Source organism: Bubalus bubalis, chromosome 21 (genome assembly GCF_019923935.1).
Source record: "Bubalus bubalis isolate 160015118507 breed Murrah chromosome 21, NDDB_SH_1, whole genome shotgun sequence".
In the NCBI taxonomy this organism is placed as follows: Eukaryota; Metazoa; Chordata; class Mammalia; order Artiodactyla; family Bovidae; genus Bubalus; species Bubalus bubalis.
The window spans coordinates 26,898,948-27,475,663 of NC_059177.1; the positions used below are offsets into that span (position 1 = coordinate 26,898,948).

Sequence of the window (576,716 nt, forward strand, 5' to 3'; positions counted from 1 at the left end):
CTGAGTAAATAACATCGATTCAGTGCTATTAACTTAATTATGTCCATTATTTGGATTTCATGGTACTTTCACTAGTATCCTCTTGGTTCACTAAGAGGCAACTCAGGATTCAGCATTGCCTTCTCTGATCTATAAGAGTTTGTCAATCTTTTCTGTCTTCCATGGCCTGGACATTTCCTAATGATACTGATCAGGTATGTTGAAGAATGTCCCTCAGTTTGGTTTGCCTGGTGTCTTCTCAGGATTAGACTAGGGTTATTGGTTTAAGGGAAGAATACCAGAGACGTGAAGTGCACTCTAACGTATGACATCAAACGGGAGTACATGATATCAAAAAATTATTGTGAAAGATGTTAAGCTTCGTCAAAGTCATGATTGCCAGGGCCAGGTTTCTGTCAGATTTACATATTCATGACTAGTTAGGATTTCCTTTTCTGTCTTCTTGATTTCTCTCATTGTCTTTCAGATGTAAATAGTGCATTCTTTAAAAAGGACAAATATTCCTTGCAGAAGAATTTTATGTAAGGTATACAGATACTCTCCCTTTCAGGAAGGGTAAATTAATTCTCCACTTGAGTATGAATTACATTTAATTATCTCAATTCCAAAGAATAAGGTATGGCAAGGGAAAAGGGATAAATTTACAGTGGAGAAATCTGGCAATTTGGACATCTGGCCTGGCTGTTAGAGTGGCCCTTTCCATCATTTAGCCATTAAGCAGATTTTCCAGCTCTCAGTTCCCAAGAATCTGGAAAATAAAATCTATTCTCTCACGTTTCACCACATTATTTCTTTCTAAGATCAATTGTATAGAAAAATCTTCTAAAAGTCTTGCATCTCTGTTATGGGTAAGATGTCTAAAAGAAGAAAGCAAGATTAGGGCAGAGGGAAAAAAAGATAAGCAAGGGTGTGAGATACGATTTTATTTAAGTCTAACCTTGCCTGATCCACAGGGGACTCTGGAACACAGGTGAATCACTTTGAGGTAAGATAGTGGCCTTTAGGACCTCCAGATCATTGATTTACTCTGTGACTTCCTGGGTGGCATGGCTCCTATCAACCAAAGCTAACTCTTTGGAGCAGGAAGGCTAATTTCCTTGGAGTAGCAAGCCACTACCTGCCATCATTCACAAATAGCTGATGAATGGGCGTACTGAGCTGGAAAAGCTGGATATAGGTGGGAAACCAACAGCATCCATTACCTTGTACACCCCATCTCTCAATCCAAATGACCAAATAATTACAGAGAATAAATTATAGTCTGTATGCAAGTTACTATAGTGACTATTATGCACTTGCTTTTATTTGATGTATGGCTTCAAAATTTAAGAAGAGATGTACATGATATCCTACACATTAATAACAGCCTTCCTTTCCTTTGTCTGTTTTTTTTTTTTTTTAATATTGATTTTTAGTTTGGAAGATGGTCTGTTTTCTTCCCATGAGGAAAATAGACAGATTATCTATTTCAAAAAGATATGGCCAAAATAATAAGATAACATTTTAGAAAGCAAATTAAGATTTCATGATTTCCAGGGGGAAATCCTCCAAAGCAATAGGTACATTTTCACAATCTCTAGAGCACCAAGGACAATATATAATTCTTTATGTGAAAAGCAAATGCTATGCTTTTCCTATGTAAATGGCATGAAACTACCCTTATAAATAGGGGATCTGATAGCAAAAGGAAGTCAAGTTTGCTTAAACTAAGCGTTCAAGACAGATGGCTCAGCATTAAAAGAACTCAGAAAGCAAGGTCTTCAGACAACAAGTGCATGAGCAGCCACCAGTGCATATCTTGTGACTGAAGAAATGTATAAAGATCTGTTGTATAATCATAAATCAACCCTTTGGAGAAAACGGGAGGTGTCAGAGACTATAAACTGGGTCAGATGCAGGATATAAATTCTATCACTTCTGCGTCAGTGGTTCAAATCCAGAAAAGCTTACAACACAGAGATGGGCAGAGGGCCTCAAAAGCCTTGCTGAGAGTAAAATATTAAAGCAGCCTAATAAAACTGGAGTGACACCGTCCATCTTAAACAAGTATTCATGTTTTTCTGAGCATAGAGGAAAAAAGAAAAACAAAACTGATTTTCGAGTAAAAGGTGCTGGCACTAACTAGCATTTATTTTAAAGTTTTAAAAGCTGGAAGGATAGAAAATATCTCAAAGTTTTAAAGAAGTGACTAAATTTATGCCACAATTAATAACACCTCCCATAAGTGTAGAGACCATACCTGATTAGCGTTGTGTCCATATGACCTACCGAGGACTAGAAATGTGGAATATATTCCACTATCTGTGGAGTGAATTAATGTGTGACTAAATGAATAAAAATCTACCAGGTAGCTGGAGAAGCATCATCCTTTCCTCTGCCCCATAAATGTAAACAGCCACAGGGCTCAGCAGGCCTGGGTCTCCATCCAGCCCCTGCTAATAGCTACCTCTGTGACCTTAATCAACAGCCTTAACTCCATGTAGCCCTCCCAGTCCAACTGTAAGATAAGTTATTCAAAAGGAGATTAAAAGTATTTAGCAAATCTCAATTTCTAAAGATTTTCTCTTTAAGTATAGCTATTATCTTAGTGCCTACAAGGGACACCATAAGGAAGCCATGAGGAACAGCACTGTGAAGTCATCAAGGACATGGACTTGGAATTCAGATGGGGAGACAGACACGATTTCAGCCTCATTCATGTCTACCACCTTCTAGCCTTAGGATCTCGAGCTGCTATTCCACAATTCTTTATTCAAAAAATTCTGATGTGATGATTAAATAATTTAATTAATAAGTATTAATTTTGGCCACCTCATGCAAAGAGTTGACTCATTGGAAAAGACTCTGATGCTGGGAGGGATTGGGGCAGGAGGAGAAGGGGACGACAGAGGATGAGATGGCTGGAAGGCATCACCAACTCAATGGACATGAGTTTGAATAAACTCCAGGAGCTGATGATGGACAGGGAGCCCTGGCATGCTGCGATTCATGGGGCCACAAATAGTCGGACACAACTGAGCGACTAAACTGAACTGAACTGAACTGAATTAATAAAATAATTAGTTACAGATGTAACATAATTCCAGGCACATATTGTTACTATGGTTATGGTCAGAGTTGGAGAGAGTAAGAAGTGTTCCTCAACACCATCACCACCCTACTTGTTTTCCTAAGATCAGATACTTTTTCCTTTTTAGCTTAGCAAACAACTGTAGTCACATGAATACAATGTTCTGAGAATAGAAACAAATCATTTGGATGCTGTCCTCAAGTAGAATTGTAGAAAAGTAACAAAACCCACCAGGTTCTTGTCACCCTTCACCATTTTTCTCTTTCTTGCTCATGTACACACACACACATATGCATAAGCAGAAGATTTGGTACCTTCTTGGACGGTGTGACCATTCCAGATCAAAAAATAAAGATTTTTATGTCCAACACTGTTCTCCAAAAACCAACAAACAAGAAACTGTAGAAGTCACACATATTTTACTGAAAAAAAAAAAAATGCTTTTTAAGTATTCCTGCTGCTCCTGCTAAGTCGCTTTAGTCGTGTCTGACTCTGTGCGACCCCAAAGACGGCAGCCCACCAGGCTCCCCCGTCCCTCAGATTCTCCAGGCAAGAACACTGGAGTGGGTTGCCATTTCCTTCTCCAATACATGAAAGTGAAAAGAGAAAGTGAAGTCGCTCAGTCGTGTCCAACTCCTAGCGACCCCATGGACTGCAGCCTACCAGGCTCCTCCGTCCATGGGATACATGGTTCTAAATTTTGCTGTTGTAGTAAAGGTGTATTGGCTTGTGTAGTTGCTATTTGTGCTCATTCACCAAATATTTCCTGGTTCCTATTTCTAATCATGGAGAAGGCAATGGCACCCCATTCCAGTACTCTTGCCTGGAAAATCCCATGGACGGAGGAGCCTATAGTAAGTTTATTAGTCAAGGTTCTCCAGAGGAACAGAATCCATAAGATACAGAGTTTTATATATATATATTTATATTTATCTATATCTATATATATATACAGAGAAGGCAATGGCACCCCACTCCAGTACTCTGGCCTGGAAAATCCCTTGGATGGAGGAGCCTAGTAGGCTTCAGTCCATGGGGTTGCTAAGAGTCGGACACGACTGAGTGACTTCACTTTCACTTTCATGCATTGGAGAAGAAAATGGCAACCCACTCCAGTGTTCTTGCCTGGAGAATCCCAGGGACGGGGGAGCCTAGTGGGCTGCCGTCTATGGGGTCGCACAGAGTCGGACACGACTGAAGTGACTTAGGAGAAGCGTATATATATACACACATATACACCAAATATATATATATATATATACACACACAGACTGAAAAAGATTTATTAAAGGTATTGATACATGTGACTATAAAAATAGTCCTGTAGTCTGCTCTCTGCACACTGGAACCCCAGGAAAGCTGGTGGTGTGGTATAAGGCCTGAGAGCCAGAGAGTGGATAGTGTAGATTCCAGTCCAAAACCCAGGGACTGGGGGCCAAGAAGATCAAGGGCAGGAGTAGATCGGTGCGAGACCTACAGCGGCCAGGCAGAGGGCCAATGTCACCTGCCTCTGCCTTGCTTTCTTCAGGCCCCCAGTGGATTAGAATGATGCCCTCCCACACTGGGGAAAGCCATATGGTTTACTCAGTCCCTCAATTCAAACACTAATCCCCTCTAAAACAGCACCCTCACAAGCAAACCCAGAAATAATGTTTAACTAGATATCTGGGCATCCTTTGGCTGAGTCAGACTGACATATGGAACTAACCACCAGCATAAGCTCACATTTCCTGGACTCTCCTGATGGTTGGTGGGACCATGAAATTTGATGGGGTCATTATTGTGAGCGAAAGTGATATATGTTGCTCCTCAGTTAAAGCACTTAATTGCCAGCTCAAAACCCCTTGGAGCTCTCTTTTCTTCTGCCAGTCATCAGCAATAGATCAGCACTGTCCCATAGAATTTTCTGCAAAGATGGCAATGTTCTCTGTATTGTCCAATATATTAGCCAGTAGCCACAGTACATTGGGCTACTGAGGACTAGAAACATGGATAGTGTGACTGAGGAGCTGTGTATTTTATTTCATTTCATTTCATTTTAACCAATTTAAAGTTAAATAGCTACATGTGCCTGGAGGCTATTATATTGGACAGCAAATTGCTAGGTACTGACTGCTCTCTCAGCCTGGGTCCTAAAGTGAGGACAGTGCCGAGCAGAGCCCCCAGGCAATCAGCAATGGAAATGTGCTGAAAGAAAGAAAGAAAACTTGTATGAGTCACTGGGACTTTGGGCCTATTCCTTACCACAGATAGCTTAGCTCTTTCTGATAAATATGGGTTGTCTTTTGGCTCTTTCAGTTCCTCTACACTAGGTAAGCTACCCACAGGCAGATTCTTAGCAGACATGTTACTAATGAGTGATGCTATCCCTGCTATAGTTGACTGGTCTAAAAGTAGACAGCTCATTCAAGGTGGGCTAATTAGAGTCTCTTGAAACTTTAAAGACAGTGAGACTGGACTCTATCAGCAGCTAAACCATTATGTAGAAGCTCCTGAATTTGCTATTAATCTTGACCTTTGTTGTCAGTTGTCCTCCCCCTCCACCACCCCTTTGGCTTCAATAAGGTAAGTCAGTATCTTTGAATAGACTCTCCTTTTTTCTACTTAAAAAAAATTTTTTTTTAATTTAAATTTATTTATTTTAATTGGAGGCTAATTACTTTACAATATTGTATTGGTTTTGCCATACGTCAACATGAATCTGCCACGGGTGTACACGTGTTCCCCATCCTGAACCCCCTATCACCTCCCTCCCCATACCATCCCTCTGGTTCATCCCAGTGCACCAGCCCCAAGCATCATGTATCAAACCTGGACGGGCGATTCATTTCTTATGATATTATACATGTTTCAATGCCATTCTCCCAAATCATCTCACCCTCTCCCTCTCCCACAGAGTCCAAAAGACTGTTCTATACATCTGTGTCTCTTTTGTTCTCTCGCATACAGGGTTATCATTACTGTCTTTCTAAATTCCATATATATGCATTAGTATACTGTATTGTTATTTTTCTTTCAGGCTTACTTCACTCTGTATAATAGGCTCCAGTTTCATCCAGTTCTAATGAGGTGGATGAAACTGGAGCCTTTTTTCTACTTTGACATTAGTAATTAATACCAAGGAACACAGATTTACATGTATGTAATAAGGAAAACAAACTTGAAAATTGACAAGAAACTAGCTTAGCTAATGTTTTTCAGAATTTTAAGAAAGAAGGAGATAGAAGCTTTGTAATGGCATTGTGATTTAATACCCTTTCTGATAGATTTATTCAGCAAATATATATTTAGTGTTTTTTATATATATTTATATATATATATATATTTGGACTTCCCAAGTGGTGCTAGTGGTAAAGAACCCAACTGCCAATGCAGGAGACATAGGAGACTTGGGTCCCATCCCTGCATTGGGAAGATCCCCTGGAGAAGAAAATGGCAACCCACTCCAATATTCTTGCCTGGAGAATCCCGTGGACAGAGGAGCCTGGTGGGCTACAGTCCATAGGGTTACAAAGAGTCGGACACGCCTGAAGCGATTTAGCACAACACAGCATATATATATATACATATATATTTAACCTGGATTCTGTGCTAGATACAAAGGATTCAGTAGAAAACAAAATAGATATGGTCCCAGTCTCCATGGCATGTATAGAATACAAAGAGGTTTGAGTGCTTCAGTGGAATCAAGTGTCTTTCATTTCTACAGTCTGTGCGTGGAGCCCGCCTCCCGCCCAGTGTGTTGGGAAGTATTCTATCATAGGTGGCTGAGACAACAACAAAGGCTCTCCACTCCCGCCGATACCCTTTTTCTGTGCTTAAATAAATTCCAGCAAATTCAGGGATTTAAATTTGGTTATAAAGTGAAAATCTACTAACATATTTTAAGCTTACTAGCTTTCCCCAGGCATTCACAGGTAAATAATTATTATCTTAAAAGATCAAAATAGTATGATTGCCTGATTACAAACTATCTCACCAGCAGGAGACAAAAATAATAACAACAACAACTACGATACAGGGACAGCAACATCATTAACTCTTCCTTGATTTTTAGCCAGGCAGTACATTGAGGACTTGGATATATTTGTCATTTAATCCTTAAAACCCTCCAAAGTAGCTATTATTGTCTCCATTCTATAAATTAAGAAATTGATGTAAAGCTACAAGGAGAGGGACTCAAGACCAAAACTTAATTATATCTGATGTCAGAGCCTTTGTTTCTAATCACTGCCTCCCTCCCAAAACAAAGAAAGGCTCAACAATCAAAGAATAATGACACCACATTGACCTCCAACTTCTTGTATGTGTGATGGTTTAAGCTTTTTGAAATAAAATATGTCTATTTTTTCATTCTGATTCTGTAATTGTTGTACTTTAACATATTGATGTGTTTTAAGGTTACTAAACACAGAAGTTTTTACTATAATCAGTCTTCTTTCCTGGTATTTTCGTTGAAGCCTGGGATTGATCGAGAATCAATATTTAAAAACCAAATTACTTCAGTGGTTATACTCACAGTGAAAATTTTGGGGCAGGATGTAAATAATCAACCACTACAGTCTCCAGAATATATGCATGTTTTTGTCTAAAAATAACTCAAAGCCTGTGACATTCAGCTTCCTAATATGTGGCCAGTTTCAGTTCAGTAAATTAATTTTAAATAGTGAAAAATAACATTTCTGATGGTAAATACTAGATGGTAGATGGTAAATACTAGAAAATGTGACATACAAACAGAAACACACAGAAATTCCACCCAGTAACTGTAAATGGTATCAATCTTTGCCTTCTTTTGTAGGTAATAAGCACAGTGTTGTATTAAACATTAGTGAAAATAATTTACAATCTCTCTGAAGCCTTGCTATAAAAATCATCTATTAGAAAATAATAAATACACAATATATTGTGAAGATTACAATCTGGAAAAATTGCAATGTGGAAGAAATTAATTTGCCCACATTACTGACAGATAATCAGATCTTCCTAATTAAACAAAATAAAGAATATTCTTTCTGGTAAAGTAAATATAGAAATGTAATTTGAAAAAAAATTCTTATAAGCTTTAATGGAATTCCACCAATAGTGCATGATGCCATCTTTCCAAAGATGAATTTAGAATTAAGAAATTCTTTGGTTTGAAGATAATTACAATTTTAATGAATAAATGAATAAAATTGATCTCCGTATTATTCCAGTGATTATCTGTTTTTAGGTACATAAGGAAACAGGTTTAAATTTGAAAAGTTTTTTTTTCAGAAAACACTATAATTCAATAGTATTAAGTAAGATAATAGTAAATGAAACTAGTTACTTTTAAAACTATGAGACATTATATATGATAACAAATTTTTAGTGTTTAATGTGTATCTCAGTATTCATAGACATATACAAAATTCAATATATTTTTATTCTATCAAATTCACTAATTTATTTGAAAGTATATATTTATATCTAGCTTTGAAAAGACTTCAAAATTGCCTATACATTATTCTAATTAGATTTTATTTTGCTTTGAGAAGATGAAGCCTAACCTTTTTAAAAATTTTTTTCTTCTAATTTTATTTTCTTTTAAAATTTTTAACACCAAAAACATTTTGTATTGAGGTATAGCCGATTAACAATGTTGTGATAGTTTCAGGTGAACACTCTGGATGGGAGAGGGTTTGGGGAAGAATGGATACATGCTTATGTATGGCTGAGTCCATTCACTGTTTACATAAGCCTAACCTTAAACAGATGGTCATTGGAGAAGGAAATGGCAACCCACTCCAGTGTTCTTGCCTGGAGAATCCCAGGGACGGGGGAGCCTGGTGGGCTGCCGTCTATGGGGTCACACACAGTCGGACATGACTGAAGCGACTTAGCAGCAGCAAACAGATGGTGACTGCAGCCATGAAATTAAAAGACGCTTTCTCCTTGGAAGGAAAGTTATGATCAACCTAGATAGCATATTCAAAAGCAGAGACATGACTTTGCCAACAAAGGTCTGTCTAGTCAAGGCTATGGTTTTTCCTGTGGTCATGTATAGATGTGAGAGTTGGACTGTGAAGAAGGCTGAGTGCTGAAGAATTGATGCTTTTGAACTGTGGTGTTGGAGAAGACTCTTGAGAGTCCCTTGGACCTCAAGGAGATCCAACCAGTCCATTCTGAAGGAGATCAGCCCTGGGGTTTCTTTGGAAGGAATGATGCTAAAGCTGAAACTCCAGTACTTTGGCTACCTCATGAGAAGAGTTGACTCATTGGAAAAGACTCTGATGCTGGGAGGGATTGGGGGCAGGAGGAGAAGGGGACAACAGGGGATGAGATGGCTGGATGGCGTCACTGACGTGATAGACGTGAGTCTGAGTGAACTCCGGGAGTTGGTGATGGACAGGGAGGCCTGGCGTGCTGCGATTCATGGGGTCGCAAAGAGTTGGACACGACTGAGCGACTGAACCGAACCGAACTGAACTGAACCTTAAACACTGTTTTCAATCTCTTGCAAGTATCTCATCTCTTATCACAGCAACATTGCAATGAAGAATAAATACCCCCTAAAGATAGGTTGTTGTTGTTGTTTAGTGCCAAGTCACATCCAAGTCTTTGCAACCCCATGGACTGTGTGTAACCCACCAGGCTCCTCTGTCCATGGGATTTCCCAGGCAAAAATACTGCAGTAGGTTACATTTCTTTCTCCAGGGGATCTTCTCGACTCAGGGATCAAAAGGATCTAACCTGTGTCACCTGCATTGCAGGTGGATTCTTTACCACTGACTCACCAAAGAAGCTAAGATCCCTTAAAGGAGTAGGAATCTGGTTATTATTAAAATGTGATCAACCTCATTTAGGTAACATTAAGAATACCAGTCATGATGGGACTAACCATACTGGGTAATAGTGGGTATCCATTCCCTTCTCCAGGGGATCTTCCTGACCCCAGGATCGAATCCTAGTCTCCTGCATTGTAGGCAGATTTCTTTACCATCTGAGCTACCAGGGAAGCCCTGTATGGAATATACCAAATAAAATAAGCTTTATTAAAATATCAGTTCAGTTCAGTTCAGTTGCTCACTCGTGTCCAACTCTTTGTGACCCCATGAACCGCAGCACGCCAGGCCTCCCTGTCCATCACCAACTCCCGGAGTTCATGCAAACTCACGTCCATTGAATCGGTGATGCCATCCAGCCATCTCATCCTCTGTCATCCCCTTCTCCTCCTGCCCCCAATCCCTCCCAGCATCAGAGTCTTTTCTGATGAGTCAACGCTTCTCATGAAGTGCCCAAAATATTGGAGTGTCAGCTTTAGCATCGGTTCTTCCAAAGAACACCCATATACTCACTTCTAAAAAGACACATTCACCATGCACAGTATTAAGTTCAAAAAGATGATGGACTTCTGAGAATATTCTTCAAACATACCAGCAAAAAATCCTCTACATTAAGCCATCCTAATCACGGTGACTCTACTGTCTCATTAAATCACACCGAAAATGTTCAGAAGAGAATCATCCCCAAAAGTGATGGAAAATAAGTGGAAATATTTCCAGAAAATAAAAATTCTCCAGCTAGTATATTGTACCAATAAGCAGCAATATGTTATTGTAGAGAGGAAGGTTTACGTTTTTCTTTATGGCCATTCTGTAAATCTTATTCTAAAATATTGCTTAGCAGTGAAAGCAAAAATGATTGCTCTTGTCATATATGTCCTACATAAAAAGTTTACTACCACAACAATAAGAGGTTGGCCTTTGCTACAGAACCAGCTAAGTGTGGTAAAACACAAACACTCAGAAAACGTGCCCATTCCTGCCCTTCTTTGGTGCTTAATTGTGTAGCTTGATTCTTCCATGGTTTATTTCCTTCTGCTTTTTAGCCCCTCATTGTTTTCAGGTGAGATTTGTTGTGATTCAAAACCTATTTTAAAAAAAAACACTCTGGGCACAGAGAATAAAGAAAGATGACTTTTCTAGAGGAAAAGAAATTAATCATACAAAAGATGCCATCAGTCTTGATTCTGATATGAAAAACATTCACTTTTGGTGTTTCTACAAAAAAGTGTGTGTGTAAAATGTGTGTGTTTAAACAACAAAGCAAGTAAATTTAAGATGTTGAAAACTCATACGTTAAAATTGTTTCTCACTTTCCTTTTTCATTGAACTATATCCTATCTTTCTTAAGGCATTTCACTATAGAATGAAGCAGGGCAAAGGCTAATAGAGTTTTGCCAAGAACACATGGTCATAGCAAACACCCTCTTCCAACAACACAAGAGAAGACTACACATGAACATCACCAGATGGTCAATACCAAAATCAAACTGATTTTTTCTTTGCAGCAAAAGACGGAGAAGCTCTATAAAACTGAAATCGTTCAGTTGTGTCCGACTCTTTGTGACCCCATGGACTGTAGCCCACCAGGTTCCTCCGTCCATGGGATTTTCCAAGCAAGAGTATTGGAGTGGGTTGCCATTTCCTTCTCCACGGGATCTTCCCAACCCAGGGATCGAACTCAGGTCTCCCACATTGCAGGCAGACACTTTACCATCTGAGCCACCAGGGAAGGAATGAAGCTCTATATAGTCAGCAAAAACAAGACTGAGAGCTAACTGTGGCTCAGATCATGAACTCCTTATTGCCAAATTCAGACTTAAATTGAAGAAAGTAGGGAAAACTACTAAACCGTTCAGATATGACCTAAATCAAATTCCTTGCAATTATACAGTGGAAGTGAGAAATAGATTCAAGGGATTAGATTTGATAGAGTGCCTGAAGAACTATGGAAGTAGGTTCGTGACAATGTAAAGTAGACAGAGATCAAGACCATCCCCAAGAAAAAGAAATGCAAAAAGGCAAAATGGTTGTCTGAGGAGGTCTTACAAATAGCTGTGAAAAATAGACACGAAAGGCAAAGGAGAAAAGGAAAGATATACCCATGTGAATGCAGATTTCCAAAGAATAACAAGGTGAGATAAGAAAGACTTCCTCAGCGATCAATGCAAAGAAATAGAGGAAAAGAATAGAATGGGAAAGACTAGAGATCTCTTCAAGAAAATTAGAAATACCAAGGGAACATTTCATACAAAGATGGACACAATAAAGGAGAGAAGTGGTATGTACCTAACAGAAGCAGAAGATATTAAAAAGAGGTGGCAAGAATACACAGAACTATACAAAAAAGATCTTCATGACCCAGATAACCACAATGGTGTGATCACTCACCTAGAGCCAGACATCCCGGAATGGGAAGTCAAGTGTCCCTTAGGAAACATGCCTACTAACAAAGCTAGTGGAGGTGATGGAATTCCAGTTGAAATATTTTAAATCCTGAAAGATGATGCTGTGAAAGTGCTGCACTCAATATGCCAGCAAATTTGGAAAACTCAGCAGTGGCCACAGGACTGGAAAAGGTCAGTTTTCATTGCAATCCCAAAGAAAGGCAATGCCAGAGAATGCTCAAACTACTGCACAATTGCACTCATCTCACACGCTAGCAAAGTACTGCTCAACATTCTCCAAGCCAGGCTTCAACAGTACATGAACCATGAACTTTCAGATGTTCAAGCTGGATTGAGAAAAGGCAGGGGAACCAGAGATCAAATTGTCAACATCTATTGGATCATTAAAAAAAACAAGCGAGTTCCAGAAAAACATCAACTTCTTCTTTATTGACTATGGCAAAGCCTTTGACTGTGTGGATCACAACAAACTGTGGAAAATTCTTTAAGAGATGGGAATACCAGACCACCTGATCTACCTCCTGAGAAATCTGTATGCAGTTCCAGAAGCAACAGTTAGAACTGTACATGGAAGATCAGACTGGTTCCAAATTAGGAAAGGAGTAAGTCAAGGCTGTATATCGTCACCCTGCTTATTTAACTTATATGCAGAGTGCATCATGAGAAAGGCTAGGCTGGATGGAGCACAAGTTGGAATGAAGATTGCCAGAAGAAATATCAATAACCTCAGATATACAGATAACACCACACTTATGGCAGAAAGCAAAGAAGAACTAAAGATCCTCTTCATGACAGTGAAAGAGGAGAGTGAAAAAGTTGGCTTAAAGCTCAACATTCAGAAAACTAAGATCATGGCTTCCAGTCCCATCACTTCATGGGAAATAGATGGGGAAACAGTGAAACAGTGACAGACTTTATTTTGGGGGGCTCCAAAATCACTGCAGATGGTGACTGCAGCCATGAGATTAAAAGACTCTTACTCCTTGGAAGAAAAGTTATGTCCAACCTAGACGCATATTAAAAAGCAGAGACATTACTTTGCCAACAAATGTCCATGTAGTCAAAACTTTGGGTTTTCCAGTAGTCATGTATGGATGTGAGAGTTGGACTAGAAGGAAGGCTGAGTGCCCAAGAATTGATGCTTTTGAGCTGTAGTGTTGGAGAAGACTCTTGAAAGTCCCTTGGACTGCAAGGAGATCCAACCAGTCCATCCTTAAGGAAATCAGTTCTGAATATTCACTGGAAGGACTGATGCTGAAGCTGAAATCCAATACTTTGGCCACCTGATATGAAGAACTGACTCCTTTGAAAAGACCTTGATGCTGGGAAAGATTGAAGGTGGGAGGAGAAGGGGATGACAGAGGATGAGATGGCTGGATGGCATCACTGATTCAATGGACATGAGTTTGAGTAAGCTCCAGGAGATGGTGATGGACAAGGAAGCCTGGTGTGCTGCAGTCCATGGGGTCACAAAGAGTCAGATGCGATGAGCGACTCACTGAACTGAACACTCAGTATTTGTTCTATGCTTTTGTTTATTTATTTATTTAATTGAAGGATAATTGCTTTACAAAATTGTTTTGCTTTCTGAAATATAAATGTCTTTCATAAAGCTACCTGAAAACTAGGAGGTAGAAAAAAAAGACCTCACTGAGGTGGATTCATTTAATTTCCCATTTTTGCTGCTTCCTTTATTCCATATCATCGACTATTATACTTCCTCCCACAAAAATTAATTTTTCTCACAGACCTCATTAACTATTAGATTAATTCTAATTAATTCTTTCATTGGTCCTACAGCCAAATGCATTTTTTTCTATTACATTTGTTGTTGAATTATGGAAAGAAAAAAATATATCTTAGTCTTTTCTTTTCTATTAGAGATTTTTTCTTTTTAATGTATTTTTTTATTGAAGGATAATTGCTTTACAGATTTTATTGTTTTCTGTCAAACCTCAACATGAATCAGCCATATATGTATACCTATAGCAGATTCATGTTGAGGTTTGACAGTCTGTTGGTTTTGTATCTCCATCATTGCTTCCTTTGGGGAAACCTTGCCTTCACTCCTAGTTTTATAATAATCATTGTCAGGTACAACATTAGCATGAATCTAATCTTTTCACCCTAAACTGAAAGCAATTGACCCAGGTTTGACTAGGGCTCTGGTGTCAGACAGCCTGGATTATAATTCCAGTTCTATTACTTGCTAGCTTGGGTAAATTATTTAACTTCTCTGTGGTTTAGTCTTCTTATCTCTAAAATGGGGAAATAATAGGACCTGTCTCACAGAGCTATTGTGAGGATAAAGGAGTGCATACATGTAGAGTACTTAGAAATGTGAAGCATTATTACTTTGATAGTAATAATTATTTGAAATGCCTGCCATCCTCAGGCTGCCAAATGGAGATGGCCTATATGATCGTGTAAGGCAAGAGGAGACAAAGGGAAACCAAGGCTTAAAGACAGCACTTGAAACTATAGAAAGAATGTGCTGACTTGAAGAAGGACTGTAGATTTCCCATCATGTGACCCAATAAGATATACCTCCCTCTTTCTTTTTTTCTTTTTCTTTCTTTCCTTCTTCATCCCTCCTTTCCTTCCTTCTTTTCTTTTTCTTCATGAGCTTATTTGAGTTGACTGTTTCTTGTCTGTTAACCGAAAGACTCTTGAACTACTATAAACTATAAATTTTTAGCTAGGGTAAAACACTTATTTGCCTAAAGGGAAATGAATATTTAATTCAGGGTAAAAAGTATTGTAGGATTTTCTACCTAAACAGTGTATCAAGTTGTTCCATGTGCGTGCATGCTCAGTCATGTCTGACTCTTTGTGATCCCATGGACTGTAGCCTGCAAGGTTTCTCTGTCCATGGGGTTCTCCAACAAGAATACTGGAGTGGGTTGCCATTTCCTACTACAGGGAACCTTCCAACCCAAGGATCAAGCCCACATTTCCTATGTCTCCTATTTTGGCAGGCAGATTCTTTACCACTGATCCATCTGAAACTTTAAATCAATATAGGAAGTAAGGCATGGCAACCCACTCCAGTATTCTTGTCACGAAAATCCCATGGAAAGAGAAGCCTGGGAGGATACAGTCCATGGGGTTGCAAAGAGTCAAACACAAGTGAAGCGACTGAGTACTCAGTAAGTAAAGACCCCCCCTTATTGGGCTCATCTAGAACCAAGAAGGCTCCAACATGGGTCACGATGTGACTATTTTTGTTTTATAAAAATATTTTTATTTCTTTATTTGGCTGTTCCAGGTCTTAGGTGTGGCATGCAGGATCTTTTTTTGTTGCATGTGAACTCTTAATTGCAGCATGTGGGATCTCATTCCCTGATCAGGGCTCGAAGTTGAGCCCCATGCATAAGGAGTGCAGAGTCTCCTTTGCACTCCTTATGTAAAATATGATTCTCTTATTTTATTATTAGAGAAATAATAAAATACACTAAAATATGATTCTCTTTAAATTATTGTTACTAAGTTCTAAGTTTCTAAGCTGAGTATAAAAGTCCACAAGAATCCTGCTATACTGAGAAGTGTCATGACCACTGTTCTGAGTAGTGAGATTTACCCTGTCTCTACCTGTTTAACTAGTAAGTCATATAATTATTTCTGCATTTATCGTGTATTTTGCTACCAAAATTTCCATGGTGCTTACATTAATTAATTTAGCCATCACTACCTATTCTTTTCCCTCAAGTTCCAGATTCATGTTTTTGTTGGTTGATTATCTATGATAAGTGCATGCCTACCATATTCCCTGCATGTTTGGAAGCTTTTTCTGTGAACTTCTAGAAGATCCATTTTACTTTATCTCAGAGAACATAAAGTCTAACCTGAACACATGACTCTCTTGAACTGTTTGTAATGATATTGCTTTTTTTATAATGAACTTTCAAAATATTTTGTAGCTGGATTTAGTCCTTCTACAACTTCCTAGTTTCATAAACTGTATGTCTGAAAAGAACCGCCCCCACCAAAGAATGGACTATTTCTGTGTTTCACAAATTTGGTCACACATAAGCATCACCACAGTGTTCCCGGTGTCTGGAACTCTTTCCTCTGAGATAGTGATTCAATGAATTTGCCATACAGCTCAAGCACCTGCTTTGCATAAACTCTGCAGGTAATTGCAATAAACTATAAGGTGAACTACAGGATGATGAGAAACGCAGGTCCTGGAAAAGCCTAGGAATTAAGAAAGTTCCTTAAGGACCTACTGCTGACTTGAGCCAAAACTACAATTAGAACCCAGAATTTTAATTGCAAAATCAAGACTCTTTCTATAATACCACACTGCCTGAATCTGTATAGTGTTTATCTCTTAAATCCAGCTGCTCTTACCCTCTTCTATAGCACTCCATTTTCTAGAGAAATAGAGAAAGAGGAGGTCAGTCCTGCCACTGGGCTTCCTAAGATGTTAATCATGAATTCTCTCTTTCTTTTTTTTCTTAAGGTAATTTGAGTTGGGTCTGTCACTGAAGAAAGTATCCTAAATAATAACTCATTCTGAAAGCTCAATAGGATAAAGACAGAACTCAAGTTGGATGAACTCAATATGTATGGTCTTGGCATAGAAGTCCTCTGGCATCAATAAGGAGTCCAGAATGGTTTTAGGAGATAGTTAATACTGACCATGGCCCTGATGTAGGACAGCAAAATGTGGGAGTTCAGTCTGCAGGTGAACTGAAAAGTAACCTTGCAAGAATATTTGGATCCTGAATGAGGCGAGGAAAGAGCCTAGATTAGGAGAACCTGGGATGCAGGAATCATATTTTGTTCCATGAGGCATGACCAAGTTTTCCTATAATTGTATTTTTGAAACAGTGAGGGGGCTGAATGTATTCTTTTAAGGGCTGCTGATAACACATCTCTCTGGGAGAATATTGTCTTTGTCCACAAACATTCCTGTATGGGCACACTTATTTATGAAGATGAAGTATCTGGCTGGATGGTTTTGAGGTAGAAAAAGTGATCATTAAACTGTTCTACATAAGAAATTAGGAGAGTTTGGATTGGTGGGAGAGGTGAATGAAGAGAAACAGAAGAAATGAGAGTGCAAGATGTAAAAGCATGCAGGGACTGAGAAGCACATGACTGGCCTTAGGAGAAAGCAGAGCAATGAGATAGGCCAGGCATGCTAGCTGAATTACTTTAAAGATTGGAATGGCTAATATTTAATTTCTATTCACTTCCTAAATTCATAATGTATAAATGTCACTTGCTGGGTAGAATTGGGGTGCAAACGCTATAGTTCCCACCCACAGCGACCCCATTACACACAGGACTGAACTGCAAGAAGGGTGTCAGGAGCGTGGCCCCTGTTCTGTCAATATTGCAAGGATGGGAGTAGGACTCCACAGGAGCGATGCTAGAGGGAGGAAAGTGTGGATGGAGCAAGAAATCAGAGTACAGGATAACCATGAAAGCTATGCTTCTTGAGTTTCAGACATCTCAGGGGGAATATTATACTTCCTGAGGACAACAAAGCAGGCTTGAACTAATTTTATTTGCATCTCAAAGGACAGAGTAAGTTACTTCGGCTGTTATCTGGGTTATACCTAGAACATAACTGACACTCAGGAATTCTTCCGGAATGACCTACTTCTAATGGAATACTTTGATAGTTAAAACCTACTTGCTTTTTACTGTAAACATTTGTCCAGAGTATTGTGTTTCTGTCAGATACTTTGGCTAAAACTAAGTGGTAGAACCTGAGAAATAGAAGGATATGATTTGCACCCATCATTTTGGGAAACTTTAATGATCAAATTTATTTTTAATTATTTAATTTTATCTGAGGTAAGAGGAAATAACCTGCTTATTAAACCAGTGTGGTAAAAACTTTCTGGAAGGCAGTTCCATGAGGTCTATCAAAAGCCTTTAAAGGACTTCTGGCCAAAAATTTTCATTTCTAGGGATTTGCTATAAAAAAGGCTCATAGATATATATAGTAAAAGTTACAGTGACAATGAATTGGTTCACTAAGTCCTGCCACATCCCTTCAAAAGTTTAAGTAATACATAACTACTTGGGCTGCTTTTACAAGACTGTTCAATGGCATGGGGAAAATTTTGTACAGTATGAGAAAAAAGCCATAACATATATTGTGACCTTTATTTTATAAATACACACACACACACACACACACACACACACACAGTCATATGTAAAAACTAGAAATATATACATATGTATATATAACCTTAATTTTAAAAATATTTCTAGAAGCATAGACCTAAGAATTTTAACAGTAATGACCTTTCTTTTAAAATTGATTAATTGATTTGATTGTGTCGGGTCTTAGTTGCAACATATGGAATCTTTTAGTTGAGGTAGAAAGGATCCTTAGTTGTGGCATGTGGGATCTAGTTCCCCAAGCAGGGAACAAACCTGGGTGCCCTGCATTAGGAGTGTGGAGTCCCAGCCACTGGATCACCAAGATAGTTACCTTTAAGTGATGCAGTAGTAAGTGATCTTTATTCATGCCTCTTTTTATACTTTTCGCAATTAATGCATGAAGTATGTTGCATGGCAGCTTTGTCTTCAGAATTTCCTCACATGTAATTTATAATGCACATAAAATAAGAATTAGAAATAAATATTTCAAGTTGGGGGACAGTAAGTTCCAAAAACCTGGTCTTGAGTTCAGGTTAGTATTCCAGCTTCCTGACTTAGCAAAGAGCTGGTTAAGCGCAAGACTCAGCACCTTCATCTTTCTCTGAAAATGAAACACTTTGGCATGATTTCTATTTTATCCTATTAATTTAAGCATATTTTCATTACAAAGTAGGCAACAAAAGCATTCTGACTCAAAAATATTAACAAAACACAGAAACAATAGATTTTAATGTGAATGTCTCAATTCCACTCAGTTTTCCAACCCATATCTTAGTACACATACACATATAGCTCTTCTTCTGTGAGGTGATTACTACATGTATGAATTTAACTTAATGTGTATATTTAAATATGTATATGTAGTTAATTTAAAATGAAAATGCTTTTTTTCTGTGACTTTTAATGGAAATATTGCCCTGAATATTCAACTATATGACTATATAAAGGGCCATCTCATTGTAAAATGTCTGCATTTTATTTTATAGTATTGATGATTTGAAATTTTTTCAGTCATCCCAGTCCTGAACGTTTAGTTGTTTCTATGCCCTGGAATGCAAAAGTAGGAAGTCAAGAAACACCTGGAGTAACAGGCAAATTTGGCCTTGGAGTACGGAATGAAGCAGGGCAAAGGCTAGAAGAGTTTTGCCAAGAAAATACACTGGTCATAGCAAACACCCTCTTCCAATAACACAAGAGAAGACTCTACACACAGACATCACCAGATGGTCAACACCGAAATCAGATTGATTATATTCTTTGCAGCCATGGATGGAAAAGCTCTAACAGTCAGCAAAAACAAGACCAGGAGCTGACTGTGGCTCAGATCATGAACTCCTTATTGCCAAATTCAGACTTAAATTGAAGAAAGTAGGGAAAACCACTAAATCATTCAGGTATGACCTAAATCAAATCCCTTATGATTATACAGTGGAAGTGAGAAATAGATTTAAGGGACTAGATCTGATAGAGTGCCTGATGAACTGTGGACGGAGGTTCGTGACATTGTACAGGAGACAGGGATCAAGACCATTCCCATGGAAAAGAAATGCAAAAAAGCAAAATGGCTGTCTGGGGAAGCCTTACAAATAGCTGTGAAAAGAAGAGAAGTGAAAAGCAAAGGAGAAAAGGAAAAATATAAGCATCTGAATGCAGAGTTCCAAAGAATAGCAAGAAGAAATAAGAAAGCCTTCCTTGGCAATCAATGCAAAGAAATAGAGGAAAACAACAGAATGGGGAAGACTAGAGATCTCTTCAAGAAAATTAGAGAAACCAAGGAAACATTTCATGCAAAGATGGGCTTGATAAAGGACAGAAATGGTATGGACCTAACAAAGCAGAAGATATTAAGAAGACGTGGCAAGAATACACAGAAGAACTGTACAAAAAAGAGATTCACGACCAAGATAATCACAATGGTGTGATCACTCACCGATAACCAGACATCCTGGATTGTAAAGTCAAGTGGGACTTAGAAAGCATCACTACGAACAGAGCTAGTGGAGGTGATGGAATTCCAGTTGAGCTATTTCAAATCCTGAAAGATGATGCTGTGAAAGTGCTGCACTCAATATGCCAGCATATTTGGAAAGCTCAGCAGTGGCCACAGGACTGGAAAAGGTCAGCTTTCATTCCAATCCTGAAGAAAGGCAATGCTAAAGAATGCTCAAACGACCGCACAATTGCACTCATCTCACATGCTAGTAAAGTAATGCTCAAAATTCTCCAAACCAGGCTTCAGCAATACATGAACTGTGAACTTCCTGATGTTCAAAGTGGTTTTAGAAAAGGCAGAGGAACCAGAGATCAAATCACCAACATCCGCTGGATCATGAAAAAGCAAGAGAGTTCCAGAAAAACATCTATTTCTGCTTTATTGACTATGCCTAAGCCTTTGACTATGTGGATCACAATAAACTGTGCAAAATTCTTCAAGGGATGGGAATACCAGACCACCTGACCTGCCTCTTGAGAAACCTATATGCAGGTCAGGAAGCAACAGTTATAACTGGACATGGAATAAGAGACTGGTTCCAAAAAGGAAAAGGAGTACGTCAAGGCTGTATATTGTCACCCTGCTTATTTAACTTCTATGCAGAGTACATCATGAGAAACGCTGGGCTGGAAGAAGCACAAGCTGGAATCAAGATTGCTGGGAGAAATATTAATTTTTCTGACAGATATCAGATATGCAGATGACACCACCCTTATGGCAGAAAGTGAAGAGGAACTAAAAAGCCTCTTGATGAAAGTGAAAGAGGAGAGTGAAAAAGTTGGCTTAAAGCTCAACATTCAGAAAACTAAGATCATGGCATCTGGTCCCATCACTTCATGGGAAATAGATGGGGAAACAGTGGAAACAGTGTCAGACTTTATTTTCTTGGGCTCCAAAATCTCTGCAGATGGTGACTGCAGCCATGAAATTAAAAGACGCTTACTTCTTGGAAGGAAAGTTATGACCAACCTAGATAGTATATTGAAAAGCAGAGATATTATTTTGCCAACAAAGGTCCATCTAGTCAAGGCTATGGTTTTTCCAGTAGTCATGTATGGATGCGAGAGTTAGACTGTGAAGAAAGCTGAGCACCGAGGAATTGATGCTTTGAACTGTGGTGTTGGAGAAGACTCTTGAGAGTCCCTTGGACTGCAAGGAGATCCAACCAGTCCATTCTAAAGGAGATCAGTCCTGGGTGTTCTTTGGAAGGACTGATGATAATGCTGAAACTCCAATACTTTGGCCACCTGATGCAAAGAGTTGACTCATTGGAAAAGTCTCTGATGCTGGGAGGGATTGGGGGCAGGAGGAGAAGGGGATGACAGAGGATGAGATGGTTGGATGGCATCACTGACTTGATGGACATGAGTTTGAGTGAACTCTGGGAGTTGGTGATGGACAGGGAAGCCTGGTGTGCTGTGATTCATGGGGTTGCAAAGAGTTGGACAGGACTGAGTGACTGAAGTGAACTGAACTGATGACTGGAATTATTTATATGATGTAATATATATCATATAGTAACATCTTTTTTAAAAAAAATCATGTGTATAAATTAACTTACTTAAGCCCATGTATCATGGCTCAATGGTAAAGAATCAGCCTGCCAATACAGGATACTCAGATTCAATCCCTGGATCAGGAAGATCCATTAGAGAAGGAAGTGGTCACCCACCCCAGTATGCTTGCATGGGAAATCCCATGGACAGAGGATCCTAGTGGGCTACAGTCCATTGGGTTGCAAAAGAGTCAGACCTGATCTAGCGATTAAACAACAACAAATCTGTGACTGACTTGTCCATTTATTACTGAGATAGCCATTTGTACAGGCTCACTACTACCTGAGTAAATTAAGTAACTGTATTTAGATGAGACCTTTCTGTTCATAATTAAAATAATTCTGCATACTAGAGGACTTTATGTCCTATGAATTAAAACTTAAGGAACAAAGCAGACATCAGTTCTTTATTCCCTTGAAAAATACCAGGATTCCTTTATAGATATTCAGTGTGAAACTACCCTTGACTTCTGAATAAATTCTCTGATTCTTCAAGTTTCCTTTCCAAAGGCATTTGACCTCTTTTTGGGTGCATATCAAAAGTGCTTTCCTTCCTAACAGCCTTTATAAAAACGTGCTCATTTTATGAGTAAAAGGTCCTTTCTTCACTATTGATTGCAAAATCAGTTTGGAGAAGCTTTTTGGAAAGTGAAGGTGGGGGTCCCTGGGTTATGGTCATATATATATATGGGGAAGGAAGAAGTTCCCCTCCACCTTCTAGACTCCCTGGCTGGGTCTGAAAAAATTAAACTGACAAATACAGATTAAGAGGGAACAAAGCACACACGTTTATTTTCATGTGCAAGAGCCTTTCATTAGGAAATAAAAACCCAAAGAAACAATTAAACCTGAGTGTAGGCTTGATGAAGAGCAGGTAGAGGAGTATGATAGGTTAAAGGATATGAGGTTAAGTGTAGTAAACTGAGGGTACAGCAAAGACAGGTTTGTTCGGATTCCTTTTGATGTCTTATTTATCTTCAAAGATAAGGATGTGTCTTTCTTCTAAGTATGGGGCAGGCACCTCTCATATAGGAATTTTATGTCCTGTTTCAAGGGAGCAGGGTTGGGGAAAGAACAGAGTAACCTTCATACTTCAGCTATTTTCTCAAACTTCTTCAGTTTAAAATATTCAACATGCCCAGGGGTCATACTTTCAGGTTAGTGTCTCTTCAAACAAACAACATAAACCTTACATCACGATTTCATATTCAAAGTCTTGGCCCTTTATTTCCTCAAAATATTGTCTGGAAATTCATACATTTTGGCAAGATAGCAGTCACTTATTTTTAAATCTCCTCCATACAATTGAAGTTCACCATATCCTTCCTATTTCTGTTTATTCCTATCTTTTCTTCTTTTTCTGTCTCAGACTTTCATATGTTTACATATATTTTTTATAAAAATAAAATAAATTAATTTTTTTCCTGTGCAACAATATGTTTTAGATTTAACTAAAGGAAGTTTTTACTAGGCTCTTTGCCTACCACATGTTTTTGTTATCAAGTTTCTAATTTCACTTCCTTTCTTTCTTTCTTTGTATGTTAAGTATGCATGTATTACCAATACATATCCTTGAGTAATTCTTTCAAAGAAAAAATGATAAAATTCAGAGTCTTCCGTGATAAAAATGATTATACACTTGAATCCAGAAGAAATTCTGAATTTTCAGTTATTTTGTTACTGTTCTATTATATTGACTCTTATTGAAAATAACCCTGATATCATCTGGATTTTCATTTACTTGTAGACAATTTGCTTTCCTCTGTATTGTACTTTGTATTCCTCATTGTTTACCTTGAATTTCCAGACTTTCACTAGAGTGGTTGAGGAAAAAATGAATAATTTTCATTTCATTCATCTTATTAGCTGCTCATTTAGAAATTTTTCCCTCATTACTTTGTCATCTTCTCTTCATCTCACTGAAACTTATAAATGCCTCCTCTCCTTCCTATTACCTTTTAGTTCTTCTTATCATATCTTTTGACTTTTGCAGTAAATTTTCTAAAAATCCCTGGGTTTCCTTTTCTTGCTCCTTAATTTCCTCCATTGTTGTTCCCATTCTGATATTCAGCAAAATTTATTCTTATTATAATTTCACAAGAGTTTCTTGAAAAAAAAAAAAATCTTGACTAGGTTACTTTTCCAGCCTGTTGTTGAGGTTAGTATGCTAATCCTCCCTGATGGCTCTGAGACCATTTACCTTAAAGCATTTCCTGAGCCCTCTGCTAACTCTTCCACCAACTCTTTTTCCCCTTGCCTCAGATTTCCTCAGATATGTAAAGATTGTCTGCTTTCATGTTGCAATTAAGAAGCTGATTATGATTACAAGAGTCTGCCCTTGACAATTTGGAGAAATGAGCAGAACAGGCTACATGGATGTACATATGATGTACATATATATTCTTTTTCTTGTTTGAATAGATTTGGAACAGAAGGGAATATTACAGACATGTAGCCATATTTGTCCTGAGTCCATATTTCTCAGTATTTTGTGTAAGTTTTTATCCTTGGATTATTGTCAAGATTGCCTTACTCTCATTTTAAATGGAACAATTGATATCATTTTCAAACCATCACAATTCATCCCTAGAAACAGATGCAATAGGAAAAATATATCATATTAAACATATAAAACATAGGCCCACATCTTCCTTACAAAGGTCTTAGGAACAGGATAAAATGTAGTTCAGTTCAGTTCAGTTCTGTTGCTCAGTCATGTCCGACTCTTTGCGACCCCATGAATTTGCCGCACGCCAGGCCTCCCTGTCCATCACCAACTCCCGGAGTTCACTCAAACTCATGTCGATCGAGTCAGTGATGCCATCCAGCCATCTCATCCTCTGTCGTCCCCTTCTCCTCCTGCCCCCAATCCCTCCCAGCATCAGAGTCTTTTCCAATGAGTCAGCTCTTCGCATGAGGTGGCCAAAGTACTGGAGTTTCAGCTTTAGCATCATTCCCTCCAAAGAAATCCCAAGGCTGATCTCCTTCAGAATGGACTGGTTGGGTGCTATTTAAATGTTATGATGAAAACAATGGGCATTCATTTTCAGTTTCTAGAAAGCATGAACCATGTTTTAATTCTGACAGTAAGCCCTTGTCCATTCAAGTGATTGATGAGTCACATTTTGCTGAATGAATAACTTTGTCCATATCATATTTCATTTTCAAAACATACAATATTGTGAAGTAATTAGCCTCCAACTAAAATAAATAAATTTTAAAAAACATACAAATTGTGAGACTATCATGTTATATACACGAAATATCAAATATATAAATTTCATGTTATTTGTTATATACAACATCATATGTTATATCTATGAAAATAACAAATATACACAAGTCTGCACTTACTCTCCACCCTCTTCTCCACATTTATGGGCTAAAGGGTAGCCTGCTCACGTTCATATGGTAAAACCCTCACTCCTAGTACCTCAGGATGTTTGGAGATAAGATCTTTTAAGAAGTAATTCAGCTAAATGAGGTATTTCAGGTGGACCCTAATTCAATATGACCCATATCTTTATAAAAAGAGGAGATTTGAGGACAAACATATGCAGAGAAGAAAGACCATAAGGGGACACAGCAAGGAGGTGGCATCTAAGTCAGGGAGAAAGGACTTAGAGAAAAACCAACTGCCAACACCTTGATCTTGGACTTCTAGCGTCTAGAACTCGGAGGAAAAATAAAAGTTCTGTTTCTTTTTAAGCCTCCCGGTCTGTACTATTTTGTTATGACAGCTCTAGCAAATGAATACAGATAACCTGCTGTGCTTTAAGAACAATCTCTCTTTTAAAACATCAAAATAGCACTACTGAAGTAGATGCATTGATCCCACCCACTTTATAGATGCAGTAACTCAAGTTTAGAGTTACTTACTTCAGAGTTAGGAACAGCCTGGTGTAAGTAATTGAGCAAGGTTTGCCTGACACCCCTTCAGGCATTTTTAAGTACCACGCTATGCTATTCAACTTCATATAGCCTTTAGGATGGCCAGACAAAACCAATTTGCTATTTTTAAGAAAATTGCGGTAAAATACACATAACAAAAAATTTGCCATCTTCGCCATTTGTAAGTGTACAGCTCAGCAATAAGTTGAGTACTCACATTTTTATACATTCATATTGTTATGCAGTCAATCCCCAGAACTCTTCTCAGTGGAATGTATCCATTAAAGAATATCTCCCCACTATCCCCTCCCCAAAGTGCCCAGAAACTTCTACTGTTCTACTTTATTTCTCTAACTACTTGACTACTTTAGGTACCTCACATAAGGGAAATCAAACAATATTTTTCTTTTTGTGACAGGTCTATTCCACTTAGTGTGCCATCCTCAGGGGTCATCTATGTTGTAGCGTGTGTCAGGGGAAACACACTGACTGACCGACCGCCCTGGCAGGCACCACAGTAAGCTTTGGCATGAGTTATTTTGTGACAGGAGGTCCTGACAAGGAGCACAGAACTAACAAGCCACCACCAGCTGGAAGAGTTCAGAAAAGGTCAAAAGTAGACACCACAAGTCCTACAACCTCCCAGAATCCTTCTCACCCACATCCATTTGGCTGAGCAATGAAGGCACCACTAGGAATGACCCTGAGTCAGAAGGGTTGGCCAAAGACAATCCAAAAACTAATGCCATCACCATAAAACCTGAGGCTGTGAGCCATGTGGCAGAGCAATTTGCCTGGGTTTCCCTATTCTCTTGTTCTCCACCTGGGCTGCTGCTGCTGCTGCTAAGTCACTTCAGTCGTGTCCGACTCTGTGCGACCCCATAGATGGCAGCCCACCAGGCTCCCCCGTCCCTGGGGTTCTCCAGGCAAGAACACTGGAGTGGGTTGCCATTTCCTTCTCCAATGCAGGAAAGTGAAAAGTGAAAGTGAAGTCGCTCAGTCGTGTCCGACTCTTCGTGACCCCATGGACTGCAGCCTGCCAGTCTCCTCTGTCCATGGGATTTTTCAGGCAAGAGTACTGGAGTGGGGTGCCATTGCCTTCTCCACTCCACCTGGGCACCCTCTCCCAATAAAGTCTCTTCCACATGTGTCTCCTAAGATAATTCATTTGTGAGTGTTAGACAAGAGACTGCTTTTAGGCCCTAGATGGAGTCCCCCTTCCTGAAATACCAGGATTTCTTTCATTTATAAGGCTGAATAATATCCCATTGTAGTATATATTCTGTTTTATTTATCTATTCATTTGTCAATGCAAACTTGGGTTGCTTCTACCTTTTGAATATTGCATATAGTAGTTCTAAGAACATGGATGCGCTTCTTAGAGACCCTGCTTCGAATTATTTTAAATATACAACCAGAAGTGGAATTGCTGGATAGTATGGCAATTCTGTTTAATATTTGTTTGAGAAACCACCATACAGTTTTCATAGCACCTAGACTAAAAGGGTTCTAATTTCTCTACATCCTCAGCAATACTTGTTATTTTGTTTTTTTGTTTTTAATTAAAAAATTTAAGTTGTAGGGATTTGAGTCACCTTCATGGTAACAATTTACATTTATATGTTTTACTATTTACAATATTATTTTTTCTTCCTTAAAACTTCTCTGTAAACCTACATATTTATAATATCCTCAGGTTATCAACAAAGAAACTGACATTTTTTTCAGTATAAATAACTAATCTAAGACCTCATGACCACTGAGCAAGGAAACTAGACTGTGATTCCAAGTTTCCAGCTACAACTTGTAGTCTTTCCGCATGACTCTGTGTTGCCACCTTCATTATATATTTGGCTTTTAAGTATGAAGGAAACATTTTAAAACAATACAATGCTTGAAACAGGAGGAAAGTAAACTATAAAAATTAAGACTATGAACTCTCCCTTCTTCAACAAATATAATAACAAAGTGCAAAAAATACATATTATTATTTTTATATCATTTCTTATAGTAGAATCAGTTCAGTTCGGTCACTCAGTTGTGTCCGACTCTTTGCGACCCCATGAATAGCAGTGCGCCAACTTCCCTGTCCATCACCAACTCCCAAAGTTCACTCAAACTCATGTCCATCGAGTCAGTGATGCCATCCAGCCATCTCATCCTCTGTCGTCCCCTTCTCCTCCTGCCCCCAATCCCTCCCAGCATCAGAGACTTTTCCAATGAGTCAACTCTTCGCAGGAGGTGGCCAAAGTATTGGAGTTTCAGCTTTAGCATCAGTCCTTTGAAAGAACACCCAGGACTGATCTCCTTCAGAATGGAATGGTTGGATCTCCTGGGGTCCAAGGGACTCTCAAGAGTCTTCTCCAACATCGCAGTTCAAAAGAATCAATTCTTTGGCACTCAGCTTTCTTCACAGTCCAACTCTCACATCCATACATGACCACTGGAAAAACCATAGCCTTGACTAGACGAACCTTTGTTGGCAAAGTAATGTCTCTGCTTTTTAATATGCCATCTAGGTTGGTCATAACTTTCCTTCCAAGAGTAAGTGTCTTTTAATTTCATGGCTGCAGTCACCATCTGCAGTGATTTTGAAGCCCAAAAAAGTAAAGTCTGACACCGTTTCCACTATTTACCCATCTATTTCTCATGAAGTGATGGGACCAGATGCCATGATTTTAGTTTTCTGACTGCTGAGCTTTCAGCCAACTTTTTCACTCTCCTCTTTCACTTTCATCAAGAGGCTTTTTAGTTCCTCTTCACTTTCTGCCCTAAGGGTGATGTCATCTGCATATCTGAGGTTATTGATATTTCTCCCAGCAATCTTGATTCCAGCTTGTGCTTCTTCCAGTCCAGCGTTTCTCATGATGTACTCTGCATATAAGTTAAATAAGCAGGGTGACAATATACAGCCTTGACATACTCCTTTTCCTTTTTGGAACCAGTCTGTTGTTCCATGTCCAGTTCTAACTGTTGCTTCCTGATGTGCATATAGATTTCTCAAGAGGCAGGTCAGGTGGTCTGGTATTCCCATCTCTTTCAGAATTTTCCACAGTTTATTGTGATCCACACAGTCAAAGGCGTTGGCATAGTCAATAAAGCAGAAATAGATGTTTTTCTGGAACTCTCTTGCTTTTTCGATGATCCAGCAGATGTTGGCAATTTGATCTCTGGTTCCTCTGCCTTTTCTAAAACCAGCTTGAGGATATGGAAGTTCATGGTTCACGTATTTCTGAAGCCTGTCTTGGAGAATTTTGAGCATTACTTTACTAGCATGTGAGATGAGGGCAATTGTGCGGTAGTTTGAGCATTCTTTGGCATTGCCTTTCTTTGGGATTGGAATGAAAACTGACCTTTTCCAGTTCTGTGGCCACTGCTAAGTTTTCCAAGTTTGCTGGCATTTTGAGTGCAGTACTTTCACAGCATCATCTTTCAGGATTTGAAATAGCTCAGCTGGAATTCCATCACCTCCACTAGCTTTGTAGTGATGCTTTGTAAGGCCCACTTGACTTCGCATTCCAGTATGTCTGGTTCTTGGTGAGTGATCCCACCATCGTGATTATCTGGTCGTGAAGATCTTTTTTGTACAGTTCTTCTGTGTATTCTTGCCACGTCTTCTTAGTATCTTCTGCTTCTGTTAGGTCCATACCATTTCTGTCCTTTATTGAGCCCATCTTTGCATGAAATGTTCCCTTGGTATCTCTAATTTCCTTAAAGAGATCTCTAGTCTTTCCCATTCTGTCGTTTTCCTCTATTTCTTAGCATTGATCGCTGAGGAAGGCTTTCTTATATCTCCTAGTTATTCTTTGGAACTCTGCATTCAGATGCTTATATCTTTCCTTTTCTCCTTTGCTTCTCTTTTTTTTTTTTATTTATTTTTTTTTATATTGCTTTTCACTTCTCTTCTTTTCACAGCTATTTGTAAGGTCTCCCCAGACAGCCATTTTGCTTTTTTTGCATTTCTTTTCCATGGGGATGCTCTTGATCCCTGTCTCCTGTACAATGTCACAAACCTCAGTCCATAGTTCATCAGGCACTGTGTCTATCCGATCTAGTTCCTTAAATCTATTTGTCACTTCCACTGTGTAATCATAAGGGATTTGATTTAGGTCATACCTGAATGGTCTAGTGGTTTTCCCTACTTTCTTCAATTTAAGTCTGAATTTGGCAATAAGGAGTTCATGATCTGAGCCACAGTCAGCTCCTGGTCTTGTTGTTGCTAACTGTATAGAGCTTCTCCATCTTTGGCTGCAAAGAATGTAAGCAATCTGATGATTTCTGTGTTGGCCATCTGGTGATGTCCGTTTGTAGAGTCTTCTCTTGTGTTGTTGGAAGAGGGTGTTTGCTATGACCAGTGCATTCTCTTGGCAAAACTGTATTAGCATTTGCCCTGCTTCATTCCATACTCCATGGCCAAATTTTCCTGTTACCCCAGGTGTTTCTTGACTTCCTACTTTTGCATTCCAGTCCCCTATAATGAAAAGGACATCTTTTTTGGGTGTTAGTTCTAAAAGGTCTTGTAGGTCTTCATAGAACCGTTCAACTTCAGCTTCTTCAGCATTACTGGTTGGGGCATAGACTTGGATTACTGTGATATTGAATGGTTTGCCTTGGAAATGAACAGAGATCATTCTGTCGTTTTTGAGATTGCATCCAAGTACTGAATTTCGGACTCTTTTGTTGATCATGATGGCCACTCCATTTCTTCTGAGGGATTCCTGCCCGCAGTAGTAGATATAATGGTCATCTGAGTTAAATTCACCCATTCCAGTCCATTTCAGTTCTCTGATTCCTAGAATGTCGACGTTCACTCTTGCTATTTCCTGTTTGACCGCTTCCAATTCGCCATTGATTCATGGACCTAACATTCCAGGTTCCTATGCAATATTGCTCTTTACAGCATCGGCCCTTGCTTCTATCACCAGTCACATCCTCAACTGGGTAATGTTTTTGCGTTGGCTCCATCCCTTCATTCTTTCTGGAGTTATTTCTCCACTGATCTCCAGTAGCATATTTGGCACCTACAGACCTGGGGAGTTCCTCTTTCAGTATCCCATCATTTTTCCTTTTCATACTGCTCATGGGGTTCTCAAGGCAAGAATACTGAAGTGGTTTGCCATTCCCTTCTCCAGTGGACCACATTCTGTCTGTCTTCTCCACCATGACCCTCCCATCTTGTGTGGCCCCACACGGCATGGCTTAGTTTCATTGAGTTAAACCAGGCTGTGATCCGTGTGATCAGATTGACTAGTTTTCTGTGATTATGGTTTCAGTGTGTCTGCCCTCTGATGCCGTCTCACAACACCTACCGTCCGACTTGGGTTTCTCTTACCTTGGACGAGGGGTATCTCCTCATGGCCGCCCCTTCTGCTTACAATGTTGTGTTGGTTATTACTGTACTGCAAAATGAGCCAGCCATACATACACAAATACCGTCTCCTTTTTGGACTTCCTTCCCAGGTCACCACAGTGCATTAAGTGCAGTTTCCTGTTATACAATATGTTCTCATTAGTTATATAGTTTATACATAGTATCAGTAGTGAAATTAGAAGTCGCTTGCTTCTTGGCAGGAAAGTTATGACAAACCTAGGCAGTGTGTTAAAAAGCAAAGACATCACTTTCCCAACAAACGTCCATATAGTCAAGGCTATGGTCTTCCCAGTAGTTATGTAAAGCTGTGAGAGCCAGACAGTAAAGGCAGAGCACCGAGGAGTTGAAACTTTCAAACTGTGGTGCTGGAAAAGACCCTTGAGACTCCCTTGGAAAACAAAGAGATCAAACCAGGCAATCTTAAAGGAAATAAACCCCGAATAGTCTTTGGAAGGACTGGTACTAAAGCTGAAGCTCCAATACTTTGGCCACATGATGCAAATGGATGACTCATTGGAAAAAGACCCTGATGCTGGGAAAGATTGAAGGCAGAAGGAGAAGAGGGTGACAGAGGATGAGACGGTTGAATGGCATCACCAATTCAATGGACATAACCTTGGGCAAACTCTGGGAAATGGTGATGGACAGGGAAGCCTGGCATGCTGCAGTCTATGGGGTTGCAAATAATTGGACACGACTCAGCTGAATGACAACAATCAATAGTGTATATGTGTCAATCCAAGCTTTCCAATTCCTCCCACCCCACATTTCCCCTTGGAGTCATTTTATTTGATCTCTACATCTATGTCTTCATTCCTGCTTTGCACATAAGTCCATCTACACTGTTTTTCTAGATTTTTACAGATATGCATTAATAATGATACTTGTTTTTCTCTTTATGACTTAGTTCATTCTGTATGACATTCTGTAGGTCCATCCATGTCTCTGCAGATGGTCCGATTTCATTCTTTAATGGCTGAGCAACACTCCATTGTGTATATGTATTGCATCTTCTTTATCCATTCCTCTGTTGATGGACATTTAGGTTGCTTCCATGTCCCGGCTATTGTGAATAGTGATGCTATCAACATTGGGATACATGTATCTTTTTGAATTATGGTTTTCTCTGGGTATATGCCCAGTAGTGGGATTACTGCATTATATGGTAGTTCTATATTTAGTTTTTATTAAAGGAATTTCCATACTGTTTTACATAGTGTCTATGTCTACTTACACTCCACTAAGTGCACGTGGGCTTTTCTTCACTCCTGCTTCAGCATTTAGAGTTTATAGATTTTTTTGATGTTGGCCATTTTGACTAGTATGAGATGATGCCTCATTGTAGTTTTGATTTGCATTTCTCTAATAATTCGTGATGGTGAGCATCTTTTCATGTGTTTATCAGTCATCTGTATGTGTTCTTTGGAGAAATTTCTATTTAGTTTTTCTCCTCATTTTTTCATTGGGTTACAAAAACTTACATATTATTGTAAGGCACTGATGTCAGGTTCGAAGAAAAGTAAAAGAACAACAACAACAAAAACTATACAATAAAATATTTTAAAAAGGTTGAAAATATCTGACACTTTAAGATGAATGACTTAAAATGTTAAAGTTCATAATCCAAATGCCCAGTAGTCTAAACTGAGGCCAAGATAACATCTATTTAGATTTATTATTAGATTTCAAATAGGGTCATTAAGACATTGTCTGTGTAATATGTAAAAACTAAGTAACTGACTTGCTGTTTCAAAACAGGCATCTGAGATTGGTAGTAAATATGCACATTACAGAGGCTCTGCCTTAGTATCAGTAATAGTAATAACAGATAAATAACATTTATTGATCTATTAATACATATCGTTAACAGTCACTCTCTGCTCAAGGTATGGTTCCCATTTTAAAGATGAGAAAATAAGGCTTAGGTATTTTCCCAAGCTCACAGATCCAGTTAAACAGTTAAGACTAAAGTCACCAGGTGACACTGACCACAAAACAATGTCCTTCACCACTGTACTACACCACCTACAAGCTGATAGAGGAAGACCAAACTGTGCTATAACCCATTATACACCCCATCAGACTATCCAGGTTTTTCTTCATTGATTGTAACTCTGATTGAAATTTAAAAGTGATGTTATTAAATTTGCCTCTCTCCTTGAATAGATTTAGATGTAGATATCATGTCATGTGCTAGTTAGTATTGACAAAGTCTAAAGGGACAAAAAAGTAGTAATAGCTCCATTATCGGAAAAATATGCCCAGGTTATGTGAATATCATTTAGATGGACTCATTTAGATAGGACTAACAGTATTTGTTTTTACAAATTTCAAAGTCCTATTCATCTATAGGAGAAAATTAAGAAAAAAGATGCTTTAAAAATTCAGATTATAAAGTCTGCTGATTAATTGAAAGAGAGAGTATTTATGTTATGCTAATGAAAGCATGATCCTTTAGTGTGATGTCTTACTGAAAATGAGCTGCCTGATTCTACTAAGTGAAAAAAAAAACGAAGGCTGGAATGGAGAATATATTCTCATGAAAGAAGAAAATGGAAAAAAAAAAGTGTAAGATCGACAGAATAAGAAATAAAGGCAGATGGGAAGTAAATTAACCTTCGGGTTCATTGCAGCATGATAAAGGGAGATAGAGCTGAAAGTTGCATTCAACATTTAATTCCAGATGTGAGGAAATATTCTAGCTGTAACTGCTCTTAAGGTGATTTGTTACCAGTAATGAAATGATTATATTTAGACTCCCAAGTTTGAGGTAGGATAAATCACTGTTCCACAGTTAATCAGTGGAATGTTCATTCATGTAAGGTTTCACAAGGGGAGGTTCAAAACATATCTTGCAGAATATTAAATAACTGCGTTTGTCTAGAAGTTTCATTTATTTTTAAAATAAGTTTATTGGCAATCTGGTGACAACATCTGTAATATTAACAGATACATTTAAAAAATAATATCAATCCTTTAGTCAATCTTCAAAAGAATCTTAAACAGAAGTGAACATTTTGGGGAAAAAATGTTCTATTTCATGTTAATAAATACTGCCTTTTTCTAAATGCCTTCTTTAAGTCAAAAAGTCTAAGAACAGGATGTAAAGAATTGATAATGGGCCAAATCACACACACACACACACATACACACAGACTACTATTACATAAAACCCTTTTCCTTTCAACCACAATTGAAGTCCTTGCCTCACTAAAACCCACCAAATTTACAGCAAGTGTGTTGCTCCTTTTGTTCCCTTCCCCTAAGAAGTCCCTCTTATTCACCAGGTTTGAGGAGACACTTATTTCCTTTGACAGTTTTTCCTGTTGCAATGACCTGAATAAAATGTTCATGCTCTTACATGTTGAGTCTCAGAGAATTTTTTTAAAACTTTTTATTTTGTATTGGGTTATAGCTAATTATCAAACAATGTTGTGGTAGTTTCAGGTGAACGGTGAAGGGACTCAGCTATACACATATATATGTGTCCATTCTCCCCCCAAACTCCCCTCCCATCCAGACTGCCATGGAACATTAAGCAGCGTTCCCTGTGCTATACAGTAGATTCTTGTTGGTTGCCCATTTTAAATATATTAGTGTATACACGTCCATCCCAAACTCCCTAACTATCTGTTCTCCCTGTCCTTTCCCCCAGAAACCATAAGCTTGTTTTCTAAGTTTGTGAACTTGTTTTGTTTTGTAAGTAAGTTCATTTGCATCATTTATTTCAGATTCCACATATAAAGGATATCATACAATATTTCTCCTTTTCTGACTTACTTCATTCAGTATGACACTCTCTAGATCTATCCATGTTGCTGCAAAAGGCATTCTTTTGTTCTTTTTAATGGCTGTGTAATATTCTATTGCATATATGTAACACATCTTCTTTATCTATTCATCTGTTGATGGACATTTAGGTATATGCAACACATCTTCTTTATCCATTCATCTGTTGATGGACATTTAGGTTGCTTCCATGTCTTGGCTTTTGTAAACAGTGCTGCAATGAATAATGGGGTGCATGTATCTTTTCAGATCATGTTTTTCTCTGAATATATGCCCAGGAGTGGGATTGCAAGATCATATGATAGCTCTATACTAAGTTTTTTAAGGAATCTTCAAACTCTTCTCCATAGTGGCTGTACCAGTTTACATTCCCACCAACAGTGCAGAAGGGTTACCTTCTCTAACCACTGTCTCCAGTATTTATTGTTGGTGGATTTTTTGATGATACCCATTCTAGCTGGTGTGAGGTGATATCTCATTTGACTTGCATTTCTCTAATAATTAGCAATGTTGAACATCTTTTCATGTGACTACTGGCCATCTGTATCTCTTCTTGGGGGAAATGTCTATTCAGGTCTTCTGCCCATTTTTTGAGTGGATTGTTTGTTTTGATGCTGTTAAGTGCCATGAGCTGTTTGTAAAATTTGGAGATAAATCCCCTTTAGGGTACATCATTTGTAAATATTTCCTCCCAGTCTGTGGGTTGTCTTTTCATTTTCTTGATTGTTTCCTTGGCTGTGCAAAAGCTTTTGAATTTAAGTAGGTCCCATTTGTTTTTGTTTTAATTTTGATTATTTTGAGAGGGAGATCCAAAAAGATATTGTTGTGATTTATGTCAGAGAGAGTTCTACCTATATATACCTCTAAAAGTTTTACAGTATCCAGTATTACATTTAGGTATTAATCCATTTTGAGCTTATTATTGTGTATGGAGTTAAAGAATGATCTTTTTTTTTTTTTTTTTTTTTTACATGTAGCTCTCCAGTTTTCCCAGCACCATTTCTTAAGGAGACTGTTCCTCTAACATTTTGTAGTCTTGCCTCCTTTGTCATAGTTAATTGACCATTGGTACTTATTTCTGTTTTTTCCTGGGTTTATTTCTGGGTTTTCTATCCTGTCCCACTGATCTATATTTCTGCTTTTGTGCCAATACCATACTGTTTTGATGATGGTAGCTCTGAACTCTTGGAGCCTGATTTCTTCAGCTCCATTTTCCTTTCTCAAGATTGCTTCAGCAATTCGGGGTCTTTTGCATCTCCAAACAAATTTTGAGATATTTTGTTCTAGTTCAGAGAATTTTTGAGAGTTCAACATAACTTATTAAAAATGACAAGTTTTAAAAGATAAAATGTCAGTCTCCAATACTTTATTATCAAAAGAGTCCTTAGATATCCATGTATTTTAATGTATCATTATTATGCAAAATAAATAGAAACTACAGAAATAAGGATGCCTTAGAAAAATATACATTTGGGTACAGATACTTCAATAAAATAAAGGTTCCTAGGTAGTATATAACAAAACTAAATTGGTTATTTGTATTTGAACACTATAAATTCAAGATGAAAATCTACTCACAGGAATAGAAATTCTTTATTTTTTACAAAATAATATTTATTATCTCTCTGAAGGTAATCAAATGATATTTTTGCATCTAGTCACAGATGGTTCAGTTCAGTTCAGTCACTCAGTCGTGTCCAACTCTTTGCGACCCCATGAAACGCAGCATGCCAGGCCTCCCTGTCCATCACCAACTCCCAGAGTCCACCCAACCCATGTCCATTGTGTCGGTGATGCTATCCAATCATCTCATCCTCTGTCATCCCCTTCTCCTCCTGCCCTCAAACTTTCCCAGCATCAGGGTCTTTTCCAATGAGTCAGCTCTTTGCATCAGGTGGCCAAAGTATTAGAGTTTCAGCTTCAACATCAGTTCCTCCAGTGAACACCCAGGACTGATCTCCTTGGTAACCAAACCTTAATAATATTCTCATATGTCATTCTTTATTAAAAATTACACTAAAAGTTAATGTGACTGTATTCAGTCAAACCTCTGGCTTAAACTCTTTAAAAGGCAAAATCTTATCTTTTCTATTATTTCCCCCAAATTGTTGAGGAGTTAACAAACATAGTGTCAGGGCTGGGAATTGATTTACTTTACACTACTTACAAGCTAATGTGATCCTGTTACTGTTCATAGATGCTGGTTAGGAAACAAGATGGCTGGGTCAGAGACACATGGCTTTACACTTAGAGCACAATCAGCACCATGAATACTGATATATCTGTGTATCTGCCTCAGTTACCCTTGCTCCCAAGTCCTGTGGTGGGGGTGGTGGGCAATGTGTGTGATGCTACACACACAGTGCGTCTGTGTCACAGTTGAGAACTCTGAGGTTGGGGAAATCCATTGTTTTTATAACAGATAGTAAGCAAGCCTGCTCTTTGCCCAGACAAGAAGTAATCTCATCTGTCAAGGTTACTGGCTGAATAAATAACCCTGAGAAATACCTGAAAAGGGCTGCAAAAGCTTGTAGCTTTAGTGGAGCCAGCCAGACATATAGGAGAGCAAGAGGCCCAAGGAAGCTATGTCTACCAACTGCCTCTTTAAACACAGATCAGAAAATAAAGAAGAATCAAGGAAGAGAAAGAAAGATCTTGGTGAAAACAAGCCTTCTTCTTATCTGCAACAAGTTGTTCTTCCAACTTACTTGCTCTTCACTCCAGCCACTCCAGGCTCCATACACTCTATCTTAATTTTTTTAACTTCTTTCCCATCTCAAATCCTTTGTACATATTTTTTTGGTAGAACGTTCTTTTCCGTCTCTGCATGTCTCCTTCTCACAGTTCAGGTCTCAGCATAAATGTAACCTCCTCAGAGAATACACTCCTGACTTCTCTATTTAAACTGGTCATCCCATGTTTCTCCCAAATCCTTTATTAATCTTTGTCTTAGCAATGACTTAATTTTCTTAGGAGGACTTTTCATAATGTGCAGTAAGTATGTTTACTGATCTTTGATAATTTTTGTCTGTTTCTTTCATAATTAGTAAGTTTCAGTATGGAAAGCTCTCTGATATTTTGTTCACATTTGCATCTCCAACAGTAGGTGTTGTCTGGTAGGTCCCAAGTAAATACTTCCAAACTAAATGAAAGAGTTAGCATGGTTTCAATCCATGTGCATATCTATAAACAAAAATTAAACAAGTTAAACTCATAAAAATGAATCAAAGTAAAAACACAACCTGGTCTTCGATATTAAGTTTTCTCTTTTAATTAAAAATAGAAAGATGGGTGAAGTGGAATTCATAAGTCCTGGGTTTTAGTTCTGTCTTCTTAACTGGCTAGAAGTGTGATCTTAGTTAAGTAATTTAATCCCTTTAATTCTCATTTTATTCATCTTTTAAAATGGAGAAGTACATATCACTAGTTTTTCATTAACTTTCAGTTCAGTTGCTCAGTCATGTCTGACTCTTTGCGATCACATGCATTGCAGCAAGCCAGGCTTCCCTGTCCAGACAAGATGTAACCAACTCCTGGAGCTTGCTCAAACTCATGTCCATCAAGTCAGTGATGCCATCTAACCACCTTCTCCTTTGTCATCCCTTTCTCCTCCTACCTTCAATCTTTTCCAGCATGAGGGTCTTTTCTAATGAGTCAGTTTTTTGCATCAGGTGGCCAAAGTATTGGAGCTTCAGCATTGGTCCTTCCAATAAACACCCAGGACTTATCTCCTTTAGGACTGACTGGTTGGATCTCCTTGCAGTCCAAGGGAGTTTGAAGAGGCTTCTCTAACACCACAGCTCAAAAGCATCAATTCTTCAGTGCTCAGCTTTCCTTATAGTCCAACTCTCACATCCATACATGACTACTGGAAAAACCATAGCTTTGACTAGATGGACCTTTGTTGGCAAAGTAATGTTTCTGCGTTTTAATATGCTGTCTAGGTTGGTCATAGCTTTTCTTCCAATGAGCAAGTGTCTTTTAATTTCATGGTTACAGTTATCATCTTCAGTGATTTTGGAGCCCAAGAAAATAAAATCTTTCACTGTTTCCATTGTTTCCCCATCTATTTGCCATGAAGTGATGGGACCAGATGCCATGATCTTAGTTTCCTGAAAGTTGAGTTTTAAGCCAGATTTTTCACTCTCCTCTTTCACCTTCTTCAAAAGGCTCTTTAGTGCCTCTTTGTTTTCTGCCATAAGGTTGGTGTCATCTGCATATATGAGGTTATTGGTATTTCTCCCAGCAATCTTGATTCCAGCTTGTGTTTCATCCAGCCTGGCATTTCACATGATGGACTCTGCATATAGGTTAAATAAGCAGGGTGACAATAAACAGTCTTGATGTACTCCTTTCCCAATCTGGAACTATTCTGTTGTCCATGTCTGGTTCTAACTGTTGCTTCTTGACCTGCATACAGATTTCTCAGGAAACAGGTAAGGTGGTCTGGTATTCCCATCTCTTGAAGACTTTTCCAGTTTGTTGTGATCCACACAAAGGCTTTGGCGTAGTCAATAAAGCACATGATTTTCTGGAATTCTCTTGCTTTTTCAATGATCCAGCAGATGTTGGCAGTTTGATCTCTGGTTCCTCTGCATTTTCTAAATCCAGCTTGAACATCTGGAAGTTCTCAGTACACATACTGTTGAAGCCTCACATGGAGAATTTTGAGCATTACTTTGCTAGTGTGTGAGATGAGTGCAATCGTGCAGTAGTTCGAACATGCTTTAGCATTGCCTTTCTTAGGGACTGGAATGGAAACTGACCTTTTCCAGTCCTGTGACCACTGCTGAATTTTCCAAATTTGCTGGCATACTGAGTGCAGCACTTTCACAGCATCATCTTTTAGGGTTAACTTTAAAGTTTTGTTATTGTCCTCCACATATAGCATTTCATTTCTGGTGTGTTATCTCACAGTTTATTCACCAAAGCCATCAGTAAAATGTCAGGTACCTAATGAATTTAATTTTTCATATACTTAGGGAGTATTATTTATCACCCAAAGCATAGCTTCAAAGTGCATTCAAACATTTGCATGTATTTATTTTTCTTCAGTCACTATTACTGTATTAACTGCCTGCTTTTTTGCAGGTTCTGTATTAGGTGTTGGGGATAAAACAGTGAACAAAACTGTTGTGGCTTCTGCTCTCTTAGGGAGATCTGGTGTGATCTCATACCCACATCTAGGTTGCACTGTAAATGGATCCTTTGTTCACTCTAGTTGTACTTGGGTACATGGTACCATTGCAATGAACAATCTTTTTTATTAACACCAGCTGTGAAAACATATTCGTTAATCTATGATTCTCACTACACAGAGGTTTGCTGAGCCAGAGAAGAGTCCCATAAAGAGAGAGACAGAAGATATACATACAAACAGTATCTGGAAAGCATTGAGACTTCATTTTTAGACTCTAAAGGCTTAGATCTCTACCTTTCATTCTGAGAACTACCCTGTATTATTCCCTGCTGCATCCAGAATAAACTCTTTTTGTTAACCTTAAACTAGTTTGACTGTGTTTTCTGTTACTTGAGACTGAAAGGGGTTGAAAATACTCAGGGAAAGCATGAGGAGTGCAAAACGAAGATGAGACAAACTCTAATTTAAGATCTTTCTCTATGTGATCTGAAAATAAGACTGGGAAATCAAAACAGTGGTTGTTATTGGATGGAAGATATCCTCCCACTTGCAGCCCCAGGAGAACATTGCAAAGGGGAATCTGGATCCAGAAATATAAGGGTTAACCTACTCAACCTGAATTTGTGTTGAAAAGACATGTATGTGACAACATTTAATTGAACTGAATTAAATAATTAGATTAGTCATAGCCTTAGAAAAATTATTATTTTATGCTGACTTTTTAAAAAAAGAATTTTAATCATTACTTATCATACAGGAGGGTTTCCCTGATAGATCAGTTGGTAAAGAATCTGCCTTCAATGAAGGAGACTCTGGTTTGATTCCTGGGTTGGGAAGATCCACTGTAGAAGGGATAGGTTACCCACTCCAGTATTTTTGGGCTTCCGTTGTGGCTCAGCCAGTAAAGAATCCACCTGTAATGCGGGAGACCTGGGTTCGATCCCTGGTCTGGGAAGATCCCTTGGAGAAGGCAAAGGCTACCCACTCCAGTAATCTGGCCTGGAGAATTCCATGGACTGTATACTCCATGGGGTTGCAAAGAATGAGAGATAGTGTGAAGAAGCAAAAATGAGAAAGGAAGATAGTCAGTAGAGGTTCTAACACATGAATAAATGGGCAAGAGTAACCTTTTGAAAATGCTATTAAAGGCAGAGGATCTACTAAAATAGCATACATTGTAAAACAAGGAGGAGAAAGTTGGAAAGGAAAGGCTAAGTTATTTGACATCCTCACATAATATCACATAATATCAACCTGGAAAATACCATACCTCTATGGCTCTTTTCCGTGTATTCCTATACATGGCACAGTTTAGAAAGACTGCATGTATTCACAAATGTTGTATGTATGTTTCCTGCATCATTTAAAGACTAGCAACAAGATATGGAAAAGTAATTTTATTTGTATTTCTATGTTACATTTTTATATATGTTTCTGATATTTTTGTAAGTGTATGGTGTTATGAAACAGGCAGACAGAGAAATGGAGGGAGAAAAAGAGGGTACAAGCAAAAGATTGAGATCAGAATTTACCATTTTCCCTTAAGGTCCCTTCCCTGGAGGTAAACCATTCTATTTTTGATTTACCATCTGATGATCCGTGTTTTACTTATCAAATGATGTCAGACTGGCTTAGTAAATGCTAGTAGATGTGATCCAGAGAACAATCGGCAAGGTCTGTGAAAGCCTGCTTCTGAACCTGTTACACATTAAGAAAACTGAAGTCATAAAGATACTGATCGATGGATGTGTCACCGTGCTAATTAAGAACACCAGGATCTGTCAGATGTTTGGAAATAGAATTGATGACCTGAAAAATAACCTTGGATTAGAAAATACCAGGTTTGTGTTGCTCCAGAGGCTACTGAGACAGCCGTGTCAGCTGAAATAATCTTTGAACGGTGGATTATAAAAGTGTGGGAAATGGCTAAGTCTGACCACTTTCAACAATAGATAGAGGCATTCAACATAAACTAGGACAGTCACACAGGTGTGTGTGTGTGTGTGTGTAGATGAAAGGCTTTAGAAAGCAGATCTATTTGAATCTCATATTCTTCCATTTAAAACATTTGTCATTCTAAGTGATCGTTTCACTCTGATGAAACTGTTCACCTGTTATGAATAAGAGCTGGAGAATGTTTTGTAGGTAGCTACTTTCTCCAGTCTTATGAAAGGCATTATGGAATTCAGATTTATGTTATGTTTGAACCTAACTTGAAGAAATTTTAGACTGTTTTTGCCGTAGTATGTGGAGACCTTTAAACGAAAGTGTATGCCAGTAGATATTGCCATTAGCTTTCTTAGTAATTCACTGTAAGAGGCTGCAGCATTTAAATTTATTTTTGAAACAAAAAGATATTTGTTTCCCTATAATTCAAATACTGCATAAGCTGACAACCTCTTTGTAGAATGGAGAACAGAAAATTACTAGCCTGTAAAATTCTTAATGGAAACTACCACTTAAGTCTCAGTTTTCTCAGATATTTAGTATTTCTGTTTCTTGTTATTTTGGGTTCTTATCAATAGGATTTAACCTAAGTATTCCAAAATCCACCCATAGGGAAGGCTAGAAAGGGATTTTTCAGATTTCTGCACTGCATACATTGTAACCTTGGATATTTTCAGGTTAATGTTAATGAATTTAATATTCATAATATATTGTTTATGTAAGGAGAGTTACAGAACCATATTCTCAAACTAATTGGAAATAATAGAATTTTATGAGCCAAGTGGTCATCTAAGCTTTCACTTCAAGTTCTAAATCATTTACTTCTCCACATCTGCTATAATTCTCTTTGTTTTTTCCCCAGCAGAGGGTGCAAAATATTAAACCTTGGAACTACTGCATAAATGTGTATAAAATTATACTCATTTACAACTTCAAAAAAAAAAAAAAGATCCTTAACTGATCATGGAGTCTGACTTGATTATGAGAAAGGAGGCAATTAATAACACTACCTCTCTGAATACAGTGCCATGATTATAATTGTTAAGGATGCAACTTACTTAGGGGAGTGTTTAAAATGAGGGTCATAATAAGGACAATCTAGTCATGAAAGACACTAACCTTAGATTTAGTAAGCATAGCACAGCAACATTTTGATATCATAAATGTATACAATTTATATTGAAAATGCAGTAAAAAGGCAACTCATAAACCTCAACTCAGGAGATCTTCAAATATGATTTAAAGTAGAATCATCGTTAGGTATCCTGGATGCCGACCACAGATAAATCCCCAAACAGCAATTGCTGAATGAAACTATCCAACTCTAGGATTGCCATTTCTTTCACGAATCTTCTTTATAACCTGATATGCCAGATGGAAATGTTGACCACAATTCTTCACCCTTGCCTGCTCCTATGCCCTTTACTCCAAGATTTTCCAGTTCTCATAGCCTCAAAGTGTACTTACCCATCCACTGACTTTAGGCTTAGCCATTTGGATTTTTATTTTATACCAATTTGATATTATATTTTTTAATTGAAGTATAGATTATTTATAATACCACATTAGTTTCAGATGTACAACATAGTGATTCAATATTTTTATAGATTATACCCCATTTAAAGTTATTGCAAAATAATGGCTCTATTTCCCTGTGCTGTACAATATATCCCTGTTGCTTGTTAATACCAACTTGATATTAGTATCACAATGCAAGCAAAGGCTTGATATGTTTATGTGGTTGGATTTGCACTCTTGCGTTTCTGCCATCACTATGACAAGGGTTTCCATGGGTAATTTGCCACATCTCCACTCAGGCCTCCAGAATCAACACATGTGGTATAGATCGAGCCCAATCTGTGGTGAGGAGCCTGGACCAGCCAGATTCACAGCTAGATCAAAGCACAGACACATTTGCATGAATAAATGATTGTTATCTTAATCCACACAATCTTGGGGCAGTTTCTTATGAAGTATTATCATGGTAAAGATTAACTGTTACACCACACTCCATCCTTCCCTTAAAGAACTGTCTTAATTGTCTTATGTTGAATACATTGTTCCACTTATATAACATAAAAAATAATTACAGACCAGAGTTTATGATCTAGGCATAGGGATTACAGAAATTAAAAAACAAAACAAAACAGCCCTTGTCTTTTGAAGGGCTGACAGAAATAGGAAATGTGATAGGCACAGAAACTATTAATAAAAATGCAACCTGACAGATGCATATAAATGGTGGACTGAAAGGTATGTGGAATGAGCCAAAGAAGCTATCAGCTCTATCTGATTGCAAGTTAGGAGTATTTATAAAAAGTACTTCTCAGAGGGGCAGTCCTTTATATATTCACAGGATCAAAGCAAAATATGGATTTCGTTACCAACTACAATTGAGACAATCGAGGTACACACAAGACATAGACATTTTGAAGACAAATGAAGACTAAAAGATTCATGCTATTCTAATAAATATGAATTGTGTACCAACTCTGTACACAGAATCCTGGACCAGGCTCTGACTAGATACATCAGTGAGTGGAACAAAGGTCCCATCCTCAAGGTGAATGTGATACTATTGGAAGGCTTGAACAAGTATAGCATTAAAAAAAAAAAGTGAATATCACAGAGGCAAGATATAAATGTACCTTGATCTCAGAAGGTTGCTATCTGAGGCTTGCACACAATGACTCTAATTCAAAGCAGAAAATAATGATTCAGTGTAAAGTTCAGAACTTGCTGTGACGGTTTAGAGGAAAGTGGCATCTGAAAAGTTTCAATACAGAAAGAATTTTAAAGGTATTGAGGACAGAAGGCCCTTTTTGAGGATTTAAGGATATTAAAAAAATTAATGCCAAAAGTAGGTTATAAAATTTATACTTATCTTTTAATGTTTTAATGTCTTTGCATCCTATTTTCTACTGGGGATGCATTGCTTAGCAGAATTAAACCTTTCAGAAATAGCTTTTGAATAGGTCAATGGGGGAGGCAACATCTTAAGAGGGCTATATTGGGTTGTCAGTTTGACTGCTGCACTGCAGTGAGGATCTGCATTGTGGGGCTTAATGCAATTGGGAGGTCCCTGGTGTCAGAATGATTACCTCACCATCCTTGCTATATGATGTTCAGTATATGATTAAATGTATGTTGAATATATAGTTAAACATCTCAGAGAGGGTACAGCCACGAAACTCTGGTCCAAGTTTAAGCTTCTACTTTAATAGAGACCTAATCTCCCCAGAAACAAATGTCTTTGGGAATGAGACTTGATTTCAAGACTAAGTTTTGGACTAAGAACTGGTAGAAATACTTCCTGCAAATTTTATATGCCTGAAGGCAGTCTCATGGGAAGAAGACTCAAGGACTACAGGTCCCTAAGCCATGCCTGATACTCATGACCTCCCCTTGTGCTGTGGCTGATAAAAGCAAAGAGGTTTTGGTTTAAAAAGATAAAACCACAACAGGTTGTTTGAGGGAAATGAGAGAAGATAAGAAATGTAGGCTCTGGGTTCTGGTGGATGTCTGTTGTTACTTCCTGCCCAGCTTCAACTCTCTGTTTGTCTACAGGACCTTACTTTTCCCATGAGTATCACAGTGTGTGCAGTTAAGAGGAGCTGACTCCATGCCTGAGAGTCAAGAACAGGACTCAAATCCATCAATCAAAGCCTCATCTCCTCTGGTTCCAGAGACTGGATCAAAGATCAGCAAATAACATCAGGTAGGCCAAGGAATTGGAGAAGGAAATGGCAACCCACTCCAATGTTCTTGCCTGGAGAATCCCAGGGATGGGGGAGCCTGGTGGGAGGCCATCTATTGGGTCACACAGAGTCAGACACAACTGAAGCAACTTAGCAGCAGCAGGCCAAGGAATACAAAGAGATTTACTTTTTTAATATTTATATTTACTTATTTATTGTGCTTGGTTTTAGCTGCAGCACACAGGATCTTTTATTTTCCTTGCTGTATGCAGGATCTTTAGTTGCATCATGTGGGATCTAGTTCCACAACCAGGGATCAAACCCTGGCCCTCTGCATGCAGAGCACGGAGTCTTAGCCACTGGACCACCAGGTGAGTCCTAAGACTTCATTCTGGAACTTCTTTTAGAACTGTTGGGATTGACAGCAATCTCATTCAGATACACTTGACTGTGAGAGACGTAGGCCTGCAGCTACCAGGAGTAGCCAAATGGTGAGAACACTGAACTTAATTCAAAGGCAAGAGAGAAGAGAGAGCCTGAGTGTTGATGAGATGATATAAGGCTCTGGATCTAAAGCCTTATATCTTTATCTAAAGCCTTTAGTTTTATCTAAAACCTAACTATGGCTCTGGATTTTTTGGTTTTACAAACAAGCACATTTTCCTTTTTGTTTGGGTATCTATTTTTTTGATACCCAAAGCATCATAATGCTGACAGAGTACTAATGAGAAAAATCACAATGTAAAGTTGATGAATTTATACTTAATGTAGTCAGCAGCTGCAAGTTTCTAGAACTGACGGTGGGGGGCATTTGAGGAACACGTGACAGACTATGAAATGAATTTGCTCTACATCAAGTATAATGAAAAGTGAAAGTGTTAGGTGTTCAGTCCTGTCCGACTCTCTGCGATCCCATAGACTGTAGCCCACCAGGGTCTTCTGTCCATGGAATTCTCTAGGCAAGAATATTGGAGTAGATAGCCATTCCCTTCTCCAAGGGATCAAGCCGAGGTCTCCCGAATTGCAGGCAGATTTTTTACTGTTGTTTCCCTGGTGGCTCAGATGATAAAGAATCTGCCTGCAGTGAATTCTACCAAAAATTTAGAGAAGAACTAACACCTATCCTACTCAAACTCTTCCAGAAAATTGCAGAGGAAGGTAAACTCCCAAACTCATTCTATGAGGCCACTATCACCCTAATACCAAAAGCAGAAAAAGATGCCACAAAAAAAGAAAACTACAGACCAATATCACTGATGAACATAGATGTGAAAATCCTCAACAAAATTCTAGCAAACAGAATCCAACAACATATTAAAAAGATCATACATCATGACCAAATGGGTTTTATCCCAGGGATGCAAGGATTCAATATTTACAAGTCAATCAGTGTGATATACCACATTAATAAACTGAAGGATTAAAAACCATATGATTATCTCAAGAGATGCAGAGAAAGCCTTTAACAAAATTCAACACCCATTTATGATTAAAAACTCTGCAGAAAGAAGGCATAGAAGGAACATACCTCAACATAATAAAAGCCATATATGATAAACCCACAGCAAACATTATCCTCAATGGCAAAATATTGAAAGCATTTCCCCTAAAGTCAGGAACAAGATAAAGGTGCCCACTCTCACCACTACTATTCAACATAGTTTTGGAAGTTTTAGCCACAGCAATCAGAGAAGAAAAAGAAATAAAAGGAATCCAGATTGGAAAAGAAGAAGTAAAACTCTCACTGTTTGCAGATGACATGATCCACTATATAGAAAACCCTAAAGATGCCTCCAGAAAATTACTAGAGCTAATCAATGAATATAGTAAAGTTGCAGGATATAAAATTAATACACATAAATCCCTTGCATTCCCATACATTAACAATGAGAAAACAGAAAGAGAAATTAAGGAAAGAATCCCATTCACCACTGCAATGAAAAGAATAAAATACTTAGGAATAAATCTACCTAAAGAAACAAAAGACCGATATATAGAAAACTATAAAATACTGATGAAAGAAATCAAAGATAATATAAATAGATGGAGAAATATACCATGTTCATTGATCAGAAGAATCAATATAGTGAAAATGAGTATACTATCCAAAGCAATCTATAGATTCAATGCAATCTCTATCAGTCTACCAATGGCAATTTTCACAGAACTAGAACAAATAAGTTCACAATTTGTATGGAAATACAAAAAACCCTCAATAGCCAAAGCAATCTTGAGAAAGAAGAATGGAACTGGAGGAATCAACCTGCCTGACTTCGGACTATACTACAAATCTACAGTCATCAAGACAGTATGGTACTGGCACAAAGACAGAAATTTAGATCAATGGAACAAAATAGAAAGCCCAGAGATAAATCCATGCATCTATGGATACCTTATCTTTAACAAAGGAGGCAAAAATATACAATGGAGAAAAGACAATCTCTTTAACAAGTGGTGCTGGGAAAACTGGTCAACCACTTGTAAATAATTGAAACTAGAACACCATACACAAAAATAAACTAAAAATGGATTAAAGATCTAAATGTAAGACCAGAAACTATAAAACTCCTACATAGGCAAAACATTCTCTGCCATAAATCACAGCAAGATCCTCTATGACCCACCTCCCAGAGTTATGGAAATAAAAGCAAAAATAAACAAATGGGACCTAATTAAACGTTAAAGCTTTTGCACAGCAAAGGAAACTATAAGCAAGGTGAAAAGACAGCCTTCAGAGTGAGAAATAATAATAGCGAATGAAGCAACTGACAAAGAATTAATCTCAAAAATATACAAACAGCTCATGAAGCTCAATACCAGAAAAATAAATGACCCAATCAAAAAATGGGCCAAAGAACCAAACAGACATTTCTTCTCAAGAAGACATACAGACGGCTAACAAACACATGAAAAAATGCTCAACATCACTCATTATCAGAAAAATGCAAATCAAAACCACAATGAGGTACCATCTCACGCCAGTCAGAATGGCTGCTATCCAAAAGTCTACAAAAAAATAAATGCTGGAGAGGGTGTGGAGAACAGGGAACCCTCTTACACTGTTGGTGGGAATGCACACTAGTATAGCCACTATGGAGAGCAGTGTGGAGATTCCTTAAAAAACTGAAAATGGATCTGCTATACAACCCAGCAATCCCACTGCTGGGCATACACACTGAGGAAACTAGAATTGAAAGAGACACATGTACCCCAATGTTCATGGCAGCACTGTTTACAACAGCCAGGACATGGAAGCAACCCAGATGTTCACTGGCAGATGAACGGATAAGAAAGTTGTGGTACATATACACAATGGAATATTACTCAGCTATTAAAAAGAACACATTTGAATCAGTTCTAATGAGGTGGATGAAACTGGAGCCTTTTATACAGAGTGAAGTAAGTCAGAAAGAAAAACACCAATATAGTATATTAACACATACATATGGAATTTAGAAAGATGGTAACAATGACCCTACATGCAAGGCAGCAAAAGAGACACAGATATAAAGAGCAGACTTCTGGACTCTGTGTGAGAAGGCAAGGGTGGGATGACTTGAGAGAATAGCATTGAAACATGTATGTTACCATATGTGAAACAGATCACCAGTCCAAACTCAATGCATGAAACAGGGCACCCAAAGCCGGTCCACTAGGACAACCCAGAGGGATAGGATGGGGAGGGATGAGGGAGGGGGGTTCAGGAGAGGGACACATGTACACCCGTGGCTGATTCATGTCAATGTATGGCAAAAACCACTACAATGCTGTAAAGTAATTAGCCTCCAATTAAGAAAAAAAAAAAAGAATCTGCCTGCAATGCAGGAGAACTGAGTTTGACCCGTGGGTCAGGAAGAACCCCTGGAGAAGGGAGTGGCTATCCCCTCCAGTAGTCTTGCCTGGAGAATTCCATGGACAGAAAGTCAACTATAATTTACTTCAAAAAAAAAAAGAGAAACACACACAGAGAGAGCCGTGGATCACAAGAGTGTTAAAAGAATAAATGAAGAAAGTCTCTGTGGACTTATTTCATGTATACATTAAAATACTCAGAGTGCTTTGGTCTTTCTTAGAGTTTAATCATACAGATGCATGCAGGGTGTGAGAAGGTAAGTACATCATACAACCAGAAGTGTCCTGTTCATAGCACATACCTATGAAATCATTTATAATTGTACAGGTTTCGGAACAGAGAGCTGATCACATGAAAGACAGATCCAGAAAAACAACAGTGCTTTCCAAATACGTAATCTACAAAACATCGCAACAGATGTAGGAGGTTGGAGGCTATGACAATTCTATTTAACAAGCAGTAAAGGGAGAAATAAGGAAGGAGAGACACATTTTCCTCCACTTTCCTAGATTTAATGTCCAGAACACTTCCTGACTCATTGTAGCCCATATGCCTCTATCTGCTTTATGTTTTAAACCCAAATATTTTATTCTCAAATTGAGGGTAGTTGAACCAAACGGTTTTCCAGTTTTCAGGATGAAATGTTTACAACAAGCCAGAAACCATAGAAAAATCACCTACTACTTTCCCATGAGTCCTGCAAGCCAACAGATGTGCTACACAGAGAAAATGCATGTATCTTATTGCTGTCTGTGGCACAGGAACACACAGTTATCTAAGTAGGAGCGGGGAAATGGTATATTGGGAAACATAGGTCTTTAAAAACATAGCAGTTCAGTTCTGTTCAGTCGTTCAGTTGTGTCCAACTCTTTGCGAGCCCATGGACTGCAGCAGGCCAAGCCTCCCTGTCCATCACTAACTCCTGGAGTTTACGCAAACCCATGTCCATTGAGTCAGTGATGCCATCCAACCATCTCATCCTTTGTTGTCCCCTTCTTCTCCCGCCTTCAATCTTTCCTAGCAAGGGGGTCTTTTCAAATAAGTCAGTTCCTCACATCAGATGGCCAAAGTATTGGAGTTTCAGCTTCAACATCAGTCCTTCCAAAGAATATTCAAGACTGATTTTCTTAAGGATGGACTGGTTGGATCTCCTTGCAGTCCAAGGGACTCTCAAGAGTCTTCTCCAACACCACAGTTTAAAAGCATCAATTCTTTGGCGCTCAGCTTTCTTAATAGTCCAGCTCTCACATCCATACAGGACTACTGGAAAAACCATAGATTTGACTTTTTGATGGACTTTTGATGGTAAAGTAATGTCTCTGCCTTTTAATATGCTGTCTAGGTTGGTCATAACGTTTCTTCCAAGGAGTAAGCTTAGTTTTTTAATTTCATGGCTGCCATCACCATCTGCAGTGATTGTGGAGCCCCCCAAAATAAAGTCTGCCACTGTTTCCCCATCTATTTGCCATGAAGTGATGGGACTGGATGCCATGATCTTAGTTTTCTGAATGCTGAGTTTTAAGCCAACTTTTTCACTCTCCTGTTTCAGTTTCATTAATAGGCTCTTTAGTTCTTCACTTTCTGCCATAAGGGTGATGTTAAAAACAGATATTTATATCTAAAAATCTATTTTTAATCTGGGCGGGAGAAAATAAATGATGCATGGACGATAACAGAGACATCTCTAAATTGAAATAATTGTTCTCATAATACTACTCTTAGCTTGTATTTTATAGACGTGTTTCCTTTATTTTGTTTTTGGAAATAGGGTTTTGTTTTTGCATTGATGGGTCTCAGTCAGTGATGAGATTCCCTATGACTATTCATTAATTTTTATAGCTCAGTCTCTGGTGAGGTGTGAATATTTATAAAGGCTGTTCCTTTTTTGATTGGCTCTGAACCTGGTAGCCTTATTAAGAGTAAGGTTTATGAGATTTGCACTCTTGGTTAGCAGGGCAGTGTACCAGATACAGGGCAGAGTTGGAATGTTTCCAGCAGAAGCAGCACCTGGGAGTATGAAAACTTGGAAGAGTGTATGTAGACCCCATGCTGCTTTTGTGAAACGTATGTCAGTTTTGGGATTCTTCCATTTCTTGCTTAAAGTTAATGATGTAAATTTTCAATGCAAGAACTCTCTAAAAAAGGAGTGGTGGCGAAAAGAGCTGAATAGTGCAGAAAAGGCAGATTTACCCTCAGAAGCTCTATCCAAATCACAAGGCCACATATCTAAGAACCCTATCATCACTATCTAAACATGCAGGGTAAAAGTTGCTCCCTAAGAAAGACAACAAAATCAATGACTTCACTAATTTAAGAAAAGAACAAAATGCACATGAATGCATGCAGAAGAGGGACAGTATGACTGCTTGTGGAATTATATTGTCCTCCGGTTGTTGTCCAGTTGCTAAGCCGTGTTCCATTCTTTGTGACCCCATGGACTGCAGCACACCAGGCTTCCCTGTCCTTCACTGTCTCTGGGAGTTTGCTCAAACTCATGTCCATTGAGTCAGTGATGCCATTCAACGATCTCATCCTCTGTCACCCCCTTCTCCTCCTGCCCTCAATCTTTCTCAGAATCAGGGTCTTTTCCAATGAATCGGCTGTTGGCATCAGGAGACCAAAGTATTGGAACTTCAGCTTCATCATCAGTCCTTCCAATGAATATTTAAGGTTGATTTCGAGTAAATATTATTGCCCGAGGCTTATTAGATAGCTTTTTCAGGTCGACAACACAAACTGTGGGTAGTTCTTGAGAGAAAACTTTCAATATGATCAAAGAAAGGACACAGGAAAAATAAAGAAAAAAGAAGAAAGGAAAAAAGAAAGAAAGGAAAGGAGGGAGTGGGGTGATACATATTCAGGGACACATTTCTTACCTATTTTATACAATAATAGATTTTTAATGAGTCAAAATGTGGCTATAAGGGCTAAAAAATGAAGGCACTATTTTTTATATATCTCAAGTAATCTATTAGATTGAATGTCTTAGCTATCAGCCTGAAACCTACATATAATCCAGGACATTGTGTGCTAGTGGAAGGGCAGAGTTAAAATTGAAAACTATAATTATAGGCTTACACCAGCTTTTCCCAGGGGGCTTCATGGTGGCTTGACCCATGCAGTTGTCCAGCTCTTGGTTTAATGCTATATTGTAGCTGCCCTGAAATTCTTAATAAATTTATCTTTGAACTTGTGTTCTGTAAATGAAATCCATCAGACAACAGAGTATGTGCTTAAGCAGAGGAGATACATGTAGTCTTGGTTTCTGACAGTCTTTGGTGTGCCATACACAAGCGTTCTTGCAAGCCCATAAGCACAGACTTCCACTGCATTCACTAAGCCTGGGCATTCAACAAGAATCAAAGGAAAAAGCTGGTTACATCTGCAACTGAGTAAGCAAGGTGCTGACAGCCCTGCTGCTGCTGCTGCTAAGTCGCTTCAGTCGTGTCCGACTCTGTGTGACCCCATAGACGGCAGCCCACCAGGCTCCCCTGTCCCTGGGATTCTCCAGGCAGGAGTACTGGAGTGGGGTGCCATTTCCTTCTCCCATGCATGAAAGTGAAAAGTGAAAGTGAATTTGCTCAGTCGTGTCCAACCCTCAGCGACCCCATGGACTTCAGCCTACCAGGCTCCTCCATCCATGGGATTTTCCAGGCAGGAGTACTGGAGTAGGGTGCCACTGCCTTCTCCGATAGCCCTGAGAGGGCACATTTTCCATTCGAATCAGAATTTTGTTTCCAGTGCAGAAAGAGCAATGGCATTCTGAAGAATACTAACAACCAAAGAACACTATTATATTCTTTCTTATTTGCTATCATTTCCTGTACTAGCCAATTTTCACAAATGTGAAAGTTAAAGATAAAGCAACCTACACTTCCTTTTCCTTTCAATGCTTCCTCATTCATCACTAAACACAAAATAGAGAGTATTGGTAGAATGTATACATATCAGATAAAATAACAACAGCTGAGTTAGCTTTGTCCAGTATTTCCATTGTTCTGGGAAGAGCAAAATACATATGCATGTAGAAGCTACAAAATATAAATTGTGTAATTTTGGTGATACCACATATGAGTTAAATGTTCCTTTTTGCATTTAAAATTGGTAGTGCACAACATAAATGTTCATGGTAAAATTCATGCTAAAAATTAATATTATTAATTCTTCTTAGAATGACATTAAACAGCATATAAAGAACATGACAACTTAAGAGAGATTAACTCTGAAAGGAAAAAGCTGTATTTATAGACTTTTTTTCCTGTGTTTTGAACAAGGGGTCCCACATTTTCATTTCACACTAAAATTATGCCACAAATTATGTTGTCAACCATTAGCTGCATATAAAATATATCAGCTCTCCATAGCGGGAGAGATCTTTCCTCTCCAATCATCTAGGTAGTATTATTGTAATTCTCCACCTTCTTTTCATTATGCCTGCTTTCCCTGCTAAGGATCCTGAGGATATAAAAGCCGGAAACAGCCCCAGAGAAATACACCTAGTGGTCAAAATAGGACTAGCCAAAATATCAGGAATGCTTATTTCTAGAAACTAGCAATCTTTGATAACAGAAGTCAGAAGCTCTCTCTCCACTAGTGGTACTTCTATACCTAAGACTCACTAACCAATGTAAAAAAAAACTCACTTGATAACTCTCCTGATGCTTTTGTAATTGTTCACCTGCATTTATGGTTCTAATTTTTGTTAGTTGTGTTTCTGGTGAATTTAAAGTTCTTGCTTCATTGAGAAAGAATACAGAGAAGTGGTGATAGGTAATAAGAGGATTTATTTACAGAGAAACACATTCCACAGATACAGTGTGGGCCATTTCAAAATGCAAGAGAGCCCTGAAATATGACATGGTTAGTTTTTATGGGCTGGATAATTTCATAGGCTCCTAAGTAGGTGGATTATTCCAATTATTTGGGGGAATGGGTAAGGATTTCCATGATTGGGCCACCACTCACTTTTTGACTTCTTGTGGTTGGCCTTAGGACTGTCATGGCACTTGCTGGTGGCTGTGTCATTTAGATGCTAATGCATTACAATGAGTGTATAATGAGGTTCAAGGTCTACTGGAAGTATAATCTTCTGCCATCTTGGACCTATTTGATTCTAACCAGTTTTTGGCACCTCCTATGGCCAGGCCATTCTCTTATGCCCTGCCCCTTTTCTCCTGTCTCAGTTAAGGTGTCAGATACACAATGGTCATACTGGGGATTATACACTCCTAAGTCTGCTCTGAAGTTTCACACACATTCATGCTATAACCAGAATATCCTCATTAACTACAGAGTCATATTTACAGTTACTTATTTTATCACAGAAAATGAATGACTGGGAAGAGAGTTGCTTTCTCGGGTTTTGACTACTAGGTTGTTTGCACCCATGTTCAAATTATGCCTACACTTGTTTTCCCAGTGATTGTGATAACTGTGATAATAGTTTGAAAATGATTAAGAGTCACCTAAAGTCACTTTGAATCTCATATTTAAAATAATTTGTAATGTAGGCATATTTCATAAGTACTGAAAAAACAATTGGAAGAGATTGTTTTATGGGTACATATATTTGGGGACCTATTGCCTTGGTTAAAAAATTCAAGAAAAAGAAAGCTATTTCTTTTTCATTGTTTTCAAATGTTAAAATGTTTCAATTATATTAACTGACTCTTGCTTCAATTGAACTTGGCCAAAAGAGAAAATACTGGAGTAATGTGACTCAGTATTTTACGGATCATAGAAAGAATGTAAGCAAACAAAAGCTTGGGCTAACAAGTGGCAAAGTCTAAGCCCTAGAACAATGACTTGAACAAATGTTTCATGCAAATAAGCGCTTTAAATTTTTCTGCCTGGCTTAATGACTGAGGTAGGGCAGAGAGAGGAATGGAAGGAGGAAGAACATTTGCTCTAGCATAGTCAGTGAAAATAGCTATTGATTTAGAACCCACCCACCAATTCAGCTAGATGACTAAGTAAAAGGAGAAATTCACTAGCTGCAAGCCAGCTTTGTTCTTGGACCAACTAAGAAGTGCTGCATACATTCGCTAGAGTTGCAGTGACAAATTACTCAGTAGCTTAAAACAATAGAAATTAACTCCCTCACAGTTCAGGAATCCAGCTGTCCAAAATCAAAGTATCAGCAGGGTGGGTTTCTTCAAGGTGGCTCAGAGGGAGCAGATGTTCCATGCCTGTTCTCTTGTTTCTCATGCTTTCTGGAAATCCTTGATGTGTTTTTGCTTATAGCTGTACAAAGACAGTTTTAACCTCTACCTTTTCATGGCTGTCTTCCTTCTGTTCCTATTTGTCCCTGGGTCATTTCAGGGTATTCTCTTCTCTCTGTATGTCCAAATTCCCTTGACTGTAAAAGCACACCAGTCATTGCATTAATGCTCACCTTAATCCTTAAAATCTTGCATTAATTTAACTAATTCCATCTGCAAAAATCCTATTTCCAAAAAAGGCATATTCACAGGTACCTGGGGTTAGGACTTTAATATCTTTTTTGAAGGGACACATGTCAACACACAGTGCTTCTCAAACTTAGCTGCATAGTTGAATTGCACGATCTGTTAATACAATACTGATATACCTGGGTATTGTACCCTAGAAATATCAAGCTCAGCATAAGAGGTGAAACCAAGCCCTCAGATTGCTTAAGTCTCCCATGTGAATCTAATGTGAGGCAAAAGTCTCAGAAGTATTGAAGGATTCTAGTTATCAGTTTCTTGAAAGGATATTTAGCATAATGAAGTGTGTGTATTTCAATAAGAAAAATCTTTCCCTTTAACCACATTGACAATAATGAAAAAAAAATCAAAAGTAGGGGATCAGAATAAATGGCACATAATCAAAAGGAATTTTAGAAATTTGCTACTTGATACACATTCATTCAATGAACATTTTAATGTTTTCTGTGTGTTAGACCCTGTGAGAGGTCCAAAAATGGTTATTAGAACCCTAGGAATCAGCTGCTTTTACTCCAGTGTCTTGAGGAAGAGAAGGTCTCCTTGAATTTTGGTCAGTTGTGACTAGGTGTGGAAGTTACTCCTCCCCCAAGACACTGCCCAATTATTAGCAAATAGTGGAAATGGATTTTTTTTTATTATTTATAGATCAAGTGGCTATGATTAGATGTTCAGGAATTATGATAATTACTTTGTGCTATTTTTAGCCTGGTGGGCTCCAGTCCATGAGGTTGCAAAGAGTCAGAGAAGACTGACTGAGCAACTAACACTACTCATTTTCGTGTTACATTAAGTTCATAAAGAAAAAAGCATTTCAATGGGGTAAACTGGCTGAAATGTAAAACAATTTCTTATATTTCCTTTTTCAGAGGTTAAAAGACTCAATTCATACAGACGGCTATAAATGTTGTCAAAATATTTTTCACCATATTACTGTGTAGGCTTATTAGGATCTGAGGATAGCAAATAAAGCAACACAAACTTGTTCTTTCTCTCTCTTCTATACAATGGTTTCTATATCTAGCATAGTATTTACCTCAACTTACTTCATGTCATTATGACGCAATGAATGTGTCCTCCCAAAATTCATTTGCTGAAATCATAACCCCCAATGTGATGATTGGAGAAGGAAATGGCAACCCATTCCAGTGTTCTTGCTTGGAGAATCCCAGGGACAGGGGAGCCTCATGGGCTGCCGTCTATGGGGTCGCACAGAGTCGGACATGATTTAGCAGCAGCAGCAGCAGCAATGTAATGATACTGTGGAATGAATGAAAGAAACCTCAGCTAAAATTGGAGTCTGTGCAGGTTTGTAGGGGGAGCTCTCATGCCTGCCATGCATGGTCATTTCCTACAAATATGAAAAGACGTATGCCTGCATCTCACGGAGAAAGGCTTGCCTACTTTACTATCTAACAGGGAGGAAAAAAGTGAACTCCACCCTAAGACAGCCCAGCCAATCAGAAGGTAGCAGCTCAGCCCGTGTAAAGCCTCCATACTTTGTACTCCCAGCTTCTCCCAAAGGACCATTTGTTTATTACCACCCCCTCCCCGGACATTTCCCCATTAAACCAACTTCTCTTCCTTGTTCTCCAGATTTGTCTGTTATCCTCCATGTCTAGGTATTCCGAATTGCAATTCCTCTATTCTTGAATAAACTCACATTTACTGGTGAAGTAACTGCCTGTTACATTAAAAATTTGACATTAAGAGGTAAAGCTTTTGGGAATACTTAGGTCATTAGGGTGCAACTCTCATGAATGGGATTTGCAGAGTACATCATGAGAAACGCTGGACTGGAAGAAACACAAGCTGGAATCAAGATTGCGGGGAGAAATATCAATCACTTCAGATATGCAGATGACACCACCCTTACGGCAGAAAGTGAAGAGGAACTAAAAAGCCTCTTGAAAGTGAAAGAGGAGAGTGAAAAAGTTGGCTTAAAGCTCAACATTCAGAAAATGAAGATCATGGCATCTGGTCGCATCACTTCATGGGAAATAGATGGGGAAACAGTGGAAACAGTGTCAGACTTCATTTTTTGGGGCTCCAAAATCACTGCAGATGGTGACTGCAGCCATGAAATTAAAAGACGCTTACTCCTTGGAAGGAAAGTTATGACCAACCTAGATAGCATATTCAAAAGCAGAATATGCCAACAAAGGTCCATCTAGTCAAGGCTATAGTTTTTCCTGTGGTCATGTATGGATGTGAGAGTTGGACTGTGAAGAAGGCTGAGCCCCGAAGAATTGATGCTTTTGAACTGTGGTGTTGGAGAAGACTCTTGAGAGTCGCATGGACTGCAAGGAGATCCAACCAGTCCATTCTGAAGGAGATCAGCCCTGGGATTTCTTTGGAAGGAATGATGCTAAAGCTGAAACTCCAGTACTTTGGCCACCTCATGCGAAGAGTTGACTCATTGGAAAAGACTCTGATGCTGGGAGGGATTGGGGGCAGGAGGAGAAGGGGACGACAGAGGATGAGATGGCTGGATGGCATCACTGACTCGATGGACGTGAGTCTGAGTGAACTCTGGGAGTTGGTGATGGACAGGGAGGCCTGGTGTGCTGCGATTCATGGGGTCGCAAAGAGTCGGACACGACTGAGCGACTGAACTGTACTGAAGAAGAAAACAGAGAACTCTTTCTCTTTGTGTGTCAGGTGAAGATACAGCAATAAGTCATCATCTACAAACCAGCAGGAGGGCTTTCTAGAACCCAGCCATGCTGGTATCTTCATCTTGCATTTCTAGCCTCCAGAACAGTGAGAAATAAATGCCTGTGCTTTAAGCCAGCCAGTCTGTGGTAATTTGCTTTAGGACACAGAGCTGATTAAAACAACCTTTGCTTTCATTCTTTATTCCGCATCCAAGATACTTTTTCAATTAATACTAGTCATCCTCTATTCATTAAAAAAGTGTTTGTTTTTCATTCTCAAATTCTCTGTAAAGAACTTTATTTCACCATAAGTTTAAAAAAACACCCTTTGTCTTACCACATTAGCTAAGCTTTTTAGATGTATAAAATATTTCAAAGATACATATAGAGAAGAAGCCCATTTTTAACATCAAATACTTATTATTGTCAAAAATTTGCATCATAATAACAGTATGAACAGAATTAAAATATAAAAAGGATGTTTTTCTATATTTCAGCATGTGAAAAAAAATCTTCATTTTATCCAAGAAATGTTGGCAGTCTTGGGGAAAACATTTTAGATAGATACAGTGATAAAATATTTATTGAGGCTCATAGTTTAAAAAAAAAAAAAGGATGAGGTAAATTAATGAAAGGCAAGTTACTTTGTGCAAAAGCCCATATTTTCAATGAAGGGACATATGTACAAAACCTCTTTTGAAACATGATCATATTTAAATATTTAAATTTATGCCCATTAATATAGGGGCAAAAAAACCTATAAATAGAGTTACTAAGTAGGAAACTTATACTATTTGTGTATAGTCACATACATTAGGGGGAAGGGCTTTTATATGCAGTAGTCTTTATCATGCTATGTAATAGGTTATCAATTCAAGAGCTCTGAACTTCAAATAGCCTCATTTCTTCCTTAGGGTGCAACAACCTCATCTCTACCAAAGTGCAATCGCTAACTACATTTGTGCACACTCTCTTTACCAACTCTCTTAACCTTGTCAGTCTGTGCTGTTTCAAATTTCCATGCAATCTACTTTTAAAAAAAACTGATAAAGAGGAGTCAGGGCTTTCTGATAAAAAACAGGACAGGTGGTTGCCATTTCAGCTCTGCCACCAGTGAACAGGGAAAAGTTACATAATCTTTCTGTGCCTCAGTTTCTTCTTCTGTAGATAGCTCAGTTGGTAAAGAATCCGCCTGCAATGCAGGAGACCCTGGTTTGATTCGTGGGTCGGGAAGATCCCCTGGAAAAAGGATAGGCTACCCACTCCAGTGTTCTTGGGCTTCCCTTGTGCCTCAGCTGGTAAAGAATCTGCCTGCAATGTGGGAGACTTGGGTTCGATCCCTGGGTTGGGAAGATCCCCTGGAGAAGGGAAAGACTACCCACTCCAGTATTCTGGCCTGGAGAATTCCATGGACAGTCCATGGGGTTGCAAAGAGTCAGACACGACTGAGCAACTTCTTCCGTATAGGAAATTAATATTCTTTAAAATTTTACTTTGGACTAGTCACTGTTAACCTAGATGAAATAATTCTCAGTAGAACTCTGTGATTTCATACCTATTTAAGGAATTCCAATATTGTTTTTTAACTTCCATTAATTTCCATCCCTAAGGTTTGAGATGTGCCAATTGGATGGTGTGTTAACATGAAAACATAGTTGTTCAAAGTATGGTTTCTGGACCAGCAGCACAAGCATCATCTGAGAACTTGGTAGAAATGCAGAGTCTCAGGTCTTACTCCAGATGTGCTAAATGAGAACCTGTGTTTTACCCATATTTCCAGTTGCAGGCACATTAAAGTTTTACAAGTGCTGGACTAGAATGGGTAGCAAAGTCCACTAAAACTCACAGGCATGTACAGAAAGGAGAGTCTAGCACCAGACCCCCTCAATTCAAGGCCAAACCTTGCTACTTTCAGCTTGTATAATCTTCAAACAGAGAGCTTCCAAATATATGAATTCATTTTTCTGTCTTAGTGCCTTCATCTGTAAAAAGATGTTAAAACAACAGTTACCTCCTGGGGTTGTTTTAAGAGTTGTAAGGTACTGGGTATAAGCAATGAATACCTGGCACACTGGAAATTCTTTCAGTCATTAAACATTTATGGTACACGTATCATGTGTAGGTCAGATATGTACTGGGAGCAGTGAATGCCACAGTACACAAACAAAAAAAGACCCTACTTTTGTGCATCTTACATTCTATCGAGGGATTCTGGCAACAAAAAAACATGTTAAAAAAGTCACATAGGGCTATTCTGTGAAGTAAACAGAATGACAGCATAGCTATTACAGAAATTTTGGCAATCACCTTCGGAGGAGAAAAGTGAGTTGTTGTTGTTCAGTCCCTAAGTCGTGTCTGACTCTTTGTGACTCCACAGACTGCAGCATACCAGGCTTCCTTGTCCGTCACTCGCCCAGAGTTTGCTCAAACTCATGTCCATTGAGTCAGTGATGCTAACCAGCCATCTCATCCTCTGCCCCCTCCTTCTCCTCTAGGCCCTCAATCTTTCCCAGCACCATAGACAAATGAATTAGTTATCTTAACCAAACAGAAGCTAACTTTCAGGTACATTGATAAGTGTTTTTATATGCATTCATGTTTCCAGAATCCTCCAGTTTGACTCTTACCATAAAAGTGGAGAAATTGCTTGAATAAGACATTTAAGGTGAAAGTTTCATGGAAGAATGTTTGCTTGAGTTACCCAGTTATTGTGACTAGTTTTTACTCTCATTTGGAATGCTGAAAACTCTTTAGTCTGTCACAAGGAATTTCCTAGAACCGCCCACCTCAGCCTTAGAGATGACAATTCTGTATACTCAATAATACAATCTCTGTAGCTAGCTTTTTACTTGGGGACAGTATCATGTGAAAGTTCATAGGACTTACCTTTCCACCTATGGAAACTAGAAGACTCCTCACCTCTTTTTACAGAAATGGATATGTTTAACATGGGGCTTTCCAGGTGGTTCAGAGTTAAAGAATTCGCCTACAATGCAGGAGCCTCAGGAGATGCAGATTGGATCTCTGGGTAGGGAAGATCCCCTAGAGAAGGAAATGGCAACCCACTTCAGTATTCTTGCCCCGAGAATCCCATGGAAAGAACCTGGTGGGCTACAGCCCAGAGGGTTGCAAAAAGTCAGACACAACAGAAGTGACTTAGCACGCGTATGTTTAACTTAGTAACTTGGCTACATTCCGATTTACACTTTTCCCTCAGAATGTCAGTCTGTGGGTTTAGTAGGTATTTTTCTTCATTTCCTTCTGCTTCACAATAAATAGGCAAACAAATAAATGTTACACAGTGTCAGTGGCATGAAATAGCTTCTATATTCCAACACAGATGGGGTATCTTAATAATGAGAAGATGATCTCACACTTTAAAGTGCTTTGATATAAAAGGTGCCATATAAAAAGGAAGTTATTATTCTTAGTTATAATCCCCTAAAAAACAGGGGGGTTTGCCATCTAAATGGCTGCTGAAAATTAACTGCAGAATTGCTTATAATGCTACAATCAGTTGAGGCCAAATTCAATAAAAACTCCATCCGGCATTCACAGTGAGAAGACCCACATGTGCCTTTAATTTTTTTTTTTTTAAATTTCCTGGGCTTCTGGCCCAGAAATTGGATGGAAATTTTATTTAAACCTGCTCTTGTGTATCAACTTTTGGTAAATATCAGGTTTTCAGTTGACTCACATTATGCTTTACATTTTGAGTAAAGGGAGGAAATAAAATGATGCATCTCTCTTTATATACATATATTTACACACCTCTTACCTCTTCTGATTATGAAACTGGCTCACACAAAATGCTCATCATTACTCCTGCAAATTTAGGGTGTCCCCCTCTCTGCTGCAACCATAGATTCGAAATTCCACTAAATTTCTTTTCAGCGCTAATCAGCTTTCGCCAGCACAGGCAATGTAATCTGAGTTTGGAAATGACTAATTATTTGAAGACAGCAGTGGAGGGTTCAGGTTTGGATTTCTCTCCCTCTCATTTAAAGCAACTTCTGTCTTTTTCCCGTCATTTTGCTGCCTGGGGCCAGCTCCCCCTCCTTGATAAAAATGCTCTTTCCCTTCCCATTAGACAGGGTCTATGTTTATGTATGTATGAGAAGGAAAATGCATTGTGAGACATCAACTTGCAAATATTAAGAGAAGAGGCACTCCTGTGATGGATGTGGGCCTGGCAGTAATTGCACCAGCTAGGTGAAGGCATGAACATAATTTGCATGGAAAGTTTCCTCAGTTCCTTCCAGAATACACCAGTTCTACCCAATAAAACATGCTGTCACACTCAGGGGGTTTGCCAACATGTTCCCAGATTGCAAGCAAAAAGATTATTTACAGTAACCAATAACAACTGAAACGACCATAAACCACCGTTGGGTACCTGTTCTGTTTTTTTCTTTTGCTAAGTAGACAGACCTTAAGGAGCCCAAATTTACTGCAATTTAATTCTGATGGGGAAAAGCATATTATTTTTATTTATAGCAGTGAGCTCTATCTATGCTTGCCTCCCCTCTTTTGAAACATAAATAATTTCTTCTTCTTCTTCTTCTTTTTTCATTCAGCCATTTCTTTGACAGGGAAGTATAGTTTTCCTGATAAAGTGAGAGACAGGGTTAAAGTGGGCACGATCAAAGTTACCCAGTATATCCCAGGACCCTGCTGTGTGCTCAAGGGGAAAGGAGGCATAGCTGCCCAAATAGTTCTGGGGTACACCGTCTCACTTTGAAGCAGTTTCTTTCTGCCAGCAGGCAGGACTGGAGCCCTGTGTGTGGGCTTCACTGAAGGGAGCGGTGCCCTGCATCTTACTGACCTGGGTTCTACCTGTTGTCTTGTATACCTCCTGAAGGAGTTTTCCAAAAGCCTGAATCCCTTTCTGAGTTGTGGGGGACTAAACAGAAACACGTATTTCTGGGAGAAATAAGCAAAAATGAGAGAGAACAGTCGAGCAGCCATTTTCCTTAAACCCCCTCTCAGGTCTTTTTGGCCCAGGTCACTGCTCTTGACTCGAGGTTGTGTTCCTCTGATGGGAGGGATCAGAGAGAGGAAAGGACAGGAGAGGAGACAGGGCTCTTTTAAGTGTAATTTTTTAAAAAAGAGAGTTGTTGTTGGTTTTTTTTACTATAAAGGAAGGCAAATTTATGCTACACTTTAAAAATAATGTCAAATAATTATAAAATTCAGTCCCAGTTTCAGTTTTACTCACAAGGACTGTTGTTATCAGTATCTTGGGACATCCTTCCAGAAATGGTGAAGGCATAAATATGCATGCACACATGTATTATGAGCAAAAAACTGAAAATACTTTTCCTGAACCCTTTTTCTCCTAGTAATACCTCTTGAAGGTCATTTCATGCCAATATCGGTATATGTACTTCCGTCTCTGTAGTTGCTGTATTATATTTTACATCCTATGCCTCCACTATGTTTTAACTAGCTATTCTCCTAATCATGGTAGGCTGTTTCCTACAGTTTTTCAATTAGAAGTAAAGCTACACTGAACAACCGTTGCACAGGTAGGGAAGTCAGTCTAGTCTAGCTGTTCAAAGCACGGGTTTAGGACTTCAGTAGGCTTTCATTCAAGGCCAGATTTTCCAAACACTGTCTGTTATTTAAGAAAATAAAGGTGATAAGATCTACCTCACAGGGTCCTTGTAAAAATACACCGCCCCCCACCCCCCAAGGAGGGAATTATTCTCATAACTGACTCAATGAAGCCTTAGTCAAATTATTTCCTCATCACTAAAGCAGGGAGTAATAATAGATCCAGGGGTGCTCTGGGGACAAGCAATAACTAATTCACTTCAACCGCGCAGTCTACTACCTGGTACAAAGAGAACCCTTAGTGTACTACTGACTTCAATATTAAAATTGTCCATCTTTGTGCACTTGTAGGAGCGAAGCAGCAGGAACCCCCTACCTTTAACCCCGTGCTCCCTGGAGCCCAACTGTGCGCGCACGAGGCCACCCAGTGGCGACATGTTGACCGCCTCCCCCATCCGGCGCCGCGCCCGGGGCCCTGCGGAGGGCGAACGCACGCGGGCGCACGCGGCCCGAGCGCAGGGCGACGCCGGGTCCGGCGGGGTGCAGCGGGGAGAGCCGGCGGCGCGAGGCGCGGGACCTCGTTGGCTGTTCCACAGCGCTCCCCGCCCCTCCCGCCCGCGCGTCTCCCCTCCTTCCCGCGCCCGCGCGGAGAGGCGGAGGCGCAGGCAGCGCTTGCTCGGCGCCGGCAGCAGCCACAGCAGCCTGGCGCGCGGTGGCGGCGGCTGTCGGGCGGGCGCCGTGGGCTCGGCTGGGAACAGCGCGGACCGGGACACTGCGGCGGCGGCTCGCGCGGGCGCGCACTGCTGCCCGGCGGGCCCGGGCTGTCGGTGGCTGGCAAGTTGGCGGGGCTAGCGCCTGGTCAGCTAGCTGCAGGGACCAGGTAGGTTCTGGCGTGCCCGGCTCCTCGCACCGGTCAGGTTACTGAAATGAGCCATCCGCTGGGGCAAACTTTCCTCACTGGCTTCATGGCTCCTCAGCCCCAAAGTTTGTTTGCGGAGAAATACACCTGAAGGGTCGAAAATAAAAGCTGCCTCTCCTAGCTGCTTTGCTTTAGGGGGGTTATTTTGCCTTTTCTCGGGGGAGGATTGATTTCCGGATAGGAAGACGCCGCATCCCTGGCAGGAGCGTGGCGAAAAGCGAGGTGGGTTCCCCCTGGCTTATCCTTTACGGAGCGGTTTTGGCCAGTGAAAGTTGGGAGGAAAAGTTGTGAACCATGAGGGTGCAGAGGAAGAACCCCAGGTCCATGGTGCAGAGAGTGGAAATGGGAAACCTTTTTTTTTTTTTTTTTTTGCCAGAACCCTCCTTCCTGGCTTCCAGCTCTGAGCAAGCCAGGGTGGAGGATGCTTCTATTAGCAATCAAGTTTTCCAGCTGCATTCTGTTTCCACTTTCAAATCTGCAGTCTTGGACGGAATCCTCCGTTGCGTTCATTTGCCAGGTTTTCTCTGATGGGCAGTGATCCAGTGTAATTGAGATTGGCCGCTCGTCTTTGGATGCTTCTCAGTTCTCTGAGGAGCCCTGCGAAGCTCACCAAGCAGGTATCAGAATATTTAGATCAGAAAACTAGGAAGTGCTAACCGGGCAGTCCAAGTCATAACACCTTGGGGGTTTTTTTTTGTTTGTTTTTTGTTTGTTTGTTTTTTTTTTTTTGGTTTGCTTGATGTGAACAGCTTCTGGGCTCTGCTTGTGCAAAGCTCCACGGCCCGCCAGTCCTATCCTTCCCTGTATCCTTCCCTGTATCGCATTTGTTTATTGATTTACAACACAGAGATGCGCCCAGAGGAATGATTTAATAACAAACGGTGCCCGCTATGGGAAGGAGAGCAAATCGCCGTTCTGAGCCTAAGGGAGGGACACAGACAGAGCTCTGGGAAAGGGGTGGCTAAATCTGTTCATCTCAAACCAAGATGTGGGGAAACGCAGCTAGAGAAAGCAACAGACAGGAGGTGTGTCATGTGCAGGAAGGAGGTCAGAAACCCCGGCTCATATGGTAACTAGCTAAATGCAGAAATAATTTAAAGATGATTAAGCAAGAATAACTGGGGGAAAAAAAGTAGGAAGACTGTGAGTGCTGTGGTCTTTATCTACCCCCACAGAGATGAATATCAGACCAGCTGAAAAAGAATTCTGATCTGTAAAGAGATTAAAAACAGGAATTAATCAGAACAATGAATCAGAGCCCTTCTGAGATTGAAAGGAGGAGTAATTGCTTTTGAAACAGCTATTATGTCTCAATATTGAAGTCAAACGTGTTACTTTTGCCTTGTTAGCTCTGTTTACTAACAGTAACAGGACTTTGGCTGCTGTAACCTGGCATCTGAGTTTGTGGTTTTAACCCTTTGTGGGTCAAGTTACTAGCGACGAAGTTGTCTGGGGTTAATATCCATATCCGTTTGAACAGTGCTTGCATAAATGCCTACTATGTGCCAATTACTGAGGGCAATAAGACAGGTTCTCCCAAGCATTGTTCATAAAATATGTCTGATAGGTTCAGCTTTCTTAATGGGGAAGACTGCAAATTATAAAATTAGGGGCTTCAGGGATTACTCATGTTTGAATGCATGCTTGTAATCAGTTGAGAGTCAACATGTAGTTTGAGGACCCCGGAAAGGATCCATATCCATCAGGAACATAGAGCAAATTGCTGCACATTTGTTTTTACATGAGTGGTGGGATTGAATACATATGCATGGGCCTCCTTTCTAAAGATGGGCTGTCAGAGGCATTGAGTGGCTAATTGATTTGCAGCAGAATAGATTCAGGCACTGCCTGCCTCAGCAGACAATAACGTTCAGCCCCATGCCCTACTTGCTGTCTGGATGTCATTAATGTCAGCCTGAAGACATGAAGGCATTAAGTTCATTTCTACAGGAGAATGCTAACTTTTAAATATCTTTTACAACGCAACCAGATAGCCCAAGTGTTCCTTCAAATGGGAACAAAACATTTAATAGGACCAAAGTGCTGAGCAATTTCAACTCGAGCAAAAGATTAGCTGCGGACAACAAGCTGTGGCCTTTCCGTTGCTGATTTATGCTCAATTTTATCACTGTCACATTTCATATATGCCTAGTTATTACAAAATAATAACCTCTTCGCTCTGCTGGCAAGGTATGTCTTTCTCTTTTATAAGTTTCTAACTCCTTCTCATCCATTTAGTACACATTTTCCAGCTTTGTTTTTACTGCATAATTTAAGTGTCCAACTTGAAGTTCTCATTAACTCTTAATATGTTTTGTGCTGAAATAGTATATAGATATAATTGCCCCTTTCAAATGGCCAGATCTATATATAGCTCAGTGTATTGTTGCAATGCCATTAAACAGAGAAGCTCTATTTTCCAGTCACCAGTTAGTAAGTTGTTAGCAGTAAGGTAATGTTATCTTATGCATTAGGAGATACGCGGAGGGCAGGAGGATTTATTGATGCTGTGCATGTTTGCTTGCCATCTCTGATTTAATCATTACCAGTCCAACCTTAATAACCCTTCTGATCTTAGGGAGGTACTTTGTCTCCCTAAAGATGGGCATCTCTGAGGTGCTCCTATAATTTTATTAGTCACTTAGTGCTATTGGGCTATTCCTTTCTTACGCTTGATAATAAGCATTGGATAATACCCCTTTTTGCAAAGATGTTTGGCAGTAATTAGCATCCTGCAGCCACAGAATATTTTAAGATAGAACACTGCTTGAGATTGATGAGTTACAGATCTCAGTCTCAGATCTAATTTGTATAAAAAATTCAGAATTGAGTATCGGATCATGTGTGTGAAATGACTTTTGTGCCCACTCCCGCCAAGCGTTCTTTGCCCTTTAGTCCCTATCCCCATTGCAGCTCAATATGTCTCCTAAACACGATGGCATATTCCTTTTGAAAATTTGCTGCAGGATAAATGCACTTTCTCTTTGAAACTTTGTATGCCAAGTTTCAATCCACAGTACAGTTTTATTCCCCCCACTTCTTATGTACATGTTATAAACAAGAAATAAGGCTTTGTAATAGAAGTGCTGGCAGAACTTTATTGCATCTCAAACAGCTCTGCTACTTGGAATGTAAATATTTGTAGAATCTTTACTGTGCAAGAAGCTGCCTTGCCAAAAAAAGTGAGAAGAAATGACTATTTTATTAAGTAGGATAAAATAATTCAGAAGGTATGCATATTCCTTATGGCAGACATATTGACATTTTAAGAATAGATTATGTATGTTATAGCAATTCCATAGCACTCTCTTAGGTGCCTTTAGAAATCAGACTATAAATTTTCTGTGTTCTAAAATAGAACAGATTTGTTTTTCTAAATCGTGACTCTGAATGCCTTGGAAATGTTAAGAGATGAGCTCTGTAATTCAAAAAGCACTTTGATTATATTGCTGATAAATGAGCCTGACAGTATACTATTTTTAATAGAATAAAGAATTATTGGGATCACAAAACTTGAAAAACTCTTATTTTGGGAACTAGTGCAACTCAGTTCTCATGTGTCCTTTTGATTATAACTCTAAAACATTTCTCCAGTTTGCCCACTTCCCTCCAGTCATATCATCCTACTCCAACTCACATCTTCTCTCCTGAGACAACTACACTGGCTTCCCTGCCTTCTTTCTTGATTCTTTCCCCAAATTCTTCTTGCACAGCTGTCAGGGCAGTATTTTTCTTTTTTCATTGTAAATTAAATTAGTACTCCTCTCCTCCAAGCACTTAGATGGCTTTCTGTGGTGTTCAGAGCTATTTGTCATAAGAGAGTCCTGTAGGATTCAAACACTACCAGTAAGAACTTACTATGCTAAGTCACTTCAGTCGTGTCCGACTCTGCGCAACCCCATAGACGGCAGCCCACCAGGCTCCCCCGTCCCTGGGATTCTCCAGACGAGAACACTGGAGTGGGTTGCCATTTCCTTCTCCTTCTAGGCTTTATTTTTTATGTCTGTGGTTTTGTTGACCTCTTTCCTGTAGGGCTCCATCTGTCCCATTGTCTGGTAGCTCTCTTTAGCCTTTACCCCCAAACACACAAACACATGAAGACACACACACACACTCTGAATATTTTGCCTGATGCTCATTCCTTAGGTCACAGTTCAAATACCAATTTCTCAGAGAGGGCTCTCTTTGATTTCCTTTCTTCTCTAAATTAGGGCACCTCTGTTCATATCCTCCATAACTTTCTGTTCATGTCCTTCTTATTGTAACTTGGAACTGTTTCCTCATCTGATACCTGTTGACTGTTCTGTGAGCCGTCTTGTGAACAGTTGTTGTTCATTCGCTCAGTTGTGTCCAGCTCTCTGTGACGCCATGGACTGCAGCACGCCAGGCTTCCCTGTCCTTGACTATCTCCCGGAGCTTGCTCAAACTCATGTCCATTGAGTCGGTGATGCCATTCAACCATCTGGTCCTCTGTTGTCCCCTTCTCCTCCTGCCTTCAGTCTTTTCCAGCATCAGGGTCTTTTCCAATGAGTTGGGTCTTTTCAAATGAGTTGGCTCTTTGTATCAGGTGGCTAAAGTATTGGAGCCTCAGTATCAATCATTCCGATGAATATTCAGGCTTGATTTTCTTTAGGATTGACTGGTTTGATCTCCATGCATTCCAAGGGACTGTCAAGAGTCTTCGCTAGCACCCGAATTTGAAAGAATTGATTCTTTAGCACTCAGCCTTCTTTATGATCCAACACCCACATCCATGTGTGACTACTAGAAAAATCATAACTTTGTCTAGACAAGACATTTGTCTGCAAAGTAATGTCTCTGCTTTTTAATACGTGGTCTATGTTTGTCATAGCTTTTCTTCTAAGGAGCAAGAGTCTTTAATTTCATGGCTGCAGTCACCATCTGCAGTGATTTTGGAGCCCAAGAAAATAAAGACTATTATTGTTTCCATTGTTAACCCATTTTTTGCCATGAAGTGATGGAACCAGATGCCATGATCTTAGTTTTCTGAAAGTTGAGTTTTAAGACAGCTTTTTCACTCTCCTTGTTCACTTTCAAGAGGCTCTTTAGATCCTCTTCACTTTCTGCCATAAGGGTGGTGTCATCTGCATATCTGAGGTTATTGATATTTCTCCCAGCAATCTTGATTCCAGCTTGTGCTTCATCCAGCCCAGCATTTCACATAATGTATTCTGCTTACAATTTAAATAAGCAGGGTGACAATATACAGCCTTAATGTACTCCTTTCCCAACTTTGAACCAGTCTGTTTTCACATATCTGGTTTTAACTTGCTTCTTGACCTGCATACAGACTTTTTAGGAGCAGGTACATTATTCCTATCTCTTTAAGAATTTTCCACAGTTATTGTTATCCACAGAGTTAAAGGCTTTCGTGTAGTCCATGAAGCTGCAGTAGATGTTTTTCTAGAATTCTCTTGCTTTTTCTGTGATCTGATGGATGTTGACAATTTGATCACTGGTTCCTCTGTCTTTTCTAAATTCAGCCTGTACATCTGGAAGTTATCAGTCCATGTACTGTTGAAGCATAGCTTAAAGGATTTTGAGCATTACTTGGCTAGCATGTGAAATAGGTGCAATTATGCGGTAGTGTGAACATTTTTTGGCATTGCTCTTCTTTGGGATTACAATGAAAGTTGAGCATTTCCAGTCCTGTGGCCACCTCTGAGTTTTCCAAATTTCCTGGCATATTGAGTGCAGCACTTTTACAGCATCATCTTTTAGAATTTGAAATAGCTCAGGTGGAATTCTCTAGGAGTCCGACAAGACTGAGCGACTTCACTTTCACTTTTCACCTTCATGCATTGGAGAAGGAAATGGCAACCCACTCCAGTGTTCTTGCCTGGAGAATCCCAGGGACGGGGGAGCCTGGTGGGCTGCCGTCTCTGGGGTCGCACAGAGTCGGACATGACTGAAGCGACTTAGCAGCAGCAGCAGCAGCAGCAGGTGGAATTCCGTCACCTCCACTAGCTTTGTTCGTAGTGATGCTTCCTAAGGCCCACTTAACTCCGTACTACAGGATCTCTGGTTCTAGATAAGTGATCACACCATCGTGTATATCCATGTCATTATGATCTTTCTTGTATAGTTCTTCCAAGTATGCTTGCCACCTCTTCTTAATCTCTTCTGTCCATACCATTTCTGTCCTTTATTGTGCCCATCTTTGCATAAACTATTATTCCCTTGGTATCTCAAATTTTCTTGAAGAGATATCTAGTCTTTCCCATTCTATTGTTTTCCTCTTTTTTTGCATTGTTTACTTAGGGAGGCTTTCTTATATCTCCTTGTTATTCTTTGGAACTCAGCATTCACAGGGGTATATCTTTCCTTTTCTCCTTTGCCTTTTGCTTTTTATTTTCTCAATTTTTTGTGAGACCTCCTCAGACAACCATTTTGTCTTTTTGCATTTCTTTTTCTTGGGGATGGTTTTGAACAGTGCCTCCAGTATGGTGTTATGAACCTCCATCCATAGTTCTTCAGGCACTCTGTCTATCAGATATAATCCCTTCACTCTGTTTGTCACTTCCACTGTATAATTGTAAGGGATTTGATTTAGATACCTGAATGGTCTAGTGGTTTTCCCTGCTTTCTTCAATTTAAATCTGAATTTTTCAATAAGTAGTTCATGATCGGAGCCACAGTCAGCTCTTGGTCTTTTTTTTTTTTCCTGACTGTATAGAGCTTCTCCATTTGGCTGCAAAGAATGTAATGAATCTGATTTCAGTACAGGCTTCCCTGATGGCTCAGATGGTAAAGAGTCCAACTTCGGTATTGACCATCTGATAATGTCCATATGTAGAGCCATCTCTTGTGTTGTTGGAGGAGGTTGTTTGCTATGACCAGTGTGTTCTCTTGGCAAAACTCTGTTAGCCTTTGTCCTGCTTCATTTTGTACTCCAAAGCCAAACTTGCCTGTTACTCCAGGTATCTCTTGATTTCTTACTTTTGCATTTCATTCACCTATGATGAAAAAGACACCTTTCTTTGATGTTAGTTCTAGAAGGTCTTGTAGGTCTTCATAGAACCATTCACCTTCAACTTCTTCAGCATTACTGGTTGGGGCATAGACTTGGATTACTAATATGTTAAATGGTTTGCCTTGGAAATAATCAGAGATATTCTGTCATTTTTGAGATTGCACCCAAGCGCTGCATTTTGAACTCTTTTGTTGACTATGATGGCTACTCCATTTCTTCTAAGGGATTCTTGCCCATGGTAGTAGATATAATGGTCATCTGAATTAAATCTACCTGTTCCCATCCACTTTGGTTCACTGAGTCTGTCGATGTTCACTCTTGTCATCTGTTTGACCACTTTCAATTTACTTTGATTCATGGACCTAACATTCCAGGTTCCTATGCAATATTGTTCTTTACAGCATCAGACTTTACTCCCACCACCAGACACATCCACCACTGGGTGGTGTTTTTGCTTTGGCTCCCTCTCTCCATTCCTTCTTGAGCTATTTCTCCACTCTTCTCCAGTAGCGTATCCGGCACCTACTGACCTTAGTTCATCTTTCAGTGTCCTATCTTTTTGCCTTTTCATACTGTTCATGGGGTTCTCAAGGCAAGAATGATGAAGTGGTTTGTCATTCCCTTCTCCAGGGTACCACATTTTGTCAGAACTCTACACCAAGATCTGTCCATCTTGAGAGGCCCTACATTGCATGGCTCATAGTTTCATTGAGTAAGACAGGGCTGCAATCTGTGTGATCAGTTTGGTCAAGCAGTTACCACATCTGTTTTCCTTGCTACTGCAAGGCAGCTCTTGTTATAGTACCTGGCTCACAGTGAGTTTGATCCACCATGCAGCTTGCTGTTGCTGTTCACTTTCTAAGTTGTATCTGACTCTTTGTGACCCCAAGGACTGTATAGCCCTCCAGGCTCCTCTGTCCATGGGATTTTCAAGGCAAGAATACTGGAATGGTTTGCCATTTTCCTCTCCTGGGGATCTTCCTGACCCAGGAACCGACCTCTGTCTCCTGCTTGGCTAGTAGATTCTTTGCCACCGAGCCACTAGGAAGCCCTGATCCCACCCATGAGAACTGTGCTTTGGGGGCATTGAGTTTGCAACATGTGACTGAGCACCCTTGTGACCAGGGCTTCCGTGAAGATTCTCCCTGTTCAGCAAAAGTCTGCAGCTGGCTTTCAGAGTATTCTCTCTGTGGCATTGTGCATAGTCTCTTAGATCTCCTGAATATCTACTACTTCAGACTTATTTTGTCAATATGGCAGTCATCCTTTTTCTTCTCAAGCTGGTTCAAATTTAGATGATGTATTTTTTCTTTGACTCTCATCGTGGTCCTCAAGGCATGTGGCACCAGAGGTCTTTGGCATCACCTTCTTCCTTTGTTCCTGCTGCTGCTGCTAAGTCGCTTCAGTCGTGTCCAACTCTGTGCGACCCCAGAGACGGCAGCCCACCAGGCTCCCCCATCCCTGGGATTCTCTAGGCAAGAACACTGGAGTGGGTTGCCATTTCCTTCTCCAATGCATGAAAGTGAAAAGTGAAAGTGAAGTCGCTCAGTCATTCCCGACTCTTAGTGACCGCATGGACTGCAGCCTACCAGGCTCCTCTGTCCATGGATTTTCCAGGCAAGAGTACTGGAGTGAGGTGCCATTGCCTTCTCTGTCCTTTGTTCCTGTAGGTAGTCAATTGCTTAAAAATACAAGAACTTTTATTCAGGTTATTATGCACCAGTGTAGTGTCCGAGGGCTTCCTTGGTGACTCAGGTAAAGAATCTGCCTGCGATGTGGGAGATCCAGGTTTGATCCCTGCATTGGGAAGATCCCCTGGAGAAGGCAATGGCTACCTACTCCAGTATTCTTGCCTGGATGATTCCATGGACAGAGAAGCCTGGTGGGCTATAGTCCATGGGGTTGCAAAGAATTGAACACAACTGAGTGACTAACACCTTCACTTTAGGGTCCAAGCACTTTATTTCTTGTACACATTTTACGTAAGTATGGCAGGTTAATAAACGATCTTCCTTCACTCCCTTTCTTGCTCCAGTCTTTCCAACCCATGGTGTTGTGTTAATGCATCTTGTGTCATTGGACACTCACTGCCTAGAGAAGAAGTGCCACTGATGCAGCCTGTCTACATGAGACTTCTTCCCCTGGTTTCCCCCACATGGAGCATTCCCACTACAGGCACCATCTTTCCTTACAATTCAGTGTGACACGACTTCAGGGTCTCTGCACCCAGGGGTTCCATCTCAAGCCCCTCGTTCCCATTTCAGTTCATCTCTACCCTTAATTCACTGTTACCTCTGACAGGAAAGCTCTTTAGTTTCAATCCTACCATTTATCCAGCTATGCCTATCCATGTTTCTCCAAGAAGTCTTTCTTGTCCTCCCAGACTAGATTTGCCCCATGCTGTCTGCTCTTACCTGTGTTTTAAAATGTTCTTTAGAGATACAGTGGATTAAAGTTTAACACTATTCATTTTTTAACATCTGCCTTTCCTGATAGTCTGTGAGTAGAGTAGAACCCACGTATTAGGATTTTGGTAAGTATTTGTGGAAGGAAATAAAGATAGATTCTACTGTAGTTATATTAGGGTTTCTTTTTTTGAACTTAAAATTATTTTAGTGTATATGTAAAGATTTTATTTTACTTTACACAGGGTGACAAGCCATTCGTTGACAGACCTATACCCTAAAAGAAGCATAAGCTAAAGGTTGTCAGTATTATGGATTGGTCCTTGGTGTAATTGGTTCATTTTAGTACAAGGGGATAATTTGGAATTCTCAAATTTCATTTTTTATTAGAATAAAACATTCGGATAAGAAATAACTAAATGACTGTATCGCAAGAAATCAAAAGCATTTCTTCCTGAGCTATAAGTAATTGCTTATAAATGGATGAAAGCTTTATGAGCATTAAGCAGTCTCACCAGTTATCCTGCAAACAGAAAGCCCCTTTTATTGTGCTGAATATACTCTTTTTTCACTGCTTCCTAGTTAATGATCTTTCTAGAAACGTGGACTTTCTTTCTTGAAATAATGGAAATCCCTTGGCCCTTACAGGACTTTCAGAGTTACCTGTGGGAGTGAGTCTTGGTAACCTACATCTTAAAACTTTTTGTTTTGAAGTTATTATACTCATAGCAGGTTGCAGAGATAGTACAAAGAGTTCTGAATATCCTTCACCCATCTCCCCATGATGGTGACGTTGCCTGTAGCTGCAGTATGATACCAGAGCCAGTAAATCCATCCTAGTGCGTTACATTAACTAGACAACAGATCTTATTCTGGCGTCACTATTGTTTTAACCTGATTGCAAGAATGTGTACATACCTCTGTGCTCTTTTATGCCATATATAGGTTCATGAGTCTAGATTTTTAATTTAAAGGACAACTATCCTGAGAGCTGCAGTTTCCATGTGAGCCTACACTGATGTAATATTTTTCAGGTATCTTTGAGGTGTCAAAAGTGCCACTTCTACAGACCTTTTTCTATGCAAATATTTGTCTTCTTAAATATCATGTGGTTCTTTACCTTGGAGTTGCCTGTATGTATATATTAAAAAAAAAGTTGCTATGAAAATGGAAATCTTGGCATTTTATAAACCAGGATATGACATTTGGGTGGTTCTCTGTGGTCATTGGTTTGGGAATCTGTGTTGACTTTCAGTACTACTTTTAACAAGCCCTGCAGGCAAACGTGTTTGTTTAATCAGAGTTGGATGGCACTTTTATGCCACCAGGACGAAGACCCAGCTGAATGCGTTCTTGTATTTTCAAACCAAATCAGAGTCCATTTTTATTTCTTACATAGAAATAGTCACTCTTTAAAATAACTTAACACATTGCAGTAGACGGTAATGACCCTTTTCAGGCAATTAAAATCAACCGAACAGTATAGCTAGGGATCTAATCTTATGGCTGCTACTCACTGGGGCTGGCCGCCTCTGTGAATGTAAAGCAGCCGAAAGTTGCTGATTACCATTCCTTGTTACTAATTCTGATGAATATTCTGAGGCCTCTAGAATATAGATAAGGCTCAGTTGTACCCACGTTGGGTGCATGCAGCAGTCGACAGTACCTCCTTTACCCCCAACCCGTTCCCTATACCTACAGAGGCATTCACATTTATATATTGGGCAGTTTGTCATTTTTCTCAACTATTCTCAGTGACTCTTTACTGGGACTTCTTTTATTTTTGACAAGCGAAACCAACTGAGTGCTGTGTATACCTGCTGAGCAGTTTGGAAACTTGAGTCTTGTGTGTCAAATATTTTCTTGCTCATATTCTCATGCCATTAAATAAAATGTTTCTCATATGCAATGGAAAGATAATACATGTTTATATTTAGTGCTAATTTACTGAATTGTTATTTCGCTAATATTAAGCAGTAATTGCCTCTGTGGGGTTGTTGTTGTAGTACTCATTAGAAATATTAGTTTTTAAAAATAACAAAAAGGTCTTAGTATATAGGTTTTGTTGTGTCATGAAGCAAACCATATATTCTGTAAAGGTTCTTATACAGGGAGGGCATACATATCTCCAAAGATGAGAAATACTAGATTTACAGGCATTATCTCTTTTTAATCTAATAGGGTCATAATTGTCTGTTGCTGTAAATGTTTTTGCATTACAACTAGCTTGGGAATACCTTGTCATTTTTCCAGAAACTTCTTATGGGGTTTTCTTCCTGAATCTTGATTTACTTTTTTTTAAATTATTATTCCATCTGATTATTAGTAATCTGATTATTTCTTTGTCATTCTTCACACCGACTTTGAGTCATCTACTGAACACACCTTACCCAAGACATAGATTAGAATAGGGAATAGATTAATCCCAAATCATAAAGTCATAGGACTTCCCAGGTGGTACTAGTGGTAAAGAACTCGCCTGCCAATGCAGGGGACATAAGTGATGCAGGCTTGATCCTTGGGTCAGGAAGATCCCCTGGAGGAGGGCATGGCTACCCACTCTAGTATTCTTGCCTGGAGAATCCCATGGATAGAGGAGCCTGGTGGGCTGTAGTTCATAGGGTTGCATAGAATCGGACAAGACTGAAGCGACTTAGCGCGTGTGCGCACGCACACACACACACACACACAACTTCACAGAGTAAGAAATGCATCCATTTTGTATGCGTTCAAGCAGAAGAGAATAAAATCTAATGATGGGAAGACTTTTGCAGTTTTATATAGGGTTAAATGTCAGTGTTATTTAAAGTTAGTATCTTCTTCCTCCCTTCTTTTTCATCTCCCCTTCTCTTTATTTCCTTTTCTTAGTTTTATTTCTTGCTTTAGGGTCATATTTTTGAACTGACTCTTCTAGACTGACCCCTAGTAGATAAATTTTTTCAGTTGTCTGTAATTGAAAAAATTACATATGTTTGCAGGTGTCCCCCACCCCCCACCCCCAGGGTGGGGAAAGGAAAGTCTAAAATGTGTCTGTCAAGTTTGATTGTCAGAGAAAAATAACTTCAGAAAAAGATAAAGCACACATCAGCCCTGTGGGAGACTGTCTGCAAAGATGGCTGCAATAACACTGTCCTTGGTACTCTGCTCTTTCTTCCCTTTAAGCAATGAATCTATTTCCCTTCCCTTTGGGCTAAGTTATGGTATTTGAGCAATAAAATGTAGATAAAGTGAAGTGTAGGTATGAATGTGAATGCTTATCCTCAATCTTAAGACACTGGGAGGTTCCATTCTTGCCATGAGTTGTTGTTTTAGTTGCTAAGTCATGTTCGACTCTTTGAGACCCATGGACTGTAGCCCGCCAGGCTCCTCTGTCCATGGGATTTCCCAGGCAAGAATACTGGAGTGGGTTGCCATTTCCTTCTTCCGGGGATCTTCCAGAACCAGGGATTGAACCTGTGTCTCCTGCATTGGCAGACGGATTCTTCATCACTGAGCCCCCTGGGAAGCCCATCTCTTCCTGAGACCACCACGTAAAAAGTCCAGGAAAGCCTTGTAACAATGAGTAGCCAGATAAAGGCAGAGCCAATAGCCAAAATTGGTAATCAGTCATGTGAGTGATCAGTTAAGCCATTGGAAGATTAATATTACATGAATGACCCCAGGCATAATGGCAAACCAATTGCTCAGCTTAACTCAGGTCAAATGCCTAATAATCAGCAAATACATGTGGTTAAGTGATTCAGTTTGGGGGTAGTTTATGCAGCAATAACACACACATTCTAATTTTAAAAGCATATTATAAAAGATAGGTAAATGTTAAAAACAAAAACTGGTTACATTTTAAAAAAACATGGGGTCTTATCTCTTTTTTGTTATTTTATAAATGTTTTTAGTCAGCTTTTCTTTTATAACTAACTATCTGAAAATCTCAAGGGTTTCTAACAATAGAGTGCCCTCCCCTCTGTTGCCTGTGAGCTGAGGGTCGGCTCTGGGACGGTCTGGCTCCCTTCCATTCTGTGGAGTGACGGTGCCTCTGCCCGAAGTTGCTTTCCATTTTGGAGTCCAGGTTGAAGGCCCAGTTGTAGTGGATACTGGGGTGCTCTCCCAAGGTCCACCTCTTCAGGGCCGATATATCTACCCACGTCTGCTCGGAAAACCAGCTATCAGTGGCCCTCAGCTTCCTCTCTCAGCTAGGAATTTCCTCTTGTGTAGGGAGCTGTCTCAGCCAAGTTTATGCCTTTTCTTGGGTGGTGGCTCATACAGGTGACTGACTGATACAGGGACAACGAAACCTGGTCCCCTGGTTTTGGCACAACTCTGAAGGATCATCCCAACTCCAAAAGCCCGTTAGGACCAACTGACACCTCCATTGCAGCTACTCTACCAGTTCCCCTCTGGCTGTTCTTGCCTTTTTCCTTTTGTTACCTTCCTAATACCTCCCCCCCCCACCTTTTTTTCACAATCATTTCTCCGTTAAACCTTCTTCATCTCAGATTTTGTTCCTAGGGAATTCAAGTTAAGAAGGGTCCTTATTTCGGCTATATTCTCATGGAGGGGAATAGAAACCCAAGGGGCTTACCTGAACTGTGCAGTTGCTTTCGAAACTTTGGCTAGAACTGGTCATATATCAGGTTTTCTAGCATTTTGTTGGCCAGAAGCCACCATATGGCCAATAAAAAGATAAAGTAAATGTTTACAAATAATAGTAAATCTACCATAGTGTACTTCATGCACACAAAGTATGCTTTTAATCACATGTATACAAATTTTGCTCACTCCCTCTACAAAAACTATACCCCCAAAGTCTTATCTAATCATATCATCAGGCTAGAAGTCTAAGATTTTAGTAAAGTCTCAACATCTTATGAGACTAAACCAAACCCTTCCTAGCACATTATAGTTTCTTCTGGGTCCTGGCGTATGCCTCATATCTCGGTATGCTATCAAAAAACCGCATGGGCAAGACAGTAGGCGGAAACACATTCCATATATAGGTCTGGGGGTGAAGAACTATTTGTGAATCATGAGTACAGTTTACATGTATGATTGATTTATTGCCACACTGATTCTATATAAATAGCAACCAGAAAATTTCAGTAGCCTCAAAGAGAAATTTATCTAGTTCTCACTTTTGCAGATTGGCTGGGGTGGCTCTGCTGAACTCAGCTACGCTTGCTCGTATTTTTGTGGATGAGCTGAGGGTTGGCATATCTTGACTGGGCTTTGCTCAAGCTGCAGGTCTGGCTGATTCAGGTGTTTCCACATGTTATTCTGGGGTGCAAGCTGAAGGAGAAGCTCCGTGGTGGAAACTATTCTTATGCCAGTTGCATGAGTACAAAAGGATAAGTAGAAACATAGAAGATCTGTCACGATCTTGGCTTGCAACTGGCATGTCATCTTTGTGTGTTCTGTGGGCCATAACAAGAAACACGGCCAAAGCCAAATTCCAGGGAACGGACTATCCTCTGCCCCTTAAGTGGGAGGAACTGTCACATGGCCAGGGCACAGGTAGGGAGGGGTGGAGAATTTGAGCCAATAATGAATACAGCCATACCAGCAAGCCTGATATCCATTAAGCATTGTAAATGCCCTCTAGATTTTAGTTGGTTTTCAAATAAGGAACAGGAAATGTAAATGTCAGTTTATTGCCTTTGAATGAATTATAACTCTTTAATTGCTGCCTGAGTGGAAGAGTTCAGTATGAGGTCCAGTAATAGAGAGAAAATATAATGAAGGCTCTAAGGGAGCATACAGTCCAATGGGAAGAACTGACATGTATTTAGAAATCTAGTGAACAATATTATGAAATCGTGCCTGTCATAATGCCTGTGTGTCTTAATCCAGGCCAACTTTGTTTACCACTTAATAGTTTGTGACCTTGGCTACATTCTTCAGCTTAGTTTCATTTTTAAAGTTGGAATATTGATTCCAACTGTGTAGATTTGTTGTAATAGGTATAGGAGGCAAGAACCTTAGGGGAAAGTCAATAGTTTTGCTACCTATTGATATTTGTGTTTGTACAATATTAGTGTTGGTGTCCTTAGTATTTGTATTCTCTCTCTCTATATATATATATATAAATTCATAGAAAAATGGAAATGTGATATATATGAAAAGACAAGGGAGTTCAGAAGAAAAGGAATCTAAGCTGACTGTCAAACAGAATGATCAGGGAAGACCTCCTGATCATTGGTAAGAGTTGTCCTGGCAAGTTCTTGAACCGGTGGGTCGTTTCCATGCTTGTTGCAATGGAGAACATGTTCAGTGGATAGTTGGCAGGTTGTAAATTGTGACAGAGGAAGATTTTGCTTTGGGTGGAGTGTCAGTTATTAGAGCATGGAGGTAGATTGGAGGTTGTGTCCTGTTGTGAATCTCAGGTACTAAGAGACCAAGGAGGGGGTGCATCTAGGTAAAATCTCTCTTTGTATTGCTTTCATGTTAGGTCCAAAAATGCTTACACAGCTTAGCATCTTAGAATATATTTTACTAGTGAGACCAAAAAGATTCATTGAGTACCTTAGGTCAAATAACAGATTAACAGCCTAACCAGAAATGGAATCTGCATGTCCCATGTCCAAAAGCAATGCATATTTCACCCCAGAACAGCCTCCACTTATAAGAAAAACAATATATATATAACTGTAAATGAGAGCTATTGCCTTGTCTTCCATAGTGATTGTGAGTGAACTTTTCTACTCATCTCAGACCCCAAGTAGACTCATTTTTCTATGTAAAATTTCATCTCTGTCTAAAATTGACTTTACTTTTCAGGACCTATTTCAGCTTCCTTTCCCAACTTCCCTTCCCAGCTTAACCCTGTCATTTCCCTTCTTTCCAAGGTAGTCTGCTCTTTCCTCTTTTGGTCATGGAGACTTTGATTGGCTCATTTTCCTTCTCCCTCAAATGAATCATTTACTACCCCCCCCCCCACTGCCCTCTTTTTCCTCTTCATTGTAAAGAGAGGTGTGCAAAATCTAATGAAAACTTTCACCTGTCACTGTTGCTTTCCATCATCCCACATTAATATCTGGAATACTCTTAATTTTTTTTTTCTTTAAGATCTACTTATTTATGGCTACACTGGGTCTGCTTTGCTGTGCAGGCTTTTCTCAAGTTGTGGCGAGTGGGGGCTACCCCCTTGCGGTACGCAGGCTCATCATTGCAGTGGCTTCTCATGTTGCAGAGCAGAGGCTCTGTGGCACACAGACTTCAGTAGTTGCATTTTGCAGACTCTAGAGTACTGGCTCAGTAGCTGTATCGCACAGGCTTAGTTGCTCCACAGCATATGGGATCGTCCCTGACCAGGGATCAAACCAGTATCCCTTGCATTGCAAGGCTGAGTCCCAACTACTGGACCACCAGGGAAGCCCTTAATGATTTTCTTTCTTCTGCCAAAATCATGTGCTATGCTTATGAGCACAATTAAGAGTTGCTCAGTCATGTCTGACTCTTTGCGACCCTGTGGACTGCGGCCCAACAGGGTCTTTTGTCCATGGAATTCTCCAGGCAAGAGTACTGGAGTGTGTTGCCATTTCCTGCTCCAAGCAATCTTCCCCACCCAGGGATTGAACCTGCATCTCTTGCATCTCCTGCGTTGGCAGGCAGCTTCTTTACCACTGTATCACCTGGGAACCCCCTTGAAAATCATACCCATCTTTTAAAAAATTCACCTTAACATCTCTCTTCTCACATCTCTCTCTCTCTCTCTCTCTCTCTCTCTCTCTCTCTCTCTCTCTTGCTCTCTCGCTCTCTCTAGTTAGTTTAATCTAAAAGTCTAAACCTATTTATCTTAATTGTTTGCTTTATTACTGTAAGAAGCTATTGATAATCATTTACTCCTTCCCAAGGAAAGGATGATTTCTTTCCTGCCACATTGTTGATGGCAGGCTTGGTCCCTTGACTTACTTGGGCCAAAGGAATGTGAACATCTCACATTTGGTCCCTCCCTGCAGGGACTCCAGGAGCCCATTCATGGTTCTGTGTGTCCTCATCTGCTTCTGCAGCCATGAAAGCCTGAGCTTAGGTGGAGATTCTGTGAGCCTGGGAACTGAGTGGCTGCCGTGAGCAGAGCCCTCTGTGGACCTGCAGTGGACATCAAATATGAGCATGAGTTAAACTTCACTGTTGCCATCTACAGAGATTTGCAAGCTGTTTGTTGGTATAGCATAACCTCCTTTATGCTGGTCAATATATAATGTCTACTTGGATGTTTCAGAGCCCTTCAGCCTTGATATGTATAGAGCTGACCTCTTGTCAGCCAGAGTCCTGGCCAGAGTTATTTTTCCACCAATGTGTTCTCCATTGTCCCCACAGGAAAGCAACACCAGAATCAAATCAGTTGCTCAACCCACAAACCTAGGATTTCCTGCTGACTTCTTCCTCTTTTTTGAGGCATTAATTAGCAATAAGTTCGGTCTTTCCTACGTCCAGAATATCTGCTGAAACTGCCCTGTTCCCTCCACCTTTAATGCCAACAGGTTCAGCTAAACCACCATCATCATTTTTCTCAATTATTGCAAAAGCGTACAGTCTGGCTTCTGTCTCCAATATCTATTCTTGACTATTCTGGTTCTATTTTCACACTTTGCATCATGTGTTTTAAATACAAAAACCCTGTTGAAATGCTTACCAAAACTCTGGTAAATTTCAGTTGATCTTAAGTTAAAGTCCAGGTTACTTGACATGAGTCCTGAGGACTCTGTGTGATCTCTCACCCTCCTGCCCCCTCTGGCCTTACTATGGGGAGGTCCTCCCTTTGCTTTCTGATTTGAACAGTGATGGATGTCTTCCATTTCTTGACCAGACCTTTGCATGTACTGTTACAAATGGCTGGGTTACACTTCCCATTGCTTCTGCCTTACCCTCACACATATCAATAGATTCATACATACATGCCCAGCAGCCATTGCCTGGCTTACTCGTCCTCCTCTTAAGAATTTCAGATTAAACAGCATTCCTGAACAGGTTATGTTCTTTTGCTCTACCTTTTGTATCTCTCATTATTCTTATTTGGTGTGTATTTTCCACATTGAGTAATTTGAGATAAGGAAACGTGTCTTTATTTTGACCCCTCTGGGTTATACTCCCAATGGGCACAGAGTACCTCTCAAAATTATTGAACGAATTAGAAAAAATCTGCAAATAACCTGCAAACCACTCATGAGCTTTCCCTGTTTGAATTCTTGTAACTCTTTGTATAGTTGAGATTTTTCAGCACCATTAATGTGGACTAATTACGTGCTAAGTGCTATGCTAACCACTTCATTTAATCCTTACAAAAAATGAGCCACCTTTCTTATGATGTTTATATTGCTTCAACATAGTTATTTCTAGATTTAGAAAAAAAATCTCCGTACCTTTATTTTAACTCTGTTATTTTGGGCTTCCCAGGTGGTGCTAGTGGTAAAGAACCCACCTGCCAATGCAGGAGACTTAAGAGACATAGGTTTGATCCCTGGGTAGGGAAGATCCCCTGGAGGAGGGCATGGCAACCCACTCCAGTATTGTTGCATGGAGAATCCTGTGGACAGAGGAGTCTGGCGGGCTGGAATCCATGGGGTCACATAGAGTCAGACAAAACTGAAGCAATTTAGCAAAGGGCAGCACATGATAGCATTTGGCATTATGTATTATCACTGTCTTTATACCCCTCTACACAATAAAATTTTCTACCTGCTGGTCACCTGTTCGTGGGATACAATCTGTATCTTAGTTGCCATTCCATATTCATTTAATGAATTAATAATCATGCTTAAATGCACATTATATTGTTGATATAACATGATGAGGAGGTCTGACAGAATGTGGTCCAATGGAGAAGGGAATGACAAACCACTTCCATATTCTTGCCATGAGAACTGCATGAACAGTATAGGACAGGCTAGGACACTGAAAGATGAACTTCCCGGGTCGGTAGGTGCCCAATAAACTACTGGAGATCAGTGGAGAAATAACTCCAAAAAGAATGAAGGGACGGAGCCAAAGGAAAAAACAACACCTAGGTGTGCATGTGACTGGTGATAGAAGCAAGGTCTGATACTGTAAGGAGCAACATTGCACAGAAACCTGGAATGTTAGGTCCATGAATCAAGGCAAATTGGAAGTGGTCAAACAGAAGATGGCAGGAGTGAATGTCGACATTCTAGGAATCAGCGAACTAAAATGAACTGGAATGGGTGAATTGAACTCAGATGACCATTATATCTACTACTGTGAACAGGAATCCCTTAGAAGAAATGGAGTAGCTTTCATAGTCAATAAAAGAGTCTGAAATTCAGTACTTGGATGCAGTCTCCGAAATGACAGAATGATCTCTGTTCGTTTCCAAGGCAAACCATTCAATATCACGGTAATCCAAGTCTATGCCCCAACCAGTAATGCTGAAGAAACTGAAGTTGAACAGTTCTATGAAGCCCTACAAGACTTTTTAGAACTACCACCCAAAAAAGATGTCCTTTTCATTATAGGGGACTGGAATGCAAGTAGGAAGTTAAGAAACACTTGGAGGAACAGGCAAATTTGACCTTGGAGTACAGAATGAAGCAGGGCAAAGGCTAATAGAGTTTTGCCAAGAGAACTTGCTGGTCATAGCAAATGCCCTCTTCCAACAACACAAGAGAAGACTCTACACATGGACATCACCAGATGGCCAAAACTGAAATCAGATTGATTATATTCTTTGCAGCCAAAGATGGAGAAGCTCTATACAGTCAGCAAAAACAAGACCGGGAGCTGACTGTGGCTCAGATCATGAACTCCTTATTGCCAAATTCAGACTTAAATTGAAGAAAGTAGGGAAAACCACTAGACCATTCAGGTATGACCTAAATCAAATCCCTTACAATTACACAGTGGAAGTGACAAATAGATTTAAGGTACTAGATTGGATAGACACAGTGCCTGATGAACTATGGATGGAGGTTTGTGACATTGTAGAGGAGACAGGGATCAAGAGCATCCCCAAGAAAAAGAAATGCAAAAAAGCAAAATGACTGTCTGAGGAGGCCTTACAAGTAGCTGTGAAAAGAAGAGAAGCAAAAAGCAAAGGTGAAAAGGAAAGATATACCCATTTGAATGCAGAGTTCCAAAGAATAGCAAGAAGAGATAAGAAAGCCTTCCTCAGTGATCAATGCAAAAAAAAAAACAGAGGAAAACAATAGAATGGGAAAAACTAGAGATCTCTTCAAGAAAATTAGAGATACCCAGGGAACATTTCATGAAAAGATGGGCTCAATAAAGGACAGAAATGGTATGGACCTAACAGAAGCAGAAGATATTAAGAAGAGATGGCAAGAATACACAGAAGAACTATACAAAAAAGATTTTTATGACCCACATAACCATGATGGTGTGATCACTCACACTCACCTAGAGCCAGACATCCTGGAATGGGAAGTCAAGTGGGCCCTAGGAAGCATGACTACGAACAAAGCTAGTGGAGGTGATGGAATTCCAGTTGAGCTATTTCAAATCCTGAAAGATGATGCTGTGAAAGTGCTGCCCTCAATATGCCAGCAAATTTGGAAAACTCAGCTGTGGCCACAGAACTAGAAAAGGTCAGTCTTCATTCCAATCCCAAAGAAAGGCAATGCCAAAGAATGCTCAAACTACTGCACAATTGCACTCATCTCTCATGCTAGAAAAGTAATGCTCAAAATTCTCCAAGCCAGGCTTCAGCAGTACGTGAACCATGAACTTCCTGATGTTCAAGCTGGTTTTAGAAAAGGCAAAGGAACCAGAGATCAAATTGCCGGCATCCACTGGATCATCGAAGAAGCAAGAGAGTTCCAGGAAAACATCTATTTCTGCTTTATTGACTATGTTAAAGCCTTTGACTGTGTGGATCACAATAAATTGTGGAAAATTCTGAAAGAGATGGGAATACCAGACCACCTGACCTGCCTCTTGAGAAATTTGTATGCAGGTCGGGAAGCAACAGTTAGAACTGGACATGGAACAACAGACTGGTTCCAAATAGGAAAAGGAGTTCATCAAGGCTGTATACTGTCACCTTGCTTATTTAACTTCTATGCAGAGTACATCATGAGAAACGCTGGACTGGAAGAAGCAGAAGCTGGAATCAAGATTGCTGGGAGAAATATCAATAACCACAGAAATGCAGATGACACCACCCTTATGGCAGAAAGTGAAGAGGAACTCAAAAGCTGCTTGATGAAAGTGAAAAAGAATGAAAAAGTTGGCTTAGAGCTCAGCATTCAGAAAGCGAAGATCATAGCATCTGGTCCCATCACTTCATGGGAAATAGATGGGGAAACATTGAAAACAGTGTCAGACTTTATTTTTTCAGGCTCCAAAATCACTGTGGATGGTGATTGCAGCCATGAAATTAAAAGACGCTTACTCCTTGGAAGGAAAGTTATGACCAACCTAGATAGCATGTTCAAAAACAGAGACATTACTTTGTCAACAAAGGTCTGTCTCGTCAAGGCTATGGATTTTCCATTGATTATGTATGGATGTGAGTTGCACTGCGAAGAAAGCTGAACACCGAAGAATCGATGCTTTTGAACTGTGGTGCTGGAGAAGACTCTTGAGAGTTCCCTGCACTGAAAGCAGATCCAACCAGTCTGTCCTAAAGGAGATCAGTCCTGGATGTTCATTGGAAGGACTGATGCTGAGGCTGAAACTGCAATACTTTGGCCACCTGATGCGAAGAGCTGACTCATTTGAAAAGACCCTGATGCTGGGAAAGATTGAGGGCAGGAGGAGAAGGGGACAACACAGGAAGAGATGGTTGGATGGCATCACCGACTCAACGACGTGGGTTTGGGTGGACTCTGGGAATTGGTGATAGACAGGGAGGCTTGTTGTGCTGTGGTACATGTAGTAGCAAAGAATCAGGCACGACTGAGCGAGTGAACTGAACTGAATTGATTATGATTATTATTAATTTTTTTTCTCTGTGCCTTATAACTAGTAGATGTCTCACTGGAAGGAAATATTTGTTCATTGATTCTTTTGTAGAATTAATGTGAGTGGAAATGACACAGTGTTTAATTCAATTATAAATGTATCAGTTACTTTTTGCAGGGTAACAAATCATTCCCAAATTTAGTGGTTTTTAAAACAGTCACTTTATCATTTACAGCTCTGTAAGCAAGTTAGAGATTCAACCAGGGCTGTTCAGGCACAGCGCATCTTTAATCTGTGTCTGGGTCTGGGAATCTAGGATACCTTTACCCGCAAGCTTGTTGCCTCCTGGGGTAACTGGACTGACTCGGACCTGGATGGGTTGCTCTGTCATCGTTACTATTTCTGCACCTGTCATGGTTCAGTAAGCTAGCCTTGGTTTCCTTTACTTCCTGTGAGAGTGAAAGTGGAAACCTCTCAAGGTCTAACCCTGGAACCAGCGGAATGTCCCTTCTGCTGTAGTCTGTTGAGTAAAGCATGTCACCAGGCCAGTTCAGAATCAAGAATAGGCGATACATACTTGATTGGAAGAAGCAGTGTGGCACACAGCATTTGGAGGAACTGTTTTAATTAGTTATTTATTTACTTTTGGCTGTGCTGGGTCTTGGCTGCATTCATTCTTCCTCTAGTTGCAGCAAGCAGGGCTACTCTATAGTTGTGGAGTGTGGGCTTCTTGTTGCGGTGGCTTCTCTTGTTGCAGAGCCTGGGCTCTAGGGCTCGTGGGCTACAGTAGCTGGGGCACTCGGGCTTAGTTACTCCTAGGCATGTGGGATCTTCCTGGCCCAGGAATTGACCCTGTGTTCCCTGCATTGGCAGACAGACTCTTAACCACTACACCACCAGAGAAGTCCAAGAATTGTTGACTGCTATATTTTCAGATGATTTTCCACTCTAAGGGAACTCTGTATCATCTAAATTTTCTTCTAGAAGCTTCCAAGGTACTCTTAAATGATTTGGGGGTGTGGGAAGTCTATTCTGTTAAATTCAATGTCTTGTAATTTATTGAAAGTTAATATTTTTTTTTGTAAAACCTGAGGTAATTTCTAAGACTTATCCATTCTATTTCCCTCATTACCACATTTATTTTTAGTACTGCTAGACGTGTCTAATTTTTATGATTAAGAACAATATACAGAAATAAAATTGCCAACATCCACTGGATCATGGAAAAAGCAAGAGAGTTCCAGGAAAACATCTATTTCTGCTTTATTGACTATCCCAAAGCCTTTGACTGTGTGGATCACAATAAACTGTGGAAAATTCTGAAAGAGATGGGAATACCAGACCACCTGATCTGCCTCTTGAGAAATCTGTATGCAGGTCAGGAAGCAACAGTTAGAACTGGACATGGAACAACAAACTGGTTCCAAATAGGAAAGGGAGTACGTCAAGGCTGTATATTGTCACCCTGTTTATTTAACTTATATGCAGAATACATCATGAGAAACGCTGGACTGGAAGAAGCACAAGCTGGAATCAAGATTGCCGGGAGAAATATCAATAACCTCAGATATGCGGATAACACCACCCTTATGGCAGAAAATGAAGAGGAACTAAAAAGCCTCTAGATGAAAGTGAAAGTGGAGAGTGAAAAAGTTGGCTTAAAGCTCAACATTCAGAAAACGAAGATCATGGCATCTGGTCCCATCACTTCATGGGAAATAGATGGGGAAACAATGGAAACATTGTCAGACTTTATTTTTCTGGGCTCCAAAATCACTACAGATGGTGACTGCAGCCATGAAATTAAAAGACGCTTACTCCTTGGAAGGAAAGTTATGACCAACCTAGATAGCACATTCAAAAGCAGAGACATTACTCTGCCAACAAAAGTCCATCTAGTCAAGGCTATGGTTTTTCCTGCGGTCATGTATGGATGTGAGAGTTGGACTGTGAAGAAGGCTGAGCGCCGAAGAATTGATGCTTTTGAACTGTGGTGTTGGAGAAGACTCTTGAAAGTCCCTTGGACTGCAAGGAGGTCCAACCAGTCCATTATGAAGGAGATCAGCCCTGGGATTTCTTTGGAAGGAATGATGCTAAAGCTGAAACTCCAGTACTTTGGCCACCTCATGCGAAGAGTTGGCTCATTGGAAAAGACTCTGATGCTGGGAGGGATTGGGGACAGGAGGAAAAGGGGACGACAGAGGATGAGATGGCTGGATGGCATCACTGACTCGATGGACGTGAGTCTGGGTGAACTCCTTGAGTTGGTGATGGACAGGGAGGCCTTTGCGATTCATGGGGTCGCAAAGAGTTGGACACGACTGAACGACTGAACTGAACTGAACTGAACAGAAATTAATCCTGGTGAGTGAATTAGAATGAGAAGTGTCTCCTGCAAAGATAGCTTTGAACATTGTAAACTTGTTTCAAATATGTTGTGATGATATTTGATTGGTTTTAAAATTTACATATGCAAAGTACAAACTCTGGAAAAAGAAACTCCTAAGTCCACTGTATTGTAAATATGGAAAAAGAAGTTTTCTTCCTCTATGAGCACTGCTCTAACTTTATCTATTTTTAAAAATAAATGTGCTGATCAATGCCATGAATAATTAAGTGAAAGGAGTTGTGGGATTTGGGGCTCTTTTCTTTTTAGTAATTGTAAATTCCATTTCACAAAGCCACAGCTCAGTAAGTAGGCGGAACAAAGTCTGGGTTACTCCTTATCCAAAAAAAAAAAAGAACCAACACCCTGGTAAATTTTAGTTCTAGGGAGATTTTTGCTTAGAAAAGAGTTTTGCTTATAGATATTTTTCCCATATGATATTAAATCGTGTGAAGAGGTTTATATAGCTAATGAAATTATTCTTCCAAGGATAATGATGAAGTCTTTCTTTCTTAAATGGTTATAAACAGTGGTTTTTTGGTTCAGGACCAAGCCTAGTAGAAGTCTGACTTATCGACCCTTGTGTACAGTCAGTCTGCACTGATGACTCCCGTCAGACCTGTGAACTGATGAGACGGCGAATGGAGCCCTCTTATCCTTCTCATTACTTTGCTGCCTTAGAATTCTCTGTAAATGAAATGGATGGTATATTTAAATTGTCTGCTTCTCCTGCACGTATGTATACCTAGGAGGATGGGAGGGACATTAATTCCAGGGCAACATTGCTCATGCATCCGTTGAAGGGAAAAGGATTAATTCCAGGTCCATAAGGTTCATATTGATGCCATGTTGGAGACAGAACTCTGCCTCATAAACAGTAATTCCTTGCAGTGACAGAATTATAGTTTTTCCAACTGGAAGGACCTTTGGTACTCAAGTCCATTTGCCTTCTTTATTTTCCATTCATTGACTTGCTCAGGGAATGAGATCCATGGATTTCAGTGTTGATGATATTAATACATTGTAGGTTTTTCCGCTATTGTTTTGTACACATTGTTTTATTGCTTTTTTGAAATAGGAGAGGTTGTTTAGAATATGTAAGTACAGTACTATTGTTTTTTTTCATATAAGTGTAGGCACTGATGAAATTGCCCACTGCAAACATCCCTATAACCTAGCACACCCACGTGGAGTGTGCTAGGATGTTTCCCACAAACCAGATGCTGGTAGTCTATTGAGAGGCTGCCTGTGCTTCTTAACTCACCCTTCTCTCTCATTTCAGTTCAGTTCAGTTCAGTTGCTCAGTCATGTTTGACTCTTTGCGACCCCATGAACTGCAGCATGCCAGGCCTCCCTGCTGCTGCTGCTGCTGCTGCTAAGTCGCTTCAGTCGTGTCTGACTCTGTGCAACCCCATAGATGGCAGCCCACCAACCAACTCCCAGAGTCCACCCAAACCCATGTCCATTGAGTTGGTGATGCCATCCAGCCATCTTATGATTTGTCGTCCCCTTCTCCTCCTGCCCTTAATCTTTCCCAGCATCAGGGTCTTTTCAGATGAGTCAGCTCTTCGCATCAGGTGGCCAAAGTATTGCAGTTTCAGCTTCAACATCAGTCCTTCCAATGAACATCCAGGACTGATCTCCTTTAGGATGGACTGGTTGGATCTCCTTGCAGTCCAAGGAACTCTCAAGAGTCTTCTCCAGCACCACAGTTCAAAAGCATTAATTGTTCAGCGCTCAGCTTTCTTTATAGTCCAATTCTCACATCCATACATGACCACTGGAAAAACCGTAGCCTTGACTAGATGGACCTTTGTTGACAAAGTAATGTCTCTGCTTTTGAATATGCTATCTAGGTTGGTCATAACTTTCCTTCCAAGGAGTAACGGTCTTTTAATTTCATGGCTGCAGTCACCATCTGCAGTGATTTTGGAGCCCAGAAAAGTAAAGTCAGCCACTGTTTCCACAGTTTCCCCATCTATTTCCCATGAAGTGATGGGACCAGATGCCATGATCTTCATTTTCTGAATGTTGAGCTTTAAGCCAACTTTTTCACTCTCCTCTTTCACTTTCATCAAGAGGCTCTTTAGTTCTTCACTTTATGCCATATGGCTAGTATCATCTGCATATCTGAGGTTATTGATAATTCTCCCAGCAGTCTTGATTCCAGCTTGTGTTTCTTCCAGAACAGCATTTCTCATGAAGTACTCTGCATAGAAGTTAAATAAGCAGGGTGACAATATACAGCCTTGATGTACTCCTTTTCCTATTTGGAACCAGTCTGTTGTTCCATGTCTAGTTCTAACTGTTGCTTCCTGACCTGCATATAGGTTTCTCAAGAGGCAGGTCAGGTGGTCTGGTATTCCCATCTCTTTCAGAATTTTCCACAGTTTGTTGTGATCCACACAGTCAAAGGCTTTGGCATAGTGAATAAAGCAGAAATAGATGTTTTTCTGGAACGCTCTTGCTCTTTTGATGATCCAGTGGATGTTGGCAATTTGATCTCTGCTTCCTCTGCCTTTTCTAAAACTAGCTTGAACATATCTTGAATGTATCTCTTATTGGGCAGAATAAAATGTTCCCCTTAGAGTTTCATCTCTTCTCTTCCATGTTTCCTTGGCCTTCTGTCCTCTCTATCTTCTGAAGTGCTATCTCTCTTTCTCCTCTTCTAGAGAGTGAACTGTCAGTCACTCTGTTCATGTTACCCCACTGTATTGTGGCTTGGTTGTGAGAGGGTTTGTGAGAAGATATATAACATTTGATAGTTCTGTTTTATAAGGATTTTTTTAAGTCAATGACACAGCTTTTACTCTCCAGGGCTCCCTCTTAGCAGATGCTAAAATAATAGAAACAGCCGCTAATATTGATCCCACTGGTAAAACAATACCAACCAGTGAACTGGGTCAAAGCGAGGTTTTTGCATAGGTTCACACCCCCAAGTGTGTACACACACACACACACACACACACACATGCATTGTGGGTGTGGGGGCTTTCTTGTGTGTGTGTGTATATATATATGCATATAGTCTTTAAAGTCATATATATGTGTGTGTGTGTGTGTATCCTATAAAATCTCCTTGTCCAAATTAATAATATGGTTTCTGGCACAGTGTTAATATTGGCACTTGTAACTACTCTGCTCAAATAGCAGTAGTGTTTTCTTAGCATTAATGAAAATACTTTCTCTTTCTATGGGCACATAGACTTTGTAACACCACTAGGAATTCTGGACTACTGTGTTATATTTTTGGAAATTTAAAGTCACATATAGTAATCTTCTTTAACCTTCGAAGTCTCTCTGTTGTTCTTTGATGTTCAGTAGCAAATCACCTTTGCACCATAAGTTTTTATAAAAGAGAAGAGAAAATGGAGTTTCTATTCTTTCAGCACTTACATGCATTGAAATTTGAGAGAGCGAGATGGTTCAGTAGGGTATGAGGTGAAGCTATCACAAGGCTAATGCATTATGTATGTGAAACCACAAAAAAGTCATTAATTAGCCACAGTATATTTTGGACTCCTTGTCATAAATTGTTCTAAAGTAAAAACAAATTTGCCAGGCTATAAAACTCTCAGTTAATTTGCTAGTCAGAATTTGTGAGACTTCTAAAAACAAAAACAAAATTCAATATCTAATAAGTGTTAGACTATTGAGTCAATATGCATAATCATTTACTTTTTTGGAAGCTAAGTTATTTTAAAGCTATACCTATGCCTGAAATCTACTAGCCACTCAGTGGTTCCTCCTATTATGAAGTGATTAATGGTAACAATTGTTGATGTAGTAAATTATACATGTTTTATTCTGTAACCTTACTAGAAAGAGATTTCCTAGAGAGAATTTATGATCAGTGAGACATATGGATCCAGAGTTTTGTTTAAGCTCTTTGAAAAATAAGTTTATTAAGAACACTGGAGAGGTAAATCTTTAGTTAGGTGTGACCCACAGTCATTTGCTGTGAACAAAATTGCTATGAAGAATCTGTGTTTTACCCTCATTTTTGTTCAGGGAAGCACGGGAAACAGTGACCCAGAATGTCAGTCCATCTCGCAGCTAAGCCACATGGGGCAGCCACATCCTGAAGTCTGAGCACTTGAAAAAGTGTGTGTGTTACTTTCTTTGAGAATTATTGGATATGATTTGTATCTGTTTCATTTTGTTTTTCTTTTTGCCATGTGATGCATTTTCGAGTAGATGTATTTTTCCCCCAGTTCTCTGTTTTACGTTAAAGTCCCTGTCTGTACCAATCAACATATCTTTTCATCTTCCATGTGGAAATCAGTAATCAGTGACTTGAGGTTTCTTCCTGTTGCCCTCTTGTACACTGCTGAGCTTCTAGAACATGTGCCCTGTATGTGCCCCCTTGATTCCTTGTCCTGTCTGGACTTGGATAGCCTTCCTGTCTGCCTTCTGGTCTCACACCTGTACAGGTGGCATTTCTGAGATCACAGGTAGCTTCTGCAGGTCAGGTTCAGTGGTTGTGTCTCAGTCCTTGTTTCCAAGCTCTCAGTGCTATTTGCTGCTGATCTCTACCATCACTTTACTTCTTGTGACTTTCATAGCACTGAACTTTTAGAGTCCTTTTATGTGTCTGCTCCATCTGGCTGATTTTTATCCTTACCTTGCTTGTTGTGGATGTTGTCTGAGCTTCAGCTGCTGACAGTCTTTTCTCTTTCCTCCCTCTTTCTTCCAGTAGAGTCCTTCCATCCTCTCTGTAACTCTGTTGTTCCTGTGTGCTGATTAGGTCTTGTCACTCTAGTCCCAGTTTCCCCAACCATTAACCACCATTTCCATCTGAATGTCTTACTGTTGATTTAAACTTGAGTATGTCTGAAATTGAACTCCTGTTTCTCCTCATCTTATGACTTCTTGACTTATTCTTCCCTGTTTCAGTCTCTGGACCATCAGTCTTCCCTGCCAAAGGAGCCACAAGCCTTGGATTTCCCATTGATTATTTCCTCACCTCCCCACCTCCCTAACCAGGCACTCATCATGCTGGAGTCATCTTGGCATCGTTCCTCAGATCCGTCTCCCCAGCCATTGCACTGATTTAGGCTTTTATCGTCATGTTACCATGGCCACAGCAACAGCCTCCTAGTTTCTCCTCTTCTGCTGCCACCCTTTGTGGTACCATATCAGTTATCTTTGGACATAGCCATGTTCATTCAGTTTTTTCACTGTGCAACTGTAATACCTTTCTGCTGCTTGTAAAAGTCCTTAACCTGGTATCCAAGGCTTCCTGCATTTTGGCAACAGTATTATTCTTTCAGTTGCTCTCCTCAAAGTCAGTGGTTCTCAATGAGCATACATACGAACTAGTATTTTGTAACATCCCCTTTACATATTGACATGACATTGTGGTTAATACAACAGAATTGTTCACATGATTTCAAAAAGGCTGGTGTAAGGTCTTATGTATGATAAAACAAGAGAAATACAAGGAACTTGATTCACAGTTTGTTGTTTGAAATTATAATATTTTTTTATTTGTAATTTATTGTTTGAAATTGGTTCATGATTCTGTTGTTCTAGTATTTCAATGTTTTGTTATGCCCACCCCAGAAGATAAGGCTGTCTGTGCTTGCATGTCTTATAATCATTAAGCTTGGATTGAAGAGACACTAGACAGTTGTCAGCTAACCTTTAGCATTGTCTTCATATTTGACATGAATGTGATAACTAAGTATGTATATGTGAATATAATCATAAAATCGCTGTGAATTTGGTGGCTACAGCTGCAGACTGGTTACCTGTGAGTCAGATTGTTGACTGGGTTCCCATTACGGATGTTGCCATTGGTGATGTGGTAAATGATATGAGCGACAATTCTTGGTATCATCTGAACATTCATTGCAAATTTGGTCTTCCTTTGATTCACACAGTATTTGCATCCTTATGTATTAAGACCATGCAAATTATTCTTCATAAGCTCAGGTAATGATGGATAGGTTTTTTTCTTACATAACCTTCCCATATGAAAACCCTGTGGGAATTACATTGCAAAATATCTAGCTTTCATGGCCTCTGCTTTCTAAAGACCCTGGTATTCCCCAGTGAGAGAACCAGAATGCCCCCAGATGTTTTCCAAAGTATCCACACAGTAAGGTGAGGGATGGTGCCAAGAGCCACTGCTCTGATCTCTGCACAGGCATCGCTACCTCTGTGCTGTGCACTCACCTTTACCTGTGTGTGCCCTTCTCCTGGGGAAAGTCTGCACTCCTCTGGTTGCTTCTCAGAATCAAATCCATGCCTAAACCTTACACTCTGACCTCCCGCCTGCTTAAAAGTGCATTGTGGTAATTTAGCACCTGCTGTGTATGCTTATTTATTTATTTTTTTGTACATGAATAGTGCCTCTTTGTAGTAGAAGGTATATATTTGGTTGCAAAAGTCAGATTTATAACTCAAACGGGCTCAAGCCTCTACCCTCCACCCCCTCTAAGTGCATCAGCCCTCGTTATTGAAAAGTCCAGGACTGGTTTACTGGGCAGAGTGAAACCAGAGGTTTATCATGGTTTTTGGCTTGCTCTGCCTATATCTCCCTCTTTTCTTTTTGCTCATGTATTCATCTGGCAGGCTAAGTCCTCAGATTCACTATAGCGTCATACAGTTGCAGCTTATGTCTTGCTCATGCTACATATCTAACCTAAGCAGCAGATGAAATCTGCTCATTGTCGTTACTCAGGGACCCAGGATGACAGAAGCGCAATTCTGGCTTGTGCCTCTGTTCTCCCAATGACGTGGAAAATGGAGCATGGCAAAATGTGTAGTTGTCTCAAAGCCTACAGGAAGTACAGGTCACTTCTGCTCACATCTCACTGGCTAAAACCAGTCAGATGGGTATGTCCGTATTCAGAGTGGGAGTGCAGTCCTCTCCTGTGCCTGAACTGAAAGGAAAAAGCATAGCATTTGTGGACAGATAAGCCCTGATGTTGAAGACATGTGGGTTTCTTTTGCATTGTTATCTGCCTGCACTGTCTCTACATACACACCCCTTCCTCCATGCTTTACCTGACTCCACTGTTACCTTTTAACTGCTTTTTTATTTCTCTGTGGAAAAAGAGGTCGTTTTCTTATTAATAGAGACCAAGTTCTGAAATTGACTTCTTGGAGCCAAGTCTGGGCCATGTGTGTCTCCTTGAATCTTTTTGGGAACCAAGGAAGTGGGAAACGCCCCACCTGAATCATAAGTGGGGAGAGTAGCTGCGGAGGGAGGAGACATCTGGGGAGAGTAGCTTGGGGGGTGCTACTCATCAGGGTAAACTCAAGGCAGAACACGTACAAGACAAAGGCAGGCAAATGCCATGGACACTCCTGTGTTCCCTATTAGAGTCATCATTTCGTGAACAAAGATGCTTAGTACTTTTTTTAAAAATATGCCATGGAAAGTGTTTCAGATAGTATCTTTCTTAAATTGTTGCTTATTTATTCATTCATTTATAATATAATTATATTAGTATTATTTGTTATTGTTGTTTAGTGGCTAAGTTGTATCCAGTTCTTTTGCAACCCCATGAACTATAGGCCACCAGGCTCCTCTGTCCATGGGATTTCCCAGGCAAGAATACTGGAGTGGGTTGCCATTTCCTCCTCCAGGGGGTCTTTCTGACCCAGAGATCCAACCCGGGTCTCCTACATTGCAGGCAGATTCTTTACTGTCTGTGCCAGGGTTTTAAACCCAGTACGTGCAGCTCTGTGTTCCACCAGTATAATTATTTACTGAGCGGCCACTTGATGTATTTTAATACATTTTTCCTCAAACTGCACAGTATATCCCTCATCATTAATGCAGATTGAAAGGCAGAGAAGGACTGTTAATTCCACAAGATCAAGGGGAGTGTTTCTGTCAGTCAACCCAAGGAAAGAAGTTAATGGGGGATGTGTGTTTGTGTGTGTATAGTTTAATATTCTCCTTCCATTCTTCCATGTTATTAATGACCTTTATATGTTTTCTTGATGAAATACCCATTGCATGTTTGGCTGAAAACCTCCTCTATCACTAAGAGGAGCAAATATTTTGATAAGTGGTTTTCTCAGATCTGGAGTCTCTACAGAGAAACCATTGCCCGAGGCTACATGCCCTACTTTGTTTGCTGGCTTGTCCTGTGCCAGCCAAGATAAGGGTATTTTGCTTTCCTTTGTAGTTTGAAGACATCTAGCAGCTTGTCACAACTTCCAGAATCTTTGAGGAAATGAAGTCTGAATACCAAGACAGTAATTTTACCATTATCCCAGTGGGTCGGTGTTCAACTTGATACATTGTAATTTTAACAAGGAAGTTACAAGAAAAGAATTTCATACTGTGCCTCTGTAGAAAGGTGAAATAAAATAGAATGCAATTCCCATTTGTTCTTCTGTAGCTCATTTTGACAGCTAAAAGAACTCTTAAATGGGCACAGATACATCCCCTTTTAATCTGTTTATCTGATATATTAAAATTACGTTTTTAGTTTTGTTTATTTCAGACAGTACAATCATTAGGTTTTGTTAAGAGAGCCATTTAGCATTTCAAGATGGTAAGTACTATAAAGGTTTTTTAAACTTAAAGAGTTTTAATTTTACACTCGGTTTTAAAATGTGTATACAACCCACTCCAGTACTCTTGCCTGGCAAATCCCATGGACGGAGGAGCCTGGTGGGTTGCCGTCCATGGGGTCACTAGGAGTTGGACACGACCGAGCGACTTCACTTTCACTTTTCACTTTCATGCATTGGAGAAGGCAATGGCAACCCACTCCAGTGTTCTTGCCTGGAGAATCCCAGGGACAGCGGGGCCTGGTGGGCTGCCGTCTCTGGGGTCGCACAGAGTCAGACACGACTGAAGCGACTTAGCAGCAGCAGCAGCATATTAATGTTTAATGATCAAGTCAGCATGTAGTGATGTAATGTTTTTGGTATGTCTTACAAAAGGCAAATGTTATTCTATAAGAGATTTTGGGTCAATTGCAAATATGACATTTAATTCAGCTTATTATACGATAAAGGGTGGTCAGTTGTATGTAGTGTTCTGCTTGTCTAAAACCTGACTTCAAAATAAGAAATCAAATGCAATATAAGCCCACAAATGTCAGTAAATGATTAATTCTGTAGTTTGTAAGAACTCAATTTCCACAGTTCTTTTGCAGAAAATCCAGGGAGTTTAGACTTATACACCATTATTATTTAACACTGAAAGTAATGTGAATTAGTTACTCCAGTTCTGTTTCAATCGTACATAAGTACAGTCCGGGATTTACAACTTTTAATTTGATTCTCCCTGTTGCTCTAGTTTGGATTCATTTGTGCAGGTCCCCACTTGTGACTTGCGAATATGGACCCATCAGAAGCCTTCAATCTAATGACTCTCAATGCATGTAAAAATCTCAGCTACAATATTTTTTTTAAAGCAAGATAGGCCACTTCCTACCTTCTTCCTTTCAAAGGAATTTGAAAATGGGGAAACCCTCTTTGTGTTAGTTCTTCAACTGGTTGGATTAAAAAAGAACAAAGCAGAATGGCCCTCTTTCTTCCCTCTGGACTTGGGATTCTGTATAAAGATGTGACATCCCATCAGAGACAGTCATCTTACAATCAGGAGGGGATGAACTGTTTTCCTGAGGCTGTCAGGATGGAAAGATGGAAAGTATCTGAGTTCTTAATGAGAAGGTTGAAATCCTTACTCTACCTCTTATCCACTTTCCATCTTTGAGCTTGGTACTTATTTAAGCCTCAGTTTCCTCAAATGTCAAATGAGAATAATAATAGGATCTATTTAATTGGCCTGTTGCAAGGATCACATGCAATAGTATATGTAAAACAGATTGTAAGTGCTGTGCCGCAGTTCATACCTTTTGAGAAAGAAGATAATATAATGACATGTTATATTCCTGTATATTGTCTCATTTGGATGTCAACAACTGTATCAGGTGTCACATTCTATTATAAAGAGTAAAGTACAAAATTTACATATTACGTGTAATAATCATATATTACAATTGTATTATCTCTAATTATCCATCCTGGAGACATGTTTGATACAGGTTTTATTAACAATATAATCTTTACTGTGACTATGATTATCAGTTATCACCTCTCTTGCGTTGTTGCCAGAATATTTATGTAGATAAGAAATAAGTACTGTTATCTCTCTTTTTGTCAAGTGAAAAAGCTGAGGCTTTCGAAGAATAAGTACCTTGGTAAAAAGTCACAGAGATTTTTGGATGAGAACGAGGAACAAGAGCCAGGACTGGAAGTTAAAAGTCTGGAAACCCTCCACTTAGAACTACTGTAGTTGCCTCTCGCGTGCACGTGTGCTCAGTTGCTTCAGTCTTGTCCGACTCTTTGTGAACCTGTGGACTGTAGTGCTCCAGGCCCCTCTGTCCATGGGAATTCTCCAGGCAAGAATACTGGAGTGAGTTGCCCTCTTCCAGGGGATCTTCCCCACCCAGGGATTGAACCGGAGTCTCCTGCAGCTCCTGCGTTGCAGGCAGATTCTCTACTGCTGAGCTACTAGGGAAGCCCTTTATTGTCTTCTTATTGGACTCTAAATAAGGATACACATGAAAAGTAAGCAATAAAAATAGAGCAATTCTGTACTTTAGATTTCTAATCTTCCTTAACAGATTATTTTCATTTTAAATAGTTGAAGCATAATTAACATGCAATTAAATGCATAGGTCTTATACGTTCAAATTGATGCCTTTTAACAATTAATTACCCTCAGGTGTCACAAATGGATACCCACAACAAGATATAGGACACTCATGGCCCTTCCTAGTCAATCCCAAGCCCCTCGCCCCTGCCACAATAGTTTTACCTGTTCTTAGACTTCTATTAACCTGAAGCATCATGCATATATTCTTAATAGTATGGCTGTTTTGTTCAGCATCATGTTTTTCAGATTTATGTCAAGTAGTGTTGCATCTACTAGTTTTTTTTTTTTTCTCTTGAGTAGTAATCTTTCACTACAGGGATATACCATAAACCGTTTATTCATTGGTCTCCTGATGGACATTTGGTTTGGTTTCCATGTTTCCACTCTAGGACTATTATTATTCTAACTGTGTTTTCTTAGGTTCTGTTATTTGTCTCTTTGACATCTGTTAATTACAGGGCCAAACTACTGGCCAGAGTTGTTTATATCTCCCCTGTGATCCACCTCCTTTATCTACTCTGAACCACCTCCTTTATTTACTCTCATGCACCAAGCCAGTATTTCCATGGCCCTAGATCAATCCAGATTTAGGTGCCAGATACCTGGGGACAGTCGCTATTCCACACAGTTCTCCCTTAATTATTCAAACCAGCCAATCCTAAACTGTGTATGCAGCCCTGCCTTGCCCTCTCCCCAAAAAGTTCAGTTCAGTTGCTCAGTCATGTCCGACTCTTTGCGACCCCATGGACTGCAACACGGCCAGCCTCCCTGTCCATCACCAACTCCCAGAGTTTATTCAAACTCAGATCCATTCAGTTAGTGATGCCATCCAACCATCTCATCCTCTATCATCCGCTTCTCCTCCTGCCTTCAGTCTTTCCCAGCAAGAGGGTCTTTTCAGATGAGTCAGTTCTCCGCATCAGGTGGCCAAAGTACTGGAGTTTCAGCTTCAGCATCAGTCCTTCCAATGAATATTCAGGACTGATTTCCTTTAGGATGAACTGATTGGATCTCCTTGCAGGCCAAGAGTCTTCTCAGTCATGTCTTACTTTTTGCAATCCCATTGACTGTTGCCTACCTGGCACCTCCGTCCATGGAATTTTTCAGGCAAGAGTACTGGAGTGGGTTGCCATTTCCTTCTCCAGGGGATATTTCCGACCCAGGGATCAAACTCATGTCTTCCGCATTGCAGACAGACGCTTTACTGTCTGAGCCACCAGGAAAGCCCTCTTCTCTGACACTACAGTTCAAAAGCATCAATTCTTCCGCACTCAGCTTTCTTTATAGTTCAACTCTCATATCCATACATGACTACTGGCAAAACCATAGCTTTGACTAGACAGACCTTTGTTGGCAAAGTGATGTCTCTGCTTTTTAATATGCTGTCTAGGTTGATCATAGCTTTTCTTTCAAGGAGCAAGAGTCTTTTAAATGCATGGCTACAGTCACCATCTACAGTGATTTTGGAGCCCAAAAAACTAAAGTCTGTCACTATTTCCATTGTTTCCCCATTTATTTGCCATGAAGTGATGGGACCGGATGCCATGATCTTAGTTTTCTGAATGTTGAGCTTTAAGCCAACTTTTTCACTCTCCTCTTTCACTTTCATCAAGAGGCTCTTTAGTGCTTCTACACTTTCTGCCATAAGGGTGGTGTCATCTGCATATCTGAGGTTACTGATATTTCTCCTGGCAGTCTTGATTCTAGCTTGTGCTTCTTCCAGCCCAGTGTTTCTCATGATGTACTCTGCATATAAGTTAAATAAGCAGGGTGACAATATATAGGCTTGGCGTACTCCTTTTCCTACTTGGAACCAGTCTGTTGTTCCATGTCCAGTTCTAACTGTTGCTTCCTGACCTGCATACAGATTTCTCAAGAGGCAGGTCAGGTGGTCTGGTATTCCCATCTCTTTTAAGAATTTTCCACAGTTTGTTGTGATCCAACAGTCAAAGGCTTTGGCATGTAGTCAATAAAGTAGAAGTAGATGTTTTTCTGGAACTCTCTTGCTTTTTTGATGATCCAATGGATATTGGAAATTTGATCTCTGTTTCCTCTGCCTTTTCTAAATCCAGCTTGAACATCTGGAAGTTCATAGTTCACATTCTGTTGAAGCCTGGCTTGGAGAAATTTGAGCATTAATTTGCTAGCGTGTGAGGTGAGTGCAATTGTGCGGTAGTTTGCACATTCTTTGTCATTGCCTTTCTTTGAGATTGGAATGAAGGCCAACCTTTTCCAGTCATGTGGCCACTGCTGAGTTTTCCAGATTTGCTGGCATATTGAGTGCAGCACTTTCACAGCATCATCTTTTAGGGTTTTTACAGCATCATCTTTTAGCTCAGCTGCACAGTGCTGGAGCGGTGGCTGTCCCATGCTGGAGCAACTTTGAGGAGATATCCCATGTCCAAGGGCAAAGGAGAAGCCCCAACAAGACACTAGGATGGGTGAAATCTTGTTTAGAATCAAACCCCATACCTGCCAGAGATACTCAGAGGGCTCAAACAAACCTTGTGCGCATCAGGACCCAAAGACCCCACAGAGACTGAGACAGAACTGTGTTTGAGTGTCTCCTGTGGAGGTATGGGTCACCAGTGGACTGCTGCAGGGGTAGGGGCCCTGGATGCTGCAGACTTGAGTATGGCATAAGCCCTCTTGGAGGGAGTCACCATTAACCCCACCATAGAGCCGCAAGAACTTACACAGGACTGGAGAAATATACTTTTGGAGGGCACAAACAGAACCTTGTGCACACCAGGACCCAGGAGAAAGGATCAGTGACCCTGTAAGAGAATGACCCAGACTTACCCATGAGTGTCCAGGAGTCTCCAGCAGAGGTGTGGGTCGTGGTGGCCTACTGCAGGGTTGGGGCACTGAGTGTAGCAGTGCCTACATGGGATCTTTTGAAGGAGGTTACTATTGTCTTCATTATCTCCACCATAGTTTGCTGCTAAGTCGCTTCAGTTGTGTCCGACTCTGTGTGACCCCATAGACGGCAGCCCACCAGGCTCCCCCATCCCTGGGATTTTCCAGGCAAGCACACTGGAGTGGGTTGCCATTTCCTTCTCCAATGCATGACAGTGAAAAGAGAAAGTGAAGTCTCTCAGTCATGTCCAACTCTTCACGACCCCCATGTATTGCAGCCTACCAGGCTCCTCCATCCATGGGATTTTCCAGGCAAGAGTACTGGAGTGGGGTGCCATTGCCTTCTCCGTAGTTTGAAGTGAAGTTACTCAGTCATGTCTGACTCTTTGCGACCCCATGGACTCTAGCCTACCAGGCTCCTTCATCCATGGGTCTTCCCAGGCAAGAGTACTGGAGTGGGCTGCCATTTCCTTTTCCAGGGGATCTTTCAACCCAGGGATGAAACCCAAGTCTCCTGCATCGCAGGCAGATGCTTTACAAACAGACAAAGGCAGTCTTCTGAGCCACCAGGGGAGGCTCTCCATAGTTTGGCCCCAGGTAAATAACAGAGAGGGAACACAGCCCCACCCATCAACAGAAAATTGGATTAAAGATTTACTGAGCATGGCCCCGCCCATCAGAACAAGACCCAGTTTCCCCCTCAGTCAGTCTCTCCCATTAGGAAGCTTCCAATAAGCCTCTTATCCTTCTCCATCAGAGAGCAGACAGACTGAAAACCACAATCATAGAAAACTATCCAATCTGATCACATGGGCCACAGCCTGTCTAACTCAATGAAACTATAAGCCATGTCCTGTAGGGCCACACAAGATGGATGGGTCATGTGGAGACTTCTGACAAAACGTGGTCCACTGGAGAAAGGAATGGCAAACCACTTCAGTATTCTTACTTTGAGAACCCCATGAACAGTATGAAAAGGCAAAAAGATAGGACACTGAAAGATGAACTCCCCGGGTTGGTAGGTACTGAATATGCTACTAGAAATCAGTGGAGAAATAACTCAGAAAGAATGAAGAGACAGAGCCAAAGCAAAAACAACACCCAGTTGTGGATGGGACTGGTGATGGAAGTAAAGTCTGATGCTGTAAAGAGCAATATTGCATAGGAACCTGGAATGTTAGGTCCATGAATCAAGGCAAATTAGAAGTGGTGAAAGAGGAGAAGGCAAGAGTGAACGTCGACATTTTAGGAATCAATGAACTAAAATGGACTGGAATGGGTGAATTTAACTCAGATGACCATGATATCTACTATTGTGGGCCAGAATATCTTAGAAGAAATGGAGTAGCCATCATAGTCAACAAAAGAATCCGAAAAGCAGTACTTGAATGCAAACTCAAAAACGACAGAATGATCTGTTTGTTTCCAAGGCAAACCATTCAGTATCACAGTAATCCAAGTCTATGCCCCAACCAGTAATGCTGAAGAAGCTGAAGTTGAATGGTTCTGTGAAGACCTACAAGACCTTTTAGAACTAACACCCCCAAAAGATGTCCTTCTCATTATAGGGGACTGGAATGCAAAAGAAGGAAGTCAAGGTATCTACCTGGAGTAACAGGCAAATTTGTCCTTGGAGTCCAGAATGAAGCAGAGCAAAGGCTAACAGAGTTCTGCCAAGAGAACATGCTGGTCATAGCAAACACCCTTGTCCAATAATGAAAGAGAAGACTCTACACATGGACATCACCAGAGGGTCAATACCAAAATCAGATTGATTATATTCTTTGCAGCCAAAGATGGAGAAGTTGTATACAGTCAGCAAAAACAAGATAGGGAGCTGACTGTGGCTCAGATCATGAACTGCTTATTGCTAAATTCAGATTTAAATAGAAGAAAGTAGGGAAAAGAACTAGACCATTCAGGTGTGACCTAAATCAAATCCCTTACAATTATACAGTGGAAGTGAGAAATAGATTCAAGGGATTAGATTTGATAGACAGAGTGCCTGAAGAACTATGGATGGAGGTTAGTGACATTGTACAGGAGGCTTGGATCAAGATCATCCCCAAGAAAAAGAAATGCAAAAAGGCAAAATTGTTGTCTGAGGAGGCTTTACAAATAGCTGAGAAAAGAACAGAAGCCAAAGGCAAAGGAGGAAAGGAAAGATATACCCATTTGAATGCAGAGTTCCAAAGAATAACAAGGAGAGATAAGAAAGCCTTTCTCAGTGATCAGTGCAGAGAAATAGAGGAGAACAATAGAATGGAAAAGACTAGAGGTCTCTTCAAGAAAATTAGAGATACCAAGGAAACATTTCATGCAAAGATGGGCACAATAAAGGACAGAAATGGTATGGACCTAACAGAAGCAAAAGATATTAAGAAGAGGTGGCAAGAAAACACAGAAGAACTGTACAAAAAAGATCTTCATGACCCAGATAATCACGATGGTGTGATCACTCACCTAGAGCCAGACTTCCTGGAATGCGAAGTCAAGTGGGCCTTAGGAAGCATCACTAGGAACAAAGCTAGTGGGGGTGATGGAATTCCAGTTGAGCTATTCCAAATCCTAAAAGATGATGCTGTGAAAGTGCTGCACTCAATATGCCAGCAAATTTGGAAAACTCAGCAGTGGCCACAGGACTGGAAAAGGTCAGTTTTTAGTCCAATCCCAAAGAAAGGCAATGCCAAAGAATGCTTACTTAGAAAGGCTAAGTCTTATACCTTCCCCACTGTCCTGCTTCTCCTTCCTGTCCAAAACTGGTGCTTTCTCCTGTGCCCCGTGGCCTGGCTTGCCCCTTCTCTTGGAATATGTAAGCTGTGAATCTTCTTTTAGTGGCATTTCCCTCTCTGTGTCTTCACTCAGTCACCTTCATAATTTAAAACCCCACAGGTACAAATGGGATGGTTTGAACTATGTTTTGGGCTTCCTTTTTAACTCAGAGAGTAATGAATGTGCCTGCAATGGAGGAGACTTGGGTTTGATCCCTGAGTCAGAAAGATCCCCTGGAGAAGGGAATGTCATCCCACTCCAGTATTCTTGCCTTGAGAATTCCATGCACAGAGGAGCCTATCTGGCTACAGTCCATGGGGTTGCAAGAATTGGACATGACTGAGTGACCATCACCATGGACACGTGTATATCATTCATTTTGAGTGCGTGCTTTAATTTCTCTGGGTTAAATACCTAAATGTAGACCTTCTCTGTCCTTGGGTCATACATACGTGCATGCACAAACACACACACACTTAGCTTTTAAAGTGGTTGTACCAATTTGCATTCACCTCAGGACTGTTTGGAGGTGTCTATTACAGTTCTTGTTTGGGATATTTCTGTCAAGTCGTTTTTATTTTAGCCCTTCTAGTAAAAGACAAAGTGTATAGTACTATGATTTTAATTTGCATGACTAATGGCTGTTAAGCATCTTTTCATATGAGAGTTTATCATTTATATATCTCCTTCTGGGGAGAGTTTGTTCAAGTCTATTGCCCATTTTTATAGGGCTTTTTATATTTTTATTTTTTACTTACTTATTCAACATACAAGTTGACTGCTAGTATTTTTCCTGACTGGCTTATCTAGTAATATTTTAAATGACATTGTGATGAGAAATTTTTAATGTTGAAGAAATTCAATTTTTAATTTTTTTTAAGTTGTTGAGTTTTTGTGTGTGTGCCCATGGTCACAAAAGTATTCGCCTATATGATCTTCTTGAAGCTTTCTGGTTTGCTGGTTTACGTTTAGATGTATGCAAGTGAAAGTGAAGGTCACTCAGTTGTGTCCAACTCTTGGCAACCCCATGGCCTGTACAGTCCATCGAATTCTCCAGGCCAGAATACTGGCGTGGGTAGCCTTTCCCTTCTCCAGGGGATCTTCCCGACCTAGGAATCTAACCAGGGTCTCCTGCATTGCAGGCAGATTCTTTACCAACTGAACTATCAGGGAAACATGAGCCATGTTAGATCTATGAGCCATGTCATATAAGAGTTTGTTGATGCAATGACATAGGTTTTGAGGATTTTTAATATATAGTTATCTGTTTCTGCAATAACATTTATTAAAAACACTTCCCCCATGAAATGCCTTGGTACCTTGTTTTAATAACGAAAACATTGACCTAACATTTGGGGTCTGTTTCTGAAGTCTGTCTTCTCTTTAATGATCTATTTGTCTATCGATGTAAATTCAACACTGTCTTAATTGTAGGTTCAAATCAATTAGTGTTTTTAAAATTTGTTCTTCTTTGACATTTGTTTTGGCTATTCTAGATCCTATGCAGTTGCATATAAATTTTAGTCATCTTATCTGTTTGTTCAAAAGGGCTTGTTGGGATTTTGAAAGGAATTGCATTGAATCTATAAGGCATTTTAGAATGAATGGACTTCATAACAATATTGAGTCTTTAAATCAATGAGTGCTGCATAGCTTTTTATTTAGGTCATCAATAATTTAACTCACCAGTATTTGTGGTTTCCAGTGTACAAATATTACACATACTTGTCATATTTCTTCCTGGATATGTTGATGGTTTTACATGCTATTGTAAGTATAATTTTAAAATTTCATTTTCCAACTTGTCATTGTTATATTTAGAGATACAATTAATTTTAGTATATTGACCTGATATTCTGCAACATTGCTAAATCACATTTTAATCTAAGCAGTTGTGTGTGTGTGTAATGTGTATGTTTGTGCCTGTTTTGTACATTTTATGGTGTTTTCTAAAACACAGTTACAATGTCTGTGAATGAGAGTTTTATAAATATTTCCATCTGAATGCCTTTTATTTTCTGTTTCCTTTGCTTGCTTTATTACATTGTCTAGGATCTCCAGTAGCACGATAAATACATGTGGTTACAGAAAACACACTTTCCATCTCCCTGATGGTATGGGAAACGGGTTTAATTTTTACCATTAACGAAAGTGCTGTGGGTTTTTGTTATAGATAGAGGTTTTTGGTGGTGGTGGTGGTGATACTCAGTGTATTTAGATGATTGCTTAGTATTCCTACTTTGTTGCTGGTTTTATTGTGATGATCATGGCTTTTGTTTATATGCATTTTCTTCTTACACTGAAAATGTTTATTTTATTAACATGGCAGTATTGCACTGATTAGTATTTTGAATGTTAAACCAATCTTATCCTCTGAGGTAAACAACATATTTTTCACGATATTTTACTTTTTTTTATATTGAATGTTTGACTTCCTAGTACTTTTAAGGAGTTTGGCATTTTGTAGAATCTTAAGGGATTTTTTTTTTTTTTTGCATGAGAAAATATTGGTCAGTGACTTATAGTATTTTCAGATATTTTTAGTAACATAATAATGCTACCTCATAAATTGATTTAGGAAGTATTCTTCTTTTTCCTATATTCTGAAACAGTTTGTACAAAATAATTGTTATTTTCTTGATATTAGAACTCCTCAATGAAGTTATCTGGCCTGAGGCTTACTTTCTGGGAAGGGTTTTGATTTCAGGTTCAATTTCTTTAATAGATACAGGATAACTTTGATTTTCTGCTTCAGGTTGCATCAACTGGTATATTTTTGTTTTTGAAGCAATGTATCCTTTTCATCAGATTTTGTGAATTTATGGCATTAAGTTGTTTGCAGTATCTTCCTTTATTATCATTTTAATATTTGCAGGATATGTTGTGATACTGTTCATTTCATGTCATGATATTGAACTTTGTGTTTTCTCTTTTTTTCATGTGTTGAATTACTGGTGATTTGTTAATGTTATTAATATAGTCAAAGAAACAGTGTTTTACTTTGTTGATTTTCACTGTTGTTCGTGCCTTAAAATTTCATTTATTTATGGTCTTTTAAAAACATTTTCTTTGTTACATTCATTTTGAACTTCAGTTGCTCCTCTAATTTTGCTTCTTAAAGTAGGCTCTCAGATGATTAATTTTGAATCTTTCTTCTTCTCTATTGAGACTTAAAACTATGAGTGACTTAGCAGTAGCAGCAGCAGCAGCAGTCTGGCTATATTTAACTGTTGATGTGATTAGATAAGAGTGTCATATGTTCGTATATGTGAATTCACTCCTGATTCCTGTTGAGGAAGGGGACAAAGTCACCATTTTAATTTTCAAAATTTACTTATTTATTTATTAACTTTGTTGAAATATAATCGACAAACCTGAGATTTTTAAATTAAAGCTGCTGCTGCTGCTGCTGCTAAGTCAATTCAGTCGTGTCCAACTCTGTGCGACCCCATAGAAGGCAGCTCACCAGGCTCCCCCGTCCCTGGGATTCTCCAGGCAAGATCACTGGAGTGGGTTGCCATTTCCTTCTCCAATGCATGGAAGTGAAAAGTGAAAGTGAAGTCGCTCAGTCGTGTCTGACTCTTAGCGACCCCATGGACTGCAGCCTACCAGGCTCCTCTGTCCATGGGATTTTCCAGGGAAGGGTACTGGAGTGGGGTGCCATTGCCTTGGTAGCCCTTTTAAAACCAGATAAAGCTTTTGCAACTAGAGATTAAAACCTTGTGATTTTTCTCCCCTCCCCTACGTCTTTTCCAGAACACAGAAAATGTAATGAGTCCCGGGGCCCTTTATGGAAGGGCCCTACATTTTAACCTTTGTGGAACATGCTGCTTTAGCCAACTATGAATTGTTAATAATTCCTGATTTCTTGATGGAATACTCTGAGGGTTAATGAAGGCACTTGTAAATGAAGTTGCAGCACGGGCTTATAGAGAACAGATGTCCGCATTCCACTCTGTGGAAGAACGGTACTTTGATTTAACTCTAGATGACCTGCCAGCCTTTCATAGAACACGATTTCATTAATTCACTACTGGAAGTGATGCATTGCATGAGAATCTCTTTTGTGTGTGATTTGTAATTTTTTACATGAATTTCCAACAGTGGAGAAACCTTTGACTGTGGTATCTGGTAGTTTGATACTGAATTTTATTTTATGTGCTCTTTTCTGTAGTGTTTTTATAGTTTCAACTTTTTCTTTTATATTTTACAACCAAAATCTGGTTATAGGGCTGTTTGATATTCTACCTCTGTTGATAACTTGCTTAACACAAATGGGAATTTTAACTATACAGTCATTTAGGCTTTCTTTAGGAGGAAGTTCATAAATAGCATTAACTTTACCTTATGAGAAAGTTGCTATTTTTGTTGTTTAATTTGCAAATTGGTATGGATTCATCAGAAGTTTATTGTAGTGGAAATATGGAAAATTGAACTAAATATATCCTTTTCTTAAAAAACTCTAAAATGAAACTTCCATCAGTTAGGCATTCATTAGTAAAGTTAACAAATGTGTGTAAAATTCCTGCCTTGGGCCAAGCATGTTTCAAGATTCTGCAAACTGCATATGTATTGGTAACATAATTAATATTAAAATATCTAATCATAGGTTTCTGTCAGTAACATCCATCAATGGTTCAGGAGAAAACTTTTACCTAAAATTAATGCTAGCATGTGACCAGGTCTTCAGCTTTTGCCAATGTTATAATGCTTATTTTTTGAAATACTCAACCTTCTTTTATTGTAAAGAAAGGTGATGGGTTACAAATACTACTAATCAAGAATGGAAATGGCTTTTCTTTTTTGGGTGAGTGGGAACATATGGATGGTACTGGGAAGGAGTGATCATGAATAATTTAGAATAACTTGAGCTCTTGTGTGGTAGTAAAAATGAAATATGCATTGGTTAAATGAGAGAGAACTATGCTATTTGGGTTTGAGGTCGTTGCAGTAACATACACGTACTATAATTCTTTTTTTTCCCCTCCACTGTTGAAAATGTGTAATAGAATAAGTAATACTGTGAAGCCAATCGAGGAATGAAGCCAGATGCATTTTAATGCAATCACTTGGGAAGTTTGAGCAGTTAGAAATCACAACTTCCAAGAAAGAAATTGCTGATATCCCTTAGATTAACAATCTGTTTTAGTGAAGGATCTCTTCATTTTTATAGTGCATGGAAGCATTTGATACTCATTTGGTATTAGTTTATCCATTCATCTAAAACATCTTTGGCATGGTTCCCTGCATGGCTTTTCTTCTGACTTTAGGTCATGAGGACTTGACTTTGTATTCTGCCTGTAGTAACTACATTGTTTTCTAGGAAGCAGTGTGCTTTGTTTTCCTTCCTGAATGAAGTAGGGACACAATAAACTTCCAGGAGGTGTTCATTTACGCTATTCTCAGGGATAGTAGGAAGTCTGCTTACAATTTCTCTCCTGCTTCTCCTTAGAAGGCCAAGGATGGTCACTGAGATTCTTTAGGAATTGTTGGTTAATCTGAAAAGTAACATCACCTTAAACGTGGGAGTTAGGATTTAAGGCTTTCTTTGAATTTGTTTCATTAAAAACATGAGGATGAGATGGTTAGATAGCATCACAGACTCAATGGACATGAATTTGAGCAAACTCTGGGAGGCAGGAAAGCCTGGTGTGCTGCAGTCTATGGGGTGACAGTCGGACACGACTTAGCAACTAAACAACAACATTAAAAACATACGCTTGTTAAAGGAATTCCCTGGTGGTCCAGTGGTTAGGACTCCATGCTTTCATTCAGGGGACCTAGATTCAATCCCTGGTCAGGAACTGGAAGGATCCTGCAAGCTGCACACCGTGGCCAAAAAAACCCACACACACTCACACACACACAAACGCAAAAAACCATACACTTGTTTAAAGCCAGTACTGTGTAAAATTGCTTTGTAGCTTTTCTAAATAGGAAAAAACATCATTAAGCATTGCAGTATGTCCCCCCACCCCCCGTTATTTTTTTACTTAGTATAAGTTTATATCATCAGGAAAAAAATTTTTAAAGAGTAGGTACACTTTAAGGATGTCAGTTTAAGGACGTTTTGATAGAATAATGTATGATTAGCTTAATTTTTATCTCAGCCATTAAAAGACCTTTTTTGTTTTACAATAAATGATTAATGTAATTTCAGTTTCTATAGATTTATGAAATTGTTTCCTCCTTGCTTGTGGCTAGGTTAAGGATTATTGGTTTTGTACATTCAGAATATGGTGTTTTGTCTGGTTAGGTTTCGGGGATAAATTTTTCTTGTTCCATTCAACTAGACATATTGTATGTGATATTGAATTTTTTTCTTTTTTAAATGGGAAGGATGAGGCTAGGCAGGTTAGCTCTCCAGCTTCTTTCATTTTGTCGATGGAAATATTGGAAGCTTATTTGATATGCTTAGATCAGAGACCTGTGTTTATTTTCACATACCTGGATGGCAGGATAATTTCTGAAGACACAGATTTGTGTGTGATATTCCTACTGTTCCTTTGCATTGTCTCTCAGGGAAAATGTTAGATTCTGGCAATGAGGGAAGGACGAAAAGAAGAGAGAAGAGAGTAGGGAGGGGAATGAGTTGATAACAAGCAGGAGAAGGAAGCTTAACATTAGAGGGAGGTGGAGGTCTGGGGTGTTGGAAGGAGCAGTGCCTGTGGCCAGTCCTGCACAGGTGGTAGAGTCTTCCTGGGCTTGGGGGTGCTTTGGTTGAGGCAGCAGTATATATGGGGGACCTAGAGAGGCTAAGCTCTGGGCACCACGGTGGCCATCCTAGTTTACCCACCCAAGCTCGCCTCTGAAAAAGTAAATAAACATGCTGGCTTTTCAGAACCCTGTGGGCTGAGATAGTAGGTATTTCCATAGTAACCCAGTGGGCTGAGAAGCTGCTCAGAAAGATTTCACATGGTTTAAGACAGGGACACCCCAAACTGAAGGAAATTAGGGGAACAAAGCCAGACACTGATATATCTCCTTAAATCAAGGAGCCACAAAAGATTAGGCTGTACAGTTTGAAACACTGTGTGTGTGTGTGTGCATGTATGCATATGTGTGTGTTGTGGGAGAGACTCAAGGGTCAGTGACTCACAATTACATATCTTAAAAATTAATCATTTTATTTTTTATAGGTAAAAAATTCTGAGAAAACATCTATTTTTATCACAATTATCACTATGCTCTTTAGTATCTCATATTCACTTTCTCACCAGCAATTTTAATCTTTTTTCAGAGGTAGGACTAAGTATAGGGAGGTATTATTGCTCCTTCAGGAAATGTCTGGTATAAGCAGATTTTTTCCGAGAATCTTACAAAAAGAGGTTAATATAATTTGGTAGCATTTGATTCCCCGAATTATTGGTACTATTGGAATGATTGAAAATATAGATGTGACACTGGGAAAAAGAAAAAGCTTGTTAAAGAAAAGTGACATGAATTCTATTGGAAGATCTTGAAGTTCAGAAGCCTAAATGGCTTTGGTTTCATCACAATGAAACATAGCCAGGAATTAAAGAACTTTATTTAGCTTTGTAAATATGTTCTAAGCAGTATTCTTTTCTTTAAATGTAAATCACATATTGTTTAATTCACTGAAGTGTACACTTGGGTGGGTTTCAGTATGCTCAAAAGGAGGGAAATTGTAAGAGTTGTGCAACCATCACTACTCTTTAATTCCAGAAAATTTTATCACCATGAAAGACTCCTATACCCATTGCAGTCACTTATTCTCCCTTCCCTCCAGTTCCTACCAATGACTAATCTGCGAAAGTCCATATAAATGGAATCATACAATAAGTGGCCTTTTGTGTCTGGCTTCCTGGACTTAGCATAATGTTTTCCAGGTCCATCCTTGTTGTAGAATGTATCAGTGATTGTTTTTATGGCTAAATAATATTCCATTCTGTGCGTATAGTTCTGTTATTTTGCTGATTCTTTAGGATCGTCTGCATATAAAAATGTGTCATCTGAAAATTCTGGTTTTTTAGACTTATGATAGAAAACAAAAAATGGCATGATGCTTTTATGTCTGGCACATATATTTAAATCATTTGATCGTCAATAATCCATGTGCATTGGTAAATAGTATAATTTTTAAACAAGTATTTCATTCTTATTTAATGTAAATATAAATAATCTTACCCTTTAACATATGAGGAAAACTGAGACCCAAAGAAATTAAGTGAATTTCCCAAGGTCACATAGCCAACAAGTAGTCAGTCAACCCAGAAACTGAACGTTAATGATCTGGCTTGACAGCCCAGGCTTCTAACAATTGTGCTCTTCCAATAAGCAAAGAGAGGAAATAGAGTATTCAGTAAATTTATGTTTTCAGTTGTTTCTGTATCATTAAAATTTGATACATACATATGTTTTGTGTAGTTTGCTGCTGCTGCTGCTAAGTCGCTTCAGTCGTGTCCGACTCTGTGTGACCCCATAGACGGCAGCTCACCAGGCTCCCCCATCCCTGGGATTCTTCAGGCAAGAACACTGGAGTGGGTTGCCATTTCCTTCTCCAGTGCATGAAAGTGAAAAGTGAAAGTGAAGTCGCTCAGTCATATCCGACTCTTAGCGACCCCGTGGACTGCAGCCTACCAGGCCCTTCCATTCATGGGATTTTCCAGGCAAGAGTACTGTAGTGTGGTGCCATTGCCTTCTCCTTTGTGTAGTTTAGCTATTTCTATATATCAATATAGATTGTGTATACATTTATATGCTTTTCAAAATGAGAAAATATTTCATTGTATTAGAACTTTTTGTGTGATTTAATGGGGATTCTTGATTAATTATAATATGAATAGTAATAGTTTTTATTTACTGAAGATTTACTCAGTCCAAGGCACCTTTCTGAGGTGTGCATGTGTATAGTTTAATTCTCAGAATAGCCTCTATAAGTCTGATGCATTATGATACTGAGACACAGCTTATGGGTATTGCTCAAGTCTTAGCTAAGAGACTTGGTGGGAGATTTGCTGATACTTCCACAGATCACAAATGCAGTATCCTAGACTCAGTCCTAGGCTGTCTGCTTCAGGATGCCTCTGTTGAACTTTATCCCTTCTTGTCTCTGTTGAGCAGTTTTCTATGTTGAACAATCTATATCTCTACTACCCCTTTAAAAGGCACATCATATTCCAGTAGTGAGTATACTGCAGTCCATTAATCAGTCCCTAACTGTTGGATATATAAGTTGCATATAATTTTTGCATGCCTTGAACCTTTGAAAACATTTTCTTGTATAGGTAGACCATGACTCCTAGACTTACTTTTTATGGCTTGGCTTAGGTATTAACTGCTCTAAACTTTGATTTCCGTCAAAGTTATCTTCCATAATCAGAATACCAGTGGTGATTTGTGACTTATTGTGTAGATTTGGAAATATAAGTGCAGACGAAATACACTGACCTTACTCTGTGGCAGCCTGGTATTTTGGAACTGGTGCTTCTGAAAGCGTGCACAAGTAAAGAGTTTTTCATTTATCCTACCTGTCCTATCACCCACCCCCATCTCATGCCGCCCTCAGACATAGTCTGCTGTGTCTGTCTCCTTATGTCCTTTCCCCGAGACTTGGGGTGTCCTTCAGGTTGAATAGGTCCTTCCCAACTTAGTGGTGTGCTGGTGGATCCCCTCCATTGGTCTGGGTAGAAGGCAAGCTGCTCTGGGTTTCATGCATTTAGGCAGGGAATCGTGTGCCCTGTGGAAACTGCCATCCCAGCTTGTTCTGTGAAGATAAAAAGGAACCTCCATTCTCTTCAGTCCATCTAAGCACTAACTATATTCCAGCATGGTGATTTAAATATGGCTCTTGGAGTCCCCCCCACAGGTACTTTTGGGGGGAGCTACTTAAAAGGTAGAATAATTCAGACTTTCCTCTTCTCTTGGCTTCTCCTAAAAGTTTTCATTTATCACCAGTTTAAGTGCTGCAAGGGGAAAAGAAAAACAGAGGTCAGTTTTTCTTATTTTAGAAATAGGAATTTTATAAATATGGATTTAATTATATAATTAATAAATATATCCTTTAATAAAATTCAAGTAGTACAGATAAGATTACCCACCATTCTACGGACAGTCAGATTTAAGAGTTTCATTTGTATATTGTGGGCCTTTTACACACACACACATATACACTTGCGCACACACACACACACAGTAGTGTCCTATATTGTTTTAAAAAGGGTAACTTCATAATATGTCCTCTTGCATCATCCTTTTATTACTTCATATTATGTTGTGTTGTAGGTAGATCTGATTCTTGCTTTTATTCCATAGTGGACTATATCATAGTTTAATTAGCCATTCCCTTTCTGCTAAACATTTATGTTGGTTCCAGATTTTGTTATTGGTCCCAGGGCTGCAGTGAATGTCATGGGCTTTGCCTCTTTCTTCAAATGTGGGAAGATTTCTCTTACATTAGATATTCAGAATTAATTGTTGGTTCATCAGTAAGTGTACCATGCAAAGATAAGTCCATTTTAAATTTTGATAATTTCCAGTTGCTGTTCAAAGCGGTAACTCATTTCATTCCCTCAAGGGGTACAGGAGACTTCTTATTTGCCTCCTTTCTACCAATGTTTGATATTACCAGGTTTTGAAATGTATGTTAACCTGTTGGGTGAAAAGTGGCATTTTCTTTTAGCTTAGCCTTCCTTGGAGACCCAGGAAACTAAAATTCATTATATGTATTGGTTGGTGACCTTTGGGTATAGCTGTTCTTAGTGAAGAAAGTAGAAAAGCAAGATAGGCCCCTTTCCCTTCAGTTCAGTTCAGTCGCTCAGGTCGTGTCTGACTCTTTGAGACCCCATGAATCGCAGCACGCCAGGCCTCCCTGTCCATCACTAACTCCCAGAGTTCACTCAAACTCATGTCCATCGAGTCGGTGATGCCATCCAGCCATCTCATCCTCTGTTGTCCCCTTCTCCTCCTGCCCCCAATCCCTCCCAGCATCAGAGTCTTTTCCAATGAGTCAACTCTTCGCATGAGGTGGCCAAAGTACTGGAGTTTCAGCTTTAGCATCATTCCTTCCAAAGAAATCCCAGGGCTGATCTCCTTCAGAATGGACTGGTTGGATCTCCTTGTAGTCCAAGGGACTCTGAGGAGTCTTCTCCAACACCACAGTTCAAAAGCATCAGTTCTTCGGCGCTCAGCTTTCTTCACCGTCCAACTCTCACATCCATACACGACCACTGGAAAAACCATAGCCTTGACTAGACGGACCTTTGTTGGCAAAGTAATGTCTCTGCTTTTGAATATGCTATCTAGGTTGGTCATAACTTTTCTTCCAAGGAGTAAGCGTCTTTTAATTTCATGGCTGTAGTCACCATCTGCAGTGATTTTGGAGCCCCCAAAAATAAAGTCTGACCTATTTCCACTGTTTCCCCATCTATTTCCCGTAAAGTGATGGGACCAGATGCCATGATCTTCATTTTCTGAATGTTGAGTTTTAAGCCAACTTTTTCACTCTCCTCTTTCACTTTCATCAAGAGGCTTTGAGTTCCTCTTCACTTTCTGCCATAAGGGTGGTGTCATCTGCGTATCTGAGGTGATTGATATTTCTCCCGGCAATCTTGATTCCAGCTTCCAGCCCAGTGTTTCTCATGATGTACTCTGCATATGATGTACTCTGCATATAAGTTAAATAAGCAGGATGACAATATACAGCCTTGACATACTCCTTTTCCTATTTGGAACCAGTCTGTTGTTCCATGTCCAGTTCTAACTGTTGCTTCCTGACCTGCATATAGGTTTCTCAAGAGGCAGGTCAGGTGGTCTGGTATTCCCATCTCTTTCAGAATTTTCCACAGTTTATTGTGATCCACACAGTCAAAGGCTTTGGCATAGAAAATAAAGCAGAAATAGATGTTTTTCTGGAACTCTCTTGCTTTTTCAATGATCCAGCAGATGTTGGCAATTTGATCTCTGGTTCCTCTGCCTTTTCTAGAATCAGCTTGAACATCTGGAAGTTCATGATTCACATATTGCTGAAGCCTGGCTTGGAGAATTTTGAGCATTACTTTACTAGCGTGTGAGATGAGTGCAATTGTGCAGTAGTTTGAGCATTCTTTGGCATTGCCTTTCTTTGGGCTTGGAATGAAAACTGATCTTTTATTTAGAAGTAACTCAGAAACACTAAAGAAGTTGATAAGATTTGCAAAGACATAGAGCCTGTGGCAGGTGGAGCACAGATGGAGGGGCGGTCAAGACAGAGGTCAGTATATGACCCAAAGCCACCAGTGAAATATTTGATATTATACCTTATTTGACAGCTGTGAGAGACTGCAAAGCCAGAAAGAGAAAATATGAACTTGGGCAACTAATAGTTGAACAGGAACAAGTGACAAAATGTATTAACATGGGATTTATAATTGGTGTTATTCAAAGAGAGACCTAAGTTCTATAAGTTTTGTTTCCTAGCTTCAGAGTGTAAAATGATGTTTTCTAATGTGTATTATCTTAAGAAATGACTAGATTATTTTGACAAAAGCCATCAGTAAACACCTAAGTTCATGTTTCCTGTTGTTGTAGGTTTTTAATGTGTCTGAACAATAGCTACCACTTTAGAACATAGAGGGCAGGTCCTTTGCTAAGTGCTTTATATATATGATTTTCCCTGGTGGCACAGCGGTAAAGAATTCACCAGCAATGCAGGAGACTGAGGTTCAATCCCTGGATTGGGAAGATTCCCTGGAGAATGAAATGGCAACCAACTCCAGTAGTCTTGCCTGGAGAATTCCGTAGACAGAGGAGCCTGGTGGGTACAGGCCATGATGGGCAAAGAGTCAGACATGACTGAGTCCTGGTGGGCAGAGTTGGACACGAATGAGTGATTCACACTTATATATATTAAGGTATTGAGAGGTTTTGAACTTCCCTGGTGGCTCAGATGGTAAAAGCGACTGCCTGGGTTCAGTCCCTGGGTCGGGAAGATCCCCTGGAGTAGGATCCCACTCCAGTACTCTTGCCTTGAAAATCCCATGGATGGAGAAGCCTGGTAGGCTACAGTACATGGGGTCGCAAAGAGTTGGACACGACTGAGCGACTTCACTTTCACTTTCAAGGCATTAAAGCTTCATAATAATCCTATTATGGAAGAGTTCTGTAAAACAGACAGTAAAATTGTACCCGTATTACCATGCATCAGGGTGAGACAACACTGAAAGGCCAAGTTGTAGGTCTGAACCACCAAGCTAATCACCGTCTTCATAAAAGTCCAGGCCACATCCCAGGGCAGCCACATCTAGAATCTGGGTGCAGGGACTGGGTGTGAGGAAGCAAGCATGCCCAGGTAATTTAAAGTTCCCCAAATGATGGAATGGTCAACCCAGGGTGAAAAAGTCACTGATTCCAGTGCTACTGCTGATAGAAACATTGTATAAAATACAGCAATGCTTCTTATATGCCAGAGACCACATTAAGCACTTGAGGTGTATTAAATGGCTTTAAAGTTGCTTTTGCTACAATCTGTATTACGAAATGGGCTTCTCTGGTGGCTCAGACTGTAAAGAATCTGCCTGCAGTACTGAAGACTTGGGTTCCATTCCTGGGTATGGAGATCCCCTGCAGAAAGGAATGGCTTCCTGCTCCAATATTCTCATCCAGAGAATTCCATGGACAGAGGAACCTGGCAGGCTGCACAGTCTGTGGGATCATAGTCAGATACAACTTAGCAACTAACACATAGTATGAAATATATTTTATATTGTAACCAAGCACAAATATACAGATATACATAGTTCCTAAGTTACACTTTCATGTAAAAGCAGTTATCCATGCAGATGAGACACATTGTGATGTTTCTATTCTGTTGTGTTATAAATTACATTATCTTAGGAATGCCTTAAATTTAAGTATGAATAAACGCTCCACTATCCTGTACCCAAGGAAAATGTTCAGTCTAAAAATCAAATCCTTCTCAGAAGTAAGAAAATGTATTCAAGTTCAACTAAATTAAAATCTGCAATCAACCTTGTCTTTCAGTTAAAATTTCAAAATCTTAAAGTAACAGTTGATTCCAATTCCATTCCCTCTAATTCATTTTAAGCAATGCCTCAGAAAATTGGTGATCCTTGAGCTCCTGCAGTCTGAGGAAGACCTCAGAAATTGAGGCCAAGACTTTGATGCCTTTTCCTTTTTAAGAACCAGAGAGTTAATGTGACACACGAGATTATTACACAACACTGGCTCCACTACAACATAATCTGAGTTAAAAAAAAAACACAAAAAAATAAAACATGTCTCCAGAGCAGTTATCCCAGGCAGCATATGTTTGCAGAACCCAGCCTTTAATGTTGCAGAAGTCCAGTGCTCCACTGTCACGAGGAGCTAATAGAGAGTATCTTGATTTCAACTTCCTTTGCAGAATCTTCCTCACGAAAAGAAACTCTGTCTTCATGAGAGTTTAAAATTGACGCTATCCATTTGCCATACCTGGGAGAAAAATCCACCTTTACATACTGTTTTCAGAGAATGGTATTTTAGACTTTAGCCTGTTTTGCAAAGTGTAGTAAGCAGGATTGCAAGGTGGCCCCAAGACTCCTGAGCCTCTGCTTTATTATATCATCTAATTGAATATGGATGGAGCTCTGTGAATATAATGAGATCTCACTCTATGCTACTGGTACCTTAGAGGACAAAGAGATATTATCCGCGTGGACCTGATCTAATCAGGCAAGCCCTCTAAAAGCAGAGCAGTTTCTCCAGCTGGCTGTAGAGAGATGCGCTTCTCTTGGCTTGGAAGGAAATAGCCGTCTGTGTTCTGGACTGTCCTGGGTTTCTATGTGTCAAGGACTCAGGTGCGAACTCTAGGAGCAGAGAGTGGTCTTTGGTTGACAGCTAACAGGCTACCAAGAACCTAGTTCTACAGCTTCAAGCGATTAATTCTGCCACCAATCCAAGTCACTGTGAAAGAAGTCTCAGAATCTCAGGTGAGGTCACATCCCCAGCCGACACCTTGAGGTCAGCCTGGTGACACCCTGAGCAGAGGCCGCAGCCAAAACGTGCCTGGACTCCTGACTCACAGACTCTATGAGAGCCTAAATTTGTATTACTATAACCAGTGAATGTGTGGTCATTTGTTATGCAGCTACAGAAAATTAATAAATAAATAATAAAAGTTGCTCAGTTGTGTCCAAGTCTTTGTAACCCCATGGACTATGGGGTCCATGGAATTCTCCAGGCCAGAATACTGGAGTGGGTAGCCTTTCCCTTCGCCAGGGGATCTTCCTAACCCAGGGATTGAACCCAGGTCTTCCGCATTGCAGGCGTATTCTTGACCAGCTGAGCCACAAGGGAAGCCCACGGAAAATTAGTATGCCAAGTGAAAGAGTGCAGTGATAGTAGCTCTGATTAGTAGGTCTTATTTATCTTACCCACTAGACATGTCCATTTTCACTCCATCCAGGCCTGAGTGGAGTGTGGGCTTTATCCTCTGACGTGTCATCTCTCGTGATGTTGTACATTTTCACTTCCCTGCCCCCATAGCCCTCCTACTGCCTCAGTGTCTCCTGGGGAAGATTTTTTCTGCATCTTCTCCTGCAAACTTCCTCTAAGCTGATCCTAGGACTGCAGGCTGCTGTTGATGCTACTGGAGCTTGTACCTCAGGAGTATTGAAAACCAGTACTTGTGTTTGAAGACTTTATTTTGAAGTTCTATTTATTTCTCCATCATGTTCCGTCAGGGTTCAGACCTTACTTACTCACCCACCTCAAAGGTCATAGTTAGGTCATCACTTAGTCACCGAGTGATTTTCAAGCTCTTCATTCTTGAGTCCGTGGACCAGCAAAAGGACTTCAGTCTCAGTCTTACTACGACTTCCTGCCTGCGGCCCAGAATACAGAATGATTTCTAGGGCTCTTAGTGGAGCTGTCCTAGGTCTGGCACTCTCGTTCTGTGTGGCAAGTGGAGCAATGCTATTAAACAGTGTAACAATTGTTGTGCCTCTCAAAGCCTACAAAATGCCTTTCTTTTACTCAGTAAAATCCTGACCGCAACCTTGCCTGAAGACAGCGGTGTCTTCTTAGTCAACTACAGCAGCCAGCCCTTGAGGCTTGAAGCTACCCACCTCTCCTGGTTGGACACAGTGCTGCTTTCCCACCCCCGCCCCCCCCCAAGCCCCTGCAGTCAACCCCCTCACTGCTGTCAGACTTGGCTTACCTGCATCTTTACTTGTGCTTAAGGCCTAGGCTGTGCTTTAGTTCCTGTCTCCGTGTACACAGCTACTCACTTGGGCCAAAGCTCTGATGTCTCTCAGGCTGGACACCCCAACGCTGACCCCTAGGTGAAGACTTTCGTAAGTTTTTGAGGAAATGCTTCCAGAAGGGGCTGGTAGAGAAGTAAGGATCAGAGTAAGAAAGGGGAAGCAGCCAAGCTGTGGGCAGATCCAGGCCAAGTCCTGGCTGATCTTGCTCTTGCAGGGAACTTGGGGTGTAAATTACCCCTTGAAGTCTGTCCCATGTTAACTGGGGGAAGCTGGGCCTTTTATCTCCCATGTATTCACCTCTTGGCTTTGGGTTATGCCATGTGATGTAATTCCCAGCCATTTTTTGTTTTGTGCTTAGAAAGGTGATCCATCTCTAGGAATACAAGGAGAGATCTTTAATGGAGGTTACAGGTAAGAGGAATGAATGTTTATAAACACAAAGCATGTAGAAACTGGGAGTTAGATACACAGGATACACTGTCAAATGGATATAAGTGGATCTTAGTAGAATATCAGCTATTTTCCCTAAATCCTCCAAGTTCAAGATACCACAAGCCCCAGACATGAATCCTCTTTCTCAAGGCATGGCTGTTTAACCCCCTCTTGGCCTTACATAAGGTTTATCCATCTATTAATTTTTTTTTTTTTTTTACCCGTACTCTAAAGTTTAAGACTCAGCCATCAAAATTTATTTCCTTTACCCACACGATAAAATGCAAGACTAAAAGCCACAGGTTTTAGTGTCTGAGAGCACCATGTGCTTCACCAACTTTGACACTTTGATGTGTACTTCATAGTACCCGAGATCATTCCCCGAAGCCTGAAGGCATTGAGGGTCCTCAATAAATAGAACCCCATTCACCTACTTACATTCTGAAACAGTGGAAAATAAAGGCATCTATGGAAGCTAAATTATTACATTTGTTACTGGTAGAGGCCAAGTTGGAGAGCAGTTTTAGTGCTGTGGGCTAAATGGGCTTGTTAAGGCTGAACCCTACAACTAGCGCAGTGTGTCTGCACTCTTATAAGCAAAGATGGACAGGGTCTCACTGCTCAGACTCTTGTTCCAGAAGAGCAGGAGAATGAGCATGGAATCATAGGATAGCAACGTGGAGTGAGCTGAGCATGTTCAATTTATTGTTTCCAATTGGATCAGGCACTTGAATCACTCCACAACTCCAGGAGCAGGGGAATAAGAAGGTGCAGTGGTAGGTTAGTAAGACTGTGTCCACATAGAAGGAGTGGAGGAAATTGTTTTCCCCAAACACGTATACATATGCTCCCATTCAAGTGCAAACACATGTGTTTAGAATCTGTATTAGACTTTCTGTACATGCAGATAAGAATATTTCCATTTGCCATCATCAAATCACGTAGGAATCACTATTCAAATGTCACATAACATTTTTTTTTAAATTGTTAGATACATGAGTTCTTTGTTGGACAGCACTGAGAGAATATTGCCTTTCAGTCATTAAGAATTGATATTGATGATTACTAAAATGCTTAACAGTTTCTTTCTACTTTGGCTTAGAATGTTACAGGGCTGCCGTGAGGAATGTCCCTGAGAACAGTCACCAGTGGGCTTCAATTAGTAACTCCCAGTTTACAGAGAAAGACTGAGAACTACAAGAACTGTTCCAATTTTGCTAATGCAAATATTCCTCTAGTTATTTTTCATAGATTGACAATTTTTCAAGGAGAGGAAATCCAGTAAATTATAACCAACAATGTACTGAACCCAGCTAATTGTTCTCTCATTTGTATTCTCTTAGCTCTTTTACATACTCTTAAATTTCCCATCAAATTGTTTTTGTTTAGCTGTGTGTCTCCTCCATGCAACTCTAAGCATCTTGAAAACAGATACCCGGAAGCAATTGTCAGGCTATCAGCAGAGGAAAATTATCTTGTGAAAAAAGCCTGCACCCTTTATCTTCTCAAGATTCAAAAGGGTCTACCTCTTGGAAGATAGGCAGGTGCCTTCTGTTTCCCACCAACAAGGTTGCTGTAGGTGCTGTATTTCAGATTTTGTCATTGCTCTAGTGCTTATCATGGTATGTGTTGCACAGCATGCTGAATTGATTTCTTCTAATACACATTTATCAGAGGTTCAGAAGCCGCTTGAGGTGCTGTGTTGCTGAAGGTCCCTTTGGCAGAGACTGTAAGTGCCCCCTAATGTAGATTCTGTTTCCTTCTTCATCCTGCTCATCCTGCTCTATGCCCTGAGGGATTAACTTGTATGGATTGGTCTAATGGACTTTCTTGCTGCTCATTCCCCCATTTCAGTTGATACCAGTTAGTCAGTTGATGGCAGGGCATCAGAGGGTGAGGAGAATGTAGTCACAGTGGTCGTTCCATCATCTGTATCCATGTTGAGTCATCATACATCAGCTTTGTTCCTGTACTGGAGGCTACAACTTCTCATATGCTGTGTTCTCTTAAGCTGGAAGCGCTCTCCAGTACCTGGTAACCTCCCCTTCTATTGTGGGTTAGATTATGTTCCCGCAAAAAAAAATTGAAGTCCTTACCCCCTGTATCTGTAAAGGTGGCCTTAGTTGGAAACAGGGTCTTGGCAGAGGTAATCAAATTAAGATGAGGTCATGTTGGATTAGGATGGGTGGCTCCTAAATAAACCCAAGGGCTGGTGTCCAGCCTCCTTATAAGGACAAAGAGAGCGATGTAAAGAGCAGTGGAGATGCAAGGAAGAGGACCATGTGAAGTTGGAGGCAAGGAATGGAGTTATGATGGTACATACCAAATAAGGCTGAGGATTGCCAGCAACAACCAAGAGCTAGAAGAAGTAGGGGAGGGTTCTTCCCTGGAGCCTTTAGAGACAGCCTGGTCCTGCCAGCACTGTAATTTTAGATTTCTGTCCTCCAAAGCACTGAGAGAATAAATTTGTTATTTTAAGTCAACTGATTGCTGGTGTTTGATTATGGCAGCCCTAGGAGACATTCCTCCTTTTGCCCCTTCCTTAGGCCTAAGAGTGGTAAGCACTCTCCACTGTTGCTAATTTTAACATAATATCCCATAATAACTTCTTCTATCCTTATTCATATTGTGGTTGTTCAGTTGCTAAGTCATGTCTCACTCGTTACGGCCCCATTAACTGTAGGAAGCCAGGCCTCCCTGTTCCCCACTATCTCGCAGAGTTTCCTTGTTCATACATTTGTGAATAGTCCATTTATTGAACTCAGTCCGTTTGTTGAACTCAGTTACAGCTTTTGAATTTGCCCTCTCCTACTGAAATAACCTTGACTGACACACCTACTTTCCATTCTTCTCATCTTCCTTTTAGTTATAGAAACCCTTGCCCTTTACCATTATTATTAAATTTTGGCCAGGCACATGTTCACGGGGTTTTCTGAAATGTCCAGGATCTCTTGCAGCTATGGGTAGCTATGTGGCTAATTTGAAGTTGGTGAGATGTGAGTGAAAATGATAGGTTCTGCTTCTGCGGTCCATTCTGTGGTTGATTGAATGATGGTCTTTCAAGTGTGTCTATGTCCTAATCACTGGAACCCCTGAATATGCACCTTGCTTTCTGTGGCAAAAGGAACTTTCTGTATGCAATTCATTTATGGCTCTTTAAATGGCATCCTGGATTATCCCAGTGGGACCGATGTGATGACAAAAGTCTCTATAAGAGGGCTGCAGAGGATCAGAGTCAAACAGATGTGTTATGGAAGCTGATATTAGACTGTTGGTTTTGAGATGAAGTGAGGGGACAGAAGCTGAGGCATGCAGGCAGACTCTAAAAACCTCCAGAAGGAACACTTTTGGCACCTTTAGTTTAGCTTGTAAGATCCATTTTCCACTTCTAATGTCCAGAACTACAAGATAATAAGCTTATGATATTTTAAGCCACAAAGTTGGGGAATCTTTTATAGCATTAGTGGGAAAAAGATCAAAAAAGAAAACTACTTGTATTCCACTCAGCTGCTTTTCCTTTTCCTCTGGTTTGAACTGTAAAAATAGTGGCAACTGAATTGGACCTTGCAGAAGAAGATGATGGAAAAAGCTCTAAGGAACCCAGATCCCCAAGTGACCTCATGGCACAGAGCTGTTGATGTCTGGATTATTCAGAGAAAAATAAGCATCTGTCTTATTTGGGTCACTGTATGATGTGTTTCTTTGTACCAACCTGTACTCCAACCATCATATATCATTGTTCTCCTCTGGCCATATTTGTCAGGATTCTTAATTTGTAGGCAATATAGGTTGACTCTACCTCTTTAAGCAGAAAGGGAAATTTATTTAAAGGATGTTTGATAAATGAAGGAGAAAATATCTGAGACCCGAGAGCTAGGCCAAGAATTTACACAGACAAAAACCATGGACCTCACACCTTGTGTCGTAAATATCATGACCAATGTAAGATCCAGTGCTAGAATAGCTGCTGTGTGTTCGGGAAATGAATGGACCTACCAGCATGGCCATCACTCTCCATTGAGAGGTGACTGTAAAGTGCGTTTCGTTTTTACTTAGCAGTAGCACCCTGAAACTCGGCACTTGCAGATGTAACCTTTTCAGTAGACAGTGATGTGTCTGTTTTTAGCTCCCACCGTTTGAAGAGCTACTATGGATTTTTTTCCCCTTTAGGCTTATTTGATTTCAAATAAAAAAAAAAAGGTATTCTGTAGAGGGGAAATAAGAAGACAGAAACATCTGCAACTTGGCAACCAAAAGGAGCATGAGGAAGAGGTGGGTTGAGTAGTGGAATGTGTAGAAACAAATAGATGGAACCCAGCAGCTGTGGTGAGTATGCTGCTTAAAGCCATTCCCCCAGAAGCAGAGCAGGGGGGCAGACTGTTATTGAATTGCATGATGCATTGGAACGTTGAGCTAATCAGGCAATCTAATTGACTGAACATCTGCAGCTGCCTTATCATTATCCTCAAACCGGCGTACTGTCTTTGCATGCCGGGGATGCCTCAGTGTCTCCTAGCTTTTCTAATAGAAGCTCACTGTGGGGTTTACATTTCAGCTGTTTTTAACTGCACTGAAATTCAAGAAATGAGATTTAAGGTCAAATACAGTAATTTTTTTTTCTTTCTCTCATCTAAACTGCTTTGAAGGAAAGGATTAGAAAAGTTAAAGTGTCCTGGAGGGAGAAGTACTCCCAATGATGACTTGAGTGAGAGTGCTCTGGAATTGTTAATATAAAGCATCCAGAGTTCAGTGCTGAGCCAGGGTTGCAAAGGGAGAGATAGAGAGGAAGAACCATTTACAGCCAGTGTTTTCAAGATTATAGACACCTTCACCAGTTTATGTTGAACTCATTTTTGGGGGAAAAAAAAAAAGAGTTTACCTTCCAAGGCCCATCATTAGACCTTTATTTTTTTTCTTTTCAGTTTATTACCTGAATATAATTTGTGTCAATGCTTAAGTCCTAATTATTTTCAATAATCGTGTTCTGGGTGCTGTTGCCATAGCATTTAATTCTTTGGCAAACAGAGAAGAAATAACAATGATGTGTGAGCTTTCCCTTTAGATACCAAAAGAAATATGAAAAGCAGAAAGTAAACACACAAAAATGAGAAATTTAAAAAGAAACTACAGTATTATTTTGGGAAATTATGACTCTAACACCAGATGCAAGAAAAGCAGGTCTTCATTTATTTCAACTTGGATCTGACTTTGTGAAACTGAATGTGTTTATTTTCCTAGCTAGTCATACATGCTAGAATCCATTACCTGCAAATATGTTAACAGTTTTTTTTTGTTTCGTGTTGTCAATCATTTCTGCTGCGAATAAGAATAAAAAATGATGTGACTGGTTGGAAATACGGGGGAAGTGCCAAGAGGCTTATAGGATCTCAGTCCCAAGGGTTTAGGTGGATTACGGTCCTGGGTGAGTCAGGTTTGTGAGAATAGCTTACTTCATATTTTCTGGAAATGTTTTCTAAGGATCATGCAGAGCTGCATTTTGAATGCTAAATCCAGTTCAGTCTTTCTTACTTGTGAAATAGATGGTCAGTAGAAATAAAATGCATTTCTGTAAAAAATATGATTATAAGTGCTCTTGGTGTATAAGTCATTTCCTCTATAAAAATGATATTGGGAAATCATTCATTTACAATGTACCTAATTAGTGTTAACTGTTTTCAGTCTCTTTCTCATGGAACTTCCTTGCTAATGGAAAGGAGATGAACAATAAGTGTAAAAAAATAAATGACTGTTATGAACCCAGGGAGTGATAATGAATAGGAGGATGATACAAGGTTTTGTAATGGGAGAGCTGAGGCACAGAGGACTCTTATTGTAGGAGGCTTCTCCTAATTGGAGGCCAGAAACATGAGAAGAAAAGCCAGCTGTGGGATGCTGGGGCAGAAGAAATATCCTAAGACCTAATGTAGCAAGTGCAGGTGCTCCAAGGAGGGAATAAATCTGTCTTACTGAAAGAGTAGGAAGAAGGCCACTGTGGCTAGAGTGTAGTGCGGGAGCCTGAGGGTAAAAGAGGAGGAGGTCAGAGGGAGAGACAGGGTCCAGATGTAAAGGCGCTTGTAGCCCATGATCAGGAGTCTAGATTTCATTCCATGGACAATGGGAAGCTGTTGGAGAGTTTGAAACCAGGTACTAAGTGTCAGTTTGGGTTTTGAGCACTGGCTTCTAGAAGAAGAATGAAAAGGAGGAGGGCAAGAGTAGAAGCAGATTAGTTAAATGTCGTTTTCAATAATCCTTTTAAGAGGTTAGTTTGCACAGGGAAGATAGCCTGAAGATGGGAGTCATTGATAGATTATTTCTAAGTTTCTATAAATCTTTGTTTGCATACAGGTATACACATAAATATATACATGTGTAAGGAGAGACAAGTATCATTATATATTTTATTTCATATATAAAATTAAAAATTGTAATGCGTTTATATGAAAGTGAGGCATTGGAGGCATGTCTAAAAATATGTGACTAATGTTGAGGTTGTCATCAATAATAACATCACACATAATAAATAATAACCCTTTTTTTTAATTACTCTAAGAGTAATAGGAGTTTAGCAGTGGACGCAAAAATATATTGCTGTGATTTATGTCAAATAGTCTTCTGCCTAGGTTTTCCTCAAAGAGTTTTATAGTAACCAGTCTTATATTTAGGTATTTAATCCGTTTTGACATTGTTTTTGTGTATGGTGTTACAGAACGTTCTAATTTCATTCTTGTACATGTAGCTGTCTAGTTTTCCCAGCACCACTTATTGAAGAAACTGTCTTTTATTGTGGCATATTCTTGCCTCCTTTGTTGTAGATTAATAAACCATAGATAAGTGGGTTTATTTCCGGGCTTTCTATCCTGTACCATTGACCTATATTTCTGTTTTAGTGCCAGTACTATGCTGTTTTGATTACAGTACCTTTGTAGTAGAGTCTGAAGTCATCTGTTTTAATCCACCTACTAAAGTAATGAAAATAAAGAGAAACAAATGGGACCTTAAACTTAAAAGCTTTTGCACAACAAAGGAATCCATAAATGAAACGAAAGACATCCCACAGAGTGGGAGAAAATATTAGCAAATGAAGTGACTGACAAAGGATTAATCTCCAAAATATACAACCAGCTCAGAAGCTAAATATAAAAAACAAACAAACAAAAAAACCCAACCTAATCAAAATGGACAATTATCAAAATAGACATTTCTCCAAAGAAGACATGCAGATGGCCAAAAAAGCACTTGAAAATATGTTCAACATCATGAATATTGGAAAAATGTGAATCAAAACTACAATGAGTATCATCCCATACTGGTCAGAATGGCCATCATTAAAGTCTATAAACAATAAATGCTGAAGAGGGTGTGGAGAAAAGAGAACCCTCCTACACTGATGGTGGGAATGTAAATTAGTACAGCCACTATGGAGAACAGTATGCAGATTCCTTAAAAAACTAAAACTAGAACTACTATATGATCTAGCCATCCCACTCTGGGACATATATCTGGAGAAAAATATACTTCTAAATGATACATGGACCCCAGTGTTCTTTGCAGCACTATTAACAATAGCCAACACATGCAAAATAGATGGGTACACAATGGAAACAGTGACAGACTTTATTTGGGGGGCTCCAAAATCGCTGCAGTTGGTGACTACAGCCATGAAATTAAAAGATACTTGTTCCTCTGGAGAAAAGCTATGACCAACCTAGACATCATATTAAAGAAGCAGAGACATTGCCAACAAAGGTCTATGTAGTCAAAGCTATGGTTTTTCCAGTAGTTATGTATGGATGTGAGAGTTGGACTATAAAGTAAGCTGAGCACTGAAGAAGTGATGCATTTGAACTGTATTATTGGAGAAGACTCTTGACAGTCCTTTGGACTGCAAAGAGATCAAACCAGTCAATCCTAAAGGAAATCAGTCTTGAATATTCACTGGAAGGACTGATGGTGAAGCTGAAACTCCAATACTTTGGCCACCCAATGTGAAGAACTGACTCATTGGGAAAGACCCTGATGCTGGGAAAGATTGAAGGCAGGAGGAGAAGGAGACAGCAGAGGATGAGATGGTTGGATGGCATCACTGACTTAATGGGCATAAATTTGATTAAGCTCCAGGAGTTGGTGATGGACAGGGAAGCTTGGCATGCTGCATTCCATGGGGTTGCAAAAAGTCGGACATGACTGAGTGACTGAACTGAAATGAAGACATGGAAGCAACCTAAGTGTCCATTGATAGAGAAGTAGATAAAGAAGATATGGTACATATGTACAGTGGAATATTATTCAGCCATGAAAAGAATTAAGTAATGCTATTTGCAGCAACATGGATGGACCTAGAAATTTTCGTAATAAATGAAATAAGTCAGACAGAGAAAGATAGAGAAAGATGATATTTCTTATATGTGGAATCTAAAAAATGATACAAATGAACTTATTTATAAAATAGAAACAGACTCACGGACTTTGAGAATTAATTTATGGTTACTAAAAGGGAAAGGTGGAGGGGATAAATTACGGGATTGGGATTAAGGTATACACACCTTTCTATATAAAATAGTGATCAACAGGGACCTATTGTATAGCACAGGAAACTCTATCTAATATTCTATAGAAACCTATATGAGAAAAGAATCTGAAAAAGAATGGATGGATGTATGTATAACTGAATCACTTTGGTGTACACTTGAAACTAACACAACATTTTAAAGCAGCTGTATTCTAATATAAAATTAAACATACATTAAATTTTAAAAATAGCCCTTATCAGGCGATCACCCGTTATTGGGTGCTCTGTTCAGTGCTCCATAGTTATTAGCTCATACAGTTCTCAGAAGGGAGGTGCCATTGTAATTCCTGTTCTAGAGGAGGAACTGATGATAGCTGGCCAGTGAGGTCACTGCTGAGATCTGTACCCAGGGCTTTCTGGCTTCAGAGCCTGGATGGTGCTGACACTATACTTGCATCATTTATAGTTATCCAGTCCACAAAAGTGAGAAGAAAATAACGTGTTTATTGAATTTCACTCTTTGAGTAAATGATACAAGATCTTACTTTTCTTGGTGAAGCACACTTTAGACTAGGAGATTGGACTTCCAGGTCATTTGAGTGCCCCAAGGTCTTGGACGCTAAATTCCATCATAACTGAGACAGTTGTCTCCATGATTCTGGTAATGGGTCCCTGAAATATACTTTGTGGAGCCACAGAATCTCTATATTATTACATCAAATAATTGCACCATGTGATCCGGAAGCCATCTAAAGAGAAGAAAAAATCGAAGTAAAATTAGGATGACTTCATTTCTTCTAAGGCGGCAGACTTTTTTCTTCCTTTTCTGTTTTTCTCCTTTGTTTTCTGTACAAGTGCTAAAATATTGCTCAATGTTGCTTTTTTTTTTTTTTTTTTTCAGTCCAGGTTGGTTGTATGTGTGTTTGTTTATTTTAATCTTCTGTGTTTACCCTCCAGTTCTGTCAGGATGGGCTGTCAGCCACAAAGCTCCCTGCTTGCCTAGGTATGTAAAGTCACAAGCCACTGCCACATGCTGAAGTCCCTGAGAATGAGGGGTCCTCTGAGTTGCCGGGGAGCCAGGCTCTAATGAGGCCCCAGAGGAGCAGGGGTCGCCAGTGCCTCTCCTTGACTGCCAAGGAGTCAGCAGCATCCCCGGAGTTGTTAATACTGAAAACCCCCCTGATGCAAGTCATTTGGGTCTATGTATCCAAAGAATCATGGTGTTTTTATTTTCTTTTTTTGGAGAAAATAGCTCAACAAGTCTTCCTCTGCTTTCTTCATATTGCATTTAAGGAAACTGAGGTGTAGGCTAGACAAAGAAACCTGATTAAGCTTTAACAGTGTCAGGATTGGAACTTAAACTCACTTCTATGAGTTTTTTCCTAGTAATTTTAATTATGAAAATAATACGTAATTTTTATTTAGCTCTGTTGCTCATTACCTTTTGTGCCAGGGATTATTTAGTTCTTAAAATGACTCCCTGAGCACAGTTCCTTTTATTTAACCCCATGTTATAGGTGAAGAAAATAGTATAAGTGTAGTAAGTAATTACCCAAAGTCAGAGACAGTAAGTAGCAAAGTAAGGACTCAAATTCAAGTACATCATATCAGAGACTATGCAAATCATCTGTATGCTGTTCTTTTTTTTTTTCTTTGATTTTGAAATGATATATATCTGATTTTTTTTTTTTTAAGAAGAGGACAGCTCAGATCATCATTTTTAATATATCGCTTAGGGATATACGGATATGTCAGTCACTGTTGTTGAGTTGTCTCACCTGTGTTTCCTGCAGTTCGGGTCATGAATGCTTCATTCTGAAGGACCACTGCATCCACTCCTTGTGTTGAACATATCCACTTGCGTTTCCTAATAGGTTTTGGAAACAGATTTTCCAAGATTCCTGTTGGCCTTATTTTGGAAGAAACTTACCAAAACATTTGGTCTGATTAGGGGACAGCCAGTGGGACAAAACGCATTGTTTATCTCTGTATTTGGCCTCCAAGTATAAAATCTGTATATCATTATACAGATAATATATTAAAAACACTAGACTCCCTTTGAATGGCATTTCCATCTCTACTGCCTTTTATTATAGACCATCTAGCATGAGGACCCTGAGGTGACAAGGTGCAAACTATAACTTAAAGTTCAGTGGGACTCTGGCTTTGTCCTCTGGCAGAAATGTTCCCTCTCTAGAAACAGATTCTTAAACGATCAGAGTTTCAGAAAATCTAAAGAAGAAATTTTTGATGTGAGTTAGAGTCACAAGTGAGGCCACTTCTGCTTCCATTTGTCGGTTCATAAATGTATGTGTTTTCCCTATTAAGGACAGAGCACCATAGGGTGGCCATTGATTTAGAGTATATTCTGTGCACTAGAGAATTCTTATACACATTCTTGCAGGGAATGCACTATAAGCTGACGCCTCATTGGACCTTGGAAATACGATTGCAATGCTGGGACAACTGGGTATCCATATGCAGAAGAGGTCAGACTGCTACGTCACACAACAGGCCACTCTCTTTCAAAATAGGTGAGACCTAACTATAAGAGCTAAAACCATAAAAATCTTAGAAGAAAAGTGTAAATACTCATGGATTTGAAATAGGGCAATGATTTCTTAGATAACGTTGTCTAAGTGTTAAAAAAGACACCAGTTCAGTTCAGTTCATTCACTCAGTTGTGTCCGACTCTTTGTGACCCCATGAACCGCAGCACGCCAGGCCTCCCTGTCCATCACCAACTCCTGAAGTCCACCCAAACCCAGTCCATTGATTCAGTGATGCCATCCAACCATCTCATCCTCTGTTGTCCCTTCTCCTCCTGCCCTCAATCTTTCCCAGCATCAGAGTCTTTTCAAATGAGTCAGTTCTTCACATGTGGTGTCCAAAGTATTGGAGTTTCAGCCTCAGCATCAGTCCTTCCAATATATACCCAGGTCTGGTCTCCTTTAGGATGGACTGGTTGGATCTCCTTGCAGTCCAAGGGACTCTCAAGAGTCTTCTCCAGCACCACACTTCAAAAACATCAATTCTTTGGCACTCAGCTTTCTTCAAGTCCAACTCTCACACCATACATGACCACTGGAAAAACCATAGTCTTGACTAGATGGACCTTTGTTGGCAAAGTAATATCTCTGCTTTTTAATATGCTATCTAGGTTAGTCATAACTTTCCTTCCAAGGAGTAAGTGTCTTTTAATTTCATGGCTGCAATCACCATCTGCATTGATTTTGGAGCCCCCAAAATAAAGTCTGTCACTGTTTCCACTGTTTCCCCATCTATTTCCCATGAAGTGATGGGACCAGATGCCATGATCTTAATTTTCTGAATGTTGAGCTTAAAGCCAACTTTTTCACTCTCCTCTTTCACTTTCATTAAGAGGCTTTTTAGTTCCTCTTCACTTTCTGCCATAAGGGTGGTGTCATCTGCATATCTGAGGTTATTGATATTTCTCCTGGCAATCTTGATTCCAGCTTGTGCTTCTTCCAGCCCAGCATTTCTCATGATGAACTCTGCATATAAGTTAAATAAGCAGGGTGACAATATACAGCCTTGACATACTCCTTTTCCTATTTGGAACCAGTCTGTTGTTCCATGTCCAGTTCTAACTGTTGCTTCCTGACCTGTATATAGTTTTCTCAAGAGGCAGGTCAGTTGGTCTAGTATTCCCATCTCTTGAAGAATTTTCCACAGTTTATTGTGATCCACAGAGTCAAAGGCTTTGGCATAGTCAATAAAGCAAAAATAGATGTTTTTTCTGGAATTCTCTTGCTTTTTCCATGATCCAGCAGATGTTGGCAATTTGATCTCTGGTTCTTCTGCCTTTTCTAAAACCAGCTTGAACATCAGGAAGTTCATGGTTCATGTATTGCTGAAGCCTGGCTTAGAGAATTTTAAGCGTCACTTTACTAGCGTGTGAGATGAGTGCAATTGTGCAATAGTTTTGAGCATTCTTTGGCATTGCCTTTCTTTGGGATTGGAATGAAAACTGACCTTTTCCAGTCCTGTGGCCACTGCTGAGTTTTCCAAATTTGTTGGCATATTGAGTGCAGCACTTTCACAGCATCTTCTTTCAGGATTTGAAATAGCTCAACTGGAATTCCATCACCTCCACTAGCTTTGTTCATAGTGATGCTTCCTAAGGCCCACTTGACTTCACATTCCAGGATGTCTGGCTCTAGGTGAATGATCACACCATTGTGATATTTTGGGTAGTGAAGAACTTTTTTGTACAGTTCTTCTGTGTATTCTTGCCACCTCTTCTTAATATCTTCTGCTTCTGTTAGGTCTTACCATTTCTGTCATTTATTTAGCCCATCTTTCTTAGATATGTTAAGTGTAAAAAAAAAAAAGAAGACGCAAATTGGACTCTGTCAAAAGTATAATGCTTGTGCTTTAAAGAATATCATTTAGAAAGGAAAATATCAACCAATAGAATGGGGTGACATATTTTTTAAAGTCATATACCTGATAAGAGATTTGTACTAGAATAAGTAACTTTTACAAGGCAACACTAAAAGCACAAATAACTCAATTTTTAAAATGGGCTAAGAATTTGAATAGACAGTTCTATAAAGAAAATACAGAAATCTCCAGGAAACACACTCAACACAATTAGAAGGTAAGTCACAGATTTGGAGAAAATATTTATAAAAGACATTTCTGATAAAGGATTATTTTGCAAAATATATAAAGAACTCCTAAAATTCAGCAATAAGGAAACAAACAGCCTGATTAAAAAAAAATTATCGAAGATCTTAATAGAGACTCCAGCAAGGAACATATAGAGCCAGAGAACAAATATATGAAAAGTTGTTTTACTTGATATATTGTCAGGGAAATGCATATGAAAAGAAAATACCACTACATACCTATTAGAATGGCCAAAATCCAGAATGTGGACTTTCCCAAATCTGGGGAGGATGTGAAACAACAGTAACTTTCATTTTTTCTTGGTGGAAATACAAAATGTTTTCCAAACTGGTGGAAATACAGTTTGGAAAACAGTTTGAAAGTTTATTAGGAAATATACTCCTACAATATGATCCAGCAACAATGTTCCCTGGTCTTTACCAAAAGAGCTGGAAACTTATGTCTGTGCAGATACCTGCACACAGATGTTTATGGCAGCTTTATTATTAATTTGGAAAACATGGAGGCAACTGAGATATCCTTCAGTAGGTAAATGGATAAATTCACTATGAAACTTACAGAGAGCATAATATTCTTCAGAGATAAAAGTTATAAAAAGATATGGAGGAACCTTAAGTGCATATTCCTAAGTCACATGTGCCTATCTGAAAAGGTTACTTGCAGTGTGTTGTTCGGTACTCAGTCATGTGCAGCTCTTCGTGACCCCATGAACTGAAGCACACCAGGCTTCCCTGTCCTTCACTGTCTCCCAGAATTTGCTCCAACTCACGTCCTTTGAGGCGATGATGCCATCCAACTGTCTCATCCTCTGTCATCCCCTTCTCCTCCTGCCTTCAATCTTTCCCAGTATCAGGGTCTTTTCCAGTGAGTCAGCTCTTCACAGCAGGTGGCCAAAGTATTGGAGCTTCAGTTTCAGCATCCGTCCTTCCAGTGAATATTCAGGATTGACTTCCTTTAGGATTGACTGGTTTGATCTCCTTGCAGTCCAAGGGACTCTCAAGAGTCTTCTCCAACACCACATCTCAAAAGCATCAGTTCTATGGCGCCCAGCTTTCTTTTTAGTCCAACTCTCACTTCCGTACATGACTACAGGAAAAAACCATAGTTTTGACTATATAAACCAATGTTGGCAAAGTGTTATCTCTGCTTTTTAATATGCTGTCTAAGTTTGCCATAGCTTTTCTCCAAGGAGCAAGCTTCTCTTAATTTTGTGACTGCAGTCACTGTCCTCAGTGATTTTTGAGCCCAAGAAAATGAAATCTGTCACTGCTTCCACATTTTCCTCATCTGTTTGCCATGAAGTAATGGCTCTGCCCACATGACATTCTGGAAAAGTTAAAACTATGGGAACAATAAAAAGATCAATATTTCCAGGGGTAAAGGGGAAGAGACCCTGGAGTAGGAAATGCCAACCAAATCTCATATTCTTGCTTGGAAAATTCCATGGACAGAGGAGCCTGGCAGCCTATAGTCCATGGTGTTGCAGAGTTAGATACGACTGAGAGCAACATGACAACAAGGGGAAGAGAGGGATAAGTAGGTGGAGAACAGATGATTGTTTAGAGCAGTGAAACTAGTCTTTATGATACTTTAATGGTAGATACATGTTGTTATGCATTTGCCAAAACCCATAGAAGGTACAGCACCAACAGTGACTCGTAAGGTAAACTATGGATTTTGGGTGATAATGATGTGTCGGTGTAAGTTCATCAGTTGTAAGAAATGTACTACTCTGGTGTGGGATATTTATAGTGGGGGAGGCTGTGTGTGCGTGTGGAGGCAGGGAGTATATAGAAAATATGTGTTTTCCTCATTTTTGCTGTGAATGTAAAACTTCTAAAAATAAAGTCTCTTAAAAAGTGGCTATTATATCACTTTATCAGGCTGACAGCTTCTTGATATTGTGGAGTGTGTTAAGATAGCGGCTTGGGTACCATTGTGCTGTCTTTGGCATCTCCGTGGCTTCAGAGTATTCCTTTTCACCTTAGGTGCTGTATGTGATCTCATGTTGGCTGATTTAGATACCCTGTAAGTGCTTTTATAGTGGTGCTAGCCAGGACACATGGGCAGAAAAGGCAAATCTGTATCTAGAATATAGATCAATTTCCATCCAGATGAATTACTGCACCTTCCAGTAAGAGAAGGAGTTTGATGTAATCAGCTCATTGCCAAGTTGCTTGTTGTTTGCTGGTGGGATAGTGCCATTTCGGGGACTCATCACTGGTTTCCTGATGGCAGGGTGCCCTGACTTTGGTGAATGGGGAGACCATGTTTTTGGGCCCATCCATAGCCTGTCTCTGTGCAGCCAATCCATTCATAAACCTGTTGTGCCTGCTCTTTGGTGAATGATGGCAAAAGTGACTGATAGCATCAGGCGAGCTGTTCTGCCTGAATTGGGTATTAGGTGCCTCTCTTATGTTCCTGGTAGCTCACCTGGTAAAGAATCCACCTGCAATGCAGGAGACCCTGGTTTGATTCCTGGGTTGGGAAGATCTGCTGGAGAAGGGTTAGGCCACCGACTCCAGTTTTCTTGGGCTTGCCTGGTGGCTCAGCTGGTAAAGAAGCCAGTTGCCATGTGGGAGACCTGGGTTTGGTCCCTGGGTTGGGATGATCCCCTGGAGAAGGAAAAGGCTACCGTCTCCAGTATTCTGGCCTGAAGAATTCCGTGGACTGTATAGTCCATGGGGTTACAGAGAGTCGGACACGGCTGAACGACTTTCACTTTCACTGGTCTGCATTAAATTGTTAGGTCTTCACATTTTATTCTCACTCCTATTTCTGTTCACAAGACTGTTCCCCAGGTTACCTTGTCTGTGGTCTACAATTTCTTTTTTTCAGGCTCCTGACCACCTTAGCCAAACTATTTAACACTGCTTGTCAGTACATTTATTCTCACCTTGGGATACTTCTCTTTTAACAGAAAATGGATGCTCTACCCATTGTGGAAGTTTTCCTTCACTGCTTTCTTTCAGGGTGACCTGTGATGTAAAGATGTGGTACAGCGGCTTACTTTTGATTTGTACCTACATACACAACTGGCTGGTCTGGCCCTGTTCATGCCCGATCCCAGGAATACCATTTTCTTGTTATGATGGGTTTCGAATGTGCCTGCCTGACTGTTTGATTTGGTGGGTTTGACTGAACCCAAGTTGTGATGGGCAGTTCTGTTGGAATGGTCGTATCATGTCCCATATAATGTCAGACATCTCTCTTTACCGGAGCTTAGTGGCATTCCAGGGACTGTTGTTCAATTGGTGTATCATTCTTCACTGCAGATGGCATGTACTTGTTCCTGGACCTGGAGGGGATATGCTGTGATTCTCTTACTGGAACTTGCCAGAAACTTTACAGTGATCTACCCACCACTGATATCTCTAAACCCATAGCATCTGCCAGGTCATTTGGCCCTAGGAGAAGGGTTTGCTGCAGAGTCTTTTACTACTCTGGGTCTACTCAATGTTGGCAACCTTTGTATTACATGACAAATAGGCAGAGTAGTATTCCTAAGACAAAGAGAACAAACTGGTAGTAGAAGAATTGACATATAATAATTTGTCCTTCAGTCTGGTGAAAATGTCCTCACTTGTCCCAGATCATTGAATCATAAAAAAAAAATTACAGTTCAGCTATGAGTAAGACCCCTGGATTTTGAGATTTTCCTCCCACCTCCTGGAACACATGTATTATATCAGGGCTTTTAATATGCTTGACATATCTTGCTCGTTTGGTCTGATTAACATGATTTCATTGACATAACATCATTTCTGCAGAGGATCCACATTGTCTAGTTCCCTTGAAACTATACAGTGCCATTAACTAGAAGAGTTACTATATCTTAGGGCAAGACCACAAATACATACATATGGTTGTCTATCCCAAGCAGACGCCCTAGAAAAATATAGAAAGCTCAGCAGTTCATGTTATGAATCCTATATAGTTTTAATGTCAAAAGCTGTTGAAAGAAAGTGAAGTTGCTCAGTCGTGTCCGACTCTTTGCGACCCCATGGACTGTAGCCTACCAGGTTCCTCTGTCCATGGGATTTTCCAGGCAAGAAGATTGGAGTGGGTTGCCATTTCCTTCTCCAGGAGATCTTCCTGACCCAGGGATTGAACCCGGGTCTCTCGCAAACGCTATTATGGTTTATTAAAAGGAAGTTACCAAAATACATGTGATTTTAGGAAAACTAACTAAAAATGTAAAAATTAACAGCTGGAATTTAGCAGTATGTTAGAGAATAGTAATTCTGACCAGGGAAGGTTTCTTCAAGGAAAGGAAGAGTATTTTACTATGTCATCAGAGTCAACAAGTTATTTTGGAAAATCATGTGACCATGGTAAATATATAGTGAAAAGCCATTTGATAGGGTTCAGTTGTGATTCCTCAATTAGTACATAGATAAAAGAAAAGAGACAGTATTTAGATACGGTAAAGGCTGTATAGCAAAAATCATGAACACTGCATATTTTGGCCAAAATGGCCAACCATTAATGCTAAATTAAGAAATAGACAATGATGCCTTTGATCACATTATGTCAGAAAACTTTATTAAGGCATTCCCTGGTGGCTAAAATGATAAAGAATCTGCCTGCAATGCAGGAGACCTGGTTTTGATCCTTGTGTCAGGAAGACCCCCTGGAGAATGGCAACCCACTCCAGGATTCTTGCCTGAAGAATTCCATGGACAGAGGAACCTGGTGTGCTACAGTCCATGGAGTTGCAAAGAGTTGGACATGACTGAGTGACTAACACTTTTACTTTAACAAATCTGTAGGATTTGACATAAGAATATACAAATATATTCGTAGACTATAATATAGAATCAGAAATAGAAACTAGTATGTGTGGGAATTTAATATATACCAAGGTGGCATTTCAGTGTAATGGTATATGGATGATTCCTTTAAGAAGTAGTATTGGCACAGGTGACTATCCATCTGGAGTAAAAATTAAGGTGGACCCCTTGTCTTACTATATGAGGTGTGTGTGTGTGTATGTGTGTGTGTGTGTGTGTGTGTATAAGATAGAGAATTAGATATGAATTCTGCATGGATGAAAGACATTTAAGAGGCTGCAAGTTTAATTTAGTGTTGAGAAAACAATCCTTAGTGAAACAGTAATCCAGTAAAAAAAAATACAGACATATTCTATGTAGCACTTAAGGCAAATTACTTACATTGAAAATATTAGCTATCTGAATCAACAGCTTATCAGAGATTAGACAAATGTTTAGGACAGATTTCTATTTAGAAAACTTTAAAGTAGATAATAGAGATTTAAATTGTAGTTTGGGGTAATAGACACTAATAGCTGTCAGTTAACTAGTGAGTATTTGAAACAGTTGCCCTACAAGGCAAACACCTCAGCAGTGTCTTGGAACTTTTGTCACTTTGTATATGCTTTTTAAAATAAGCACTCCAAGGGATTCTGAAGGGGATAGTTCAAGTCCTTTTCTTCTAAAGGCACCATACATTCTTTATTTTAGAATAGAAGATTGTCTATATTTACCCTCTCAACTTTAGAAAATTCACCATGGACTTATAAATAGCTATTCTTAGATAAAATGATGATGTCTGACCATCATTAAATAAATTTTAGTTCAAATACTAAAAACCTATATTGCAAATACTATCTTAGAAGCAAATATTCAGGCATATGTTCAGTGAAGAGTTCAAGAAGATGATCTGAAAATGAATAAAGCCTCCTTTAAACTTCAAAGTTTCTCAGAGTTAACCAGATTATACTCTTCAATGTTCAATGTGCATTGTTTTATCATAAGGTTATGAGTTCATATCATAATCTACCAAGAAGGAATTCTAACAATGCCTTTCCCCTTTCAATGCCATCCTGACCTCCCATGTTAGTTGCTTCACTTTATTTCCTACCTTGTGGTTTGCGATCAATATAGAAAAATCAGTCTGTTTTCTTTCTGACTTTTGAATTCCTAGAGTTGCTGATGAATTTATCCTCAGTGGCTCTATAGTCTCCACCACTGCAAATTGAAAGTTTAACTTGAACTTCCCAGTCAAATATGAGGACCAGCCATTTGCAAAGAAATGTTAATGTTTTTTGTGTTCTTTGAGCTATCTTTGTACTTGACCTTCCTTTCCTCTGGAAAAACTCTTAAGAGGACTTGGTTGGATGATCACATTGCTGCTCTGTCCAGTTACATTCCCCATATTGTCTCAGTTGTTCTGCCCAACCTTGGCATTTCTGTGATCTTCTGATTGGAAAAGTGAGGCAGTGGCTATCAGGTCTTTGTTAAGGTAATCATGGTCCAATCACAGATTTGACTATACATTGCCTATACTTATGCAGTTCCTATGATGGAAATGTTCCTCTAAATTTGGGGGAGGGATGGAAATAAAAAGAAGTATCTGTGTATAAGACATGAATGATAAGAATATCTTCTAGGTTAAATTATATAATAATTTTGAAGGTCTAATATGTAGTACTTATGACCTTCTACTATATTAATTTGTATCATTCAGTTCAGGTAGGTTCAGTCCTCAATTGTGTCTAGCTCTTTGCAACCCCATGGACTGCAGCATGCCAGGCCTCCCTGTCCATCACCAACTCCTGGAGTGTACTCAAACTCGTGTCCATTGAGTCGGTGATGCCATCCAACATCTCATCCTCTGCTTTTCCCTTCTCTGCCTGCCTTCGGTCTTTCCCAGCATCAGGGTCTTTTCAGATAAGTCAGTTCTTCGCATCAGGTAGCCAAAGTATTGGAGTTTCAGCTTCAGCATCAGTCCTTCCAATGAATATTCAGGACTGATTTCCTTTAGGATGCACTGGTTGGATCTCCTTGCTGTCCATGGGACTCTCAAGAGCTTTCTCCAACACCATAGTTGAAAGGCATCAATTCTTTAGTGCTCAGCTTTCTTTAAGTCCAACTCTCACATCCATACATGAATACTGGAAAAACCATAGCTTTGACTAGATGTACCTTTGTTGGCAAAGTAATGCCTCTGCTTTTCAATATGCTATCTAGGTTGGTCATAGCTTTTGTTCCAAGGAGCAAATATCTTTTAATTTCATGGCTGCAGTCACCATCTGTTGTGATTTTGGAGCCCCCCAAAATAGTCTGTCACTGTTTCCACTGTTTCCCCATCTATTTGCCATGAAGTGATGGGACCAGATCCCATGATCTTCGTTTTCTGAATGTTGAGCTTTAAGCCAACTTTTTCACTCTCCTCTTTCACTTTCATCAAGAGACTCTTTAGTTCTTCTTTGCTTTCTGCCATAAGGGTAGTGTCATTTGCATATCTGATGTTATTGATACAGCGGCAATCTTGATCCAGCTCATGCTTTATCCAGTCCAGCATTTCTCATGATGTACTCTGCATATAAGTTAAATAAGCAGGGTGACAATATACAGCCTTGATGTACTCCTTTCCTGATTTGGAACCAGCCTGTTGTTCCATGTCCAGTTTCTAACTGTTGCTTCTTGACCTGCATCCAGATATCTCAGGAGGTAGGTCAGGTGGTCTGGTATTCCCTTCTCTTGAAGAATTGCGTGGTTGTCTGAGGAGGCCTTACAAAGAGCTATGAACAGAAGAGAAGTGAAAGGCAAAGGAGAAAAGGAAGGATATATCCATTTGAATGCAGAGTTCCAAAGAATAGCAAGGAGAGATAAGAAAGCCTTCCTCAGTGATCAATGCAAAGAAATTGAGGAAAATAATAGAATGGGAAAAACTAGAGATCTCTTCAAGAAAATTAGAGATACCAAGGGAACATTTCATGCAAAGATGGGCACAATAAAGGACAGAAATGATATGGACCGAACAGAAGCAGAATATATTAAAAGAGGTGGCAAGAATACACAGAAGAAGTATACAAAAAAGATTTTCATGACCCTGATAATCACAATGGTGTGATCACTCACCTAGAACCAGACATCCTGGAATGTGAAGTCAAGTGGGCCTTTGGAAGCATAACTATGAACAAAGCTAGTGGGGGTGATGGAATTCCAGTTGAAATATTTCAAATCCTGAAAGATGATGCTGTGCAAGTGCTGCACTCAATAAGCCAGCAAGTTTGGAAAAGTCAGTAGTGGTCACAGGACTGGAAAAGGTCAGTCTTCATTCCAATCCCAAGGAAAGGCAATGCCAAAGAATGCTCAAACTACCACACAATAGCAGTCATCTCAGATGCTAGCAAAGTAATGCTCAAAATTCTCCAAGCCGGGCTTCAATGGTACATGAACTGTGAACTTCCAGTTGTTCAAGCTGGTTTTAGAAAAGGCAGAGGAACCAGAGATCAAATTGCCAGCATCTGTTGGATCATCGAAAAAGCAAGGGAGTTCCAGAAAAAATCTACTTCTGCCTTATTGATTATGCCAAAGCCTTTGACTGTGTGGATCACAACAATTTATATCACTAAACCTGAAAAATCTTTTAGTTTATTCAAATTAATTCATATTTCCTGTGAATGAATTTTATATATTGTCCCGTTTGGATCTCAGACTGTTTTCAATTTAGCTACTTCTTGTAGAAAAACAATGTGTCATAACCAAGTCTTTGCCAGGAGTTGGTTATTAACTCCATAGTCTTAGCTTAACTACATGAATTTTGAAGTATCCTCAGATCTGTTACCACTAGAGTTCATTGTTCCCATGCAATAAATTGTTATTTTAAACTTTTCATCTGATAACATTGTCTTCTTAAATGCCCATGTGTTCTTTTTTTCTTGATAAATGTGTCCCAGTTTTCCACACATTCCATGTGTTTTCTGCCTGTTGAATACTATGAAACTCAATATACTATTTTCAACTATCAAGTCAACTTCCATATCACTGAAACTATATTCTTTTAATTAGTACTTTTTATTTTATGAAGAATATATAAAGCCATCAAACAACCTTTGCAATTGTAAAAGTAGAAAGAACTAAATAGAATTGAAATTAGTGAATCTTTTGCATGCTATTTAAACAGTGTGTATGATTGACACATTTAAACTGCTAGCTACAGTGAAGATTATATGATTACTACTGACTCATATCAAATTGGAACAGTCACTGTTTCTGAGTCATCATATTATCTAATACTACTCAGTGCATTTTAGAGGAATAATTAATGATAAATAGGTGATTCTCAAATAGCTATGTGGATCAGAATTGCATTAAGAACTTTTTCAAATGTACGTTCCCAAACCTTAGATTTTTCTTGGGTAGAGCAAAACATATGGATTGCAAAAACTGTGCCTCACAGTAATCTTCTAATTCAGTGATATGATTTATCTTATTATAATCTTGCAAGTAACTACCAGGTTGATTTCCCTAAAGCACTTCATTATTTATTTGTTCATTTTTGGCTGTGCCATATGTCTTGTGGGATCTTAGTTCCTCAACCAAGGATTATACCCAGCACTGAGTCCTAACCACTGGACTGTTGCTGCTGCTAAGTCACTTCAGTCATGTCCGACTCTGTGTAACCCCATAGATGGCAGCCCATCAGGCTCCCCTGTCCCTGGGATTCTCCAGGCAAGAACACTGGAGTGGGTTGCCATTTCCTTCTCCAATGCATGAAAGTGAAAAGTCAAAGTGAAGTTGCTCAGTCATGCCCGACTCGTAGCGACCCATGGATGGCAGCCCACCAGGCTCCTCCATCCATGGGATTTTCCAGGCAAGAGTACTGGAGTGGGGTGCCATTGCCTTCTCCGACTGGACTCCTAGGAAATTCTAAAATCACTTCTTTAAATAGAAGACCTTTAAATACATCTTTATTCCAAGGCCTTTGTGAGTCCCCATATTTATAGGAGGATAGTTGTAGATTGCTACAGAAGGAAATGGCAACCCACTCCAGTATTCTTGCCTAGAAAATTCCATGGATAGAGGAACCTGGTGGTCTACAGTTTGTGGTGTTGCAAAGAGTTGGACACGACTTAGCAAGTGAGCACGTTCATACATTGTAGTGTTTCATTTATCCACTCCTCACCCTGGAGAAGGCTAGAATGTGCTACAAATATAGCCTTAATTCTAACTGATATCAAGCAACAGAAATCCCTGGCACTAAACTCTTGGGTTCCACTTGAACCCATGGTGTACATTGGCAATGAGGCATGACCTTCCTTCCAGGTGAATTCAGTTTTGGTCTGAGCATCTTTAACTTAGTTTGACAGAAAGCTATAGCCAAAGAGTAAATTGACATATAAAGTAAAAGCAATTTTCCATCATATTCTACACTTGACACAGTGAATTTATATTATTAAATTAAAACCAAAAGTTTTGAATATTTTAAATGGAAAAATGTAGACTATAGGACAATCCATATGTTATAATTGCAAACATATAAATTATATGTACCAGCTGTCTGTATATATGTGTATATATAGTCATACAGACATATAAATTGTTCCATGAGGTCTCAAAGAGTTGGACTGAGCAAATTTCACTTCACTTCACACCTATAAAACAGGTGAATGCTTAATTATTATTATTTGATTCAGTAGAACCACTTGGCAATGTCCTTTATTCTTTGTATCCTTTTTGTCCTGGGGATTAATTTTGCAGTTTGGATACAGAGAAGCAGAAGAAAGTCTTGGGCAGATTAGGAGGCAGTGTAAAGAAGTGGGGATAGGGAGATAGAACTTTGGGGATTGCCTACCAGCTATGTCACTAATTAGCCAAGTGCAAATTGCTTAATCTCTCAAACTTAAATTCCTCAAAACTCAAATTCAAATTCCTTAGTGTAAGGAAGACCCTAATAATGACTCCCTTATGTGTTTGTGTGAAGTTTAATTGATAAAATCTATATAAAACCCTCTCTGTAGAACATGGCATGGAGTCAGTGCTCATCAAACTTAGGTGAGCATCTGCTTGGAGAAACAGGACGTACATAAAGAAAATAACAATGCAGGAAAACAAATACTAACTGTCAAAAGCAAAATGATATATCATTTATGATCTAATCACTGTTCATATAAACTCATTTTTAAGGATGAAAGTATTAACTGTTAAGCAGTACATGAAGGGGAATCCCCCAAACTATTCCTTATTGTTTATTTATCCATAGCTTTCCCCATTCCCCCTATCCCTTTTATTGAATAACCAATGAGGGGAATCTCTGAAGAAAACCTCAGGAAAAAAGTATGAACAGAAATAGAAACCAGAGAGGAATTAGGATGTTCAGAAAGCTGGCTTTCTAATTCAGATATCTACTTCTTGGAGCATGGATAACTGCCAGATCTCTGCGAAAGAAGTGTTTTGCTAGCCATGCACTTCCCTAGTTCTTAGAAACTTCGTCCCCTGGAGTGGGTAATCTTGTAGAAGATGAGCTTCTCTAATGCTGGTGTGACTGGTCATGCCGGTCTGGATTTTATGTGTAGTGTGGTTCTAGAAGGCTCTCTGCCAGGTCATTATTCGGTCACCTCTTAAAGCAAAATGGAGCCTATTTTCTGAACAAATACACTGTGGAAATGGGGAGGAAAGCCTTGATGTTTAGACTGTGGTGAGGGGCTTTGCATTGTACTGACATGTTCCTTTATTCCTACTTCTTTTCCATCTTAGTTCACCCACCACCCCCATCCCCGCCTCAGAGTCTCAAATGGGCAAGGAAAGTACAAGCATGTCAGTGAACTCAAATATAAACATAAAGAAGTGGCAGCCATTACCTAACAAAAAAGCAGCACCAGAATTCCACAGTGGAAGTATCTGTGCAGCAACTGCCTGGGGGATGATGTCTTAAATTATGATTGTGTTGTCATTCTATCCCAGAAGGAACAGATGTTTTAAAGAGACACATGGCTGTTTCAGGAAGTGGAAATTTAGTAGCTCAGTCTTAAAATTCCACTGGAGTGGACTCCAAACCACTTTTCTGTAGCTGTATGATGATGGATATATTACTTCACTCTCTTAAGCCTTAGTGTTTCCTCTCTAAATGAGAAGAGTCAAAGCCCTTCCCTGAGAGGGCTGCTGGGAGGATTAAATAAGCTTAGTGCCAGGCACATGGTAATCATTAAGTGACAAGAATCACTATCAGTGTTTGCCAGTTAATACATAAAAACATCTCTTAGCACCTCCATTCAATATTAAATATTAATACAATAAATTGAATTCTGAAATTTCAAATTGACAATCCTGCCACAAAGGGCGTATTAAATATTTGGATCTCACTGTTACCGTCATCCTGCGCTTGGTATGTATTTCTTTTATGTCAGACCCATGTCCATGGGAGATGCTGTACTGAGAGGAAAACATTGGGTTCACCAAAATATTCATTCAGGATTTTCTAGAATATCTTATGAAAAACCCAAACTAACTTTTTGGCCAGCCTAATATCTTGGTGCACATTGAAATTATTGGGCAGCTTTCTTTTTAAAACATTAGGAAAAGATCATTTATAAACTCCCATATAATGTGAAAAAATCCACTAAATTATTTTTTAATGTAGTGAAAGTGATAGTCAAAATATTAGGAAGGGTGTGGTATTTCCCTATCAGAATGCACAGCAACTCCATGTAATTGCCATGACTGTACTGTGGACACCTGAATTAAATAGCAACCTTGAACCTGGCCTGGAGAGTCTGGGTTGTGGCTGCAAATCTTTAGCCATTGCCATTTCCAGTCTTTTAGTAACTAGTCCCTATAGAGCCAGCAGCTTTGTTTTTGATTTGTTTCCACCATTCCTGCCCCAGGGAAGCTCCTCTCACAAAAAAGCATACCATCTACCAAGGAGCTGAGTATCCACACATCCTTTGTATCCTTTATATCATAAAATATGTAAGTTCTCAAAATGTCCAAATGACAATAAACAGTATCTATTCAAATACATGTACTCCAATATAATAGAGCATCCCCCACGTGAAAATAAAACAGGAAGGTTTTTATTATGATACACCAGAATCTTTCTTGTTGTTCCTTGAAACTGTGTTTCAGAGCACCAGTTTTGCTAAATAAAATTATAAATGTCTGACCCTACAATTGGGCTCAGGAGGAAATACATGGGGAGAGAACTTTCACTGAAGTTTAGCCTTCTTGGCTTTTGTAGTTTGTGATAAAACCTTAATCACTTTGCTTTCCAGTGGCAGAATTAGTAGATTACGTAACCAAAATAAGGAACACTCTTATTGCACCAGTCAAATTGTTTCACAGTTACTAATTAATCTGTGCAAAATCCTTTCAACTAAGCATCACCCCTGAGTTTATATAAAAAGGCTATTTTAGACAGGTGTTAGGGGTTGATAGGGATTCCCTGGTGGCTCAAACGGTAAAGCGTCTGCCTGCAATGTGGGAGACCCGGGTTTGATCCCTGGGTCAGAAAGATCCCCTGGAGTGGGAAATGGCAATCCACTCTAGTACTCTTGCCTAGAAAATTCCATGGATGAAGGAGCCTGGTGGGCTACAGTCCATGGAGTCGCAAAGAGTCAGACATAACTGAGCGACTTCACTTCACTTCTTCACTTCAGGGGTTGAGATCTTGACCCCCACCACCCCTGTACCCCAGGTTCATATGCTACAAAGAACTCTACTTCCTATATTTTTGTAACTCAACTTCACCGTTTGCTTTTTTTTTAATGGCATACTCCATTCTGCCTCTCCAGCTATCCTCTTACATTTGCCAGAGTCATCACAGAGCCCGTGACTTGTGAACTGGGTGAGAATGAGCAAGGCTTAGAAGGATGGATCACGGGTCATTTATCCATTGAGCTTGTCTCTCTCCACTGTCTCTTCTGGTCAGGCTGCCTGTCCCAGCTCCTGTTTCTTAGAATCTTTTCCAAATTCATCTCCCTGAGAGCTCTGGGTCACTGTCCTCTCTTGAGTCCAGTCACCCTCCTGTGGACTTCCAGACCTCCATAGCTGGAAGGTATTCATGTATTTCTATCCTTTTGTTGAATCTTCTCAATATTTTCTTGGGAACAGCTTGTGCTTTTGGAAAGAGTTTGCTGGGAGGACAACTTTAACTTTCCCTCCTGCCTCCTCCTTCCTTGTCATAAAGAATCACAGAGCTAGCAAAAGGGGTAGATTCAGGGGAAACAAAGCAAGTTAAAAATATTAACAACAGCCCCAGAACTGAAGATACCTTTCAGTCTTGTCTCTGACACTAGGGCTAGAATTTGGAGGCTCGCTGAGTCCTAGGCGGCGGTTCCTGTATGCATGGATGACCCTGAAGCAGAATTACTTTGTGAAGTTAAAAAGAAACAAACAAGCAGTTCTGGGCCTGGTGCCTGGAAGTTCTGGAGCAGTGGGACAAGGGGAATCAGCGTTTCTACACAGCTCCCCAGATGGTCAGATATGTAGCCAAGTGTGGCAGTTACTGCCTTAAATCTGACGTTCATTAATTCCACACATATTGTTTTGAGTGTCTTCTGTGAACCAAGCACTGCAGCAGGGTTTTGGGCATGCAGCGGGGATGTGCACAGAAACAGCTAGGCATACAGTATGCACAACAGAGCTCATCTCTATGTGAAGAAGAATGTTTCTCTTAAGAGGATTTTTGTTATTCCTCCCCCCTCCCCCTGCCGTAACTGTATCCAGAGGTCTCAGGTTCCTACAGTTTGTTAGGACAGTCCCATGTTAAAAAAAAAAAAAAAAAAATCACCAACATGGAAAAACAAAAAGATTAGCAGCTATTTTCTCAAACTGAGAAGCAGCTGTCCCTTTTATTGGGTAGCCTTTCAGCAGCTCCATGCCATCCGCATCTGGCATTATCACTAACTTATAATGTCTGCCTGTTCTTTAATATCCTGACATTATGAGGATATTAAGAAAATTATATATATGTTCATGAAAACTATCATTTGTTATTTTGAAATGTGAGGATTCAGTGAACGGAATTTGTTCAGGATCTACAAAATGAAATGTGTCCTCAAATGTCCACATAATGCGACTTTATATGGAGGATCTAGAGAACCAGTCAATCCTAAAGGAAATCGGTGCTGAATACTCATTGGAAGCACTAATGTTGAAGTTGAAGCTCCAATACTTTGGCCACCTGATGGGAAGAGCCTACTCATTGGAAAAGACCTTGATGCTGGGAGGATGGAGGGCAGAAGAAAGGGGCAACAGAGATGGTTGGATGAGATGAGATGGATTGTTGTATGGCATCATTGACTCAATAGACATGAGCTTGAGCAAACTCTGGGAGATAGTGAAGGACAGGAAAACCTGGTGTGCTGCAATCCATGGGGTCGCAAAGAGTCAGATAGAGAGACTGAACAACTAGAGAACCAGGAAGTAAGCATGTGTGCTCTGAACAAACCAGCAATCTCAGAAGTCCATTCCTAGAAGCATATGTATTATAAATGTATTCCTCCAGGCAGAATTCTCGGTGCTGAAGAAGCAGTACTGGTATTCAGAATTCTTCCTTTACCTACAGATCTGCATGTAGCCTTTTGGTAAATTCACTTCCATCTCCTAAAACAAACCGTGGGGGGGAAATGAAACCACAGTGATGACTGTTGTGTGAACTAAACTACATCAACTCTTAGCTGCAGCTCCTAGTCTTCATTAAGGTCTTCAAACTTTTCCTGCCAGTGGTTACAAATGCTTTCCTAAGATTTCCTGTGTGGCATGCATAGAAATGTTTGTATCTATGTGGAGCATCTGGGTAGAAAAAGGAGTCTCCTTGTGACGGAGGTAGCCTGGGTACACAGAGGAAATCTCCATTGAGGGCACAGTCTTTGGGACACTCTGAACTTTTCTTGCAAAGTTTTGGTTCTTAGGCCTGAGGTCATTAGTGGATGAAAGAGAACCATCTCAATGAAGAAAACAGGAGAGTTTCTACATTACAGAGATCTCCTGCTCTGGAAAGTCGGGGAGATGTAACCTCTTCATTGTCATACTTTCCCCAGTGGAAATAGAAAACAAAATTTTTTTGAAAATGTATTCCTGGTTAGAAAAAAATATTAAAGTGTTTTTGGTATGCAGTGTTGCATATTTCTCTGGGAGCAATAGAGTGATCAATTATGCTTTTCAGAATTTAAATCAGGAGCGTGCAGTTTGGTTGGAGGTTTCAAGATGGATTGTATCTAAATTGCAGACATATTTTGTTTGGTCAACACAAATGTTTTACCTGATGGTTTTAAATAGTTGCTTGCTATATTTGAAAACTAGGAGATTTTATCAAAAGCTCTGTCTGTCCAGGCTTCTCTTTGAACCAGTAGACAGCCCCTGAGGCTGAGTTAGATGAGCACATGCGCTCCTGTGCTCCGGCTCCACCCCTCCTTATGACTTTATGTGTGTACATTCCAGATTATTCCATACAGGCAGTCAGTTTGTGGTTTATGGGCTTCATGTGAACCATTATTTATTTGTTTGATAACAAATAGAGGTTTGTTGCAGTGGAGGAGGGGGTCCAGGATGCTTTTCCTTTGCGTCCTCAGCTGAAAATGATATTACGGATGTAAATTCAAGCTTCTATCACAGTTTGCTTCAGTTTAGATTTACACTTCTCTGTTGATAGAGTGGATGTTTTACACACCTCAATACAGCCCCTAGTAGGTGTGAATGCTAAGCAGATAACTATTCATAGCCACGATTAGCATTTCCAAAAGGTGTCAAAATCACTCCTTTCCTTGGTTGTGATAAAGCAATTTTAAAAAACACAGTTAAGCAACACAAGTTTAAAAAAAAAAAGATGTAAGCAGTCCATGAGGTGTTAATGTCTCTTTAAAATGATTTAGAGACCTATGGTTGAGTTAGTACTTTATTTAAGTCTTTGATTTCAATGAAGGTGTTAATTATATTTAATATCTTTGAAATAATAGCAGTAACTATCATGTCTTGCATACCAAAAGTTGGTTCATCATATAATCACAATCATATTTAATTCTTGCAGTAAACCAATTATGTGAATATTTGCCACTACCATTTTACAGCTACAAAATTCAAAAGCAAAAGAGGTTTAAGTAACAAGTAACTTCCCTGAAGTTATACAGCAGAATGTGTATATACAAATATATTTATGTCACACATATCTGTACACACACACATACACACATATACCGTGTTTAACCACAGTTACTTCTGCCTGTCATGTTTTTAAACTTGATTTACTGCCATTCATAGTAAGAAATACTAGTTATTTCAGAGTTTAATGCTTAATAGGTCGTCCTTCCATTGTGTCCTTATACAAACCAGTTCTAGTCCTTATTTAAATTTAGTGCATTTTGATCATTTCTATTTTATTCTGTTCTCTCATTTGCCCCTGTAGCAAACACACAGATGTTTTAAAAGCCCTGTGCCTAGTCCTCCAAATGGGATGCAATCTGAAGTTTGTAAAACACTGACTTAGAAGGTAGATGTCATGGAATCAATTTCTGATGACGAGAATGAGGAGGGCAGATGCTTTTAAAATGAGTGCAGATACAGGAGGTTTTGCGGTTCAGTAATTTATGAAGACATACATTTGCCTCTGTATATGTGTTTCATTTACATTAGAAAGGTCTTTGTTTTATTTTACAATAAAGTAATTCTATATTAAAAAATTACACAGTGGTTTTAATGTATGCAAATTATACCTTAAATAAATTAAAAGTAATAATCAGGAGGGGGTAGGGTGAGTGGAGCTATAGAAGAAACAAGAATGGCAGATTATTGATATTTGTTTGAAATTGGTGGTGAGTATATGGGAGTTTATTATCCTCTTCGCTTTACTTTGTATGTGATTGGGATTTTTTGGTAACAGAAAGATCTTTTGACAAAGTAGGAGGGCCTCCAAGATCTTTTATTCTGTTTTCCCACAAGGCTCATGGTTGTATGAGAGCAGGACTGTGTAGGTTGAAATGTGACCTTTATTCTGTAAAGTTTTGTGAACAGTAAGTAGCCAGGCTGGACAGATGCTGGTTTTAAACCCTTCTGCTGCCAGATTGCTGTAAAATTAGGTTTCTAATTTTGAGACGATTGACATTCCAAGGTGGATAATTCTTTGTTGTGAGGGACTTTGCTGTGCACCTTAGAATTGAGTCCACCCTTAGAATTGCAGGGTGGACTACCCCCCTACCCAGGCAGGTGGTAAATGCACACCCGTCCCCTTCCCAGCAGTGACAACTGAAAACCTCCTCACACAGGGACCACTGATGTCCCCTGCAGCGGGCACAGTCACTCCTGGTTGAGAACCACTGCCATAGAGCCTGTGCCCACTTTGTATATATGTCTACCTGAGCTTTGAGCAGAGGAACAAAACTTCAGAGAACCACATTCTGCCTGTGTCTTAGGTAAATGAGGAATCCATCAGGCAGAATCATCACTACTAGGGATTGACTTAGAGATACCAGATTCAGGAGGGATCACGTGTGTGAAACTGGGCACTTTGCTTAACTCTTCTCTACCTTAGTTCAGTCATCTGTAAAATGGGGGTGGGTGACAGCTCCTTTGTGATATTACATGAGTTTATATTCATGAACCACCCAGAGTCTTGCCTGGCATACATTAAGGGTTTGCTGTTATCACCTACCTAGAACTTGTACTGGAATTGTGGTTTGGGTAATTGAGGAATGAAGGGGTTCTCTGGAAAGTGAAGGGGCTTCCCTGGTGGCTGAGACTGTAAAGAATCCTCCTGCAGTGCAGGATCCCTGGGTCAGGACCTGTACTAATATCATGTTTAGATACTAGTGTTGCTCAGTGTATCTCAGGGCTTTGAGACTCTTTACTTAGAATGCTTAGTCTGAGTCATGCTCTGCACCCTCTGGAAACACTGATAAAAAACCCACAATGATGAGCCTGAAATGCTCCAGAAAGTGTCTCCACTCTAGAAGTTCACCTTTTGGTCACTGAATGGTGGTGAATCATTGCTCTTTCCTTTTCAGCATCTATTTTGAATCTTGCTCATGTGATTTTGGCTGAGGCAGAGTCATTACTATGCAAGTTCACTTCAGAAGAGTCTCTCCTCTAGTAAAATATACCTTTCGTTTTCTGTAGTTTAAATTCTTCCCCTCAGTCTATAAATATGCTCAAGAATTTTTCAACTTAAAAATATCTTTCATTGACTCTGTATCGACTGACCCTCTAGCCATCTCCAACCACAATCCCATCTCTCTCATTCTAAATTATTGAGAGAGTAGCTGATTCTAGCTATTTCCGCTTCCTCACCCTCTATTCACACTTCTGCCCACCACAGTGAGGCTGATGCTCCCCCAGGACTCTGCTGAAACTGGGCACAGTGACATCACCAGAAGCATTAGGAGACCTTAATTTATAGCCTCTCTCTCTCTTTCCCCCCTCTGTCTCTCCTAGTTTTTTCTTGCTCTCATTCTCTTTTTATTTCTGCCTTTTTTTAAATAGCTTTATTGAGGTAAAATTCACATACCATAAATTGTACTCATATTATTGTGCAACTCAGTGATTTTAGTAAATTTACAGAGTTGTGCAGTCATTTCTACAAACCAATTTTAAAATACTTTGATCATCCTAGAAAGAGCCTCCCTGCCTGTTGTCAGTCACGTCTGTTCTACTTCCAGCCCCAAGCAACCTATTTCTTTCTGTGATGTCCGTCAACCCCTTGGAAAGCAAAACGCTCTGCGTGCACCCTTAGCTTTCCTAACCCAGACACTCAGGAGTTGCATTGGACCTCTAGGTATGCTCCTTTTCTGTCATCCTCAAGAATTTGATCTTCTTCTGCCCACGTCCTAAACACAGGACTTCTTTGCCCTACTGTCTCAGCCCACTGCTCTCTGGATTTTCCGTGAGCCATTTCTCTCATGCCCATGAATCTAATCAATGGTGTTAAATTTTGCCAATGCTGTTCACTTCCCCGTACTCATCTCCTTCCTTTCCTCCTAGATAAGCCCTCACTTTCCTTTTAAGAATGACCTCAGATGCCACCAATACTGTGAAGTCTTCCCATTTTCTAACCCCCATTCCTACTTGTTATCTACAGCTGTACCTAAAGAAATACAGCTCATGAGCTGTGACCCTCAGACAACTTTGTTGTCTCTCTTTGTGCTCTTAGAGTCTCTCTGTGGATTTCTTTTCTTAGTTCCTGGCTTGCCCCTGGAATAAAACCCAGGCAGCCCTGTCTGCTCCATTTTTGCTGATGCTTTATGTATCTGACATCATTTCAATCAAAAAACTGTAATGTTCTCATCCTGTATAATCATTACAACTTAGAACTTCCCTTAAAGATAAGACAAATCTCCCTCCCTGGTGCTTCACTGCTGGAGAGGGGAAGTCTGCAATCAGAGAAACAATGTTTTGGCCTCTTTTCTCACCTAATATGTCTACACCTTCTCCCCCTAACTTGTTTCCAGTTCTGCTTCAGTTCAGTTCAGTTCAGTTCAGTCACTCAGTTGTGTCCAACTCTTTGCGACCCCATGAATTGCAGCATGCCAGGCCTCCCTGTTCATCACCAACTACCAGAGTTCACTCAAACTCATGTCCATCGAGTCAGTGATGCCATCCAGCCATCTCATCCTCTGTCGTCCCCTTCTCCTCCTGCCCCCAATCCCTCCCAGCATCAGAGTCTTTTCCAATGAGTCAACCCTTCGCATGAGGTGGCCAAAGTACTGGAGTTTCAGCTTTAGCATCATTCCTTCCAAAGAAATACCAGGGCTGATCTCCTTCAGAATGGACTGGTTGGATCTCCTTGCAGTCCAAGGGACTCTCAGGAGTCTTCTCCAACACCACAGTTCAAAAGCATCAATTCTTCAGCACTCAGCTTTCTTCACAGTCCAACTCTCACATCCATACATGACCACTGGAAAAACCATAGCTTTGACTAGACGGACCTTTGTTGGCAAAGTAATGTCTCTGCTTTTAAATATGCTGTCTAGGTTGGTCATAACTTTTCTTACAAGGAGTAAGCGTCTTTTAATTTTGTGGCTGTAGTCACCATCTGCAGTGATTTTGGAGCCCCCAAAAATAAAGTCTGACACTGTTTCCACTGTGTCCCCATCTATTTTCCATGAAGTGATGGGACCAGATCTACTTACTGTGTTGCAAAAGAAGAGAAGGTGAACTGCACCTTTAACCTGATTGATTCCATTGTTGTGAGTTAGGATCATTATCAAGCACTAACCAGGAATGTAGAACTGGTGTTTTCTTTCAGTGGTTCTTTCCTAAGATGCCCTGGCTTCCCTCTGGAAGGTTTTCCCATACCACTCCCCACCAACCCACAGTGGTTCTCTTGCCTGGATGATTGACAGCTGTGTCCCCCCTAGGCACTCCCAGGTGTGGGGGCTGTGTCTGGCTCACAGAACACACCATGCATTCCGTGCCCTTAATGTCTCTGAGGACCCCTCTCTTCATAATTGCAATCTTCTCTTAGCCTAGTCTTTTTCCTTAGTGTGGTGCTATACCCCTGCATCCCTCAAAATGCAGCTCGCTGTGGTCTCCTTAGAGCATGTCCCCCCTCAGCAGGTTTAGAGGAATACCCTCCTTTTTCCCCTGAATCAGTGGAACTCACAGGATTTCTCTCCAAAGGAGCTTTTTTCCAAATCCTCTACTCAATCTCCAAGCACCTCTGATGTGAGTGAGGGTCTCCAAGGCAGACAGATGGTTTTGCAGCATATCCTTTGAAAATTTGTTCCTCCTTATGTTCTGGCACCTCTCTTACCTTTAGGGTATAACACCTGCTGTGTCTTGGCGACTGGAGAAGAAACTTCCCATTAACATCCTGTTACATACAGGCCTCTCTCCTCTGGTCTAGAAGTTTGTGTTAAAATATTTCTGGGTCAGTTTGCTTCTTGAGACTGTAAGTACCTGGAGGTCAAAGATGATGATTTATTTTAAAATATTCTGTCTGTGCCTGTAATTGACATGCTGTAAGCATTCAGTGAATGTGAGGTTTTTCACCAAGATTATTCTCCATTCAAAATTGCAAGATAAAAAAAAAAAAAATAGAATGGCCTTGCCAGAATTGGACTGCCCACTGAGTACTGCTTCATCTGGGCCAGAAAGTACTTTTTAAGCCCCTCGCATCCTCTTGACCCCTTTCTCCTCAGTCCCCACAGAAGAATTATTTACATATTTTGGAACCTATTGTGATGTTAAAGGAGGATTTTTTCCCCTGTTCAAAATGTTTGGAAGTGTTTTGAGAAATCAATATGTGGACATTGTATAAAATTTAATATATATGTAGAATGGCGAGAGAAAAGGATTTTGTCTGTTTTTATGTTCTGAAGTGCACAGTCCTCCTCCCCAGCGACAACTGTTTCCTCCAGTCCTCAAATATTCTTTCGAACTGTTCTTTGTTTTTGTAAATGTATATAGGTATATATATTTGTCTCCATAAAAAAGGCATGGTACTTATCACACTTTGTGTTGAATCTTGTGTTTGTGGCTTCGTGTGTCTTTGAGATTTCTTGGTTTAATCTCAAATAGAATTGCTGAATTCTTTTTGATTCTTCGCTGCAATAGGGATGATACATGATTACAGTATATATGCTTGAAATCAAGCAGAAGGATTATTCATTTAAATTGTCCAGTACTTTCCCTTTATAAAAGAAGTTTAATTTTGTTAAAATGTAATGAAATTAACAGTCCTGGGTGTTCATTGGTAGGACTGATTTTGAACCTGAAACTCCAATACTTTGGCCGCCTGATGTGAAGAGCTGACACATTTGAAAAGACCCTGATGCTGGGCAAGATTGAGGGCAGGAGGAGAAGGGGACGACAGAGGATGAGATGGCTGGATGGCATCACTGACTCGATGGACGTGGGTCTGCGTGAACTCCGGGAGTTGGTGATGGACAGGGAGGCCTGGTGTGCTGTGATTCATGGGGTCGCAAAGAGTTGGACACAACTGAGCGACTGAACTGAATGAAATAAAATGAAATTTAATGTATTATCAGTTATCACACTAGTTTCAACTTCCAACCATATTAATAAGAACTTTTAAAGGTATATAAAAGATTAGGTTGTACTTTATGTTTCCCTATCAAACTGATTGCTTAAATATTCCATTTGCTACATATTCAGTGAAAAAATTGAACATATAAAGGGTCTGTCTTCATTTATCTTGGGTAAATGTCTTAACCCATGTTTGTCTTTCTCTCTTTACCTGAAAAATGGGGTTAGTAATAGAATGAGCCTCATGGATTGTTGTGAGGATGAAGTGAGTTAACGTATGAAACAATATCTGGCAAGTTACAAACAATAAAACACAGTGATTATTCTATCACAATTCATTTTCCTTCCTGATATTTGGAAAAGCATTTGCATCATGTGATTATTGAACTATTTTAAAATTCTAAATAAATATATAGTGGCAATGAATGTTGTGGTATAGACTTAAGAAGGATCCGTTGCTCCTCATCACCATGTCATGAGGTCTGCAGTAATTGCCCATCCAGTAAGAAGTGAAGAAAACTCATGTAGTATTTATAATTACAGAAATTTGTCTTTCTTCATTTTGTTTCTTGTTTAATTTGGAAACTGTCAAGGATAAGTATATACCACAGAATTTGCTTGTTATTTAGTTTTCCTGTTACCATTAAATGGGGTAGGACCCAGAAGTCTAAGGCTCTTTCTTAGGGCAAGGTTCTCTTCACTGCAAGAATTCAATTGAAAAAAAGTCCCCGCAAGAGCACATTCACTCTGATTACCTTGGAAGAACATGAGTGTGCCAGTCTTTTTCAGGGATGAAGATTCCATTAGAAGATGCTGTAACTTTATTGAAACTTGGGCTCGCTCCAGAACACAATAGTCTTCAAGGGTCATTGTTGCATGCCAGCCCTGATTGGAGAGATGTTTGTAAAACACTGTGCCTTGGAAATGGCCACATTATTTTGAGACTTACAGTAAAGCCAAAAATTGAACTAAACCCTCTGGTAGGTATACATAGGAGTGTCAACATTGTGTCTAATATTTTGAAGCAGAAAATAGCTTGGCATGATTTGCTGGCTGTGTCCTCTTTAGCTTACATTTGGGTGAAATTAGTGTAACCAACTGAAAAATGGAATTGTAATTTTTTTTTTTCCTGTGGTGGTGTCAATGAAACTGTCTTTGAGTTAAGGATAGAGAGATCTCTTGAGTTGCCAAAGAAGACCTCTTTGAGGACAATGTAAAAAGAGGCTCTGAAGTCAACATAAGGTGTCTCAGAGCGTTCCAGTAGTATTTTTATATAGCTGATTAATCTACTGCAGTGTGCACAAAAAGAGCTCTGATTCGCTACTGCCTGTGTACACTGATTGCTAAAAGATCAAACAAAAAAAATTAACTGGATGTGAGAAATAAGATGCCTCTCTCGATCCCAAAGACTTCCATGATTTCAGCTTGTCAAGCTTTTCAACAGTGGCCTTTTCAAAAGCATTTATTTTTTTAACATTTTTTTTCTTTCCAACATTCATGTTTTATATTAACCTCCATTTTGATTTATTTTTCATTGATTTCTGCATGAAAAAAGAAAGAAGAAATAAATCTGCAAAAAACATACACACACGTACACATGTACACACTCACACATATACACATGCATACCCTACCTCTATGTAATAAATATAAACATGTAAAGGTACACACAACACACACAGACATATAACACCAATGTAAAAGAAAAAAATTCCAGTGTAATAAAACAAAATGTGTACGAAACAAAAGTTATCTTATGCCAGTCTATCTGTATTTGGAATAGAGAGGTAAGTGGGTCCATAGATTTGATTTATTTCTCAAAAGGTACCTTAACCTACAGAAGGTAATGAATCACTGTTTTTTGCAGATTGTAGTCTAGTTGGAGAGAAAAGCCATAGTCTCTCTAACTATGATGGAAGGTGTTGAAAATGTTGAGGGTCAGGGAAGGATGATAAAGGTCTGTAAGTGTTCTTAAGAACAGGAGGGGGCTTGCAGCTGTCATTTGCCTTATTTGCTGATTTTGCTTCTGTAAGCACACAACTGTTGGTGTGAAGATAACATCAAGCTGGGCTCATTATATTCCCCCCACTTCTTAGCTGCTGGACACTTAGAAATTGTAGGGAGAATATATGTGGAATTGTCAAGAATCTTGGACTTGGAGCCCAATGTTCATGTAAATTTCATCCTCTGCTTGCTCAGTTTCAGCAGGAAAGAGGTTGAGCATGCAGAGTAGATCAACTACATTTTTGGAAAATGTAGAGATCATGAATGAATGAATGAGTATGAATGAAAACCAAGTGGTGTATGAAGCCTGATTTCTGAACTGGCATGATATGCAATCTTATCAAGTAGTAAACTCATTTATTAGCTGACTACTGGGGTCGTATGTTGCATACCACAATGGTGAGGTAATTTCTCTATAAGACTCAAAATACAACACCATATTCATCAGACTTCTGTGTATTAATGATTAAACATTTTGGTACGCTAAATGTCTGTAATCTGCTCAAGGTTTTTTGTGGGGGGCTTTTGATATGGGTTGGAAATAATGTATATTCAAGAGTAGATTTTGTTTCTCGAATATCAGAGTTGGAGGTGATTTTTTTTAGATGTGAGAAATGTGTTAAGCAATGTTTCTCAACAAAATTGCTATAGGGTTTGTCTCTTTGAAGAGGAGAATAATCGTTAGGTGTGTATTACTCTGATAGAAATGGAGTCAAGTCATTCTCATACCAAAACTTTCCACTGCATGAAGAAACTTAACTGAGTGTTTGTTAAGACTGCATTCAAACTTGTGTGTATGCATTTAATATTATCAAATATATATCAGTATTTCATGATCCACAAGCTTAGTAGCAATTTTGTAAAGTGTATGACTAAAGTCACAAATGGTCTCTTCCTATAGAGCATTCAGGAACAACTATTTAGGGCATTTTTGGTTTTTAAGTCCAAGGTCTAGTATTTTTAACTCAGCTGACATTAAGCATAGATAGTGCCGTTGTTAATATGTATGGATTTGGGGGGCTTTTTAAAGACCACCATGAGAAACGTGCTATGAATATATTAAGCTTTAGCCGCCAGATGCAAATGTCTACTAACAGAGAAAATTCTAAAGGGTATCTATTTTTTTCCTTGATTTAAAACATTTCTGTGACTAGTAGAATGTTTTTATTGTAGCAGATGACATTTTGATTTGTATTTGTCTTGCTTTATTTGCTTCCTTTGTGTTTATTTTGGCATGGTGATTTCAGAAGGGGAATGAGCTTTTGTATGACCCTTCTCTCTGTGACAATGCTTGGCAGCACTGACAAGTCAGGTCATGATTGTATTAATTACCTTCATTATTCATAAAGTCAGTACCCCACTTTAGCAATGATTAAAAATGAGCAACATAATTTTTAAAAATAATATTCTTGAATGAGGTTTCTTTTTATCCTCAACTTTATACAGTATGTGCCTATGTATGTATGTGAGCATATATAAGAATAATGGAATATACTTATTTCTTCTCTTAAATCACATAGTTTGGTTAGTGTGGTCCAGTTTCTGATTTCTATGAATTTGCAAGAATGAAATTGGTGTCTTGCCAAATGTATTGTCTTCTTACCCTTTTAAGCCTGATACAGATTATAATATGTCTGATTCAAATGTTCATTATAAATCTGATCATGTTAGCTCCTGGTTAAAATTGTGTCTTGTATTCTAAGAGCTTTATCTTGATACTAATATTCTTAGCCAGACACAGAAGCTTGACCCTTATTATATATCTGCTGTCTCATTTCACCCCACAGTGAACTTGGCCATCTGCATTCCATCTCATCAGTCTTCTTTCTGTTCTTACAACAAGTCATGAACACTGAAGCCACGGGGCCTTTGCATATTCTATCCTTTACAATGAGAGTTGATTGCCAGAGCGTTTAACCGGCAATAGGGCATGCCCACTGACCAATTGAGAGAGAAACGGACTAAAGCAGGATTCTGGAAGCCCCTTGCTCAGCCGGTCATTAGTTTTTTAGGTGATGCATCTCGGTTTGTGGGCTGGGGTCCTGGTCCAGCCTGGGAGGCAAGGTGATAGTTGATGGGAAAAGGTCCAGACAATGGCTACTCACCAGCCTACTTACCAACTGAAGGCCATACTAAGTCTTTTGTGTATACCTGGAAAATTTCTTTCTGTCTTCACCTTGCAACACATACACAATCTGATTATATCATATCATATTTTCTTTTCTTCCATTTTCCGTTCACTTCAGAGGAGCTTCCCCTGACCTTCCTGATGAAGGTTATTCTCACTGAGGTTTTCATTAGAAACTCCTGTCTCTTCACATTGTACCTTTCACATTATCTCTCACAGTGGTCAGTTTACAAATAAACTTTATAAGTAATTGAATCATATGTCACTCCCATTAGTTTGTATAATCCAGGAGGGCAGGAGTCATCAGTTAACTGACAGTCCCATTTCCACCTTCCTCCAGAATTAAAATTTCAACACCTAATAGGAGGTAAATATTATTGAATGAATGCTCAAAAAGACTTTAGAACTTCTTTGAGCATGTTTATATTTTGCAAATGCAGCTGATATGCATGTTACTTGTGGGATGCATTGTCTCTGAGTAGATAACATTTTTTTTTTAAGTGGCCATATTCTTAATGCCTTCTTGCGCAATTTTCTGAAATAAATTTTTAAGTAGTGGTGGGTGTATCCCATGCTGTTATTTTTCTTCCCAGTAGAAATGCTTCTCACTCACTTGATGTCCAGTGAAATGACTTAATCTTCAGAGCTGATTTATTCATTTTCCTTAAAGCTCAGCAAGAAAAATTACTTAAAAGCCTACAATAATGTACAGGGTGTTGGGAACATTGGAACAGCCAGTGGTGGATAATCTGTGGTCCTACCTTCAGAGACACTTCAGTCTAGTAATTTTCTCTTTATCCCATTTATAAGCATTTATAATATTTTGTTTTCCAATTGCTGTATTAGCATGTAGACCATATATTTTGCTCTCTGTAGACCATAGAGCAAAGCTTCATATTTATTTGGATGCATTTTAATGATTGTGATAATGTTTCCACAGGATCTTCTGCTAAAATTTATCCTTGTTTTTTTCTCGAAAATTCCAACAACTTGTTCTTTTTAAGTCTACTTTTTTGTTATTAACAAATTCTTTCTAAGTACATTTAATGTATAAGCTGGATAGCTTTAACTTCTCAAAGAAGGAAGTATTATTTCAATCACTGTTACATTCCTCAAGGCTTTCCTGTGTTTAAGACTTAACCATTGTCCCCAGACTTTAATATTCCTTGCAACTGTTCCCTAACTTTTTATGAAGGTTTGACATTTCATGTATCATATTATTGCGTTTAATGTTTCCAATGCCTTTTATGAATAACTGTAATTGTATTTATTTGAAATGTAATTGTTTTTCGATTTTCTACTGTGTACATATTTGTATAGTGCAGAAATTGTGAGAAGAGTGACATACACACTGTACTATCCTCACATGCATGATTGTTGTTGTTCAGTCATTCAGTTGTATCCAACTCTTTGCAACCCCGTTGACTGCAGCACACCAGGCTTCCCTATCTATCACCATCACTTGGAGCTTGCCCAAACTTATGTCCATTGATCAGTGAGGCCATCCAACCATCTCGTCCTCTGTCATCCGCTTCTCCTCCTGCCTTCAGTCTTTCCCAGCATCAGGGTCTTTTCTGATGAGTCTGCTCTTCACATTAGGTGTGCAAAGTATTGGAGCTTTAGTTTCAGCATTAGCCCTTCCAATGAATATTCAGCATTGATTTCCTTTAGGATTGACTGATTTCATCTCTTTGCAGTCCATAGGACTCATGCAAGGCTGTCATATTTAAGTGTAATGTAGAGTCATTAAAGTTATTATTCATGTTAATGGCTGGAAATAGATACAGGGACTTCCCTGGTGGTCCAGTGGCTAAGACTCTGTGCTCCCAATGCAGGAGGCCTGGGTTCAGTCCCTGGTCAGGGAACTAGATTCCACATTTCAGAACTAAAGATCTTACAAGCTGCAGCTAAGACCCAGCACAGTCAAATAAGTAAATAAGATACTAAAAAAAAAAATTAAATATCTTACTGATTGAGCAGAAAAAATGAAGGCAGGCTAGGTAACTGAAACCCTTTGGTCCAGGTGGGGGAAATCAACCACTGGAAAGCTTTGAGAAGCAATGATTGAATGAGGTAGAATATGTGTCCTTCTTTCTATACTTAAATCATTTTATTATTTTGGGCATAAATCTCTTGGAACTGAATGCTATTGAAAATAGCTTCAAAACATCTCAGCTTCATATGCACAGTGTGACAGACACCACATGTGACTCATTCATATTCTCTTTCCTTTTTCACTTCAGTACACACATCACTTCTGTTGCTGCTGCTGCTAAGTTACTTCAGTCGTGTCCAACTCTGTGCGACCCCATAGACGGCAGCCCACCAGGCTCTGCCGTCCCTGGGATTCTCCAGGCAAGAACACTGGAGTGGGTTGCCATTTCCTTCGCCAATGCCTGAAAGCCTAATGCCTTTTCTGATTGGACCTAATAGCTTTATTTTTTTTTTTTTTTTTTGCTTCTAGAGCCATTTTGCTGCCCCTTTGAGAGGCTAGAAGTGCTGGGTCATTAATACTCCCTGAAAACAGCCTCCAAACAGTGACTCCTGGGAGCTGGTGTAAAAATACCTCAGCTCCCTTGCCCCTTGGCAAGAATAACTGGACAACTCAAGTGTACCTCTGTCATTACTCTGAGGCATATGTTCTATACAAGCTGGACTTCAGAGTCTCCCCAGAAGGAATAACCTCTGCTTAGCTCTCACATCTTAGCCTTTATTGGCTGTCTTCCTTTCTCTTTCACTTCTCCATGTCCCGACTGATTTTATTGTTCACCTCTCATGTAAACTGCTTGCACTTCAATTCGTTTTGCAGTGTCTGCACTAAGGGGAACCTTAATAGTGAAAAATGGTCACAGATCCCATGATGCTGTAAGCTGTCAACCTGCAGTTCTTAGAGGAGTAGTTCTCAATTGTATTTCCATCTATCTCAGATTCCCATAGGCCAAGTCAAAGTTATGCCCAAATTCCAGAATTCTGGCTACAGTTCTACCTCTGCCTCCCCCAAGAATTGTATTGTAAGTGAACAAGAGCAACATCATATAGCAGTAACTGATTTAATAACTTGTTTTAAGTATGTAAGTTGCAAGATACCATGTTTTTACTCTTGAAATTATTATTTGGGACACAGTTAATTCTAATGGAATACATCACATGTCATGGCAAGATCCTATAGTTAAGTACTACTGAGATTGCTCTTTCTTAGCACCAACTAAGATAGCCCAATCCATAGCAGCTGCTGGCTGAAAGTTATACACATTCTCTGCTAAAACGGCTGACATTAGAGTCATTAATTCTCCTGTGTGGGACCAGTTGAGTTTCAGTAATCGAAAAGTGATTCTCTGATTTTATGCATGTGTGCATCTAGCCTACTTGATCGTTAACCATGCAGTTGAGGTAGTTCAGATGGCCACCAAAAATGACACAGAATATCACATAATTATCTACTCTTAGCCAGCACATTCAAGTTTATGAAAATTCAAGAAAGCAAAAAATAAGGTAGTTCCATGTGCAAGATTATCTGACTGAACAATTTTCATTGTTATCATTTTTATCTCTTTTATGAAGCATCTGTAATTGAAGGCTTTCTACAGGTGTTCCTGAAAAAAAGGCTTAGGATGAACGTTGACAATGTTATTTATATGTCTTATGAAGGATTAAGAGACTATGAAAAGCAGTGCTTCAAGATATCTACTGATTTGACTCCTTTAGTTTAACCAAAATTATCATGAAAGAAAATGAGAAAAGCTTTAATTTCAAGGCCGTATTTTATTTGTTGTGATTACTATCAAGCAAAGTTTTAATATTTAATATTTTAGTTTTGTTGGACATTTCTAATTTTGTGAAGCTTCCTTCATATGCCTATCAGTTACAAAAAGAGTTTTTTAAGTATCTACATACCATACAGCTTTATTTGCATCAAAAAGATTCATTTCACTTGGGGATTTTGGGTGTTGTGAATGGTACAGTTTTATGAGAAGAAGAAAATCTACATTTTAAAGCAATTCATTTTTTAAAAGTCTGACTTCTTTGTATATATATTTTACAGATTAAAGGATTTACCTGAAGACTAAGCATTCTATTCATCAGAAACTGGACAAGAGTTACTCTTGCTTTTGGAAGTTAAAGATGTTGTTGTCATGGAAGCATTTGATCCTCCTCTCATTCATTGGCTGCCTAGGAGGTAATAATAAACTGTGTTTTCTAAGCTGAAGTTAAAACTATGCTTGAGTCATATGTTAAATAATTTTAAAATGTTGAACAATACTCCACAAATCTTTTTTTTCCCAGAAAGAAAATACTACTTTTCTGATAAATGGAGTCTTATTTTGCTTCCTAAATTTTGCAAGCTATTTTACTTTCATCACAAATATAGTGTCACTTACTAAAACAGATCTAGTTTAGTGCTATGAATATAACAACCAGAACTTGAGAATAGTAGTGTATGACATTTTTTCCAAAAAGTCTAAGTCTTGTAAACTTTAGTATAAAGGAAGAATATAGATTTTAAGGAATTTCAGTATTTTCATGTCTAATCTTAAAAGCAATACAGTTTTTCTTCTACCAAATAACTTTTTTAAGGGAGTAAAAATAATGATAGAATTTTAATTTTTTAAACTTTGAAAATTTGTAGCTTGGAACAAAACAAAAAAGGGAAAGATTCTCCTATATCCACCATACAAAAGCAGCTCTTAAAATGTGTTTCATTTTGTTCGTTTTGTTTCATTTTCTGGAACAGTAGAGGAGTAAAGACAAAGATTGCTTTAAATGAAGTAATATATGTACAATGATTAATTTTTTTTTTTTTTGCTTTTTCATCTTATTACTTTATTTCTTTTTATTATAAAATTTCTCCGGTATCTAAGCAGTTGAAAGAATGGTACGATGAATACCCACATATGCACCATTTTATTGTATCTTTAATTGTACTTATTCTATCTATGTACACATGTATATGCATTTTCCATTTGTTGATAGATTGACTATACCACTTGAAAGTAGCTTACAAAAGTTTTCACCTCTCACCCACAAAATTTAAGCATCTGTCTCCTGAGAAGATGACCTATTTTCTAGACGAACAAGTTCTTTTTGATACTTAAGGAAAGTAGACAAAAAAAGTGGCCTGTCATTTTTCTTTTCTAAGAGGAGGAAATTGGTGTGGAATGAGGCCAAATGCAGTGTCAGGTAAAACATATGTTACTTGAAGACATGTTTATATTGGAGTAGACTTCTGAGCCCTTATGTCAAATTTTAAACATTCTTAAAATATTTAAATGATACTTAAACCTCCAACTTTTAAAATACACTTTTTTTTTAAGCAGGTTTTTCCCTGATGCCTCAGTTTTGTTCTCTAAAAGATTTTCTTTGCTACTAACCTAGCACTGAGCAAAAAAGAAATAATTATTTTAAATTTTTACTGTTTTAAATAGTCTTTGGAGATGATCAACACAAATATGAAAGCAATTTTTTCTTGCACTGTTTCCTTTATTTTAAAAAATTTAAAATTTGAGTTCTGTTGTTAAAGGAGAAAAATGAAAGGAAATATACTTCAGCAGTATTATTATTCACAATGTCAACTTTCATAGAAACAACCTTGAAATTTTACAGTTACTTGGAAGCGGGTAGATATACTCAGAAATTAGAAATATAGCTAAAGGATGTGCGATTCGTGTGTCAAAGGTTTAAAATTTTAAATTGTAATTTGGCACTATGTACAAACTGTATTGCTTGCTTTCAGTAACTTAGAAATGTTTTATACATATGACACTGCTTTCTTATAGAGAAAGCAGTATTCATTTACAAAATATTAAGACATTATTTGAAAAGTTTTAAAGGAACACTTGATTTTCTAGGTATGTTAAAAAACTGTAAAAGTTGGTAAAGGAGAATTGGATTAATACATGATAAATTATATATGGAGCATTACTTACAGAATTGGTAATCTTTACAATTACAGTATGGAGAAGAATTTGTCTCTGACCAATTTTCTAAAGAGTATTGATTGCATTACAGTTCTTTATATACTGAATATTGGTACTCTTTTTGCATTTATATAAAATTTAGACAAAAAAGCTAGCTTGTGAGTATGATATTCTGTTAACCAATATTGGGTCACTTTTTAAATATTAAATTTAAAATGTGTTCCTGATGTAGTAGGTATCTATAAATAAATACCAAGTAAAGACATATTATGTGAATTCACTACCTAGAGTTTATCCCAAGACATTAACTCAATAAATAGAGCAAATGCTTGATAATTTTGACTTTCTTTTTTCTCAGATCTAAGCTTTCTGTTATCCATTATTTTGTGCATTTTACAAACGATTTCCTTCTATTGTTTTGTCTCTGCATATTTCTTTCTGCAGCAAAGAGGCAAATTGCAATTTTGAGCTGGCAGTTGTTCCTAAGATGAACATGAGCATTTTTTCCTCAAAAAAACCAGGCTGCATTCATTCTTTAAAAAATATTTATTAAGCATGTATTATATGTTGTACATTGTTTCCAGTGAAGAAAAGGGACAGAAATCTGTGTCATGTGGGGTTTATATATACTCAGGTTGTGGTAGAGAATCACACTGAGTTAGTAGATGATGGCGCTATGAAGAAAAATAAGCTGCATAACATGAAAGTTTGGGGGGCTGGGACGTGAGTTACCATTTTAAATGAGGTCTTCAGATTCATCCTCATAGAGAAGGTGATGTGTGGCACAAAGACTTAGCAGTGAACAAGCTGACCTTGTGGGTATTTAGGGAAGAGAGCTTCAGGCAGAGTTAGCAATCCATGCAAGTGTTTAATATAGGACATGCTGAGTATTTCTTGAAATAGCAGGAAAGTTAGCCTGGTTGGATATGGAAGAGTTATGGAAAAGAAGTAGTAGGTGAAAGTCAAGAAGTAATGTGGAGATGGATGCAGCAGAACATGAAGGCCTTGTGTATCACTGAAAATATTTACTGCTCTTGCTTTGAATGCCCTCAGGAGCCATAGTGTGATTTGATCAGAGCAGTGATATAATTTGGCGTATTTTTTTTTTAAGGACCTGGCTGGATGTGGTGTTGCGGATTGATGGTAGAGATACAGGTGAGCAAGCAGAGGCCGCAGTAGGAAGTTAATGCCATAATCAGGGAAGGGATGTTGGTAGCTGACTTCAGGGTGGTAGCAGGGGTTGTTGATGTTCAGTTGCTAAGCTGTGTTCGACTCTTTGTGACCCCATGGACTGCAGCATGCCAGGCAGGCTTCCCTGTCCCTCACTGTCTCCTGGAGTTTGCTCACACTCACATCCATCAAATCGGTGATGCCATCCAACCATCTCATCCTCTGTCACGTCCTTCTTCTGCTGTCAATCTTTGCCAGCCATCAGGCCTTTACTCTTCTCATCAGGTGGCTAAAGTATCAGGGTGGTAGTCAGATTTTGGATAAATTTTGAATATATACTCATGAGGATTTGTGGATGGGATGTACGTGGGATATGAGAAAAAAGAAAGGCTTGAAGATGACCTCAAGGCTCAAGTGTCACCTTGCGTCCACTTGAAGAGGTGTACCTTGTGAATGAAATGAAGAACCGGCAGAAGACAGGGATGAGTTTTCCAAACTGAAGGTCATTACGAAGTAAGGGATTAAAAGATCGATTCTTTGGATCATGTCAAGCATTTTCATTAGGAAATAAAATAAGCATAAAGTATAATGTATCAGCATTCACTGTCCATTTAGTAAGTATAGTCTGCTGAGCACTTCTAGGCATTTGGGATATACCTGTGAACAAAACAGACAATGTCCCAGTCCTCCTAGAGCTGTCCTTTTAATATATGTGAATTGAGTCTTGATCTTACATATGTTTCTTACTGAGTTGCTATGAAAAAAGTTGAGAACTATGTAGAAAACAGAGAGTTAGAGATAAGAACCCTCTGGAAGTCTAAGAAACCAGAAAAAGAAGTAACACTCAGATGAGGAAAATAATAGTGAAGACTTCAAAATTAGTAATACTAACAGTACTCCTTAATGGATGCTTAGGCACTGTGGAATATCCTTACTTACGTCATCTAATGAACAAAAATACAGTGAGACAGATATTATTTCTATTTTGGAAGTGAGGAAGTAGTCCCTATGAGTTTAAGTAACTTGCCCAGTGTGTGTGTGTGTGTGTGTGTACACACACATGCATAGGCTTTCCTGGTCACTCAAACAGTAAAGAATCCACTTGCAATGCAGGAGACCTGGGTTTGATCCCTAGGTTGGGGGGATTCCTTGGAGAAGGGCATGGCAGCCCTTTCCAATATTCTCACCTGGAGAATCCCATGGACAGAGGAGCTTGTTGGGCTACAGTCCAAGGGATCACAAAGAGTTGGAAATGACTTAGTGACTTAACACACAAGTTCCAATCTATATGGTTATCTCAAGATTTCTTTTTATCTTTCCATTCAGAATATAGCTCCCTAATCACTAGAATTTATCACTTCAGTAGTTGGTCTTCTGGAATGAAGTCAGAGGTATAGGCCACAGGTTAAAAATTACCAGGACCCAAAGAGATCATTGTTTTGCTCCTTCATTACCTAGTAATTCATTGCTTAGCTGTTTTAGATACTTTTTATGTTCACTGTCTGCCGAGCCACTAGCCACATATGCTAGCTGAACACTGGAAATGTACCTAGTCCCAACTGAAATGTGCCCCAGTGGAGACTGTAAAATGCATCCAGAATATAAAAGACTTGTTACTCAAAATATTGAGTTAAAATACATTATTTAAATATCTCAATAATTTATATTGGATTAAATGCTGCATTGATAATAATTTAGTTATATTTGGTCAAGTAAAAGCATTATTAAAATTAACTTGTTTCTTTTAACCTTTTTAATGTGATTACTATAAATTATTATATATATATATATATATATATATATACTGTATTATATTTCTGATGGACAGCACTGCTCTTGATGTTTTTAAAATAGAAACTTGACCATCTTGCAAAGGTCTTCCAATATCTAATATCTCAAAGTAGCCTACATCTAGGAAACTAATGAGAACTTTCTAATTTCCCATGAAAAGTTATAAATATTTCCTGAGTGTTAGCAGCAAATACTCAATCCTTTGTCAGATGAGTTCAGATTTCAGGTATCATTGCTTTGTGAGAGTAGATAAGATAAATCCTTCATCAGTGCATGTGAAAATTCTAAACTTTGCAGAGAATATTCTGTTTTGTTATTACTTAATCTTCCAGTGGGTCTAGCAAGGTTTATAGGTGTTTTGAAAAGAGAAACATCCTTGGATAACTGAAATTATTGTTGATGCCTAGTTTGAAACACCACCCTGGAAAATATCATATTTCTGTACAAGTTCTAGTGTTCTTATCTCATCAGACTATTCTCTTAGATTTGTAGTTAGCAGTCAACATATTGGAATCTGTTATAATTTTGATAGTACCTAGAAATTACTTCGGAGAAGGCAATGGCACCCCACTCCAGTACTTTTGCCTAGAAAATCCCATGGACGGAGGAGTCTGGTAGGCTGCAGTCCATGGGGTCGCTAGAGTCGGACCCGACGGAGTGAGTTCACTTTGACTTTTCACTTTCATGCATTGGAGAAGGAAATGGCAACCCACTCCAGTGTTCTTGCCTGGAGAATCCCAGGGATGGGGGAGCCTGGTGGGCTGCCGTCTCTGGGGTCGCACAGAGTCGGACATGACTGAAGCGACTTAGCAGCAGCAGCAGCTTTCTTGTAGTGGATATTCTGTTGGTGTCTCCAGTATCAACTGTTCACTGCTGTCATGAAGCAGCCCTGAGGCCTGGAAGAGACTAACCTAACCCCATGCAGAGCTCTACAGATAAACTTTTCTGATTTGCCCCAGTGATTGGCCTAAGCCACTGAGCTTAAGGGATTTTTTTTTTTTTTTTTTAACACAAGATTTGATTAAATCAAGGACATTTTCTTCAAACTTTAGGAAAAGTGCCCTTTCTCCTAGTGTATCTGAATGAGGAATCCTGGCATCCTGGTTGCATCAGGTGTCCAGCCTATAGTCACCTGGGAAGCCAGCCTGAGGGCAAAGCTGACTCTGCATTCAGATCAGAGAAATCAGAAGACAGCAGCCCCTTGATGAAATCATGTTGATATGACCACCCTCTGGCTTACATGTCATCCAAAGCAGAAAACGCCCCTCCTCCAGCCCTTGTGACCTGGCATAACCCTTTTGCCACAGAGCTGGAAAAAGGACCTACCTCTTCAGGACCTACCAAGGCAGTGAAGGTTGTGTCCACTCACAGGTATCCCTGAATGTATTATAACTGAGAAAAGACTTCAGCTTTATGAGAAGATTTAGATCATCTAGATTAAATCATTTAAAAAAATTTTGGGTATTATAATCGAGGCTAAAATGTGTGATCATTGGGCATGAGCCTTGGCTTCCTTTAACAGTATAGATTTAATAATGGACAGCATGTACAAAAAAAATACACAGGTTTGGGCTGCATTTGCACATCATAAACTCTGCCTGTTTTAAAGGCAATAGTTTGTGTGCAAATACAAACCAAATTGAGCTTATTGGCACACATCTTAGAGTGCCCTCAATCATAGGTTCCATCCTGTTCTTTGTCATCTTAACATGAAAACTTTCTGCACTAGTCTTTCATTCAAATAGTGATTAAGGAAAGTTTTGGAAACAGAATACACATTCCAAGTTCTCTTTGAGATAATTGAGGAATATTGTTCAATTGGTTTAATAACTGCCACCCTTGAAATCATTGAGAAAATGAGTTTGTGGCATTGCATGTGGTGCTTCTAGTAAACTGTTGGCATAAACTCAAATAGCTGTCATTTTTCTGTGTGTGTAATATGATGTTATATCATTGATACTGGTGAGATGGAGACGTCACTGATCTCTGCTTATAAATCTTGACATCCTCCATGATTTCACCAGTAAACTTATTTCAAATCATTCCCTCGGTTGCACCACCCTAAATCTTGAATTACTTTTCATTTGTACTATTTATATCTTGACAGTTTATCAGAGTATGCATGTGAAAATCAGGGAGAGGAAAAGCAAGTATCATTGGTGTATTTTGTTCCTGTAATCTTGATCTCCAAATAATGGATTTTTGTAAGCTTTGTGGTGACTAAGAAGGCTTTGGGGGGGTGCTTAAAAAATAATGTATGTTGGAAATGCTGTTAGAGTTCAACAAGCACATAAGGTTAAATAAAACCCACAATTTTATTTAGCTCTTAAAATAGCTATTGTCTCAGAAGTTTGTTGATTAGTTCACTGACTCCTGCAAATAAAGTGCTCATTCAAGCCAATTTAATTGACTATTGCCTAAATGGTAAGCAGTCTTAAAGTACTCATCACATGAAAGTGTTTTTAAGTACCCCTGTGCAAATTATGTCTTCTATGAATTGTATTAGCAGAGCTAAATGGTCTGGGCTCCTGGGATGTGAGGGTGCATTCTTAAGTATTAGCTCATGAATAATGTTGAACTTTGAGTATAAGACTGTCACACGTGTGTGTATACATTTATACAAACCACAACAAAAGTAATCTTGATTCTAGTCAATAACACATTTTTTTTTTCTTTTGCAAATACGCCTGTAAGCAAAGAGAAGGCAGGGTTTATGCTGTGATACTAAATTATACTTCCTTTTCATTGTCCCCTTTTCTCACCTTATCCCTACTCCCACTTCAGTATATGTTTCCATGGACAGCTCTTGTCTTTATTATCTCTCATCTCAACTATTGCCCTGCCCTTGCTCCTCCTCTCTGTGTCCGCTTTTCCTTCCTTTCTGCAGTGCGTCTCATACGTTGCAACTAGAGTTCTCTTTTTGTGCAGCCATCCTGCAGGCATGTACGGAGTGTCTGCTTTGTGTGAGGCATTGCGATAAGTGCTTTGGAGGAATTCAAGATGAGTCAGTCAGGTTGCATTCTGTCTGAGAGTGAAAGAAGGCACATGCAGACAATGAGAGGAGAAAAAATGCTAAGATTTTTGTTTTGCAGTCACTCAGTCATGTCCGACTCTTTGCGATTCCATGGACTGCAGCATGCCAGGCCTCCCTGTCTCCTTCACCATCTCCCAGAGCTTGCTCAAACCCATGTCCATTGTATCAGTGATGCCATCCAACCATCTGGTCCTCTGTTGTCCCCTTCTCCTCCTGCCTTCAATCTTTCCCAGCATCAGGGTCTTTTCTAACGAGTCGTTGTCTTTTTGCATCAGGTGGCCAAAGTGTTGGAGCTTTAGTTTCAGTATCAGTCCTTCTAATGAATATTCAGGATTGATTTCCTTTAGGATTGACTTGTTTGATCTTGCAGTCCAAGGGACTCTCAAGAGTCTTCTCCAACACTGCAGTTCAAAGCATCAGTTCTTTGGCGTTCAGCCTTCTTTATGGTCCAACACTCACAGTCATACATGACTACTGGAAAAACCGTGGTTTTGACTATATGGACCTTTGTCGGCAAAGTAACATCTCTGCTTTTTAATATGCTGTCTAGGTTCAACACAACTGTTCTTCCAAGAAGCAAGTATCATTTACTTTTGTGGCTGTAGGTTTAGGATCCTATTTAAGAAAAGTGGGCTTCCCTGGTGGTTCCAACGGTAAAGAATCTGCCTGCATTTCAGGAGACCTGGGTTCGGTCTCTGGGTTGGGAAGACCTTCTGGAGAAGGGAATGGCTACCTACTCCAGTATTCTTGCCTGGAGAATTCTATGGACAGTGGCGCTTGGTAGGCTGCAGTTCACTGGGTCGTGAAGACATGACTGTTGAAATGAATGGACAGAAAGTGTTGCCCTAGAGAGACTGGGCTGCTGAAAGGAAAATGGTGCCTGTGACATAGAGCCACTTTGAATTCAAAAAGTGTGAGGCTTAATTGGTATTAGCTTGCTTATAATTGCCTTGATGGGCCAGCTGGCTGAGGGATCCTATTGCTGTTCCTAATAAAATTCTAGGCCTGGCCTCTGTGTTTATCTCCTTTGCTTTCCCTCTTGAGGACTGTCAAGTGCTTTCCTGGAATAGATTGTGGACACACACCAGTGTGTATTGCTTCAAGTGACTGCTGATTCATCCCACGCGTTGCTGAGTGTTGGGAGTCGGGTTCTTGAGTGTGCCGTATGTATCCTCTATACTGAGCCTGTGCCATCTTGCTCATCAGTATATGAGCCTGATTGGAAATGCCCACCAGTGTGGAAATCAGCCGTTTCCTCACAAATGTCAGTTGTCAGTGCCTCTGAGCTTACCTAAAAATTATGACCATTGTTGCTTGGCTGTCCTCAGTGCTCGGCACTGTGCAGGGTATTTTACTACATGTTTCTGTAATTCTCACATCATTTTGTTGATTGGTGACTGTGCTGGGTGTTCATTGCTGCATGCATGTGGGCTTTTCTCTAGCTGCGGCAATCAGAGGTTACTCTTTACTTATGGTGTGCAGGCTTCTCATATGGTGGCTTCTCTTGTTGTGGCGCACTGGCTGTAGGACCCATAGGTGTGGTACATGGGCTCAGTGGTTGTGGCACTTGGAGTTAGTTGCTCCATGACAGGTGGCATCTTACTGGACCAGGGATTGAACCCCTGCCTTCTGCATTGGCAGGCAGATCCCATACCACTAAGCCATCAGTGAAGCCTTCTCATATACTTTCTGTCTTTCGTTTTAGCTCAGTTTGAAAACTTCTTTTTCTTTTGCTTAATATATCATTTGGATCCCATGGTAGTGAAAAAGCCTGACAGGCATCCCATGGGGATCCTTTCCTCCACTTCATCTTTTCCAGTGACACCCACGCCCCAGTACCCTCGCTGTTTACATACATGCATAGCTTGGTCATCAGAAAATGTCCATGCAGAGGGACCGTTTTTTCATCCATATTACTTTCAAAGGAAATTCTCACACAAAAAACTGCTGCATATTTTAATTGGGGAAGTGGCATGGCTGCTTGTTCCATTTTGTCAGTGAAGCCTAAGGTACCCTGTCTATACTTCCTCCTCACCAAAGATCATACAGATCCAGTTTATCTTCACTTTTGCACGTCGCTTCTTTGAACACCAGTCCTCACTTTAAGTTTGAGACAGTGTCAAGAGACAGAACTCTGTGAGTAGATATGCAGCACTGTGCACTTAGTTGCTCAGTCATGCCTGACTTTCTGCCACCGCATGGACTGTAGCCCGCCAGGCTTCTCTGTCCTTGGAATTCTCCAGGCAAGAATACTAGAGTGAGTTGCCATTCCCTTCTCCAGGAGATCTTCCCGACCTAGGAGTCAAACCTGGGTCTCCTGCACTTCAGGCAGATTCTGTACCATCTGAGCCACCAGGCAATGCATGCAGCACTAGATGTTATTTTACAAAAAATATTTTTAAATTTAAATTTATTTAATGAGAATAGTATGTGGTAGGGATCAATTGAATTATGGATACATCTTTACATGTATAAGTATCTGTGTGTATAATTTGAAGAAACTATAGGAGAAGATAGACATTTTATCTGGTTTTTTTTTTTTTTTGATATAGCTTTCCATAAGCTTAAAGCACTATCACATTATTGAACAACTTTTGGAGGTTTTATTTGCCAACTGTGGAGGTTTAGCTGTTTTTTTGTGGTTGGTAATTGTCCGGTGATTGCCAGTTTTCTTTTGTTTTTTACAGAAGGGTAACTAACAATGCCCACAAGGAACACCACATTTATTTCTTTGAAGGTTGTCAGTGAAAATGAGAAGGCAAATGACATTTGTAAATGGCTGAAATGTTAGAATTTATTTCTCCCTCAGTAGATAATATAATTGTTCAACATCCTTTTTTATTTATTATTTCTTTTATCTTTCAAGTGAATGGCATAATAATTGGAGCCTGAAATAACTGCCATTGCATTACCAAAGCAGTTGTGCAGTTTTGCATCACTGTGATATTTCTACTTGTAAAATTCCATGTTAGAAGGTTAAGATTAAAGTATTGCTGTTAATAAAATGTTTGTTCAATGTTCCATTCATTTTGAAAAGCATCTGTTGAATGTGAAACACTGCTTTTTGGTCAGACTGTATTTTGGGCATTTATTGTATATAAAGGAGGAAAACAACAAACTTGATCTTGGCAAAAAAGGGAAAGACAAAAAAATCTACTGTATCCCTACTAGATTTACCAATGCAAATGTGCTTCCTCTTCCAACTGCTGCCTGGCAGCTGAGGAATTAAGCTCTTATCTTAGTAGGATAAGAGTCACCTGTTAGGTTTACTTATTTATAAGATTGCTGGAGACAAAGGTAATGTTCCCACCTGTCACTTAAACAGGAGGCAATTTGTTCCTTTTAACTAAAAGAACAGTTTAAAAAAAAAGAAAGAAAGGAGGGCTTTCTCAGGTAGATCTGATGCCCAGCTTGTGTTGAGTGACCTTGGGAGACTATTTCAAGAAAGAGTGGCTTTTTTCTTGGACTTACTGTATAGTCACTGAGAACCCCATCATCTGTGGTCAAGAAAGAAAATTCAAGGGATGGTGGGAGATGGTGTGGTGGCTCATGAATTCACATTCTCTGAACCCATGACTTAATTCACTTTTTTTTTTTCTTTTTAAACTTGAGAGTGGAATTTGTAAGCTGCTATTTTGAGTGGCTCTGATGACTAATTCAATTAATTCCAAGCATGTGAACTTTATTTGCTCCTCTGATCCTGCAAGCAAGGAGGGGTGGTGAAGGATACTGTTGGCTGGACTTAAGGCATCCAGGCAGTGCTGGAATTGGTCGCTACCATTGTGACATTGATTGCTACTGCCTATGGACATGAGATTCCCTGGTGGCTCAGATGGTAAAGCATCTGCCTGCAATGAAGGAGACCCGGGTTTGGTTCCCGGGTTGGGAAGATCCCCTGGAGAAGGAAATGGCAACCCACTCCAGTACTCTTGCCTAGAAAATTCCATGGATGGAGGAGCCTGGTGGGCTACAGTCCACAGGGTCGCAAAGAGTCGGACACGACTGAGGGACTTCACTTTCACTTTCATGGACATGGGACATTGATAAGTTTCAACAGTGGTTCAGAGAATATATGAATACTGGGAACAGAATGTCCCTGTTCTTCACTGTTCACTGTGGCAACATACGTCTCTTGTTCTAAGAATCTGCCCACTCAAAGGGCAGTCTCATGTGCCACCCAGGTAGGTTTAAAGAAGGATGGCCGTTTTGTGTTTTTGTGTGTGTGTGCATTTTTATACTAGCATTAAGTTTTTGTAGCAGGACTCCTGGAATTTTAGTCTACACCTAAGACTTGCATAACTACATGTTCTTTCACAGGATTTTAATACGCTTTGACTTTTTGATTCTATAGGAAAATAGCTTTTCATTCTGATCTCATGAGTATGTGTGTGTGCACACACTCACACATGATATTGAAACTCAAACATATGTATAAGAAATATAGAAAAGCGGTCACATGCAGAGCATAATTATGTAGGTAATTATGAAATATTGGATGTTGAACAATGCGATGCATGGGTTTCTGAGTGCCCATCTATCTTTTAGTTAAGAAATAATATTTACTACAGTATATTCAATGCCACACAAGCCTTTTTTATGTGCTTGATTACACAGCAAAGTAAAATGAGGATCCTCAGTGCTGTGGCAATTATTTCTATTATGGGAGAAGAGAGAAGATACACCTCCTGCTAACAGCAATGTAAGAGAATCCCGTGTTTTTTTTCTGCTTCATGGGGTTTTTGAATGTTCTCTGCTGTTACCTTGTTGAGTTTTCCATTGACACTTCATTGGTGAGTAATTATTTGAAGACAGAGTGGAAAGTAAATACTTGTTGGAGAATTGTATCTCACTGAGAACTGGTGGCATGCGTGTCTTGAAGATTCCATATTTCAAAACTTTTTGAAGCAATCACCCTCCATGGGCACCTTTTGTCTTTGGCATAATACTTGCAATTATTTGCTCAAACCAGGCAAGTGAACACAGGTGCCAGTGTTCACAACCATCATGAAAATAAGGAAAATCGCATCCTATTTTTTGTGCCATGTAGATATGAGACTGTAATGAATGAAGTCATTTATTAGGCTACCTTCTCATAAACTACTAGTCCTCAACCAGAGATAATTAAGCATTTGACATGAGGGCTAGGCAAAAAAATGCAGTTACAATACCATTTATGATACTGCTGCTTGCTATATTAAATTTTTTTGCTTATCTTTGCATCAAAAGCCCTGTAATATTGGTATCATTCCTGTAGAGCAGTAGAGAATTCAGGGACTCTGAGAGCTAAAATGACTTCCTAAACCTAGATAGAAGTATTATAAAATAAATCTTGTTTCTCACAAGGCAAAGTCACTGTTCTGCTAACAGACGTGGCTTTTCCTAAAGCTGTGGTCAGCATACTTTTTAATAGAATGTTCAGATAGGATGTATTTTGGGCTTTGCAGTCCATATGGTCTCTGTCATGACTACCCATCTCTGCCGCTGTAATTCAAAAGCAGCCATAGATAGTACTTGGCTGTGTTCCAGTGACACTTTATTTATGGACACTGAAATTTGAATTTCATATATTTTTCATGTGACATGAAATATTATATTTTTGATTCACAGGTCATAATATAACAGATGCTGTTGAATTTGACCAATGGGCCATAGTTTTCTGATCCCTGTTCTAAAGCATAAATGCATGTTTTTTTCAGATCGTTTTTTAATCAAGCACTTATCATGCTATCATGGGCAAGGTATTTTGCTGTATGCCCTAAGGGAATAAAGGAGAAGGAAATGGCAACCCACTCCAGTACTCTTTCCTGGAGAATCCCATAGATGGAGGAGCCTGGAGGGCTACAGTCCATGGGGTCGCAAAGAGTCGGACACGACTGAGCAATTTCACTTTCTAAGGGAATAAAAAGGCAGTCGGTTGAGGAAAAAGAAGGAAACCTTCATGGAAATTACTAAAATATAGATGCTTTGGGAGAGGTATAATCCAGTAGATTCCATTGAATTTCTGATAAAGTGGAGTTAATTTTGGCTGGACTATCAAAATAAGACTCTGTGTCTTGAAGGACAGACTGGGGAAACATTCCAGACAGAAGAATGGCATAAATCAATTAAGGATAACTTATTTAGTAAACACAGTTATTCTGCATATAATTATAAATGACATTCTTACTGACAGCCCTGCCTGTAGGACTGCCTTCAGGGGAAGCTGAGAATGTGCTCTGGCTCTGTGACAGTGCGCAGATAAGGAGGGCCAAGAGGCAGACAAGGCCTAGTATTGCTAGACCTATGATTTTTTTAAAGGTGAATTTAGAATTTATACCTAATACATTTCAATTTTTAAATGAGGTCAAACTAAAGATTCCAAATGTATATGGTGGGTCACATCATACAAGCTCATATAATTAGAGAATCACAGATTTGCTGAACTCCAGAAAGACAGTCTAGCTCGGGTTCTATCTGAAAAGCAAACATGACTTCCTAAGTTAAGCTCAAATTCTGAGGTAAAGAGAAATGTGGAGCAAGTTCAGGCATTCAACAGGTGACTGATAGAAATCCTAGCATTCCATCCTAACCTTAGAGGATTTAGACTAAAGTACATCAAGACTGTATATTGTCACTCTGCTTATTTAACTTATATGCAGAGTACTTCGTGACAAACACTGCGCTGGATGAAGCACAGGCTGGAATCAAGATTGCCGGGAGAAATATCAATAACCTCACATCTGCAGATGACACCACCCTTATGGCAGAAAGCGAAGAATTAAAGAGCCTCTTGATGAGGGTGAAAAAGGAGAGTGAAAAAGTTGGCGACCCAGAGGGATGGAATGGGGAGGGAGGAGGGAGGAGGGTTCAGGATGGGGAACACATGTAAACCTGTGGCGGATTCATTTTGATATTTGGCAAATCTAATACAGTTATGTAAAGTTTAAAAATAAAATAAAATTAAAAAAAAAAAAAAAAAAACGCAACATTCAGAAAACTAAGATCATGGCATCTGGTACCATCACTTCATGGCAAATAAATGAGTAAACAGTGGAAACAGTGACATACTTTATTTTGGGGGGCTCCAAAATCACTGCAGGTGGTGACTGCAGCCATGAAATTAAAAGACACTTGCTCCTTGAAAGAAAAGTTATGACCTACCTGGACAGCATATTAAAAAGCAGAGACATTACTTCACCAACAAAGGTCCATCTAGTCAAGGCTATGGTTTTTCCAGTATTCGTATATGGATGTGAGAGTTGGACTATCATGAAAGCTGAGTGCTGAAGAATTGATGCTTTTGAGCTGTGGTGTTGGAGAAGACTCTTGAGAGTCCCTTGGACTGCAAGGAGATCCAACCATTCCATCCTAAAGAAAGTCAGCCCTGAATATTCATTGGAAGGACTGATGCTGAAGCTGAAACTCCAATACTTTGGCCACCTGATGTGAATAACTGACTCATTGGAAAAGACCCTAATGCTGGGAAAGATTGAAGGTGGGAGGAGAAGGGGATGACAGAGGATGAGATGGTTGGATGGCATCACTGAATCAATGGACATGACTTTGAGTAAACTCTGGAAGTTGGTGATGGACAGGGAGGCCTGGCGTGCTGTAGTCCATGGGGTCACAAAGAGTCAGACATGACTGAGGGACTCAACTGAACTGAACTAAAAAATTTAGCCTGAAGATTTAGACTAACGGCTGATTATGTGTTAAGGGAATTTGTGATTTACGTGTGTCACAGATACAGGTATCATTGTATCACAGATCTGGGGTTGTTCTGCAAAGAGATCCATCCCATGGAATGGTCAAACTTGTGCAGATGCTGATGTTTCAAAATCCTCTTGAAACCCCTCTTAAAAAGAACATTAAGCATAAAAAACTTCCTTCAGTATCTGGGTAATAAACAGCCCACCAAAAGCTCAAGATTCTGGTGGCTATTCAAACGAGTCATTAAAATTCAGAAATGGGACTTTGCTTCAGCACTCAGAGTTTATAAACGAGATTACTAATAAAGTGTTGTTGCTTTTAAAGTGCTTTTCATGTGTGGCTTTAGGAAAACAACTCCTGTGTAGTATTTGTATTCTCAGTACTGCAAAGGAGTGTGTGTAACGTAGATGGCCAAGATCCTACAAATTGCCCAAACAGAAATAGCCACCCAATAATAGTGAATGCTTCTACTATAAGAAAGGGAAAGATACAAGCAACTGAATGAAGAGTTCCAGAGAATAAAAAGGAGAGATGAGAAGCCCTTCTTAAATGAACAGTGCAAAGAAGTAGAGGAAAACAATAGAATGGGAAAGATTAGAGATCTCTTCAAGAAAGTTAGAGATGCTAAGGGAATATTTCATATAAGGATGGGCACGATAAAGGCCAAAAACGATAAGGACCTAACAGAAGTAGAGAAAATTAAAGAGGTGGCAAGAATACATAGAACTATACAAAAAATGTCTTAATAAGCTGGATAAGCACGATGGTGTGATCATTCACCTAGAGCCTGGAGTGTGAAGTTGAGTGGGCCTTAAGAAGCATTACTATGAACAAAGCTAGTGGAGGTGATGGAATTCTAGCTGAGCTATTTAAAATCCTAAAAGATGATGTCATTAAAGTGCTGTACTCATTATGTTGGAAATGTGGAAAACTCAGCAGTGGGCACAGGACTGGAAAAAGTCAGTTTTCATTCCAATCCCAAAGAAAGGCAATGCCAAAGAATCTTCAAAGTACTGGACAATTGTTCTCATTTCACACGCTAGCAAGATTATGCTCAAAATCCTTCAATTTAGGCTTCAGCAGGATGTGAACCAGGAATTTCCAGATGTACAAACTGCATTTAGAAAAGGCAGAGGAACCAGGGATCAAACTGCCAACATTCGTTGGATCATGGAGAAAGCAAGAGAATTCCACAGAAACATCTACTTCTGCTTCATTGACTACATTTAAGCCTTTGACTGTGTGGATTATAACAAACTATGAAAAATTCTTCAAGAGATGGGAATACCAGACTACCTTACCTGTCTTGGGAGAAACCTGAATGAGGGTCAAGAAGCAACAGAATTCAATATGGAACAGTTGACTGGTTCCAAATTGGAAAAGGAGTGCAATGATCTGTTATATTGTCACCCTACTTACTTAACTTCTATGTAGGGTATACATCCGAAGTGCTGGGCTGGATGAATTACAAGTTGGAATCAAGAATGCTGGGAGAAATATCAACAACCTCAGATATGCAGGTGATGATACCAATCTAATGGCAGAAAGTGAAAAGGAACTAAAGAGCCCCTTTATGAAGGTGAAAGAGAAGAGTGAAAAAGGTAGTTTGAAACTCAACATAACAAAAAAACCTAAGATCATGGCATATGGTCCTATCACATTATGGCAAATAGAAGGAAAAAAAGTGGAAGCAGTGACAGATTTTCTTTCCTTGGGCTCCAGAATCACTGCAGACGGTGACTGTAGCCATGAAATTTAAGACACTTGACCCTTGAAAGGAAAGTTATGACATTATACAGAGCGAAGAAAGTCAGAAAGAAAAATACCAATACAGTATATTAATGCATATATATGGAATTTAAAAAGATGGTAACGATGACCCTGTATGCGAGGCAGCAAGACAGACACAGATGTAAAGAACAGACTGCTTGGACTCTGTGGGAGAAGACGAGGGTGGGATGATTTGAGAGAATAGCATTGAAACATGTATATTAACATATGTGAAACAGATCGCCAGTCCAGGTTTGATGCATGAGGCAGGGTGCTCAGGGCTGGTGCACTGGGATGACCCTGAGGGATGGGATGGGGAGGGAGGTGGGAGGGAGGGTCAGGATGGGGAACACATGTACACCCATGGCTGATTCATGTGAATGTATGGTAAAACCACCACAATATTGTAGAGTAATTAGCCTCCAATTAAAAAGAAAAAAAAGTTATGACAAACCTAGACAGTATATTAAAAAGCAGAGACATCATTTTGCTAACAAAGGTCTGTATAGTCAAGTTGTTACATATGGATGTGAGAGTTGGACCATGAAGAAGGCTAAGTGCCAAAGAAGTAATGCTTTTAAATAGTGGTGCTAGAGAAGACTCTTGAGAGTTCCTTGCCTGCAACCAGATCAAACCAGTCAATCCTAAAGAAATCAACCCTTAATATTCATTGAAAGGACTGATGCTAAAGCTGAAGCTCCAGTACTTTGGCCACCTGATGAGAAGAGCTGACTCATTGAAAAAGACCTTGATGATGGTAAAGATTGAGGACAGGAGCAGAAGGATGTGGCAGAGAATGAAATGGTTAGATAGCATCACCAACTCAATGGACATGAATTTGAGCAAACTCTGGGAAATAGTGGAGGACAGAGGAGCCTGGCGTGCTGCAGTTCATGAGTTCTCAAAGAGTCCGAGTTGACTTTGTACTGAACAACTACTATAAAAACATAATGATGGTATTTTTAAGAGTCACAGATGTAATCATTCAGTTAGCTTATAGGAATAAGCTCCCGTTTTCACAAAGTGAATTATTTTTCAGTTAGATATACACATTCCAGTTGGAGATAGAATATTTGCTTATACATTTATCTTGAGAATGGCTATATTCTTTCATTTGATCCTCTATTAACATTTTGTAAGTTAAAGCCGTTTGCAATGAAGCGTAAACACACACATTTCCTTTCAAATACTAATTTATCAAATTATCCAATGTATACAATATGATAGGGATGCTTAGGGGGTAAATATATATATGTTGAATATAGTCATTGTCTTCTAAAAGTTTAAAGACTGGTGATGGAGGAGTTATGAGTGAAAAATAAGTGAAGGTAATCTGTAGTACACTAGGGAAATTGTGATGAATAAAACATAGAAAAATTGTTCTAATAATTCACAATGGGAAAAGATTGCTACTAAATGGTTACATGGAGGAAGAATTAATGAAATAATTTAGTGAGTTTCTTTAGACTTCCTAAATGACTGTAGCTTCTCATGTTGTTTTTTAGTCACTAAGTCATGTCTGACTTTGTGACCCTATGGACTGTAGCCCACCAGGCGCCACTGTCCCTGGGATTTCCTAGACAAGAATTCTGGAGCGGGTTGCCATTTCCTTCTCTGTGTTATCTTCCCAGACCAAGGATCAAACCCACATCTCCTGCATCGGCATGCACATTCTTTACCACTGAGCCACCTGGGTAGCCTGTGACTTCTCATGCATATCAGCAAGATGCTCTTCAGGATGGTGGTACCAAAATTCTAGAGAGATGCAATTCATCCTTACTGGCCCTTAGGTTTATTATTTATAATCTGTATCAATATTAACAATATCAGTAATGTTCAAATGAGTACTGTTTTTTATTCAGTATTTAATATTCACTTAGAATTAGGGGACTTGGTGGATATGAAGTGTCTAGAGTAGGGCCTGATCCTCAATGTTTATTTTTTTCTTTGTTAACTTTTGAGACTGTGCATATGTTTATATGAAGTATTTATGATGAGGGATTTTTCTCCATATTATACAGAACGAAGGAACTATGTTTTTCAGAGTAAAATTTGTTTCCTTCCTTTGACTACCAGTAGGACACAATACTGTTTGTTCTTCCCAAGCCTACAGATATAGTGATTTCACAGATTTGGAGAAGGCTCACTTGTCACCACTACATCTTGGGACCACAGAAGCTTTTTCCATGTTGAATGTGGTTTGTTCTTTTCCTTCATTGCCAAGATTCTTAAGTGAAAGAAATGAAAGAAATACCTTGCAATCATTACAGTTTTACTCCCCTCCCCGAAAATAGTAATCTTGGACTCTGGGGATAAGAAAGTATGCTTCTAGACCATGGATTATCAAATTAGGGGTAGAAAATGAAATAGAATAAAATAGAAAAAAGTGTTATGATTCTGCATGCAGCAAGAATTAGTACTATTTCAAGAAACTTTTTAATCAGTTGTGTATGTGATTATATACACATGCACACTGTATCTACAATAAATCATGATGGAAAGTGAATCTAAGTTGTAGGTCAAATGAAAAATAATTTGAAAAATTATTTAACTATTCATGTTTCTGCAACTCTGAGACTCACCCAAGAAGACCCCAGAGTTCCAGATACAGTTTTGGGAGTGGTTGTTCATTGTCTTACTTTCTTTGATCTCTATACCTACCTGATAACCCAGTTTAATTCCCCACTAATGGTCTAGAAATATAAAAGCAAGTCCCTGTTTGGGAAAAGAAGTGGGAAGAGGGAACTAGATTGTATCTCATATACTCAGATATTTACAGACACAATTCCCGCTTCTGCTTGTTGATGTGCAGGCAAGAAAAGAATATCCTCTCTTCTACTTTATGAGATTACAGCTGCAAAAATACTGCAAAATGCAATCACTGGTTCATATTACTTCTTAATAGCTTCTCCATTATAACCATTTTATAACAGGGAATTTTTTATTGTATAATTATTTTTTCATAGAAACAATAGCCTTCAACTAGAGTTTGATATGAAACATCCTTATTAAAATACACAAAGAGAATCATGCCTGAGCCCCAGAGAGCCTTGACCCAATCTCTTTGGTAAAGAATAGAAACCACAAATACAACCAACTCTATTAAACTCTCCAAGAGAAGTTTACTAAAGAAATGTGTTTTTTTTTTTAATTTGATTAATGAAATAATGAAGTCTTTTCAATTCAACATGGTTGGAGAGAACCTTGTGAATTTGCATACTTCAAAGATAGTCAGTGGAAGTTGGTATAATAGAAAGTGGGGATATAAGTGTTTTGTTTTTTTTTTTTTTCATTTTGAATAAATGAGCCGTGAATTGTGTACTCCTGAGTGTATTGTACACATTCCACACTGTATCATTCAATAGCATTGTAAGATATTTATTATGTTGAGTTGCTATTAAGCCATCTATCAAGAAAGGTATAATTATGGACTGGGTATTATGGAACTATGTCAGAGACATTCAAAAGCACTAGAACTCACATTCATAAGACAATAACGTATTTAAATAAAGAAAGGGACAGTATTATGAAAACATTTTAATCTACTTCGACCTATCTCCTCTATGTTTTGTTCCCAATACATTATTTCTTGTCATATGACTCTACATTGTTTAAACATCTTTCAAATGTAAAGGATATTCCACAAATCAGAAATGCAGCCATTGGATTAAAAGCATCAAGATAAAATATCATATTCTCTCAGAAATATACCCAAGTTCTCTAATATTACTCGGCTATATTATATATTGAATGTTAATCCATCCAGTGAAATAGATGGTATCTTACATCAAAATCTGTGATTTGGTTTACTGAAGTGCCAAAATCCAGATATTTAACCTTAAACATGACTGTTATGTACATAAATGTGTCTGGGTATGAACCTTATTCCTTTTTTTTACACAGGTTGCAGTGAAAGGAAAAATGCAATTTTTGGCTAAAAAACTTTTTCCTGCATTGAAAGGTATCTGCCACTTTATGGAAGAACATTCATTTATGTGAACATTTATTTCTAGTACTTGTAAAGCTCCAACAGCTGCTTTCAGTTCTAATTCTCTAACTACTCAGCACTGCTTCCCTTGCAGTTTTTCCGTTTGGGGTATGAATGAAGCATGAACTAAAGATTGAGCAAAACATGTAGTAAGCTGTTAACTTACAATTTAAAGAATTTTTATCAGTTTCTCTGTCATGCTGTACTACACCAAATATATGTCATGCTCCAACATTTTTCCTTTTAACCTAATTGCTTGATAGCATTTCCGATATGGGAAATGGATGAATTGGCTATTCTTCATAAGCATTTTATTGGCCTTTCTCATCTAAAGTATGCTGTATTGTCTTCCCCGCCTTTTTTAGTGTGTGGGTGACAGTAAATTCAGCTGCAGGCGACAACAATGCATTAAAGGGTTATTTTTCCAACACAGAATGTTTAGAGTTAACACAGTTCATATTGATTCAAGAGCTCAAGGATGTGAGGGCTCTTTTCTAGAAGATCCTAGCGGATTTTCCTCTACCTCCTGTGGCTTAGCTGGTAAAGAATCCACCTGCAATGTGGGAGACCTGGGTTCGATCCCTGGGTTGGGAAGATCCCCTGGAGAAGGGAAAGGCTACCCACTCCAGTATTCTGGCCTGGAGAATTCCATGGACTGTATAGTCCATGGGGTCGCAAAGAGTGGATACGACTGAGCAAATTTCACTGCACTTGTTACTGGTTGAATTGTGTCGCCTGAATATTTGTATGTTGAAGCTCTAATCCTTAGGACCACAGAAAGTGACCTTATTTGGACACAGGGTCATTGTAGGTATCATTTTTGAAGATGAGATCATCAGGGCAGACCCTAATCCATTATGACTGTCTCCTTATTAAGAGGGGGTATTAGAATTCAGGCATAAAGACGCACACAGAGGGAAGATGTGGTAAAGAGACACAGGGAGAAGGTGGCCAGCTGCAAGCCAAGGAGATGGGCCTGGAACTCATCTTAGGGCTCTCTGAAGAATTCAGCCCTGCCCACACCTTGATTTCAAAGTCCTAGTCTCCAGACTGTGAGATGAGTTAAGTTCTGTTTCTTAAACATCCCAGTTTGTGGTACTCTGTTACAGCAGACCTGGCAAACTAATGAACCCCTTTGCAGTTGTTCCTGGTCTCATAAGTTAATTCCCGCTGTCTGCCCTGCTCCCCAGAGTCAGAAACTACAGAGGTCTGGAAAGGCAACATATCTGGTGCTTTTCATATCTCAGGTGAAAGGCAGGTTCTGTTGGCAGGGAAAGCAGTTACAGAAGAACTGTTGAGTAGACAGCCGACAGTATCTGCCACAGCTAGTTTTTCATGTGGTGCACATGTCTGGCATTCAGATATTTGTTAAAGAAATTATTGAAATTTTTGGCCTTTCCTGACTTTGGAAGAATATTAATGAAATTGTATTTCAGTCATTTCTTGCCTTTCTTCCTAGCATTTTCTAGCTGTAAGGCACCAATGCCAAAATCAATGGTGATGTCCCACTGCTACAAAGTGTTTCTCTCCATCTTAAATTCCTTCCCTGTGAAATAATAGGGCTTGTTTTATAGATCTCGTATCATTGGTGGCATATATTTTTCTTCTTTCTCTGACTTGCACTAGACATCCTTCTGTTTGGGTTGGGTATCTCTTTTAAGTACATTGAAAATTCCTTTCTAGATCCGCTGTCTCTTAAATTCTTTCTTAAATAGCACTACCATCCTAGCTCCCTTTTGGATTGACCATTTCCTCCTGTATTGTGCTGTGTAACTATGGTGCAAGTCTGCAAGGGAAAATGGGGAATATGCTTTCCTTTTCTGTGTGAATTTCAGGAGTAACATTACAGTCTTGTAGGATTTTCATTTCTTCTAGTAAAAGTAATGCAACTGCCTGCAATCCTTTGTCTGTTTCTCTCTGTCATTCTTCATAAAAATTGTACAGAGTATGACCATTAGAATTGATTTGCCACAGTTTGATCTTTTAGTGACATTATCTTAGGAGCTCATAACACTTGTACTTACATTCAAAGGCAGTTATTCCTTGTAGCCTCTGGGTGTTTTGGGGGAAAGAAAAAAAAAAAAAAACAAAACACCTCAGGATTGGATTTTTCTACTTAGTCCCGTTCGGAAATGTTATATGCCTTTTATTTTAGGTTGTAAACTTAAAATGGAACTTGGGAGCCAGGCCAACATATCAAAAAAAAAAAAAAATGCCCTGTCACAGAAAGTAAAGTTTGGCTTCAATCTAAATGTTACATTGACTCCCTTTACTTAGGCATGAAACCCCCTTCTGTTTTCAGTCAAACTGCTTTCTGCTGGTTACGTGTGAATAGTCAAGGTTTTGTCCTTTGGAGGATCAAAATTAACTTTTAAGAAACTGTTGGATAATTTCCTTTAGGTTAGTGAAGACCTCAGAATTTTTTTCCTTTTAAGCTTATATTGCTAGCAGGAAACTAGAATATTATAACCCGGCATCTCTCATCACCTATTTCATTCCGGGGAAAGAAGATTGAGAGGCCTTTGTCTCTTTTCTGAATGTAAAGCATGAACCAGCCTGTCAGGTTTGATTATTATTTGCACTTACATTTTAGGAGTCGTTGGAGACTCAGGAATGGCTGCTGGTGGTCTGAAATGCCTTTAGGAGCCTTAAATTTCAGAAGCGCCTGGTATGTGCCTCAGAGGCTGTTAACTCTAGTGTGTCATCAGGAAATGTCATGTGCTCAATTGCTCAGTCATGTCCAACTCTTTGCAACCCCATGGACTGTAACCTGCCATGCTCTTCTGTCCATGAGATTTCCCAGGCAAGACTACTGGAGTGGGTCGCCATTTCCTTCTCCAGCAGATCTTCCCGACCCAATGATCAAACCCATGTCTCCTGCATTGCAGACTGGTTCTTTACCACTAGCACCACCTGGGAACACCATCATCAGGAAATACTGAAGTTGACAAAGCAAGTTGATGGTTAGTTTTCACCTTTGACTCTATTTAGAACAGTGTAGTTTAATGGCAAGAGAAACAAACCAAGAATATGACCATCGGGCTGTGATCCCAGATTTCTCAGCCAAAAACTGTGTTACTGTGGTTGGTTATTTAACCTCTTTGGGTCTCATTTCTTCTGGGGAGGCTGAACAACTATAAGGTGAGAATATAAGCTCTGGAATTAAAACCTTAACTTTGTCATTCACCAGCTGTAAAATAATATCTGTCTTACGTTGAGTTATTACGAGAATTTCTTCATCTTAATCACCTGTTTAGCAGACAGATATTGAATAGCTGCCATGCTCTAGGAGTTGGAGGAGCAGCAATGAATTCGATACAAAATAAACGGCAAGCACTTATATAAATGTGTCTAATATTTATAGATAGTGAGATACACAGCTGATGTCTGTGACTGGTGGAAGTGAGAGGTGAGTCATGACATAGTTGGGGGAGGGGCAGTCTTATTTAAGTTGAGAAGATGACATTTATGCTTTGTTCTGAATGACAAAAAGAAATGAGAACACAAGAATAAGAAGGAAGGTCAACCCAAAATTCAGCATGTCTCAGAGCCAAAGACAAGGATGATGGTGCAGCTGGACCTCAGAAAGTAGGCAGTGGGGCAAATGCAGCCTGGGAATAAGGGAGACAAGGCTTGTAGATGGCTGAGTACAGTGCCTGGCTCATAAATGTTAGCAAATTAGCTGTTATCACCCCTCTTTCAAAAGGGTCTCAGAAAGAAATGCTTCTAATTATTTAATACTGTCGCCTTAAATTAATAGCAGTCTCTGGAGAAGAATTAGAACATCATTTGGGAATTTGACTTTTACTAAATTATGATGAATGTTTGTGTTTTCATTGTGGTCACTTGTAGGAAAATTTTTTTAAAAAACACCTCTATTTATCTTTCTTTAGCAGTATGTCCTTGTTGGTTGTCTTTTTAAATATAGCAGTGTGTACATATCAATCCCAAACTCCTAATCTATTCTTACCCTTCTTCACCCTAGTAACTGTAAGTTGATTCTCTAAAAACACCTGTCTTTTTCATCGAAATCACCCTTTTTATCTATACCCAATTTTCCTTTTGTTGGTTTGCTTCCCCAACTTACCTGTTGGTTTCAAACATACACTATTATGTTAATATATTATTGCTGTCAGGCCCTGCAAACATCGGTTGGTCAGGACAACACTGCTATACCATCTCCTAAATGAGTAAAATATATGCCACTCAAAATATTCAGAAGCCATTGCACTAGAAAAAACACTAGGAAAAAACCTATCTTTTTTTGTAAATACAGGCAGACATTGTAACAGACAGAAATATATTCAAATTTCTAAGACAGTAAATATTATTAATTGCTGGGAGCCGGCACATTGCATATTGAGTGAGGATCTGGAATAGCTCAACTGGAATTCTATCACTTCCGGGAGCCAGCGTGAGGCACTCCGCCCATGACAAAGGTCGTGAGGAAGGAGGCTCGGCATACGCAAAGGCGGGATCGAGCCTCAGGAGTCCCCCTGGAAATTCTCGAGCATCTACCCCCAAAACCAGAGTCTGCCTACTTTCTGCTTTGTGCTTTCACCTACACCTCTGACTTTACGGGGGGCTGTCCCCCACTACCTCTCTCTGAAAAAAGAGTTAGCTCACAGCTCCAGTTAATAATTCCTGGGTGTGACAGTGTTTAACCTACAAACTCCTTTGGAAATCTTCTAGCCTGCCTGAATGGGTTTTTCCGGCCACATGTGATTGTTCAGAGCCTCCCAACTGTGAGAGGCAGGAGATGTTCTAAACTGCCTAAACACAGATTCCTTTGAGTAGTTAAAAGATTGATTAGAAAATGTATTGGTGAAGGGTTTTTCACTTGTTGGGCCAATGTTTGCTGCTAAGTCTCCATACTCCTACTGTGTCCTTGGCAGTGTATTGATTGATATAATGGGTGTATAGAAATGTAAAATGCAGCTTTGTTCAATGCTTTTTGGAAGGCTGGCGCCTGACTTTGGAATAATCACCTTTAGAGAAAGATAAGTTTCTTAAAATGTTAACAGGCCTCCGGGCCAGAAGATGATGTCTATCACCTGAACTTTTGCATATGATAAGTTTACAGGAAAAAAGCCTGGCTTGCTGCATGACTCTACCCCTTCCCCCATTATCCTCTATGCATAACTTAAGGTATAAAAACTACTTTGGAAAATAAAGTGCGGGCCTTGTTCACTGAAACTTGGTCTCCCCATGTCACTCTCTCTCCCAAATTCCAGCTGAGCGTCCATCTGGAGCGCGGATGTCCTCTGCGACCATTTATTTGCCTGGGCTTCTAAGACCCACTCGAGAAGGTGTCTAAGGTGGGGCACCTTCCGCTATTCGAGAGGGCGCCTGCGGCCTCCGTGGTCAGAGCTAACCTGGTGTCACGGGTTATATTGATTTTCCGCGTAAACCAAGCCACTCAGCTTCTTTTCTCCACTGAATTTTCCTACTGAGCTATCCTTATTCTATTACTCTTTGTATCCTTAATTAAAGTGTAATTAAACAGTTATTCCCTGACCCTCGCCTAGCCGTCTCTCCTTCGAATACCCTGGATCAGCCGGGGCTGGTCCCCGGCAATTAATGATACACTTTTTTTTTTCTTTTATGCAATAAACTGAGGGGGAAAATTCAAGAAAATGACAGCATTGGCTCTTTTTAATTAAGAGCTGTTGGTTTAGTACCTGTTTCAAAATCCCTTTCTTCTGGAGATTGTCCAAAGGGAAAGTAAGACTTTTCTCCCCCTTGTGACATTTTCCCCTTATATGTAAATAAAAACCAGGGACTTCTGAGGACAGCCCACGACTTTCTTAAATCATTGTGGGCCATAGTAAGGGTTAACTGTGTGGTGATGTTTCAGTGAAGAGTGCTCAGAGTCAGCCAAAGCTTGACGTTTGACTGCACAGTCTCCAGACTGCCATTTCTATCATCAACTGCACGTTCTGAAAAGCTGTGTGTACTTGCGTGTTTCATAAACCCACTTTTGGACCCCTTCTCTTCTGTACATTGGGAATAATTACAGGACTTATCTCATAAAGCGTGGTGAAAGTTAACAGATGTGGACACGTAGAATTCACATGGTGGCTTTCATTGTGGCTTTTTCATCATTTCAATGATTGTTTTCAGTAGTGTGTTATTTTACTATTCCTGTTAATATGGGAAATTTTTTGTTAATGTTGTAATGCTATTACTACTTAGGTAGCCTAAATTGTTCTTAGGCTTTTTGAATGCTTTTCTATTTAATTTTCTTTGTTATCTCTTCAGAGGTTCTCCTTGTCTCCTAGTCTGGTTATTTATTTATTTTTTCCTGCAGTTTTACTGAGCATTTCAAGATAGGAGTAAGGAGTTTGGTTGTGCTTGTATTTTTTCCTGTGAATGTGTTTGTTTTCAGAATGCTCTGCCAGTGAGTATACAATTGCAGTGGCATAAGCTGTTAGTGATGGCATTATTTCTTTCCTTTTTAAATTCATCATACAAAGACACAGGTTTCTAGTTCTGTATATATGGAAATTCTCAGAAAGTTCAAGTTCTCTTAACCAAAGTAAAAGCACTTTTTAAAGGACACTTGTTCAGTGTTGTATCCTTCTCTCCAATTTGCTAGTAATCAAATGGAAATCCTACCAAATATTGAGCGTTTTGAGGTTGGAATGCAAAATAACATTGTCAACACTCAGATTTGCGTGCATGGCAAGTATTATGAGAAAGACAATACTCAGGGTTTCAAGTGATTTTGAATACAGCTTTAGTTTTGTAAAGAGGCTTATGACAGAAAGACTTCCTAGACCAGGTAATTCACCAGTGATAATTTAGGTAGAATTTATATTATAAAAATGATTAGTACAGCCTTATTTATTCGTTTAAGTAATCTTATTAATATGACAGTGGTTTTGATAGTAATTTTCATTTTCTTAGAAGTGTTACTAGGTTGCAAGGACAGCTTCAGTGATGCCTTGTCAACAAAGCAGGGCCTGCGGAGCATCTTTGTGGATAAGGGAAGAAGCGGTGTCTGCTTCCCTTTTTTTAAAAACAGCACTAGAGACACTGGTTGGTTGCTTTTCTTCTTTGATTCTAGAGTGCAGCTGGTACAGTACCTTTTACTTATTATGATTATTTTTTGGATGTCTTCTACCCATATAGGTGAGCTGCTCTCACAGGGCCCAGTGTTTGTCAAAGAACCCAGCAACAGCATTTTTCCTGTTGGCTCAGAGGATAAAAAAATAACTTTAAATTGTGAAGCACGGGGCAACCCTTCACCTCATTACAGGTACAGTGGAAAAAGTTTGAAAATCCATATTAAAAAAAAAAGCAATTTGGCAACTGTGAACTTATTTTTTTTGCTTCAGTATACTTATGCTATCAGTAAGTTATAATACATGAAGCTATATTCAACAGTCATACCTAAACTTTGGGTCCATATTTTGTATATTTGATTGATTGTTTACTTTACAGTAAGAATTCTTGATTAAAGAAAACATGATAGAGTCTCTTAAATAAGCAATGTCTTTTCATTGATTTGTGGTAGAAATTAATGTATAAACTTGGATTTACATGTAGTTTTTGGGAACACATCCATTGTAGGGATGAAATTAAATATGTTGTAAAAGTATGTAGCAATCACAGTTTTAGAAAAAGGTAACAGCATCTATCCTTCTTCCTTTATTATTTTACTGAGTATGTGTTACAAGGTTCATACAGTGTAGAAGAATAAAATACATTCCTACTAAAGTCATACTAACTGTTCTTGAAGAGAAAATAAATTTTATTGTATTTTTTTCATGTGAAAGTATACATTTTTCAAATAATATAAATAATAACTTGTTCACTAGAAACCTTGCAGCAACACAGAAAGGTATAAGGAAAAACAGGAAAAAAAAAAAACAAAAAAAAAAACAAAACTGAACTCCCATCACCTTAAGATAAAAATATATTTGGTGAGATGATGATAGTTTATTTGGGTGTGATGGTATATACTTTATTAAATAATACAGGATTAACGATTTTTACTTTTAGGGTTCTCAGGGGACCCACATTAATGAAGAGATGAATTCTTTATAAACAGGATATGCTGCTTTTATTTAAATGGTTATGAGAAAGTGCCGGAGGCACCTTGAAAACAACATGCTCTTTTGAGTACTGCAAGCGTTTGTCTCAAACTCCCTGTTTACAGTCAACTTTGCTTGGCAAAACCTTTTCTATAACCTGAAGAACAAGCAGACTTCAGCCTTTATTAATGAAATTCTTAGTGTTTTGAGTAGTGATGTAGATCTTATTGAACTCCTATTGTTCTCTTAACCCATGTTGATAATAGTAGCCAACAATCATTGTTAACTTGGGTCAACCTTAGGTTAGAAGGTAGACCTTTGTATTTTTGCATTTGCAAGTAAAGGTCAGTTTCTGTCAGCAGTACTCAACAGCATATATATTGAGCACCTGTTGAGTATTTTCAATACAATACTTGTAATGATCCTGGTTACTGGTCAGAATTGGCTGAGGTGATAGAAGATTTTCTTCTCTCTGCCTTTTCCTTAACCTATAGAAATAAGAAAAGTTGTCAACATGATTTAAAATCAAACAAAAAACTATTTTATGAGCTTGGTCAGTTAATCAGACACCGTACCTGCAACAGGTGGAAATATTTTCTTCTTTGAAGGGAAGATGAACAGATCCACTTAATTAGGACATTATCCTGGAAACATTTTCACCAGCGTTTTTGTAGGACATCTAACACTTTCTAAATGCATCTGTTTGTTTCTCCCTGAAATGGAAGATTATCCTTTTAGATATGACTGTAAATATTTTAAAGAATCCATGTGAATGACTCATGTGTGGGCTGGTTTTTTTTTTTTTTTTTGGTTGTTGTCAGTAAAATTATTTCCTGGCATTTTATCTTATGAATAATTTGGTGATGAATGTGTTCAGTTGAAAACTTGTCAAGATATAAGATATAGTCACGTAGGATTTTATTTCTAAATGAATAGATTAATTATGTTGGTAAAGTAATCAAACAGCAAGAATTCTTGAGCTTAGAAATTCAGAAATATCTTTTTGTTGTGTTTATTTATTTATCAGGTACTTATTTTAATGTCAGTGTATTACAATTAGAGTAAATACAATTAAAGTACCAGGTGTTTTCAAAATGCTATTGTATAGACATGATGTATGTGTTTAAATAAACTGATAACATGTATAAAATGTTGACAAAGTTCTGTCATTTGCACAGTACTTTTTATGTTTTATTGTATGTCCTGAGACACTATATGTTGCATTTAGAAACAAATCTGTACCTGAAAATAGGAGATGTGTGACTGAAATTAATTAATCAGTTTTAAGTTTGATAAATGAAGAAATTTTACATGCTAGGTATTGTTTTAAAATATTTGGTTTATAGGCAAATAGAAAACACTTTCATTATAGCTCTAAAGATACTCTGAAGTTAAAACTTCTGACCAGTATAAAATTTCACATTAGAGTTACTAGAAATTGAGACCTAGAAAAAGCATGAGGAAACCTCTTTTCACTGTGAAAATATTAGGCTTTCCTATAATAAGCAGTGATTCCTTATTACCATGTTATCTGAATCCGTAATTATGCTGATGAGTAGATGGGATTATAGACTACAGTGGGCTGTAATTATACCTCATCTACTTCAGTTCAGTTCAGTTGCTCAGTAGTGTCCGACTCTTTGCTTAGACAACACCTTCACTTATGGCCTGATTTTTCTCCTAGTTTTTGATTTTAATAGTCAACCAAGTAATATCCTGCATTATTCCTTTACCTGTTCCAGAAGAAAATACACTTGCTGGTTCTTATTTTCTGCTATCCTTTAAAAATTATGAATAAATAGTGCAAATAGGTAATGACTTTGAAAGTGAAAGACAGTGTTAGTTGGTCAGTCGTGTCCAACTCTTTGCCATCCTATGGACTGTAGCCTACCAGGCTCCTCTGTCCATCAAATTCTCCAGGCAGGAATACTGGAGTGGGTAGCCATTTCATTCTCCAGGGGATCTTCCCAGTCTAGGGATTGAACCTGAGTCTTCTGAATTGCAGGCAGATTCTTTACCATCTGAGCCATCTAACATGGGGATTTTTTTTTTTACATTAATTTATAGAAAGGATATGTTTTTGTAAGTATTTATAAATACAAGCACATAGATAAGAAAGAGAAAAGGGAGGGAGGGAGGAAAGAATGAGGGAAGGGAAGAAGGGAGGGTAAAAGAAAGATATCAAGGAGGAAATTAACAGTTCATGTGAAAATGTAAATTAAAAGCAACCCAAACACATTCTCTAAGACTCAGAGTAAAGTCTAAGAGTCTTGTAAAGGAATATCCTTTTGAAAGCCCAGATCCTGTCTTGTAGACTGAGGTAAACTTTTCTGATGAGAGATCTTGTCTTTGTTATTATCCCACTTGGTAAAAAGAACTCTTAATTGGCCATATTAGAAATCTAAAAGTTCAGAAATTCTCAAGAGAAATTACTCATCTTAGGGTTTAATTGAGAATTTTATTCTTTCTTTTGCCTCTTCCCGCTTGAGCCCCAAAGCCTATGTTTAAAGGTTAATTAGTATTCAGTCTGGTTGTAATTGCTGATGATGCTAAAAGAGGTTGCCCTGAGGAAGTATTAATAACATTTTTTAAATGGGAAGGATTTTCTCTGACTTCTCATAGAGTTAAATATGCCTATCATTTGCTAAGAGGAAAGACCCCAAATAAGATCACTTCAACTAATGCATTCAGCATTACAAGGCACATATTGGACTGACCAGGGTTTAATATGGAAATGTCAGTGGGGACCAGGCAAGTAACAAACTAAGAGAGGCGGCCCTTAATAACATGTAGACACACTGAATCATGACGAGAGACTGTCCCACATTTAGCCAGAAGTCCATCCAGTGGTCATGATTGCTTCTGAGCACTGGCCAGTTGTTATCATCCAGGAACCCTGGTCCACTACTACAAAACCTTTTCAAGAGATGTTTAAAATTGAGAAATTTTCTTTTTTTGAATCTCTATATTTCTAATGTTGACTCTCACTTTTTAAACATAGTAAAGGCCAAAGATGATAAGCCTTAAATGTGAATGTGGGCCATGTGGGTTTTGTGTTTACAACATTTAGTCTGGCTCAAGACTTAACAGGCTGTGCCGTCCAGTATGGTAGCCAGTAGCCAAATGTGCCCGTGTATGTTTAAATCAGTTCAACTAAGAATTCAGTTCCTCAGTCATGGCATCCTCGTTTCCAGAGCTCAATAGCCACATGTAGCTAATAGCTACTGTATTGGACACACAAATGGACATTTCTGTGCTTGCAGAAAGTTCTGTTGGGCAGCAGTGCTCTACTTTGATCCTTGTTGGATCCACAGCTTTTCTATAAATGTTCTGTTTTATTCTCAGCACAAGGAAGCAACCAGAGTATAATTCTCTTCCAGCTTTATATAATAAGTAAGCAATTTTAATGAAGTACAGGGGAGGACTCTTGTATATACACATTGTAAGGACTACATAGCACTGCAAAATGCAGATTTTCAGGTGGTAGTTTCTCCCTTTTAAGTAGTGTTTGCTGTAATGGAGTTAGCTTTCATGTGTTTAATTTATTAGAATTCTACTAAGTGCATCCAGTATAAGAAAGAAAAAATAATAATAATGGACTAATTTCTGGCCATCATTTATCCAGGGAGTAAGTGTAAGGTGTTTACTTGTTATCTAAAAACACACATCCTTGCAGACACACAAATGTAACACTGTACATGGGACCACATACAGTTTATAGGGTAGAGCATCCATAGCGTATGTATTATGTATAGGATGTGATACATTATAATAATACAATATGACTGTATTTAGTATATCTTTGATTATATGCAGGTTGTCCCTTTATTCTTCTAAAGTCTCTTGGTCCTAAGGAGATACAATGCATTCTGCCAGGTTACTAGGCTCAATTCTCTGTTTGTCCTCAAGCTCAACTTCCCTTGGCATCCCGACTTCTCTAGCTGATGAGCTGTGGTCCCCAAACCCACAGTCACTTTTACTAAGAGCACTGAAATGTTTACATAATTGAAATGATTGCAAACACTAAGTAGAAAGAATTTCTGTGGTGCCTGATGGCAAGTAGAGGTAGGCATTTTAAACTTGACTATGCTACTATCTCTCCCATGAAGCCTTCTCAATACCCTCAGAGCTGGGTTCCATGTTCCCACCATGCACTGCCTATTGTACCTATGCCTTCCTGGATTATGGAATTTACTAAAATGAAGTATACTTGCCTGGTTGAATGTAACTCCCTTAAGGTGAAGACAGGTCTTTCTTCATCCTTCATTCAAAATGCTTAGCAAATCAGTTCAGTTCAGTCGCTCAGTCACGTCCGACTCTTTGCGACCCCATGAATTGCAGCACGCCAGGCCACCCTGTCCGTCACCAACTCCCGGAGTTCACTCAGACTCACGTCAATTGAGTCGGTGATGCCATCCAGCCATCTCATCCTCTGTCGTCCCCTTCTCCTCCTGCCCCCAGTCCCACCCAGCATCAGAGTCTTTTCCAAAGAGTCAACTCTTCGCATGAGGTGGCCAAAGTACTGGAGTTTCAGCTTTTGCATCATTCCTTCCAAAGAAATCCCAGGGCTGATCTCCTTCAGAATGCACTGGTTGGATCTCCTTGAAGTCCAAGGGACTCTCAAGAGTCTTCTCCAACACCACACTTCAAAAGCATCAATTCTTCGGCACTCAGCCTTCTTCACAGTCCAACTCTCACATCCATACATGACTACTGGAAAAACCGTAGCCTTGACTAGATGGACCTTTGTTGGCAAAGTAATGTCTCTGCTTTTGAATATACAATCTAGGTTGGTCATAACTTTCCTTCTAAGGAGTAAGCGTCTTTTAATTTCATGGCTGCAACCACCATCTGCAGTGATTTTGGACCCCCAAAAAATAAAGTCTGACACTGTTTCCACTGTTTCCCCATCTATTTCCCATGAAGTGATGGGACCGGATGCCATAATCTTCGTTTTCTGAATGTTGAGCTTTAAGCCAACTTTTTCACTCTCCACTTTCATTTTCATCAAGCAGCTTTTGAGTTCCTCTTCACTTTCTGCCATAAGGGTGGTGTCATCTGCATTTCTGCGGTTATTGATATTTCTCCCAGCAATCTTGATTCCAGCTTCTGCTTCTTCCAGTCCAGCGTTTCTCATGATGTACTCTGCATAGAAGTTAAATAAGCAGGGTGACAGTATACAGCCTTGATGAACTCCTTTTCCTATTTGGAACCAGTCTGTTGTTCCATGTCCAGTTCTACTTGTTGCTTCCCGACCTGCATACAAATTTCTCAAGAGACAGATCAGGTGGTCTGGTATTCCCATCTCTTTCAGAATTTTCCACAGTTTATTGTGATCCACGCAGTCAAAGGCATTGGCGTAGTCAATAAAGCAGAAATAGATGCTTTTCTGGAACTCTCTTGCATTTTCCATGATCCAGCGGATGTTGACAATTTGATCTCTGGTTCCTCTGCCTATTCTAAAACCAGCTTGAACATCAGGAAGTTCACGGTTTACGTATTACTGAACACTTGCTTAGAGAATTTTGAGCATTACTTTACTAGCGTGTGAGATGAGTGCAGTTGTGTGGTAGTTTGAGCATTCTTTGGCATTGCCTTTCTTTGGGATTGGAATGAAAACTGACCTTTTCCAGTCCTGTGGCCACTGCTGAGTTTTCCAAATTTGCTGACATATTGAGTGCAGCACTTGCACAGCATCATCTTTCAGGATTTGAAATAGCTCAATTGGAATTCCATCACCTCCACTAGCTTTGTTTGTAGTGCTGCTTTCTAAGGCCCACTGAACTTCACATTCCAGGATGTCTGGCTCTAGGTCAGTGATCACACCATCGTGATTATCTGGGTCATGAAGATCTTTTTTGTACAGTTCTTCTGTGTATTTTTGCCACCTCTTCTTAATATCTTCTGCTTCTGTTAGTTCCATACCATTTCTGTCCTTTATCGATCCCATCTTTGCATGAAATGTTCCCTTGGTATCTCTAATTTTCTTGAAGAGATCTCTAGTCTTTCCCATTCTGTTGTTTTCCTCTATCTCTTTGCATTGATCGCTGAGGAAGGCTTTCTTTTCTCTTCTTGCTATTCTTGGAACTCTGCATTCAGATGCTTATATCTTTCCTTTTCTCCTTTGCTTTTGGCGTCTCTTCTTTTCACAGCTATTTGTAAAGCCTCCCCAGACAGCCATTTTGCTTTTTTGCATTTCTTTTCCATGGGGATGGTAGTGAAAAGTAAATGGGTGGCATGAATGAAGAAATGGGGTGAAGTTAACTGGGAGGAAACAGAAACAGTTTGGGATTAGGTTTTATTTCAGGAGTCAAGAGTGTCATGAAGCATCACAGGAACAGAAGCAATCTATAGTTGCTTCTATAGGATATTCTTAAATTTGGATTGAGCCCTTCTTTATGGCTCTATTTTAAGACAGATTGCCCTTGAAATGGCAAAGATGACTGCCTAGGTGTACTTACATCCTCCACAAAATGTTAACTAGAAAAAGAGGAAATCTTTCCTATTAGTGTTACCAAAAGCTCTGAAAGGTGTCAGAAAAACATGAAATAAAAACACAGCTAATACTGTCAGTAGTCACAACCCAGGAGAAATGTAGAGGTTAGGTTTTAGATATTAAAGATGGCCGTTGAAAAATCAACATATTTTTGTTGTTGTTATGTTTTTGTCATGAGGCAAGAAGGAAGGAAAACAGATACTGATCAAATACTAGTTAAATCAACTGGATCACAGTTATACAACTAACTAATCTCTAAGGCCTGAAAGTAGGAATGGTCTCAGTGGCCATGCCTGGGTCCTGGGAGGCGTGGCCTGTCCAGAGGAGAATGAGAAAGATGCTGCCAGTAAAAGCTGAAAGGGAAGCAGAGATGCAGAAAGCGCAGCCATCTTTGATTCTTCTCAGCGTAATATAAAGGTAATCACTGGTCAGTCTGAGCTAGGCTTTACCTATATAAACTGAGGAGTTAAATTGTTTTTAATCCCAGTGTAGGTCTCATCTCTTCTTATGTCTTTTTTTATTGTATATGATTAAAATTTATCAATGAGTGGGGATCTCTGTCACGAAATACATTTTAGAAATTCATTTTTAAAAACACAGCATCACAGTTTAACTCATTTGTATCTTCACTAATTATTGCTGAAGCCTAACTAGTTATTTTTGGATAAAGTATTAAATATGCAAATTCAGGCACTCATTCTTCAAGGGCTGCAATTATTCTCATCACTTCAGTAAACATATTAACAAACATTGCATTTGAACACAAATGCATTTGCTTATTAACTTGAAAGCTGCATCCACAACCACAAATTGCTTCTGTGATTAAATTCCTAATTTTCCTGTCAAACCCTAAATAAAGTATTGCCTGTTGATTTAACAAGTGTTTAATGTGGGCATATTTTCAAAACCCAGCCCCAGCTTCTTAAAGAATTTAGTAAATTATTTTGCTTTTTTCTTGGTTTTTCATCAAACTCTAATATGTAGCATTTGTTTTTCTCCAGAATATTGTTTATGTTTCCATTTTTTCTGACCAAACTTTATAAGTTGGTGTACATACCTTGAAGGATAATACAGTCAACCATGAGATGAATTACATCCTGAGATTATTTTGAAACTATCTGATTGTCACTCAATTTATTGTCACTGAGTTTTGTTCGTTTCGATTTCAAAGGGTGATATTCTCTAACCTTTTATTTCAGAGTTTTAGTGGAAGATCCAAGTTAGGATTTAGTGCCTTAAATTAAACTGACAATAAGATATGTCTATGTTTATCTTCATGATTCTCATTCCATACTAGTGTGGTTTTGTGTAAAGAGGTTGCCATATCCAATAATAATTAGTATGGTAAATAAATAATAACTGGATGGTAGTGAAAATAATTATACATTCATTCCCTGTCTTTGAGATATTTATCGATAATATGGATGACCACAGTGAGAGGGATGACTGTATGGAGGCTAGGAGGGCTAGGTTAGGGGGTAGAATAAGCTTACTTCATTCAGGAAACTTCTATGAGCACCCAGTATGCTCACCTACCTGCTACGACTGATGGTAGGAATTCAGCAGTGATTGATAGCGTGCCTTATGGTTTGAAAATACCTTTCGACACTTAGAATCTAGGCTTTTTATGTTAATTTACTCATTGTTACCTAAACTTTTGTTTGCACACAAACATACACAGAATCTTACACATATTTTGTTCTCTGTATTGGTAGGTAGTGATCCATATACTCCCCATGATTGATGATTCTGTTATTTCTTAGAAGTCACAATTACTGTTTCCATCATTTAAAACTATTAACTCCCAGTTGAAATATCCCCACCTTATGCTTTATACTTAAGATTCAAAACCTGTTAACCCAAGGGCCTGTACAATGTCTTAAAGAAATTGTAGGCCAGTAACAGCTTCCTGTTGTATAGAGTGTGTAACTGAAATTTAGAAATGGACCAATCTAATCTATGCTACCTCAGGTCAGCTGGCAGAGTAAGTGGCCCAGGACTTCTTCTGGAACTGCAACTTCTTCCAGAATCTCAACCTCGAGTTATTGACCTAGAAACAAATTCATATATAAGTTCCACACCAAGCAGTTAAAAGGGTTGAGAGCCTATTGCTTGAGAATCAGAGTTGTGAAATATGAAAATTAAACCATTTCTCACTTGTGGATTCTAAAAGCAAATCCTAATTCATGTAGAATGAGCGTTTGAACACTGAAAGCTGACAGTGATCTTACAAGATCATTCAAGAGCATTACAAGATGATGATTATGCAAAGGTACTTAATCTTGTGACATTTACCACTGAACTAAAGCTACAAGGTTAGTCTGCTTCTAGAGCACAGTGTAAATGTTATATGATTGAAATGCTAGTGTACATCACCCCCAGAGCCCCAGAGCTGTCTTCTTTTGCTCCAAATCACTGCATGAAGCTTTTCGGAATGAAATTGGAATATGCAGATTTTACTTTTATGAAGTTTTAAATGATTTCCATATTTCAAAAAGTATTTCATTCTGAGACTTTAAAGTCCTAAGGAACTTCAAAATTCCTTCATAAAAGTAGACATTTTTAACTTTCACAAAGGATTGTGCATGTTCAAAGCTAAAAGGCAGTGTCTGTTTCTGAAAGCTTCCCAAATTTATGACCTAAATGCACCATTTACCTGTCACTGTCTTACCACTGTGCATGATGTGCACGAACTCTGGACAGTTGGATTACAATTTACTCCAAAGAAATGTAGTCTAATTTGTAGATTTATTAGACACATTCTTTGTGGCAGGAGTATGTTTGTGTGCCTTCAATTTTCCTGATTATTTCCTTTACAAAAGATTCTATTGAAAATATTCAGAAATAAATTTCTGTATTAGGAAGTGAAGTGCTCTATTTTCTCAGAATAAAATAACATTTGGATGCCCAGGCTCATGGGTTGCTTACACATTGCAGAGTTTAAAAACAACCCTTTTGAATCCACATATTTTTAGCAAGAAGAAAAGCAACCCATGTGTAATAAGATATTGAGAAATTTTATATCACCGGGGCATGAGTTCCATTTAATGATGAATAATATTAAGAAGGAGAGACATAATTATATTGCTTTGTTAAAAGAAAATTAGCCATCTTCTGAGTATCTCAAGTATATCTTCACTCTGATGAGTTTACTAAAACAAACACAGTTATAATTTTGTTACAGCAGAAACATATGTACAAGAGCAGTTTTGGCCTTTTTGCACAGTAAAATAATTTAGAGATTGTGTCTATATGACAAAGAGTGAGATAACATAAGTAAGAAACATTCATGCATAATGTAAGAAATGTTTTCCATTTTGGCTGTTCAGTCAAAACTGAGAGATATGATAGCTTTTACATCTTAGATGCTTACTGAAATAAGGTGTTTTCCCACATATTTTATGATCTCTTAAATCTTTCCAGCTATTAAATAGACAAGAAGAAGTGCTTCTATATGTTTTTATTTATCTTTACAATTTGCCACATAGCCATTGTACCTTTATTATTCATCAGCTAAACACGAAAACAGAATTTTCAAATGAAGCCATCAGGCACGCTTCATCAGGCCATAAACATTCTAGACTTTGGAGCTGAAACCTTTTTTCCTTGGTACACACTGTTCTTTGTAGATAACAAAGCCACAAGTACCGTTTGTCATGACAATTCTCCATTCAAAAGTGTGTGAAATTAACTGCATTTTTCCTGCTTTGCATGTAGAGGAGTTCTCCCTTCTTCCTCCACAAGCCGTCAAATAACTTAGTAACTAGCAAACCGTTTGCAGTTTACAAATTCAGCCCACCTACTTGTGATTTACTGTCAGATTTATTCTCTGAAGGTCAAGCCCAGCATGTGTTTTGTCCCGCGTTTCACTGACTTCTAAGTCAGGTACAAATGCAGACAAACCATATGTGGAAGACACAGTTCATTCCACATGAGAGGAGATGACCCAAAGCATTGAATCAAACAGGTTGCATTTAACCAGCATACGCTCTATGAGGATGGAAGAAAAGAAAAACAAAGCAAATGGATGGACTTGCAGATTTGGATGGAAAGCCCTCCCATGTTAACACTGGTGCCTGCCTATTTGTTGGATGACTACCATGAGCCACTGGTTTTATATACACTGTTTAAATAAATTGATTGATTGATGGTTGTTGTTGTTCAGCCGCTCAGTTGTGTCTGACTCTTTGCAACCCCATGGACTGCAGCATGCCAGGCTTCCCTGTCCTTTACCATCTCCCAGAGCTTGCTCAAGCTCATTGTCCTCTGAGTCAGTGATCCCATCCAGCCATCTTGTCTTCTGTCATACCCTTCTCCTCCTGCCTTCAGTCTTTCCCAGCATCAGGGTATTTTCTAAAGAGTCAGCTCTTCAAATCAGGTGGCCAAAGTATTGGAGCTTCAGCTTCAGCATCAGGGCTTCCAATGAATATTCAGGGTTCATTTCCTTTAGAATTGACTTGTTTGATCTCCTTGAAGTCCAAAACACTCTCAAGAGTCTTCTCCAACACCACAGTTCAAAAGCATCCATTCTTTGGTGTTCGGCTATTTTTATAGTCCAACTCGCACATCCATTCATGGCTACTGGAAAAATCATAGATTTGGCTATATGGGGCTTTGTTGGCAAAGTAATGTCTCTGCTCTTTAATATGCTGTCTAGGTTTGTTATAGCTTTTCTTCCAAGGAGCAGGCATCTTTTAATTTCATGGCCGCAGTCACCATCTGCAGTGATTTGGGAGACCAAGAAAATAAAGTCTATCACTGTTTCCATGGTTTCCTCTTCTATTTGCCATGAAGTGATGGGACCGGATGCCATAATCTTCGTTTTCTGAATGTTGAGTTTTAAGGCAGCTTTTTCAGTCTCCTCTTTCACCTTCATCAAGAGGCCCTTTAGTTCCTCTTCTCTTTCTAACGTAAGGATGGTGTCATCTGCATATCTGAGGTTATTGGAATTTCTCCTAGCAATCTTGATTCCAGCTTGTGCTTCATTCAGCCTGGCATTTCGCATAATGTACTCTGCATATAAGTTAAATAAGCAGGTTGACAATATACAGCCTTTACATACTCCTTTCCCAATTTGGAACTAGTCTGTTGTTCTATGTCCCATTCTAACTGTAACTTCTTGACCTGCATAGAGATTTCTCAGGAGGCAGGTAAGGTTGTCTGGTATTCCCATGTCTTTAATAATTTTCCACAATTTGTTGTGATCCACGCACTCAAGGGCTTAAGCATAGTCAATGAAGCAGAAGTAGATGTTTTTGTGGAATTCTCTCACTTTTTCTACAATTGAATGGATGTCAGCAATTTGATCTCTGGTTCCTCTTCCTTTTCTAAATCCAGTTTGAGCATCTGGACATTCTCAGTTCATGTACTAGCTTGAAGCCTAGCTTGGAGAATTTTGAGCATTACTTTTCAAGCTTGTGAAATGAGGGCAATTGTGTGGCAGTATGAACGTTCTTTGGCATTGCCTTTCTTTGAGATTCCAATGAAAAGTGACCTATTCCAGTCCTGTGGCCACTTATGAGTTTTCCATAATTGCTGGCATATTGAGTGCAGCACTTTCACAGCATCGTCTTTTAGGATTTGAAATAGCTCAGCTGTAATTCCATCACCTTCAGTAGCTCTTCGTAGTGATGCTTCCTAGGGTGCAGTTGACTTTGCATTCCAGGATATCTGGCTCTAGGTGAGTGATCACACTATCATGGTTATCTGGGTCATGAAGATCTTTTTTGTATAGTTTCTGTGTATTCTTGTCACCTCTTATTAATATCTTCTGCTTCTGTTAGGTCCATACTGTTTCTGTCCTTTATTGTGCCTATCATGGCATGAAATAGTCCCTTGGTATCTCTAATTTTCTTGAAGAGATCTCTAATCTGTCCCATTCTATTGTTTTCCTCTATTTCTTTTCATTGATCACTTAGGAAGGCTATCTTATGTCTCCTTGCTATTCTTTGGAACTGTGCCTTCAGATCGGAGAAGGCAATGGCACCCCACTCCAGTACTCTTGCCCGGAAAATCCCATGGATGGAGGAGCCCGGTAGGCTGCAGTCCATGGGGTCGCTCAGAGTCAGACAGGACTGAGCGACTTCACTTTCACTTTTCACCTTCATGCATTGGAGAAGGACATGGCAACCCACTCCAGTGTTCTTGCCTGGAGAATCCCAGGGACGGGGGAGCCTGGTGGGCTGCTGTCTATGGTGTCGCACAGAGTTGGACACGACTGAAGCGACTTAGGAGCAGCAGCAGCAGCAGTGCCTTCAGATGGGTATATCTTTCCTTTTCTCCTTCACCTTTGTTTTACTTCTTTTATCAGCAGTTTGTAATTAAACTGATAGAACAACCATGTAGGGAAGATGATACTGTCTTCATTTTACATGTTGAAATCTTAGGTTTAATGGAGTTTGGTTAATTGCTCATGGTCACACGATGAGTTCAACCCATAAACCAAGGAGCAGTTGGTTATAAATCTCATTTCTGTTCATTCTGCTGTTAATGGTAGAGTTGGATAGAGACTGGGCTAGACACGGGGGGAGGGACAGGAACTGAGAAACAGAAAAAGGGCTTCTCCCACAGTGTAAGCTCCATGAAGGAGCTTTTTTCACCCCTTCCTTAGAGCCTGGACACATAGGCACTCAGAGGTGGCTCAGATGGTAAAGAATCTGCTTGCATTGTGGGAGACCTGGGTTTAATCCCTGGGTCTAGAAGATCCCCTGGAGAAGGGAATGGCAACCCACTCCAGTACTCTTGCCTAGAGAATCCCATGGACAGAGGAACCTGGCGGGCTACCGTCCATGGGGTCACAAAGAGTGGGACACGACTGAGCAACTAACACTTTTCTCTTACCTTTCAAATATTTTTTTGCTAAGAAGGGATGAAGGGAGAGAGGGAGGAAGGGTAGAATGAAGAAGGAAAGAAGGAAGGAGGGTTGATTTTTCTAATAAGAGTTCTTGAAAATGAAATGGGATAAATCAAGATTGGGTAACTCTTATCTATGTCCCTCATAGGCCATCCATGGTTACTTCTTGGGGATATTATGGACCAGTTCTTCCAAACTTGAATGGGCCTATTAAACACTGGCAGCTCTCACTAAGATGCCATTTTCTCATTTAGTAGACCCGGATAGAGTCTAGATTCTGCATTTCAAGCATACTCTTGGATGATAATTAGGGTGCTCATGACCTTCATCTGCAGACCACCTTGTATATCAAGAGTGCAGAGTATTAAGAAAGAATGTGGATGAACAGTTTTCCTTAATTTCCTTTTCTGAGTTTCCATAGTTCTAGGATTTGGGAAGGAATCAAATGAAGAAGGGGTAATAGGTGTTTACAGTCCCACTTCAAAATTCTAAGGGCAGGATTAAAGTCCGAATAGAAGAAAGTAATCTAAAAGACATGCAAATATAGACTTGCCTTGGGAAGGATCATAAGGGAGTTACTGTACAAGCCAAGCAAAATCAAACCAATAGCAAAAATCTGCCACAAATGAGAAAGCAGCTATGGTGTTTTTCTATTTCTTTAACATTTTGTTCTTTTCAGCTCAAAAGAAAAGACTTGAGGCCTCCAGATTTTCCTCTTAATTTCAGAATGTTGCTTTAAACCTAGGAGTCTTGTATGTGAATATAGAAAGAAAAATCAAGGAAGTCTTAATTTTTAAGATGAGCAAATGATACAATACTACTTTGATCAATAGAAACTAAACTTTTAAATTTATTCATTTCTTAGCATTAATTTTTTTTTAAATGTCCTGCTCTTTCAGGTATAGAAAATGATACAAACATAGAGGCAAGTGTAATGATGAATACCACATAAAAACACTATTCGGTTTAGAAAATCAAACCTAAAAAGCTCAATTTCCAGTGTTTGCCCTGTAACCTTTTCACACTATTCCCTCCGTGAAAGCTCTAAAATACCTTAAACTTGAAGTGTTTTGTTTTTATACATTTAAAAACATGTTTAATACTTCCTTAATATTACTTTATATCTTTAAAAACTTTATATACATAATATTGAACTGCATTTTGCAAAAAAGTTTTCACCTTTGTAAGGCTTTTCTATGTTTACAAAATCTCATACATTTTTCACAGCTATGTGATTATTTCCTTTAACTTCATGCACTTTTATTTGTGATAATGTTCACATTTCACAATACTTTATGTGCTTTCACAATGCTACTATTTCCAGGTTAAACACTTTGTGTATTAATACAGTTTCTATATGACCCATGACATGGTTAAAAATCTCTGGGCCAGAATTCAAATGGATAGTAGTTCTGATCTGTAATTAAGAGTTTGGAGAAAGTTGACAACAGCTCGCTAAGCTGTTTTATTGAAATTCTCATCTGTGAGATGGGTGTTTTATTACCCATTTTCTGAAAGTTATTATAAAGAGGAATTGAGATGATTGTTGCCATAATACCCTTAAATTTATAGACCTGATACCAGTGTAATTTTCTTATAAAATCAAGCCTTCTGGCAAGTCGATGGCTTTGTGCAATGGATGTGCTCTTGAGATTGCGGGATATTTAATGAGTTTTTAAATGTAATGTCTACTTTTTACTTTGACGTGTCTGGTGTGCTGACTGTTTAAAAAAATTCTGGTTTTTCTGTTTAAAAAACTCTTATTTAAAAACCAACTACTTTGTTTTTCTCTTTTGGCTTCCCATTGATAAATACGGCTCTCAGGTTAGTGCCTTTACCGTTTCCTACCCTCTGGGTGGCATTTAGGGTCTTGTACCACAGTGTACCATTTAGTAAATAGCTCTGTGATGGCTTAGACGAGCCGAAGGTGCCTCGGGGACAGGTTTTTACCCAGACAAATTGAAATGGATGGTTGAACACTTACCCAATTAATTTATTAAATGTGCTCAGTCAGTCTGGGTAAATCAAAGAAATGTGCTTCCCCCTCCTTCATCGGCAGCATGAGACTGGCCTGAAGTGTATGAGATAATTACCTCAACTTTCTACTTCATCTTTGCCTATGCAGACCTAGACTAATTTTCCCCCTAGTGAACAAACTAAATTATTTTCTCCTCTTCAGAAAGTCTTGAAAACTTTCAGCTTTTAGATACTACTTTATTGTGCTTTCTACTATAATTTAACCTTTTGTTTCTGTTTTTGTTTTTGTTTTTAAACTGGGGCATCTTTGATTTCCAGTTATATAACAATTGAATGATATATTTGTCCCTTTCATTCATAAGAGAGCAGATGTTTAAAGTAGCTTCTATAATGTAGGTTTTTTGTTTTTTTTTTTAATTATACTAAGGGAGAAATCCTGGACATTTGTTTTACAGATGGCAGCTGAATGGAAGCGATATTGATTTGAGTATGGAGTATCGTTATAAGCTGATCAGAGGAAATCTTGTGGTTATTAACCCCAACAGAAATTGGGATACAGGAAATTATCAATGCTTTGCCACAAATTCAGTCGGGACAATTGTCAGCAGAGAAGCTAAGCTCCAGTTTGCCTGTAAGTGTATGTTTACACATGTAACAAATCCAACATTTAAAAATATATAACTGACTTTGTGTGGTCATTTTGGATTTCAGAAACAGTATGCGGATTTTTATTAATTAAGAAAATAGGCTGAGAAATTAATTCAATGTTTTTTATCTCTATATACTGTACAAAGCAGAGTTTAAAATGTCTGTGTGTTTGTGTGTTTGAGAGAGAGAGAGAATGTGGATGTATGTGTGCATGCCTGTTTTCTGTTTGACTATTTTGTAAGGATTCTGTTTAAGGGAGGAAAAAGAATCTAGTTAAGGATGTGTTTACTCATTAGTTACTCTGTGCTTTGTACTATGTTAGAACTAAAAAGAGTATGAACAAATTGTCAGTCACAACCTTTGCTCTGGCAGAACATTGAAATTAGAAAATTACATCTAACAAATCTGAAAATATAAAGGAACAAAGACAGTGAGAAAGAAAAGAATGTAACATATCTTTGACCTCCATGGCAGTTTTGCCCAGCTCACGATGACCTTCAGTGCAACCCCCGTGAGGTCTGGCTCTGGAGACAAAGTCTGTACCATGTTAATTGGACCAGGGTGAACCCATGTCCCATCCTGAGGAAATCACATGCTCTTTAGCTGGAAATTTAGAATTGAGACCAAAGACCTAATTTAGTCTTTATCTTCCTGATGTATATTTAGACCATTTTCTACTTTTTCTTTCTTTTTACTAGTCTGTCTTCCTTTGTTTTTGCCATGTGTCATATATAATGCACATCATCATTACCTTGGTTCTGAGATTTCTTTTAGTTCTTTACACCTCAGTTATTCCGAAATTAGAATGCAGATGTTCTAATAATGTGGTAGTAGTCTTCCGCCACTGCCACAAGCCATTAATAAATTGATGATGTGTCATTTAATGCATGGCTTATTCTTTTGCTTTCTGTTTTTATAATGGCAGTGGTTGGTTTTATTCCTGCCATTATATTCTTTGTGTTCTTTTTTTCATACTTGTTGCTCTTTCACTTCTTTCATTTTTGATTTTTTCCTCTCTTTGAATATATATATATATATATATATATATATTTTTAACCTGTATCTTCTCTGAGTATTTTGATAGTTTTCAGGAGACCCTGATTCAATTCTTGGGTCAGGAAAATCCCCTGAAGAGGGGATAGGCTACCCACTCCAGTATTCTTCAGTTTCCCTGGTGGCTTAGTTGGTAGAGAATCCACCTGCAGTGTGGGAGACCTGGGTTCGATCCCTGGGTTGGGAAGATCCCCTGGAGAAGGGCATGGCAACCCACTCCAGTGATCTTGCCTGGAGAATTCCCATGTACAGAGGAGCCTGGCAAGCTGTAGTCCATGGGGTTGCAAATAGTTGAACACTGAGTGATTAAACACAGCATAGCGTATGTGTATATACATACATATATGTATATTTAATTTTCCAGCGTGTAGCTTGGTTTAGATCTCTTAATTTGCTTTGCTTAGAACTTGAAAATTTATTTTGTTATACTTGCACATCCCATAAAGAATTTAGGAAATTTTCGTGTCTCTACTCGTTTTATGTTTGATTTATTTATATTCTTAAAAGGGTAGAAAGGGATTATTTTTGTCTTATTTCTTGAAATACTTTTAATTTCAGGTTGTTCTTTCCTATGAATTTCTGTTTCTGATTTATTGAAGTCACATCTGTTTGCTTGTATTATTCTGAAGATATAGTCAGTTCTCTAAAATGCCATTTTGGCTCTTATAGGCAGTCTTTCTTCCTACTTCCATTTGGTCCTCCCATTTTTATGCTTAAAACTCTTAATAGGTTAGAAAGCAAATTTTGTTCAAAGTCAGCCTTTATACACACATGTCAGTTGATTACCCTGAATTTGCAGAGGTCAGATGCACTTCTCTGATCTACAGGGGAAGGTGCAGTTTCCAGTCTTAATTTTGTATTGCCAGGAGTCTTTCACAAAATATATTATTTCTTCTAACTGTATTTAAGTAGGGTCTTCCTTGGTAGCTCAGCTAGTAAAGAATCCGCCTGCAATGCAGGAGACTCCCATTTGATTCCTGGGTCAGGAAGATCCACTGGAGAAGGAATAGGCTATCCACTCCAGTATTTTGGGGCTTCCCTGGTGGCTCAGCTGATAAAGAATCAGCCTGAAATGTGGCAGACCTGGGTCCAATCCCTGGGTTGGGTAGATTCCGTTGAGAAGAGAAGAGCTACCCACTCCAGTATTCTGTCCTGGAGGATTCCATGGACTATCCCTGGGGTCACAAAAGAGTCAGACACTGAGTGACTTTCACATATTTAAGTATATTTCTTAATACATATAGAAATACTGGAGTATATTTTTACTGCATGCTATACTTTTCTAATATCTGAAAAAGTATCATTAACTTACAAGTTTTTCCTTAGTCTTTTCTTCCAATATCTGAAAAAGTATCATTTACTTACAAGTTTTTCCTCAGTCTATTCTTCCTGGAGAGTGTAACTTGTTTGGAAATAACTTCTGAAAGTATATCATGCCTCTTGCAGTCTGCCCCTACTTCATGGCCAGTAATTTATAGGCAAAGTGGGATTAAGTTGTTGATCCTGGGATTTTATTTTACCCCACTTAGAAGCTAATAAGCTAGCCTGTTGGTCTTTTATGGATGCTACCAGAAGACATGATTTCCTGGGTCAGTAACAAAGAGGTTTATTACTCACCACATAGCAAGCTCCATGCTTCAATTCCCCTTCCTCCCAGGTCCCACAGAGGTGATAGGATTTAGCTAGGATGGATGCTGCATTCTAGGAGGAGCATTGAGATTAGGGAATCCACCTCTTTTATAGCAAGCAGTAAGCAAGCCTGCTTTTCCTAGAGGGAGAGCTGGTCTTATCCTTCCTGGTTGCTCTCTGAAAACATTCATGAGAAATGGGCCAGGTAAAGAATGATTGGGCCTTTCATTTTTGGCAAACCTAGAAAATCTTACAAGGAAGCAAGAGCACATGGAGTGGATTGCTTCTCCCAACCAAATGTTTCTATTTTTCACTTGGTACTACTGTCCTTGGGTTTCTCTTTTGGGTGCATCCCGTCAGGATAAGTGTGGAGAGTAAGGTACAGAATACCTTCCTACTTTTGTTGTGATTTCCCAAGTCCCTTGGGTTTCCCTGCAGTTTATCCTCATCTGCCTCATAAGTTTTATTTTCTCATATGCTTGGCATGTGATTGCTTTTGTGGTTTTTGACATACAGTGATATTCTTTAGTCTTGTTTGCTTTGTAATTTTTTTTGATAGTTTCACATGTGGTTTTTGGAAGTTATGAAGAGCAATATTGGCTATTCTTAGCCTGATGCCTGATTGAGCTGAGAAGATAAAAATGAATTAAAAAAAAAAATTCTCAGCCTAAGGTACAGGCTGAGATACAGGTTTCTGATAAAGAAGCCAAAGAAGATGGCAAAAAGTGGAGAATATTTAATACATCAGAGTTCCAAGTTACAAGGCATTAGAAAGCATTGCTTTCACTTGGAGGCCTTGAAGGGATGTAATACATGCACTAAAAGAAGGGGTTAATAAGGAGACTTGTATTCCTCCAAGTATATCCTTCCCCTGCTCACGACTACAGGGGAGCCGAGCCTGTTTTGTCACAGGTAAACAATTAATGAAGTGTTGCTGCTGAAAAATGTTCTAATTGTTCTATGTTTGCAAACTTAGTAATACTTATTTGTTTCTGTCAGCCATGGAAAAATACATTCAAAATGTTCTTTGTGGAGAAATGAATAAATAACATTATCTTCAATGTGCCACTTTTAACACTGATGAAAATGCAATGAAATTTTATCTTACTGTTCAAGATGCTTAAAAATAGTATTTATAATTAAATGAAGGTGAAAAGCTCATTCATAGTTTAAGCTGCCTGCTTTCCGTAAGCATTCTTTATCCCTTTTAACAGATGCTTTGTGGAACAATCACAAAATTTAGAGAGGGGAAAAATACATGAAGTAATGCAATGTTTGAATTGTAGACATTTTCTTAGTGATTTGCTGTTATGTTGCATGTGTATGATTTTTGAAGCTTGTAAAATGTGTTTCCAGGTGTTTTTGACACAATTTTAATTCCAACCACAAAATGTTAGGACAGTACCTCCAAAACTACAAATATCTTTGCTTTGTTGACAATTAGTTTTACTTCTCTTACTCTTGAATTTCCTGTCATTCTTTGTTAAAATGTTTTCATTTTACCTATTTCAAGGTGCAATACATTTTAATCATGAATTATATTAGACATGCAAATGGTATGGAGAAAAGTATAAAGAATGCCTGTGTAGCTACCACTTATCTTAAGATTTAAAAATTCAGAGTATGATTAAACTTACCTTGTAACTCACCTTGATGACATTTCCTTCTCTCTTAAGCTCCCTCTGAATAGGTGGTCACTGTTCTGAATTATATGTTTTTTTTTAATTGTTTGAAAAATATGTATGTGTTTCTAAGCAACAGATAAAATTTTACCTTTTTAATTTCTAAACTTTTATGTAATGACATCAAGCAGCATTCTTACATCTACACTACTTTTCACATCAGCATTATATTTGTGAATATCTGTTGATATTTGTCAACATTTGTTATTGTTCTATATTTTAAATTGTGCAAATCTATTGAATGCAAAATTGTATTTCACTTTTCAGTTTCCATTTTTATTTTTTAAATAAAATGTAATTTTGGTTTTAATTTGCATTTCTACCTCAGGGACGGGGGAGCCTGGTGGGCTGACGTCTATGGGGTCACACAGAGTCGGACACGACTGAAGTGACTTAGCAGTAGCAGCAAGTTCATTTTAAGATATTTGTTGACCACTTTTATGTTTCTGTTATCTAGATACTTTTTCACTGTATGGTAGTCTTTTTTGTTTTTAAACTTAAGAGTTCTTTGTATAGTCTGGATTAATCCTTTGCCAGTTATGTATGTTTCTCCATTTTAGTGGCTAGGTTTTTTATTTTTCCTTGATGCTGTCAAATGATGAGCAGATGTTCTTAATTTTACATTAAAGTATTGATTTTTTTTATAGCTCATGTTCTCTCATGAGTTGTTTAAATTTTTTTTCTTCCTTACCGTGAAATGGTAAAAACATTTTCTTAAATGTACTTATAAAAGTTTAATATTCTCCTCTTTGCATTTAAGTCTTTAATTATCTAGAATTGGTTTTGTATATCTTGTGAAGTAGATTTACTTGTTTGTTTTATTTCAGAGGGGAATCAACTCTACCAGCTCAGTTGATGGCAATTCTTAACCAACTGTAAAGCTATGTGTGGTCATGTCTCTGGCTTTTTTGGAATTTTGTGTCTGGAAAATCGTATTATTTGAAAATAGTGTGAGTTTTTGGTTCTTTTTATAGCTTTTATGTGAGTGCACTTTCTCTCACCCAGTACAGTGTTGAATAGGTATATTGAGCATGAATATCCTTGTCTTGCTCTTGATTTTCAAGAGTGAATAAGGTTAACATTTCACCATTTGGTGTGATGGTTACTCTAGATTTCATAGATACTCTTTATCAAGTTAAGGCAGTTCTTCTCTGTTAGTTTTTAATCAGGAATTCTTTATTATTGTAAATGCTTTTCCTACATTTACTGAGATAGTCATTCTGTTTTTCTCCTTTAACCTGTTAATACAGTGAACCATTTTTAGTATTAACCAACCTTCTAGTCCTGGGTTAGTTTCAGATTGGCTTTTATGTTTTTTAATACTTGGATGTTATTATCTGTAAGTGTTTAGTATTTTGCACATATATCAATATAGGAGATTTTCTTTCCTTCTCTCATACTCTACTTTTTTGGCTTTAGTATCAAAGTCATTTGTCTCTATAAATGAATAGATGATTACTTCTTATTTTATATTCCCTATAAGATTTTGAAAAATATTGGAATTATCTACTTCTTGAATAAAAAGTAAACATACAAATAAAACTATCTGGGCCTGGAGCTCTCCATTCAGGAAATATTTTAACTATTGATTAAATCATTTGAATAGTTGTAGGACCAGCATACTATCTCTTTCTTTGTGGTATGTTGTGTTTTTTCTTCTAGGAATTATATCCATTTGGTTTTTATTTTCTAATGAATTGCCCAAAAGTTGTTTCGAAGCATCTTCTCAATCTTCTTGTCTGTGTTTTATCAATAGATACATTCTCTATTTCATTCTAAGTATTATTTTAGTATCTTACCTTTCAGAATTTAATGTTATTCCTTGATTTTGAATTTTTATACTATATTTCATTCATTTCACTCAGTTGTTTACTGTTCTTTCCAACTTCTTGGATTATTTGACTGTTCTTTTCTTAATCCCTTAAATTGTGTAGTTAACTCCTTAACATTCCTACCTTTCTTCTGTTCTAATTTAAATATGTCTGACTTTAAATTTTCTCAAAAGCACAGCTTTAGCTGTAAACCAGTGTTCTGACTTGTAGCATATTTATTGGTTCAGTTTTATGGCTTCCTTGGTGGCTCAGACAGCAAAGAATCTGCCTACAATGTGTGATACCCGGATTCAATCCATGGGTTAGAAGGATCCCCTGGAGAAGGGAATGGCAACCCACTCTGTTCTTGCCATGAACAGAGGTGCCTGGGGAGCTACAGTCTCTGGAGTTGCAAAGAGTTGGACATGACTGAGCAACTAACACTTTTCACACTGTCTATAAATTTTATGATTTAATTATTACTTTCTCTTGGATCCATGAATTGTCAGATGTGTGTTTTAAAATTTCCAAACATGTGGAATTTTTCTAGTCATCTTTGGTTACTGATTTCTAACCTAGTAGCCTATTGACAAGAGAAATGTCTTCCTTATGTTCTTTGAGTTAAAGTCCGCAATTGTATTCAATTCATATACATCATTAATGATGCTTTATCTAATTAATCTATCAGTTTCTCTCACAGTGATGGTAGATTTCTGTTTATCCTGATATTTCTGATTATTTTGCTTTTTTTAATTAATATTTTATTGATGTATGAAAGTTTAGAATGGGTATATTTTTGGTCAGTATGAGGTGACCCACTATCTCTAATAAAGCATTTAATAGATAAGTGGTGACCCACTTATCTCTAATAAGGCATTTGCCGTTCGATGCATGATACTGGATGCTTGGGGCTGGTGCACTGGGACGACCCAGAGGGATGGTATGGGGAGGGAGGAGGGAGGAGGGTTTAGGATGGGGAACACATGTATACCTGTGGCGGATTCATTTTGATATTTGGCAAAACTAATATAATTATGTAAAGTTTAAAAATAAATAAAATTTAAAATAAATAAATAAATAAATATTAACATATTAATACAGAAATGTTAATATTTGTGTTCTTTCCTTGGACTGATTGAGAATTTATTTTTCCTTCAGTAACATCAAATGTTATATACTCTACTTATTTTCTTATAATAATCACCCTAGAAAATTTACTAGACATATTTAACAAATTCTAAACTTAATGTCTCCAACAATAGAAAAATTTCCATATTTTAAACTGTATTTCCCTCCTCCTGGATGTTATATTAATATTATTGTTGTCCAGTAGTTTAGTCAAAATTTTTAACACCATTAATTAGATATTATTGCTACTGTTCCTTTTATTTTCTAGTTTTTCTTTTATATCTGAAATAATGTAAGTCTATGCAAACTTCTACATAGTTTGGGAGTTTCTTGCTTGTTTTCAAGAAAAATGTTAGACTTCTGCTCACATCCTTTTTATTTCTCCTTTCCTAGAGGGAACAACTTTCAACTTTTTGATTGGCTCTTATTTACTTTCAACTTTTTGATTGGCTCTTGAAATAATTTGCTTATTTGCTACCTCTTGATTTTTCAATTTTAAGTATTACTGTTGGCCATCAAATTTGGTAGCTGATGCTTTAACACTTTCATACCACTACCTTGCCACCACAGAAATGTAAGGTTGCCTTTCTAAGAGGTTTATGAAAATAACAGCATTTTAAAATGCATAGCTTGCACAAAAACACAAAAATTAAAATTAGGGAAATCCACACTATATTCCATTCACTGTACTTTGATTGGATAGAGTGATGACAAGCCCATTCTTCAACCCAATCCCCATTCAAACCTCCGCAGAGAATAAACATTTCACCTGCCTCCAGTTTCCAGTGGTTAACATTTGAATATGTATTAATTCAGGGCATTTTATTACAGGCGTTTATTGGGTCAGAATTTGAATTAGGTCAATATTCAGTGTTTATATTACTCTGAATTTATAAATGATATTCAGAGCTGACTTTTATAGCACAATAAAATTATGATTGTTTTTCCTTCCATGCATAATTATTTTCCTTCAAATTACTAATCTTACTTTTTAATTTTCCATTTTGCTATGGTCTTATATTTATGTCTGGAGAAGGAAATGGAAACCCACTCCAGTATTCTTGCTTGGAGAATCCCATGGACTCGGGAGCCTGGCAGGCTACAGTCCATAGGGTCACAAGAGTTGGACACGACTTAAGAGACTAGAGAGAGAGAGAGAGAGAGAGAGATACTTACATCAGCCAAAATTTTGACCAGTTTTCTGAATCTCTTCTCAAATTTTTGAGAGGTGTCCAGTATTCTATTTTACCTTCTTGGAGAAATCTTTTTTTGGAGGTTTTGGGGCACTCCAGTTTGGATTTGGTTTTCCTGCACATTAGGGGCAAGGCTGTATTTCCAGGATCTTCCTTCAGCTATAATCCTGTTCTTGGTGTTCAGTGTCTTAGAGCACCGTGTCCTCAAGTATCTCAAGAAAGGATGAAGGATAGCTGTGATTGTTCTGGAGCATATGTTCTAAAAGTTATTATACTGACATGCTTGGTTGAGAGACAGTCCAAACGCCCCCTTGGATGATGAAAGGCTCCATTGGCATTTGGAAGCCTGATGGGAGAAGAGGCCTAAGAGACTGCAGCATCCAGTGTGTGTACATATATATTTACTTAAGCCACCTGTTTCCTCACAAGATCCTCTATAAAATCTGCCAAGTGACCTGTTGGCATCCTATGTTTTACCCTCTCTAGAGAGTTAAGCCTCCTCTGACCTGATGTGGGGTGGTACGTAGGTGGGACAGGGAAGCTGAGTACCTAGCAATTGCTTAAAATTCCAACTTTACTACTTCCTCCCATTCCTTTCCTCACTGTGAATTTAAAGACATCTTTCTCTGTTATGTCAAACCCTCAACACCATCACTTCTGCTTTCTAGTTTCCAAAATTTTATTGCACTTGGCTCTTCTATTACTTGTTTTTGTTGAGTTTGTATCTTCAAAAAATATCTTTACTGCACTTACGTCTTACGTTGGGGAATCTCTCAGAGAAATGGAGAAAGTACAGATGTGTGTGTTTGCCCTAGGAGACTTATTCTTATTTCATATTAGTTTTAGTTGTTTTTTTTTTAGATTTACCCACATTTATCATTTCCTTTGTGCACCATCATTCATGCATCTATGACTTTTTATTTTCTAGAAGTTCATTTTGTGAGTTTCCAATGATGGTCAGTACTCTTTTGTTTTTCTTCTCTTCCCTCTTTTGGTCTTCAGAGAGTGTGTTACTTGCCCTTATTCTTCCAAAAATAATTCTGCTATAAAATGTAATTTTAAAGGTGCAGAGACTGGAGCCAGGCTGTGTGGATTCAAATCCTTCCTCTTAGTGGCCATGTAACTTTGGACAAATATTGAACCTATATTTCCAACTTTTCAGCTGTAAATCAAAGATAACAGTAGAATTTACTTCATCGGGTATGAGGGTTAAACGAGCTACAATATTGTTAAGCATCTGGAGCAGTGCCTGGCACACAGTGCCTGCTGTTCAAAGATAAGCTATTATCATATTTAGACAATTCTAGGTTATGATTCCCAGATCTTGAAATACATGTCTTATGGTAACTGATGATTTCATAGCTGTTACCTCTTCCAGTTTTGTTTGTCTGCTCCTTACTCCTTTTGGTTTTCCTTTATAAGTGTATATTGAAATTTCTCATTTCACCATGTCTGTTAACCTGTCTTTCATGTTTTCTATCTCTGCTTAGTTCTTATCTTCAGTTCACTAATCTTTGTTCTCTGCCTAATTTACTATTAAACTGTCCTTTGAGTTTTAATTTCAGTGGTTATGTTTTTCTTGTCTAGACTTTCTGTCTGATTGTTTTCCATATGTTTCTGTTCTCTCCTTAGAGCATCCTGTTTTTTCTGAGGATTTGACACCCATCTTCATTTTTTTATTACTTCAATTGTTTAAAGTTTATTTAGGTGTTCTTTCGTTATGTTGTTCTGTAAGCTCAGGATATCATTGATGTTAACCTGTGATTTGTTGATCTGTTCACTCTCATTTGTAGAACATATTACCATTTTTGTAATGTTTGATGTGAATCTGATCTTTAGGAGAATTTCCCCTCCCATGTCAACATGAGATTGTTCTTAACCTTGGTTGAAGAAGTGTCCATACCCAACAGCTTTTGTGGGTTTCCCCAGGAACCAGGGATATAACCAGCCTGGAGAGTGTATTATGTTAATGTATTGGCTCAATGTAGCCTACCATCTATAGTCACTTTTTCTTATCAGTCACCTGTAAAAATGAATTTGTAGATACTGCAGCATCACTTTTAGGAAAAGTAGGGTTGGCGGGTTCCTGCAAACCTTGGGCTGTATGGTTTTCATCCACCATTCAATACATAACCTTGTTTTATGGATGTTTCTGTTTAAAGGTGTCTTATGTAATAAACATTGTTGGTTTGCTAACATTAACCTTATAGTCAGGAACCCTGTAACTCAAGCCTGAACAAAACTCTGCTAACATGGGTTTTTCTTCATAAGACCAGCACGGCCTCCTTGTGCTTGAGATTAGATAACGTTTCAGCATTATGCTTTAGTTCCAGTTTAAACAGCAGAGTCAACAGAAAGCACAAAGATGCCAAAAAAAAAAAAAAAAAAAAAGGCACTAAGTGTGTAGGAAAAAGGACCCTTTTTTACAATTAGAGTAAACAAGGTAAACTGAAACAAGGCAGAGAGCATTGCTGCCTTCCACCTCAGCTGGAAACGTGCACCTGGAGTGATTCGGATTTTTCACCACTTTGAGCATATCTGAGAGTGACCACAAAAGTGCACAAATACTGATTAAGGCTTTACAAATACATTTTAGGGAGCAGGTGAATTCACAAATATGAAATCCACAAATGAGGATCTATTATATGTAAAATGCGTATGAAACCCTGAATCATGTGAGATATATGCCCCCAATCATGAATTCTTCATTGAAGTAGTCGCTCCCTCCAAGTCTCCCACCTCACTGCAACCTCACTCCAAAAAGTAAATGAAGGACAGATTAACTCCCTAGCCTTCTCTCTAAGTTTGTGGGTGGGTTTAAGCATGAGTGCAGCCCTTAAAGCACGAATGTGTGTTCAGTTGCTCAGTTGTGTCCAATTCTCTGCAATCCCATGGACTGTAGCCCACCAGGCTTTGCTGTCCATGGAATTTCCCAGGCAAGAATCCTGGTGAGGGTTGCTATTTCCTCCTGAAGGAGGTTTTCCTGACCCAGGGATAAAACTTGCATCTCCTGCATTGACAGGCATATTCTTTACCACTGAGTCACCTTGGAAACCCAGCTATGTCTGAAAGGACTCCTTTTCAAATATCCAGCTCCTGAGCCCAGGACCTCCTCATCTCCTGTTTCCACAAGGGCAATTAAACCTATGCCATCAGATTGCCGAGACTGATCTCCCATTCCCCACACCTTTCTGCTGCCCTGGCTGTCACAGCCTAGGCTGTAGAATTAATCATTCTGCTTTGCAACTTACTTTGTTTGCTCAGCTTTACATTAAACTAAATTTTTGTTGTATTTTAACCAGCATTGCAAAGCAATTTTTGGAACTCAAAATCTCCTACCATTTTTTTGTGCTTTATATTTCTATTCAGTTGGATTACTTAGGAAGATAATGTTCATGAGTGAAGCCATCTTTGTGTAAGCATTAAGAATAGTGAGATCTGGAATGGATCAGAGGCCATGACGTGCTCTTCCTATAGGGGGTGCTCACTGTGCAGCCATCCAGTCTTTTCTAAATAATGGATTCTGGGTTATTCTGAAAAGCAATCAGAATTTCACTCATTTGCTATTAATGAGTGAAATAATGAATAAAATAATGAATGAACTATTCATGATTTCATGAGTGAATTAATGAGTGAAATAATGAGTGAGAAATGCAGAAACAGTGTTACTGTTGGGGTGCAGCCCACAGGTCTACAAATCCTGTGTTTGCCCAGGTTCAAGACCCAAGAAAGAGCCCGGAGTCAGTGACAGAGACATCAGTAGTTTACTGGATGGGGAATCTGACATGTCTGAAACAAAGTCCTGGAGTGATACCCCTCAATCTTCTGCAGAAGGCAGGCAGGACTTGGTGGGAGTCTTTACTCCTGGGGAGAAGAGGAGATTGCCAGTTAGAGGGAAATTGATGCCAGGTTGGCTTTTCGGTCACCAGGGAGACTAGCATAAGAGCAAGCCCCTCACCACTTCTTTGATAAGTACAATCTCTAGCTGGGGCCTGGGCCAGAAAGGTCAGTCAGGAGAATATAGGAGAATCAGGTACTGATTGAGCTGGGTCTGTACAGAGAGCAGGAGAATAGCCTGACCATACAGTTACCAAAGCTGATCACTTTTCAGAATAACCCAGGATCCATTATTTACATACAGTGTTTTGACCTTTTACATATTAGAGACTAAGTTTAATTTTTACAAAACACTGCATGGGTCAACCCTATCTGCAGCAGGCAAGTAAAAGTCAAATATAGCCCAGGGGTTGTCATTAATGACTTCCAACCTAGATGTTGAGAACAGATGCTCTCAACACATAAAAAATGTTACACTGGATTATGAAATGTTCTTACCTCTGTCTCTTAAGAAGATATTTAAGAGCTCATTTCTTCAGCCCAAAGCTTCTTTTTCCCTTTTTATCCCCTTTTAACTTCTGTCCATTTGCAATCTTTGTATAAAACATAAATTGACTATATTCCCACTACAAAAGGTTACTTCTTCCTCTTTAAAAACACATAAGAGACTTAGAAAAGTAAATGTGAAGAAAGATTAAAAAAGTGCAAAAATTTTGAAGGATGAATCCCAGAGTGGCTGGCTGTATCTGAAAAGAAAAATTACTAAAGACTAATTAGCTAAAATTGTTCTGTTATAATTAGTAGGAGCTTAGTTTGCTGTGAGTTACAGGCAGTGCTATTTCTCGTAACTAAAAGTGAAGCTAAAAAAATAAATTTCATCTTTGAACACAAAGACTTTGATGAAGTTCAAAGCTACTTTGCTCTGATGGTTTAACAACAAGTTAAATTTCAAACAAAAGGCTGTAACTTTATCAGTAGTCTGTTCATTCTCTCTGAATTTGAAAAGCAAATGTTTTAGTCAAACACAATACATTTCAACCTAGTCACATGGGAAGGTTGTGAGCTTTAAAACTAAGATTCTGTTAAAGTCAGTGTTTTTTCAGTAACTTCTCAGTCTGTGTATTTTATGTTTTTCCATGTAAATGGAATATACTTGTTGTTTGCCTTTGAATCATGAAAGGTTTTAGTTTATAAAATAACTGCTGATATCTTAGGACATTTATGAAATATTATTTCACTTCTACATTTTGGGGCCAAAGCTAGTTGGAAGATTGCACTGACAAGTGTCTTAATCTAAGTTTCCACTGGGTTTGCTGTGTTTACAATTCAGTTCTCTTGTTTTTGAGGAGCTTAATGTGAAAATGTTTACCACTATACCACCAACACGGGAAAGCTACCACAAACCTAGACAGTGTGTTGAAAAGCAGAGACATTAATCTGCCAACAAAGGTCCATATAATCCAGGCCATAGTCTATCCGGTGGTCATGTATGGTTGTGAGAGCTGGGAAGGTAGAGCACCAAAGAATTGATCCCTTCAAACTGTGATGCTGGAGAAGACTGCTGAGAGTCCCTTGCACAGCAAGGAGATTGAACCTGTCAATCTTAAAGGAAATCAACCCTGAATACGCATTTGAAGGACTTATGCTGAAGCGGAAGATCTGCTATTTTGGTCACCTGATGTATTCTTGTCTTAAGAACCCCATGAACAGTATGAAAAGGCAAAATGATAGGATACTGAAAGAAGAACTCCCCAGGTCAGTAGATGCCCAATATGCTACTGGAGATCAGTGGAGAAATAACTCCAGAAAGAATGAAGGGATGGAGCCAAAGCAAAAACAATACCCACTTGAGGATGTGACTGGTGATAGAAGCAAGGTTCGATGCTGTAAAGAGCAATATTCCATAGGAACCTGGAATGTTAGGTCCAAGAATCAAGGCAAATTGGAAAGAGTCAAACAGGAGATGGCAAGAGTGAACGTTGACATTCTAGGAATCAGCAAACTAAAATGGACTGGAATGGGTGAATTTAACTCGGATGACCATTATATCTACTACTGTGGGCAGGAATCCCTTAGAAGAAATGGAGTAGCCATCATGGTCAACAAAAGTGTCTAAAATGTAGTGCTTGAATGCAATCTCAAAAACGACAGAATGATCTCTGTTTGTTTCCAAGGCAAACCATTCAATATCACAGTAATCCAAGTCTATGCCCCAACCAGTAACACTGAAGAAGCTGAAGTTGAATGGTTCTATGAAGATTTACAAGACCTTTTAGAACTAACACCCAAAAAGATGTCCTTTTCATTACAGGGAACTGGAATGCGAAAGTAGGAAGTCAAGAAGCACCTGGGGTAACAGGAAAATTTGGCCATGGAGTACGGAATGAAGCAGGGCAAAGGCTAATAGAGTTTTGCCAAGAGAACGCACTGGTCATAGCAAACACCCTCTTCCAACAACACAAGAGAAGACTCTACACACGAACATCACCAGATAGTCAACACCAAAATCAGATTGATTATATCCTTTGCAGCCAAAGATGGAGAAGCTCTATACAGTCAGCAAAAACAAGACCAGGAGCTGATTGTGGCTCAGACCATGACCTACTTATTGCCAAATTCAGACTTAAATTGAAGAAAGTAGGGAAAACCACTAGACCATTCAGGTATGACCTAAATCAAATCCCTTATGATTATACAGTGGAAGTGAGAAATAGATTTAAGGGCCTAGATCTGATAGATAGAGTGCCTGATGAACTATGGATGGAGGTTCATGACGTTGTACAGGAGACAGGAATCAAGACCATCCCCATGGAAAAGAAATGCAAAAAAGCAAAATGGCTGTCTGGGGAGGCTTTACAAATAGCTGTGAAAAGAATAGAAGTGAAAAGCAAAGGAGAAAAAGAAAGATATAAGCATCTGAATGCAGAGTTCCAAAGAATAGCAAGGAGAGACAAGAAAGCTTTCCTCAGCGATCAATGCAAAGAAATAGAGGAAAACAACAGAATGGGAAAGACTAGAGATCTCTTCAAGGAAATCAGAGATACCAAGGGAATATTTCATGCAAAGATGGGCTTGATAAAGGACAGAAAACGTATGGACCTAACAGAAGCAGATGATATTAAGAAGAGGTGGCAAAGAATACACAGAAGAACTGTACAAAAAAGGTCTTCACGACCCAGATAATCACGATGATGTGATCACTCACATTCATCTAGAGCCAGACATGCTGGAATGGGAAGTCAAGTGGGCCTTAGGAAGCATCACTACGAACAAAGCTAGTGGAGGTGATGGAATTCCAGTTGAGCTATTTCAAATCCTAAAAGATGATGCTGTGAAAGTGCAGCACTCAATATGTCAGCAAATATGGAGAACTCAGCAGTGGCCACAGGACTGGGAAAGGTTAGTTTTCATTCCAATCCCAAAGAAAGGCAATGCCAAAGAATGCTCAAACTACCACACAATTGCATTCTTCTCACACACTAGTAAAGTAATGCTCAAAATTCTCCAAGCCAGGCCTCAGCAATACATGAACGGTGAACTTCCAGATGTTCAAGCTGGTTTTAGAAAAGGCATAGGAACCAGAGATCAAATTACCAACATCCACTGGATCATGGAAAAAGCAAGAGAGTTCCAGAAAAACATCTATTTCTGCTTTATTGACTATGCCAAAGCCTTTGACTGTGTGGATCACAATCAACTGTGCCAAATTCTGAAGAGATGGGAATGTCAGACCACCAGATCTGCCTCTTGAGAAACCTGTATGCAGGTCGGGAAGCAACAGTTAGAACTGGACATGGAAAAACAGACCAGTTCCCAATAGGAAAAGGAGTATGTCAAGGCTGTATATTGTTACCCTGCTTAATTAACTTACATGCAGATTACATCATGAGAAATATTGAGCTGGAGGAAGCACAAACTACAATCAAGATGGCTGGGAGAAAGATCAGTAACCTCAGATATGCAGATGACACCACCCTTATGGCAGAAAGTGAAGAAGAACCTAAAGCCTCTTGATGAAAGTGAAAGAGGAGAGTGAAAAAGTTGGTTTAAAGCTCAGAATTCAAAAACTAAGATCAAGGCATCCAGTCCCATCACTTCATGGCAAATAGACAGGGAATCAGTGGCTGACTTTATTTTTTTGGGCTCCAAAGTCACCGCAGATGGTGATTGCAGCCATGGAATTAAAAGATGCTTACTCCTTCGAAGGAAAGTTATGACCAACCTGGACAGCATATTAAAAAGTAGAGACAAAGGTGTGTCTAGTCAAGGCTTGGTTTTTCCAGTAGTCATGTATGGATGTGAGAGTTGTACCATAAAGAAAGCTGAGGGCAGAAGAATTGATGCTTTTGAACTGTGGTGTTGGGGAAGACTCTTGAGAGTCCCTTGGACTGCAAGGAGATCCAACCAGTCCACCCTAAAGGAGACCAGTCCTGGGTGTTCATTGGAAGGACTGATGTTGAAGCTGAAATTCCAATACTTTGGCCCCCTGATGCGAAGAGTTGACTCATTGGAAAAGACCCTGATGCTGGGAGAGATTGAAGGCGGGAGGAGAAGGGGACGACAGAGGATGAGATGATTGGATGGGATCACTGACTCAATGGACATGGGTTTGGGTGGACTCTGGGAGTTGGTAATGGACAGAGAGGCCTGTTATGCTGCGGTTCATGGGGTCACAAAGAGTCAGACATGACTGGGCGACTGAACTGAGCTGAACTGATACAGAGTACATCATGTGAAATATCAGGGTCGATAAAATACAAGCTGGAATCAAGATTGCTGGGAGAAATATCAATAACTTCAGATATGCAGATGACTTCCCCTTTAAGGCAGAAAGCAAGGAGGAACTAAAAAATCCTCTTTATGAATTTGAAAGAGAAGAGTGAAAAAGCTTGCTTAAAACTCAGCATTTAAAAAAATGAAGATCATGGCATCCAGTCCCATCTCATGGAAAACAGGTGGGGAAACAATGGAAACAGTGACAGAGTTTATTTTCTTGGTGTCTCAAGTCACTGCAGATGGTGACTGCAGCCATGAAATCAAAAGATTCTTGCTCCTTGGAAGAAAAGCTATGACCCACCTAGGCAGCATATTAAAAAGCAGAAACATTACTTTGCCAACAAAGGTCCATATAGTCAAGGCGATGTTTTTTCCAGTAGTCATGTGTGGATGTGAGAGTTGGACCACAAAGAAGGCTGAGTGCTGAAGAATTCATGCCTTTGAACTATGGTGTTGGAGGAGACTCTTGAGAGTCCCTTGGACTGAAGGAGATCCAACCAGTCAATCCTAAAGGAAATCAACCCTTAATATTCATTGGAAAGACTGACACTGAAGCTGAAACTCCAATACTTTGGCCACCTGATGCCAAGAGCTGACTCATTAGAAAAGACCTTGATGCCAGGAAAAATTGAAGGCAGGAGGAGAAGGGGACGACAGAGAACAAGATGGTTGTATGGCCTTATCAACTCAATGGACATAGTTTGAGCAAGCTCTGGGAGATGCTTAAGTACAGGAAAGCCTGGAGTGTTGCAGTCCATGGGGTCACAAAGAGTCAGACAGTACTGAGTGACTGAACAGCAATAACAGATTTATGACATCTTCTATAAGTAACTAGAAAAGTATCTCTTCCATCTGGTGTGATAATAATAGAGCAATCTATCAGCCTGATTGTCATGCATGTTTGTTCAGGCCAGGCCTTGCCCAGAGGCACTTTGATGAAGTCTAACTAAGGCTTCCTTTTCCATTGAGACATGCTGCCCTTGTTCTGGCTGGGTCTGCATGGGGGACAAGGTGACTTATTGTCTTATCCAGAAGAGGGAGCTTTTTACAGTTCTTACCCAGACATTATATATGTCACGATGGTTCTGTCAATAGCTAGGGGTGTTTTGAGTTGAGACAATGGACAGATTTAATTGGTATTACTTTATAACTGCTTCATTGAGATATAATTCACATTACCAAACAATTTCCCTTTTAAAGACTATAATTCAGTGATTTACAGTATATTCACAGAGTTTTTAAATATATAAATTCATTCATGTGTTGTGTACGATATACATGTTCACCACCAGCACAATCAATTTTAGAACATTTTTATAATCCCACAAAGAAACTGTACCCTTTTAGCAGTCATTCTCTATTTCCTCCCAAGAGTCCTCCTCCTGGAAATCACTCGTCTACTTTCTATCTCCATGGATTTCCCTGTTTTGAACATTTTATATAAATGGAGTAAGACTATATATGGTCATTTTTCATTGACTCTTTTTATCTGGTATAATGTCTTGGAGCTTCATCTATATTGTAAAATACATCAGTAGTTCATTCCTTTCTATCGCTGAATAGTATTCCTTCTGTGGATATATCACTTGCTGTTTACTGTTTCAGTAGTTGATGGTCATTAGGGTTGTGTTCACATTAAGGGATATTATACCTAATGCTGCTGTAAACATTTGTGTACAAGTTTTCTTGTAGACAGTTTTCATTTCTATTGTATTTGTAACTAGGACTGAAATCACTACACTATATGATAACCTATATTTCACCTCCTAAGGAGATGTGCCATACTGTTTCACAAAGTCACTGCAGCACTTAACGGTCCCATTAGCAGTGTATGAAGGTTCCAGTTTTCCCCAGGCTAGCCAACATGTGTTACATTTGTCCTTTGGAGTACAATGGTCCTAGTGGGTATGAAGTCACATCTCATTGTGGTTTTGATGTTCATCTCCCTGATGACTAGTGATTCAAACCTGCTTTCATGTATTTATTGGCCATTTCTCTGGTTTGGGAAAAGGTCTGTTTATATCCTTTGCTCATATTCTAATTGGGTTATTTGTCTTACTAAGTTCTATAAATTATTTATACATACTAGATATAAGAAGTCCTTTGTCAGATTCATGTAATGTTTCCTAACAGTCTATTGATAAGATGAATTTTTTAGTCACCTCTTTATTTTTATTTTTGTGTGTTATTTAGCTTTATTTTTTAAATTTATTTTTAACTGGGGGATCATTGCTTTATAATATTGTGTTGGTTTCTATACATCATACATCATTAAATTTCTGAGGTCAGTGGTAGAAATGTGCAATTAGTAGGCTGAAAAGGTTGAAAGTCATCCAGCAGGGTTAACATGAAATATTTCAGATACTATAGTAATCAAACAATGTGATAGAATAGAATTAATTCAAGATTAGATGTGGAAGATCTTGGTTCTAGTTCTGGCTCAGCCACTATGTGGGAATCACTTGACCACCCTGGGCTTTAATTGCTTTATTTGTAAGGAAGAATTTAGCCCCTAAAAGACTCTCCTTCTTATATTGTATAATTCTAAGTTTAGAAGTTAAGCTGAAGAGAATGAACCTAGTTTTCCTTTCCAGGCAAAGATTCTAACTTTGGGATTTTGAAACAACTGAGAGTTTGGATGAAATATCTTTCGCCTCTTCTTTTTTTGTTGAGAACTCTCCAAATGTCAGGGTACTAACAAGGGTTCTTAGAATCCCCTTGCATTTCTCCCTTCCAAGAAGTCTTGTTGAAACTAAGAACCAAATAATAGGCTTATAAACTGTTTCTATAAAATGATCCACAGTTTGAACAATAATGTTAAATTCCTCCAGAATCTATGGTCTCAAGGAGACTCATCTGTTATGTGGAGGCTGACGATTGGAAGTGGCTCTTGTTTGCTATAACCACAGGTTGTTACTCTGGAAAGTCTAGGTACTTCCCTCTTCCTGTATTGAAATTTAGTAGCATTCTTAGAAATCCAGTTGATGGTTAATATATTTTTCTTTCTTTCTTTCTTTTTTTTTTTTTTTTTGCTTTTTTCTCAGCGGAGGTTTGTCTTATCCAGTTAGTTTTGGTTAATGCCATCATTAAAAAATTTGACCAGTTAATTGTATGAATTCAAATAGAATATTTCCATCAGACATGTTGCTATTGAAATAGAGTTGTCTCATCAGCATGGGCCAATCACTGGATGTTATATAAAATTCATTAAGTTAGACTCTTTGATAATGATGGAAATATATCTCATGCGTGAGCATCTAAAAGATTTCTAATCTCTTAATTACATATATAATTTAGTTTTTATTACATTTCTTTAAAAAATAATTTAAATCTATTATATTAAGCCTTGTTTGGACTTTAGTCCCCTTCCCTTTTTTGTCCATTATCTGCCATGGAAAACTTCTATAGTCAAGATTTTGCTTGAGTAGCAATAGCATTTTAACTTGCTATAAATATTTTTGAATGCAAAGCATGTTGATTACATCATGGTAGGGATCAAAGAAAAAATGCTGCTTAACTTTTAATGAAGCTGATTCAAATTGCTTTCAAATTAAATGCAATATATTCATTATATAGATGCTATATATATATATATATGCTGTAATATATGTACATATGCATATGAAATCCTGTCTTGTCAGAATGCAGTATCCCAGAAACTTGGAAATTTCTCAAAGCTGGCAATATCATCAGCCCATTTGGCCATTGGATTAACTGGCATTCTTTCATATGGATTTTTTTCTGTTCATACAGTAGGAGTAGATTGGGTATTTCTCTGGATATATCAGTTTTATTTCCTTGAACCTCAGAGAAGTTCTTGCTTAGAAATCATATGCCTGTTGTTTTGTTTTACTTTCCCTCTTTGGTCACTGTAGGAGTGTTCCTTTATTGCTGCTCTGTTGGGATTTTTTTTTTAATCACTTCTTCTTAAGGACTCTGAAAGCAATTTCCTGTCTATAGTAGAACTGTTATGGCTTGTCTGCGAAAGAAAGTGTTGCCTGGTGAAGGAAGCAGCTGCTTGGGTGGTGTATTTAAAGTTGAAACCAAATGGCTTGTGAAAAGGCTGGAATTGAACTCAAGCATTTAATTTAGGATAAGGCACTATTATATGTGTATGGTGTTTCATAGTATATCGTGTACCATAATTTTTTAGGCTGTTGTATTTCCTTGCTGCAGCATGCTAAAAATATTCTATAATTTCTTCTTCTACAGGAGCATCTATTTAATTGAGTTCTGGTTTAATGCTCATCCATTATACTGCTGTGATTCTATTTTGCAAATGTTGAAAAATGTCTTTAAAATCACACCTGAAGTCCTGTAATTTTCAGAGTAATGATCTCTTTTGGAGGATTTTTCTCTTCTTCCTCCTTTCCTTTATTTTTGTTCAATTTGGAGTTACAACTTTAAAAATCAAAATTGCTTTTATAAGCATATAATACTTCACTGTACATCTTTTCAGTATTCTAGTTTGGTAAATCATCTCCTGTTTGTCAGTTTTAAAATGATTTGATTTGCGAAACACATTATTCTTTTTGTTTTGTGAATTATCTGCCCTAAGTTTTCTGTAATAGAGGGAAGAATATGCTATTCAAGAGTTCATTATATCTTTTAAAAAATTCTGTTTGCTTATAGATCATGCTTAAGAGTGTTTTATTTCAAAATCTCAAAGGATAGTACTTTATAAAATTTATTATTTTGTCACTTCAGTTATTTGATTTGGTAAAGCTATTGATAAAAATTTCCTACTGTGAACATTAATCAGTTTTTCTTTCTTATATGTGCAGATTATGATTAACAATGCTGTCTGTGACTTTCACACTAAATTTGTATCCCTTCTCAAAAACACTAATATGTTAATGGTTTAATGTCAATAGGTAATATTCATTTCTTTAGCGTATCTTTTTAATCCATAGTATCTTGATTGTGACTTTATCAAGTTCACATTTTTAATGGTAACTAACTTCTCATATTATTAAATTTGTTTTAATGTATACACTGAAAATGTTTCCTAAAAATCTATAGCTCCAGGTTTTTCAGTAGATAACTTATTAATAAAATGCCTCCCTCAACCCAGGATTTTTAGATAAATTTTCCCCCATGACAACTCAATGAGACTTGAATCTCCTATCAGAGGAGATATTAATGATAAGGCATATAACTATACATATTACAATTTTCTCACCTATCAAAATAGTTATATCTCCTAATGAATAATAATAGTTAGCATAAATTTTAGTAGGTGATCTCAATTTCATTATTATATTTCCCTGTCTTTCTTTATTATAAATTTCTTTGTTGCTGCTAAGTCGCTTCAGTCGCGTCCGACTTTGTGCGACCCCATAGAAGGCAGCCCACCAGGCTCCCCCATCCCTGGGATTCTCCAGGCAAGAACACTGGAGTTGGTTGCCATTTCCTTCTCCAATGCATGAAAGTGAAAAGTGAAAGTGAAGTCGCTCAGTTGTGTCCGACTCTGTGCGACCCCATAGACAGCAGCCCACCAGGCTCCTCCGTCCATGGGATTTTCCAGGCAAGAGTACTGGAGTCGGGTGCTATTGCCTTCTCCAAATTTCTTTGTTAGTAATGTTTTAATCATGGATTTTTTTTTTTTAAACATTGTTCCACTAGTGTCAACACTTCAAAATATTTTTGCCTTGAGTAGATCCTGAGTTCCTCTGCAAGGAGTTCATTGTCCAGTAAGACTAATGTTTAAGCCGCTTGGCATGTTTATCTTCTCCTGTTGTCTCGTGTGTGTATGTGCGTGTGTTTCTGCTTAGTTGTGTCTGACTCTTTGTGACCCCTTGAACTGTAGCCTTCCAGGTTCCTCTGTCCATGGAATTTTACTTGAAGAATCCTGGAATGGATTGCCATTTCCTCCTCCAGGCAATCTTCCCAACCCAGGGACTGGACCCGCATCTCCTGTGTCTCCTGCACTGCTGGCGGATTCTTTACCACTGAGCCACCAGGGAAGCCCCTGCTGTCTGTTACTGCTCCCTAACTGGCCTCTGCTCCTGCCAGGAGTCTCTTGCCCTCCCACCAAACTCACTTAGTGCTATCGTTCTCTCCTGTTGGCAGTGTCTTTCTATTTCTTTTCAGACCCCACTTATTTTAGCTTGGACTCTTTCAGTGACAAGTGATACAAACTCAAATCAGAACTGGCTTAAGCTCCAAAGGGGATTCTTGGCTCCTGCAGCTGAAAAGTCCTAAGTCAACTGGCTTTACTCAAGACTGAATCCAAGGGTTCAAATGATGCCCCACAAGCCTTGGTTTCTCCAGTGTCGCCTTTCCTCTCTGTTGGCGTCACTCTGGGTCATCTTCTGTCTACTCCATGTCAGGATCACTGTCAGAATCCCAAGCTTAGCGATCTCAGGAGAGAGGATCCCAAATGTAAATCTTACCCACCTTGAATGGGAGGCCTTTCTGTCTTGGACCAACTCTGACAAGGTGGCTGAAATATACCAATGGGTAAGCCTCCTTCACTCTTTTTACAGTGAGGCATGAGGGAGTGCAGGTTGGGAAGTGATTTGAAAGGAAATTAAAGGTTCTGTTACCAAAGGAGGGATGGAGGCTGCAGAGACAAAAAGGAATATACCACAGTAACCATTTTCTTGGATAGAAATATATTTTGTGTGTGCAAAGATGGTTCCTGGACAAGGATAAGAAAGCATTTAATGCCCTGGAAACAATCACCACTTTACAGTGCTTTCTAGATTCTTTCTTTTAGAGAAGCAGCAGGAGAAAACAATTTCAGAGGTAGTTGGTTAATTGAGGCTGTAGTCAAGTTGTTTGCTTTTTTCCCCTAGAACTTTTTTACTATGTAGTTATTTTTTTCTTTCTTAAATAATGTACCAGTCACCACCCCCGCTAACTGATTCATGAGCCTAATAACAGTATAAGGACCTGTATTTTTTTGTGCTTTTTGTCTATATCCACAGCACTTAGTACACTGTGTGGGATCATGTTATAGACTTTTTGTCCTCAGAATGGTATACAGTGCCTGAAGGAAAACAATTTTGATAGCTTGTTAACCGTTATGAGGGCCTTCCGTATACCAATTGCTTTCTTAAGTATCCTGGAAAGCATTTTAAGATCAGTGGGATTCATAGGAAACTGATGTCAGAGGATGTTCTTAAAGAACATGTATTTACTAGTAACAGAGGTACATGTAATAGAAACAGTAAAATGTGGTACATATGTATTCTTGACTGGAAACACCATTTTCCTCTGTGGACTATTTTCAAATTCAACAGTTTTATTATATGGATTTACCGAATAAGATAGACTTTTTCCCTGACTTGGCACTTTTCACATACTGTCCTCTGGGTTCAGTGGTTCCTCAGTAAATGGTTTTGATGGGCCTCCTCTTGACTGAGGTATAAGTGCTATGGACTTTGACAGCTGATTTTTAAGCTGTCAGCAGGTTCTGCTACTGTCATTCTCTCCTTTAAATTCCTCTTCTTATGTCATGCTTTAGCACTGTTTTCTACACCTCTGCTGTTATATCTGCATATACCATCAAGTATTTCAGCAAAGAAGAAATCACAATACATTAGTTTGGGTCCCATAACCAAGTTTATTTTGGGGCCAATAGATAATATGTTCACTTGAGAATTTTCAGTGCTAGTTAACAAAACATAGTTTATGGTTTTTTTCCTTTTGTGTATTTGAGTACACATATGGTAAAGCATTTATTGTGAACTTGCATCCTGGTGACTCAGGCAGTAAAGAATCTGCCTGCAATGCAGGAGACCTGGGTTTGATCTCTGGGTCAGGAAGATCCCCTGGAGAAGGGAATGGCTCTCCACTTCAGTATTCTTGCCTGGAGAATTCCATGGACAGAGGAGCCTGGTGGGCTACAGTCCATGAGGTCGCAGAGTCAGACATGACTGAGTGACTAACACTTGCACAGTTCTAATGAAGTCATTTGTGTGGTCCTGTCATTTAATTCTTATAACAACTCTATGAGGTCACACAGCTTGCAAGAGGAGAGCCACATTTTGAAACCTAATACTTTTCATGCAAAGTCCATGCTTTACCACTAACTAGATTGACTCTAGGGGGGAAAAAAGAAAAAACAACTATGGAAGACATTTAAGGCCCAGCTAGGTTTAGTGGGAAACATTGTCAAGGGATTCTTAGGGAAAGTTTATTTAGCAGTTTCAACTGGATCAAATGTAATAAAAACAGTAAAACCAGACCCATATAGCTTTGGCTGGAAACCACTGTTTCTTGTCCCTGTGGATTTTTGTCTTCACATTCAACACTTGTGTAATATGGATTGATTTAAAGATGCTGGTGGACAAGACAGATGATTATTTAGACAACAGCATCATTTCATTAGAGAGAAAGTGAAAGGTGTGAATAAGACATGCTAGCTCTCCAGGAGATGTTGACCTGAGAATAAAACAACACCACAAGACATGTTTTCTCAGATTCTCCTAAAGGACTGACCAGGAAACCAGCCAAAACAGTGTTAAACTGGAAACATGTAACATTTCTGAGATAGTCTGGTCCCTGCTGTGAGCTATGTCTGCATGAGGTGCAAACTCATTTGACATCTTATATAGGAAATCTGGAATCCAGAAAACCAATTAGTTCCTCCTAGTGGCATTCAGGAAGGGAGTCGGCTTTATAACGAGAGAAAGAACCATGCATTCTAACAGCAGGCTACCAGGATAGGTATGCCTCACTCCCTTTCTACTCTGCCTAGAATCCTGCAGAGTGAGCTTTTAATCATCTACTTGGTAACTGGAATTCATGTCTAATTGTATTGATGCTAGCTATCAATCATTTGCAGGTATTCAGAGATATTAAGCATTATGGGAGAGACAAAAGGGACATGGCACATACTCATGAGGTTTCCAGTCTTTTGCCAAAAAAGGATATACACAAAATGCAAATTAGCTAAGTCAAGACATTGTAGAATCTAACACTTAATGGATCAGAGCTGTTACAAATCTTCATTGAAGCAGTGATCCTGAGCACATTTAATGCTTTATATAAATTAATAATTCTTTATGAGCAAGTTCTATGTGCCAGTCTTTATGCTAAATATGTGGGATATAAAGGCATGCCTCCATGCCCTTAATTGACTTACAGCTTACCAGAAAAGATGGACTGCAGGTAGCAATTTGAAGAAATTATTGAAGTACAGACTAGGGAGAAATTAACCAATTCATGAAGGTTCTGGAAGGTTGTACTTCAGAGATGCCAGTTATTCTTGGACTTCAAAGACTTACAGGTCTTTCTTAGATAAATGGAGCATAGGCTTTATTATAGGCATGGTGAAGACATTAAAGATAAATCTGAGAGCTCTTAATTCAGGATATTTACAGATTAAAAGGGGAAATGACATATGCCTTAACTATTAAAAATGGAATGAGGTGCTACTTTAAAGTCTAACAGGACTATGGGAATCTGGAGGAATAAATAGAAATATTGTAGAGGAAGGAGCTCAATACGTAGTTTCCCAAAGAATGCTGAGACTTGACAGTCAGACTGCTCTGAAACTTACACCAACCAGTGGGGTTTATTGACTGGCAGTCAACCTGTTTGTTGGTGCCCATGTCACACAGCTCATCAAAAGCTTTGAATATTGACACAGCTTTCATTTTTTAGAGATAACATTCTAGCCAGTAGTCCTTTTTAAACAAAGTACAGACATGGATGCAAGGAAAGAGGGTTTTTTGTTTGTTTCTTGAGTAAATTTCGCACAAAGGAGACTGGTGAGAGAGAAGAATAGATGACATAGGTCTTATATGAAATTGTATGGAATTTGGGACTTAATTTATAGTCAATGGAAAGATATTAAATGTCAGAGTTGACAAGGTGACCAGGTGTGTGTTTTCAGATGTGTGCAGGATTATATGATGGTTTGGAGGTGAAGAGGTTAGAAAAAGGGAGGCTAATTAGACTGCAGTTAGACACAGCAGGAAAAGAATTGATAAAACACATTCAGGATAGTCTGGATTAAATCTGAGTAATGAATAAAGAAGCAAGATGACTCTGAGGCTGATTCTTTGCTTTTACTTTTGTGTAATGGGGAGATTGAAGAGTGCTGTGATAGCTTGAGAGGACTGGGTAAAAAAGTATTTATTTTTGAGAAGTTTATTATTGATATATTATTCAGCTGCCAATGTTTTAGTTATGTGCTAGGGGAGAGGAAAGTGTTTATAAGTAAAGTCCTTCTTATTGTTGCTCTCCCCAGTATTTTCTAATTTAGGAGGTTAAACTATAATGGAAGAGCATGGGAGCTAGGTCATTTGAAGGATAGGATGCCTTCTCAATATGCAAGTTTTCATTATCTGATTCCTTATAGTTAAGAAGTACAATTGAGTAGCAAAGTGATTTTAATAAGAAAATATTCATTAATAAATTCAGTTCAGTTCAGTTGCTCAGTCATATCCAACTGTTTGCGACCCCATGAACTGCAGCACACCAGGCCGCCTGTCCATCACCAACTCCCGGAGTTCACTCAAACTCATGTCCATGGAATTAGTGATGCCATCCAACCATCTCATCCTCTGTCGTCCCCTTCTCCTCCCGCCCTCAATCTTTCCCAGCGTCAGGGTCTTTTCCAATGAGTCAGCTCTTCATATCAGGTGGCCAAAGCGTTGGAGTTTCAGCTTCAACATCAGTCCTTCCAATGAACACTCAGAACTGATCTCCTTTAGGATGGACTGGTTGGATCTCCTTGCAGTCCAAGGGACTCTCAAGAGTCTTCTCCAACGCCACAGTTCAAAAGCATCAGTTCTTCTGCACTCAGCTTTCTTTACAGTCCAACTCTCATACCCATACATGACTCCTGGAAAAACCATAGCCTTGACTAGACGGACCTTTGTTGACAAAGTAACGTGTCTGCTTTTCAATATGCTATCTCGGTTGGTCATAACTTTCCTTCCAAGGAGTAAGCGTCTTTTAATTTCATGGCTGCAGTCACCATCTGCAGTGATTTTGGAGCCCAAAAAAGATACAGTCAGCCACTGTTTCCACTGTTTCCCCATCTATTTCCCATGAAGTGATGGGACCAGATGCCATGATCTTTGTTTTCTGAATGTTGAGCTTTAAGCCAACTTTTTCACTCTCCTCTTTCACTTTCATCAACAAGCTTTTTAGTTCTTCACTTTCTTCCATAAGGGTGGTGTCATCTGCATATCTGAAGTTATTGATATTTCTCCCAGCAATCTTGATTCCAGCTTGTGCTTCATCCAGCCTAGTGTTTCTCATGATGTACTCTGCATAGAAGTTAAATAAGCAGGGTGACAATATACAGCCTTTACATACTCCTTTTCCTATTTGGAACCAGTCTGTTGTTTCATGTCCAGTTGTAACTGTTGCTTCCTGACCTGCATATAGGTTTCTCAAGAGGCAAGTCAGGTGGTCTGGTATTCCCACCTCTTTCAGAATTTTCCACAGTTTATTGTGATCCACACAGTGAAAGGCTTTGGCATAGTCAATAAAGCAGAAATAGATGTTTTTCTGGAACTCTCTTGCTTTTTCAGTGATCTAACATTAATAAATTAAGCACTTATAAAAGCATTCCACATTGAAATATCCCTCCTTACTAATACCCCTAGTGTCAACTATGACCTCTCCTAAGTTTTTCTCAAGCCATTTCAATGATAATTCAAGTATCCAATAATATAATGTGGATTAAATGCAAACAGATTGAAAAGTGGAATTGCAGTTTTATCAAAACTCCAAGTGATGGAGATTAATGCATCTAGGTAGAGGAACAAATAATATCTGAACCTACTAATCAATTTTAGCATCCACAAAAAGGAGCATCCAGAATTAGGTGCCTCTCGATGTGATGCTATGGAAAGTACATAGTAAAACTTATAAATGATGGTTAACTTAAATAAGTAAAAAATAATGACTATAATTAAGTTTCTAAGTCAAACTACCAGTTTAGGGATAGAAGTTCAAGTTAAAAGAAATCACAGGGATGCAATTAGTCTGTATTATAATCATTTCAACAGCACGTGACTCATGTCCTTCAACATAAAAATGACACGAAGAAAAAGAGAAGGAGCAGGAAGAAGGGGTAAAACACATCAGTGAAACAAAAGCTTGTTATTTTGGTTCATTTGGGCTGCTATATCAAAGAACAGACTGGGAACTTATAAACACTAGACATTTATTTCTCACACTTCTGGAGGTTTGAAGTCAAAGATCAGGGTTTCAGCCTGGTCCCTTGAGGGCCCTCTTCACAGAGGGTCACAGACTTCTTGTATCCTTACATTGTAAAAGAAGTAAAAATCAACCAGTACATTTATCAACATGATACACAAGAAAAGTCATATGATCGTGTTACATATTTTATCACCCATATGTGATAAAATCTCTCGCCAAGTTAAAAATACAGGGGAATTACCTCACTGTAGTTAGCATGGTATTTAATGATGAAAGATTGAATGGTTTCCATTTAAGATCAGAAATGAGGCCAAGATGTTTATTCTCACCTTTCTTATTCAGTATAATAAAGTCACTAAGTCATGTCCTGCTCTTTGTGACTCCAAGGACTGTAGCCCGTCGGGCTCCTCTATCCATGGAATTCTCCAGGTAAGAATACTGGAGTGGGTAGCTTTTCCCTTCTCCAGGGGATCTTCCTAACCCAGGGTTCAAACACAGGTCTTGCTCATTGCAGGCAGACTCTTTACCATCTGAGCCACCAGCGAAGCCCCTATAGTTAACATTGTATTTAATGGTGAAGGATTGGATGGTTTCCATGTAAAGACAGATATGAGGCAGAGATGCCAATTCTAACCTTTATTATTCAATGTAATACTAGAAATTGTAGCCCCTGCAATAAGTAAGTCATGGAAAAGAAAAGGCATACATATTGGAGAGTAAAAAGAAAAAAAAAAAAAAAACCACAATTGTATTTACAGGTATATGTAAAATCCAAAGGAATCTACAAAAATCTCTTAGAACTAAGTTTAGCAAGGTCAAATAAAACAAGTTCACATGAAAAACAATCATGTTTTTATACGATGACAAGTGAACTCACTGAAATCAAAATTGTCACAGGTGCTCCAAAGAAAATGAAATCCTAGAGATACAGACTTTGCAGAATACACTCAACATCCTTATGCTGAAATTTGTGTAATGCTAAGGAAGGAAATAGCATACCTAAATAAATGGAATGAAATACCATGTTCATAAAACAGAATACCATCATGTCAGTTCTCCCCAAACTGATCTGAAGGTTTAATTACATTCCAAAAGAAAAAAAAATGAATTTTATTTTGATTTGTTTTGTTTTTATATATAGAAAAACTTCCTCTAAAATTTATATGAGGCACAGACTTTGAAAGCTCTCCTGTAAAGAAGAATAAAGTGTGAGGAATCACTCTGATTCCTGGTATTAAGGATTAATATTTAACTATAGTAATGAAGACCATTGTGTTGGAAAATGGGTAGCGCACAGATGAAGAAGTGGAATAGAGGATCCATACCTAGACCTACACATATATTCTAAACAAAGATGCAAAGGCAATTCAAGATAATACAACCTTTTCAACAGGTGGTGTTGGAACAATTGCATATGTCTAAGCAAAACAATGACTCGACAGAAACTTGATACTTTTTACAAAAATCAATTCAAAATTAATCATGAACTTCAGTGTAAAATGCAAAAATATAAAACTTATAAAAATAGGAAAAAAATTTCTTGAGACCCAAGGACTAGCTAAAGAGTTCTTAGGCTTGGGCCCCAAAGCATTATTCATAAAAGGAAAAATTTTAAATTAGACCTTATTAATTAAGAATCATTTTTTGCCCTATCAAAGACCACGGGAAGAGGATGAAAATCTATCCTATGGACTAGAAGAAATTATTGCAAACATTGTGTGTGCTAATGGTAAAGCTCATATGTTAACTGAATGAAATGGGTTGTAGCTATTAGAAATAACACTACAATACACTTGTCTCTCTGTATCCAAGGGAATTGGTTCCAGGATACCACCCCACATACCAGAATCCCCCCATGTTTGAGTTTCTTATATAAAATGGTATTGTGTTTCCATATAACCTATCCACAGCCTTCATTATACTTTGTCATTTCTAGTTTGCTTGTAATAACTAATACAGTGTAAATGCTATGTAGATAGTTGTAAATACAATGTAAATGCTATGTAAATAGTTGACAGCTCAAGGCAAATTCGAGTTTTGCTTTTTGGAAGAAACTTGGTAGAACTTTGTTTTGAATATTTTCAATCTGTGGTTGGTTGGATCCCAGGATGCAGGAGCCATGGATACAGAGCTGACTTGTATTTAAAATAATGAGCTGTTCGGATTTGCTTTAAAGTACCCCAGGAAAATATAAAAGTAGAATGTATGAAACCTCAGTAAAAGTGTGATGAAAGATGGATGTGATCTTGTTCACGGACTAAATTTAGGCAGGCTACCTTCAAGGTTAAAGACAGCTTTTAACTGAGGACTAATGGATGAATACAGGGTGAAGACCCAAGTAGAATGATTGAAGAAAAGTTTCAACAGAGGGAATGGCATGTATAGAGTCTTAGTGGTCGGAAAAGCAGCAAGCATAGGACATGCTAGGGCTTGAGAGTACTTTGATGATTGGACCCTAGAATGTATAGAGATCGGTGGAAAGAGATGAGGCATGCAGGGATCTCACAAGCCTTGGTAAGAAGTCAGTCAGTGGGAAGACATTGAAGTGGTGTAATCTGGGAGGCAGGAGAGTGAGATTTGCACTTGGATGATTGTGGAGGATGTTTGCTAGAATGGATTGATTATGGTGGCTCAGATAAGGGTCGTAACCCTGGAGGTTCATGAGGCAATTAGGTGTCAGAACTTGGTGATAGATTGAGTGTAAGGAAGAATAAGTGAAAAGTAGTAGCAAGATCTTTCTGGGTCTGGGGAAACAATGGGGTATGAAGAGGCAACATGGAGTAAAGAGAGCAAGCTCTACTTTGCACAACCCCCTGTTACAAGGCACAGAGCTGAAGATTCGAGGAGCGCTGAGCAGTCCAGTCAGTGTTGGAATGGCTGTGGGGTTCTAGGTCAGTCAAGTGGACAAAGGCTTTGGCTGATCTTCACATGAGGCAGATGCACTTAGCAGTCTTTGACTGAATAAAATATAGCTCTTGCATTACATGGTATGTGAATAGAGACTGCAGATTTACAGCTGCTCTGTAGCTTCCAGCTGGAAGAAAACAGAACTGAAAAGACACAAAACTGTGTTTTATTGAGTCTGGATGGCTACAGAGTTTGGAACCAAATAGATCTTTTTTCTCTCCCTTAATTATGTCGTTCACACCGTTTGGTGTATATAGATGTACAGGTGTTGACAGCTGCACGGTGGCACAGGGAAGCGCACTTTCTCCAGCTTTCCTTTGTAGTCCAGTTTCCCATATCCCTTACTTTTGGCAACCTCTGATCTCTTCTCTGTGTATATTGTGCCTTTTCCATAAAGCCGTATAAATGGGATTTACAGTACATAACCTTTTGAGTCTGGCTTCTCTGTGGACCATATTGGTCTCTGTCCATTCATACTCAGTTCTCCCTTTGTAGTAGATGCAGCCATAGAAAATGTACAGATAAAATGGATTAGGCTGTGTTCCAGTACAGCTGTCTTTTGGCACTGAATTTTTTTTTTTTCTCTTATAGTTGTCATTAAAGAGAATTCTTATTTTCATTATTTTTAACTAATATAACAAACAATGATAACATAAACTAGATGGCACACTGGATTTGGCCTTTAGGCAGTAGGGTGCCAAATCTCAAACCATTAACCCCAGACACATTGTAAATCCTAGAAAATGTTAACTACTTTTATTATCGTTGACTATAAAAGTCTTATGATCTCCGTTGCTGATTAGAAGAGGATAAGATATGTATTAACTCCATCAGAGAGTTGTGTACCTGGACTTCATCAAAGTAGTAGCCACTCTCTTCCTCAGTCTCTGAAGAATTAACTGTTACTGATCAATTCAGCAAGGATGACCACTGATGTCAGTTTGCCTGGGGCATTTTCAGCTTAGGTCTATTTTCCCTTCTTGGTGCATTTTTGTTGTTATTCAGTTGCTGAGTCGTGTCCAGCAGTTTGCCACCCCCGTGGACTGTAGCCCACTAGGCTTCTCTGTCCTCCACTGTCTCCTGGAGTTTGCTCAAATCCGTGTCCACTGAGTCAGTGATGCCATCTAAACATCCCATCTTTTGCCGCCCCCTTCCCCTTTTGTCTTCAATCTTTCTCAGCATTGGGGGCCATCCCAGTCAGTCATTCACATTAGGTGTCCAAAGCATTGGAACTTCAGCCTCAGCAGCAGTCCCTCCACTGAGTATTCAGGGTTGATTTCTTTTAGGGTTGACTGGTTTGATCTCTGTATAGTCTGAAAGACTCTGAAGAGTTCTCTCTAGCACTACAACTCTAAAGCATCAATTGTTTGGCACCAAGCCTTCCTTATGGTCCAACTCTCACATCCATTATGACCTCCAGAAAAACCACAGCATTGACTGTATGGACCCTTGTTGGCAAAGCGATGTCTCTGCCGTTTAATATATTTTCTAGGTTTGTCATAGCTTTTCTTCCAAGGAGCAAGCATCTGCATGTGTATTTAGTGCCTATTTTCACGTTCAAAATTGTCTTGAGGTAGATGATGTTATGTGGTCAATCCAGACCTCATCAGCCTATGTGGAAGATGCTGTGAGAAATAGCCATGAAACACTCAGAAATACCAACCGTTCTCTATATGGCAACATTTAGTATCAGCTATGGTTGTGTTTCACTTGTGGAATGGGGAAAAAAAAAGTCTTTCTGGACATAGTGCATTGTTGAACCAAACAAATGTTTGTTCTCTTCATAATCATTAGAAAGCTCAGAATGAAATTTATGACTAGAATGTAAGAAGGTAGGACTTTATGCAGTTCCTAATTCTCCATATTTTATACCACCGCTTTTTACTTTTTACACATTTTAGATCTTATTATTTTTTTGTCTTGTTCTTCTGAGTCATGCAAAAGTTTTCTTAAAAAAGGCAAGGCATTTAAAATTTAATGCATTTTAAGTTTTGTCATGCTTTCTTTATACATAATAAATGTAAAAGATTTCTTAGTTTTGATAGTGAGTATAAGAAGTAAACATATGGAGTGAAAGTAATTTTTTTATTGGCCTAATTATTTTTAAAGGGCAGTAGGAATAGCTACACAGTGTTCTTCCTACACCTACACCTTGTTCTACAAATAATGTTTAAAATTTGAATAGTATTCTTTTTTTTTTTTTTTTTTTTTTTTTTGATTGAGGAAGCTTCTCGGAGGGCTATCTTACTTAATTTGGTTATGGTAAATGGTATTATTCTGTTATTCCTCTTTTCCTGATGAGAATACTGAGTCTCAAAGACTTTAGGTGATATGCTTTAGGCATACAGATTATGATAAACCTTGGCTACTTACCTGTAGCTGAAAGGCTGTTATGCCTACCTAACTTGTAAATTTTTGCCTTTATGCAGAGTTATTTTTTGAAAACTATTACCCATTTGGAGTACATTAAACATTTGCAAACAATTAAAACAGTTTTTAATTTTTCTCACTCTTAACGTTAAATGGTGATTTTTTTTCCACTAAATTCAGTTGTATAATTTTGTTTATCATGCTGCTGCTGCTGCTAAGTCACTTCAGTCGTGTCCGACTCTGTGCAACCCCATAGACGGCAGCCCACCAGGCTCCCCCGTCCCTGGGATTCTCCAGGCAAGAACACTGGAGTGGGTTGCCATTTCCTTCTCCAATGCATGAAAGTGAAAAGTAAAAGTGAAGTCGCTCAGTCGTGTCCAACCCTCAGTGACCCCATGGACTGCAGCCCACCAGGCTCCTCTGTCCATGGGATTTTCCAGGCAAGAGTACTGGAGAGGGGTGCCATTGCCTTCATAGGCTTCTGCAAAAATATTAGATTTTTATAATATTAAAATAAAAGACTATTAACTACTAGAATATTAATTTTACCATATTTACAAAATATAATATTTTATGAAGGTAAAGTAAACTCTGCCATTAACATGGCATATTTGTGGAAGGAGATTTATTAATATCCTTTGTGTTTATTGGCCTTAAGAATTACTTTATTTTTATAGTATGCAAAGTATATATAAAAATTCTTCATAAATAGTTTTTATTTTTCCCTTGAATGTGTCCTAATTTGCTATTTCAACATAAAAGGAACATTGTAAATGCTCAGCCAGATGAAATGAACACCACGTATTCATCTACCAAGAAAGTTTTAACCTAAGTCATAAAAAGGAAAATTGAAAAAGTTTTGTGTTTTATTTAACGGCAAATGCAAAATCACCTACAGTGTAACTTCCTACCAGTCATTGGCTTCCTATATAGCAAAACATTCAACAACCCAACTGTTTTTAATAATTTACTTTCCACCTCTTGACACCTGCATGGATATCAGGTGCTTTTACCGATGCATACCGCCTCATGCTAAATGAGCAGATTATCTCTTTCAGTGTTTTCATCTGTTCCTACATGCTGACATTATGTTCCTATTTTAGTAGTGTACTTGACTGCTCTAAAAGAAACAAATCACTTTTTATATCTATACCACTCGTCCTGAACCCATTAATGCAATATGATTCCAACACGTTGCCAAAAAAGTGTGTAAGTGGCTCTAGAGTTCTCCAGATTGCAAATTTTATACTACTGCAATAACTTTGAAGTAAGATGCTCCTAGGCAAGAAAGATGTAGAGGGGTTTTGTGAGTCAGTGGAAAAGTAATTAAATTTTAATATTGTTAATTTTTTTCAATCAATAGATCTTCATTTTTAAAAGTAGCCTGTGTGCATGCTAAGTCACTCAGCCATGTCCAGCTCTTTGCAACCCGATGGACTGTAGCCCTCCAGACTCCTCTCTCCATGAGATTCTCCAGGCAAGAATGTTTGGGTAGGTTGCCATGCCCTCCACCAGGGCATCTTCCTGACACAGGGATTGAACCCTAGTCTCTTATGTGTCCTGAATTGGCAGTTGTTACCGCTAGTGCCCTGGGAAGCCCTATAATATGTTAGAGGTTTGTATTGATAAGGATGTCTCTTTCCTATCCCCATACATTTGGTTGCCAGGCAACAATTCCTGTATGACTATTCAAGCATGCATAGGTTTAAAATAGTAACACCACGTTGTTCAGCACCTTACAATTCCCATTTAGTATATACTGGATATTGTTTCCTATCAGAATATATGGCTTTCCCCCACAGAGCTGTGTAACAGTCCACGCCATAGACCACTAAATTCAAAGCATAGTTCTTTCCGACCAGCAGCATCAGCTTCACCTGAAAACTTATTGCAAATCCAAATTCTGATGCAGACCTACTGTATCAGACAGTTCTGGGTCGGACCCGAGAAGATCTCAGGAGATTCTGATGCCCATGAAAGCTTGAGATGCAGGGCTTCAGATGAATCATCTTCTTTATAGAGGTGTCTATTAAAAATCACTTAGGCTTTTTCTAGCCTTTTCCTTTTATGAATAGTACTGCAGTGAATATCCTTATATGTAGACCTTTTAAGGAGATTGACGGATCTTTGTTAAATTGCTTTTCAAAGTTATACCAATTTACATCCCCACCAATAATGTATGAGATTTTTCTAAGCATTTCTAAAACAATCTTTCTTGAGGTTTTCTTCTATTTTTGTAACTTTTAAAAATTAGTATTGATAATAAATGAATGGCTAAGAGGGCTAGATAGAAGATCTGTCAGGGGGAAAAAGCCACCAAAAAAGACTGAGAAAATATGATCCTATAGGTAGGTAGGTGATTACAGTAGGAGAGAATATTAAAAGGGCTGTGGAAGATTGTATGTTCAGGATGGCCGACCTACAGTGTGATATTAACATTCCTCCCGAAGAGAAGTAGTAGGATCTGTGCAACCTTCTTGAATCTGGGCAAGCCTGTAACTACAGTGGAAGTGATCATATGTGATTTCTAAAGATGAGGTCATCAAAGGCAATATTGCTTGTCTGTCCTCCTTTGATAGGCCCTCTTGAAACCAAGCAACTATGCAAAATACAAAACAAAGCAAAACAAAACCATGTCACCCACTGAGAGAACTAAGGTTCTTTGCTCTCAGCTCTGACTTAACTCCCCACTGACAGTCGATGTCAGCTTACTGTCTTTGAAGAAAACCTTCCAGTCCCAATAGCTGCCCTACCTGATGTCGCATGTAGCAGAGATTATTAGAGTTCCTTGCTGAACCCTGCCCTGGTTACATATTTGTGAAGAAACAAATTATTATTGTTATTTTAAGCCACTAATTTATTTGGAATGATTGTTACACAGCAGTAGAAAACTGGAACAAGGGCCCTTTAAGATCTAATAGGTTTCTAGCACTCTTAAAGCAGGGAAGGTAGAGGCAGTTGCTTAAAAATAATAGGTTCAAAATTAAGTATTTCCTGTTCTGCATTCTCCAGTCAAAGAAACTTGGAACTGAACTTTTGGAATGAGCAAGTTCTTAAATTCAGAATAATTTATAGACTGCACACATGTATAATTAGTCTAAAATATGGAGTTCCTGGTATGCTTAGGAAATTAAATACATGGTGTATGTCTGTATCCGTTAATTGGAAGATTGAATGGTTTTTAAAAACTGTATGTCAAAGAGTTGTACATATGTAAAATATATTTCAAATAGTTATAAAACAAAATAAAAATCTTCCCTAGCATAGAGTAAGATGCTTTTGTAGAAATTGAGTAACTTAATTTTCATTAGCTTTCAAGTGAAGGGTTTTCATTTTTAGATAAGGAATGAGGGAAATACACTCAGTATATTTCTTTCTCTTGTGACTAAATTATTATGTAACCACTTAAGATCACAGAAATTATAATGAAAGTAAGAAATGTATTTTTAACATGCTCTTTTGAGAAACATGGAGTTAAATTGCCTTATGTGTCCAGAATTTTCAAACACTTCTTATGTTTAATGACAGGGTTCCAAAGATATTCCTATGGATCTTAGGGTCCTGGGTACATATATTTTACTTACTCTATAATGGAGTAGTCTTCTGTTCTCCTGAACATTTGGGAAAAGAGCAATTAAGGCCACATAGCTTTTGGTAACTGTGAGAATCAAAATGACTTCAGTCAACCCAGGCTTATATTTTAATGAAGGGTAAATTCTGTCAGCGGGTTTTGCTGCCTGTCAAGTAGACTACCCCTTTGTACAAAATATTAAAATGTGTGGCCCTCAAATCACTAACTAGATGTACCTATTTCATATTTATATTTGTATTCGTGGTTTTGATCCCTGGCGGGAAGATTCCCTGGAGGAGGAAATGCCAACCCACTCTAGTATTCTTGCTTAGAAAATCACACGGACAGAGGAGCCTGGTGGGCTACAGTCCTTGGGGTTGCAGAGTCGGACACGACTGAGCATGCATGCATGCACATGTTTTACATTTATTAATAATAAATCCAAAAGCCTTCCACCCCCAACTGGCAGAATCAGAATCTTTAGAGTTGGGGCCTGGGGATCTTAACTTTAAGCATACTTCCCTGCTGATTATTATATACCAGAGTGAATTTTATTCTTCTCTCTATTAAAAATGATGGCTGGTTTTCTTTTTAATTGAGCACAGATGACTAAAGAGATTAGTGTTCTAAAAGAGCATATAAATAATTCAGGTTTAAACTCTTTGCTATAATGGTATGATTTACTTAAAAGTCAGAACCTCATCCAAAAATGATTTTCAGTCCTTTTCTCTTTGTCATTCTTGTGGTAGGATGTCAGTTGACAATGAAATGGCCCCAGAGCAGGTGCAATAAGCAGCCACAGTGAATCTCCATTAATTTTTATTATAAATATGTAGATATTTCTTCATGATTTATACTTGATTTCTTCTGAAAAGACTAGAGTTGGCTTGCAGAAGAAAGTATGAAACAGGACAGCCACAGATAATAATGGATGGAGACCATTTAAAAGACAGAGGCATCTGGGAGATGTTGATTCTAACAGCTGGGAAGTATCCTGATCACCGCCACCCAATGAAACATGTTGGCTTATACATTTTTAATCGTGGTTATAGAAAGCATATATGACTGTCAGAAGAGGCTAACATTTATTTTCTTTGAACTAATTAAGCAAGTGTGAATGTGGGCTGTATAGTGATGGATATTGTGTAACAGAGAAAATAAGAAATGTTTTGCAAAATATAGAGAAAAATATTTGTGAAATGTATCATTCTGGTTACTCTGAGAGCTTTGCATTAAATACAGCCATGAAAGACACTTCTTGTTTGGCTAATAGGGAAGTGAAGTCACTCAGTCATGTCCAACTCTTTGTGACCCCATGGACTGTAGCCTACCAGGTTCCTCTGTCCATGTGATTTCCCAGGCAAGAATACTGGAGTGGGTTGCCATTTTCTTCTCCAGGGGATTTTCCCAACCCAGGGATCGATCCCGGGTCTGCGGCATTGCAGGCAGACACTTTACCATCTGAGCCACCAGGGAATTTGGTTAATACCTTATAATAATAGCTAACATTCGGTGTTTGTCCTGCCCTGGTATATGGTTTTTCATTTAATCTTCCAAAAAAAAAAAACCCAGAAATGCATATAATATTGTTCTTGTTTTACATCTTAGAACCTTAGGTGTGTGTAGGGAGGCTGAGTAATTTGAGTTGCTTGGGTTACCAGGTGTCACGCTGACTTGAGAGTCTCGTATTACACTTTATGTGCTTATCAGATTCATCCAAGTGGTTTGCCTTCTGCTGTCCTAAATTAAAATAATAAATTGTGCATATTGGAGAATAAGGATGAATAGAGAGTTTGTAGTTTCATTATTTCAGCCTTTCATTTTCTAGACCAAGACAAATTACCTTAATCCCTTTATCTAGGGTCCTGAGATGAAAATGGTGTCTAAAGATTCTGTTGTTACTTTATATTGTAGGTTAAAAGAAGCCCATCTATTTATGTGCTTTTATGGCAGTATACATGGCAAACATATGTGTTTGGAATGGATGTAAGCAAGGAAGAAAGATGAATTTGCCCTCTTATTCTCACCTAGACCCTGGGCTTTCCAACTGCAGTGTGGGTGTGTATCATGGAATTCATGATGGTAGTAGAGTAAAAAGATTCTTTGTCCAGAGGAGATCCATGGATCATACTGAGTATGTGTGCAAGCAATTCATTAAAAAGCCCTGGAGTTCTGCCCCATGTAGTATAGAAGACAAAGCTTTAACCTGGAAAATCTTAAAGCAGATGTTCCCAGCTGAGTGCCTCATCCATAAAGTGACATCAGGCAGTGGGCTGCAGTGGATCATCCAGTTTGAAGCTGGGCTGCATCCTGATGGATCTGCCAGAATGAGTTATTCTCCAAGTAACTGGAAAAAAAAAAAAAAAGACTTATTGAGATTGCTTTCCTCTCTTCATTATAAACTGCATCATGTTTTTCAAATAGAACAATTTAATTTGAGATCTAAATTATTTTCCTCCTTTTAGAAACCCAGAGCAGTGAAACTCGTGCACTCTTCACCTAAAGGATAATAACACCTGAAAACTAGATCGTTCATTCTAAGAAAGTTAATGGTAAATCTTGAACTTGAAAATAGGACAGGTGGTGAGAGTAATATTGTGACCTCACTTGTGACAAAAATGCCAGAGCCTTCAACTAAATTCAGTTTCAAATGTTTGGGGGAGCATCTTAGCATGTCTTATTTTCCCTGTAATTACTCATCTCTTTATTCAATTAATTGACCAGAGAATAATGAAAAAAGAATAAAAACAAATTGTGCTAGTTGTCTTCCATCTGTCCTTCCAGATCCATCTTCCACCCTGTTTTCTGCCCCCAAGAGACCCATATGGACCACATCAGAGGGTTCCTTTGCCATTTGGCTTTTTGGGTAGGTTTTGGCTAATGAGAGACAGTGTAGGAAGTTGGAGAGTGGGAAGAGGAAAGGTCGGGGTATTTACTAACCCAGCTCTCGGCTGCTGCTGCTGCTGCTGCTAAGTCGCTTCAGTCATGCCCGACTCTGTGTGACCCCATAGACGGCAGCCCACCAGGCTCCCCTGTCCCTGGGATTCTTCAGGCAAAAACACTGGAGTGGGTTGCCATTTCCTTCTCCAATACATGAAAGTGAAAAGTGAAAGTGAAGTCGCTCAGTCGTGTCCGATTCCTAGCGACCCCATGGACTGCAGCCTACCAGGCTCCTCCATCCATGGGATTTTCCAGGCAAGAGTACTGGAGTGGGGTGCCATTGCTCTGGCTGCTAGACACTGTATATTATCTAGGAGTCCTCCTACTAGAGGCTACAGCTCTGAACAGTACCTGGCTCCATACAGTTACCATCTCTGGGTTTTGGAAACCTCCAGTCCTCTCACTGTTCGGATCTAAGCATGTTCTTTTTCCCCACTGTCATTAGCCCTGCAATTCTGCTTCATGCTTTGTCAGCTTCCTTATACCCTGCTCTTTGTCAGACTCTCCTCCAGTTGCCCCAGTGAAGTGTGCCCCCTGTACACTGCAGGAAGCTTTATGAATACACATTTATGAAATAATTGTAAATAGACCCAAATGGAAGAAAATGTCTTTGAAACTTTCAAACTACTTGTATTATATTCATATAAATAACACCTGGTGTGGAATATTTGTGTAGAGGATAGTAAGGTAAGATTTATTGGCATGCCCTATAATGCAATTCTTTCTGACTAAAAGTCAAAATCCATACATTCTGACCCTAATTTCTTGGAAATGTATTTATATTTTGGCTTCCAGATGAAAAATACTTTTAAGCAGCACTGTCAAATAAAAATATAATGCAAGTCACTCTTGTAATATAAAATGTCACAGTAGCCACATCAAAAGGAAAAGGAAAAGGAAATGGGTGAGGTTAATTTTAATAATATATTTTATTGAACACAGTATATCCTAAGTTTTGTTGTCAACATGAATTCAATATAAAAAATTATTAGTTATTTGATGTTATACCAGTAGATTTTATTAATGAGGCATCTTTTTTTTTATACAAAATCTTTGAAACCCAGTTACAGTATACTGCAGTCCAGACTAGTCACATTTCTAAGGCTCAGTAGCTGCATATGGGTAGTGACTGCTGTACCGGGCTGCAACAATTAATGTTTGTGAAGCACTTAAAGCAGTGCCTGGTGCTGAGTTGTTTTCCGTCTCTTAGTTGGGTCTGACTCTTTGTGACCCCATGGACTGCAGCATGCCAGACTTCTCTGTCCTTCACTATTTCCGGGAATTTGCTCAAACTCATGTCCATTGAGTCCGTGATCCAACCACCTCATCCTCTGTCACCCCCTTCCCCTGCCTTCAGTCTTTCCCAGAATCAGGGTCTTTTCCAGCCCGTTGATCTTTTGCATCATTTGGCCAAAGTATTGGAACTTTAGCTTCAGCATCAGTCCTTCCAATGAATATGCACAGTTGATTTCCTTTAGGATTGACTGGTTTAATCTCCTTGCTGTCCAAGGGACTCTCAAGAGTCTTCTCCCCAACGCCACAGTTGAAAGCATAAGTTCTTCAGTGCTCAGCCTTCTTTATAGTCCAACTCTCACATCCAAACATGACTACTGGTAAAACCATGGCTTTGACTAGATGGATCTTTGTTGGCAAATTAATGTCTCTGCTGTTTAATATGCTTTCTAGGTTTGTCAGCTTTTCTTCCAAGGAAACCTGGTGCATAGTACAACTTCGTATATGTTGTTGTTGTTGTTGTTGTTTTTTTTTTCTTTTTGTTGTTAATGGTTGTCATTAAAATCTTCTTAAAATATTCTAAATGAGTATTATTCTTATTTTACAGACAAGGAAACTGAATCACAGGGAGAATAAGCAGCTAGCCCAGAGTTGCAGAGGTTTTATGTAACAGATCCTAGACTCATATCCAGTTCTTATGGCTCTAAAACCAATGCACTTAGAAGCCAGAGGTCCGAGTTCTCCAGGTGTGACTAGGTAGAGTTAGGTTTGACCTATAGGGGTTGACAGTGGGAAAGAGAGAAATTCTGATCTGGCATTTACTTGTCTTTGCCTTAGGCCACAACATTGTCAGATGTGTGTTACGTAGTGGAAAGATCAGGATCATAGAGACTTGGCAGTTAAGCAGAACTTCTTTCTGATTGACGGTTGAACACAGGAAACATCCTCAGGGCCCTGTTCACATCATATCCATGTGAAGGATTCTCACTTGAATTACAATCTGTGCATCTGTGGGTGGCAGCCCTGAATTCAGGTGCATACATACCCCAGATCAATAGGCAAATTACTAGAGCTCCCTCTCTTAAAAAAAAAAAAAAACACTAATGAAGAATATACTCTGATGCCATCACAGAGGCCCTGACTTGTCCTGTGATTATTAATCACAAGGAACACATCTTTCTCTACTAGCATGACTATCATATCCCTCATTTTTGTTACCCCTGGTTTGGCAATACACATTAAGGAGCTGCATAAAATGAATTGCTTTCCAAATTCATGCCTTAGTAGTACTGCTTTTGCCTACTGTCATAGTTAAATACATATCTTATTAAAGCATTTCTCTTTAATTTCATTGATTCTAATAGAAGGCTTTCATAAAACAAGGGTAGTTTTTAATGTTTCCATATGTTACTGTCAGAAGACTGTGACATTCTAGAAAGTGTTGCATTGAAAACATCAGCTAACGTCCTAACTAAAATATATCATGAGTGCTTTAAATATGATGAATGCTGTTAGAGGCATCAAGCATACTGAAATGCAGTATTCATCATGGAGTAATACTACAGCAGCTGTCTAGACAATATATGCTTTATTGAATGTTTGTTTGCTGACTTCAGGAAAGATAGCTATATTTAATTTCTTCTAGGTATAGTTTTTATCATGTTTCTGTATTAACATGTATCACAGGTAAGATATCTTTGTGGTATGTAAAAATATTCAGAGTCGTTTATATTCAATATTACCTAGTTTTAACCATTTGTGGATTTCAATTAAAATTAATTGTTTCTGGTTGGTAATGTCCCTTTATTGAGCAGTAAAGGAACAGGCTATATTCAGTTAGTTCCTGATAGGTTTATAATGGAAAAAATTTTAATTGTTGTTATAATAAAAATACCTGAATTAAAATGGTTTTCTTAGAGGGTATCAAAATTTAAAGTACTAATTATAAAAAAGTTTAAGTGAAGTTATGCTGCATTTACTGTGCCAGTCGTGTTGGAAGTAGACACCACCAAGAAAAAGAGTATTTGCTAAAAACTGGAAAGTTGGTTCTGTTTAACATAAAAAGAATCTAAAGAAAACTGTCATGAACTTGAAGCTTGTGATTAAACATACTTCATTGTCTGAGAGGTGAAAAGTTCTGGGAAGAGACATAAAAAGTGTGGCTTTCAGTAGGATATCCACTGAAATATGCATAGATATAAGAAAAATGCCCAAGTCTCTATTCTTGAATACCCTTTCTGCCCCAGACATAACATTTCTACTTGCTGCCTTTATTATATTGTTCACTACCTGTTGTGGGTTGAATTTTGTTCTCTCAGAAAAGCTACATTGAAGTCTTAACCCAGTACTTCAAAATGTGCCCTTATTTGGAAATAGGGTCACTGGAGATGTAAATAATTAAGATGTGGTTCTGATGGCTCAGATGGTGAAGAATCTGTCTGCAGTGCAGGAGACCTGGGTTCGATCCCTGGATTGGGAAGATCCCCTGGAGAAGGGAATGGCAACCCACTCCAGTATTCTTGTCTGGAGAGTTCCATGGGCAAACACTGCAGCCCATGGGGTTGCAGAGTCAGACATGACTGAGTGACTAACGCTTTCACACTTCACATGCTGGAGTAGAGTGGGTTCCTGATCTAATGTGACTGATGTCTTTATGAGAAGATGTCCTTGTGAAGATAGACACACACAGGAAGAAGGCATATGACTATGAAAGCAGAAATTGGAGTGATGTATCTACCTCCTACCTGATTATGTAATCATTAAGCAGGAAATGATTTTGATTAGAACAGGAACATAGCGATCTCTGTGTTTGAAAAGTAGAGCTTATAGAATATATGGGGTCCCAAGTGACGCTAGTGGTAAAGAACTTGCCTGTCAATGCAGGAGACATGAGTTGCGGGTTCAATCCCTGGATTGGGAAGATCCACTGGAGGAGAAAATGGTAATCAGGCAAGCATTCTTGCCTGGAGAATCCCATGGACAGAGGAGCCTGATGGTACAATCCATAGGGTCACGAAGAGTTAGACATGACTGATGTGACTCAGCATACACTCAAAGCATAGAATATATACTTAGGGAAGAATGGTAGCCTAATGTTTCATATTGGTTAAATGCAAGAGAGGGCTTATTTATGGATAGACATATCATCCACAGCATTGATGGAGTGCATTTCTTCCACCAGCTTCATGATTTCTGGCACCTTTAATAAACAGGTCCAAAGGATAATATAACCCATTAAATAAGTTGTCCCATTTATTCTAACAGTAGTATATTTACATTTGTCCCATTTTCACTTTATTTTACTCTCTGCATCAGCACATTTGCCCTAATTGCGTTCTAATTTGTATACACATTTATGCTTTAAAAATTTAGACCAATAAAACTTTTTTCAATAACTCTTTAAGTACTAAGTGTATGTGTGTGTCGGGGGCGCCTAGTGTCACCTAGTATCCTGTGTAATGCATTTCTGTAGCACAAAATTGCACTGTTGTTATTTGCTTATTCTCGAATTCAGATATAACTTATAAAGAAAACAAATAATATAAATTCATGCTTGCTTTCTTCAGAGAAACATAGGCAAATGCATATTCAGAGGTTGACTGATAGTGATGTTTCCATGGCAACAAGACTATCATAATATTTATATCATCTATTATGCTTTAGTTTATTTTAGGGTTTGGTGTTTAGGGTATGATAACAAAATAACATACACCCTTATTTGCATAAATAACTTTATATTAGGTTGCTTTTTTCTGTGTCAAATGATTTTGAAGACATCATGAAAATTAAGAAGTCATTATTACACTTGTAGATTTTTTTAATTAATTTATTTTTTATTGGAGGATCATTGCTTTACAGAATTTTGCTGTTTTCTGTAAAACCTCAACATGAATCATGTGTAGATTTTTATTATTCCCTATTTTAAATTATATACATTATTTGTTTATAAAAGTTTTGAAATTGATGTACACAACACAGTAAGTCTGACCTGTATGAAAATTAGGGAGAAATACATGCATAACTTTAGATTTCATAATGATATTTTGGGGGAGTTTTTTTTGTAAGCTTTAACTTAATCATTCAGGAGATGCAGCAGAACAACAGAAGTCAGCTGTGCACAAGGTGATGATCTAAGGTATTCTCAATCTTGCAGCAACATACAGGAATTAGTTTATATGTGTTGTTAATATAGGGGCATGGAAAATGAGAACTATGATAACATTAATTTATGTACTTGACCCATAATATATCCAAAACACTGTTCTGTATGCCTACTATTAAAATTAAGCAGAAGAAAGGCTTTAGTTTTGTAAAGTTTACTTTCTACCCAGGATTGAGGGATGGATGGGCAGTAAATGAAGAAACAGTAAGTCCATTCTACAATATTGTATAATGACTTCGAAGAAACAGAAAGTACGTAAGATCAAGAGATTGATGACAAATGGGCGCATTTACAGCTAAATATGTTGCTATCATTTACTGAAATCTATTTCATTGATCATTGCCTTTGATCATTGTATCAAACCCCTAGTGATTCCTGGGTGAGTGTTATCCCTCCTTGTTTTGAGAGAGAAAACCAAGGCACTGCATGGTTGAAAACCGAGTTGGCAAGGTCCAGAGGGCAAGCACATCTTCTTCAATATCTTGTTGGCACATAGTAACATTTGTTGAAGAATTGAATGGGGGTGGGGGATGATTTGGGAGAATGACATTGAAACATGTATAATATCATGTAAGAAATGAATCGCCAGTCCAGATTTGATGTAGGATACAGGATGCTTGGGGCTGGTGAACTGGGATGACCCAGAGAGATGGTATGGGGACGGAGGTAGGAGAGGGGTTCAGGATTGGGAACACGTGTACACCCGTGGCGGATTCATGTTGATGTATGGCAAAACCAATACAATATTGTAAAGTAATTAGCCTCTAATTAAAATAAATAAATTTAAATTAAAAAAATTAAAAAAAATAAAATGTTGATATTCACAGTGATTAAAAAAAAAGAATTGAATGAACAATTGAAAGAATGAACATACCTTATATAAGACTTGTGAATTATCCATTTCAGTTTTCTTTGGTAGAATTTCTGAAGACTGAAAAGAATCAGAAGCTTAAACTTTAATTTGGATGTGATATTCCTCCTTTTTTCTCCAAGTTAGAAATCAGAGGCTATGTCATCTGTCTGGCCCTGATACTTAATTAGCAGTGTGACTGGGTAAAATCTAACCTCTCTTGGACTTGGCTTGCTCTTGTAGAAATTGGGAATAATGATATATGCGTTGCCTGTCTCACAGATTGTTTCTGAGAATCGTGCGATAAGATGTGTCAACCTCAAGAGGTTTGTGCACATGCAAGTAATTTTGATTCTTTAGAAAGTAATCTTCATTTAATTTGAATTAAGTAAGTAATTTTTTTCAGGCACTCCCTAACTAATCTTTGATGTCTCTCTCTCTTTCTCACTTTGATGAAAATGGACAGTGTGAAGTGTTCATACAATTAAAGAAAAATAAACCTAATTAGCTTCTTTCTGTGTAAAAAAAGGTGATCTTTAAATGCCAGACCATAGGAGTTCTTATTACCTGTGAGCCCTGCTATTAGTCTGCAAATGTGCTGCTGAGTGAATCATTAAAAAAAAAAAAATAAGCTATTTATAAATAAGGGTAAGAATGCAGTATTTGATATTTTTTTCTTATAATGTTGGAGGGTTATTACATTATGCTAATTCATTTTTATTTTTCTTTATTCCTATAATAGATTGTTCTTCAGTCACTATTTTTATCTTTCTTTATTCCTATAATGGATAGAAATAAGCATATAATGTAACACTATATATTCATTGCTAAAATCACATGTGTCTTAATGGCAACTGTTCCATGAAATGTATAAACAGTCTCAGTGACTCAGCCAATTTAGCAAATAACAGGAGCTTTTTAAAAATTCACTTCATGTGTTGAATTTCAATAAATGCTACTTAGCAACTACTCTACTAATTGCAGGGAGAAAACAGTAGAAATTATTATGTTCCTGGAGAGAGAGACATGCCTGTTAAAAGCAAGAGACCAAGTACAGATAAATTGAAATATTGTTAAAATCTTCAAAGGAGAATGGAAACTTTTAGCTGGGCTTGAATGATGCAGGTCTAGGCTGATGAGTATGTAGAATTTACCCTTGGCTGGGGAGGGGAAGCAGCTTGGTAATACTTACTGAGCACCTAATAAATTTCAAGAATTTTGTATTTATTTTCTCGTGTAATCCTCTCAGCAGGTTTCTAATACAGGTCATATTATCTGCATTTTTCAGAAGAATCTGCTTATCAAAGAGTCTGAGAAAACTGTCTAAAATCACAAAACTTATTTTAGTAGCAGAGACTCTAATGGAAATCTAACTTAGATTCTTTGCTGAAGAAGTCACTAAGCCATTTTAATCTAGACTGTTGAAAAACTTTTTTAAAATGTTTGAGATATTATTAAGATAACTGCATTGAAATTATGTGATTTGTTCCGATTTTCAGAATATTGTCATTTTATGTGATCTTTTTATTTCCAAATTGTCAAGTAGGTGTTTCTAAGTGAAAAGATCAAGCACATCTTTGTATAACTAACCATTAGAATTCCTCTGTGACCCACCCAATAATGGTTAGTTTTTGAAATATAACATTTTTTAAAAGTCTTGAAAATAGTTTTCTATATTTGGTACTGTTTTGTATAAGAAAAGTGGCTTCAATGGCCCTATAAAAATCAAATTGTCTTTTAAAGGATGGTTCTCATGCAGATTTTCTGAATTATCTCAAACCTCTGGCATACCTGGAGATCTTAGTTTCACAGAAAACGAAAATGATTTATAATATTGCCACATAAATTTTTTTAAATGTGGTTTTAATGACAAAGCTAGCTTTTTAAATTATACATGAAGCATAAGAAGAAAAAATTTTCAGAAAGTAAGATTTATATTATTCTTCGGTTTACATTAAACTGTTCATGTTATAAAATATAGTATTACAGGTGAAATTAATATCCACAGTCAACTGAAAACCATTTTTTGCTTTTCTTTTTCTTAGATTTAATGTACTAGAAGAGTAGAACTGTCAATATCAAAAACATGATAATTTTTCTCGTTTGATTTAAAAATTCAACATTTACTTTTCCCCAAATACATAGGGGGCTTTGATATAGTCAGGACCAGTAGTTGGACTATTTAGTTGAAAAACTCCTTAATAAATTAAAATATATAATCATTTAAAGAAAAAGTATCTGGCTATTATAAAAATTTTATTTCTGCTTCAAATATGAATCTATATATGTCTTCTGCCTTTTGTTTTTAGTTTTCAATGTAGTGCCATGCACTATTCTTTGATGGAAGGTATTATTCATTGTATTATTTGTATAAACCATACCTCTTAGGAATTTGTTGTGATTTCCAGCTATTGTTTTTCTTTGAATTTAAGTGATAATTTTAAAAACATTTCTTAAGAAACCTGGGTATGGAAATAGTCTAAAGATTTTTATCTTGTATTTATAAGCCTCTATGGTATTTTGCAACATGTATTCCATCTATTTTAGGATCAATCTTGGGGAAGGGGTGAGTTTCTTTATTGAGTTTTTCAAAAGTTAAAAATTCTCTATAAGCAGCAGTTCTATTTTCTCATACACTTATTCCATCAACTTTTTTAGTGTTTCACTAGTAATTTAATTTCAGCAACAGCAAAGAAATGTAGCAAAGGTGATCAGTTCTGTTAACAAATATAAGCAGTTCACCTGGTGGAAGCAGAAAGGCATGCTAGAAAGTAGCTACTAGGTACAAGCATTCTGTGTGCTCTTGACAGCGGACAGTGTCTTTCTTGGGGTAAATCATACTGCTTGAGTGGAAGCCATTTGTGCTGGATAGGTGCTCTTTGAGGTCTGCAGAAAGCAAAAAGAGCAGCTGGAGGAGGGCCTAACCAAAATCCTTAGTCTTGTGAGAGCAGCTAATCTAAAACACGATTACTGTATAGTTCAGAATTATCTGAGAACTCTTCTGTCACAAAGGATGAATATTTTTAGCTGGACCAAGATGATGGTGTTTAAGTGCTGCCCTCAATATGCCAGCAAATTTGGAAAACTCAGCAGTGGCCACAGGACTGGAAAAGGTCAGTTTTCATTCCAATCCCAAAGAAAAGCAATGCCAAAGAATGTTCAGACTACCGCACAATTGCCCTCATCTCACATGCTAGTAAAGTAGTGCTCAAAATTCTCTAAACCAGGCTTCTATAGTATGTGAACCATGAAATTACAGCTGTTCAAGATGGATGTAGAAAAGGCAGAGGAACCAGAGATCAAATTGCCAACATCTGTTATATCATAGAAAAAGCAAGAGAGTTCACGAAAAACGTCTTCTGCTTTATTGATTATGCCAAATTTGACTGTGTGGATCACAACAAACTGTGGAAAATTCTTAAATAAATGGGAATACCAGACCCCCTTACCTGCCTCCTGAGAGATCTGTGTGCAGGTCAATAAGCAACAGTTAGAACTGGACATGGAACAACAGACTGGTTACAAATTGGGAAAGGAGTATGTCAGAGGCTGTATATTGTCACCCTGCTTATTTAACTTATATGCAGAGTACATCATGAGAAACGCTGGGCTGGATGAAGTACAAGCTGGAATCAAGATTGCCAGGAGAAATATCAATAATCTCAGATATGCAGGTGACACCACCTTTATGGCAGAAAGCAGAGAAGAACTAAAGTGCCTCTTGATGAAAATGAAAGAAGAGAGTGAAAAAGCTGGCTTAAAACTCAACATTCAGAAAACTAAGATCATGGCATCCAGTCCCATCACATTATGTCAAATAGATGGGGAAACAGTGACAGACTTTATTTTCCTGGGCTCCAAAGCCCACTGCAGAAATTGCAAGGAGCTACCTTGAAATTAAAAGTCGGTAGCTCCTTGGAAGGAAAGTTATGACCAACCTAGACAGCGGACTAAAAAGCAGAGACATTACTTTGCAACAAGAGTTCATCTAGCCAAAGCTATGGGTTTTCCAGTCATGTATGGACGTGAGAGTTGGACTGTAAAGAAAGCTGAGTGCAGAAGAATCTGTACTTTTGAACTGTGGTGTTGGAGGAGATGCTTGAGAGTCCCTTGGACTGCAAGGAGATCCTATCAGTCAATCCTAAAAGAAATCAGCCCTGAATTATACTTGGAAAGACTGATGCTAAAGCCGAAACTCCCAATACTTTAGCTACTTGATGCGAAGAACTGACTCATTGGAAAAGACCCTGATGCTGGGGAAGATTGAAGGCAGGAGGAGAAGGGGATGACAAAGGATGAGATGGTTGGATGGCATCACTGACTCAATGGACATGAGTTTGAGCAAGCTCCAGGAATTGGTGATGGACAGTTAGGCCTGGTGTGTTACAGTCCATGGGGTCACAAAGAATCAGACATGACTGAGTAACTGAACTGAACTGAACTGAACTGAGATATGGAAACTTAACATAAATTAAAAGGAGAAGGATGGGGAATAAGTAAAATTTTAGAATCAGAAATACTCTGAATGACAAACCACGCTCTCTTGTCCCAATAGAACACAGGTACATATTTCACACATGCATACAGACACACGCACCTATATTTACAAATACAAACATGTCTGTCTAATGAATGGCCAAATGTTAGGACAAGAAAATGGACTTCATCATTTAGGCAATGAGAGACTGATGTAAAATTTTGAGCATGTATTAAAAACTGGAAATGTGTTTTATGAAGAAATCTAAACTCAGCTCTATGGGCACATAGATGGATTGATGAGAAAGGTGAGACCACAGCTGGGGAGACCAGCCCAAAGGTTAGATAAACTCACACAGTATAAAGATTAAAAGAACTGGGTTTGAAATCAGTGTAAGCGGCTCTATCCCTTACTGTGTCACCTTTGTCAAAGTCCATAACTAATTGAGCCACAGCTTTTTTGGAAAATGGAAAAAATGTTACCTTTAAATGGAGCTTTTGTGAAAATTAATTAACTCAATTCCACAAAATTCTGTCCCACAGCCTTGTAAATCCATTCATCCATTAATCCCTTCATATATCAATTTAGTGAGTTTTGATCGAGCATATTCTTTTGACAGTGGGGCTGCTGAGATTTAAAAGACAGACATGACATGTTGGGGCCATATGCTTTGTATACCCCTGGTGAATTTGCACTCTAAAATTTTTTCAATAAAATTAAAATGGTGCTTGTGAGAAATTAGAGAAAAATGGGAAGAAAGAGGATGAACTTAGCAAAACAATTAACATGATAAAATTGAATGAATCAAACAAATGTAGGAATGACCAGTGGCAAGTTACATGGGAGTCTTAGTAGCAATACAGTACAGAAGTTGTAGGGTTTTAGAGCGGCCACTGTAGGAATAGGAAAATGAAATGTTGACTATGAGATGGCATTTAGATTTCCAAAATGTATCCAGAAGGCAAACAGAAAATGCATGTTTTGAATCAAAATTTTGATCAGCACAGCATTGATATAGGCACAGTGGTAGAAGCATCAGGAGTTCTCAGAGAATGTAAAGAAAATGATAGTTATCACTTTTGAACATTTCTATGTTATATACTGTTTTAAGTGAATGATATGGCATTTCTTATTTCTTATTTCTTCCTCATGACAATAGCAGAGATAATTTCTCTTATTTTCCTCAATTTACAGACGATGAAACTGTGGATCAACAAGTGAAGGAATGTACCATAGGTCAGGCAGTTTCAGGAAAGGGATTTGTGGCTGGGTTTATCTGACTCTTGAGGATACAGACTTGAGTTTAACCCAAGTTAAAAAGTGGAAGGAAACAAAGAGGTGGTCAGTGGGAGAGGGGACTTATTTAACAAAAGTGGAGCATGAGAGTTATTGGAAGATGTATTTTGCTTTTGTACGCATGATCTTTGCATGTTTGAAATCATATATGAGATGATGAAAAAGACTGAAATACAGATAGTTGTAAAAACAGAGAGGGAGAGGACATATGTATACCTGTGGCTAATTCATGTTGATGTGTGGCAGAGGCCAAAACAATATTGTAGAGCACTTGTCCTCCAATTAAAAAAAAATAAAATGCAAAAAAAAAGACCAAAAGAGCAATATGACTGCACCAGCAATTTCCATACACTGTGATGGGCAGGATGCTGCAGGAATAAGCCCTCCTGTGATTTCTGCCCTGGCACCTGCTTTCAGGATCTAGAAGAATGAGAGCTATTGTCTTGGGTACCTCATCAAGCTTTCTGATTGTGAACATTAAAATAATTATGAACATCTTAGATTGTTATTGAGTAATTTAAAATATATAAGTGCTGGACTACTAGGGAGAAAAGAGATTCAAAAGGAATAAGGGAGTCTTGCACTGCTAGAATTCTTTTTATTTGTCAAAGGGCTTGCAGGCCTGTGATGCTGGAGATTCCCTCTCAAAAAGCCTGTGAGGTTCAGAGGGCAGGTGTTGTCCACAGTTTACAAATGAAAAACTGGGAGGTACAGACTAATCCCAAAGATAAGCAATGCCAAAGAATGTTCAAACTACCACAGAATTGCACTCATCTAACACACTAGCAAAGTAATGCTCAAAATTCTCCAAGCCAGGCTTCAATAGTACAGGAACTGAGAATTCCCAGTTGTTCAAGCTGGATTTAGAAAAGGCAGAGGAACCAGAGATCAAATTGTTAACATCCGTTGGATCATAGAAAAAGCAAGAGAATTCCAGAAAAAAAAACTTGCCTGTGCTTCACTGACTATGCTAAAGCCTTTGACTGTGTGGATCACAACAAACTGTGGAAAATTCTTAAAGAAATGGGAAAACCATACCACCTTACCTGCCTCCTGCGAAACCTATATGCATGTCAAAAAGCAACAGTTAGAACTGGAGATGGAACAACGGACTGGTTCCAGATTGAGAAAGGAGTATGTAAAGGCTGTATATTGTCTGTCACTCTGCTTATTTAACTTATATGAAGCACAAGCTGAAATCAAGATTGCCAGGAGAAATATCAATAACCTCAGATATGCAGATGACACCACCCTTATGACAGAAAGCAGAGAAGAACTAAAGAGCCTCTTGATGAAAGTGAAAGAAGAGAGTGGCAAAGCTGCCTTAAAACTCAGCATTCAAAAAATGAAGATCATGCCATCTGATCCCATTACTTAATGGCAAGAAACAGTAGAAACAGTGACAGATTTTATTTTCTTGGCCTCTGAAATCACTGCAGATGGTGACTGCAGCTATGAAATTAAGACAGTAGCTCCTTGGAAGAAAAGCTATGAGCAACCTAGGCAGCATACTAAAAAGCAGAGACTTTACTTTGTCAACAAACGTCTGTCTAGTCAAAGCTGTGATTTTTCCAGCAGTCACGTATGGATGTCAGATTTGGACCATAAAGAAGGCTCAGCCCTGAAGAATGGATGTTTTCAAATGGTGGTGTTGGAAAAGACTCTTGAGAGTCCCTTGGAGTGCAAGGAGATCAAACCAATCAATCCTAAAGAAAATGAACCCTGAATATTCATTGGAAGGACTGATGCTGATGCTGAAGCCCAATACTTTGGCCACCTGATGCGAAGAGCCAACTCTTTGGAAAAGACGCTGATGCTGGGAAAGATTGAAATCAGGAGAAGAGGACGACAGAGGATGAGATGGTTGGATGCATAATCGACTCAATGGACATTAGTTTAGCAAGCTCTGGGAGATGGTGAAGGACAGGGAAGCCTGCTATGGTTCAGTCCATTGGGGTTGCAAAGTACTGGACATAACTGAGCTATTGAACAACAAAAACAACAGACCAATCAAGTGATAACTCCTCCAGGCTTACAGACCTGGATTATCTTAGAGCTGAGACAGGATTCCTGGTGTGCTCAGTCTTGTGTTCTTTTCCTAAATTTCACTGGTAGAAAGTTTAAAAATCTGCAACCCAGGCACACAGGATTTAACTTTGGTGGGGAGAAGCAGCATGGAGATTCCAAGGAAAATGACATGATGGATGCAAAGATAATTTAACTCATTTCAAACAACTAGTGATGACCCATACAATGCCAGCAAATATGCAATAGTCTAGAGCTATCAAGATGAAAATGACAATGTTCTAATCTTATTGGAGCCCCTAGATTAGGAGAACAAAATGGAAAAACAGAAAAGTATAGAAAATATACCCCACGTCCAAGGAGATGTGGCTGCGCGGGCACAGGAGGGCCTAGAGGAGCTATCCCACATTGAAGGTCAGGAAGGGTGGTGGTGGGGAGATACCCCTTGTCCAAGGTAAGGAGCAATGGCTGCGCTTTGCTGGAGCAGCCGTGAAGAGATACCCCACGCCCAAGGTAAGAGAAACCCAAGTAAGATGGTAGGTGTTGCAAGAGGGCATCAGAGTGCAAACACACTGAAACCATACTCACAGAAAACTAGTCAATCTAATCACACTAGGACCACGGCCTTGTCTAAATCAATGAAACTAAGCCATGCCCGTGGGGCAACCCAAGACGGGCAGGTCATGGTGGAGAGATCTGACAGAATGTGGTCCACTGGAGAAGGGAAGGGCAAACCACTTCAGTATTCTTGCCTTGAGTTAATATGCTACTGGAGATCAGTGGAGAAATAACTCCAGAAAGAATGAAAGGATGGAGCCAAAGCAAAAAGAATACCCAGCTGTGGATGTCACTGGTGATAGAAGCAAGGTCCGATGCTGTAGAGAGCAATACTACATGGGAACCTGGAATGTCAGGTCCATGAATCAAGGCAAAATTGAAGTGGTCAAACAAGAGATGGCGAGAGTGAATGTCGACCTTCTAGGAGTCAGCGAACTGAAATGGACTGGAATGGGTGACTTTAACTCAGATGACCATTATATTGACTACTGTGGGCAGGAATCCCTCAGAAGAAATGGAGTGGCCATCATGGTCAACAAAAGAGTCCGAAATGCAGTACTTGGATGCAATCTCAAAAACGACAGCATGATCTCTGTTCATTTCCAAGGCAAACCATTCAATATCACAGTACTCCAAGTCTATGCCCCAACCAGTAACGCTGAAGAAGCTGAAGTTGAATGGTTCTATGAAGACCTACAAGACCTTTTAGAACTAACACCCAAAAAAGATGTCCTTTTCATTATAGTGGACTGGAATGCAAAAGTAGGAAGTCAAGAAACACCTGGAGTAACAGGCAAATTTGGCCTTGGAATACGGAATGAAGCAGGGCAAAGACTAGTAGAGTTTTGCCAAGAAAATGCACTGGTCATAACAAACACCCTCTTCCAACAACACAAGAGAAGACTCTATACATGGACATCACCAGATGGTCAACACTGTTCAGGATGGGGAACACATGTATACCTGTGGCGGATTCATTTTGATATTTGGCAAAACTAATACAATTATGTAAAGTTTAAAAATAAAATAAAATTTAAAAAAAAAATCGAAATCAGATTGATTATATTCTTTGCAGCCAAAGATGGAGAAGCTCTATACATTCAGCAAAAACAAGACCAGGAGCTGACTGTGGCTCAGACCATGAAATCCTTATTGCCAAATTCAGACTGAAATTGAAGAAAGTAGGGAAAACCACTAGACCATTCAGGTATGACCTAAATCAAATCCCTTATGATTATACAGTGGAAGTGAGAAATAGATTTAAGGGCCTAGATCTGATAGATAGAGTGCCTGATGAACTATGGAATGAGGTTCGTGACATTGTACAGGAGACAGGGATCAAGACCATTCCCATGGAAAAGAAATGCAAAAAAGCAAAATGGCTGTCTGGGGGAGGCCTTACAAATAGCTGTGAAAAGAAGAGAAGCAAAAAGCAAAGGAGAAAAGGAAAGATATAAACATCTGAATGCAGAGTTCCAAAGAATAGCAAGAAGAGATAAGAAAGCCTTCTTCAGCGATCAATGCAAAGAAATAGAGGAAAACAACAGAATGGAAAAGACTAGGGATCTCTTCAAGAAAATCAGAGATACCAAAGGAACATTTCATGCAAAGTTGGGTTCGATAAAGGCCAGAAATGGTATGGACCTAACAGAAGCAGAAGATATTAAGAAGAGGTGGCAAGAATACACAGAAGAACTGTACAAAAAAGATCTTCACAACCCAGATAATCACGATGGTGTGATCACTGACCTAGGGCCAGACATCCTGGAATGGGAAGTCAAGTGGGCCTTAGAAAGCATCACTACCAACAAAGCTAGTGGAGGTGATAGAATTCCAGTTGAGCTATTCCAAATCCTGAAAGATGATGCTGTGAAAGTGCTGCACTCAATATGCCAGCAAATTTGGAAAACTCAGCAGTGGCCACAGGACTGGAAAAGGTCAGTTTTCATTCCAATCCCAAGGAAAGGCAATGCCAAATAATGCTCAAACTACCACACAATTGCACTCATCTAACACACTAAATAGCATATTGAAAAGCAGAGACATTCCTTTGCCAACAAAGGTCCGTCTAGTCAAGGCTATGGTTTTTCTTGTGGTCATGTATGGATGTGAGAGTTGGACTGTGAAGAAGGCTGATCGCTGAAGAATTGATGCTTTTGAACTGTGGTGTTGGAGAAGACTCTTGAGAGTCCCTTGGACTGCAAGGAGATCCAACCAGCCCATCCTAAAGGAGATCAGCCCTGGGATTTCTTTGGAAGGAATGATGCTAAAGCTGCAACTCCAGTACTTTGGCCACCTCATGCAAAGAGTTGACTCACTGGAAAAGGCTGCAGTGCTGGGAGGGATTGGGGGCAGGAGGAGAAGGGGATGACAGAGGATGAGATGGCTGGATGGCATGACCAACTCTGTGGATGTAAGTTTGAGTGATCTCTGGGTATTGGTGATGGACAGGGAAGCCTGGCGTGCTGGGATTCATGGGGTTGCAAAGAGTCGGACACAACTGAGCAACTGAACTGAACTGAACACGCTAGTAAAGTAATGCTCAAAATTCTCCAACCCATGCTTCAGTAATATGTGAACCATGAACTTCCTGATGTTCAAGCTGGATTTAGAAAAGTCAGACAAAGCAGAGATCAAATTGCTAACATCCACTGGATCATCGAAAAAGCAAGAGAGTTCCAGAAAAACATCTATTTCTGCTTTAGTGACTATGCCAAAGCCTTTGACTGTGTTGATCACAACAAACTGTGGAAAATTCTGAAAGAAATGGGAATACCAGAGCACCTGACCTACCTCTTGAGAAACCTGTATGCAGGTCAGGAAGCAACAGTCAGAACTGGATAGGGAACAACAGACTTGTTCCAAATAGGAAAAGTACGTCAAGGCTATATCTTGTCACCCTGCTTATTTAACTTATATGCAGAGTACATCATGAGAAATGCTGGCCTGGAGGAAGCAAAAGCTGGCATCAAGATTGCCAGGAGAACTATCAATAATCTCAGATATGCAGATGATACCACCCTTATGGGCAGAAAGTGAGGAAGAACTAAAGAGCCTCTTGAAATTGAAAGAGAAGAGTGAAAAAGTTGACTTAAAGCTCAACATTCAGATAATGAAGATCATGGCCTCTGGTCCCATCACTTCATGGCAAATAGATGGAGAAACGGTGGAAACAGTGGCTGATTTTATTTTGGGGGGCTCCAAAATCACTGCAGATGGTGATTGCAGCCATGAAATTAAAAGACGCTTACTCCTTGGAAGGAAAGTTATGACCAACCTAGACAGCATATTGTAACGCAGAGACATTCCTTTGCCAACAAAGGTCTGTCTTGTCAAGGCTATGGTTTTTTCAGTGGTCACGTATGGATGTGAGAGTTGGACTATAAAGAAAGCTAAGGACTGAATAATTGATGCTTTTGAACTATGGTGTTGGAGAAGACTCTTGAGAGTCCCTTGGACTGCAAGGAGATCCAACCAGTCCATCCTAAAGGAGATCAGTCCTGGGTGTTCATTGCAAGAACTGATGTTGAAGCTGAAACTCCAATACTTTGGCCACCTAATGCGAAGAGCTGACTCATTGGAAAAGACCCTGATGCTGGGAAAGATTGAGGGCAGGAGGAGAAGGGGACGACAGAGGATGAGATGGCTGGATGGCATCACCGACTCAATGGACACGGGTTTGAGTGGACTCCAGGAGTTGGTGATGGACCGGGAGGCCTGGCGTGCTGTAGTTCACGGGGTCACAAAGAGGCGGACATGACTGAGCAACTGAACTGAACTCAACTCAACAATATTACTTCTGTTTTATTTTTTTTTTTTAATTTTTGGGGGGACCAAGAGGTTATGGATTCTTAGCTCCCCACCTGAGAATTAAACCCATATCCCATGCATTGGAAGGGGAAGTCCTAATCATTGAACATCCAGGGAAGTACCCCCCTTCCCTGCACATCTTTCAAACTGACAGTTCTAGGAGGCATTCTGTATACTTATCAGAGGTTCATGCAGAATCAAGCCCTCATTGATTCTAGTAAGTAATGTACCATGTAATGATTTTTCCTCCATCCCTTTTTTACTCACCTCAGACTGTTTCTCTTACCTCCTGAGATAATCATCCATATACACTCAGTCACTCAAGTCTTTCTTGGCTCTACTTTTGGGGAAGAAAAACTAAGATACTGTTGACTTTGTTGAGTAAGCCGTTGTTTTTACAGAAGGAAACACTTATTTTCCCAGGACATACATATTGCCTGCCATGATAGAATTTTCCCTTAGAAACTTCAGTGTTGATTAAACATTTTGAGAATTTGACTAACCTGTTAAGTAGGAAAGGGAACAAAAGAGGAGGAGACGCTTTAAATTTGGAGGTTGGAATACAGAGCAGAAAATAATGGTTAAGTTTATGTCCTGCTGATACTGATGATGATTAAGAGTCAATGGGTTCTGTGTTATATGCACATTTGGGCTGCCTTCCAGAAGCTTCAGCTTTTGTCAGGAAAAAGGAGAAGTCGTGATCATCCCCTGAACCCTAGTTTTCTTTTTCTTTTTGTAGTAGAGCATCCTTTACTGAGATTTTTCAGCTAATTGCAATTATACCTCTGATCATGGAAGCTGGATCATTGCATGGGATTCTTCTTTATTTGTAACATCCTGTATCAGAGAGATTCAGACCAAAATCTTCACTGAACTGCAGTCTTGATCTTTATTGTCTTTTTGGATGTGTTCATTGTGTTTTTTTTCCCCAGCTTTTTTACTCACATGCATGACTTCTCTTACTGGAAGCTTTCTATTCCTTCAAAAGCAATCTTGTTGACACTGTTCGGGTAATGATTTAATTTGGTAATTATAAACCATTAAGCATTTCAATATTAAACTTTAAAGAAATTTCAGGAATTATGTGTAGAAAGCTATTACATTGCTAATATCTGTATTCCATTTGCAATTTAACTATCACTACTGGACAGTATTTTGCATTTTAATTGAAAAAGCAACACGTCGCCTCAAAGATTACAGTAGGGTTGTGTTATATAAGTAGTAAAGCTCACATGCAGTTTTCAGTGATGCTGATTTTATCAGCTTCTTGTGTTATAATTGCAAGTGATCACAAGGTGTTTTGAGACTGAGCTCTAAATTTTTAAACTTTAGGACCATTTAGTCAGCGGGCCACAGTTTCAGATTTATTGCTACTTGTATGTTCCATTTTAATCCTCTTAGGGGGATTTTGTTTTTTACCTTGACATCTCTTATTGTCATATGTTTTGTATTATGACATATTCAACTGCACATATGTATATCCAGTTCAACATATGACCTTTTCCACCATTTCCCTTAAAACGATCTATACCGAATTCTTTGGTCAGAAATGTATAGGCCATTCTGTAACATCCATCCCACTGTAGTAGACCTTATCAGTGCATATTTTATTTTATTTTCTGTCTCTGCCATATTGTACTTGATGTTTCTCATTTCACTTAGCTGAACACATCTTGTTGCTCAAGAAACAAGTGCTTCTTGTTGGGAAACGGTAGTCATTCTTTGGCTGATTTCAAGTCCTACAGAGGTAGAATTGTGTACTCTAAGCCATGCCATTATACTATGTGACATTTCACATACCCTGCTTGATAGCCTACCTGGATGAATCCACATAGAGAAGCCAGCATCAGTGATATGTAGCCAGTAGACTCAGACTCCAAACTGAGCACATGCATGTCGGAGGAAATCAGAGTCACCCCTCACTTTTCTCTGTGGGCACTGCCTCTGTCTTGTCTCTGTGGCCTTGTCTTCTTCTTCTCTCGTGTGGTGAGATCAACTTGAAAGTGAAGTGTGCGAGCATCCCTTAGAAAACCTGACCCAATACAGAAAGTTAACGTGTCAGGGTGAACTGTTTTATACACCAAGAATGGTCCACGTGCATATTCACAGAGAAAGCAATTAGAATACCGAGTGTCTCTCTCCTGGCTCTATGTTCCTGCCTTTAATGTCAGTTTGGGAGTTACTGTCTCTAGGGTGTGATTGGAACTTGGGATGCCTTAGAGCTGCACAGCGCGTGGCCAGAAGGGCAGTCAAGGTGAGCCACTTGGATCCTGTAGGAGGTGGTGTGGAAGAAGGCGAAAGAAAGTAAAAACTGTGGACAGGTGGCTTTTATCTTTGTTGTGGTGTCTTCGTTCCTTGACCAGGGATCAAACATGCACCCCTTGCACTGGAAGCGTGGCGTCGACCACTGGACTGCCAAGGAAGTCTGTCTTTGATTTTTAATTCAGATTTCCCCGGTTGTATATATACTTATTTTGTGTGTGTCTGTGTATTTAGTTTTATACAGTTGTATCGCATGTAGTTTGTATATCCACCTCATGGTCAAGATCCCTTACAATGCCCTTTTATGACCACTCCCATAGTCCTGCCCCCAGCTTCCCTAAACACTGCTGCTGCTGCTAAGTTGCTTCAGTCGTGTCCAACTCTGTTGCGACCCCATAGATGGAAACCCTAAACACTGGCAACCACTAAACCATCCTCTTTCTGAAATTCACGTTCAGCTTTGGTCCTAGTTGTAGTTCTTTTTAGATGCTCCTTATCATGTTGGTTTCTTGAAATCTGGCTTTGGAGGCTTCAGAATAACGTCAGAGTTTGCAAGAATTAGGAGATAGGAAGAAAATTCTGAGAAGTTTCTACCAAATAATTTCTGGCATGACTTCTTATTTATTTTGACTCCTAGACAGGCCTTGTTCTAATACAGTTCTTGTCAAGATTGAACCATATGCAGCTTTGACTTGAGTTTGGGGTTGTATATGTAATCTGTCAGGATATATCAGTAATCCGAAACTTTGGATGTTTATACTGCTTTTATCTCTATATTCCCTAAGGTTCAAAAAAAAAAAATAAAGAAAAAAGCTGGGAAAACACTTACAGCATTACAGTTATTTTTTCTTTGCTCTTCCTGGTGCATATTCTCCAGGAACTGGCCACATCAGGTTTCCACAAATAATGTACCTTGCCCTTATATACTGTGGGGCTTCCCAGGGGGTGCAGTGGTAAAGAATCTGCCTGCCAATGCAGGAGATGAAAGAGACACAGGTTCCATCCCTGGGTTGGGAAGATTCCCTGCAGGACGGCATGGCAACCAACTCCAGTATTCTTGCCTGGAGAACCCCATGGACGAAGGAGCCTGGCCAGCTACAGTCCACAAGCTCTCAGAGAGTCAGACACGCACACGCCCTTATATACTGTAGAGACAGTGTCACTGCAGAGCAAGGGACAGACCTGTGACAGACATAGTTAGTGTTTAGGCAAAAGAGATTTTCACCTTTGGAAGAGAAGAGACATTAGTTTCTGTAGGACTTTTATCTTTTTTGGTGTATTCTAGGGAAAATCCGTGATGAGTATGTTTTCTGGTGTGAAGTTGTATATAATAGAAGAGAACAAGGAATTGGACAAGAAATCAGTAAAAATTATGATACACACTTGGTTGTCAGAAAATAATGTTTTGAAACTTTTTTCATGTATGGGCTAACATACTGATATGATGTACTCTTCTCTCTAGTCTTTGGAAAACATTCCAGTATTGCAGTTTCAACTCAGTTACATTTCAAGAGCCTTACTGTTTTGATAGTGCTGCTTTTGGTTATGGCAATGGCACCCCACTCCAGTACTCTTGCCTGGAAAATCCCATGGACAGAGGAGCCTGGTAGGCTGCAGACCATGGGGTCGCGAAGAGTCGGACACGACTGAGCGACTTCACTTTCACTTTTCCCTTTCATGCATTGGAGAAGGAAATGGCAACCCACTCCAGTGTTCTTGCCTGGAGAATCCCAGGGACGGGGGAGCCTGGTGGGCCGCCGTCTATGGGGTCGCAGAGAGTCGGACATGACTGAAGCGACTTAGCAGCAGCAGCAGCTTTTGGTTTTAGATTTAAGATGCTATAATACTGTTATATAATTTTGTAGGGTAAACTCTGAATAATACCACGAACACTGTGTTTTCTCCTTTCATAGTCACACATATGATGAGTTTTGCTGATTGTTTAATTCCATGTTTATAATCTAACAATTTAATACTATTTTTAGTAACAATAAAATGAAACAACGTAGGGTTCTTATTTCCCTTTGATGTGTTGACTTACAGTGCTTAGCATATTCATATGTGTCTACAGTTTGCAGTTTTATCAGTTTGAAGATGGTTGTTTCGGTTTTTGCATTTTTCAAGGCAAAGTTGAAATTTTTGAAGTTGTATCTTAAAATTCATGCTCTGCCTTACTTTTCATAGTCAGCACATAGGCAATTTATATCAACCCTTAAAAGCTGTGAAGTAAGTATATTCTTTCACAAATTGACAGTGCAATTGTTCTGATACAGAAAGTGACACCTCGTGGTGTATTAACTGTGGAATGCACAGTATTTTTTTTTTTTAAATCAGAATTTAGAGAAACAGGTTTTTCTTCTCTTTCCTCATAATCTTAAGCTTTGTTCAAAATGAAGCCCATAAATTTTCTTCATGCTATAAGCTGGAGAATATGAATTAGAATTTGCTATCCTGGATTGTTATGAGAAGAAATCAAATGGTTTTTAAAAAAGATCACTGGTGATCAAAAGAGTATTTGCCTTAATTGCTTTATTAAATACTTAAAAATAATTATGTGGGCAATGATAAAAACAGTTTGTATTTTTTTCACTATAAATAAAAAGAAATATGTGAATTTAATTCACAGGGTTAGTGAGTATAGTTTTTATTTTTATTACTGAATTTCTAGAAACACTAATAAAGAAATCAAAATCCAAAGTTTCCTTCTCAGAGCAAATGCTGAAAGTTCTCCTAAGGTTCCTGAGAGGGATTTTTTCTTTTTTTTTAATTTTCCTGTAAAAAGAAAGGAATGTCTCTTGTGCAAACATTTTAAATGTATGGTCCTTTCTGAAATCCTGTTTTGTTTTGTTTTCAAATCAGATCTTGAAAATTTTAAAACCAAAATGAGAAGCACAGTGTCAGTGCGTGAAGGCCAGGGAGTCGTCCTGCTCTGCGGCCCCCCGCCACACTCTGGAGGTAACAAGTGCTATGTTTTTGCTTCTTATATTTATTAAATAAGTTTCAGGGCAAGACCCACAGCATATGTGCTCTTATTGCTTCCATAAATTACTTTGAGAAACTTGATAATCCAAGCATTGTATTCTGTCGGCTGAGTTGGAATATAAGAAACTCAACAAAACATTGTCTATCTCGAGAAGTTTACACACATGATTTACTCATTCCAACAAAAAAGATCTAAAGGCAGGCAAGATCAAGTTCATTCCAGTTCCCTAATGGTGCTGAACAATGCTTCATCCTTACACTATTACCATTTGTTATTCACTTTTAGACCATGACATACATTGGTGTCCGTGGGGTTCTTTCCTCTCTTTCCCTCTCTCTTTCTGTCTCTCCCCTCTGCCTCATACACACACACTTGTACATGATTACTGATATATGCTGTTGGACCTCTTGATATATATGTAATATGTATTGAAAATGAAATATGTTTATATATCATATCATTTTTATTGAGGTGTTGAAATTGCAAATTTTATGCTACATTGGTATAAATTGAATTATTGCTGGAAATTCAGGACCTTAATGAAAAAGCTGCAAGAGTAAAATGAACTTCTGCATGTATGAAAGTAATTTAATAAGCCCTGTTCCTCGTTAAGAGCCTGGAGTGCTGGTTGGATTTTCCTCTTATGCTCCTGACCAGAGGGGAAACTGAAAAGTCTTCTTCCCAAGAGAGTAAAGCTTATTCAAATGAAAATATGCTAGACTTCATTTGTTTCATGACATCTGAAGCAAAGTCCTTGTGGCCCTTTGGTGAGTTGACAGTTTAAATCACAAAACCTTCAGCCCAATAAAACAGACATTTCCTGTCTTCTGTATCTGATCATTTGAAATGTCTGAGCCAGCTGCACACTGCAAATTTGGGGCTTATCTGCCTTGCCTGCCCTCGTGTTGGTGGGTACGAGTTTAAATTGGGCTCCCCAGTCTACTTCAGCAGTATATATTTTGCTGACATCATGAAGTTCCATCAGATCTTTGACTTTGAAAGGAAGCATAGATTCTTTTGATTAGCAAGAAAAGTAACTGATCTCAAAATGACTTGAAGAAAATAGGGAGTTTACTGGCTCATAAAACTGTGTTGATCACGTGCTGTCTATAGAGCTGTGTGGTTAACATGGAGATGTGCTGCCCAGAACAACTCGCTGCCTCCCTGTGGGTAGTGGGGTCCGCTAGTGGCCTCCTGCTCTCAGCTCCTTCCCAGTCTCCTTGGCTGCAGGAGCCACTTGCCTGTGGTCTCACCTTTCCAGGTGCTGCCCGCATCTGGTGTCTGAGCAAGGAGAGGATGTCTTGGGGTCAGCCATTTCTGACTGTTAACACTGGGCAGTTCTGGTGGCCAGTGCTCTATCCAGAGCTACCTGCCAGGATGACCAGGGCTTTTTTGGATGACCCCAATTTGACTTCTTTCTGATCTCAGATCCTGGTTCTGCCTCCTTGTTTTCACGGGTTTTGATCATTAATCAAAATCTTTTATCCCAGACTCTGGTCTTTGCTCCCTGAGAACCCAAACTACTGAACCCACTAATTTAGCCAATTTCATAAGCAGTTTATGTTTCTTGGTATTTTTTGATTCTGCTTCCCTCTATGTTGATTCCGTTGTTCTATAGACTCCCTGTGTAGCACAGGTGGCCCCTGGCAACTCTGGGCTCTCATGATCCTTGATGCTAAAGATCCTCTTGGGCCAGACAGCCTGTTGCTCAGTAGCTCCTGATGTTAATTGGACTGGCCTTGCTTGTGAGATTTTTCCCTCCAGCAAAGGGCTGAAATCAGCTCCATCTAATGACAAGCACTTGAATAAGAAAGACATCATTTTCAAAGGAAAAGGGTTTCATTATGAGAAAAAAAAAAAGGAAAACAAGGGAGAGGGATGTGTTAGATACACACTAACCACTAAAACAGTGTTGGAATTACAGCTAGTAAGCAAGTATCAAAATAACTAAAATTTACTGTTTAAATCAACATAAAATAGTAGCTGGGCAGTCTTGTTTATGATGTATTTGGGAAATGCTGACCCGATTTATGAGCCTGCCTAAATGATCTTCTTTAAGCGCTTTTATGATGCGCTCGCTGATGACAGAGGAGGGGCTCTTTGAGTTGCACACCATGAGGGTGTCTTAATAAGCTGTTGGATAAAACATATTACAAAAGATGAATCATTTCTGTTGTCATGAAATTGGAGAACTGCCCGCCAATCACAGCTCTCCTCATGTAATGACATCCTGATTTTTCTCTGCCTTTGGTGACTTCATATAGTTCTCCTTTCATTTTTAAAGCTCACAGTCTGGGCTGACCATGGAGGTCTGTAGAATTGTTGGCAAAGAAGGAAAGAAATCTGCCTGGATATGGAGCATTAGCTCTTAAGAACTCGGTGCATGCACGGGAGGACAAACAACTGAACAAAAGCATACTTTCCTTCATGCCAGGTTGTGCAGGAAAATGATAGGGACCAGAGCGACAGATTTAGACACTGAAAACAGGATTGTCATTGATCTAGGTCTGCCTAATGCTGTGCCTGCCAACACACAATTTATACCCACTGCTCTGACCCCTTGGTTTGGGAGCATCTTGAAGACAGAGCCTATGTTCAAGTTTGCCTTGCACCCAAGTGCCCAGCAAGGCAATGGCACCCCACTCCAGTACTCTTGCCTGGAAAATCCCATGGACGGAGGAGGCTGGTAGGCTGTAGTCCATGGGGTCGCTGGAGTCCAACACGACTGAGCGACATCACTTTCACTTTTCACTTTCATGCATTGGAGAAGGAAATGGCAACCCACTCCAGTGTTCTTGCCTGGAGAATCCCAGGGACGGGAAGCCTGGTGAGCTGCCGTCTATGGGTCGCACAGAGTCGGACACGACTAAAGCGACGTAGCAGCAGCAGCCCAGCACAAGGCTGGTTTATAACAAGCAGTCAGTAAATAATAGTTAACAAATGAACACATTCATGAAATGAACAGAGGAATCTTCTTAGATTTGGCCAATGATAAATGCTTTTTGAGAATGTACTGGAAATCCTGTTTCTAGACGTAGACGCATTTAACAGTTGATATGCCCTGGGCACCAAGAAGACAGGTGCAGACACGGCCAGATCATGGCGAACTCTGACCACAGCAACTCTATCTGCTCTGCTTCATTTTCTTGTGGACTGGGAGACTTCTAATTCAGGGGAGGATATGAGGCAGCATAGAGCAGCCAAAGCCATGACCTCAGGGTTTATCAGCAGGCGTGATGTGGGGCACTGGCCGCCCTGCTGTGTCCCATTTTGTCTTCTTCCCACAAAGTCCCATCGTCCCTCCAGGACATGAGTTTCCCTTTTCTGTCTTCACCACTGTGTTATTTTTATTCACTTTACCATGTTTCTTCCATTCTACTTGGTCTCTTCTCATTGGTCAGAAATGTTTAATGTCATTGTTACTTTCTGATTACTGAAGATACCCTCATATTTTATTCATCTGTCATATGCTCTAATAGCCTGACAGAGTAGACACAGGGGCAAAATAATAATAGAAGTAATGACAGTAATAATAACAACAACAAATAATAGTACCCTCTATTTACTGAGTGCTACTTAGTTGCTAAGCAGTATGCTGGCTCTTGGTGGAAATAAATCAACTTCTAGGAGATTCTTTTGATTAAAAGTATGGAGAGGAACCGGATAAGTGACAAGGGAGATAGATATGCAAGGAGAGAGCCTCAACAGGAGTCCCAGAGTATGGACACTGCATATGTTCCTCCTACTCCCTTAATTAATTCATGTATGCAGATAATTTATAGGAAAGTAGCAGCAACCTGGGGCTGCTTTGCTGAAGAGCAGTCCCCATTTATTTGATGCCATAAGAAAGAAAAATTGTTTCATGATGGGTGACAATTAGAAATGTTTCTTGGGGGATCCGCATAATTCCTAAGCAATGCAGGCTACTGTCATTTGACAAGAGTCTTATCTCTCACGCATTCTGTGACCTTTCTGCCACTTCCTATTCATCATCATCTCTGCAGAATAATCCAGTACTTCTTTAAGGCAAAAAGGATTTGTATACTCTAGAAAATTAGTTGGAAGATCAGGAATTAGCAAGCCAAAAAAAAGGTACCAGCCAGGGATTATCTGTGGCTTAATTATTATTCTAGTTACCAGTAGTGTGAAAAGCTGGGAATTAGTATAATTACCAGTCAGTTACTGATTTCGCTACAAGATCATTAGAAATTCAAATGCATACAAAAAAATATCCTAGTATAAATAAAGATACAACACTAGATTATGAGTCCTTCATGATAAGTACTAATTAGACAGGAATTCATAGGTTAATCAAGTTATTGCATACACACATGTGAACAAAGACTTGATTTTTGTCCAAGGATGGCTAATGAGATTTATTCTGAGTAAGTAATAGACCTGAGTGTTTCACAGTGTTTCATAAGCAAATGACTTAGGTGTCTGATTCAGTTTCCCATGTCTGTGCTCTGTGAATATTCTTCTTGCAATAACAGCCCTGGACACTGCCATCCACTTACAACAACACAGCCTCTGAGATGTGAAAAGGAGAGTGTGAGATGCCAAACAACAAGTAGTGGAGGTTGAAGCAACTTCATCCTAAAAATTGCTTTGTAAATCCTGGTGTGACAGAGGTGAGAACTGTGAGCAGCATAACCAGATGGCATGGGATTTACACACTCTGTAGCAACATCTTTTTTTTTTTTTCCGCCCCCTTTACCGAGGACCAAAACCCAAAAGCTAACTCAGATAGTTTAGCTGGGGGAACTTAAAGAAAAGTTTCCAAGTAGGAATGTTCTGGAAAGATTCGTCCAGCTACTAGACTTTGTTTCAAGGGAATGAGATATTACCAAGCATTTTCAATGTGATTTTGACCCCAAACAAGAATTTCCCTAAATACCTTAATGTGTAAACTTCGCACGTCTTGTCTTGGGCACTCATTTTTCCTTGAACTACACTTCTCTACTGTTGAGGTTCCTAATCTATGGAAACTTAGTTGCTGGATCCCAGGTGGCTCAGTGGTAAAGAATCGCCTGCCAATGCAGGGGATGTGGGTTTTAGCACGGGGTCCGGAAGATCCTCTGGAGAAGGATATGGCAATCCACTCTAGTATTCTTGCCTGGGAAAGAGGCTAGAAAGAGTTGGTCACAAAGAGTTGGACACAACTTAGTGACTAAACAGCAACAATAGCTTTTTACAAAACTTTGAGGTAAAGAATACATGGGCTGTTCATGGGCAAAATGTGCTTTCTGCCTCCCATGATATTTGCATCACTGGTCACTGTGTAAAAGGTTTTTCTGAGAACCCAGCGATTTCCCCTTCCCTAAAACAGTGTGTCTGAAAGTTGCGCCGTGCACGCCTTTATACTGTCACAGATTGGGAAATCAAAATCCAGCAGATGACTGGTGGGTTACTGAGGAGTAAGCCTCTATCTACACCACAAAATATCACTCCTCAGTTAATGCCCCCAAGCGTGGAAGGCGGAGGGATGTTACCATGTCATGACAAAGAGTTAAGAGAATCCATCTCTACACTGACTGAATCATATTTTTCAATTGTAAAACTGTTTTTTGACTATATGCTAATGTTGATGTGACTGTCGACATTTATAGGAGTCCAAAATATTAACAGATTCCTAGCGGCATTTAGACAAGTATGTTCTGAATCTGTTGACACAAAAGCCTCAGTCACTGCTTACATGGATAACAATGAAACACTTTGATCTGTCAAGGAAGTATCTATTGTAGTAAATACTCTTGTTCCTGAGCGTTCGTTTTATAGTTGGAAATGGAAATGAAAAACCCCCAGTTTCTCCAGATTACTTAAATGTAGAAACTGTGAATTAAAAATATTCCTTGAGGGGGGTTCAGGATGGGGAACACGTGTACACCCGTGGCGGATTCATGTTGATGTATGGCAAAACCAAGACAATATTGTAAAGTAATTAGCCTCCAATTAAAATAAATAAATTTAAATTAAAAAAAATTATTCCTTGAGTCTGCCACGCCTCCTTACTTCCATCCATCCATCCACCCTTCCATCTGTCCACCTACCCATCGAACTATTTTATTCATGTTTTGATTTATTCATGCATTCATCAAGTATCTTTTGATGTAGGAAAGGTATTTATGTCTTATAATGCTACTTTTACAATAATAAATATGGCCATTTACTCGAATAATTTTAATATTAAATAGAATAAAGTAGAAAGCATTACTGATAAACTTGATAGGAGTGTATCAAATCAATATTTTTTGAACCCCACCCAAACTGCTCCCCATATGAAGTGCAATGCACTCATACTATAGGCAGTAGGAATCCACCTGTCCTCAAGGGCTATGGCTCCACTGGAAGGGAGAAAGGTGGGATTGCTGGTGACGGGTTAACCCTGTAGTGACAGTAAGATAAGCACTGTTATTCAGCTGGACGCTGAGCTTGTTGTCGATAGCATCAAGGAAGGGAGGATCACTCTGCACCAACCAGCTGAGCCTCAGAGCAGTCAGGTAATTTGTCCAAAGACACACACAGTAATTTTGACTTCAGACCTAGGTCTATTGCTTTCTGATGGAAAATTTTCTTATGCTTACAGAAGTTGCAGGCTTCAGTTTTCCGATTTACATATCTTCTGCATTCTGGGACAGCGTTCTCCAAACCCTTTTCAGAGAAGCACTGATATAATTAAAATATTCGTTGAGCACTACCACCCAATGCACACACATGCATATACACTGAGGCAGACCTGCAGGCGCAGGGAGGACAAACCAGGCATCCAAGAACTAGCCACTGAATCTCTGTTTCTTATGTGTAAACAGGGAATAATCACAGAATTTATAGGGTGGTTGTGAGAATTTATGAAAATAATATATATGAATTTATGTCTGATTTATTTATATAGATCAAAATATACTATAATCCTAATATGTTAACTGTGGAGAAAGTATAAAATTAAAATAGCTAAGTACATTTATGAAGAGGGTTTATTTCCGTTTTCTTCTTGTACCCCAAGGTACGTTTGTACATTTGTCTGGAATATTGGTACCCCATTTTAGAAAACATGGTTCTGGAGAGTGTTTGGGTTTCCTGCTTGCAACCATGAGGTTCGGATTATCTGTGGTTGGAGACTTCAGACTTGCTTGTGTGTTGCTTACCAACACGCTGATACTTAGAGGCCTAGAGATGCCTTTGAGGTGCCTGGCCTGTACAAGCATCAGTGACTGTCTCTCCTCCTGCGGATTCCCTCCTTCGCCTCCACAGCCTAGACCCGCACCTAGTGTGTTCCAGCCAGTCTCAGCTGCTTAGTCCGGAGAAGGGCCAATCAGCTACTCTCTCCTAGAAGTTAGAAAATTGACCTGACAGGCTGCAGTGTTTGAATTTGGAGATTTGAGGCAGAACTTCCCTATCATGCTGAGAAAGCTGATGGACATAGAACAGAGAAGCAGCCCTTCAGAGACTGAAAACAGAGACTGGGGACAGAGTGAAGGCTAAAGACTGCCTGGCTGCCGGCCCTCCAGCCTTCCTCCCTTAGCAGCTGCTTTCTTACCCTCTGTCGCCATGAAACAGCCCCAGTATAGGGATATGTATTCTGTTCCCTTTATTATTTTAATCTGAGTCTACTGGGTTTCTGTTTTTTACATCCAAGGGCTCGAGCTAATACAAAGGGCATTATGGTTAGGGCTACACCAGTGTGGAGGTGGAGAGGTAATATAACTGATGCAAGGAGAAGAGGAAATTTAATGTAAAAAGTAAAGGAAGAGAAGCTACCTGTCTGCACAAGAGCCGCTGCGCTGTTCTAGCATCCATTTGTGATTGAAGTCAGCACAGAACACACCATGAGTGGTCCTGGAAGGAGACAGGTCACAGAAGACAATTTAAAGAAACTGCATTTAGGGTTATTTACCTGTTCATTCTATGAGTAGGTTTCCTGAAAATTCTAGGATGATCTAGGACTGCTCTGCATATATTTCATCACAGCAGCATGAATTCAGGCTCACTCCGCCCCCCATTTCATTCTCAAATCCTGTAAATGGTCTGGTATAGTCAGTGAGAAATCATTTTCTCCCACTGAAAAGACCACATAGTTTTCCTTGCTGTAATTCCATCCACTCACAAAGAGAAGTCAGAAAGAACATTATGCTCATGAAAACAACAAAAAAATCACATGTGTAAGCTGGAAGTTTCTTCCATAAGAACTTAAAGGTAGCAGAGCTCTGACATTTTCTGCTTTAAGTAAAAATTGCACTATTACTTTAGTACAAATCGGGGATAGTAAAGGCTTTGATTCTTGACAGCTTAAGCAGAAATTAAGGATAACTACTACTTGGTGGGTTTTGTCAAAAACAAAAATACAGTAACATTAGGTGAAACCTAAGAACTAATTTGTGTGCTAGCAAGAGAGTTAAATGCTCATTGATTTGCCATAAAAATGCATTTGTATGTACTAATGTTTTAATTAAGATTACATGAGCTACTATAACAAAGAAATCTGAAAATATATTAGCTCAAACCAAATCATATTTCTTGCTCAAAGTCCACATTAGGTCTTTTTGATCATAGGCCTCTGGCTCCATCTGTTTGTCTCTCCATTTCAGCATCTAAAATCCATGGTCACTACCTCTGTCTTTGTAGAGTTGACAGATAAAAAAGGAGGGGAAAGCCCCATGGGTGGTTTTTATGGACCTCTGACTGCAGGAGATGGCACGTCACTTAAGTGTACTTTCTGTTGACTGGTCCCCAGTCACACAGTCAGAGCGAGAGCAAAGGAGGACCACTGTGTGTCCCCAGGGAAGTGGGAACGGGTCTCTCTGCCACACTCAGACACGTACTTTTGAAAATAAGCACAACCATGTTAAGACCAAAGACACATGAGGTGCAGAGTGTCTCAAAAGTCTGTATTTCACGAACTCTAGTGGCAACATAAGAAGCTCATTTTGGAGAACTTGTTGAAAATGTGTATCCCATGATCCCACTCTCAGAGATTCTCATTCCTTGATGTGGAGTCTTTCCTGGGAATCTCCACTCTTTGGGGCTTCCCAGATGGCTCAGCAGTAGAAAAAAAAAATCTGCCTGCCAGTGCAGGAGATGCAAGTTGGATCTCTGGGTTGGGAAGATCTCCGGGAGGAAGAAATGACACCCCACTCCAGTATTCTTGCCTGGGAAATCCCATGGACAGAGGAGCCTGGCTGACAGCATTGAAGCATTTCAGGAGTTACATTTTGTTAAGTTGGACTTTAAAAGGAAAGTGGAATTTTTGCCTTGTATATGGCATTGATGTTCATTTATTTATAAGCTGGACAATTCCTATCTCAGCTCAATTTGTCCTTCGTTAACATTGATCCTCTTAGAGAGTACAGCTGCCAGCGTGCCTAGGTGCATAGCAGAATATTCCCTGGGGCTCATCCACTTTCCCACGTGTGGAGCAATTGATAGGTGCCAGGCAGTCAGCTGTGCTTGTTGATAATCACAGGAACTGTGCATTGGTTAAATTTTCAGAGCTTTCAATCCTTGAGCATCTTATCCTTGAGCAGTTTGGAATTGTTTATTGTTGTTATTGTCTGTGTTTGTGTGTGAGTGTTCATCTCAAGGGGATGTGCCCATCTGGAGTAGAACCCAGACTGATCTTATCAGGGAGGAGTTTTAAAATCCTTCAACTCCCTTTATCCTTTGAGGTCTGGCTCTTATTTAAAACCCATTTTTCCCTATTAACTTCAGGAACTTTGAAGTGATACCAGGATTGAAAACCAGGAGATTCTAAAATGACTACTGTGAAGTTTTCAGTTAGATTACAAGAATCAGTTGATAACTGCATCCAAAAAAAAAAAAAAATCACAAAGATCATCTTTGTGTATTCTCAAAGGTCTGCAGGGACCAGCCAAGTGGTTCAGATGAATAGACAGGGCCAGATTTTGAGACTTGGACAACTTTTTCCCCAGTAGCATATTTAAATCACTTAACAGCATCATTTACTTTGTATGCAGTTTTTAAAACATAAAATGCAGTTCTTTTCCGAGTTTATGGTTCCAAATAGGAAAAGGAGTACGTCAAGGCTGTATATTGTCACCCTGCTTATTTAACTTATATGCAGAGTACATCATGAGAAATGCTGGGCTGGAATCAAGATTGCTGGGAGAAATATCAATAACCTCAGATATGCAGATGACACCACCCTTATGGCAGAAAGTGAAGAAGAACTAAATGACCTCTTGATGAAAGTGAAAAAGGAGAGTGGAAAAGTTGGCCTAAAGCTCAACATTCAGAAAACTAAGATCATGGAATCTGGTCCCATCACTTCATGGCAAATAGATGGGGAAACAGTAGAAACAGTGTCAGACTTTATTTTTCTGGGCTCCAAAATCACTGCAGATGGTGATTGCAGCCATGAAATTAAAAGACACTTACTCCTTGGAAGGAAAGTTATAACCAACCTAGATGGCATATTCAAAAGCAGAGACATTACTTTGCCAACAAAGGTCCATCTAGTCAAGGCTGTGGTTTTTCCAGGAGTCATGTATGGATGTGAGAGTTGGACTATCAAGCAAGCTGAGCACCAAAGAATTGATGCTTTTGAACTATGGTGTTGGAGAAGACTCTAGAGAGTCCCTTAGTCTGCAAGGAGATTCAACCATCCATTCTAAAGGAGATCAGTCCTAGGTGTTCTTTGGAGGACCTGATGTTGAAGCTGAAACTCCAATACTTTGGCCACCTGATGCGAAGAGCTGACTCATTGGAAGAGACCCTGATGCTGGGAAAGATTGAGGGCAGGAGGAGAAGGGGACGACAGAGGATGAGATGGTTGGATGGCATCACCGACACAATGGACATGGGTTTGGGTGGACTCCAGGAGTTGGTGATGGACAGGGAGGCCTGGTGTGCTGCGGTTCATGGTATTACAAAGAGTCAGACATGACTGAGTGACTGAACTGGACGGAACTCTGAGTTTATGGAGAGTTTATCAGACATACTTTCCATTTTCTGCTTACAGTTCTTACTGTGGCTTTTTTCCTAATGTCCTCTTGAGTTAAAGTCATTAGATACAGACACACTTGGCATATTAAACACATAGAAATATTTTTTTCTTTATTTATTTGAAATTTGCTCTGTATCAGTCAAGCTTTTACTAAGTTCTGTTGCAGTTAACACATGACTCCAGAGTCTCAATGGCTTATAATAGTTTTAGATTGATTTCCAGTTTTGTAGGCTCTACGCTGGGGGTTGGTTGCTGCTATATTCCATGAAACTGAAAGTCTCTCAGTCATGTCCCACTCTTTGCGACCCCATGGACTATACAGTCCATGAAATTCTCCAGGCCAGAATACTGCAGTGGGTAGCCTTTTCCTTCGCCAGGGAATCTCCCAACCCAGGGATCGAACCCAGGTCTCCCACATTGCAGACAGATTCTTTACTAGCTGAGCCACCAGGGGAGCCCAAGATTAGTGGAGTGGGTAGCCTATCCCTTCTCTAGCGGATCTTCCCCACCCAAGAATCAAATCAGAGTCTCCTGCATTGCAGGTGAATTCTTTCCCAGCTGAGCTATCAGGGAAGCCCATGGGACTTACTTAATTTGGGAACAAGCAGCCCCTGTCTGAGATTTGTCTTTTTTTTTTTTTAGCTGTAGCAAGTCTTCATCGCATCATGCAGGATCTTTCTTGGCGGTGCACCGATTGTCTAGTTGTGAGGCAGGCTTCAGTAGTGGTGGCACGTGGGCTCTCTAGTTACAGGTGTGGCCCTCGAGCTTACTTGCTCTGAGGCATATGGGACCTTAGTTTCCCAACCAGGGATCGAATCCACGTCCCCCACATTCAAGGAGGATTCTTAACCATTGAACCAACAAGGGAAGTCCCTGGGATATGTCATTCTCATGGGAGAAGAAAAAAAACTGTAAGACCCATTTTGCCTGTTCACAGGTGGTATATACATCATTTTTGCTCCCATTCTGTTTTGAAAAGCATGTACTATGGCCAGTACTGATCAAATGAGCCAGAAACCATTCTGTCACAGAAGGAGCAACAGATAACTTTACTAATAATGTAATTGACCATATGTTCTTATTGTTTTCTTTAGCTTTTTGGCCTTGTAATCTCTCTTTCAATTTCTCCAGATGTGATGACACCTAGATCCAACAACTAGTTTAAGCTATCCCACTTTTCCAACACAAAAATGTTTAAGTACAATGATATATCATGATGAAAAATGGCACACGAAAGGGTCACACCACCCAAAGTGTTCAAATGTTGCTCATCTCCAGTTGATTATTTCCATGGGGAAAGCGAGTATAGCTAGAAACTATATGTTGGCAAAATTTTCCAAAATGTTAGCAATGTGGATCAGATAGTACTTGGTCTGAGGGTGCCTTTAGCCTGTGGGTTGTAGTTAGAAGTCTCTTCCTCAAGGACATTCAGTTAATGCTAATTTTTTAAAAAGTCTTATTCACTCAATAGTCCAAGGGGATGTATGTCTAAGAGAAAGTTGAAAGTATTGTTTATAGCCTTTAAAAATTCATCTTTTATGAGATTCAGGAGTACATAAAACAATTCCAAACACGGCTAATTAAAACAGCTAATTATGGGCTCCTGGAGGCCTGCCGTGCTGGAAGTAGCACCTCAGTCCTTCTTTAAACAGTTTTCCAAATTCATTGTATATCCATTTTCTGAAGCACTTAAGCATTCTTCCCTTCCAGTTTGTTTACATTATTACATTTGTTAGCAAATGTTTTATGCCCCCAAAGTGGGAATAAACCAGTCAACTATACACAGCAAAGTCCTGAGGGTCTAATGTGTGAGGTTTTATTAGATTTAAGTACAAATTTTATCATTTTTGAGATTCCGTTTGGTTTTATCTGGAAGGAAATGAACTTGGAAAGTCAGTGGTAGATGTCAGCTAAAGTTCAGTTGCCATAAGGAAGCATTGCATTCCCAAGAGTGAACATGACAATTCAGCAGTGTTGTATGCTAGGTCGCTTCAGTCTTGTGTGACTCTTTGTGACCCCATAGACTGTAGCCTGCCAGGCTCCTCTGTCCATGGGATTCTCCAGGCAAGAATACTAGAGTGAGTTTCCGTGCCCTCCTCCAGGGGATCTTCCCTACCCAGGGATCAGACCCGTGTCTCCTGTGTCTCCTGCATTGGCAGGCGGGTTCATTACACTGGGGCCACCTAGCTAGTTCTTCTGTTGGAGCTATGAGTATGTCATTTTTTATTCCTAATGTAAATTTTTATGTACATGTAAAAAGCTAAGAATTTTTCAGGCATTCCCGGACAGTCCATTGGTCAGAACTCCACGCTTGCACTGCTGAGAATCCCAGTTCAATTCCTCATCTGGCAAACTAAAATTCCACCAGCCGAGCAGAGTAGCCAAAAAAAAAAAAAAACACATTTTTTTTCTTATGTTTCTAATATAATCTTAATGTTTTCAGTGACATTGCTGTACTTGAAAGTATTATGTATTTTGCAGCCCACTTCTATCACTTCTTTTAATTTCCTTTTAATTTTCATACAACATTACACATACATCTGCACTCCCTAGTCTTGATCACCCATCATAGATAAGGAACCTTCCTGTGCATTGCCCCCTGCCACGACCATCTCACGCATGGGTTGATAGATTATATACACTGGGTACAGGCACTTTCTGTGTACCTGCCATAGACTCCTTGTTTTCTCTTGTGGTTTTATATTTTTACTCATAGACCATTTGTTTGACACTGAGCAAACATTTTTCACCGTGTTCTTATAGGCATCAAATAAAAGAGTGAGGCAGTTTACAAAAAAAAAAAAAGTTTGCAAAAATGCTAGGAAAAGCAAAAGAAAGCATCTTTCTTTTATTTCTCAGAACTTTTAATAGCACAGTGTTAATTTTATGTTACCTAGAGGAGGAGTCTAGTGTGCATCTTCTCCCAAACTTACTTGACAAGAGAACCCTTTATGTAGCATCTTGCAAGACCAGATATTCTGAGAAGTACACCTCAGGAAACATTTACATAGCTTAAAGACCATACATACCAGAAAAATTTTCAAAATATCGTCTGCCAAATGCTCTAAGGGTTTCTGAAAGTTTGGGATAGCTTAGTGTACAGACCTCACATTTCCCCTAAAGGGAAAGTGAAAATCACTCAGTCGTGTCCGACTCTGCAACCCCATGGTTGCAAATTCTGGTTGGAATTCTCCAGGCCAGAATACTGGAGTGAATAGTCTTTCCCTTCTCCAGGGGATCTTCCCAACCCAGGGATCGAACCCAGGTCTCCTGCATTATAGAACAATTCTGTCTTTACCAATTTTAAATGTTGTAGTTACACATGAATCGGAGAAGGCAATGGCACCCCACTCCAGTACTCTTGCCTGGAAAATCCCATGAACAGAGGAGCCTGGTAGGCTGCGGTCCATGGGGTCACTAAGAGTTGGACACGACTGAGTGACTTCACTTTGACTTTTCACTTTCATGCATTGGAGAAGGAAATGGCAACCCACTCCAGTGTTCTTGCCTGGAGAATCCCAGGGACAGGGGAGCCTGGTGGGCTTCCGTCTATGGGGTCGCACAGAGTCGGACACGACTGAAGTGACTTACCTTACCTTACACATGAATACTCTTTAAAGATAGAATTCTGTACTAACATATTATAAAAGGAAGGGAGGGAGAGAGGAAAGAAGAGGGAGAGGAGGAAAGAAAAGAGAAGGACAGCAGTAGAGGACATGTATATCTTATCAGTGAGCAGGTGCCGTCAGTTCCCTGCATTTGTTCTGATTAATCTTGGCTGTAGAATTGTTAATGTATTAGGGGGTGAAGTCTTCATTATATCATTATGAAAACTGGGGGAGAAAAATAAGGGTTGCTTTGACTAGTTAATATACTTCTAGCATTTTATAAATTCGATTAATTATGTGTGGATCACATTACATCTGTTACAGTAATAACAACAGGCTGGTGTTTTCTGCTGAGAAAACGAGTCCATCAATCATCTCTAATCATTGATCTTCAGATAAGGGGCCCAATGCCGGCCCATGCTTACAGTAACCATACTGTGCTTTGAAGACTACTGCCAAAACATATTGTATTCCACAAATCTCTTGAGAAGGCCTATTCTGTTTCCACTTGTGATTTGAAATGACATTTAAAGTGGTGATGTATGTAGACTTAAAGCAATCTTTTTCAATCATTATGCCTGTAAGCACCACTCGCGTCCCTCAGGATTCTTTGACCTTTTTTCTCTGCATTATGCTTTTTTGACAGCTCAGAGAGAGAAGTGGTATACCTGACATCTGGTGTAAACATGAAATGTTAATTCTTAGCACATACTTAATATTGCCAACTGCTTTCCAATACGCGTGTGAAATATTTTGTTTTTTTCCCATGGCTATAACACATAATCTATATGAGTTTTCTTAAACTAATGCTGGTATGCAGTAAAAGTTATTTCTTGATTTTCCTTAGCTGTGGTTCTGAATCTTGGATTCCTTAGTATAGATTAGTTGAGTGGCAGAGGTTCAAGAGTCCTTAGCCATAAAATGAGAGAATTTTGTCCTTTACAGTACTAGAGTGGCTAATGCATGCATGCGTGCTAAGTCACTTCAGTTGTGTCCGACTCTGTGTGATCTTGTGGATTGTAACCCACCAGACTTCTCTGTCCATGACATTCTCCAGGCAAGAATACTGGAGTGGGTTGCCATGCCTTCTCCAAGGGATCTTCCCGACCCAGGGATTGAACCAGCATCTCTTGCATCTCCTGCATTGGCAGGTGGGTTCTTTACTACTAGCACCATCTGGGAAGCCCCAGAGTGGAGAATAAGGAAGGTTAAATGAATATTAGAACAAGATGCAGATGCAAAAGAGGGTAAAATTAAGGCATTGCTAATCTTTCTATTATGGAAGTAGAACAGAGGCACAATTACATATCTCCAGTAGGCATTGGTGGAGAAGGCAATGGCACCCCACTCCAGTACTCTTGCCTGGAAAATCCCATGGATGGAGGAGCCTAGTGGGCTGCAGTCCATGGGGTTGCGAAGAGTCAGACACAACTGAGTGACTTCACTTTGACTTTTCACTTTCATGCATTGGAGAAGGAAATGGCAACCCACTCCAGTGTTCTTGCCTGGAGAATCCCAGGGGCGGGGGTCACACAGTCGGACACGACTGAGATGGCTTAGCAGCAGCAGCAGTAGCAATAGGCATTGGAATGTATCAAAGTGCCCATGATTTCTTTCTGATTCTCAGTGAAGTATTTTGGAGGTATATATTCCAAGCTACAAAGAATCATTAAGAATCCTATGCTTCATTGAAAGAAATGCTGGTTTTCTAAAGCCAAGTCATTACGATCAGCCCATTGTAACATAATGAAGGAAATCTTGAGCAAGTGAAAGGAGTAGATGAAATGCAAAACTCACTGAAAATCCAGTTATCTGCAAGTTGGGAGAACTTGAAAACAATGCATGAATTGGATACCTAATCAAAGGAAGGAAGCATTAAAGAGATAGGCTGGGAATTTCCATTGGAAGTATTATGTAGAGAAAATTTAGAACTGAAACTGGGAGAGAGTTTTGCCCAAAAACCAGCATCTGTGGATATCTGCTGTTACACTTGTGACCCTCTCAGTCTTACACACATGATCAGAGACTAATTCCTTGAATCTCTTTTAATAGGAATTGAGACAACTAGCAGTGGGTTGGGCTTCCCTGGCTGCTCAGACAGTAAAGAATCTGCCTGCAATGTGGGAGACCTGGGTTCAATCCCTGGGATGGGAAGTTCCCCTGGAGGAGAGCATGGCACGCGTTCTAGTATTCTTGCCTGGAGAATCCCCATGGACAGTGGAGCCTGGTGGGCTGCAGTCCATGGGGTTGCAAAGAGTCGGTCACGACTGAGCGACTAAGCACAGCACACAGCACAGCAGTGGTTACTAGGACTATGATAAGACATCCTAATAGAGGACATAACTTAAAACCATTATATATATATATATATATATATATATATATATGCACACAAATTTATTTAAAAATTTGTATCATATAAAACTGATTCTTCTAAGCTCTGTGCAAGCCAAATGAATGAGAACCTTTATACCTGGAATTGAAAAAGTATAATGGAGTTGATAAATGTACAGACAATCATACTCTATCTTAGTGCTAGTAGAATCCTAGTAAGAGCTTAGGGAAATAACCTTCAAATGGTCTTTTGAACAATGGGGTGTTTCACTGGAAGACTAAAGGACAGATGAGTTCTATGAAAATTCTTTTGGAATCAGAGAATGCAAGAGTCTCCTTTGCCGGATAATTGCCCTGACTAAGGGAAAGGAATTCTTTAACAAGGTCACGTACACAATTCCATGTGGGAAATGAGGGACATTCTCCAGAGAATTCCAAGTCTGTTTACAGAGGTTCAGCATGATCTCTGTCAGGATAGGGGTATGCGGTTTGAATGCACCTTTGGGAGAATGTCTCCAACAATCTGGCCCAGTTTGGAAATGCATCAAGAAACATTCAAATTGCAGGTTGGTTTCAGGCCTAGTTGTGTCCCCTCCAAGGACAGGCAAAACTTCCAAGTACAGTTGAAAGAATAACATGCACTGCCTCCTGAGCATGCCCTATTATTGTCTGTCTTATTTCTGTGATACCCTTTAAAAACCAGCCAGTTACTGTACTAGGGAGATAATCCAGGGATAAGACTTACTCAGTGCAAACCTTTTATTAAAGGCCTACAGTGCTTCGTTCTAGAGAATTTTGTTTTCCTTTTTTTAAACTCTTAGATCAGATTTTCAAAAGCACATCAGAAATATTCCTAGTCTTAAATCCAGGGATTTATATAACACAAAGTTGCAAGACCAGTGGGAAATTAATTTCCTTTGAAGTACAAGAGCTTGAAGTTTGCATCCTCCCACCATGGAGCGAAATTTATTCAGGCACTGTTGATGACCTCTTAAGGTCCTTTCTACCCCAAGTTATAAGCTGGCTGCAGGAAGCCAGTGATTGCCTGGGTCATTCTGGCTAATCTAGAAAATATCAGGTCAAAGAAAGGTTAACTAGAGACTGCTCACGTTGCTCACAAACATGGACCCCCATTGGAGAACGTGTCTTGTATGTACATGACATTTATGATATGCATCCTGTATAGTTAGGGAGAATATGATTCCTTTAAATGTCGACAAGGTATTATATTTTATGAAGCTGTTGTTGTTCAGTCACTAAGTGGTGTCTGACTCTTTGTGACCCATGGCTACAGCATGCCAGCCTTCCTGTCCTTCACTGTCTCTCAGAGTTTATTCAAACTCATGTCCATTGAGTTAGTAATGCCAGGCTTCCCTGTCTTTCACTATCTCCCAGAGTTTGCTCAAATTCATGTATGGAGTCAGTGATGCCATCCAACCATCTCATCCTCTGTTGCCTCCTTCTCCTCCTGCCCTCAATCTTTCACAGCATCAGGGTCTTTTCCAGTGAGTTGGCTCTTCACATCAGGTGGCCAGAGTATTGGAGCTTCAGCTTCAGCATCAGTCCTTCCAACAAATATTCAGGGTTGATTTCTTTTAGGATTGACTGGTTTGATCTCTTTGCTCCAGCACCACAATTTAAAAGCATCAACTTTTTGAAAGCCATTGTTTTGACTGTAGGGACCTTTGTCAGCTAATTGATGTCTCTGCTTTTTGAATACACTGTCAAGGTGAGATATTTTCTCAAGCTGAGATATCTTTAAATGGATATCTTTGAATGGATGCGATGTGTGTTATATTTTACCATCAAGTATTTATTTATTTGTATTCCAAACTTGTTACTTAAAATTCTTCTTTGGGCACAAAAATTTCTGGGTCTTCTTTGAAGAACATTTGGCATGTATTATTCTTCAGTTCTGAAGGAGAACAGCCCTGGGATTTCTTTGGAAGGAATGATGCTAAAGCTGAAACTCCAGTACTTTGGTCACCTCATGCGAAGAGTTGACTCATTGGAAAAGACTCTGATGGTGGGAAGGATTGGGGGCAAGAGGAGAAGGGGACGACAGAGGATGAGATGGCTGAATGGCATCACTGACTCGATGGACGTGAATTTTGAGTGAACTCCGGGAGTTGGTGATGGACAGGGAGGCCTGGTGTGCTGCAATTCATGGGGTCGCAAAGAGTCAGACATGACTAAGCAACTGATCTGATCTGATCTGATCTGATTCTTCAGTTTATTGTTTCTCTGAAGTTCCACTTATCTTGAGTTTACATAGAAAAGTATAACAAATTCCAGTTGACCACTGAAACTGAAAGAAGACTTCATGTTTAGTTGTAAAGGAGAATACAGGACTCCTTCCTCTCTACCACATTTTTATGTAAACCTCAGATCTGAGAACGGGATGCTGAGCACAGGAACTTTCATTTTTCTTTTGTCCCTTTGTGTATTTTTCAAGATACAATGTAGGAAATGAAGTAGAGTTGTCATTTCAGCCCTGAAAAAGAATTAATAAGTACGTGTTCACTGCTAAAATTCTATGTATGTTTTCTTTATTGCTTTCCTCCTCTGGCAAAAAAAAAATAATTACTAACAATGAGAAATAATGTAGCTGTTATATTTCAGCTGCTTATTTCCTTCCTGTGTGCACGTGTACACATTGCTTTTTTGCAAAATTGTAGATTTGCTAAGGAAGGGAATTGTCTGGATGCAGGAGAATGGCATGCATAGAGAAAAGAAGGTATTTATTGACACATAGTCTCCACTAAATATAGTTAAACTAAGGAGCATATTGAAAAGTAAGATTTTTTAAGTAAACCCAATCTTTTCCCTTGAAGATACTTAAAAAAGAGTTTGTGGGGGTTTTTTTCAGGTGTTAAAATCAATGGTGCTTATTATAGAACACAGAAAATTTCGCAGGTTTAAATCACAGAGGTAAAATTACCATATTACCAAAATAGCCATCATCTTGGTCTATTTATTTTATTTTTTCTTAACATATTTTGTTTCATAATTGAGAGCAACTGCACTGACATATTTACATTTTTTCTATTAATGTTGTAACATTTCCATGTTAGTACGACACTTTAGAAACAATCCTTTCTTACTGAAAATCTTTATATAAAAATAATGATTTAAATCATTCCTTATATTTTAAGATGAATATCATTTTATTTGTCATATATGGCACATTTTTGTACTTTTTATCTGATTTATCACCTTTTATTATTGTATTTAGTTTCGTTTTTGTTTCCTTATTTTGCTTTATTAGAGTATCAAAAATAAAACTATATAGTAAAATCCCTTTGGTTTATATACAGTGTTCTGCCTTGAGTGTCACTTTTGATAAAGTCTCCACGTTATAAGTATGTTCAACTAAATATGTATTTTTTCAGATCTTTATGCTTTTGATCTATCTAGAATTTCTTTGATGTAATGTGTAAGATAAGGGTTTAGCATCATTTTTTTCTCACAAGAAGGGAATGGCAAGCGATCAATGCAAAGAAATAGAGGAAAACAATAGAATGGGAAAGACTAGAGATCTCTTCAAGAAAATTAGAGATACCAAGGGAACATTTCATGCAAAGATGGGCTCAATAAAGGACAGAAATGGTATGGACCTAACAGAAGCAGAAGATATTAAGAAGAGGTGGCAAGAATACACAGAAGAACTGTACAAAAAAAGATCTTCACGACCAAGATAATCACTCACCTAGAGCCAGACATCCTGGAATGGGAAGTCAAGTGGGCCTTAAAAAGCATCACTCTGAACAAAGCTAGTGGAGGTGATGGAATTCCAGTTGAGCTATTTCAAATCCTGGAAGATGATGCTGTGAAAGTGCTGCACTCAATATGTCAGCAAATTTGGAAAACTCAGCAGTGGCCACAGGACTGGAAAAGGTCAGTTTTCATTCCAATCCCAAGGGAAGACAATGCCAAAGAATGCTCAAACTACCACACAACTGCACTCATCTCACACACTAGTAAAGTAATGCTCAAAATTCTCCAAGCCAGGCTTCAGCAATATGTGAACTGTGAACTTCCAGATGTTCAAACTGGTTTTAGAAAAGGCAGAGGAACCAAATTTCAAATTGCCAACATCCGCTGGATCATGGAAAAAGCAAGAGAGTTCCACAAAAACATCTATTTCTGCTATATTGACTATGCCTAAGCCTTTGACTGTGTGGATCACAATAAACTGTGGGAAATTCTGAAAGTGATGGGAATACCAGACCACCTGACCTGCTTCTTGAGAAATCTATATGCAGCTCAGGAAGCAACAGTTAGAACTGGACATGGAACAACAGACTGGTTCCAAATAGGAAAAAGGAGTACGTCAAGGCTGTATATTGTCACCCTGCTTATTTAACTTATATGCAGAGTACATTATGAGAAACGCTGGGCTGGAAGAAACACAGCTGAAATCAAGATTGCCGGGAGAAGTATCAATAACCTCAGATATGCAGATGACACCACCCTTATGGCAGAAAGTGAAGAGGAACTAAAAAGGCTCTTGATGAAAGTGAAAGAAGAGAGTGAAAAAGTTGGCTTCAAGCTCAACATTCAGAAAAGGAAGATCATGGTATCTGGTCCCCTCACTTCATGGGAAATAGATGGGGAAACAGTATCAGACTTTATTTTTTTGGGCTCCAAAATCACTGCAGATGGTGACTGCAGCCATGAAATTAAAAGATGCTTACTCCTTGGAAGGAAATTTATGACCAACCTAGATAGCATATTGAAAAACAGAGACATTACTTTGCCAACAAAGGTCCATCTAGTCAAGGCTATGATTTTTCCAGTGGTCATATATGAATGTGAGAATTGGACTGTGAAGAAAACTGAGCGCCTAAGAATTGATGCTTTTGAACTGTGGTGTTGGAGAAGACTCTTGAGAGTCCCTTGGACTGCAAGGAGATCCAACCAGTCCATTCTAAAGGAGATCAGTCCTGGGTGTTCTTTGGAAGGACTGATGCTAAAGCTGAAACTCCAATACTTTGGCTACCTCATGAGACGAGTTAACTCATTGGAAAAGACTCTGATGCTGGGCGGGATTGGGGGCAGGAGGAGAAGGGGACGACAGAGGATGAGATGGCTGGATGGCATCACTGACTCGATGGACATGGGTTTGGGTGAACTCTGGGATTTGGTGATGGACAGGGAGGCCTGGCGTGCTGCAATTCATGGGGTCGCAAAGAGTCGGACACAACTGAGCGACTGAACTGAACTGAACTTGTCAGAGGAGCAGCTATTAATAGTTATCTCAGCACACTTCAATGACTAATCCTTTCTTTCCTTGACATCTTTGAAATTCCATCAAAATTGTATTAAAATATCATGTAGATTGATATATACGTATATACATGCATGAATAAATTTTTGAACTCTTTATTCTGTGTTACTGTTCTATTCCTACAGCATCACCATGGTATTTAAATGCTGTATCTATTTTAATTCCATAATGTTTCAATAATTTGTGGGACAAATCCTATTATACAATTAGCCAAAAAAGAAAAAAAAAAAGTCTTTCAAACATATTCTTCTAAACGCACATCAGAATCATTACATTTAAATGTTTTTAATTTACATATTTTAAAAAAACACGTATACCTGTGGTGGATTCATTTTGATATTTGGCAAAACTAATACAATTATGTAAAGTTTAAAAATAAAATAAAATTTAAAAAAAAAAAAGCTCAACCAAATAAATAGGCATTAACAACAGAAAAAAAAAAAAAACATGGTAACTAAATTAAAGAAGGCTACCTAGTTTTCCATACTTATTTGCAAATTTTCTGGCCACTAAGTTAGTGTCTAAATTCTTGGGTGATGCTCTTGTGTCCCCAGAAGATACCATCGGAGCCATTTTTGAAATACACCTGGAGGAGAGTTCCATTGCTCTTGTGTAACTAGGGCTATGCTTTCTTTTGTTCTAATAGATAATCATCATGGTTTTGTTTGGTCATTTAGATTGTTTGGACTTCTGCTGTTATAATGCTGTGATGAATAGCTTTGAGTGTAAAATTTAGTTCATAGTTAAGGTTATTATAAAAGATTTTTCTGTATTTGAATTCCTTTTCAAGACCACAAGTAGTGAGCCTGATAATACAGTTTTTGTAGTTGAAATACGAACCATTCTTGTCTATTCTATCTTTTTTTCTTTTCTTTTCCACTACTTTAAAAACGTCCCAACAAACAAGCAAAAAAAAAATCAATATCTCAAGCAAACTATATTGTTTCATAACCACATCAGTATTTTGCATTAGTATGCTATAGAAAAGTCTAGTTACAGATGAGGAATCTTGAGATCTTTATAGACTGATTTGTGCAAAATCACAAAGTGTATGTCAGAGCCCTAGTCAAACTCAGGTTTTTTGATAACTCTGAAATGTTCTTTTCAGTACAGGGTGCTGTCTTCTGGCTTCTTTTAAGAACATGATGAATTCTATAAGGAAAAATGGGTGTTAAGCTTTTCTTAAAAGGAAACAGACTTCAGTTTTAGTTGGGAGGAAAAGGTGATATTGTAGTCAAAGAGAGTCAAACATGGAAATAATTTATCATATTCAAGGTCCCCCAGTTAGAGAAACCAGAATAATGGACATTGAGGAGACTTAGCCATCCTCCTTTCTTTTATTTGTCCAATGAGTATAGCATCGCTATCTTACTGAAAAGGCATAGTAAATAATTACTGAATTAACAAATGTTTGTGAGTTCACTTTCACCAACTTCAATTAAGAAAAAATTCCTGATCCCTTGGCATCTTTTCTAAAATGGAATGGACCCCTTGTAGAGTAAACTTAGCTTAAAAGTTAGGTAATTGTTTACTTTGTATATATTCATTTTTTGCCTTTTGTGTGGGGAAAGGATCTTATCAAAAAGATAAATCAGAAATAATTTCTAATGTGTAAGCGGGAGCCTTAGACATTGGTCTAAATACGGAAAGACAGAGAATGGTGAACCCATCAGAGCCAAGTGAATGAAAGTATTGGGTTGACCAAAAGGCTCAATTGGTTTTTCCTATGAGATGTTAAAGAAAAACCCAAACGAAGCTTTTGGCCAACCCCATATTAGGAGCCCAGAAGAGAAGATTTCAAAAAGGGGGCATTTTGTGAAAAACTGTTTTACTTGATGAGATGTAGGAGATTCCTGGCAAAGTGGCCTTTCAGAATTAAGGCATGCTGCTGCTGCTAAGTCACGTCAGTCGTGTCCAACTCTGTGCGACCCCATAGACGGAAGCCTACCAGGCTCCCCTGTCCCTGGGATTCTCCAGGCAAGAACACTGGAGTGGGTTGCCATTTACTTCTCCAATGCATGAAAGTGAAAAGTGAAAGTGAAATCGCTCAGTTGTGTCCGACTCTTAGCCACCCCATGGACTGTAGCCTACCAGGCTCCTCCGTCCATGGGATTTCCCAGGCAAGAGTACTGGAGTCGGGTGCCATTGCCTTCTCCATTAGGGCATGGAGTATCAATAAATCTAGACAAAGGAGAGAAACGAGAATCAGAGGAGAATACTTGAACTCCCTACGTTAATGGGTTTAATGGCAAACAAAAAGGAAATGAGAATATTTCTGAAAGCCCAGGAACTTCTGTTTGATTTCATGATCACCTGAACAGGCTCCTATTTCCTATGACATTTTTCTGAGTACATGTTTTTGAAAAAAAAAAAAAAAAAAAACCCTGAAATTATGCGATATTAAACACCCACTGCTTTGTGGTATGTTGGGGATGGTGGCAGAGGACAGTCAAACATCAGGTTGATTGAACTAGACTTTTAAGTTCTTTCTGATCGTATTGCCTTGCTTTCTATTGAATAACTAGAATTTTTGAACTGATCAGTTGACATCAAAAAGTTTGTGGGTGGAGTCAAAATTCTACTTTCAGTCCTGATTAAACCTCCTAGGTGGGCTGCCATCTATGGGGTCACACAGAGTCGGACACGACTGAAGCGACTTAGCAGCAGCAGCAGCACCTTATGACCTTGCATGAGGTCATCATGGGACCTTCAGACTCCTTAGGCTGAGAGAATGCATGTGAGGTGTTCTATGTTCTTCTCTACCCTTCATCTGACCTTAGCAATTCCACTCAACAAAGGCTTGGACATCTTTTAAGTTCTCCAGTTCTGGAAACTGCCAGTGTCTGTATCTGAGGAGTCTCCTCTCAGATTTCTCATTTCCACTATAGTCTCTCCCTACAGTGCTTGTCCACACAGTAGCTAGTTATGGCTTTAAAATGTAAATTCAGTCACCTCACTCTCTTGCTTAAAGCCCTTCTTAAAGCAGCTGCTTATCACAAAGTCAAGTTCAGATCCTTGTCTTCCCCACGCAGTGTGGAACATCTGGTATCAACCCAAGTTAGGACACTCTCCCATTCCCCTCTCCAATGTTTCCTTCTGCCTAGACCTGCTGTCCTTCACTCCTCAGAACCTCCAGCATTTAGGGCTATTCTTTCTGCCTGTAATGTTCATCTCTCTCTCTCTCTCTCTCTCTCTCTCTCTCTCTCTTTCTGAAAAGAGGAGAGAAAAAAAAGCACAGACCTTAGGGGTTCTGGGACATAGCCATGGGAAAGCAAACATAAACCCAAGAATCCTTTGAAGTCTCAGATCTTACTTTGAAGATTCTTGCAGTTTTTGCCTCCTGCCCCACGGTGTATCCACATGGTAAAATAGATACCCTTGGAAGATGTGCAGTGTGTGCCCCAGAGCCTCATAGCCCCAGAAGCCAAGCTTCTGCTTCTGAGGAGCATACCCTTCAGTCTAAGAAACATAAAAGATCTTATATCTTTTGCAGAGTTTATCCTTAGGAGATGAGCTTGCTTTGTAAGAGCTTCCCAACCACAGCCTGTTGCTTAAAAGTAAATACAGAATGCTGATTTATTGTTGTTGTTCAGTCACCAATTCGTGTCCAACTCTTTGTGACCCCATGGACTGCAGCACACCAGGCTTTCCTGTCCCTCACCATAGAAAGATGATGCGAAAGCTTAACCATGAGCATGGTTAGAAGAGTGGATTCGTCTGGAAAAATGACTCAATGAGTAGCAGAGTTGTGGGCTGTGTGGATATGACAGGATGAGGGACACAAGAGGCTGAGGGAGCATTGGGAGCATTCATCACAGTGACTTCAACTCTGTCCCTATGGCTCCCTGGAGCATCTCTTAGCATCAGTTTATTACATTATGTTAATTAATGCTTTTGCTATGAGAGTTGTGTTCCTCAGATTCAGTATACTAAGAGAGAGAAGCGTGTCATACATTTTAGAATGGTTCTTACAAATACTGTAATGTTTAATTAGGCTCCTAAATCAGCTTGTTTCAAATAACTGGGGTATAAGATTAAAGCATTCAAATTCAGCTAGATGGATTAATGACCTGTGGCTTAGAGGTAAATTGGTAAAAAAAAAAAAAAAAAAAAATTCTTTAAATACTGGATTCCTATCTCTTTTTGATCTTGAGTACAAGCTTTTATGAAAACTAATTTGGTTACAATAAGGACAGTTTGAATCCCTTTTTTAGTATAAGCAGTTTAAAAAGTTGTGATTAAAGAACGCATCCTGGGTAGTGATTGAGCTTCAAGAATAGATTAAGTTGAATCTTTTTTTAAGTAGTGGAACCAAAATACATGAAGCCTTTGTTTGTTCTTGATATTTTTGTTAATAACTGAGTTAGTCTCTTGGTAGTCAGGCACAAATAACCTTGGAGTTAAGATGCTTTTTTTTTCTCTTTCTATTACAAGGTCACACAATTAACCCTCTTGAGTTTTTCTTCTCTCCTCATCTTACATGAACATTAATAGATCTTTAAGAGAAGTGGTCAAAAGTCTGACTGTCTTCTGATTTGGAAATTCAAGGTAGAAGGAATCTTCCTTTGCTTTGATCTCGTAACAGGTACTAAACACTGATCCATAAACTTATGGAAACAAATATTATAATAAAGTTCCCTTTGGTATGTAGATCAGTTCTTAAAATACCATTGTCATTGCTAGATTCCTATAAGAATCTATATCTAATCTAATATAATGTTTCCCAAGGAATTGAACTTTTATGTATACCTGTGTAATCTGAAGTAATCACTAGCACTGATTTACAAAGCTGAGTACCCAGAGCTTTTATCTTCTTCTTTGTAAGGTCATTTGGTATAGCATGCATGGTAATCTGAATCCTTAAATAGTCTCTAATTCTTTGTGAGTAAACAGCTAGAAAGGGACACATTGTGTTGTCATGGTTGCAGAGAACTGTTGATCACGATTACACTTTTAAACCTGAAATGGCATGGTGATTTTCACAATGGCCTGCGATTACACATTCGTATAAAACTTCCCAAAATAAGTCTTTCTCAAATAAAAATTTTCCACACTGCAGCTGTACAAAAGATTATTATTTTGCAAGCTAAAGAAAATGTGTTAATTACTTGGAAGCAGATTCTAATTGAAAGAGTAATGGAAGGTATAGGACTTCTATCATGACCCCAACTGGGATGGTGCTCTTGTTTGAGAAAGCAATTTCACAGCAGCTCTGAACTTCAGTGTTCCCATCTGTTAAATGGATATGATTATGAACACCTCCTGTTTGAAGATAAACAAATGGGAAAGTTAAAAGAAAAAGTAATGGGATCTTTGAAGGAGAAAGGAAGAGCCTTGTGTTAAATTGGAGAATCTTTGTGTAAAATTTACTTTCAAATTTTAATTAGACGCTTCAATCAGAAATTTATTTTTAACCATTTAAACCCAGTTATAAGTCTCTGTCCAGAGTAGGTTAACTTTTCTGGTTTTGTGATGCAGCCAGGCATAAACAGATGAGTCAGGAGGTTTTGACTCACAATATCACTTGTTTGTTTAATTCAGCAAGTGTTTATTTTACTTTGTGCTGGGCTCAAAGGATATAACAGTAAAGAAGACATAATTGTTGCATTGATGCGGCTCATAATCTAGGGATAGAGAAACATGTGAAAAAGAGACCTTTAAGCCACATGATAAGCAGTGAATGGAGGCATTTACGAATTGCCCTGGGGGTGGACAGGTGGGACTCACAGGTTAGCAAGGGACTAAAGTTTCACCTTTACACCGCATTCTGTAAAACCTCTCTTATCGTATGACTCTTCATCATAGAAACTCACTTTACCAAAAGTTAATTATTTGAGAATAAATTTAGAGATACACATTACAGCAGTCGAGCTAGATCATTTTTTAAAGGGTAGACAGCAGCAGTAGGGGAAAAGAGGTAGTGTTTTTTGAACCTGCGTGCTAAATACTTTTCTGTTCATTTCCATATTTTACTCCTGACAAAAATCCTGTTAAGTAAGAAGTATTCCATTTTTCAGATAGAGGAAACCCTGACTCAGAGCAGTAAAAAAAGTCACCCAAGATTGACAGGGTAATAGCCACCATAGGTTTGGCCTAGCTTGGCTTTTGTTTGTTTTTAAATAAATCAAGCACTTATGTAAGCCTTACCAGACACTATCATAAATGTTAATAATAAAATCTGTATTTATTAGGAGTCAGACTCATATGTCTTGCTCTGATTTCAGTGTCTTTCTAATTTCCGTGTATATGGGTTTGTGTGTGTGTGTGTGTGTGTATGTATATATAATAGAGTAGGCAATGATGGATGCTTAGCATCCGGATGATTACAGAAAAGCTGAATCAAGCCAATTTTGGTTTTATTTTTCAAAGCATGTGTGTTTCCCTCAGTTGCTCATTGGACAGAGCAGTTCAAGTGCATGAGTTCATATGTTTCCTGACCTCTTACCCCATCCCATGCTCTGGGCCACAGAGGTGTGGATGATGCTCCTTATCTGAGATGCTTAGGGTCCAATAGGAGAAACAGAGAAGGACATGAACAATTTGCAGGAAAACAGAATAAACAGGATAGGCCTGTGTAAGCAAGTATATTTAATCTAGACTTCTCAGGCCACTCAGTTAATTACAGTTGTTTTGATCATTATATCAATTTAGATTATTTGCATTTTTATCTTAGTACATTATTAACATATATTTCATTTTCACTGTACATTAAACATTTTCTTATATTATTTGAAAGAATGAGAGTTCTATATTTATAGTTTCTTTTTTTCTATGAGTTCAAAGCACTTCTGTGCATATCAAATTATTAATCATCACTGGAGAGTAACAAGGAGTGATTAAAATCATATCTTCTTTTTAAAATTAGAAGCCACTGTTAAAGGTGAGAGAGGAATCAAAGGTTTTCTTAATTGTGATGGTTATTTTAACATTTATTGCAAAGGCTTAAAAACAATCTTCACCCTTTATTATTCCACACCATCTTTTCAAATCAAATAGCTAAAAAGAGAGATTAACTTCCCATTTAATATTTGAAAAAAATTATTTATAAAATAAACATAAATATGGGGGCTTCCCTCATGGCTCGGCAATAAAGAATCTGCTTGCCAATGCTGGAGACGCAGTTTCGATCCCTGGTCCGGGAAGATGCCCTGGAGAAGGAAATGGCAACCCACTCCAGTGTTCTTGCCTGGGAAATCTCTCAAGGAGCCTGGTGGGCTACAGACCACAGCGTCACAAAGAGTCAGACACGACTGAGCAACTAAACAACAACAAACATAAATATACTTATCTCCGTGTTTACTCTTCTCTGCTGCTTCTTTTTTTAACCATGCTCGTCATTATCTTCATAATGACTTTTTACTGTTGGCCAGACATATTGAGGTTAGATGTCACGTGCCCCAGTGTCAAACAACAAATTCTTTGTTACTTCATTCTCTGCTGCTGCTGCTAAGTCTCTCAGTCGTGTCTGACTCTGTGCAACTCCATAGATGGCAGCCCACCAGGCTCCTCTGTCCCTGGGATGCTCCAGGCCAGGAATACTGGAGTGGGTTGCCATTTGCATGCATGCATGCTAAGTCGCTTCAGTCATGTCCAACTCTGAGTGACCCTATGGACACCAGCCCATCAGGCTCCTCTGTCCACGGGATTCTCTAGGCAAGAATACTGGAGTGGGTTGCCATTTCCTTCTCCCATTTCACTCTCTACCAGATTAAAATAATAAATCTTCTATTTCTGTTCTCCAGGAGCCTTAGAATACATTGCTTCTGAATCACATTATTTTTATATTGCTAGATGCTTAATTAACATCTGAAAAGTTAATATATTTTATTAAGACTATATAATGTTCTCACTAATCAGTCCCAGGCTTGTTTGTTTGTTTGTTTTTGTTAATAGCTATTAACTTACTACCCTTTACTACCCTTTGAGTTTTTACTTAAAAATGAGAACAGTTTGTCCTTAAACTTAAATCTCAAAATCCCTTACCTTGTGTAGACTCATTTCAAAAGTAATTTGAGGTGAACATCTCCACAGACTGGTCTAATGAAGTAAGTGTATTATTATTATTATTTTCAGCCTTTCCTGTGAGGAGGAAGCAATTTTCTGAGCTCTCTCAGTGGTGTGTCTTAGTCTGCTACACAAATTCTCCTCTACCTGATTTGGAATATTTTAACTCTTTGTTATTAAGATTATTTTAGAATGTACTTTTCTGATGTTCTAAATGCTTAGAGTCACAATTGTTTTACTGGGCTTCCCAGCTGGTGCAGTGGTAAAGAATCTGCTTGTCAGTGCAGGAGACGCAAGAAATGCAGGTTTGATCCCTGTGTTGGGAAAATACCCTGGAGGAAGAAATGGCAGCCCACTCCCGTATTCTTGCGTGGAGAATCCCAGGGACAGAGGAGCCTGGTGGGCTGCCATCTATGGAGTCACACAGAGTTGGACACGACTGAGCGACTAACACAACACTTTTATTACTATTAACCTCTTGAAGGCACATCAGCTGAAGTTGGTCTTGCCATACTCCATTCATTGATGGCAACTAAAAGGTTAGGTTCAACACTAAAAATTCTGCAAGTGGAACAAGAAAATTGCTCTGTCTGGCAGATTCTGAATCACGTGGCTATTTCCAGCCCTTTCTCCATCTCTGACCTCATCTGCTTTCCTTCCCCCTGTTCCCAACCTATCCCCACTGTGTTTGAGCCACACTGGTGAACTTCCCTGTTCCTCTACACAACGGGCCTCCGTCCTGCCTGAGGGCCATTGTCCTCTGCCTGCTCCTCCCGTATCTTTTCAGCATCTGCTCCTCTGTGTTAATCACATCTCAGCTTGTATTACCCCAATAATACTCTTCTTACAAATCATCAAGAAGGGGACAGCCACACACTTTGAAAAATGTACCCCAGGAAAGGAGTGATGAGTTTAAGAGGAGGAAATTCAGAGGCTTTAGAGTTATGTGAAAAATTTTCTAAATTCTGAGATGTCAGGGGATGTAAATATGCAAAACAACAGTCAAATGTGCAGTGCTGGTGGGAGTGCAGAGTGGTATGTGTTCTGGAAAGTAGTCTGTCACTGATCAAATTATTCTTCCTATAGATTCAGATAGTGACTTACTGCTTCTACTCATGATTTTTCTTTAAAAAATTCATATAGCTCAGTAAGTGTTAATGTTTGAGGATGTCCCTTTCCGTGTTTTTTAGATGGCTGGAATGTTGGAAGCAACCTTAGACCCGTTACCAGGTTAGAGGATGAGTAGAAGTATGGTTGATGCACATCACGGAGTATGTACAGAGGTTAGAAAACATAGGTAAATAGTGTTAGTAGAGAGAGGTCTTAAAATAGTGCCTGGTGAAAAAAAAAAAGCGAGAGATATAGCATGCTATTAATATCATTTATGAAAAACTAAAATACATGAACCAAATCTCTGGACATGTTCTGGACTTTGATCTTGGTGATAGTTGCACAGGTATATATAGATATAAAATGCACCCTGTTGTGCATTTAGAATGCTGCTCTCTGTAGGTGAATGCTAAACCTCAGTTCAAAAATTAGGGAAGTAAACCCTGTTCCTGACCACCCTGTAGCCTGTGACTTCTCTCTGTCTTACCTTCTGACACTTTCTTCGTAGTAGCTCTCATCAAATGATATTATTCTGATACAGATTTTTGTGTCTGTTATGAAAATGCAGGCTCCCTAAGAGCAGAGTATTCCTCTAACTTGTTAGTCACCATACAGTCACACTTCTACTGGCACTGAATTTCTCTGTCTTCATGGACTTTGCAATATCCTCTCTGCTGCTGCTGCTGCTGCTAAGTCGCTTCAGTCGTGTCCGACTCTGTGCGACCCCATAGATGGCGGCCCACCAGGCTCCTCCGCCCATGGGATTTTCCAGGCAAGAGTACTGGAGTGGGGTGCCATTGCCTTCTCCAAATATCCTCTCTACCCGATACCTAATCTTTCCGCTTTTGTTACTGAAGTTTATGTAGCGTGTATTTTTATGATGTTCTGAGGGTTTAATGACGCCTGAATAAATGTTTGTTGGGTGAATGGGAGGAGAGAAGGAGTGTGAAAAGACTGGAGGGTAGGAGGGAAGCAGGAAAAAGAAAGGAGTAAAACAAGGAAGGAAGGAAAGAAAGAAAGGATGAGAAAGGACAAAGTGTCAGTAGGACAAGCAGAGCTATGGGCCTTCTACCCTCGCCTGCTGCTGCTAAGTCGCTTCAGTCGTGTCCGACTCTGTGCGACCCCAGAGACGGCAGCCCATGAGGCTCCCCCATCCCTGGGATTCTCCAGGCAAGAACACTGGAGTGGGTTGCCATTTCTACCCTTGCCTGGTCACCTCTAATTCTCTTCACCAGCAGCTCTTCTTTGCCTAAGCACAGCCCTTTCCATTGGAATAATGCTTTCTAATTAATGTCTCCTGAATTAAATATTCCACATTACTGGATCCTGATATAGACTCTGTCATTTTTTTCTCCCCTCAGTCCTTCCTTAATTCCCCTTCCTCTTACTTTGTCTTCATCCCTTTTATTCCATTCCTTCTCATCCCCTCTCTGTCATTCCACATCCCGTCTCTAATTACATGAGTAAAGTCACATAACAATTCTCATCAAAATTAGAGGGCTCTGTTCTCACCAATTTAAGTAGGAGACTGCAAAATAATAATACAAAAAAAAATAGGCTAATAGCTAAAGTTTATTGAGCATTTAATTTGAACCACTGAAGTACGTTAAGTTATTTAATCTTCACAACAACCTCATAAAGGTCAGCATATTATTTTCTTCATTTCACAGTTGGGCATAGAAGCTCAGAGGTAGTTGATGAGCAGCAGAGTCAGAGTTAATGCTCTTGAGCACTACTTAAAACTGCCTCCTAACCCAGGAAACAAATATTTACTGTTTATAGAAACATCCACATTCTTTGAAATTTTATGCCCGTGATATGATATGCCTCCGTATGTTCTTTAATCTGAACCCATATCACCCTAAGGAGGAAACATGTAGTTAGGCGAGCATAGATTATCCACGTGCAGCCTGTTTCCATTAAGCAGGACTGCTAACTTCAGTGTAAATCCCAAGATGATCGTAATGTTTTATTGGGCTGCCAAACCCAAAGTTATTAAAACACCTTCATTCATATCACAGGCTGTTACGTGTTTAATTCCTCTGGTAAGACCCATCTCCGGTAATTCATGACCACGAATGGGCTCTTATTATACTTTAATAAATAGCGTTGTGGCAGAGAAACTAATAAATGTGAGAGGAAATGCTTTCGGAGCGCAGGATGCCTTTATAATCCTACTTGTTCACCTAAATTAGCATGTGTATCATATCTCTGATTGCTCAGTTACGTTTACCCATTTGTCTGAACACTACTAAATTCTGACTTTTATTGTTAGCCCATTACCAACTTTACAGTGGTGTAATTTGTGTTGGGAAGACGTCTGGAAGTGTTAAGTGGGGACCTGAAGAACAGGTGAGCGGGTGGATTCTGTGCGCTAGGAGCCCATCAGGCTGGCCCAGGCCGCCTGGTAGGCGGAGGCTGGGCTGGTCATGACAGTGATGACCATGTTCAGTCACTTCAGTCATGTCAGCTCTTTGTGACCCTATGGACCATAGCCTGCCAGGCTCCCCTGTCCATGAAATTCTCTGGGCACAAATACAGTGCTGTGCTGTGCTTAGCCACTCAGTCCTGTCCAACTGTTTGCGACCGCAAAGACTGTAGCCCACAGGCTCCTGTGTCCATGGGGATTCTCCAGGCAAGAATACTGGAGTGGGTTGCCATGCCCTCCTCCAGGGGATCTCCTGAACCCAGGGATTGAACCCAGGGCTCCTGCACTGCGGACAGATTCTTTACCGTCTGAGCCACCAGGGAAGCCCCAGAATACAGTGACCTTGTGTAGTTCTCAGAGGAAGGACTCATCTTCTGTGACTTCTGCTCTGTTTCCAGTGCCTGATTTTCCAACTGGGCTGGAGCTTCTAAATGGGTTGAGTCTGTATCCTGATTTTTTCCTCCCAATGGAGCTTAGAGCTTTCTGAGGCTTCATGGAAGAAAGAACATTGACATAGAAAACTGTGGAATCAGAACCAATTATTCTGTCATGAAATGGCCCTTTCTCTAAAAAGAGCAGACTCTCAGCAGAGAGAGAAAGTATAAAACGGCACGCTGCTAGGGTTGTTTAACATTTTTCTTCTATTTAGTCAAACCCTTTGACGAAAGCTGGCATTCTCGGCCCCTGTCCCACCCCAGTCAAATGCTTCAGGATCTGCAAATCCAGCCCTGTTAGAGCTCTTAAGTTGACAGCCGGAGTAATGCTCCTTAATGAGATCGCTAGGCTAATACATTAGAATTTTGTTTTGAGTACTTCACAGAGTACTTTTTGAAGACCATTGAATGTAATTCTCAGTACCGTTTAGCTACAGTGAGAGGTGAGGGAGACCTGCGAATAGGGGATCAGTTCACAAGAAGAGATCTGAAGATAGGCAAGGGTATGTGTTGACTCCTACAAGTTACTATCATGCTTGTTCCCCGGAATCTTAATTACATCTTCCAGGAGTTCATGATTTATTTCAGAGAGAATAATAAGGTTTCCTTCCAAGTCGTTAGGCTTGGAATCTAACTTTTAGGCCTTCATTTTCTCTTTTATCTTTGGCATATGGAACACAGCTTGGATTAAAGAGGGAGAATGGATAATGATGGCAAGCCTGAATTAGTGGATATGGAGCTGCTTAGATTTTAAGAGCAGGTTCTCAGGGACCAGGCTGGGTTCAAATTTACTTTAGTCCCATACTGTGTATGAGAATTCATTTAATTTTGGGACCTCATTACTCCCCTCCGTAAAATGGGATTAAAATGATGATTCTCTTCTCATTTATGTAATACTTCTCAAACCATAGCAACCAGCACAAAAATAATGTCATGGTCCTTATGTGAGTTTTTTATGTTTGTGAGAACTGGGATTTTTTTGGTTTGGGGTTCTTTTTTACTATTTATTTATTTGGCTGCATTGGGTCTTAGTTGTGGCATGCAGGATCTAGTTCTCTAACCAGGGATACAACCTGGGTGTCCTGCATTGGGAACATGGAGTCTTAGCCACTGGACCACCAGGGAAGTCCTAAGAAGTATTTTTTAAATAGACTATAAGAGTCAGAAATATTCTTCCCATGAGAAAGGGGGATACCTGTTTCCTGTCATGTAACTCGTAAACTCTTATTTTATTAAGCAGCATGTTAATTTCCCAAATTAATCCAACCTATTGATTTAGTGACAATATGAGGGTGACTTAATTTAGTCTTTCTGCAAATATATCTGATTCCATAGGTTTGTCTGTAAATTATCTATTTGAACATACAATAGTTGAAAGATAAGGCTCAATAATTAAAATTATATTTTATATGCCTTAATTTCTTCTAACAATAACTTGCATAGAAAGTCACTTGCTTCATGTTCACAGACTGGATCCAAATTGAAAAATTAATCAGTTGTTTAGGAAAAATGCCATGAGTATATATATATTGATCTTTAATATGGAAAATTGTGAGAATTAGCTTCAGTAATCAAATCAAATCAAACTTGGTAACTAACCTAAGAGATGAAAAAGAAAAAAAAAAAAGAAGAGGGTCTAATGGAATAGTCATCTTTTCTCTGAAGTAAGTATAAGGATAAATCCTTATAAAATTTTATTTCCTTGATTTTTATCCAGGACTTTCTGCCAAGTGGCCTACAAGAGTGCCTTCTTTGTTAAGGTTATAAAGGCCAGTCAATTTTCTCTTGCCTGTGTGCCTGTAGGCAATTTTGTGAGATGTACTGTGAAGAAAAATGGGTAACCTATGTTGTATATCCAAAGACTATTTTAGCTTCCCCTTAGAATACAACTTTAAAGGAAAAAACTTGTTAAATGTAATAATTAGGAAATTAGGATTTATTTGAAAACCTTTTTTGTGGGATAGGAAAGTTTTTAATAAAGATAAACTTTTGCTGGGTTTTAAAAGCTTTTTTCTTTGTTTCTTTTTTTCTTTTAAACAATTATGAAACATCTCTGAGCGTTCATATGCTAGAATTTTTCTGGTACTAATTTTTGAGTCATATTTAAGATACTTATCAAAAGTTAGTGACTTTATAGCCACTCAATTTGAATATATCTGATCATAATATTATATAATTAATAATTCTAAGAGGCTTTAAATACTTACCTTTCTGGCATGTTAAATTTTCATAAATATTTACAATGTAGAATTTTATTTAAATTCATGTTCCTTTTAAAATTTGTCCACATTAGCTTATTAGGCACTATCCATTAGGTGCCTACCTTTTGAGAAACACTAGGCTAATTTTACTTCAGTGATACAGTTTTTATCAGAAATCACCCTGGCACTGGAATGGGCTATTGTCTGGCTATTCAGAGAGCCTAGAATAAACCATCCTGACTCAGCCATCAGTCAGGAGAGCTAATTTGGGCTGATCATCTGCCTTTAAACTTTCTCCCTTTAACCCCAGGGTAAGAATTCATCAACTAAAGAATAGTAGAGAGCATTCTTAATTACTGGGATCTCATTTCATGTCTGTGATATTAGAATGTTAAATATAAATTAAGTTTCTTTTCCTACCTGTGTCATTATGCCATCATTAAGGTTCACCAGTTGAGTGGGATGGGGATCTGTTCGTTTCATTTAATATCTGTATGCCTCCCCAAACAATAGCACACACGTGAGCATTTAATTAACAGCCCTTCTGATTTTAAAGGCAAAGCCTTTCTCAATATCCTCATAGAGATGTGAGGAGATATCAGACAGTCAACTGACATTTAGAAATGATTATTCCTATTTGGAAATAACTCCAAGAGCAACTTAGAAATAGAACTGCAAATCATTGCTAGCTTTCATTGCTGAGCAGAGCAGGGTACCCACTCCCCAGCTCGCTTGGCACCATGTATACTGTGAACCCCTGCTTTTGTGGCATACTTAGCTCATCTGATTAATTGTGCAAAAAGGATGCTGCATTTTGTCTTGCTTGCATTGTGACTATTTCTCAGAATCATTGTTCAATCCTATTACCTTTCTTTTAAAGTGAGACCAGTTGATTTTTTTCAGAACACTTAGCTTAGTTTGTATTTTCTCTTAAGAGTGGCTTCCCAGGTGGCCCTTGTGGTAAAGAACACGTCTGCCAATGCAGAAGACATAAGAGATGCAGGTTCAATCCCTGGGTTGGAAAGATCCCCTGGAGGAGGGCATTGCAACCCACTCCAGTATCCTTGCCTGGAGAATCCCCTCGACAGAGGAGCCTGGTGGGCTGCAGTCTGTAGGTTTGCATAGAGTCAGACATGACTGAAGTGACTTAGCACGCCACAAACAGAGTATGGACCATCTCAGAATCTCTGTTTTTCTCAAGAGTAAGCTGTAATCTTGGTTGTGCTGTATAATGATTTTAATCTGCTCTGTCCAGTTCTGTCAGTTCTTTTGTTTGAGAAAAGTTTATTGCCAAGTTCTTGTTCTGTTTTTCACGTGTGATTGTAGTTAAATATCCAGAAGTACATATCTCAATGTCTCCTTAAAGTGCATCAAAACACCATCAAAAAGCAACTCTCACCACTCAACCTAGCTGGTTATAGGAGTCAAGTATCTTCATGCACACCATCATCTTAGAGCTTGACATCTGCTACCAGCATCTTAAGCTCCTCCAGTTGGTTTGGTGTGCTCCCTAGATCTGCCAGTGAAAACTGTATCTTTACTCTTTGAATTTGGATGGGCTGGTTCATTGCAGTGTCTGAGCTGTGCAGTCCTGCCTTTCTGTTTCCTCCACAAAATCTGCAATTTGATATTTAGCTTCTTTGTAGGATCCCCACAGAGGACAATCAAACGAGGAAAACAACAAAAACAATAAACACAGACATTTATTGAACCTTCACTAATTATCATGCATAACTGTAAATACTCTGTGTTTTCTTAATTAATCCAAACACCAAACCTATGGGATATCTCTATATTACAAATAAGGAAACTGAGGCACTGAGAAGAAAAAAGCCTTGCCCTGGGTTACATAGCTGTAGGGACGGAACTAGGGGTAGACTCTAGTTATGGTTTATGGTTTAATTTACCAGCAATTTTTGTTTTTAACCTCTACCCTAGATTATCTTTTGTTGAAATAAAACTTATACCAGAGGATATTTAAAGGATAAAAGGGAATCTGAAACACAAATAGTCCTCAACCCTTTTGAATTTATGGATTCATCTTAACTGTGAAAATTTTACTATTGTCACATGATTTAGACACCACACAGAGAAGACAGCCTTGTATCATGGGATCGACTCTGTTCCACATTGTGCTGTGCTTAGTCACTCAGTCATGTCCAACTCTCTGCAACCCTATGGACTGTAGCCCACCAGGCTCCTCTGTCCATGGGGATTCTCCAGGCAAGAATACTGGAGTGGGTTGCCATGCCCTCCTCCAGGGGATCTTCCCAACCCAGGGATCAGTCCCTGGTCTCCTGCATTGCAGGTGGATTCTTTACCATCTGAGCCACCAGGTGCTGGGTGCTAAGTCAATTCAGTCGTGTCCCACTCTTTGTGACCCCATGGACTATAGCCCACCAGGCTCCTCTGCCCAAGGGATTCTCCAGACAAGAATACTGGAGTAGGTTGCCATTCCCTTCTCCAAGCCATTCCACATTGCATGGATTCAAATCCTTCTAACACTATTTAGTACTTGGAACTTCCTTCATTGTCTTAGTTACCAAGTCTGTGTAAAAAGTATGTAGACTTGCCTTATAGACTTTTGTGAAAATTAAATAACATAATATGTTTAGTTTGAGAACATCAGTATCGGGTTCAAAGTAAATACTCAGGTGATTTTATTACTTTTTGTATTTCTGAGAGAGAAAATGCATGATACCCAAAAGTCACAATGACTTCACTAACACTTTTTAATTGAATGTATAGTTTTGTTAATTACAGTACAGCTCACATTTTAAATAGCAGAACCTTTTTATATATTTTGTAGTACATCATGTGTCTAGTCTATCCATCATCATGATGCATATGGATTTTCTAGTCTTATGGCAATTCCAAATTTCCAAAGAACCCATATCCTGTAGGTTAGCAACCAGAGCAATCTCATAAAACCTACAGGTTGCAACTCAGGGCAATCTTATGCAATCCTCTCATTTTTCATGTAAGGGAAAAAAAACAGGCCAGATATTTTAAGTGCATTTACCAAAGGCACATACCTAGAATGAGAGAAAGTCAGGTGTAAACCCCAAATCCCATGACTCCAGTGCAGAAATCCTTCTTTCTTCCAAAAATGCCTCACACCATCAAAGCTTATTTCAGGTTCGTTTCACAATCAAAGACATAGCTTGGTCAAAATTTGTGTCATCCTTAAACAATATTTCAAGCTCTCTTAGTTTCCATTATCCATGTTATATTTACTCCTTCTCCTTGCTAAGCAGTAGAAAAGCTTCCCTTTGTATCTTCTTGTATGAAGCTGAAAGGAAATTTGGAGAAAAGACAGAACAGTTTCTATCCTGTGTAACTGTTACCATTGTTAGTCTCCTGACTCCTAGGAGTTGATGACTGAATCCTCAGTGTTAAGATCTTGCCTTCTTACATGTTCTCTGTGAACAAGTGGTGCAAAAAGAGAATTCTGACTGGAACTCAAAATTCTTTTTCTAAAGAGAAGAGATAAAATTTATTTTTTTTATTGGAGCCCAAGTAATTTAAGTGTCTGTAAGCAACAGAAATAAAATATAACTCTGACCTATTTGATTTAACACATTCACATTGGAAGCTAGGAAAGTCTTTCATTGCATGCCAGCTGAAGGTCAAGTAATTGAATTAATACAATAAAGGAGTGAGAGAAATAAGCATTCTTATAAATTTCCCAGAAGATATGTTGTTGAAATATAATGTGGTATAAACAAATATAAGCTGTTTCCATAATTCCCAGAGCCTTAAACAGATGGTCTCAAAAAAGACAGCAAACCTATCTAGAAGCAGAGGACTAGAGTCCTACAGGGTAACTAAAATAAATGTATTACTCTTGCTTATAATAGAGTATTAACTGCTGAAAAAATAATTGACAGAAGAAATCTTTGTATCACCTCAGGTAATGTGAAAGGAAAAGAATCAAAGAAAGCAGGGTAAAGCAGCAGGACAACTTGTTTAATATGAATTTATTCTGAAAATAAAAAATGTAATATTGTTAGGGAAATAAATAGAAGACATAATATTGAATTAGAAGTTGAAGGAATGAAGCTCAGTATCCTTCTCAGTGAAAGAGGATCAGTGAACATTTATGTCAAACAGATTAAAATTTCTAGATATATTTATTCTTGACTTTGATCAAGGCCAGATCTAATACTCTTATACTGCAGATCTGCATATTTGCTTCTTGGAAACAAACAAACAAACAAACATTTCATCATACCAGCTGAAGAATAGCTTACATGATTGCTGCTGTTTCTTTTCAAAAGGAAACCTCTCTCCTTTATTAGAAACATTTTGCAATGGAATGTTTGAAAGAGTGAGCAGGTGGTGGTTTTGTTTTGCATTTCTTTGTATTGTTTCCGTTAAATATATTGAGCCAAAAAAAGGGTCAGTTGCTCTTAAAGCTTTTATTATAATTGTTTCTTGTTTGAAAAAAGTAAAAGGGAAGAAATTAATTAAAATAGTAAACATAAAATTTACTGTGTTTTGGAGACAATTGTCAGTAGTACCACTAGCGGCAGACTTCAGAGATTGCAGGTTCAGTCCAGACCACAATAAGCAAATCCTGCAGTAAGGTGAATCCCATGATGTTTTTGTCTTTCCAGTACATATAAAAGATTCATTTATACTAGACTGTAGTTTATTGAGTGTGAAATAACTTTATTTTTTGAAATGAGTGTCTTAACCTTAATTAAAAATTATTGCTGGGAGATCCCTAGTGGTCCAATAGTTACAACCTGGGGCTTTCGTTCCGTGGACTCAGGTTTAGTCCCTGGTTGTTGAGCTAAGATCCCACGAGCTGAGCAGTGTGGCCAAAAATAAATAAATAAATACCTTATTGCTAAAAAATTCTAACCAATTTATGAGGCTTCAGGGAGCTGCAGTCTTTTGGCTGGTGAAGGACTTGCCTTGATGTTGATGCCTCCTGACTGATCACGGTGGTGGTTGGTGGAGGCTGGTATGACTGCAGCAATTTCTTAAAATAAGACAACAATGACGTTTGCCTCATCAATGGGCTCTTCCTTTCAAGGATGATTTTTTGTAGCAGTCAGTACTGTTTGATAGCATTTTACCCACAATAGAACCTTCAGGATTAGAGAATCTTCTGAAATCTTCTGAAAAGGCAAATTCCTCAAATATTACATATTAAAGTATATAATATTCTAAATCTTTTATTGTTGTTTTAACAAACTTTACAGCATCTTTACCATGAGTAGGTTTTGTCTCAAGAAATGACTTTCTTTTCTTGGCCATAAGAAGCAACTCTTCATTTGTTAAAGTTTTATCACGAGATTACAGCAACTCAGTCACATCTTCAAGCCCCACTTCTAATTCTAGTTCTCTTACTGTTTCTACCACATCTGCAATTACTTCCTTTACTGAAGTCTTGAACCCTCAAAGTCATTCATGAAGGTAGGAATTCACTTCTTCCAAATTCCTGTTTGTGTTGATATTTTGACCTCTTCTCAGGAATCATAAATGTTTGTAATGACATCTAGAATGGTGAATTCTTTCCAGAAGATTTTCAATTGACTTTGCCCAGATCCGTCAGAGGAATCACTATTATGGCAGCTGTAGCCTTACAGAATGTATTTCTGAAATAATACGTCTTGAAATTTGAAATGACTCCTTGATCTGTGGGCTGCAGAATGGACATTGTATTAGCAGGCATGGAAACAGCAAGACTCTCATACATCTCCATCAGTGTTCTTGGGTGCCTTGTCAAGGAGCAGTAATAGTTTGAAAGGAGTCTTTGTTTCTCAGCAATAGGTCTCAGAAAGTATTAAAGTATTGTCAACCCTGTTGTCAATAGATGTGCTCTCATCTAGGCTTTGTTGTTCTGTTTATAGAGCACAGACATAGTAGATGGAGCATAATTCTTAAGGGCCATAAGATTTTCAGAATCATCAGTGATTATTGGCTTCAACCTAAAGTCATCAGCTGCATTAATCCCCAACAACAGAGTCAGCCTATCCTTTGAGATTTGAAGCTGGGCATTGACTTCTCTCTAACTATCAAAGTCTTAGATGGCATCTTCTTCTAACATAAAGCTGTTTCACCTACAGTGAAAACCTGTTGTTGAGTGTAGGCAGTTTCAATTATTATCTTAGTTAGATCCCCTGGATAACTTGCTGCAGCTTCCACGTCAGTCCTTGCAGCTTCATCTTCTGCTTTTATGTTTTGGAGATGGCTTCTTTCCTTAAATCTCATGAAACAAGTTCTTTTAGCTTCCAGCTTTTATTTCTGCATCTTCCTATTCACTCAGCCTTCTTGGAAAGAAAAGAAGTTAGGGCCTTGCTCTTGGTTATGCTTTGGCTTAAAGGAATGTTGTGGCTGGTTGATCTTCTATCTAGACCACAAAAGCTTTCTCCATATCAGCAAATAGACTGTTGGGCTTTTTTTTTTTTCTTTTTTGATAATCCATGTCTTCAGTGGAGTGGCACTTGTAATTTCCTTCAAGAACCTCTCCTTTGCCTTCACAACTTCCTAACTGACACAAGAAGCCTAGCTTTCTGCCTGTCTCAGCTTTCCACAAGCCTTCCTTCTTGTTGTGTGTGTGTTAGTTGCTCCGTCTTGTCTGACTCTTAGTGACTCAATGGACTGGAGCCTGCCAGGCTCCTCTGTCCATGGAATTCTCCAGGCAAGAACACTAGTGACTTGCCATTTCCTTCTCCAGGGAATCTTCCCAAGCCAGGTGTCGAACCCTGTGTCCTGCATTGACAGGCAGATTCTTTACTGCTGAGACACCTGGGAAGCCCTCTTGTGGCTTGACTAATAATTAAATTGGCACAAGATCGATTAATCAGAGGAAAAGAAACACATTTTAATTCATGTGCACAGAAAGTGAATTCAGAAGTGGCCAAACAGGCCGCTGTTATACTTTTTAGAAAAAGAAACAGTACATTTGTGAAGATTTGACAGGACAAAGAAACTGAAGCTTTGGGTTCTTAATAAGTGAAGAATTTAAACAAAGTATGGGCTCTGGGTAGTAAAATAAGGAAATAACAAGGTTTGTTTATATGAGCTTCTTGGCCCCAGATTCCTATCTGTGGTGATAAGGATGTCCTTCTACCTCCAGACACAGGAGCGCACCTTTCTCAGGAGACATTTCTTTCTTTCTTTCAGAGAGACAGAAACGAGGGTCAGAGTGTATCTCCTGCATTGGCCATTTGAGTAACTTTAATTCAAAGTAATCAATATGCCATTGAGTCGTATTTTGGGTAGCCTTTCCTGGCCCCCAGCAATTTGCTGTCTTAAGTGAATGCTCTGAACACTTACAGCAGTAATATGAAAGGTCAGTGATCACAGTTCCCCATAATAAATAAAATAATAAAGAAAAGTTTGAAATATTGATTGCAAGAGTTACCAAAATGTAACACAGAGACAGAATGTGAGGAAATGCTGTTGGAAAAATGGCCCCAATAGACTCATGTACGGAGAAGGCAATGGCACCCCACTCCAGTACTCTTGCCTGGAAAATCCCATGGACAGAGAAGCCTGGTAGGTTGCAGTCCATGGGGTCGCTGAGGGTCGGACACGACTGAGCGACTTCACTTTCACTTTTCACTTTCATGCATTGGAGAAGGAAATGGCAACCCACTCCAGTGTTCTTGCCTGGAGAATCTCAGGGACAGGGGAGCCTGGTGGGCTGCCGTCTGTGGGGTCGCACAGAGTCAGTCACGACTGAAGCGACTTAGCAGCAGCAGCAGCAGCAGCAGACTCATGTAACACAGGGTTGCTGCAGACTCTCAGTTTGGAAAATAATAGGGTATCTGCAAAGCAAAATAAAGTGAAACTCAATAAAGTGATGTATGCCTTTATACATGTGTTAGGGAGCATGGGAGGCAGGGAAATGTGAGGTGGTCTAAAAGCTATTTTTCTGACTCTGTGATCTATCACTTTTCTGAAAGCCTGCAAACTTCTATCTATATTTGACTTGAACCTGAGGCTGCTTTGAAATCTCCAGAGCATATCCTTTAGTGCCTAAAGAAATTGGCATTTATAGAGCCCTGCAGATTTGAAGGAAGGGAATTACTTTTGGTGATTGATTTCTTTGGGTCTTGTTTTTTTTGTTATCATGTTTATTTCACTTATTCAGGCATAATTGCACATCCTGCCATAATCAAATATTTATTTGATTTGGATTCATTTGATTTTCATTTGATTTATTTTTTAATGAGATGACTTAGAACTATTTTAGTAGTATAATTTATCATGGAGCCACTACTTTTTAAAATCTGTCATTCAGAAAAGCTAGACCAGGAAGGGTGAAGATCCATTTTAAAATAAGTTTTTTTAAATGGTATTCAACCCTATTTTGATGAACAGTTCGATATGTTACTAATGGTAAGTAGTAGTACTGTGTGTGTGTGAGAAAGAGAGAAACATTAATGTCTTTACCTTCCTAAGAACTCATTTATTGTCTTCTGTACAAAGACTCTTGTGATTGGCAGAATGACTTCATCTCCTACTAATAACCTGATTTCTAGTTAACAGTGAAAATGAACATTTATTCTGCTTAAAAAATCACCTACATGGTAAGAAGAGAAATATCAAGGTCTCAACACATTCCTTAAGAAAATCATTTTAATTTTCATAAAAGAAAATGAGACTTGATGAGGAATGGACAGAGTTATTGTGATGCTGCTCCTTTATTAACTAGCCCTTAATTATTTCATTTATTTTATTGCACATTTTCCTCCTCCATAGACTTCTTTTGTATCATTTGCAAGCCCAAGAAATCCCTGTATGGAATTAGCTTCTGAGGTTTGATGTGGGAATTACAGCCCCAAAACACCACCTTTAGATTCATTAAAAGGCAGCCTTCCCATAGATAGCTTGTACTAAAGACAGTTTCCATTTTGCAAGGCAGTGTAAATTTTGCATATCATTTTAATAAGCAAGGCAGGTCAATCAAATTATAATTGGCTCCAATTAGCACTCCCATGAGCTGTAGGACTCTTTACCTTCTCTTGGGCTGCACTTAAAAAGAAAATGTTATTTACTGTCACTGAAGTCATTAAAAATATCCATTATTCAGTGTAAGTGATGAAGCAAGTGCAAACCTGGAAAAAAGGATATGGCATATATTTAAGATCTGTGCACCAAATGCACAATATATCAAGCGTGTGTGTGTGCGTGCATCTAAGTTGCTTCAGTTGTGTCTGACTCATTGTGACCCCATGGACTGTAGCCCACCCGGCTCCTCTGTCCTTGGTAGCCTCCAGGCGAGAATACTGGAGTGGGTTGCCATGCCCTCCTCCAGGGCATCTTCCCGACCTAGGGATTGAATCTTGTCTCTTACGTCTCCTGCATTGGTACTATGCAGTCTCCACTAGCACCACCTGGGAAGCCCATATCAAGTGTAGCAGTGTACAAAAACGTGTTTGTTACAAAGCATTTTCTTTTAGCTTGCACAAGCAAGTCATGGCAATGAAACTTCCAATGTTGTAGCATTTGAGCTAATCATAAAATCACTTTTTAACATTTTCAGGATATCTAAACTCTTTGAAAAGGTACATTTTTATAATAAAGATGAGGAAGTCAAGAAGAAATGAATTATATTCCCCAAAGTCTCTTTTTTCTTAACTTCTAACTACCGTTTTGTGGCTCTCTTCCTGAGTGTCATTGTAATACCAGCAATTCTCATACAAGCTGGGGGATGAGTAACTGCTGATTGGGTCTGTGGCATGAGAAGTCTTGTCATATCCTCATAAAGCATCATGATGACTCCATCCTGTCCTTGTTAGATCTCATCTTCTATGCAAGTCTGAACCACTTGCTGTAGCAATATCCTTTTTCTTTAGCACCCTTGCAAAGGAAGTATGTTAGTAAATGCCTTGCCAGTGTTTTTGCAAATCCATCTCTAAATCTGTCTCCTCTTTTACCCCAGATCATTTCTGGGCATTAAGTATTGAATGTCACTGTAGTGGACTCCCACTTGTATTTCCTCTTGAGATTGCCTTGTAGCAAGGAGACAGTCTCACCAGAATAACTTGAACTAAGGATGAGAGAGAGGAGGTTAATTGGAAAAATAAATAAATAAATGTTCTTGAGAAAGAGGAAGAATGCATATATAGAAGCGGGCTTCCCTGGTGGCTCAGATAGCAAAGAATCTACCTACAGTGCAGGAGACCCGAGTTCATTCTCTGGGTCAGGAAGAACCTCTGGAGAAGAGAATGACCACCCACTCCAGTCTTCTTGCCTGGTGAAGTCCATGGACAGAGGAGCCTGAAGGACTGAAGTCCACGGGGTCCCAAAGAGCCAGCTGTCACTGAGCGCCTAGGCACACACATGAATGTAGAAACAAAAATAAAAAATAGCCTCTAGAGAGGGCAGTGCACATTTCTGCCTCAACAAATATGGAGGAAAGAGTGTCACTTTGGCACCAAATCAATTTTAGCAGCCATGATACCCAGAAGGCATTTGTTAGATGAGCTTCCCTCAGTTCAGTTCAGTCGCTCAGCCGTGTCCGACTCTTTGCGACCCCATGAATCGCAGCACGCCAGGCCTCCATCACCAACTCCCGGAGTTCACTCAAACTCATGTCCATCGAGTCGGTGATGCCATCCAGCCATCTCATCCTCTGTCGTCCCCTTCTCCTGCTGCCCCCAATCCCTCCCAGCATCAGAGTCTTTTCCAATGAGTCAACTCTTCGCATGAGGTGGCCAAAGTACTGGAGTTTCAGCTTTAGCATCATTCCTTCCAAAGAAATCCCAGGGCTGATCTCCTTCAGAATGGACTGATTGGATCTCCTTTCAGTCCAAGGGATTCTCAAGAGTGTTCTCCAACACCACAGTTCAAAAGCACCAATTCTTCAGCACTTAGCCTTCTTCACAGTCCAACTCTCACATCCATACATGACCACAGGAAAAACCATAGCCTTAACTAGACGGACCTTTGTTGGCAAAGTAATGATGTCTCTGCCTTTCAGTATGCTATCTAGGTTGGTCATAACTTTCCTTCCAAGGAGTAAGTGTCTTTTAATTTCACGGCTTCCCTAGCAGAAGCAATAAAAATAAAGACAAGGATGGCAATGCCTAATCAAGTCAGAATGTGATGGAAGATGCAGGTACCCACTGAAAATACTCCCTGTTCCTAAAAGAAAATAGTAGAGTCAAAAGTAGTGGTCACAGAACTACATTATTTCTTGGAAGTTATTACACAATAGAATGGCTGGTATATGCTTCCTCATGGTACTGACTAAAGCAAGAGAGAGAAACAAAGAAAGGGAAGTACAGGGGGCTAACGGGCTAGCATGAGCTCTGTGACTTTTTTTTTTCCCACTAAAGAAGGACAACATGACAGCCCTATAAAGAAGGGAGGAGTGAAAATAAATAAGGCAACTAAGAGGTCGTCAAACTCATAAATTTGGTCTAGAGATAATATTAACCTAAAACAAGAGTCGACAAATTAAAAAAAAAAAAAAAAGGATCAGCTAAATCTTTGAAGCTTCGCGAGCCATATAGTCTTTGTGTCAGCTACTCACTATGCTCTTACAGCCTGAAAGTGGCCCTAGCACAACGATTGAAGAGGTGTGAGTATGTTCCAAAAGATGTAGTTTACAAAGCAGGTAGCAGTCTGGGTTTGACCTCCTAGCTGTTTCTTGCTGACCTGTGGCCACCTGGTATGAAAGGAGAAAAGAAATGTCACCTTTAGTGTTTTCCCTCCCTGATCATTGTTCTAACCCTAGGACCTTCACAAGCCAAGCCTGTAAGCCTGTAAATCAGAATGCATTGGAAACCTGTATAAGTAATATTGTCACCAAAAGTTATTACAAAACAACTTTTGAAAGACAAGACATTGAAATGTTAGAAGTGGCCATAGATGCCTTCTGCTTCAAGGTGCAGACTTTTCTATCCTAATCCTCGATCCTTCTTTGAAACTCAAATTTTCAATTGTCTACCATTGCTTTAGGTTTTGTATATGTTATTTGTTCTAGATCCTCTGTCATTGTGGTGTCATGTGTAAACTAGCAAAATTTCCTTCTCAACTGTATGAATCAGTGTTAAAAATCTTGAGTGACATCAAGCAAGCTCTCAGACCCTTTTAAATATGTCTTATTTTAAAGTAGGTCACGCTTTCCACTTGGCAGCACAGAAAATCGCCTGTTACTTGCACAGATTTGCTCAACTGCAATTCTGTTGGACAGAATTTCTTCTAGAAAATGCCTATACAAAGGATTGGATATCCCTCATAATAGAATTTTATAATGGAACCTGAAATAAACCCTTAAATATCAGTAATATGTGTATTAATGTATCTCCAGGTAAACACTGAGGTGACATATTTCATGTTAAGTTGACTGGCCTTACACTTAAGTGACTCAGGAAGGCAGGTGATTGGAGGAATGATGTCATTCATCAAGTATTACTTTTTAGAAAGCTGAGGTTCAGTACTGCATTTTGTTAATTTATGGCTTTGATTGGTAAAACCTCTTTGTTCTCTAATAAGAAATATTTCTCATTCCCAATATTCATGTAACATTGTTAATAGAAAGCCCAGCGGCCAAGAAGTTTTGGCATAATGTGCTTGTGATTTATACAAGAGGTTGGGAAAGGTTTCATAAAGCCTAGCTTGTTTGAGTATATAAAATTATCATTTTTATTATAGCTTTGTATTTATCATCATGCATAAAATGATGTTGAAAAGTCTCCAAAGAATGCTGATTTGATATACATTTTACTTTGCAGTATGCAATTAACATTTATTGCAAATGCAGATTTTTGTGATGAATAAAACTCTGATAGTGTTATGCCAGGTATTTTTTTTTTTTTCAGAATACAGTGAATTGCATAATTTTCTAACATTTTTAATCAGAGTGGCACCGTATATATTTTAACATAGACATGCAGTCAATAAATGAAATAGTGAAGATCTTCTTTCTCTTCACTCTAAGACAGAAAAGTTATATTTCGTTCCATTTCAATGAGAAAGTCTGTAAAGAAAGGTAGGTTGGTGCTAGAAAATTCTGTGTACACTCATGAACGGTATATACTATAACTATAGGTTTGATTTCTTTCCATAAATCTTTGCGGGTCTGAATCTTTTTATAGAACACTCACTAATTCATTTGCCTTGTGATTTCATTGTAGCTTAATATCTCTTTTGGAATTACCCCTCCCTACTTGTATTGATCTTATAAACAGATTGTGTAAAAGCTAATTCTTCCTTAGTCATTAGCCGGGTAGGCTTGCTCCACTCTTTGTCCCTGGTTGTTTGCTTTTCTTTGAAAATTGTATCTGTAGCATTTAGTGGGCCTAACACATAGTGACCACTTCATTGGAACTGTCATCATCATTTGTATTAGTTTTCTGTTGCCACTGTTAGGAATTATCACAAATTTAATAGCTCAAAACATCACAAATTTATTATCTCACAGTGCTGCAAGTCAGAAACCTGTGGAGGAGGAAAAATAGTTTTCCTTCCAGCCTTCCAGTCTCTTGGCTTAGACACCCCCCACCCATAATAAGAGACAAATGAACAGAAGAAAAGCAAGCAGAATTTGAATATAAAACATATATATTATATATGAACACGCTATATATGATAGCCCAGGTGGTGCTAGTGGTAAAGAGTCCGCATGCCGATGCAGGAGACATAGGTTAGATCCCTGGGTCGGGAAGATGCCCTGGAGAAGGAAATGGCAACCCACTCCAGTATTCTTGCTGAAAAAATTCCATGGACAGACAAGCCTGCTGAGCTACAGTCCATAGGTTTCAAAAAGTCAGACACGACTGAGTATACATGCATATATCTCATATGTACATTGAAGAAACCCAAGAAAAATGAATAACTCCCTGTAATGGCCAGAGTCACCACCTTAACAAACATTTCCAGATAAAAGACAGAAAAAAATGTGGTCGGGGAGGAGGACAGCTGTTATAGGAGGTGGTTAGGAAAAGTGTGGTCAGCAAGATGAAGACAGTTATATAGATTTCAGTTCTTAAATTCCACATTGATTAGAGCTTAGTCATCCTTTTCTTCCTGGTACACAGAGAGAGATTCCCCTTATAAATGTAAACATCTCTTACAAAACGATAATTTCTACTCAGTTTTCAGAGCTTTCCCTAAGTACTGCTTCTTAAAAATAACCAACTTAAAGTGATCCTTATGCCAAACAGGCATATTTTGAGGTGCTATATTCTTCTGTCCTTCAAGTCCAACACAGGTCTCACTGGGCTAAAATAAAGGGCTACATTCACTTGCTTCTGCGGTTCCTAAGGCTACCCACATTTGTTGGCTCTTGGTCTCAGGCAGAAATCCCATAACTCTGTTCTCTGCTTTCCTGATTGCAGTTCTGACCCTCCTGTCTCCCCATTTTGTTCCTTAGGACGTTTGGGATTCCATTTCATAATTCCAGATCCATCTAAGAGTCTCAACTTGATCACATCTGCAGACTTCCTTTTTTGTTTGTATTATTTCCCCTAATGCTGCTGTAATGAATCACCATGAATTGAGTGGCTTAAAACACATTTCTTCTTTCCTAGTTCTGAAGGTCCAAAGTCCAAAACCAGTTTCACTTGACTAAAAGTCAAGATGTTGGCAGATGTGCTTTCCTTCCAGAGGTCCAAAGGAAAAATCTGATTTCTTGCCTTTTCCTGCTTCTAGAAGTCATTGCATTCCTGGACTTGTGGTCCCTTTCTTCATTTTCAAACCCCAAATTTAGCATCTTGAAGTAATCTTTCTCTGACTATAACTTCTGCCTCTGACATCACACATCCTTTCAATGACTCTGACCCTCCTGCTTCACTCGTGTAAGGCCTCTTGTGGTGACAGTGGGCCCGCCCAGATAACCTGGAGTAATTGTCCCATTGCAGCACCTCAGTGTATTAACATCTTCAAAGTCCCTCCTGCCCTACCAGCTAGCATAATCAGAATTTAGGAATTAGGATGTAGACATGTTCTAGAGTAAAAGTATGTAAACTCAAAGAATGTATACTATTTTGTCTACCGTTATTAAGCCCAGGCTCTCTTTTAAACTTTGGTTTGCCAGGTTTCTGCCCATGTGTTAGGCATTTGCTTCAAGTTATCTTCCTAGTGTCTCAAAATCTTTTTTCAGGACAACCTTTTTCCCATCTCCACAGTGGTATTTCTTTCTGATTTTCCTATTTCCTCTGCATATTCCAGCTCAAAACCTTAGAGTTAGTATTTTGTGTTGTTAGATTTTTTTTTTATCTCTCTTGATTTTCTGAGGATGTCTTTGGAGGAAGCAGCGGAGGAAAACCACTGTATTATTCTAGTTATATCATATTCCAACAGGTGGGTTATTGTACAGTGGTTTAAGGCTACCAAAATCAGATTGATTATGTTCTTTGCAGCCAAAGATGGAGACACTCTATACAGTCAGTAAAAACAAGACCTGGAGCTGCTGGTGGCTCAGATCCTGAGCTTCTTATTGCAAAATTCAGGCTTAAATTGAAGAAAGTAGGGAAAACCTCTAGGCCATTCACATATGACCTAAATCAAATCCCTTATGATTATATGGTGGAGATGAAGAATAGAATCAATAGATTAGATCTGGGAGACAGAGTTCCTGAAGAACTATGAGTGAAGGTTTGTAACATTGTACAGGAGATGGTGACCAAAACCATCCCAAAGAAAAAGAACTGCAAGAAGGCGAAGTGGTTGTCTGAGGAGGTTTTACAAATAGATGAGGAAAGGAGAGAAGTGCAAAGCAAGGGAGAAAGGGAATGATATATGCAGCTGAATGCAGAGTTACAGAGAATAGCAAGGAGAGACAAGAAGGCCTTCTTCAATGAACAATGCAAAGAAATAGAGGAAAGCATTAGAATGGGAAAGACTATAGAAATTTCATCAGGAACATTGGAGATATCAAGGAAATATTTCATGCAAGGGTGGGCACAATAAAATAAATTGCAAGGACCTAACAGAAGCAGAAGGGATTAAGAAAACTAGGCAAGAATACACAGAAGAACTATACAAGAAAGGTATTAATGACTCAGATAACCAAGATGGTTTGGTCACTCACTTAGAGCCAGACATCCTGGAGTGTGAAGTCAAGTGGGCCTTAGGAAGCATTTCTACAAACATAGCTAGTAGAGGGGATGTAATTGCAGCTGAGCTACTTAAAATCCTAAAAGATGATGCTGTTAAAGTGCTGCACTCAATATGCCAGCAAATCTGGAAAACTGAGCAGGGGCCACAGGACTGGAAAAGGTCAGTTTTCATTCCAATCCCAAAGAAAGGCGATGCCAAAGAATGATCGAGCTACTGCACAATTGCACTAATCTCACATGCTAGCAAAATAATGCTCAAAATTCTCCAAGCCAGGCTTGAACAGTATGTGAACCATGAACTGTTGCACTCATATGTAAGAAAATTTGGAAAACTCAGCAGTGGCCACAGGACTGGAAAAAGTCAGTTTTCATTCCAATCCCAAAGAAAGCAATGCCAGAAAGTGTTCAGACTACCATACAACTGCACTCATTCCACATGCTGGCAAGGTTATACTAAAAAGCCTTCAAGCTAGGCTTCCGCAGAGTGTGAACCAAGAAATTCCAGTGTACAAGCTGTGTTTCAAAGAGGCAGAGGAACCAACATCCAGTGGATCATCAAAAAAGCAAGAGGATTCCAGAAAAACATCTACTTTTGCTTCATTGACTATGCTAAAGCCTTTGACTGTGTGTATCACAATAAAATTGTGGAAAATTCTTAAAGAGATGGGAGTGCCAGACCACATTACCTGTCTCCTTAGAAACCTGCATGCAGGTCAAGAAGGAACAGTTAGAACCGGACATGGAACAGCAGACTGGTTCCAGATTGGGAAAGGAGCACATCACGGCTATATGTTGTCATCCTGCCTATTTAACTTATATGTAGAGTACATCATGTGAAATGCCAGGCTTGATGAACTACAAACTGGAATCAAGATTTCTGGGAGAAACATCAACAACCACAAATATGCAGATAATACCGTTCTAATGGCAGAAAGTGAAAAGGAGCTAACGAGCCTCTTGATGAAAGTGAAAGAGGAGAGTGAAAAAGCTGGCTTAAAACTCAACACTCAAAAAACTAAGATCATGGTATCTGGTCCTATCACTTCATGGAAACTAGAAGGAGAAAAGTGGAAGCAGTGACTGGTTTTATTTCCTTGTGCTCCAAAATCATTGCGGACAGTGACTGCAGCCATGAAATTAAAAGACACTTGCTCCTTGGAAGGAAAGCTATGACAAAGTTAGACAGTGTATTAAAAACCTGAGGTATCAGTTGCCAACAACAACAACAACAACAAAAGATCCGTATAATCAAAGCTATAGTTTTTCTAGTAATCATGTACATGTGTGAGAATCAGACCATAAAGAAGGCTGAGAGCCAGAGAATCAATGCTTTCCAACTGTGGTGCTGGAGAAGACTCTAGAGTCCCTTCTACAGCAGGGGGATCAAACCAGTCATTTCTAAAGGAAATCAACCCTGAATATTCATTACTTCTGAAGGACTGTTGCTAAAGCTGAAACTCTGGTACTTTGGCCACCTGGTGTGAAGAGCTGACTCATTGGAACAGACCCTGATTCTGGGAAAGATTGAAGGCAAATGGAAAAGGGGGCAGCATGGAATGAGATGGTTAGATAGCATCAGTGGACATGAATCTGAGCAAACTCAGGGAGACAGTGGAGGACAGAGGAGCCTGGCATTATGCAGTCCACGGGGTTGCAAAGAATTGGACACAGCTTAGTGACTGAACAAGAAATTAGTAACTAAGCCCAGAAAGATTGCATAAATGGTGGAAATTTTTCTTCTTTGAGGGGGCATGAGTTAGGTATCAAGATAGGCTTACACTGACTCTGGGATGCTGATTTGTCTGGACTTCTCTAGAGGACAGGTACTAAGAATAAAAGTGAAAAAGTGAGAGAGAAAGTCACTCAGTTGTGTCAGACTCTTTGCAACCCCGTGGACTATACTCTCCTTGGAATTCTCCAGGCCAGAATACTGAAGTGGGTATCCTTTCCTTTCTCCAGGGGATCTTGCCAACCCAGGAATTGAACCCAGTCTCTCACATTGCAGGTGGATACTTTCCCAGCTGAGCCACTGAGAATAAACCAAAGATCAATTTGTAAATTTGAAGAGCTTGGGGGATGAGGGGCAGGACTCTCTTGATGGAAGTTGTGGAGAGGGGCAATTGCCTGAAAGAAAGTGAGTGAAAGGCAATGTTTCCTCCAGGTCTGAAGGGAGAGGCAGTTTTTAAATATCCCTCAGTGAAGGAAGATAGTGTGTTGCTCAATTTCAGCAACATCATGTGAGTTCAGGTTTCCTAAGAGACAGACTACAAGATGGGATCAGAGAATCAGACATTAAAAACACACACATAAACAAGCAAACAAAGCAGAAAAAGTGCCTGTGAAGGATAAGGAGGAAGGGAGCAGCAATGGGTCAAGGGAGATTCAAACTGAGATTCAGCTCTGAAAGCTTTGAACAAAGATAGGGGAGGAAAACTTGGGCAGGCAGAATGCCAGAGCACAGTTCTGAAAACACCGTGGCCATTCTGGTGGAGTCCGCAAGCTTAGTTGCCCTTGTGAGGAATCCTGCAGGAATGGCAGCATTAACACCCTAGGGGAACTTCGTTAGCTGGAAGCAGCCCGTTCTGTCAGGGAGCAGTAGAAGTTTTACTCTCCCTGGATTAAAGAGAGAGGTACAATCATATCAATTTCATGAATAAAACATTCCAAAAAGCAGAATAAGATTGCTTTGCTTTGCTTTCTTTAAAACAAAGAAAGCCTGATTAGTCATTCTGTCATGTCCTGACTCTTTGAGCCCCCATGGTCTGTAGCCTGCCAGGCTCCTCTGTCCATGGGATTCTCCAGGCAAGAATACTGGAGTGGGTTGCCATTCCCTTCTCCAGGGGATCTTCTTATCCCAGGGACTGAACCCAGATCTCCTGCAGTGCAGTGGATTCTTTACCCATTGAGCCATTAGAGGAGCCTACAACATTCTTCAGCTCTGTAGTTTATTTAGTACTAGTGCAAGAGAAAGCACCATCAGGATAGGCAGGAGACCAACTGTGGAGTGGATGTTGGAGATACATTTTTGTTTTCATACAGTTTAACAAACAAATCACATGATTGAGTAGAATTTCATGAAACACTCTGCTAATATGATAGCCCGATGTAAAGCTCAGTTCAGGATTACAGGTCAATGTTTCTGAACATCTGCACAGTATGACATTGACTTGCTAAGCTTTAGAATCATCCAGCATTCCCAGCTGCATTGAAGGTAGAAGAGAGACAGTCATTTTTCATTTTCACCAGGTGCTTGCTCTTCACCCGGTTCCCCTTTTACATGCTCTTTTCCCTCCCTCAGGAGCACTTTTATCCCTTCGTGTCAGAATGTTCTCCTGTTTTTTAAGACCTGTTCTCTGGTTATAAGAATGTCATCTGTCCTTCCTCTGAAACCCACAGTAACTCTCACACTGCGTCACTGTTATTTGTGGAATGACTAACTGTCTCCCTCTAACAAGTGGAAAGACCATACACCATTGGAATCATGCCTTAAATATATTTCTTTGAGTTTGTTATTCATCAAAATTGATTTTTATTGCATCTGGTTTTTGAAGATGCTTTTGGAAAAGCATTACAGTATGAACCAGTGCTACAAGGTTAGTGAAATTGCAAAAGAAAATACAGCCACAGAAAGAAAAAAATAGGCCAACTGCAAGAACTACATTACATAATGACTTGCTTCTGAAAAATATGAGCATCTAGAGCAAAGCAACCTAATATTTAGCCCTTACTATTCACAGAGGAGGAGAACAACAGTTCCTTTAAAAGGGAGAGTTAGTTTGCCTTGTTCCCAAAGTTCAGGAAAACTCTAATGTTGGACTTGATTTGGACATTTGTAACATAATTTTATCTTAATTAACTCAATAAATATTTATCGAGGACAGTTAGTTTTTGGATGTTTCCATTTGCTAATTTAGAAGAGGAAGGCAAGCAGGATAAAAATTGACATCTCTTTTTGTTTACCAAGTGGTGGGAAGACATAAGTAAATAGATCGTTATATAAAAGTGACAAGTAATTTAAGTAATATCAGCATAGAGTTGCTCTGTATAGAAGCACTTACTCAGAGAATGAGAGATAAGGAAGACTTCTCTGAGTAGGTGATTCATGATGTTGGAACCAATCTTTGAAAAATATAACTTTATAAGTTATTTCGACAGAATGAGCGTTGGTGTTGAAAGGGGAGGAAAGCCTTGAACAGAGCAAGAGGACAGTACAGCCTCTGAGAGCAGCATATATAAAGTAAAGGCCCACAAACAAGAGACAGGAGTAGGCTTCTCAGTTTCTAAGGCAATAAGTAGGGGCTTAATCATGCATGGTCTCATTTTCAAGTTAAGCAATTTTTCATTATTCCAAAGAGTACCGAGTAATTGCCGAAAGTGTTATAGCAGGAGGTGGCGTGATGAGATTGATAGTTTTGAGAGATCATAGAGCATGTAGTGTGGAGACACAAATTAAAAGGGAGCAAGACAAGCCAGAGAAACTTGTTAGGAGGTATCTAGAGTAGTGATAATGATAACAGTGATAATATTGCTCCCACAAGAATGCGGATCGACAGTGACCTCCATAGAACGCAGAATAAACAGCATCATGTCACGTAATGGTTTCTGTCCATGACCTGCAAGAAAACCCTGAGTGTTGCTTTGCAGTAAAGGTGATTTCAGATATTTTTATAATATAGTGTAGAAATTTTTCCTTCATGATAGAATTTCTTTTCTTTAAAAATTTTACTAGAACTGTCTTATGCTTGGATCTTCAATGAATATCCATCATTTGTCGAAGAAGATAGTCGGAGATTTGTCTCTCAAGAGACAGGCCACCTCTACATAGCCAAAGTGGAACCATCTGACGTGGGCAATTATACGTGCGTGGTGACCAGTACAGTGACAAATGCCAGAGTGCTGGGTTCCCCAACTCCTTTGGTGCTTCGTTCTGACGGTAGGAAATATTTCAAGGGGCAATTCTAAGTGGAAATGCTGTTGTGAATACAAGACAAAACAAGTTAGGAGAAATGAAAAGTGTATCCTGTAGAATTATTATTTTTTTTTCCAGAACAAAAAATATTTATGAGTACAGTGGCTAAAATGATTCCATCAACTATAAATCCCTGTAATGTAATTCTTACTCAGAACTGACTTCCTAATTTGCAGGGACCAGTACTGAGTAAAAATGAGGAATTGCTTGTTAAAATGTTTTAAAGAATTTCAAGATGGTGGCACTATGCTTTTAAACCAAATATGAACCCTTCAAGCCTGGGGGTCACCTTGTATTCTCATGATATCACCCGTCTTGACTTTTGCCAGCCTGAGATTATTAAAGTTCTAGATATTTTAGTATAGGTTAAAAAGCATCTATAAATAAAATTAAAGGAAAAAAATTGATCCCTAGAATTTATTCATCTTATAATTGAAAGTTTGTACACTCTGACCAACATCACCTCATTTCCCCTACCCCTACCAGCATAGCGATTATAGTAATGCCGTGTTGCAAACTTGAAATTGGCTGAGAGAGTAGATCTTAAGTGTTCTCACTAGAGAAAAAAAAAATTATTTTTAAAAATTGAAAATAGTAAATATGTTGACTTGACTGGTGTAATTATTTCACAATGTATATATGTATGAACTCATCACATTGTACACCCTAAAAAATGACATTATGCAGTTTTTATTTGTCAGTCATACCTCACTAAAACTGGAGGGGGAAAAAGGAAAACATGTTTCTTTAGCCCCTCAGTGACTGTTTCAAGGGAGCCTGAACTGCAAAGCAGATTTATAAGCCTGGGTACTGTCCCAGTTACACAAAACAATATCCGATACAGCATAATGCCATGAACACGAAGTATCTAAGTACTTCTTTCCAGTCAGGTGTAATTGAATTTGACCGTTCTTGTTTATTACATTACCATTTCTTGACTTCAGGGAGCTATTTAATAAGTTTAAGGTTGTGTCTATGGTACCAGGGTACCATTAAGTAAATTTCCTCCCATAATTTTTGCTCTTTAGGATATTTTAAGAAGTCATAATATATTGTATATTGAAGTTTGACTAGAAATTTCCAAATTGAATACAGAATAAAAAAGACTCCCATTTTATATAATGTAAAAAAGGTCTAGTTGTTTTCTTGAAACTCCTCTGTAAGCTGTAACTTATGAATCATGGAATCCAAAGTTTCCACATGTTTAATGATATTGCATATTTGGACCAAGGTAACACTGCTTCTAAAAGTACCTACCAGATGGCAAGTCAGTAATTTAAATCATTAGGAAGAAGTACTTCAAAATAGAGCAAAAAAAATTTTATTTAAGAAAAATGGGAGAATTCCGAAGGAAAGATTGAAACCATTAACTTTGTATTGTGCATTTATAGGTGTGATGGGTGAATATGAGCCAAAAATAGAAGTTCAGTTTCCAGAAACTCTTCCAGCAGCTAAAGGTTCAACTGTGAAATTGGAATGTTTTGCCCTTGGAAAGTAAGTTTTATAACATTTACACTGATATGTGGAAACATTTGGTTGCTGTGAGAGATCAAGATAGCTTTTGACAGACTCTTCTTTTCCTTATTTTCTAAAAATTTCTTTCATTTAGAAGTAAAGGAAAATTAAAATAGAGGGGAAATTCACATATATAATTTAATTTGAAATTTTAAAGGCAATTTGCAGTAAATGACTGTGCCTGCCTAATTTCATAAACTAAATTGATGTTATTTTTCTTTTGCATGTTCATTTGTTGTATTATAATACTGTGGGTATACATTTTCTCTAAATTATTAATTAACTCGAGAAAATGCACAGTTTATTTTATTAAAATATCAAGTTAAAGAGATAAATCTTTGCATTTGCAGGTTTAGTAATTGACAGCTGACTGTTTCTGCATTTGAAAAATCTGTACCATTTTTATTCTGTCCTAACAAAAGTTTTATTTTGTCAAGCCTAAAAGGCTTCCAGACATCACTTAAAATAGCGAATAACTTGATAAATTTCTTTATAGTCCTGTACCTCAGATTAATTGGAGAAGAAGTGATGGACTGCCTTTTTCCAGTAAAATTAAGTTAAGGAAGTTCAGTGGTGTGCTTGAAATTCCCAACTTCCAACAAGAAGATTCAGGTTCCTATGAATGCATTGCTGAGAATTCACGAGGGAAAAATGTTGCTAGGGGGCGTCTCACTTACTATGGTAAGCCTTCACTTTTGGCATATTGAATTTTTACCATTTGCTCTCTCTATAAATTATTGGTATTGGGATTGGAGGCTGGGTAGGAGATTTTAGCAGAATCCCAATGTCCAGCTTGTTCTGTTCTATACTTCATTAAATGAGGATAAATATTTATCATAAAAGGAATTAAAAAGAAAGAAAATTTTGCAATGAAGTTGGAGACGTAATATATTTGCTTACTGCATTTTAAACTGATTCATATGATAATGAAATATTCACTTTTTTGGGGGGGAGGTTAAGAATAGCAATTTACTCACTTAACCGAATCAAGGAGAGATCGCCTTTCTGTCTGCTATTACCTCTAGAAAATGGGATTTTATATCATTTTCTGTGATCTTTCCTAAGCAGAAAGAAACTGTCTACTGGGAAAACTTGCAATTACTGCATTAGTCCAACCACATAAACTCAGGCTCGCTTGACCTCTTCAGTGTCATTCTATGCTTTCCAATAATAAAAATGTACCATGTTTGCTGCCTTTAATTTGAAGTCACATTTATTTTATGTACTGTTAAATTTGGGTAAGAAAGGTTAATACCTTTGTTTAGAGTCTGTTTTTAGGAAAATTCAGTTCAGTTCAGTCGCTCAGTCGTGTCTGACTCTTTGCAACCCCATGAATCGCAGCACGCCAGGCCTCCCTGTCCATCACTGACTCCCAGAGTTCACTCAAACTCATGCCCATTGAGTGGATGATGCCATCCAGCCATCTCGTCCTCTCTCGTCCCCTTCTCCCCCTGCCTTCAATCTTTCCCAGTGTCAGGGTCTTAGGAAAATTAGATTATCTATTTTGCCCAAACTTGTTTTCAAATCACTTTTATTAAAAAATAATATTAAGTATTTTTATAAAAGTATGATTTAGAAAGTAGAAATAAATCATTTTATAAAATGTAGTATAAAATATGTGAAGATGTAAACTCAGTGAATGTATTTTTGCAGTTTAACCATTAAAAACATTGTAAAACGAATGAGAATTGATCACTTTTGTGAACAGCAAATGACAATATATTCTATTTATTTTAAAAACTGAAAATTGAAATAATTTGCAATGCAAACTTGTATAGTGTACATAAATATTGCAGAGAGGAAAAATTTTGCAAAGACAAGTATAAAGACAAGGTTAAACCCTCTTCAAAAGAATGTGAAGTTTGCAAGTGCATTACATCTGATTAGACTGACACTTGTTTTATTGTAAGTTTATAGGATCTGCCAGGAACAAAACGGAGGTGTGGACTGATAGCATGAGCCATTCTGTGTTGTAATTCTTCCTTCTAATTACGAGATTTGGTTAGAATACACAGCACCAAGTTGCAGTTTCCCAGATGCCATGTTCTACATGTTGGTGGGATGATATGGATATGTGTTGGGGACACCTAAACCATGTGGTTATATGGCTCTAAGTTGACCACAAACAAGTCCAAGCTCATTTTCTCCTTTCTAAACAGCCAGTACCTGACCCAGGGTAAGAAGTGACCATGACAGGAAAATACAAGATATTCCAACTGTCTTAATGTTTTAGTAGGAATATTTTTAGCTCTATGGAACGGCAGCCCTGCACCAATAATAAACCCTTGTTTGCTTGTTTGGCAAGACATTCAAAGCTAAGCTGACATTTAAGCGCCTTATAATCAGGCCCTGGCTCAGTTTCTCTGGTGTTTCTTTCTGCCCTTATCTTTTCCCTTTCTCTGCATGTTGACTTCCCTGACAGTCATAGAATGGCTGCCAGCAGTGACCAGCACATTCGTTCTTGTGCATGCTTTCTTTCTCTAAAACATCTTGCAGTTCACTTCTCAGATCTCATTGTCTGCATGTTCATTCCTAAACCAATCACTAACAAGACGAATTGGCTTAAACAACTTACGAGCCTTTTTTGGAATACAGAATATGGTCAGGTTTCCCTGGATTTTGTAGAAGAGAAGATAATTCAATAAAAAATGAGGGCATCTTAGGAATAAAGAAGAGAGAAAATGGATACACAATAAACAACAAACATCATCCGCTATACTTAGTAAATGAGGCAGATGGTTGCTTTAGTCCATTTTTATATGTACCTAAGAAATAAATTAGAGGGAACTCCCTGGTGGTCCAGTGGTTAGGACTCTGCACTTTCATTGCAGGGGTCACAGGTGTGATCCCTCATCAGAAAACCAAGATACCATATGCAGTGCAGCCAAAAAATAAAATCTCAATTTAAAAAAATAAATCAGAAATCAATTAGAGAGTTTCATGAAAGTTACTTTAAAATTCTGTCTGAAGTCTAGTATATTCAATAAATGCCTTGCAGTTTTCTGATTATCTGCTCTGATATTTCATGTAAAAAATGGTCCAGTAGAATATTTGAATTTCATATGATGGAATAAGGGGATAAATCACATTATGCGGCAATTGTAGTCTTAGGATTCGCTTAGTCCAGCAAATTATCTTTCCATTTGGAGAACGGTAGTATAAGAAGCCAGTGGAAATTTTTGCTAGAAACTTGAGCCTCAGTCAAGGGATCATATGTGAGTCTATTGTAGTCTCATCCCACCTAGGCTGATTAATTCCTGAAAGAAGACAGTATGTTTCAATATAGAGTAGAGAGGAGTGATTTGGGACTGAATTATACTTCAGATTGGGCAAGCCGTTTATATTTTATAAAAAGACAAAATAAGGTAAAACTTTGATGGGTACATTTTCTCTAAAAGCTGAATAGCTATAGTTTCAGTTTCATTTATAGAAAAGGCAATTTTATGAGATATAAACAGAAAGACAAATCTTCCCATGGTTGAAATTAAATAGCAATAGATAAAATCTTTCTTCATATGGAGGATGCAAATGTGAGCCCCGAAGTACACATCACATGTATAATGCAATGTGAAACTGGGAAGACATCTCACCTCCTAGTCTCAGATCGAAAACACAGACTGAGATTTGGCTGAATATACTTTGAATGTTGAGTGACTTTCATTGTGAGTGGTATGTTGCTTTCATCTGTAAAAGGACTTCCCAAGTGTCTTCTAAAAGTAAGTAAAAATGATAAATCCACTTGATGCAACTGATTTGCATACCTAATTTAAGGTTGCACGGGTTACTTCTTTTTCATAAAAAATCATTTGATTCAAATTGAACGAATTTACCCATCTTTGCCTGCTTTCATTTTAATTTGCACAGAGGTTCATAAGATGTTCACTGGTTTGTATTTAATTAAGAGTTATTTCTAACTTGAAGGAAATTTTTTTTTCTTCTGCTGTACAAGTTTCTCTTCTATTGATGCTGATTTTTAGTGCATAATTAAGACTGGTATCTGCTGTCATTCACATATTAAGTTGCCATCAGTTGTGAGCTCAGAATTCAAAAATGTACTTGGACAAGAAAATCTATATAGTTTGTGTACCTGCATTTTTCTGCTGATATCTGAAGAACGTAATACAGTGCCCAGAATTTTGAAAACAGAGAAGGCATAATGAATTTGACTTAGGAAAGGGCAGGTTGTAACATCCGTTCTCAAATCTAGAAATGTTTCACATACCCACTTAATAAATACCTAGTAAATTAAATACAATTTTAGCCACTTACATTACATTAGCTTACATTAATCTATGATTGCCCGTAGTCATATCCACTTATATTTATGTGGATAAAGTATTTGTTTTTTATTGTGGAGTGGTTAGAATTTTTTTTTTTTTTCATTGCAGCAAAGCCTCATTGGGTTCAACTCATAAAAGATGTAGAATTAGCAGTGGAGGACAGTCTTTACTGGGAATGCCGGGCTAGTGGTAAGCCCAAACCCTCCTACCGATGGTTGAAAAATGGAGAAGCCCTTGTGCTTGAGGTAAGGTCATGTGCCTGGTTAATACGCATTTTTCCCACTTTGTATAAATGCCTTTTCTGGTACCAACTGCCAGAGTAAACTGGTGAGTTTGCACACATTCATCTGAAGAGTTTTTATCACATTCATCTGAGAAGTGGTGCAAGGGAAAAAAGGATAAAATCAAGTACCCAGTCTTCCAAGGAGGAAATATTTTCAGTATTGAATTTCATTGGAGAAAGATTATATTATCAATTTAGTTCATGATATAAAGTCAACCTATGAACAAGGCAAGTGTTAGCTCTTGTATAATTTATAATCAGTTCCCTGTGTCCCTGATCCATGGATGCAACCAACCAGGGACTGTGAGGTCCTGTAGTATTTGCAGTTTTCAATGAAAAAGTATGCAAATAAGTGGACTCCCCATAGTTCAAACTTTGGTCCACTGCACTATTTTTTTTTTCATTTTGGAATTAGAGAAGGCTTTATTTTAATCATACGTAGAATGCGATTTCTATTTTTCCTGTTTGATAACATGGATGGCCTCTGGAAAATAAATGTATCAATTATATGTTTACCTTATTACATGAGTATTTTCTCAATCACTTCTCAAGCCATGTAATTTTTGCTCTTTTTAAAAATTGTTGTACTAAGTCACTTATGTTCCTTCAGATTTTTCCACATAACCATTCATAATACTACAAACCTTAAATAGATATATGTTTTCCAGCACCCTTTTTAATACACAGAATTTATTATGTCTTCAATTTGCATGATTTTAAAAACTGGTGAAAACCTTTCCAGTTCATGGGTTGGAAACCTGGTACATTTCTTAAAATCTGCAACTTTATCCATAGGGAAAAATGAAATAGTTGCAATATTTTCCATTTATGCTTTGTTATTTATTTGACTGATATACTTTTTGACTGCAGTATATTTATTAGTATTTTTAATGTCTAGCTGTTAAGTCACTCTCAGCATTTCAAATAAGGGAATCATTTAAATTTCAGGCCAGATTGCCTAATACTATGAGGGAATAAATTAAGGACACTTTTGCATGATTGAAATAATATTCAGTGGTTATCATTTTTCATCTAAAATGGTATATACATTTATATGCAAGGCATTTTTATTATTGTCTAGGAGAGAATACAGATAGAAAATGGTGCCCTTACAATATCAAACCTAAATGTGACCGATTCTGGCATGTTCCAGTGCATAGCAGAGAACAAACATGGTCTCGTCTATTCTAGTGCTGAGCTCAAGGTCATGGGTAAGACCAACTTTCTCATCTTAATTTATTTTTCTTAAATCCTCCATTTTTGCCAGAAGCAGAAATATTTACCTTTCATATTAGATTCCTACATCTAATAACATTTTCAGTATTGTAGCAGAATCATGCAGAGTTTTTAATCGAGGCGTACACTTTAATGATTTCTAAGGAAAAGCAACAATTATGGCCAGAATTAAATAAAGTTGGAAGTAGAGAAACAATAGGGAGAGAGTGTTGAGCTAAAACATCCTTATCCAGCACCAATAGTATGAACTAAGTAGTACCTTTTAGGAGAATAAGTGACTCTGGTGTTCTCAGTTGCTGGTCCATAAAAGTAAATATCAAAATTCCAATCAGTAGTTTATTGATCCAAAAGGAGTTGTTGTCCTTGTCTTTAATAACTCTGCTGGAAGCTTCAAGTTTTGGGCACACCAGAGCTTTAACTAACCAAGGCTCAACTACTTGAAATTATGAATTGTTTCTCTTGTACTTCAGGTATAAGAGAAGAGAGGAAATGTTATGTTTAGGCCCATTGTCCAGAAAAGACACTGTAAGGTGCAAATGACTTCAAGTCCAACCGAAATTGTCAGAGCATAACATATAGTATAGATAAGAAAGAAAGAGAGGAGGAAGAAAGGAAGGGTAAGAGGGAAGGAGGAGGGAAGAGATCAAGGCAGAGGGTGGGAAGAAGGAAAGAGAAGGGGAGTGGGGAAATGTATTGTTCATTGTAATTAAAATAGAGAATTTGGATTTCAGTTTGATTTGACTCAGGGTTCTAACATTGTCACCACTCTTAAGCCTCATATGATGATCCCCAGGACATTCAATTTTCATTATCAGAGTCAATCTAGTGAAAGAAGGATAGCTTTCTTAATTGCTTAAGTGCAAGTCACAGTCCTGATTGATCTAACTCAGTGCTTCCCTACTGGGGACAGTTTTGCACCCTGGAAATAGTGGGAAATGTCTGGAGACATTTTTGGCTGCTGCAGTGTAAGGGATGGAGCCTGCATATGCTCCTGGCATCTTGCAGACAGATGCCAGAGAGACTGCTTAATGTCCTTCAGTGCCCAAGATAGCCAAAATGTTATGTGTTTCATGGAAAAACACTGGTTTAAGGAAAACAGGTGTCTCTTGGTGCCTGGAAGTTAGAAACACTTCATCTGTACAGCAGATCATCACCTGAAAATCTGGCTGGTGTTATACATGACAGAGACATAGGGTATTACAACAGAAAGGAGGTGAAATATGCACATATCTGAAGTTGAAGCCTGCTGTACTCTTAATCAGTCTTATAAACCATAGTTTATTCATCTTAAACCAAATGAATCTCTGCCTAGTGTTGCATGGGGTTTTTTTATGGGAAAAAATATGACCCATGTTTGAAAAGAGATTATACTAATACATAAAGATATTTTTGGCTTGTTTTAGTAAAAATTATTCTCTTAGACTCGGAGAAGGCAATGGCAACCCACTCCAGTACTCTTGCCTGGAAAATCCCAGGGACAGAGGAGCCTGGTAGGCTGCAGTCCATGAGGTCGCTAAGAGTCGGACACGATTGGGCAACTTCACTTTCACTTTTCACTTTCATGCATTGGAGAAGAAAATGGCATCCCACTCCAGTGTTCTTGCCTGAAGAATCCCAGGGACGGGGGAGCCTGGTGGGCTGCCATCGATGGGGTTGCACAGAGTCGGACACAACTGAAGCGACTTAGCAGCAGCAGCAGCATTCTCTTAGAATTTTAATTTTTAAGGCCAGCAACCTCCAAGATAGCATGTCTTCTTTATCTGCAATCACATATATGTATCATATAATTCATTGTATGATATCCAGTTATTAAAAAATAAATTATATTCACTGGGATATGCCATAGGAAAGTAGATATTTACAGAAATGCACTGAGTTCTTAACTTTTTTCCACATTTGCAGTAAAAGGAAGATGATTTTCTGATTAACATATACTTTCCTTCAAATGATAGATTGTCTCTTGAATGTTCAGGTATTGTTTCCAGATCAGCATTCCATGCGTTATTAGCAAACGTGTTTTTTGCATATTATTTAATGGGATGTTGTAACATACTGTGATGATGCATGTTATACTTCTCCAACTTTGAAGTTAAAGCTAACCACATGAACATTTTATAGTAGATCTTAATAATGTTTATAATAGATCTTGATAATGATTATCCAAGAGAATAAGTGTTCAGCACTCAGCCTTTATTCAGTAAACATTGCTGAGTACCTACTGACTGTCAGGCACTGTGCTACACACTGTGTCTTGGAAGTCACGAGAGAGACTGACCCTGTTATCTTTATGGAACTTTCAAGAACATTCTATGATAAATATTTTTAGTGTTATTAAATTTGTAACTGAGCTATTTTAAAAGTTCATGGCAAACTTAAAATTTTCATATAAAGTAACTGTCTCAAGAATTAGGACTTGCCATAAAACACAATAGTAGGAATTAGCTTTTGAGCATCAAAAACGTCTTGTAAGTGGTCCCCAGTCAGTCAGAGAAATCAAGAAGTAATAGCTCACCTGTCAAGAACCTTTAAAAAAATCATTATAAAGTCAACCTTTGGAATTTCTAGGAATTTAAAGAAATAAAATCAAATTCATATTCTTTCCTCTATTTCAGCTTCTGCTCCAGATTTTTCAAAGACGCCAATGAAGAAGTTGATTCAGGTGCAGGTGGGCAGTGAGGTCAACTTGGATTGTAAACCCAGAGCTTCCCCCAGGGCACGCTCCTCCTGGAAGAAAGGAGAGGTGATCGTTCAGGAAAATGAGAGGTATTCTGTTGCCCATAGAGGTGGTGATTTACCTGCTTCTTGCTTTCCACAGTAATGCTGAAGTAGGCTTTCAATATGAAATGAAAACCAGTAGCATTTCAGTAAATTGTGAGGTGTTCAGGAACCACAATAGCAGTATTTTGATCGTAATACTCTTGAGATGATGCTAATCAGGTTTTGAAATCTAAGAACAGATTTACCTCACCTCTTCCAACATAAGAGTATTTTAGAAATGAGTTTCTTCCGCATTTGACTGGTAAGACTCAAAACTGGAATGACAAAGGAATGCCGGCCCTGGACCCAGGCTCTCTCTCAGGTGGCCCAACGTCTCAGGGCAAAGAAAATAGAAGATGGCAGCCTATGCCAGATGAATCTCAATCTTGTTGCCCTCTATTGAAGTAATTGTATGGGTATTAGTTTAAGCAAAGGCTCTCTTGATTTCCTGACTGCTATGATAACATTTAAAATGAAGAAGCGGAATAGGGCTTAGTTTGCAGCACAGATTTTGGAGCAAGACTGTCGGATTCCAATCTGTATTCTTTTACCAGATCAAGGAAGTGACTTACTCTTTGTGTGTTTTGAGTCCTCATTTGTTAATTAATAGGATTAGCAAATACATCACATTAAGAGGGTTGGTATGTGGATAAAACCCATAAATATCTATACAGCACTTAGGTCAGAACCTGGCAGAGAGTAAACATAAGTATTGGGTATTGTTCTAATTGATTGAGTACTTACTACCTCTTGGAACCTTGTGCTGAAAGCTTCTGATAAGTGGACTGATGGCCGCAAACATGTCCATGTCCTTCCTTTGGAGAATTTGATTGTATTGTGTCACATGACAAAAGATAATGAACGTTAAAGGTGAAATTAAGGTTGCCAACAACTTGATCTTAAAATGGGGAGATTATCTTGGATCCTCTAGATGGGCACTTGAAAGGGGAAGAAGATAGCAGAAGTGTTTGAAAGAAATGTATGATAATGAAGGAAGGTGCAAGAGAGATTTCCAGCAGGAGGGAGACCCTAATTGGAACTGCTGACTTTGAAGATGGTGGGGGGGGCAAGGAACAAAGGAATTCCAGATTCCTCTATCGAATGGGAAAATCCTCAGTTGACAGTCAGCAAGGAGATAGGGATGTCGGTCCCACAACTTCAATGAAGAGAATTCTTCCAACAATGTGAAGGAGCAGAAAATGATTTCAGAACCTTCCAGAGTAACACAGGGCTTCCCAAGTGGCTCAGTGGTAAAGAATCCACCTCCCAAGGCAGAAGACATTCATTTGATACCTTGGGGATGGCAGGGGCTGGGAGTAGAGATCCCCTGGAGGAGGAAAGGGCAACCTACTTCAGTATTCTTGCCTTCGGAAATCCCAGGAACAGCGGAGCCTGGCAGGCTGCAGTCCGTGGGGTCGCAAGAGTCTGACATGACTTATCGATTGAACAACAATGATGACAACAAAAACTAGCACAACACTAACAACACCTTGATTTTAGCCCGTTGTGACCCATCCTGGACCTCTGACCTCCAGAACTGTAATATAATACATTTGTGTTGCTCTAGGCCACCAAGTGTATAGTAACTTGTAATTGGAGAAAAAGGAAACTGATACAGAGTGCCACACATCTTATTTCCTTTAAATATTTCTGTAGCTCTGTGCTGTTTATATCATATTATTATCCCCATTTCACTAATGAAAAAACTAAAGCTTAGAGAAATTATGTAATTTGCCTAAAGTCACATAGCCAGAGTGAATTCCATAGCTAGGGCATAACCATGAAGCGTTTTCAGGGCAACATTTTGTATAGAGAACACAGAATCTGAGAGGTGGTCTCAGCCTTTGAAGTCAGGGGGTCCAAATTATTCTTTTTGGAGATGGAGGGAAACAAGAAAACAAGTTCTTAGACCAAGAAATGTAAATTTACTTTTCCAAAACTGCTAAGGCTTAACTGCAGACAGACAGCCAGGTTGAACTGCATTTAGATTGTTGTCCCAAAGTTATTTTTGTGAGTTGGTTAGGATAACACAATCTGCTATTCCTATGATACTTTGTGGGGGATTATACGATACTTTATGCCTCAGGCAGCCACAGCAGGATGATGAGGCAAAATTGTGAACTGAGCGGTTACGAAACACAATCTAAGTGCTAGGCAGTACAGAATAGATTTCTGGAACAGAAAAGTAATTAGTGATTTCGAATTTAGTTGTCCAAGCCAGTTTAAACAGGTCAAGATACAAACTATTTAATTTTTACAACGCTGCAAGTTAAACCTTTCTGTATAAATGGTGACAGTTTTGTTGTTGAAAACATTTTAAAGACTTTTAATTGTACACATAAATTAAATAGTAATTATGTTCCAAGGACTTAAATGCTTTGCACAATAATAAACACACTTGTCCTCATAGTAGTGCCTATAGTAGGCAGAGGTTTTAATCTTAACTTTAAAAGAGGACAAAAGATTAGCAGGTTTAGCTGAAGGCACACAGGAGAGATTTACTCCCACTTTAGAGAATGGTGGGCTTCCCTTGTAGCTGAACTGGCAAAGAATCCAACTACAATGCAGGAGACCTGGGTTTGATCCCTGGGTTGGGAAGATCACCCGGAAAAGGGAGTGGGTGCCCACTGCAGTATTCTGGCCTGGAGAATTCCATGAACTGTATAGTCCATGGGGTCCTAGGAGTTGGAGATGACCGAGCAACTTTCACTTTACATAATGATGGGATGATGCACTAAAAAACTTTAAGGTCTAGAATCTCACCTGGTATTTCTCACTTGGCCACTTGCTACATTAGTATCATTAGGTCACTTCTCTAACACCTATAAACATTAATGCTGCTAAGTCGCTTCAGTCGTGTCTGACTCTGTGCAACCCCATGGACTGCAGCCTATGAGGCTTCTCCGTCCATGGGATTCTCCAGGCAAGAACAGCAGAGTGGGTTGCCATTTCCTTCTCCAATGCATGAAAGTGGAAAGTGAAAGTGAAGTCACTCAGTCGTATCTGACTCTTAGCGACCCCATGGACTGCAGCCTACCAGGCTCCTCCATCCATGGGATTTTCCGGGCAACAGTACTGGAGTGGGGTGCCATTGCCTTCTCCCATAAGCATTAATATCCTCATCCATAAGAGAGAGATAATAATTCCTACCTCCAGTTCAGTTACTCAGTCATGTCCGTCTCTTCATGACTGAAGTATTCGAGGCTTCCCTGTCCATCAACAACTCCCAGAGGTTGCTCAAACTCATGTCCATCGTGTTGATGATGCCATCCAATATCTTATCCTCTGTCATCCCCTCCTGTTCCTGTCTTCAATCTTTCCCAGCATCAGGGTATTTTCCAATCAGTCAGTTCTTCCCATCAGGTGGCCAAAATATTGGAGTTTAAGCTTCAGCATCAGTCCTTCCAATGAATATTCAGAGTTGATTTCCTTTAGGATTGACTGGTTTGATCTTGCAGTCCAAGGGACTCTCCAACACCACAGTTCAGAAGCATCCATTCTTCAGTGCTCAGCTTTCTTTATAGTCCAGCTCTCACATACATACATGACTACTGGCAAAAACATAGCTTTGACTAGATGGATCTTTGTCAGCAAAGTAAGGTCTCTGGTTTTTAATATGCATTCAAGGTTGGTCATAGCTTTACTTCTAAGGAGCAAGTGTCTTTTAATTTCATGGCAGCAGTTACCATCTGCAGTAATTTGGGAGCCCAGTGTTTCCATTGTTTCCCATCTATTTGCCATGAAGTGATGGGACCAGATGCCATGATCTTAGTTTTCTGAATGTTGAGTTTTAAGCCAGCTTTTTCACTCTCTTCTTTCATTGTCATCAAGAGGCACTTTAGTTCTTCTCTGCTTTCTGCCATAAGGGTGGTGTCATCTGCATATCTGAAGTTATTGATATTTCTCCCAACAATCTTGATTCCAGCTTGTGCTTCATCCAGCCTGGATCTCACATGATGTACTCTGCATATAAGTTAAATAAGCAGGGTGACAATATACAGCCTTGATGTACTCCTTTCACAATATGGAAGCAGTCTATTGTTCCATCTCTGGTTCTAATTGTTGTTTCTTGACCTACATACAAATTTCCCAGGAGGAAGGTAAGGTGATCTGGTATTCCCATCTCTTGAAAAATTTTCTACAGTTTGTTGTGATCCACACAGTCAAAGACTTTGGCATAGTTAATAAAGCAGAAATAGGATGTTTTTCTGGAACTTTCTTGCTTTTTCGAAGCTCCAATGGATGTTGGCAATTTGATCTCTGGTTCTTCTGCCTTTTCTAAATCCAGCTTGAACATCTGGAAGTTCTCAGTTCATGAACTGTTGAAGCCTGGCTTGGAGAATTTTGAGTATTACTTTGCTAGTGTGTGAGATGAGTGCAATTGTGAGGTAGTTTGAGCATTCTTTGGCATTGCCTTTCTTTGGGATTGGAATGAAAACTGACCTTTTCCAGTCCTATGGCCATGGTTGAGTTTTCCAAATTTGCTGGCATATTGAGTGTAGCACTTTCACAGCACCATCTTTTAGGATTTGAAATAGCTCAACTGGAATTCCATCACCTCCACTAGCTTTGTTTGTAGTGATGATTACCTAAGGCCCACTTGACTTCCCATTCTAAGATTTCTGGCTCTAGATGAGTGATCACATCATCATGGTTATCTGGGTCATGAAGAACTTTTTTGTATAGTTCTTCTGTGTATTCTTGCCATCTCTTTTTAATATCTTCTGCTTCTGGTAGGTCCAACAATTTCTGTCCTTAACTGTCCCCATCTTTGCATGAAATGTCCCCTTGGTATCTCTAATTTTCTTGAAGAGATCTATAGTCTTTCCCATTCTAATGCTTTTCTCTATTTCTTTGCACTGATCACTGAGGAAAGCTTTCTTATCTCTCCTTGTTATTCTTTGAAACTCACATTCAGATGGGTATATCTTCCCTTTTCTCCTTTCCCTTAGCTTCTGTTCTTTTCTCAGCTATTTGTAAGGCCTCCTCAGGCAACCATTTTGCCTTTTTGCATTTATTTTTCTTGAGGATGGTCTTGATCACTGCCTCCTGTACAATGTCACGAACCTCCATCCATAGTTCTTCAGGCACTCTATCAGATCTAATCCCTTGAATATATTTGTCACTTCCACTGTATAATGATTAGGGATTTGATTTAGGTCATACCTGAATGGTCTAGTGGTTTTCCCTACTTTCTTCAATTTAAGTCTGAATTTGGCAATAAGGACTTCATGATCTGAGCCACAGTCAGCTCCTGGTCTTGTTTTTGCTGATTATGTGGAGCCTCTCCATCTTTGGTTGCAAAGAATATGATCAGTCTGATTTCAGTATTGACCATCTGGTGATGTCCATGTGTAGACTCTTCTCCTGTGTTGTTGAAAGAGGGTTGCTATGACCAGAGCATTCTCTTGGCAAAACTCTGTTATCCTTGGTCCTGATTCATTCTGTAGTCTAAGGCCAAATTTGCCTGTTACTCCAGGAACCTCTTGACTTCCTACTTTTGCATTCCAGTCCCCTATGATGAAAAGGACTTCTTTTTTGAGTGTTAGTTCTAGAAGATCTTGTAGGTGTTCATAGAACATTTCAACTTCAACTTCTTGGACATTAGTGGTTGGGGCATAGACTTGGATTACTGTGATATTGAATAGTTTGCCTTGGAAACAAGCAGAGATCATTCTGTCGTTTTTGAGATTGTACCCAAGTAGTGCATTTTGGACTCTTTTGTTGACTATGAAAGATACTCCATTTTTTCTAAGAGATTCTTGCCCACAGTAGTAGATAAAATGGTCATTCAATTAAATTCGCCCATCCCAATCAATTTTAGTGCACTGATTCCTAAAATGTTGATGTTCACTCTTGCCATCTCCTGTTTGACCACTTACTGTTTGCCTTGATTCATGGACCTAACATTCCAGGTTCCTATGCGGTATCGTTCTTTATAGCACTGGAATTTATCTCCATCACCAGTCACATCCACAACTGGGTGTTGTTTTCACTTTGGCTCTGTCTCTTCTTCTTTCTGGAGTTATTTCTCCACTCTTCAGTAGCATATTGGGCACCTACCCAGCTGGGAAGTCCATCTTTCAGTGTCATATTTTTTTGCCTTTTCATACTGGGAACAAGATGACGTAATAGAAGGACATACATTCATCTTCTCCTATGAGAACTCCAAAATTGCAACTCGCTGCTGAACAACCATCAACAGGAGAATGTTGGATACCATAAAAAAAAAAAAAAAAAAAAAGTACCGTATGTCCAAGGGCAAAGGAGAAGCCCCACAAGATGATAGGAGGGGCACAATCACGTTTAGAATCAAACCCTATACCCGCCAGATACGCTTGGAGGGCTCAAACAAAACCTTGTGCCCCAGGACCCAAAGTCCCTACAGAGACTGAGCCAGACCTGCCTTTGAGTGTGTCACTATCTCCTGTGGAGGCATGATTCAACAGTGGCCTGTCCCAGGGTCAGGGGCTCTGGGTGCTGCAGATCTGGGTCACACAGCATGTGGCATAGGCCTTCTTATAGGAGGTCACCATTAACCCCACCATAGAGCTACTGAGCAGATGACCCACAAACTGCAGAATAATTATACCAAATAAAATCTCACACTGTTAAGAAAGTTCTAGGACCCACAACAGATTTCCCATCCTGGGGATCTCAAAAAGGGACTAAGAATTCCCCCAGGGAATTTGACTTTGGAGGCCAGGGGGATTTGATTACAGAACTTACACAGGACTCGGGAGACAGACTTGGAGGGCACAAACGAAATCTTGTGTGCACCAGGACCCAGAAAAAAGGAGCAGTGACCCCACTAGAGACTGACCCAGACTTGCCTGTGAGTGTCCAGGTGTCTCCAGTGGAGGCATGGGTTGACTGTGGCTTGCTGCAGGGTCAGGGGCGCTGAACGTAACAGTGGATGCACAAGACCTTTTGAAGGAGGTGGCCATTATCTTCATTACTCCTTCCATAGTTTGGTCTCACATCAGACAAAAGGGTGGGAATATAGCTCTGCACATCAATAGAAAATTGGATTAAAGATTTACTGAATATGGCCCCACCTATCAGAACAAGACCCAGTTCCCCCACAGTCAGTCTCTCCCATCAGGAAGCTTCCATAAAGCCTCTTATCCTTATCTTTCAGAGGGCAGACAGAATGAAAACCACAATCCCAGAAAACTAATCAAACTAGAACCACAGCCCTGTCTAACTCAATGAAACTACGAGCCATGTCATGTAGGGCCACCCAAGATTGACAGGTCATGGTGGAGAGTTCTGACAAAATGTGGTCCACTGGAGAAGGGAATGGGAAACCAGTATTCTTGTCTTGAGAACCCCATGAACAGTATGAAAAGGCAAAAAGATATGACAATGAAAGATAAACTCCTACCTTATACAGTTGCTGTTAAGTAAGCATTTACCATGGTACCCACTGTCTGTAGATACACTGATCAATAAGAATGAGGTAGTGGTGGTTGCTGTTAGCATTGTTCAGTTTCTAAGTCATGTCTGACTCTTTGCAACCCCATGAGCTGCAGCACACCAGGCTTCCCTGTCCTTGACTGTCTCTCTGAGTTTGCTCAAACTCACATCCATTGAATCAGTGATGCCATCCAACCATCTCATCCTCTGTCACCCCCTGCCCCTGCCCTCATAGTTTCCCAGCATCGGGGTCTTTTCCAAACAGACGGTTCTTCTCATCAAGTAGCCAAAGGGTATTATTGGAGCTTCAGCTTCAACATCAGTCCTTCCAATGAATATTCAGGGTTGATTTCCTTTAGGATTGACTGGTTTGATCTCTTCACTGTCTAAGGGACTCTCAAAAGTCTTCTCCAGCAGCAGAGTTAAGAAAACCTCAATTCTTGAGTGCCAGCCTCCTTTATGGTCCAGCTCTGACATCTGTACATGACTACTGGAAAAACTATAGCTTTTACTATACAACATTATAAATAAAACATTGGATGAAGCAGTGGCTGAAAGACGTAGAAGTTTTTTGTTGGTAGGTTGGGCTACTCATTGATTGGTTGGTCTCTTGAAAGGTTGGCAGTTAAGGCTACCCAAAGTCCACACACATCAAAGATACATACCTTTTTTATCTTGCTGCTTCCAGCTTCCCATCATGAACCAGGCTGGCTGCTGGACGGCTTCAGCCTCTCAAAGACATTCTTCCCAGTGTCATCCCCATGTCATCCCCTGATGACAGGAGAGAGGAAGGTAGAAATCAAAGTCTACTTACTTCCTTTTAAGAAACTTCCCAGAAGTTCCATCCAACAATTTTCCTTATGGAAAATTAGTTCCCTGACCCAGTTTGTCAGAAGTTAGTTCCCTAGCCAAATGTAGCTACCATAGAGATTTGGAAATACAGATTTGTTTCTTGGATGGGAATATGCCCAATGAGAAATTGAGATTATGATTTAAGAGGAAAGGGGGGAAGGTGGTGGTCACTCCAACCCTGTCTCATGTTTATTAATGTTGTTTCTCTGACCTCTGTATCAAACGTGGCTTTCCTGCATTGCAGGTGGATTCTTCACCATCTGAGCCAGCAGGGAAGCCCCTTTAAGCCTTCTGACCTTCTACTTTGTATGATGTATTTCTTTTTTTTGTTGTTTTATTAAGTGCCTTTATGTTTAACTGGAGAATAATTGCTCTACAATATTGTGCTGCTTTCTGCCATACATCAACAAGAATCAGCCATAGGTATGCATATGTCTTCTCCCTCCTGAACCTCCCATTTGAAGTATTTCTAACATCTCCTCAGTGAATAAGGAAACTTTCAGGTATAAAAATGAGGCTAAAAAGAGGAAACATGTTTAAGGCAAGGGTCATAGTGCTGCAGTTTTTCACAGGTATCTTGGTTTGAGATTTTACAACAAAACACCATAAACTGGACGGCTTAAACACTGGAGATTTCTTTCTCATGGTTCTGTAGGATGGGAGCCCAGAATCAGGGTGCCAGCATGGTTGACTTCTGGTAAGGACATCTGCCTTCTCATTATATCCTTGACAAGGCAGAAAGAGCCAGAGAGCTCTCTGAGGTCTTGTCTATAAGGGCACTAATCCTATTCATCAAGGTTCTACCCTCATGACCAAATCCCCTCCTAGAGGCCCTGCCTCTGAACACCATCACATTGGAGACTAGGATTTAACATAAAAATTTTGGGGAAACACTAATACTCAGTGTATGGCACCAGGGCTGGTGGTTTGGATTTTGCTTTTATCTCTTTGGACAGCAACAGCACTGATAAGCCAGGGCCTTGATGCTTAGGGGAAAGGCTGCTCGAAGCAATTATGGAACAAGTTGCAGAGTTGAATCTTCTCCAAGTTCATGTGAAATTGGAGTGGGTCTCAGCCATCACTTGGCAACAGAAACCCCATATCTGTCCCTCTTGGTCTGCAGCCTTAAGCCAAATTGGGGAAGCACTTTAAATGATAGATTTATTGTGGTTGTTCAATCATGGGCTGTTCCAGCATAATACATGCAGATTCAGATCTCATCTTGGGGACAAATTAATTCACTGGTGAATTTAAAAATATAAGATAAGGCAAAAATATTTTTGGTAACATATTTATGGCAAGATTCTGAATCCATTTCTTACTTAGTTACTTTGGTTGTACTTTGTTTTTTTTGTTTTGTTTGGTGTTTTTAGGTAAATCAAGATGGGTTTGTCAGTGAATAAGAAACTTGGGATAAATAGGAAAGTTTTCCCTAGCCTAGCTTAGGGGTTGTTGACAGTTGTTCTTTCATTAAACCTGTATATACATTCTCAGGTGATGCTAGCGGTAAAGAACCTGCCTGCCAATACAGGAGACATAAGAGACACAGCTTCAATTCCTGGGTCGGAAAGATTCCCCTGGAGAAGGGAAAGGCTACCCACTCCAGTTTTCTTGCCTGGAGAATCCAATAGGAAGAGGAGCCTGGTGGGCTACAATCTGTGGGGTTGCAAAGAGCCAGACATGACTGAAGTGACCACATACACACACACATGCATAAACGCATGTCTATATTTATATCTAGTATGCTATAGAGACATAAATGTAGATATCTGTGTATTTATATAGATATATAGTATCATTCAAACCCTAACCAGAAAAACAAATTCAAGGATTAAATGTGTCTTTTAAAAGTTGCATAAACTGATAGATATACCCAGTATAAACCACACAATATGTTTGAATAATTATAGTTTACGTGGTGTGAAGGTTTTGTATTAGCACAGTAACAGCTTTGTAGTTTTGCATCAGCCATAGTATTGTGGATCTAAGTGAGTGAGATACCTGAATTACAGAAAAGTTTTAAAGAAACCAGTGTTAGTGCTTAGAAGTAGAGAGAACCTTTCAAGCTAAGGTAATAAAGAGATTATTTCGTAACAGAGGTCTTAGTGAAGCTGGTCTGAATAGATAATAAGGGCTTATAATGGAAATAGTGGTTCCTGAGCTCTTAAAATTAAGTGCTCATTCATTCACTTGAAATATTTTGAATACCTACTATGTGCTAGGTACTAAGTTTAAATTTCATTAGAGAAGTCCATCTCATTATTTGTAGCTTTACAGGGTATGAAGACAGATATCAGAGGACAGTTATAATAAAACTCAAATGGCAAAGTACAGAATGTTCAGTGATTAGCTGAACAGGCCCCATCTTCTAATTAGAGAGTAGAGCAGGCTTTCTGGCAGATGTAATATGTATAGCAAGACTTGAACGATGACTGGGATCCACTGGAGAAGAGTGTTCTGGGCAGGAGGAACAGCATGTGCGAAAGCACAAAGGCTGTAACAGCATAGGCATTTGATGTTCAGTGAATCTGTTCAAGTGTAAAGTGATTTAGGAGAGAAGGCTTGGAGAGAGGCCGTGGAGGTGAGCAAGGACTTTATTGTGAGTGGCACAGGAAACCAAATGAAATAAACAGTTCCAACTTTATTTCTGATGAAAGCAACAAAATAAAATGGCAATAAAATATCACGTTTATTTATTTTTAAAATTTTTATTGAAATATAGTTGATCTACCATATAGTGTTAATATCTGTTGCACAGCAAGGTGATTCAGTTTGCATATATACACATTCTGTTCATGTTCTTTTCCATATGGTTTATCATAAGATATTGAATTTAATTCCCTGTGCTATATAGTAGAACCTTGTTGTTTACCCATTCTATTTTTAATAGTTTGTGTCTGCTAATCCCAAACTCCCACTCCATCCCTCTGCCACTCTCCTCTACCTTGGCAAGCACAGGTTTGACTCTATGAGTCAGTTTATATTTTGTAGATAAGTTCATTTGTGTCATATTTTAAAGTCCACATATGTATGTTATGGTATGTATCTTTCTCTGTCGGACTTACTTTGCTTCATAAGATGATCTCTAGGTCCGTCCATGCTGCTGCCAATGGCATTATTTCATTCTTTTTGAATGGCTGAGTAGTGTTGCATTGTGTGTGTTTGTGTGTGTGTATGTATGTATACGTGTGTGTGTGTGTGTGTGTGTGTGTGTGTGTGTTAGGAATTCTTCTATTGATGGACATTTACATAGTTTCCATGTCTTGGCTATTGTAAATAATGCTGCAGTGAACATTGGGGTACATATATCTTTGAGAATTACAGTTATCTTTGGATATATGAGGGCTTTCCAGATGGCACTTGTGGTAAAGAACCTATGTGCCAATGTAGAAGATGTAAGAGACTTAGATTTGATCCCTGGGTTGGGAAGATCCCCTGGAGGAGGGCATGGCAACCCACTGCAGTGTTCTTGCCTGGGGAATCCCATGGACAGAGGAGCTGGAGGGCTACAGTCCATACTGTCAGAAAGAGTTAGACACAACTGAAGTGCTTAACACACACGCACCCATTAACTGGATTTATGCCCAGGAGAAAGAGAAAATTTATGTTCTTAAGAAATCACAGAAAGCATGAATTGAAATCATTGCAACCTAAGGCAACAATCCCAGTTAGCAACAATTCAGCAGTCTGAGCAAGAGAGAATTAGAGCCCAAAGTAAAGAAATAGCAAAGAGAATAGAGAGGGTTGTGAAACAGTTAAATTAACAGGACACAGGATTTGATTCAATTAAAGATGAGGAGGGAAGATGCTAGTAAAAGTCAAATCCTAAATTTCCATTTCAGATATCAGGATTGTGTTAGACCTAGTTAGTAAGACAGGGACCAATACAGAAAGAGTGGAGGTGAGGGCAAATGTGATACATTCAATTTGGAATTGTTTCAGTTTGATCTGCTTGTTGACAAACCAACTGGATATATCTATGTGGGTTTGGAGATTGACTATTTGAATCTGGAACTCAGGAATGAGGCCTGAGCTATAGATAGAAATTTAGGTGTTGTGTGTATATAGATGGTAGCTGAAAGCATGGCAGTGGATAAAAGTTTTTGGCAGGTACATATCATTAAGTAGTAAATCATTTACTTAAAAGAGAGCCTGTATCTTTAATTCTGAAGCTGATGGAAATTTAAATGTAAGTAGAGGATGCCTATTTTTACAACATCATTTAAATGACCAACAGTCACAATTGATTTATATAGTAATTGATTTGTTAAGTAAAGGTCTACTTGTTGCTTGGAATGCAGATATTCTAAACTTTTAAATTACTACTATTAATTCTGATAAAGTTTTTCCCCTTCTTTTTGTTTTATATTTGTATCATCCAGTACTAAGAAGAACTGTTCTGCTTTTTACCCTGTAAAACGGAGGTTTTCTTTATAAACAGAAATGCTGTACCCTTCCGAGCATACAATGGTATTTCACTAAATATCAAAATTTTAGTGCTTTTATATTCATTTACTTAAATTCACATATTTTCAAAAGACTTGAATTAAAACAGTATGTTTTGTCTTTTTTCGGCCAAGGAGAATTGTAAAAGATGCTTGAGAATGTGATGAATAGGCATGGTATGCAAGAAGAGAAAGCCGGCTGGCATATTTTAGAGAATGTTTAGCTTTTTTGTATCACTTAGTGGTACTTAAAACACATTAGCCAATTATCTTTAAAAATGGGGTTTTCTCTTGAATGCTATTGCTTATAACAGTAAATATTTTATTACAATAGCCTCAATTCAGCAGAGAGTCTAAGAATGACCCATTACTTCTAATTAAACACATTAAAGTTGTCTCAAAGGTTTTAGGCAGCATTTAATACTATAGAAATTTAAATGCTTTCTAAAGAAAGAAATAAAGATTTCCCCAAATATTAATAGCCATAATCCAGTGTTTTTAAATGTATTAGCCAATTTTAATGTATTTTTTTACATGCAGTTAGGAGCTGGCTTTAAAAGTCAGTTAGCTTTGTATGCTGTATGATTCCATGTATACGTAATAGCTGAAAAAGTCTGCTTTACAGACATAAAACAGTGATCCCTGCTTGTCCAGAGCTCAGAGTGGGAGGAGAGATTGTCTCTTTGGGGTCATGGTAGAATTTGGAGGGTAAGGGAATTGTTCTAGACCTTGATTATAACAATGGTTACATGACTGCATTGCTTCTTTAGAAGTCACCTAACTCTGTGCCAAAAAGGTTATTTTGTCTATAAATTATACCTAAATATATTAAGCAAACTTTTGCATGCAATTTTAAATATATCTGATTTCATGAGTAGCTTAATATAGGAGTTTCAGAGCTCAAGAAATGCCCCCAACTGGTCACTTTGTCCCTTTGAGGACGCTGAGTAGTTTGATGACGTTACTTGGAAGTAGCATCTAAACTTTTGCCAGTAAACAAGATAATTCATCAGAGCAAGAACCACTTGGCATTTCTGCCATTGCTGCTTCTAGTCGCCACAGTCTTGTTTTGTAAAGATGTGTCTGGGGACTCTGTTACTATCCAGCAAATCTGTTAGATGGTATTTCCCTTGGCTGGAGCTTTTAGATGAAGATGAAGACTTTGTTTGCCAAATCGTTTCTGTCTCTATTCCTTCCCTATTTCCTCACATTTCTTGGCTCCTCTGTCTCTTATCACACTGGAGTCGATTTTTCTTCATACTATTCAAAAATGCTGTTCTCTCTCTGCCTGCCATTGCTCCTTTCACAAAAATCCAGACTGGATTATCTTCCTCATCATCCTTGGTGTCCCCATCTCAACAGCTGTCCCCTCACACTGATCAGATAGGTAATGAAGCTCAGAGAGTTTCAGTTCATCTACCCCTGGGCACATAAGCCAAGATCTCAAGGAACCTTTACTCCTGTACCCTTCAGTTCAGTCTCTCAGTTGTGTCTGACTCTTTGTTATGCCATGGACTGCAACATGCCAGGCTTCCTGTCCATCATCAACTCCCAGAGCTTGCTCAAACTCATGTCCATCAAGTCGGTGATGCCATCCAACCATCTCATCCTCTGTCATCCCCTTCTCCTCCTGTCCTCAATCTTTCCCAGCATCAGGGTCTTTTCCAGTGAGTCAGCTCTTTGTATCAAGTGGCCAAAAGACTGTACCCTTAACTCCAGATTAATCTCTTACTGGTAAATTTACAGTAACAGAGGAGAATTTTATTTATTTAACACATGTGATGTTGCCAGCTTTCAGGACCTGGATATTAGTCGTTTCAAGATTGCTGTCTCTGCTTCATGTCTGCAGGGAAGGTACTAGGCTGTCCACTAGTTTCTCTTATCTTTTCAACACTAGGGACTATGCACTGGGCTGGGAATATAGAGATAAACCCTCAGGGAGTCCACACACATTCTGTTTAGAATGTGGAGAATTTACCCATAAGTTAATTTGGTACGGACTGTATGATTAAGGTGACCATATGTACTTTATTCTACAGTCTGGGGCATTCTGGTGAGAAAGGGGACCCTGTTGGTAATTCCTGCCAAGACAACACATAGAAACCGAGACTTGCCCAAGGAAATGGGACATTTCCACCCTATCATGGAGATGTTTGTAAGACAGTAAGAAGCACAGAGAAGCGTTGTTGTCTCAGCCAGCATCTTGGGGGAGTGGGCAAGCAACTCCATACATAGAGGTATCTCAAAGGAAGTGATGATGAAGCTCCATTGTGAAGGATCTATGAAACCAAGCAAAGGAAAAATAGTAGGGAAAACACCATCTGAACAAAATCATTGCATGGACAGGAAGTAAAACTGCTTATGTATTACAATTATGTCCAAAGTAACGTTCTCATGTAACTAGGAAAATGAGAAAGCCTAACCTGAGTTCCTTCCCATATAGGGAACCATCTTTCTCCTTCAGAGGATGTGAACCCTGGAGGAAGATAATTTTTCCTGAAGGGGAGGTTGATACACCTGGGTAAATACACAAGAATCTCAGAAAAGAGAGAACATTCCTCTCCTGTTGCTGGGTTACCCAACCCATACCTCTGTTTCTCTTATGCTTCCAGCTGGGAAAAGAAGAGGAAAAGGATGCATTTGCCACATAATCCCCACACCGTAAGAGCATAAACTACTATTTAAGAAAAGAGAGGAGTCCGTGCAGCCCAAGACTGGGTTTTGAATGGGACTCATGGGAAGGGATCATAATCACTTCTCTCCTCCTTCGTATTCTCCAGCCACAAACAAGACCTACAGATGATCTCCTCTTAACTGCAGTCAGCTTAATTTTCTGCCTATTTATATCATTATTTACATGCATACTAATTCTGTGCATATTACTCATTGTGTCAGATGAAGTTAAGTGTATATTTTATTTGCTTCTTGATTTAATTTTAGTAAGTGGAAAGAGCAGAGGATTGAAGTAAAAAAGATACTGGTCAAATTGTGACTCTGCCATTTACCACACAGGTGTGATGTTAGTCAAGTTACTTAACCCCTGAGCCTTGGTTTCCTTATTTTGTGCATTAGGGCCAGAAATTCTTACTGTGCAGAGATAGTCAGTATATTAGATGGCATTTGCTTCGTGGCATAGCCAACGCTTAGCAAGAGGTTGGCTAAAAAGACTCATCTTGGTTGACAGGTAGAGAAAGGACAAGTTACTTCCAGCTCTGTCCTGCCCCATTTCTCTTACATTCTTTTTTTTTTTTTTTTAGTTTTTTTTCTTTATTTTTTATTTTATTTTAGTTTTTAACTTTACAGTATTGTATTGGTTTTGCCATATATCAACATGAATCCACCACAGGTATATACATGTTCCCCATCCTGAACCCTCCTCCCTCCTCCCTCCCCGTACCATCCCCTCTGGGTCGTCCCAGTGCACCAGCCCCAAGCATCCAGTATCATGCATCGAACCTGGACTGGCGACTCGTTTCATATATGATATTATACATGTTTCAGTACCATTCTCCCAAATTATCCCACCCTCTCCCTCTCCCACAGAGTCCAAAAGACTGTTCTATATATCAGTGTCTCTTTTGCTGTCTCGTATACAGGGTTATTGTTACCATCTTTCTAAATTCCATATTTATGCCTTAGTATACTATATTGGTGTTTTTCTTTCTGGCTCACTTCACTCTGTATAATAGGCTCCAGTTTCATCCACCTCATTAGAACTGATTTAAATGTATTCTTTTTAATGGCTGAGTAATACTCCATTGTGAATATGTACCATAGCTTTCTTATCCATTCATCTGCTGATGAACATCTAGGTTACTTCCATGTCCTGGCTATTATAAACAGTGCTGTGATGAACATTGGGGTACATGTGTCTCTTTCAATTCTGGTTTCCTCGGTGTGTATACCCAGCAGTGGGATTGCTGGGTCAAAAGACAGTTCTATTTCCAGTTTTTAAAGGAATTTCCACACTGTTCTCCATAGTGGCTGTACTAGTTTGCATTCCCACCAACAGTGTAAGAGGGTTCCCTTTTCTCCACACCCTCTCCAGCATTTATTGCTTGTAGACTTTTGGATCACAGCCAATCTGATTGGCATGAAATGGTACCTCATTGTGGTTTTAATTTGCATTTCTCTGATAATGAGTGATGTTGAGCATCTTTTCATGTATTTGTTAGCCATCTATATGTCTTCTTTGGAGAAATGTCTGTTTAGTTCTTTGGCCCGTTTTTTGATTGGGTCTTTTATTTTTCTGGAATTGAGCTGCAGGAGTTGCTTGTATATTTTTGAGATTAATTCTTTGTCAGTTGCTTCATTTGCTATTATTTTCTCCCATTCTGCAGGCTGTCTTTTCACCTTGCTTATAGTTTCCTTTGTTTTGCAGAAGCTTTTAATTTTAATTAGGTCCCATTTGTTTATTTTCGCTTTTATTTCCAATATTCTGGAAGGTGGGTCATAGAGGATCCTGCTGTGATTTATGTCGTAGAGTGTTTTGCCTATGTTCTCCTCTAGGAGTTTTATAGTTTCTGGTCTTAGATTTAGATCTTTAATCCATTTGAGATTATTTTTGTTTATGGTGTTAGAAAGTGTTCTAGTTTCATTCTTTTACAAGTGGTTGACCATTTTCCCCAGGACCACTTGTTAAAGAGATTGTCTTTTCTCCATTGTATATTCTTGCCTCCTTTGTCAAAGATAAGGTGTCCATATGTGCATGGATTTATCTCTGGGCTTTCTATTTTGTTCTATTGATCTATATTTCTGTCTTTGTGCCAGTACCATACTGTCTTGATGACCGACTTTGTAGTAGAGCCTGAAGTCAGGCAGGTTGATTCCTCCAGTTCCATTCTTCTTTCTCAAGATTGCTTTGGCTATTCGAGGTTTTTTGTATTTCCATACAAATTGTGAAATTATTTGTTCTAGCTCTGTGAAAGATACCTTTGGTAGCTTGATGGGGGAAATATACCGTGTTCATGGATCAGAAGAATCAATATAGTGAAAATGAGTATACTACCCAAAGCAATTTCTTACATTCTTTTTTTGTCTCAGTAGACTCTAGTTGCAATAATAAAAATAATAAAATGAAATATATGAAGCATCCACTATGGTGGTGGCTTCTACATAAGCTCTCAAAAAATGTACCTGCTGCTGTTGATACAGTTTTTTCAGATTTATTTGATTGAAGTATGTTTGATTTACAATTTTGTGTTAATTTCAGCTGTACAGCAAAATGATTCAGTTACTATTGTTCTTTAGTTGCTAAGTCAAGTTCAACTCTTTTGCAGTCCCATAGACTGATGCCTGCCAGGCTCCTCTGTCCATGGGATTTTCCAGACAAGGATACTAGAGTGGGTTGCCATTTATTCTCCAGGAGACCTTCCTGATCCAGGGATCAAACCCATATCTCCAGAATTGCAGGAGGATTTCTTACCACTGAGCCATCAGGGAAGACTGACTCAGTTACACACATACCACACACACACACACACACACACACACACGTGTGTGTGTGTGTGTGTATACATATGTATGTTCTTTATATATATTCTTTTTCATATTCTTTTCTATTTTGGTTTATCACAGGGTATTGAATATAGTTCCCTGGGCTATACAGTAGGACCTTGTTGTTTATCTACCCTATATATAACAGTTTGCATCTGTTAATCCCCACATCTATGTTTTTAATATTATTTTTTTCATCATGTTACTCATATACATTAAGAGTAATAAGACTGGGTTAGAAAGAAAGATGGGCAAAGAGCTTTCTTAAAGCAAAACAAAAAAGACCTTTCTTTTTTACAGCAACCAGTTTTGATTTTTATGTTATTTAACCTCAAGTGAATAAATTCCACCCACATATTATTAAAGAATTGGCAGCTTTCAAATGTTTTCCTAAAATTATATCATCTAAATTTTGCCCATGACTGTGTGGTTCTTAAATCCATATTTTAAATTTGATTTTTATGGATGTAAAAGTTAAGGCCCCTTTAAAAATATTTTGTCAGTTTATGATTTTGGTAGGGGAAAGCTGGTTAATGAATTTGAATGTGCTGGGCATTGGAATTCACTTCCAGCCAGTTCTGTGTTAGAACTGGGTACATTAATTCATAATGATGCTCAGCATAGATGTTTTATTTACTGGGTGCGTCTCCCCATACCACATCCATATGGTCATATATATTTTCTCACTCAAGCCCCAAAATCCCATGTGCATTTGCCTACAGCCTAATCATGTTCTATATCCCTGCTTTCACTGAAAACTTAAAGAAAAACTATTTTGTCATAGAATCCTGTTATATCATTATGTACTACCTTTGCACATTTTCTGATAAAAATGTTTAAGATAGAAAAAAAGAGGAACTTTCTCTCAGAATAAGAATATTGACTCCTTTAACATTATCAAGAATGTATACCATTGCCTTTTTCATAATTCTTTTTTTTTTTTTTTTTAAAAGGAGGACAAAGCAGAACTCTTATTGCAGTCTGCACATACATTTCTGCACTTATAACTCTGTATTTCCTGGGCTGGAATGTCGTTTCCTCTCAGCCCAGCAAACCTCTGCTTATCAAGCAAGGCCCATCTTATTATTACTCAATATGGGAACCCTTTCCCGAGCCCAGTAGGTGAGATTCATAGCTCTTTCTTCTGCTTTACCCTTGAGACTTCTTTAGGCCCAACTGTGGCATTTAACACAGCTCTTCATGCAGGAGGCGGTCTCGGCTGGGTTCTCACCTTCTCTATCTTTGTAGCCTAGATCACCGTTCCATACATGTTTATTCATTTTAGCATTCATTTACTTATCAAATATTTATTCCGTTCCTGCTTGATTGACTATGCCAAAGCCTTTGACTGTGTGGATCACAATAAACTGTGGAAAATTCTGAAAGAGATGGAAATACCAGAACACCTGACCTGCCTCTTGAGAAACCTGTATGCAGGTTAGGAAGCACCAGTTAGAACTGGACATGGAACAACAGACTGGTTCCAAATAGGAAAAGGAGTACGTCAAAGCTGTATATTGTCACCCTGCTTATTTAACTTATATGCAGTCCATGGGGTCGCTGGGAGTCGGACACGACTGAGCAACTTCACTTTCACTGTTCACTTTCATGCATTGGAGAAGGAAATGGCAACCGTCTCCAGTATTCTTGCCTGGAGAATCCCAGGGACGGGGGAGCCTGGTGGGCTGCAGTCTATGGAGTCGCACAGAGTCGGACACGACTCAAGCGACTTAGCAGCAGCAGCAGAGTACATCATGAGAAACACTGGGCTGGAGCAAGCACAAGCTGGAATCAAGATTGCAGGAGAAATATCAATAACCTCAGATATGCAGATGACACCACCCTTATGGCAGAAAGTAAAGATGAACTAAAAAGCCTCTTGATGAAAGTGAAAGAGGAAAGTGAAAAATTTGGCTTAAAGCTCAACATTCAGAAAACGAAGATCATGGCATCTGGTCCCATCACTTCATGGCAAATAAATGTGGAAACAGTGGACACAGTGTCAGACTTTATTTTTCTGGGCTCCATAATCACTGCAGATGGTGACTGCAGCCATGAAATTAAAAGACACTTGCTCCTTGGAAGGAAATCTATGACCAACCTAGGCAGCGTATTAAAAAGCAGAGACATTACTTTGCCAACAAAGGTCTGTCTAGTCAAGGCTATGGTTTTTCCAGTGGTCATGTATGGATGTGAGAGTTGGACTATAAAGAAAGCTGAGCACTAAAGAACTGAGGCTTTTAAACTGTGGTGTTGGAGAAGACTCTTGAGAGTCCCCTGGACTGCAAGGAGATCCAACCAGTGCCATTCTAAAGCAGATCAGTCCTGGGTGTTCATTGGAAGGACTGATGTTGAAGCTGAAACTCCAACACTTTGGCCACCTGATGAGAAGAGGTGACTCATTGGGAAAGACCCTGATGCTGGGAAAGATTGGGGGCAGGAGGAGAAGGGGATGACAGAGGATGAGATGGCTGGATGGCATCACCGACTCTATGGACATGGGTTTGGGTGGACTCTGGGGGTTGGTGATGGACAGGGAGGCCTGACATGCTGCAATTCATGGGGTTGCAAAGAGTCGGACATGACAGCGACGAACTGAACTAAATTGTTCACTTTAACTATTGCTGCATAACAAATCACCTTCAAACTTAACAGTATAAAACAGCAATCATTTTATTATCTCTTGCGGTTTCCATGGGTCAGGACTTGGGGAAAGGCTTGGCTGGGCAGTGTTTGTTCAGAGCCTCTCACATGGTTGTAGTCAGGCTTGTGCTGGGGCTCCAGTAGCTGGGGGCTGGCTGCGCACTGCTCTCTCTCTGGCCAGCCCGTGGCTTCTCTCTTTGGGTTCCACATGTGTTAATTTGGGTTCCCTCAAAACATAGCGGCCTCAGGGGAAGCTGAAATATTTAAGGCCAGTAAAAGCTTCAAGAGTGAATTTTTAAGCAAGCAAAGTGGAAGTTTGATCGCCTAGGCTTCAAAGACACAAAACCTTATTTTCCTTGCATTCCATTGGTTACCAGTGAATTCCCAACCTAACCAGATTCAGAAAGAGGGGAGTTGGACCTTCTGTCTTCATGGGAGAATGGCGAGATTCTAGGAGAGCATTTAGGATGGGAAGTCCTTCTGTGGCCACTTTTAAGAAACGCAGTCTAGCACACCCACCACATGCCTTGCATTGTGCTGGAATGGGAGGAAATCGCAGTGAACCAGACAGATATGGTCCCTTCCTCGTGGTACTTGGAGAAGGAGAGATCACAATTAATAGGGTAAAAATGCAATTATATTAGCCACCAAGGGGGAAAGTTATTTAATTATATAGGAGATTTCAAGAAAGGCCTCTTTTAGGAAGTAACTATTGGACAAGAACTAAGTAGTAAGAAGCAGTGGGTCATGCCAAGATGTGCCATTCATGGAGAGGCACTGATAAAAACAAAGGCCAGGAGATGGGAATGAAATTGAGTTATTTGAGACTCAAGAGCACAGCCTGTGTGACTGAAGTGTCATGCATAGAGAGGAAGAATAATGAAATATGAGGTCCCAAAGGTGGGCCGACTCATTGGAAAAGCCCACGATGCTGGGAAGGGTCGAAGGCAAAAGGAGAGGGGAGCAGCAGAGGATAAGATGGTTAGATAGCATCACCAATTCAATGGATATGAATTTGAGCAATCTCCAGGAGATAGCGGGGGACCAAGGAGCCTGGCGTGCTGCAGTCCATGGGTCACAAAGAGTTGGACACAACTTAGCAACTGAGCAACAATAGCACCAGAGATGGGCAGAATCCAGAAATGGGATCCTTGAAGACTGTGATAAAACTGTTAGGTTTTATTTTAAATGGAATAATAAGGCATTGGAGATTTTAACACAGAGTCATGCTCTGGTTAAGACCACGCTGGCTATAGTGTGGAGAGTGGGTTGAGGAGAGAAAGAGGGAAAGCACGATGACTCTGGTTAGGAGGCAACGTGGAGTTGTCCAGGCAATATTTACTAGAGGCTTGATTTCGAATAAAATGTAGGAATTGGAGAAAAGGTTACTGTGCGTATTGTGATTCAGCTGGATACATTTGTACCTCAGATACAAAATTTCTTACCAGACCATCAGATTTTATTGGTAGTTGTGCATGAACTAAATGCACCCCCTGCAACCATTAGATTGTAAGTCTCTAAAGAGTGGGGGCCAATCCTTACTCCTCTGTGAGTTTTTCAGAAAACTGTGTTGTAAGCGCTCAACAAGTATTTGTTGAAATGAATTTTATTCTTTTTTTGGATAGTTTCCCATATCTTAAAAAGTACCTATAAGTTTCTTATTTAATTTATTGCAACAATTTCTTAGAAATGGATAAAATTGATTTTTATATAGATTTATACTTGAAGCTTCCTATTAAAATATGAAAAGTGCTGTATTTTAGTTTATTCTTCCCCCCTCTTGAAGCCCATAATAGAAAGAGGGGTGGAATGGATAGGATGGTTGAGTGAATGATTAGGTGAGCTGGCATTGCACGTCTATCAAAAAAGGAATAAGCATGTAGACTGGCACTGACAGTTGCTGCCTCCTGCATTCTTGTGCTGGAAAGGAGTTATTCATAATTTATAATCTGTTATATAAATTCTTTATAATCTGTTATATAAGTTCTAATCAGTTGGTACCCAGAGTTACATTTCTTACTGCCTAACAAATTTTTAAAATTTTTGAAAAATAATTTTGTACTTTCACCTGTTTCTCATTTACTGATATTATTTGCAATGTTTTATCTTAATGTAGACTACATTAATATCTTAATGTAGACTTAATTGCTGAAGCAGTTTTTGTTGGGGCACGAGAGTGTTTGACCCTTTGTGAGTCTTGTAATTCTGAGAAAAAAATCTGTAATTGAGGTTGAATATATAAAATCTGTCTTGTTTTGAAGAAATCATTTTCTTCCCTTTTACATTCAAATGCTAAAGAAGGAAGCCCCTTTAACTTGAAGATTGTACTAGGTACTTAATTTTCTGCAGTATTTCTTAATTTACATAATTGGTAAAATTGTTTTTAAAGCTTGATATAAAGTATGTTTTTCTAGTTTAGATTATTGAAACACCTTATATCTCACTAAATTTATTATTTGCTTATGACTGTACTGATATAATAACTTTATATTATCTAGTTAATTTCATTTCCTGACATCATGCCTCATTCTGAAGAGTTTGAGGATAGTTTATCAAAGTAGTCACAAAGTGAACATTGAGGAGAAAAATCATGCCAGAGTTCCAATTTCCTAGAACACAGGTTTCATCGAGACAGGATAAATTCTCCCCAGTAAATCCTTTTTGCTTATCACAGAGCATGGTCCATAGTCCACATTCATTAAATACTTACAGAATGAATGTCTGAGGTTGGTGTACAAAACATATGCCAGCAGATTAATTCACTTAGTTGAGATCCACAGTGTTGACTCAGAGCTTTTAACAAATGAGCAAAGAATAGTACTGCTAATAACAGAATCCATGCTGTCTGTAAGATTGAATGAAGCCATTTGATGAGGAGATATGCAGCTATTCCTAGGCAAAAATATGCAAATGGATATGTCCAAAGTCAGTGGATTGTGATGGAGATAACATTGAGTAATATATAAATTAATGTCCTTATGATGAAATATGACTTTCAAAGTTTTTATTTTTCTTTCCCATAATCCAAGGGTAACCTTGAGTTTTAAGGCTTAATACTCTTAAGGAATAGATAGCCATTATTTTTAGCTAGTTTTCCATGAAACTTATTTCTCACATGTATGTTTTAATAAGCTTGAAAATAGAAGGTTATGTTCAGTGTCAAGAATCTTGGAAAAAGAGAAGGTACTGCTGTGAAAATGCAGTCAAATGCTGAGTCAGTTGGACTAACGTTAAAGTTTATATCATCTCATCAAGGGTTGGTGGATTACCAGATACTGTGTCAAAATAGATGATGATGATTAAACCTCTGTGTGAAGGAGGGAAAAGCAAGTTCAGTTTATTGGGGCTGAGACTTTTCTCAGAAAACTTTGCGACCCACTCCAGTGTATGGATGAACGTGGGATCTAAGACTCTCCCTTCTGTGTAATATCAGTACTCCCTTTTGTGCAAAATAATTTATAAGTAGCCAGTAATCAAATGTACATAGTCATTATAAAAAGAAAAGCTCAGCTTAAAAGACTCATACAAACGTCTAAAGCAGAGAGATTCTAAACACACCCGTCTCATCAGATGAGCTGACTTTCTACCAAGAGTTGCTAACCCGGTGTCCACAGAAGCATAAACGATGCATCCTGAATTGTATCAGATCTGTTGTTGTTATTATAGTTGTTTATGTGTGTGTGTTTTCTGCAGATGGAGTCCTCAGATTTTTCAAATATTCAAAGAACTTTGTGTCCCAGATAAACACTGCATAAAGTTCTAAATGAGCCACTTAAACTTTGATGGACATCTCTAAAACAGGATGACTTTAGAATTGGAAGAGTAGGGTCACTCAATTTGTAGAAGAACCTCATCCTCTCTATGTAGAAAACTGTCTCTGAACCCTTCACATTGGTTAAGACAAAATTTTACTGAACAGGTACTACATGCATAGCACTGACTTTTAGTAACTTGTACGTTTTAGGGATTTGGGCACTCTAGCTGAGAAGCAATTCAAAGATATTGAACAAATTGTTAAATAAGCTGTAAGAACTGACTTAGAAATGGACAGGAATTGAATGGCTCCAGGAATCCTGCATTGCAACATCTTGTCACAGCAAGTGCTGAAATGAGTGAACTAATCATTATTTTCATCCTTATGTTACAAATCAAAGTCTAAAGTGGGTGAGTCCAAAGGACAGAGCCTACATTACTATTTTTCAAAGTGTACCCCAAAATTAGTAGCACTAGAACCATCTGGGAAATTAGAAATGTAACTCCTTGGCCCCTAATCTGGCAGTGGGCTCAGGAGAGGGTATTTGAAAGACCAAGTCCTCCAGGTGAATGGTACAAAATCAAGTTTGATATGGGCACAATAAAGGACAGAAATGGTATGGATCTGATAGAAGCAGAAGATATTAAAAAGAAGTGGCAAGAATACACAGGAGAACTGTACAAAAAAGATCTTCATGACCCAGATAATCATGATGGTGTGATCACTCACCTAGAGCCAGACATTGTGGAATGTAAAGTCAAGTGGGCCTTAGGAAGCATCACTATGAACAAAGCTAGTGGAAGTGATGGAGTTCCAGTTGAGCTATTTCAAATCCTGAAAGATGATGCTGTGAAAGTGCTGCACTCAATATGCCAGCAAGTTTGGAAAACTCAGCAATGGCCACAGGACTGGAAAAGGTCAGTTTTCATTCCAGTCCCAAAGAAAGGCAATGCCAAAGAATGCTCAAACTACCACACAATTGCACTCATCTCACACACTAGCAAAGTAATGCTCAAAATTCTGTAAGCTAGGCTTCAACAGTACACAAACCAAGAACTTCCACATGTTCAAGCTAGATTTAGAAAAAGCAGAAGAACCAGAGATGAAATTCCAAAATCCGTCAGATCATAGAAAAAGCGAGACAATTCAAAATAAACATCTACTTCTGTTTAATTGACTATGCTAAAACCTTTTACTGTGTGGATCACAGGAAACTGTGGAAAAATCTTAAGGAGACAGGAATACCAGAAACCTCTGCCTCATGAGAAACCTGTATGCAGATCAAGAAGTGACAGTTAGAACCAGACATGGAACAACGGACTGGTTCCAAATTGGGAATGAGTATGTCAAGGCTCTCTATTGTCACCCTGCTTATTTAACTTACGTGCAGAGTACATCATGCAAAATGGCAGGCTGGATGATGCACCTACTGGAATCAAGATTGCCAGAAGATATATCAGTAACCTCAGATATGCAGATGACACCACCCTTATGGCAGAAAACAAAGAGGAACTTTTCATCAAAGACCTCTTGATGAAAGTGAAAGAGGAGAGTGACAAATGAAGATTCTGACATCCAGTCCCATCACTGCATGAAAAATAGATAGGGAAACATGGAAACTGTCACAGACTTTATTTTCTTGGGCTCCAAAACTTCTGTAGATGGTGACTGCAGTCATGAAATTAAAAGACACTTGCTCCTTGGAAGAAAAGCTATGACAAACCTAGACAGCATATTAAAAAGAAGAGACATTACTTTGCAAACAAATGTCCCTATAGTCAAAGCTATGATTTTTCCAGTAGTCATGTATGGATGTGAGAGTTGGATCATAAAGAAAGCTGAGCACCAAAGAATTCATGCTTTTGAATTATGGTGTTGGAGAAGACTCTTGAGGGTCCCTTGGACTGGGGTTTCCTAAAGGAAATCAGTCCTGAATATTCATTGGAAAGACTGATGTTGAAGCTGAAGCTCCCATTTTTTTGCCACCTGGTGTAAAGAACTGACTCATTGGAAAAGATCCTGATGCTTGGAAAGATTGAAGGCAGGAAGAGAAGGAGAAAACAGATTATAAGATGGCTTTATGGCATCACTGACTCAATGGCCATTAGTTTGAGCAAGCTCCAGGAGACTGTGAAGGCAGGGAGCCTGGCGTGCTGCAGTCCATGGGGTCAAAAAGAGTCAGACATGACTGAACAACTGAACAACAACAAAAGTTTGAGAAGGGCTTCCTGGGTGACTCGGTGATAAGGAATCTACCATTGTAGGAAACACGTTCAATCCGTGGTTTGAGAAGATACCCTGGAGTAGGAAATGGCAACCCACTCCATTATTCTTGCCTGGAAAATCCCATGGACAGGGAAGTCTGGCAGGCTGCAGTTCATAGGGTAGCAAAAAGTCTGACATGACTAAGCACGCACACAAAGTATGAGAAACCCTGCAGCCCTGTGTTCCATATTTCCCCTTTGGCTAGGATAGGATGAGGACCTTAATTCATATTCCTACCAAGACCACATACAATAATGGAAGAGAATTCTCCAAAGAAAGATCAATGTTGGCTACTTAGGAAAGGGAAATAGATTCTGGGCCACCAAAAAATGCCCAGCACCTTCTACATTCCTTGAGTCAATTACATTTCTCTTTTGCATACACGGGATCTTTCTTCTATAGATATTCTTGAAGGTGGGCTCCATTCCAGGACTGCTCGTCTCTAGGAAGAAGAGCATTCATTTGGATAACACTTGTGTCTCTCTTCAACACCTCCCCAGAGAAACCATCTGACTCCTGAAATTGGGTGGAAGACCTTGAGATTGTAGCTAAGATCTCTTCCTTCTTTCTCTGTGGGTCTGTCTGCCTGTAGAGAATAAATATATTCTGCTGTTCTCTTTACTGTACAGGAAGGGAGCTTGCCCTCACAGGGAGGATCTGTGCTCATGTACCTGTGCCAGGAAGTCTCACTTCTGTTCAGTCGCTCAGTCATGTCTGACTCTTTGTGACCCCATGAATTGCAGCACTCCAGGCCTCCCTGTCCATCACCAACTCCCAGAGTTCATTCAAACTCATGTCCATCGAGTCGGTGATGCCATCCAGCCATTTCATCCTCTGTCGTCCCCTTCTCCTCCTGCCCCCAATCCCTCCCAGCATCAGAGTCTTTTCCAATGAGTAAACTCTTCGCATGAGGTGGCCAAAGTATTGGAATTTCAGCTTTAGCATCAGTCCTTCCAAAGAACACCCAGGACTGATCTCCTTTAGAATGGACTGGTTGGATCTCCTTTGCAGTCCAAGGGACTCTCAAGAGTCTTCTCCAACACCACAGTTCAAAAGCATCAATTCTTTGGCGCTCAGCTTTCTTCAGAGTCCAACTCTCACATCCATACATGACCACTGGAAAAACCATAGCCTTGACTAGACGGACCTTTGTTGGCAAAGTAATGTCCCTGCTTTTTAGTATGCTATCTAGGTTGGTCATAACTTTTCTTCCGAGGAATAAGTGTCTTTTAATTTCATGGCTGCAATCATCATCTGCAGTGATTTTGGAGCCCCCAAAAATGAAATCAGCCACAGTGTCCACTGTTTCCCCATCTATTTGCCATGAAGTGATGGGACCAGATGCCATGATCTGAGTTTTCTGAATGTTGAGCTTTAAGCCAACTTTTTCACTCTCCTCTTTCACTTTCATCAAGAGGGTTTTTAGTTCCTCTTCACTTTCTGCCATAAGGGTGGTGTCACCTGCATATCTGAGGTTATTGATATTTCTGCCAGCAATCTTGATTCCAGCTCGTGCTTCATCCAGTCCAGCGTTTCTCATGATGTACTCTGCATATAAGTTAAATAAGCACGGTGACAATATACAGCCTTGACGTACTCCTTTTCCTATTTGGAACCAGTCTGTTGTTCCATGTCCGGTTCTAACTGTTGCTTCCTGACCTGCATATAGGTTTCCCAAGAGGCAGGTCAGGTGGTCTGGTATTTCTATCTCTTTCAGAATTTTCCACAGTTTATTGTGATCCACACAGTGAAAGGCTTTGGCATAGTCAATAAAGCAGAAATAGATGTTTTTCTGGAACTCTTCCTTTTTCCATGATCCAACGGATGTTGGCATCCAGCTGCTTCCTCTGCTTTTTCTAAAACCAGCTTGAACATCTGGAATTTCACTGTTCACATATTGCTGAAGCCTGGCTTGAAGAATTTTGAGCATTACTTTACTAGCGTGTGAGATGAGTGCAATTGTGCATAGTTTGAGCATTCTTTGGCATTGCCTTTCTTTGGGATTGGAATGAAAACTGACCTTTTCCAGTCCCGTGGCCACTGCTGAGTTTTCCAAATTTGCTGGCATATTGAGTGCAGCACTTTCACAGCGTCATCTTTCAGGATTTGAAATAGCTTAACTAGAATTCCATCACCTCCACTAGTTTTGTTCGTAGTGATGCTTCCTAAGGCCCACTTGACTTCACATTCCACAATGTCTGGCTCTAGGTGAGCGATCATACCATTGTGATTATCTGGGTCGTGATAGATCTTTTTTGTTCTGTTCTCCTGTGTGTTCTTGCCACCTCTTCTTAATATCTTCTGCTTCTGTTAGGTCCATACCATTTCTGTTAATTCTGGGGTGAGGTGTCAAGAAACCACAGCCACTCACTTAAGCAGTTTTGAGCTTCCTTTTCCTGTAATACAGCTGACATCTTGATTTGCATTGATTTGATTCATGAATCTCTGTTTCAGGCAGAGAGGAATAGTGTCAAGTATGAGGCCCCTTTGAATCTTACTAAATATTCTTTATGAGGTTTTCTTTAAATACATGAGCCATCAGAGAATTGTTGATTTGTCATGTTTGTTTGTTTGTTTTACTAACTCATTCATCTGAGTATTTGTAATTTTTGCAGATTTATTGTATGAGAATTTAAATGTTTCAAATGGGTTGTTGCTGAGGCTTCATGAATTACTTAAATAGTTTTATATATTCATTCAAACTGGAAATCTCTTTTTAGGGGCCTTTGTTCTATAGATGTGAGTCCGTTTTAGGAATAAAACTGTTGTCTCTGTCATAACAATAAATTTAGCTCCAGATATATTTGTTATGATAGATACACATTTGGAAAAGTTTTTTAAATGTAATGAAAATGTTCTTTTATTGTTGGTTCTCTTCTTATGCCTATGGGTAAGTATTAATGTGAGAAATGCATATTTATTTTGGCTACAGAGTCAGGCCACATTGAATTATTTCTTTAGGACTTCAGGTGCCTGTTCCGTGTAACATGTGTATCCAACAGAGTAACAGAGCTGCATATTATTAGCCTGGTACTTACTCAAAGATAGGATAATTAACTGCTGAGTATTCTCTGCTCTGTCTCTCTTTTCCTTGGAGACTTTCTCATCAATAAATCACTAAACTAACACTGTTGAATTCATAAGATGAAAGCTCCAAATGGTATAGCTAAAAGGATGAAAATGCTAATATTATTTTCCTAAATACTATTTGTAGGTTATCTTTGAACTCAATGGAGAGACGTTTATTTACCAAGCATACGGGAGTGAGATTGGTTGTAAATGAAAACATACGCTATATGCTCTTTGTCTTTGACATTTATTTTCTCATGCATTTTCATCAATTTATATTTGCTTTTCTTAAATGTCATTAATTATCCTGTAGTATATGCATCATGAATACTTTTTTCTTGTTGCTAATTGTAAGCATCCGTCTCTTACAATATGTACTCAGAAAGTAAAGTCCAAAATAGCCTTGTTATTTTCTATAGAGTGGTTTAATCATTAAAGTCTCATGTGATCTCATCTCCACTGAGATGAGCTTCCTGAGAAAACATAGAGTTGCCCTGTGTTTGTTAAAATTCCAGTTGAATAAATTACCGTAATATTCAGAACCTAGGCAGGGGGAAAACAATGTTTTCCTGCCTTGCATGCATAATGCTCCATACTTCTTCCATTCTGAAACATAGGGTGTTTTTATGCTAAAAATATCATCATATAGTACAGGTCAGTGTTGCATAGACAGCAGTCTACTTTCTGAGCAAACAGAGTTTCTTAACAGCCATAAATTTAATGCTATCATTGAATTACAGAATGGACCCATTAGAGCAGCGTAGAGCCTTTAAGTTTCCTTATTCCAAACTAACCATCGACTGCATGAAGTTAAGTGAAATACTTAACCTCTTTTACTACAAAAGGAAAAACCAGTAAAAGGTTTCATATAAAAGTATATTATAAAACTGATCGAGGGGATAAAATGCCACAGTGATTAAAATTACACATTTCTCAAATCAGACCAGAGTACTACATTTCTGAATTTCAGTCTCATAAATCTTCATTAAACTTTTTGTGCCAAGACTAGAGTCACTCATGGTTATCTACCTTTTCAGCTCTACCCATTTGCAGAAAATCGTGTTCCCAGAAAGCAATTTCATTTATAGTGAAGTGGTATAAAATTTTCACTTCGAATCTCTGTAGGGAAGCACGGGTTATTGAAGGTTTTCTGTTGAGAAACAATTACTCTATCCATTTACTGAATATTGTTTATTTTTATGTTGTGTGAAATGCCCTGTGGGCCTCTTAGAATTGACTGGAAGAACCAATTGAGGAACAAAATATCCAATTAGCTCAAAATTTTACAATGTACAGAGTTTGCATTCTTTGAGCGTCAATATGTTTGTTTTGGAGTTTTTGTGCAATTCCTGAGGTACCAGCCTTGCCTTTTAAACTGTTACTTATCTTATCGTAGCCGGGAGTCTAGGCCTGCTTGTTTAGAGTTATTAAACCTCATGCACTAAAGGATTTCTAGTTCTTCCAACAGTAAATAGTTCTATATTTGTGGTCAAAGGTTGACAGTCACACTAGTTTATAGCTTGAGAAGATATCTGAAATTGCCTATCTCTGCTCTGTGGTACCCAAATGGAGAAGCTCTATGCTTAAGTTGAATATTTTTTCAGGCAACAGTAGACATCTTTACTTTGTTTTATCGCTTACAAATCTCAGAAGTGGTTGATTGCCCACCTCCTGGAGCTTCCAGTTCTATTTCCACCCTCCAACTCAGAACAGATAAGGTTGCCTCAGCCTTTCAATGTCTTCAAGATCTTCGGATACCATATTTCTGACATCAACTTGTTTTGTTTTGTTTTGTTTTGCTTGCCTGTTTTTTGTTTTGTTTTAAATATGAAAATTTCCAGCAAATCTCCACTTTCTTTTTAAAGCAGTGGGAGGGAAAATTAAATGAGTGAAGCAGTGGATCAAAGACTATCTTCTTTGGGGATCTTGGTCAAAAGTTTAACAAGTACATTAGCAACCAGAATCAGTCAAGAACATTGCCCTTGTTTATTCATTCATTCTCGTTCCTTCTTCCTCTGAGACATTTCTCAATCAGTTTTCTCTCTTTCCCCGCCCCATTTCTCTTCCCCTTATTTTCAGTCCTTCCCCCTTTATTAGCATCTTGCTTAATAGTACAAGTGTATTTTCAGTCCTCTTAACTTAGGAGTTGTTGAATTATCTTCACCCAGCCCTCTACTGCTTCATCTTTCCTTTTCCACATATATATATATATGTACATATGTATAGTTGTGTATATATACACAAGCACATTTAAGATGGCATCAGAAGATGAGATGGTTGAATGGTATCAGTGATGCAAAGAACATACTCCACGAGATAGAGAGGGACAGGGAGGCTATGGGGTCGCAAAGAGTCGGAGATGACTGGGCAACGGAGCAACAACAACATAACATATATATTTATATAGAGAAAAAACATGCATATGTGCATATATACATAACTCTATGTGTGTATAAAAGTCTGCACACTTTCTGAACTTCAATTCAGTTCAGTTCAGTCGCTCAGTCGTGTCTGATTCTTTGCGGACCATGAATCTCAGCACGCCAGGCCTACCTGTCCATCACCAACTCCCAGAGTTCACCCAAACTCATGTCCATCGAGTCGGTGGTGCCATCCAGCCATCTCATCCTCTGTCATCCCCTTCTCCTACCCCCAATCCCTCCAGCATCAGAGTCTTTTCCAATGAGTCAACTCTTCGCATGAGGTGGCCAAAGTATTGGAGTTTCAGCTTTAGAATCAGTCCTTCCAAAGAATACCCAGAACTGATCTCCTTCAGAATGGACTGGTTGGATTTCCTTGCAGTCCAAGGGACTCTCAAGAGCCTTCTCCAGCACCACAGTTCAAAAGCATCAATTCTTCGGCACTCAGCTTTCTTCACAGTCCAACTCTCACATCCATACATGACCACTGGGAAAACCATAGCTTTGACTAGATGGACCTTTGTTGGCAAAGTAATGTCTCTGCCTTTGAATATGCTATCTAGGTTGGTCATAACTTTCCTTCCAAGGAGTGTCTTTTAATTTCATGGCTGCAGTCACCATCTGCAGTGATTTTGGAGCCCAAGAAAATAAAGTCTGACACTGTTTCCACTGTTTCCCCATCTATTACCCATGAAGTAATGGGACCAGATGCTATGATCTTCATTTTCTGAATGTTGAGCTTTAAGCCAACTTTTTCACTCTCCTCTTTCACTTTCATCAAAAGGCTCTTTAGTTCCTCTTCACTTCCTGCCATAAGGGTGATATCATCTGCATATCTGAGGTTATTGATATTTCTGCCAGCAATCTTGATTCCAGCTTTTGCTTCTTCCAGCCCAGCATTTCTCATGATATACTCTGCGTATAAGTTAAATAAGCAAGGTGACAATATACAGCCTTGATGTACTCCTTTTCCTATTTGGAACAGTCTGTTGTTCCATGTCCAGTTCTAACTGTTGCTTCCTGATCTGCATACAGTTTCTCAAGAGGCAGGTCAGGTGGTCTGGTATTCCCATCTCTTTCAGAATTTTCCACAGTTTATTGTGATCCACACAGTCAAAGGCTTTGGCATAGTCAATAAAGCAGAAATAGATGCTTTTCTGGAACTTTCTTCCTTTTTCCATTATCCAGCGGATGTTGGCAATTTGGTCTCTGAACTTACTTCCTTGTAATTTGTAAACTTCTCAGTGCCTTGAATCCTGCTTTCACTAATCCTTTCCTCTACACTGACTCTCTAAAAGAACATAATCATTTATTCATTCAGCAAGCTTTATATTTGAGCATCTCTCTGTACCAGAAATAATTCAAGGCTCTAGGAATTTAGTGATGAAAAATCCTGATACTATCCACTCCGTGCTTCAGAAGACCTTAGCATCTCTAAACTCACAAGAGGAGGAAAATATTAGCCAGATAAGTACACAGGTATATAATTGGCCAGTTGCCCATTGCTATGACAAAGGCACAGATGATGTATAATCAGTAGAGAAAGATGTAATCCAACCGGTTTAGGGAAGTGACCAAAATCTGATGATTGAGTACACATTTATCAAACATAGGGAACAGGTTTTATAAAGGCCCCAAGACAGGAAGCACAAAAGCAGTTAAAAGAAGGCTTGGGTGATGAGAAAAGCAAACAAAGCATAGAATTCCTGAGGCCTTTTGTAGTTAGCGGGGCAGGGTCCTGATGGGACACATGGCTAAGGCTTAGGATGTCATCTTTTTCCTGCAGGTAAGAAGATGCCAGGAAGGAGGTCTAAGCCAGAATTGGGCAGGAGGGAGTAAGGCAGGATTAGTGGTCAGATTTCTATTTCTCTAAGCTTACTCCCCATGTTTTTCCAAAGAATCTTTGTATCTTAAGCTTTCATTCATGTGTACCTCCCTGCAGGCTTTTCTCTTTCAGTTATTATTGCACACTATTTAAGAAAATATCTGTTCTATGATAAGGTATAAAGAGATTTTTTTTTTTTATCATCCCTTTGCAAAAAATGATCAGATTACATTTCACACCCAGCAAAGAGGGCAGGGCCTCTGGAAAGAAATCAGACATAGGCCTTTTTTACAGGATCTTAGAATTTTTAACCCTTCACTGTAGTTCTTCAAATTGAGATAAAATAGTGCTGTGTGTTCTCTGGTTAACTGCCCAAGCCATTGCTTTTAAACCTTTGTATTTGGAATATACCTGGACACGTCAAAAAAAAAAAAAATCATATGAGCAACTAACAGTCATGGGTATCTGTACCCAGGATCATGAACAGGTCCCTGTGTGCGAGCTCTGATTCCACTGCAACCTTCCCACCAAGAAAATATAACCAAGATGCAGGTGAAGGTGAATCATAAGCTATGAAAAATACATACAAATTATATATATATACACACACACACACATATATGTACATATACAGCATGAAATCTGTATCTTGTGTATTGTGATACATAAACTTGTCCTAATAGTCACATTTTTTGACACACACCTAAATATCTTCCCACAAATAGGATAATATTTAGAGATTGAATTGAGATCCTCCAACTCTAGTCTCAGGTCCTCAGTATCTTTCCTATCTACTGTACTGTGTCACCCAGAAGTTGGAGCATTGTTTCTCCCAGGATTTACACTTATCATGCATTGCTGATGCTGGAGTTGCAGATCTTTTAAGAAGTTTACCACTCATTTGGATACGACACTCAGGTAACAGAGATGTGAACCATAAACAATAAAAAGTATTCAAAGCATTAAATGTATAATATAGATAGTAAAGATTTTAGGGATTCAAAGAAAAGGAAAATAATTCTGGGTAGACAAGATGGGCAGTAAAGATTCATGAATCAGACTAATGACAGGTCAGCTCTTTCTCATTCTTCTTTCTCAGTTCAAATGGCACCTTTTCTAAGAGGCTTTTCGGAAGCACTCTCTCATGGAAACATTCCCTATGGCCATTGCCTTTATTGTACCACCCCATCTGAATCTTTCTGATTACTTCTCAAAAATCTGAACTTACCACATTTACCTGTTTCATCATTTACTGCATGTGCCACTCACTAGACTGTTATTTCCACAAGGTAGGGATTTTCTCTCTTGCTCACTCTGTGATCCCAGAGACTCTGATAGTGTCTAGCACATGTAAGGTACTCAGTTCTATGTCCTTAGTTAATTAGTTAGATGCAAAAGCCTTAAGTACTTTAAGCGTACCCTCAGAAATTCAAATGTGATATTCATTTACGTTGTCCCAATTCTCTGCAGTATTTCGTGAGTGACTATGTGCATGTTCTTTTGCAAAATTTGGATTTATACTGGGTTAGATATGACCTTCCCAAGTTCATCACTAAAGGCCAGGGAGTTTCTTATTTCTCATAAGCTATTTCACACTTAAGGAAAATGGTGTCCTGTCTACTTTTTGTTTTCTCCAAATTGAGAAGGCAAAACCTTGAGTAATCTCCTTCACCATATAGTTTTGGAAAATATACCACACTTATATGATAAAGGCATCCTTGAAATCAGGTAAAATATTTGGTATTGCTGTTAAGTAAATTTGTGTAAAAATATTGAGAAATACTCAAATTGGTAGAATGTCTCTTTTTAGTCATCTGTGTGCATGTGTATGTTAATTTTGTTTTAATTTTTTTTAAATTTTATTTTATTATTTAACTTTACAACATTGTATTGGTTTTGCCATATATCAACATGAATCCGCCACAGGTATACACGTGTTCCCCATCCTGAACCCTCCTCCCTAAAGAGACACGTGTACCCCAATGTTCATCGCAGCACTGTTTATAATAGCCAGGACATGGAAGCAACCTAGATGTCCATCAGCAGATGAATGGATAAGAAAGCTGTGGTACATATACACAATGGAGTATTACTCAGCCATTAAAAAGAATACATTTGAATCAGTTCTAATGAAGTGGATGAAACTGGAGCCTATTATACAGAGTGAAGTAAGCCAGAAAGAAAAACACCAATACGGTATACTAACGCATATATATGGAATTTAGAAAGATGGTAACGATAACCCTGTATATGAGACAGCAGAAGAGACACTGATGTATAGAACAGTCTTTTGTTTTAACTTTTTTTATACCCAAGAAAGCTAAGGGGCTGCTTTATCTTGCTTTAAATATAGTAGCTAAAGGTGATACTTCTGTTAAAAAATTCTGTTTACTTTGGGGAAAAAAGTGACTTCTAGACATTTATTTGTTTCATTTGTATTTCCTTTAGAACTTCTTTTCTAAATGATGGAGGACTCAAAATTGTCAATGTAACTAAAGCTGATGCTGGAATTTATACCTGCATAGCTGAAAACCAGTTTGGGAAAGCAAATGGCACAACACACTTGGTTGTTACAGGTAGGTGCCTTTCTTGAAGACTTCTTTACATAGGGATATGCTGTGTGCCTTCTTACTAAGATCAAAGGGAAAAAATGTTTCTCATGATATGCAGTGCACTATAAAGGTCGGCCTTGTGTTTGGCTCAGATGGGAGAGAATCTACCTGCAATGCAGGAGACCCGGGTTCGATCCATGGGTCAGGGAGATCCCTTGGAGAAAGAAATGGCTACCCACTCCAATATTCTTGCATGGAGAATTCCATGGACAGAGGAGCCTGGTGAGCTACAGTCCATGGGTTTGTAAAGAGTTGGAGATGAGTAAGTGACTAACAGTTCCACACTTTCACTATCTTTAACAAGTGACAGTCATAGAACAGTTCTTAATATTTCCTTAGACATCACAGTGTGTACCGGGAATCCACGAGTTACTAGTTGGAGTAATAGTCAATAGAACTGCAGGTAGCATGTGCTGCTCCTATACTTTTATTTTATGCTATTCTATTATGTCAAATCTTTTGTACACTTTTTCCCTTTTCAATATCTTTAATATTTTCTGCAGATGTTTAAATCCCTGAAATAACCCTTGCTATCAGTCAGAGTTACTTAGAGTTGTGATTGTATTTTTGTTCATTTATTCATCGAAGAAAAACATTGAGTACCTGCCATGCTTGGGTTATCCTTCCCAGCTGGTGCAGTGGTAAAGAATCTGCCTGCCAATGCAGAAGACTCAAGAGATACAGTTTTGATCCCTGTGTTGGGAAAGATCCCCTGGAAAAGGCAATGGCAACCTACTCCAATATTCTTACCTAGAGAATTCCATGGATAGAGGACCCTGGCAGGCTATAGTCCATGGGGTTGCAAAGAGTCAGACACAACTGAGCAGCTAACAGAGCACAACAACATGCTTGGGTTATTCAGTAAACAAACTGACACAGATGCTGCCCACATGCACTGTGCCTTCTTCCAGAGGTATGAAGAAAATAAGCAGGATATAAGTATACTGCAAGGAATGTAAAGCAAGGAAATACTTACACGGAAAACAAAATTCACACAAGCAGAAAATACCAGAGGAGTGTTTGAGAAACATAAGCTGGAGCATGAAACCAGGTGATCAGAAAAGGAGAGATGTGAACCAAGATTTCATGGAGATGAAGGAATTCAGTTGGTTTCTTAGGGACAATCTTATAGAGGTTCTGTAACCCTTGTTAGCACTTAGTTGGACTAAGGTTTTAGTTGGAGTGAAAAGTAGAGACCGGTGCAGAGTTTTGAGCAGAGAAATGAAATGATGGAAACTGTATATTTAAAGGTTTACTCTTCACTGCTCAGTAGAGAACAGACTATGGAGAGTCAAGGGCCGAAGTGGGAGGAGTCCCAGGAGACACTGCAGTAATCCAGGCGGGAGTGATAATGACCACAGTGAGAGTGGCGGCAGCAGCTGATGGACAGAAGGCATTCAAATCTAAATATATTCTGAGTGTGGAGTCACTGGCATGGCTGACAAACTGGATATGAGTGCTCAGAGAAGCATTCCCGGAGGGTATGTGGTGAACAACAGGAAGAATATCAGCCAAAACAACCAAGATGAGAAAGGCTGAGGTCCTACAGGATGGGGTAGGAGGAGCATCAGGAGATTGCTGTTGTAGAAAACATAGTAAATGACTCTTTTGAAGACTTTTGCTGTGACATGGAGCAAGAAACGGGGAGTAGCAATGGAAAAGTGGAGTCAGAGAACTTTGAATTCATAAAAGTTGGAAGGACTGTGATGACAGAAATGCGCATGTGGATATTTGCATTTGGAAAGAAACAAATTAATTAGCATTTTAACTAAGTATCCTACCTATTCTAAACATCATTTTTTTTTTTTTGTACTATCTCAAAAGTTTTGAGTCTATTTAAATCTTGGTAGTAGTATATTTTCCAATCATTGAAAATGCAGTGATTTCTATTTCTACTCTTATATTTCATGAAGCAATAAAACTAAAATGAAATTGATTTTGTAATAGTATTATAACTCTTGTTTACAGGTGACTTTAATTTTTAAACTTCTATAGCCTATAGGTTTAGATATCCTAATTCTTTTAACAAGAATTTGTGTGTGCAGTGAAATATATTATGGATCTTCATCAAAATGTCTGTTTTAATCCTGAAGACTTTTCATTATATAGAGGTATATTTACACACACACACACACAAACATATATATACCTACACAAACATGCATACTATAAGTGAGATTAACAATCTGCCTGTGAAAATTGCTTTTATTGAAATAAAAATGCTGAAGCTTTGCTTAACACTTTATTGTTTCCCCAATAGAACCAACGAGAATAACCTTGGCACCGTCCAACATGGATGTCTCCGTGGGTGAGAGCGTCATTTTGCCCTGCCAGGTGCAACACGACCCCCTGTTAGCTACCATGTTTACCTGGTATTTCAATGGGGCCCTCGCAGATTTTAGGAAAGATGGATCTCACTTTGAGAAAGTTGGTGGGGTAAGTCGTGACAGTTTCCTCCTGCTTTTTACACGTCTCTGATGTTTTGTCCCCATAGAAACATCAGGGACATACATGTTGTGCCAGTAATGTTTGTTCTTTGAGACAACTAGGGTTTCAAATCTGTAGTGATCTGTGATCTAACTTTATCATTGTAATTACCAGAAAGTGATCACATTTACTTCAATCTGTAAATTATAATTTTATTTAAAATTAATGTTTGTTGTGTTTATGTTAAATATTACTTTTTTTTAAATTTTATTTTATTTTTAAAGCTGAAACACTGTATTAGTTTTGCCAAACATCCATAAACATAAATTCGTGTTTGTGTTAACAGTACTTTGTGATACTTTTGTCATGAGTATTCCCTTCCAGAAGGGAAGGTGTTCTTATGCAAATGTTTATTTTCAACATAAAATGTTATGAAATTGAATGAAGTTTACATTTATGAAGTGCTTCCAATTTATCAGGCCAGGTTCTTCATCCCAGTTAATTCTTACAGTGGTGCTGGATGTTAGTGGTAAGAATTGTCATTTTGCAGGTGTTTAAACCAAGGATTTGTAAACTTATTAATCTGCCCAATGTCACTGAGCTGGTTAGTGGTGAAACTTAGATCCAAGTTTAAATATGTGAGTCCCCAAATTACCCATATATTTTCTTATGGTCCATTTTTTAACCTCATGTGTGATGGTTCTACTTGAGGAAGAATTATAAATTTCAAGGGAAAATAGGCACATTGAGGAGAACTGCTGAGAAGGGACTCAGTGTTGTGAACCACTCAGAGTTAAACAGCAGACCTCATACCTGGCCACATGTCTGTGAATCCAGAATCATAAGGCCAGCTTTCCTTGCCAGCCAGTTTGCATCGACACAAGATTATCTTCACTCATTTTGGCTAAGATGTCAGTGGTGCATCATTATGAAGTCTGGGTTTTCTCTTTATGGACAAAACAATATGATGGTTAATTCATCTATATTCATTTGAAAGTATTTATTAAAAGTACATATGTATATACATGGGCCTAGTAAAGTGTCAGGATTGTGTGCAACTTCAAAGGATGGTGTTAAAACTTGAATGTGTGTGTGTATGCTCAGTCGTTTCCGACTCTTTGCAACCCCATGGACTGTAGTCTGCTAGGCTCCTCTGTCTGTGGAATTTTCCTGGCAAAAATCCTGGAGAGGATTGCCATTTTCTTTTCCAGGGGATCTTCCCAACCCAAAGTCGAACCTGTGTCTCGTGTGTCTCCTGCACTGGCCGGCAGATTCCTTACAATTGAGCCACCTGAATGGTGTCCCCTTAAAAGATCTGTTCTAATCCTAAAGCCTAGCTGTGAAATAGAATTATTAGTCTTTGTCCCTGGTTCCTAGCAAAGAGCTTCTAAAATCTTTAGAGTTTCCAGGGTGATGAAACCTCTTTTGCCCTAATGAAGTGAATCTGTGGGCTCCTGGATAGCTTCAGGATGGTCATGAGAAAGACCAAGCCATGATTAGAAGCCTGGAATTTCAGCACTCCCTACCCCATCCCCATCCTTCAGGAAGGAGGGAAGGGTTGGGGATTGAATTTATGATTGACCAGGCCTATGTGATGATGCTCCCATAAGCATCCCAAAAGTAAAGTACTTTTCACCACAGAGAGCTTCTGAGTTGGTGAACATAGCTACATGCTTCGTGGGTGACACACCCCACATCCACTGGGATAGAAATTCTTGCACTTGAAACACCTCAGGATTTCACCCTATATCTCTTCCTCTGGATGTTTAGATGCATTCTTAATGATCCTTTATGGCATTAATGTTTAAAGCATCATAAAATAAATAAGTACTACCCTGAGTTCTGTGAGTCCTTCTAGCACATTATTGAGCCCAAGGAGCACATCATGGGAACATCAGTTTATAAGTGATTGGTGAGGAGTACAAATGGCAATCTGAGACTCAATCTGATGCCATCTCCAGGCAGTTAATACCAGAATTGAATTATAGGACTGCCTGTAATTGAATTACCAGACCTAGTGTTGGAAATTTGCCTGATATGGAAGACACACACATTTGGTGTTCTAAGTGTGTGTAGAGTAGTTGACCGTAAAGGTGACACAGAAAGAGTTTGTCCTTTACACTAGTACCTCAGAATGTGACCTTATTTGGAAAGGGTTGTTGCAGAAATAGTTAGTGAAGTTATGGTGATGTCATACTAGAATAGGATGGACCCTAATCCAGTATGACTGTTGTCCTTATAAGACAGCGGAAATGTGTACACAGACAAACACACAGAGAGAAGATCACCTTGTGAAGTCATAGACACAGGGGAAATGGCCCTGTGAAGATGGAGGCAGGCACTGTGAAGTTATGCTTCCACAAGTCCTAGAGTTCCTGGAGTTGCCAGAACCTGGAAGAGGCAGGGAAGGGTCTTATCCTAGAAATTTTGGAGAGAGATCTTGATTTCAGATTTCTGGCTCCAAAACTCTAAGAGGATAAAGTTCTGTTGTTTGAACCCCCTAGCTCATGTTCCTGTGTTATAGCAGCCCTGCTGACCCTCTACAAATGGTCTTCAAGAAATTGGAGATGTTTAGATATCTAGCCACAGTTAAGTGCAATTTCAATGCTGTTTCTATTTTCTGTCATCTGGCTTGTTTTGTTTTCAAAGTTCTAGTTAACTTTCCAAATTGTTCTGACCAATTCAAGGCTTTTAAGAACTTCATCAGTTGCTACAAAGCATTACCATTTCTTTCACTATTGCTTTAAATGCTTTTTTTAAAAATTACCAATCTCTTCTATCACAACAGGAAAAGGCATATGCCAGTATCCTCTGCCAGCTCTTTACTCCATGCTTAGGGTTTATCATTTGCATTTTCTTGGAGAGGAGGCAATGGGGAGAAAAAAAAAAAAAGGGCAAGAATGTTACCTTCACAATAATTGCTTATCCAATCAGAAAAATGCTTCTCCTGTAACCCAGCTCTTACTCTAATTCATAAAGAATTTGATTTAAAACTTTTGCTTTTCTGCATATTGTAGATAACAGTATTTGTGATTTATCCTCTGGATTTTAAACTGTTGATAATATTTTATCCAATACAATGTCCTCTATCTGAGCTAATGCTAAAGAAATATATGTTGATATACTAAAAATTCAAAGTATTTTGATTTTATATGCATCAAACATCCTCAAAGAAACATTTGCTAAGACTGAAGTAGACAGCTGCTTTCTTAAGAGGATCTTAGAATTGAGAATATTCAAGATAATAATGTTACTTAACTGCTGCTGTGCTGCTGATAGGTTCTACATAAAAAGTATTAAGTCAGCCATCTCTCTACAAGAGTCGGGTATCTGAACCATGCAATTTCATGAATTAACCCTATCACTTGCCAATTCTGTTCTTTTTCTAACATCCTTGATCACAGCCTATGAATTTTTTATTGACTTGTCACATTAGTTAACTTAATAATCTCCCATCAATGTAAAATGGTAAGCCCTACAAGATGACATTACTCTTAAGCACAGGCTATTAAATAAATTGGTTTTCTGTTGCATGAGAAGGGAGTCACATAACAACACTTTATCCTCTGATTGTGTGTTCATTGCAGCATCCACGTTAATATCTAGAAAGTCTGCTTTTCTTTTATCGCATTGTGTTCATAGATAGATTCCCTGTTTTCAAAAGCAATAGAATGTGAAGGAGGAGTTGCCAAGTGGGAAAGTTGTCTAGAAAGCTGGATAGTCTAAGAACCATTTTTTTTTTTAAGAAAAAGAGAGAAAGAATTTAAAAAATGGAAAATCAAGCATACAGCTTTAAACTATTTCAGCCACTTGTCCTTGAGACTACTCTGAGTACTCAGTATTCATTTGTTATAAAAAGCACACACCTTTCGAGAAAAACCCAGAAGCTCAAAACAACCTCTAACAATTTAGATTAAATCTGTTGTATAGACTTGTACATCATGCCAAAGGAGTGTGATGACTGTTGGAGGAGAGGAAATTGTCATGTCCAATACAGGTCACCAAATGAGGGTCATTGGCTTCATGAAGAAAAGAATTCAAGAGCAAGCCAGAGTAAAGTGAAAGCAAATTTATTTAGAGAGACAGATATTCCATAGGCAGAACGGGGACCTCCTCAGAAAGTGAGAGGGGCCCCAGGGCATGGGATTGTTGGTTTTTATGGACTGAGTAATTGCATGCTGTAAGGATTCGGAAGAATATTCTAACTATTCCAGGGATGGATGCAGATCCCCAGGAACTGGGCTACTGCCCACTTTTTGATCTTTTATGGTCCACCTCGGAATTCTCATGGTGCACAAGAGACTGGTTTTGAGTGTTGTAATGAAGATACAATGAGCTAAAAGTCAGTGACCAGACTGTTCTCCGTTCCACCTTGCATTCAGCCAGTTCCATCCAGTTTTTATCACATCCTAAAGGCTGCACCCCTGCTTCATTAATCTTATTGTTGTGTCCCGCCTACTTACCTCCTGTCTCAACTGCAGTTCAGGTTTCTGCTCTGTCAGAATGTATAACATTCAGAAAAGCTTGTTAAGCTAATTGTGCAAAGCAAATTGACACATCACCAAGGAGAAATATAGGTCAAATACAGGCTTTGTTCCATAGGACAAATCAAAGTTGTATAACTCAGTCAACAGTAAAAGGCTTCCGCTTAAGTCCACTGTTGGCCAAGCAAATTTTGTTTGCAGGCGCCATGTGGTCTAAATAGAGAAGCAGGAGTTTGTGTTCAGGTACAGGTGAGATCTAGATCCTCTTGCTCACTAGATGATGCCCTTGTCTGGGGTCCTTTATGTTCCCCATCTTCTGGTTGCTTTTCCCAAAACTTTTTAGTATTTGCCACATTCCCTCCCACCACGAGATTTTGCACACATTGATCCCTCTTCCAAGAATACGGTTCTCTCTCCTTTTGCCTGTGTCTAGATATCTTCATATGTAGTTGTGTATATGTAGGTAAGAATGTATGTGGGTTTGTGTATACACTTAAATTTCATATATGCACAGTAATAGGATGAGACACAGTCCCAACAGTGTGTTTACAGTAGCATTCTATCATACCCATGTTTAATCAACAGAACTCTATTCCATTCACTCCCCCTCCAAAAAAAAAAAAAAAAAGAAAGAAATAAAAGAAAAAGAGAAAAGGAGAAAGCAAAAAGAGGAATTGCATCATTCACCCAGTACCCAGCATAGCATCTTTCTTTCTCTGCTTTTAAATATATCTAAGCTTCTACTGACAAGAAAAAGGTTATAGCCCCAAGCACAGGAGAAATGAAAGAACATTATTGGCTGGTACCTAAGGATTTAAGGGCCTGACAACTTAAGTATGCTTTTAAGAACGTTCAAAAATAATTTGGCTTGCTGTGATAAGTTAACTTTTGGACTTAGACATATTACATAATGGAGACTGACTATAGCTTGAAACTTTCAAACCTAAACATCTCATGAGTCCCCTGTATATTTGATAAACCTGATGTGGGGCAGATAGTTTAGAAATGAGGAATGTATAGAGCCAAGCTGTAGAGCTTTATACACGGTTTGTGGAATTGGATCTGTGATGGATTAGAATGTGTGTGGATAAAAGTCACTGGAAGCAATAAGAGGTTTAGCAGTGACAACCAATCTGCCACTCATCGAACTGACTGCCTTCAGCGTGATTTATCTCCCACGGGCCACAATCACAGTCGAGCAACAGCCAGTCCTTCTGAGCCTGAGTCGATGTATTTCCCAGCCCTCGACGGCAGGAAAGAGTATCTTTGAAAGAAATCCTTTGTGTGTAATAACACAATATGGTCACTTTGACTTGATTAATTTCATAGAATTATTTGGGTATGATGACTAAGGGTTTGAAAATACCAGTTATTTTACGATACGAAATTCTGTAGGAGGTTTTATGTGCATTTGAAATACAGAACCAAGGCAAAGCACTCATTCCAAACAGTACCAGTGGTAATACACTGTGTTTTTAAACATCTTCCACTTAGAGTGTCATATAAATGTTATACCTTGTCCAAATTCAAAATATCAGCTGACTTGGAAAGATCATTAGGAGACTGTATTCAGCAATGAGCCCATAAAAGTTGGTGATTCTACCAGAAGAATTATTTTTATTCATCTTGAGCATAGTACAATAGCCCCTCACAATTCCTCCCACAAAACTATTTGGGGATGAAAAAATAAGAATTCTCCGATGCCTGTTGGAAAAAGGGAATTGCACAAAATAGCTGAAGTTGAGCTTGTTTCACTAGCTCATCATTTGCCCACCCAGGCATATAGGCTCAGTTCCTTATTAAGGTGTGATTAGTATCTCAGGAATGTGTTTATTATATACAGTGTTTATTAAGCTCAACCCCTAGTAGAGCAACCCTGCAAGATTGATATTTGGCAAAACTAATACAATTATGTAAAGTTTAAAAATAAAATAAAATTAAAAAAAAAAGATTTAAATTTATAAGATGAGCAGAAGTCAGACCAAGTAATTTGTAACTTGAGCTAAAATCCATAAAAACAGCCAGAGTTAAAACAAAACCAACACTATGAGTGAAAAGATGTGCAAATACTTATCAGTCATATTTAACAGAAAAAAAAAAAGGCTAAGAAGTGTTAATTTCAAAAACAATAGTAATTCAAGGCAAACCTTTAACGTAAAAAAGGAAATTTATTTTGTAAAAAGTTTGCTCTGCCATAAAGATAATAATCATGAATCATAATAGTCTAATTAATATGCCATTAAAATGTATCAAGTCAGAAACAAAGAGAAAAGTGAGAAACAAAATTATCACGTAGTCTGAGAATTCCTCTTTTAACCATCAACAGATAGTTTGCCAAAAATTAGAAAAAAACTATTTCATAATGGAAGTAACATACATATAAAACATTGATCCTAAAATTAAAAAATATACCTTCTTTTTCATCCTTTTCACACCCTTGTGAATTTTAGGAAATAAAAATAACAAAACAATTATATAGAAAGGAGATAGATAGAGGAAGAAATGGAAGGATGGAGGAATGGCCAAGAGCAATGGTTGAGCTCTGAAAGATACTAATGAAGAATACAGCTGTTAAAACAGCTAAAATTAGAAATGAGAAAGAGAATGTGATAGGTAAGAAAGAATTAATAAACAGCATTCCATGTTCAAGTCATATGTATGAAAACTCAATTAAATATAAACTTTTGGGAAGAATATAAATGATCAATATTAATAAGAATTCCTTTGTAAATCCATAATCATAAAAAAAAACTGTGTAACCCCCTGCCCCCACAAAAAAGGATTCTAAAACTAGAGTTTTACTGGTAATTTTTTTCAATTTTTTGGCAATAGATAAATTGTTATATAAGCTGTTTGAAAATATAAAAAGTTTTAAATCTTTCTAATTTATTTTGTTAGGCTAGTATATTCCTGAGGACAAAACCTGGCAAGATTACAAAAAATTAGTAAATTTGAATCAATTTCATGATTATAGTGTGAAAACCTAAATAAGATTTTAGCAAAAAAAATTTGAAAAGTTTAGTTGCTCAGTCATGTCCGACTCTCTGCAACCCCATGGACTGTAGCCTACCAGGCTCCTCTGTCCATGGGATTTTCTAGGCAAGAGTACTGGAGTGGGTTGCCATTTCCTTCTCCAGAGGATCTTCCTGACCCAGGGATCGAACCTGGGTCTCCACATTGTAGGCAGATGCTTTACCATCTGAGCTACCAGGGAAGTCCTAATAAAATCTGAACATTATACTAAAAGAATAAACTTTATAAGTACTCAGTGATGGTTTCAGAAATGTGTATGCTTCATATCAATAAATATAATAACATAGACCACTGTATCCTCAATGGACATTTATAAGACATTCAATAAAATTAATGACCAATATAGGAAGAAATAATTGCTTCTTCACACCTCAAAAATATCTTGAAAGGAAATGCCAAGAATCCTTTTATTTAAACCAGGAACAAGACAAAATACCCACCAGTACCATTACCTTGGACTTCACTGATAGCTCAGTTGGTAAAGAATCCGCCTGCAATGCAGGAGACCCTAGTTCGATTCCTGGGTCAGGAACATCTGCTGGAGAAGGGATAGACTACCCACTCAAGTATTCTCAGGCTTCCCTTGTGGCTCAGCTGGTAAAGAATCTGCCTGCAATGCGGGAAACCTGGGTTCGATCCCTGGGTTGGGAAGATCCCCCGGAGAAGGGAAAGGCTACCCACTCCAGTATTCTGGCCTAGAGAATTCCATGGACTGTATAGTCCATGAGGTTGTGGAGAGTTGGACATGACTGAGCGACTTTCACATAGACCATTACCTTAAATCCATTTGGAGGGTTTTGGGCCAATACAGTTGATATGAACAAGAATAAATGTCTAATTTGTGAAATAAGGAGACAGAATTATCATTATTGGAGAACAAAATACTGCTGCCGCTGCTGCTGCTAAGTCACTTCAGTCGTGTCCGACTTACTAGGGCTTCTCAAAACCGAATAGTATCAACTCTAAAAATTTTTAAAACTAACCAAAGTTCAGTCATCTACTGTGATAGAAAATAAATTTACAAACAGCAATAGACTTACTTATGTGTCAACAATAACCAATGAAAAGTATACAAAAATGTCCTTCAAAAGATAGATTAAAATATATGCTAATAATTTGCACAAGTGCAGAAGGTCTAAATAAAGCCAGCTACAGTACTTTCTTAGGATGAATGGGTGGATGTAGAGAAACACAGGGAAAGAATAATAAACACCATCAGTGCTCCTAGATGAAATATAAGAGCTATATATCGTAAGGCTTTTCATTTTTCTTAGATTTTTCCATGGTTCCAAAATGACTATCAGTCAGATTCCACTTGGGACAATTCTGAGGTAAAGAAAAGAAAAGTTTACAGTGTTCTGAAAGAAGAGTAATGACACTTTGTCAGCAATTCCCAGGTTGTTTTCTGGAGGATATGTGTTCAGGTATGAATTGCTGGATAGGATTGGAATTATACATATAGTTACATCATTGAATCATCTGCACTCAAAATTCCAACTCTTGTAACCTGTTTCATTCTCCTGTGAACTGTTGTTTATCTTTCTTTGCCTCATCTATAAAACTTTTATCTACTCATCTATAAAACTAGCATGATAATAGTAATTTATTCTAAGGTATGCATAAAATACTTAGACCAACTTGTGTTAGCTCTTGCTGCTGCTGTTGTTGCGGTTACTACAACTAGCAAGGCTGGTAGGATTGTTTCTAAAGTATTCTCTAGGAAAACTGCAGCAATTTACAGCTTTATCAGCAGAGCAGGAGGGTGCCTGTTTCCCCTGTCGTTTCCACACATTTTTTCCCTTGAGGTTTTTAAATAAAAAAATTCCCAAGCAGATGGTTGAGAAGTGTTATCTCTTTATGAACAGTGTCTCATTTCTCAGAATAAACAGTAAAATTGAGAATCTTTCCATTTTGCTTATTAGTAACTTGGATACTTAAGGAAGATTCAGAATTATAACAGACTCCTCCAAATCAAGAAAATTCGGGGCTTACTACTGACTTATAAAATGCATGAAACTTCTGCAGAAAACAAAAAAAAATTACCTAATTTCTAGCTCAAGAAATTTACAAAAGCCCAGCTGCCTGAATTATTATACAGAAGAATATTCAAAAAATTATTTTAAATCTAGCAATAGAGAATGACTTCCCCAGATCGCAAAAGCAAAACACGTTGCTTCAAGACAACCATCAGTTAAATCAGACCTATTTTATTTCTGCTAGAAACAAAGTAATGATGTTGATATTTGCATATAATAGATTTTTAATCTCACGTATTTTTTGTGTCCTTTAGACAGTGTTCTCCTTAGGTCACAGCAGGAAATATTACACACAAATTCACAGTATGTACTGGCCATTTCCTGTTCCTCTTCCATACCTTGCAGATTTGTATCCTCCGTTCATTTCTTCCATTAGAAGTCAGGTCTTTTGTTTTACAGGTTTACAGTAGGTCTTTATATAGTCAGACTCTTAATTATATCTTATCTTAGTGTGATTCACTGGAAATGTCTTCTTTTAGTATGCCACTTTTGTGTTAAACTTTTCTATTATTATATCATTCAGAATAAAACTTTTCATTTTCATGTAGTCAAAAAAATCTGTATTGTTCTTTTCCTAATAGTTCTCATAACTTTTCTTGGATTGAATGGAAAATTCAAACTGTAGCAATTTGAAGAGGAATATGAAGATTTTAAAACTAGTATTCATGGAGAGTAACATTAGAAAATTTGGGGAAGTTAGGCTAATGCTATGGGAGAAAAACTTTGGGAGATATGCAGATATTTACAGAATATTTCAGGGAGATTTTGCTGTTAATTTCATATTGTCCCCCACATAACTTCTATAAAATGTCACCACTCCAATTTTTAGGAATTGAATTTGTCTCCGGGGTGAGGGTGTCTATTGTTTACTGTTGATCTTAGGACATACTGAGATTCCACCATTGGACCCATCCTCCAGTTAGCCAGTTGAAAACTATAAGCTACCACCAAAGAGATACTAATGTGTATGTTTGTGTATCTATAAATATGTTTGTATATATCCCAGCACATGAAAATCTAAATGCAGCTATGTACAGATACTTTAAAAAAATCTCTAAAGGAAGTTCTGAGTCAGTAATAATTCATTCAGTATTGCTTATAATTCTTTCAGATCCGCCATTGTAAATCACAGGTGTTTGCTTGTATCTATGATTTGCACATTTAAAATATCTCATCTCTGGAAGTGGAGGAACGAACTAGCAGTTTGCAATTTTGGTTTTATTTTTGGGGTGAGCCAAAGGTTCATGAATACATTCTGAAAAATGTCAAAAATAGGCTTAAAACTAACAAATCCAATAAATGAACAAATCAGTCAAACCAAATGAGGAGGTAAATGGTATCTGCTAATCACAGCATTATCTTTTATTCCTGATGACTTATTATTTTAAAAGCTTTTTTAGGAAATAATTCTTATAATTCAACTATTTAAAGTGTACCATTAAACACCTTTGGTATGTTCAAATAGATCTACATGTATCATCATCATCAACTTTAGAGTGTCCTAAAAACCCTTAGCATCCTATAATCTTTACTATCTCCATGCTGCTGCTGCTGCTGCCAAGTGGCTTCAGTCATGTCCGACTCTGTGCAACCCCATAGATGGCAGCCCACCAGACTCCACTGTCCATGGGATTCTCCAGGCAAGAACACTGGAGTGGGTTGCCATTTCCTTCTCCAATGCATGAAAGGGAAAAGTGAAAGGGAAGTTGTTTAGTCGTGTCCGACTCTTCGTGACCCCATGGATTGCGGCCCACCAGGCTCCTCCGTCCATGGGACTTGCCAGGCAAGAGTACTGGAGTGGGGTGCCATTGCCTTTTCTTTACTATCTCCATACTTTTGCCTTTTTCCAGAATGTCCTGTAGTTGTAATCACGTGGTATATAGCCATTTTGGATTGACTTACTTCACTTAGTACTGTACATTTTTATTTCCTCCCTATCTTTTAGTGGCTTAAGAGGTGGTTTTCTTTTTTATTTATTTTTTTTTTGTACCGGATATAATAGTGTACCACTCACCTCCTAAAGGCCTGCTTGGTCACTTCCAAGTTTTTGAAATTATGAATAAAGCTGTGTGCAGGTTTTGTATGGACATAAGTTTTCAATCTGGTTAAACATCAAGGAGTAAGATTTCTAGGTCCTTTTTGTTGTTGTTGTTCAGTCACTCAGTTATGTCCAACTCTTTGCAACCCCACGGACTGCAGCAGGCCAGGCTTCACTGTCCTTCACTATCTCACGAAGCTAGCTCAAACTCATATCCATTGAGTCGATGATGCCATCCAACCATCTCCTCCTCTGTTGTCCCTTTCTCTTCTTGCCCTCAATATTTCCCAGCATAAGGGTCTTTTCCAAAGAGTTGGCTCTTTGCATCAAGTGGCCAAAGTATTGGAGCTTCAACTTCAGCATCAGTCCTCCCAGTGAATATTTAGGGTTGATTTCCTTTAGGATTGACTGGTTGATCTCCAGGGGAGATCTCCAGGGAAATTTCAAGAGTCTTCCAGCACCACAATTCAAAAGCATCAATTCTTCAGCACTCAGCCTTCTTTATGGTCCAACTCTCACATCTATACATGACTACTGGGAAAACCATAGCTTTGACTAGACAGACCTTTATCAGCAAAGTAATGTCTCTGCTTTTGAATATGCTGTCTAAGTTGGTCATAACTTTCCTTCCAAGGAGTAAGCGTCTTTTAATTTCATGGCTGCAGTCACCATTCACAGTGATTTTGGAGCCCAGGGATATAAATCTGTCACTGTTTCCACTTTTCCCCCATTTATTTCCCATGAAGTGCTGAGGCCTGATGCCGTGATCGTGGTTTTTTAAATGTTGAGTTTTAAGCCAGCTTTTTCACTCTCCTCTTTCACTTTCATCAAGAGGTCTTTGGTTGATGAAAAATTCCTCTTTGATTTCTGTCATAAGGATGGTGTCATCTGCATATCTGAGGTTATTGTTATTTCCTCCTGGCAATCTTGATTCCAGCTTGTGCTTCATCCAGCCTGGAATTTTGCCTGATGTACTCTTTATATAAGTTAAATAAGCAGGGTGATAATATACAGCCTGATGTACTCCTTTCCCAATTTGAACCAGTCCATTGTTCCATGTCAAGTTCTAACTGTTGCTTCTTGACGTGCATACAGATTTCTTAGGAAGCAGGTATGGTGGTATGGTATTTCTATCTCTTGAAAAATTTCCCATAGTTTGTTGTGATCCACACAGTCCAGGGTTTTAGCATAGTCAATGAAGCAGATGTTTTTTCTGGAATTCTCTTGTTTTTTCTATGGTCCTACATATGGCAGTAATATGTTTAGTTTCACTTTGCTCCTAGCAGTGAATTGTTATTTTGAAAAAAACTATGAGATCAATTAAGAATATTTTACTTATTTATTTTCTGATGTTCTTCTTTTCTTATTTAGGCCTGTGTTTCTGGCCTTTATCACTTTCGTACTCTCTGGAGAGAGACCTGTGGTTTGATTTCAGATATAAATCTGGGAAATTCTTCATCACCACTGCTTCACATGTTATTTCTGTTCCTTTTTTTCTTTCTTCTCCTTCTGTTACCACCATTGTACAGTTCTTAAGTATTTTCTTCTTTATTTTCAGTTGTTTCATCTTTTAAGTTTTGGAACATTTGATTGTCACACACATACACACTTTATCTTCAAGCTTAGAGATTGTTTTCTCAGCCATGTTTAGTCTACTAATGAGCCCATCGAAGTCATTACTTATCTCTTTACAGTATTTTTGATCACTGGCTTTCTTTTTTTAAGAATGTTTTTCAAGGAGACTTTCTTCTCTACAGGTCCTTGAGAAAACAGGTGCTTTGTCTTATACTGCTTCCTATAGATGATAGGAACTTGTCCTTCAGCTTACACATTTCTTTTTTAGATTTTTGTTGTTTTTGTTTTTTTTTTTTTTCCAGAATCTCCATTCCTCTGCTTACATTATCCATTTTTTGCATACTACCTATTTTTTTTCCATTAAATACCTTAGCATATTAATCATAGTTCTTTAAAATTTCTGGTCTGATAACTCATGCCATGTCTGATGCCTGTTCTGATGTGTATTCAACCTCTTAATACTGTTGTTTTTTGCATTTTAATATGCTGTGTAAGTTTTCTCTTGAAACCCATGAATGATGTACTGGCTAAAAGAAGTGCAGTGAATAGGGCTTTACAAATATAGTGGGAAAGTATGGGAGTGAGAGGGAGTATTCTCTAGTTATGTGTCTTGGTCCCATTGTTTTGGTGAACCTGTCCTCCTGAATTATCAACTTCACCAGTTCTTTGTCTCCTCCTCACCCATTTGGTGAGACAGGATGGCTGAGGGACTGGAGCTGTGTGTTTCCTTTCCCCCATGTGGGAGGGAAGCTATATTTGGGTATTTTTCTTAGAAAGAGGTGGTGGTGCTGTGTTCCTGTCATGTGTGATGCTATGCGACCCCATGGACAAGATTTACTAGGCTATTACAAAACCCCAGCAGGTTAGGCTCTGGTAAAATAGTTTCTTCTGAAGGAAAAATTTGTTTTTTTAAGAAGAATATAGTGCTGTGGCTTGTTGCAGAATGGTTCATTTTACCCCCCCCCCCCCACCTCCCAGAAGTATGAGAAGATCTTCAATCATTATTCACTATGATGATCCAGTTGAGTTCCTGGAGGTAAAACTCAGAAAAATGAGGGGAACCACCTATGTCCTGGGTTCCCAGGAGTGTTAGCTCTTAGACTTGTTCTGCTGACCCTCCAGAAATTCATCAATCACAGTTCAGATTTTTCTACTCCAGTACTGGCTTCCAGGGAAAATTCTGCTGTTGGATTTCCGCTCTGGAAAGTTGTGGTTCTCTGTATTTGCCTATTGTCTCTCCATTTTAGAGGTAGTGGTTTTATTCTTGACCTCACTTCTCTGTCAGATTTAAGAGGAGTTGCTTAACTTTTTACTTGTTGTCAGAACAGAGTGATGACTGCTAAACTTTTTATATGCCAGTTGAAAATCAGAAGTCAGGGTGATTGTTCTGTTTTTTAATTAGGTTATTTGACTTTTTATTATTGAGTTGTAATTGTCCATAGTGGCTTGGATTTTTATGTCTCAATTTCAGAAAGAAAATTACTCTACTTTACAAGACATAATATTTAATTATACCGTATAGTTGATCTGGACATGAAAAAGAAAGTGAAGAATAAATGGCTCATTTGGGGCAATTGAAAATTTTAGACACAAAACCCAGGAATTTTAGCTATTTTTTATTACAGTAAATACTCTAATTTTGAAAACCATTTATTAATACTGACTTGAAAATTTTAGATGATGCTTTTTACTAGAAAAATAGTCTAATGATAATATTTGACGTCCAACCTTCTGTCTTTGATAGCTTACAGTGAATGATGTTGGATTCATGATCTCCAAAGAAGAAGATTTAGCTTTGGGATCACTCAAGAGCTTTTGTGTAGCAGAGTTTTATTAAAGTAAGAAAAGGGGCAGAGAAAGCTTCTGACATAGACATCAAAAGGGGGATGGAGAGTGCCCCCCTTGCTAGTGTTAGTAAGGGAGTTATATACTTTTTAATTGGTTATTACAGTAGATCAAAAGAATGTCTCAAGGTTGTAAAGATCTTACTAGACCCACTCCCATAATATACATTTTAAGATAACAGGATTAGTCAGAAGGTTTTCAAGAAGGAGAAACTGTCCTCAAGCAAGATATATTATATAATCCTTAGTACAGAGTTTAAACAGAGTTGTTTGTTGCGTAATCATCAGGTATGGAAAACATTTTATGTGACTAATTTATATAACATTTTAAAACGTTTTATGTGACTAAGACTAAGGAATGTAGAGAAAAAAAAAGACATTTGTCCTTTTCTCCTTCTTGAGACCTCCTTGGGGACCCCTGGACTTCTTATCAACCTGCCTAGGAATTGACTCTCTCAGTCTCTCATCTTTTTTGTCATATTTTTAAATAAGACTTTGAGATTTTGGAGAAGGAAATGACAACCCACTCCAGTACTCTTGCCTGGAAAATCCTATGGATGGAGGAGCATGGTAGACTACAGTCCATGGGGTTGCAAAGAGTCAGACACGACTGAGCAACTTCACTTTCACTTTTCTTTCTTTCACTTTGAGATTTTAAAAATCTATATTTCTGGAGTATCAGGAAAACTGTTGGAATATTTTGGTCTGAAGTCGTAATAAAGCTAGCATGATCACTTTGTGAACAACTCTCCTAGGAGAGAGTATGATTTTATTCTCTCTGACTGTGGGTATCTTTTCTCTGGCTTATCACACAGGCTACTGACATGCAAGGACATCTAGCTCAGGGTTGTTGGAGTTTTTTACATCTATTTTGGTTTCTTGGCACAGTCAGCTTAAAACAACCCTGCAAGGATGAATTTTGAACAAAGACTATAAACTCACCATTCTCCCTCTCTCAGAACTGCTAATGGGAGGAAGCCGAGGAAAAGACAGAAAGTAAGAGGACCATTTTGTATAGTCTTTGTAGGTCACCTACCCTCAAAAGAGGCAGTATGGCAACTACAGAATGGATCTGAAGGGATGTGGCTCATGGTGTTTTCCAAAAATGGCTACACAAGCACACTTTGCCCAATTTGCTCTTCTTTCACTATGACTTTGACACTGTTTCTCATCAAGTGGTGAAATGAATGCCTCTCCACTTAAACCCAGGTAGACCTTTGTGATTGCCTTAACTGATAAAGAAAAATAGGAGTGAAGCTCTGTGATTGCTGAGGCTAGCTCATAAAAATGCATGCACTTCCACCTTGTTGTATTGGTACAGTTTTGCTTGGAATCCAGCCAGCATAATATGAGGAAGTACAAACAGGTAGACAGAGAGGTCTACCTTAAGAGCAGGGCTGTGCTTCCACTCACTAGCCAACACCACTCAACAGTCATGTAAGCTGGTACTGTCCCCATTCAAGCTGCCCCAGCTGATAAGGTTTACAACTGAGATGAGCTGATGATCTCTGCTCAGATTACACATTGTTGAGTGGTGTGAATGATCATCATTTTTTAAAGCCACTAAATTTGGGGAGTAATTTATTACTTACCAAAATTAATTGGAACTAGGAAGTGAACACAAGACATTTGGCACAAATTGCTTGCTCAAGTTTCCATGAAAACAGTGGCTTTTTGTACCTTGGTATCAGTGGATTTCGTTTTTTTATGTGCTAACTTTATAATTCTACAAGGGACAGATCTACTCCCAGTATATTTTAAACCTCTTGTATCAGGGTAAAAACAACAAAAAGAAAAAAGACATTTGATCTGTGAGATGTGATTGCCACTCAAGATATGCTCTTAGATATTATGACTTGAAACACCTTCATTCTTTGTCAGAATTGTCACATCAGTTCAGAGTAATCTTAGGGTGATTCACATTGACTAACAGTTTCTGTAGAAACCTATCACTGTGTTGAATTATTTCAATGACTATTGTTTTTAAAATGACAATAGGTATGCCAGTGCAATCTAATGTCAAGGAAATGAGCCTTGTGCTTGACCTATAGTTCCTGTTTCACAAATATTACTTTCTCAGCCATCCTCCAGAATGAAAATATGTACCGGAGTACTTTCCTCTGCTTATAAATCCAGCACTAAACAACCTAACTTGATGATTATTTTATGCATTTATTGACTGTAGAGCTTTAAACCTATGGAGAAGATGTTGGTGACTGTCTTGAGCCTTTTAGTTCCAGGAGGAGTGAAGATGAAGAATATCAAATCTCAGGAGTTTAATGAGTTTTGATACTAGCTGATCATTAGAATTAGCTAAAAGCTCTCCATTTCTTATCCATCCTAATTTAACTGTTCTGAGATGTAGCTTCATGAGTTCTGGTATGTTTATAAAGACTGTCCAGGTGAATTTATTGTACAGCCAGTGTTGAGAACTACTGGCTTAATGATCTGAGTAGCCAAGTGTTTTGCAAAGCACAGATAAGGCACCATAGGCAACAAAGCAGAGTAAGATCCATGCTGTTTTCAATTTTGTTTTAATCATTTAGGTTAAATCAACGAGAGTAATTCAGTATGGTGTTAGGTTGGTCACAAATGGTTTTCCAATTCTTGTTAATCTGCCTTTTTAATTAAAAGAGCAAAGGTCACATTCTCAGAGACTTTGAAAATGTACAGCTAGTGTCCATTTACATTATTGTGGACCATGTCTGTTGGCATTATTTTCTATTTCTACCCTTTTCATTTTATCAGTTAACTATTATTTTGGTCAGCAGTGTTCCATGTTAGATAAAAGTACACATATTTCTGTGTTGACTTCTATATAATTTAAGTTTAAGAAAGTTAAATAGTTTAAGAAAAAATTAAGTAAATAGTAGAGCATTTTGTCCTGAGATGTGGCTTACCAAAAATGCAGAGGTGTCCTTCTAATGGCTGAAGTTTAGGAAGCATTGAGGAAACAATCACTTTGGGAACAGACACTAGGGATCATGAGATCACCAGCTTCCAGTAAGATACTCCACGAACACTACCCTGACCAGAAAAAAAAAAAAAAAAATCCCCAGGTTGTTAATATGAGCTTGATGTTGAAATAGAAGCTGATACCTCAAAGGTAACTTGGATATTAGATACAATTAAATATATGTCTGAAGAGTCTTTGACCAAGCTTTTATCTTCTACATGTCACTCTCGCAATAGATATGATAAGAGAAGCTGATATCTAAATCCTGTAAAGGATCAGTCCCTCAGTCCTGTCCAACTCTTTGTTTCCCCATGGACTGCAGCATGCCAGGCCTCTCTGTCTATCACCAAACTTATACTCAAAAGCTTACTTTTGGGTTTATCAAACTCATGTCCATTGAGTTGGTGATGCCATCCAACCATCTCATCCTTTGTCATCCCTTTCTCCTCCTTCCTTCAATCGTTCCCAGCATCAGAGTCTTTTCAAATGAGTCAGTTCTTTGCATCAGGTGGCTGTGGCCAAAGTACTGGAATTTCACCTTCAACATCAATCCTTCCAATGAATATTCAGGACTCATTTCCTTTAGGATGGACTGGTTGGATCTCTTTGCAGTACAAGGGACTCTCAAGAGTCTTCTCCAACACCACAGTTTGAAAGTATCAATTCTTTGGTGCTCAGCTTTCTTTGTAGTCCAGCTCTCATATCCATACATGACTACTGGAAAAACCATAATTTTGACTAGATAGACCCTTGTTGCCGAAGTAATGTCTCTACTTTTTAATATGCTGTCTAGGTCGGTCATAACTTTTCTTCCAAGGAGCAAGTGTCTTTTAATTTCATGGCTGCAGTCACCATCTGCAGTGATTTTGGAGCCCAGTCTGTCAATATCTCCACTGTTTCCCCATTTATTTGCAATGAAGTGATGGGACCAGATGCCATGATCTTAGTTTTCTGAATGTTGACTTTTAAGCCAAATTTTTCACTCTCCTCTTTCACTCTCATCAAGAGGCTCTTTAGTTCTTCTTCACTTTCTGCCATAGGGTGGTGTCATCTGCATGTCTGAGGTTATTGACAATCTTCATTCTAGCTTGTGCTTCATCCAGTCCAACATTTCTCATGATGTACTCTGCATTTAAGTTAAATAAGCAGGGTGACAATATACAGCCTTGACATACTCCTTTCAAATTTGGAACCAGTCTGTTTTCCCATGCCCAGTTCTAACTGTTGCTTCTTGACCTGCATCCAGGTTTCTCAGGAGGCAGATAAGATAGTCTGGTATTCCCATCACTTTTAAGAATTTTCCACAGTTTGTTGTGATCCACACAGTCAAAGGCTTTGGCATAGTCATTAAAGCAGAAATAGATGTTTTTCTGGAACTCTATTGGTTTTTCAATGTCCCAACAGATGTTGGCAATTTGATCTCTGGTTCTTTTGCCTTTTCTAAATCCAGCTTGAACATCTGGGATTTCACAGTTTACTTACTGTTGAAGCCTGGCTTGGAGAATTTTGAGCATTACTTTGTTAGTGTGTGAGATGAGTGCAATTGTGCGTAGTTTGAGCATTCTTTGGCATTGTCTTTCTTTGGGATTGGAATGAAAACTAATCTTTTCCAGGCCTGTGGCCACTGCTGAGTTTTCCAGATTTACTGGCATATTGAGTGCTGCACTTTAACAGCATCATCTTTTAGGATTTGAAATAGCTCAACTGGAATTCCATCACCTCCACTAGCTTTGTTCGTAGTGATGCTTCCTAAGGCCCACTTGACTTCATATTCTAAGTCTGACTCTAGGTGAGTGATCACACCATCATAATTATCTGGGTCATGAAGACCTTTTTAGTACAGTTCTGTGTATTCTTGCCACCTCCTCTTAATATCTTCTGCTTCTGTTAGGTCCATACCATTTCTGTCCTTTATTGAGCCCATCTTTGCATGAAATATTCCCTTGGTATCTCTAATTTTCTTGAAGAGATCTCTATCGTTCCCATTCTATTGTTTTCCTCCATTTCTTTGCACTGATCACTGAGGAAGGCTTTCTTATCTCTCCTTGCTATTGATTGGAAATCTGCATTCAAATGGGCGTATCTTTCCTTTTTTCCTTTGCCTTTTGCTTCTTCTCTTTTCATAGCTATTTGTAAGGTCTCCTCAGACAACCGTTTTGCTTTTTTGCATTTCTTTTCCGTGGGGATGGTCTTGATCGCTACCTCCTGTACAATCTCACGAACCTCTGTCCATAGTTCTTCAGGCACTCTATCCATCAGATCTAATCCTTTGAATCTATAAAGGATCATGTATTCCAATTTATTGGTACCAAAGAAAGTCAAAAGTTTTTTGATGTGAACCAGTTGCTTATTACTGCCCTAAATATGACCTCTATAGATAGCTTGGCATCAAAGTTTCAGATGAAACTATTAATGAACCAGATAAACTAACACTGTTTCTAGTGTTAGGGCCTATCTTCATCTTTCCGTGGTTGCCGTTATTTCCGTTCCTTGGGTGAGCAGTGTCCATCTGTAAAGCAGGTGGCTGTGTCACATCCATTTGGGATGTGTTGGGGGGACTTAACTTGGTTGGTCAGAAATACAGAAGTTACTCACATCTGCTACCAATTCCGTCAGTGACCTTCACAGATAAAACCACCACTCAGGTTTCAGAAGTAAGCTATTGGTTAGACTGTTGCAAGGTTCCTATGTATGATTCACATGCAATGTCAGGGCTTGGAAGACAACCCAGTTGCTGGGATGAATGATTAATATTGGAGTCTGTACAATAACAGGCTGTGTAAAAGTAATTTTAAAAAGAGAAGAAATTCTATTCTACCTTGCCTTCCAAATTGTTTTCAAAGTACCTTTTTTCCCACTTAAACTGGCAAATTATGCTTCTTGGCAGCCCAGCAGCAGCATTTATATCAAGAGTGCTTACTAGGGAATTAGTTTTTGCTGAAAATTTGTTTTATTGAAAGTTCATGTTATATTTGCAAGGTTCAAGAGGTTTTCCAAGTTCCAAGGTTTATTTTATACTTTGACTTGCTGTATATCTCACAATGTACTTTCAGCTTACCTGTATTTAGTGATGAGCTGTCTGCTTCCTTATCTTCACCTGGTGTGGGTTATTGTGTAGTGTTTTTCTTTCAATACAGAGCAGTTTTTAAATTATATCAGAAATTTAATTACCATCATCACCTAAGAAAATATATAGGAAAATTAATAAACTTCTCTTTTTTTTAAATATAAATTTATCTATTTTAATTGGAGGCTAATTACTTACAATATTTTATTGGTTTTGCCATACATCAACATGAATCCACCTCAGGTATACACATGTTCCCCATCCTGAATCCCCCCTCCACCTCCCTCCCCGTACCATCCCTCTGGGTCATCCCAGCGCACCAGCCCCAAGCATCCAGTATCATGCATCAAACCTGGACTGGCGATTCGTTTCATATATAGTATTATACATGTTTCAATGCCATTCTCCCAAATCATCCCACCCTCTCCCTCTCCCACAGAGTCCAAAAGATTGTTTTATACATCTGTGTCTCTTTTGCTGTCTCGCATACAGGGTTATCATTACCATCTTTCTAAATTCCATATATATGCGTTAGTATACTGTATTGGTGTTTTTCTTTCTGGCTTACCTCACTCTGTATAATAGGCTCCAGTTTCATCCACCTCATTAGAACTGATTCAAATGTATTCTTTTTAATGGCTGAGTAATACTCCATTGTGTATATGTACCACAACTTTCTTATCCATTTGTCTGCTGACGGGCATCTAGGTCCCTTCCATGTCCTGGCTATTATAAACAGTGCTGCGATGAACATTGGGATACACGTGTCTCTTTCAATTCTGGTTTCCTCAGTGGGTATGCCCAGCAGTGGGATTGCTGGGTCATAAGGCAGTTCTATTTCCAGTTTTTTAAGGAATCTCCACACTGTTCTCCAAAGTGGCTGAACTAGTTTGCATTCCCACCAACAGTGTTCCACACCCTCTCCAGGATTTATTATTTGTAGACTTTTGGATCTCAGCCATTCTGACTGGCGTGAAATGGTATCTCGTTGTGGTTTTGGTTTGCATTTCTCTGATAATGAGTGATGTTGAGCATCTTTTCATGTGTTTGTTAGCCATGTGTATGTCTTCTTTGGAGAAATGTCTGTTTAGTTCTTTGGCCCATTTTTTGATTGAGTCATTTATTTTTCTGGAATTGAACTGCAGGAGTTGCTTGTATATTTTTGAGATTAGTTCTTTGTCAGTTGCTTCATTTGCTATTATGTTCTCTGTTTCTGAAGGCTGTCTTTTCACCTTGCTTATAGTTAAAGCTTCTGCAAACTTCTCTTCTAATTCATCTCATGCACTCTGGACTTTTCCTTAGCATTTACTTCACAGGTGATTTGGCTTATAAATCCATTTACTGTTTATACATGTAACATGTTCTGTAAATATGATCTTTACTTGGAGAAATCTATATAATTAGATGAACAAATAATTAGATAAGTAAGTAATTCTTAATTACTTAGCAAACCTCTTTGAGTTTTTTCAAATATAGTAAAAAATATACTGTCGTTAAGACATGAGTATAAACCTGAAATCAGCTACAGCAAAATTAAATGGAGCTTTTGGTAGTGGGGAAGGCTTATTCATTTGGATTTGTGAATTGATTATCCCCCTGACATACCTTACCCCTCGCACCCTCAAAGTAGACTATTTTCTCACCTGTCTTAGAGTCTCTGCATATGTGTAAGTCTCTTTTATAGACCATTTTTTTCTAACCCTCTTTTGCTGGAGAGCTTCTGTTCCTATTGCAGATATTAACTATCAATATATTGAGACTCCAGAAACTCATAGATTTGTCTGCATACTTTGACCTTGCATTACGCTGTACTTTTACATATATTGTAGTAGTCATTTGATTAATGGCCATCTTTCAGCTGTAAGCTCCATGAACATAAGGACTGTTGTGGTTTTTTTTTTCCTTCACCATTGTATCCCCAGTGACTAAAGTATAGCCATTGTTTAATGAATATTTTTTGAATCAATGATCATATTTAAAATGATAGTGCTTTCTAGAAAAAGCTAAAATTCATATGACTTAGGGAAATGTCTCCCTCATCTTAAAACTCTGCTTAACCTGTAGGAACAGGGCTCTTCTATTACTGAAAAGCTCCATTTTCAAGTAATGCTATGATCAGCAGCATAGAAAAAGGACTTGCTTTCTGAAAGACTTAAATTGTACTGCTGAAGTTTGAGAGAGATGTTTTAAGGGAAATAGAGATAGGGAAATGAAGAGTTGCTTCTGTATTGTTCTAATTCTAGTCCATTCTATTTGAGGTGGGGGGAAGGAAAATTTAGGAAAACTGTATAAAGAAAGACTAAAACACTAATTTAAGAGATAATAAAGTAGAAGCTATTTTTATTCAAAGAATTATTGTGCTTCTAAGAATTTATTCAAAGAGTATTAATGTTTGTAATGTTTGTAAGTTGCTTTATGTGAATTATGTTTACACTCAAGGGATTACAAGCTTGTTTCTAAATATTTCTAAATAATAGATGTAATTTTACTGATGACTATATTGAAAAATAATCTATCAAGTGCTATTATACCACAAATAGACTAATTATACTTGGATTTTTTTTTACACTCTTCTCCTATTATCTTTATTGTAATCAGTAATTAATTGCATGTATTTTAACCATTAACAGTGAAAACTAATGGGGACAAGATTGGTTTGGTCAAAGTGAAACTTCCTTTTGGAATTCCCTTGTCCTTTTTTATCTTTTTTTTTTTAATGTCTGGGAATAGTCATTTTCATAAGAAAGTATCAAATGGTCTAATTAATAGTATTTTATTACTATTAAGCATTTTACTCTTGTGAAAGAAATTGAAGTTTAGAATTACAGCCATGTTTTTTGACCATTTCAACTATGCTCCTATTTACAGTCATGCTTTTAAAGCCGTAGTTACACATTAGAATAAATGCATCTTGAGAGCTATTATGTTCTCACCAAAAATACACAAGCTATAAATGCATGGCCTGATGAATTTTCACAAAATGAACCCATTCAAGTAAACAACAGTGAAACCCAGAAGCAATGGAAGCCCTATTCCAGAAGTCTAGTGATTGCTTCGTTGCAGTGTTAAATATCCCACCAAAGATGGTCACAATCCAGATTTATAATATGATAGGTCAGTATCATTTTACTCTTTTCTATGTGATTTATATCTTTTATTTATGTTGAGTCTTGGCTGTGCATGATCTGTGTAGTTATAGTTCATTGATTTTCATGGTCTATTAGTATTTCATTAAAGGAATATTTCACTGCTTATTAAGCTGCTTTATTGTGATGGATGTTAGATTGTTTTCATCCTTTAGCTATTATGGTTAGTACTACCACAGATGTTCTTATAAATGTCTTTGGTGAGCATATGCACACATATCTGTGAAGTATGTAATAGGGGTGGAATTGCCAGATTGTAGATTATGCTTATATCCTGCCTTAGTAGATATTTCTAAACAGAGTTCCAGAGTAATTACACCAGTCTGCACTCCCATTGGAGAAGGAAATGGCAACCCACTCCAGTGTTCTTGCCTAAAGAATCCCATGGACGGGATTCTGCAGCCTGGTAGGCTGCAGTCCATGGGGTCACACAGAGTCGGACACGACTGAAGCAGCAGCACTCCCATAAGTGATAATAACAGTTCCAGTTGCTCCACATCCTCAGCGGGACTGGAAATTTCTTTCCTCTTTCATTCTGAGGTTGTGTATATATGGTATGTGCCATGCGATTTATTGAACCTTTATTAAATAAACTTCCATAAATTTGTAAACATAACTTTTTTCATACACACACACATAAAACCCTGACTTAGGTTCTATCCTAGAGAGCAGAGGTTATATATAAGGCACTTCTCTAACCTCAAGTGAGTCATATATGGCAAGCATTTAATGAAATTTTGTTAAGATCAATCTTGACTCTTTATATTGCTTCATTAAAAGACAACAGATAGGGTGAGAGAGAAAAAGTGCTAGAAGAGAAATAAAATAAATTTAGGCTACTGAGAAAGACAAAAATTAAGGACAGGATCATTCTTAGTTTCTGTTGCATTTTATGTTTCATTAATGTATTCATCCACTCAATTTCATGTTGGTTCTGAAAGAAAAACTCAATTGTTCCTTGTGTGCATGTTCATTGTTTCTGTTTTCACTCTCAGTGTAAAACATAATTAAAAGTTATATTTCTCTTGATCGTGAGTGAGCCTAGCTATATTTCTTCAGGAAGATGGTTTGGGTATTACATAAACTAGCTAAGTTATGTCTCTCTTCACCCATCAATACCGAAATGAACAGAAATGACAAACCCAACATCAGTCTTTTTTTTTTTTTTTTTTAACTTCTTCAAGAAACAAAACCAGCTTATATGCCTAGAAACTGTATTCATGAATCTATGGACATAAAGAAAATCCTGCTTTCAGCCCCTTTTTAACCAACTGCTTTCAAAATAAGCAAATAAACACAGGAAATAATAAAAGCTTACCCTAATGCCTTAATGGAATTTAATCGTTTAACAGTTCTTACTTCACTGAAAATAAGAGTTTTCTATAGAAATGATAATCAACCTCCTGTGAGGATATGGAGCTCATAAAACCTGAGAGTTTCTAAAGGTCAGCAAGCATTGAAGGTTTTGTCCTAGGGATAAATTTCTAAATAACCCTGAGGAGAAAGAGAGAGAGGGAGAAAAAGAAAAAAGTTTAACTTGATGAAAGTAAAATGTGCAAACTTAACAGTTTCTGGATTATTAATTACAGCCATCAATCACCTCACATCTGTCTATTCCCAGTACTCAAGAAAATCATGCTAAAGCCATACTGTCCAAACCGTCAGAGAATATATAGACCATTAAGAGTCCTGAGGATTTGAAGCAATATTTAAGAAATCAACCTAGAGAAGATCTTAGGAAATTACCTAAAAACAAGAAAGTGGAATCCATCTTTCAACAAATACTAGGAAAACCCAAAAGTAAAATTATCCTTTTAATGTATAAGACAAACCACTCATTGCTTCCTTGTCTGTACAGTTTAGAGATTTTCCCGGTAAGTGATCCTTTTCAAAAGGCTTTGCTTTCCAAATCATTTTATTTCAATCCATACTTTTACTAATGCGTGAAACTGGCCTGCAGTTAGTCATTTTATGAACATGATTTTACATTCTTTTAAAATGAAGACTATTTGAAGTTGAGCTTTTAGAAATACATTTGCTTCATTAATTGGCACTGGGAAACACCAGCCAGTGTCTTTATGGGCAGCTATTATTTTTTGGTTTAAAATGTTTAATTTCTTCTTACTGAGGGGTTCATACTGACTGTCCCTAAATTCTGTAGCAAAGGAATTAAAACAGCATTAGGCTTTTTAAGCTTCAAAGAGCTCAGAAAAGTGTCTCAACCGTGGTAATCCCCTTGTCGTGCTGCATTTATCTCCCACCAAATACCTAAATGCTTCCCTCTTCTTCTCAGGCAGATAATTGCAGAGAGGCTGGAACAAGAGAAAAGAGTCGAGCTGGTGCTGAGCAGTGGATATAAAAAGAAGTGTCACCCTAGTGGAAGTAAATAGACTCTGAGACTGTAATCTCTGCCCTTATTTATCTGTGAAACCATAAACGCTCAGGGGAAAGCTTGTCATTTATTTAGCTACAGAAACCTATGTCTGCAGTCATGTATGGTTTTTAACTTGTTTTTATTTCCATATTTTCCAATGGAGCAATTTTCTGTTTTGTAACCACCTAGGTCTTCTCTCTAAATATGGCTTTTGTCCCAATGGTGTTGAATATGGCCTTTAAGATGCTCTGTGTTTTCTGAATAATAATATGTTCATTACCTGTGTTTTCCAGCAGAGTTCATCAGGTGATTTAATGATCAGAAACATCCAATTGAAGCACAGTGGAAAATATGTCTGTATGGTGCAGACAGGGGTGGACAGCGTTTCATCTGCTGCTGACCTCATAGTAAGAGGTAAGCATTAATGGCTCAGAGTTTTGTTTTGTTTTGTTTTTAAACATGTTAACTGAGCCTTCCTTGCTGAAGAAAAAACCATGATGAGATAGCAATGCTATGCTAAGTCGCTTCAGTCGTGTCCAACTCTATGCAACCCTATGGACAGCAGCCCACCAGGCTCCTCTGTCCACAGGATTCTCTAAGCAAGAATACTGGAGTAGGTTGCCATTTCCTTCTCCAGAGATAGCAGTATGAGCATGCAAGTTATAGTATTGATTTGATACCCACCCCACCCAAATAGACCAGAAGTTGTACCAATGAGGACAGATGCTAATTCAAAGAAATAAAAATCTCAGTTCTGTCATTCCAATAGCTCTCACAGTCATAAGCATTCCACAGCTGCTGCCAAGCTGATGTGTTTTTGAACATGTCATTAATTCAGTGATAGTGTTTAATGTGAAAATGTGAAAGAGAATAGTGATAGAGTGTGTGTGTGTGTGTGTGTACTTCCAAAAAACCAGGATCATCCAGAATGCCTGAGAAAATTTGCCAATCTGAGCTACTGTCCAAAGTACTGATTTTCTACTGGGCTGAAAAATTACCCAGAGTGCGTTGTAGAATAAAACAGCTCTAGATAACAAACTGGAAACTACAGAGATGTCCCAAGAGGTTAAAAAAAAAAAAAAAAAAGGCTTCACACAAAAGTGAAGGTTATTGAATTTGGAAAGAGACAGGAATCCTGCCAAACAGAGGACTCAAAAAGCAGATGTACATTTGCAGTCGTGGAGTGTTATGCCTTTGGAATTCATGGCTCAAATTCCAGATTAAATATCTAACAACAGGAATGCAAAAGAAAGAAAATGGTTGTTTTATAGCCAGGGAAATTTCCTTTTTCCATAAGTGCTTTTGAAATTGGGATCCATTGGAGTGTCATGAGGTGTCATGTGTCACGAGGCAGGTTCTTCACTTTGGTTTATGGAATTGCTAACTAGAATCAGACGTGACTGAACTGAACTGAACTGTTCTTTGCATTTTCACCTTCCATAGGTTCACCTGGGCCACCAGAGAGCGTGAAGGTAGATGAAATTACAGACACAACTGCCCAGCTCTCTTGGAAAGAAGGTACAGACAACCACAGCCCAGTTATAGCCTATTCTGTCCAGGCGAGGACACCCTTCTCCGTGGGTTGGCAAACGGCTACAACAGGTAAAGGGGGTGAGGCAGATGCCACTGGTACAAATGAATGGATTTCAGATCAACCCTAAGATGCGCAAACGTTCACCTCTCTGAAATATTCCTTTGTAGTGCCTGAGGTCATTGATGGGAAAACACACACAGCTACGGTAGTCGAGTTAAATCCATGGGTGGAGTACGAATTTCGGGTTGTAGCCAGTAACAAAATCGGAGGTGGAGAACCCAGTTTACCCTCAGAAAAAGTAAGAACTGAAGAGGCAGGTTAGTGTTTTGTTTTCTGAGTCTTGGCTTCATAGGTCTTCCTTGGGGTGTGTTTCCACTTCTCTTGCCCTTGATCCCCAGGCCAGCAGGGGTTCAGCCTCAATAATGCCTCGTTGCAATTATCTGAACTATCTCACGGCAGACTGGCCATATGGCATTTGTCAAAAGACACACATGTAAGTGAATCTGACGTAGTGTGACATTTGCAAGAGTTCAGTCCAGCGCCAGCCTTCATTAGTGCATGTAGAGTGACTATGTTTTTGTCACTTAAGGTTATAATTACTATCTGACATCGTCACCTTGTTAACAGGGGAAGTGCTGTTTTCATTTATAACAAGCATTGACAAATTGGTAGGATAATGACTTTTGGGAGATCAGCTGCTAGGAAATCTCATTCTGCCCTCCAAGCTCAGTGAATGAGCTTAAGTGATTGATGAATAGTTATATTTTGGCTCCTTGAGTATTAAATTAAGGGAGAATTATTTTTAAAATTTTCATGAGGGGTAACTATTAATATTAACCATAAGACCCCTTTGTAATGCTAAAAACAGCCTAACATTGAAACCACAGAACAGAAAGTGGGTATGGTATCACATTATTGAGGCATCAGACAGGATTTAAGACTTTCCTTTTCAGAATCTGTAGTGTTAAGACTAAAATTATGTTTGAAATACAGCCAATGTATTACTTTGGAACAAAGCCAAGATAGAAGTCATGGAATATATTTCAGTAATTTTAATGATGCTTTTTCACTTAGGACAATGCATAGAATGTTTGTGCCAGGGATTATGAGAAATTGGGGAGCCACATCCATCTTGAGACTCAGTTCACTTATTCACAGAAATATGTTTAGAAAGTATCTGCTGTGTGCTGAGCACTTTCTAGGTACAGTGGGTACAGCTGTGAACACAAGGACCTACCTTTAGGTATCTTATGCTCTAGGTGTGTGGTGAGATTTATAAAACAAACTTCTGTTAGTGAGAAATCTAATGCCTGTGTGAGATTCATAAAAGAACAGGATTTGAAGATTTCAATGTGAGTCATTTTTATATAAAACCAGTGTTGTGAGAACTCTACTTAGAGTAGTCGCAAGTTAAATGTTCATGCTTACATGGATAGGCCTAGAGATTATCATATCAAGTAAAATTAAATCATATGATATTACTTATATGTGGACTCTAAAAACATGGTACAAATGAACTGATTTATAAAACAGAAATAGATTCACAGACATAGAAAAGAAATGTTCCCAAAGGGAGAATGAAAGGGGCAGGATACATTAGAAATTTGGGATTAACAGATACACACTACTATATATAAAATAGATAAGCAACCAGGACCTACTATATAGCACAGGGAACTGTATTCAATATCTTGCAATAACTATAAGGGAAAAGAATCTGGAAAATATATATATGTGTGTGTACATATGTATGTATATATGTCTATAACTGAATCACTTTGCTGTACACCTAAAACATTGTTAATCAACTGTACTTCAATTTAAAAAAAAGTAACTTTGACACTTGGGGAAAAAAATTTCCATGCTGGATTGATTTATCATAATCCCTCATGAAATGCTTTTTCTCATTTTATTAACCTTCATACTGAGTAATTTTTTCTTACTGTTTGAAATATTTAATCTTTAATGATTTTATGCAAATGTAAATCATGTGATTATCTCCCCAAAAGATAAATATATTTAGATATACACACATACATATTGCATGTATATATGCACATGCACACATTCACACACACACATAGTACGCCAATTGTAGAATTATTCAGATATTAAAAGTAAACAATGTTGAGTCTTCCTTCAGATAAATATTACCAGATGTGAATAGGGTTTCATTTCTTCTCTCTGTGTAGTGCCAGAAGTGCCTCCTTCAGAAGTCAGCGGAGGAGGCGGGAGCCGGTCTGAACTGGTGATCACCTGGGATGTGAGTGTCTGGGCCGTGTCTGCCCCCTTAGGGTGATGGTCTTCCCATAGCCATGGCTTCCTGGGTGATGCTGATGGTGCCGATGGTGGTAGAACTATTAATACTGGCGCATATTTTTTAATGTTCACTTTGTGTTATTCTCTGTTCCTAGCATTTTGCATTTTTATTTTCACTTTATCCTCACAACATTTTTTAGGTTAAAAACACTAAGGCATAGAGATACTAAATACTTTGCCCAAGGTCATCTGGCTGGGGATGAGTCAAGTCTTGACTGTTGGCTCTGGAGCTGTTCCCCCACTGAGGATGCACACACCACTGCTCCAGACAGTGCTGCTTTCTGGCCATTCTCTCAGCCCTTGCTTTATGTCATAATTGGGAAAAATGTTAACTAACAAAGCCGGAAGGCGCTAAAGTTATCTTTATTTTTTGAAGATGTTGATGGAGAAATAAGAAGTCAAGAGATCATGGAATATCAATAGAAATTTTTGACATGATGCAAATACAGCTTTGAGTTTAAAACCTTGTTTTTACTTCCTTTTTTAAAGTTTTACTCTTGCAGTGAATTATCATGTCAATATATAATTTTTCCTATAAGATCAACATTAGGGAGAAGATGAATTTTATTTAATTTAGAGATGCAGTATTTCAACTGAAAGTATATCTTTATTACTCAGAACACAAATTGGGGCTACAGGATGCTCAAAAATCTAAATTATTTTGGAAAATTCTAGTTAGTTATCTAGATGGCTATGAAAGAGTGGTGTGTGTCTGTTTTAAAGCAGCTCACTCTCTCCCTGTCCCTTTTCTCCTTTCCTAATCCAGCCACTTCGTACAATGAAGATTATTATTTGATGACTTTTAGAAAAGACTGCACATTATAGCTGAATTTATTTTTGCCTTGCCCTCATGTGAAAGTGTGATTTAATATGTCTTCCCTTTATAGCCAGTCCCTGAAGAACTACAGAATGGTGAAGGTTTTGGGTATGTTGTTGCTTTCCGCCCTCTTGGAGTAACCAACTGGATCCAGACAGTGGTCACGTCTCCTGATACCCCAAGATACGTCTTTAGGAATGAAAGCATCCTGCCATTTTCACTGTATGAAGTTAAAGTGGGTGTTTATAATAACAAAGGTGAAGGGCCGTTTAGCCCAGTGACAACAGTTTTCTCTGCAGAAGAAGGTATGGAAAGGCTATTAATGATTTTTCAACTTTACAATGGTGTGAACTGGGCCACATATTCAGAGGAAATTTTACTTTGGTTCAGTCTTTTCCTGGGCTGGTGATGTGGAGTCAAATAATGTATCAGGGTGTTGGGCAGCAGTAGACACAGCTCCTAGTTGGCCAGGCAACCACAGGGGTCAACAGTGGATACACGTATGACCATTCTGTACCATTTAACCATTCTCCATTCTGTTTTTCACTTTCAGTACAGTAGCCAATAAATTACACGAGATGTTCAACACTTTATTGTAAAATAGGCCTTGTATTAAATGATTTTGCCCAACTTGAGGCTAATGTAAGTGTCCAGGGCCTGTTTAAGATAAGCTAAGCTAAACTAAAGCTTCCCTGGTAGCTTAGCTGGTAAAGAATCCGCCTGCCTGCAATGCAGAAGACCCCGGTTTGATTCTTGGGTTGGGAAGATCCCCTTGGAGAAGGGTAAGGCTACCCGCTCCAGTATTCTTGGGCTTCACTGGTGGTTCAGACAGTAAAGAATCTGCCTGCAATGTGGGAGACCTGGGTTGGGAAGATCCCCTGGAGGAGGGCATGGTAGCCTAATCTAGTATTCTAGACTGGAGAATCCCCATGGCCAGAGGAGCCTGGGCAGGCTACAATCCATGAGGTTGCAAAGGGTAGGACATGACTAAGCAACTAAGCACACAACACAGGCTAAGCTATGCTCTTCATATATTGGGTGTATTAAATGCATTTTCAACTTATATTTTTGACTGACAATGTGTTTGTTGATATGTAAGTGAAGTCACTCCGTCATGTCTGACTCTTTGTGACCCCATGGACTGTAGCCTACCAGGGTCCTCCATCCATGGAATTTTCTAGGCAAGAGTACTGGAGTGGGTTGCCATTTCCTTCTCCAGGGGATCTTTCTGACCCAGGGATCGAACACAGGTCTCCCACATTGCAGGCAGATGCTGTACCATCTGAGCCACCAGGGAAGCCTCATCATAAATAGAGAAAGCTCTTTTTATCAGTTCCAAACTTAATAATCCAATTATGATCCAAAACCCCAATTTGGAAGTTCTTTGTGAGTTCAGATATATTTCTTCAAAAGAAGAATGTTTGAAGTCACAGTTAGAGTCCTCATCCAGGTAATAAAGATCAACCATGCTTACCTGAAGTGTGAAACTCAGTGAAGAGTCAGAGGGGTTCACAATTAGTTAAACATCTCTTTAGGGGGAAATACATTGAATCCTAGTCTGTGAAGCAGGGAGCGGCTCTGTCTTCCAGAGCTTTCTTCTTTTGGGGGTAAGATTAAGATACTCTCTTTGAAGTGCCCTAGTCTCAAGTTATAAAGTAGTTCCTAAGAGCTGAAAGAGAGGTTTTAGCAGATTGGAGAGGGAAGACCACAAGTATGACTTTGGTGAAGCCCAGAATGTGCAGGTTCGAGGATGGGGTTCACCAGTTCCAGTTAGTATAGACTCACACACACTCCACTCTGGACTCATTCCCTTTGTCTGCCTTTCTGTCCCAGTTATTGCATCTCTTTACAAAATAATAGTAGTGTTAGGAGAAGTCTATAAAGCCATTTTGTAGGTTAAAAGCAGCTGAATATTTTGCTAGCTCATGTGGTTCTACCTAATTAGAATGGCAGGAGTAACAAGTATTGAATGCTTACTATGAGCCAGACATTACCTAATTTGAATTTTCCAAAGAGGAGTGATGTGTTGGTACTATTGTCATTTCCCATTTACATAGGAGAAAATGGAAGCTTGATGAAAAATTAATGAATTTGCCAAAATCCATACAGACCTATTGAGCTAGTATTTTAACTTAGGCTTTTGCTCTTGAGTAGTCTGAGCTCATGAAATAAGATTTAACAGCATCTCCTCTATCCACCAAGCCTTAGAGTAAATTGCAGAAGTGGGTCCACAGTTGTCATTCCTAAAAACAAAAAAGGAAAGCTCATTTTTTCATCATACCATCACCCCCTAGTTTTGTTCTTTTTCCACCGAGTTCTGAGAGAAAAAGGAAAAGGCATTATCAGAATTTTTGCAGCAGAAAGAGCTTTAAAATTCATAGCCAGAACTCTTCTCCAAGAGTTACTGAGAAGGATTATCATTACAAAGGCAGGTCAGGGGTCTGGGGAGTGATGGGGAGTAACCAGGGAGTTTTGGGGTGCTGTCCACCCTGTGCATCCTGGACAGGAGTGGGGCTGGTAGCTAGGAGGGAGGGAACAGCCAGAGCCTCTTGCCTCCTGCACATTCCTTCTCCTGTTACCTTCCCTGCAACCACTGATGAGTCAGTTAAAGGTCTTTCTGTCTGTTCCAGATGTCAGAATCTGACTTGACTGGTCTTTGAAAAAGCGAGAGTTATTGGAAATATCCTCAGACATTTCACTGAATCAAAGGGGGAGGTTTTGAATAGCAGACCTCATGAAGAGTCTTAATCAAGGAAGCTCTGAGCCCTCAGAAACCTAGGGTTTCTCTAGGGCGCCAGGGCTGATTGACTGCCTCAAGTCCTCCTTGTTTCTCCAAACCCACGTTCTTAAGAGAAAGTTATCTAATAGGCCCATCCTTGGACCAGGCTGTCAGTATCCATCAGCCATGGCCAGGGAGCAGGATCCTTTAACACAGAAATGAATGTTGGGGGAGGAGACAGGTCTACTCAGAGCTGTGTCCCGAGATGGGAGAATCACTGCGGAGGGCCTGTGAAACCCCAGGAGTTCTCCATTAGCAAGGGGATCTCTGTACTGTGTAATAGCTCTGTGCAGGTTTATCTCCTTCTTCAGCAGAGTACAGGATATCATTGAACTTTGCCCCTCTTGTGAGCCTGGTTGGACAAGACACTCACTAAATGCTTATTGAGTAAATGAATTCTGTAGACCTTGACTTTTGTTTGGCAAGGCCAAAAATAAAAATAGGTAGCATTTATGGACATAGGATTTCCCACCAGGGCTGAAGGATGAAAAAGAGAGAAATAATGATATAGTGGAAAGAACAAAGGGGAAAAAAAAGAGAGAAAAGTAGAATACCAAGAAAGGAATGCCAGAGAGGAGGGTAGCATTGTTCTGGTTGTTCAGCAAGAAAAAGCCTGTGGTTCTGATGCCATCTTTTCTTAGGAAATGGGACATGACCAAGACATGGTTCATATTTTCAAATATTTTTAAAGAGTATTTTATAGTATTTTCAAATATGTTGAAATGTTTTTTTAAAATAAAAACTTCAGTAGATTTTTTAAGTTAACTATCAAAATTATAACTGGATTTCACATTCTGTTCCCAAACAGAGCCTACAATAGCTCCATCTCAAGTTTCTGCAAATAGCCTATCTTCCTCAGAAATTGAAGTTTCATGGAATGCCATTCCTTGGAAATTGAGCAATGGACATTTACTTGGTTATGAGGTAATATCTTTTAAAATTAATTAGCTCGTGTATGAATGTTGGCAGACTACTTTGCTTTCGTTTACAAGTCTTTATAGTAATGCAATCTTAGCTAAAGTCTGACTTTGGATATTGTTCCCTGTGACTATCAACATATTGATTTTAACTCAACCAATTGAATGAAAATAACTTTAGCATGGTAGAAAAGAAAATAATAATAAAGTGAAAGGAAATAATGTATCCCGTGGGCCTGATCTTTTAGCTGGATTGACAAAAAATAAGACTGAATTGTAGTGTTTACGTTCATAGGATGATTGTGACGACAGGTAAATCAATCTCCAGTGCTTTGGCTTATTTTCTTGGTGGACTTGTTGCTTCTGGGCTCTGAAGAAGCCAGCTGTGTAGAATATAATTCTTGCCTTCAAATAATTGTCTTTGGTGAAAGAAGATGAATGGTGTGAAATAGGATAACACACAACCAAATGCCATGAAGATCAGACTAGGTCACACAGAGTGGCTGAGGGCTGAGAGACCTTGAAAGGCTTCATAAGGACATTCAGGTTTAACAGAAAAAGTAAGGAAACATAGAGAAAGTGGAAACATTCCAGACTGAGCATGGCACTTTGGAGGAATGGAAGGAGTAGCGGTCTGCCTGTGGAAGTTGGTTTCAGGTGAAGAAAAGAAAACTACAGTGGGGCCAGGTCCCAGATGGCCATAACTGTTAAGAAGAACCATTCTGACTGGGCCCCATGTTTAGGAGGGAGCCGTTAGGGAGAACTGAAAACAAATGGGCAAAGAATGGACAAGATAAAAAGTTCAGTCTTCAGATTTCTCTGCTACTTTGTAGTAGCCGTCGTTGTGATTTCACCTCCACCCCCAGCCATCTGCTTAGGAAGCTTCTCTCATGCTTCTAATTCCTGATTCCGTGGCAGGTTTACATACAGCACATGTTTGCAGTACAGGACCATGTACCCTGCCACCTGCCAACATACCCTCAAATGATTACACCAGGGTGGCCAAAAGGTGGATCAAAGGCAACTGCCCATGGACAGGTCAGCTGAACTAAGTCAGATTCTTGTATGATGTCTTGAAGCAAGCAACACAGAGGTTGTGTTTAGTGAGAGTGATGCCATGATATGTCAAATTTAGGACCCAGGTCAGACTTGCCAAGTGAAAGTGAGAAAGAGTTAGTCACTCAGTTGTGTCCAACTCTCTTTGAGACGCTGTGGACCATAGGGTCCCAGGCCCCTCTGTCCGTGGGATTCTCCAAGCAAGAATATTGGAGTGGGTTGCCATTTCCTTCTCCAGGGGATCTTCCTGACTCAGGGATCAAACCCAGGTCTCCTGCATTGTAGATGGATTCTTTACCATCTCAGCCCCCTGGAAGCCCAGTGAAGGCCATTAGGATATAGAACAAAGAAGTTCTACAGGGATAAGATGAAGCAGACATACTCTGCTGCTGCTGCTAAGTCACTTTGGTCATGTCCGACTCTGTGTGACCCCATGGACGGCAGCCCACCAGGCTCCCCCGTCCCTGGGATTCTCCAGGCAAGAACACTGATGCAACCCTAAAAAAATGCAGGAGACAAGGACCCACGGAGCCTTAAAGAACAGAACAGAATAGCTCTTTGACAGCACCCAGTACTCAAGTTGGCTGTGTTCTTTCTCATAATATCACCTTGTCCTTCTTTTCAGTCAACTTTCTTTACAAGTGAACTTCCAAGAGTTCCAGGTCCTTGTAACCAAACAAGCAGTGACTTGAGTAAGCACTAATGACAAAGTTAAGAAAGGATAAGCTAGAGCAGTGGTGTTCAAAGGAGGCCCCATAGGCCATCTTGCCCACAATTACCTGACTTTTTGCTGAAGATGAGTCCCCAGAATCATCCCTGGACCCACTGAACCCACACATCTAGAGACAGATGTCATGAATGTGAATTTTTAGTGAGTACCCATAGGGAAATATCTTCCTGCACACTATGTATAGGAGGCCCTGGTCTTGGCACAGTGACCCTTGATCAGAGACAGAGCTGTTCAGCTTAAGGAAGGTAAAATGATATTGAAGAAGCAAAACACCACATACATATAGAAGAGCAACTTGGTTAGCATATTAAAGGGAGCCAGGAACATTTGGATGAAAAATTCCTGTAATTCCCTAGCAGTGAATGGAAGCAGTGAAAGATAGTGGGCAACCAATAGTAGCTCCCCCATAATTAGAGAAGTGGCATTGACAGGGAAGGTAGGTGGGATAGACGGAACACAGATGTACTAGTATAGTTCTGAGGTCAAATCTGTGCCAGATTCGAACCCTGCCTTTCCCTTTGCTGGAAAAGTGATGTAAATTCTGTGAGCCTTACTTTTATCACCTGCAGAGTGGGAACAATGGACCTAACCTAACTAGGATTTTGAGAACATAAACTTTGATTAGATACTTGTGCATCTCACAGTTTCTGGCTCATATTAGTAACCAATGAAGAAGCATGAGCCATATTCCCAAAGAATTTTGAGGTATAAATTTATAGATTTCTCCCCAGTAAATATTCTCAAACAGTTCTTCAACTCCAAGCTCTTTTGCCTCAGGAGAGTTTGTGACAGCTATTAAGATGGGACCACCTGTGAGATTCCTTCCTTCCTGGCTTTGTTTCCAAAGCTCAGGCCTTTAAGCAGATTATTTCATGTATCCTAGAGAGTGAGGAGAGAGAAAATGCCACAGAGGAAAAAAATGCAAGAGAAATTTCAGGTGATTTTGGAAGAAACAAAAATCCTAGGCTTACGAAGTCCTGTGGGTCCTATCACTTTCTCCCTGGCAGTGCCGAGGGTGATGGTGAGACCACAGAAGGGAACAGATGAGCTTCCTATACTCAACAAGGACTTATTCCCCCAGCATGGCAGAATTGCTGGGCCTACAGGGATCAAACAGTTTAACAGTAAGTTATCTTGGCAAGGCTTTGGGAAGGGAACACCAGGAGTGATTGAAGTCAAGCAGGATATGAAATTCAATGTTAAATCAGATTTACTTAGAGAAAATAAATGAGCTCATCGTACATCCCTCCAACAGGATACTGAGGTACACCTTCCCCGTTCAATAACTTTGTCCTTTACAAACTCTGTGTGTGTGTTTCAGTGTGTGTTAGTCATTCAGTCATGCCCGACTCTTTGCGACCCCATGGACTGTAGCCTACCAGGCTCCTCCGTCCATGGGATTTTCTAGGCAAGGATACTGGATTGGCTTGCCATTTCCTTCTCCAGGGTACACTCTATGACAGGGGCATAATTCTCGACCTGGTTGTAGCTTGTGAAATACTTAAGAGAAATAAATAAGAGACTATATATAAATGAGGTTTGTAGGTTTCCAAGGGCCACAGGAGTATTATCAGTCACTGGTGATTGTCTTACAGCTTGAAGGCAGGTAGATGTTGATGTTAGAATATGTCAGTTTAAGCAGATCAGGAGTCATCCAGATAAGCAACTCTATAAAAAAAGAGAATTATACTGCTGTGGCTCAGGTCAGGAAAGAGAGGTTGATTGAACAAGAGAGAAAACCAAAGAATCCATGTAGTTCCAGGATAGTTATCTTGTTAAGTTCACACCATTTTTGAATTAGACAAACCTGCATTCAAATCCACTAGAGTAGAATACAGTCTCCATCAGGGACAAGAAACCCAGCCTGTTTGCTCACTTATGTATCCCAGGTGCCAGCAGTTGTATCCAGCACAGAGGAAGTTTGCAGAAAGCTCATGGTGACTGAAGAAATACAATTTCAGCTCCATTATCTTATTGCTCTTTGGCCTTGAGCACGTGATGAATGTTCTCCAAGGCCCTATTAAAATAAAGATAATAGTAAATAACTCACAGCATCATTGGAGAAGTTTTAAATGAGATAAAGCAGCCATTGCGAAAATGGGCCAAAGAGACTTTGGGAGCTTCTGCTTTTCTGTTTTTGCATATTGGGCTTTGGGATAAGATTTCACTGGAAGGAAAATTTTGAAAACCAGTGAAGTAGTATAGAAACACATAGCACAGTCTTGAGCATGGGACTCAGTACTGTTGTCTGTGTTGCTACTGGTGTTGCCATTGGTGAGGAGAGCAAAAAAAATGAGGAACTGATGAGCAAATGGAAATTGCCTTGAATTAATTATAGCATCTTGCGTATAAAGAGTAGCGAACTTAACATCCACATAAAGCCTGAGTACAGTATTGAAAGGAAACAACTAGTGAAAATTTCCCCCCCAAGGGCTTGCATGTGCTGGGTGTGCTCAGTGGTGTCTGACTCTTTGCGACCCAATGGACTATGGCCGCCAGGCTTCTCTGTCCATGGGATTTCCCAGGCAAGAATACTGGACTGGGTTGTCATTTCCTCCTCCAGGGGATCATCCTGACCCAGGGATTGAACCCTCATCTCTTGAATCTCCTGCATTGGCAGGTGGATTCTTTATCACTAATGCCCCCTGGGAACTCCCCAAGGGTTTGGTGTGTATGAAAAGAAAGAAACACTCTGTGCAACAACTTAAGAAATAGTGTATATAATTGTGCCAAGATAGAAATACGTATTTTCATAGTCTCAGTAATGATTTAAACAGTAACCTGGAAGAATAAATGACTTAGCTGAGTATTTAATTAGCAGTCGTGTGGCTAACTTTCTGGGTTGCAGTTTCCCCAATATATCTTCGCAATTGTTAATAGCTCCTGCCTTCCTCTCATCTCAGTGGGGGTTGATCATGTGCCATGGGGCGTGCTGAGCACACATCATCATTAGCAGCTAGACTAATTTTTTTTTTTTCTGATTTGACCAAGAAGTCGTTGAGGAGCTCATTTCCCTGGGCTCCAATTTATTTCATCTTCTAACCACAACACTCAGGCTCAGATCTTTTCTTGTGCCCCTTTTTGTAGAAACAACAGATAAGAACAAGATAAAGAGGAGACAGATGGTTTAAATTCATGGGTAGTAGGTGCCTGAGAAACAAAAGCTCCAAAGTTCTATTTTGGTACATACAGTCCATTTCTTTACAGTCATTTTGTGTCTTGAGAAAATAAAACTTGGGAGAATAATCTTGACAAGCAATGGGAAAAGCTATATTGTGAAATAGTGTGTGTGTGTGTGTGCACGCGTGCGTGCACACACACACACGCTCAGCTGTGTTGGACTCCTTGTTACCCCATGGACAGGATACTGGAGTAGGTTGCCATTTCCTACTCCAGGGAATCTTTTCGACCCAGAGATTGAACCCAAGTCTCCTGAATTGGCAGGCAGATTCTTTACCACTGATGCACCTGGGAAGCATTTTGAAATATTACAGGTAAGCATATTTTGAGAGGGGAGCTAGTAGATTTTTTTTTTTAATATTTGACAGAGGAACATAACTTGGGCAGTGAAGGGGTGGGGGACCTAGTAGATTTTTGTTGTTGTTGCCAGGAGAATATAACTAAAAAATGTATACAGAAGGCCAAACTGAAACTTCACTGATATCTCTGTTCAGCCTCCTGTTGTAAACAGCTATATGGAATATATTTAGCTCCCACTATTCTAATTAGAATAGGAAAAGATGTTAAATACTTTGAATTCTTTTTGAATATAAAATTTCTACTGGCAAAACTGAAAACATATAGACAGAGTCTGATTCCTTACAATCAGGCAAAGAATTAACTTCATTCTAGAACGAAGAGTCACAGGTACATAGGAAAATTGGATAGAGACAATTCAAACCCTTTTAAGTAAATAGAAAGCTGACAAAAAATGAAGTGAGTAAATAAAAAGCAGACTGTTAAGAGGTAATGGAAGGATTTGTTATGCTGGAGAGAGCAGTAAGTATGTGTGTGAGTGAGGGTTGCCCAAACAAAGCAGGGTTTGTTATTAGGCACATATTATCCTTACCAAACTGTGACTCACTCAGCATTGACAGACTAAATACCCCAGCCTCTCTTACCTGGCACCAGCCCATCTCCTGGCTTCTCTGTTTCTATACTCAGGTTTGGCTGCTCACCTCTCAAAAGGTCAAGAGACAAGTGCTGGTAGGAACGGAAAGGTTGCTTTATTCAGGAGGCCGGCAACCTGGGGAGATGGCAAACCGATTCTGAAGATTCTGCTCGACAGTCAAGTTTTTAAAGGGAGAATCATTTGGGGAGGGGGTCAGAGCCTTCATCTATCTTCGTCATGTGCAGACTGTTTTCTAATTGGTTGGTGGTGAGGTAACAGGGAAGTACTCCAGGAATCTTGTGCTCTTCCTTCACCTGGGTGAGGGGGAGGGTGGTGCTAAGTTCCTGCAGAAGAACTCAGAGGTATTGTTAAGTATATTTCTTGAGGACCCTGCGCCTCCACTCCACTTCCATGCACTGTTATTTCTTTACTGCTTCTCCTTAGTTTCTGCATTTCCTCTCTTTCCTGATAAGCAACTATTTGAATCTGACCTTTGGAAATCAGGGAAGGTCGAGGAAGTTAAATGAAACTATCTTCTGCAAACAAGAAATAGGGGACACAGAAAGGATTTGTACCTGGAGGGTCCCACAGCGTCCTGCTCCATCTCGTCTCTATCCAGTGAGAAGCCAGAGAGAGGATCAGAGAGCCTGGCATGCAGTTCTCACAAGTCAGCCCCCCAGGAACTGAGTGCCAAGCAGGGAAGAGCTGCCAGGGAACCCCTAAAGAAGAGCAGAAGATAGATCTGGATTTGTCTTCTTAAACACCATTGAATGCATTTGCCTGCCTGATATTTATTGAAATGTGTTTTGTCTGGCAGCTAAGAGGAAATATGTCTCCCTGAAAATCTAGAAGTATGCACAAAATTATTTTGGTCTATTAAAACTGCATTTCTGACAATACCTGTACTTTAATGGCTTAAAAAGGTGCCATTTTTCAATACATTATTTTCATAAACTGCATTTGGTTTAAGGTTAAGTGAAATCTGTGATGCCATAATATGAAGGACTCCTCACTGCAAGAACATTAGTTTTTGGAATAACCACATTACTTGCAGGAATAGAGATAACATTTAAAATGCTGACATTCCTCAAGTTTGCTTCTGTTTACCTACCCAAATCAAAATATATTGGCTTGTGAACTGGTGTTACGGTTCTAAAGAAAAAAATTATTATCTCATCAAGAAATTGGAGTCCCAGTGTTTTATAGGCACATACAGTATTAGGACTTGAGTAACTAGCTTGATGAATTAAAGGAGAAAAAATATCCATCTCTGTTCTATCCACAGAACAGTTCTGACATGAAAAATGTGTTTTTTTTTTTTCTTTTTTCTCTACACCAGCCTGTTCTCTGATACCAGCAGCTATGCTGTGCTTAGTTGCTCAGTCATGTACAACTCTTTGCGACCCCATGAACTGTATGGAGCCACCAGGCTCATCTGTCCATGGGATTCTCTAGGCAAGAGTACTACAGTGGGTTGCCATGCCTTCCTCCAGGGGATTGTCCCAACCCAGGGATTGAACCCAGGTCTCCCACATTGCAGGCAGATTGTTAACTGTCTGAGTCACCAGGGAAGCCCCTGATACCAGCTAGGTGTCCCAAAATACAATTCAATTCTGACACTGTACGAGGAGTTAGCTTCAGATACTACAAGGCTTACTGGGTTGGGAAGATTTCCTGGAGAAGAGAATGGCTACCCACTCCGATATTCTTGCCTGGAGAATTCTGTGGACAGAGGAGCCTGGCTGGCTACAGTCCATGGGATCGAAAAGAGTAGGACATGACTGAACGACTGACGCTTTCACTTTCCTACAGGTTAAGTGTTCAGTCCCACAAGACTGGTACCCACCACACACAAACATAGATGCCATCAGTCCAGGTCTCCTCTGGTCAACTAGGGGGGTTACCACAACCCCCTCCTTGGGTTTGAGAACTTGCTAGAATGGCTCACAAAACTCAGGAAAGCACTTTGCTTACCATTATCCATTTAGCATAAAGGATACAACTCAGGAACAGCTAAGTAGAAGAGATGCCTAGGGTGAGGTTCGTGAGAAGGGGCACAGGGCTTCCATGCCCTTCCCATGCCCTCCACTCTCCCAGCGCCTCAATATGTTCAGTTACTAGGAAGCCCTCAAACCTTGTCAGTTAGGGTTTCTTATGGAGGCTTGGTAGCGCTAGGGGTAAAGAACCTGCCTGCCAGTGCAGGAGACGTGAGATGTGGGTTCGATCCCTAGGTTGGGAAGATCCCCTGGGGGAGAAAATGGCAACCCACTCCAGTTTGCCTGGGAAACCCCATGAACAGAGGAGCCTGGCAGGCTACAGTCAACAGAGTTGCAAAGAGTCAGAGACAACTAAAGCAACTTAGCACTTCATTGGAAGGAAGGAAGGATTGAATCATTTACCATTCAGTTCAGTTCAGTTCAGTCGGTCAGTCGTGTCCGACTCTTTGCAACCCCATGAATCGCAGCACTCCAGGCCTCCCTGTCCATCACCAACTCCTGGAGTTCACTCAGACTCACGTCCATCAAGTCAGTGATGCCATCCAGCCATCTCATCCTCTATCATCCCCTTCTCCTCCTGCCCCTAATCCCTCACAGCATCAGAGTCTTTTCTAATGAGTCAATTAATGGAGAAGGCAATGGCAGCCCACTCCAGTACTCCTGCTTGGAAAATCCTATGGATGGAGGAGCCTGGTAGGCTGAAGTCCATGGGGTCACGAAGAGTCGGACACGACTGAGCAACTTCACTTTCACTTTTCACTTTCATGCATTGGAGAAGGAAATGGCAACCCACTCCAGTGTTCTTGCCTGGAGAATCCCAGGGACTGGGGAGCCTGGTGGGCTGCCGTCTATGGGGTCTCACAGAGTCGGACATGACCGAAGTGACTTAGCAGCAGCAGCAGCAACCAAATTAAATTAACCTCCAGCCTTGTGTCAGGAGGTGGGCCTCAAAGTTCCAACTCTGTAATTACAAGGTTGATGACCAATTTCCATCCTGAAGGTAACCAGGAAGGCACAATCACCAGATACCTCGTGGGCATACAATGACACCACTTCTGACATCCTAAGGATTTGGAGGGAGGGGTGTGTCAGGAAACTCCAGCAAAGGCCAGATACATATTTCCGCTGTATCTCTGTGATGGGAAGGAGGGAGGGATTTGTAAACTGCATGTGTTTAAGTTATTTACAAATTAAACAATATTGGGTACTTGATGTGTACAAGCTTTGTACTGAGTGGCAGAGCTATGGTGATGACTAAGACAAATCTGCCTCCTGTGCTTGATTCTACTTTAGCGTCCTCCCTTCCTGCTATCTGCTGTGCCAGGGAATGCAGTTGCTACCCCTGGGGCACACTCCCTCCAGCAAAAACCAAGGCAGGGTCATCTACTGATGAAGGGAGTGCCCTGTACCTCTCAGGTGATGAAACAGTGTTGAGAGCCACAGTTCAGTCTTAATCACCTCTTTCTTTGGAGTAGCTTTGCCTTTTATTTTTGCTGGCTCTGAACTCACAGTGAAGCTACCACATGAAAATGTCTGTGTTTCTTCAGGTCTGGAAAATTCTCAGGACATTTTCTCTTTAATTGTTGCCTTTAATTGTTGGACTTTTCCTTCCGGAACTCTGGTTGGAACATTTCATTTTATTCTCAGTGTTTCTTAACTTGGCTTTCATAATTTTTGTTTCTTTCTTCATGTTCTGGAATTATCCATTCCTCTATACCTTCCAGTCTTCAGCTCAGTTCTAGGACTGACTTCTTTCTTAACACTGTATTATTCTTCAGGGGTTGGAATCCTACTTGATATTTTTCAGATTTGCCCCATCTTTTTTCTTTGTCTCCTCTTCTCATATCATAAATTTAGTCTCTTCTTTAGTAAATGTGAACATTTTAAGTATACTTCTTTTAAGGTCATTTCAGATAAGTGTGTTATAGCTCGTCTCCTGTCGTCCAGTCTGCTGACTCTGTTTCTCGTGGGCAGAGCTCTTCCTGAGCTTTGTAGCATTTCTTTCTCTGTTCATCCTTTGCAGCTGCTGCCTTCGTGTTCTGTCAGTGTTACACTAACTCTTTTTACACAGTTGTGTTTCCAGGACCCATTTCCTTTCTTCATCCCTGTATTGCGGTTGTGCCTAGGAAATCCAAATTAGTGTGGAGTTGTATCCTGTCCTCTCAGGTGTAGAACTTTTGGTCTCTGTTCATGCTTGGCTTTTCCCTCTTTAAAAATAGTCTATCCTCATATAAATATTTTGAACAAAATTTTATAGAATATAAGTAACTTATTACTTATATAATAAAAGTATCTACCCTCATATACATATTTTTGACCAAAATGTAACTGATTTATTACTTGGAAATATATATGTCACTGCTTTATTTCTTTATGCTTTAGTTATATGCATTTTTATTCAAATTTTAAAGTAAAGCTATTTGAGAAGATCATATAATCAATTCAAACTAATACCATGCTCAATTTTTGCACTAATTTTCTCTATGATTAAATATTGATAATACTTGTCAGCAACTGAGATCTAAAAATAAATCTCTCATTCTAATACATGGAGATTGCTTCAAGTACTTCAGAAACTGCTGTTAAGAGCCTTCAAGCACCTTTTATGAATTGATTTATAAAAGATAATCTGTATGCCAATCGAAAATTGTTTTTATCTCTTCTTTCAATCAGTCTTCTAAGGAGAGATTTCTTAGGCAACTTATATTGAGGTAATTTGAATACAAGAAGAACGGTGCAAGGATTGGAGCCTAACAAGAGGCCAATATGTAAGGATCCTGATTGATTACTTAATTTCAACTGACCTCTGCCCTTCCACCTGTTGAGTGACCTTACTAAAGCTCATAATTATGTGATCTTTCCCCCAATCTATGCTATATCTCAGGCCACAAGTTTTGAGGTTGCCCATAATGTTTTATTAAAATTATCAATTATGTGTCATTCTTAGTTAATGACTAGACAATGCTTTCAAGGGCAGGGAGAGCATTTTATGTTTGGAGTCATCTAAACCTAGCAATACCTCTAGTGCTTACAGTTGGTGAATTTAGAATGTACTGGGTTGTCAGAAACGTTTATTTGCATTTTTCTGTAAGACATTATAGGAAAACCCAAATGCAATTTTTGGCTAACCCAGTGTATGAGTTTTCAGTGGCCCTTAGCCATTTGTTGCATGTGTGCGTGTGCGTGCTCAGTTGTGGGTTGCCACTTCCTACTCCAGGGGATTTTCCCACCCCAGGGATTGAACTCATCTCTTACACCTTCTGCATTGGCAGATGGATTCTTTACCGCTGCACCACCTGGAAAGCCCCAATTTATTGGGTATAACTTAATAAAAGACAATTTGGCATGTTATTTCTAATTTAAAAAAAAAATATGTAGTTTTGTTTGAGAACGGTAAATGGTGTCAGATATATGGATTTTTTTTTTCCTACAATTTTATCATCAAGTTTTAGTATGTGCTGTGCTGTGCTGTGCTTAGTCGCTCAGTCATGTCCGACTCTTTGTGACCCAGTGGACTATAGCATGCCAGTCTTCTCTGTCCATGGGCATTCTCCAGGCAAGAATACTGGAATGGGTTTCAATGCCCTCCTCTAGGGGATCTTCCCAACCCAGGGATCAAACCCAGGTCTTCCACATTGCAGGGCAATTCTTCCCCATCTGAGCCACCAGGGAAGCCCAAAAATACTAGAGTAGGTAGCCTATCCCTTCTCGAGGGAGACTTCCCAACTTGGGAATCAAACCAGGGTCTCATGCATTGCAGGCAGATTCTTTACCAACTGAGCTACCGGGAAGCCCAAGTTTTAGTATATCTAATGCTTTAAAGCTGTAGGAACTATATGTTAAGTTTAATCCTAATCACTTGGGCTTGCATCTTCCTTTCAAGGTTTTTTCTGAAAATTGACAACTGCTTTCCAGGAAAAATGCACATACACCTATCCATGAGCCCAGTATTTTACATGAATTTAAGGGGTCATTGATATAAATATAAAAATGTATAAATATACATGCATATATACATGCACATATATGGGGAAAATATCTAGCATAATATTACTCTGGCATTTTGTGATTATTATTGGAAAACATGAGATTTTATATTTTACTACTCATTTTTTAAAGAAATAATTTTATAGTTGATCATTTAAAAGAAAAAACAAAGCAAAATGCAGCTTTAGGTGTATTTTTCTCAGAGAACTGAAATGGGTTTGCCCTATGCAGCCTATAAACACATTTTGTTTGTCCACACATCATTTTTAAAAGATGGAGCCAACTCTTCACTTAGGACAATTTGACATTAAAAGCAGGATTTCTGCTTTCTTTTATAAAAAGACCTGTAAACACTGGGTCCACGTTCTCCCCATCAGCCAGAGCTGAGCCAAGGTTCCATTACAAAGATGAGACTTGCCTGTCTTTTTTCCACAGACCCCACAAGTCTCTATTGCCTTCATGACTCTGATGGCTAGGGTTTGACTGCCATTTTCATGGTGCTTAAGCAACTGTTTACTTACTCAAATTATAAAAATGGTTTCTTGTTTTCATATTTTGCTGTCAAAGTAGAACAATGAAAATCAAACCAAAGGGCACATATAACAGGAAAACCTGAGGAATAGTTTGGTAACTTTCTTGCTGCTGTTGGTTTTGTCTCTTTTTTTACTTAGGAAGGGTACAAACTGTCTACCAAACATAGCCAAACTTCATTGCATAAATTGGAGTTCACTGGGGAACATGTCTTATTATGGTTATCTCTTCTACCCTTATTTCTTTAATTTATCAAATACTCTGATAATTTACTTTTATATTTTTATACCGTGAATGTAAATATATATATTTATAAGAAGTTTCAGATCATATTACACAATTCAGTATAATGAAATACAAATAAAATATTTCAATATACCCATAAATTTACCTACTACCTGCATTCCTGTTCTCTGCAGCAGCTCTGCCTGCACAGGGGGACTTGGCAACACTTAGCTATCACTGTAGGACAAGCCAGTGGACAGTCCTGGCTTTTTGATGGTCTTTGCTCTGACAAGTCGGTTTCTTCATAGAAGGAATCTTCACAATCCTTCAGAGTTTAAGCATAGCTGTCAGCCTTCTGGAGTAGAACTTGGGCCATGTTGATTAGGATCTGAGAAAGAGGAGCAGCTCACTGTATTAGAAATGCAGATTTCCCTTCATTTTCCCATTTATAAGGCTATGGTCTAGCAGCATGTAGCACTTACTCTTTGAATTTGTATGGTTTATTTGCATACTTAATATCTGTCTCCTCTGGGGTCCCTTTTCTTTCACCTCTGTGAGCCTAAAGCAGCGCCTAGCACACTGCCTGCATGCTAAGTCACGTCCAGCTCCTTGCGAAGACCCATGGACTGTAGCCTGCCACGATCCTCTGTCCATGGGGTTTTCCTGGCAAGGATACTAGAATGGGTGGCCATTTCTTCCTACAGGGGATCTTCCCAACCCAGGGATTGAACCCTCCTCTCCTGTATTGGCAGGGAGATTCTTTATCACTGAGCCACCTAGCACATGGTAGGAGGTCCTTAATAACTACTTCTGGAATAACTGACGAAGTACATAAATTACAGTGCCCGTGTTAGTGAAAATCATTTAATGTAAGGATGCTGTTTTGCCAGCCCTCCGCATCTTTTATGTTTTCTGTCTGCCAGGTGAGGTACTGGAATAATGGAGGAGAAGAGGAACCATCAAGCAAACTGAAAGTGGCAGGAAATGTGACATCAGCCAGACTCCGAGGCTTGAAGAGCAACCTGGCATATTACACGGCTGTCCGGGCTTTCAACAGCGCTGGTGCCGGTCCCTTTAGTGCCTCAGTTAATGCAACCACCAAGAAAACCCGTACGTACATTCTGATATTTTATTTTTTTATTTTTTTTTAGGGTCTCTCTGTTGTTTAATTTTCTTCTTTATTCTCCATTTTTCTTTCCTTTCTTTTTTTTTTAATTTAAATTTATTTATTTTAATTGGAGGCTAATTACTTTACAATACTGTATTGGTTTTGCCATACATCAACAAGAATCAGCCATATTTTAAATGGCAAAAAACATACTTTCCATTTAAAAATAATAGTCTTCTTTATTATTCTAGATGGACAACCTAAGTCCATAAGCCCATTGGATTCTGTAAAGCCAGCTCAAACTCAGAGGCACACATACATGTCTTCCTGACTCCCCTAAATCTTTGGTTAGAAATTCCATGTGAATATGAATGTGTACCTTTTGAAAAATGTTCGTGTGGGATGTTCAGTCAAGTCTATCCACTTTTCTTTTAAAAATGTGATCACACTAATTGGTCTGTTTCATGTATTTTTAGGTCTGCAAAGCTTGAGGATATTTGATAAGCATGAATAACTTAAAGCTTAGGCCAAACAATCAAAAGGAATTTTTTTTCTTCTTTCCTACTTTATTTGAAAGAGGGCAGTGTACAATAAAGGGTTACCATCCAAAGATGTTGGTCCACGTGAATATATAGATTTTTGTAAAAATCTGACCAGAGATATCAGTCAGTGTTGCCTTCAACGCTGAGTCTTTGGTAACTGCATTCGCAGGTGCATTCACAAACACCAGTCATAAGGTGTACATTAACCTGGCTTGAAGTTAGGCTACGAGAAAACCAGTGGTTTGCAGCTTGACTGCTGTTCACATATATTCCCACGAGACTGAGAGCAGCCAGTGTCTGTGTCGTCACTGTCTGCAGTGCGGCCACTTGAGCTACACTGTCATCATCACAGCCACCGAGAACATTTTATGTCCACGTGTTTGACATGTATTTCCACATCTACACTTCAGACCTACCACATTAAGATAGGTATCATTTTTCTTTCTTTTTTAAAGGTGAGGAATGTGAGGCATGAAGGGATTAACTTTAATTTTACCATAATGATGTATTACTTTGACTTGCAGAAAACAATTTTCCTTCTAAGTTTATTCCCAAAATTAATTAACTCAGTAAAAATGTTTTTAAACTTGCTGTATATGGGAATGAAATAGTTATTTTGCTTGATCACCAACTTCATTTAATCCTATTTCCATATATAATTCCCACATTTTCATTGGCTGGCTAAAATGGCTAAGAACAAAGATAGTATAAAATTTAATTGTATTGGCTAGTGTTGTGGGTAAATTAAAACATATGTTAGTCACTCAGTCGTGTCTGACTCTTTTGGGACCCCATGGACTATAGCCCACCAGGCTTCTTTGTCCATGGGATTCTCCATGCAAGACCACTGGAATGCCACACCCTTCTCCAGAGGATCTTCCTGACCCAGGGATCTCCCATATGCAGGCAGATGCTTTACCATCTGAGCCACCAGGGAAGATCTAAGTTAAAACATGTATATAAAGATAATTCTAGAGATTTCCCTGGTGGTCCAGCAGTTAAGATACCCCCACTACAGAGAGCCATGGGTTCAGTCCTGGGTCAGGAAACTAAGATCCTGCATGCCATACAGTGTGACCAAAAAGTGAAAAACAAACAACATAATTCTACTACTTTGGATTTTTTTTAACCAGTGTTAATTTGATTAGGAAAGTCCATATGGTTACTTTTGTATTAATATTATCTATAAAAAAGAGTGTGGAGTAAAAGTTTAGCAATAAAACACTTTAATCCCTTTAAGCAGCATGCATTTACAAGCAGCCATCTAATGTGATAATTAATTGTCCTTCACTAATTATTAGGAGAAGCCTGACCCAATCTCTTATTTATAGCACATGGTTGGGGTTTAGACCATGGAACATATAGATGTGACAACAAGCTAAAAATATTCTGCATTTAGAACTTCTCACTAAGTATGTTTGGTATTCCTAATAACACTTGTGAATTAGTAAGATTTAAATACACATCATTATTTATATATTCAAAGCACAGTATTAATCAAAATTTCTGATTGCACAAATATATGCAAACAGAGTTATCTGGTTCTTTCATCTGACTTAATAATTGATGTGATTACTCACTAAGAAATTATGATTGTAAAAGACAGTGTGACATCATCATGGAATCAGTGAAGAGCTTCGTGAATTGGTTAGACAGAAGGAAGAGATTGATTATAAATCAATAGGAATATCATGGTAATGCACAGTGAGTGAAATAAAATTTTAAAAGGAAGCAAAACCCCTTTGAAATTTAAAGATAGCTTATAAATACCCTATCTAAAGTAGAAATTTGCAGGTTACAATAATGATGATGATGATGATTTTAATGACTAGCAATTTAGAGAGCAATTTCCAGTCACTGTTCTAAGTGTGTTTCATGTATTGATTCTTCATACTCACAGTAACACCATGACTTGGAAATTATTAGTAGTCTCACACTTTATGGAGATGACTTTGCTGAGACATTATATAACTATATTTATAATTATATGAGAGGTTATATAACTCCATGAGATCACAGAGTAAGTAGCCAGAGAGCCATACAAATTAGTCTTAATCACTGTACTATCTTTTTCTTTCAACCATATAATTAGAATGTTCATGTCATACATAGCACCAGTGTTTATTGGGAGTTTACTTTGTGTTTAGGAACCAGGTAAGGTGATCAGAGATAGACAGAACTTCTGTGCTCATGGAGCTGGAGCATGATGGAACTTCCAACAATTGAATAATATCTGCCTGAATATGATACATTCCTACTGCCATAATTTAACTGGAATTTGTCTGTGGGGCTGTCAGTGTTATTAAAGAAAGTTTTCTTATGCTGAGTGGGAAATTCATAGAGATAATTAAAATCCCGTAACTATTCAAAGATTGTATATAAAGACCATTGTTAATTTTGAAATTTTACGGTAATACTTTTTCAAATATTTCAAAATAACAAATAAGAAAATCTTTTAAAAGTATTTCTGACAGCTCTCAATAGTCATCCTAACCTTTAATGTGGTATTAGCTTGAAATCCTAGTTAAGAACTTTGATAAGGCTTTTGTGATTATCATTATGAGGAGAATTATTGTCGTGCCTCAGGCATAAAGAATGAAAATAGCATCTTTGAGTCCTTCCTTGCTATCTGTCTTCTCCTCTGGATTGTAAACTTTATGGGGAAAGAGTCCTTCTGTGTCTTGTTTACCCAGCCCCAGTGCCCAGCATGGCTCTGAGGGTCACTCATTAAATGTTGAGTGGGTGGCTAGATGGATGAATGAAATCTAAAGAAGCCCATAAGTGTGAAGTACTATGTATTTCCTCTTGACTGAACATGATGAATTCAAAACTCCAAAATTTCTGGAGTCCTTCACCATCTTGCTTAGAATGTGCAAGTTTCATGTACTTGTAATCAGGGAATTCTGTATGCAAGGCTTTATATTCATACAGATCTTGGGTGATATTTTTGATTAATGTAAATAATACGAGGATTCTCAAGTTAAGTACTGCACGTGTAGCTTCCATTAAGCAGTTAATTTCTGATATCCAAATACTTGTATTTTTTAAAGCATTTCTAAGTTAAACACTAATTAGCATCTTTAAATAAGATGGGTTTTTTTTACTGGCAACCCAAAGAGAGCTAACTCTTAAGAACAACTTTTATCTAAAGGTGCTGATGAGGGAAAATTTCAGATGGCATATAAATGATGAAATGATGTGGCTTCTGGAAGGAGACATGTATATTGAGAAGTTTATGTTTGGAGGTTGCAAGAAAGAATGTGGAGGCCACATATTCTGCTTTGTATGACTGAAAAGTCAGGTGTTAATTCTGGCTTTCATTGTGGGTAGATTCAGCTCTTTGCATCCTTGAGAATCATCCATTATCTCAAATTGACTGTCAGTCATATCTGACTCTTTGTGATTCCATGGATTGCAGCCCGCCAGGCTCCTCTGTCCATGAAATTCTCCAGGCAAGAATACTGGAGTGGGTAGCTGTTCCCTTCTCAGGTGATCTTCCCAACCCAGGGATCAAACCCAGGTCTCCCACGTTGCAGGGAGATTCTTTACCATCTGAGCCACCAGGGAAGCCCAAGAATACTGGAATGGATAGCCTATCCCTTCTCCAGGGGAACTTCCTGACCCAGGAGTTAAACCAGGGTCTCCTGCATTGCAGGCAAAACTGAGCTACCAGGGAAACCCATTTCTAAAGCTAAATTATTTAAATTATTCACCCCATTTCAAACCTGGCCCTTCTACAGTATTCCCCCATCTTGGTGAATTCAATCCCATTATCTCATTTGCTCAGGCACAAAGTTTGGGTGGGGATCACTCTCAACTTTTCTCTTTCTCTTATACCCTACACCTGATCCAAAACCTGACTTCTACAAGAATCCACCACTTCTTAAGGCATTCACTGCGGCTGCCCTGGTACCCACTGGTACAGCCCTCACAGGGATCAGAGGAGTGGCCCTGGTCATTCAGCCCAGCTGCCTTTGCCTCCCTCAGCCAGAGTGGGAGTGATGGTGTCGCTTCTTTGCTCTGATCCTTCCGGTCACTTCCCATCCCACTCCAGATGAATGCTAAATCCTTAAAACATTGGACAAGGCCTGTATAATCCAACTTCAAATCCTACTTAGACTTGCTTCCTGCTATTTTCCACCCGACTCATTCCACTTTCCTTTCAGGGCCACTGCATTTGCTGTTTCCTCTACCGGGAAGGCTCTTCCTCTAGATGCCCATGTGGCACCCTCCCCCAGGCTCACATGTAACCTCAGTGCCCCCTGACTGCCATATTTAAAAGCACTGCACCTCATCTCCCAGCCTTCCCTCATCTTCCTTGCTGCTTTATTCCTGCTCATCACGCTTAGAGCCATCATACATGCTGTGGCATGTTCATATTTATTTTATTATTGTTTCACCAGTCTTCCTTGACTGAAGGGCAAACTCCTGCAGGGCAGAGATTTTCCCTGTTTTGATCATTGCTCTATCATTACTGTCTAAGTAATCATAGTTGGTGCCCTATACGTATTTATTAAACCAACAAGACTATCTCTTGGCTCTGTTCCATGGTGGCATCATTCTCACCAGAAACCCTCTTCAGAGTAACAGAATTTCCAATAAGCACCTCCAAGCCCATTTCTATCAACTCAACATGCTGGGGAAATTGGGCAACTCCTTCCTGATTCCTGCACTCAGTGCCAAGTTGCATCCAGTAGGGAGAAAACCTCAATTGGCCTGGCCTCTGTCACATGCCCCGATTCTCCCCTTGAGAAAACAGTGAAATTAAGTGGTGAAATCAGTTTTTCACTTGAATGTTCACATGTCCAAATGGAAAGCTCATCCGCATAAGTTGAGCCAAAATTAATTGCCTGGATTTAAGGAAGCCAATTAAGTGTGTCCTCAGGAAGTAAAAAGGAAATGTGAATAAAACAAGCATGGAAAGAATGAGTCAGAATATGTCAGAGTCTGTTGATAAAATGAATATTCCTGCTTCAAATACCTAATTTGGAAATTCTGGAGTTTTTATAGGTACAATTTAATTATATAAGCAACCACTCTTAAGACTCAGGATCCATATATATATCAGTACAAGTCTTCTCATTTTAGATGATGATCCGCTTTCTCAATTTTTGCCATTTCTGTAGGCCTTCTCTACTAATGTGTACCTAGTATTTTTTCTTAAAAACTAACTAACTTCTCTTTTTACTTAAACTTAAAGAAAATGAAAACTAACTTCCTGTGTAAGGAAACCAGCATCATTGGATGTTAAAAAATAATAAAAAAATAACAATGACAAAATAATGAAAAGTAAGCTATTCTCCATTTTAAATACTAGCAACATGGTCTTGTCTGTTCAGACATCTGAACCTGCTTCCTCTTTGTGATGTTAGCACTAAAGGAATATGAAGAACCTGTTGTTTAAGTTGCTAAATCATATCCAACTCTTTTTTGACCCCATGGACTATATAGCCTGCCAGGCTTCTCTGTCCATGGGATTTCCCAGGCAAGAATACTGGAATGGCTTTTCATTTCCTTTTCCAGGGGATCTTCCCAGACCAGGGATTGAACCCATGTCTCCTGCATTGGAGGAAGGATTCTTTACCACTGAGCTACGAGGGAAGCCCATAAAGGACCTGTGCATGCATTTGTGCTTATGGCCCCCAAATCCAGCTTTCTCTTGAAACCAATAAGACTAAAAGACAATACCTCTCCCAGTGACTAAATATTATTTGTTGGCTTTTTTGTGTATCACATACCATGTATATATGTTTGTTTATGACATGCCACAGATCACACATACAGCATTAGAATATACTGTTTACTAACAATGCACTTGCCTCAGATTTAGACTTTTTTTTCCCCAATCTGTGGACTTCAGGAAATTGATTCCTGATTTTGTAAGCACTGAAGCAAGATAGCAATATAACAGTGAATTTAATCAGGATTCCATTAGAAGTTTCAGCTAATACAGAGTCAAATATTCCATTTGGACAACTTTATAAATCTTATGAACTTTACTTGGTAGGAGCTTTGGTACTTTTTTGAGAATTGGCCTACCTTGCCCATGAATACTCTAAAACTTTGTAAATGTTCTAATTATAGACTACAAATTTTCATGTTGATATTATTCTAAAGGAGAGATTTTAGTTAAGGAAATCCCTGGTCATTTAAAAATGAAGAAAGGATTTCTTCCCTGACTTTCTAGATTAGACCCCAAGTAAAGTCTTTTCTAGACTTCCCAGGTGGTGCTAGTGGTAAAGAGCCCGCCAGCCAGTGCTGGAGACATAAGATACGCAGATTTGATCCCTGGCTTGGGCAGATCCCCTGGAGAAGGGCATGGCTACCTGTTCTAGTATTCTTGCCTGGAGAACACAATGGACAGAGGATCCTGCTTGTCCATAGGACTGCAGAGAGTTGGACATGACCAAAGTGACTTAGCATGCACACATGCAGAGGCTTTTCTGAGTTTATGCTAAGAAGCAGGTGTTTTTGTTGGGTTTTTTAAAAATGGCATCAATTTCCTATGGTAAATAAATTTATAATTCAGTGATTTCAGGACAAATATATCTTCTTATTTGGGAAAAAGTGGCTTTTGGTGACTTGTTTTCTGTACCGTGTCATATATTTTAGCAGTTTAATTACAAATGCTGATGTTTAACTCAAGTGAAATCCGAGTGGAAAGTATATCCTCAAGCTACCACTTATCATGTAAGTCAGCTCGTTACCATCAGGTAGTCAAGAAATCTATTGAGTTTTGCCCTAAGTCACAGCAAACAGATGTTCTTAAAAGTCCATGTTTTGAAAGTCAGTGCCAACTTCCCTATTATCCACACTATGAAGATATCACTACTGAAAATTCTTGACAGCAATATTCTTTAACAACCTCTACTTTTTATAAATAAAGGAAAACATTCATTGCCAAAAATTGGAGGAAAGTAGAAGAAAGTAATCACCCATAAACCTATCACTCAGAAAGACCATTTTAAAATTGTTCTTTCTTTCCAGACTTATGTTCTATGAAGTATTTCTCTTAGTGGCGGTTTTGCCATGTATTTAGTTACTTGGTATCAGAACTTTCACTAGGTCATTAATAATTTTCATAAATATGTTAGTGTATGTATAACATTCCATTGTGATAATGCGCCACAGTTTAACCATTTTCCTATTGGTAGACATGTCTTATATTTCTAGCTTCATCCAATCAACAGCCTTGTAATCACCTGTATGCAGTCAAGTGGCTGCAGACTTAGTAAAACTTTCAGAGATGGTGTTGAGGAGTCTGATAAGCAGATATATGGAGGATATCATTATAGGTGCTAAAAAAATGATAATAATAAAAGCCTTTGACATGATATTATTCTTGTCACATAACATTTGAAATTACTGAAATAATGCTGCAGCCTATCAATTAGTGTCACTGTGCCGCATTTCTACTAGAATTAGTTTTTATCATTTTCTTTCTATTTTACTGTACTGCCAATACGGTAGAGATTGAGTTGACAAGGGAAAAATCTACAGGTTATGAAAGTTGAGATATGATTACACAAATTTCAAAATGTAGATCATATATCAAGTTCGTTTTAATAAAGTGTAAAGTGTGGAACTCAGCCAGCCTTCTGGGTTGGGTTTCTAACCAGATGGAACTGAAAAATAAAACTGGAATTCCTAAGAGAGATGCCATCAACTCTCTCCTGCCCATTTTTGCTTCAGTACCTAACTCCATGCAGGTACAAAAATGCACTGTGTTTCATCAGAGCTGCTTCAGTTCAGTTCAGTTTAGTCACTGAGTCGTGTCAACTCTTAGCAACCACGTGGACTACAGCATGCCAGACCTCCCTGTCCATCACAAAATCCTGGAGTTTACTTGAACTCATGTCCATTGAGTCATTGATGTCATCCAACCATCTCATCCTCTGTCATCCCCTTTACTCCAGCCTCCAATCTTTCCCAGCATCAGGGTCTTTTCAAATGAGTCAGCTCTTCACATCAGGTGGCCAAAGTATTTGAATTTCAGCTTCAGCATCAGTCCTTTCAATGAATATTCAGGACTTATTTCCATTAGAATGGACTGATTGGATCTCCTTGCTGTCCAAGGGACTCTCAAGAGTCTTCTCCAGCACCACAGTTCAAAAGCATCCATTCTTCCACGCTCAGCTTTCTTTATAGTCTATCTCTCACATCCATACATGACTACTGGAAAAAACATAGCTTTGACTAGACAGACAATTTTTGGCAAAATAATGTCTCTGCTTTTTAATATGCTGTCTAGGTTGGTAATAGATTTTCTTCCAAGGCGGAAGCATCTTTTAATTTCATGGCTGAAGTCACCATCTGCAGTGATTTTTGGAGCCCCCCAAAATAAAATCTGTCACCATTTCTATTGTTTGCCCATCTATTTGCCATGAAGTAATGGGACCAGATGCCACGATCTTAGTTTTCTAAATGCTGAGTTGTAAGCCAAATTTTTCACTCTCCTCTTTCACTTTCATCAAGAGGCTCTTCAGGTCTTCGCTTTCTGTTGTAAGGGTGGTTTCATCTGTGTCTCTGAGGTTACTGATATTTCTCCTGGCAATCTTGATTCCAGCTTGTGCTTCATCCACCCTGGCATCTCTCATGATGTACTCTGCATATAACTTAAATAAGCAGGGTGACAATACACAGCCTTGACATACTCCTTTCAAATTTGGAACTTGTCTGTTGTTCCATGTCCAGTTCTAACTGTTGCTTCTTGACTGCATATGGATTTCTCAGGAGGCAGGTCAGGTGGTCTGGTATTCCCATCTCTTTCAGAGTTTTCCACAGTTTGTTGTGGTCCACATAGTCAAAGGTATTAGCATAGTCAATAAAGCATGAGTAGATGTTTTTCTGAAACTCTCTTGCTTTTTCCATGATGCAACCAATGTTGGAAATTTGACCTCTGGTTCCTCTGTCTTTTCTGAACCCAGTTGAACATCTGGAAGTTCACAGTTCACATACTGCTGAAGCCTGGCTTGGAGAATTTTGACTTTACCTGCTAGTGTGTGAGATGAGTGCAATTGTGCGGTAGTTTGAGCATTCTTTGGCATTGCCTTTCTTTGGGATTGGAATGAAAACTGACCTTTTCCAGTCCTGTGGCCACTGCTGAGTTTTCCAGATTTGCTGGCATATTGCATGTGGCACTTTGACAGCATCATCTTTTAGGATTTGAAATAGCTCAACTGGAATTCCATAACCTCCACTAGCTTTGTTCGTAGTGATGCTTCCTAACCCCCACTTGACTTCACATTCCAGGATGTCTGGCTCTAGGTCAATGATCACACCATCGTGATTATCTGGGACATGAAGATCTTTTTTGTACAGTTCTTCTGTGTATTCTTGCCACCTCTTAGTATCTTTTGCTTCTGTTAGGTCCTTACCACTTCTGTCCTTTATTGTGCCCATCTTTGCATGAAATATTCCCTTGGTATCTCTAAATTTCTTGAAAAGGTCTCTAGTCTTTCCATTCTATTGTTTTCCTCTATTTCTTTGCATTGATCGCTGAGGAAGGCTTTCTTATCTCTCCTTGCTATTCTTTGGAACTCTGCATTCAACTGGGTATATCTTTCCTTTTCTCCTTTGCCTTTCACTTCTCTTCTCAGCTATGTAAGGCCTCCTCAGACAACCATTTTGCTTTTTTGCATTTCTTTTTCTTGGGGATGGTCTTGATCACTACCTCCTGTACAGTGTCACAAACCTCCTTCCATAGTTCTTCAGGCACTCTTGTCTATCAGATCTAATCCTTTGAATCTATTTGTCATTTCCACTGTATAATCATAAGGGTTATATCCCATATAATCATAGCCCCATGGACTATACAGTCTATGGAATTCTTCAGGCCAGAATATTGGAGTGGGTAGCCTTTCCCTTCTCCAGTGGATCTTCCCAACCTGGGGATCGAACCCAGGTCTCCAACATTGCAGGCAGATTCTTTACCAGTTGAGCCACAAGGGAAGTCCAAGAATACTGGAGTGGGTAGCCTATCCTTTCTCCACCGGATCATCCTGATCCATAAATCCAGCACTGCAGGTGGATTCTTTACCTACTGAGCTATCAGGGAAGCCCAAAAAATGGAAAAAAAAAATTGCTCAGTCATGTAATACTCTTTGCTATCCCTTGGACTGTAGCCTACCAGGCACCTCCTGGAGCATGCAAAATCCTTGGCATTTTTCAGGCAAGAGTACTGAAGTGGGTTGCCATTTCCTTCTCCAGGGGATCTTGCCAACCAGGGGATTGAACCCAGGTCTCCCACATTGTGGGCAGACGCTTTACCCTCTGAGCCACCAAGGGAAGCCAGAGCTGCTTAGGCTACTGCTTCATAGCTCTGTCAGACTGGGCTAGCATAGCTCAAGTATCGAAAATTCCCACACCTCAGACGCTTTAAACTTACAAGAGTTTCTTTCCCACTCATACTACATATCCATCACTGGTGTGGCTCAGATCCAGTCTATTCCATCTTCATTGCAGGACCCAGACTAGAGGAGCAGCCGCTCTCCAGGTCGTGCTGGTCTCATGGCAGAGGGAAAATGATGGACCATGCTCTTCAGTGCCTCCTAAAGGGGTCATTCCACATTTGCTTTCCTTCCCCTGCCTGAAGAAAGCCATATGACAAAGCCTGATGTCTGTGAGATGCCAGTGAGAAGGGGACGCATGTCTTCCTAAGGGCAGGGGACCACAAGTACTGTAGCCAAGCTGCTTGTCAGTGACAGAGAGGCAGGGGAGCTTGATCTTCTCACAGAGGGTGAGGAACAGAGGATTGCAGAGACTTTGAATAATAATACAGTCTACCCAAAATCATTTTTAGACACTGATAATCAATCCTACCAGCCAATAATAAGGATCATTAAAAATGTTTCTGGAGGAGCTAAGAATAAATTGCAGGTATCAAGAGATGCCTAGGGATCCCTGAGTTGCTCTTTCATCTGCCTATACTGCCTGCACCTTGTCCTTCATATCCTGTCCTTCAGCATCTTCAACCTCAAGCCTTTATAGATATAATAAGTTAATTTATTCCATCCAGATGAATTACTTACATAAATATGTCAATTAAATATCCCCAAGACATATAAAAATTACCCCAAATGACTCTTGATTTAGAAAGAAGAATGATAACCTCAAATGCCTTCAATGGACAGGCAGGTTTAACTAAGCAATGGGGGGTGAGTGGGCCAATCTCTTCTTCCTTCATCCCTTTCTATCCATCACTGTAGGACCAGTGTTTCTCATCGTCTGGTTTTGCAAAAGAAACCAGAAGTCTAGAACTTAAACGAAACTTCCCAAATTTAAATGTTGGCACCTACCCCAAATTAAAATACAGTATTTGGATTAGACAAAAAATATCTGTTAGCTGGGTCTGGCTTTCGGGAACTTTCAGGTGGCGGTGTCTGATTTGAAGCTTTATAGTTTCAGATGTTTCTCTGTCTTGTGTTTTTAACTTCAGCAATAGCTCTGCCGGCCGTTTTCCTTCTTTTGCAGTTGAGACGCTGTGGCTTCTATCGGGTCAGGGGAGTAGACTCAGTACAGCTGACTTGTGAATGGCCAAGTGCATCTAGTAAGCCTGAAGTGTATTCGGTAGATCTTGTCTGTGATGTTTCAGGCTTGCTGTTTGTTGGTGCACAAAGGTAGATTCTTAGCGAAGTGGCAGCACATCAAGCTCGTAATCTGAAGGTTCTGAGCTCATGTCTGAGAGAAGGCATAGTGTTAGGACTTCCCAGGTGGCTCAGTGGTAAAGAATCTGCCTGCAAAGCAGGAGACCCAATTTCGATACCTGGGTCAGGAAGACCCCCTGGAGGAGGCATGGCAACCCACTCCAGTATTATTGCCGGGAGAATTCCGTGAACAGAGGAGCCTGGCAGGCTACAGTCCATGGGGTCCCAAGGAGTTGGACATGACGGAGTGACTAACACTTTCACTTAAAGGTAAATAGTTTTGATAGTTTGTGGAAGGAAAGGGTTAATATTTGAAGTTTGACCTTAGTAAGCTAGAAAAGAAGAGCAGTTAAGGCTTAATACAAGGTACATGCATGCTTAGTCACTTCAGTAGTGCCCAACCCTTTGCCACCCTCTAGACTGTAGCCTGCCAGACTCCTCTGGCCATGGGATTCTCCAGGCAAGAATACTGGAGTAGGTTGCCATGCCTTCCTCCAGGGGAGCTTCCTGACCCAGGGATTGGACTCAGGGATCAAACCCATGTCTCCTGCATTACAGGCGGATTCTTTACCACTGAACCATCACAGAATCCCCTAATACAGGGTAACTAAAGATTACTAAGGGTGGAAGTCGAAAGTAGGGATGAAGATAACTAAAGAGAAGTTTGGATCATACAATAATCAAACTTTGTTCATAATTTGCTTAATGTTTTACAATCTCCAGTCATTGAATGATTCTTGCAAGATTTTAGTCACATACTCAAACAACCTGATTATTATTTCCCTAATTTATTTACTGTAATACTCAAATATATTTATTTTATTATTTTATTTTTTGTTGTTGGAGAAGACTCTTTTTTGTTGTTATTTTATTTATTTTTTTAATTTTATTTTATTTTTTAACTTTACAATATTGTATTCGTTTTGCCATATATCAAAATGAATCCACCACAGGTATACATGTGTTCCCCATCCTGAACCCTCCTCCCTCCCCGTACCATCCCTCTGGGTCGTCCCAGTGCACCAGCCCCAAGCATCCAGTATCATGCATCGAACCTGGACTGGCGACTCGTTTCATATATGATATTATACATGTTTCAATGCCATTCTCCCAAATCTTCCCACCCTCTCCCTCTCCCACCGAGTCCAAAAGACTGTTCTATACATCAGTGTCTCTTTTGCTGTCTCGCATACAGAGTTATCATTACCATCTTTCTAAATTCCATATATATGCGTTAGTATACTGTATTGGTGTTTTTCTTTCTGGCTTACTTCACTCTGTGTAATAGGCTTCAGCTTCATCCACCTCATTAGAACTGATTAAAATGTATTCTTTTTAGTGGCTGAGTAATACTCCATTGTGTATATGTACCATAGCTTTCTTATCCATTCATCTGCTGATGGACATATAGGTTGCTTCCATGTCCTGGCTATTATAAACAGTGCTGCGATGAACATTGGGGTACACGTGCCTCTTTCCCTTCTGGTTTCCTCAGTGTGTATGCCCAGCAGTGGGATTGCTGGATCATAAGGCAGTTCTATTTCCAGTTTTTTAAGGAATCTACACACTGTTCTCCATAGTGGCTGTACTAGTTTGCATTCCCACCAACAGTGTAAGAGGGTTCCCTTTTCTCCACACCCTCTCCAGCATTTATTGCTTGTAGACTTTTGGATCGCAGCCATTCTGACTGGCATGAAATGAGGTACCTCATAGTGGTTTTGATTTGCATTTCTCTGATAATGAGTGATGTTGAGCATCTTTTCATGTGTTTGTTAGCCATCTGTGTGTCTTCTTTGGAGAAATGTCTGTTTAGTTCTTTGGCCCATTTTTTGATTGGGTCATTTATTTTTCTGGAATTGAGCTGTAGGAGTTGCTTGTAAAATATATTTATTTTAAAAGGCTTTGTATCATTGTTATTTACAGAACATGATTAATATTCTCTCCATTACAAAGTGGTAGTCCTAAATTTTTTTTTCTATAAAAATGAAAGCAAATCAGTTATTTAAACAGAGAAAAGTTTAACAGTTAAAACTACAGTGAATAGCAAAAAGAAACATAATCATTTGCCAGAAATGTGTCCATGAAAATAAGTTTTGCAATGAGTGAGTCAGAGTGTTAATGATTGTTATTAGTAGAGTGATATTCTGTTCTTGATTGCTCAATTTGAGATGAATTATTTGTAGTAAATATATCCTTAGGTCAGAGTTAATTTGAATTATGACTGTGTGTTTTGGGGTGTTTACCAGACATCTGTGTGCAACTGAAAACATCTGAGTTATTTGTTTGAATAATGCCCTTTGTTCTGTGTCATTATTTAGATCATAGTTTAATCTATGTGTTGTATTTAAAGTAGATTGCCACTGATGTGCCAATTTCAGCGTCATCAAAAAGAATCATATTTATGAATAATTGCATCCAACTAAGAGTTGGATGTAGTAGGTTGTTTTCTTTTCCCCCCTAATGTGAATATAGGCAAATATTTGCAATTAAAATGTTATCCACGTAAATCATCTTAGTGGTACAAGTACTGATCTCTGGGAACCACTAACGTGGTTCATGGTTAGAAGTCAGACAATATCTTTACCTCTGTTCTCACTGTACTTAGGAGAATCTCTGACACAGAGCAAGTGCTTATTGAGTATGTAGTGACTGAAAGGGATTTCCAGATAGAAACCTTTTCTGCAAGGCCTGTGTCATTCATCCGGTCTGCCATGCCTTCCTTCTTATCCCACCACTCATATGACCGCCATCATCATGGCCTGTTCACAGATTCCAGTTCTGCCCCTTCCCTCCAGCTCCACTACCATCACTTGCACTTGGACCTTTATTGCCTTTTACACAAAGTGCTACAGTGTATTCCCTACGGAGCTTCCACCAAGGTTTTCCTCCTTCTCCCTCTGCCCCGCAAAAGATCTATGAGCACACACCTATTGGTTCCACAAATCTGATCCTTCTTCAGCCTTCTGCCAATTGCCTGCAAAGCAATATTCCTTTTCTAGTTCCTTTGACCTTCTAGACCCTTTAGAATATGGTTCCTACCTGCTTCTCCAACTGCCTTTGCTCTGATCCCTTCCCCTCATCCTTACCTGTATTGTCAGGACTCAGCTCCCCATGGCACCGTGTTAGTTCTTGGCCTCTGCACCCTGGCCTGTGTCATTCCTTTGCCTTGGATACCCCCTGCCACGCCCAGCCCAACCCCTGCATGTGCAACTCTTATCATCTTTCAAAATCCACTTGAGATGTTGGCACCTCCTTATCTGCTTTTTCCCTTAACACTTAGAACTATGTTAGTTAACAAATCATTTAAGTATTTAATTAACGCACCAATTGTTTCACTGTTTTTTTCTTATTTTTTCTTTCTGTTATGTTTCTTGTCTTCTTAGCCTCAACATGAACAGCTATATTCAAACTCTCAAGCTGATGGTCAGCTTTAATGTCCCAGTTTGGTCTTTGTGAAATTTATAGCATTTATTGGGTTGTGTCTTGGAGGACTATAAAAACCATGGAGCTAGAAAATACATTCTAAATCCTGTTGTGTCATATTTGAGAACACTGTCCAGCCATATGTTGTCCTGCTGATACCATAGTGAATTGTAACTGTTATTTTTTTCCTGATTCTTTCCTCAATTCATTATCTTACTTTATCATTGCATGAACCATTCCTTAGGGACACGTGGGGAATAGATCAAACTTATTTTCTAATAACACTACAAAAGTTTTTTTCTTAATCCTTGTGTTTTATTTCTTGCCTTAAAATGGCAGTCAGTTACATATAAAATCTGAAGTTGACATCTACCTTTGGCAAGATACTGGATTCGTGAATAAAAACTATGGACATATGGACAAATCATTTGTCAACTCTTTCAAGAGTTAAAGTCACAGATAGTTGCTGCTGCTGCTGCTAAGTCACCTCAGTCGTGTCCAACTCTGTGCAACCCCATAGGGGCAGCCCACCAGGCTCCCCCGTCCCTGGGATTCTCCAGGCAAGAACACTGGAGTGGGTTGCCATTTCCTTCTCCAATGCATGAAAGTGAAAAGTGAATGTGAAGTCTCTCAGTCGTGTCCGACCCTCAGTGACCCCATGGACTGCAGCCACCAGGCTCCTCCTTCCATGGGATTTTCCAGGCAAGAGTACTGGAGTGGGGTGCCGTTGCCTTCTCCACACAGATAGTTAGCACAATGTAATAGGGGAGGCATAGACTTTGGAATTAACGAGAGCTTGTTTGAATCCACATGGTATCTCTTACCAGTTGTGCATCTTAGCAAGTTCTTTGCTTTTAATTTTTGTGATAAAAATACACATGACATAAAATTTCCATCTTACTTGTTTTTAAATGTATACTTCCTTAGTGTTAGGCTTGGTTGCTGTGTAGCTGATCTCCAGAACTCTTTTTACCTTATTAAAGAGAAAATCTGTACCTATTAAACATCTCCTATTCTCCTCTCCTTCACCCCTGGCAACCACAATTCTACATTATGCCTTTATGGATTAACTACTCCAGCTGCCTTGTATATGTGGATTCACATACAGAATTTGTCTTCTTGTGACTGGTTTATTTCATAATTTCCTCAAGGCTCATCCATATTGTAACATGTGTCAGGATTTCCTTCCTGTTTAGGGCTAAATAGTATTCCACTATATAGATAAGCCTCATTTTGATTACTCATTCATCTGTTGATGGACACTTAGGTTGTTCAACCTTTTGTCTACTGGGGATGATGCTGCTATCAACATGAATGTAGAATCTGTTTTTATAAACTCTCTGGGTCCAGGGTACCCATGTACAGAAAATGGGCATTATTATAATGCAATATAATGAGAATTGAATAAATTATAAAAAAGTATATTCTACCATTCCTAACATAGTTTAGGTTTTAATAAACATTAGTTGCTAACAGTAATAGAATTTTAAATGAGAAGAGAAAGTTTGTCTGGTCAAGGATTTTCCAGATGCTATTCTTACCAGTAGTGATAAGAGATAATTTTAAAATAGCTTATAAATATCTTTTATATTTTAATAATTCTTGATTTATTAAATAGAATACCATAGGAATGTAAGTAGCATAACAGTCATGATTATGTGACTATTAGTGTTTAGGAAAAGGCTAAACTGTGTGGATCACCACAAACTGTGGAAAATTCTGAATGAGATGGGAATATCAGACCACCTGACCTGCCTCTTGAGAAACCTGTATGCAGGTCAGAAAGCAACAGTTAGAACTGGACATGGAACAACAGACTGGTTTCACATAGGGACAGGAGTTTGTCAAGGCTGTATCTTGTTACTCTGCTTATTTAATTTATATGCAGAGAAGGAAATGGCAACCCACTCCAGTGTTCTTGCCTGGAGAATCCCAGGGACAGGGGATCCTGGTGGGCTGCCATCTATGGGGTCGCACAGAGTTGGACACTACTGCAGTGACTTAGCAGCAGCAGCAGCAAAGTACATCATGAGAATCGCTGGGCTGGATGAAGCACAAACTGGAATCAAGATTGCCGGGAGAAATATCAACAACCTCAGATATGCAGATGACACCACCCTTATGGCGGTGGTGAAAGCAAAGAACAACTAACGAGCCTCTTGATGAAAGTGAAAGAGGGCTTACAGCTCAACATTCAAAAAACTAAGATCATGGCATCCGGTCCCATCACTTCATGGCAAATAGGTGGGGAAACAGTGGAAATAGTGGCAGACTTTATTTGAGGGGCTCAAAATCACTGCAGATGGTTACTGCAGCCATGAAATTAAAAGACGCTTACTCCTTGAAAGAAAAGTTGTGACCAACCTAGATGGCATATTAAAAAGCAGAGAGATTACCGTGCCAACAAAGGTCCATCTAGTCAAGGCTATGGTTTTTCCATTAGTCATGTACTGATGTGAGAGTTGGACTATAAAGAAGGCTGAGCACCAAAGAATTGATTCTTTTGAAGTGTGGTGTTGGAGAAGACTCTTTAGAGTCCCTTGGACTGCAAGGAGATCCAACCAGTCCATTCTAAAGGAAATAAGTCCTGAATATTCATTGGAAGGACTGATGCTGAAGTGGAAACTCTAATACTTTGGCCACCTGCTGTGAAGAACTGACTCATTTGAAAAGACCCTGATGCTGGGAAAGATTGAAGGTGGGAGGAGAAGGGGACAACAGAGGATGAGGTGGTTGGATGGCATCACCCACTCAATGGACATGAGTTTGTGATGGACAGGGAGGCCTGCCTTGCTGCAGTCCATAGGGTCACAAAGAGTGGGAAACGACTGAGCGACTGAACTAAACTGAACTGAAGGTTAATGTTTATGTGTTTTTTTGTTCAATCAAGTTCATTTTTTAAAAAATAGCAAAAATGATGGAAATGGAACATGACTATCTGATGCTTAGAAGCACCAATGTGGAAAATGAGTAATTAGACCAGCATGAAGCTTTTATTTTCCCCCCTTTCCCATTTCCTGTTTTGTTGTTGTTATTTTCTTTTCTTTTTGTCCATTAAAAAAGTATTGAGTTTAGGATGCACTCATTCAGCTCTTCTGTTGATATTCTGGGACTCATACAAAATAAGACTGAATGCTAAACATGAAGTCACTTCTTCTGCAAGACTAGTGTTGGAATAAATCACTCCAAAATAAATTCCACCAAAATCACTCAAGTTTTCTATACTCGGCAAGCACACATCTCTTGACAGGACACATCATGATGTAGTATATTATCTGAACTGCATCAAATGGAGCCTGTCCTTTTCTGGTGCTGCTAGGCCATGGAATCACAGACTTTGGTAACTGTTCTCACAACAGTGCATTCATAACATTTGGATGGAGCCCCCAGAACATAGTCATTAGGAACCCTAGGCAACTGCCATTATGTATGTTTTGTTATATAAGCTTTGCAACCTGAATGCTCTGAGCTGACCTGAACTCCTTGTGAATATCAGATCACAAATTTTAAATGCAATGTGTAATAGTATGAAAGAACAGACAGTAAGCCAAAGAATCTGCAGGGAATAGTCTTGTTTAGCATCATTAGTCACCTCAGTGTATCTGTGCAGTCTTCCCATGTGTAAGTCCAGCCACCTCTCCTTCATGGAGTGAGTCAGCGATATCTAGAAATGTCTCAGCATGGCCAATCTTTTATATCATTTTCCCGTAACAAATTCAGTTAACCAAGTTACATTTTGCGGCTAAATCTACAAGTACAATGTATTTCAGCACCATTTTGGGCAATTGTGATGTTGTTGCCAAATGGATAATATTATGTTTGCTGTTTTGTAATTAAGAAACTGACTTTTCAGTGCCCTATGTTGCTCTTGACAAATGCTACCAAACCCCCCTCCCCCTGCATCTAGTGTTCATGCTGCTGCTGCTGCTGCTGCTGCTAAGTCACTTCAGTCGTGTCTGACTCTATGCGACCCCATAGACGGCAGCCCACCAGGCTCCCCCATCCCTGGGATTCTCCAGGCAAGAACACTGGAGTGGGGTGCCCTTTCCTTCTCCAATGCATGAAAGGGAAAGGTGAAAGTGACATCGCTCAGTCATGTCCAACCCTTAGCGACCCCATGGACTGCGGCCCACCAGGCTCCTCCATCCATGGAATTTTCCAGGCAAGAGTACTGGAGTGGGGCGCCATTGCCTTCTCCGCTAGTGTTCATGAGAGGAAACTAAATTATAAATCCACGTTTTTAAACCTCAGAGAGTTTCATTAATTATGTAATGGAATTCTCATTAACGTTTTAGTGTTTTGCCTTATTTTTCTCAAAAATTGATTTAAACTTGGAAAACGAAGACTAAAATATAGACTGTTTGCTGCAATTTTTCATGTGTGTAGCTATTACTTCATGGGAATAAATCTAAGTAATCTTTATTTTTGATTGCCTCCCATTTTGCTCGTCTCATCATACATGGCTGGCTTAAAAATCATCTGCACTTCATTTCCTACAACTTTAATCTGCTCAGTTGGCAGTTTCTCTCAGCCTCTGGATGTATGAAACAGGGCACACTGCCTGCCTTTCCTGGCCTATCAACAGGCGACCCTCTAGTGGTGGATAAAAGAATTTCTTTATCTCCAGTATCAACAGGTTTTCCAAGACATCACTGTGGTGATGGTGGTTTAGTTGCTAAGTTGTCTGCGACTTTCCGCGACCCCATGGACTATGTAGCCCACCAGGCTCTTCTGTCCATGGGGTTCTCCAGCAGTGGGTTGCCATTTCCTTCTCCAGGGGATCTTCCCAACCCAGGAATCAAACCCATGTCTCCTGCGTTGCAGATGGATTCTTTACTGCTGAGCCACCAGGGAAGAAATGCCCTAAAGTGTATCATGAATATGCTAAAATGAATTGTCTCACAGTGTTCTGGAAATGACTTTGTAAAAGGAAATTTAGCTATTCTGTTATTTTTTCTGATTCTGCCTATGCACTGAGTTACCAAAGAGATTCTGCCTTACTTCTGCCGCCTCCTTTATCCATGTGTTGTATGTAAAATATCACTCCATGCTCAAATCTATTTTGCTTTTCTCATTCTGCATTTCAAGCTCCCAGTCAGCCACCAGGAAATGTTGTTTGGAATGCTACAGACACGAAAGTGTTGCTTAATTGGGAACAAGTGAAAGCCATGGAGAATGAATCAGAAGTAACAGGATATAAAGTAAGTGGTATAATTTGCAATGCTTTCTTTTCCCACTTCTGGTAGTACTTTTCAAAGGAAGCTAGATTTGAACAGTTTTTTTTTTTTTCCCCTAAATGTTGATGGTGTGGTCTTTATAAACTACTTTTGACATACAGATATCAAGCTGTTTGTGAAAAGAATATTTTTCCAAAATGCCTGATTTCTTAAATATAAATTTAAGTGAAATAATTGTGCTCATATGGGAATTTTAGGCCAAATGTTGGTAAAGCGTTGGTTGTTTCCTGTTTCTGATACTCATCTATATACTACTTAAAATGAATCCATGGTTTTGGCTCTGATTCCTTGATCTGGTGTTCAGGCTCAATACATTATAGGTCCTTGCCCCATCTCTGAAGCCTTAGAAATACCCAACCAGCTGAATGTTTCATGGAAGAAGTTCAGTCTCCCCACCTCATTGATTTTGAGGATTTGATGATTCTACCATGTGCTGACCCTTCATTTAAGATCTATGATAGATCTATGAATGCAGCAGATACTGTAGTGGGTATAGAAAAACAACTGATATAAATGAAGTAACAGCAGGGGAATAATTCTGATGAAAAAATAAAAGCAGGCAGTAAAAAAAAATATGTTTGTTCATGCATTTTAGGTTTTCTATAGGACTAGCAGTCAAAATAACGTGCAAGTGCTGAACACAAATAAAACTTCAGCTGAACTTTTGCTGCCCATTAAAGAGGACTACATTATTGAAGTGAAGGCCACAACGGATGGCGGGGATGGGACCAGTAGCGAACAGATCAGGATTCCAAGAATAACCAGTAAGTCGGTCGAAGTCAGTGTCTCAATTCCCAGCATCAGTTATGAGCCTGCAAGAGAGAGTCTGTTTGCGCGCACCCCACCCCCTCTTTTTTCTTTTTTTTTCCTACTGTGTCTTTCATCTGAATGCTGAGAAGGTTTTAGAATATGAGAAGTGAGGGAAGGAGGAATTCCTCAAGAGCTAAGTAAGGAGAATGATAAGAGCTGAAAGACAGGGAAAAAAAAAACCTTGAGAAATGTTTAGCAAATGTTATTAGTTTAACTTTTGTATTCTGAGCTTTGCATAAATTTGCCTTTGGAGTTCCATAAAAATAGAATTCTTTTTCTCAAGGGCAATGTTGGACCCACAAAACAATTTTAAGATCTTTAATATTCCAGTTGTTTGCCTCCTAGAAATTATATATATGTCTTATCAGTTCTTTACCAAGTAGAAATTTTAACATTTTTAAGGTCATAACCCACTTTTGGCCAAACTGAAAGACACTTTCTAAACAAATTCTTGGTTTCTGATTTCAAAGGAAGTTCATACTTACTTTTCCTTTCAAAATCCACATGAAGCCTACTTTATTACAATATAAAGTTACACTTTCAGAGTTGAGGGAAACAGACTTTTCATACATATTTTATCAGTGACAGCGGTAGAACACATTTTATCTTTTCTTTTAAATCTTAAGTGTGGAGTTTCGGGGCCTCATTTAAGTACCGCAGAAGCCATACTGTCTTCATACTTTATTCTCTGGTCCTTAGTATCCTAAATTTCTTTGTTTCCTTTCACTGAACTCTACCTAATCTATAGTCTTGGACATTCGAAATTAAAACCCTTATCTGTAATCTTGGAAAACAAAATGGGACATCTTTAGCAAATATAGAGAAAGGGAGATGTGGAAATTTTGAAGAATTTTATCTTTTCATGAAAGCATAAAGACTGCAATACTTAGACCAAAAACAAACAAGTAACCATGTGAAGAAAATGCGAAATGTTTATCTCAGAATTGAGTTCTGCAACATAAAAATCTGTAGAAACCATTTAGGACTACAGACATTTTTAAAAGTGTATACACTTCAGTAGAGCAAAACCAGAAATTAATTTAAGCTTATTATTGGTAATATTAGTGTTAATATTTTTAAGTTTTAAAATTAAGATTAAGATATTCTGTCCTATTTCTACGATAGCTCAAGGTTCAGAGTTAAAATTACAATATGGCCAGGTACTTTTGTGGTAGTCAAGTGGCTAAGACACCACACTCCCAATGCTGGGGGCCTGGGGTTCGATCCCTAGTCAGGGAACTAGATCCCACATGCCACAACTAAGAGTTTGCATGCTCAACTGAAAATCCCGCATGGTGATGTCCTTGGTTTGCATGCTGCAACTGAGAGTTTGCATGCCACAACTAAAGATGCCACATGCCGTAACTAAAAGACCCTGCATGACGCCACTGAAAATTCTGCATACTGCAACTAAAGATGCCACATGCCGAAATGAAAAAGATTCTGCATGCTACAGCTGAAAGATCCAGCATGGGGACTTCCCTGGTGGTTAGCATGCTGCAGCTAAGAGTTCGCATGCCGCAACTACAGATCCTGCATGCCACAACTAATGAACCCATGTGCCGCAACAAAGACTGAAGGCCCCATGTGCCCTCAACTAAGATCCGGTGCACAGCGTGGCCAAAGAGGAACTGTCAACACGAATGGGTTCTGTGTGTTTGCAGGAACAGACATGATTTTAGCATTTGAGGGCTGCCGTCTCAAGAGTAGCCTTTTCCTCTGACATCTGCCATCTTGCTGAGCATGCATAGGTTGCCGGTCTTAAGTGCAGACAAAGCCATCTTTAGGAAAATGGAGCTTGTTACTGATTGCTTTTTTAAGATGTTGTTTTATATTATACATAACAATTTATGTAGAAATGCACAAAAGAGAAATAAACACAGATTTTTCAGAACCCTTCTCTGATGAAGCTTTAATTAAACCATTGAATTAGCTCAAAATTGTCTGTAATAGAGTATAGTTGTTTTCAAAAATGATTAAGTTGCTTTTCCACTTTCAATTAAAGTTAAATAATACTAGATAAACAAAACCCAGAATCATTTAAGAAAACTTAAGTACTCAGGGTGTTTATAGATACCCATGGCAAATAATATCAGCTACATTGATAAATAAAATGAAAACTAATGTTAACTTGTGGTAGTAAATTAGGTCCCTGATATGATTTGCTTATGATTGGAAAGACTTTGCTTTTGTCCTGGTTGCTTAAATTGGTGCAGTTCTCATTAATGAGCTGTTTATCGTCTTTGACAGATATGGATGCAAGAGGTTGTACGTCAGCCATCTCCGCTGTCTACCCTGTGTCAAGTTATGTCTCTGTAATAATGTTCTTTATTGTAAACACCTTGTGTTGATAGTCACTTTTTAATTATTTATTGGAAACTGAATTGGTTACGAAAGAAGTGCTTTCATGAAATACAGTGATGATGCATGGGTTTTTTCCAAATGTATTTTTAAATTTCTACATAGGTAAAATATGAATATAATAGAAAAAAAACCAGTAAATCCCTTTAGGGGAATCTGAAATGCCTTAATATTTACTTGATAAACCAAAGGAATTTACATATTACATCCACCCGATGTTTGATAGAGACATTCTTAAGCTATGATTTGAGGCCTGCCTGTGGATGAAGACTCACACTTCACCATGTGTACTCACATGCAGACACATACACGGCTGTAGTGCTTTTGGTGTTTTTTTTTTTTTAATTAATAGAGAAAAACTCATGTAATTCAAATGCTTTCTTCCCATTGTAATAGCACTATTGGGAAGATATAATTAATATTATTTTGAAATGCTCATTTGAAATACTCAAGGATGAAAAATTACATTTTAAAATTTACCCTGTTTGGAAAAGGGTGCATGTGATTCAAAAGAATGTTGTTAGAGATGCTCCACTAGAATGTGGAAGTGTGCTGTTTTGTTCAGGTAAACTAGTGCGTGTTTGTGAGATTGTTTACAAATCACTTCTCGCTCTGCTTCTCAATTACTCATCCCTAAAATGTGGAGATAGTAATACCCATCTTATCTGCCTCTGCCCCGTGCATTACTTACTAAAAGATCAAGAAGGAAATCTGAAAGTGCTTTGTTACCCCTAATGCACTAAGCCTGTACAAAATATTAGTGTGAGTTTATTTAATAATATTAAAGTCATGAGAACCTGTCATATTTTTAAAGTTTGCACTTTAAACAAAGTTTTCATTGTAGGTAATGCTTTCTCTTTCATTCCATGATATTATTTTGGCATGATCACATTCTGTCCTTTTCTCAAAAGTTTTAAAAAGTGAAATAAAATTAAAAGGAATAGTTTCCTTCATACCTATGAACAAGCTTTCAGGTTTTATTAAAACCTGGTGGAGGAAATAAGAAATGACCTGAATCTTAACCCATATATTATACAAAATTCACCTGATCCTTCATTTCCAATTTTTGATTCCATTACGGGACTCTTTTTTGGATGGTGCAGATGGTTTTTTAATGAAGTCCAACAGTCTATCAGAATGTGTCTGGCAGGATTTTTAGCTCCTAAGCTAAATTTGTAATAGAATCATGGCCATGCTGCTGACTTTGGTATGTATGACTCAGTCTCTCAATGCATTGTGTTCAAAGGATTGTCAAAGACATGACTTCATAGCAATATGTTAAAAATATAAGAAAATCAGCAGATTGAGTGTTAAACATTGCAAAATCAATTTTTTACCTATTTCCAACAGTTTCACATTTTGCAGGAACTTGTTCTTTGCAAAGATACCTGAATTTGAAACCAACAGATATCAAAAGAGAATACATATTAGCAAAATTCTGATATCACCATAAAGCATTACTTTACATTTAGAGATTCCTTTTAAGATAACATCATTATACACAAAGAAAAAAATATTTATAACTTTTCTCTGGAAGTTCTGTATATAGTGTATATATCTAGAAAAAAATCTGAACAAGTAGATTTCATATGACCATTGTTATTTCAGGTCAAAAAGTGGGGAAACACTTTCTCCAATACCTGTATTTTATGCAACATGTAATGGAGTTGTACCTTTTTATTACTTAGTAATTCCTAGAATATGTTCCTATAGTTTTCATTTTCAAGATGATTAATCTCTTGTTTCATGGTGTTTCTAGAAATATATCTCCATGAGATATGTACTTTGTTTCATATTGAAAAGTATGACATTTACCTTTAAATTCCTGTGTGTGTATCCTATGGTTATCTGTATGTATTATTTTTTATTATTCTAATAAAATTTATAAAAAGCAAATGCCTATGTGTGATTAATTGTGTTATGGTCAAAAAGAACATTTTAAGGGAGAAATAAGAGGGCATCATAATAGTTATTCTGATGCTATCATTTCTTATATTTTTCAGTCTACTTTTTGTCTTTCTATCTTTTAACCTTTTATCTTTTTATAATCTCATGACAGTAGTTTGAGACAATGCCCTCTCTATTAAAGGTATTTCAGCTTTGGGGAGATGGGAGAAAAGAGAAGCAGAAAATTCTCTTATTGAATTATGGTATTTAGTTTCTTCTGATTTTATTTGGTTGATACAGCTACTCCCACTTTTTTTTTTTTTTTTTTTTTACTCCCACTTTTTTGACAAATATCTTCTTAATATTGGTATCAATTTATCAACTCTTTCATTAATTTTCTCCTTGGTATCAGGGTTAGAGACTTGCTTCTAAACAATCCTTGTGCTAAAATATACACTAGGTATTTGAATACATGCAGTAGAAAAAGATTGATTTTTTAATTAGTAAAGAGTTTTAAATGTTATCATCGATGTAAGGAAAATTAGACATGAAATAATAATTCAATCATTTTCTTACATGAAAACCTAAGGTATATTTAGAGGCAGGAGAATTCAGTGGAAAAAGTATGTGTAGGGCTTGTGCCAGGGTGTGAGAATGCATGTGTGTGTGCACACGTGTGTGGGGCTGTGATTTTAAGTCTAGTTGTACTGGTTGCATTAGTGTAACTTCAGCTTCCCTGGTGGCTCAGTGGTAAAGAATCCACCTGCCAATGCAGAAAAAATGAGTTTGATCCCTGGGTCAGGAACATCTCAGGAGGAGGGCACAACAACCCACTCCAGTATTCTTGCCTGGAGAATCTCATGGACAGAGGAACCTGGCGGGCTACCATCCATGGGGTTGCAAAGAGTCAGACATGACTGAGGGACTGAACATGCAAATAAAGGTCAAAGAACTGGGGAATGTCAGAAACAGATTAGACCATCCAAACCAGCCCCAGTGGTATTATCTTCTCAGGGGTGTCAAATCTTCAGTGACTGCTCTTTGTGGAAGTTTCTACTCCTAAGAAAATGGCAGTTATTGGTGTTACCTGTTGAGAGTTAGGAAACAAAATGATGTGTGTGAGTGCCTAGAATCACACCCTTATCATTCTTCTTCGTATCAGTGGCTAACTATATGACACTGGAAGATAAGACAATGTTCGAAGGTGGCCTTATATATGTTCAGAGCTCTCCTTTGGTCTCATTCTGCTGAGAAGGTACATGATTCCAGGAGTTCCTAGAAGAGAGAGTAAAGTGATTCTAGTATCAGATTAGCTTTTCATCATCATGTAATATTGATGCTGTTAATTTGTCCTCACTCTCTAGGTGCCAGATTCTGAGGTGAGCTCTTTATCTTTTCTCAATTCATCCACACAGCCATCTTCTTAACTAGATACCATTATCCAGCCCTTTCTACAAATGAGGAAACCAAGGTTCAGGAAGATTAAGAACACTGTACCAGATCATCCCAGCAGGGACACCGTTAAAAGGGATTCTAGCCCAGGCAATCTGGCTGCAACCCCTGAGGCTGAGGCATGATTAGGTTTTTAATCTCTCTGAAAATCAGATCCATTAGATTTAGAGATCCCAAATAAGTATCTCTAATGCCAATTTGTAGTATACTTTGTTCTGCTGCTGTTATTGATAATTCAAGTTGGAGAACCAAACACCTAGGAAGACTTCTTTTAGGTATTGTGGATTTTTTTTTTTAAACTTTGCAAAATTGTATTAGTTTTGCCAAATATCAAAATGAATTCGCCACAGGTATACATGTGTTCCCCATCCTGAACCCTCCTCCCTCCTCCCTCCCCATACCATCCCTCTGGGTCGTCCCAGTGCACTAGCCCCAAGCATCCAGTATCGTGCATCGAACCTGGACTGGCAACTCGTTTCATACATGATATTTTACATGTTTCAATGCCATTCTCCCAAATCTTCCCACCCTCTCCCTCTCCCACAGAGTCCATAAGACTGTTCTATACATCAGTGTCTCTTTTGCGGTCTCATACACAGGGTTATTGTTACCATCTTTCTAAATTCCATATATATGCGTTAGTATACTGTATTGGTGTTTTTCTTTCTGGGTATTGTGGATTTTGATAGTCTCTAATTCTTACATGGAAGGCTATCCAATCTAAAATTGACCAAGTATCAAAATTCTTTTAGTAAAATTTATGAAAATATTTGTCTGTTTTAAAAATATTTTTCAAGCTGTATGTTTAATTTTCTTCAGACATTTTTAAAATGAAAATGGTTTCTGTTGATTTTCAGTAGTATTACCATTTTCAATGAAAACCTAGGAGTATAGTTCAATTAAATAAAGAAAAATGATTAGAGTTTTACAAGTTTTATTTCCTAATTAAAATCACCCCTGCTGTTTCATATTCTTATAATGACATCTCTTTTTAAATTTAAAATTAATCTTAACTGGTTTCATTTTTTTCCAAAGTATTTTACCCTTTTTAAAAATGAAAATTGCACTGATATTCATTATCATTTGGATACACTTCAGTAAATATTGGAGGTAAAATCACCAGAATAGCAATTACAAATTTAGCAATTAGTAAATTGTACCGTTCTTTTGAAAGAAAATATGTAAACAGATAGGACTATAATTCTTTTGAATGGTTAGGTTTTCTGCTGTTGTTTTTATTTGAACGCTGTCCTGATTTAATGTCTTGGTTTACATATAGGTGATAATTACCTCTTGAACTTGCACCAGAATAATACAGAATTAAATTTGTAAGAAAGGGTTGTTTCTATTGATTGTCAGCATTCATTCTTATTCTTGAATCTTACTTTGCCTGCCGAAATTATCTTGCAGGCTGATGATTCTACCTTGATCAGTAATACCATGGGGAAGGAAAAGAATTAAATCCTATATAATTGGATGTTACCTGAGAAAACTCAGAAAAAAAAAAAAACAGAGACAAGTGATAAGAATAGCAAATTAGTAGAATTATTTTACCATCCGTCAGACAGTCAAATGGGACAGACTAATGTAAATGCCCATGCTAATGTGAAGTGTTGGTGGAGACTGGCTATTGATGAAGTGAAGGATCCATTCAGTGTGATTGGTGTTTTGACTTTTCCAAAGCCTTCAGACAGGAATGGCTGCCCTTGCAAGAGTAAGTTTCAGATTCACATTTGGAAATGCTCCTTGGGATCATAAACTGTGGCACAATAAGTACACTTGTCATTGTGTGCAGCTCCTATTCAGATGTTCAGCACCTAACAGTTGAGTGAACCATTTTGTCTCACCCTTGCATATCTTACTTACTTACTTTTTTTCTCCCATGCTACCCCTGGAGACATTAAGATATGCCAATTAGGAGACTGAAATGCATTTTAAAATGTATTTGAAATAAAAGCAATAGATCATCTCTGTTGGGAAAGTTGACCAAATTGGAAAAAAGGAAGTGTGACATAGTGGTTAAGAACATCTGTTCTCCGTAGTAGGTCTGTGTTGGAACCTTGGCATGTCTCTAAAGAACTGTGTGACCTTGTGCAGGCAGGTTAAACTTTCTGAGATATGATGCTTATCTCTAAAAAGACAACAATGAAAAGAAGGACCTGCCTTGGAGAATAGTCATGATAAGAGGACATGATCCAATCACAGTAAACTTTCATCATGTTTGGTTAATGGGTACTCAATAAGAGAGTCTAATAATAATACTATTATGTGATTGGGTTTTAAATGCTGAATTATTCTTCCAAGTTACTTGCAAAATACACAAACAATATTAAACCTCCAATGGGAGTTCATTATTTCATCCATACTTTCAGATACTGGTCTTGGGACAAGATGTCTCCTTTTATGGAGGTTCCATGCGAGTTATAAAGCAAAGAAAAGGACTAAAGAGTAATTTGAGGATGAGAAAGATATTGTAGAATACATGCTTAAGTATTTGTGAGAACTAAAGTAATATTTATAGGGCTTATAGCAAAATACTGGGTACATGTCAGGCACTCAGTCTCTGTTAGTGGCAATCCTTATTCTCTGAGAACAAGATCCAAGTGGCAGGTAGCTCTGAATGTTCTCACAGGTAAGTGCAGGAATACTATTCAGAGGATGTTATTCAGAAAGATGTTAGATCTCAGACTAAAATGTCACTGCTCCTGCCTTCAGTCAGTCAGGCCTGTTTATGACCCCATACTTGTTCCTCATGTAATTAAGTTGAAACCCGTGTCTTTGGCCTACTACAGCTTGTTTGGCTACAGAGAAGGTTCCGGATGTTAGTCTGAAGAGCAAGAGGAGCTGAGAATTTTTGCAGAGCTTTGGCATAGAGGAATGTATTGAGTAAAAGGAAATCATGGGAAGACTGTCTGAGAGCCCCATTTTGAGGACAGCTCTTAGTTTGGTGTCTTAGAGCAGTTTACGTTCATCTGCCAAGACCACAGCCCATGAGTGACAGGCTAAGTTCTGCTAAGACTGCAGGTGTCAAGGGATATTTTTGGGGGGATACCACATGAAGAAAAGCTTTCTTACTTTAGAAATTAAGCTCATTTATCTTAATTTGCAACACCTGACTAGACCCTTTCGGTAGGAAAGAAAGCCATTCTCTCCTTGGGTTTCCCCTCTCCTATGAGAGGAGATGCTAAGGAATGCAGAATTGGAGGGGGGGAAATCTAGTTGCCATAGCTCTGCAGATTCATTGGTATAGTACTGAAATGATCGTGAAGAGAGAGATAAAAGAGAAAACAAAGATCTAGGCCAAGGTTTGAGTCTAAAGAAAAGGCACAGGGGAGAGTAAGTCCTAGGAATATTTTCTAGGGTAATACTAACTGCCTTTTCATACTGTTCATGGGGTTCTCAAGGCAAGAATACTGAAGTGGTTTTCCATTTAGGAGATTCAACCAGTCCATCCTAAAGGAAATAAGTCCTGAATATTCATTGGAAGGACTGATGCTGAGGCTGAAACTCCAATACTTTGGCCACCGGATGCAAAGAACTGACTCATTTGAAAAGACCCTGATGCAGGGAAAGATTGAAGGCAGGAGGAAAAGGGGATGACAGAGGATGAGATGGCTGGATGGCATCATCGACTCAATGGACATGAGTTTGAGTAAACTCCGGGAGTTGGCAATGGACAGGGAGCCCTGGCGTGTTGCAGTCCATGGGGCTGCAAAGATTCAGACACGACTGAGTGACTGAACTGAACTGTATACTAATTGAAAACATTTCACTTATTTTCAGGGACATGTACCTTTCACTGAAAGGTTGTTCACTACCTTCAAAGAGAATTTTCTTTAAAATGACACATACCCATACTTCTATTCAGAGGCTTGCTAACTTCTGTGGAGATCATTCTGCAGTGAGCCCCATTGAAAAGGCAGCTAAGTGGCTACAGGTGTTTTCAAAGGCAGATGAGCTCCAGCTGCCCAGGAGAGAAGCAAGGAGGCTGAAAGGCCGTAGGCAAAGCCGAAGGTGCTTCCTCGGGGGCGGTGGGGGGAAAGAATTTCCAGATCTGAGCAACACAGTGGTGGAAAAGAAGTGGTGCAGACCTGTGAGCTGAGCATCCAGTCTTGGTAGGTACACTTAAATCATGTTTTAGAAGGGTTGGTGTAGGAGGGTTTAGTAAATTATTACAATAATATGCTTTCAAATCAGAGAGCCTGTAATGCCCGAGCCTGTCTCTCACTTGCCTGGGGCTTTCAAGCTCAGTGCTTGAGCAATCGAAATCCCTTTCCTCACCTGTGAGAAGAAGGTAGGATGTGCCTGCCTCTGGTGTGTGATAAATAAAGGAAAAAATACGGAGAATGTGGGTACAGCTCTGCCTGAGAAAGGAAGCCCTCTCGGCTTTCTGAACTTAGAACCAGTTCTGCTCTTCTCCCATCTTAAATATTACAGAAAGGAGAAGGTGAGTGCTAATCTCTTAATACTTGAAGTTTCGTTTTGTTTATCATTTTCATTGACCCCATGTGTACACTTGCTTGTTTCTCAGGGTGAAAATTGACACACAAAGCACCATATTGAAAGGAAATACCAACAGCTTTTTCTTGGGTTTAAAAGGGAGATCAAAAAGGAAAAGTAGCCTTCGTTCTTGACTGATTCAGAACACTTTCCCAAAGTGGTCATATGTAAATAATTTTAGGGCCGTGCATCCCTAACTGTTCTATTTCAATTATTTTTTTCCTTGAAACAAAATGGTATTCTTAAGGGAAAAAAAGCACCAAAAATTAACTCTCTTCTCCCTCTTCTCTAATAGCATATTCCCATCTGAGTGTTTTAGTTTTAAAACCTTTCTATATCAATAAAGGTAAAACTTGACTCTTAGATACCTTCAAGTTTTTGTGAATAAAATATGTATGAGCCACCTGGAATATCTTCAGGCTTATTCTTATTTATGAGATTTTTCTCGAGAATTTGAGTAATTCTCTAACATGAAAACAGAGTTTAATCATGCTGCTGCTAAGTCACTTCAGTTGTGTCCGACTCTGTGCAACCCCATAGATGGCAGCCCACCAGGCTCCCCCGTCTCTGGGATTCTCCAGACAAGAACACTGGACTGGGTTGCCATTTCCTTCTCCAGTTTAATCATGACATCCTGATTTTAAGGAGTTCAGTTAAGTCGCTCAGTTGTGTCCGACTCTTTGTGACCCCATGGACTGCAGCACTCCAGGCTTCCGTGTCCATCACCAACTCCCAGAGTTTATTCAAACTCACGTCCATTGAGTTGGTGATGCCATCCAACCATCTCATCTTCTGTCGTCCCCTTCTTCTCCCACCTTCAATCTTTCCCACATCAGGTGGCCAAAATAATGGAGTTTCAGCTTCAGTATCAGTCCTTCCAATGAATATTAAGGACCGAAATCCTTTAGGATGATTGGTTAGAGCTCCTTGCAGTCCAAGGGACTGTCAAGAGTCTTCTCCAACACCACAGTTCAAAACCATCAATATTTTGGCACTCGGCTTTCTTTATAGATCAACACTCACCTCCATACATGACTACTGGAAAAACCATAGCTTTGACTAGACAGATCTTTGTTGGCAAAGTAATGTCTCTGCTTTTTAATATGCTGTCTAGGAGAGTGGTACCTTAACTAAACATATGGATCTGGATATTTTTCTTTTACTTGAACAAACCTAAGATCCCTTTTCCAACAGCAGGAGAAAAAAAAAAAACAAAAAAAAAACAGGAAGCTTTCCAGCCACTAACGTTGAGACAGAAAATCTTTGAGTGCCTTCCTACCAGCATATACTATGGATTTTTTTCTTGGCTCTTCCTTGAAAATCCTGTGTTTCCCAGGCCAAACCTAGGCCGTGTGCAGAGCTATTTGTGATGTATAGATGATATCAGTGGTTAGAAATACCAGAAAGTCCCACAGTTTTCTGTATCAGGACATCAGAGGTTACTATCTAGATACTGCTGCCACGGCAGAGCAGAGCATATGCATGAAAATAACTTACCCTGAGAATTTTCTTTAAGAAAATGTTTACAGAAGGAGGAGTGTGTCTTTAGGTCTTCTTTCTCTATTATGGTCTTTGAAACCAAAATATCAGGATTGAGCTCCTCCCCAAGTGTATTGAATCAGAGTCTCTCAGGATAAGGGAAGGAATATACAGATTTTTGTCTAATGAGCCGATTAAAATGAACCATCAGGTTTGGTACCCAATGTTCTAAAATATAAATGAGTAAAGAATATCTGAGACAAGGCAAAAACATTTCATAATAAGACAAATAATGTATAAAGCAAAATCAGACATCATGATTAAGATCTATGAAAGAATGAATCTAATTAAAGTATTTATCTTTTAGCCTTAAGAATTTATAAACTGTGAGATTTACATCAAAATGCTTTCTTAATAGTATAAGAAGGATATTCATTGTCGGTGAAAAAAAAAAGAACAATTTAGAAGTCCACAAGAAGGAAAAGTATTAAATATGATATGATAAATAGATGCTGAGGATTAGCATGGAGTACTTAAAAAGGAATCTGCAAGTAACAAATATGCAAGACTGATTGCTGCTTCATAACCTCCTCAGGAGCTTCCTGGGTTTAATCTGAAATAGGTGGAGGGTGTGAGAGACCAAAGGAAAAGGTGTATCATCCAGATTCCTAGGTGGCAGGTTTGTAATAATAATAAGCAGGAGAGCATAGAAGAAGGCTTATCTTGATGGTTGCAAGAAGAGACAATCTCCTTGCCCACCAGACAGAGGTTAAATGTTTATATAGAGCACCTAAGTGGATTTGTCGCTCTTTTGAGGCTGTATCCCTGGAGCAGCTTCTAGAAACAGGGAAGGCAAATTGAACACACATACCAAGACAAGGTATGTGAGATGGAAGCCTCCAGCTGCCTGGGTCTGACTTGTGGGTCAACCAGCAGTCAAGTTTTCCTAACTGCCTCCCCCAGTGCAAGTTTTGGGAGTTACAGGCAAATATAAAGATGAAAAAATGAATGGTTCTAATCATGTGAAAATGATATTTTCAATCATTTCAATTGAAAGTGATATTTTCAATGGGTATACTTTCATTATTATAACATAGATCTGAAAGAAACATATTAAATCAAAAATATTAGTTATCTCTGGAATAAAGTGGCAGTATTGAGATTAGGAGTTGTAATATAAGGTGTATTTAGCCTTACCCATGATAATTTTGTTAAAATATTCACCTTAATTAAAATAATGCATTCCATGCTTCATGATTACTTCAGTTCAGTCGCTCAGTCCTGTCCAACCCTTTGCAACCCCATGAACTACAGCACGCCAGGCCTCCCTGTCCATCACCGACTCCCGGAGGTTACTCAAACTTATGTGCATCGAGTTGGTGATGCCATCCAGCCATCTCATCCTCTGTCGTCCCCTTCTCCTCCTGATCCCAATCCCTCCCAGCATCAGAGTCTTTTCCAATGAGTCAACTCTTTGCATGAGGTGGCCAAAGTATTGGAGTTTCAGATTCAACATCAGTCCTTCCAAAGAACACCCAGGACTGGTCTCCTTTAGGATGGACTGGTTGGATCTCCTTGCAGTCCAAGGGACTCTCAAGAGTCTTCTCCAACACCACAGTTCAAAAGCATCAATTCTTTGGTGCTCAGCTTTTTTTTACAGTCCAACTCTCACATCCATACATGACCACTGGAAAAACCATAGCCTTGACTAGACGGACCTTTGTTGGCAAAGTAATATCTCTGCTTTTAAATATGCCATCTAGTTTGGTCATAACTTTCCTTCCAAGGAGTAGTTCAGTTCAGTCACTCAGTCATGTCCGACTCTTTGCAACCCCATGAATTGCAGCACACTGGGCCTCCCTGTCCATCACCAACTCCCGGAGTTCACTCAAACTTATGTGCATCGAGTCAGTGATGCCATCCAGCCATCTCATCCTCTGTTGTCCCCTTCTCCTCCTGCCCCCAATCCCTCCCAGCATCAGAGTCTTTTCCAATGAGTCAACTCTTTGCATGAGGTGGCCAAAGTACTGGAGTTTCAGCTTTAGCATCATTCCTTCCAAAGAAATCCCAGGGCTGATCTCCTTCAGAATGGACTGATTGGATCTCCTTGCAGTCCAAGGGACTCTCAAGAGTCTTCTCCAACACCACAGTTCAAAAGCATCAATTCTTCGGCGCTCAGCTTTCTTCAGAGGCCAACTCTCACATCCATACATGACCACAGGAAAAACCATAGCCTTGACTAGATGGACCTTTGTTGGTAAAGTAATGTCTCTGCTTTGAATATGCTATCTAGGTTGGTCATAACTTTCCTTCCAAGGAGTAAGAGTCTTTTAATTTCATGGCTGCGGTCACCATCTGCAGTGATTTTGGAGCCCAAAAAAATAAAGTCTGACAGTTTCCACTGTTTCCCCATCTATTTCCCATGAAGTGATGGGACCAGATGCCATGATCTTCGTTTTCTGAATGTAGAGCTTTAAGCCAACTTTTTCACTCTCCTCTTTCACTTTCATCAAGAGGCTTTTCAGTTCCTCCTCACTTTCTGCCATAAGGGTAGTGTCATCTGCATATCTGAGGTTATTAATATTTTTCCCGGCAATCTTGATTCCAGCTTGTGTTTCTTCCAGCCCAGTGTTTCTCATGATGTACTCTGCATATAAGTTAAATAAGCTTGGTGACAATATACAGCCTTGACGTACTCCTTTTCCTATTTGGAACCAGTCTGTTGTTTCATGTCCAGTTCTAACTGTTGCTTCCTGACCTGCATACAGGTTTCTCAAGAGGCAGGTCAGGTGGTCTGGTATTCCCATCTCTTGAAGAATTTTCCACAGTTTATTGTGATCCACACAGTCAAAGGCTTTGGCATAGTCAAAAAAGCAGAAATAGATGTTTTTCTGGAATTCGCTTGCTTTTTCCATGATCCAGCGAATGTTGGCAATTTGATCTCTGGTTCCTCTGCCTTTTTGAAAACCATCTGGAAGTTCCCGGTTCACTTATTTCTGAAGCCTGGCTTGGAGAATTTTGAGTATTATTTTACTAATGTGTGAGATGAGTGCAATTGTGCGGTAGTTTGAGCATTCTGTGGCATTGCCTTTCTTTGGGATTGGAATGAAAACTGACCATTTCCAGTCTCGTGGCCACTGCTGAGTTTTCCAAATTTGCTGGCATATTGAGAGCAGCACTTTCACAGCATCATCTTTCAGGATTTGAAATAGCTCAACTGGAATTCCATCACCTCCACTAGCTTTGTTCTAAGGCCACTTGAACTCCACTACTTTCTAAGGCCCACTTGACTTTGCATTTTAGGATGTCTGGCTCTAGGTGAGTGATCACACCATCATGATTATCTGGGTCGTGAAGATCTTTTTTTTTCAGTTCTTCTGTGTATTGTTGCCACCTCTTCTTAATATCTACTACTTCTCTTAGGTCTATACCATTTCTGACCTTTATCGAGCCCATCTTTGCATGAAATGTTCCCTTGGTATGTCTAATTTTCTTGGAGCAGCCGAGACGAATAACCCCATGTCCAAGGAGTGGTGGCTGCACTGGAGCAGGAGGGCCTAAAGGAGCTATTCCAAGGAGTAAGCGTCTCTTAATTTCATGGCTGCAGTCACCATCTGCAGTGATGTTGGAGCCCAGAAAAATAAAGTCTGACACTGTTTCCACTGTTTCCCCATCTATTTTCCATGAAGTGATGGGACCAGATTTACTTAGGTATATATTTAAAAACGGGGAAGGCAATGGCACCCCACTCCAGTACTCTTGCCTGGAAAATCCTGTGGGCAGAGGAGCCTGGTGGGCTGCAGTCCATGGGGTCATGAAGAGTCGGACATGACTGAGTGACTTCACTTTCACTTTTCACTTCCATTCACTGGAGAAGGAAATGGCAACCCACTCCAGTGTTCTTGCCTGGAGGATCCCAGGGATGGGGGAGCCTGATAGGCTGCCGTCTATGGGGTTGCACAGAGTCGGACACGACTGAAGCGACTTAGCAGCAGCAGCAGCATATTTAAAAAGTAGTATAACTCTTTTATATCAAAAAACAAACAAGCAAGGCTCATGGGATATAACTATAAAACATCTTATTTTTGACTTATCACCTTGTTATTTTTGTTATTTTCTGGATTTTTTGAGATATAATTGATACATAGTAGTATAAGTTTTGGGGCTTTCCTGATAGCTCAGTTGGTAAAGAATCTGCCTGCAATGTAGAAGACCCTAGTTTGATTCCTGGCTTGGGAAGATCCACTGGAGAAGGGAAAGGCTACCCACCTCCAATATTCTTGGGCTTCCCTTGTGGCTCAGCTGGTAAACAATCTGCCTGCAATGTGGGAGACCTGGGTTCGATCCCTGGGTTGGCAAGATCCCCTGGAGAAGGGAAAGGAGTCGGACACGACTGAATGGCTGGTTCAGTGTTGTGGTGCATGGGCTTAGTTGCCCCACAGCATGTGAGATCTTCCTGGACCAGCAAGAAATCACTGTGACCTCTGCAGTGGCAGGCGATTCATTGGCAGGACCATCAGGGAAGCTGCTGACAGATATCTTTGTCACTTCATGTTCACATCCTTTCAGTCATTAATTCTTCAGCCAGACTTCTGTGACTCAGAAGAGGCCTGCTGCTGCTGCTAAGTCACATCAGTCGTGTCAAACTCTGCGACCCCATAGACGGCAGCCCACCAGGCTCCCCTGTCCCTGGGATTCTCCAGGCAAGAACACTGGAGTGGGTTGCCATCAGAAGAGGCCCAGGAGACTACAACTCTTCTACAAATAAGAGGCAGGCAGAGGACACAGCAGCAGGAGTCTGTCCTGGAAAGGCCCCATAGGGTCCTGCTCAGTCACAAACACATCAATCCAATATGTTCTCAAAATACAGATGACACATAAAGTGAACTCCTTGAAGCCTCTCTCTAAAACTGAGACAAAGAGGAAGAAACATTATCTTTCCAATTCAAGGGAATGAGTATTTGTAACTGTAACAAACAAAACCTTCCTCAAAATTCTTATAATAACTTTGTATGGAGTATATTCTATATAAATATTGAATCATTATGTACTTACCCTGTAAGAGAATTATACTTCAATAAAATTCAATATTTTAAGAAAATGTTTCCTCACTCATAAATTTCTTACATTTGTTTAGCATGAATGATGGGTTTGACTCCTAAAATTTGTTTTTCCTCATGTTGATTTTTATTATTTAGTTTTTTTTTTTAATTGAAGTATAGTTTGTAAGTATCACATAGAGGTTGAGCTCCACACTCTTAAAATGTGGACTCTATTGTCTTCAGGCTTCATCTCAGATTTACATTTCAGATTTAGTTATCACAGCATTGTCTTCTCAGGGGTGGTCTGAGTATATTTTCCTTTATGGGCTCATAGCCATGGCAGCGAATGAAATAATGCTAATCCAAGCAAGAGAGAAAATACTTTGTTTTCCCCAGTCCTTAGAGCCAGCAAGGTGGATTTCAAATGAAGATTTTCTTGATTCACACAGAAAAGCTTCTGGTTATGAGTGAAAAGTTTTCCTTTACTAATCTTAAATCAATATACCAGGAAATTTGGAAAACTCAGCAGTGGCCACAGGACTGGAAATGGTCAGTTTTCATTCCAATCCCAAAGAAAAGCAATGCCAAAGACTGCTCAAACTACCGCACAATTGCACCCATCTCACATGCTAGTAAAGTAATGCTCAAAATTCTCCAAGCCAGGCTTCAGAAATACGTGAACTGTGAACTTCCAGATGTTCAAGCTGATTTTAGAAAAGGCAGAACCAGAGATCAAATTACCAACATCCACTGGATCATCGAAAAAGCAAGGGAGTTCCAGAAAAACATCTGTTTGTGCTTTATTGACTGTGCCAAAGCCTTTGACTGTGTGGATCACAATAAACTGTGGGAAATTCTGAAAGAGATGGGAATACCAGACCACCTGATCTACCTCTTGAGCAATCTGTATGCAGGTCAGGAAGCAACAGTTAGAACTGGACATGGAACAACAGACTGGTTCCAAATAGGAAAAGGAGTACGTCAAGGCTGTATATTGTCACCATGCTTATTTAACTTATATGCAGAGTACATCATGAGAAACGCTGGACTGGAAGAAGCACAAGCTGGAATCAAGATTGCTGGGAGAAATGTCAATAACCACAGATATGCAGATGACATCACCCTTATGGCAGGAAGTGAAGAGGAACTAAAGAGCCTTTCGATGACAGTGAAAGAGGAGAGTGAAAAAGTTGGCTTAAAGCTCAACATTCAGAAAACTAAAACCATGGCATCTGGTCCCATCACTTCATGGGAAATGGATGGGGAAACAGTGTCAGACTTTATTTTGGGGGGCTCCAAAATCACTGCAGATGGTGACTAAAGCCATGAAATTAAAAGATGCTTGCTCCTTAGGAGAAAATGGCATATTAAAAAGCAGAGACATTTCTTTGCCAACAAAGTCAAGGCTAGTCATGTCCATCTAGTCAAGGCTGTGGTTTTTCCAGTAGTCATGTATGGATGTGAAAGTTGAACTATAAAGAAAGCTGAGTGCTAAAGAATCACTGATTTTGAACTGTGGTGTTGGAGAAGAGTCTTGAGAGTCCCTTGGACTGCAGGGAGATCCAACTAGTCCATCCTAAAGGTCAGTCCCTGAGTGTTCATTGGAAGGACTGATACTGAAGCTGAAACTCCAATACTTTGGCCACCTGATGAGAAGAACTGACTCATTTGAAAAGACTCTGATGCTGGGAAAGATTGAAGGCAGGAGGAGAAGGGGATGACAGAGGATGAGATGGTTGGATGGCATCACCAACTCAATGGACATGAGTTTGAGTAAACTCTGGGAGTTGATGATGGACAGGGAGGTCTGGTGTGTTGCAGTCCATGGGGTCGCAAAGAGTCGGACACAGCTAAGCAATTGAACTGAACTGAATCTTAAATCATCGTTCTTGGAGCCAAGTAAAACAGGAAAAGAATGGGCTCATAATTTGAACAATACAGTAAAGCACAGGATAAATTTGCATATTAGACAAAGGAGCAGGGGTGTGAAAGGAGGAGTTCCTTATGGAGAGATTGGGTGATTAATCAGAAGAGGTCAAAGGAATTTCTGAAATGCTTGCTTGGCTTGGAGGCCCTGAAATCATGTTAAGGTTACTAGCTGGGGCCTGAGGGAAATCTTTGTTTTGCAAAATCTTGGTGTTGTATATATCGTACTGTTTCATTTTTATTTTCCTAAATATATATATGTATATAATTTGATATAATTAATATGTATGGTGCATATAAATCATGCATTCATTATTGAATATTTATATTCTTTATATTCCTTAACTTTTTAAACTTTGATCTCTAAAAATCTGGTATGACATAAAACAAGCATGAAAAAGAGAAGAGAATGTTGCAAACTGAACATAGAAATTATATTGAAATTTAAAAATAATTTTTAAGCATGGGAGTATATAATAATCAGTGTTATACAAATACCAACAAAGAGAAATATATTTGAATCAAGTGTAAGAAAGAAAATAAATTTTTAAAGTCTTATAAATAAACCTTTCAGGAATAGAAATGCTTTTGTCAAGTATTTGTGTTTACAATAATGTGTCTATATTCCCAGCAACGTTGATTTGAAAAGATGCTTTAAATTTGACTTGTCAGTACAAAAATATCGCTTGGTTTATAAGACAATTGACTGTTAAGTATTTTGCATAGATATACTGGACATTTTATAGATATGTAGTCACTAATTTATCCTTAAGAATTATTGGAAATCAAATTTAGATTGTTTTCCTGAGAAGGGTAAACTTGTCTGTTGTGAGAATAGAAAAGTTGAAACCATCTGTCAGGCAGTGGCACTTAGGAATTAAATTCAGACAATCAAGGATAAAGTTTTGCATGAAAGCATGCATTAATCTGACAGCTTTATGTCTAAAATAAATAGCAATATGGTATGAATTTGGTGACTAGGATAAGTAAGTAAATAGTCAAACAGTAATAAAGTAGATTTTCTTGTTTCACAGCAATTTTTCTATTTCCTTCTGGAAACTGTTTTTTGATTATATATCTATTAATATATACTAAGATGTGTATAATTATTTCATGAGTTGTGTTTTCAACGTTTCCCTACTTTCTTATAAGAGAGCATTTGATGCCAACTGGTTTTGCACTGTTTCCTTTACTCAGAAGCTAGGTATATTTAACTCTTAAAGTTTTCCGTAAACACCATCTATTATAGAAGTTATCTAGTGTATTTTTATCATTGGTTTACTTGTCTCTGCTCAAATGACAGTCACTGAGTCTAGGGCAGGGAATACATTTTGTTCATCTTTGTAACTCAGAGGTAGGCACTCTTCTTGATAACTGGTAGAGAATCAATAAATAAAATAATTAAATGAATTAATAAGAGTTCTGGAATCTTCTCTCCCATCCTTTAGTCTGATTTCATCTTCTCAGTCCTGTTGCTTCTGATGCCAGTCTCTAATAACTGACATTTCTGTGTGAATTACAGGGAAAGACATGAAATGTCCTTTCCCTTAATTAACTAGGGATTCCACAGTGTTTCTAGTCTCTAGCAAGAGATGGAATTTAAACTAAGATTCATAAATGGTTAGACACAGCAGTGAAATCTGCAGTGTCTTCATTTCTATAAGCCTCGCCAATGATTTGCTGAAGTATTATTTCTATAGCCTGTTGAGATAAGAGACTCAAGATTCCCTAATCTGCAAAATGACGACAATGGTCATAGCACCTCAGTCAGGTCCTTGTAAGAATTAATGTGAAACCCAAGTAAAGCAAAGTGCATAGTCTGGTGTAGCTAGGAGTGCTAGCTACTAATTTACTGAGATGGCATTTTGATAGAGGAATGTTTTTAATCAGGCTCCTGTTGAATCTGGGGACATAAAATCAGTTACATAAACAAAATCATTCTGATTTTAAGCTTTCTTATGTTTTTTCAGCATAAAAGAGTTTTTGAATTTTTGCTATTATAATATTTTCCCTCCCTTGTCTGTCTACATTTAATAGCTGATTGTAATTATGACATTTTCAAAAAATGCCTAATTAAGACTTGAGGCTTTAATTATAAAATATCTGGTTCTGTGTGTGCATGCTTTTCTTATATTGCCATTATTTTATCCTTGGATCTGCAGAACTTCCATCTTTTGTGTGTATCTCATTCATTTCTTAATGCCTGATAATCTGTTGTCATTGAGAAATTAATCATTTGTGGCAGAGAGATAGAAAATTTTATTTGAGCCAAATTTGATGATTATAACCCAGGAACAGCATCTCAGAAAGCTCGTGAATACTGGGCTTCCCCAGTGGCTGAGTGATAAAGAATCTACCTGCAATGAGGGAGACATGGGTTCAATCCCTGGGCTGGGAAGATCCCCTAGAAGAGGGGCATGGCAACTCACTCTATTATTCTTGGCTGGAGAATCCCCATGGACAGAGGAGCCCGGTGGGCGACAGTCCATAGGATCACAAAGAGTCAGACGTGACTAAAGCGACTGAGCAGGCAGGCACTCTGTTTTACCAATTAGAAATCAAGACACAGTTATGTAAGTTTTTTGAGGCAGAGGAGACTATGTCAAATGACATATTATTGACAGTTTGTGTAATCCTGATCTAAGTGTCCTTCCGGTGGGTCATGTGACTCCTTACAAGACCAAGAAGGAATGTTAGTTTTTTGAAGAGTTGTCTGGTTGGTTCTTGTTGATGCTAGAGAATATTGGTCTTTATGGTTGAGCAGGTGTTTCTTCCAGTGGAGGAGGTTCAGTCCATGTGTGACTCAGATACACAGTGCACAGCCAGGGGGAAAGGGCACAGAAGAAATTTTACATATAATTTTTTCTTGTCTTGCCAAACAATATGAATTTTACTTCACATTTCCAAACAGAGAAAGCATTTAAAGACTTTGAGGCAAGAATAGAGTTTGAACAAGAGAAAATAATACCAGATGAAATATGCAAACATCTTGTAGACTTGTCATGATAAAGTTGGATTTTATATTCAGTAAAATGGAAAACAATCTAATATTTAAGCATAAGAGTGATATGATCTAGATAGTTTTAGAAGAATCAAATTGGCCAATGTGTGTTAAATGGTTTAAACTGGGGAGGCCAGTTGGGACGTCAGTGTGATTGTAACAATAAGACTTTCGGTTGTGCAGACCGGAGTAAAAACTGGAAAGGGTGATAAAGAGGAATGGAAATGAAATGCCTGTGAGATTCTGGGGACAAGATCAATAATAGTGTTAATGAATTCAATAGGGGAGGATATGGGAAAACTAGAAATACAGGATGATGTCTTATTTTGTTTTTGTTTTTGGTGTCAAAGTAAAGCTCACAGGGCATTTCATTTTTTAAAAGTCTCTATAGGAGAATGCAGGAGGGTAATTTTCTTTTACTGTGTATTTGGTATTCTCATTTATACCACATGTTATAAGTGTTGTCTTCTCTTCAGATAGATTGTAGGTCACTGTCAATAAAAATCAGGAAATCCATCCTCCCCTAATACTAAGTTACTATTTTTGGTCTAAAGTTCATTTCTATCTTTATCAAATTAATACACCTCTAGAGCTTAACTTTGTAAATTGATTTTATTTGAAAAGAGAGTGTTGAATTAGTTTCCAAATAAAGCAGCTCAAGAAATCCAGATCAGGTCCTATAGGTATAATGTTCTGAGGATGGTAGGATTTATTTTTTATTTCAATGTTTATTTGGTGATCTTTAAAAAATATGGAAAACTTTGCAGATCCCTGTTTTCCTTAGACCCCTTTTTTTTTTGTTCTAGAAAAGTAGGTTCAATCAAATTTATTGTAATGTTTAATAGCTTAGATAAAATACCACTCATGGAAATATTTTAGACATTTGCAATTGGAGGAGAACTTTGTCTAAGATAGACACCTATGTCTCTATCAGTGAGTTGGTTTTCCAATTTTTGATAAAAAAAATCTACACTGGTAAATAGTTGAACCACCATTAATATAACAACTTTGGATGCTACTTGACATTTTTAATGAACACTTGATAAGAAATACATCCATGGCATTGTTATTTTAGCAAGTGCTATTTGATGGTGTGTAGAAAAAAGGTCAGGGTTGCATTGCACCACATTCAGTTTTTACTTTACTTTATGAAGTACCACAAAACTTCCCCAGCGAGCATTCCAATCAAAGTCAGCTTGCTGCCCTTTTACTTCTATATAACACAGTATCAAAAACATTTTATCTGCCAATATGTGATTGTAGTGACCTCTGACATTTTTGAGCATATATTCTCATGCATCATTAGAGGTTTCATGCCAAACCAATAACAAACTTCTCTGCTGTTTTCAAATGCCTCCTAAAACAAAAGGTTAATGATCAATAAAATGCACTGACATAGTTCTTTTTGCTGCCATACCTCATCTATTTCTTTTTTCACTTAATCTGCACATGCTTTTAATATATTTTCTGAGTAGTTTTTGTTCTTTTCATTTAATGAAGAATAAATGATGTGCCATTTTCTCTTTATAAAGTAACAGTCTACTGGAATTCTATCCACGGGGGCCAGTTATATTCAAGATGCCTTTTATTTGCCCTGTGACAGTGTTTTACTCATCATTTGCAAATTGTGTGCCTTTAGAAATTAAAAGTCTCTGTGAAATCTCTAGTTTGCAGGAGTTTGCACAAGGATATAAAGTTCATGTAAATGCTGTCTGGCTTAGAGGACTAGGAACTAGTGTTGGATACTGAAAAGTGATCTAAAATAAGGCTCAGCAGACAGAACCCTTAGGTGAAGTTGACCCACAACTGGTTTTTTGTAAATAAAGTTTTATTGGAACACATCCATTCCTGTGCATTTACATATTGCCTTTGGCTGCTTTCATGCTACAATGACAGTTGAGTAGTTGCTGCAAAGACTATCTGACCCTCAAAGTTGAAGATATCATCTGGCCCTTTACAGGGAAAAAAAAGATGGCTGACTCTCGGTTTAAATAAAATTAAACCTGTTTCTTTTTGAAGCTGCAAAAATCACAAGAATATATATTATTGACATTACATAGATTGTCAGATTTGAGCTGTTTGTCATACAGTTTGAGGCTCTGTAGAAAGTAGAACTTGCAAAGAAAAACGTGGACTGTTGTCCCTTTTTAAAATATAGAGCCCAGTGTTAGTCAGTGGTTACACATGCTTCAAAAATATACCAGCCTCAGTGAATGGTTATTCTTTAGGAGGAAAAGAAGGAATTTTGGCTTTTTTACTACATATACTATTATACTTTCAGAATTTCTGTATAGTAGGCACATGGCATATCAGTATACTTTTACTTTAAATAGATTTCTATATTACTAGACTCCTTCCATAGCTCTGTCACAACCTCTGTAATTATTATATGAGACATAAACCTCAGTTGAGGATTCTTAGGATTTCTGTTAAAATATAATTTTTAATATACTACTTTAAAATTATGTGAAATGTAAAGGATATTGTAGTCCAGCATTTCCCTTGAGCTCCACTGCAACCCAGTAAAATGGAGGCAGTATTTTAACCACTTCCAAGACAACAAAAATGATGCTTCCGGTATATAATGCCTGTGTGTGTCTACAGATGATGATGATGTTGATGGCAGCCATTCAAAGTGGCTCCGGTGTTAGGATAATTGCTTAGAACTGCCTAATGAAGTTAGTGCTATTACCCCTGCTTTATAGAAACAAACAAAAGGAAAACAGGTTTTGAGTGTCTAAGTGTTTCGAGTCTAGATAAGTATCTAGGTGTTTGACACCAATCATGAGGTACCTCCTAGTAGGTTGAGTGAGTACATTTAGGGTAGAATGAGTTGATCAGGAACATTCATGGAAGTTCTCTGTATAAGAGGTGTCAGTTTCTGTGCTTTTGAGGAATTAGTTAAGATAAATTTGATAGTCCACATTTGACCCTCAAAGAAATGAATTTGAACTTCTGGGAGCCACTTACATGTGGATATTTTTCAATAGTAGATTCTATGCTGCTAAGTCACTTCAGTCGTGTCCGACTCTGTGCGACCCCATAGACGGCAGCGCACCAGGCTCCCCCGTCCCTGGGATTCTCCAGGCAAGAACACTGGAGTGGGTTGCCATTTCCTTCTCCAATGCATGAAAGTGAAAAGTGAAAGTGAAGTCGCTCAGTCGTGTCCGACTCTTCGCCACCCCAGGGACTGCAGCCTTCCAGGCTCCTCCACCCATGGGATTTGCCAGGCAAGAGTACTGGAGTGGGGTGCCATTGCAGTGCTACATAATTTATGATTGGTGGAATAGGTGGATTTAGAGGAACAGAGGACACAGAAGTACCGCCAGGATCTACAGGGCTGACAATACGTGAATATTTGACTCTGTGGAGAGTGGGTGCCCCAACCCTGATATTGTTCAAAGGTTAAGTATGTATCACACCGATTCTAGATGCTGGGACTAAAATTTTCAGATACTTTTTAAATAGTCACTTCACTGTAATCCTACAAATTTGAACAGAGCTAGCCATGTGCCTTTTTTCTTTCCTATTACACATGTTACTTTTATAAGTATCCTGGCCAACATGTATGCATGTCTTTAGGCCTACCTTCTAGAAACAAGATGGCAGGTCGAAAGATAAGCAATAGTGTTAATAGATATTGCCAAATGCCCCTCCAATATGGTGTACTAGAATGTAACCATCAACGTTTCACCAGGATAGCCATTACCTACAGTTTAATTTTTTACTAAGGGAGCTCTTAGACTCTTAGATTAGAACCACTAGCATACCAGCTAATAAATAATGACCTGTCAGTACACAAAGGGCCTACATCTTAGTTCTTGACTATGCTGAGTTTTTTAGCATGCTATTATGTGTCTGTTTTTATGGGAAATAAAATGTATCTGATGTATTCAACTAACTGACTGACTATAGTAGGAGACAAGTGTGTTCTCATTTTATGAGGAAGTACCTTCTGAGATAGCTGTTAGAAAACATGGTTGTCTATCCTAACTTCTGATTTCTTGCTTTATTTCTTTTAATCCTGCATAAGCCAAGTCACCTCTCTGCTCTTCTGTATTCCATCTGTCAAATGAGTGTAGGATTGGATCATCCCTAAATATTCTTCTAGGTTTAACTTGTCATTAATGTGTAAATGTGGATATAATGAATAATGTATTACTACTCACTGTTAGTTCTTGATTTTTTTTTTTTTTTTTTTGCTTTCTTTTGTTTATCTAGTAATTTGTGATTTAATCCTTTCAAACAGAAAACACAAATCAAAGACCTGGATCTCTCAGTTTTCACCTGCATGAGTATAAGCGCTGTCGTATCTAGCTGGTTCATTAACACATTGTGCTTATAGAGTACAGTGGGCTTTTGATGGATGAATAAAATAATTGGGACCCTTTTAGCTTGACTGGCATAGGGGAAACCATTCAATAGAGCAAAACCATTTTTTTTTTTTAACCACACTCTAGGAAGGTTTTCAAAAATTATGGTAGGTTATTTAAACAACAGCTTCTTAAATTTCATTTTTTTGGCCACTCGGGGAGGCGGGTCTTCCTTGTAGCATGCGGAATCTTTTCATTGTGGCTGACACTCCGGATCTTTTCCTGGCTGTGTCCCAGCTCCAGAGCGCATGCGCTCTGGAGTTGCAGCGTATGCTTCTCACTTGTTGAGATGCGGGGACTCCAGAGCTCCTGGGCTCAGTAGTTGCGACTCGCAGGCTTAGTTGCCCTGTGTCATGCGGCATCTTAGTTCCCCAACCGTGGATGGAACCCACGCCCCCTGAATTGGAAGGCGAATTCTTACATACTGGACCGTGAGGGAAGCCCGTGCTTCAGGTATTTCTGAAGTTGATAATTAAGGGCTTTCCAGAATCTAAGCACATAAAATATCTGTATGTAATATTTCAAATTTATATAACTTGATATTTTTGAGGATACACCCTCTGCTTTGAGCTTACTAATATTTACAATGATAGTTCACTCAGTTGTTGAAATATCACCAATGTCTAATACTTTATTTGAATTTTGATTGATTTATTCAACAAAATCTGACGAACTTTTATAAGCTAAGCGCCACTCTAGGTGCTGGGAAACACATCCAATAAACAAGACAACAACAACAAAAAAAGCCCTGCCCTTGTGAAATTTACATTCACGAGATTTTATGAAAGGAAGTGCAGTGATTAAACTTATACTGTTCTGTTCTTTTAAAATCCCAAGACTTGGCTACATCAGAGTATTTTTTTTTTTCTTTTTTGTTCTGGTAAAAGAGAATCATGTTGATTAGAAAAATAACTTGATCCCAAACAGTGAGTCCATCTTTGCTTAAGATTGTGATATTTGACCTTTATTCACCTCAGCCACTTAAAGGATCTTTTGGGAGCTGGGGGGAACAATACATTTAGGCCTGTAAATCATAATTTTGTACATACTTTACAAAAGCATAAGACCTTCCCTAGTCCTTCCACAGAGCTAAAAGCTCTGACCTAGAATACCTATTTGTTAAGTTAATAGGATTAAGAATAATGTGCTATTTGATTTGAGCTATTTTAAATGTGTAAATCCATTACACATTTTATTCATTCAGTGGTTGATTTATTCCACATATATTGTACTAAATACAGATGCCCTTAGGTGCCAGACACTGTCAGGCAACACTATTATTCTCAAAACATTTTTATATGATTACTTAACATGTGGGTTTTGTCATAAAACCAATCAGTGAAGCATCTTGACTGAACCAAGTTTTATGTAAAATTTACAAGGAAACATTCATGCATTTACTAAGCATTACTCCTTCTAGTTTTTATCAGAACTTAACAAGAGGACATTTTCATCTTATTTTTTATCAGGACTTAAGCAACATGATTTGACTATGTAGCTGTTAGAAACCTATATTTCATATAAAATAAATAGAAGTGAAAATAAACTGTTGGTTTACTCTTGGTACATTCCAGTGTGTTTCCTTTGTGAAGTCCAAGATTATGCATAAGATGAAAAGAAGCAGCTTCACTCATTGGATTCTAAAAGATGAGTCATTGAAGCCCTTATATGTCTGTCAAGTATCTGTACTGATTTGAAGTATCATATTAAATACTGCATATTTTAATTATCTAACACAGTTTAATTTGTCCAAGTGGCATTGGTAAGTTTTAATGTAATAAGCATTACCAACTTTAGATTAGGTCTTGTGAGACCAAATGACACCAGAATTATAAGTAGAAAGTGTCTGCTATGCAAATGCATCGCTTTAAAATCAACATGCTCGAGGATCTTATGGTTAGAAATGAGATTTAGGTCCAGAACAGCCTCTTTGTGACTTACTCTTTACATCTGTGTATTATTCTTGTCCATGATTAAATGCTATAGGAAACACAAAACTTTCCATTTGAGATTACTAACTTCTTAAAGTTGTAGTCTAGAGAGATTGTCACTTAACCAAGTGATACAGCTTTTTTAGTATAGAAACTAGCATAGAATGCAAGTCTCTGTGTGGGCCTGTCAATAAGTCATTATCCCTTAGAATATTGAGAGAAAATTATTGAGCTTCTATAAAAAGAATAAAAATCCATTAACAGGGGAAGATTAAAATAGCTTAAATTTCTTCTTTGAATTTAAAGTTATGAGACAATCCATGCCATCTATAATAGTTTCTCCCCAGGTAAATAATAATACATATCATTGAACTTTTAACTATAAAGTTTGAATAACTGAATGGAAATCAGTGCAAAACTTACCCTCTGGTTCCATTTCTAGCAATGTAGCAGGTGAGGAACTAGGACCAGTCTTTCTTCTGAAAACAGTAAATAAAATAGAAGAGAAATGTACATGTAGTCTAGCAAGAAAGCAAAAAATTTAAAGCAATAATTAAGTGAAGGCAAGAACTGGAGAATAATTGGAAAACTGCCACCCTTGAGGTGCACCTTGAGGGCACATGTGAATCAGATTTGCTGAGTATCATTTCTTGTTATACTTTTTCGCAGGACTGGAAAAGGTGCTGGTACAGAAGGAAAAAAAATTCTAAAGCTAATTCAAAATGATAAAGGGAAACAGGGATCCTCTTTTCTGATAGCTGGGTCTCAAAAGGGCTACAGTCCCCATCTAAACTTGAATTAAAAGTAACTATGTATCCACATGAAAATGGGGGAATTGCCTGTAACTAGAAGCTGATATTTGAACCAGTCTATGACATAAATTCATACTATGTGGTCAACGCAGAACCACTTCAAGCCAGAAATTTAGATGTAAGTGTTTCCCAAGTAATAGTGCATTTAAGACTCATGCCAGGACCAGATGACAAATCCCATCAGGAGGTACCCACCTGCATTCCACAACTCAAAAGATGTTTCACATGGAAGTCTACGAACAAAATGAGCAGCAAACAGTTAAAAATCGATAAACACATAAGGAAATAAGGCACCATGAGTGAAAGGCAGTAGAAACAAGAAAAACAAACTCAGCTTTCTTATAAAGTGTAAATTTTCATTTGGGATAAAAATAGTAACTCATTACCTTAGAAAACACTTGATTATCTTAGAGCCATAAACGTTTCATCACTGTTTTTTTCCTTAGAATATGCAATGCTAATGTATCCTGGGAAGATAGTATTTATTGTAACATACTTATTGAAAGTTGGGAATGGTACATTATTAGAAAGTCTACTGTACCTGAGAGACTACTTTTCTTTCTTTTTTAGGAAAGAAGTAAAAAGACTGAAAATATGGGCTCAAAATCATACTAAGGTCTTTTACCCTATAATCCATGTGTATTCAAAGGCCCTCGCTAGCCGTGGTTTCTTTTGTCTGCGTTTTAGTTGTGGCACTTGGGATGGGTTCTCCGATCTTTGTTGCAGCATGCGAGATCTTTAGTTGTTAATGAGGAACTCTTAGTTGTGGCATGTGGGATCTAGTTCCCCAATTATGAATCTACTCCCAACCCCTTACATTGGGAGCACAGAGTCTTAGCCACTGGACCATCAGAAGTCCCTGGCAATGTATTTAAATTTGAACCTTTGCACTATTCATCTGAAAAATAGTCTTACTATATCCGTGTTCCCAATACCCACAATGAGTGGCTGTGAGAATTGAGAAAACACCTGTAGAGCACGTATCGTAGTGCAGCACATTAATCTGTTGATCGTTAGCAGTCTTACCCATTCCTCCTTTTCCAGGGCTAGTCCCACGAGACCGAGTAAGTTCCTCTTCTACGGCTCAGAGGAGAAGGATCATCTGTCCCCACGTTTATCAGGGTCAAGGCTCTTCAGTTTTTAGGTGGTTGAGTTGGGCCTCTAATCTGGACCCTTAAGTCTATGATGTACGATTACGTGCTAAGCCTCAGGGAAATCTAAGGATTCATCTGAGACTCATCTATTGGCTAGCAATGTAGTTTCACGGAGTTGAGGAATCACATATTAGAACTTTCCAAGTGCTTCCTCACTGCCCTCTCATAAAAGGGATTCAGTGGGCACCAGCTTAGTTTCTGTGGCATTTTGGTTTCTGCATTTTCTGACAATGAGAATCCCAGCCTCTACATCCTTTGAAGTGTTGGGTTGACCAAAAAGTTTGTTTGAACCTTTCCATGTTATAGAAAAATCCAAGCAAACTTTTTGACCACTGTTTGCTCACTCTGCTTATGTGTAACCAGGATAGAATTACCACCACCACCTGCTAAAACCCTTACCACCTCTACTTTCCCTGTCCACATCCCAGTTCCTCATACCGAGAACTGCACCCCCAAAATCTCCTAACTATATTCTCTTCATGCAGGGATGCCTTCATCATCTAGATAACTCCTGACACCCTGAATCAAGTTGCTTCCCCGTGTGGATGACAACTTTAGTCTGCTCGGGCTCAGGTACCCCTGTGGCAGACCGTCTTCCACATGCCTGCCCTCTTACCCCTCTGGGGCTCTAACACCCCACACTGGATAGCACTCTGTACCCTGCTAGGACTCTGACACTACCTCCAGGCTATCTGCCAGGCTACCTCCTCCACCCTGTTCCATACTTGCTCGAGAACACCCCTCTTCATCTCTGATCTCTGGTTCCCCTTGTACGTCCCCTCCCCAGAACCCCACCTGGACACTTACTTTGCTCACCTCCACCTAATGACTTTAGGCCTGAACTCTCTGAGGAGGGAATACCATGCTAAATTGAGTCCTGAGAAAAGTGAGGCTCTCAGCTACTACTGAAAACAAAGAGGCCTTTGTTTCTTGAATTCTGGAATATAGCATCTTCTACTTGCTGAAGTCTCCCAGATATTGTCCAAGTATTGAAGTCTCCTTTGTCTTGGAGAATGTTAGGATAAGACAGAATTTTAAAAAGCAAATACAATCTAATATGCAGAGTTCATTTCTGTAAATACATGTATACACCACTCTCAGAGAACCCCAGATGTTTGAAAATTAATTTCCATTTCCATGATGTATACAATTTCTTATTAGAAATAACTGCAAGATAAAATTACAGGGTTGCCTTAAGAGGACTTAATATTTGAGATTTGCTAGCTATCAGAGAGACGGTTTAACCTCATAACACTTTTCACTTTGTCAGACACTCTGAGATCTAAAGATTATGTAAGTAATAAAGACATTGTATTCCATGTCCCTAGAAGAAGCTTTTGAGGATGAATCTTCTTAGAAGTTAATTGGACAGTATTCTCCTGAATGCTTGGAGAAGGCAATGGCACCCCACTCCAGTACTCTTGCCTGGAAAATCCCATGAACAGAGGAGCCTGGTGGGCTGCAGTCCATGGGGTTGCTAGGAGTCAGACTTGATTGAGCGACGTCACTTTCGCTTTTCACTTTCATGCATTGGAGAAGGCATTGGCAACCCACTCCAGTGTTCTTGCCTGGAGAATCCCAGGGACAGGGGAGCCTGGCGGGCTGCAGTCTATGGGGTCACACAGAGTCGGACACGACTGAAGCGACTTAACAGCAGCAGCAGCTCCTGAATGCTGTAAGGAAGGACTTAAGACATTTCAGTGTGCTTGCTTTGGGATGTAAGGATTATGATTGAGTAAAGAAGGGTGAAGACTCCCAAGAAGAAGTAGAAATCACTGTGTGTCAGGTAAAATGAGTGATGCCCCTTAGGCATATTCTGGTGTTTTACATAACACAGAAAAAGTCAAACCATTCTTAGCTTGTCCTCCTAAGGTAAGGAATAAATATAAGTAAAAATATTACATTCTTCCTCTCTCAACTTCTTCTGAGAACAACGTTTTAAACTTGGCTATATTTCTATGAAATTTTCATTTGTAGCTAAGGCTGTTCAGCCCAGATATAGAAGCTGTTAATACCCAGGGTTTTAGTGAATTACACACTGCATCTCCTGGGTAGAAAAGAAACCATTTGCAAAGACTGTTCATTGCATTACATAATTCCACATGAAATTCCTAGAATAATTCTCTTTTTATTACTCAGAACTCATTAAGGAAGACATGTGCATTAAAACAATATGCATGTGGTGAGTGGTATGTTTTCACCTTAAAATAAGTAGACACCTACTTGAAACCTTTTATACCATCAGTTTGACACCTCCATTGGCTCACAAGTATGTTAGGCTCTTAATCAGTTTCACTCACGCAAAAAATTTCTATTTGAATATTTCCTGACTATTTTTGGAAACATAATTCCAGGGCTTTACTGTAAGTTTTCAGCAGCTTTGCTGTATTTTATTTTGGTTCAAAAGAAGAAGATAATGGAGATTTTTCACATTCTCATATAAATATGATATCATGAGAAACAGTCCATAGGATTTATTAGAACGGCATAGATGATACCTTTTCTAAATAATTTACAGCTGGAAAATGAACTGAATATCTAGGAGAGCCGATCATTTTTAAACACATTTCACTGCAAGTAGATACTGCTGCTGAACAAGTGGCTATAATTCTCAGTAGTTGCATTTAGTCTGAGAAAATGATTCTTTCTTTGGCGACTCAGTTACATTTGTCTCAAAACACCAAAGATCATGCACAGAAGCTTTTATGAAGGTGGTATTTCATATACTGGTATTTAATGCAAATATTTAATTTCATTGAGACATATGATGTCACAAATATTATGGAATCTTACAGATAAGAATGATTCTGAAAATACCACCTTTATGCAGCCAAGAGCTCTGGTTGGAAATCACTCAGTCTAGAGTTCACGGAGAAGGCAATGGCACCTGACTCCAGTACTCTTGCCTGGAAAATCCCATGGACGGAGGAGCCTGGTAGGCTGCAGTCTATGGGGTCGCTAGGAGTCAGACACGACTGAGCGACTTCACTTTCACTTTTCACTTTCATGCATTGGAGAAGGAAATGGCAACCCACTCCAGTATTCTTGCCTGGAGAGTCCCAGGGACGGGGGAGCCTGGTGGGCTGCCGTCTATGGGGTCGCACAGAGTCGGACACGACTGAAGCGACTTAGCAGAAGCAGCAGCAGTCAATGGAGAAGGCAATGGCACCCTATTCTAGTACTCTTGCCTGGAAAATCCCATGGGCGGGGGAGCCTGGTTGGCTGCAGTCCATGGGGTCGCTAAGAGTCAGACACAACTGAGCGACTTCACTTTCACTTTTCACTTTCATGCATTGGAGAAGGAAATGGCAACCCACTCCAGTATTCTTGCCTGGAGAGTCCCAGGAATGGGGGAGCCTGATGGGCTGCCATCTATGGGATCGCACAGAGTCGGACACAACTGAAATGACTTAGCAGCAGCAGCAGCATACTAACCTTCAACTTGTTTGACTATAATTAACAAACAAAGTATATTTATATGTTTATAATATGAAAGTAAGTGAAGTCGCTCAGTCCTGTCTGACTATTTGCAACCCCATGGACTGTAGCCTCCCAGGCTCCTCTGTCCATGGGATTTTCCAGGCAAAAGTACTGGAGTGGATTGCCATTTCCTTCTCCAGCGGATCTTCCCGACCCAGGGATCGAACCCAGGTCTCCCGCATTGTAGACAGATGCTTTACTGTCTGAGCCACCAGGGAAGTCCTATATGAAAGTAAAATATATCTATTTATAGGCATAGGTAAATATATAGATAGATAAGTACAGCTTAGTCATAAACATAGATATATATAATAAAACACAGATATGTCTTGCCTCTTAAAGTGGTTAAATTGTAATGCACTTTAAAGAATTTACCCAAATTACCCAAGTATACAGTAATTTCTCAATCAAGTGTAGGTCTTATAAGTGACAAGGCAGAAGCCAGAGTGAGTTTGTCCAATCAGGGATTAAAAGAGAAGGAAAATGATCATGTTAGAGAAACATTATGACTAATCATAGCCAATTTAGCAATTTATATTAAGATACTCTCTTCCAAATGTGACTTTGTTATGAAGCAGAGGGAAAGAATATCTCCCAGGCTAGCACAGGGAAGAGCAAGGTATATATAAAAGATGAAAAAGGTAATGATTTTCTTTGTATAGAATGGGTACTTTTGGTGCTGAGTTAATATTCTGAGAATTTTGCTTACTGCTTTGCACTGAAATGAAAGGTAGATTTCATAGATAGGACTCACTGGCTCTGCTGATGACATCTGAACAGACAGGGGCAGGAATGGTTACAGAGCTGATTCTTGCTAGAATCAGTACTATTTGTCATGGAGTTTAATCCCACAGAAATCATTAACTAGAGTGCCAGGCAATTAGAGTGAAAAAGCAAAATGTATAAAGAAGTCTCCAGAGCAAGATGGAGCTACTGTGTGTTTTGATTATTGATCCCTTTGAGTTTAGCCTCCTTATCCAGCCTCCAGTCAGTCATCTGAGCAGAGCCAAATGAAAATCCATTATGTTTATTTCTTTGCTTTCAAGATACAGACCAAGGCAACCATAAGGTCAAGTTTACTATTATGTGAACACTTGTGGATTGGAACTGGAAAACCATGTAAACAATAGAAGTACTTCCTAGGCTAGCTCAGAGTCTTTCTCTGGTGATTCACAATCTCTTTGGTTCTGCCTCCCAGGCCTTTGAATACAAAGCCTAAACTCCTCTATGCTATACTGCTCCTGCAAACGTTAGTGACCAACATGATTAAGTTTAATTTTTATGAACTCCAGACTTAAATAGTGAGAGCTGCATCCCTATGGCCTCTCATTATGAATGCTGATAGGCATTGAGAAAAACTGAAAATGAACCCTTGATCTTGTTACCAAATCCAAGCTTGCCCTGCTCACCACACAACAGCCAACAATTGGGAGATGAGGTATTGTGCCAGAAAATAGAAACTTTATTCGGAAAGCTGGATGTCTAAGATGATGACAGGCTAGCGTCCTAGAGTACTGTCTTACTGGGGCCCGGATGCCAGTTCTCTTACAGAACAGAGATGGAGAAGAAGTGAGCAAGTAAAGTAAAAAAGCCATAAATCTTGCAAAATGTCTCCTGGCTTGGCCAACATCGGGGAGGAGATGTGTCGATTTCTTCTTTTCTGCAGACTTTAACAAGTGGGCAGGGTCAGAATGTCTCCCTTGAGCTGAACAAAGGCATTTTAGTTTAACATTCAGGCCAAAGGGAAGGGTTCCCTAAGACAGGCCATTTTGTATGTTTACAGCTATAGACAGCATACTTTCAGTGATGACCCTATCAAAAGCAACAGAGAGCAAAGGTTAAAGGAAAAGAAACAGATCCAACATGGATAGATTCTGTTCTTCCCTAGCACAGTCTCCCCTGACTCTGAATATGGAGGAAATGACACCGCTACTTCAATCCTTATAATTCCCTTCACCCCCATCCCTTGTATTCATGTCACCACCAAATTATCTTGATTATTTTATCTCCTGAATGTATATCAAATCTGTCCATGTTTTTCCATGTTCACTACCATTATTTTTGTTCAAGCCATCCTATGTCTGGCATGAAATATTTACAAGGATTGTTTGTTTCCTTGTTAGTCCTATCCAAGACAGTATTCACACTGTGACCCAAGAGATCTTTATAAAAATGGAATCTGCTGTATGACATTTAATTTGTAAGTCTTCAGATCTTTTCTGTTGTTCTTTAAATCTTCAGTGAGGTCACAAATGCCGTACCTCTTTGCCCTTCTCCCACCATGTCAGGGCCACCGTGTAGGGCTTCTCTGGTGGCTCAGCTGGTAAAGAATCCACCTGCAATGTGGGAGACCTGAGTTTGATCCCTGGGTTGGGAAGATCCCCTGGAGAAGGGAACGGCTACCCACTCCAGTATTCTGGCCTGGAGAATTCCATGGACTGTATAGTCCATGAGGTCACAAAGAATCAGACACGACTGAGCAATTTTCACCATGTCCACATAGTGAATTCTTATTCCTGCTGCACATAGTAGCTTTTCCAAGTCAAGGCCTTCTCATCCTTTTCTTCTTTCCTTGCTATTCCCCTGTTCATATCTGACCCTCATGACATATGTCATGGGGACAAGAATTATATATAATATTATATGTTATTCATCTATAGCCCTGGTACTTAGCATAGTACATGGTACTTAATGATTTGACTAAAGGAGAATGAAAAGAGAAGGTGACAGAAAATGTTAAACCATTTGTTTCACATTGAAGGAGCTTTTTATGAGGTACAACAATTGTTTCTTTAAGGACCAAATGGAGAAAAGTGATTAAATTTAAACTGGCATAATTTACACATGAAGAACTTAGCCAACAGGGATGGGAGGAAAGTCTGTCCAAGATTTGACTAAGACATTCCCCTGGATATCTGTATTAGTGCTGCTTTAGAGCATCTTTAAACCCAATGATTATCTAAAAACATATGGTGATGACAGATTCTCATGCATTCGTTATTATGTCATGTGGTTTATACATGAGACAACTTTCAAATTGTTGTTGACATTTTCGTCTCATTGAATCGTTGAGATGGCTATGTCCCAAATCTAAATCCGCATCTGCCTGTCAACACTCTGGTTCTCTAAAAGTAAAGAGAGCACCCTGAAATTCGGTGCATTCATATTAATGCAGGAATTTCCCTCTTAGATTCCTTTTGATCTTTGACACAATTGGACAAGTCTGGGAGATTTGAGAGCCTCAGGAATTCATAGAAACTTCAGGTTGTTCCATGGTGGGGGGAAAAAAAAATCCACCATGACTGCAGCAGGCATAAACAAACTTGTCAACTCTTTTCTTTAATTAAAAAGAAGCCTTAGTGTGTCTTCCATTTCCCTTACTCTCTGGATAAGCTGGGCTCTGATTGATCTTGGACAATTATATTCTTTGCGTTTTAAAACAAGAGTGATGATGGATTGAAAAGTTTGGGAAGTCCCCTCCCAGGCTAGGTATTAGCATCTGACTGCTGAGTTCATGGGTCAGTTGAAGGGAGTTGGGTGGGTAAGGAAGGGAAGGGAAGGATTTACTTCTTTCAATGAAGAGCTCCAGAAAATGACAAATTACTATATGTCATAGGCATTTATAGGTTCCCAGGTGGCGATAGTGGTCGAGAACCCCGCCTGCCAAAGCAGGAGGCTCAGGAGATGCTGGTTTGATCCCTGGGTCAGGAAGATCCCCTGGAGAAGGGCATGGCAACCCATTCCAGTATTCTTGCCTGCAAAATCCCGTGGACAGAGGAGCCTGGTGGGCCAATGTCCGCTGGGTCACAAAGAGTCAGACACAACTGAAACGACTTAGCATACATTTATAGTCACTGCCAGTTGTCAAAATCATGAGATTTAAATCTCTGAATGATGGTGATCTACTGTAGACTGTAAAAGTGTTCAATTTAAGACAATGAGAATGGTTTTTTGAAGGTGTAATAATAAGAGGATCTGAGGTTACATTCACATTGACTTTTTAAAAGTAGCTAAAACGGTACTATCATACTTAAAGGCACTTTAGAAATCAAGTGATCATTGTACCTGGGAAGGACATACATTTAAAAGAAAAACAAAAAACTCACCACCTCCGGGTCATTATGTTGTCTTCAAAATGTGCTTGCTTGAAAAAGATTATACTTAGAAGGTAAAGATTCGATTCCAAATCCTTTTCAAAGGAAAAAGATAGATGTAGTTTTTTCAGGTCACTTTTGAATTCATTAAGAGTTCAATCATCTCTATCCAATAAAGGGTCCCCGATTCAAACATCAGCACATGCAGCAGCGAAACACTGAGAGTATTTGGTGAGTTTCCTTGCTCAAGCTCAAACTTTGTTTTGACATGCTCCTATTAGGTATTCATTTCTCTTCTTGAAAGGTATATTCTAATTACATTTCATCTGCTCTTTAGTTTGTGCATAGAAATTATAGTTTAGCAATAGAAATAGAAAGTTCAAGGCTAGAGATCCAAGCTTTTAATAGTTCATAAAAACAAACATTGACAAAGGACTGGATAAATATGCTCATCTCAAGGTATTAATCATGGGTCTAGTGACACAATGGGTGTGAGAATGTCTGGGTATTTATTTGAAATGCCTTTGTTTCTTTCCGCGATTTTCTTCTCAGTTAAGAGCATGTTCATCTCCCCTGTGTTGTGGTGAGATGAACTGTCCGCATGCCTCTGTGTACTCACTGCCTTCTGAAGGGCAACAAAGGACCCTGCGTTCTCCACTTTGCACAGATTCCATCATTGTTATAACGAAAGGCCTGATTCCAGTCCTCACTATAGTTGCTGCTGCTCAGCCTAGGTGTTGGCTCTGTCTTTTGTCTGCCCAGAGCCTTACTCTCCATAGAAAAATCTCCCCTTCCTCTTTCTATGTGTGTTGCTAGGGCCTGGGCCTCCGCTGTGGCTGCGCAGGTGGACGAGGATGAAATAAAGGCTTGAGCTTCTAGCTCCAAGCCCTGGCCCCACAGGCCTGGAGGAGGAACAGGCTCTTGATTGTGCCCCACAGAGAAGGCCTTGCTTCTTATTTCCTTAAAGGAATTGGCAAGGCCATGTTTCCTGTTAAAAACCACAGACAAAAATGAAAGCCTTAAGCCTCTTCACCAATTTATGTGACGGTAACAGTAGGAGTTTAAAACCAGAGAAGGAGCCCTCTGCCCTGTCCCGTTTCTTCCCACGGAGCTGTACCCCCATGCAGGGTCGGGGAGAGGGCTGGGCCTTCCCCTGCTGATGAAGCTGCAGATCGAGGGCTCTGGCACCTTTGTGGACCCTGACGTTGAGGGCAATGGGAAAGGGAAGACCTCAGAATAGTAAAATGCTGGGTGTGGAGTCACTGGGAGCCGACCCCTCCTTAACAGGGGGCCTCGGCTGAGGTACCTGAAGGAGACATCGGCCTGAGAACTGAGATAAAGAGTCCGGGGGATGAGGACTCTGGCGCTGGAAATGGAAGTGTGTGAAGAGCATGACCTGACCAGGGGCCTGTGCCCTCGACTGCGGCCCCTTGCAGAGACTGCACGCCTGCATCTGATGCACAGCTCTGCACTGGACCTGCCGGTTGAAGCCTTTGCAAACTGCCATGGTCAGGCCTGAAAACACACTACTCAGGACTTTCACCAGGAACCAGACCCCTCAGTAACCCTGTCCTCTTCTTGACACTTTTATATTCAGGCTTGTATCCTGAAAGCTGCAGTCTAATACAAAAGATCTTGAATTTTCATCTTATTTTTTCCATTATTTTATGTGTTTTATACAGAATCCGATCATTCCCTTTGGAAAGAAGGCCTTTTTTTGTCATTTACCACCAAAACAACACCTTTTTTTTTTTTACTCTTGTTGTTTAGTTATGATCCTGGTCTCTGCCACTGATATTTTGTAAGAATAAACTCAGTGTACACCTGCTGGGAAGTGTCCAACACAGAAATGGGCCCTTCCTCTTTATTTCCGAGACATAGATTCTGTCCATTCGCCTTAGTTGCCGGTAGGTTTCTTTTTCTGTTGTCAAGTTGGGCATGAATTATATGCTTCAAAAATACGTTATCAACTTAAATCAAGATGACTCCTTTTTTTGAAAAAAAGAAGCTGCAATTTCAGAGTGAAGTAAAGGAAAGCTTGATGAAATGCTGAGCTGTACAGAAAAGTGCTGTAAGTTAGGAATCCAGAGAAGAAACAAGAATGTCCTCAAGAACTTGGTAGCAGTGAAACAGCTTACGACATTGTCTCTAAGGAGGAGACACAGACTGGTTTGAATTGTCCACTGACTTTGCTTGCTTTTGTACGTGACTAGGGAAGGCAACGGAGAAGGCAATGGCACCCCACTCCAGTACTCTTGCCTGGAAAACCCCATGGACGGAGGAGCCTGGTGGGCTGCAGTCCATGGGGTCGCTAAGAGTCAGGCATGACTGAGCGACTTCACTTTCACTTTTCACTTTCATGCATTGGAGAAGGAAATGGCAACCCACTCCAGTGTTCTTGCCTGGAGAATCCCAGGGACAGAGGAGCCTAGTGGGCTGCCATCTGTGGGGTTGCACAGAGTCGGACACGACTGAAGCGACTTAGCAGCAGGGAAGGCATAGAAAGAAAACCACATAAACTAGATAGCTGGATGTGAGGAGGGAGAAGGGTAGAGAAGGAAGCAAAGATGATGAAGGGTTTCAAGCCCCATCTTAATTAGATGTTGACTCTGTTAGTGTCGAATTCCGACTCTGCTTACAATCATTGCTATGCATAATGGAGATAAGGAAAGGAAAACAGCAGATGAAGGCATTTGTTTGTGTCCTGGAGACAGAGACTGCACAGTTGGCCAGCATGCTAGATTTTAGGTTAAAGTGAGGAGGAGAGGAAGTACCCAGCAGGCAGTGTAAGGTGTGAATTCAAATTAAGAAGAAGGTTCGGAGATGCTGACTTGGATGAACATCCATATAATGAGCATCTTTAAGTTGGTGAACACATACATACACCCACACACATAACCACTACCACTAACAGTAAAAGATGAGATGACTAAGGGGAATATCCACATAGGCCGATTTCATTGTTGTGGTTCAGTTGCTAAGTCATGTCTAACTCTTTGTGACACCGTGGTCTGCAGCACACCAGGCCTCTGTGTCTCTCACCATCTCTCAGAGTTTGCCCAGTTTCATGACCATTGAATGGGTGATGCCATCCAACCATCTCATCCTCTGTCACCCTCTTCTCCTCCTGTCCTCAGTTTTTCCCAGCATCAAGGTCTTTTCCAATGAATCGCCTCTTTGCATTAGGTGGCCGAAGAATTGGAGGCTCAGCTTCACCATCAGGGGAGAGTCTCTGGACAGCAAGGAGATCAAACCCAATTCTGAAGGGAATCAACCCTGAATATTCATAGTCCAATTTAACTGACGTGTAAAAACCAAAAGAATATACCATTTATAAATAATGGTAAATATCATAGACATGCTGTTTCATAAGAATTCCACCTAGTACATAATTTGCAGAGAAGGGCACTTAGATAAAGACCATAAACATACTTCTGATTTTGGCTTTAAGACATGTGAAAATAGGAGTCAATTTCCAAGGAAGGACAATGTAAATGAGAAAATATATCTTATTTGAAAGTAAACACAATCAGCTAGAGAGGGGTAAAGGCAAGGGATTGTATTCCAGACTGACTGTGTTTCCCTTTCTTGTAAATATATATATTGCATTGGGTTGGAAAATGCTTGAAATTCATTGGTTTATGAGGGAAAAAATAGAATTGAAAAGTACTCTTGGGCTCTTTGTAAAAGAAAATATCTTCCCTTGATGATTCTGTTACATAAGGGTAAATGTAGTCATATGTATTTCTTTGAATAAAACACACATTTTTTGTTGTTGTTGTTGAAGGTGTTTTAATCTTTTACCTGTGTGTTAAACTGATAGACCCAGCTTCTATCGATCTAGGTCATTGTGTCTCATGGAAGGGTTATCTCTTGTCTCTAGGTACACACCAAAATTATGATGTTGTCTAACCAGTGAATCATTGCATCCCTTGATGTCAGGAGAACTTGTCACCTGTGTAACCGAAATGTTGTCTGTGCCCTCCCTGAAATTATAAGCTTTGTCCACTCTGATTGTAGGAACAGTATTTTTTCTCTGTTTAGAATTCAGGTTGCTCCTCATGTAGTGCAGGTGTGATTTATTTGTGTTTGTGGTACATCATGGTGTCTTGTGTTTATGAGTCTCCTTGTTTATCTCCTCTTTCTCATCAACCTATGATTTAGAGTTTTCATCAGAAAGGTCAAATGAAATGTACAGCCTAGAGAATTTCCTTGCTTTCTCTAGATGGACCCACTTGCCTGTCTTCGAGAGAAGGGTATGCTAGATTGTACTTAGGATATGATTGCCTTTCTAGAAATGGAGGATGTAGCGAGACTAGTGATAGAAACATCTATTTTTCATATTCTCTGGTTAACTTTTCTTCTCCAGCAGGTCCTATTCGGCTCGAGATTCTGCAGCAGCTCATCAGTATCTGTCCTCAGGGTTGGACCCTGTCCGTATCACACCTAAAGTTCACTAAAGACAAGATATAAACTCTTCTAAGGTTATTTACAGTTTTAAGTCTCATCTTCAAAGTAAAAATGAAAAGTTTTGCCCCTGTCATGGAATTTCAAGATCATTTCAATATCATGTGCACCATAATTTTGTCTTCACTGTAATAAAATTATGTTTCCAGCACCAGAATGGGCCACAGAAGTGCCCGTAGAACAATTTAAAAGTTGAAATTCTCTTTCCTACTCATCCTATTAATATATATATATATGTATCTATATATATATATATAGAGAGAGAGAGGCATATATTTATATATATATTTATAAAATGGGGATCTTGTTTCTTTCTTTGATTTGTCAAAGCATATCTCTTTCTGAGAAAATAAATATTTCCAGCTATAGAGACTTAAAGTTGCTTGTTGTCATTTTTTGACTGGTCAACTATAACAAAGAGATTCTATGTACACAAAAATATCCTGTTTTTGTAATTTTTATAACATGAAGGGGACAATTCAAATCTATTAGTACAGATGTATTTGTTTTTAGAATAAACAGTACTTGACTCCTTTCAGGAAAAAAACTAAATTGAGAGTTCTGCTTCACAAAATGCATCTAAATAAGCTCTAAATGGAAAAATGCCAAGTCCAAAAATATGTGAAAATGAAAGTCCCTCAGTGGATTCCGACTCCTTGTGACGCCATGGACTGTGGCCCACCAGGCTCTTCTGTCAATGGAATTTCCTAGGTGCATTGACAGTGGGTAGCTGTTCTTTTCTCCAGGGGTCTTCCCAACCCAGGGATTACCCAGGCCTCCTGCATTGCAGGCAGATTCTTTACTGCCTGATTATATATATAATATTTAATAATATATGGATAAGAAGAAAAAATATATAAATAGGTAACAGAAAGGGAGAGTTTTTCTAAGTAGAAATGCAAAGAAAGAAAGCATAAAGGAAAAATTATATATATAAATATATAAAGTATATACAGATAGTAATAAAGGCTATCATCTATATATGATAAATAGTAGACAAAACAGAAAATATTTGGCACATGTATTCTACAATAAAGTTAATACTGGAAATATATAAAGAATTCCTTGTAATAATAACAGGATGAATAACTCTATTGAAAAATGAGCCAAAAATAAGAAAGAAGTTTTTCACAGGACTGATAAATGTAGAAAGTAATAAGGCCACTTCACTAGTGTTCTGAGAAATACAAACTAAAGAAGAAAAACATAAATTTTTTGCCTGTCAAATTGGTGAGCCCTTTGTATCAAATTCACCTACAATGAAGGAGACCCTGGTTCAATTCCTGGATTGGGAAGATCCTCTGGAGAAGGGATAGGCTACCCACTCCAGTATTCTTGGGTTTTCCTTGTGGCTCAACTGGTAAAGAATCTGCCTGCAACGCAGGAGACCTGGGTTCAATCCCTGGATTAGGAAGATCCCCTGGAGAAGGGAAAGGCTACCCACTCCAGTATTCTGGCCCAGAGAATTCCATGGACTATCTCTAAGAGTCAGACACTATTGAGCAACTTTTACTTTTCTATAACATGTTGCTTAACCAAAGAAAAAGATGCTCTATATCAACCCAGTTGGAAAGGCTAACTGGGTTTGGACTTACAGAAAGATTACATGTTAGACTTTCCTAACATCCTTCCTTCTAGAAGAGATTTGGAAGAGCAGCCGTGTGTGTGTGTGTGTGTGCTTATAATTTTATTCCTTCTTTAAACCTGTATATTTTTAAACTACTCCATTGAGGTATTCTTGGTAAATAGAAAGCTGTACATACTTAATGTATCTAAGTTTTTGAGTTTGGAGATATTTTTAATAAAAGTATAAAAAATATAGAGAAGAAATTAGTAAACCACCATATACCCATTAAGTAGATTAAACATTTATCAAGATTCAAAGGCAATTTTTATCAAAAACCTTTTTAAATGTTTTATGACCTATTCTTAGATATGACACCAGCAAATGGTAACTATCAAAAGACTTTATAATGTGCAAAAACTTGACTCTGCAGGTCAACCAGTAGGATATTATTCTAAAACAATTACCTAGGACTTGAATATAACCTATTTTTCAGATGTTAAAATGATAGAAAATGACTTACACATTTACTTTTCCTAAATGAGCCTTTACACTATTTATGAAATCAGGCAGAAAATAGTCACTCTTCTTAAATTATCTGGACTTAGTCTAAACCATTAGACTCCATAAGCTCTGCTCTTGTCATTGCTTCTAGAAACTAATGGGTCTTAACCCCATATATGGATCAGCCTCAGTGATTTAATATGAACACTTGCATCCTTATGAAAGCTATGAGGTTGTTGTTATAGTTACTCCTGTTTCCCAGATGAGGATGAGTAAATGGCCTATTGTTCACACATTGAGGTCATGTTAGCATTGGGGCATCCAGGATCCAGAGATTCTTGTTAAAGCCCTGGATGATTACTGCAATGCTGAGATAAGAAAATGTAACTGCTTTAAGAAATGAGTCAATAACAGCTGAATCCAGAATGCTGAGTCCTGAAAACATGCACGGTATTTATTCTGTTTTTTTTTAAAGGATATTCATTTTTCTTTTTAATGAGACTTTAATATTGCTCCAGTAAAGTAAATGCCTTACACATATTTGTAAAGAGCCCAATGTGTAGAAAAGGTAATATTTATTCTCTTGCGTAGAACCACACTGTCCTACCAGATGTGTTAATATATTTTTATAATAAAATAAAGTATACGTTAAAGAAAAACTACACAAAGCAAATGTATGCCCTAATAAATCTTGCATGGCAACCATGACCAGGATGAGAAATAGAACTTGGCCACCTACCCCAGTACCTTCCATGGACTCCTTCTCAATCACAACCCCTCCCCCTTCCATAAATAGTGAGTAGTCATTACCTTGGTTTATAGTAAACATTTTTATCGTGTTGTTGTTTTTTTTTTATCACCCAGATGTGCAGCAGAGACACTTACATTTTGTCTTGCCTCTTTATTTTAATCCTTTAAGTCTCTCTTAATATATGGGTTCTTTCTCCATCCTTTTTCTTTTCCTTATAATTTGTTAGCATAATGTTATTTTTAAAAATCATCCATTATAGGTGGTGACATGCTTTTCCTGCAGATAAATCCAGCCATTGAACATGAGTAGCTATTCTGTGTTCAAAGAAGCTGAAGCTAAATCACTCTTTAAACCTCAACAGATGATTCTTCCAGATCCTCCAATGTTATTTTTTCTCAGTGTTTATTTTCATGCTGCTTTAGTATAGTGTTAGTCGCTCGTCATGTCCAGCTCTTTGTGACCCCATGGGTTGTAGCCCACCAGGCTCCTGTGTCATGGGATTCTCCAGGCAAGAATACTGGTGTGGGTTGCCATTCATGTTGCTTTGGGGAGAGAAATTGTTTACAAATTAAATGTAAAGTTTGTTTTAAGAAATGAAATTGATTAAATAGGTAAAGTGGAGCTTTCTAGGTTCTGCTAGTTGCAGGTAGCCAAAGCCTACTGAACTAGAGGACAAAAGGTGTAGATGACAATGACTTCAAAGCGTTGCAAAGAGTCAAAAGCTTGGACTGATCGGCTATCAGTACGTCAGGTATTCACATGCCTGCAGATCATCTGAGGATTTTCTGAAGATGCAAATTTTGATTTAGTCAGTTTACGGTGGGGTGAGAGATTTTGTACTTTTAATGAACTCTTAAGTGAGGTCGATACTGCTGGCCCATGGAATATTCCAGTAGAAGAGACCAGTCATCAGTTGTGGCCAACGGGGTGTTGTCATGCTTATGACTATAGAATCTCCCATTGTATTCATGTGTCAAAATATAGGGGAATAAATGCATATGCAAAGGAGTTGGAATGGCATGTGTAAAATAGCAGGTACATGCTGCAGGACCCCAGGATGGAAACGTCAGAGACATTTTGTTTTCTTTGAGCACAGGGACATGGGCTACCAGACCCTGTGGAGAAATCCTGGAAGTTATCAGCCTTCCCCTCCTGGCTCCGTGTAACATCTTTCCAATATCCCTGTACACACCTTCATCCCTAAATCTGCCCTGTCATTCTATAAAATGAAGTTCCTAAGAGCCATTGGACACTGCCTTGAGGGAGCTGATACATCTATCCTATCGCTTCCCCTGTAAATGAATAATCGTTATTTAAATTTTGTGGATGAGATAGAAAGTTAATGTCATAGAGCATGCTGGGCTGTCCTGAGTTTATTATTTAATCCTAACTTGGTCTCCTAATTAAGCATGTATTGTTAAATGAGGTAACACCCAGGCTTCAAAATTACCAAGCAGGTGTTTAAAAGACATCAGTAAGCATTTCTGCAATAGTCTAATTAGTGTTCTAATACATTTTACAGTGCACGGTCATCATATTTCTTCTTCATTAGTTGCTGATATATTGCATAATGCATCTTATGGAAATGTTTCAGACAAGTTTCAGAAGATAGGAGTGCACCCAAAGAAAAAATGTCTGTTCCTTTAAACACCACACACACACCAACAGCATGTAATCTAGGCTTAATATTTATTTATATACAATAAAATAAACTTGTAAATATTTATATTGTGCTGCTGCTGCTGCTGCTAAGTCGCTTCAGTCGTGTCCGACTCTGTGCAACCCCATAGACGGCAGCCCACCAGGCTCCCCCGTCCCTGGGATTCTCCAGGCAAGAACATTGGAGTGGGTTGCCATTTCCTCCTCCAATGCATGAAAGTGAAAAGTGAAAGTGAAGTCACTCAGTCGTGTCTGACTCTTAGCAACCCCACGGACTGCAGCCCACCAGGCTCCGCCGTCCATGGGATTTTCCAGGCAAGAGGACTGGAGTGGGGCGCCATTGCCTTCTCTGTTATATTGTGCAGTTCTGTTTATTCTGTATTGAAGAAAAGTACTTTATATAGTTAAAAGAATGAGCCACAGTCATTGTCATTTTTATGCTGAAAACTACTTAGCAAATAAATGACGTTACACTATCTCCACACCCATCCTACCACACACACACCCACTACCCACCCACCTACCACACACACTGGGTAAAAATGCTGGGTGCTGTGTAAAAATTCAGCGATAATAACATATCCTCTGTTACATGTATTCTTTTTTTTTTAATGGAGATTTCACTTATAAATATATAACACTGTGTAAATTTAAAGTTTACAGTGTAGTGATTTGATACACATATATTGCCAAATGATTACCACAATAAGCTTAATTAACACTTCCATCACCTCACCTGATTACCACATATGTGTGTGTATATATATATATATTGTGTGCATGTGTGTGAGTTGAAACCGTTTAAGATTTACTCTTTCAGCAATTTTCAAGTTTTTAGTACAGTTTTGTCAATCCTGGTAACCATGCTGTTTCTTAGATCCCTAGAACTTACTCCTCTCATAACTGGGAATTTGTAGTCTTTGACAAATGTCTCCCAGTTTCATCCCTCGCCTCCCAGTCCCTGACAGCCTCTATTCTACAGTTTCAATGAGCTTGTTTTGTTTAGATTCTGCATATAAGTGAGGTCGTAACAAGATTTGTCTGACTTATTTTATTTCACATAATGCCTTCAAGGCCCCTATATGTTGTCACAAGTAACAAGATTTCATTCATTATTTATGGCTCAATAATATTCCATTGTCTGTGTACACTCTGTTTCTTTATTCATTCATCCATCAGTGGACACACAGATCGTTTCCATGTCTTGGCTATCTGAGTGCTGCAGTGAACGTGGGGGCTAGCACAAACCTGTGTGTTTAATGGATATGTGAGCTATATTGCACTCTCCTTAAGAAGAAATTAAAGTTTAGTTTAAAGCAATTGTATTCATCCATTTTACATAAATTTAAATGTCATTTAATTTTTCTGCTGAGGTGAAAGGAGGAGTTGATAAGGAAAAAAAAATTTAGAAACACTGCTGTAGCCTATATAGATTTAAAGAACTGAAACTGCAAATTAATTCAAATTGAAAATTCAGGAAATATTTATCTGTCAAGTTATTGAATCTGCACTGTATTGAATATGTAGGGAAGTGTTAGAATAGATTCATCCTCCTAGATTACTGAGGATGTAACATCCTTAGGATGTTTTAGTTTTCCTTATATAACTTCAATTAAAAATTGGTTAAAAATAAGCACATGTATTATCGCATCTTCTGCCTGGCGATACAGCAGTTGTAGGTGAGGCGGTATGAATAGATCAGTAACATCATCAAGGACTTGGGTTGTTCCATTGTCTTTTCCTTCATGATGGCTTATTCTTCTAACTCTGTAAATTCTGTTCTGTGATACAGATTAAGTCAGCTGTAAAAACCTGAATAGTCACAAGTTTACGTATCAAAGTTAAGTAAAGGTTGTGAGTTTTGCCTTCTGTTGGTTGCTCTCATATTAGCTGCTACTCCCCAGATCCTGTAGTAAAGACAGGAACTCTGCATCTTTCCTAGTGCCTCTTTCTGAGCAAAAGAAAAAAAAAATCTTTCCCCAAGCCCCACCACCCTCCCCTCACATTACCTCAAGCAGAAATGAGATCACAAAAGATCACAAATCTTCTACATCAGTCATTAGCAAAGAGAATGAAATTTCCAAAATGGAATTAAATCATCTCAGGTGTGCTCTCTGCTTTTAGTAGCTTTTAATTTTGTGTTTGTAAACTTAGCTGAATTGACAGCTTTACACACAAAAGCTATATAATGAACATATTTGAGAATTTGCCAAGTAAATTCTGTAATGCGTGGTTTATATTTATCATCCAAAGAAATAATGGTCAATAAAAATAGCAAATGTTTCAGAAGATTCAGAGGGAAAGTGTATGAAAAGAAATAGATAATATAAGCAATAAAAATGAAAAACATCTAAGTTGTATATATATATATTTTTTAATTTTATTTTATTTTTAAATTTTACATAATTATATTAGTTTTGCCAAATATCAAAATGAATCCGCCACAGGTGGCTCAGAGGTTAAAGCATCTGCCTGCAATGCGGGAGACCCAGGTTCAATCCCTGGGTCGGGAAGATCCCCTGGAGAAGGAAATGGCAACCCACTCCAGTATTCTTGCCTGGAGAATCCCATGGACGGAGGAGCCTGGTTGGGCTACAGTCCACAGGGTCACAAAGAGTTGGACATGACTGAGCAACTTCACTATATATATTTTTTATTTTTTAGTTTGCCCATTGCCTAACTCAAGAAAGGAAGTGCTCAAATGCTCAAACTGTTAAAATTTTGATATATTTTCATTTTTTTGAAGTATTTATTTCCAATTTTTTTTTTGGCTTACTGTTTTAATTACAATATTTTTACATAAAGGTAAAATCAAGTGAAACAAAAGTTTTAGTTTCTCTAAAAAGACTTTAGAGGAAAAAGGAAATTAATTTTACTGGAAACCTGGGGTTATTTTTCAGGAGCTGATACTTTATTTTTAAACCTCCTTGCAACTGATTTTAGCTATGTCTCATAATGGTCATTGATGTTCGTGTGAGGGGGAAAAATTGAAAAATTAGTGAATTTTCAAACTGGAAATAGTAGAAATTCCAAAATTGTTAGGATTTAAAAGATGGCCAAAGGTTTTAATTTTGAAAATATTTTTAAAGTATTATAGCACACATAATGTACACAGATTATCAGCTATGGTTCATTTCAATTAATTTGCCACAAAATGAGCCCATTCATGTAACAAGCCCCTAGAATATCATCAGCTATTAGTGATCTTTCTTCCAGAATATTTCTACCGGTTTCTGTCAACTTGCTGATGTGTAGCCTTTGGCTTAAACTTATCATCTTTTCAAAATGGGCTTCCCTAGTGGCTCAGATGGTAAAGTGTCTGTCTGCAATGCAGGAGACCCGGCTTTGATCCCTGGGTTGGGAAGATCCCCTGGAGAAGGAAATGGCAGCCTACTCCAGTATTCTTGCCTGGAAAATCCCATGGACCGCGGAGCCTGGTAGATTACCGTCCATGGGATCGCAAAGAGTCAGACACCACTGAGCGACTTCACTTTATCATCTTTTCAAAATGAGCTCAAGTTTTCATTCAGTAAAACTAAAGGAAAATAATTAATTCCACACACACAAAGAAAATAGTACACAGTAAATTCTAAAGGAGAATTTTAAAAACCTTTCCCTGAAATGATGCTTTTCACATTGTACTTATGAAGACATACACCCAACACATACCTAAAACCTAAATTGTCCAATAATAAACTGTTTTTTTAACCTCAGCAAGCCTGCCTCCTCTCTTCAATTTCTCAACTACATCTCTCTATTTCCTGAGGTAGACAGTTCAGACAAGTATAATCGTCTTGTCCTGTGACTCCCTTGAACTTTACACTTAAACAGCCCCAGTTTCTTTCAGGAAATTCCTCGAGTCTGTCCACTGTTCTCTGCACCTTGAATCACTGCCTTCATTCGAGGGTTTTTTCCACCCTACTTAGATTTACCTAAGTTCATTGTCTTTTCTTCTTACCATGGCTTTGTCCCTACTTCAGTGTCTTTTCCATAATATTGTTAAGAATAGTATTATATTATTTGAAGAATCTGGGGGTGCTTAGTGGTAGGTACATAGGCTATGCTGGAGGGGCCCAGGCTGGAGATATAGTGGGTGATGACATTGTATGTCTATGTTCATCACAGTGCCTGAAGCTGCTGGGATCTCATTTCACTCAGTATATTATACATTTCCTTATTATTGGCTGAATGTGTTCTCCACGCCCTCAACACACCCCTTTCCTGCCCACCACCCTCGACCTTCTCATTTTCTGTTCTACTCCTATGTACTGTCTCCATCAACACTAGGTTTGTCATAGCATGTCTTTTTCAGATAAATTATGCTTTTGCTATTGTTATTGATATCCCCTCTGATTTTGACATGGCTCACTTGTTCATTATTTTTCAAAATCTGCTGAAATGTTACCTTGAGAAAAAGGACTTCTCAAGAAAAATGATTTTTTTAATTAATTTTTCTTGAAGTATAGTTGTTTTATAATATTGTGTTAGTTTCTGTTTTACTGATATAACCACTATGGAGAACAGAATGAAGTTTCCTTAGAGAACTAAAAATAGAACTACCATATGACCCAGTAATCCCACTACTGGCCATGTTATATTAAATAGATCTTTGTGTGTGTCTGTGTAGAGTTCTTCTGTGTATTCTTGCCACCTCTTCTTAATATCTCCTGCTTCTGTTAGGTCCATACGATGTCTGTCCTTTATTGAGCCCAACTTTGCATGAAATGTTCCCTTGGTATCTCTAATTTTCTTGAAGAGATCTCTAGTCTTTCCCATTCTATTGTTTTCCTCTATTTCTTTGCATTGATTGCTAAGGAAGGCTTTCTTATCTCTCCTTGCTATTCTTTGGAACTCTGCATTCAGATGTTTATATCTTTGCTTTTCTCCTTTGCTTTTTGCTTCCCTTGTTTTCACAGCTATTTTTAAGGCCTCCTCAGAAAGCCATTTTGCTTTTTAGCATTTCTTTTTCTTGGGGATGGTCTTGATTCCTGTCTCCTGTACAATGTAACAAACCTTCATCCATAGTTTATCAGGCACTCTGTCTATCAGATCTAGTCCCTTAAATCTATTTCTCACTTCCACTGTATAATCATAAGGGATTTAGGCCTGGCGTGCTGCGGTTCATGGGGTCACATAGAGTCGGACATGACTGAGCAACTGAACTGGACTGAAATAAGTCTTAGGTCCCGTTCACTCCTATTCACTTTGCATTCTTAGCTGTCATAAGCAAGTACCTGGTATATTATGTCTGCTGTGTTTTCTCCTTCTTCACATTAAAAACAGAGGCTTTGCTGTGTTACGTACACTTATATTTCAAAGCACCTTTAAAAGGTATTGTCACATAGTAGTTTTCAGGTATATGAATCTGTGAATGTATTGGGAACTGATGGTAAGGACGAGACGACAGGTGCTCATTATAGTGTTGCTTACAAGAAGGTGAGGAGATAAAAGGCAGAATAAATGAACAAAGTTCTCATATTCTAACTAAATATTTAATAGTGTCTCACATTGATAAATCTAGGACTATCAATGTAAGCGTACTAATTAGGATTTAGAGGTAATCTTTAAAAGACCTAATATCAAATGTTTACAAGTAGTTGATTCTGTTTTGGGGGATAGGGTGGGGAATACATTAGAGCTGGGCATGATGGCTTCATTTCTAATGCTTTGACTTCATAATACGTGAGTAGTTTTGATGTTATTCTTTAGTCTAAGTGTTCTCCAAGATTCATATATACACCTTATCTCTTCTCACCACCGTGATCCACTTGCAAAAAATAATATATCAAAAATATGGGGAGGGCAAAGACATTACTTAAAATATCTAAGACTCCACATTACAAAGAATTTTAGTCCCTCAGTCATGTCCGACTCTTTGCAACCCCATGGACTGTAGCCGGTCAGTCTCCTTTCCCATGGAATTCTCCAGGCAAGAATACTGGAGCTATTCCCTTCTACAGGGAATCTTAAATGACCCACAGATTGAACCCAAGTCTCTTGCATTGCAGGCAGATTCTTTATAGCCTGAGATACAATATATAAAAAATATGGGGAAGAGAAAGACATTACTTGAAATACCTAAAAGACTCCACATTACAAAGGGTGAGAACAAAATACTTAAAAGAAAAAAAGGAAATTTTTGATGTAACTGGGTATCTCTCATAGTAACCATTACAGAATACACTGGTAGAGAGAATAAATGAACACACAAATTCAGACTAAATTGATAAGGTAGTTTTGAATTATCCATGGTAAGACATTGGCATTGAAGTGGAGTGCCTGGCATAGTTCCAGTTAATTCAGTTTTTTAGTCTCTTCCTTTATAAGCCTCTGCAATGTCTATAAAGCACTTTGCAAAGATAACGTTTAAATAATCCCAATTATTTAAGATTATATCCCCAGACATAATCTTGTCAATGTGCATTAACAATTCAGAAACCTATATCTATGTGGAGGAAAAAAGCTACATAGAAATAGAAACTGAGGTTCATGAAATCAGAAACTTGAAGACAGGGTCTAGTGCGAGTACCAGTGGTGCAGAAGACAATAAAGCAGTTTAGTAGATGAGGCATGACAATCTGTTTTTTGAAATTGTTTGCAATGGATCCCTGGATTTGACAACTTGTTAAAAATAGGCTGGGGAACAATAGAGCTAATATTTGGTCTTGAGGCTCATCATTCCAGGAAGCTAAGGTCGATAAGTAAAAGCATGACACCACATAGAAATGTCACTCAGTGAAAACCAGAACTGAAATAGCCATTTATTTTGACGTATGTTAGACACTAAAGAGTAACACTTGTTTGTTCAGTTTGCAACACATTATTGAATGATGTCAAACAGTGTAATATCAGAGTCAAATGCCAGCAAACCTCCTGACAGGCTTTTGATTATCAGAGGAGGAATGCAAGTCCATTTATGACGTGTAGCACATCTTTTAAGAAAAGAGCCATGTTGACTGACACCAAAATATGCTTGTGCAGTGGGCAAGTGGGCAAACGATACAGAATAATGAGTGTGGCATATGGAGAATCAGTTTCCATCATGAACATATTTGAGAGGAAGGTGTAACTTGCATGATATGCAAAACTATGACTTCTTACCCTCTCTCTCTCTCAAAATGGCAGAAAGGGTCACAACATTCTTAATGGGAACATTGTGGCATATAAACAGAGTAAACTGAAAAGGCAGTCTCACATAGTTGATAATAGTTTAATGCGTGGAAATTATTTTTGTACTGACATTTGGGACATCCCATATACAATTAGTTGTGTGTGAGTTTCAATCTGTGCTTGTCTGGAATGTTGTTGACTCTGTAAAGTAAGCTGATTGACCTATTTATCAATAAAGTGTAGGAAAGCTATTGTGCTTTATGACCTCTGAAATTATGTCCATCCATGTTAATGAACCATGAAGGAGGGTTTAAAAACCCATTAAAGTAGCACTGCATTGCACACCTGATTGTTCCTGAATGACAAGGCCTATTCTGCAATAAATGACCAAGACCCCAAATATTGAAAATTCCTTTCCAGTACACCGGCCAAAATAGCTTGAAGATATACTTTGGCTGTCAGAACACCCAAGTGAATATCCGAAGCTCATTACTTTATGACTTAATCTTACAAGATATTTAGGAGTGCATGTTTTCAGAGTTGTAGATCACCTGGTTCAAACCTATTCAATTTGCAAAATTAAGAATCAGTTGAGTGTGATTAACTTCAAAAAGGTGGGACAGACTTAAAGGTGGGCGTGAATGGTACATCGCATCATGCTGCTTCTCTTTTTCTTACTCATATCCTTTTAGGCATCAGATGAAGCTGGGAACTTCAAGACTCTTAGCTCTTTGGGCCCCAGACTGAGCTTTCCCTCTCCCATGAGATATTTTACCTTCGGGATCTTTGAAACCTGGAGGTGCAAAGAGAGTAGTAATGAAAGAAGGTTTGTATCAAGTTCCTAGCCAAAATGTCCCCTACATTTTATGAAAGTCTTATTAGGGTATGAACAGCCCATGACTCTACTGCCCACCTGGGAAGACTCACCTGGTCTGTTCAACCTAACAGACATCTTTTTCTGTAGTACATTAGTACTACATTAGTACATTAGTACCCTCATTAGTACAAAAGATGCATGCTTTCACTTTCAAAATCCAGAAAAAATAAATTAAAAAAAAATAAAAATGCAGAAACAAGGATGTACTGGCAGTTTTTCTCTTACAGAAAAAAATGTTAACATAGCATCCCAGACCTTGACTTCCCTCTCCCAATCCCTGGAGTTGGCACTAAAAGCTCAGGTTCCTAATCTGTGATCTGGGTTCCCCTTGGTTACCATGTATTGAGCCAGGATTGATACTGTGACCCATGTTAGGTGAATGAGAGACTCCTATTAATGTTTGAGTTCAGAGACACTCGCCTGCATTTTCCAGTTGCTTAAAGTGAGACTGTGTGAGTGTGGGTGAAGTGGGATGTTCAGTTTCTGCCACACACACCCAGAAGCAAAGAAAGCCAGTCTGGAGAGCAGAAGGAGATAGGTGTTCAAAGGAACAGAAGATACTGTCCGAAAAGTCCTGAGGAAAAAGAGATTCCATGCGTGTTACCATCTCTCTAGTTAGTTTCCACTGCCATCTCTCCTGAAGCCCAATTCTACTTCCACCCTTAACTGCATTTACAGACCCTTGGATCCTCATGATAAATTCATGTTTTATGCTTAAGCTAAATGTAATACATTTCTCCTTGCAATCACAACAGTCTTTGCAAAGAAATTCCCATAATCCTTTTATTCAGCAATAACCAAAAACATCTCTCTCTATACTGAAATAGAACTATAGAGTCGTATTATACATATATTATACATAATGTTTAGCGTCTTGCTCCATTTTATATACTGTAAATATTTTTCATGGTATATATTGCTTTATGAAAACATTTTAAATGGCTTCAGAATATTCCATTGTTTAAGTAATAATTGATTTACACACTTTTCTTTTGGATATTTAATTGCATTCCAATTTTTTACTATTCTAAACTGCATTGAAATGTAACAAGCTGATCACATTCAGCCATTTAGGAAATAGTTTAAAAATTAAGCTTGCTGTTTGAAACAGCATAAGAACTTTTAAACCTTGGCAACATGCTGTCACATGTTTTAGAAAAATTGTACAATCCCAACAACCCTATTTTTATTTGTTGGGGAGGGAACCTGATATGAGAGAGATCAATAATAAATGGAGCTCTAACTATGTGAAGGGGATTCAATTTGAGCTTACAGATTAAAAAATAGCTCAGTATGGAAATTATATTGTGAATAAAATCAAAAGATATCTACAAATAGGACAAGGACTGGCAGTAGGAAAAAAAAAAAAAGATGTTGGCTTAACTCAGACTCAGATTTGAATCCCAGCCCGACACGTTATCACTGTACCCCTGCCTCTCAACTGGAAAGTAATATTAATTGTGCCTACCTGAAAAAGTCATTGTGGAGATTTAATGAGAGAAGTATGCAATATACCTAGTACTGAGACTGGGGCATTGTTAACGTTCAATTTTAGAACAGTCTACTTTTGGATATATGACTGATGTTTTGTTTAGGGATTTAAATCTGTTTTAATAATTCCTGGGCTTTAGAACTCAACTGATTACTTCAATTCCAGTTTAATTCATCATCCCTACATTTAATTACATATGGAAATTTTGTTAAGGATAAAGAATTAAGTGGCTTAATAGGGACTCTCTCCAGAGGCTCACCAAGATCTTAATGAAAGTGGAGGCCTCCAGTTAGCTGGTTAGGGTTTGGTCTTAAGTGAAGACCTTTTGTGCATTTATTCTCTGAGCAGTGTCAGGCACCATTTACTGAGCGTTCACTCTCTTAAAAATTGTATTAGTTTTGAGGCTTATGAGCAAGTATCTGCTTGGTTTTGCTACATTAGTTACTTTATCATATAATGGTTTTGTTGTCCATATGTATTTTTTTTTCCTCCAAGTTTTTGCTAAATTTCAGTGATTTGTTTTCAATAATAATAACTTATTATAGTAACCCTGAAAATATAACCTCTGGGGTCTAAAAATGTGGTGGCAGAAATAAAAGTATTATTTAGAAATCTTAGATGTTATTTGTTGGGTTACATGTGTGTACATGGACAGTTACCAAGGCTAAGAAAATAATGACACTCTGATTGGCTTAGGCTAAGCTCACATGATCCACTTTTGAGCTAAGTGAGAAAAGAGTCGGTTACTGAGAGGAAAATCTAGGTACTTGTATCAGAAAAAAGTCAGATTAATGCTGGATAGGGAAAACATATGCCCTGAGTTAATGCTACCTGGAAACCCAGAATGACCCTGATTCATCTTTTTTTAGAAGACTATTCTTCTTTTGATTATGAGAATTATCCTATTTTCTTCCAATTGACTTGTGTGCGTATATGTGTGTGTGTGTGTGTGTGTGTGTGTGTGTATATACATGCTCATGTGCTTATTAGAGGAAGTTTCTCTGTGTGGCCTGAAGTCAAGAAAGTCACATGAATTTGCTTTCTTTCTGGTCATTCTTTTAATTCTTAAATTCTTCCTTATGATCAACAACATTCATTTTTGCTCTTCACCCAGATTTCAGCCAGAAACCAAAGGCAATGGGAAGAGCTGATACTATATACAAGAACCCATCAAAATGACCTGTTGTATTATATGTGTTCTTTGGTTTCTCAAAATTTGCGATTCATTGTTTAAAACACAAGTGGCCTATCTAGCTCATCTCTAATTTCCTGTGTGTGACTTTTGAGTTTTAAATTTTAGAGCATCTGAAGCTTTTCTTTCTATTACTGTCAAGATACTATTCAGACTTTGAAAGTCAAGTGTAGGATATTTAAAACTTTTTATGAAGTTGTGATTTAAATCCTATTTCAAAAATAATATTTGAGGTGAGAAAATTCTCAGCTACAAAAAGATTATTTCTTGTGATTTCTAAAATTCTGTTTCAAACACTAACCTAAAAATGCATTTATCAGAAAGTAACAGAACACTACCTAGTGTGAAAAATGTGGTGTTTTGTTACTATGGTTTGGGGCCAGTAATGCTCTAACAAGTTCTAGGCTTTCTATTCTTCTCTTAGTGTGGCCAGCTTTCCTGAGAATCAATTATCAAATGTCTCTCAGCTTCTTTTGAAACAATAATTAAAGAGGCATTTTCAACCTTAAAGACAGATTTAACTTTTTGTTTTTGTTGTTTTTGACTCATTATTTTGTTGAAATACCCCTTTTGCTGGGTGAGTTGTTTAACTTGAAAAACCAGTACCATCAGTATAATCCTTGGAATCTAATAAAGATTGCATCAGTGTAAAATTGTCATCCGTAGGCAGAAAGAGAACCAATTCAATTATGATGTTGGTTGAAAAATTGAAAGGCTTTTTACCTTGAGGGTGGAAAAGTTGTAGTACATATTAAAATGCTTAGTACAAAATTCGTGCATCTAGGCTAACAAATGCTAATATGTTCTTTTGTTACCCTCTAATTTATATGATTCATGTAAGCCTCCAGCCAGGGAAACTTGTACTAAATTTCATGTGCATTAAAAAATAGCAAAGCAATGAATTGTAAAGTTATTAACATTCGTGTCTACTTGCATTATTAAGCCATACACATCAAATCTGGTAGTACAAGGAGGGAAATGTCATAATGAAGTACAACAGCATTTAATCAGAAGAATTTCTAAAGGTCGTCAAAGCATCCTATGTTACCCAATCATGCATAACTGCAATCTGAAACAAATATCCAGTATAACATAATAAGGATTAGTTTAATAACTGTCCTATGGCCTGCTTCTGTTAATGAAGGGATTTACCATTGTAATGTTGGGAGATAAAACAGAGTCTAGTCCCCAGTCATATGTGCTGCTCCCTAAATAAATTGTAGATTAACAAGGAGATAAGAGAGCACAAACACGAAGGAGATTAATCTGCTTATTTACCTTCTACCAATGAGTAGATGCCTGGCTAGCCCAACCAAAGAGCTATTTCATCATCTGGGGGAGCCGCAGGCTGCACAATTTAAGTGTCCAATAATTTATTAATATTTTCCAACTTGTAATGGTATTTTATGTGCTTCAGGACAACTATTCACATTTTCATACTTAACAGCTGCAAACTTGACCCCTCTAAATATTTTACATGAACATTCTGTGGGAAGGACTAAAACAATTTCTCACTTTGTTAGGAGGCTTTAGTGGGAAAAGAATAACAAAGTCAATGCCCATATAACTGCTTGGTTCTAGATATAGTCATGTATCTAATTTTTAAGATTTGGAGATTTTTCCAATGGCTTTAAAGGCAGTTATAGTTTGCGCAGTTGAAAACACCAACAGAGGAATGGAACATAGTTTAAGACGGTTACCGTGGATTTGTGGTTGGAACTGCTGTTTACGGCAGCTGTCACTTTTTATCGTGGCCCTTCACACTTGACTTTGACCCTGCAGTCATAGCCAGAGAAAGCCTCCTCCACTTCTTTATAGACTCATGCCCGGCTAGACTGTCTCTACTATATCTGCAGTCTGGTTCCACAATGTGATGAGTAACTGGGCTCCAGCATTTTTTTTTTTAAAGGCTTTGATTTACTTCCCCTGTTTCCTGCTCACCTTCTGCTCCCATCCCAAAAATATTTGCCCTGTTTTACTGATAAGACTGTCTCATGTGTGTGTATTACCCTTTTCCCAGATGCAAATCAGAAGAGTGAAATTCTTAGCCTATGTTACTTAAAGACTATAAAATGTCTGCTTAAATAAGCTTACAATTGGATGGCTGAATATATAAAGTTGTATATCCAAATTAATGTTTCTGGTTAAATAAGGCTATTTTTAATTGTTAGTATTTCCTCCATGAAATATATGTTTGTTATATATAGTTATTCTGTTCAGTAATCAATGCATTATGTCATTAGCGTTTTAAAATTTTTTTCAAAATATAATACACACACAGAAGAGTATACATATCATAAATGAGGAACACAATAAGTTTTCTCAAAGTACAAGTATCCATGTAATCAACAGCTATAGATTTTTTAAAAAGAACCTCATTGGTGTCCTTAAAAGCCCCGAGTTGAACATCTTAGATTGGTTTGCCTCTTATTCTACATTATCTATGTGCATTCATTTGGTAGATACTCTTTTGTGTCTGATTTATTTTACAGACCTTATATGGAAGATTCATCCATGATGTGTGTAGTTGTAAGCCCTTTATTCTCCTTGCTGTACAACATTCCATTACATGAGTCTACCACAGATTATATATCCCTTTTAGTACTGAAGGACAATTTGCTATTTTATAGTATGGCAGTATTATGAATGATGCTGCCGTAGGCCTTTGAGGATCCTTTTGTTAAATGTACTAACACATGGATGTAATGGGTTTAAACTGAAAAGTGGAATTGCTGGGTCATGGGCTATGTAGTAGATAAAAAAGTAGAGATCATTTTCACAGGAGGAACTAGGCTAAGTCCCCTTAATAGCAGTGTGATATGTGAACTCAAATAAAATGGCAACTGGGAAAACACCAAAGTAGATGTTAGTTACATTATTAATTAAATTGTATTACTTTAATTCAGATTCTGGTGAAAACTAGGACTAGAATTAGACTGACTGGGTTTAAATCTTGGCCCCATGAATTTCAGAAAGCTGTTGATCACACTGTGCTTCATTTCCTTATTTACAAAATGGGGGCATTTTTAGTGTACCTCGTGAGTATGTCGTGGAATTAAATCAGATAATGCATGTAAATTGCTTGAAATAATTCCCAAGTTATTAAAAATGTGAATTTCAAAAGATTGTTTCCCAGAACTTCAAACTCAAAACAAAATGGAGTTTAGTTATAATAACTTGTACTTATGATGTGATATAATCAAATTACCAGATTCTCTGAGAAAGGCTAGAATTACAAGTGAGTTCATCAGGTATTATAGGAAGGAGTAAAATCATACCTTTTGTCTTTTCGATTTAATCTCCTAAATATGCCCTATATATGTGACCTCCTTTATGCATCTTGGAAATCTTTTTCTCCTCCATGAAGTCCCTGTTAAGCCCCAAACTCCCATCCCCACTTCCTCTTCTCCTCCCTACATAGTCTGTAACTTGTGTTCAGTCTATTGTTAATCTTATCTCACTTTATTGCTGTTCTTTATAGTTACATTTGCTTCCTGTTTTCATCTATGATCATGCAGACTGCAGGATACAAAGTTCAAAGTAGAATCAGTATTTAATAAGCTTGAACTGAATTAAAAAGGTAACACAACTTTTCAATAGCCAGCAGCTTGATCTTTGTTTACACTATATTGCTGCTGAAGGAACTTAGGTTTGTTTTCCAAAAAATTTTTAATATGTTGCTCAATAAAAGTTATATAGTTAATGGTTGATTATTGTTGAAATAATGCCATGTATTTCAGTTGATTAATTGTAGATATAACCTGTAATTATGAAGTGAAAAATGTGTTCCAACATAGAAACGATTGCCTTCAAATTGAACATCTAATACTTATTTATAACCAAGTTCTCATTGACTGTATGCAACAGAAAATAATATTTAATTGAATGGAATTTGGACACAACTTACATAATTTAGTGTTTTCTTTTTTTTGTTGGGGAAGACTCTTTATTTTTTCGTATTTTTTTTTTAATTTTTTATTTTATTTTTTAACCTTACAATATTGTATTGGTTTTGCCATATATCAAAATGAATCCGCCACAGGTATACATGTGTTCCCCATCCCGAACCCTCCTCCCTCCCTAATTTAGTGTTTTCTGTTTCTTGGTTAGTTTTGCTTTTTATACCACTCTTTCAACCTGAGCATCTTAATATAAAACTAGATCAAGATAAACTGTTTTCCTTACTAATTCTGAATTACTATAAATGTAGAAGTTCTGCTAGCAGTTCTTAATTAGATTAAATCATCTCTCACACATGGTAGATTTCATATAATGAAAATATTGAAAACAATACAATATCTAAACTGATCACAATAAAGTGAACTTTGGAAAATAAGCCTGCAAGATTGTTTCTAACATGTTGTAATACTTACATTATGAATTATTGGTATTATGATTATTATGATTCTAGCTAGGCTAGGAACAACTGAATCCCCTTCCTTTCAAGGGGGGAGAGAATAAAAAAAAATCTATTTTTGTAACTGTACATTTTATATAATTTTAAGGAAATCTTTAAAAATTTATTTTGTTTATCTTTTTATTGAAGTATACTTGATTTGCATTGTTGTGTTAAGCACCTCTTAAATGTTACTGAAAAGCAACAAGCACATGCAGTTCCTTATTTACAGTACAATTGAAGATTGAACTTCACCAAATTTGAATGTACATAATTGTTAGTGCATCGCCTAAGGTATTATATTTGAAGAGAGGAAAAGCCACCTTGCTGTCCCCAAAGAACAGACCCTATGTAATGGCCAGTAGCCATTAAAAAGATATGCCAGTCACCTGGTTTGTTTCATGTTTGCTGAAGAGCTCACACGTTTGAAGGTAATGCTATCCATTAAGATGCATTGATCAACCTAGAAGCTGTTACAGAGTGAAGTAAGTCAGAAAGAGAAAGACAAATAACGTGTATTAATGCATATATATGGAATCTAGAAAAAATGGTACTGATGAACCTATTTGCAGGGCAGGAACAGAGACACAGATATAGAGGGTAGGCTTGTGGACACAATGGGGGAAGGAGAGGGTGGGATGGATTGAAAGACTAGCATTGAAATATATGCATTATTATGGGTAAAATAGGTAGCTAGTGGGAAGTTGCTATATAAGATCGGAGCTCAACCTGGTGCTCTGTGATAACCTAGAAGGGTGGGATGGGGTTGGGAGTGGGAGAGAGGTTCAAGAGGGAGGGGATATATGTATACTTATGGCTGATTTACATCTGAAACTAACACAACATTGTAAACCAACTGTCCTCTAATTCAAAATATATATTTTTTAAAAGGATGCAGTGATCAGGCTTCATATTCCTAAAAGGAGATGGGGTGATTTTTTTACATGGGATTTTTTTTTTTTTTTTTTACTGTATATTTAAAATAACAGGGCTGGCTCTAATTTATGAAGGTATGGTATGATCTGAGAGAAGTGGTAAGTCATGATTAAGTAGTCTTTAATTTTTGGAGATGAAACTTTCCTGGCACATGTGCATTTGCAGACACACTCGGCACAAGGGTGAGCATGCTCAGATCTCAGTCCATTTGGGCTGACAGTATTAAAGACAACTGAACAGGCAGATTCAGAATGTTTGTGGTTTATTTGCTCTGTGGCACCGAGTATTGATTAATGACATAATAAATCTTTGAGACTACTTTCTGCCGTGAACACACCATCCTGAAATGAGAGCTACAAGCATGAGTAGAGGTGATGAGATGTATGTCAAATAAGATAAGTTGGTCTGGGCTCGTGACTGATGAATAAATGCTTTGGGGAAGTTACCTGCTTGCTTTTCCTCAACCTTACAGTGTAAAAGTGTCTTTCAAAGCCATCCTCAGATGCTTTCATTAGTTTCTATCGCATTTGTTTGGATATAAAACTTTCTCCCATGTCTGTATACTCTTTGGGAACACATTCAAAAGGTGGATACTGTAAATAGATGATTCTATTCATTCAAGGACTGTTAGAGTTAACTCAATTATATCTAAAGGATAAAAAGTCTAGATGAAGGTTTAGGAAAATTTGCACTGAAAACAGGCTTCTGTCTCTTACTAGTTGTGTGACTCTGAACTAAACCTTGGTTTATCTACAAACTCTGATTCTGCCACAATGTGGCAGCTAGAGTAATCGTTATAATGTGTGTAAGGCGTATATTATAGTGCCTCATACATGATAAAGATTCAGTACATGGGGATACATTTCACCCTTCTCAACAAAGGTCACAGTTTCTCCCACCAACATTCATTCATTTAGCCATCATTAATGAAATCTCTCTAATATGTCAACCACTGAGGTAGCTTTTAATATCAGATAGAAGTTTTAATGGGAGAGCGGGAGTGGGAAAACCCTTTATTTTAGGCTCTAATATTCTAAACATGCTATACTTATTGAATAATACAACCAGTTATAAAATACCGTGTTTATAGAAGGGCACGAGGCCAAGTAGGTGGTACTTTAAAAAGTGATGTAAGAGCTACTCCAAGCCCTCAAAAAACATAAGGCTAGAGCAGTAGTTCTAAATCAGAGTTACTATCCCCCCGGGGGTGTTTAGCAATGTTTGGTGACATTTCGGTTGTTATACAAAGAAAGCAATGTATGCTACTGGCATATAGTGACTTGGAATGCCGCTACCACAGTGCCAAGGAGAGCCACCATCAACCAAAAATTAACCATCCCCAAATGTCAGTAGTGCCTAGGTAGAGTAACCCTGTGCTCCATGGAGCAGGAAAGCGAGCACATGCAGAATTAAGCCACAAAATACATGACCAGCAGCTATTTACAAAAGTACAGACAACATTTGGCTATAATCATAAGAGGCACCAACATTCTTCATGCCTTATTATCTGCCTCTATGTTTTAACTCATTCTCTGGGGGGTTGTAATTATTAAATTCACTCCACAGATAAGGAGACTGAGTTCTGGGGAAACTGCATTAATTGTTGAAGTTGCAAAGTTAGTATGTGGTACAGTCAAAATTTGAACCTAGGAAGTCAGCTTTCAAAAGCCTTCCATCTTAACCCATTATGCCAATTCTGCAAAGCATGTTGGGATCTCTCCTAATAAGAACGAGGACTTTTTGTGTTAGGTGGAAGTTGAGAATATGGACTGTAGTTTCATTGCGGCTATAAACTCTCTGAGCCTCAATACCCAGAAGGGAAGGGTTACATTCTGTCAGTTGTACTGTCACCTCAAAGTTCTTCTTCAGCTCTGAAATAGTATTATTCTGGTATTGAGCAGATAGCAACATTTCAACAAACTTTTGAAAGCCTCATATGATATAGGCAACATCTGGGTGTTTGGAAAACTCAGGAAAGATATCATTCTATGTGAAATAGAAGATGATGAAATAATATTCCTGGACTCAAAGATTTTAAATACTCAATAACAGTCTAAATTCCATCAGAGGAATTTAGACAAACTTCTGTGCACATGTAAAAAAAATGGCTGTAATTGATGAGGCTGCAAAATTCCATTTTCCCAATGAAAAAGTTGAAGGTCAGAGCATTTGAACGATATCACTAGTAATACAGATCAGATTTTAGTACTTAATATACATTATGTTTTAAATAGTTTCCAAAGAAATTATGCATTTGCAATTATGAAATTCTTTATACTGTAGAATTATATAAGTGATGTGAGAGGGTAGTTTTAAGATGAAAGTGAAAGAGGAGAGTGAAAAAGTTGGCTTAAAGCTCAACATTCAGAAAACTAAGATCATGGCATCAGGTCCCATCACTTCATGGCAAATAGATGGGGAAACAGTGGAAACAGTGTCAGACTTTATTTTTCTGGGCTCCAAAATCACTGCAGATGGTGACTGCAGCCATGAAATTAAAAGATGCTTACTGCTTGGAAGGAAAGTTATGACCAACCTAGAAAGCAGAGACATTACTTTGCCAGCAAAGGCCGGTCTAGTCAAGGCTATGGTTTTTCCATTGATCATGTATGGATGTGAGAGTTGGACTGTGAAGAAAGCTGAGCGCCAAAGAATTGATGCTTTTGAACTGTGGTGTTGGAGAAGACTCTTGAGAGTCCCTTGGACTGCAAGGAGATCCAACCAGTCCATCGTAAAGGAGACCAGTCCTGGGTGGTCATTGGAAGGACTGATGCTGAGGCTGAAACTCCAATACTTTGGCCACCTCATGCGAAGAGTTGACTCATTGGAAAAGATCCTGATGCTGGGAGGGATTAGGGGCAGGAGGAGAAGGGGACGACAGAGGATGAGATGGCTGGATGGCATCACCGACTCGACGGACATGAGTTTGAGTAAGCTCTAGGAGTTGCTGATGGACAGGGAGGCCTGGTATGCTGCGATTCATGGGGTCGCAGAGAGTCGGACACGACTGAGTGACTGAACTGAACTGAAGGTGAAAATAAAGCTGAATTGTGCCTAGTTAAATTTACCCTTGAAAATTCCTTGTATTTCCTCTCAAATATGGGATACTTGGTATAATAGTTTCCTAAGGCTACATGTCACAAACAGTGGCTTAAACCATCAGAAATGTATTCTTTCACAGTTCTTGAGGGCAGAAGTCCAAAATCAAGGTATTATCAGACCATGCTTCTTCCGAACATTCTAGAGAAAAACCTTTCTTGGCCTTTTCCAGGCGTCCAGCAAGCTGTGGTGTTTCTTAGGTTGTTGCTGCACCGCCGCAGTCTCTGGCGGCCTTCCTGTGACTTCCTGTCTGTGTGCATCTCTGCGAGGCCCCTCCTCCTCTTAGGAGGACCCTAGTCATTGGATTTAGGACCCACCCTCGTTAGTATGACTCATCTTAACCAGTTACACTGGCAAACACCATTTCCAAATAAGTTCACCTTCTAAGGTTTCTGATGAAGGAGACTTTTGCGGGGATTTCTCTTCAATCCACTATGCGTGATAGCATACATATGTATACACACGATGCTGCGTGAGAAAAGGGATGCTTACATGTACAGTGCCTACCCAGGACAAAATGTTTTTGCAAAAAGAAGTTCTCCAGCAATGTTTCTTTAAACGCTAGAATCAGATGCAACATAATGAGACACTTAAAGTGTTAGTAGCTGTAAGAACTAACTTCTGTTAATGATCCCAACTCATGCATGGTAAGCAGCAGTGCCCACGCATTTTTTTCTTATCATGCTCTCTTTGGTGCATGGTTAATTCCATTTAACTAAAATGACATTTGATGTGTATTTCCCCAAGAAAAAATGATGAATCACTGTAATTATTTTACCTTTTTGTGATTTTCCTATGCATCTAAATTATCTTATTAAAACAAGTATATCTATTTTGGATAGATCAGAATGTCTTAACCTTTATTTTTTTTGCATGTTTCAAAATTATTAACCCTACTCTCTATCGTTATAAAGTTCTGTTTTGGATATTTGACATTATCACTGTAAAAAAATGTTTATTATAAACTCTACCAGAGTCATAGAAAATCTCCCAATATTCATATACATGGCTGTTTTTTAATAGTTTGAATTCACTAAATTCCGTCAAACCATTTTAAAAAATTGAGAAAACTTACATATATGTAACTAAGGGAAAGAAGCCAATCTGAAAAGGCTTCATTCCAGTTCTGTGACATTCCAGAAAAAGCAAAACTATGGAGATAATAAAAAGGTCACTGGTTACCATGGGTTGCAGATGGGCAGAGGATTGCATGCATAAAGTACAGAGCCGTGAAAATACTGTGTAAGATATTTTAAAAATGGGTACATGTCATTATACCCCCAAAAGTGTGTACCATCAATGAATGAGCACAAAGGTCAACTCTGGAGTTTGAGTAATTATGATGTCTCAGTGTAAGTTCAACTGTAACAAATATACCATCTGAAAGGTGATAATGGGGGAGCCTCTGCATGTATAGATACATGGAAAATCCTTGCACCTTCCTTTTAATTTTGCTGTGAACCTAAAACTGCTCTAAAAAACTGAAGTCTTAAAAAACACAAAATGAAACAAATCAAAGAAGCAAGGAGGAGTGACTCATGAAGTATTGGATTTACCCCAAGTTTCATTTGGGTTTTTCTATAAAATGTTACAGAAAAACCTGAATGAAACTTTTGGCCAACCTAATACAAGGGATTCTTGATAATTTTAATATTTAGAGTCTCATCAGTAACCAAGGAAGTTAAAATTGCTTCTTTTATCACCAGGAAGTATAGAAATAAAAAATGGGGTAAAAGTCAGCTTTCTGGCTGAAATTAAGAGAAGAATTGGTTTTAACTATGACCTTGTGATTGGAATTGCTTGTAGTGGTGAGAGCAAGATTAATATACCATCTAAAGAAATGAATCACCTAAAATAATATTTCACTTCTGAATTTTATCATTTCATAAATCATCTCCCAAATGCCTCATTGGACTGAAATTAGGCCTAATCGCTCATATCACATGCTTATTATTACTAGGACAAGTCAAATTAAGGCAAATAGCCTACACTTGACAGATTTTATTTTAGTGGGCTCCAGAATCACTGTGGACGGTGACTGCAGCCATGAAATTAAAAGACACTTGCTCCTTGGAAGGAAAGCTATGAAAAATCTAGACAGCATATTAAAAAAGCAGAGACATCACTTTGCTGACAAAAATCCATATAGTCAAAGCTATAGTTTTTCCAGTAATCATGTACAGATATGAGAGTTGGGCCATAAAGAAGGCTGAGTGCCGAGGAATTGACGCTTTTGGATTGCGGTGCTGAAGACTATTGAAAGTCCCTTGGACTACAGATAGATCAAGCCAGTCAATCCTAAAGGAAATCAACCCTGAATATCATTGGAAGGACTGATGCTGAAGCTCTAATACTTTGGCCACTTGATGTGAAGAGCCAACTCATTGGAAAAGACCTTGATGCTGGGAAGGATTGAAGGCAAAAGGAGAAGGGGTTGGCAGAGGATGAGATGGTTAGATAGCATCACGGACTCAATGGACATGAATTTGAGCAAACTCTGAGAGATAGTGGCAGGAATGAGCCTGGCGTGCTGCAGTCCATGGAATTGCAAAGTGACAGACATGACTTCCGATTGAACAACAGCAGCAGATGGCTGCTGTGTTGGAGTACATGTGTATTAAGCATTTGACACAAGCTGTATAGATTATTACAACTTCAGAGTTTTATTTTTTAGATCTCTCATGCTTCAAACTCTTTTAACTGATCATTTGTTTTAGTACATTATTGATAAATGTGAAAACAGAAAAAAAAATCCAAAAAAGAATTTCATAACTTAGGAAGTCCTGTAATTAAAGAACTTTTCTAAGGTCAAGAATGGAGAATAAATATAAACCGTAACTAGTCAAGTTCAACCTGTTGAAAACCTGGCTTGACTTCAGTTGATTAATTCCATCCACATGACAGAGGAGTAACTGTCTTTTTGTATGTATGTGGTCAGCCCAACTCTTATTTATGAGGCAATAAAGCATCAATGGTTTTCTTAACAATACAAAGTCTTTTCATAAATCTTGGTCTGGGTCTCATAATGGCCCCCATCATCTTAGCTTTTATGCAGTTGAGAAGGGATTCCTATTTCACTTGGAAGTCTGATTTAACTTGTATAATTCCCATTTGAGCCTTTGATCGGTTTTGTTTTAAATGCTTTCCTATTTGTAAGTTTGGATTATGTGCCCTCAGACACTGCGTGAGCACATGAGTGGTTCTTCACCTCCCTCCTATTTCTTCTCATCTTACACACAGTGCACACTTCTGTTATTTTGACATGAGTCACAGCTATTTGAGGCTAGGGGCTGTCCTTCATCTCCTAATTCTTCCTAGGAGCTAATACAATTTGAGGTGGAAAGGTACTCAAAATTTTCCTGAGTAAATGAATAGCTGGACTTTGTATATAAAGAAAATCTAATTTGCTTTTGGAAAGTTGGCTGTCTATTTTCTGGGCTGTAGTTTCTTATTTTCCATATATATATAAGAGCTTATTTCCAGCAACCAGTCAATATCCTGTCTGAATGTGGAAATAAATGTATCAATTCCTCATCAGTAAAATAGAATCAAAATAGCATTTACTTTTTAGAGCTACTAAATGGATTAAATAATTCAGCATATGGAAAGTGCCTGTTATATTCATTTAGTTATTCTACAGATTTGAGTGAGCACCTACTGCTAGAGATACATCAGTGAAAAAAGCAGCAAAAAATTTCAACTCTTGTATGGTTTACGGTCTCATAAGAATATGAGTATAGTGTCCTGAGTATACAAGTGGACTTAACTGCTGCTGCTACTGCTAAGTCGCTTCAGTAGTGTCCGACTCCGTGCAACTCCATAGAGGGCAGCCCACCAGGCTCCACTGTCCCCAGGATTCTCCAGGCAAGAACACTGGAGTGAGTTGCCATTTCCTTCTCCAATGCATGGAAGTGAAAAGTGAAAGTGCAGTCGTTCAGTCGTGTCGAACTCTTATCGACCCCATGGACTGCAGCCCACCAGGCTCCTCTGTCCATGGGATTTTCCAGGCAAGAGTACTGGAGTGGGGTGCCATTGCCTTCTCCGAGTGGACTTGCTACCAGGCCAGAAAAATCCAAAGTAACATTATGGAAGTCTGACTCCTGAGCACATAGAAAAGGTAGTGATGATTGCTTAAAATGACTGTATATTCAGTAAAAAATTTCCCTGTAGACCCAATTCATTCCATTATATTTTTGAGGTCAGTAAACTGTAAAAGTGACAAATAAAGTGACCTGCTCTCAAGTCTAAAATATTCCAGCTGTGCAGTTATAGAAATGGTATTGTCATTTAAAACACCTTGTGTGGAAAGCCTTCAGGAGTTTAATTGACCACAAGATCAATAAGAGGAAGCAGTATGATATGGATAGAAAAAAAGAAGTAACTTGTTTTTAATTCTAAGGCTATTATATGTGTGTGCTTAGTTGCTCAGTCACATTCGACTCTGCGACCCTGTAGACCATCGTCCCCCAGGCTCCCCTATCCATGGGATTCTCCAGGCAAGAATATTGGAGTGGGTTGCCATGCCCTTCTCCAGGGGATCTTCTCAACCCAGGGATGGAACCCAGGTCTCCCGTATTGCAGACGGATTCTTTACCATCTGAGCCACCAGGGAAGCCCAAGGCTATTATAGAAATGTACATTCCATAATAAGTGCTATAATACTCTGGCTCAATTCTGTACTTAATATATTATGACTCTTACAACTCTGAAAGAAGTATGAATAAACCAGAATGCTTCTAGTGAAGAACAATCAGTACATATATGAATGGATGGAAGAATAATGCTGTATGGTAAAAGAGGAATTTTTAATAAAACCACAGATGTCAGATGCAGAGATTTGAGAGGAAAATAAGAACTGAAAGATCACACGGAGAAAAGGAATTTAGACAGAATTCACATCAAATGAGTGAATCTAAGGAAAGGAATATTTGAACTAAATATGATGAAGAGCAGAAAGAAAGTTCACACACCTGTGACATTTATAGATTTAATGCCTATAGAAGCGTTCCCTTTATTTAGCAACTATAGAAGAGTTCTCCTTCATTTTCCTGGGCTCCAAAATCATTGCAGATGGTTACTGCAGCCATGAAATTAAATGACCCTTGCTCCTTGGAAGAAAAGCTATGACAAAGCTAGATAGCATATTAAAAAGCAAAGAGGTCTGTATAGTCAAAGCCATGATTTTTCCAGTAGTCATGTATGGAGGTGAGAGTTGGACCATAAAGAAAGCTGAGTGCCGAAAAATTGATGCTTTTGAACTGTAGTGTTGGAGAAGATTCTTGAGAGTCCCTTGGACAGCGAGGAGATCCAACCAGTCAATCCTAAAGAAAATTGGTCCTGAGCATTCTTTGGAAAGGCTGAAGCTGAAGCTCTAGTACTTTGACCACCTGATGCAAAGGACTGACTCATTGGGAAAGACCTTTATTCTGGGAAAGACTAAAGGCAGGAGGAGAAGGGGATTACAGAGGATGAGATGGTTGGATGGCATCACTGACTCGATGGATATGAGTTTGAGCAAGCTCCGGGAGTTGGTGATGGACAAGGAAGTCTGGTGTGCTGCAGTCCATAGGATCATAAAGAGTGGGACACGACTGAACGACTGAACTGAACTGAGATGAGTTCCCACAGACAGTGAATGAAGACAATGGCCAGCTCCACCACTCTGGTTTTTTATTTTGAAAGCATGTCCCCTTTTGACTTTTGTCCCATTGTTAAGATCTAGGGGCTAATTTTCTGAGCAAGTTCAGATAGACTCAAAGAATTTTAAGTTTAGAACAAAGAAAAATAAATGTAGATAGATAGCTCAGTTGGTAAAGAATCCTCCTGCAATTCAGGAGACCCTGGTCCATTCCTGGGTCAGGAAGATCCCCTGAAGAAGGGATAGGCTACCCACTCCAGTATTCTTGGGCTTCTCCTGTTGCTCAGCTGGTAAAAAATCTGCCTGCAATGCAGGAGACCTGGGTTTGATCCCTGGGTTGGGAAGATCTCCTGGAAAGGCTAACCACACTAGTATTCTGGCCTGGAGAATTCCATGGGCTGGATAATCCATGGGGTTGCAAAGAGTTGGACACAACTGAGGGACTTTCACTTTCAGTCTTCATAAGAGCAGGTTTTATTATTACTACTTCTAATAAAATATTTTCTCTTGATAATCAATCAATCATAGCATTCATAAGTTGGTTGGTGAAGCTTGAAATTCATTTTTCCCTTAAAAAGTAATGTCTTAAATCTTGATTAATTACCCCACAGCCTCTTTAAATCAAAAAATCAATAAAGATTGAGATCAAGAGATTAAGAAAATCCTATAAAAGGGAAACCCTTTATTGAATGCTGTGTTGACATTAGCAATCTTCTCTGCAATTAATTCCACTGAATTGGAAATGACTGCCTAGTTATCTGTGTTTAGAAGGATTCTGAAGCAGATTGTTTCATCACTGGGGAAACAGTGCCGTGATAAGCATTGTCTGTCATTTGCACTGTTATTTTCTTGTTACACACATGTCACATGGCATGAAATGAAGAGATCATTGGTCTTGGTGGGTTATAGTTCATCCTCTCAGGTTTCTGTTTGTGCTTGACACCACACCTCATATCCAGCCTACCCTTGTGGAGGCCAGCCTATCTGATCTGCAACAAGTGAAACCCAAAACCAGGTGCAGAAACCATAGCCTTGCAGGGACCTAACCCCTAGCTCTTGCATTTGCATAATGTCCTATCCTCATACATGGCTCCTAGTGATCCTATTCTGATCAAACCCTCCCTGATACACTTGACAAATATGGCACATAAGATGGGATTCAATGTGAAAAGTTGAACCAACTGTACAGTATCTTCTTTTGGTTAATAGTCCCTAATAAGGATAAACACTTAATGGTTCCATATATCAAATAAGCCATTGACAGAACCCAGGAGCCTTACTTAGTAGGTTCTTGCTTCTGCCAAATGCTGAATCAGACCTTACTGTTAAAGACCAGTGTGCGACTAGGAATGGGAAATACCGACACAGCACTTCAGGTGTTCCGGGTTGCTTATTTCTTGGGATTAAGTGGAAATGAAATGCTCTGTGCAGCTTTATTGCCAAGGGTTTATTTGGAGGTGAGTTTTAAGGAAATGTATGTGTCCTATACAGTGTTAAAGGTGACTTTATTATTATTTTTTTTAATGCCTCTATTTTGGGGGAAATGTGATCAAATCTTTTTGTCTTATTATTGTGACATGTGAGAAATGTTTATTGTAATAAAATCTGTAAGCATTAACTTTTTAAAACTTCCATGAAAACAAATGAAAATAGTACCTTAAAGGATTTTTTCTGTTCAAATTTCTTAATTAAGGAAATAATAGATAACGTATAAAAAATAATGTGTTTTTTTTGGCTTCCTAATAGATATGGAGGTAACTGATTAACAAATCTTTCTCTCTCTCTGTCTCTCTTTCCCAGTGGCTAATTTGTATTTATGCAGAAAAAAAAATTGAGGAAAGCCCCTAAATTAACAAATTAAGGCAACTCTGTCTATTTGATAGAATGAAAAACTTTTATAAATGTAGTCCCTCCTCCTCTTCCTAAGATCTTACAACATAGAAGCATTCTCATTTCTATCTAAAGCCATTGTAAAAAAAAAAATCATAAGAAACTGCATTTCTTCTTGCCTATATGCAGCTGAATTTCTACAGCTGTTTTGAAGGAGATGCCAAAACCCATATCTGAAAAAGAGGCCAATAATGGTTTTCCTCTTCCTGAAGTATGTGCATAACCCAAACTCAATTTTAACTGAGGGACAAAATGGGATTCAGAGCTCACAGTGAGTTTATTTGATGAATGCAGCAGCATTTTTACATTTTCATTGTATGCTCAATTTCCTACTTTAAAAATATCCTAAAATTCATCAAGCATTAAGCCCTGCTGGGTAGTGACAAGGTGTGGGCACAGCAGTGTCTGTAAGCCTGCCTGAGTTTTTCCCTTAGGGATGTTCCTAATTAAAAACTGGCTGGGGCCTGCAAGTGGCTTGCATTGCTGTATATAGAGATCACCATGAATTTCAAAGTTCTACAGAGGTGAAGCTGTGGTATGCTGAAAAAGGAAAAACCTATTCCAGGTGGAGAAAAGTGAATGTGTCTCCTAGATAGACCAGGTAAAAAGGGAATTCAAAAATTTCAGACTTAATAGTCTTTCTCCTCTGCTTAGAATTCAGTTTTTTCTTGATCTTTACAGTTCAATGTCTTTTAAATATCAGGATGCATCAGAGTTACCTAGGAAACTTGTAAAAATGTACAGATTTTGTAGGGCTCCCTCCATTCATTCTTAACTGAATTCAGAATAAGTCCTGGGAATCTGCTTTGATACCAATGTCTTCAGAAATTACGGCACATGGTACCGTTTGAACACAACAGATCACAGTGCAAAACTTCCAATCTGTAATAAGAAACTGTAAGGTAAAAAAATACAAAAGACATCTAGTGAAGACTTGGTCCAGTACTGTACCACAAACCCACACTTTCCATATACTCTGTAGGCTTAGTAACCATGAAGGAAGAAGGTCCTCATACACTTCTGTGTGTGACCAGTGCCAACTCTCTAAGAAAAAATGCAGATTATCTGGCCTCACCATTTTCCCTAGAAATTTTAACACATCTGGCCTTGAACCCAGGAATGTCTACTCTTTGCCCACACTCCACGTGGCCCTGCTGCACGTGGTTCTGAGTACACTTGCCAAAATTCGGTTTAAGAAATGTGGTCAACACAATATGGGAACCAAAGATGTGATTACAACAGTGGTAACTTTATACAATCACAAATTGAGAAACAATGAATCCATATTACTCTATGAACTACATAGAATTTTCTCACGAAGTACATGAGCATTGGGTATTTCTGTTAGCACCTTTTCTATCTAGTAATAATTTTATGTCACTCTGGGTTTATTTGTATTAATAAAAAAGAGAACCACTGGCTTTTGAATTTAAAAAGTGCAGTGTTAGCTTTGCCTTCAGGCATCAAATTGTTCCCACAGAACTGTTTATCCCTAGGCGTTTGCTCAGCTGGCCGCATGCTAACTTCTTCCTCTAATGCCAGCCTCTTTACTTTGGTGGACAGTTGGTTGCAGGAGCTCCATTCTCACGGTCCCTTGGGTTCATATCCAGTGGGAACAGCTAGAATCTTGTCAGCTAGCTCTGCAAAATCTTGAGAGTTGCTATTGGGCAAATGTAGCTCACGTGGTTGGTGGAATGTGATTGGTTTAGCCTTGGTATACATGTTCATGGGATAAAAACCTCTAAGACTGTACTTATTGAGAGAGATTAAGGCAGTGGTGGGGGGAGGGAGGTGGGGCGGTGCCCACTAACTGACTGCACTTGCCAGGAGTGGGGTGGATCTGGGAAGAAATCCCTGGTAAACATCCACTGTGACACTGTGTATGTATAGATGCAATCAGAAATAACATACAGAGTTAGTGCCTGGAAGGTTGCCTGATGTCTGGTATTGAAAGAAACAATCTAATATTTTGAGCTCTCTTGCTAGAAAACGCAGTAAAGAGAAGCACTAGTGCAGTCAGTATTTGTGGTTTCTAATTAAGCCAGTGTGTTACCTGGTTGGGATCTTTAGTTTGTATTGATGCTTCAACTCTTGGCTGCTGCTGCTGCTAAGTCGCTTCAGTCGTGTCCGACTCTGTGCGACCCCATAGACGGCAGCCCACCAGGCTCCCCCATCCCTGGGATTCTCCAGGTAAGAACACTGGAGTGGGTTGCCATTTCCTTCTTCAATGCACAAAAGTGAAAAGTGAAAGGGAAGTCGCTCAGTCGTGTCCGACTCTTAGTGACCCCATGGACTACAGCCTACCAGGCCCCTCCATCCATGGGATTCTCCAGGCAAGAGTACTGGAGTGGGGTGCCATTACAACTCTTGGCTACTGCCCTGCATATGGCAGGAATTACCTTTCAGAATCTCTGAATATATGTGTGGAATCCTTCTTTGGGGAGACTCTTAGCTTGTTTAATCTTCACAGAAACCGTACCGCTACTGTCAGTAGCCCTGTTTTGAGGAAATTGAAGCTTAGAGAAGTTGAAAAACTTGCCCCACATCACATAGCAGCTAAGGGTTTTGAGGCCAGAAGATAAGGTTTCAGCTCTCTCATTCTTATGGCATAATATACTGTTGATTTTGATCAATAAACTACCCTATCACATATGCATATAATGGAAGTATAGGCATTTGTGCCTAATGTACATGTCCACACAGAGTTTTCTTGCATGCATCATTCTTATTTTTCTGGTTGAATATCCTGACTGCAGCTTTGATGTTCATGTTTCTCTTCTAGGAGAATGTAAAATTTTAGAAATAGCTGATGAAGTAAATATTCTGAATTATACCTGAGATCTTTACCATTTTCCTGCTCATACTGATTCTCTGACATCAGTTATTTTCCAACATATCATCTGGAACTAGTGCTAGGGTAACACAGTTTGGAAGTAGCAGACCTTTTGAAATTAAGCTGCTTACTTACTCCAGACCGCAAGCTCCTCATTGGGAAAAAGGGATGACCCCTGCTCAGATTTAAACCTAACAAACTTAGGTATATTTTGAGTTTTCTAACTGTATCCACTGCTATTTGATTAAATTTTCGAAATATGAGATATGAGCACCTTAATACAACAGGTATTGTGTCTCTTTTCGTCTTTTGAAAAATGGCTTCTTCTCGACACTCATAAGAAAGGAGAGGCTTATATATGACAATTTTTCAGGTGTCATTACTTCTACCCCACCTTGATAGTTCTTATCAGATTCAAGTATCATCTAATTTAGTTGATCCACTTTTTCTTAAGAGATTAATTTATAAAGAAAGCATCATTTCTGTAAACTTACTAGGTAGATATAATTTTTTCTTTACTACATTAAGATAAATAAAAAAGCAAAATGCAAGTCGATAGGAATGGCCACTCGTGTTACATCATCTGGCAAACCAAGGGTGGTGTTTGTACTTCCTTTTGGGAAATGCTGGCTTAAGATTGGGCTCTGAATCGGCCCTCTATCAAACCTCCCCTAATTAAAGTTCCTGGCATGTAAAGGAGTCATCTGCTCACTCACTGTAATTTACTCTGATCACAGCCCTCTCCAATTAAGGGCTTCCCAATGGCAAGGACTCTGGCTGCCAATGTAGGAGACGCAGGGTACATGAGTTTGATCCCTGGGTTGGGAAGATCCCCTGGAGAAGAAAATGGCAACCCACTCCAGTATTCTTGCCTGGAGAGTCCCATGGACAAAGGAGCCTTTCAGGCTAAGTCCATGGGGTCATAAAGAGTCAGACATGACTGAGCACACGTGAGTGCTCTCCAGTTATACTCATGGCTTTGACCGTATGGCATTAAATGTGCAGTTTTGACCATGGTTAGGAGCTAAGGGCAAAGCAGGCCATTGGCAAAACTATACAACAAAACTTTATCTAACTTCAGCATTGCCTCTTCCTTCTCCATTTTTCTTACCTCTTCAAGAATTCTAGCTGCCCATATGCTTTCGGTGTCCCCCCCCATACTTAAAATCTATTGATGGTTTGTCCTCTAGAAGCAGAGATCTTGGAAGAAAGCATTTTCTTCCATCTATATTCATTTCCTCTGTGTTGACTCAGAACTTCAGAACACAACTTTCCTGGGTAATCTCTCAAATACATGGTTGATAACTCTCTGATGTAATATACTGATTCTTGATGAGCTTTCTAATTGATAATAATGTGGCCAGATTTCTTAGTCTGTGGAGGACTTAGTCTGTGGAGGAAGAGGGCTTCCCTCATAGCTCAGTTGGTAAAGAATCTGCCTGCAGTGCAGGAGACCTGGGTTCAATTCCTGAGTTTGGAAGATCCCCTGGAGAAGGAAATGGCAACCCACTCCAGTAGTCTTGCCTAGAGAATCCCCTGATAGAGGAGAAGAGATGTGAGTTTTAATGGATAAGTAGGGTTGACTCATTCTTTTTTATTCTAAAATGATTCAGAGAGAAGTTTAATCTTCTTCCTGGGTTGATTTTTCTTGAGCAGAGAGCTTTCCAACATCATCCTGCAGATCATACTATTTAGCGTAGAAATTCTAAATCTTTGGGAACTGAAGTCCCATTAGTCTTGCTGTAAAAGAGTCTGGAATCTTCAAAGAAATCATCAAGAAAACTTTTTCTTTAAATATTTCAAAGTATCTGTTACTGTTCTCATTTTCAGTAAGCATTATAAGCATAAAAAGAAGCAGAGTAGTTAGAGGCAGATTATGTAGCAACTTGCCCATCATTATTGTGAAAATCTAGTATGTGGCTGGTCTGTGTAAGTTGCAGCCTACAACAGAGATGCTATTGGCTAGGAAAGCCTGAGGCGTCACCTGGGTTCCTGCTATTGGGCGTGAGGCCCAAACACACTTCCCAACAAGAGCCAGGGCTGTGGCTGGACCACCCCTTATGATTCTTACTATGCTTGCCAGATCCACCTCAGCAACAACCCTCCTGGAACTTTAAAAGAGTAAGAGTTACTAGTCTCTCTTATTTACTTATATTTATTTAAAAAATTTGTATTGTACTTTGGTTGTACTTGATTCACAGTGTTGTGTTGTTTTCAGGTGTGTAACAAAGTGAGTCGGTTCTATATAAACATGTATCTATTCTTTTTCTAATTCTTTTCATATTTAGGTTACTTACAGAATATTGAGCAGAATGCCCTGCACTATGCAATAGGTCTTTGTTGGTCATGTATTTTAAATATAACAGTATGTACATATCAGTCCTTAACTCCCAAACTGTCCCTAAGTCCTGGAGGGTACAGGATATGTCTGAGGGTCACACAGTGTGGTTGTGAGTTGGGAGGGTATGGTGGGGAATAAGGAGAGAGGCGGTGAAAGAGAGAAAAAGGGCATGCCTGGGGTTCTGTCTCTTTATTGGGGTGAACTATGAACTGAGGTTCATGACATTGTACAGGAGACAGGTTTCAAGACCATCCCCATGGAAAAGAAATGCAAAAAAGCAAAATGGCTGTCTGAGGAGGCCTTACAAACAGTTGTGAAAAGAAGAGAAGCAAAAAGCAAAGGAGAAAAGGAAAGATATTAGCATCTGAGCACAGAGTTCCAAAGAATAGCAAGAAGAGATAAGAAAGCCTTCCTCAGCGATCAATGCAAAGAAATAGAGGAAAACAACAGAATGGGAAAGACTAGAGATCTCTTCAAGAAAATTAGAGATACCAAGGGAACATTTCATGCAAACATGGGCTCAATAAAGGCCAGAAATGGTGTGGACCTAACAGAAGCAGAAGATATTAAGAAGAGATGGTAAGAATACACAGAGGAACTGTACAAAAAAGAGCTTCATGACCAAGATATTCATGATGGTCTGATCACTCATCTAGAGCCAGACATGCTGGACTGTGAAGTCAAGTGGGCCTTAGAAAGCATCACTACGAACAAAGCTAGTGGAGGTGATGGAATTCCAGTTGAACTATTTCAAATCCTGAAAGATGATGTTGTGAAAGTGCTGCACTCTATATGCCACCAAATTTGGAAAACTCAGCAGTGGCCACAGGACTGGAAAAGGTTAGTTTTCATTCCAATCCCAAAGAAAGGCAATGCCAAAGAATGCTCAAACTACCACACAATTGCATTCATCTCACACGCTAGTAAAGTAATGCTCACAGTTCTCCAAGCCAGGCTTCAGCAATACATGAACCGTGAACTTCCAGATCTTCAATCTGGTTTTAGAAAAGGCAGAGGAAGCAGAGATCAAATTGCCATCTGCTGGATCATCACAAAAGCAAGAGAGTTCCAGAAAAACATCTATTTCTGCTTTATTGACTATGCCAAAGCCTTTGACTGTGTGGATCACAATTAACTGGAAAATTCTAAAAGAGCTGGGAATACCAGACCACCTGACCTGCTTCTTGAGAAACCTGTATGCAGGTCAGGAAGCAACAGTTAGAATTGGACATGGAACAACAGACTGGTTCCAACTAGGAAAAGGAGTTCGTCAAGGCTGTATAGTGTCACCCTGCTTATTTAGCTTATATTCAGAGTACATCATGAGAAACACCGGGCTGGAAGAAGTACAAGCAGGAATCAAGATTGCCGAGAGAAATATCAATCACCTCAGATATGCAGATGACACCATCCTTATGGCAGAAAATGAAGAGGAACTAAAGAGCCTCTTGATGGAACTGAAAGAGGAGAGTGAAAAAGTTGGCTTAAAGCTCAACATTCGGAAAACTGAGGTCATGGCATCTGGCCCCATCACTTCCTGGGAAATAGATGGGGAAACAGTGGAAACAGTGGCAGACTTTAGTTTTTGGGGCTCCAAAATCACTGCAGATGGTGATTTCAGCCATGAAATTAAAAGATGCTTACTCCTTGGAAGGAAAGTTATGACCAACCTAGATAGCATATTCAAAAGCAGAGACATTACTTTGCCAACAAAGGTCTGTCTAGTCGAGGCTATGGTTTTTCTAATGGTCATGTATGGATGTGAGAGTTGGACTGTGAAGAAAGCTGAGCGCCGAAGAAATGGCGCTTTTGAACTGTGGTGTGGGAGAAGACTCTTGAGAGTCCCTTGGACTGCAAGGAGATCCAACCAGTCCATTCTATAGGAGTCAGTCCTGGGTGTTCTTTGGAAGGACTGACGCTGAGGCTGAAACTCCAGTACTTTGGCCATCTCATGCGAAGAGTTGACTCATTGGAAAGACCCTGATGCTGGGAGGGATTGGGGGCAGGAGGAGAAGGGGACGACAGAGGATGAGATGGCTGGATGGCATCACTGATTTGATGGACGTGAGTTTGAGTGAACTCCGGGAGTTGGTGATGGACAGGGAGGCTTGGCGTGATGCAATTTATGGGGTCTCAAAGAGTTGGACACAACTGAGCGACTGAACTGAACTGAACAGTGGGGTGCCTCATATTTTGTGAGTTCACTCTTTATTGATTAATTTAAAATGCAAGAGTGAGAATTGGGATACAAAGTGGGAAAAGCAGGATCATTCAAATGGCAGTTATGTAGGGCACTAGGCATTCCTAAATGGGGAAATTTGTGACTGTGGGTGGCCTAGTTCCTTATCTGGCTGATTGCTAGTAAGAGTGTTGTACAGTTGGCTATACCTTTAATTGAGATGGATTGTCTTTGCAATGGATACTTCAGCAGTTAAAACCCTACCGCTTGGCACTCACACACATTGGCCCACACTAGTTTTGTCTTGACAAAGTGTGGCCACCAGGGTTCAGTTGAGAAGCACAGAGGCTGAGCAGAGGCACTTGCTGTGAAAACTAGTGAAGCTGAGCGAAGCTTCAGGGCTCCTTGTGTACACGGCCCCCGCCAGATTGTAGCAAGGGCCCAACAAAGTGTACACTATGGGTGGACCACGATGTGTTCTTGTAAAATTTGCAAAAATAGGATATTGTGATTTCAATTGTTTAGGACCACTTTTGCCCACCTCTGAAATGCCTTTCATCTTGTATCTTCTGTGAAGTGACTTCGGCCAGTTATACATAAACTTTGCTGAAGGAGGTGTAGTTGAGGTGTACACTCAGCTTCACTTTGGGATGTGGGGGAGGTTACATGAAATGTGTGGCTCAAAGTCACTTCCATGTCTCTGATGAAAGTATGGCCAACCATCCTGGATTTGAATACGCCTCCCTGGTATCCTACTGCCAGTTTCCCTGACATCTTGACCAAAAGGTGCAGGGTCAGGTTCATGTTAAGATATGAATTAAATGCTGTGAAGGTTTTCTTTGAATTTGGGGCTGTTTGTGGCATATGTTAGGTTTTTAACATTCTTAATCAGTTGTGGTTTCTTTTGTCACTCCAGATAAACATTCCCTGTTAGTTTTCATTAGCAATTTTTTTTTTTTTTAATCACTTGGTGAAAGGCCCCAAGTTGTCCATGCTTCAAGCCCTACAATTCTACCTTCAGGCATGAGCTCTACAGGTTGTCCTCCAACTGTGACTAGTGAGACCACTTCAGCAGACTGCGCCCCTTGTGAGATGAGTACCGTCACTGTATTTGGTTTCTGGAATATCAGTGACTCCATTATGATGCTAGTAATTCTTAGCAGAAATGTGCCGTGTTATTCACAGCTTCTACTACCACCTGTTTCAGCAAGAGTGTGGCCCACAGTAATGGCTCTTTGTTTTCCTTTTTTTTCCCCCTCCAATAAGTTTTCATTTTGCTTTATTTCCTTCATCCTTAGGGCAGTCCTCTTACACTAGTCCCTTTGATATTTGCTCTCCATCTTCTATGCCTTGGAACAATTTCCTCAAGATTTAATTAGCTCTTGCCTCAGTGAAGCCGTTCTTTGCTCTGGTGCCTCTGTTTGTAAACAGGAACGTCTTTCATCTTTGGCTGCCCAGAGAATTTGCTACTCAAGATCCATTTCCTGATCCAGTTTATTACTTCTTGAGTTCAGAATTATGCATACTTATGTTTTTGCTCATAGCTACCTTACCTCAGGGTGTAAGACTCAATGACATATATGGCATCTTCCACTTCAATATTGGATTTGTTGTTGGAAAAATACCCAAAAGACTTCACATCGTATCTCCAGCTTTCATTACTTTGTGGATTTTGTAACTCAAGGATCTTTAAAAGACTGAGGAATTTTTCAGTCTTTCTAGATGGTTCAAATGCCATGATAAGTGTCCATTTTACCAATTACTGATCAATGTGCTTAAATTTTTTTTTTTTAAATAGTGAGTACGTTATTGCATCATGTTGATTTGTTTGTCTTCTTATCTCAAAATGTTTCCATCTCTTACTTAACTATTTCAGCAATTATAAAGCTTGAGAGGGTGTAATACAAAAATCTTTTATATTTACCTTCAATAAATCTCAATCTATATTTAATGAAAACAGATTGTTTAACTTGCTTAACATGAAGTTTCTTTTAACGTTAAGATTTATTGTTGAAGGTGATTTTAAAATAGATGTTTCTATTTTCTTTTTTGATCATGTTTACATGATCTAATTAAATTTTACTTTGTGTTTGAGGATTCTGTTGCACTTAAGGTCATTATTCTGATCCTCATCAATTCCAATTGAACAATACTTAACAGAGACAGTAAATGTCAAAAGGACAGGGTCCAGAGTTGAATCGGAAATGAGTTGGAAAGTAAAAACAAAAAAAAAGGATAAAAGGAAAGCATATTTCTTATCTCAGTTTTTCTAGTATATTAGTAGATTTAAGAAAACAATAACTATGAATTATTAAAAGTGTGAGTTCCAGTTAGACCTTGATTTCCATATACTAATTTTTAATACACAATATTTGCCTTCTAAATTACTTGAAGCCTAGTACTGATATGGAATTTGTTTCTGTTTGAGCACACGAAAGGGTGAAAGGAAAAGGAAACTGAAAATATTTTGGTTGATCTTTAACAGTCTGACTCATGCATGAGATCTTAACTGCTAAGCTGTTCTTCCTTCCCCAAAGTTTCAGTTATAAAATAATGAAAATAGCCCTGTACATTTAGGTGGTACTTTAGGTTTTTATACAGCACCTTTACATCCATGCAGTGTACTTTTGATTTCCTTTTTACCATGGCCCTATTGAAGAAGGAGAGGAGATAAAGTATCCTCTTTACACAGATGATAAAGTGGATGCCTTGGCAAGTTGATTGCTATTAATAGATCGGAATAATGATTATTTCCAAAGGTAAATGCAACTATGGATTTAATGTGGTGCATTGTACAGAATTCACGATTATAGAAAGTTATACAATAGAAAGTAAATCTCTGTTTCTTGAACTTCATATATCTAATTTATTTTCCCTGGAGGCAGCAGTTGCTTCTGGGTCAGGAGCCTGTCTTTACCAGAGGTTGAAAAGCTGCAGCCCTCAGGCCAAATCAGCTGCCTATTTATGTGATAAAGCTTTACTGAAACACAACCCCACCCATCCATGTATGCATTGCCTATGGCTGCTTTTGTGCTAGGGCAGATTTGAGGAGTTACAACAGAAAGGATCAGCCACAGAAAATGTTAGCCAGTTTCAACTTTCAAGTTTCAACTTTCAAGTGTAAGACAGGGAGTTTGAACCCCCATGCCTGTCTTACTCCAAGGCTTGCATGCTGGTAGTGGGCAGTTTGTAAGCTATTTGTTGAACATTGACTGAATCAGAGAATAATGCTCGTTTTGATGTGTATACCCCATCCAGGTAGAGAAGAAAGTGTCTTGTAAGTTGGTTATGGACTTGCTTTTCTAAGACGATGCCCAGGTCTTGACCACTGTGGGTTTTAAATGCACTCAGTCAGTTGATTTCAACCTTTTCAGTTTAATCTCTAGCTTACAATTTTCACATTGTTTGTCGTTTTACTCCAGAGAAAGCCTCAGAAGTTTGCCAGCTATCCACAAAATACTTTTACCCTTCCCCCACAACCCGCTCCCCCCCAGCCCCGGAGGGAATGGATGAATCTGATGGCTAGGCTATGGATCTGATTAGGATAATTAAATTAAAACTTCTCAGATGCTCAAAGTCTTAAATTAGATGATAAAGTAAAAAGTACACATTGCTAAAATTACCTTTGAAAATCCATTTAATTTCCCATAAAGTATAGTGTACAGGCATATTATTTCCCAGTAGGGCCAACAGGATAAGTTCTTCCTTTGGTGCTGTTTCCTTGGTTGAGGAATAGATGAAGATATTTAGGAGAAATATGGTATGCAAATACTTAACCTTCATTAGAATCATTGTTAAGGTAGGGAAATGCTCACACTCTTAGAAGTCACCGAAATGTAAGGTCAGGGACGAGCATCTTCATTTCTTTAATTTTATGACCATTTTAGCACATGATTTACTGAGTAGAAAGAGTGAAAATGATTACTGATTCTAACTAAAATGCTTTTCTCCTTCACTTTCTCATGCTTTTCATTCTTTATTTTGTATAAGTACACTGCATGTATGATTCAACTGTACCCACAACTTCCTTTACAATTTTTTTTGTATTTGAAAAACTCTCTGTTAGACTTTTTTGCAGCCAATTAATGCTAAAAGCTCACCTAAATATTTAGAACTTCAAAGAAGGGAGGATTCTCCATGCTGAGTGCCACTTGCACTCATGGACTGTTTCAAATGTCTTAAAAAAAAAAAAAAAAAAAAGAAATTCTGCTCATTTTCTAGCTTGCTTAAACTAGACAGAATCCCCCTTTTAGGCATAAATAAAACAAGACAGCAGAATTCCTAAAACCTCTTCCTAGAGTCTAGGGAATACAGACTTCAAATAGCATACAAACAGAATTATTTTTGAGGTCATTTTGTGACTTTTAATATCATCATCTGGTATTTCAAATTCAGGGAAAACAAGCATTAGTTAAGGTACAGTGTAATATCATTCTAATGAAATTACTGATTAACTTATTTTACAATAAGGAATGCTTGCAATAATCTGCTATAGGTGAATGATGACAATATTTTCTCCATATCTCATAATGTAGGTTAAAATAACCTCTCTTGTCCACTAGTCCATATGAAGAACAGGCTGTGTTTCATCATAATGAAAAGGAGTTAACATACAAGAACACTTGGAAGAGTTTCAAAACTCCCTTAGGCACATCTTTGCTAATCAATGTGAGCAGAGTTGGAAGAAATCTGTTTGCTTTGCTAAAATAATTATTTGCTTACAAAATACTTGAGATACTGATGAATAATAAATTTAAATTATTATGAAATATGGTACATCACACTTTTCTTAGGAACAAGACTAGAAAAATACCATTCTAACTTGCATGGCATTAATTTTAAAAACTTTTGACGCTGTCAAAAAATTATTTTCCTCATTATAACACTTTTTACATGATCCATATTATCAAAGGAAAGAAAAAATATCTGGCTATGTTATTTTTATTCTGTGTTGCTTTTAGCACTTAAAAATAATGCTGCAGTTTTTACATATACATGCAGAAAGAGTTTGGTGCAAGATACTTTGGTTTTGTTAAAGAATCTGAGAAACAGAATTCATATCCAATGAGAAAAAAATATTTTTCTTTATGAGAAGGACCCTACTAAATCATACCCATGCCTGCTACTATGCATGTCTACTTCTACTCCTATACAGGCCTACTAAATCAAGTTTCAGGTAACCTTGTTTCAGCTATGAATCATTTGAAGCTTATCAAATAAATCCCTTGGTCAACATGCAGAAATTCAAAATCTGAGTTACAAGATTGAGAATGTTATGATAGTATGTTCCACTACAATTCTACCAGAAATATCTTTTCCTGTGAATGATAGCTGGGATGAACGCAGCTAACAAGTACAGTTTGCTGGAGCAGTAAGATCCATGGAAAAAAGCCTGGACCAGCTCTCAGGAAAGTTGTGTGCTTGGTTTTGCTGTAGATGTAGCAGACACAGGGGTCATCAAATAATCCCATGTGTCTCTATATTTCCCAGTCTGCCTTGCAGTTACGTCAAGGTCACATGACTACTTCTGGTCAATGGACTATGTTCAGAAGACACATGTGTCACTTAGGAGCTAAGACAGTTAGGAGATGTGCTTCCTGCCTCTCTTCTTCCCTGTCTTTGCAGCCTTAGAAACCACAGGCAGCCTATATATAAGATGGAGGAAGGCCATCCAACCCTCAGTAGGCTTTATGTCAGAGACAAAGGGATGTAGAAGCCACTGGGTTTTATAGGTTTGCCTGATGTGGTAGCTAATACAATTTTCCTCTGATACAAACAACATAAATCATAGATTCTATTTTTATTCAATTTTTATATGAAGGTAGCTACTTGCTTATTTAAAAGATAGAATAATTCCTGTAAAAGTATTTGGCAAAATTGAATGCTAGTAATTTGCTAGCCCAAAAACTTTGGGATAAGTTGGTTTAAACTGTCACAGGTAAAGGAATATATCTGCACAAGTGTGATCTCACAAAGAATTTAGTACTGAATTTTCATTGTTTGGCTATTTACTTTGTATTTCTCCAGTCACAAATTAAGACCTTCATAACTTGTCTGCTGCTGCTGCTGCTGCTGCTAAGTCGCTTCAGTCATGTCCAACTCTGTGTGACCCCATAGACGGCAGCCCACTAGGTTCCCCCATCCCTGGGATTCTCCAGGCAAGAACACTGGAGTGGGTTGCCATTTCCTTCTCCAATGCATGAAAGTCTAAAGTGAAAGTGAAGTCGCTCAGTCATGTCCAACTCTTAGCGACCCCATGGACTGCAGCCTACCAGGCTCCTCCATCCATGGGATTTTCCAGGCAAGAGTACTGGAGTGGGTGCCATTGCCTTCTCCTCATAATTTAGCTAGCTTCTACTAAATGATAGGAAAATCTGTTCACTAACCTCAACATTAAAAAAAAAAATCTTTAGATGTTTGAAATAAATACTTTTAATTCAATAAAAAATAATAATTTATCACCACTTTTACTTTTATCAAAATAATTCTATAGGGATATTATGTTTCTCAATCTTGTCACAGTTTGCTCTGCTCTCCTCAACCCTGGAGCTCAGAATAAAGTGAACAATTTATTAGTGATGGATTCAGTCAGAACCTATGGTTTTGATCTTTAAGGTATATCTTCAGATCATAATTAAGATGGTTCTAAATTAATGATTCATTTTTGGTTTATAACCCTGGAACAATTAAATCTGTTTCTTTTTAAAAAAACAGAACTGGAATCTTTTCTGAATTTATATTTTCTCTTTATTTTTTCAAATCTTAATTTGAAACCAGATGGTAGAGCAGTAAAATTGGTGAGAATCTGATTTGGTTTAACAGTATTTACTTATGGTTATACATAGATATATCACACACACACACACACACACACACACACACACATATATATACACATAGTATGCTTACTGTTATGTATATGCATACTGTTATACATACCTCGGATGTACTAAAATAGACTCAATTTGCAGCATGAAACAAATTATTCAACTTTTATTTTCCTATGTTTCAATATAAAGTGCTATAAGGTGAAATGTATGCTAGCTGTGAGGAAGGTGGGGGTACAGGGAAAAAAAATAATTAAAGACTGAGATTGTGTCCTCCAAGAGCCTGCAGTAACTGGTACAGGTTTCTATACATGGAAAATGTTAAATTACAGATCATGTGATTGAGCTAAAACTGTGAAGGAGTCACTAAATGCCTCTGAAAGTTTCAGTTATAGAGTCAGACTTAAGCTTGAGTTTTGATTTCAACACTTAGCAAAAGAGGGGGATATTGGTATATTTATTTTAAAGAGTGAGTTAATGAGCTTAGCCTAGAGCTGTTACTCGATGAAAACCAATAAAGGCAATAATAACATCTGTATCAACATTACAAGACAAAAACGGGTACATGTGTTTGTATCATTCACTAATTCAGTTATTCTACCAATATGTATTGAGCATTTGCTATGTTGAAGGCTTGTGCTGGTCTGTCTGGGCAAAGCACAGTTGTATCAGCAGGGCAGGGATGGCCACTTCCCTCTTAAAATGTGTGCTCCCACTTCTGTCGTGTGACATCTCTGCTAGGCTGCCATATAGCCTGAAACTACACATCCTCACCTCTTTGTGTCCCTGTGACTAGTTCTTGTCAATGGGAAATCAGAGCAAGTGTGACTTCTGATCCTTTAAAGAAGCATGTGTGCTTCTTCTTTATTTCCTTGGCATTAGCTAGTTGCAGAGGGCTCTGTGGCCCTGAAAGTATGCAACCACAAGAAAGACAAAGTTTGGGTGTTTGAAGATTGACAAGGACAAAAGGCTCCCATATTGGACTATTAGATAAACAAATCAACATTTGCTGTTTTAAGCCATTGACATTTGGGGATTAATTTGTTATAGTAGATAGTACTAATACTCACATAATCAGATAGAACTTGACCTAACTGAATTTAGGATCTGAAAGAAAATACCTGTTGGAGCAGGTTGCCTTACTCTTGTGAGTTGGTGGGTGTGTGTAAGCCAGTCAAGCCCTTTGGAAATTCAGGATTCCGTGGCCATAACAGGACAGTTTCTGCTTCCTTTTCCCTATGTCTTGCCTTTATTTTCCCTCTGGTTAGAGAGACATGATATGAGATGAAGGCATGGATTTATGTGTTTGACTTTTATCTTTTCTCCTATTTTTCACCCTCCTGTTGGTGAACTCAGTGCCAATCTGAGAATAGTTTGACAACCACTTACCACCCTTGCTGTTCACTGCTCACTCTGCCATGCCATTTTGTTCTACACTGAAACTGGTCTAAGATTTATATACACAATGGAGTATTACTCAGCCATTAAAAAGAATACATTTGAATCAGTTCTAATGAGGTGGATGAAACTGCAGCCTATTATACAGAGTGAAGTAAGCCAGAAAGAAAAACATCAATACAGTATACTAACGCATATATATGGAATTTAGAAAGATGGTAACAATAACCCCGTGTACGAGACAGCAAAAGAGACACTGATGTATAGAACAGTCTTATGGGCTCTGTGAGAGAGGGAGAGGGTGTGAAGATTTGGGAGAATGGCATTGAAACATGTAAAATATCATGTATGAAACGAGTTGCCAGTCCAGGTTCGATGCACGATACTGGATGCGTGGGGCTAGTGCACTGGGACGACCCAGAGGGATGGAATGGGGAGGGAGGAGGGAGGAGGGTTCAGGGTGGGGAACACATGTATACCTGAGGCGGATTCATTTTGATATTTGGCAAAACTAATACAATTATGTAAAGTTAAAAAAAAAAAAGATTTAAATACAAATTTAATTGATAGAGTATAACCAGGGAGTCTAGATTTCCGAAGACTGAATATAAAATGACATCAAATTAACTTTTAATGTTTTACTTAGAATGACTCAAGTTATATCTTAAAATGGCCCTTACAAAATATGTCTTATGTTTTGGTTTTAACTGATGCAAAAAAAACCCTTTGAGACTTTAAATGCCATTTCCAGGATGTGCCTGGCATCTGCTTCCAGTCAGCTATAAGTGCTTTGTATTGTTACAAAGCCTCCTCACAGTGACTTGGCAAATGGTCCCCTATAATTTGCCTCCATGACTTTTTAGATGACTTTCATTAACAGTCAGGTGGCATTCAAAAATAAACATTGATTTCTCCTGTATCAGTCCTGGTCTTGGTGTGGTTCACTCAGATATGTGAGAGTTGGCATGAGGCCAGCTGCTCCAGATGGGGCTTGGATGGGAACACTAATTTCTGCCCCATGTCTCCCATCCCTTCCCTTGGAGCAGTGGGCCAGCCCAGGCACATCCTTCCCTTGGCCATGATAGAAGCATGAGAGCAGAAACCCAGTCTCACAAAGAATTTTCAAGCTTCTGGTTACATGATGACAAGCTGTGCATCAAAGAAAGTCAGTAATCAAATCCAGATTCAGTGGGTTGAGCAATATTCTCATCCTCTTGTTGGGAGGACAGGCACAGTTATGTGGTGAAGGCATGTCCTTAAAAACATGAGGTGTTGGTGTCATTAGGGTAACTTACCATAATCACCCTGTCTTCCCATCAGAGGACAGTAATTTTCTAATTCTCACTCCCTTCTTAAACACAGTCATTTTCCATTTGAAGCTAAGACTTATTTTATTAATTCATTAAGTTAAAAAGTCCATGTACTTAACCAGAACAGATAACATAAGAGGCAGCAAAGCAGTATTTTAAAAGGAATTTTGAGTAAAAAATTGCAGCCAATAGCAAAATTTATCTTTCAAAGAGCATATGTAAATACGTGTTCATAAATTTATTCATTCATTCAACAAATCTTTGTGGCACTGATAATTTACAGAAAGTCAAAGTGCTTCAAGGAACAAAATACTAATAAGACAATATCTCTACCTTTTACAATGATTCATATCAGAAAATTGACCCCTCCCTGGACACATCAAATAACTCATAATAGTACATAAGTCCAATAAGGCAATTGACTTTTTATGTTTGTTTCGTATTATCTAATACATTTCTCATCACAACTTCCAGTAAAAAAGTGCATATTATTAGTTATGTTACTACATATGCTAACAATCAATGATACTGGGTAAATGGCATTCCCCACAGGGCTGTGTTAAAATGGAAGAGGGGAATCAGATAGAAAAGGTGAGCAGCACTGTGTTTACCTGAGAAGTTGAAATGAGTCTTCTGTAGAAAACTGTAACATAATAGTCCTGAGATCGCTATCCATCAAGAGGGCCACTTCTATCGTAAACCCTTGGATGGTGTCTAGGAACCCAGATTTTTAAAAGAGTTCCCACCATGCCTAGAGATAACAATGACTCACTGTGCCTAAGCTGTTGATGTAAACAGTATGATATATGCAGAATATCTGTTTTCCTTCAAGGAGTCTGCAATTTTGGCATGGGAAGGAAAGTTATGACCAATCTAGATAGCATATTAAAAAGCAGAGACATTACTTTGCCAACAAAGGTCCGTCTAGTCAAGGCTATGGTTTATCCTGTGGTCATGTATGGATATGAGAGTTGGACTGTGAAGAAGGCTGAGTGCCAAAGAACTGATGCTTTTGAACTGTGGTGTTGGAGAAGACTCTTGAGAATCCCTTGGACTGCAAGGAGATCCAACCAGTCCATCCTAAAGGAGATCAGTCCTGGGTGTTCATTGAAAGAAATGATGCTAAAGCTGAAACTCCAATACTTTGGCCACCTCATGTGAAGAACTGACTCATTGGGAAAGACCCTGATGCTGGGAGGGATTGAGGGCAGGAGGAGAAGGGAACGACAGAGGATGAGATGGCTGGATGGCATCACCAACTCGATGGACATGAGTTTGAGTGAACTCCGGGAGTTGGTGATGGACAGGGAGGCCTGGCGTGCTGTGATTCATGGGGTCACAAAGAGTCAGACATGACTGAGCAACTGAAATGAACTGAACTGAGGCAGCAGGTGCATATGTGACAAGCCCTCAGTAAAACTGTGAGTCCAATGAGCTTCCAGGAGACAGTGTTTCATATATGTTGTCACATCTGCTGGAGAATTGAGCATGTCTTCATGACTCCATTGGGAGCCGGTTCTTGGAAGCTTGCGTTCATTTTCCTAATATCCCGAATGCATGACTGATTTTGCTCTGTGGCCCTTTGCTGTAATAAATCATAGCTGAGAGTACAGTTGAGTCCTGGGAGTCCTCCTAGGAACTCATCAAACCTCAGTGGGATCTTGAGGACTCTTGACCAAAATGCAATCTTCTGTTCTTTTGTTCCTGGATATCAAAGGTGACCTTGTATGACAAATGCACTCATCCTTTCCATGGAAATTTACTGAGCACTTACTATGCAGTAAGTGTCATGCTAGATAGAATCTGAGCGTAAATTTGTGAATAAGGCCTTCATGGTCCCTACATTCATGGAATTTGGGTTCATCAGGGATTGAAATAATAGACTAAGACAAAGACAACATTATTTTCAGCTTATCCTTCCTTTTTTATTTTTTTTTCTAAAATGGAAAACATGCCCATAAGTTGTAAAAATAGTACACAAAGGACCTAATCCTTTAATAGAACACTTCACTAAAATGTAGTGCTTGGTTTCTCTGTTTTTCTTAGGAAAAAAATGGATTATGTTGTTAAGAGTAGCATATGATTTTAAAACTCAATAAAGATATAAAGATAATTGTTAGATAAGTACTGTCCAGTTATGTACAGTTATGTAGGATGATGTACAGTTATGTAGGATGATGCTAAAATGGTTACTGTATATTTTCTTAACAAAGTTTGCCAAAGTGCTTCAAGGACTTCACTTCCAAGAGAAAATAGCAGATGTCATACATGTGTTATAACTGGAAACTCTATTGCTATGAATTCTGACAGCAAGTTCAAATAATGAATTTGTAAGTGGAAACAAAACATACTGGGTATTGTAATTGATTTTTTTAAAGTGACTTCAGCATCCTTGCAATAATTAGGTCAGATGTAATATTTGAAATATGTGTGGATTTCAAAAGGAATCAGATGAAGTGAAAATGGCAGCATTATTATCCCTTTGAAAATTAAAAAATTGCCGTGACATATTGGAAATTTAAATTCCTTGCTTCTTCAGTTTTATGCACAGTTTTTCTTGGTGCAGATCAGCCTCCAGTTTTTATTTTAAGATGTGCTTAGAACATATGAACCAGATAAAGCTAGCTTCCATCTGCACAGAAGTGGGAAGGTTTTACGGCCTGGTGTATCAACCGCAAATATTTTCTCTTCTTATATCAACTTCTGCTGGGAGATTGAAAAAAGAAGATGGAATTGAAAAAAGCAGCATCATGATCTAATTTCTTGCAATCACTTTGAGTCTTACCAGAGAATATGTCTTATATTTTATGGACACTCATTTATCTCCTGTGCTTTGATGGTTTTGTAATCGCATCATTAACAATATATGAGCAGAATAGTTCTTCAGATTTAGGTGTAACCGTGACTTGTTCATCGCTGCCAGCACATGGCAGGTGGATTAGCTTTTGTTGTGAATCATTTGTGTGCATGATTTAATATATGTTTGGGCCATAAGTCTGGCTTTGATTTTTAAACATTTGGCAGGTTGAGTCAATCTTATGTGAATGTAAGTAAAATGCAGTGTGCACTCAACATTATCTCCCTAAGCATCGCTTTTTCAGGCGGGTAAACATTTGAGGTCATGGCTGTTGTGAATTCACAATCATTTAAAATTATACTTTAGCCTGTTTTTGTTGCTCCAAATCTTGAACAGAATTGTTGAGAGAGTTTGAAAAAAAACATTGACCTAAGAAGCAATGAAAGCATTACATTTAGTGATAAAAGAAAATGCATTTGTCAAACAGAAGGATCTGGGTTGAAATTTCTTGACTCTTTGTGTCACACATACTTGGATTGTTTCATCAGCTTTCAAGAACTTATTTCTTTATTTGTAAAATGAAGTTAAAAACAGAATCTGCCTTATGAAATTGTTTTGAATATTAAATGGTACAGTGCTTGAAATGTGGTTATTTCCATGCCTCAATAAATATTACTTATGACATTTAATGTAAATATTTGTAGTTTCACATACATAAAGAAAAAAGTGCATAAAAACCTAACTGTATTAGCTCAGTAAATTTTTCAAAAAGGAAACATATCAGTCTAGATAGCACTGGGATCAAGAAGTGGAGTATTCTTACATGTTCCTTGCAGAAACTACTTCTTACCATTACCCAGGAGCTGTTGTTAATGTGACTTTCTTCATTTGAGATGAGTTTAGCTTATTTTTAAACTTCATTTATGATTCTTTCAGATTTTTCTCCAGATACTCTCATGTGTCTGTGAACAAAGATGTATTTTTCTTGGCTAACTTTTCTTTCACCATTCCTTCCATGTATTGGAGAGGAGTTTCAGTACAGTGGTGACCAGAAATGGTAAGAGCAGTCATCTTTTTCTTAACTCTCTATCTCAAGCAGAAAGCATTTCCTAATTCATCATTGTGTATAATTTCTGCTTCGTTTAAAACTGATAGCATATTCAGAAAACTCTTATCTATTCCACCTTGGCCAAGAATATTTGTATTTTGGGGATTCCCTGGTAGCTCAGTTGGTAGAATCCGCCTGCAAAGCAGAAGACCTCGGTTCGATTCCTGAGTTAGGAAGATCCACTGGAGAAGGGACAGGCTACATAGTCCAGCATTCTTGGGCTTCCCTGGTGGCTCATTTGTTTTGCTTTTAGTAAAGAATGTGGAATTTAATCACAGACTTTATCAACATTCATAGGATTTGCCTTTCTTTTCATGGTTAATGTGTTATATTACATTTTTTCCCCAAATGTTAACCAAGTTTGCATTTACAAAACAAACCTCACTTAATTGTGGTGTATTATCCTTTCTATATATAAGTGAATTTGCTGTAATACTTTATGAAGATTTTACATCTATGTTGATGAATAAGAACTGCCTATAGTTTTTATTTCTTGTAATGCCTTTATTAGGTTTTGTATCAAAGATGTGCCTCATTAACCACAGGAGAAGCAGCCCTCCTTTTTTTAGAAATTCACATTTTCTTCCTTAAATATTTGGAAATGTTCATTGCTAGAACCATCTGGACTTAGGGTTTCATGTGTTGGGTTTCATAATCAGTAGTTTTCAAGAATGATACACTTTTCACTGAATTACCAAATTTATCTTTTGTTCTTTATTACTTCCTTCCTTTACTTTCTTAGGATTCATTTGCACTAGAATCTTTTAGTTTCTTTAGATGGATGCTTGGTTTGTTCTCAATCTTTATTATTTTCTGATATATGCATTTTATTAGACATGCCTCTAAATACTGTGTCAGATGTGTATCTCCAAAGATTTCATATATTATACTTTGTTAGCATTTAATTCCAAAGATTAGTTGATTTTCTTTGTGATTTCTTTCTTGACCTTTTTTTTAAATTTATGGCTTAATTTCTAAGAATCTGGGAAATATTCTGATTATTTTTATTGCACTAATTAATTATCATATGTCCCCCAAACATAATTTGAATGAATTAAATTCTGTGCAATTTGTTTAGGCTTATTTGATGATTTATCACATATTCTATTTTGGCAAATGTTGTCTGCAGACTCACAAAGATTGTCTATTTTCTCCTTGTTGGGTGCAGTTTTCAATAATGTCAAATTAGGTTAAAAGTGATCTTCAGATGATCTACATCACTGATTCTAGTTGTTCTGGGTGGAAGTGCTGGTATCCTGACAGTGATTTCATTCTATTTTTGAGAAGGAGTCACTAGTCTATAGTTATCTTATTTCTGCTACTTAATTTTGGTGAAAGATGTTTTAACTTTGGCAAAAATTGTCTTCATGTGCATGTTGATGCTTGAATATTGAATCTTAATATCAATGGATATGATTTAGTATTCTCATTCAGAGCATCACTTTACTTAGTTGAAAAGCCATCTGAATTCTTATTTTTTATTAGCTTATTAATTTAATTTTTATAGAAAACATTGTCATAGTCAGAACAGTTTCTTTCTTAGACACCTAAAGAATCTTGAGAATAAAAGCGCTAAATCTTAATTTATAGTTCATTGAGTCAGTGGGTAATACTAATGATGTCTAATTGTCCTAAAGTTGACAAAGTAGACCTTCTGCTTTGCTGTTGTTCAGTTGCTAAGTCATGTCCAACTCTTTGTGACCCTATGGATTGCAGCACGCCAGGCTTGCCTGTCCTTCATTATCTCCCAGAGTTTGGGCAAACTCATGCCCATTGAGTCAGTGATGCCATCCAACTAGTTCATCCTCTGTTGCTGGCTTACACTGTAATATTTAAGTGACTTGGCAGCCAGCTTTCCTGAGTAGAACCCTCAGAGGATTTTGAAATGATAAATGAGTGAACTATTATCCTAGAATCTCCAATTGGTAATGATTTTTCATGTAAATAAGTTACATATTTCATTTAGATCTTTAATCCATTTTGAGTTTATTTTTGTGTATGGTGTTAGAAAGTGTTCTAGTTTCATTCTTTTACAAGTGGTTGACCAGAGTTCCCAGCACCACTTGTTAAAGAGATTGTCTTTAATCCATTGTATATTCTTGCCTCCTTTGTCGAAGATAAGGTGTCCATATGTGCGTGGATTTATCTCTGGGCTTTCTATTTTGTTCCATTGATCTATATTTCTGTCTTTGTGCCAGTACCATACTGTCTTGATAACTGTGGCTTTGTAGTAGAGCCTGAAGTCAGGTAGGTTGATTCCTCCAGTTCCATTCTTCTTTCTCAAGATCGCTTTGGCTATTCGAGGTTTTTTGTTTTTCCATACAAATTGTGAAATTATTTGTTCTAGCTCTGTGAAGAATGCTGTTGGTAGCTTGATAGGGATTGCATTGAATCTATAGATTGCTTTGGGTAGTATACTCATTTTCACTATATTGATTCTTCCAATCCATGAACATGGTATATTTCTCCATCTGTTAGTGTCCTCTTTGATTTCTTTCACCAGTGTTTTATAGTTTTCTATATATAGGTCTTTAGATTCTTTAGGTAGATACTGGGACGACCCAGAGGGATGGAATGGGGAGGGAGGAGGGAGGAGGGTTCAGGATGGGGAACACATGTATACCTGTGGCGGATTCATTTTGATATTTGGCAAATCTAATACAGTTATGTAAAGTTTAAAAAAAAAATAAAATTAAAAAAAAAAAAAGTTACATATTTCAGACTAAAATATTCAAACATTTGTTGTCAATCAACAAGTTAAATTGTATCTGATATTCTAATACTCTAAACATAAAGCTATGCTTCACCTTTGGTAGCTCAGCTGGTAAAGAATCCGCCTGCAATGCAGGAGACCCCGCTTCGATTCCTGGGTCAGTAAGATCTCCTGGAGAGGGAATGGCTACCCACTCCAGCATTCTGCCCTGGAGAATTCCATGGATAGAGGAGCCTGGCGGGCTACAGCCCTTGGGGTCACAAAGGGTTGGACAGGACTGAGCGACTTTCACTTTCACCTTTAAACAAGAGATGGGATTCTGAAGCTACTATTTATGGATGAGCAGATAGGACAGGTTTTCAGTTTCAGTTGTCCAACAATAAATAGTTGTCAAACAAGAAGTTGCTTTGTTAGTAAATTTGGTCTGACCCATCATATCTATGACTAAATGCATGGGGACTAATACAGCTGCCTCAGTGCTGGAAATTATTTTTAACATTTTAATGCATGTACCTGGTACAATAATAGTTTGGGAGTTTAAAATTTGTTATTATGTACTGTAAAACTATCCATTGACTGAAAGGATATAAGTCATGCCAAAATGTTGCAATATTTATTTGCAAAGTTTTCTTTTTTTGTAATTATCTTGTCTTTCAAAGTCAAGAGCTAGAATGAATTAAATGGGTTTCTATTAGAATATTCTAAACAATTCCTGATGAATATTGACCGTACCCAAAGCCAGTGGTCTAATACTTTTGAAAAAGTAAATGATTGCTATTTTGCTCTAATCCTAAAAGCAGACATACTTTATTTTTCACAAAGTGTTAAATGCTCACTTTCACTTTTAACTTCTAAGAGCTGAAGCTGAAGCTGCTGGGGAAAAGTTGGCTGAATTACTGACTGAGGCACCATGCTATAGACCTGAAACTAACGCAACGAACACAACATTGTAAATCATCTGTCCTTTAATTAAAGAACAAAGAACTGTTGGCTGTTGAGTACTGCTGTTCTCCTGAGGCAGTATGAGAAAGGAAAATTATACACAACAGAATAGATGTTGATTATAAAGAGAATTTGAAATATTAGAGAAGTAATATTTTGAGGCTATTCATTTCTTTTCTGAATTTCGTGATTAAACATCCTTGTTTTACTTTGTGTCCTATCTTATCTGTGGGGAAAAAAAAAAAATGTTTTGCTTCCAGTTTCTCCCAAAGCAAGTTGGGCTTTGATATTCAGAGATAAACTGCATGATTTCCATCAAAGAAAAGAAGCTTAACATTCAAAGGCATCAGAACACAGTGATCATATGCTTGATCTTTAAAGAATTATTTTGAATGCACATCATAGAATTGGCCACACACTACATTCTTAGTTCATTTACTCTGCAAATGCCATGACTGATATTCCTCCTACGCATATTAGAAAACGTGAATGAAATAGAATGCTCTTTAGAGTTCTTTACAATATGGGTAAAGCTTGTGTTTTAAGCATTAAGCTGTTTTGCTTTTTCTTTCTTCTAAGGTAAAATGCACAAAGGAAAAAAGCAAGAAAATGCTGTAAAATTAGGGTAAAAATCCAATGTGGGTTATTTTATTTTCAAAATAAATTTTACCTTAGCTTACAATTCTAAGGCTAGACATCACCAATCTAAGGCTAGATTCTTACATAAGATTTCATCTTTATACTGGTATTTATAAATTGAGAAACTAATTTATATTAAATTGAAATCCCTCCTCTTCTAGTATTAGATTTACTGGAGTTATCTTTCACTATAGAATCTCTGTGGTTTTTGGATTCTTTATTTAATATTAAAAATGCATAAGGATGGAAGCCATGATGATAAGAATAAATTGATATCTTTCATTATAATCATTTTAAAGATTCTAGATATCCAATTACTATATTATTTTTATAACATTATTTGTTTTCCTAGATGAGTATAATAAATATTATATATTTATATTTTAAATTTTTAAATGTAACTTTAATAATTATACAATGAAAAGTCATATATGGAATCCTTGCAGTATATTATTAAAATTGTGATAAAATATAAGTAACATAAACTTTACCAATTTTAAACATTTTAAGTGGATAATTTGGCAGCCTTCAGTAAAGTCATCACATTGTGCAATCATTACTGCTGTCCAGTTTCAGAACTTTTCATCATACCACACAGAAACTTTATTTGTAAAGCAGCTCCCCCATCCTCTCTTCCCTTGGCCCAATCCCACTTTCTGTCTCTCTTAATTTACCTTTTATAGATACCTCATAAAATTGGAGTCATACAATATTTATCCTTTCCTCACTTATTTCATATAATGTATTTCCAAGGTTGATCCAGGTTTTAGTATGTATAAAAATGTCTTTTCTATTTAAGGCTGAATAATATTTCATTTTAGTGATATATTGCATTTTGTTTATTCATCTATGATAGACATTTGGGTTACTTCCATCTTTGGGCTATTTGAACCATACTGCAATGGACATTGGACTTCCCTGGTGATGCTTGTGGTAAAGAATCCACCTGCCAGTGCAGGAAAAGTAAGAGATTCGGGTTTGATCCCTGGGTCAGGAAGATCGCCTGGAGGAGGGCACGGCAACCCACTCTGGTATCTTGCTTGGTGAATCTCATGGACAGAGGAGTCCATGCCAGGCTACAGTCCATGGGGTTGCAAAGAGTTGGATATGACTTAAGCTAATTATGCACTCACGCATGCATGCAATCGGTATTAGTATACATGCATCTCACTGAATCCTTGCTTTCAGTTTTGGGGGGCTTTATATAAAGAGGATTGCTGAACCATGTGGTTCAGTTCAGTTCAGTCACTCAGTCATGTATGATACTTTGCAACCCCATGAACTGCAGCATGCCAGGCTTCCCTGTCCATCATCAATTCCTGGAGTTTACCCAAACTCATGTCCAATTAGTCAGTGATGCCATCCAACGATCAAATCCTCTGTTGTCCCATTCTACTGCCTACAGCCTTTCCCAGCATCAGGGTCTTTTCAGATGAGTTGGCTCTTCACATCAGGTGGCCAAAGTATTGGAGTTTCAGCTTCAGCATCAGTCCTTCCAATGAATATTCAGGACATATTTCCTTTAGGATTGACTGGTTTGATCTCCTTGCAGTCCAATAGACTCTCAAGAGTCTTCTCCAACACCACAGTTCAAAAGCATCAATTCTTTGGTGCTCAGCTTTCTTTATAGTCCAACTCTCACATCCATACATGACTAATGGAAATACCATAGCTTTGACCAGATGGACCTTTGTGGGCAAAGTGATGTCTCTGCTTTTTAATATGCTGTCTAGGTTGGTCATAACTTTCCTTCCAAGAGCAAGTGTCTTTTAATTTCATAGCTGCCATCACCATCTGCAGTGATTTTGGAGCCCAAAAAATAAAGTCTGTCACTGTTTCCATTGTTTCCCCATCTATTTGCCATGAAGTAATGGGACCAGATGCCATGATCTTGGTTTTCTGAATGTTGAGTTTTAAGCCAACTTTTTTACTCTCCTCTTTCACTTTCCTCAAGAGGTTCTTTAGTTCCTCTTCTCTTTCTGCCATAAGGGTGGTGTCATCTGCATGTCTGAGGTTATTGATGCTTCTCCTGGCAAACTTGGTTCCAGCTTGTGCTTCATCCAGTCCAACATTTCTCATGATGTACTCTGCATATAAGTTAAATAAGCAGAGTGACAATATACAGCCTTGACGTACTCCTTTCCCTATTTGGAACCAGTCTGTTGTTCCATGTCCAGTTCTAACTGTTGCTTCTTGACCTGCATACAGATTTCTCAGGAGGCAGATCAAGTCATCTGGTATTCCCATCTCTTTAAGAATTTTCCACAGAACCCTGTGGTAGTTCTGTTTATCTGTTTGAAGATCCACCAAGCTGTTTTTCATAGCAGCTGCAGCATTTTATATTGCCACCAGCAATTGAAAAGGATTCCAATTTTTCCACATTCGCCCCAATGTTTGTTATTTTCTGTCCTTTTTTGATATTAACTATCCTAATCAATGTGAGGTGATTTATCTTTGTGGACTTGATTTGCATTTTTTAAGTGACTAGTGACATCAATCATCATTTCATGTGCTTGTTTCTCACTGTGCATCTTCTTTGGATAAATGTTCTAGTCCTTTGCTCATTTTTGAATTAGGTTAGTTGGTTAATTTTGTTATGGGTGAGTTGTAGGAATTCTTTGTATGTTCTGAATATTAATGTCTTATCATATATATTATTGGGAAACATTATCTGCCATTCCTTGTAGCTCAGTGGGTAATGAATCTGCCTGCAATGCAGGGGACCTGGGTTTGATTCCTGGGTGGGAAAGATCCCCTGGAGAAGGAAATAGCAACCTACTCCAGTATCCTTGCCTTGAGAATCCCATGGACAGGGTAACCTGGCAGGCTTCAGTCCATGGGGTTGCAAGAGGTAGATAAGTCTTAGCTACTAAACCACCACCACCATCTGCCTATCAGTAGGCAGGCTGCCTTTCATTTTCTAGACAGTTTTCTATCTATGCATAAAAGTTTTAAAATTTTGATAAAATCCAGTTCATTAGTTCATCCAACATTTCTGTTCAAACAACATTTCTGTTGTTGTCCCCTGGGTGTCTGGTGTTATATTCAAGCAGACATTGCCCAGTTCATTGCCCACTTTCCCTATGTCTTCTTCTATGGTTTCTTTAGTTTTAGCACTTAAGGTCTCTGATCTATTTTGAATTAAATTTTTTACATGGTGTTAGGTAAGGGTCCAGCTACATATTCTTTGCATAAGGATATACAATTTTTCCAGCACTATTTAAAGAGTACATTTTTCCACCTACTGTCCTTGACACTGATTTTGTATTAATAAATAAATTGACAATATATGTGAAAGTTTATTTCTGTGATCTTTTCTATTTCCTTGGTCTGTATATCTGTCGTTATGCCAGAACCACACTATTTTGATTAATATAACTTTGTAGTAAGTTTTGAAACTAGGAATCATGAGTCCTCCAACTTTGTTACTCTTTTCAAAATTGTTTGGCTGTTTGGAGTCCCTTGATATACTCTATGAACTTTTAGGTGGGCTTTTCTGCTTTTGAAAATAAATCTTGGAATTTTCATAAAGATTGCATTGAATTTATATATTTTTTGGATTGTATTGCCATTTTAACAATATTAAGTCTTCTAATCCATGAATACTGGTTGTCTTTGCATGTATTTAGATCTTTAATTTCTTCTAGCAGTGTTTTGTAGTTTTCACTGTACAAATATTTTGCCTCTGTAATTAAATTTATTTCTAGTTATTTTATTCTTTTTGATGTTACTATGAATAGAATTTTCTTTATTTCCTTTTACATTGGTTCTTGTTAGTGCAAAAAAAATGCAACTGATTTTTGTGCATTCAGCTTTGACTTGCTACTTTGTTGAATTTGTCTATGAGCTCTGATAGACTTTGCCTGTGTGTATGTGCCCAGAAATGTGTACTCTTTAAGACTTTCTACATACAAGATAGTGTCTTCTGAGATCAGAGAAAATCTTGCTTTTGGCTTTAATTACTTTCTCTTGCCTAAATGCTCTGAGTAAAATTTCAGTACTAGCTGATAGAAGTGGTAAAAGTGAGTATCCTTGTCTTGTTCCTAATCTTAAGGGAAAAACCTTTAGTGTTTATTCAGTATAATGTTAGCCACAGGTTTTTTCAACATATGCAATATAAGAAATGACTTTTGGGGACCTACATTCCTGAATTCATTTTACTAATGAATTGTATAAATCAGTTAAGTTCTATAAATTCAGTAGGGAGTATACTGAGTTGTATACTCCCTTCTGAATTCATTTTATTAATGAATTGTATAAGTTATTTAAGTTCTGTAAATTCAGTATACTGAGTTGTATACTCCCTACTGAATTCATTTTATTAATGCACTGTAAGTTAAATAAGTTCTGTAAATTCTGTATACTCCCTACTGAATTTATAGAACTTAAATAACTTATACAATGCATTAATATAATGATTTTGGGAATATAAGTCCCCAAACATCATTTCTATAGTGGCTTTATGTATTCATTACAGAAGACTCAAACAAGAATGGATTTAATAAGACTTGGGTTTCTTTTTCTCTTATGTCACGTCAGAGTCTGAAGTCTTATATAGTAATAGTTTTACCAAAACTTTAGGAGGCAAATTTTCTGATATTTGGTTCTCTGTATTTTTAGGACAGCATTGTACTTATAGAATGTAGGTACCAAGACTATTTGGGTCAAGGGGCTAAGATCTTTTCATGATAAATTCCTTTGGAAACCCCATCTAATTACTTCTTTTTTATTGATTAAATAGACTTATTTTTTGTTCACTGAAGAATTTGCTAATATAGTTATGAGAACATGTACACGTGTGGTTTACTTTTTTTTTTTTTAATTGGAGTGTAGTTTCTTTACAATGTTAGTTTCTGCTGTATCTTGAAGTGAGTCATCTACGTATACACACACACACACACACACACACACACACACACACACACACACATATCCCCTCCCTCTTGGATCTCCCTCCCACCATCCACATATCCCACCCAGCTCGGTCACCACCGAGCACCAAGTTGAGCCCCTGTACTATAGAGCAGGTTCCCACTAGCTCTCTGTTTTACACAGGGTAGTGTATATATGCCAATGCAAATCTCCCAGTTCATTCCACACCCTCTCCCCCAACCCGTATCCACACATCTGTTCTCTACATCTGCATCTGTATTCCTGCCCTACAGGTAGATTCATCTGTACCCTTTTCCTAGATTACACATATATGTATTAATATACAATATTTGTTTTTCTCTTTCTGACTAACTTCCCTCTGTATGACAGTCTTTAAGTTTGCTTACATCTCACAGGCTAGAATCTATTTGCATGGACACCTATATAGGCAAAGAATGCAAGACAGTGCAGTTTTTAAGGTGGTTAGTTCTTCAAATCAAAGAGGAATGATAAAATGGTTCGTGTGAGGATAACATTTATTCTATGTCATTTTGCTTCTTCATAAAACAGAGAAGAAATATTAGTATCAAATTAATGTGTGCATATGCCTGATATAAAATAAATATTTATGCAAAAAATGAATAACTGCATAGAAGTTCTTGAAGTGAAAATATCAGAAAGTTGATTTCAGCCATATGTTCCATTTTGCTTTAAGAGTAATATTAACAATAACAGAATTAACAATTCTTTCCGTTCAGTTCAGTTCAGAAGCTCAGTCGTGTCTGACTCTTTGCAACCCCATGAATCACAGCACCCCAGGCCTCCCTGTCCATCACCAACTCCCAGAGTTCACTTAAACTCATGTCCATTGAGTTGGTGATGTCTTTCAGCCATCTCATCCTCTGTCGTCCCCTTCTCCTCTTGCCCCCAATCCTTCCCAGCATCAGGTTCTTTTTCAATGAGTCAACTCTTCGCATGAGGTGGACAAAGTATTGGAGTTTCAGCTTCAGCATCAGTCCTTCCAATGAACACCCAGGACTGATCTCCTTTAGGATGGACTGGTTGGATCTCCTTGCAGTCCAAGGGACTCTCAAGAGTCTTCTCCAACACCAGAGTTCAAAAGCATCAATTCTTTGGCTTTCAGCTTTCTTCAGAGTCCAACTCTCACATCCATACATGACTACTGGAAAAACCATAGCCTTGACTAGATGGACTTTTGCAGGCAAAGTAATATCTCTGCTTTTGAATATGCTATCTAGGTTGGTCATAACTTTCCTTCCAAGGAGCAAGTGTCTTTTAATTTCATGGCTGCAGTCACCATCTGCAGTGATTTTGGAGCCCCCAAAAATAAAGTCAGCCACTGTTTCCACTGTTTCCCCATCTATTTGCCATGAAGTGATGGGACCAGATGCCATGATCTTCGTTTTCTGAATGTTGAGCTTTAAGCCAACTTTTTCACTCTCCTATTTCAGTTTCATCAAGCAGCTTTCTAGTTCCTCTTCACTTTCTGCCATAAGGGTGGTATTATCTGCATATCTGAGGTTATTGACATTTCTCCCGGCAATCTTGATTCCAGCTTGTCCTTCTTCCAGCCCAGCGTTTCTCATGATGTACTCTGCATATAAGTTAAATAAGCAGGGTGACAATATACAGCCTTGACATACTCCTTTTCCTAGTTGGAGCCAGTCTGTTGTTCCATGTCCAGTTCTAACTGTTGCTTCCTGACCTGCATACAGGTTTCTCAAGAGACAGGTCAGGTGGTCTGGTATTCCCATCTCTTTCAGAATTTTCCACAGTTTATTGTGATCCACACAGTCAAAGGCTTTGGCACAGTCAATAAGGAGAAATAGATGTTTTTCTGGAAGTCTCTTGCTTTTTCAATGATCCAGCAGATGTTGGTAATTTGATCTCTGGTTCCTCTGCCTTTTCTAAAACCAGCTTGAACATCTGGAAGTTCCCGGTTCACATATTGCTTAAGCCTTGCTTGGAGAATTTTGAGCATTCTTTTACTAGCATGTGAGATGAGTGCAATTGTGCGGTAGTTTGAGCGTTCTTTGGCATTGCCTTTCTTTGGGATTGGAATGAAAACTGACCTTTTCCAGTCCTATGGCCACTGCTGAGTTTTCCAAATTTGCTGAAATACTGGTGCAGCACTTTCACAGCATCATCTTTCAGGATTTGAAAGAGCTCAACTGGAATTCCATCACCTCCACTAGCTTTGTTCGTAGTGATGCTTTCTAAGGCCCACTTGACTTCCCATTCCAGGATGTCTGGCTCTAGGTGAGTGATCACACCATCGTGAATATCTTGGTCATGAAGCTCTTTTTTGTACAGTTCTTCTGTGTATTTTTGCCACCTCTTCTTAATATCTTCTGCTTCTGTTAGGTCCATACCATTTCTGTCCTTTATTGGGCCCATCTTTGCATGAAATTTTCCCTTGGTATCTCCAATTTTCTTGAAGAGATCTCTAATCTTTCCCATTCTGTTTTTTTTTCTCTATTTCTTTGCATTGATTGTTGAGGAAGGCTGTCTTATCTCTTCTTGCTATTCTTTGGAACTCTACATTCAGACGCTTATATCTTTCCTTTTCTCCTTTGCTTTTTACTTCTCTTCTTTTCACAGCTATTTGTAAGGCCTCCTCAGACAGCCATTTTGCTTTTCTTTGCATTTCTTTTCCATGAGGATGGTCTTGCTCTCTGACTCCTGTACAATGTCACAAACCTCCGGGTCTTGCTCTCTGACTCCTGTACAATGTCACAAACCTCCATCCATAGTTCATCAGGCACTCTGTCTATCAGATCTAGTCCCTTAAATCTATTTCTCACTTCCACTGTATAATCATAAGGGATTTGATTTAGGTCATACCTGAATGGTCTAGTGGTTTTCCCAACGCAAGATGGATGGGTCATGGTGGAGAGGTCTGACAGAATGTGGTCCACTGGAGAAGGGAATGGCAAACCACTTCAGTATTCTTGCCTTGAGAACCCCATCAACAGTATGAAAAGGCAAAATGATAGGATACTGAAAGGGGAACCCCCCAGGTCAGTAGGTGCCCAATATGCTACTGGAGATGAATGGAGAAATAACTCCAGAAAGAATGAAGGGATGGAGCCAAAGTAAAAATAATACCCAGTTGTGGATGTGACTGGTGATAGAAGCAAGGTCCAATCCTGTAAAGAGAGATGGCAAGAGTGAACTTCGACATTCTAGGAATCAGCGAACTGAAATGGACTGGCATGGATGAATTTAACTCAGATAACCATTATATCTATTACTGTGGGCAGGAATCCCTAATGGAGTAGCCATCATGATCAACAAAAGAGTCTGAAATGCAGTACTTGGATGCAATCTCAAAAATGACAGAATGATCTCTGTTAGTTTCCAATGCAAACCATTTAATATCATGGTAATCCAAGCCTATGCCCCAACCAGTAATGCTGAAGACACTGAAGTTGAATGGTTCTATGAAGACCTAAAACCTTTAAGAACTAACACCCAAAAAAGATGTCCTTTTCATTTTAGGAGACAGGAATGCAAAAGTAGGAAGTCAAGAAACATCTGGAGTAACAGGCAAATTTGGCCTTGGAGTACGGAATGAAGCAGGGCAAAGGCTAGTAGAGTTATGCCAAGAGAACGCGCTGGTCATAGCAAACACCCTCTTCCAACAACACAAGAGATGACTACACATGGACATCACCAGATGGTCAACACTGAAATCAGATTGATTTTATTCTTTGCAGCCAAAGATGGAGAAGCTCTATACAGTCAGCAAAAACAAGACTGAGAGCTGACTGTGGCTCAGATCATGAACTCCTTATTGCCAAATTCAGACTTAAATTGAAGAACAGTTCTTTACATTATTCAAATGAAAATGTTGCATTTGCCTGGTTCAAGTGAGTGGAAAAATTGAATAAACCTCCCAGTGTCACTCTATAATCCCATTATTGTTTCATTCAACATTAAACAATTAAGCTTAATAGAAAAAAATAAATTGAAGGAGGTATATTTAAGAATATACACATACACAAATATTCATTGAAGGGTTTTGTATCGCAGTTTTTTTATTTATATGGTCTATTGAAAACTTACCCCAGTTTCTCATTTCCCCTACAATTTCATTAATATACTCTAAGTCAGGAAGATTCTTGGAAGGCAGTGCCTTCGAGTAGCCAATCATTTTTCACTTCAAAAATTAAAACACTATTTACTCTTGCTTTCTACATGCAGTCATTGAAGAATGCAAATTACACAATTAGATGCATTTTGTTGCTCAAATGAAAATTCCATATACCAAAGTCTCAGCTCAAGAGTGCCAGTTGGTAAAACCCAACCTCAGACCCTGCACTGCATACTAATTTGTATTTTTGCTTAAATCTTTCCTACTTGAAGGCCTAAAGTATCACACTTCATCGTAAGTATTGTTTTCTTAGAATGGTTTTGATTTCTAACTAAGTGGTAAGTGATGAATTGAGGTTAGATAGTTAGATTCACTGAGTGTTGAAATGTTGCTTCCTACTGTTTTCCTTTTACATCACAAGATAAAAATGAATCAAAATGGGAGATACAGTATAGCATGAGAAATAGTGCTACTTTAAATGAATCTCTCAGTACAAATCAGAAAATCTCTTTATAAAAATATCAAAATTTTTCAAATCCTATAGAATAACAGAATTTAAATCTTTTCACTTATTATTTCTGAAGTTCTGTCATAACAAGCTCAGATATTTTATAATTGTATTGCAATGGCAAATATTTATTGAACATAAACTTAGAATATTTCCTCTGTTAAAAGTTTATCTTATCACATTTAATCTTTATAAAAACTCTATAAGATAGGCAATTTAATCTCCATTTTTTTAAAATTTTATTTTATTTTTAAACTTTACAAAATTGTATTAGTTTTGCCAAATATCAAAATGAATCTGCCACAGGTATACATATAAATGAATTTACTCAGCCATAGAACTAAAAAGTTAATAGATGATTTGGATCCAGGATTGGACTGCAGATGATCTTTATTTAAAACTCATTATCTTAACCGTTAGGTTATATGTATTCATTGGAATACACATTGTATTAGCTGAAATACATATATACATATTTGCACATGTAGTAGTTCCTATGTATCTGTATACCAAAAATAGGAAAACTCTTCTTAGCATATATTAAGATGCAAAATTAATTAACAGAGAAAGGTTTAAAACAGTAATTTATTGACATTTAGGTCACTTAGACCAGTGTATAAATCATATCATTCAAGAGACAAGTTGATGCACTTATTAAAAGTTAATACTTTAGAGACCCAAAAAATATTGATTAGGATTGGTTTAACTCAAATTGAATCTGACCATGTCTTCCTTCATTCTTTAGTGATATGAAAAGTGTTGCCCAAGTAACAGAATAAGATTTAGTAGAGGATAATTCTATCTATAAAATTCTAGATTCATGTATATCAGACAAAAAAACCTGGTTTAGAATGAATCAGTTATTCCAAGGAACTGTATTAAAAATAAAATTATGTCTTACCATAATATTCTTTACTAAAAAGTCAAATCTTCAAGTAGTTGTATTTAACAAGACCCATCTGGTATAATTTACTAAACTACCAACAGATATTTTTCTTTCTAAATTGGTGCCATTATTTTAGGCCTTAAATCTTGCCATGCAGTGTAAAATATAACATAATTGTACAAGAAACATTAGTCCTTTCAAAAATTTAAATCACTAACAGAGCTTAAAAAAACTGAAAACAATGGAATGGTTACTGATCTCAAAGTTTTCGCATGATAGAGGATATATTTTAACCTAGTTTATCCCCATACAAAGGTAACCACTGTGGACCCTATAGTGTGTCTTATTGTAGTCAAAGTCTAAATTCCTTCTTACTATTGGTTAGATCAGTGGTCTCTAACCTTTGTGGCACCAGTGACCAGTTTTGTGGAAGAATTTTTCCTCTGAGTGGGTTCCGGGAGTGGGGATATTTTGGGGATGATTCAGCTACATTCGGAGAAGGCAATGGTACCCCACTCCAGTATTCTTGCCTGAAAAATCCCATGGATGGAGGAGCCTGGTAGGCTGCAGACCATGCGGTCTCTAAGGGTCGGACACGACTGAGTGACTTCACTTTCACTTTTCACTTTCATTCATTGGAGAAGGAAATGGCAACCCACTCCAGTGTTCTTGCCTGGAGAATCCCAGGGATGGGGGAGCCTGGTGGGCTGCCATCTACGGGGTTGCAGAGTCGGACACGACTGAAGTGACTTAGCAGTAGCAGTCAAAAACCCTACAGTAGAAATGTAAGCTGTTTCAGTGTATCTTGGTACAAAGATGTCTTTATCTTATGAAGACGAAACATCAAAAGGATTTTAAAATCATGTTAGATTGCATCTTTGCTGAAAGTACTTAATTATTTGTTCATGCATGCATACATTAATTCACTTATTCAATAAAGACCTTTTGAGTGACATTCACCAAAGACAAGGTATTTCATAAGATCAGCATGGTTTCTACTCTCATAGAGTTTAATATCCCAAAAGCAGAGACATTATTTTGCCAACAAAGGTCCATCTAGTCAAGGCTATGGTTTTTCCAGTGGTCATGTATGGATGTGAGAGTTGGACTGTGAAGAAGGCTGAGTGCTGAAGAATTGATGCTTTTGAACTGTGGTGTTGGAGAAGACTCTTGAGAGTCCGTTGGACTGCAAGGAGATCCAACCAATCTATTCTGAAGGAGATCAGTCCTGGGTGTTCATTGGAAGGACTGATGCTGAAGGTGAAACTCCAATACTTTGGCCACCTCATGCGACGAGTCGACTCATTGGAAAAGACGGGATTGGGAGCGGGAGGAGAAGGGGATAACAGAGGATGAGATGGCTGGATGGCATCACCGACTCAATGGACACGAGTTTGGGTAAACTCCAGGAGTTGGTGATAAACAGGGAGGCCTGGCATGCTGCGATTCATGGCATCACAAAGAGTTGGACACAACTGAGTGACTGAACTGAACTGAATGGAGACAGATATTACACATTGATCACACATGTTGGAAATCAGGAGACAGCCTACAAATCATAAGGAACTAGTGAGGGATTTTAACAAAGAATCACAACTGAGATTGAAGGGGATATTTTTCTGAGGAAGTGACATCTAAGATGTCATCTAAAGGATGAGTGAGAATTTGCCCAATAAAATTATTTCTAGAGGCAGGAACAGCATGCTCAGGAGTTGTAAGGCAGGAAATCAAAGTGGGGCAGTGTGAACAGAGCATTACAATACACGCAGAGGAGAGTGTGGATGGATTTGTTGGGAGTCTAGACAAGGCCAAGTTTTGCAGGCCTCATAGGGTGAGTTAAAAACATAAAATTTTCCCCCTGTTCACATTAGGAAGTTGCTGCAAGGCTTTAAGCGGGAAAAAGATTGGACAGGCTTTGCCTTTTAAAAAGACATCTGGCTGCTTTATGAAGAATGAGTTGCAGGCATCAGAGTGCAATCCAACAGAAGGCCATGATGGTTGCTGGATAAAAGACAGAGTCTTGGATGCTTAGCTGGAGGTACTGGCATTGTAGATGGAATATGAGGCAGAAAAGAGACATAGTTTGGAGCATGTTATTGGTGGTGGAATAAATGTATGACAGACCATTGTACAGATTGTAACGGGTGTGTCTGTTTCCCACATTCTCTGTTTCCTTCTCTTCTTTGTTTGATACAGAGAGTTCATTGCATGCTCTTGCCTTTCTGCACCACTGGTAATGATTCTTAAATCTTTGCCTCCTTGAAGAGATTTTTTTAATGCTACTTTTTTCCCCATGAAATCTGCTCTCAGAAGTAACTCAGTCCAGTAGGCTCTGCTTTTTACTGCATCTAGGGTTAGCATTATGTTACAGTGTGGCATTGCCATCCATATGGGAGCCTACCTGCTCCTTCTGCCCTACTTGTAAGCATCCCAAATGCCACAGCTCTGTCTTGGTCACACTAGGCAGCAGATCATATTACTTAGTATTCAATAAATATTTCATCAATTGATTTTCGTCAAAAGGTTGGAAAAAGAACTTTGAAGGATGGAAACCCAGATTCTGTATTTTGGAGGAAGAATTTTTAAAATAGCATTAAAACCAGTGCGTAGTATAAGGATCAGTATATATTTGATTATCTTCTATCTAGCTCAAGTTTTACAAATCAATCATCCAGAGACACTCTTTAAACATTTCTTATATTTTAAGTTCTGCTCATTTTAGTTCAGTCCTTCTCCCTCCCACATTATTGTTTAATTCTTGTACCAGAGTTAATTCTGTGAATGACAATGAGACTGTATATTTTTTTAAGAACAGAAAGCTTATTTTTCTCTGCATCTTCCAAGATGCCAATCCAAATTCCTGGTGGTATTTTCTGTTTTCCTGAGTCATACTTGTTACTATAGCACTAGGCAGTCTTTTTGTACCCTCCCCCAATTCCCAAATTTCTTTTTGGAGCCCCACACCCTGGCCTGACTGGAAGAGTGTACATTCTCTATCCTGCGTCCTCATACCAGTTTTCTTTGACTCTGACCATATTCTTTGAATCAACAATTGTTGGCTTCGTTGTTTAATATTCACCAGTTTCTGTTGGAGCCATTCAATGATTAGTTTTTATATTGCAACCTTGCCACATGCCCTGGAAGCTGAGTACATCTGCCTTTGGCTGTCCTCATGGGGATTTTACATCTTAACTATCTCATGTGTGATACAGTTCTCAGCATATGCATGTAATTTTATGGCTCAGTGATCTAGAAAGAAAGATAATGGAGAAATATCAAACAGTCAATTGATACAAAATTCACATTTCCACCTCCATTAATGTTTGTGCCAGAAATGTTGGTTACCTCTCGTATCCTTTCCTTTCTTCTTTAGTAATAGGTCTTCTCAGTTGTTATTGGGCACATGGCCAAAAAGTTAAAAATTGTATTCACTAGCTGTGCTCTTTCAAACTGACATGGTCATACAAAGAAATACTCCCTCTGGCCTGCAAAGGAAAGTGCTCTGAATGTTTGTGTCCTCCTAAAATGTCTATATTGAAATCCTAACACCCGAAGATGGTGGTATTCTAGGAGGTGGGGCCTTTGGGAGGTGCTTAGGTCATGAGAGTGGAGACTTCGTGACTAGGATTAACGTTCTTGCAGAAGACACCCCAGAAAGGTCCCTGGTCCCTTCCACAATGTGAGGACACAACAGAAGGATCAACCAGGAAGAAGCTCCTCACCACCTTGATCTTGAACTTCCCAGCCTCTAGACCTGTGAGATAAAAGTTTCTGTTGTTGATGAGCTCCCAGCCTGTGGTATGTTTTATAGCAGCCAAAGTGGGCTGAGAAAGAAAGTTACGTGTGCAACTTCTCAGCCATGACGTCACAGCACAGAAACACGGCCACTTCTTGAATTACCGGAAAAGGGAACTTAGCAGTAGGACCCGGGCGACCATTTCAGAACACAAAACAAAGCCATCCCTCGAAGCTCTCAATGCAAAAAAAGCCGATTCGACCCTCAAGACCGAGGTGCTGCCCCTGCAGCCCTGAATTACTTAGGCTAATATCCAAAATATATTTTAAAAACTCAAAAAAAAAAAAACCCTCATAAAACTCAGTAGTAAAGAAACAAGCTACCCAGTTAAAAATTGGGCAAGAGATCTGAATAAACATTTTTCCAGGAAGACATTCAGATGGCCAACAGTCATGTGAAAAAATGATTAACATCATTAATTATCAGTTCAGTTCAGTCGCTCAGTCATGTCCAACTCTTTGTGACCCCATGAGTTGCAGCATGCCAGGCCTCCCTGTCTATCACCATCTCCTGGAGTTCACTCAAACTCACGTCCATAGAGTCAGTGATGCCATCCAGCCATCTCATCCTCTGTCATCCCCTTCTCCTCCTGCCCCCAATCCCTCCCAGCATCAGGGTCTTTTCAAGTGAGTCAGCTCTTCACATCAGGTGGCCAAAGTATTGGAGTTTCAGCTTCAACATCAGTCCTTCCAATGAACACCCAGGACTGGTCTCCTTTAGGAGGGACTGGTTGGATCTCCCTGTAGTCCAAGGGACTCTCAAGAGTCTTCTCCAACACCACAGTTCAAAAGCATCAATTCTTTGGTGCTCAGCTTTCTTTATAGTCCAACTCTCACATCCATACATGACCACTGGAAAAACCATAGCCTTGACTAGACGGACCTTTGTTGGCAAAGTAATGTCTCTGCTTTTCAATATGCTTCTAGGTTGGACATAACTTTTGCAAATCAGAGCCATAACGACATGTTACTGCACACCTGTCATGATGGCTGTTCTCAAAAAGATGAGAGATACCAAGTGTTGGTGAACATGCGGGGAAAAGTAAACCCTCGTACACTGTTGGTGAGAATGTGAATTGGTATAAGCACTATGGAAAATAGTATGAAGTGTCTTTAAAAATTAGAAATAGAGCTACTGTATGACCCAGCAATGCTTTTGGGTTTTTGCGCAAAGAAAATGAAAATACTAACTTCCAATGATATAGGTACCTCCATATTCATTGACACATTCTTTGTAATAGGCAAGATATGGAAATAAGTATCCATTGATGGATGAATGAATAAAAAACTGTGTTAACTGCCCCCCATATAATGGTTAAATTATATATACATATATAATTATTTAATATATATATTCATAAATGTAAATATAACAAATACATATATGTGTGTGTTTGTGTGTATATATATACACACACATATATGGCTAATATATATATATTAACCATAAAAAATAATGAAATATTGTTATTAGTGACAATATGGATGGACCTTGAAGGTATTGTGCTGAGTGAAATAAGTCAGAGAAAGACAAGTACTATATGATTTCTCTTATATGTATAATCTGGGAATGAAAAAACATAGCTTGCTCATGGATAGTACATATTGGTAGTTGCCAGAGATGGGGGTTGGGGGATGGGAGAAATGGGTGAATGCAGTATAAATATAAATATATATATAACTTTGATGTAGTAATATTTTTTCCCCGAGTAACAAGCAGAGGCAATGTCTTTGGAAAAGTATAAATTGCTAAGGTAGAGCATATGTTTCCATGAATTGGATATATAATTTATTTCTTCTTAGTTTCTATATATAAACAAAAAATTTAAGGAAAAAAAAGAAAATCAGGAAGACCTCTACTGTAGGATAAGTGTTTTTTGCTTTTGAGAATCTCAAGAAACATTTTAAGCTAAGTCATTTAGAAATATGATGGGGATGTTACATTTTGGCTTAAGTAAATACAGTGGTGAATTAAAATTAAAAACTGGGGGTGCATATATTCTCTGATTTTTTTCAAAGTACCTTCCTTTTGAATTTTTAAAAAAGCATGCCTGTAATTCACATTTATTAAATAACCATTAAAACAAACCTAGACAGCATATTAAAAAACAGGGACATTATTTTGCCTACAAAGGTCTGTATAGTCAAAAACCAGTCTAAATACTGGTGTACAGAAGTGAGAGCTGGACAATAAAAAAAAAGCTGAGCACCGAAGAATTGATGCTTTTGAACTATGGTGCTGGAGAAGACTCTTTTGAATCCCTTGGAGTGTAAGGAGATCAAACCAGTCAATCTTAAAAGAAACCAGTCCTGAATATTCTTTGGAAGGACTGATGCTGAAACTGAAGCTCCAATATTTTGGCCACCTGATGCATAGAACTGACTCATTTGAAAAGACCCTGATGCTGGGAAGGACTGGGGGCAGGAGAAGAAGGGATAACAGAGGATGAGATGGTTGGATGGCATCACCGCCTCGATGGACATGAATTTGAGCAAATTCTGGGAGATGTGAAGGACAGGGAAGCCTGGCATGCTGCAGTCCATGGGGTCGCAAAAAGTTGGACACTACTGAGCAGCTGAACAACAACAACAAGAAAACAAAAGGAGAAGAAATAAATAATAATAATTTTTACCATCCAATTAGTTGTAGACCACCATTGTTAACATATTCAGCTATATAAAAAAAAATGCTCTGTAGCCAACTTCAAGAAAATGGAAAGAGGATAAGCTTTAAGTATACAACTGGGATTATCAAAGAAAAAGATTGAAAGTGGACACAGCCAGAGCTGTTACCTTAACTTTCAGTTGAATCAATAGTTATTGGGTACCTAGTGTGTAGGCATAATTACAGTACTGGGTCTTGAGTATGTGTTCAGGGAAGAGTGGGTGCTCGGGGTGATTCCCACTCCTAACATCCAAAATGAACTATCAGGGAGCAGTATATTTATAAGGCAACATACTCAGCTGCATATTGTGATAACGAAGAGCATGAAGTGAAAATATTTCTTAGTTAACCATGAAATAATAGCATAAAGACCAAATAAAAAAGGAATAGTCATTTCCCTTTTCTCAAAATGTGGAACGGAAAAGAGTGAATCTTGAAAATCTTTAAAAACGAAAAATTTTCACATAGCAAGTGGCAAGCTGCCGTTCCCAGTAATAAATTAGAATCAATACAGATTCATTCTTTTTAAAAAATGTGGTATTTGTGGTTCTGTGTATTTCTGTATTCATTTTAATCTTTAGAACTAGTGCATTTAAAGCATTGTTTGTCTTGATCACTGATAATTTTGGTGTCTCAAACTTTCTGCTTGAGACAGTTTCCTCACTTGCCTTACGGAAGAGATGACTCTTCCTGACTTAACCTTGAGGGAAAATCATTTATCCACCAATAAACACCTAATGTCATTTTACCTACTAGCTTCAACCTGGGCCTCATGCCTGACCCTGTACGTCAATATCAAATTGGTTCTTTATAAGATAAAATAAATTAGCTAATCTCTGGTTAAAAATTATCTTTCCCACAAATGATGCAATAGTTTTCATGGAGGAATTTTACAAACAGGGTGTTTGACCTAGCATGTAGTTTTCTCTGAAATAAGGGTGTGTCTGCATATTCTGGATCACTAATTTCAGTTGTTTTCAAAATAAATTGTTTTGACCTTACATGCTTTGTAGGACCCTAGAATTGTGTTTGTTTCCTTTTTAATTATATTATCACTTTAAGCTGTTGAAACCCTCTAAATCTTCAAAATATGTGCATCTAAGCCAATTGTTAGTTTTTTGGATTTATTGGCACTTCCACAGTTAACATAAAGTTAATAGGAAGCCAGATGTACATAAAATATATATTTGGCTTTTAAAAAATCATCTAAATGTGTCTTGGAATTTGACAAGAAAATATCATTTTCCATTTAACTTAATGTTCAGAAATTTTACTGTCTACATAACTAAATTTTATATAAAAGGGAATATATTAGCAAACTCAAGTACTCTTCTATTTTTCTCGTTTGTTTTCATTCTCTACATGGACAAATTAACTTTAAACATCTATAAATTTATCTTTACCAAGCCCTCATGGGAACAGATTGTTGTCCTGTGGTTAATGCTGCACATTTCTTACTCTTCATCAAGGACCTTTCTTTAATGTCTTATGGTCCAGTGTGATTATCCATCATCACATTTAAACCTCAGAAACTGAACTCTAGCAAATTCCCTATATCATTGTTAGTCTTGGGCCTGGTGGGGTTTGTCATTTTTATCACATATGAAGGATAACTAACTTGCCATTTATTTGAGAGTAGAGAAGATAATTTAAAGAAAAACTATGGATTAAATTCCAAAGACTCTAAGCTCATTTAGAAAATAGCCAGTCTTTCATCACTTAAACCCTGGCTAGTTTTTAAATACATATGTATTTTAGTATACACATTTTCATATGTGTATTATATATTATGTATATATATGGACTATATCTTATATATATGTGTGTGTGTATATATATATGTGTATATATATATGTATATATATATGTGTGTGTATATATATATATACGTGTATATATATATGCCCTTAAGTAATAAAATACCAAGATTATAGGAACAGGGATTTAAAAGGTTTTATTTGCTCTGCATTTTATTAAACTCCGTTCCTTTTTGGTACATAGCTACAGCCTCATTTACAAAGTTACTCTGAATCAAAAGAGAGACCCAAAGTGGTTAAAAAATTAAAGCTGAAAACCAATTCCAAGAACTACTTTTAGAGTTAGAAAAGCTAACCTAGAGAATAAGAAATAGAAATATAAATCCAATACCTCTCAAGAATGTTTGAAGGGCAACCACACAGCAGAGCAGGCATAGTTATAAATTCTGTCAGTTGCTGGGAAAGAGTGGTGTTTAGAGGCGTGTATGTGGCGTTCAGTTGTGTCTGACTCTTTGTGACCCCATGGACTGTAGCCCAACAGGCTCCTTCTGACCATGGAATTTCCCAGGCAAGAATACTGGAGTGGGTTGCCATTCCTCCTCCAGGGGATCTTCCCAACCCAGGGATTGAGCCTGGTTCTCTTGCATCTCCTGCATTGGCAGGTGGATTATTTGCCACTGAGCCACCTGGACAGCCCTTTAGATGCATATGAGGCATTAAATTTAGTATAAGTATAAACTGCCTTCTTGAAAGGAATAATTGAGTTATAAATTTTATCTAATTTTTCTAGGAGATTTATTAAAATTATAGCATGGGTTTTTAAAAATATCTTAAATTTGGTTCTACACAAAAACTATTCCATAGTGAGATATATTGAAGTCACCTTTAGAAGTTTGAGTTTATGAGAGTAAGAAATTCAGTCCCCAAGCTCCTTAAACTGAAGTATTGCTATAGCAGTGTCTAAGAAAAGAAAGCTCTAAACATCATTTTAAGAATTTGCAGTGATAAAAATCAGGAAATAACATATCCTAAATAATGACTTTTAATCCCACTAGGAAATAACTCATTGTTTCTCTTTGACACTTTGCAATTTCTATTTGGAAATAAATCTCTGGCTGTAAACATTATTCTAACTTTATTTTTAAAACTTTGATAGGACATGAAATTTAAAAATTCCATTGGAGAATAGATTTCCCCCTTCACCCTCTTTGGTGATTCTGTGCTCATTCCTTACTTGGAATATATGAGTATTCTTGCATGATTTAAATACTCAAAATTCTGTTCACTCGCTATTATTGGTGACATCACCACTCTATCTTATGGGCAAAAAAATATCCAAGTGCTAAAAAAGAACACTATATTAAACCTGCCTGAGATTTGAAGGCTCCAAAACGCCCAGGAGGGATTTGAAAAAGTGATGCCTTAATGAAAATGTTTGAAGTTTTTCCTACTCTTAATCCCAAAGTTTTTGGGTTTTTTTGTTCGTTTGTTTTTTAAACCATTGTCACTCTTAGAATGCCACAGCAAAGTATGGTGATGTTCTGATGGTGTATGTGTACTCATTATGTTCCTGAGTTTTGAGGGGTTTCTTTCTTTTTTCTATTTTTGGGGGTTACATTGCTGATCTAGATTTAAATTGAACTTGTCATGCTGGAGTGCCTATGTCCTGGTTCTGAATCTCCCCTGTTCTTGTTGCTATAGTGACCAGCAGACATCAGAAGCAAAGTGGGAAAGAGGAATCTTCATTTAAACAAGCATGTCCATCTGGTACCACTTTAAACAGCAGTTCTCTTCACTGTAACTTTCAAGGTTAATGTGGCCAGGGGAGCCCTATTTTGCAGTTTCAGATTTTATTCTCACAACTTTTAAAAAATAGTTTTGTGGGTAATTTCAACAAGATTATTGTAACAATGCCAGAATTTAAGGGATGACACAAGCCAAGATATTTATATTATGGTGTTTGGGGAAGGAAAATATTTTCCTCTGCCCTGTCTGGGTTCTTCTGGCTGTTCTAAGAATTAAATTAAACTAAGAACAAGTTTAATCTTATGCCTACAAGGGCCCCCATAAAAGAAATGAGACCAAGGAAGGTTAGGCAGTTGAAGCTTGTATGTCTTTTGAAAGAAAGGGAGAGGGGTAGGGTTTTGAGACTTCAAAAAGGAGGAAGGTAATTCACATGGAGATGGGAAACTAGATGTTTGGTAAACAGACGTTTGCTGTGCCCCAGAGACAAAAAGGAACACAGAGAAGCCTGTGGTCTCTGGCCCCTTCTGAGCTTGCTTTCCCAGGCTTAGCCCACATTCTTTGTAGACATCTCTGATGATAGTGCTTTCCTAGACCAGGGTCTTCAACTAAAATGTTTTAGGCAGTTAAGGTTGGGGGGGGGGGGTGGTGGTAAAAAGAACAAATTCCCGAGTCTTCGGTTTCTTAGAAATAGCCTAAAATAACCCTCATGCCAAGGAGACGCATTTAGGCGTGGCAAATTTTGCCCCACCCCCAGAGGCTTACAGTTTTCACATTATGTTGGTAAAATGTGTTCCACATATTTCGCTGTTTTTATTTTAGATTTTAAAGCAGTGGTTCTCAGCCAGAATGGATTTTGCGCCCCAGGGGACATTTGGAAATGTCAGAGACATTTTTGTTTCTTACAAAATGGGGGGCTGGTACTGGCACCTAGTGGGTAGAATCTAGCGTGTTGTTGAACATACTGCAGCGCGTGAGAGTGTCCGCTACAGCTGCGAATTATTTGACTCAAAATATTAATAGTGTTGAGATTATGAGATAGTACTTTAAAGCAACTGTGTTCATTTTTAAAAATGATACCACGCTGTGAATCTTCTAGGTTGACACATTGACAAGTCTGAATAAGGGCTGATATTCTAATTCTTGATGTAGGATGGGCAGAAAATAGACAAGATGCTGAGGCCGCTATCTAGCATATTTCTCTGTATACCCATAATTCACTGAAAGGTATAGCTTCCACAAAAATATTTGAGCATTTCTTAACTATTTCATTCATCAATTCTCTTTCTTTAATTCACTTAGTCTTGTAAATGTTTTTTCTTTACTTAAAAAAATCCAATACAAGACTGAAAAATAGATGATATTTCACTTTTAGTCATGTGACTGCTGTCTCTGGGATGTGAAAAGAAAATGAAAATGGAGGCAGTATTGTTAAGAGCACTCTCTAAAATGGAGCTGGGGGGCCACTGTGAAAGTAAGACTTAGGCGTCTCCTGCTGATGGAATATGAGTTCTGACCACTTGCTGTCTTAGTGCAGGTGCTCAGGACATCTGCAAAATGTTCCAGAAACTCAAGCTGTTTATTGGGTCCCTACCCTAAATAACTCATAGCAGCCTGTTCCCTAAGAACAAATATTCATTTGTGCTTCAGAGCCAATCCTAATTCTTGCAAGATAGCTTTAACAACTTCGTGGCTTGGCTTTAAAAATCCCTAACCCTTTCTGGTCTCCAAAACAACCTTTTAGTTTTTTTAATTTTTCTCTAGAATTGCCATCCCTAAGTCCCCAAATCATGCTTTTTGTTCCTTGTAACCGTGATACTAGCTACTGTTTGACAGGATCCACCCTGAATTTCTGTCAGCTAGAGGTTATGCTAATACAAAATGGTTCAGTTCAGTGACTCAGTCATGTCTGACTCTTTGCAACCCCATGAATCACAGCATGCCAGGCGTCCCTGTCCATCACCAACACCCAGAGTTCACCCAAACTCATGTGCGTCCAGTCAGTGATGCCATCCAGCCATCTCATCCTCTGTCGTCCCCTTCTCCTCTTGCCCCCAATCCCTCCCAGCATCTGGGTCTTTTCCAATGAGTCAACTCTTCGCATGAGGTGGCCAAAGTATTGGAGTTTCAGCCTCAGCATCAGTCCTTCCAATGAACACCCAGGACTGGTCTCCTTTAGGATGGGCTGGTTGGGTCTCCCTGCATTCTAAGGGACTCTCAAGAGTCTTCTCCAACACCAGAGTTCAAAAGCATCAATTCTTCAGTGCTCAGCTTTCTTCACAGTCCAACTCTCACATCCATACATGACTACTGGAAAAACCATAGCCTTGACTAGATGGACATTTGTTGGCAAAGTAATATCTCTGCTTTTTAAAATGCTATCTAGGTTGGTCATAACTTTCCTTCCAAGGAGTAAGCGTCTTTTAATTTCATGGCTACAATTACCATCTGCAGTGATTTTGGTGCCCCCCAAAATAAAGTCTGACACTGTTTCCACTGTTTCCCCATCTATTTCCCACGAAGTGAGGGGACCAGATGCCATGATCTTCGTTTTCTGAATGTTGAGCTTTAAGCCAACTTTTTCACTCTCCTATTTTAGTTTCATCAAGAGGTTTTTAGTTCTTCTTCACTTTCTGCCATAAGGGTGGTGTCATCTGCATATCTGAGGTTATTGATATTTCTCCCGGCAATCTTGATTCCAGCTTGTGCTTCCTACAGCCCAGCGTTTCTCATGATGTACTCTGCATATAAGTTAAATAAGCAGGGTGACAATATATAGCCTTGACGTACTCCTTTTCCTAGTTGGAACCAGTCTGTTGTTTCATGTCCAGTTCTAACTGTCGCTTCCTGACCTGCATACAAGTTTTTCAAGAGGCAGGTCAGGTGGTCTGGTATTCTCATCTCTTTCAGAATTTTCCACAGTTTATTGTGATCCACACAGTCAAAGGCTTTGGCATAGTCCATAAAGCAGAAATAGATGTTTTTCTGGAACTCTCTTGCTTTTTCGATGATCCAGCAGATGTTGGCAGTTTGATCTCTGGATCCTATGACTTTTCTAAAACCAGCTTGAATATCTGGAAGTTCACTGTTCACGTATTGTTGAAGCCTGGCTTGGAGAAATGTGAGCATTACTTTACTAGCGTGTGAGATGAGTGCAATTGTGCAGTAGTTTCAGCATTCTTTGGCATTGCCTTTCTTTGGGATTGGAATGAAGACTGACCTATTCCAGTCCTGTGGCCACTGCTGAGTTTTCCAAATTTGTTGGCATATAGATTTCAGCACATTCACAGGACCATCTTTCAGGATTTGAAATAGATCAACTGGAATTCCATCACTAGCTTTGTTTGTAGTCATCCTTTCTAACACCCACTTGACTTCACATTCCAGGATGTCTGGCTCTAGGTGACTGATCACACCATCATAATTATCTGGGTCGTGAAGCTCTTTTTTGTACAGTTCTTCTGTGTATTCTTGCCACCTCTTAATATCTTCTGCTTCTGTTAGGTCCATACTATTTCTGTCCTTTATTGAGCCCATCTTTGCATGAAATGTTCCCTTGGTGTCTCTAATTTTCTTGAAGAGATCTCTAGTCTTCCCCATTCTGCTGTTTTCCTCTATTTATTTGCACTGATGGCTGAGGAAGGCTTTCTTATCTCTCCTTGCTATTCTTTGGAACTCTGCATTCAAATGGGAATATCTTTCCTTTTCTCCTTTGCTTTTCCCTTCTCTTCTTTTCACAGCTATTTGTAAAGCCTCCTCAAACAGCCAGTTTGCTTTTTTGCATTTTTTTCCATGGGGATGGTTTTGATCCCTGTCTCCTGTCCATAGTTCATCAGGCACTCTGTCTATCAGATCTAGTCCCTTAAATCTGTTTCTCACTTCCACTATATAATCATGGTCTAGATCATCATAACCATGGTCTAGTGGTTTTCCCTACTTTCTTCAATTTAAGTCTAAATTTTGCAATAAGGAGTTCATGATATGAGCCACAGTCAGCTCCCAGTCTTGTTTTTGCTGACTGTATAGAGCTTCTCCATCTTTGGCTGCAAAGAATATAATCAATCTGATTTCAGTGTTGACCATCTGGTGATGTCCATGTGTAGAGTCTTCTCTTGTGTTGTTGGAAGAGGGTGTTTGCTATGACCAGTGTGTTCTCTTGGCAAAACTCGATTAGCCTTTGCCCTGCTTCATTCTGTACTCCAAAGCCAAATTTGCCTTTTACTCCAGGTGTTTCTTGACTTCCTACTTTTGCATTCCAGTCCCCTATAATGAAAAGGACATCTTTTTTGCGTGTTAGTTCTAAAAGGTCTTGTAGATATTCATAGAACCATTCAGCTTCAGCTT

General features: G+C 38.8%; 1 protein-coding gene and 1 long non-coding RNA gene across 6 annotated transcripts; one reads left to right on the plus strand and one right to left on the minus strand.

Annotated features, from left to right (window-relative positions):
- The first annotated feature begins 64,978 nt into the window (after positions 1–64,978).
- On the plus strand, positions 64,979–458,107 carry CNTN3 (contactin 3). Of its 5 annotated transcripts, XM_044934325.2 has the most exons (25): positions 65,624–65,866; positions 166,872–167,006; positions 179,354–179,438; positions 188,102–188,159; positions 195,321–195,447; positions 212,007–212,182; positions 276,761–276,856; positions 334,017–334,220; positions 335,648–335,750; positions 336,268–336,452; positions 340,160–340,296; positions 341,416–341,545; positions 344,183–344,333; positions 380,964–381,091; positions 383,388–383,563; positions 410,401–410,521; positions 411,551–411,709; positions 411,809–411,958; positions 413,834–413,904; positions 414,848–415,082; positions 418,365–418,480; positions 432,034–432,220; positions 452,917–453,029; positions 453,661–453,829; positions 456,126–458,107. In XM_044934325.2, the coding sequence occupies exons 4-25, from the start codon at positions 188,120–188,122 to the stop codon at positions 456,224–456,226; spliced, it is 3,075 nt and encodes a 1,024-aa protein (XP_044790260.2). In that variant the 5' UTR covers positions 65,624–65,866; positions 166,872–167,006; positions 179,354–179,438; positions 188,102–188,119; the 3' UTR covers positions 456,227–458,107. The 5 variants fall into 5 exon arrangements, with proteins under 5 accessions (XP_025127715.3, XP_025127716.3, XP_044790261.2 ...); XM_025271930.3 differs by lacking the exons at positions 65,624–65,866; positions 179,354–179,438; positions 188,102–188,159 and adding an exon at positions 64,979–65,210; XM_025271931.3 differs by lacking the exons at positions 65,624–65,866; positions 179,354–179,438; positions 188,102–188,159 and adding an exon at positions 64,979–65,210 and having other exon boundaries at positions 410,404–410,521.
- Positions 421,786–424,516, minus strand: LOC123331063. The gene is made up of 3 exons (XR_006547531.1): positions 424,381–424,516; positions 422,067–422,276; positions 421,786–421,927 (listed from the first exon to the last, which is right to left on the minus strand). It is a non-coding gene; the product is annotated as an uncharacterized LOC123331063 (long non-coding RNA).
- Positions 458,108–576,716: the final 118,609 nt, after the last annotated feature.

Coding starts and splice junctions, on each gene's coding strand:
- CNTN3 (XM_025271930.3), top strand. CDS start 166,952: ATGTTGTTGTCATGGAAGCATTTGATCCTCCTCTCATTCATTGGCTGC. Junction 411,710..411,808: donor TTGGCAAACGGCTACAACAG/GTAAAGGGGGTG, acceptor ATTCCTTTGTAG/TGCCTGAGGTCATTGATGGG. Junction 413,905..414,847: donor AACTGGTGATCACCTGGGAT/GTGAGTGTCTGG, acceptor TTCCCTTTATAG/CCAGTCCCTGAAGAACTACA.